The sequence below is a fragment of the Callithrix jacchus genome, chromosome 21 (genome assembly GCF_049354715.1).
Source record: "Callithrix jacchus isolate 240 chromosome 21, calJac240_pri, whole genome shotgun sequence".
NCBI classification, from domain to species: Eukaryota; Metazoa; Chordata; class Mammalia; order Primates; family Cebidae; genus Callithrix; species Callithrix jacchus.
The window spans coordinates 12,800,111-13,376,826 of NC_133522.1; the positions used below are offsets into that span (position 1 = coordinate 12,800,111).

General features: G+C 36.6%; 3 protein-coding genes, 1 long non-coding RNA gene and 2 pseudogenes across 5 annotated transcripts; 3 read left to right on the forward strand and 3 right to left on the reverse strand.

Moving 5' to 3' along the window:
• Nucleotides 1–311: 311 nt before the first annotated feature.
• Nucleotides 312–31,786, forward strand: LOC118149909 (uncharacterized). Its single transcript, XR_004737660.3, has 3 exons — nt 312–520; nt 26,141–26,200; nt 30,835–31,786. It is a non-coding gene; the product is annotated as an uncharacterized LOC118149909 (long non-coding RNA).
• Nucleotides 31,787–69,151: 37,365 nt separating this feature from the next.
• LOC118149892 (uncharacterized) lies at nt 69,152–110,786 on the reverse strand. The gene is made up of 2 exons (XM_078358579.1): nt 105,314–110,786; nt 69,152–69,284 (listed from the first exon to the last, which is right to left on the reverse strand). The coding sequence occupies exon 1, from the start codon at nt 106,323–106,325 to the stop codon at nt 105,396–105,398; it is 930 nt and encodes a 309-aa protein (XP_078214705.1). The 5' UTR covers nt 106,326–110,786; the 3' UTR covers nt 69,152–69,284; nt 105,314–105,395.
• Nucleotides 110,787–124,672: 13,886 nt separating this feature from the next.
• GBE1 (1,4-alpha-glucan branching enzyme 1) lies at nt 124,673–403,762 on the forward strand. Of its 2 annotated transcripts, XM_017967116.4 has the most exons (16): nt 124,673–124,919; nt 176,359–176,528; nt 212,411–212,526; nt 234,554–234,679; nt 235,509–235,644; nt 238,317–238,407; nt 241,813–242,022; nt 298,833–298,948; nt 302,407–302,534; nt 306,956–307,054; nt 312,060–312,170; nt 315,172–315,343; nt 362,308–362,492; nt 364,072–364,202; nt 394,383–394,500; nt 402,994–403,762. In XM_017967116.4, exons 1-16 carry the CDS (start codon nt 124,795–124,797, stop codon nt 403,048–403,050), a joined length of 2,091 nt encoding a protein of 696 aa, XP_017822605.1. In that variant the 5' UTR covers nt 124,673–124,794; the 3' UTR covers nt 403,051–403,762. The 2 variants fall into 2 exon arrangements, 1 of the variants encoding a protein (XP_017822605.1); XR_013530578.1 differs by lacking the exon at nt 394,383–394,500 and having other exon boundaries at nt 364,072–365,639.
• On the reverse strand, nt 248,408–256,354 carry LOC100387089 (spermatogenesis-associated protein 31D3-like). The gene is given in 5 exon segments (XM_035282961.3): nt 248,408–252,379; nt 252,381–254,412; nt 254,677–254,737; nt 255,340–255,385; nt 256,135–256,354. Coding segments are annotated over 5 exon segments (4,179 nt in total). The 5' UTR covers nt 256,324–256,354; the 3' UTR covers nt 248,408–250,528.
• LOC118150029 (U2 spliceosomal RNA) lies at nt 384,511–384,600 on the reverse strand (annotated as a pseudogene).
• Nucleotides 403,763–479,139: 75,377 nt separating the features above from the next.
• Nucleotides 479,140–481,001, forward strand: LOC100387451 (importin subunit alpha-1 pseudogene; annotated as a pseudogene).
• Nucleotides 481,002–576,716: the final 95,715 nt, after the last annotated feature.

Below are 576,716 nucleotides of genomic sequence, written 5' to 3' on the forward strand. Positions count from 1 at the left end.
AACCTTACTGTTAATGAATATATAATCTCCTTAGAAAAAAGGACTAATTTATTTCTAATTGCTCTGCCCCCAATTTTTCAGTATGTCTGGATGCCTTGTTCTGTTCTTAAGATTACTACTTATTCTATGTATCATTTTTGCCAATAAAATTATCGATTTTTTAATAATTTTTAGTCAGTGAAAGTAATCTAGGTCAGGTTTGCACGAGGCATAACATATAATTGCTGTGTTCTCACAGCTTTAAAATTCAGCTGCTGATCATGAATCTTTAGAAAAAAGACACTCCTTTAAGAATAGAATGCTTAAAATTTTAACCCCAGTAGTGAAAAGAAAAGCTCACAGCTCAGTATTTTCTCTAGCAAATGAGAGAAAATAATTATTTCATTCCTATTTCATTAGCCATTTGTGATTTTAATTCAACAGCACTTTGGAAAAAATAGTCTTCTGAAGGCTGGTCCTGGATACACTTTGAGGTTTAACACTGAAAGAAGTCTTGGTGATGGCAGATACAGATTCAGAGGTATAGATATCTTGTCACCTTTTTGTTCTGCCTCCCCTCCCACTGTAAATTTTTTCCTCCACATTTTAGTGGAAGTGTGTTTGTGGGTGTGTGAGTGTGTGTATGGGTGTGTGTGGGGGTGTGTGTGTAGTATAATTAAAATTCTATAAAATATGCATTATATAAAGTATGTGGTTTTGTCTTTATAGTACGTACTATTTTAATGCCTTTTGTTCTTGAACTGAATCTTTTTTATAACATTTTTTATTTTGGCATATTTTTTAACTATGTGATCATTATTTTCTATTTGTTTTCTCTTTAATTTAATGTTTACATATAATTGGCAACATAGAACAATCATAATGATTAAGAATTTATGACTTTTGAGATAAATGCTACCTAATGATTTATTTTAAAAAACACACATATTTCAAGTACAAGAATTTACATGTAATAAGACGAATGCATTCCAGTTTTCATAACTTTTGACACCTTACTCATACTTAAATTTTATACTTTCTGGAAGTAAGATGTTTCCATTTTGAATATTTATTTTTTGTGGTCTTTTATACATAGCTCTGAAATTGTCATTTGGGTCTATTGGAACCAGCTGTAGTAAACAGAAACTATACAATAACATTAAATGAAGACGCTCAAATGTTACAAAATGAGTGAATGATAATGATGAAACAGCGAACGTGATTAACTTAATACAGAAACCAAAATACCAAGAATAATGGTGTAATTCTTCTGTGTCACTTGAAACTGCAAAATGTATTGACTTAGATCATTCCATTATTAGCCATATAAGCATTACAGTATATTTCCAACAGAATACACAGTGTGATGCAATCATCTCTTATATTCTCGGAAACAATAGCCATAGAGTCCCCATACTGTGTTTTATGTTGGCAAAAATCTATTCTTGTTTGTATATTGAAAGTTAAAATGGTTTTTTTTCCCCCTCAGATGTTTTTAACTGCAAAAAATTTTTTAAAAATGAAGAATGCAATGGCATATACAAAAATAATTTACTTTTAGCACTAAATATTGACCAAGAGATTTAAGTTTAAGTCATTTAAGTTTAATGATTACATTTCTGATGTTACAATAAAATTAGCCACTTGGAAACACTATTAATATCTCAACAACAAAATAATTATTTAATAGTTTTGCCAGTAATATTGAGGTGTTTCATTTATTTTTTATTTAGAAAAGTTAAAAAAAAACTAAAATTGAAGGTTACTTTTTTGAATTGATACTACTATACTTATGAGAATCATAACTACAAGCACTCTATTTTAAATTATTTACTTTTTTTTACCAAAAACGTGGAGCTTTTTAAGAAAAAGTCTGAAGAAATATTTCTGAAGCCCACCAAAAAGTAATGTGTGACTTCCCCCTGCTGGCTTAGTGGAATAACAAAAATAAGAAAGCCCCTTGTGATAATTTTTTATATTCTAAAACAGTGGCATCTTATTAATTTAGATAAGTAGGACATATACCTTTTGGAAGTTGTAAAGCATCTACCAGTAGCTGCAATATCCATTTATGTACTAAATGTACAGACCTATCAACATGCATGTTTATTCCCACCTGTCCATATTCACACCCCATTAGAGCCAAAAATACATTAACCTTTTAACCTAAAACCATATTCAATAAGGAAACACACACACACACAAAGACACACACAAGCACAAATGTTTAAAAATCCCTCTCTTGCCTAGTGCTAGCTCGAGTTTATTTGCTATCCTCTCCCTGGAACTCTGCAAACTTCTCTAGTCCTCACCAATGTTGGCCGGTTTCCAGGTCTCATTCTCTGTCTACTGCCTGTTAGAACCTGTAACCGATCATGTACCTGGAACTTCATGTGCAACCTGACAATCATCGCTCTGCAAAACTAGTTCAGTATTAAATTATATATTTTAAGTCACTTAATTATTGTTGCATCTTATTAAAATTAAAAATAACTCAATCTGATGAACCAAAAATAATAGATGCATATTTTGTATTACTTTGAATAAAATTTGCATGCTAATCAACTAGTTTCTAAATGCCAAGAAATAACTTTTCTGTTGCCTCCTCTCCCCCTGCTTTGCAGTGGGTGCCAAATAAAGATGACCTAAATTAAAAATGTAAGACTTTGAGTTACACATAAGAATTAACAACCCTGAATACAACACAGTTCCTTGGGCCTAGTTCTTTCTGAAATTGCTACAAATAAACTTATTCTTTTTAGAACTGCTGCAGTTGTATACATATAGCAAGCTAGTTCATGCATTTGTTGACTAAATCACAGAGTCTACTATCAGTAAATAGAATTCTCTAAGGAGTTATCAGGCCTGGATGTCAAGACAATTGAAATAATCAGACCAAGTACATTTCATTCTGTGAATGTCATCCTGTTAAGTAAAATGAGTAAGCAATGAACTAGTTAGCAACTGAGTGACTAACCTGCCCCTGATTGAAGTTGTGTATCAATCCAGTCCTAAAGGCAAAATGCACTCGGTGGTTACTGTTGCAAGCTGCATTTTGTCCCCTAAAAGGTATCCTAAACTCTGATACCTGTAAATGTGATCTTAGCTGGAAATAGGGTCTCTGGAGACACAGTTAAGATAAGGTCATAGGGTGGACCTCATCCAATATAATTGCTGTCCTTATGAGAAGAAAAGAGACAAACAAAAACACAGGAGAGAATGTTATGTGAAGACAGAGTCAGAGATTGATTAGTGATGTGGGGAGTGCAAACCAAGGGATACCAAGGATTGCCAGAAACTGCAAGGATACTAGGAGGAAAGCATGGAACAGATTCTCCCCGAGAGCCTCTAGCAGGAACCAACTCTAACACCTTGTTTTCAGACACTTCGCCTCCAGAACTGGAGAAAATAGATTTCTGTGTTTTAAGCTTTCCAGTTCATGGTATTTTGTTATGGCAGCCATAGGAAACTAATAGAGCTACTTGGCATAACATTTATTGGAAACCTACTATGAATGAAGGCACTAAATAGGTCTTCAAGCCAACAGCACCAAGGCCAAGTCATAATAGCTTGGCCTTTTCCTTCAGGACATCTGAGCAAGTGAATGACAGACAAGTGAACCAACCATTACGATTAGGCATGAAACTATCTTCAAGAGATATTATACGAGCATGTACAAAAGTCTTAACATAACAATATTCCCAGAGAATATGATATCTCAGATAAGATGTAAAGAACAAATAAAAGCAAACCAAGAAATATTAGGGGCATGATAGGGATGGAGGTGTGTGTGCAGAAATGATGAAATCATTCCAAATAGAGGCAACAGCATGTAGAAAGTCTCAACAGCAAGAAAATGAGCCATATGAGGAGTGTGTTACATTTCCAGAACCTCAATTCCACTCATTCCTTGCAAAAACTCATGTATACATTATTTGTAGCAGAACTTATTAGGAAGTAAAGAAGATTTGTGTTTTCTTACATGATCTGAGTTAATAAGATAGTCTCCCAATAACAAGATGTAATCTCCCTATAGCAGAATTTTTCAGAATAACATATGCATCAAAAGATCCTTTTGACTTCAAGGCATTTCTGAAAATTGAAACCCTAAGTCCACAGTGACTTAAATATTCCACCACCACCTCTTTGCTATTCCCAAAGTCTTTTGAAAGTGCTTTTAAATTATTTCCGCTTTTAAAATTTCCCAAACATCCAAGGCACTTGGACTATATTATAAACAAATTGTCCAAAAATACTCAGGCTTGCATAATCAGTAAAGAAAACATTTTCCTTTATAGTACAAAGTGCAATAGAGCATCTGAAATCAGTGTAGCTGATAGAAGAGTTCAGATTAAAACTATTCTGAATCTCAGAGGTTACATAAGCAGAGTATTAAAGACATACTAGTTACTATGGTAACCTCATTTTTTATGGATTAGTAAATAGTCTTACAAATCTTCAATAATCTGTTGACAAGTTAAGGTTAACCAGAGTAAAATTAACCTATAAAGCTTTCTTTTTACAAATATAAAACAGAAAATTAGTGACCAGTATTTTTTAGAAGAAAGACATAAGTACTTACACAAAGATTTAATTGCCTCATTTAGAGTACTGATCTAGAATTCATGGTATTATAAATTTTGCAGTAATGTATTACTGAAAATTGCTTAAATGCATAAACTGAGATTCTCTCCCTTTTTGATTATCCAAATGCATACCTGCTTATGTTATTTTTTTCATTTCAATAAAGGAAAATTTAATGAAATCAATGCCAGAACCCCAATTCAAAATTTGCTACACTATACTATAGCTTTTGATTCACTGATTGTTTTTTTCACATAAATGACACGACCGTATTCTAAACTCCAATAATAAAAAATATACATCCTGATAGAATGACTGTTAAAGTCATATTTAAACATAAACCATTAGGAAGGTCAATTATTTTTATCCTAAATCCATGAGAAATATTAAACCAAAAACTGAACTTTTAGTTCAATGGGAAAATTATTCTTAGCATTTTCTCTCCAATACAGTGACATGTTTTTGAGAACTCTCTTCATGTGCATGTGCTAGATTATTATGCAATATCCCCTGCACTCACATTTTTCAGTTAATATTCTCAAATCAGTACTTCCATCTTGCCCAATAATTTATCTTTCTACATACATATCTCCAAGTTTAAATTCTCATTGTTTTTAAAAACTTTTCAAGCACCTGCAGGATTTTATTTAATCTACATGAAGCCGCTTCTGAAGCAAAGAATTCAAGCCTTAGTTTAACTCTCTTGTATAATACCTCGCATTCCTCAAATTTATGACAATTTTGGTGGTAACAGTAAATCCAATTGCAAACACCCTAAAAGACTGTGAAATCGTGTACTAATATTATTATTTTACAATTTTTACATACACACACCCAGATAGATTGACAGACAAGCAGACAACAGACAGACAGATGATAGATAGATAGATAGATAGATAGATAGATAGATAGATAGATAGATAGATATAGATAGATAGATCTAAGTGATTTGAAACAGATAATAATCTTTAGTAACCTTGTAAGGATATCTTAATGATGAACACATGCTCACACATACATACACATACAAAAAGTCCTTTGTCACTAAACCACAAAAGAAAAATTCCAGAATAAATAGGTGAATCTGATTTAAAATCTCAGGAATCTTTTCATTCTCTCAACACATGCCTTCCTCCTGTTGGCCACATACAAATGCTTTTAAACTCTGGATCTCTAAGGAAGAAGAGGAGGGAGTGAGACTTGGCTCACAAACGAAGTTTACGTAAGCCCAAAGTTCAAATCTCACCCATTTGCCATCAGCACTTTGCATGACCAAATCTATTATCTAAACATTCATGAAGTATTTAAACAGATGAAGCTAAAACCAAGTCAGCAATATCTTTATCTAACGAAATGAAAAAGTAGGAAATGTTAGTATAACTATCAGTTACATAATTATTATATGTCCAACAATATGCATGAGTTAGTTCCAATTCTGTTGAGAAATCAACTCTTTTCGTTTTCCAGAGGCTGGACATTTTTGCCTATTTTTCAGTATTAGCTGTTGAGTGTCTTCTAAAGCATAATATACTCTTGCAATTATCAGATTACCTACTTTCTATTTCCCATAACTATCTTTCCCAGATTTTTTAAAATAGGCTTCTTTATAGGCTCAGTTTGTGACCCATTACGCTTTCCAAAATGCCCCTTAATATTAGTTACTATTTGTTGAACAATTGATACGGGCAAAGTGATTTACATTAAGTATCTCATTATTTTTCAGAGCAGTAAATAACATTATCTTTGTCCACATCTGGGTAAATTGAGGCTTAGAGGCATTGATTTAGTATGCATGGCTATCAAGTGTTGAAAGTCCACTTAAGACCTAGCTCTTTCTCAGCCCAAAGCCAAGGCCCTTGATCTCTATGTTTATGGTTCTCAAACATTGCTGTGCATTAGATGGCTTGCTAAAATGCAGACTGTTGGACCCTAAGCCTGGAGTCTCTAATTCAGGGTTTTGGCATTTCTAACAAGTTCTCAAAGATTGATGCTGTTGACCTTGGACCTATGAAAGGGAAATCAATCTTGGGACCCCAAAATTACTAAGCCAAAAGGAAGAATCAAGCTGGGGACTACTTAGGGCAAACCTGACTCCCATGTTATTCTTTAAAAAGATAGCAGCAGGGCACAGTGGCTCATGTCTGTAATCCCAGCCTTTGTGAGGCAAAGGTGGGTAGATCACGTGGTCAGGAGTTCAAGACCAGCCTGTCCAACACAGTGAAACCTTGTCTCTACTAAAAATCAAAAAAATTAGCCAGGTATGGTGACAGGAGCCTAAAATTCCAGCTAACTGGGAGGCTGAGGCCGGGAGGCAGAGGTAGCAATGAGTCGAGGTTGCGCCATTGCCCTCCAGCCTGGGTGAAAAAAGTGAAACTCTGTCTCAAAATATAAAAGAAAACAAAACAAAGAAGACAGCTGCTAGATAACACAGCTACACACCTCCCTCCCAAGGAACTGCCTTGTGGACAAAGGACAGACAAAATTCAGAGTCATCCCTCTGCTTACTGAGATAAGTGCATATCTGATTGCTTCCTTTGGAAAGGCTAATCAGAAACTGGAAAGTATATAACCATTTGTCTCTTACCCACCTATGACCTGGAAACCCCCTGGATGTAACCAATGTACATCTTCCATGTATTGATTGCTGTCTTATGTCTCCCTAAAATGTTTAAAACCAAGCTGTGCCCCAACTACCTTGGGCACATGTCATCAGGACCTCCTGAGGCTGTGTCACAGGTGCTCATACTTAACTTTGGCAAAATAAACTTCCTAAATTGACTGAGACCGGTCTTAGGTATTTGAGGTTCACAGATCACATTTTTAAAACATTACAGTATGATATACTTCAACCCCGCCCCCAACTTCAACATGATATAACAGTGGTTCTCAATCCCAACTATACCTTTGAAACACCTAGAGAAGATTATCAAAATAAGAAAAATATCCATGCCTGGACCCCACACCAGACAAATTACAGGAGGGGGTCTGAGAGTGATGCCTTAATATTAGTTGTTTTTAAAGTTTTCCAGGAGATTGTAATGGACAGTCAGCTTTGAAAACCACCTGGAAAAGGTGAAAGGAGCATGAACTTTGTAACTGAATGCTCAGGCTTCCAACTTTAGTCCAAATGAGAGATTACATTGGCTTCAACAATAGCAATAATGGTGAAAACAGTGGTCAATTTCTGAATATATATTGAAGGGGAGACAGTAGGATTGTTCTAGTAAATTCAGTACTTGGGGTAGCAGAAAAAGGAGTGAAGAACACTCCAAATTTGGGGCCTGAGTCCCGGGAAGAGTGGAGTTGCCATTTATAAAGAAGGAAAAACTTAATGAGAAACCAGCTTGAGGGAGAGAAATCAGGTTTCGACGTTGTCCAGGTACAGTTGAGATGTCGGTTATGTAACCAAATGAAAGCTACTGGCAAGATGATACTGCTCTTCAAGGGGGAGCTCTTGGGCTTTCCATGTAAATGTGGATGCGACACTGAAAGAGAGGAAAGATCATCTAGAGAATGTTGATGGAGAACGGATTCTAGACCTGAGCCGTGAGGCACTCCAGTGGTTGAGGACGGGAGAAAAACAAAAACGTATGTTTTCTCAGAAGAAGAGCAAAGCTAATCATGCCAAATGCCGATGATAGGTACAGTATCGGCTGACGATAGGTACAATATCAGCCGCTGAAGACCATGGAAGTCACTAGCAAACAAATAATTTTATCCTAGGGAAAGGGACAAAAACCCAAGTTGGAGCGAGTTGATACATTTTAAGTAAGGTTGATAAAGCATTCTCAATTTTGTTTTCAATTCAGCATTGTCTAAGTAGGTCAGAAATGGTTGGGCACTGATACTACAAAGATAAACAAGATCTGGCTGGGTGCAGTGGGTCATGCCTGTAATCCCAGCACTTTGGAAGGCTGAGAAGAGCTGATCACCGCTGAGCCCAGGAGTTCGAGACCAGCATGGCCAATATAGCAAAATCCCTTCTCTACTAAATGTACAAAAAATTAGCTCAGCATGGTAGCACATGCCTGTAATCCCAGCTACTCCGTGGCTGAGGCACAAGAAGTGCTTGAACCCATGAGGCGGAGGTTGCAGTGAGATAGCGCCACTGCACTCCAGCCTGGGTGACAGAATGAGACTCAAAAAAATACAAGATCCCTCAAGGAGTTCATAATTTAAAAGAAAACATTCATAAGTAAACAGTGTTAAAACTATTCACTAAATATGAAAATGAAGGGACAGATTAGTGTTATGGTAGCAATGAAAAGATAACACCCTCATTTTGGTTTCTATTTTCAATTTTCATGTAAGGATTTTCTTAAAATATGCTGCTTCTGTAAGTCACATAAGGAGAGCCGAACCTACCAAGGAGAAGCTGTCGGTATGGCACATAGCGTCTGAACTCCAGTAAGGCCTTTGATTCTAACACACACATTCTATCCTCTTCTTATCAGCAAATTAAGATTACACAGCTTAGACAGTGTTTGTATATTGCATCTCACCTGTACTGAGCTCATAATAACACAATTTTCTTGGTTATATCCATTGCCAAACCCAAACCTACTGACAGAAAACAGACCAGACTCTGGGCAGACTCCTTAGCCAACCCTCTCCGTGTTTTGATTGTTTGTTTTTCTCTCAGCAAACAAAGCTTTCCCTTTCAGCCCTTAAGAGGTTCTAAACTTAAGTGGAATCAGTGGCTGGGATTTTCTTTCAAGTGAGTATTGCCTTCAGCAAGGGCGTCCCACAAAATGGATCAGATCCTCCCACTGTAGGAATTCCTCACTCTTCAACTCTCTTGCTGTCTTTCCTCATAGGGGGCCAGTGGAAGGTTAATTGGTAATTTTTCTTTGAATATGAAGCCTATTTAGCTAATTACTTGGGTTTTTGATGTTATTTTTAGAAGACTGTTTTAGAGATTTTTTTCCTTCCCTTCACATTCATATGTATTTTTAAACTTAAAGGCAAATAAAATAAGTCTAATTTGACTCCAAATAATTTAATTAAGTGGATGAGCCCATTGTAAGTCTGTAGAAATTAGATCCTCACTTTGTAGAGGGAGATGAAATAACTCCCTTTATAAATGTTATGTGACGTTTGAGGTTGAAAAACAGGAAACTAGCTGTAAAATATCAGATGTGCAAATTCAAACTTTCTATCCAACAGAAGTTGAAGTGAACTCAACTAAATGTCACTTTCTCAGTAACCTTCCCCGATCACACTTTCTACATTATGTCACCTCCTGTTATTCTGTAGCAAATACCCTGTCTCTTTTCCACAGAACTCTTACTATAGTAAGAAGTTATTTTTGGCTTACTAAATAGTTGATTATTTATCTCCTCCATTAGAATGTAGACATCAAGAAATCAGGAACTGCTTTTCTTGTTTAATTTGTAATGCAAACACTCTCGCCAGTACTTGAAAAACATTTAATAAATATTTCTTGAACAAATGAAAGAATAAGTGAATTAACCAAACAAGTACATATACTCAGGTTGAAATCATCCAACTACCTAAAATAATGGCTATCAATTTTTTTGGACCATAATACTCAGTAAGATATATCTTTTTTACTGGCATAATTTATTACTTTGCTCAATCATTTGTATAAGCTGTCTTTAACTGGAATTTCTGTTTTTGTTTTTATTCAGCCTATTGTCCGTTTTCCTTTCCGTAGAAGTGAGAGAAGGAAAACAGCTCAGTGTTCTGAGCTATGTGAGATACATGAATGTTTCAGGTTCAGAGAGACAGAGTATGGACCTCAGCGGCATCCCCCATGGTCAGGGGTCATTGTTTAATGTAATTTTGTTCCTGAGCAGCTGCCATGCCCATTATCTTCATGTTCCCGAAATTTGTGAAACAAAGAACAATGTAGAGACAATAATCGCTTATGTTACTTTAATATATATTTTTGGTAAACCACTTAGGAACCGCCTTCTCTTTGCCTTTAAAAACCTACTTATAGCTGTGGTTAATCAGAGAGTATATTAAGGGCAAATTGAAATGATGTTCACAGACTGCAAACTTCAAACTTGGCCCAAATAAACTCTCTACTTATATTAATTTTGCCTCAGTTCTTTTCTTTAGGTGGACAGAAGAATTGCCTTAAACATTTTTTATAATGATTTAAACAATTTATTTTACTTTTCATTCCTATTTTATGTTTATCAATTATCATACATTGTTACCTTTTTTTCTTACTGCAGTTGGTTTAATCGAGCTGCTCTGCATTCTTCTTTTTCCTCTCAGAACTGTGGACATTCTGGAATTTTTTTTCTTCCTTTAATAGCTACCTATATTCTCCACAAATATTTGAAACGGTACAACTTCTTTTCATACCAAGATGCACTGTTCTCTCTACCAAGACACCCTATTTCCACAGTACTCTCATAGAGACTTTCAGAATATCATACCTCTCCCATCTTCTCCTTAACTCCCATAGGAGGCACGTGAAATAATCCCCCACACTTCCACTACCTTACTCACAACTCTTAGCTTTTGTTCACATATTCTAGAACTAAATGCACCAAGCTACTGCCATTTCCCTTCATTCTATGCTTCTTCTGTGTTAATTATGCTTAGTTGGAAGTTCATTATACACACTCTGAGTCTAGGTTCATCCATTTAAGTTCTGTGAAGCAGGGGTTACCCCACAGCATTTTCTACCAGTTCTATTCAGTTTCATTTATTTTTAAATACTGGTCACAAAATTCTAAACTGAATGTGTTACTCACAAAAAGATGTGGCCTTTGCTTCAGTACCAGCCACTGCAGAATCCTGCGTCATTCTGGAGAAAAGCAGGTCCTCTGGTTGTACACATCTACTCACATCAAAAAATCTAATAAAAACACTCAGATCAGCATCACACCTCAGTTCTTGTTGGATTGTCGAGAACACCTATCAAGGTATCTCTTCACCTGAGCCTCATCACTGCAATGACAGATTTATTTCAGAAGATAAATCTTTATACTGTCATTTTCTGCACAGAATGAGAGGGAAACTGGCTCACATCCTCTAACTTGGCACAGTGCCCGACGTGGACCTTAGAATCAGTACCTTGCACCAGCTTTCCCATTTGGCCTTCCCCATGCTCTAGCCATCGCACTGCAGAGCACAGCTTTCAGCCCGCACTTTGATATGTAGGCTGCTCTGGACTCTGTGATCCGCCACTGACTCTCCTCAGGTAAAGGGTTCATCAAGTAAAGCATAGAGAAAACAGTGCATTTTGGTATAAGAAGAGGTTTTACTGTTTTAAATATTATTGGGAAACAAGGTAGCAATTAAAGGAAGAAAAAAAATTCCAGAATGTCCACATTGCTAAGAGGAAAAAGAATAATACATAGCAGCTTGATTAAACCAACCACAGTAAGAAAATAGGCAACAACGTACGATAAATGATAAACAGAGAATAAGATTAAAAAATAAAATAAATTGTTTAAATTATAAAAAATGTTTAAACAAAAACCATTTAAATCATTTTTAAGAAATCTTAGAAAAACAAAAACTTCTACCCTGATAAATGGAGCCATCTAGTTTGAACAAAATTAGAAAAGTTAGTAAATGTAGAGACCAGAATGAATCTCTAAATTCTGCCTGTTTTTAGTAGTTAAGAGGATATTACAATGTCCAATCGATTTTAAGAATCATTCAGTAAGATAACAGTTATCTTTAGTATTTGAAAATAACCCAGCAGTCTTCTTATTTTAAACAAAACAGCGTCATATTAATGTGCCGCATATTTATGACTAGATTTTTTTCAGCCATTTCTGCCCCTTTAAAAAGAAGATCTTAAAGAAAAACAGATTGTTGGGATCTTAGACAATAGTTTTCAACTTTAGCTGCATGGTAAAATCATTCCAGACTAACTAAATAATAGTCTCTGGGGGTGTAACTGCACGTGAGTGGTTTTGAAAGCTCTCCAGATGATGTGCAGCCCAGTTTGAGAACGACTACTATACGCCATGAAATTAAAGAGACTAAAAATAAATAAGTAAGTGAAGTCTGCCCCAGCCTTAAGGAGGAAGGAAGAAGGGTAGTTGGAAAACAAAACAAAATACAAATCACCTTGAGGTAGAAAGCAATTGATCATTCAGAGCCTCCTTGTGTAACCTCTAGGAAATCTTATTAAAATTCATGGGCAAAAAACAACAACAACAAAACCTATATGAAGAACACTTTGGTGGTCCTTGCCTGATACCACTTATCAGTTATGCTGAAGGGGTGAAAGACTGATCCTTCAAAGAGTCTTCTCATGCTTTTTAAAACATTGTGTAGGATGCTTTGGTAGCCTCAGTGAAGAGAAACGAGAAAAAAAGGAGCTTAAGAGATTTTCCTCATAGCCGGGATCAGATACACCTTGCACCAGCCCATGTGTCTGCTAGGAATTGCTGGGCTTTGTAAAGTTCCACACAAGGAGGAAAAGTCCAGTTGTAATCCTGAAGCACTTGTATGTAGCCATTTTCAATAAATAGCCTAAAAAGATCTGAGAAGAAAGGGACATGATTTATTTTAATTTGTTCCGTCATTCTACATAAAATTCCACTTTCATACCTACTTTTGTATTTGTAATTTTGCATGCTTTTCTTCAAAGAGTGCCCCCCATATTGATTAAGCTTCAGGCTCCACAAAACCTGGATTCAGCCTTGCCCACCTGCTAAAAACAAAAATTATACAAGACAGCACAAATCTTAATTCGGGTTGCTTTCTTCTTTACATATGCTTTATAAAAAGAAAACGAGAACATGTAAAATAGGCCAATGAACAAATCAACAACATTGAAAGTTTCTTATAGAAATCCAGAAGAAGAAGGACAGTTTATTTTATTTTGTAGTCAACTCTTATATTTGGGGAAATGAAAAGGAAATAGTTGATGTTTATTAAAACTGAGTCATGCAAACTGCACCTAGGATTTCGTAAGTGTTTTTTACCATAAATGTTTCTGTTTCAGAGAAACTATTAGACATCTTGGAATATGTATTAGGAGTTCCAAATTTTGCAGTACTTGTTTTCAAATACCCCCTAATATCTAAGTAATGTGTTCCAACTTAGAAGCCACCATCACACATCATCTGATGTAGGAGCCTATAAGGCAAGCATCTCAAGCATTTTTTTTCAGACTCTGCATTCACCTACAGGTTGACGAAGAAAGTGAACCTCAAAAGAGATTAAAGGAATCATCCACAGTTGCTCAGAATGATGCAGAATGAATTTAAAGCTGAGAACTCTGACTTTAATTCTAGTGTTTCTCCCACAGAATCATACATTTTCTCATTCTCTTCCATTTTCCTGTAATCCTCCTCTGCCTTCTTCACATCTACCTGGATGTACCTTACACCTGTAACAACTACTCACAAAGGACACACTGAATAACCTCCATATATGGAAAGTTTTGATTCATGAAGGTGCTAGCCAAAAAGCAAACAACCAAAAACGAGCTGAGGCAAGCCCATGAACATAAAATGGAAAACCTCATAGGTTCTAGGAATATTTTTCTATTAATATTTACTCTGCTTAACACTCTACTAAAGAACACTGAATTCTTTACTTCTTAATGAGAAGCCAAACTATGTGTGTTACATGCTTACATAATTATTCTAGAAACCATGGCTGTTCATGTAATCAGAATGAATTTTTTCATGAACTTGGGAAACTTGGCCCTTTTCATCCTTAATCCATAAGGCTTGTTGCCCAAAAAGCCTTTCACTCTCTCTGACTTGTTTTTACTTTATAACATAACTCTCATTTTGTCCCACTGAAGATTGCTGCTTGCCCAGCAATGGTAAGCAAAAGGTTCGAAAATGAAAGAGCTGGTTCTAATACTTAATCGCCCATTGCATACTGGAATATAACAACATTTTTTAATGTAAAAAGAAGAGAAAATAAAGACGGGAAAAAAGTTAACATATAACAAACTCTGTAGAATTATAACAATACACCAGAAAAGCAATATAATTTGGTGTTTTCCCTTTTTCTTTTTAATTTTCAAAACATGTTATCCTTAACTATTTCATTTTTAACAGTAATTGTATAGAATAAAATTGACTTTTTAAAAGTTTATATTCATTTTACCATTATGAAAAGCCTCTTGAACTTTAAAGATGACCTCAGATTTCTGTAATACATGCTTGGTTTCCAATGTAAAAGTGCAATTAAAATTTTGCATTTAATAACAAATATTATATAAGGCAGGTTGTGTTGTATTTTTTTAGCTTAAAAATATAAAATGTACTCACCTAGAAAGAAATGCTATGAAATGTGATTGGACTGAAACAGAAAGCCTTTAATTATTACAAGAGTATTAAATGTTTTAAAAAATCACCTATCTGGTAAAGACTTGCTCAGTAATAAAATACAGAGAATTTTCTCCAGGTTTACTAGTTTTTAATGAAAATAATTATTAACATTATCTTGAGGAAATGTCCCATTTGAGAAAGGTAAAGAGAATACAAAAAATATTTAAAAATAGGAACATAGTGAGTATTGTACTTGTAAATTATAGATGACAAAATAGTTTACCTATCACCATCTGCAGGAAAGGACAACAATTAGAAAAGTTAAAACTTACTCTTTTATATGTGCTTTTATTCTGAAAGTGAATTGCTTATTATGAGGTTATACCTTGATTACTGGCCATTACCATGAGCACTAAATGAAACTATTCCTAGGTTTCTGAATATATTAGCATATCATGTCTCACAGTATATGGGAGGAGCCAAAAATCAACCATCACTTTAATACCCTAGCATCATGATTAAAGCAGAAAATATTGCTTAAACAAAATTAGACTGTGGAAGTCAATTATAAACAAAAAGATGAGTCATTCGTTTAGTAATTGGTCCTCCCTATTTCTGGCATAGAACACTGTCCTGTAGGCATAGTTTATACCTTTATCAAGCAAGATCAGAATTATCACAATTAGAACTTAGAGTGATTGACTAGGCCCAGCCCTAAGCTAGCTTATATGATGAAACTAAAAACAGGATTCACAAATGAGGTTTAAATATTTGAACACAGAAAAATAAAAACCAAAATCCATACAATCACATGTCTATAACAAACACAATAGCATCGACATGGAGTAAAGCACACGGGACAAAGTGTTAGCATAATTGGTCATGAGGCCAAACACTTTAAAGTCTTTCGTGTGAGGCAAAGAAGTCAATGTTGGAAGTAAATTGACCAAAAAATCATGACCTCAGAGTAACTGTGAAATTTTACGTGAATTATACTTTTCAAAATAATGCCATAAACTTTAAAAAATGCCTAACAACTGTTGTAACTTTATGACAAAGAAGGAATGATAATGATTCCTATTCACTTTATGATTCATTATGGCTGGAGTTAGAGAAACATTCATATACGGCAGAGATCACACATTTAAATATATGCTAATTATTTTCACCCATTAAATACAAACAAAAACAACTATAACCCGTTTCCAGTAATTATGACCAAGACTTATCTTTTTGTGAATGACCAATCACACCGCCAGGATCATCGAACAACACAGTAATTAAAGGTGCCGTCTATGAAGCCACATTGGCTAGTGTGGAGTGCCTGTTCCGACGCTTCCTGGCTGTGTGACCTTGATCACGGTCAGAGACTCTTCTGTGCCGCAGATTCCTGATCAGTAAAATAGGAATAATAATAGCAAGTACTTCATAGGGCTATAGTTGGCAGGATTCATAGAACTATTTTTGACATGGAAATTCAAAATAAATATGACCTATGGTATTACCACCACTACTATTACCACTGTCACTATCACTATTACTTATTCTGCAACCAAGAGAAGTATATTAAACTGAGCATATCCTTGAAAGTGGACCGGTGACATCTTTCTATATAGGCCACTAATGGAAACGTTTCTTTATAAAACAAATATCAATAATTCCTTTTCTTTCAGACCATTTCTAAGTAAGAAATCCAATCAACAATTTGCAATCTATTCTCTTTTTAAAAGATTGCCAATTCAGAGAGTTAAAAACTAATGGGCAAAGCAACTGTCATAGCAGTGGATATTACCATTCATGAAAGTGTGATTTGGAATTATGTTGTTTTTTTTTCTACAACTTGAGATTTTAAACGTCTAGGTAAAGAAACCTATCCGATATTGTAAGTGTTCAATTAAAGGGGCAGCTCTTACCTTGGAGTCAATAATAATCTATCAGACTCCTGAGGTCAGTGAATTGGGGAAGGGAAAAAATGACTGGATGTTGCCCTCACACCCACTCCCTCCAGTCAGTTCCTGCCTTTTCTTGTAGGGTAACAGGTCTATGGAAACATTTCATCTGGTTCAAATGCACACTTCGTTATCTAAAATAACATTCAAATTCTTATCTTGGCAATTCAAGCGACAACCTGCCTTTTCAGCTTCATTTCCAGTTACATTATTTTCCAGTTTTTGCTGTTCATTTCCAAAACAGCTTTGGTGCTGCTCCACTTTCTTATTTCCATGTTTTTCCTCCATATTTTTCTCTCTACTGTAGATAACATCATTTCCCCCATCTCTTACTACAGAAGAGTCAACTACTGTTTAAGGCCCCACTCAAATCCACATGCTCCCTAATGTCTGCCCTGACCTACTCTTCCTCTTGCCATCATAATGTGAAGCTTTTCTTCCACCACTGAGGTCTCATCCTCTAAATTTTCAATGTGTTTATTTCCTGCTCTCTGGCATGCATGTCACTCACTGTATTAGTCCATTCTCATGCTGCTATAAGGACATACCCAAGACTGGGTAATTTATAAAGGAAATAGGCTTAATTGACTCATAGTTCAGCATGGCTGGGGAAGCCTCAAGAAACTTATAATAATGGCAGAAGGAGAAGAAAATATGTCCTTTTTACAGGGTTACAGAAAAAAGAAGAATGAGAACATAGCAAAGGGGGAAGCCCCTTTTAAAACCATCAGATCGCATGAGAACTTACGCCCATCACAAGAATAGCATGGGGGAAACCACCCCCATAATTCAGTTACCTCCCACCTGGTCCCTGGCAGGACATATGGGGATTATGGGAACTACAATTGAAGATGAGATTTGGGTGGGGACACAGACAAACTATTATCAGTCACCATGTGCATGGGTTATTTACTAGGCCCTGCTCGGCAAATTCAATATGTACAATACTGTAAGTGTAGCAGATCAGTATGAAGTTCTAAGAAATGGCAGACTAAGCAAAATCCCTGGAGATTAGTTTATGACAGAAAACCTGACAAGTTAGAAATTAGAAAGGGTAGGTGCTATGTATAATCTAAATGTGTGTTCCCAAATTCTTACGTTGAAATCCTAGCTCCCAAGGTGATGATGTTAGGAGGTGGGACCTTTTGGAAGGTGATCAGGTCATGAAGACAGGGCCCTTGTAATGAGATTAGTGTCCTTATAAAAGAGGTCCGCGATAGGCATTGTGGCACACTCCTATAGTCTCAGCTACTTGGGAGACTGAGGTGGGAGGATCATAAATTTAAGCCCACCAGAGCAAAGTAGTGAGACCCCTATCTCCAAAAAAAGGGGCATCTAAGGGAACTTTTCCTCCTTTTCCACCGTATGACACTGTAGCAAAAAGATGTCATCTATGCAACAGGAAACAAGCCCTCACCAAATTTTGAACATGCTAGTGTCTTGATCTTGGACTTCCCAGCATGCAGAACTGTAAGAAGTAACTTTCTGTTGTTTATAGGCTACCCACTTTATTTGTTATAGCAGCCCAAATGGACTAAAACAGTAGGAGTACTGCTAACTCTGCCAAGTGAATTCAAAACAATTTTGGTAGTCTTTAAGAACAGAAAATAAAGCATTCACTAAATCAGTAGTTGCATACCAGTTACCAGATGCTACATTGATTTGTTCCAGTAAAGAGAAGAGATCCAGAATAGTAAAAGAAATTAGAATTGCTAGTGGTTATGTTTATGATAACCCATTGTCATTCTCCAAAATTCATTTAACTTCTCTGCCAAATGGGCAAGTTAACAGGAATGTATCTTACAAGTCTTTGATGGAGGCATAAAAGAATGCGATCTTACTTAGAATCTATTTTGGTAGGAAGAGGAAGTTCTAGGTTCAAGTGGCTTATTTTTTTCTTTTTTAGCACTTACCCTACCATTATAGCCCTTTTGTCATTTTTCAAAATAGTTATTTTGCCAGCATACGGCAACCGATTACGGTTTAATGTTGGGTGTTGACTTTCGGCACAGCCAGGACACAGAAGCAATACCTGGTCTGGAGTTTTTTATTTACCATTGTGTGTCTCACCCTAAGATGTACTCTGGGGTTAATTTTTTAGACTATCCCTCATCTCTTTTTCCATATAACTTTCAAAATCTATCTCTTAAACACATCACAAACTATTATTTGTCTCTTAATTAGATGTAGAGTTGTATGAATCTATCAGCCCTCATTCATCTGTGCTTATATTTTTTGGTTTGGTTTAATTTGGTTGGGTTTTACTTTTCCCAAAACATAGCATAGCAACCTGGCACATATAATAATGCTGATAATAAAGTAACATTTTTTTGCTGGTTACTATAAAACAAGCATTCTGTTAAACACCTCATGTACAACGCATTATTATATTACGTATTCTTGGATATGGTACTGCTACTACTAATAGCTAACACTCATATAGTGTTTCCATGTGCCAGACACTATTATGTATATTTACTATTTAATTCTAACAATAAATCTTCGAAGTACGTATACACGATTATCACTAATGTATAAATGAAGAAGCAACACATAATAAATATCTGTTAGCAAGTTTAAGTAACTTACCCAAAATCACTCAGCAACTGATTGGCTAAGTTGGAATTTAAACTGATGTACTCTCGATAGAGAAACGATATAAAAACTCATACATTATGCTGCCTCTGAATCTTACATCTAGCTTTTAAAAATGTATTCCTGTTCAATTTATATACCCCTTAATTTGTTTGCCATGAATTTTCCTGTACAGTAGCTGTGCTGAAGATGCCCTGTATTCTGTTAATAGGCTGAGAACACGGCATGCAATGTTTAAATTCTTGCCATTAATACAATGCCACTGCCATATTTAAGGTGCTCAATAATTATAGTTATTACATTGATTAGCCAATTGTGGTCATCGTAGAAAATGCTGCAGAGCAGCAGCTGCTGTTGGAATGGATGTTCTCGAAAGAAAGGATCATATTAAAGGGAGCAACCACCTCTGAAAGTTAACGGCTGTTGTTAAAGATCGAGCAGCAGGTCCCAACTTACCAACTGCAGACTCCCAAAGAGCTTTACAGACTAATAAGTCAGACAGTGTAACAGCGATAGTACACGGAAAACAACAGTTTTCTTATTGTTGCCACTATACCCATATGGACTTTTTGGGAATACAATGATTTGATTATTGTATAATAATTTCTGAAAAGGAGAATCATCTTAAAACTGCTAAAACCAAAGTGCCTGTATAATAAAGAAGCAAGAGTTGAATAAATTTAGATGAGATCGAGGCTTTGAGTGAAAGACTCAAAGAGTGAGATTTAAAATGTATGAAATATGTATATTTTATACTATGTTTAACCCCAAACTTTCAAGTATGTAAACTTTTCTCCACCATTTTAGTTATAATTGTCATTTCTAATCTGATTCATTATTTAACCTTATTACACACATTTATTTCCAGAAATATTACCTATAAATGCTTGATCATAATCATCACTTATTCCGAAGAACTGAATTAAAGAATGGCTGCTGTATGCCAAACATCTTTTATAAATACGATCTCCCAAAACTGATGTAAGGATGAAAAATATAAGCACTTAAACACTAACATTTGCATTATCCAATTGAGATCCTATGTAATAATTCTTAACTTATAAACGTTCCTGCTTTTAAAAGTTCAAACTAAATAACATATTCTTAGCATTGACATTAGCAATTTATAAGAGATCCAGAGGAACTAGACAGCTTTCTATTTTAAGACAGATTTAAAAGTATGTTAGAAGTGTGTGCTGAATGAACCTCCTACATGCAGAATCTTTTTTTTTAATACCATCTCAAAACAGAAATAATGCTTTCTATCCTTTGAAGCACAGAAATTTAACTCACAGCTTCTCTAGACGTTAATAGGTTGCCATACCCAATATGATCTTTTGATCAAAATGAAAGAAGGGCTGTATTTTGGGCTCAGCCACTGGCTGCAGAATGAATTAGATAAAATCCTGAAGGGGTAAGAGCTTTATTTTCTCTGACTGTAGATACAATTAGCAAGACATGCTGAGAAGCTTGGGTGAAAGGAACAAATAGGTGTTATTATTCTTATTTCCTGTGTTAGTGCATTTACTAGTGTAGTAAAATGGAAGGGCATTGATCTGGGAAACAGTAAACCAATGCCCTAGTTCTGGCTTTCCACCCAAACTTGCCTTAATAACAAACTCTCTAAACTTCACTTTCTTAATAGATGAAAATAAATTTATTAGTCTTTGATCTGACTATCTTGCTTATTACTATTATCATTTTTTTAAAAAATTAGTAATTTAGATAAAATATTGCTTAATTATGCAATTTCTTCCTTGTATTAAAATAGTAATGGTAAATATATATGTGTGTATATATATATACGCATTCACACATATACGTATACTTAGATATATGTGTGTATGTACATACATATTCTTATGCACTTATTAAATATATGTCATGTATTTTGTAAAAGGATTTATAAACTATGAACTGTCAAATGCTGCATATTTATTTCATTTACTTTACTAAGTAGGTAGTGGATGCCTTATATAAGCCTGATTTTGTGTTAGGATTTAGCTAAAAAGAGAATAAAGACACTGGCTTTAGGAAGTGCAAGTCTAGATAAGTTAGAACATATAAAGAAATAAATAATGAAGACTAAAATGTTTAACATCTATGACAGAATTATATACAGGCTAAAGAAAAGCACACAAAAAAAGAGCTAAATTCATCATTTGAGAGGTCAGTGTTGGACACCTTCCAAGAACTTGGTAAACTATAGTTATGAAAAGAACCCTGTAATAAGACTATCTTATCTCTACAGCAAACACAGAACAGATTTCAGAAAACAGGTTCCAGTTTACTAGAACTCATATATAATGAATTGTCCACTCATCCTTGTTATGTCTTCACTGAACCTGAAAACTAATTTCATCTTAATTACCTGTAGTGTATATTTGTTCACATCCATGTTTTCATCAATTTGTCAGTAAGTTCCTAGAGTATAGGAACTGTCTTCTTTATCCTCAGTACCTAGCAGAATATATAAATGAATAAATAATATTTATGACTGTAGAAATCCAAAGATGCAGCAAAAAAGTAGGATTTTTAATCATGTAATTTTTAACATAGTATTGATCAACTGAGAGAAATCTCTGGTGCCAAAATTGTTCCCTGAACCTGGAAGAAAATTAAACCTGTGTGTGTGAGTGCACACACATACATATACATGTATGCATAAGTAGCCAGGTTAACTTTAATACAGTGAAGTGGAAAGAATGCATGTTTGGAAGTGAAGCACACTAGAACTGGCATCCAAATGATACAAAATCTTGGGGTAGAGCATTCGGAACTTTAATTTCCCTTTGGAATTTAGTAAAACCAAAACTGCAAATCAGAGGCCTTTGTTCTTATCTCACTTACAAGGCTTAGCCATGACAGTGAAGACTTGAAATATTGTACATTATCGTGGAGATAATTTATTTTCATTAATTTTTATAAATAGTGGCCTTTAACACTATTTATTTTTCTTCAATTTCTGGCCTTTCAACTTCTTTACTTGCCAAAGCAAAAGCAGCAGTAAATTTGTTACGGTACTTTCATGATTCTAATTTGAGATTTTTGTAAATATGAAACTCCATTCTAAAATGTGCATGATTTCTTATTAAGTAGTACGGTTTTGCAGCAGAAAAAGGAAGAGGAGTTTCGTTCTCAAAGTAATATTAGTGATACACTCACATACATGTGAGCCTGTGCCTGCAAAGCCTTTTCTTACAGGAGCAAACAACGAGCTCAAACTGAGTCTTTACCTGATGTACAAGGATCATCTTTTCGTAGGACATCTTTCCAAAAAACTCTACTGAGTCTATATACTAAAATTATAGAAAGTATCAGTTAATATTACCCAGCTACCTTAAAATGTCCCCACTAACACTAAGTAGTCACCTGTTTTTCTGAATTCCTCCAATTTTGTATATATACACACATATACATACATACACACATATGCATGCATATATATATATATATTTATATCTCACACTCGCATAATTCTTTCGTAAATATCACTTATTTAGATCTTTTGTAAATGAGCCTTGGGTACGTGGTCTGTCTCTGTAAAAGAACTGTAAATTCTTTGAGGGCAAGTGTCACAAAACATATGCCATTACCTAGGAAACTGTTTTCACCCAAATATTTGTTGATAATGGTTTTGTCACTTTGAAAAAATATCTAATAAATTTTCCCCTCAAAATTAGTTTCCTCTCAACTAAATTTGCCATAGTATCCTCAAGGTACTGTGCTATATGTTCAGAAGACAAAGAAATAGAATACATATTTCCTTCTCTAAAAAGAACCATCATTTAGCTAGGAAGACAGAAAACTTCATCAAAAAGTATACTCAAAGTGACACATAATTATCAAATGAGGGCTTAGAAAGAAAATTAAACCTAGAAAGAAAAACCTATATTAAAAATATGCATGTAGAATTTAAGAACGTGAGATTTTCCTTATCATAACTTAGACATTTGTGCACAAGATATTCTAGTTTTACTGAATCCATGGCTGAGAAAAGTACTCTGCTATAAAAATGGATGGGAAATTTTACACATTCAGCTTAGAACAGAATTTTCAAGGATAAATTATCTTAGAGACAGTAATTCATCAATTCTCTGGTCTAATGAATTACTCTACCTGCAGATATAGTAATTAATCTTATTTCTATAAATCTCATAGGTGTAGCATTCTTTATATTTTTATTAAAAATACATAAGGTAATCAAATCCAATATTAATAACTGATTTGATTGTGACTTTCTGCCCCTCTAAAAGTTCACATCAGTAAAAAATGTACATGACTATGACATTTAAATTATAGCGCTATAATCTCCTGAGTTACTAACAAGTTCAGTGGCTTAACTAACACAGATCCATACTTTAAATTCTATTGTTTTATCAAAGTAATAAACTGAAAGACTGTCAAGAATGTAAAAATGCCTGGTAAAGATAGCCCAGAGAATATATGAGAGGATTCGTGGATCCAAACCAGCCTTAGGTAAACTGTGGAGTCCAAAAGCCTGTTGCTCTCTGGCTTTTCACATCTCTACATGTTCTTCCCTCCTAAGAAATTCTCCCTTCCTGCGTGATTTGTATTCTTTCCCAGTCAGAGGCAGATATAATTGAAGAAAGAGCAAAACATGAGTTAGACTAGTACTATGGATATCAAATTGAGTAGTTTGGATTGATCTTGTAGTGCAGTGGTTTTTAACTATAGTATCTTCATACACAATTATGTCAATAATTTGTTAATAATAGAAGTCAGTTAAAATTTGATTCCAGTTTCTAATAAACAAGTTCTAGTCTTACATCCCTTTCAGTTTTTTTGCATTTCAATGTGCTTTTTTGAGTAAATAGGAAGAAAAAAGCCGAGTAAATAGCTAATGACACTAAAGCTATATACGTCCATGCTGTCTGTTCTTTGTATGAATACCAGCTATCTCGCATGGCAGAAAAAAATTGCAGAGAAGCACGCCTTTAGGAAATGGGAGTCTAACAATTTATTTTAAGCAACAACAACAAAAAATGTTAACAGATTTGCATTTAAAAATAATCTGTCAGTATAACGAAGGATTTATTAGATGAGAGCAACATTGAAGTAAGGGGAGTTAGGAAAAAGAAGGTATTGTCAAAACCCAGTTGAAAGACGAAGGTTTGATCTAGACAGTGTGAATAGAAACTGAGAGATTCAAAACCGATTCATCTGTCAGTCATTTCTCTAAGCGTTGGATCAATCCTGCAAATAGCTTCAAAAAAAAAGAAAATAATACAAGTTTCACAAATAGCTATTTGCACAGATTTTATTTACTAACTGAAGGTTGCTCAGAACCAGTCTTTAGGAACTGTTCTTTGTAGCGCCAACCTTATCTGTCTCTTTACTACCAATACAGAATGCCCTCTTCTGTCCAAGTCTTTGCTTTCTAAAATGGAGGACAGAAACTCAGTTTTCTAATGGGCCAAGGCAGCTAATTAGTGGACTTGAAGTACTACTGCCCAAATTGATTTCAGAAAACAAAATCCACTCAAGTCATAAAGAAAAAAAATCTATTTTTGACAAATCATGGCAACGAGATTTTACCTAACTGGAATTCACAACCCAAATAGTATGGCTAAACTAATAAATATTTACATTTCCATGAGTAGATACCTCCTTCTTATTCATGTCTGCATTGAAGACTCAGACAAGTAAATAGAAACAGTGAGAGCCTTTATTTTTGGAGACAGAGTCTTGCTCTGTAGCCCAGGCTGGAGTATAGTGGCACAATTCTGGCTCACTGCAACCTCTGCTTTTCGGGTTCAAGGAATTCTGCCTCTGCCTCCTGAATAGCTGGCACTACAGGTGGGTGCCACCACGCCTGGCTAATTTTTGTATTTTTAGTAGAGACCGAGTTTCACCATATTGTCCAGGCTGGTCATGAACTACTGACCTTGTAATCCACCCACCCAGCCTCCCAAAGTGCTGGGATTACAGGCATGAGCCACCATGCCTGGACTGAGAACCTTTCTTTGAGTGACCCATCTAATCAACCTTTCAAATAAGGATTGTACATCTTCTTGAACCATTAGAATATACCTGCCAAGTTTCCATTTCTGATGAAAAACAACTTTTGTCTGTCTAGCATAAATTGCGTAAGTCACCGTTAATATTTATCCATGCTTTAATTTATTTTTAAATTATTGGTATGGGGCTGGGCACGTTGGCTCATGCCTGTAATCCCAGCACTTTGGGAGGCTGAGGTGGGTGGATCACCTGAGATCAGGAGTTTGAGATCACCCTGACCAACACAGAAACCCCTGTCTCTAATAAAAATACAGAATTAGCCGGGCATGGTCTCACATCCCAGCTACTCAGGAGGCTGAGGCAAGAGAATCGCTTGAACCCAGGAGGCAGAGGTTGCGATGAGCCAAGATCATGCCATTGCACTCCAGCCTGGAAAATAAGAGTGAAATTCCATCTCAAAAAAAGTGACATTAAATAATCGTTTGACCTTATAGTAACAATTTTAAATAGACTTATTCTTGCTTTAATATCTTTGAAGATATGGCTGAAAGACGGGGAATTTTTTGTTCAACTATAATCCCCTTGAGTTTGAAATCTGTATTTTAACTTAATAATGTTTGTGTTAAGTGGTGATTGCTTTATCTAGCAAAATGGTAGGTATGTCCCATTTTAACCAGCTGCTTCTTAGCTGCAGTTTTTTTTTTTTTTTTGAAAAAACAATTGATTTTAGGCTTTTTACTGCTCTTTAATAAAGAGGGTAAACTGAAGACAAAACTCTATTTTTTTTTGACCCACTTTGCCTTATTGTTTCTATTGCAGGTAGTTCTCCGATGCTGTATGAAACATCTGACGGTTTCATGATCCTTTTGTTGGTTTAAGGTAATTGAACTTTCTTATTCAGTTCATGTCACAAGTACAGTCTTGTTTCAGATATTACACTGTTCAATCCTCCGTCATCAAAAATACAACCTTGAACTTTCCCCATTTTCATTCAGAGCCTGACTGTAGACTAGCAATTGCAGGGGTAGAGGTTGGAGGGAATAGGTCATTCTGTCTAACTCGTCTCCTCCTCTACTCATCTGTTCATGCAAATTAAAAGGAGTGGAGGCCAAAGGCAGACAGGGAGTTTTTACTTGGATAGGTGTTATCACTAGGTGGTCGTATATGAACTTGGCCTGGCAGATGTTCAAAGCTTTTGCAGACCTTGGAAACTAACCTTCCCTGGCTACAACATCTGTGACTGCTTGTTCAGTCCCTTTCCTTGAGATGTCTACTTCTTCCTTAGTTCTAACTCCTCTGGTGTCCTCTTAAACACAGACTCTAGCAGTTAGCACTATAGCCTATGCTGGAAGTCCCACCAAGCATGATTGCCAATGGCTCTAGAATGCACTCCCACCCTTGTCATCTACATCTGGTATACAGGAAATGCAAATGAGTTTTTGTTCTGTTACTACTGGGAATGCAGTTATTATACACACAAACAATTCTTCTTTTGAACATGCCACCCTGAAGACTGTCGGGACATTTGTCAGCTAGTAGTAGGCCAGAGTACCCTAAATTACAGAGCCACTTCTCAAGGTTTCCAAATACTCCCAATGAAGCTTTCTAAGTTTCAGGTAGAGGAGGATGGACTCCCACTCCTCACCCTTGGGAGGGGTAGTGAGATTTAGAGCCCTGTACCAGCTCCCTTCAAGGAAATTTCTCACAAATATATTCTTCTTACTTTACTTTCTTTCTCAGTCCTTTCATTATGGAAATTAGAGACTTCTAGCCAATTATTTTTCTCAGAGGATTTGTTTTTTGGCCTGGCATCTCCCTTCTGGACTTTATATCTGTGGAAATATGCCTCAGTCTACACTTCCAATTTGTACATGCTGTTACAATAATGTTGATCATTTTAATAATAAAGCATGCCAGCTAAATTTCTAAGTAACGAATGAAGGTAAAGATCCTCTCACTACGCACACAAAAACTGTTTGCCTCCAAATTCTACACGCATTATAAGTCCTTTTGCAGAGAAATAAGGGCACAATTTGCAAGCATGCCTGCCGCAGTTTTACTCTGACTTGAGAAAGATGTGTCTTTTACTCTCTGCCTCCTGTTCTTTCAAACCAACTAGGAATCAATATGCAGATGCTAGATTTACAGACTCTCTTAGGATGACAGATCAATAAAGAGCCCCACTGAAAAATGCTAGCCTGGAGGAGGAGAATATAAACTTTTTCCTTAATCTCGGTAAGGCTTTGCTCCCAGGACCAGGGACTTCTTGTTCAGTGTTAATAATACTGAGTTTTCTTACTGCTTTTTCATGTGAAAGGCACTGTTCAAATATGTACTTAATTAAGCCTCTCTTTTAACAGAGGTGGCCCGGTTCTCATCCCCCAGCCTCTCTTTCCTGTCTCCTGTGTGGAGGGTTCTCTTTGAAGTCATGCAGGAGAGATGTGCAGGCACGAAGGAGATGAGAACAGAGCCAAGGGCGCTTGTAACGAACTTTTGATGGAAAAGAAGTTTAGATTAATTCAGCTATTCTAGCTACCCTCTATTTAGAATTCTCATAAGAGGAAATACTAAACTACAGAAAGATAATGAGTCAGATTTTATGTTAGCTCTGAAAGTCCTGCCCTCCAAATGCATTTGCGAACATCCTGGGGATTCTTAAAGATTTAGAACCCTGCAAATTTCTAGGTTTATAGGACTTATTTATTTTGTATTATGCCTGGACTCTTTATGTTTATCTCTTATGATTGCCTTGAAGTTCACAGCTGGAACTTGACTTATTAAAAGGCACCTATTTGTCTGAATTCCTCTCCTTGAATTGATTCTTGGAAGGAAGTCCACGATCATTTGTAACTATGCATATTATCCACAACTACAATTTTGGAAATAGATGTTGATCATTTCAGAACGTGTTTTCTAACTGCTCACAATACAGAGGCAATTTCAATAGTAAAATTGAATCTGATGTTACTTTACAGTGGCTGCCAAATAATTCATTTTAATTTCTTATCTTTGGTTATTCAGTCATTTCCCAGAAAATTATTTTCTTAGATTGCTTATTTAAAGGTTTACAAAAAAGATGCAGCAAATGTATACAACGTAAGTAACTTAATGGTCATAAGTTTCATAATTATAGTAACTTTTTCTTCGTTGTAGTCTTGTTCAGACACGCTGAATCTTTGGGACATTAAATTTCATAGATTGGCCACGTTGTGTTATTGCGAATATCATTTTGATATTTTCATGCACTGCAGACAGGATATAGAGGTAAAGTAAGTGCCATATTGCATACTTGATTTCCAATTTATCGGAACTTATTAAAAGAACTGTTGAGAGTCATTTTTGTAATCCTTATATTGTTTTCCAGGTCACAGATACTCTACTCAGCAGTGAAATTGTCCTTACTAGTTTCTACAAGATACTGATTCCATTTCTTGTGATATTTTAATAAGTTTATCCTCAGAAGAGCTAAAGTTCAGGTGTTTGGAAATTTTTACAGAGAAACAGTTTGTGTGTTTCCAGTATTTTTTCAGTGATTTTCTTCAGTGACTTCCGATTTTCCCCCTTTTGTTAAGTAGCTGTCTATATTATTTAATTCTATTTATGTCTGTTCGATTGCACATCAAAACATCAGACCTCTTCAACTTTTTATTATTTAATTATTCCAGCGATTTTTACCTCGATTAGAAGTAAAGTCACAACAATTCATGAGATTTGACTAGCCAAAGCCAATTACTTCCTAATGATACCTGCCAAACACAACATTATACTTAATGGGACCTACATTTTCCCACTAAAAATAATATAAGTCATATAAAGTATTATAGTAAACAAGACCCCTTGTTGGAATCCATTTTAGATGATAACCCTTCTCCAGAAGTTAGGGCAATTGCATACCTGATTCACAAAGCCAAGCGAAGATAGAGGTCTGAATATTTCAGTTTGTGTTCTCTACAGAAATATCAATTCCCTTGATTCTTATTTTATATCATTAGCATGTCATTTATTATTAAATGTTCATTAGGTAAATAGCATATATGTGGCATCCAAAAATGAATGTAAAGATTTCTATGGACTTGACCACGTTGCCAGAGGGGTCTGCCTAAAACACTCTTCACTCAGCTTTCCAATGTCTGCCGTTTCTCTGTTACTCAGGACGTGGCTGCATATGACTTTCTCAGGAGAGAATTTGGGGGCACCCTTTCTAAGATTGTTTCTCTCCATTGAGTCACTCTCTAATTTATCATCCTGCTTTTATTTTTTTTATATTATTTATCAGTAACTAAGTATTCCTTATTTATTGACTTGTTTGTTTACTTGTACATGTTTTTCTCTATGCCAACTGAAATACAAGTTCTACCAAGGAAGAAACCTTGTCTCTTTGATTCATTGCTGAAGCTCTAGCTAAAAGAGTAATTCCTAAGTCATGATGAACTCAGTCAGTAAATATCTGTTCATGCATTCCTGTATCACACAGCTGTTAAATGAATGCATACACTATTAGCTGAACTTTGTACCTGTCTCCTTAAAGTCAGGCAGATGATAACTCATATAACTACCTAAAGCAAAACAGAATTGATAGATAATGTCGAGATTGAGAAGATCATCAATCATCTGGAGCTTCTAGGACAAATGAAGTAAAGGCCATGAAAAGTACCAAGTCTTTTTTTGGTTTTCACTCTCACTGTCGGAGAACAATACTCAGTTGGAGAGCAGCGCTGGGTAATGTTGGAACTCTCAATATCTTACAAGATGGAACCTGTTTATACACAGGACCTGATCATTGTTAAATAACCTAACTACTTTCACTTCAGCATAGGCTGAAATTCTATTCAATAGTCACTACAAACTAAATATTATTTAGGTGGCCACTGCTTAAATGAACATTATACCTTTACTGTGATGCACTCATTAATAGATAAAAGTAAATCTATTGATTTTTATTTTGGAAAGAAAAGTGCCTGTATCTAAAATAATGAGTTTGATTTCATTCTGGACTACAGTGAGTTTAAACTTTTGCTGGGTCCAACTGATTAGTTAGGATGAAGACTGAGCTGCTATAATAAAACCATCCAAAGTATAGAGGTTAAACAAATATGGCTCAAATTCTAGCTTGTCTTACAGGTGTAAGTAGCAGTCCAGGTAAGCAGACAGCTCTGTCGCATGAAGTCATTCAGAGATTCATGTTCCTTATATTGTGATTCTGCCATCAACAAGGCTGTTGTTCTCATCTGTATGGCCATAGCTAAATCCCAGAAATGGCCATGCAGTTCACAGGAAAGGGAAAGTATAAAAAAACTTGCTTACCTAATATTTTTAAGACCTATAGCTGGAAGTGTCATTTTCAGCTCTAGTCACATTTCATTAGTGAAAATGTAGCCAGAGGACCACATCTAGCTGGAAGAGAGTCTGAGAAATGTTGTCTCGAGCTGGGCAGCTACATGTCCAACAACAAATTTACTATGAAAAAGTAGGATAAGTTATTTTGTTGGGCATCTTTCTGTTTCTACCCTCAGGCAAGAAGAACATGAAGATGTTGGTTGCAATGAACTGAATGTTTGTATACCCCCAGAATTCACCCTAATCCCAGGTGATGGTATCTGGAGGTGAAGCCTTGGGGAGGGAATTAAGTCGTGAAGATGGAGTCCTCATAAACGAGATTAGTTCCCTTACGAAACAGAACCTAGGGAGCTCTCTTCACTCTTTCCACCATGTGAGAACACAACGAGAAGTCATCAGTCTGAGGTCGAGAAGAGAGCACTCACCAGAACCTGACCATGCTGGACCATGATACTGAACTTTCACCTCCAGAACTGTGAGAAGTAAATTTCTGCTGTTTGTAAACCACTCAGTCTATAATACTTTACTATAGCAGCCTGAACTCAAGACAGTCATCCGTAAAAATAGTATTAAGTGAGTGCTAGGGGTATGGTCAAAGTATAAAACAAAATCAAGAATAAGATTTTAGAAACAATACACTGTGGATATCAATTTTATGTTTAGTCTTTATTAATATTGAAATAGTAACTTATGCAGTAGAAAAACTTTGTTATAAATAGATCAGAGGACTGAATTGAGAATCCCTGCCACAATGTCATGTACAAAAGCACTTTTGTTTGTTCTATATAAAAGAAGTGTAAGGCAAGCCATACTAGAGCAAAAAGTCAACTCCCATATGTGAAGTGTGATCCTTAATAAATATCATGTCATGAACTGTCATATTTTAAGTCTACTTCTAAATATAACTTCCTGTTACTCTCTGAGTTCAGTGACTCTTGATCTTGTCAAAAATGGAGCTGCCTAACATTTTCTGATTTTTTGTGACCCTTTCTCTCTCTTTTCATCTATATCGAAAATTTTATGTATATTTCACTCTATTTCATCTATATTTGAGTGGACTATACATAAAATTTTAGCAAAATAAAATTTTTGGTGAGTTTAATTTCTAGTTGGCATGTATTTTTAATTTGATCCCATTATTTGAAACAATTAGAAAGTAGTACATTGTGATTCATATATTTCTTCTACAAATATTTGCTAGCTTACCATTTGTAAGCCCGGAGATGGGTACAGAGACTTAAAAAATAAATGACGGAAACCCTGCTTTTAGGAAAATCAAAATCATGGTCTTTTAAAATGGGGAAAAGTTTAGTGAGGTCAAAAAGATGGTCTTTTTTAATTGGGAAAGAAATGTTTACATGTCCTTATATGCCAACTGAAGGAAAGATAAATTTACTAAAAAATTTTCAGCTAACTTTATTTTTTAAATTAAGTAGATAATCTCTAGCTAGTAATCCCAAATGTATCTTAAAGATTCTAAAATTAGATTTTTTGTCGTTGATCATTTTTATTTTTTATTAAATAAGAATATATTTTAAAACATATTTATTGTTTCAGTTTCTATGTTATCAGAAATAAGTTTAAAACTGTAGCTGGTAATCATAGAAGCTATTATCAGTGCACCAACTAGATGCTCCTATATGGCAGATGGATGAGGCATAAAGCAGAGAGTAAAAGTACACTAAAAGTTTACGATTTCATTGTGAAAATTTACAATTCTCCATACTGGAAAATATAGTCAGTCACAGCAGGGAAGTTTGTTTTGAAGTTTAAAAAGTCAATCCTCTTATCTTCTTAACTTCAAAATAATTATAGCAGCAATTTAAACTCTCAACAAAACTAAAAAATAAAAAAGAATCAATTTTGAAGAGTACCATAAACACCATCATCTCTAACCTCTGAACTTTAGATAGTTCATTTTAAACATTTATAGCATATTTTGGTGACCACTGTATTTTTAAATATCTGGAGAGATATTCCTAGAGACCTTCATTTAAGAGTTTTCTGGCTTAAAGTCCTTATTTCTATGGACATATTTGTATCTATCTTCCCACTCAGTGTCTTAATTCTAGACACTCCTTATAGGACAGTTTTAGATTAAGTCCCAAAACACCAGACACAAATGAACTATGACATCATATGTTAATTCAGGAACACATAACTAATATTCTTACCCGTGTCAAAATTATCTTTAAAGAAGGATAACAGCAAGAGCTTGCACCATTTTCTTCCAAAATATTTGTTGAGAGTAAAAATAATATTTAGCCATATATTGCTGGAATTGCAGAAGAACCTGGAGTGAACTGGAGAATAAAGATTATTTCTTGGCTCTCCAGGAGCTCTGTACTTAACTCCAAATACATAGGGTTTCCCAACCAGATTGAGCACTTAGCTTCCCCTGAATGCCTACTTCATCTCTTTCGGATCGTCAACATAGCAACATATTAAAGATGCCATAGTTAAAGGAATCAGTTTGGGTATCCTGCATAAATTTTGGAAAAAGAGCCTAATGAGATTTTTGTTATTAACAGAGTGGGGATGAAGATTTCAAGATTCCACTTGAGCTTCTTCTGTGAGAAGTGACTACCTCAATACAAAACCACTTGTAAGAAGGTACTTATATTAAGGGGAAAATATTCCAGCCAACTCAGCCATATAAATATGTAGGAATCCTCCTTGCCCCTAGACTATCTGTGTAAACAACTGGTAGTTTATAGACTACGCAATCTATTTCCACTTGGGAAAAAATCCCCTGGCTATATTTAGATGCTATCTTACATAAGGTACTAAAATGTACCCTATTAAATAAGTTAACACACCTACCAAAATGCTTTTTTATTTCCGTAGAGGAAATTAAATCTCTTGCAGTTTGTGACTAAGAGTCTCATGCTTCATAAAGTATCATTATCTTTTCCTACTTCTAAGTATTTTTGTCTTATCCCCACTCCTTCCCCTCCCCCATGAGTTAAGACTAGAAACTTAAAACACTTTTTATTCTGCCCTTCATCTTAGAAGACAGTTTCTTTGCACTAAGCTGATACTTAAAAGTTTTCAAATATTTTCTGGTTGGCGTGCTGGGTGATTAGTCCATTGAAATGTGTTTCCACAGCCCTCGTTTGTAGTTCTCTATTGCTACGCATCTTTTTTAATGTTTGTCTGAATTGAACTATATTTGCCATCTGCTGTTTCAGGCTCTCAAATGATCTGAAACCTTTGAATTTTGTTAAGTCATTCCTCATTATTGCTTTTTTAGTAGTATCTATAAAGTCTATCTGTTCCCCTCCTCACCATTTCCTTATGTCTATCATTTACATACTCCAGAGTCACTGAGGTACTAAGACACCAAACAACCAGTTTCAAATGTAAAATCCTCAGCTAGAGTATAGCTGATCTTCTATTTTGAAGTAAACTTTTTTTTATCACTTTCCTTCTATTCCATACTTTTCAAAAAGTTTATTCACTTAGCACTGACATGAAAACCATCGATGACATTTTGGTAGTTTTAATGTATTGGATTCTTTGAATTGGTTTTAGCTATTTATTGTCTCAGAAGTTATTTTCTCCCCCACAGTATAAAAGTTGTACTTTCCATGTCTTTCCTTTTAAGGGTTTAGGTTTCCCTACCTTATTTTTTTTTTTTCAATTACTTCAATAATTTTTAGAAATGAGGGCTTCAAAAAAAATAATAACAATGGGCATGATACTATTCTGAAAAGAATTAAACAAAAGAAAAGCAAATCATCTGGATCTAAACCTTTGGGGGCACACCAGCAACACTCTTTTTTTTCTCTCTTACTTTTCTCTTGACACATGCAAAGGTGAAGAACTTTTCCAAAGCACCTTGGTGTCCACAGGCAATTTCAGGTGTAAAGCTTCACAAGAGGTACTAGCTGGGAAGGAAAAGTAACACATCCAGTAATAAGATCTGCCCCCAGTTATAGAGACATTTGTTCTAATTATTTTACTCTTTCATTCATTTATTTGCAAGTCTTCCAATTATCAATTTCCTTATAAAACACTATCCCCAGATTAGTGGCTGATATACTTTGGCTCTGTGTTCCCACTCAAATCTCATCTCCAATTGTAATCCCCACGTGTCAAGGGAGAGACTTGGTGGGGAGTGAGTGGATCATGGGTGCAGTTCCCCCCATGCTAGTCTCATGACAGTGAGTTTTCACAAGAGCTGATAGTTTTAAAGTATGGTGCTTCCTCCCTCATTCTCACTCTCAGTCTCTCCTGCAATCTTGTGAAGAATGTGCTTGCTACTCCTTTGCCTTCTGCCATAATTCTAAGCTTCCTGAGGCCTCTCCAGCCATGGAGACCTGTGAGTCAATTAAATCTGTTTTCTTTATAAATTACCCAGTCTCATAGTTCTTTACTGCAGTGTAAAAATGGATTAATACAGGAAATTGATACTGAGAGAAGTCAGGCATTTTTATAAAGATATCTAAAAATGTGGACACAACTTTGAAACTGGGTAATAGGCAGAGGTTGGAACAGTTTGGAAGGCTCAGAAGACAGGAAGATATGGAAAAATTTGGAACTTCCTAGAGACCTGTTGAATGGTTTAGACCAAAATACTTATAGTGATATGGACAATGAAGTCCAGGCTAAGGTGGTCTCAGATGGAGATGAGGAACTTATTGGAAACTGGAGCAAAGGTCATTCTTGCTGTGCTTTGGCAAAGAGATTGGTGGAATTTTGCCCTTGCCCTAGAGATCTGTGGAACTCTGAATTTGAGAGAGATGATTTAGGGTATCTGGCAGAAGAAATTTCTAAGCAGCAAAGCATTCAAGATGTGACCTGGCTTTTTCTGGAAGGATACAGTCATATGCATTCATAAGGAGATGGTATGAAATTGAAATTTTTGTTTAAAAAGAGAAGCAGAGTAAAAGTTTGGAAAATTTGCAGCCTGACCATATGATAAAATAGAAAAAACCATTTTCTGGAAAGAAATTAAAACCAATACTGCTGAAATTTGCATAAGCAACTAGGAGCCTAATGTTAATAGCCAAGATAATGAGGAAAACATCTCCAGGGCATGTTAGAGATCTTCTTGGCAGCCTTTTTCTTCACAGGCCTGGAGGCCTCAGAGGAATAAATGGTTTCATAGGCCGGATCAAAGCCCCAGCTGCTGCTCTGTGCAGTTCTGGGACTTGGCACCCTGTTTCCTAGCTGCTCCAGCTTCAGCTCTGGCTAAAAGGGGCCAAGGTACAGCTTGGGCCTGTTGCTTCAGAGGGTGCAAGTCCCAAGCCTTAGTGGCTTCCATGTGGTGTTAGGCCTGTGGGTGCACAGAGGTCAGAAGTTGAGGCTTGGTAGCCTCTGCTTATATTCCAGAGGATATAAGGAAAGGCCTGGATGTCCAGACAGAAGTCTGTGGCAGGGGCAAACCCCTCATGGAGAATCTCTGCTAGGGCAGTGCAGAGGGAAAATGTGGGGTTGGAGCCCCCACACAAAGTCCTCACTGGGGCACTGCCTAGTAGAGTTGTGAGAAGAGGGCCACCATCTTCCAACACCAGAATGATAGATCCACCAAGAGCTTGCACTGTGCACCTGGAAAAGCTGTAGGAACTCACTGCCAGCCCATGAAAGCAGCCACAGGGGTTATACCCTGCAGAGCCACAGGGAAGAGCTGCCCATGGCCTTGGAAGCCCACCTCTTGCATCAGCATGCCCTGGATGTGAGACATGGAGTCAAAGGAGATTATTTTGGAGCCATAAGGTTTAATTGCTGCCCTGTTGAGTTCTAGACTTGCATGGGGCCTGTAGCCCTTTTATTTTGGTCAATTTCTCCCATTTGGAATGGAAGCATTTACCCAATGCCTGTACCCCCATTGTATCTTGGAAGCAACTAACTTTATTTTGATTCTACAGGCTTGTAGGCAGAAGGGACTTGCCTTGTCTCAGGTGACACTTTGGGTTTTGGGTTAAGATTGGAATGAGTTAAGTCTTTGGGGGACTCTGGGAAGGCATAATTGTGTTTTGAAATGTGAGAACATGAGATTTGGGAGGGGCCAGAAGTAAAATGGGATGGTTTGGCTCTGTGTCCCCACTCAAATCTCTTCTCAAATTGTAATCCCCATATGAAAAGGGAGAGAGGAGGTGGGATGTGATTAAATCATGGGGGCAGGTTCCTCCATACTGTTCTCATGATGGTTTTGCCAAGGCCCCGGCAAAACCGCTGCACCGGCCACAAGAGTCACACTGGCAACCCGTGGGTCTCCTCTACTAGAAATCTGCTGGTCCGTGAGTGATGAAAATTCGTCTGAAAGTGTGGTGTCCTGTCGTTCTCTGAGCTTTCACTGGGAGCTACAATCCTGAGCTGTTAGTGATCAGCCATCTTGGATCTCTCTCCGAGCTGATGGTTTTAAAGTGTAGTACTTCCCCCCTCACTCTCACTCTCTCTCTTATGCTGCCTGTGAAGGTGTTTGCTTCTTTTTGGCCTGCTGCCATAATTTTAAATTTTCTGAGGCCTCTCCACCCATGTAAAACTCTGAGTCAATTAAATCTCTTTTCTTTATAAATTACCCAGTCTCAGGTAATTGTTTATATCAGTGTGAAAATGGACTAATACAGTGGCTTAAAACAGTAGCAATTTATTATTTCTTATCATTCTGTGAGTTGGCTGGGGTCAACTGGGCTGTTTTTCTGCTCCAGATAGCATGGGCTGGGGTCACTTATGAAGCTGCTTTCCACCAGGGGCTTTGCAGGAACTGGAATCCCCAAGATTTCTGTGGCACAAGCCCACTAAGGGGCAAAATGGAAGCGTTTAACTGATATGTGACCTCCCTGTAGGAACACTGGACTGGTAAGGGGAAAACACCTCAAGTGAGCACATGCACGACTTCAATAAACACACTGTGTGGCCCCTCCTAAGCACTCCTAGGCCACTGCACATGGAGACAGCCCACCCCAAAAAAAAGAATCAAGGGAGAAGTAACACAGACCCCAGTAAAACCCTAATTCAAAGGCCAAACACTCACTTGATCACTTAGTCACTCAACCCTCTTCCAAAAGTGTGATTGACTTTCCTTTTGTTCCTGCTCTAAAGCTTTTTAATAAACTTTCCCTCCTGTTCTAAAACTTGCGTCAGTCTCTCACTATGCTTTATGTCCCTCAGTCTAATTCTTTCTGCTGAAGATGCAAGAAATAAAGTTGCTTCAAACCCATATGGATTCACTGCTATTTACAAGTGCCCCAAGAAAGCAAAAATGAAAGCTTTTAGGCTTACTAAGAACTAGGTCCAAAAGTGGCACTGCACCATTTCTTCTGCATTCTATTGATTTACAAAGGTCATAAAGCCAGCCTAGGTTCAAAAAGAGGGACACAGACTTTACGTCTTCATGAGAGAAGTGGCATGCATACCTGGGCTTAGGAGAAATTGTTTCCTGGCCAAAATTCACATTCCTCCCATATGCACAATGTATTAATCTCCACGTAAGATCACCAAAGTCTTATCTAATAACATTATCATTTGACTCTGGCTCAAAATGCAAGAACTTACGATTTAAGCTAAGCACAGATATGGATGAGGCTCATCGGATGGAAATCCTTTTAGTCTAAAGAACTTTGTACTTAAAAATATAAGTTATCTGATCTTTAAATAAACAACGTCTATTTAAAGGTCAGATAACTTATATTTTTATCAGTTATAGCAAAACTGTAAGGTAACAACTGCAAGAGACACTTCTGTGCAAAGAAAAGGGGAAATGGGAATCACAGTCGTGAGTTCATAGCAATTCCAAAATTGCAGGTAGGCAAACTAAAGGAGGAAGGAAAAAGAAAAGAGAAAAGGACAAAGGAAATAAACCAAAATACAGCTGGGAACATGTTTTGGGGCTCCCAACTTCATCAGAAACAAAGACTGTTTCTTGATTCGACACTAATTCTGCTCTATGGGAGTAATTCCTTAATCCATTGTTCTCAGCTCTGGAGTCTTAGCACTTTCCTCTGAGATATCTGTCCTTTTCCCTAAAAAAGTGACCTATCTTTTCATCTGAGCAACTGTCTCAGCCTGCTTCCTGCTTATGTGAAATTGGGGCTCAAAACCTTCTTTTTAATTTGAACAGCCTCTGTCCTATTGGGTTCAACTACATGGTATGTTTTGTAGTAAAGTTCCCTTTAAAACTTTTGAATTTTCTATAAAAATTATTGATGCTCACTCCTTAATCCAAAGCCTCATGGTTTAGTTTCTGTTATGATAGCACCCAGTTTCAGGTACTAATTTCTTATTACTCAGTATTCAATAAGGGAAGCGGAACCATTATAGAGATGGGATAAGGGAGTTATCATGGGAATTAGACTTCACACAATTGTGAGAAAAACTCAGGTAGTGGAGATCCAAAAGAGAAAGCTGGATAATCAGAAAAATTGTAACCACCCAAGGGGTTCATCTTGCCTGCTGCCTAGACTGAGCTGATTCATCAGGACAGGGGAATTGCAATAGAGAAAGAGTAATTCATGCAGAGCAGGCTGTGCAGGAGACTAGAGTTTTATTATTACTTATCTTGGACAGGAATCAGAACCGGCAGTGGCATGCTAATACAGAGATACTAACCTCAGACATATGATGACATTGACCCTGGCCCCAAAATGACATTCATCATCATCCTTACTAACAACAGGAAATAAGATTTCAAGTGTTTTTTAATGTGCAACTGACCATTTAAAAGCAAAGAGAGACTTATGATATAGTGAAATGCATGTCTAGCCAAGAACAAAATCCACTGTGCTGAGAACACTATTATTCTGTGAAACATCTGCCCAGGTGTTTGATTATTAGAGGCTTTAAACAGCAACCTGCTGACACTGTTAAAAGCATAGTCAGAACAGATTGAAGGCTCTTCTATTTGAAATGAGAGGCAGTGCTTCTAAGACTGTTCAACATTAAGAAAGATGAAGGATTAAAATATTTTGACTGCTTTGAGAGGTATCTCTACCTTTTGCTCACACTTGTTTGTAATGTGTTGAGAAGTAGTGTTATTCAAATACAAGGGAGTTTTTGCTATGAACCTCATAGGAATATCCTGAGAAAATCTCAGGCAGAATACATATTTAAGCAATTTTTAAAACTAGTATGTTTACATTTTAGAAATGACTCATCATATTCTATTGTGTAAATACATATTTAGACTAGTAAAACTCTTTGTAAAGCTATGAATTAAAGCCAAATGTAAGTATTGGAGTTAATCTTATCTGCCTGCTTTAAGCGCCATTTTGAATGAGTGGGGTGAAATTGGACATTGTGTGTGTATAATGATGAAAAATGGTGGACTACAATGAGGAATAATTCTTTTGATTTCCAAAGCATAATGGCCTATGAATTATGTTTAAAATTAATGAAAGAGAAGATAGAGAATAATTTGAATCTCATCAGTAGCTATTTTTCTCTCTTTCTGAGACAGCAATGAGCCATTTTCTAAGGGATTTGAACTTTTGTGAGCAAGTTTCTCTAAGCTTCTAAAAGGTCTTAATTTGAAGCTGAACCTTTTTAATGATGATTTGTTTCACTTGAAAGAACAAACAAATAAGCAGTTGTACTTCCTGAGAGGTTTTCCCTGTATGAAGACAATTTCTTTGCAAGTCAAAATAAGTTGTTAACATTTGGGAGGACGTGTACATTCCATCATATCTTCTTGCCATGAATGATTCTTTTTCCTTCAACTTTACAAACAGCCATGAAAGTAGAGGTTATTTCCCCATGGAAACCAAATTACATTTAAAATTTTTAAAAGGCAGATTTGAAAAATTTTCTTTATTTCTAATTGCATTCTTTGACATTGCATAAAGAAAGCCAATTTCTTCCAATGCAATTAAATTAAATTTTGAACTATTGCTTTACACTATAGATTGACTAGGCTTCTATTGGAACAGCTTTTATTTTTTGTTCATCAAAAGATGCTTTTCAAGAAGACAAATCTCCCAGTGGTGGTGGGAAATTATTATTAGTTTGCATCTCATACAACTATATGAGATGCAAAATTTTTATAACATGCTTGAAAGGAAAATCTCCATCTCTCAGAGGTTCTGATACAAATGTCCAAACTCCATGCCTCAGCATCAGGAAGTCCACAATTCTTGTTTCTCCCCCATCCTTGATCCTAAAGTTCACTTCAAGAGCAAGCCAGCTAACAAACAATTTAGTTTTTTTTCCCTAAAACTCAACTCCACTAAGTATTCACTATAAATCAAGAGTGGCTTCTCCTAGTCTTGAATTTCCCAAAGTATAGTGCATGAATCCCTGATTGTACAGAAGTCAATTGTCAGTGACACACAAAATTCTCTATTTTGTTATTAGTAATTTTCTATTTATTTTATAGTTATCTTTCATTTATCATTTTTATTCCTTTCTTTTTCTTTTTTTTTTGGGGGGGGATGGAGTCTCACTCTGTGGCACAGGATGGAGGGCAGTGGGTAGATCTCGGCTCAGTGCAAACTCTATCTCCCTGGTTAAGCAATCCTCCTGCCTCAGCCTCCTAAGTAGCTGGGATTACAGGTGTGTGCCACCACACCTGGCTATTTTTTTTAAAATATATTTTTAGTAGAGACAGGGTTTTGCCATGTTGGCCAGGCTGATCTCAAACTCCTGACCTCAGGCGATCCACTCATCTCAACCTCCCAAAGTGTTGGGATTACAAGCATGAGCCACTGCACCTAGCCAATTTTTATATTTATAATAGTAATACATAGGTTAAGTGAATCCAAAGAGTCAAAATATTAATTAAAATATGGCAATATTTATGAAGAAATATATAGAGAATACTGCTCAAATGAAACATATGCTATTTGGCTTCTCATTCTTGACATTGTAATGTGTCTTTTTAATTTTTTTTTTTAACCTTCTTCCTAAGATTCTGATCATTGTACTTTATGTTTTCTCTATTCTTATTCTTTCTCTATTCTATTTTTATTAGTTTGTATGTTTATGTTTTATAGCTTTAGCTACTATCTTTATGTAGATTGCAAATTTGAATTACTGTCAACTTCCACTGGCACTTCTAAAAACTGCTATATGACTTGGTCTGACTATTACATTGTAATTACTCTGAAATCTGGCCTTCAGCCCACAATATTGCCAGTGTTATCTTGTAAAACAATTTTTTGGATTACTCAATTGCTAAAAACAAAATAAAGAAGCAAACAAAAAACTTGAGGGGCTCCTCCTGCTTACAAAGTATGTTGCCTATTCCTTTACAGCATTTATGATATCTTTGTGGCCTCATCTCTCAACACTCAATACCTTTTGCCCTGTCTTCGTCATTTCATTTCTGCCAAAGATATCATGTCCCTATCTTTCTGTAGTATATATTACTATGAGCTGCTTTGTATATTGTACAATCTCTTCTGTGGATATTGTTTTATTATAATTATTCCTGATTGTATTCATTAAATATGATAGCACTTTAAAGAATATATTTTGATGTTTCTTATTCTGCTACAAAAGGACTAGGTGTCCATATTTGCATCGGATTTAGGGTTTTCTTTTTTCCCTGAAAATATGAAAGATTATTTTTAAAATATGAAGGTGGAAAATGAAACTAATTTTAATAATGGTTTACTTAGCTAAATTTTAAAAATTGGTTGAAAATAGGCTTATTACAGAACCCACTCTCAGATATTAATGTGTATATTGCCTAATTATTAAATAACATTTAATAATGTTAGTGAATCACCAGAGAATGTAAACAAATTTTAGAATTAACTAAAACATAGTTAGAAGCTAAGCCTGTGATAAAATAACAGAATCAAAACAAATTCCCTGCCATTCTTAACACGCTTCTGAAGACTTCTGCTCATTTATCCATGTTGTTTTGAAAACAAGACACCAAGACTGAGAACAATATTTGACATTTGTTCTGATTATTGAAACACATAGTGGAAACATTATTTTCTGTGACCTGGACACAGTTGTTATAATAATAATAAATTGTAATAATCACTTATATTTCCATAACATTATGTTTTCATGGTACTTTTTAATGCATGTCATTAGAGTCCGTCAAAAATCTTGATGGTAGGTGTAGAAATCTATATTTTTAGTCTTTTATGTATGTATAACACTTAAATGCTATTTAAAAACAATAACAGTTTCCTTAGATCTTGTAAAAAATAATAATGTCCTAATCATCAGTAGGAATTCTTCTACTAGGTGTTGAGAATTTTTTCTTGGGTTCTAGGTACTAAGAGGCACTGACAGACATCTGGAGGAGGGTATATTGGAGAGTGGAGCTTCTCATAAAATCACAGAGAAATGAATTTTGAGAGACTATTGGGTAATAAAAGAAACTGCATAAGATTTTTAGGCTATTTATATGATATTGGAAAGTAGTGTGCTGAGAAATGTTCAACAATTCGCTCTTAAAAAAAGAAAAAGTACTAATTTTTAGCATTTATTAATTTCCGTGGTATAAATTCTCCAACCATAGCCAATTTCCAACCATTAGGATGACATCACTGACTGCAGGGTTGGAAAGAGATAATCACTACTATAGTGTCTTAGTCCTTCCATGCTGCTATAACATAACAAAGTTATGAGAGAGATCCAAGATGGCTGATCGCTAACAGCTCGGGATTGTAGCTCCCAGTGAAAGTGCAGAGAACAAGAGAACGCCAAACTTTCAGACAAATTTTTGTTGCTCACAGACCAGAAGATTCCCAGTGGAGGAGCCCCATGGGTCGCCAGCGCAACTCTTGTGGCTGGTGCAGAGGTTTTGCTGGCGCATCAACAGGGCGGCACTTCCTGCAGGGTAAATAGGACTGGTTCCCCTTCTGACCGACGTTTGGAGCTCTGGGAAGGCAGAGTCACCTATTACAGACTCAAGAAGGAAGCCAGACTGGAGATTCCCAGGCAGAAGAGCACCAACAGTCTTAACGCCGCTGTTTTGGCCGGCGCAGTGGGTTGCTCAGATTCCGGCACTAGGAATCAATAAATTGGATGTCCACTCAGAAACATAATTAGAAAGGTGGTAATTGTAAAGATGACAGATGGATAAATTTATAACGAAGGGAAGAAACCAGCCTAAAAAGGCTGAGAATACCCAAAATCAGAATGCCTCTCCTGCTACAGGGGATTACAGTTCCTCATCAGCAACAGAACAAGCCCTGATGGAGAAGGACTGTGTGCCATTAACAGAAGTAGGCTTCAGAAGGTGGATGATAAGAAACTTCTGGGAGTTAAAAGAACTTGTTCTAACCCAATGTAAAGAAACTAAGTACTTTGAAAAAAGGCTTGATGAAATGCTAACAAGAATAGACAATATAGAGAGGAATATAAATGAATTAATGGAGTTGAAAAATACAACACGAGAACTTAGTGAAATAGGCACAAGTTTAATAGCTGAATTGATCAAGCAGAAGAAAGGATATCAGAGCTTGAAGACCAGCTTAGTGAAATAAAACAAGAAGACAAGAATAGAGAAAAAAGGATAAAAAGGAATGAGCAAAGTCTCCAAGAAATACAGGACTATGTGAAAAGACCTAATTTATGTTTGATAGGTGTACCTGAATAGGATGAAGAGAAGGAATCCAAACTGGAAAATACTCTTCAGGAAAACTTTCCCAACCTAGCAAAGCAGGGCAGTATTCAACTCCAGGTAATACAGAGAACACCACAAAAATATTCCTCAAGAAGAGCAACCCCAAGGCACATAATCATTAGATTCACCAGGGTTGAAATGAAGGAGAAAATACTAAGGGCATCCAGAGAGAAAGGTTGGGTTACCCACAAAGGGAAGCCTATCAGACTTACGGCAGATTTCTCAGCAGAAACCCTACGAGCCAGAAGAGAGTGGGGGCCTATATTCAACATCCTTAAAGAAAAAAATTTTCAGCCCAGAATTTTATATCCAGCCAAACTAAACTTCACAACTGAAGGAAAAATAAAATATTTTATTAACAAGCAAGTACTCAGAGATTTTATTACCACCAGGCCTGCTTTACAAAAGCTTCTGAAAGAAGCATTATACATAGAAAGGAACAACCAGTATTAGCCTTTCTAAAAATATACCAAAAAGTAAAGAGCATCAACATAATGAAGAATTTACATCAATGAATGGACAAAACAGCCAGTTAACATCAAATGGCAGTAATCCTAAATTTAAATCGACTAAATCCCCAATCAAATGATACAGCCAAAACCCAACAGTATGCTACATCCAGACCCATTTCACATGCAAGGATACACAAAGACTCAAAGCAAAGGGATGGAGAAAGATTAACTAACCAAATGGAGAGCAAAAATAAATGAATAAAAAGCAGGAGTTGCAATTCTCTCCTCTGATAAAATAGATTTTAAAGCAACAAAGATATAGTGGTAAAAGGATCAATGCAACAACAAGAGCTAATGATCCTAACACCCAGATACATAAGACCTATAAAGAGACTTAGACTCCCTAGACTCCCACACAATAATAGTGGGAGACTTCAACATCAGTATTAGATAGATCAACGAGACAGAAAATTAGTAAGGATATCCAGGACTTGAACTCAGATCCGGAAAAGTAAACTTAATAAACATTTATAGAGCTCTCCACTTTAAATACACAAAATATACATTCTTGTCAGTACCACATCACACCTACTCATAGGTTTAGATGAAATATTGATCAGCCATTATTAAGCACGATTATTGGCATAAAAGAGGTTTTCAATACCCATTTTTAGAATAAAGCAACATTCCCATTCTCTCTCCCTATTTTTCCTTCTCTTTCTTCCTCTCTTTCATTCCTTTTTTTTTCTTTCCTTCTAAAAAAATATATGTATATAACAAAGTACCATTCACTCGGTGGCTTATAAAGAAAAGATATTTATTTTTCAGGCCCAGCACTCTGGGAGACCTAGGTGTGTGGATCCAGTGAGCCAAGATTGTCCCACTGCACTCTAGCCTGGGTGACAGAGCAAGACTCTACCTCAAGCAAGCAAGAGACAGAGACAGAGACAGAGAGATAGATAGAGAGAGAGAGAGAGAGAAAGGGAGAAGGAAGGAAGGAAGAAAGGAAGGAAGGAAGGAAGGAAGGAAGGAAGGAAGGGAGGGAGGGAGGGAGGGAGGGAGGGAGGGAGGGAGGGAGGGAGGGAGGGAAAGGAAGGGAGAGGAAGAAGAAAGGGAAAAAAAGAAAGAGAGAAAGAAAGATGAAAGAGAAAGAAAAAGAAAAGAAAGAGAAAGAGAGGGAGGGAGGAAGGAAGAGAGAGAAAGGAAGGAAGGAAGGAAGGAGGGAAGAAAGCAAGGAAGGAAGGAAGGAACAAAGAAAGGAAGGAAAAGTAAGAGAAAGGAAGCCCAAGATCGCACTGGCAGCTACGGTGTCTGGTGAGAGCCAACTTTCAGGTTCATTGACAGCCATCTTCTTCTTGTTTCCTCACATGGTAAAGGGGCAAATGAACTATCTGGGGTCTATTATTTTACTTTATTTTATTTTTTTGAGACAGAGTTTTACACTGTTGTCCAAGCTGGAGTGCAGTGGCACAATCTTGGCTGACTACATCCTCCACCTCCCAGTTTAAGTGATTCTTCAGCCACAGCTTCCCAAGTAGCTGGAACTACAGACATGCACCACCACGTCTAATTTTTATATTTTCAGTAGAGATGGGGTTTTACCATATTGGCCAGGCTTGTCTTGAACTCCTGACCTCCGATGATCCGCTTGCCTCAGCCTCCCAAAATGCTGGGATTACAGACATGAGCCACTGCGCCTAGCCTGGGGTCTTACTCATAAGGGCACCAACTCCATTCATGTGGGCCCTTCCCTCAAGGCCTAATCACCTTTCAAAGGCCCCACCTCCTGCTGTCATCACAGTAGAGATTAGATTTTAAATGTATATATTTGGGAAGGACATAAATATTCACTCTATAGCATGTAGTAGTCAATATATAATGTTTCTATGAATACCATGCAGTTATAGTTATAAATCACCTTAGTTATAGACAGTAGTAAAATAGTTAGCTGTATAATTAGCTGTATTCATTATCTCTGTTTTTCTTTGTTTGTGTGTGTGTGTGTTTTGAGATGGAGTCTTGCTCTGTTGCCCAGGCTAGAGTACGGTGGTTGGTTCTCCACAACTTCTACCTCCTGGGTTCAAGAGATTCTCCTGCCTCAGCCTCCCAAGTAGCTAGGACTACAGGTGCCCACCACCATGGCTGGCTACTGTTTTTCTTTTTTTGTACTTTTAGTAGAGATGATTTCACTTTGTTGGCCAGACTGGTCTCGAACTCCTGACCTCGTGATTTGCCCACCTCAGCCTCCCAAAGTGCTGGGATTACAGGTGTGAGCCACTGTGCCTGGTCAATCTTTGTTTTTAATGTAATTTATTTAACAGGAAATTTATGTAATTTATTTTTTAATAATGACTAGTTTAAAAACCAGCTTGCAAATTTCTGAAAAATTTAAAAATTTGCCCTGGTAACTTGGTATAAGCAGCTCCAACAAATGCTAGATTAATGGAAGATATGATTCCTTCAAATATTTAAAGATACATCATGGGGAAGCATAAGGCTATAGTATTTTATTCCACAGGGCATCACCAGGACCAGTAGATACAAATATTTGATGGTAAATTTAGGATCAATTATAAGCCCAGATTTTTAACAGGGAAATTACCTAATGTGGCAGCTATTTTGGGCAATGAATTTTCACTGAAAGTATCCAAACACATAATTTTTCCATGAATATGTTCATGTTCCAGAAGAGGCGGAATGATCTTAGATACGGGTTTTGTAAAAGGAATTCAGAACCACTGAGAAAAGTTGACCTGTACATCTTGTTTTGACTCTAAGGTTTGAATTATTATTTTGTTTATCTGATAGTCACTTTTACAGTATTTTAAAAATTTTTTCTCAGATCTTGAGCAAGTACTTACAGATTTTTGATTCATGATTTAAAGTCAAGTATTACAAAATTCATACTTGAAGTTGTTTTTATTGAACTCATGCTTGCAGGGCTGCTTAAATACAAACTAGGTAGAACAGTCAACATCTCTGTACTTTCATTTACTGTCAAAAGCTTAGAAGTATCAAAACTGTAATAGATTCATCTGTCCCCCACAGGAATAAAAGGAAAACCAGAAGGTAAATAAACATTTATTTCTCAGTGGTCTTCTAAAGAAAGGAGAAAGAAGAAACAGGAGAAGAGAGAAAAATAATGTGCCTGCTCTCCCCTCAGGTCTAGTGCTGGCCTTGGCTCTGGGTTTAAATGTTAGATACTCTCTGTGGGAAAAGGTGTGAGGTTAAGAAGGTGACGCCATATTGATAGATTTCTCTATTTGCAGAGATCTCTAAAATAAATGTCAGAAATGGAAAAGGATCACCTGAATTCATACCTTTGTCTTTCTATGTTCAGATAGAAAATTGAGAGGCATCCATAAACGAAAATTTGCTAAAAATAAAGCAGTCATTTGAGTAATTGTAACATGCATGCACTTTATCTCCAATTTCTCTCTGAGTTTGGGAGTATTTTAGTAACATGTAGAGATTCAGTTTTCACAGTCTTGACATGATAACTTGGAGGCTCACACATGAAAAAAGAATGATTGGTTACAATCAGTGTGGAGAAGAAAAACTGCAGATGCTAGACTGGTGACTTACTACAGGTAAGTCATCTAATAAAGGTGGTAAGGACAATTTTGCATGCTTGATGTACTTTGGCAATTAACTTTCAAGCAGATGTTAGTATTTAATCTATCAAAACAAATATCCAATAAATAGATAGTAATGAGGCTGGTTTATGGCTCAATTTTATCAAATATCTAAAAGATCAACTTTTAATAGGCTAGTCTCAAAGCAATTTCTTTTATTGAATAGCTAGATAAATTAACCACTAGCATTAAAAACTCTTGTTACTCAAATTGTGATAATAATCTGCGTAATGAAGCCAGCATTTTACATCATGCATTTTCACCTACAGATCAGCTCTGTGACCATCTCCAACAAAGTGTAGCAGAAGAGAGGTCATAAATGCCCCTGGGGCATCATTAGAGGAAATTCATCCAAATTAGTCCAAAATCATTTTGAAATTTAATAATTAATTTTTTTAATTAATGCAAAAATTTGTGGGTTTACTCTACAATGCAACCATATGTTATAATAGAAGGAAAATTAAATACAACTTAATTTTCTGTCATTATTTTACGATTAGCAACACGGTAGGAAGATGCACCATATGTATTCTAAAACTTTGTTCCCTGGCATAACATTCTGTACCTCTGAGGTTATGCATGTCCTGGTGTGAAAAGCACAGAGATTTCCAGGATCAACAAACCATCTCCTCACCTGGTTTCCATATTTTATTTCCAATTCCACATTGCAAGTAAAGTTTCATGTGTGTTTTGTCATTTTCACACACACTTCACTTAGTAGGGATGACTAGGCTTAGCTGCCCACAGGTCACAAGGTTGGATGGAAGCTTGGTAGTGTACTCTGCCTTGTCACTGACCTTCAGGGACAACCACATTTAAATTACAACAGACATATCAGAACAAAAATGACACCATAGTCTCTGCAGAAGAGGAATTCCATGAACTATTTTGGAAATTCACCCCAGTCTAATACCATGAAGTTCTGTTTTCAACATAGGCAATATGCATTTTAGCTAAATATCCTGTAAGAAATAAATTCAGATAATGAAAAAACAGCTACTTGTACTAAATGAGTTATATCCGTTGTATCCAACATCATGGCAGCAATCCTATGAGAATATCTATAACATGCATGGTATTATTAACGGTGAAATTAAAACATTAATTTAATTTTCTGTTGTATTTGAAGTTTGGTATTTCACCTTACATATTGTTTTTGTAATGGTTGCAAAGTTAAAGCAAACATTTTCACTGTACAAGTAGTAAGCAATTTTTAAACATAAACTAAACATATGCTATGCTAATAAGTTCAATTAACAGAAAGGTAAAGACAGATTCACTCTTCTTGTGGAAGAATAAAGAAAACCTGTTCTTTATTTGTACAATGGAATATAGTTCTGCTGCTGGCAAGACCGTGTCTATATTTTTGCATAATCTAATATCTAGGAGAGACTGAGCAAGTATTTGATGAATGAAGGAATGAATGAACAATGCATATTCATCTATGAAGAGGAATTTCTTCGGTTGAGGGATTAAATCAACCAAAAGGTAAGAAATAAAAATCTTTTGTGGCTATAGTCAAATATGCTTTAAGGAGAGGAAAAAGCAAGTTTCTGTTGTAACACTGTATGGATTTTAAAGAAAATAAAGGACGATATACTAGAAAGGAAATCACCTTGAGGTTTTCCAGTTCAAGATGGATGGCTAGCACAAGACTTTACCTCTCCCTCCTCCCATAAAAATTCCCACTGGAAAGAAATAACAAGCAATTGGAAAATTAGAAAAAGTTTACAGCAGCACCAACCAGAAAGTAAAGGAACAAAGAGTTCGAAACCAATGGGAAAATTTAACAGATCTAAGTAACCATTAGTGCCAAATAGGAAAAAGAGAGATTTGCTACCAAGTGAGTGTTGCCATCAGAACTCCAGGATATCTAGAGGCAGAAAAATGAGAGAAATAGGTGGTTTATTATTATTATTATAGTGAGGGAGTCTCACTCTTGCAACCTGTCTTCCAGGTTCAAGCAATTCTCCTGGCTCCGCCTCCAGAGTAGCTGGGATTACAGGCGTGAGCCACCGTGCCCGGCCAATAGGTGGTTTGAATTAGTTAAAGGACAAGAGAGCCACCATACCAACAACCATTTACTCTCAAATCTGCCAGACATTACTGCTGGAGAAACCAGCGATGGTGTTGTCATAATCCAGCTGACCTCCACTTATTAATAAACAAACACTTGAGCTCAACCTCCCTCACATCTTAAAACACAGCAGTTGGCTATAAATCTCCCCCAGAATTCAGTGCTTGCCCATATAATCTGAACCAATGCTCACAATAGTTTTCATATGTGCCAGTGATCACTGTACTGATGAAGCAGACACTGAAATTGAAAGAAAGTTCCAATTCAAAAAGAGAAAATAATTTTTAAATGAGAATAATTAATATAGTCATTATTATTCCTGAGACTATTGGAAACATAAATTTAAAAGATAGACTAGAATTTAATACAAATACTTAGGAATACATTTAACCAAAAAGTGAAAGATCTCTACAATGACAGCTATAAAACACTGATGAAAGAAATGAAAGAGGAACTCACAAAATGGAAAGAGCTCCCATGCTCATGGATTGGAAGAAACAATTTTGCTAAAATGTTCATACTACCATAAGTGATCTTTAAATTCAGTACAATACCACTCAAAATGCCAATGACATTCTTCACAGAAATAGAAAAAAAAATCCTAAAAGTTATGTGTAACCACAAAATACTCCAAATAGCTAAAGCAATCCTGAGCAAAAAGAACAAAGGTGGAAGCATCACAGTACCTAAACTTCAAATTATGCAGCAAAGCTAGAACCTCCAAACCAATATGATACTGGCCTGAAAACACACACATAAACCAATGGGACAGAATAGAGTACCCAGAAATAAATCTATGCACTTACATCCAACTGACTCTTAACCAAAAGGCTGAGAACATACATTGGGGAAAGAACAGTCTCTTTAATAAATAAATGGTGCTGGAGAAAACATATTTCTATATGCAAAAAAAAATGAAACTAGAGCCCTGTCTGGTTCCATATACAGAAGTCACCTCAAGGTAGATTAAAAACCTAAATGTAAGACCTAAAACTGTGAAACTACTAAAAGAAAACACTGGGAAGATGCTACAAGACATTGTTTTGAGCAAAGATCTTTTGAGTAAGACCTTGAAATCATAGACCTCAAAATCATAGACCACGAAACCATAGACCTCGAAATCATAGACCTCAAAACCATAGACCTCAAAACCATAGACATCAAAATCATAGACCTCGAAAGGAAAAACAGACAAATGAAATTGCATCAAGCTAAAAATCTTCTGCAGGGGAAAAGAAGCAATCAACGGAGTAAAGAGACAACTACAAGATAAAAGAAAATATTTGCAAACTATCCATCCAACAAGAGATTAATAACCATAATACGAAAGGAGCTCAAACAACTCCATAACAAAAAATAATAATTTTTTAAAACTGGAAGCATTCCCTTTGAAAACTGGCACAAGACAAGGATGCCCTCTCTCACCACTCCTATTCAACATAGTATTGGAATTTCTGGCTAGGGCCAACAGGCTAGAGAAATAAATAAAACATATTTGAATGGGAAGAGAGGACATCAAATTGTTCCTGTTTGCAGATGACATGATTGTATGTTTAGAAAACCCATTGTCTCCACCCAAAATCACTCTAAGCTGATAAGCAACTTCAGCAAAGTCTCAAGATACAAAATCAATATGCAAAAATTGCAAGCATTCCTATATACCAATAATAGACAGAGAGCCAAATCATGAGTGAACTCCCGTTCACAGCTGCTACAAAGAGAATAAAACATGTAGAAATACAACTTCCAAGGGAAGTAAAGGACCTCTTCAAGGAGAACTACAAACCATTGCTGAAGGAAATAAGAGAGGATGCGGACGGTAAAACATTCCATGCTCATGATTAGGAAGAATCAATATTATGAAAATGGCCATACTGCCCAAACTAATTTATAGATTCAATGCTATCCCCATCAAGCTAATGACTTTCTTCACAGAATTGAAAAGAAAACACCTTAAACTTCATTTGGAACAACAACAAAAAAAGCCTGCATAGCCAAGACAACTCTAAGCAAAAAAAAAAAAAAAAACCTACCTGGAGGCATCATGCTACCTGATTTCAAACTATATTACCAAGTTACTGTAATCAAAACAGCATGATACTGGTACCGAAACAGAAACATAGACCAATGGAACAGAACAGAGGTCTCAGAAAGAACACCATACAACTACAGCTATCAGATCTTCTACAGACCTGACAAGAACAAGCAATGGGGAAAGGATTCCCTATTTAATAAATGGTGTTGGGAAAACTGGCTAGCATATGCAGAAAAAACAAAACATAAAAATTAAATGGCCAAGAGGTATATGAAAGTAATGTTCATTTTCACTAATCATCAGAGAAGTGAAAATTGAAACCACAATGAAGTATAACTTCACCTCTGTTGAAATGGCAATAATCGACAAGACAAAAATAATTGATGCCAACAGAGATGCAGAGAAAGGGGATGCTGCTTGTACACTGTTGGTGGGGATGTAAATGGGCACAGCCGCTACGGAAACACAAAAACTAAAAATATAACTATCATGTTGTATTAGTCCTTTTTCACACTGCTATAAAAATACTAGCTGAGACTGGGTAATTTATAAACAGAAAAGGTTTAATTGACTTTTGTTAATTTGTAAACTAAAAGAGGTCTGCATGGCTGTGGAGGCCTTAGGAAACTTAAAATCATGGCGGAAGGCAAAGGAGAAGCAAGCACCTTCTTCACAATGTGGCAGGAGAGAGTGAGAAAATGCCACACGTTAAACCATCAGCTCTCATGAGGACTCATACACTATCATGAGAACAGCGTGGGAGAAACGACCTCATGATCCAGTCACCTCCCACCAGGTCCCTCCCTCAACACATGGGAATTACAACTCCAGATGAGGCTTGAGGGGGGACACAGAGCACAACCATATCACATGAGATCCAGCAATCCCACTGCTGAGTATGCACTCAAAATAAAGGAAATCAGTATATCAAAAAAATCCTGCACTCCAATTTTTATTGCAGCACTGTTCACAATAGCCAAGATATGAATTCAGCCATCGGTGTGTGAATAGATAAAGCAAATGCAGTGTATGTACATGATGGAATTTTATTCGGCAATGAAAAAGGATAAGATCCTGTCATTTAGAGCAACGTGGTTGGAACTGGAGATCATTAGGTTAAGCAAGACAGAGAAAGACAATTTTCACATATTCTTACTCACGTCTAGAAGTTTAAAAGTGCATTTCATGGAGGTAGAGAGTAGAATTATAATTACTAGAGGCTGGGGAGGGTAGGGAGGAAATGGGGGAAAAAAAGTTGTTAAGTGGGTACAAAATTCCAGTTAAAAAGAAGAAATAAGTTATAGTATTCAATAGGGCAAGAGAGGCCAGGCATGGTGGCTCATGCCTGTAATCCCTGCACTTTGGGAGGGTGAGGTGGGCAGATCATGAGGTCAAGAGATCCAGACCATCCCGGCCAACATGGTGAAACCCCCTCTCCAATAAACTATAAAAAATTAGCCAGGCGTGAAGGAATGGGCCTGTGGTCCCACCTACTCGGAGGCTGAGGCAGGGGAATCGCTTGAATCTGAGAGGCAGAGGTTGCAGTGAGCTGAGATCGCGCCATTGCACTCCAGTCTGGTGACAGAGGAAGACTCTGTCTCAAAAATAATAATAATAATAACAATAGGGCAGTAGAGAGATTGGAGTTGATAGTAATTTACTGTGTGTTTTAAAATAACTAGAAGAGAAGAATTGGAATGTTTCTAACACAAAGAAAAGGTAAATATTTGAGACAATTAATATTCCAATTACCCTGATTAGATTATTATACATTTTACATGTATATATGTAAAATATCATATGTATCCTCAATATACATACAACTATTATATATCAATTTTTTAAAAACTAAGGTAGTTTAGGATTTTTAAAGGAGGGGTACCAAATTCAAATCCCATTATGTGAGCTAAGTAGCAATGAACACATAAAAGGACACAGAAAAGAAATATGAAAGATTAAAAGAAAGATTTCCATAGACACAGATATGCAGCATAAATGAGCTATTTTGTATTATTCTTTGAAATATAAATGGAAATTCACTGCATTATAGTTTAGAGTTGCCTTCATAAAAATGTATCTGTTTCTAATTTTTAAAAACTGGGCATTGTTATCATTTTCTAACTCAGGAATGTATGTATGTTCTCAGCAATGCACATCCTCAGCATTTTTTTCCTAATTCAGGAAATGACCACAAGTCACTTTTATTTTAGTAGGCACATAGATTACTTTCTATTCTATTATCCTTCAAGAGTCACAAATGCATGTCAGTAAGTGTCACCTAATAATTTCCCTACTTGCACTTGACAACTATTCTAGAAGGTAGATATCACTGTACCCATTTTATATAAGAGAAAACTGAGACTAAGTAAATTGTAGCAATCATAGAGCAAGAAAGTGACCTTTTGAATTTGAATCCAATATTTTTATCAAGTACTTGAGCTGTTTTTCAAATATTCTATGTTTTGAATGCAATACCAAGAGGAATTCAAAATAGCACTAACATTTGCAGTTTCAGCTTACATTATGATAAAATTCTAGAGTAGCAATTCCATGAAGGCAAGAAAATATCTCGTTATGTTTTAAATGCAAAGGTCAGAAGTACAGCTAGTGTTTTCTGAACTGTAGACACAAACGCCTTTTGTTTTGCTTTCCTTTTTGTTTGTTTATTTTTAGGCATCTGACGTACTACATACCATAACTGCTAACAAATATATTTTAAAATATTATATATAATGGGTTTATGTAATAATCAGGTAGAAAAAAATTTTTAACTCTGGTTTCACAGATATGGACAAGAAACAAAGTTTCATAGTTAGAAAAAAAGAAAAAGGATGCTAAACTTACCCATGGTAGCTTAAGAAAAAAAAAGAAGGAAGCATTTCTAAAAAATTAAGATATTTCAGAGCACAAATAAGTAAAATATAGGCTCGAGGTGTGTACTGTTAACATCTAAATTTTTAACAGCTTACATTTCAACAGCACTTTCGAGATTAGATAGCATTTCTCAAAGTATGTTCCACAGAATATCTCTCCAACAGGAGTGCTGGCTGGCAGCCAATATGTTTAGGAAACATGTCGCCTATGTCTTCTTTAAAGGTCACAAACCATATGAGCATTTTAAAGACTGAGAAGTCTTTCACTGAAGAAACTTAATTCCTGGCTTAACTTAGTGTTTCTCAAATGGTTATGTCCTGGGAAACTTTTTTTTTTTCTGGTAACATCTATTAACATTCATCAGCAATAATGTTGGAAAATATTAGTCCATTTAGTTCATGAAGCCTATGAAAAGGATAACCTAATCCCTAGTTTTTGACGACCTACCAAGGTCACAGGGTAATGAGTTGTCTAGCGAAGATTTGCACTCAGGTCTTCAGACAGTCCAGAGGCCTTTCCTCTTTCTGGTTGGCTACAGTTCCTTTTTTTACCTACCTGCACAGTCATGCTCTGTTTATTTTTAACCCATGTGTCCCATGCTGGAGGAAATTGCTTGTGCTGCCACTTCATGCAGCACTTCAGGATTTTGTTCCAATTTTGAGAGAGAATTCTTGATAACAGAATTGCTGTGTTAAGTATTTGTTTAAAGCTAAAGCTGAAAATCACTCATGAGTAACACAGGCAGTTAAATGGCACCATCTGGAGCAAGAGGCATCTCTAAGTATCCTTATTTAAGAACCAGTTTACAAATAATAACAGACCCCTGGAATTAAGCAGTCAGCCCCTTTGTCATGGATAACAGCATTCAAGGGAAATAGCTCGCTTCATTGATTTTGAATCATCACAAACAGAAATACCAGGATATTTTGGCTGTTTCATTAGAAATACCAAGATGAGGATCTTTCAAATCAATAATATTGAGAGTAAGAGATAATCCAGTTGATGTACTCTAGTTTACAGACGCAAACAAAGAACAGCATTTCATATTTAGAAGAGGAGCAAGGAAATTAAACTGACCTAAAGAAAGAATGGATGCAGTTTTGGAAATAGCAAAAGACTTATTTCATTACATATAGAAATATCGTATAAATTAGACAAAGTTTCTAGTCCTCGCTTGCCACACACCATGTTTTTACTTTATGCTTTGCTTGTCTGCACATTATTCATCAAAATCATTTTTTGCTTATTTGTACTGTCCATGGCATATTGTATAGGCTCAAGAAATATTTGTGGAATGGCTATACATCAAAATAGAGACAAAGGTATATACAACAGAGTATAATCAAAGGCTATCACCACAAAATAAAGAAATACGGCCGGGCGCGGTGGCTCGAGCCTGTAATCCCAGCACTTAGGGAGACCGAGACGGGTGGATCACAAGGTCAAGAGATCGAGACCATCCTGGTCAACATGGTGAAACCCCATCTCTACTAAAAATACAAGAAAATTAGCGAGGCATGGTGGCGCGTGCCTGTAATCCCAGCTACTCGGGAGGCTGAGGCAGGAGAATTGCCTGAACCCAGGAGGCGGAGGTTGCGGTGAGCCGAGATCACGCCATTGCACTCCAGCCTGGGTAACAAGAGCGAAACTCCGTCTCGAAAAAAAAAAAAAGAAAAAGAAATAACAAAGGAACTCTGGAGCTTAGAAACTCAGGGTTTCCTTAGGGCAATGTTTTCCTATCTTAAAATGGTAATATTTGTACTACACTCTGAGATAAACAGACCAACACTGCCCAACACCGAAGAAGACCAGCCAGGGCCTTTGGCCCCTCAAGGGCTTACAAGGTCATAGTCAGGCCTGTGGGGATCAATGTTTGCACAAGAGACTAAAACACTCTTTCTCTTTCATTTGTGCTCCACCACATACATAGACCTCATTGAAAGCAGATTTTTTTGGTGTGAACTCCCCAGCCGTGCTTTGGGAGGTTGAGCCAGGAGGATGACTTGAGCCCAAGAGTTTGAGACAAACCTGGGCAACATAGTGAGACCCCCATCTCTACAAATAAATAAATAAAAATTAAAATCTGAATTTGGTGGCATGCACCTGTGGTCCAGGCTATTTGGCAGGCTAAGGTGGGAGGATCCCTTAACCCAGAAGGTCGAGGCTGCAGTGACCCGTGATAACACTAATGCCCTAGGCTGAGCAATAGAATGAGACGCTGCCTCAAAAACAAACAAACAAACAAACAAACAAACAAACTGGACCTCATCAGTGTCTCAAGAGATAAAGAAGATAAAGTATGTGAGTTAAAACTGCTGAGAAAGCCGGGCGTGGTGGATCACGTCTGTAATCCAGCACTTTGGGAGACCGAGGCAGGTGGATCACGAGATCAAGTGATCGAGACCATTCCTGGCCAACATGCTGAAACCCCGTCTCTACTAAAAATACAAAAATTAGCCAGGCATTTGGAACGCGCCTGTAGTCCCAGCTACTTGGGAGGCTGAGGCAGAAGAAACGCCTGAACCCAGGAGGCGGAGGTTGCAGTGAGCAGAGACTGCGCCACCGTGCTGGCAACGGAGCAAGACTCCATCTCAAAAAAAAAAAAAAAAAAAAAAAAAAAAAAAAAAAAAAAAAAACTGCTGAGAGAATTCAAAGAGAATTTGTAAATCACCCAGGAGGAAAAGCTTTATTTATATATTCTTACACATTGGAGAAACAATATTGAGTATTAAATTGTTCGTTTTCTTTTTTCTCTTACTAGTTAATTTACAACACTTACACATACAAATATTAGTATAAGTAGTTATTTAGGTAAATATGCAGTTTCATTTTAATAGTAGCTGTCTGCTAACACTTAAGTATGTTTCCATAAGTAGTTTCTGTGTGTGTGTGTGTGTGTGTGTGTGTGTATGGATGTGTGTGACAGGATGTTTAACCCACAAACACACCTTTAGTTGGACAACGCTTTAGAATAGATAAGTCATCCAAGTTCATTTTCTTCTTAAACTCCTAGGGGAAAGAGTATCCCTTCTTCTCCTTTCTGTTTGCTTCTCCCCTTGGAAAACTGCATTCTCTATTCACAAATAATATAAAACCCTTTTCAAGCCCTTCTTTCTCTTTTTAACTCACTGTTTACTAGAGACAGTGCTTAAGACTAGATAAAGAGATGAAGAAACATCTTAGCTATTTAAATGCCATGTCTTCTCAGGTTCTGCTCCCTCCCTGGGATTGTGTGCTGTCCCCGAGAAAATACAATCTATAGACTGAGGAGAACGCAAGAGGAAGAGTTAACACTCGATGTCAGTTGCTGTTCAAAATACAGTGGCAAAACGGTCTGGAATTTCTAAGCAACTGCAGCTTTGCCCCATTTCCTCTGCTCTGTTTATGATGATAGGTTCCATCACAAAAAGATGAAACTGAAGTGCCAACAGTTTCTTTTGGAGCAAGAAAAGGGTAGGATTGGGAAAAATTTCCCAAAGCCTCGTTTTATGAAACTATACTTTATGTCGGCTTATGTTCAGTAGTTCTGCTTCAGTGATTAGGTGTCCCTAGGTGACGTTTCCATGATATTTATATAGTGTGCCTTTAACTTTTTCAGAGGGCTTTTGCTTCTTTTTTTCCATAGTTCCACATATCTGTGGGCACCTGGAGTGCCTACACTGTATATTGTATAGCTCACACAAAAATTTTCTATTTCGGTAATATTTAAGATGTCCTTTGTGTGTTGTGGAAACATTTTGGCAATTTGGGCAAATAAAAAGAAACCATTCACTAATATAATGTATTTGCAAATAGGAACAATGCGCTAGCTGCATAATGCCACTAAGAATCGAAGGTTTAATTTACAGAATGAATGACTAAATAATGCAGTCTTTACATAGGGAGGAAGAAAACCTCTAAAACTGAAAAGCAACTTGAGTATCTTTTTTTTTCTTTTTTGCATAAATTCCTTTGGAGCTTTCATAAACTCATCTTTGTCTTTAAGGTTACGTGTTTAAAAGAAACCTGTAAAAGACAAAGGAATTGATCTGTATACATTTAAAAGGAAGCAACTTAAACCTGGTCACCACGGTGGGGGAAACTGTAAATGCATGAATATGATTGAGGCGTGTATTATAATTGCAAGAATGATGTTAATGGAGAGACTTCCGGATATTCATGAGATTTACTTTTGTAAAACAATATATAAATTAAATTATTCAGTGGTCCCCTTCAAGCGAGCATCTCTTGAAAGATGGAAATGATTTAAAAAATAAAGAGAAAGACAAAAAGCAAAAAAAAAAAAAAAAATTATTCAGTGGGTGATTGTAGGGGTTGGTTTGTCAATTTTAGCTCACTAACTCACTCAGATTTTAGTATTAAATTTTAGCTATCACTGACTCAAATTTTAGTATTAAATTGTAAGATAGACTTCAAAAATTTTATGAAAATAAACTTTTTCAGTATGAAAATAATGTAATAATCAGTGTCTGATTCCTACTGAAACCATATTATTTCCACAGGAACTGATAGGGTTTGGATGTTTTGTCCCCTTGAAATGTAACCTCCAAAGTTGGAGATGGGTCTCCTGGGAGGTGTCTGGGTCATGGGGATAGATCCTTTAAAATGGTTTGATGCTGTCCTCATGGTAATGAGTAAGTTCTTGCTCTATGAGTTAACATGAGTTCGGCTCATTTAAAAGAGCCAGATATGTCCTCCCTCTCTCTGTTGCTTCATCTCTTGCCTCCTGATAGACCAGCGCCCCCTCACCTTCACCTTCGACCATGACTGTAAGCTCCCAGAGGTCTTTACCAGAAGCAGATCTCAGCACCATGTTTCTTGTATAGCCTGAAGAACCACGAGCCTAAATAAGTATCTCTTCTTCATAAATAACCCAGTATTAGGGATTCCTTTATAGTAACACAAAATGGACTAACATAGAAAATTGGTACTGGGAAGTGAGGCACTGCTATAAAGATACTTGAAGATGTGGAAGTGCTTTGGAACTGGGTATCAGGGAAAGGCTGGAAGAGTTTGGAGAGCTCAAAAGATGACAGGAAGATGAGGGAAAGTTTGGAACTTCTTAGGGACTGGTTAAATTGTTAAAACCAAAATGCTAACAGAAATCTGGACAGTAAAGGCCAAGCTGAAAAAGTCTCACATTGAAATGACGAACTTATTGAGAACCAAAGCAAAAGTTATCCTTGTCACTCTGCACCAAAGAACTTGGGTGCATTGTGTCCTTGCCCGAGGTATCTGCGGAAGTTTGAATTTAAGGATGATGACTTAGGATACCTGGCAGAAGAAATCTCTAAGGAGCAAAGTGTGAAAGATATGGCCTGGCTGCTTCTAACAGCCAATGATAAGATATGGGAGTGAAGATATAACTTAAAATTGGAGCTTATGGTTAAAAAGGAAGCAGAACATAAAAGTTATCTTGCAGTAATGACTAAGTTCTCTATGAGTTCACGAGATTTGGTTGTTTAAAAGAGCCTAGTACCTCCTCCTTCTCTCTCTCTTGATTCCCCTGTTGCCATGTAATATATTCTATCAGCTTCCCTCCTCCCTTATGCCATGGTTTTAAGCTCCCTGAGCCCTCCCCAGAAGCAGATGCCAACACATGCTTCCTGAATGCCCTGCCAAACCATAAGACAATATAAACCTCTTTTCTTCATAAATTACCCAGTTTCAGGTATTCTTTATAGCAATGCAAACAGGCTAACACAGGAGCCATAGCATGTGAAAATGTACACATACTTGCAGGCACCCCATTTCACTGGCATATACATACTATACACATATACACATAAACTTACTTTAGAAATCATTATCTAATTGTGTGAGTGGGAAAGAATTTATAGGAGAACATCAATTTCTAAATTATGTCTGGTTTAAGCTAAAACTACAATTTATATGAAGAGGCTGAATTTCTTTAGTTTATAGGAAGAAGACACATTTTTCTAACTTATATCAAGAAGATACATTTACAATAATTAATAACAGTCACTTATGTAAAACTTATTATGTGCCACCCTCTATACAAAGCATTTTAGATATATTTGGATGCATACACTCAATTATTTCAAGAACTGGTGAGAGATGTTCTTCTATCATCTTCATTTAATAGATAAGGAAATTAAAGCACAGAGTTTAAAGAATTCAAGCTGCGTCAAGCTGACAGGGCAATCCCCAATCTCAACTTCAGCCTCTTTCTATCCCATGAGTTTTAATTTCTATAACACTTACACTTTAAAATTTTGTTTATGTATTTATCTGCATGTGTATAGCCTGTATTCTCATATAAAATGTAATCCAAACATGTTTAAGGAGTTAATGAATTTAATAAGAATCAATCATTTACCTAACACTACATTAAGCGCTGAAATAACATGTTGAATAAGGTAGATTTGTCTTCCAGGAAATCATATGATAATAGAGGGAAAAGATGAGTAAAGAAGTAATAAAATCACAATATAATAAATACTCTGAAAAAGTTCTACTGTAGAGGATGGAAAATGGGTATCATTGAAGAGAAGAACATATGGATCAGGAAAGCATCTGAGAAGAGGATACAGCGTTCGCAAAGCTTCCGGAGCAATAACCAGTAAGAACAGTCAGAAATTGTATCCTTTGAAACATGGAACAAATCTGGAGGGAATTTTCAAGAATTGAGACTGGAGAGAGAGGCTGGGAAAAGGTCTCAAAGGAGTTTATGTACCAGGCTAACAACATGATAATTCTGGCTAGACCGTAAAGGACTAGTTAGTGAACAGTAGGCTTGGGAGGAGAAACATCAATGACTAGGATACCTTAACTAGGATAATGTTGAATTCTGTACAGATAACCCCACAACTCATTGCTTCATGACAACAGAATTTCCTTTTTCTCTCACAGAAAGTCCAAAATAGCTGTTTCTTATTGATGGGTGAATCTGTATAATAATTCGGGGATTCAGGTCTAGGCTACATTTCCCAGTCTCTCTTGTTTGTGCTCTGTTTTGCCTTATTTGTTGTTCTTTTACTGAAATTTGGTCATCTTTTATTTCATTTTGAATAAGGATCCTTTTGTAGACTATTAAGTTCCATAGAGCAGCAGAATACAGTACTGTGTCTTAATCAACACTTATTTTTAATTTCTAGCATGCAGAAACTAGAAGCATAAAAAAAAAAAAAAGCACTTCCCAGATTCCCTTACAGCTAAGGTTCAAGACATGATTTAGGTTTCACATACTGGCATAAGTATCTAACTTAGAACTTGGTCACGTGAAAAGGCAGGAGATATAAAATCTGTCTTACTGATATGCCATGTTACTGATGTAGTTACTGGTAGAAGTGCCTATTCTAGAGCACCTAGTTATAAGAGCAGCTCCCTGGTTCAGCAAATTCCTGATCACAGCAGAAGCAACAGCTCCATGGTTACTTCATTTCTGTGAAATGGTTTGGAGAGTCGTTTCAGCATTCAGCTCCAAACTTACTTTCTGCTCTCTCAGTGATTTATGAGCTACCATTATCTTTTAATAAATCACTTTCTGCTTTCCTTAACTAGAGTGGATTCTGTTGTCTGTAACAAAAAACTTGCATCATTTTGAGTTGCACCAGTTATATCAGCCATAATAATACCCAAGGCAGTTTCAAGTGAGCTAGCTGTGTGTGTGTGTGTGTGTGTGTGTGTGTGTGTGCAGGTGGTGAGCTAGCTCCACACAAGCTAGCTCACCTTATATATAAAAGGCTATAAGGCAACAGCTACATCTTTGAAGAGTAGTGCCTACAGAAACTCTCAACCCCTTCACTCTCCTCTGTTGTGCTTTTTGGATTTCTTTTCTAATTTTCTTTCCTTTTCCACTCAACTAATATTTCCTGTGACTATCTCTTATCCCCAACTTTCTCTTAAGTTTACCCAATAATAGCTGAGTAAACAGCATCAAGAAGACTCTGGAACCTCTATTTTCATTCCACATGGCCCAGTTCCCTAGTTCTAGTGCATGGTTCTTATCAGGGGAGGGGTGACATTCCAAACTCAGACACTTGTTCTACCTCCCATTCTTATTTTTTCACAAATAAGACCTTTGACTCTGATGTAATCAAATTCCAGATAATTCTCAGTCAAGTTTCATTATAAAATATAAATTCATCTAACTTCAGTACTCGAAAGCCATCATTAGCATTTATGTATGTGTTCATAGGTAGATCTAAAGAAAAAATAATAGATCTAAAATTTAGGTGTCCATGGTTCTTGGAGAGAAGGGTGAGTAGGAAGTATAAATAACATAGCAGGACCATTTTTACTCAGCTTCCACATCCCACTTGTACTTATTAGCCATTAAAGGCCCTGGAAAAAAAATCTCAAAAGTCCCATGTGCTTGTGTAATCCACATGATATCAGATCTGTGTGAAAGAGTTAAACAGCAATGACTGTTTAACGTGCCAAAAAGAAAGGTCATGGCTTCCTTGTTTCTGCCCAGTGGAATAGCTGTTTTTAGTTTGGGTTTTTTTCCACCAAAGAGACCTTAAAACACTTCTCCCGTAGCCACAACATGCATAAAGAACACAAAGATTTCCGGGATAGAATGACAGAGAATTGTAGCGCCACACAGCTCCAGCCAGCATTTGGCAGAGCATAATGGAGAAGAATAAAACTTCCCCTAGAATTCAATTAATAAAGACTCAGTGCTTAAAGACTGCTTTGAGGCTGTGTATAATAAAATACCAGTGTAACAGGGTGCCTGGAATGCCTGGTGAGGCAGGGCTTTAATTTATTTTACTGAGCAGAGTGCCAGCTGCTTCTCTGTTTAGGCAGAGGTTAAAAAAAAAAAAAAAAAAGGAAGAAAGAAAGCTGTCATGGAGCCGATCTTCTCTACCCTGTGCACAGTTACACAGTTATGCAAATATAGGCATAAAGTCACTAGGTGAACAAACCTTCTGCTAGATTTAGCAGGCTTCACCTAACTCTTGGTAATCAGAGCCCCCAAAATGGGTGCACCAGTTTGCATAAAAAACTCTTGGCAAATAAAGAAAGCAAAATTTAAACCACTTTCCTGAGACAGGAAATTAGAAAAAACCATTTAAATTAGGAAAAACCCAGGGGAAAGACAGCCCTAACTAAATTCTGCTGACGCATAAGATCCCTAAGGAGAACTTGCTGTCCGGGAAGAGAGAGAGTATATATGGTTGACTTGGGCTCAATGGAATTTCCTAAGGAGAGAAATTCCTTATTGTTCTAATTATAACTGCAGAAACAGTGACTGTAAGCTATGATTTGGGGCTCAACCATAAAGTACCAGCATAGTTTGCACAAGGGTCTGAACCACTTAATGTATCATCACTAGAGAACCAATAATGTTCAATAGTAATCCTATGGTAGCAAAGATACAATAAACTGCTTACACCTTTCTGGCATAGTTCTTCCACTCGGCATTCAGGAGCAGTGCTGACATGTACAAGGCCCAGTCCAAGCCTTGCAGATCCAGTGTCTTCTTGGCCTTGTTTGTACTTGTGTACAAACTTCTTAGTATTACATTGTTGAAAGTGATGGCACAAGATAATGAAAACAACAAAGTAAAAATTGTAATCCAGAACCTGGATCCAGGAGAAATGCTAAAGGCGATTTTTGCAGTCATATCAGGTAATTATTTCAGAGATGTAGAGTGTGGTTGGGGGTTAATAAACTTGGTGTGATGAAAGGAACTTAAGGAGACCTCCAATGATTTGCATCTCCTAGTGTCTCTTTGTGTCCATGCCTTTATGTAACCTCCCCATCTTGAGTGTATGTGGGACCTATGACCTGCTTCTGATCAGTAGGATAAGGGAAAGGTGATATGATGCTATTTTCATGATTATGTTATGTTACATAAGACAGAGTGATAGCAGGCTAGAGAGATTCTCCTTGCTGACTTCATAAGTAAGCAGCCATGGGTGAAGAAGCCTACATGGCAGGAAACTGGGGGTGACTTGGAGAAACAGCAAGTGTCCTCTAGAACCTAAGTGTGGTCTCCAGATGACACCCAGCAAAATCTTCATAGTCATACAGCTTCAAGATTAATTCTTCCAACAAGCTGAAAGAGCTTCCAAACAGATTTTTCCTCAGTCAAGCCTTCAAATGGGAACACAACCTTTGAACAACTTGATTGCAATCTTATCAAACTCTGAGCGGAGGACCCAGTTAAACCATGGTCAGACTCTTGATGCACAGATGTGCGACAAGAAATATGTGTTGTTTTAAGTCATTAATTTGAAGTAATTTATTACATAGCAATAGAAAACTTTCACAATGTTACTTTTGATGAACCCCCATCCCCCCATTAAGAATGGCCCTAACCTGGCAGGCTACACCTAGGACAGGCAGAGGACTCTTGCTGGGATCCAGATATGTTTCCTGTGAAGAAACTAGAATCCTGGAGAAGGAACTCCTGTCAGCATAATATTTTCTCAGATGTTTTGCTGGGAAAGTATTTTTGAGCTTACTGCATGAAATGTAATTCTCTAAGACATAATGTGTCTGAGTGCTCTTTTTCATCAGCCCTCAAATCTCCAAGGAGCTCATTCCTGTCCCTTCCTTTAGAGGCAAGGGACACATAGCTTCTGCAGTTACAGAGGATAGAAATGAAGGTTTAAGTAAAAGAAAAGATGTTGAAATAGCAAAGGAGGAACCATTCACCTAATCATCATTCCTACTTCTTATAGTTACTTTCAGTTAAAAAATCTCTAGCAATCCTCCAAAGAGTTGCATGCATAAGCAGCCCCCATAATACTGGGTTGTGTGTGAAGGAGACTTTAAGTAAGATGTGCTAGAAATCATCCTCATATCTACAAGGGCTCAGGAATTCACTGGAAATTTCAGAGAAGTTTTCAGGGACAAACTGGACATATATCCTTTACATATAATTTATATTTGGGTAACTATGCATAGTTTCATCATCATTTTAATAACTTTTATTATCTGTCATAAGAATTCATTTTGTTCTCCTGATATCCCAATGTTACTTCATCAAAGATCTTTTCACATCTCAAGGGCTCTGAGTGGGAAAAGGCCTCAGATCTCTGTCATTCAACAAAAGGTAGCCCATATCCTCATTGACTCCCTAAGCTTCTGAGAAAACTCCAGAAAAGCCTTTTTTCTCCCCAGTTTGTCTACCTTCGGTAAGTTTAGGCTTTAAAGACAAAACAAACCAACAAAGAGTACACACAGTTTTCTTTTGGGACTCTGACCAGTTTATTTGTTCCTGCTGCAAAAAGGGGTCAAGACCTTCACAAGGAAAGGAGTTCAGAACTCAGAGCACAAACCCCGACAAACTTCTGGAGTTTTTGGGGAGGAGTGATGAGCGAGACTTCTCACATCTTCCAGGTTCATGTGATGAGAACATAGGACAAACTAATATCAGCAAAATATCTTGCCACTTCATACCAGGTTAAATATCCTTTACACACACACGGATAACTTTAGTGGTGGCTGATACCTCACCATCAGCATAAAGGATCCAGTATCTAGACTGAGCAAACCAGGTAAACAGTGACACCAGAATAATACTGTCAGTTCTGCCTAAAAGTGTCACAGGTTAGGAATGCTTCAGGGAAAAGAGAGGAAGACAATTGTTTTATTAGAAACCAACAGAAACAGACAGGTAAACTCTTGGCACTGAGGAGTAATGGGGAAAGAAAGCATTTAGCACCCACCTCCCCACCCGTTCACCAAGCTTCTGCCATTCTCCTGTGTTACTGTCTAGCCTTTGACCTTCCATGCTGACTTCCAAGAAACAGGTACAACCATTGCCTTTGGGACTTGGGTTAATAACTGTACCTACTGCCCAATCCTTGAGGGGTGAGAAGTTGGGAAGTCCTTGATTTTATTGTTATTAGCATGATGATTTTCTGTTTTTCAAAGCTGGATCTTTGAATTTTTTCTCAATTCATTTTTGTCCCAAAGGAAACATTGTTTTTCAAGGTGATTCAATTCTACTACACTGTACATATTTTATGGTATTATTGGATTAAATAGGCCTTACAGGCTTACCTTGGGAACCCAAACACCATTTATAGCCTTTCTGTGGGGAAAATTAATTTCAAGTTCTAAACTACCAGCTCCACAAAAAGCTCATGAGTAAACCAGTTATACCCTTTTTAATTTTTAATTTTTTTGTTTTGGCCTCGCATTTGCCCCTGAGAGAAGCAGCCACACTGGAGCAAACTGCATTCTTTTAAGTAACTTCTTTTGTCAGTTAGAATGCTTTTGTCTGTAAGTAACAGAAGACCCTGCTAAATGTGGCTTAAACAATAAGGATATTTATTATGACATTCAGCCAGAAGTCCAGAGAGAAGTAGATCTAAGAATTGGCTCAGCAGTCTAACAAATGCCTTAACGTACCTAAGCTCTTTCTAACCTCCCTGCTTTCCCATGCTCTGCATGTCATCAATCTTCCTCATCCCCGACCCCTAGGCAGTAGAAACTCTATGCATCACATCCTTATAACGGCATCCAAAGCAGGAAATGAAAGGGATGGAGGTGTTTTCTCCGCATGCATATTTCTTTTATTAGGAAGAAACCTTTCCCAGGAGTCCTGCAACAGATTTTCTCCCAGCTTCTATTGGCCAGACCTCAGTCAAAGCAAACGCCAAATGAATCCCTAATGAAAGCAGAATATACATCATCCTTAATGAAAGCATCAGGGATGATATCTATTGTGACACATATCCTTCATATTTCATATCCTGTGCTGGGAGTAGGGCACATCCTTGCTGAGCACATTTCCCCAAACTTGAACAAAATTAGGGTTCAATTAGGAAAGAAGAGGGGACTGGTTGATGGTAGGTAACAAATAGCATATGTCATAGTGTAATTTTACTCCTTTTTCTTTCCTTTCTTAAGAGGTTTCCTCTAGACTGGTAACTTATGGCACTGGGCTGCAAAGATGAGGCTTTAATGGGATACAGAGCACATTAAGAAAATGCTGAATTACGGTGCTATGGTCGTGCTGCAAATGCGATGTTGTGAAATCATCATCCTGGTTAGACATATAAACTGGGCAATGCTATCTGGAAGTCAGAGCAATTCACTGAGCTTAAACACATAAAGCACAGACAGCTCCCTAGTGCTTGCAATGCTCACTTTTCGTTGACCTGTGTCCAATGAGCCAAAAGATAACCCATGTGAAATTCTCATATAAACTAAAATGTTAGTTAATATGCCACTTACTATACATTGAAATCATGGCAGTTTTCAATGATTAGTGACACAGAAAATATTTGCCCAGAGACTGTTAGCAGTAATTTTTTCCAAAGCAATATCCCCTGAATGAAAGCCAAGTACAACCAACAACACAATCACCAAGGAGCCTCTTCTCCAGTAATAAGCCCAGAGGTTCTTTTCACTAAAAATTATTACTGTTTTTGTAAAAAATTCTACTCCTTATCACAAGGTTGTGTAAAAATAATTCATGGCTTAGAAAACAGAGCTGAAGTTAATTCCTTTGTCTCAACAAGATTTTGCAACTGCTTCCATAGACCCTATAGAAGAGAGCTGTGTTCCATACCAACCCAATTCCAGTGAAATAGGCAGAGGCAATGTTACAGCCAAACCCAATCATATATGTCTGCAACAAAGCTGCAACATTTCGATACATAGAACGTCAAAGTCAAAGGTCTACTAAAACTTTTTCTTGAATACAATGGTCCATGGAAGAGAGGGTGGCCCTTCTAAAACCATACTGCTATTCAGAACTTTATGACATAATGTGGATCTGAGAGAGGTCATGTCCTCTCTCCTCTGGGCTCCAAAGGTGAGACTTAACGGATACAAAACACCGTAACAAAATGCATGCTAAATTTTCTCTCTCCTCTAACTTTGAAATGTCATGGAGTAATGCTAACCGCATGTCATTTGACTTACCACTCTTCCTAGTTGGAGTCGAGAGGAATGAAGGCTAGAATCCTCAGAACTCTGTATTGAATTTCAATGGTGTCTTTCTTCCTAAACTTTAGTTGGAGAGTGAGGATCAAGGATTGTCCAAAAAGGCAGAGTCTTCTCACTACACAGGGTTTAAACGTGTGTCTGAAAGTGAGGAAAGCAATGATTAAAGAGCTTATTATGTTGTTTTTTACTTTTTGCACAAAACCAAAGGAAAAGAAGAGAATAAAGAGAAGTACTAAGAACACAGATAAACAGAAAAGAAATATTTTTAATTGCATTGAAAACTGTCCTATAAAATTATCTTACAATAGCAAGTAAAGCAACCTTAAAATTAGAAATCAATAAACAATGTCATACATGGATATATGGATATATCATGTCAATTTGAGCCCCTAATGGCTGTATGGTTTGCAACAAACATTCTAATATTGCACTGTCCTAGCAAACTTGAATTATGATCTTAATTAATCAATATTTATTTATTGAATGATCAGCACTAGCCTTGGTTCTGTGTTAAGCATTAAAGAAACTATAAAATGCAAAGAGTCACACTATTGTTGAAAACATGACTATTATACTTAAAACAGTAAGGCACAATGCAGGTACCATATAAATTAAATGCCCAAGTTGCATGCAATCTGAAATATACACACATTTATATACTGGTAGTATTTTATTTTTCATCTACCTTCCTCTTTTGACTCTCTGTACATGCAAGTCCTTCCCAGGACCTTAACAATTGATGTTTTTAATGTGAGTAAATTGCCAAACCTAATGTGCTGCAGATTTTGTCTAAAGTTGGTGTTTGTGGCATTCTCTGACTGCCTTCACAAAGCCCAAAATAAAACTAAGCTAAAGTACTCCCAAACTTTTTATACTGTGAATACTTTCTGTTTGCTTTAGAATTGTTTGGAATTACTCCTGAGGAAAAAAACCAGACGTTAGTAAAGCTGAAGAACTAACTGGGCTTTCTGCAGTTCTGTCAATCCATGGGAAAGCTTCCGTCTACCCAGATCCTGCCAGAAGGTAACAAAAGGTTTTCACTGACGTGCAAAGCAAGAGTTCATTTAATTTTTCAGAATTCTGTTTTTCAACTCTGTGTTCATTAGTTGACTTTGTCCTCTTTGTCCTTAATTATGTTGTCTTACGTGCTGCAAGCTTTATATTTAAAAACATATATAATTAATTACAAAATTAAATAGATATTTGTGCTTCATTGAGGATGGAGAGAAGTAGCTTATTACAATACTGCAAAAAGAAAAGCCAAAGTAACTATGATGTTCAAATATCCAACAAAACACACATTGAAAAAGCAAAGTATCTAGCTATAATTCTTTTCTTTTCCATCCAAGAATTAACCAGCTAACTAAACATAGCCTTTATTAAATCAAGTCTACATCATACATAAACTTTAATGTGAGAATCTTACCGAACAAAAATCTTCCACTGAGAGCCTATTCAAACTAGTTTCAAAAGATTTTCTTTCTGAAACTGAGAAATTTGCATTAAAGATGCTATGCAGCAATGAAACATTAACTTGATGAGTCTATTACACCATCAATAGAAAAATATGTCGAAAATGTTTTTAATCTCATAGGGAAATGGTCTTAGTATCCCTTATTTCTTCCCATCTTATTGTGAAATAATATTTTATGAAGCTAATTGTTCAACAATTGCTATCTTATCTATGAAAGGAAATTGCTTTTTTAAAAAAAACTAGGCCAAATAAAATAGGCCAACTTGTTTATGAAGCAAAGTATTTTAATCCACTTACTTATAGTTCTTGGCTTTTGACAAGAAGTCTGACATCTGAAATGGAAATATTCACTGTATAATTACACAACTTTTAACATGTATATATATATATTTATATTCATGCTAAAAAATGTCAGATTAGCTTATTTGAATAGTGTAGGCCATCCATTAAAATTGAGAAACTTATTCAATTGGATTTGTTACTCCTAAACATATCCTCATATGACATTGTAACTTTTTCCTGCCAAGCATTGGTATATAGTTTTAAAATTACAAAATTTTTGTATATAGTTATGACTTCTGGCCACTGGTTCTAAGCCAGTCTCCAGTAGAACAAAGGTAACTTATACTCTGTTTCCTGTTTACTAAAAACTGAATTATAAGGAGATTACAGTGTACTGCTGATAAATGATATAATTAGATAAGCAATTTTTAACACTATGCTTTAAGATAACAAAAGGAAATTTATAAGATGTTAGTTGGATGAGTGGAAATTTTCAAATGAGTTGAAGTTTTTCTATATGAAAACTATGTAGCCCAGTCTTTTCATTTTGAACTCTTTTGTAGGCCTCAAAAGAGTAAATATGGTTTCCCAAGAGGACTATATTTTCAGTCATCAAAATCTTATCATCATTACTGAGACATAGTTCTATTGGGACATGTAGTTAACATTTAATGTATTATAATAAATACCATAGTCTTCATGCTTTATTCATTTATCTCTTACCTGTATTGGGGTAACTATTTATAGCTATCAAAATATTATAAAATAATATATGTAATAATCAATTCTAGCTATAATTAGGATGAATAAAAAGCAACCTCTAACACATCAATGGCTTACAAAAACAAACATTATTGTTTTTCACTCATCAAAGGTAGGGTGGCTACAGATCCTCTAATTTCAGCTGCGGTTACGAGGCAGGACTCGGCTAGGCTTGATTAAACTCCAGGCCTGGGAATGAGTTCAGATCTATTCCACCTGTCTTTATCACTCTGGGACTAGAGGCTACTCAAGCATATTTTTCTCATGGAGCAGAAACACAAGGACTCAAGCCTAGCCACACTGGCACATGGAAGCCCATGCTCATTCTTCGGCTGTTCACGTTGGCTACAACAGGTCACATGGCCAAGCCCAACATCAGTGAAGTGGGGAAATATATTTCATCTACCCTCGTAACAAGGAGATAATACAAAATCACTTTGCAAAGCGCTTCAGTGTGCAATTCTATAATAAGAAAAGAATGAAGAATTGGGGACAATAATGTTCTATATTTCTGCAATGCATCACAGTAGACATTTATTACTTTTAATTTCATAAACATATTGGCACACTTTGAGGAATAAGCTCATGATAATTAAGGTAAAATAATCTACTTGTAGTAATAATTTAAAGTTGAAAACTTAGCCAGAATTTATGCCAGTCCATATTAAGAGTTTAGGTTAAACATACATTTAACAATTAATTGGATTTTTAACATATGAGTGCATTTAAATTATATCTCCCAGAACAAACCAAATGAATATGATAACATCATTTGAAAAATTATTTAATGATGACACTGTTTGAAGAATGTACCTTATCTTCTTGATGACTGGAAATAACATTTTTCCTAGCATAACTTTAGGGCAAGGAGCACTTTTAGAAATCTAACAGTTTTCTTACATGTTAACAAAATAAATATTTTAATATAATTTATATGATGTTCTACCATAAAATTGTGTTACACAGTAGATCTAATGTCAATAAAAACTGAACTATGCTGGATTGCAGAGTCTCTAACTGTCTGGCACCATCACCAAGTGCAGCTACTTCTCTGAGCACCCACCTCCAGGCTGAGAACTATAAATAATCCATTCGATTCTTGACATTACTGCCCAGAGCGGTGGGAAACGTAAAGGCTGATACATGTTTTCTTGTTCTGATTTTGTCTTTGTTTTTGGTGGCTGTTTTTAGTGCATGAATTTTCAAAGGTTGAAATGTGTTATTTAAGAATCACCCTAAGTCATATTAAAGTATAATAGCTCAAAGAAAAACCAAAGATATATTGTAGTACTTCTCTACCTAAAATTCTTCAATGACTCCCTAGTTACGCACACAAAGTACTTTGTAGCCATTTAGCTAACTTTATCAAGCCTGTTTGCCTATCCTCCAGCCAAATTAGGCCATTCCCTGTTTCCAAAACTTGCCCAAGCCTACCCACCTTTTTATTTATTTATTTATTTCTGACTCTTCCCTCTACAAGAAACTTCCTCCCCTCTTATCTATAGGCCTGCTGACCTCCCAACATTTGCTCCTATCAAGAACTCAGATACAACTTTCCTCAAACTTTTCCTGATAATGCCAAGAGTTGGAGTTCCCATTGCTTCCCCCCATCCCTACTTCTGGTGGTACTTAAAATAGTCTACCTTTTGTGTAATTTGTCAGTAGTCATTGAGTACCTGCCATGTGTCAGGAGCTTGCTCCTCCTCTTCATAAGCTCAGTCTGGTTTGCATGTTTGCTGTATTGTAGCAAAGCATAAGCTCCCTGAGATCAAAGACTGTCTTATTCATTTTTCTCTTCTCTGTGACGGGCTAGCATATTCACTTACACACAGTAGGAGCTCAATAAATATCTACATGAAGAAATAGTAATGTGGGGAAAATCTCAGTAATTTTTATTCATTTGGTCGATGACTTCTCACAAAATGATATAAAATATGACTTCAGACTTCAGCAAAAGTACCTGGATCATAGACACTCAATAAACTGCAGCAGGGTAATTAGACGTAATTTGATCTATTTGAGCCAGAAAAAGACTGTGCTGTTTGCCTTGAGGCATTTAAAATTAAAGCTAGAACCTTATTAGTATGAAATAGTTCGAGTGTGGATCTGCATAACAGTTGCAACCTCTCAAGACTGTTAAAGTTCTATAGTAAGACTTTTCATTATTCAAACAGTAAACAATAAATTGACAAAAATCGAGGATATAGCTACTCTAATCTATAAAACTTTATTTATATAATTAGACATCTCCAATAAATTAACCAATTTTACTTACATAAAATAATAAAGCTGCTAAAATTTTATATTTTTAATGTTTTTATCATCTTTGATCTTTTTCCTAACTTCCTTAAGTACAATTTTTATATGCCACTAATTGCTCAAAAACATAAAGTAGCCCATTATTTCTTTATAGGCATGGGAGTTTAAAGCTAGAATAGACTAGAAATCATTGAGCTTTATCTGTTAATTTTACTCGGTATCAACTGAGGCCCATAAAATTCATTACTGTGACTGGAACCCACGTCTCCCGACATAATGTTCTTTCTACTTCACCATCCTATACATTTTTAAACTCCTTTGTTTTTCAAGAGCTCTACAAGGAAACTTCATTCTTAAAAGTACTTAAACTTGGCCAGGCGCGGTGGCTCAAGCCTGTAATCCCAGCACTTTGTGAGGCCGAGGCGGGTGGATCACGAGGTCAACAGATCGAGACCATCCTGGTCAACATGGTAAAACCCCGTCTCTACTAAAAATACAAAAAATTAGCTGGGCATGGTGGCGCGTGCCTGTAATCCCAGCTACTCAGGAGGCTGAGGCAGGAGAATTGCCTGAACCCAGGAGGCGGAGGTTGCGGTGAGCCAAGATTGCACCATTGCACTCCAGCCTGGGTAACAAGAGGGAAACTCCGTCTCAAAAAAAAAAAAAAAATTACTTAAACTTATTTCCTAATTCTCCTCCCAAAACAAATCTTCACTCAGGATGACTACCTTCTATCATACCTACTTTTGTCATGAAAAATCTTTCCTTAAATTCCCTTCTGCTCAAAGACTGTCCTCGTTTTTGAAATAGACTCTGCTTTGCCAACTCACAATGATATTTCCAGTTTTCTAAAGAAGTCTATATTACATGTACAAAACTCTGTTAGCTAAGGTGCTAGATGTAAAGACTGCTCTCAAGAAGTTTAAAATACAGTTGGAGAGATTAAACATGTTCACATAAATTAGGCAAAAGATTGTAAGTGTTATAAGATGGACACAACGAGCAGTAAAATAAAAAAGAAGAGAAAAATCATTTTTAGTTAAGGATATCAAATAAGGCTTAATACATAGGTGGTATCTTTTCTGTGTTTTTCTGTCTATTTTTAACTAAAGAAATCAAACAAAAAATAAGTTAATATGCTGAAGAATAGAAAGATAGATCAAAGTAACACATTTGCAAAAGTCCACAAAACAGACGAGTCTTGGACTGTATTCTACTTATAAGGGACATTACTAGGACAACTGACAAAATTGGAATATGCACTGTAGATTGGATAAAAGTATTGTGTGTGTGTGTGCGTGTGTGTGTGTGTGTGTGTGGTATTCAAAGATGGTAAAAATTTTGGAAAGAAGGATAGACAATCGAAGATAAAAACACTACACAAAGACAAGAGTGGGAAAGTGCAGACAGAAAGCAGCAAATATCAAAATTGGCTGCACATTAGGGTTTGCTCAGTGGTGTAGTGGAACTGGTCATAAAAAAGTATTAATTTCCAATAAAAGATACTTGGGCTTTATTTTCTAAGAAATGTGAACTTACTGAGTTCACATTTGGCTTTGAGCAACGCAATTTCCTGATCAGAGCTCTGCTTTGGAAGAATAAGCCAGATAGAGTCTATAGAATGGATGAAGGGGGACAAAGCTTATGCCAAATAGACTCATTGGGAAAAGAATCCTATGGTGGAAGGAAGAGTGAATGAGTACCTGGACTAGAGTTGGAAGTGGAAAAGAAATTATGAGGTCAAATGTACACCAACACTAGAATAGTGTCAGTAGGAATTTACACCTGATTGGATACGGGGGACAGAGAGTGGAGATACAGTTAAGAGGGCGGCTATAAACAGAGAAAGAAAAAACACAAGGACAAGGAAGTATTTAAGAGAAAATTCTTGCAATCTTTTTGAAACATACTGAGTTCTAAATTAAATTCACATGTGTACCGTAATATATACCATAAATCAATATGCATATTTATTTATTTATTTTTGAGATAAGGTCTTACTCCGTCACCCAGGCTGGAGTCCAGTGGCATGATCAGTGCACTACAGCCTCCACGTCCCAGGCTCAAGTGATCCTCCAGCCTCAGTCTCCTGAGTAGCTTGACCATGCCACCATGCCTGGCTATTTTTTAATTAATTTATTAATGAATTTATTTTGAGATAGAGTCTCCCTCTCTTACTCAGCCTGAAGTACAGTGGTGAGATCTCAGCTTACTGCACCCTCCGCCTCCCAGGTTCAAGCAATTCTCATGCCTCAGCCTCCCGAGTATTGGGATTACAGGCATATGCCACCACGTCTGGCTAATTTTTGTATTTTTAGAAGAGACAAGGTTTCTTCATGTTGATCAGGCTGGTGTTGACTTCTGAGCTTAAGTGATTCACTGCCTCATCTTCCTAAAGTAGTAAGAGTACAGGCATGAGCAACTGCACTCAGCCACTTTTAATTTTTTGTAGAGGTGGGGTCTTGCTGGTCTCTAACTCCTGGCCTCAAGCAATTACCTTTCCTTAGCCTCCCAAAGTGCTGTAATCACAGGCATGAGCCACTGAGCCTGGCACCAACATGTATATTTAGATATGGTAGCAATTTAATGCATTAATAATTCAACTATTTCCATCTTGTCTCTTAATCAGTGCACTACAGCCTCCACTTCCCAGGCTCAAGTGATCCTCAAGTATCAATGATACCAGATACTTCTTGAGGGAGGGGAAAAAAAGGAGTAGAAGAATGAATTGGCATGTAAAAAACTCTTACTACATTCCACATTCAGTCAAAGTACAATTGCTACTATTTCCATTTTACAGATAGAGAAGCTAAAACTTGAAAGTATCAGGTAGCTTATCTACATTGTTGGAGATAGTAACAGCATGTCTATAGTCTTACTGACTTCTGAATAGAAGAATTTTTTTTTAACCTTCTATCAATGGGTAGAGGCTCAGAGAAGCAGATTTTAGCTAAATATAAGAAAAAAAACTTTTAACAATTTCAGCTGTGAAATTCAGGAAGAGAACCGAGACTTACAGGGAAGTTTTAATGTGCTTAAGAAGGTAGCTAATCTGTACAGAAAAAAAATCATAGAAGTTTTTGTCCTGAATTATCTCACGATAACAACTGATATGTGAGTAGGATATGGAGAAGCAAATATAAATATTATAGCTTTTCCTTCTTCCTTGTGCTACTGTATAGTTTTAAAATAGCTATTTTTGCTTGTTTTCAGACTCAACTAAATTTTTTGCCACAATTTTGTTTTAATTTTATGTATATATGTAGGAGCATCTGTTGTAGTAAAACTATATGTTTTTCTTAGATGTAAAGGCAATTATCAATTCAAGAATTACTCTAATGAAGATTTCGGAAAATTTTTTTTCAAAATATGCATCTTAATATCACAGATTATTAGTGTAATGAATAAATGAAAATTTGTTCTATCACGAAACAAGAATGAAAAGTGAAAGTTTCTCGACATTAGGAAATCAAACTCCATTGCATTTCCATGCACCAATTCTTTCTGAGCTAGTTGCAAAATATAACATAAACTAATATTTCAACTTTAAAGCCAAACTATGAATTCAGGATTCATCTTTTTGTATAACTACATTCCACTTGTGAAGAATACTCTCTCACAAATAGACCAACATAAATACAAACCATTCAATGATCCTGGTAAAATCTGCACAAAACAGAAATGGGAACACAACAAAATTCCAAAAGGAAATTCTACTATTGCCTTCTCATTAAAGTTGTTTGCTTGATTTCCCGTTCATAGGCTAAAGGGTGGGGTTTTGTAAAATAATTAATGTTCATTTAACGTTATTATTATGTGTGGAAAAATATGGGAACTGGGTCTGATTTCCACGTGATGCTCATTTACTGTACATAGATCAGGTCTGAATTCTGATAGCTTGAGATAGATAAACAACTAGTCCAGGATATGAAGGGTATCCAGTGCAAAATGAAGAAAAGTATTTTGCTCAATAACCAAGTGCATTTCAGTAGCTAATGCCCTTCCAGAAACCCGCAACAAAGTGAAAAGAGGCAGCAAGATTTGAAGAATTAAGAAATACATTAAAGGGCCCGGTGCAGTGGCTCAGCCTCTAAATCCAGCACTTTGGGAGGCTGAGGTGGGTGGATCATTTGAGATCAGAAGTTCAAGACCAGCCTGGCCAACATGGTAAAACTCTGTCTCTACTAAAAACATGAAAAAAATTAGGCAGGTGTGGTGGCGGGTGCCTGTAGTCCCAGCTACTCTGGAGGCTGAGGTATGAGAGTTACTTGAACCTGGGAGGCAGAAGTTGCAGTGAGCTGAGATTGTGCCACTGTACTTCAGCCTGGGCAAGAGTGAGACTCAGTCTAAAAAAAAAAAAGAGAGATTCATGAAGAAACAGGTAGCAATCTTTGGCCAACATTTAGTCCAAGAGTAGATCTTAAACACCCTAAGAGTTCACCAGATTGTTTTCTGAGGAAACCTATGTCTAAAGTAAGACTTATTCACCTGGTTCCTAAGCTGTTCACAACAGCTTAGGCTGGGCAGATTGGGGGTTGAGAATTCTGGATCTCATATCTTCATAGATCTTTCTTATCTTGCACCAGAGTTCATAACACACGGGATCCAGGCCAAAGACCTTGAAGGACTGGATCTAATGTTACTAGCGTGCTCTGGGAGGACTTACAGAGGGCAGGACAGAAACTGACCATTTTCAGTAAGTTTCACGGTCTGCATCAGAAAACACGGATATGTCTACATGTGAGATAAGTGCTGTCCAGCAGAATGTCCCTGGTTTTCAATGGAGCAACGGAAGCTGACAGAGTCTAAGAAATCCTCCTAACGCTATGTAGGCCAGCATTCGCAGTCACACTCTGATGTTCGTAATCCTCTCACTGTACCAAAACGTTGTAATATTCCCCAGGCAGGTCAAAGTTTTTATAAAAAATGTTTTCATACTAGGATTCATGTTTAAATTTCTAATTTGGTTTACTATTTCGGTGACTATATACATCACAAAATTAGCCTCCGATTTTCTGCTATCACTTAAACTTAAGTTTCATTTTAGCTCATTTTGATATCTCTGCCTAAAAGTAGACAAAATAGTTTTAATACCAAACTTTTCTCTGATTGATTCTTTCTCATACAATTTCAGCAATCATTGAATTTTTGTAAATTCTAATTCTCCTTGATCAAGTCTTCCGAAGAAAAAAAATCAATTTAGCAAACTATTTACATTTTGAAATGACAATAAAAAAACACAAAACCAGACACACACAAAGATAAATATGGAAGAGCCCTCAAATATTAGACAAGATAACTATAAAATAGATTTAAATAATAAGCACATATTAAAAATATTTTCAAAAGACCATGATACTAGGTTAAATATTGCTACACAAATGAAAGACAGGTCTAAGGAAACATTTTTAACTTAGACGGCTTTCTTCTGACCATTTCTAAATACACATACCAAAATTAGGAAGGGTCCATTTGACATGAAACAATCTGATCAATTGTGATTAGAGCATACTATTTAGAAAAATGTCCTGCTTTACCTTTAAATTATTAACATAAACACACATACACACACAGAGAAATACATATACAAATGTCGAATATGAATTACCTTTTAAATATGAAAACAACACTTAAAACCTTCTGTGCATGTGATTCTCTAGGTTTGTGTAACTTAGGAAATGCGGTACTAGGTATCCGAAGCCTTCAATTCAAAGCGCAAATTTAATACATATTAACAGGATGACTGGAGAAGTTCATGATACTCCTGTGCCTCAGTTTTCTTATCTATAAAATAAAGGAGTTGGCCTGGATGGCTTCTGCAGTCATTTCCAGTTATATAATTACATTTGATTCTCCAATAGCTGGAATAAGAAAATCTACATGGCTGTATTAAATTGCCTTTGTCCCTCCTTGGTCCTGAACAGCTGAGGACTTCGGGACTGATTCATTATGGCCGGGAAGAAATACTTCCGTTTCAATTTCTAAGATAATAATGGCCAAGGTTAACCCTTTCAGATTAAATGTTAATTTCCTTATTTTTCTTAGGCCTCTATATTTGTTAGCCCAGGACTTTCCTGTAATTAGATGTCATTCTTTTGATTAATTCTGTATTTGCTTGAGCAAAGTACCTATTCTTAGCCCCTAGATTATTTCTAACATGTGAACTTCTTGCCCTCTCTACGCTTTTTTTTGTTTTAATGTCCTTTCCTTCTACCTAAGTAGTACTTTACTTTAGCTGATAATTTCCTCTAATTTTCTTTGTCTAAGCTTGCTCTTCGAAATTCACCAATTATCTCCCAATAATATACATAATGATGCACTTGTAGCTCTATTTCTAATTCAAGCTAGAAACATTTTGTGTCAAATATAGCAAATCCTCTTGTTATTACATATTCTTGTTTCCAAACATCTATAATTTTCCCTAAAATAATGTGAATTTGGATTTCCATCATAAAATAAGTTTCAAAGTTTTAATTATGAAGATGAACAAGAATAGAGACACTACTTATATAACTTAAAGTTTATGTCATCTGCCATAACTCAAAATTAGAAAAGCATAGTCAGATAACTGCTGCACATGTACAGGTTCTTTAGGTAAAATGTAAATTCAGTTATAGGGTGACTAAATTCAAAGGTTCAAATGGCTGACCCAGGTGGTAATTAATTGTTTTTAGCATTTAAGAAAACCATATTGGTATGTTAAATATTTTAATCAGTAAAAGGAATATGTAAATGAGAAAATATACTTTATATCTATTTTCCTTTTTTTGGTATATCATCTAGAGGTTTTCTCCAGCCCTGAAAGAAGATGGGTCCCTGGAAGAGTAAATCCTTTAAGTATAAAAGTTTTAAATAGGAACTAATTATCATAACTAAAAGTCTCTGATTTTTCCACTCATTCATTCTTAATAACTTTACATTTAATTTATTTTATAATATCTAAAATAGAGTTCCAAGCTGATGACACCAAACAAGGACCCAGGAAGAGAATAGAGGATAAGAAACTGGCTCTTCAGGGAATGCTTAAATGAACAAAACTGTACAATGAGCACCAGAAGCACAACTATTGCCACAGTGTGGTTGTGCCATTACATTTCTACTCTCCACACACACTTCAGAAGTAGTTTGAGTTCTTTTCTAACTTATTTTACAGGGCTTTTCTTCGGGAGTCTAGAGGTACAAAGTAAAAGAACATTAACATCACCTCAAGGAAGATTTCTCCAGAGTCTCCCAAAGGAATATGTAATGAAGGCTTAAATACATCAACAGTTAAGTCTACAGAACTTGTCCCAAAGTTTAGAGCTTTTGTAGAATCTAGGGGATATCTAAATATTTCTACTTGCTATATGAGAGAGTGAAGGCGGGAAAACTTCCTTGGACAGCTTTTAAAAGTGATATAAGCAACCAAAATCATTATTCCCCACCAGTCATCTTTAAAAAACAATATTGGTTGTGTAATTTACATTTCCATTGTATAATTTATGGTTATTTTGACTAGCTAATAGTTTGCAATATATTAAATTAATAATGTGTGGAGTTGTAATTCTTTACTATGTATATGTAGCATATTGATCTTTTCTTAATAATTACTGTGGTTATTAAGTATATCTATACCCATATCATACCCTTCAGAGCAAAATTGCAATATCATACATTTTTCCAGAGCTTCATGGCTGTTAGATGTGAATTTTTTATTCACTAAAAAGTATTTATTCAGAGTCTGGTATATGCTGGTGCCAGTGATAATGTGATAAAATGAATAAATCCCGGTTTTAATACTTGTTACTGAGAAAGAATATCCATCTCATTGGAAATGGCTATTTTTTTTCTTTAATATGGTATGAAAAAATGTTCTGCAATGAGACACAATGACTTTTTGTAGTTTAATTATGGTAAGGCAATTTTAAAAATAGATAATCCATTACTAATGCTAAACATTCTCATGACCAATTACCTTCATATCATCTTGTCAGTTAGTTGCATTAAAAACCCAGTTTCCTCATTACTAATAATGCTTTAATATTATTGCTCTAATTTTATGCATGATGACAATGGGAAATTCTATACAAATTGTTAAACTCGCAGTTCCACAAGATGGTACATCTTTATACTCTACTGCTGCTGGATAACATCCTTTCTGTACTTGATGTGTTTGTTCTCTGAACTCATCTCTTTCTACTACATTCTCTCCTCTCGCTTACATTTGCTAATACTCTTCTCCACCATCTGCCCCATAACAAACTTTCCTGGCAAATCTGATTCTAGAGTCCCTTCGTGCCATCCTGAGGGGAAAAAAAAAACATTTGGTGACATATGCTTTAATAGCATGCCTTGCTGCTTATATAAAGACACACTGTACATAGAATAGTGCTGCATTTTTCTGTGATATATTGTCATATTGTAACATCATTGATAAGGGTCTGTACTTTGTTATAGTGCTTAATCTTTTTTATATAAAGGATCTAAATTTCTTTATGAGAACATCAACTAGAAAAACGTTCATTATTATGAACGGGGGATGCTTATATGATTAAGCACTGAGACTTCTACGATCAACTACTTTTTTCTTGACAGGCAAGAAGCCAATCTTATTTTAACAGAAGGTCAAGTCTTTACAGTTTGGGGAGCTATGTTTAAGAAATTATGAATACAAAATTAGGTACCAGGCTGTACAAGAGCCTCGCCAAAGTTCAGGACTTTGAAGCACAAGCTTTTTTAGCTACATGGTACAAACACTTCTGCTTGGAACTAAGTTTTATGCCTCTATTTCCTCTGTCATCACTTCTCAATGCACTGGTTACCCTCTTGTTCTTACACAACTGGGATCTTATTGGTTGGTCAATTTTAATTTCTGAAAAACATGAAAATTATAAAATATTATATACACACAAACAAGAATATTCCTTAAACTTAAAACATAAATATACATTTATTTGTCTGTCTTTGGTTGATTTTCAAGCCTTTTTCCTTCAGATAGGAAATTAATTGGAAGTTATTTCATAGATATTTTTCTGCTTAATTTCTCCACCTTTACAATTTGATTTTTCTTTCTTAATTTTGGACTGATGGTCTTGCATTCCCTCCCTATGCTTTTATTATAAGCCACCTCAAAATTATTTAAAATATATGGGTTAATGAACACCTTATGACTATTTATACATAGACTATCTATTTCAAAGATTACTAAGGGTAATGTTGGAATGCACGGCTGATTATCTTGGACCTTTCTGAATTGCTTCATTTTGTCACATGCTACACAAATAAAATTTAACTTCATTCTACTTAAAACATATGACAAGGTTTTCATTTTAAATAATTTTGGACTGTCTACATTGCTTCAACCCTCTAAAATCCTAAATAGATGATAACAGAATACATATAAGGTTTCATTTCTTATACACATGAATTATCTTAGTACACCAAAAAAAAAAAAAATAACGGTGGATAGATATGTGGATTTTTTAAATAATCAGGTAAAAGCAGAAATTAATCAATATTTCAACATAACATTTGTGTTGTCATTAGCATATGCTTTAAAATTTGCATAAGACAAACTGTAGAAATATTAATAGCAACTGCCAATCTGTTTTTCACACAACAATGAACAGAATATAGAAATTAGTACTTTCATATGACCTGTGGTATGGAAGTTTAAGAACTAACATCAGTGCACAGATGTGTAGTATCCTTTGAAAAGTGTATCTGATCTTCTAGGCTCAGTTTTAACATCAAGTGCTATCATTTAAAACAAAAAATAGTTGTTACTTTTGACTGTGCAGCATAACAGAAGAATTTTAATCAAAGTAAGACACATATTCTGAAGAAAATCACTGTTTATTCTTCCATGAAAAAACTAAATTTTGGTACCTTACTTCAAATTTCAGTTGTTAAAGAAATTAATTTCACACAACTTATGTTGAGTTATACAAGATGAAGTCACTTTTTCCCTCCCTCCTTCCTTCCTTCCTTCCTTCCTTCCTTCCTTCCTTCCTTCCTTCCTTCCTTCCTTCCCTCCCTCCCTCTCTCCCTCCCTCCTTCCTCTCTCTCTCTCTCTTTTTCTCTTTCTTTGATGGAGTCTCAGTGATATGATCTGGGCTCACTGCAACCTCTACCTCCCAGGTTCCAGGGATTCTCCTGCCTCCGTCTCCCCAGTACTTGGATTATGGGCGCACACTGCCATGGCTGGCTAATTTTCTTGTATTTTTTGGTAGAGACATTTGAAGTCCTGAGTTCAAGCAATCTGACCATATTGGCCTCCCAAAGTACTGGAAATACAGGCATGTGAGACCACGCCTGACCAATTTCTTAACAACCAAAAGACTGCTTCATAGTGTGTATTTTGCTCTGGGTTATAGTAATTTGCAAGATTCATTAACACATTTTATGTTATGCCATTTTGCAGACAAAAGTATTATGTATTCATGTATTGCATGGAAGAGAGAGAAAAGTTAAACATTTTAAAGATATTGGTAGATTGCAAAAATTTTTTCCCATTCTATTGGTTGCCAGATTACTCTAATGATTGTTTCTTTTGCTGTACAGAAGCTCTGGAGTTTAATTAGATCCCATTTGTCTTTTGTTGCCAATGCTTTTGGTGTTTTAGTCATGAAGTCCTTGCCTATGCCTACATCCTGAATGGTTTTGCTTAGCTTTTCTTCTAGGGTTTTAATGATGTTAGATCTTATGTTTAAGTCTTTCCATCTGGAGTTGATTTTAGCATAAGGTGCCAGGAAGGGGTCCAGTTTCTGTTTTCTGCACATGTTATCACAACATCATTTACAAAACAGGGAATCCTTCCCCCATTGCTTGTTTTTGTGAGGTTTGTCAAAGATCAGATGGTTGTAGATGTGTGGTGTTGCCTCTGAGGCCTCTGTTCTGTTCCATTGGTCTATATCTCTGTTTTGGTACCAGTACCATGCTGTTTTGATTACTGTAGCCTTGTAGTATAGTTTGAAGTCAGGTAGTGTGATGCCTCCAGCCTTGTTCTGTTTGCTTAAGATTGTCTTGGCTACGTGGGCTCTCTTTTGGTTACATATGGAGTTTAAGGTGATTTTTTCCAGTTCTGTGAAGAGAATCATAGGTAGCTTGATGGAGTTAGCTTTGAATCTATAAATTACTTTGGGAAGTATGGCCATTTTCACAATGTTGATTCTTCCTAACCCTGAGCATGGAACGTTTCTCCACCTCTTATTTCCTTGAGCTGTGGTTTGTAGTGCTCCTTGAAGAGGTCCTCTACATCCTTTGTTCGTTGTATTCCTAGGTATTTTTTTCTCTTTGTAGCAATTGTGAATGGGAGTTCACTCTTGATTTGGCTCTTTTAGTCTGTTATTGGTGTATAGGAAGGCTTGTGATTTCTGCACATTGATTTTGCATCCTGAGACTTTGCTGAAGTTGCTTATCAGTTTCAGGAGATTTTGGGCTGAGATGATGGGGTCTTCTAAATATACAATCATGTCATCTGCAAATAAAGACAATTTGACTTCCTCCTTTCCTAATTGAATACACTTTATTTCTTTTTCTTGCCTGATTTCTCTGGCTAGAACTTCCAATACTATATTGAATAGGAGTGGTGAGAGAGGGCACCCTTGTCTAGTTTCAGATTTCAAAGGGAATGCTTCCAGTTTTTGCCCATTCAGTATGACAAAGGGATAATATCCAGAATCTACAAAGAACTAAAACAGATATACAAGAAAAAAACAAACCCATTCAAAAGCGGGCAAAGGACATGAACAGATACTTTTCAAAAGAAGACATATATGAGGCCAACAAACATATGAAAAAATGCTCATCATCACTGGTCATTAGAGAAATGCAAATCAAAACCACATTGAGATACTATCTCATTCCAGTTAAAATGGTGATTATCAAAAAATCTGGAGACAACAGATGCTGGATAGGATGTAGAGAAATGGGAGTGTAAATTAGTTCAACCATTGTGGAAGACAGTGTGGTGAGTCCTCAAGGACCTAGAAATAGAAATTCCATTTGACCCAGCAATCTCATTACTGGATATATATCCAAAGGATTATAAAACATTCTATTACAAACACACATGCACAATATGTTCACTGTGGCCTGTTTACAACAGCAAAGACCTGGAACCAACCCAAATGCCTATCGATGACAGACTGGACAAGGAAAATGTGGCACATATATACCATGGAATACTATGCAGCCATAAAAAAACAATGTGTTCATGTCCCTTGTAGGGACATGGGTGAATCTGGAAACCATCATTCTCCGCAAACTGACACAAGAACAGAAAATCAAACACCACATGTTCTCGCTCATTGGTGAGGGCTGAACAATGAGAACACATGGACACAGGGAGGGGAGCATCACACACTGGGGTCTGTTGTGGCCTTCTCAGCCTCCAGAACTATGAGAAATCAATGTTTTCTGTTCGAGCCACCGAATTACTTTTATTAGTCATAGCAGCTCAAACTGACTATGACATCACAATTTAGTTGTTGTGAATGTTTGTGCCCTTAGGTGTGGAAAGTAGAAAATAAATGGGAAGTAGTTTGACATACATTAAAATATGGCAAGTATTAATAGGCTCATCTGGGTCTTCTCCATTCGTTGTAGAATTAGATGACAATTAGAAAATAATATTAAGAAACATTTTTAAGTACTGCTTTTCATAGTAAAATTTGAAACATAGGTAACTCATCATCCTTAGGAGGTACCACATAGTGAAAGTACAAAACAATTCATGCAATATTTAGATATGGGAAGGATGATCGTATGCAATTGGATTATTGCAAAAAATGAGGAGGTTTTCAGGAAGTACCCTTCTGATCACAGCAAGGAGAGCAACCATAACTTGGTGCCCCTGTCAGAGACAGAACTTTGCACAGATGAAGAATGATTTTTTTCTATTGTTTCTTTTTAAAATTATGACAATATAATAGTTCTTACAAGATGAAAATGAATAATCTAAAGAAATACTATTTTCAGTGCTCATAAGTTATAACTGATTTACAAAACAATTTCCTCTAGTTCTTCACTCTCAGAAGCTTCGTTAAAAATCATATGTATATTTAAAACAAAGTTAAACATCTTTTTAAAAATTAACATTTAAGATATTACATTCATTGTGACCGCTTGCTTCATAGTGATGACTCAAGTATTGACTTCATAAATCATGGATCCAGTTTTAGAATCTAAATTTCTATGAAACAAATTGATAGCCAATTGTCAGCAAAAGCAGGTGTGCCATTTAAGACTGTAAAAGTATTTTTTAAGTGGTAGCTTACATTTTCCAGTTTATTTTTTTGAATTGTCACAAATTTTTCATTTGTAATTCTTTTTTTATGCATCATCCAGGATAGGGTGGGTTATGCTGTGGTAACAAACAACCCGGAAAGTCTCAGCAGTTAGCACAAACGTGTATTGTTTTGTTCACTCTATATTTCCAGTGCAGATCACTTGAAGGCCTTGCTGTTCAGTGTTTTTCAGAAACCAGGCTAATGGATAGTATATCCACAATCTACAATACTGTCAATCACTGTGGATACCGGAAAGATAGTTCATGTGGGATCTTATTCTAACAATTAAATGCTCTGGCCCAGGAGTGACCCATTTTACTTTTGTTCGTGATTCCACGGGTTGGAACTAGTCATATGGACTCCCCTAGGTAAACCAAACAACAACAAAAAAGGAAACCCTGAAAGAAAATTCTAGTAGGTAGCCAGAGACCAAAAATATTTGCTGCACAGCACGAAGGGTTTCTACACTGTACCATAGCACCAACCTTACTATTTTAAAGACAACTAGTGTTGATTGAATAATTCACTTACTGTTGACCTCTTTGAAATACCACCATCACTAAAAAGGAATATTAACAGGTCACTTAGCAGAGTAAAAAAACCACCTTCTGCTGGAATGTCTTGCTAACATTTCGGTGCACTTCAAAAGCCTTCTACTAATTGTAAACTTGGATTAAAAGCAGTGTTTTAAGGCTGCGCGCGGTGGCTCACGCCTATAATCCCAGCACTTTGGGAGGCCAAGGCGGGTGGACCACGAGGTTAAGAGATCGAGACCATCCTGGTCAACATGGTGAAACTCCACCTCTACTAAAAATACAAAAATTAGCTGGGCATGATGGCGTGTGCCTGTAGTCCCAGCTACTCGGGAGGCTGAGGCAGGAGAATTGCTTGAACCCAGGAGGCGGAGGTTGCAGTGAGCCGAGATCGTGCCACTGCACTCCAGCCTGGGTAACAAGAGCGAAACTCCGTCTCAAAAAAAAAAAAAAAAAGTGGTATTTTAAGTAGATGAGTGATGCCAGTTACAAAAACACTTCAGCAGGAGTGGTCAGCTATTGGCATGCGATCTGCTCCACTGGGAAACATAAGTCTGGAGAAGGGAATAGCAAGCATTATATACAGCTACCATTATTTTAAACTGAGAATGATCTCAGCCTTAAAAGATGTTTTATCGAGGCCCTGTTGAAAACTTAGCTGTTTTAATTGTCAGCTATTCTGCTAGAATGCCTTTTTGTCTGGCTGTTGCTAGATCATGCATAACTAACAAATAAACAGCCTGAAGTCTCAAATATTGAAACAACTTACCCTTCAAGGTTATGAAAGAAAAGGATGTTAGGGATAGTTTTAAAAATACAGTATTGTGTTAACTTCAAGAATATGATATGCATGGAAGAAACCAGCAACAGAGTTTCACAGATACCTTAAGTTAACTTCCCCTTTTCTTTAGAATGAGAATAAATTTTGAAAATGAAATAGTGTTTTGAGAATCAAATCGCATTTAGTGGATGTTGCTTTTGATATGTACTTTTTTATGATATATTGATTTTATACAACAGGCCATAGATCCCAGAAATATTAATAAATAATATTTTGCAGAAGTATTTCAAACTTTGCTACTTGAAACTAGTAAATACTACTACTTTAAAGTAGTATTTGGAAGTTAGAATGACATAAAATATTTTTATAATGATTTTTTTAGTGCTTTCTAATCATAGAATAAGAATGTAAAGAAAAGATCACTATCTTTTTAAATGCAACAACTTAATAATTACTTTTATCATTAAACAAAAATACTGATAGCTACTGTTCCTTGGATGTTTACCACGTGCCAGACACTAGCATTATAAAAACTTTAAGTGTATTCCAGAAATATATTTTCACAACAATCTATTGGTGTAGGTGTTATTGTTATCAGCATTTCACAAATGAAGACATTGAGACACAATCTGATTCCAAAATGTTTGTACTGACATTCTTTTGAGGATATGGGCTTTGGAGACAAATAAACATCTGAAAATCTTGCTCTGCCATTTAGTAAAAGTGTCAATCACTTTCAACAAGTTACTGAACCTCTGTTAGCATCAATTTCTTTATTTGCAAAACTCACAAGATTTTGGTGAGAGAAAGCATAACTAGTAATGGAAATTACTTTACATATTGCTTTCTCCAGTGTCCAAAACATATCAGTAAATATTATTATTCTTAGAAGTTTATACAAAGAAAAACATCTAACACAATTTCAGGAATATAGTAGATGTTTAATAAATATTAGTTTTTAAAAATATATATTCAAAAGTCATAAGAGTCTGAACAGATGAAAGATAACTCCATACGTGTAGTGAAATCTGACTATGATAGAATTCCACAGGACTCTGTGAATGTGTCCGTGAGTGACCTTGAAATGAAAACCATGGCACCATTTTAAATCCCGTTTCTAAATTTAACTATGTCTCAGTTCTCATATTAGTCTTTTTATTGCCAGGGAGTTTGGTGTTCATTTAACACACACTGGGAACATTTCTCAGTGCATCAGCTTTCAAATCCTGGCGGTGAAACAGTTTCAATGACTATTCATATTTCCTACGTAGTAGAATTTAATAACAGATCTGTGGATTGGAGAAGGGAAGTGGGTAGGGTATTAGGGTATGAAAGATTTCTGACAGCTCTGGAAATTCCTTTCCTCCTTCCAAAAGCAAAAATCGCAAAGCCCTTTTAAATTACTGAGAACATTACAACTGAATGTTCGCACTCCTTAAATCCAGGCATCATCAATGACTATTAAAATGAATGCAGTGCTAAAGTATATTTGAGATTCAGTGCTCTAAGAAAAAATTCATTGGGAACCAAAGGTTGCTCTTGTACTGTCTGATAAAGGATATCTGTATGAAAAACTAAATGATGCATCAACTCTGCGAGCTCAAATCAATTTAATTGATTTGTGTGTATTATTATCCTATTTGTTATGTTTATATTTTCAATTGTCAAAAACAGGATTTGCCAACTAAGGGCTGTGTTACATATATGGTAGTTAGAGGATGCTGAGTCCAGTAATTAATCTATATCATATGGTGTTAGCCAAGAACATTACTCTTCAGATATGGAAAAGTAACAGTTTACAGAATAGGTCTGCTGAGACGTTAGCTCAGCAAATCCTGGAGGTTAATATAGAGGTGATGTTACACTCAAAGGGCTAGACTGGTTTCCAGAGTTTTCAAGTAAAATTCCAAAAGTTGACTGAAGATAAGCTGGGCCCTATTATGTCAGCCGAGCCAGTTGAAAAGTGAGGTCACAACAATCCTATCTGATTAAGATTTTGAGCTAATTACCATTAAAATTAATTTTTCTAAAAAGGTACATGTGATCTTTCTTATTTCTAATAAAAAGTAGACACACAAATTGTTTTTTTCTTTAACATTTGTGTTAAGTTTCTTGTTGAAATAAAAAAATCAAATTAACATTAATGATATTTATTTCTTTATTGATGCTATCAGATTTGAAATTTAAAATTTCCATCTGTATAGGAGATTTTAAAACTTTTTTTGGTGTTAATAAAGATGGATTTATCAGGATAGCAGGATTCCACTTTTGTACATACTTGTAATTCTTATTTTTCTCACTGGAAGAATAGGCGTCTCCTCACATATTTATCTCTCAGAATGTTTTAGGTGGGAAATGAAGGACCAGGTGTGGTGCCTCATACCCATAATCCCAGGAATTTGAGAGGCCGAGGTAGGAGGATTGCTTGAGTCCAGGAGTTCAAGAACAGCCTGGGAAACATGGTGAAACCCTGTCTCTATAAAACATACAAAAAATTCGATAAAGATGATATTTGATAAAGATGATAAAAAGAGAACATATATATGAAGCTATTATGGACAATAAGCATTTTGATTTAAAAAAACCAACAAAGTAACAACCTTGCATTGGTTGACAAAGGCTGATTTCAAAGAATCTTTTTTTGAATATTCCTAAACTTTGTTTCACTGGGCAAGATAATTCAATTGAAGCAACAAATAAAATTAAGAGCTTTGCTTCTAATAAATGCTATTATAATACTTAATATATTTACGTGAGTATACTTAGTACTTATATGATACTTAGTAGTGAACCAGTCAATGAGAAGTAATCCTCCCATCTTCCCTAGACTGGAGTGTAGTGACACAATTACGGCTCACTGTAGACTTGACCTCCCAAGTTCAGGTGATCCTCTCAACTCAGCTTCCAGAGTAGGTGGGACTACAGGCATGTGTCATCCCACTGGCTAATTTTTTGTATATTTTATAGAGACAGGGTTTCACCATGTTTCCCAGGCTGGTCTTGAACTCCTGGACTCAAGCAATCCTCCTACCTCGGTCTCTCAAATTCCTGGGATTATGGGTATGAGGCACCACACCTGGCCCTTCATTTCCCACCTAAAACATTCTGAGAGATGAATATGTGAGAAGAAGCCTATTCTTCCAGTGAGAAAAATAAGAATTACAAGTATGTACAAAAATGGAATCCTGCTATCCTGGTTAGGAAGTGATATCCATGCAGGGTCATCTTGCCATTTTGAAAAATAGAAGAAAGTAAATGAACTACAAGCAAGCAGCTGATCCATGGCCCAACAGGAGTTCTGGCCAGCAGAGCAATCACCAGCCACATCCAGAGTGAGGCAGAGACCATACCTTATGCATTGGAGTAAGGCTTATAATCAGTGTTAATCTAATCTGATTGGAAAAAAATAAGTTATTTTCCCCTGGACTCGATTCCTCTGCTTTAATTAATCTGGACATTTCTGCAATATGTGAAATAAATATTTTAAGAATTTGCCATTTTTTTAAAAAAAATGTACAAATAAACAATAATCAAATACTATGTCAGCTATAATATAACTTACTGAAAGTGATTTTTGATTAATAGTAACTTGTAAAGTAATGTTACTGCATTTTAAAGAACGTTTGTGGTAAGGAAACATAGAGGGATTTTTTGTGAATAGTTCTTGTTTTGTGTTTACCGAAAATTAGTTTTTTTCGAAACTTATTTTTTTTAACATAAAGCTCTTCTTCCTTCCTCTGAAATTCTTAAGCACCACTGGACATATTTTGATTATTTTTGGTGCTATCAGTTTGATAGCTTTTTCTGAAGGCACAATTCACTGACATACACTGTGTGAGAAGAAAAAAGAGTCTGCAAGAACTTCGCAAGACATTCATATATAGCATGTCTTAGGATTTTCATTTTCATTTGGCATTTTCCCACTCAACTAATTATATTATCACTCAATGTAAACTTTAAAAAAGAAAGTCTTCAGTTAAGAAAAAAATCTTGAATTTCTTCTGCCTAACGACAGAGATATTCCTATCAACTTTAAATAAAAGTATGTTTGTGCTTTTATGTATCTGCAAATCATGTGGTTTCTTTTTTCTTTCCTCTTTGCTCTGTCTTTCTCCTTCTCTCTCTGTCTCTCCCCTCCCACCTCTCTTCCTTCCTCCCCAATCCCACATCTAACCTCCATCTGTCTGTCTCTGTCTCTTCAATGACTTGTTTCCCTAGCGTACTGGAACTTTACTAACCTATGCAATGATAATTGATGCTGCAGAGTTTATTATCCTCTTCTAGGATGTTGCTATCCATGGAGGTGTTGGCATGTTACAATTCTCCACCAAACATACCTATTATATAAGTTTCTCATCTTTTTCTCAGGCTATGATTTATGCAGAAACTCTGCCAAATACAAAAAAAAAGTGGCCAATTGTAGCATGAATTGAAAATGTGGAAATAAGCACATGCTATCAGTATATATTTATAAGCAAATACTGTATTTCATCAATCTAAGATGCATTGATTAAAAGGCACACCATCATATGTACTACTAAGAAAAAAAAACATGTTTCTAATTAAATTGGACAAAACATGAATTCTAACATGCATTCCAATTTCACAGATGAAAAATGTGGAGAAGGGGAGCACCACAGAACTGATGAAATGTGGTTTGGCTTATATACATGTGCCTATTCCTATTGTATTACGTTTAATGTAACTACCAAGAACATTATATTTACTTTATTGCCTTTTTTCCTCTTTACTTTTTTCCAAATAAAATTTAGGTGCAAGTAATTCTGCTAATTTTGCCTTGATTTTGGGATGTAGCTTAAGGCTTGTATTTGGGTTCCCTCCAATCTATGTCATAGAACTTGGCACCATTTACTCCTGTGGAGTTCATCTCATTCATTCTACATTTACTTGGCCAGTGACACAGAATAACATATATCAGCAGAGCTAGCACATGGGTTCAATATCTTGGCACCAGTCTGTTTTTCCAGGTTAAAAGGATTATCTAAAAAATACTTATCAATTCTAAAGGCATTTGGACTACTTCTACAAAATTGTAAAGGAGGAAAAGTCTTCAGTATCATCTCTCTTTCTGATGAAAATTTTTCTTCATATCCCGAAGTACTAAAGATTAGAGGGTGCCCTATTATTCTAGGTGAAGATCGCAGCCCCTACTAATAGCTGTGTGTTTTTTCTCTCATCTTCTCATGGATAGTAGTTCAGCAATTAGCAAATCTGATAATACAATCCTTCCAACTGGCCAAAGGAAGGGAAGTAGGACTCTGCTCCCGGGGTGGGGGGAAAATGCACTTAACACTGAAAGTGAATTAATATTTTATTATTTAATTAGGGAACCCAGTCGAGTGTGAGTAGAGGCAGGGCAGTTTTAGAACAAATAGCAAGAGAAAGAAGTTATGACAAGAGAATCCCTTTAACCCAGGAGGAGGAGGTTGTGTTAAACCAAGATCGCACCATTGCACTCCAGCCTGGGTAACAGAGTGAGACTCCCTCTTCAAAAAAAAAAAAAAAAGAAGGAAAAGAACATGAGTTCTGAAATCAGATTGCCCAGGTTTGAATACTGATTTAATCTTTCAAAACTCTGGCAACTGTGGACAATTTTTTAAATCTTTCTGTTCTAATCAAATGGGGTTGGTATAATAACACATCATAAGTTCTTGTAAAGACAAAGTAAAAGCTTATCACATTGTAAGGGTTCAATAAATATTAGCTATTACTAAAATCCATACATCTGCTTGAGATATTTGGCACTGAAAGGCAGGAGAAAAATAGATATATTTCTCCTTTTTCTGGGTCACACAGTTATGGAGAAATTTAAGGACGTATGTTGTTATAGTAACGGATATCACATCCTAATTAGAATTTTTAAAAATTGAGATTATTACTTCACCAGGTTCCTTCCTTTCTGTTACTTGTTCTCTTCATTCCTTTAAATGCATATTTTAGTTGGTGTTATTTTTTATGCACCTGATAGATTTCTTTGAAAATTTCTGGTAGTGTAGGTCTCCTCAAAATACATTTTTAGGTTGTTATATGTCTGAATTATCTTTATTTTACATTCAGTTTTGAACAATATATTCACTGAGCATTAGACTCTATATTGTCAATCTTTTTTTGACAACCTAAAACATGTTGGTCTGCCATCTTCTTGCTTAAGTTTTATTGATGAGAAATCTGTTGTCTTTCCAATCATTGTCTCTTCATAATACATCTGTTTTTCCCTTGGCTGCTTCTACAATTTTCATGTTTTAATGGGTTTTGAGGAATTTGATGATAAAGTGCCTTGGTGTAGTTTACATCATGATGTTTGTGTTTAGGTTTATTTAGCTTCTTTGAATCTGTGTGTTCAATTTCCATAAAATATAGAAAATTTTGTTCATTATACCTTCAATTATTTTTTGGGTGCTCTCTCTTTTCCATCCTTAAGAGATCCAATTATGGGTGTGTGTGTGTGTGTGTGTACATATATATATATATCTGTATATATAAAGGCTTCTATACATATGCTGTTTATATATACATATATATACACACACATATATATGCCTGCTTTATTGCATGTCTGCATATATATATGCTTATATATACAGAAATATCTATAAATATCTATACAGAAATATTCTAGAAATAATTTAGAAATAAATTCTAGATTGAATGCTTCAATATCTGAAAGGAAAATTCAGGATAGTGAATAGCAGTAAAAGTTATACAAAATTTAAAACATAAAAATAATACTATAAAAAAATGCAATGAACCTGAAAGAGTGTGGAACAACTTTAAGCAACCATCTATATATATCACCTTATATACATGAGTGAAAGTGTTTTTACACTCACTCACATTATTTGTGTTCACTTGTATTATTATTTTTAGTGTTTTAAATTTTGGATAATTTCTAATGTTATTTCCTCACTACCCTGAATTTTTATTTCAGATATTATAACATTCATCTCTAAAAGTGTGACTTTTTTTCTATCTGCAATATTTCTACTTAACTTTCTAAACATAAGAAAACCAGGCATAAAATGAAGGAGGTAGAGACACAAAAATATCCTTCAAAAAAAACAATAAATCCAGGAGCTGGGTTTTTTAAAAGATCAACAAAATAGACCACTAGCCAGACAAATAAAAAAGATAAGAGAGAAGATTCAAACTGATGCAATAAAAAATGATAGAGGGGATGTCACCACCGATCACATAGAAGTACAAACTACCATCAGAGATTACTACAAACACCTCTGTGCAAATAAATCAGTAAGTCCAGAAGAAATGGATAAATTCCTGGACACTTACACCTTCTGAAGTCTAAACCAGGAAGAAGTTGAAACCCTGAATAGACCAATAACAAGGTCTGAAGTTGAGGCACCAATTAATAGCCTATCAACCAAAAAAGGTCCAGGACCAGATGGGATCATAGCTGAATTCTTTCAGAGACACAAGAGGAGCTGGTACCATTCCTTCTGAGACTATTCCAAACAATACAAAGAGAGGGAATCCTCCCTAACTCATTTGATGAGACCAACACCATCCTTATACCAAAACCTGGCAGACAGGCAACTAAAAAAGAAAATTTCAGGCCAATATTTATGATGAATATTGATACATAAATCTTCAACAAAATACTGGCTAACCAAATCCAACAGCACATCAAAAAGATTACCTACCACGATCAAGCAGGCTTCATCCCAGGGATGCAAGGCTGGTTCAACATTCACAAATCTATAAATGTAATCCATCACATAAACAGAACTAAAGACAAAACCACATGATTATCTCAAAAGATGCAAAGAAGGCCTCTGACAAAATTCAACAGCTCCTTTATGCTAAAAACTCAATAAATTAGTCATCAATGGATCATACCTCAAAATAAAAAGAGCTATTTTTGAAAAACCCACAGCCAATTTTATACTGCATGGGCAAAAACTGGAAGCATTCCCTTTGAAAACTGACACAAGACAAGGATGTTCTCGCTCACCACTCATATTCAACATAGTATAGGAAGTTCTGGCTAGGGCCATCAGGAAAAGAAAGAAATAAAGGGTATTTGAATAGGAAGAGAGAATGTCAAATTGTTCCTGTTTGCAATTATATATGCAAATATACATAATTGTATATTTAGAAAACCCCATTGTCTCAGCCCAAAATCTGCTTAAGCTGATAAGCAACTCTAGCAAAGTTTCAGGATACAATATCATGTGCAAAAATTGCAAGCATTCCTATATACCAATAATAGACAAACAAAGAGCCAAATCATGAGTGAACTCCCATTCACAACTGCTGCAAAGAGAATAAAATACCTAGGAATACACCTAACAAGAGACGTGAAAGACCTCTTTAAGGAGAACTAGAAACCACTGCTGAAGGAAATAAGAGAGGACACAAACAGATGGAAAAACATTCCATACTCATGGATAAGAAGAATCAATATTATGAAACTGGCCATACTGCCCAAAGTAATTTACAGATTCAATGCTATCCCCATCAAGCTACCAGTGACTTTATTCACAGAATTGAAAAAAAACACCTTAAACTTCATATGGAACCAAAAAAGAGCCCACATAGCCAGGACAAAACTAAGCTAAAAGAAAAAAGCTGGAGGCACCATGCTACCTGACTTCAAACTATACTACAAGGCTACAGTAATCAAATCAACATGGTACTGGTACCAAAACAGAGATATAGACCAATGGAACAGAAAAGAGGCCTCAGAAAGAATGCCACACAACTACAGCCATCTGATCTTTGACAAACCTGACAAAAACAAGCAATGGGAAAAGGGTTTCTATTTAATAAATGGTGTTGGGAAAACTGGCTAGCCACATGCAGAAAGCTGAAACTGGATCCCTTCCTTATGCTTTATACAAAAATTAATTCTAGATGGAAAGATTTAAGCATGAGGCCTAACACCATAAAAACTCTAGAAGAAAACCTAGGCAATACCATACAGGACATAGGCATGGGCAAGGACTTCATGAAAACACCAAAAGCATTGGCAACAAAAGCCAAAATAGACAAATGAGATCTAATTAAACTTAAGAGCTTCTGCACAGCTAAGGAAACTATCAACAGAGTGAACCGGCAATCAACAGAATGGGAAAAAAAATTTTGCAATCTACAGAGAATTTAAACAAATTTACAAGAAAAAACAAACAACCCCATCAAAAATTGGGCAAAGGAGATGAACAGACACTTTTCTAAAAAAGACATTTATGCAGCCAACAAACATATGAAAAAAAGCTCATCATCACTGGTCATTAGAGAAATGCAAATCAAAACCACAATGAGGTATCACCTCATACCAGTTAGAATGGCGATCATTAAAAAAGCAGGAGACAACAGATACTGAAGAGGATGTAGAGAAATAGGAACACTCTTACACTGTTGGTGGGAGTGTAAATTAGTGCAACCATTGAGGAAGACAGTGTGGCAATTCCTCAAGGATCTAGAAATAGAAATATCATTTGACCCAGAAATCCCAATACTGGGTATATACCCAAAAGATTATAAATCATTCTATTATAAAGACACATGCACATGTATATTTATTGTGGCACTGTTCACAATAGCAAAGACTTGGAACCAACCCAAATGCCTGTCAATGATAGAGTGGATCAAGAAAATGTGGCACATATACACTAGAATACTACTCAGCCACAAAAAAGGATGAGTTCATGTCCTTTGCAGGGACATGGATGAAATTGGAAACCATCATTCTCAGCAAACTGACACAAGGGGAAACCAGACACTGTATGTTCTCACTCATAAGTGGGTGCTGAACAGTGAGAACGCATGGTCACAGGGAGGGGAACATCACACATCAGGGCCTGTGGGGGCCTAGCAGAGGAAAAGCAGGGGCTGGGGGAATTGGGGAGGGATATCATTAGGAGAAATAGCTAACGTAGATTACAGGGTAGTGGATGCAGCAAACCACCACCATGGCACATGTATACCTATGTAACAAACCTGCATGATCTGCACATGTACCCCAGAACTTAAAAGTATAATAAAAAATATATATATATATGCAATCTAAAAAAATTATATATTTGGGTCTGCTAATTCTTATACTTCTGCCATTTTTTAATTGATTCTCCTCAGTATGAGTTATATCTTCCTGTTTTATGGTAGGTCTGTAAATCTTTGATTGAATGCCATGCCTTGTGGATTTTATTTGTTTAGTAGGTATTTCATATTTCTATAAATATTCTTAAACTTTGCAACTTACATGCAGTTAAGTTACATGGAAGCAGATCCTTTAGGGACTTCCTTTAAGATTTATTTGGTGAGTTCAGAATATTACCCAGTCTGGAGCAAATTACTCCCAACTACTGAGACAAGACGTTTTTGAGTATTCTAACCAATCCTCCAGTCTGGCTGCAGGGACCCAATACTTTTTCTGGCCTTGTGTGGATGTTAAGCACTGTTCTTTTTAATTCTTTTGGATGGTTCTTTCACAGCTTCTGACAGTTACCTCAAATGCATACAGTGATCAGTACTATGTGGAATACTCAGTGGGTACCTTTGGCATGACTCTAAGGTTATTTCTCTGTTAAGTTTTCTCCTTTCTGATAGTCTGTCCTATGAACTCTAGTCAGCTTGTTCTCTCTGAACTCTTAGCTTCCATCTCCTCAGGCCAGGTTCTGCCTATGTTCCTCTTCCCTGAACCGTAGCTTGAAATTCTCTCACTGTAGTAAGCTAAGACATTTACACGACTCACCTCAGTTGTCTTCAATCCTCAGAAACCACAGTCTTTGGTTGTCTGATGCCCAGTATCTTGATTTTATATTTTTGTTATTTTTTTTTAATGCAGAAGGATAAATTCTATCCTTTTACTCCATCTTGGCTGAAAGCTGAAGTCCAAGCTGATCTTAATAATGGAAATGAGCTATAATAGGCAGATCTAGACACTCTACATATAGTTCTTCTGTAGAAAATCCAGCTTATGGGAAAATACTGAGTCAGTTTCTTCTACATACATGTGCATGTATATATATATATATATATATATATATATATATATATATACATCTTTTTTTAATTTAAACTATAATCCCATATTCTGGTGAAGTATCAGTTTTAATGAGCAAGAAATTTAATTCTAACCGTTCACTAAAGAAAGAAAGAACAAACAAACAGATACATAAGAGTATCTGTCATTTAATAAGTAGTGAGAACTTCACAGAAATGTGTACCTCAAATCCAGCCTCTGTGATCCTTTTATATGAGAGCTATTCTTAGATCTTACAGAATTTTCTGACTTCATTCTACTGAAGAAAAGTTTCAAACTTTCTCTGTCAAACATTTTTTTTCCTCTCAAAAGTACAGTGTAACTAAGAGAATATTGAGTGAGGTGAAATGATAAACCCTCTCCTGAAATATCTTACCAAAGAGAGTTAATTTGGTAGGTGTTTTTAAATGTGGGGTATGCAGGAGTATCTGCCAAATTAGCTATCTCTGAAAACGTTCTTGGAGGAAGTTTTGATATAGGTGAGTTTATACCTAGATTGTTAGTTTTAGGTAAGAACAGAATCACTGCAAAATTGAAAAAAAAAACCTTTAATATTCAATATCAAGTCCAATATCCTAGCTTTCACTGCATTCTCCTTGAGCACAATGAACATTTTCAAGTTTAAAAGGCATTATTCTAATTGCTAATAATAAAATAAAAAATAAAAATCTTAAGAAATGGGAAATATTTCTAGTAGAGCTGAAAACATTTTGATGAAAACAGGTGGAAGCAAACTGTGGAAGAATTAATTCAGACTAGAAAGTAATGTCAAATTGTTCAATGACTTAAGTGATTCAATGTTTTGAAAATTGTGTATCAACTACTAACATGAAATAACTGTTTAAAAAGATAGGTAGAATGAGTTCTTATTCAAAGTGTCTTAAGAAACAAATAGCCAGGAATACAATTTCAAAATGTGAAAAATAAATTCTTAAAATGTAGGTCATTTACGTGTGACTTGTTATATTTCTTGCAGCTTAGTGCCTTAAACATTTCGGTATATCACCTAGAGGCAGTCACTTTCTTTGACTGAAGATCAAGTTATCAGCAAAGTACAAAATGGTAATTAAAAATTTCTAGTTCAGTGCCAGGCACACATTGTTCTTTTAATGAATCAGATTATCTCAACTTTGTAAGGATTAATTAGGTACTTGTAGCAGCTTCTTTAAATTCCTCAGAATACTATGCCACCAGATAACTATGTGGCAGCCTTGTAAACCCAAAGAGTTAATAGAAACACAGAAAATCCATTACACATAATTCCACTAGAAGGGAGAAATTTTGATTATGACATTATTAAAGTATTATTATATATTTTTCATTTAAATATTAACTAAGGTTTATGTAAGGACAAACTACCATTGGAAATGGGGGGAAATGAATACTGTAATATCTTTAAGAAAAAATTATGGAAAAAGACATGAAATCATATTTCTTGAAACCTGCATGTATTTTCTCCAAGATCAATAAATAGTAAGATTTTATCATAGTTAACATTATAGGTTAAAAATATATTTTGGAATAATTTTATATTTACAGAAAATTGGCAAGATAGCACAGAGTTCCCATATGCCTTTCACCTAACATTTCTTTTATGCTAGCATCTTAAACATTTGTCAAAATGAAATTAACATTGGTACAATACTATCAAATGAGCTACGGACTTTATTCATATTTCACCACTAACATTCTTCTCTTCCAGGATCCATTTCAGGACAGTGCTTCACATTTACTCATCACGTAGCCTTAGTCTCCTTCAATCAGTGACATTTTCTGTCTTTTGTGTTTTTCATACATGAAACTTGATTGTTTTTAAGAGTACTAGTTATGTGTTTTGCATAATCTCCCTCAATTTGATATTGTCTAATATTTTCTTATGGTTAAGAAGTATCAGTAAACATTGAGGGAGAATATCTCAGAGGTGAAGTGTGTTTCTCATCACATCAAAAGGTGATATCATGTGTTATCACTGGTGCTATTAACATTGACATTTGGTTAAGGTGAGTCTCACAGGTTTCTCTCCTATAAATTTATTGTCTTCCCCTTTCCATATTCTATTATTTGGAATCATATAACTAAGTCCAGCCCACAGTGAAGTGGAGGAGAATTAAACTGCATCTCCTGACTGGGGAGGCTCTATGTAAGTTTGGAATTTTTCTGTAAGATCTTTTTCTTACTTCCCCATTTAGTCATGTGTTTAGTATTTATATTAGGGTATACTCATAGTTATTTACCTTACACTTTGGGCTATAATCTAATACTACTGTTATTTATTTTGATGCTCAAATGATTTCTGCTTAGATCACGGGGACTCTTTTGGGTTGATTCCTGTGTTCATGCCCCCATGTGTGCAAGGGGAATATATACATAAATATACATAAGTGCCTTTTACTTTTACTTTCTGTCACTATAAAATCCAAACTCATCTCTCATTTTCCTTACTTAGCCCTAGAATTAGCCATGTCCTTTAATGGAGTATGGTATAAAGATCTGGACTGGGTATGCTTGTTTTCACTGTGGTGTCACTGCTTCTATACTGTCTCAGTAGACAGAGCTAAGAAATATACATATCACACAAACGTGTGTACATACAGCCGCACCTACCACCCATTCACCTACATGCACACACATTATTGTATTTACCTATTTGTGCATCTGTGAGTCAATAAAGCTATCTGATTCTAATTTAGCACCACGAGGTTTATTCTATTTTTCTCCCATTGCTTATTTGTAATGTCTATCTTACTTGTTCAACTGCAGTATACTTGAAAAGTAGCTGTTGAATTACTAGCCCATACTCATGTGAAAACTAAATTTGCCAATTAGAATACAGTATTTATGTACATTTCTTCTTGCTTTTATCCTTCCAGTATCCAGTCAAAACACTGTTTTCCTAAGTTTACTTAGGTCAGTTTTTTTTTTTCTCCACTCCACTGATAATATAGTTTCACAGAGAATTCTTTTAAGCAAAACACAACTGTAAGCTACACGGAATTTAGAAATGTAATGTTCAAAGGTTGATTCTGAAGATGATTATAATTCCTATTTCACAGAAGCAGTATTCTAACACATTTTAATCCATCATAATTATAACTCATCTCAATATTATCAGAGCAGTTTGTTCTTTTAGCAGGCCAATTAGAGCACTACATCAAATCCTCCTATTGGGGTGAAGCGAGTCGAGGTAGATTACTTGATGTGACTTTTATTAGATATATTAATAGCTATAGTAGGGCAATTCTGCTTTCCCCTTCTAAGTTCACTGAGTTGCCTTGAGCTGGTACACTTCGAGTGATTGTCTCACAATCACTGAGAACTCATTTTAAAAAGAAAAAACACACGTGTTATGTTTGCTGAGGCTGCCAAATAAACAACAGAAACATATTCTTTCACACTTCTGGAGGCCAAAAGCCAGAGATCGAAGTGTTATTAGTGCCACACTTCCTCTGGGAACTCCAGCGGAGAATCTGTTCTTTGGTTCTCCCTCCTTCAGGTGCCTGTTGGCATTTCTTGACTTGTGTCTGCATACCTCTAATCTTTGTCTCAAAGTCTTCTCTGTATCTGTCTCCTCTGTGAGCCTCTTCCGTTGTCATTGGATTTAGACCCACCCAGATAATCCAAAATGATCTTCTCATCTCCAGATCTTTACTTAATTACATCTTTATACCAAATAAGGTAAGGATTTGATTCCATGGAAGCCTAAACAAACACGTAAGGTAACAGTCACGGGTTCAAGAAATTAGAAGTTGGATATATCTTTTTTGGGGACTATCATTCCAGCTACTACAATAAGTGACAGTAGTTGGAAGTGTCTTCTGATTAGTACATTGATGGAGACTTAATCCACGGGCCTCGTTATTTAAGTTATATTTGATAATCCCCCTGAACACAGCACCACCACATTTTCCTGGATTGGTTGAGTTTGTCAGGGACCTGGGTTTCACTAGCGTAAAGTTAATAGATTCACAGTCTTTTAAAATTTGCTTGTCTGACTTTTGTCTTAAATTCATAGCAAAAATGCCATTATCTTTCATATTCATCTTTCTGAGACGCAGTATAAAACAGTTCTTAAGAGCATGCACTTTGCAAAAGATCTACCTGGGTTCAAATTCTGACTCCTGCTAGGTGCATCAACTTATGTAATTTTCTTGGACTCTATGTACCTTTCTCACAGGATTTTACACAGACATACACACATGCACACACGCATACCCTTTATGTTAAAATATACACACAAATTAAACTTTATGTTAATACACACAAACACATATATAACTTTATATTAAAATACACAAACACACAGAGTTGAACAGTGCCCAGACTGTAGAAGACACTGTGTATTATTATTAGCTACTATCCTGAAGACACCCTAGTCTTCTTTGAAAATAACTTCAACTTGATAAGCTCGGTTATCAAATCCACTCTTACACAATTTTATGCCTAAAACGCTTGCAAATATTTCAAATAAGAAACAATCAAGGAGTAGTAAAAATTTCAGACATAAAATAATCATTAGAGATAACATAGAGGCATAAAGGAAGCCTGCAACTTTGAGTGAAATAAAAATTGCCAGTTCTTTCAGGTAGGTTTCGGATTCAGGGAAATTGTTTCTGTTCTAATGGAGAGGTCCAGATGCTCAAAGAATTTGGCACAACAGTTATAGCCTTTCACCCTGAGGTTACTGGTTCTCATTCAACGTATGACAAAGGTAACTGAAAATCTTTATCATTTAAAAACTATTCAGTACTGTCTCAGGAAAAGGCTGTTTGCTTTATTCTGGTTTTCAGGTGGCAAAAATCCCGATCATCCTGAACACTCAACCCCTGTCCATCTAAGTAGAGATGTTAGAGGGTGAATAGGTCTCAAAATAGAACGACAGTCGCTTTCCCCGGAGTTCTCTTGAGAGGCTGGGTCAGTGCTAGAGGGCAAGGCTGGAGGGGAAGTTTAGGTGGTCACTACCTCTGCTGAATTAAGAAATGAGGCGTTAGCTTGAAGGTGGGGAAACAACACTAGGCATTAAAACCACTTTCCAACGGAGAGTCTGAGATACAGTTTTATGGATAAATTTTTTTAAATAGCTTTATGAGGTATAATTTACATACCATAAAATTCACCTGTTTTACATGACTAATTTTATGATTTCTGGTAAATTTGTAGAATTATGTAACAATTGCCTCATCCAGTTTTAGACTTTTTTGTGGAGAAATGTAAAGGAATAAATACTCAAATTATTTAATTTCAAATAAGTTAATACATTTGGGAAAGAAAGAAGCCAGAGCAAAAGAGCAAGAGAGAGATAATAGGATTAAAAATATGATTAAAATTTAAAATACAATTTTAATACAACTATATAGTATTTGGGGCTGCCATTGTTTACATTTTTATTTACAAAGTGTCTATATTGTGAATATCTTAGTGGATGATATCACAGGTCTTTATATTATAATGTTTTAACATTTTGCCATATATATGGTAGAGACTTAAATATTTCATTTAGTATTTAATATTAAATACGACTTAATATTAAATAAAGTTATCCATCCTCATAATTCCTCCATGTTTAAGTATTTCATACCTAGAATCACTGAAAAAGTTTAAATAATATTATAGAGAAATTTGAGTGTCTGTTATACATGCAGTGCTGAAAAAGCCATGTTTCCTTTTAAAGTGGTTTCATGGTCTATTAATAATAATAAAGCTGACACTTATATAGTATCTACGATATGCTAGGCACTATTTTAAGAACTTATTAAATTATTAAATATTCTTATGTAATCCTTACCACATGTGGTGGTTAAGAAAGTGGAACTGGGGGGGGGATCCAAGATGGCCCAGTAGGAGCAGCTCTGGATTGCAGCTCCCAGCTAGAGTGTGACTGGACTGCCTGGGAGACAGGGTGGCCTGCAACTGAAAAAAAGGTGACTGAAACAGGGAGCGAGGCCAGGAGATTCCTGGGTGGAAAAGCGCGACGAGTCCCCAGCACGCTGGCGCAGCCGCACAAAGTGGCACACAAATCCAGGCGCCTTTTCAACTGGCGACTGGAACACCTGGGAGAGAGTCGCCCATTCAACTGAAGAAAAAAAAAAGGGGTCTGAGGCAGGGAGCCAGGTGCTCAGGCACGGCCAGTCCCACCCCCACAAAGACCAGCGATCTGAAACACTCTGGATTGAGAGTTTCACGGCAAGCACAGCTGAACCCGCCACAGTCCAGCTCTGTGGGGGAGGGGCGTCAGCCATGGCCGAGGCAGCCCGCCGCTGAGGAGGAGGTCCGCCATCGCCAGGCAGCCCGCCGCCGAGGAGGAGGTCCGCCATCGCCCAGGCAGCCCGCCGCCGAGGAGGAGGTCCGCCATCGCCCAGGCAGCCCGCCGAGGAGGAGGTCCGCCATCGCCAGGCAGCCCGCCGAGGAGGTGGTACGCCATCGCCGGGCAGCCCGCCGCCGAGGAGGAGGTCCGCCATCGCCAGGCAGCCCGCCGAGGAGGTGGTACGCCATCGCCCAGGCAGCCCGCCGAGGAGGTGGTACGCCATCGCCCAGGCAGCCCGCCGAGGAGGTGGTACGCCATCGCCCAGGCAGCCCGCCGAGGAGGTGGTACGCCATCTCCAGGCAGCCCGCCGCCGAGGAGGAGGTCCGCCATCGCCAGGCAGCCCGTCGCCGAGGAGGTGGTCCGCCATAGGTGGTCCGCCATCGCCCAGGCAGCCCGCCGCCGAGGAGGAGGTCCGCCATCTCCAGGCAGCCCGCCGCCGAGGAGGAGGTCCGCCATCGCCAGGCAGCCCGCCGCCGAGGAGGAGGTCCGCCATCGCCAGGCAGCCCGTCGCCGAGGAGGAGGTCCGCCATCGCCAGGCAGCCCGCCATTCCAGTAGCCGGCCTCCACTGCTGAGGCAGCTCTAACTATGCCCCTATAAACAGGACTGCAGGTGATGTACTGGAGCGAGCACGGACGTCAACACCAAGACAAAAGTATGCCGAGTTGCAGGGTCTTTATTCCGGCGGCCACAGAGGACTCACGTCTCTGCAACCCGCGGCCCCGGGGGAAGCAGGGTCTTTAAACTGAAAAACCACATCCTAGTTTTAGGACAAGAGGGTGAGGGGATGCGGGGCAAGCCGCTTTACAGCAAGCCCGCTGTTTCTATTTACAGAAGCCAAGGTCAGCAGCTCTTGCAAGGAAAACGGGCAGCAAGCAGTTACCACAAAGGAAACGGGGCGGCAGTTACAACTTATTTTTGGAAAAACCAGTTTTCTTGGTGCTTGCAGGGCACAGGGTTTAAGATGGCGTTGCTTAGGTTCTAACTCTGGGTTAGCTATGGCACATTCCCCCGTTTTTATGTACATTGAATCAAATCGTCGATTCTTGTATTTGGGGGGACTGCTTAGTTTGGTCCATGGGCTCATAGTGGGATCTGATTCTTGACTGGATTATGTTGAGTAGTTGTTGAGGAGGCAAGGTCCAAACATGATTCCCACTATAGGTAGAATGAGAGGTTCCGCTATTGCAGTAAGCAGGGAAGTGAGCCATGGGGACCAGGAGAACAATTTTTGATACCAGTTTTCTGAGGCTTTCCAGAGCCATTTTCTGGTTTCTAAATTTTGTCTGACTAAGGAGAGGCTGTCCCGGGTAAGGCCTGTCTTACTGGCATAAAAACAGCATTGTTCACTGAGGGCAGTGTAGAGCCCTCCCTGTTTTAGGAAACATTTGTCCCATTGTAACTTAGGGGAAGAGTCTTATTACAGAAGTGTTTGTAAGGGGAATTGGGGAGGGCGTAAACAGGGGAGTGGAAACATTTACCCTTTCTTTCGAGATCTCCCAGAGTTAAATGGAGTATTTTTCGAGAGCACGGAGTGTTAGACAGGGTTAAAGCAAATTGTGCCACTAGGCCCGTGTAAAATGGAGGTTGAGGATTTAAACATACCCAGCAGTCTATAGCCAAACCCAGGTTGGTTAGGTTGAGCAGGTGGTGAGAAGAAGACAGTAAACCTAGGAGGTTACGGCTTTCCACAGTTGAAGTTAGGGTCCTTGGGGGCTGAGTGGAGGGAGTAATAGTGGAGACAAGGGGGGCTTCCTCAGTTAAGGGGGTGATGGCAGCAAGGGATGGAGATAGCAGAGGCGGTACAATTCCCAAGTCTTAGCTTTAGTGAATAGGTAGGACTGGTCTATGCTCCGTTGTCCTTCTGGTGGGGCAGTCTTGACGCTGGTGTGGTGAATCCGGTCTGTTAGTCTGTCCACCTTGAGTCCAGTGGGGTTGGTCAGGATTACTGTGTAGGGTCTCTTCCAACAGGGGGTGAGGCCAGAGGTGTGGTGAATCTTTTAACAAGGACCGAGTCTCTGGGCTGGAAGGGGTGCGTCAGTTGGACAGTGAGGTCCACCGGGGTGGGATGGCGGGTGTTCTTAATGAGCCGGTTTACCTGGGACTGAACAGACTGGAGTGCCTGTAAGGACTTAAGGAGTGCATGGTTATGGACTTCAGCATGTATGGTATCCGCAGGTCTGGGAGTAACGGAGGGGGCCTCTCAAACATAATTTCAAAGGGAGAGAAGCCTTTTTGGTAGGGGGTGCATCGGACGCTGGGGAGGACAAAAGGGAGCAGGCTGACCCAGTTTTCGACGGTCTCTACGATGAACTTTGTTAGGGTTTCTTTTATGGTCTGGTTCATTCTTTTAACCTGTCCTGAACTCTGGGGGCGACAGGCACAGTGTAGTTTCCAGGATACATCTAGGGCCTTGGCCAGGCCCTGAGAAACTTGTGCTGTGAAAGAGAGGTCATTATGTGATCCCAGAGTCAGGGGCAGGCCGAACCGAGGAACCAGGTCCCCTAACAACTTTTTTGCTACTTCCAGTGCGGTTTCAGACCTCGTAGGGAATGCCTTGACCCATCCAGAGAAGGTGTCTGCAAACACAAGGAGGTATCTATAGCCGCATGCTGGGGGGCTTTATTTCAGTAAGGTCTACCTCTCAGTGTTCTCCTGGGCTAGTACCCCTGAGTCTTATCCCTGCCTGACTAGACCTATTGCCTCCTGGGTTTACCCTGGCACATACAGCACATCGAGCTGTAGTTTCCCTGACAAATTCATGTAGATGTGGAATGTGGTATCTGGCCCTCAGCAGCTCAGTTAGTTTTGTCTGTCCTAAGTGTGTGGCCTGGTGTGTGTGTGGCCTTAACTAGAGCCCATCCTAGAGCATAGGGGATCACAATCCTTGTGTCTGGCAGAATCCACCATCCTGGGGGGATAGAATTGGGGTTGGCAGAGTTACAAGTGAGGGGGCCACCCTATTATGTCACCCAGGCAGGGAGGTGGGCTATGCACAGTAGGGGGCTGGAGATTTTAAAGGATTCCTAATAGAAGGATATTGTAAGCTTAATGTAATGGGAGCTGACAGACTTGTGCTTTTTTCTTAAGATATTTATGGGAGGATTCTTTGAGCTAGCACAGAAGTGAGAAAAGACTAACAGGCCCCTGTCACTGGTCACACACCAGAGGGGTTCTTCTCCCTCGGTTACTTCCAAGATCTCAGGCCTGAGGCCTACTTCCCACAGGAACTGGATGCAAGGTACTATACCTCCTCCATCAGGAGGAGAGGCACTTGCTTCAGGCCTGCCCAACAGTGTATGCCCTTTCAGGCAGGGATGCCACCGCCTGGATCTTTGGTTCTAGTCATGGTCTGGCTGTTTTCTATGTACTGCTTCTGCTCTGTGACTGCTATAGGCATTCTTCCTACTATAAGCTACTATATAGTTATATAGTAGGATTTTATAAATCAGCACTAAATGTATCAGTATAGCTCCGATCACATGCAGGGTCATATAAAGGAAACAGCTGAGTATTATCACTATAAACTAAGATATTCTTCAGGCACTGGTTGTGTCTGGGGTCTGGACAGTTCTTCCTCGGTGCCCATGGGGGGTGTACTCACATATCAGGATGGGCCTGGGTGTGGGCCTCCTAGCCGCCCCCTTAACCCCTGCTGAAAGATACCGGTGAAAAGTGTTCAGAGCCTGGTGACCCTTGAGATGTTGGGGTCCCACTGGGGTCAGGTAGAGGGAAAAATGTCTTTAATCCGGTCCCGCTTCTCCTCTATTGTACCTCCTACCGGACCTATAATGGCGTTAGGCGCCTCCTGTTTAATTCTGCTTTTCTCTTCGGTGGTAGACAGAATGAGAAGTAACTGCTGACAGTCATCCCAAGCGGGGCAGTGAGTCTGCAGAATGGACTCCAGGAGTCCTGTGAGTGCCTGAGGCTTTTCAGAGAAGGCGGGTGCTGAGCCTTCCAGTTGTATAAATCACTAGAAGAGAAGGGGATGTGGACAAAGAATGGGTGACCCTGGCTACTGCCTTCCACCGGCGGTGCCTCTCGGAGGGAAGAACCCTGGGTGGGTGTGGGGCCCCACTGCGGGTATGCAGTGGGGACAAGGATTGGCTACCAGTGCTGTCTGGAATGGGGTGCTGGGACCCCTGTCCAGAGAGTCTAAAGTAAGGCGGAGGTAACTCTAGATTCTCTGCTGGGGTGGGGACAACGGCTGGTGCTGTAGGGGCCTTCTTTGGGCCGGCTAACATGACCTGAAGTCCAGCCTGTTTTATGCAGCATTTCGGCCACGGAGGGGGTTGTTGGACTAAATCCAGCCATTGGTCAATGTATGGAAACTAGTCCGGGTGTCCAGGAGTTCCTGCGACCACTTTCCGTACAGCCTGGGCAATTTTTGGGTTGTAGGTCCCAGCGTCAGGCTACCTCATTCCAAACGACGGGCACTCTAGTTCACACAATGTGCGAAGTTTTCCCGGTGTTAATTTTTCCCCATATTGTCCTGAAAACCCCGCTTTGAAAGTGGCCATCATGCATTGGAGGGTGGTGCAGGGCTGGGAGCTAGAGGACCCTGAGCTAGAGGACCCCATTTGGTTTTTCTCGGGGGCTTGGAACCGGTTTAAACTATGTTTTTTGTTTGTTTTTAAGCCAATTCAGATGGAAAAGTTCTGCTATAGAGAAAGCCAATTCTAAGCAAGATCAATTATACTAAACATAAAGTCATATAGCCTTCAGCTTCAATATTTTCCTAAGAGGTTCCTTTTTTTCCTAACTTAAGACTAGCTCACACAGAGGATTTGAACCAGCAACCTTGAAGCTGCAGGTTGACTACACCTTAAATACTATGCTAACAGGCCACTTGCAGTAGGGGCCCGGCAGAAAGCTTTCTTAAGTCGTATTTTGGATGCAAATACTGCACCCTGAGGTGGTGTGGCCTGCCTGAAAGCTGGGCGGGGCTGGTGGCCAGCAGAGAAAGAAAAAAAAAAAAACAAACGCTTTTCCTGTCAGTTTAAAACTGAGCTCCCAGCCACTGGGCTGGCTGCGAGTTCCCCGCCCCTGCGGCTTTTGGTCGCCTTGACACAGGGATCCTGAAAACCATTAAATTCTTCTCTGCCTCCTCTCTTTCTGTCTCTCTCTCTTCTGTCTCCTCTCTTTTCCCTCTTCTCGGTCTACTTTCTCTCTCTCTCTCTCTCTTCTGTCTCCTTTCTCCTCTACTTTCTCTCTCTCTCTTCTCTGTCTCCTCTCTTCTCTACTTTCTCTCTTTCTTCTGTCTCCTTTCTCTACTCTCTCCTCTGTCTACTTTCTCTTCCTCACTTTTCTGTCTCCTTTCTCTCCTCTCTGCTGCTCTTTCCTCTCTCCTCTGTCTACTCTCTCTCTCTCCTGTGTCTCCTCCCTCTTCTCTGTCCTCTTTCTCCTTTCTTCTCTCTCTCCTCTGTCTCCTTTCTCCTCTGTCTACTCTCTCTCTCTCTCCCTCCTGTGTCTCCTCCCTCTTCTCTGTCCTCTTTCTCTTTTCTTCTCTCTCTTCTCTGTCTCCTCTCTCCTCTGTCTACTCTCTCTCTCTCTCCTGTGTCTCCTCCCTCTTCTCTGTCCTCTTTCTCCTTTCTTCTCTCTCTTCTCTGTCTCCTTTCTCCTCTGTCTACTCTCTCTCTCTCTCCCTCCTGTGTCTCCTCCCTCTTCTCTGTCCTCTTTCTCCTTTCTTCTCTCTCTTCTCTGTCTCCTTTCTCCTCTGTCTACTCTCTCTCTCTCCTGTGTCTCCTCCCTCTTCTCTGTCCTCTTTCTCCTTTCTTCTCTCTCTTCTCTGTCTCCTCTCTCCTCTGTCTACTCTCTCTCTCCCTCCTGTGTCTCCTCCCTCTTCTCTGTCCTCTTTCTCCTTTCTTCTCTGTCTCCTTTCTCCTCTGTCTACTCTCTCTCTCTCTCCCTCCTGTGTCTCCTCCCTCTTCTCTGTCCTCTTTCTCTTTTCTTCTCTCTCTTCTCTGTCTCCTCTCTCCTCTGTCTACTCTCTCTCTCCCTCCTGTGTCTCCTCCCTCTTCTCTGTCCTCTTTCTCCTTTCTTCTCTCTCTTCTCTGTCTCCTTTCTCCTCTGTCTACTCTCTCTCTCTCTCTCTCCTGTGTCTCCTCCCTCTTCTCTGTCCTCTTTCTCCTTTCTTCTCTCTCTTCTCTGTCTCCTTTCTCCTCTGTCTACTCTCTCTCTCTCTCCCTCCTGTGTCTCCTCCCTCTTCTCTGTCCTCTTTCTCTTTTCTTCTCTCTCTTCTCTGTCTCCTCTCTCCTCTGTCTACTCTCTCTCTCCCTCCTGTGTCTCCTCCCTCTTCTCTGTCCTCTTTCTCTTTTCTTCTCTCTCTTCTCTGTCTCCTCTCTCCTCTGTCTACTCTCTCTCTCTCTCCTGTGTCTCCTCCCTCTTCTCTGTCCTCTTTCTCCTTTCTTCTCTCTCTTCTCTGTCTCCTTTCTCCTCTGTCTACTCTCTCTCTCTCTCCCTCCAGTGTCTCCTCCCTCTTCTCTGTCCTCTTTCTCCTTTCTTCTCTCTCTTCTCTGTCTCCTCTCTCCTCTGTCTACTCTCTCTCTCTCTCCTGTGTCTCCTCCCTCTTCTCTGTCCTCTTTCTCCTTTCTTCTCTCTCTTCTCTGTCTCCTCTCTCCTCTGTCTACTCTCTCTCTCTCTCCCTCCTGTGTCTCCTCCCTCTTCTCTGTCCTCTTTCTCCTTTCTTCTCTCTCTTCTCTGTCTCCTCTCTCCTCTGTCTACTCTCTCTCTCTCTCCTGTGTCTCCTCCCTCTTCTCTGTCCTCTTTCTCCTTTCTTCTCTCTCTTCTCTGTCTCCTTTCTCCTCTGTCTACTGTCTCTCTCTCTCCCTCCTGTGTCTCCTCCCTCTTCTCTGTCCTCTTTCTCCTTTCTTCTCTCTCTCCTCTGTCTCCTCTCTCATCTGTCTACTCTCTCTCTCTCTCCTGTGTCTCCTCCCTCTTCTCTGTCCTCTTTCTCCTTTCTTCTCTCTCTTCTCTGTCTCCTCTCTCCTCTGTCTACTCTCTCTCTCTCTCCCTCCTGTGTCTCCTCCCTCTTCTCTGTCCTCTTTCTCCTTTCTTCTCTCTCTTCTCTGTCTCCTTTCTCCTCTGTCTACTCTCTCTCTCTCTCCTGTGTCTCCTCCCTCTTCTCTGTCCTCTTTCTCCTTTCTTCTCTCTCTTCTCTGTCTCCTTTCTCCTCTGTCTACTCTCTCTCTCCCTCCTGTGTCTCCTCCCTCTTCTCTGTCCTCTTTCTCCTTTCTTCTCTCTCTTCTCTGTCTCCTTTCTCCTCTGTCTACTCTCTCTCTCTCTCCTGTGTCTCCTCCCTCTTCTCTGTCCTCTTTCTCCTTTCTTCTCTCTCTTCTCTGTCTCCTTTCTCCTCTGTCTACTCTCTCTCTCTCTCCCTCCTGTGTCTCCTCCCTCTTCTCTTTCCTCTTTCTCCTTTCTTCTCTCTCTTCTCTGTCTCCTCTCTCCTCTGTCTACTCTCTCTCTCTCTCCCTCCTGTGTCTCCTCCCTCTTCTCTGTCCTCTTTCTCTTTTCTTCTCTCTCTTCTCTGTCTCCTCTCTCCTCTGTCTACTCTCTCTCTCTCTCCTGTGTCTCCTCCCTCTTCTCTGTCCTCTTTCTCCTTTCTTCTCTCTCTTCTCTGTCTCCTTTCTCCTCTGTCTACTCTCTCTCTCCCTCCTGTGTCTCCTCCCTCTTCTCTGTCCTCTTTCTCCTTTCTTCTCTCTCTTCTGTCTCCTCTCTCCTCTGTCTACTCTCTCTCTCTCTCCCTCCTGTGTCTCCTCCCTCTTCTCTGTCCTCTTTCTCTTTTCTTCTCTCTCTTCTCTGTCTCCTCTCTCCTCTGTCTACTCTCTCTCTCCCTCCTGTGTCTCCTCCCTCTTCTCTGTCCTCTTTCTCTTTTCTTCTCTCTCTTCTCTGTCTCCTCTCTCCTCTGTCTACTCTCTCTCTCTCTCCTGTGTCTCCTCCCTCTTCTCTGTCCTCTTTCTCCTTTCTTCTCTCTCTTCTCTGTCTCCTTTCTCCTCTGTCTACTCTCTCTCTCTCTCTCTCCCTCCTGTGTCTCCTCCCTCTTCTCTGTCCTCTTTCTCCTTTCTTCTTTCTCTTCGCTGTCTACTTTCTCTCCTTGCTCCTGTCCTCCCTTCTCTGTCTCCTCTCTCCTCCCTGTCGCCTCTTTCCTCTCTTCTCTCTGTCTACTTTTTCCCAATAGTTACTCAGGTCTTGTGGCTTTTGTGGTATTTCCAATTTTGGCAGGCATTATACTCATGTTCTGCTTTCCTCAGCACTGGCTTTAAGAGTGCCTCTGTAACTAGATCTTGTAGGGAAAGTATAATCAAATTAATGAGTCTGTCTCTGGTACAGGCCAGGGAACAAGTGGAAGGGGCCAGCGGTAAGGACAGGATTCTCCTAAGAAGCCCCATAGGGGCCGGTAGTAAGTCTTGTAAAGGTTTTGCCAATCAATCTTTAATAAACTGTGGCAGCTGACTTCCCAATGGTCGGGATGGTGCCAATATGCTGACCTGTGGTGAGTGTTTGGGCAACACCCATAACAACACCGAATTTTTTCTTGAAAGAAGAGACAATAACTCCCCTTTCACCCTAAACGTGTGAAGAGGGCTGGTAGTTTCTTATTTAAGGTTTAATTCCCTAAGACAGAAAAAAACTACACCCAAGTCGTTGGGGGCAGAATTTTCTCTTGGACATGAAAAAGAGAAATAATGAGGCCTCAAAGATAGAATAAGAACAAGAAAAGGAAGGAGAACAAATTACAATCTGGGATTACTACAAACAACTCTGCACCTGGAAGAAATGGTGAAATTCCTGGACACTTGCACCCTCCCAAGCCTAAACCAGGAAGAAATTAAACTCTGAATAGACCAATAACAAGGTCTAAAGTTGAGGCAGCAATTAATAGCCTACCCACCAAAAAAAGCCCAGGTTCAGATCAGTTCACAGCCGGATTCTACCAGACATACAAAGAGGAACTGGTACCACTCCTTCTGAAATTATTCCAAACCATCCAAAAAGAGGGAATCCTTCCCAAATCATTTTATGAGACCAACATCATTCTGATAGTAAAACCCGGCAGAGACTCAACAAGAAAAGAAAACTTCAGGCCAATATCCATGATGAACATAGATGCAAAAATCTTCAATAAAATACTGGCAAACCGATTGCAACAGCACATCAAAAAGCTTATCCATCAAGATCAAGCAGGATTCATCCTGGGGATGCAAGGCTGGTTCAACATACACAAGTCTATAAACATAATTCACCACATGAACAGAAACAAAAACAAAAACCACATGATTATCTCAATAGACGCAGAGAAGGCATTTGACAAAATTCAACAGGCCTTTATGCTAAACACTCTCAGTAAACTAGGTATTGACAGAACGTATCTGAAAATAATAAAAGCTATATATGACAAACCCACAGCCAATATCATACTGAACAGGCAAAAACAGGAAACATTCCCTTTGAAATCTGGCACTAGACAAGGATGCCCTCTCTCACCACTCCTATTCAATATAGTATGGGAAATTCTAGCCAGAACAATCAGGCAAGAAAAAGAAATAAAGGATATTCAATTAGAAAAGGAAGAAGTCAAATTGTCTCTATTTGCGAAACATATGATTTTTATATTTAGAAGACACAATTGTCTCAGCCCAAAATATCCTGAAACTGATAAGCAACTTCAGAAAAACCTCAGGATGCAAAATCAATGTGCAAAAATCACAAGCATTCCTCTACACCAATAACAGACTTAAAGAGAGCCAAATCAAGAACAAATTGCCATTCACAATTGCTTCAAAGAGAATAAAATACCTAGGAATACAACTAATAAGGAATGTAAAGGATCTCCTCAAGGAGAACTACAAACCACTGCTCAAGGAAATAAGAGAGGGTACAAACAGATGAAGAAACATTCCATGCTCATGGTTAGGAAGAATCAATATCATGAAAATGGCCATACTGCCCAAAGTAATTTATATATTCAACGCTATCCCCATCAAGCTACCAATGACCTTCTTCACAGAACTGGAAAAAACCACCTTAACCTTCAAATGGAACCAAAAGAGAGCCCACATAGCCAAGTCAATTCTAAGCAAAAAGAACAAAGCTGGAGGCATCACACTACCTGACTTCAAACTATACTACAAGGCTACAGTAATCAAAACAGCATGGTATTGGTACCAAAACAGAGATATAGACTAATGGAACAGAACAGAGGCCTTGTAGGCAACACAACACATCTACAACCATCTGATCTTTGACAAACCTCACAAAAACAAGCAGTGGGGAAAGGATTTCCTGTTTAATAAATGGTGTTGGAAAAACCGGCTAGCCATGCGCAGAAAGCAGAAACTGGACCCCTTCCTGACACCTTACACTAAAATTAACTCCAGATGGATTAAAGACTTAAACATAAGACCTAACATCATAAAAATCCTAGAAGAAAACCTAGGTAAAACCATTCAGGACATAGGCATAGGCAAGGACTGCATGACTAAAAACCAAAAGCAATGGTAACAAAAGCCAAAATAGATAAATGGGATCTTATTAAACTCCAGAGCTTATGCACAGCAAAAGAAACAATCATTAGAGTGAATTGGCAACCAACAGAATGGGAAAAATTGTTTGCAATTTACCCATCTGACAAAGGGCTAATATCCAGAATCTACAAAGAATTAAAACAGATTTACAAGAAAAAAATAAGCAAGCCCATTCAAAAGAGGGCAAAGGATATGAACAGACAGTTTACAAAAGAAGACATATATGAGGCCAACAAACATGATAAAATGCTCATTATCACTGCTCATTAGAGAAATGTAAATCAAAACTACATTGATATGCCATCTCATGTCAGTTAGAATGGCAATCATTAAAAAATCTGGAGACAACAGATGCTGGAGAGGATGTGGAGAAATAGGAACACTTTTACACTGTTGGGAGTATAAATTAGTTCAACCATTGTGGAAAACAGTGTGGCGATTCCTCAAGGATCTAGAAATAGAAATTCCATTTGACACAGCAATCCCATTACTGGGTATATATCCAAAGGACTATAAATCATTCTACTAGGACACATGCACATGAATGTTCACTGCAGCACTGTTTACAATAGCAAAGACTTGGAACCAACCCAATGCCCATTGATGATAGACTGGACAGGGAAAATGCAGCACATATACACCGTGGAATACTATGGAGCCATAAAAAACTATGAGTTCATGTCCTTTGTAGGGACATTGATGAATCTGGAAACCATCATTCTCAGCAAACTGACACAGAACAGAAAATCAAACACTGCAGGTTCTCACTCATAGGCGGGTGCTGTACAATGAGAACACATGGACACAGGGAGGGTAGCATCACACACTGGGGTCTGTAGGGGGGGAACTAAGGGAGGGACAGTGTGGGGTGGGGAGTTGGGGAGAGATAACACGGGGAGAAATGCCAGATATAGGTGATGGGAATGAAGGCAGCATACCACATTGCCATGTATGTATGTACCTATGCAACGATCTTGCATGTTCTTCACGTGTACCCCCACACCTAAAAGGCAATAAAATATATATTTTTTTAAAAAAAGAAAGTGAAGCCATGGGTAAGTAAAATGAGAAGGTTACAAATGATGAGGCGCCAATTAGAATTTAGGCAGTCTGGATACAGCATCTTTATTAACATCTAAGAACAATTTTCATTTTGCCAAGTTTTCTCCTCCTTGCTAAATCAAGGTCCAGAGCTAACAAAGATCTTCCCTAATTCCTTTACTGTTTTAAGCATCCTTACTAGCTGAATTCCATGGCTAAGCATTTGTATGGCATGTGCACTAGTGCCAGAGGTTTCTCAGCCCTACTGACCTTTTGTTATACTCATCCTGTGCAATTTGTTTTTTTTTATCAAATGGAGTCTCATGCTTGTTGCCCAGGATGAAGTGCAGTGGTACAATCTTGGCTTACAGCATCTTCCACCTCCTGGGTTCAGGCAATTCTCCTTCCTCAGCCTCCTGAGTAGCCAGGATTACATGCATGTGCCACCATACCGAGCTAAGTTTTTTGCATTTTAAGTAGAGACGGGATTTCTCCAGGTTGATCAGACTAGTCTCGAACTGCCGACCTCAGGTGATCTGCCCATCTTGCCTCCCAGATTGTTGGGATTACAGGTGTGAGCCACCGTGCCTGGCCCATCCTGTGCATTTCTAACCCTAGCTTCATTAAAATATTTATATTTTGAGCCTACACACTCACGTCTGTTAAGCAATGCTGAACAAAACGTCATGATTCAGTCACACAGCACTATTTGAGTTGTTTGATGTCTAGTCTCAGCTGGGATCTCCCCATTGTTGGGGAATCTTCTTCTTTTTTTTTTTTTAAATACAGTGGCCATGCATAGCCATAGCCCAGACAGCCCCCAGTGCAATGAACAGTGAATATGATAATATCTCAAATACCCGGCAATAAGAAAGAGTGTTATCATTAAGGGGCAAAGGGGCATGGGGCAAGACAGGAGAGGACAAGAAGAGAGAGATGGGGAGGAAGGGAGGGAGAGAGGGAGAGAGAGAAAGGAAGAGGGCAGGGCTACTATCACCTATACTGTGCCACTGTGTGGATTAGAAAAAGGTGCCTTCTCTTGGTTAGCACACATTTTAAAAATTTCATTTCATTTCATTTTTGAGACAGAGTCTCACTGTCATCCAGGCTGGAGTGCAGTGGTGCGATCTCACCTCCCAGGTTCAAGTGATTCTCCTTCCTCAGCCTCCAGAGTAGCTGGGACTACAGGCACATGCCACCACGCCTCGCTAATTTTTTTGTATTTTTTTTTTTTTTTAGTAGAAAGGGAGTTTCGCCATGTTGGCTAGGATGTCTTGATTTCCTGACCTTGTGATCTGCCCGTCTTGGCCTCCCAAAGTGCTGGGATTACAGGTGTGAACCACTTCCCCTTGAGCAGCAGGATGCGCTTTTGTGGGGAAACAACAGCCACAATAAAAACAAACTCCTCTTCCTCAGAGTAGAGCGAATGCTTTCAATAGCTGGGTATACCTCACGTAATATATGGCCTGTAAAACTGTAGTGGCCTTATGTGAGGAGAGGATAGGAGAAATTTTACTGAAATCAGTCCTACAATTACAGTGTGTGTCTGTGTTTCTGTGTGTGTATGTGTGACATTCATAGCAGTCTGGATGCAGGAATGGAGAAGGCAAATTGGTTGATCTCAGTCTGGGGTTTTGTCATATGAGTACGGCAAAATCACCAGGGGACAAGTTAGTTAATAGCACTGGTATTTCATGGGTAGTGGAATCTATGAGGAATAGCAAAGAAAAACATGGCACACATGTTGATTAGCCATCCTTTTTCTTCCATGGAAAAAGAACCACCATTTTTTTTCACATGTTGGACAGTAATGGAAGGTGGTCTCAAGCAGTGAATCACAATTAATTTAAGCCACTCATAGAAGTTGTATTACTCTATGCCACTGGTTTCAGGCTAGGCATGTGACCTAGTTCTGGCAAAAGAGATACAAGAAAGTTTGATAGGGACATCTGGGAAAAGTTTTCCTCTTGGCAAAGACACAGGAGAAATGCATTTTTCCTTACCTTTTATGTGGCCTTATGAGCTAGTGATGCATAGAGATGTGGCAGCCATTTTATGACCATAAGAGACAAACGAGGTCAAAAGCATATACGATGAGGAAATGAGCCATAGTACCTGGGTCCTCCATCACATTTTAAAAGATAGTAGGGTTATTACTGATCACTCTGTATTTTTCTGAAAGTTCTCCTTTTTCTTGTCAGAAACCACATTCTCCTTTATCACCACTCTTTTTTCTTAAAAGTTACTTCTTTCTTTTTCCAGCTCTCTGATTTTCTTTTTTATCGCTAATGATTTTCAACCAGGGGGAGATGTAATTATTTTATTATTTTTGAGACAGAGTCTCCCTCTATCACCAGGCTGGAGTGCAGTGGCGTGATCCCAGCTCACTGCAACTTCCGTTTTCTGGTTTCAAGAGATTCCCCTGCCTCAGCCTCCCTAGTAGCTGGGACTACTGGCACACACCACCATGCCTAGCTAATTTTTTTGTATTTTTACTAGAGATGGGGTTTCACCATGTTGGCCAGGATAGTCTCATTATCTTGATCTCGTGATTCACCCACCTTGGCCTCCCAAAGTGCTAGGATTACAGGTGTGACCCACTGTGCCCGGCCAGAAATATGTAATTTTTTTTTTTTTTTTTGTTTGTTTGAGACGGAGTCTTACTCTGTCGCCAGGCTGGAGTGCAGTGGCGCAATCTCGGCTCACTGCAACCTCCTCCTGGGTTCAAGCGATTCTTCTGCCTCAGCCTCCGGAGTAGCTGGGACCACAGGCGAGTGCCACCACACCCGGCTAATTTTTGTATTTTTAGTAGAGACGGGGTTTTACCATGGCCAGCATGGTCTTGATCTCTTGACCTCGTGATCCGCCCGCCTCGGCCTCCCAAAGTGCTGGGATTACAGGCATGAGCTACCGCGCCCGGCCCAGGAGTATGTAATTTTATGTATATACTCTGGTTTCTCCAGTTGGTATAAATCTTTTGCCTTTTAAAAAGCATATATAGTATTATTTTATCCATAAGAATCTTTTTAAAAATAGCTTTGAGACGTAATTCACATACCATACAATTCATCCCTTTAAAGTGTACAATTAAATTGTTTTTAGTACATCCACAGAGCTGTGAAACCATAAGCACAATCAATTTTAGAAAATATGTATTATCTCAAGAAGAAATCCCATATCCACTTGCATTCATTCTTCATTTTCCCTGCCCTCCAGCCCCAGGAAACTAAAAATCTACTTCCTTTCTCTGTAGATTTACATATTCTGAACATTACATATACAAGGAATCATATAATATGTGGTCTTTTGTGAGTGGCTTCTTTCACTTGGCATATTTTCAAGGTTCATCTGTGTTATAGCACATTATCAATAACTCTTTGGATTTATAATGCAAACTACTGAATAGCAACATGTGACATGAGACTCAAATATCAAGGTTTTAAAACATTTATTGAGCATTTGCCACTGTTAGCTAGTAACTGCACATGGCTCATTCTCTAATTGCTATCTTCATTCCTAAATGATCTATGAGGCACCAGAATTACATTTCCAGCTGCCATATCGACTTGGGTATCCAGGAGCTGACACCTTGAACTCAATTCTTCCTCTTCCAAGGACTTATTTTTGCTAGACAGAATTCCCCCAGGCTCACAAGCTCAATCTTTAATTCACTTTTCACTTTCCTATCCAATCAGTCACCAAATCTTATAAATTCTATTTCTCAAATATTTCTTCTGTTTTGGTGTTAAAACTGTTATGGGTTGAATTATATTTCTCCACAAAAAGATGCATTGAAGTCCAAACCTAACAGTACCTCAGAATATGATTTTATTTGGCAATGTAATAATTGCAGACATAATTAGTTAAGATAAGGTCATACTGAAATATGGTGTGTCCCTCATTCAATAAGGCTGGTGATCTTATAAAAAGAACACTATGTAAAGAGGCAGAGACACAGGGAAAATGCCATGTGACGATGGAGGCAGAGATTGGAGTGATGCATCTATAAGCCAAGAAATGCCAAAGATTGCTGGCCATCACCAGAAGCTAGGAGAAAGGCATGGAACAATTCACCTTGAGAGCCCCCAGAAATAACCAAACCTGTGGACACCTTGATTTTTAGCCCCTAGAACTAGGGTAAAGTGACACATTTCTGTTGCTTAAAGTACCTAGTGTGTGGCACTTAATTGCTACAGCCCTAGGTAACTAAGACAAACACGAAATGACTGCATAGTAGTTTAGACATTCATTATATTACGCATCCCAAATCTTTACTTCATCATTTTCTCTACTAGTCCACACTAAGCCATCAGCATTTGTTACCGAGCCCACACCCCTACTGCCATTTTTGTTTCCTTATAATTCATTTCCCACAGAAAGAATATTTTAATAACTAAATCATAGCATATTAGCGTTCTGTTGAAAAGTCTCCAAAAGCATCACTTAAGGGACATTAAAGGGCCCATATAACCAAACAGCTTCCTAGCTCTGGCACAATTCCTGCTACTCGTCATTACACACCAGGTACACTTTTTTTTTTTAAAAGACCAACTCACTTCTTCATTGCACAAACTGCCTGGAATGCTCTTCCTCTCATGGCTCATTTCTTCTTGTCATCACACTTCAGCTTAAATGTCACTTCTGAATGGCCTTTCTTGACTACCAGAACTAACACAGACTTATTTGCTCAGTTTTAATTATCAACAATGCACTTACCACTATCCGGCATTGTTTTGTATTATTTTATGTGTTTCACTGGCAATTGTGTCTCCCTTCCCTCTTACCCCCAACAGAATGTGAGCTGTATGACAACTGGGACTTGTCTCGTTTATCATTTATCCGAAGTACATAGGAAAATGGCTGGCACATGGGACTTCAATAAATATGCGCTCAATGATGAACCAGCTAGGTAGGCACATACGTAGACCAGGATTCTGCTCTGGGGGAGCTTAGGTTCTAAAAGAAAAGGTCAATAAGTAAGAGTAAAACGAACACAGAAATTTTGTTAACTGTTGCATAGAAGAGATTGAAGTTATATTGAGGAATCTATAACCAGCTTGGAACCTCCTGGCTTGGTGGATCCATCTCTCTTAGTGTCCAATTCTGTATTTTTAAAAAGCAATTATTGAAACAGAAGCCAGTCAGTCACCGAGGAATCTATAATCAGAATTTTCTCAGATATGAGCTGACATTTATGCTGAGGCTGGAACGAAAGCTGAGAAAAAAATTATGCGAGTAGAGTTCAGTTCCCTGAGAATTTCCGACACAGAGAACAGCAAGCAAATAATCTTAGAGGCTAATATACAAAGAATTCACTGAGTTCCAGAAAAGTCAGTGTGACTACACTATAGTAAAACTGGAAAATGATGAGTAAAGTGGCTGGAAAGGCAGTCAGGGTCCAGAGTATACAAGCCTTGTTAGAGAATGGTAAGCTGCTTCTATTTTACCGTAAGTGAAATGGTATGCCATTTAAGTTGCTAAATGATATCATTTGATTTACTCAGTGTAGAGTCTAACTATTCAAACAGTGCCCCCGACCACCAGCATGAGAATCACTTCTGAGCTTGTTAAAAATGCAATCTGAAGCACCACTCCAGAACTGAATTAAAATTTCCAGATGATTTATATGCACATTAAAGTGTGAGAAACACTGGTACACAGAATGGAGTAGAGGCAAGAAAGAGTAGAAGAGGGAAGTCGATGAGAGAGCTACATTATGGGCCAAGTGAAGGAAGACAGTGGCCTGCATGAGTGACGGCAGGATGGATGAGAAGACTGATTTTAGGTAATGTTTTGCAGACAGTTGGTTTAGGTATCTCAGCTAGCAAAATGGAGATCTCAGTAGTCAGGCAGTGATATAAGCCTGGGTTTCTGAAAAAAGTTTAGGCTTAGAGATATAAATCTGTGGGTCTACTATTTATTATTAAATATATGCATCCTTTATTTTTATATATATTATCATTATATATAAATATTTTATATATTATTAAAATATATGTGTCCTTTATTTTTCTTTTTTAGTGCTTTATATTTTACAAAGGTCTCCATCTTCTTTGTGATCCTTATGGAAAAGAAGGCATGCCTTAAGATCACTCACGTCCTCTACTTTTTCACATTGATGTTTGTCTACATATCCACCTATCTTTCAAGTGTATTAAACCTCTTATAAAACTTTCCTTTGAAATATTTTAAAATGCAAGGCCCAAAGCTGATTAATACTGTTTCTCCTGCATATCCCCTAGGATCGTCTACTAGTAGGTTTTAAAGAGAAAAATATCCTCGATCCTCTCCAGTTTCTAAGTGTAAAGCAGCTTGGAACCTCCTGAGTTGGTGGGTCTAACTCTCTTGGTGTCCAATTCTATATGTTTGAAGAGCAATTATTGAAAAAGAAGGCAGTCAGTTAATGGCAATAGAAGAGGAGAATTCCAAGTGGGAACTTCCCAAGCCAAGAGGAAGAGAGGTTTTTTGCCTTGTCACTGTTAGTAAGTGGCAGAGGGGAATTCCAATTCAATGATATCATTTGTGTAATCAGATAGTTCCATCGTTGAAAAGCTTGTAACAATTTTAAACCGCAGGCAAATGTCTTTTCCTTCATGACCTTACGGAGAATGAGAAAAGCTCTTGCCATGGTTATATTTCTTAGCTGTGGGTAATGTAGAGAGTACCAGAACAGCAGAATTCCAACAGTATTTCAGGATTCTGTGTCTTGGTTCATTTTAAATTCATGTGACCTGGCAAACCTTGGAGAGCCCTAGTTATAAGTGATACTAGCATTTTCAGCAGTTGTACTCGAGCTGCGTTTGACTGCTCCCCTCTCTGTGAATTTACGTTATCTGTTTGAAATACTGCCCCTCAAAAGTCTCAGAACTTTGAGAAATAAGGTCCCTTCCTAAAAAACCCCATGTATCCAATATGAAGGGGACGCTGTCAGTGGGTATTTAAGTGGGTGCTTAAAGAAAGAAAAGCCGAATCCATTCCGGAGCCAAGAATAGGTCAGGGTGAGGAAGGCCAAGGCTGAGCGAGGTCAGCTTGGGACCCACCTCCTAGAATGACCTCGGCCGGCAGGGGAAAACCCGTTAACGGGAGGAACGGCAGATCCCTGCGGCCTCCAGGTGCCAGCCGCGTGAGTGGGCGGAGAGGCCTCGGTGCCTCCTACCGGCTCGGGACGTGCGTCCGGGCATCACCCCAGGTCCCGCTCCTCCCCGCTGGCGGGGGGAGAAAGGGCAGGAGGCCTTCCTCCCGGGCTATAAAGGGCCCCGGACTGCCGCGGCCCGCCTCGACACGCCTAGGCGCCCTCCAGCTCCGCCCTCGCAGCCTCGACCCCGCTCGAGCTCCGCTCAGTGCCCGCTCAGGCTCTACTCGACTCTCTCGGGCCTCGGCTATTCGTACTGCGGCGGAAGATGGCGGCTCCGGCTGAGGGCTCCGAGGCGGCGCTGAAGGCCGCCCTAGCAGACGTGCCCGAACTAGCCAGACTCCTGGAGATCGACCCGTACCTGAAGCCCTACGCCGTGGACTTCCAGCGCAGGTACCGCCCGACTCCCACCATCCCCGCCTAGGTAGGCAGCCCGCCTCCCAGGAGCCGACTCGGGACAGTGGCCGCCCCTCGGCCCTCGCGTGCCAACTCCGCCCCCGACGGGGAGGAACTTGGGTGGGCGGGACTCGGGGCGACTCGGGGCGACTCGGAGGACCGTGTTCTATGGCTTTCAAAGCTGCAGGTTGGCAGTTCCGGTCCGCGGAGCTGGCGCTGAAGAGACTTCCTTCCTCATCCCCTTTCCCCTCTGTTCTAATCGGCGGTCTTGCGCCATAGGGTACGTGCTTTGGCCCCAGCACTGTTCCCAGCAGGGCTGCTGGGAAGTTACTCAACGCCACTGCAGGCTTTCTGACTTTGGCGAGCAGCAGCGTGAGCCCGGGGATGAGCGTGGGCATAACTCCTGGCAAGCGTTAATTAGGCGTTTAAAACTTTCTAGTTTACTTCGTAGCAAGGATTGTGATTTGATATCTAAGAGGATTCCTTCAGGCGGACACTGTATCCTAACTTTTGTTGTTTCCTTGCTAATATTCCTCTTTTAGGGGACGATTACACACATTGATAAAGTTTTTTTTCTTTCCTTGGACCAACATTGTTGAGTTAGATGCACATCAACATTGATGAGTTAGATGCACACCAACATTGATGAGTTAGATGCACACCAACATTGATGAGTTAGATGCACACCTACATTGATGAGTTAGATGCACATCAACATTGATGAGTTAGATGCACACCAACATTGATGAGTTAGATGCACACCAACATTGATGAGTTAGATGTACACCTACATTGATGAGTTAGATGCACACCAACATTGATGAGTTAGATGCACACCGACATTGATGAGTTAGATGCACACCGACATTGATGAGTTAGATGCACACCGACATTGATGAGTTAGATGCACACCGACATTGATGAGTTAGATGCACACCGACATTGATGAGTTAGATGCACATCGACATTGATGAGTTAGATGCACACCGACATTGATGAGTTAGATGCACACCGACATTGATGAGTTAGATGCACACCGACATTGATGAGTTAGATGCACACCGACATTGATGAGTTAGATGCACACCGACATTGATGAGTTAGATGCACATCAACATTTGTCCGTGTTTGACTTTGCCGTCTTGAAGAGGGAGAAAGACCAGGAAAGCAAAACTTCTACAGGCCAATGTCGTTTAAGCTTGTCTTCTATCATTGTGTCCCGTACCAGTTTAGTTACCGTCTAGGCTAATGATTTTACTAATAGGTTCCACTAAAAAGTCACAGTTCTTTTTTTTCCCCCTAACTAAAAGAGCTGTTATACTAGATATAATAGTTGTACTCGTGAGGTTACCTCATTGTGATTTAATAGTTTCTCCCCTTTTAGGACACTGCAGATTGAAAATGTCCTAAACAGAATATACATGGCCTGCATGTATGGCCTGCAACAGAATATACATGGCCACTTTTTCGAGCCATGGAAAACATCCAGCTAGTTAACTGGCATGAAGCAACGTTGAGAGGAATGAAAATGGGTTGATCTGGAGTTTGAAAAAAGCCCAGCAATTTGTTTGTGTCCTAGCATTTTCAGGTATTAAATGTATTCAAATCATCAAGTGTTTATTGAGGAACTCCTATAAATAAAACGCTGCTCTAGCTATTGTAAGGGATACGAAGTTGCATTCTTGAGCTTGTATATAGGAATGAGTGAGCCCTCTGTAAAATAATCACCCTGCACTGTCCCTCACGTAATCAGATGTTTATGCTTTTATATAAACCATTTGGCGAGCAGCCTTGCAAAATTGTTTTCAGAATTTACAGTATATGCTTTCAAAGAAACTTAGTACACAGTCGTCATAGGTTTAAGGTTGGATTTGATTTTGAAATAGTCAAAAAAATTAGAGCAAAAGATAGTCATTAAAGATGGTGGTCAGATTTTTTTTTTTTTTATGTTTGTAACCATGACATTAATTTACTTTTGTGTTTTGTAAAATGACACTTAAGGTGTTTATTAAAGAAGAGTTGTGGAAATGTTTTATCTACACCCCTTTCCTTCTTTTTAAAATGATAGAAACAGACAGACATTTTTTATTAAGTGTTTTTTTCGTGTACTTTATTTCCAACTCCATTGGGATTGAAGCATTTATAATCTTCTTTCATGGTTTGCCAAAACTAATGGGGACAAAGGCCAAGGTAAAGAAGGAAAGAGAATCCACTGTGCTTGGTGAAAAGTTTCATCCAATAGGCCCTCATGCCTCACTCTGACCTGCATTCTACTTTTGTCCTTGGTTCTGAGTAATGGCCATTTGTTAGCAGACATCTTCCATTTAGGAATATCAAATAGTAATTTGGCATTTGTTAGTGGTAACTTTTATTGTTAACACTTGAAGAATAAAACGTTTTTCCTTCATACAATCTGGTCTTGATTCCTTGCCCAATTTTTTATTTATTTCTAATAACCCCTTTGGACTTTGTGTCTTTGGCCTAGCACAAATACAGAACCAGTCAAATAGTTAGATGCAAAGTATGCCTACTAAGGAGTGAAGAAAATTCGAGGTACAAACAACAATATATAATTAAGGTGATGAAGAAGGAAATTTCTCTTTGATGGACTGTTTTATCCTTCCCCAACACATGTCTTCTCATTTGAAATAGCTTGGGGTGTTCCCTTAGGATGTTTTAGATATTTCTTCTCTTTACTTTGGCCTTTTCCCCTTCTATATTAGTCTGTTTGCATGCTGCTGGTAAAGACATACCTGAGACTGGGCAATTCACAAAAGAAAGAGGTTTATTGGACTTAGAGTTCCAAGTGGTAGGGCATGCCTCACAATCATGGCAAAAGGTGAAAGTCACATCTCACATGGTGGCAGACAAGAGGAGAGCTTGTGCAGGGAAACTCCACTTTTTAAAACCATCAGACCTTCACTATCATGAGAACAGCATGGAAAATACCTGCCCCTACGATTCAGTTACCTCCCATCAGGTCCCTCCCACTATACGTGGGAATTCAAGATGAGATTTGAGTGGGAATGCAGCCAAACTGTATCACCTTCATTAGTTGTTCTTTTCACCTTCTGTACCTGTGAGAATATTGAATCAAGTATAAAGGATTACTGAGTAACTGTGCTATGAAATAAAAATTAGTGCGTTATTAGCGTGACTAACCACCTTCATGTTGTCTCATTGATTAAATCCCAAAATAGCATTTTCCACTTGATTTTTCTGCCCTTTATTTATTTACTTTTTTACTTGTTACACTGCAATTACTTGTCATTACACTGCAATTACTTGTCATAATTCCAAAATGTCAGTGCTTTAAAACAACATTTAATTGTCTCCATATTACGTGTCAGGATGAGTCAGCTAGAGCGGGCACTCCTCATGGCAATTGCTCAAAAATCTAGACTTAATGAAGGATTTGTTTTGAAATATGCTTCTGTAGAAGTAGTGGCAGGGCATAGAGAAGTGTGTTGAACTATGCAGATTCTTAACAGCTTTTGTGTAGCAGTGAGTCCATTCTGCTGATGTTACATTGGCCAGTGCACATCAGCTTACCATATGGGTGAAACAGAGAATTGGCAGTGAACACTGCCAGAACAACACAATTTTAATAATAGAACTTTTACCCTCTGTTTAACATTAAACATCACTTTCAGATATGATGTTTAATACAATCCTCATAACAAACCCATGAGGTAGACAGGATGAAGAAACTAAGTGACTGGCTTGAGCAAACATGGCTTAAGTAAGTGTTGCAACTGTGAGTAAACTTTGTTTATTAAAACTGTTCTCAACAAGTTCACAAACAACTTCCTGATAGTTTAGTGATACCTCTTCTTTATCTCTAGCATTAAACATGTTGGACTATTTCTTGGCTCTTTGAAGCCATGATCTTGCTTTTCTTCCATTTTCTTAGCCTCTTTTTGACCACTTAATGTAAGAGACTTTCAGGGCTGTTTCCTGGGATCCTTTATGTATTTGTACTGTATATTTTCTCCCTAGGCATTCTCATCCATCCCATGGATTCCATCTATCTACTGAGGCTGCCTACATCTGTTTCTACTCTAGATCTTTCTCCTTATCTTGGATGTATTTATAGCTTCATTTTGATGTTTTATAAATACAAATCTCAACATGTATAAAACTGAACTTACAGATTTTCTTTCAAACATATTTGTCCATTTCTACTTAGTTGCAGTGTCTGGAATCTTCCTCTACCAGCCGCCTCAAACCTAGAACTTAACGAGTTATTTCTAATTACTCCCCTCTCCGTCTTTCCTTATACCTCTGAGTCTAGTCAATTGTAGTCCCTAACTCTTAAATATGTACCATGCTGCCTTCCTACTGCTGCCATCCTAGTTCAGGATGCTAGCATCTCTAGTATGGATTACAGAAACAGCCTTATAGCTGTTGTTCTTTTTTCAAATCTTCACCCCACTCTAATTTCTCCACTCCTCTCCATTCAAAAACAGAGTGGAATGAGTAGAATGGAGATGGTTAGAAAATAATTTTCACATTGGTATCCAATTTGAATTAGAAAGTAGTTTGGATTTTGTGTGTTAGCAACCACCTAAAGAAATTTAACAAACAATTGTATTGAGGTAAAATAAACATATGTGTAATTCACCATCCTTATTATTTTTAACCACACAGTTCAGCAGCAATAAATACATTTATATGTATTTTCCTCTTTCATCTCCCTTTCCCACTCTCCTCGGCCTCTGGTAACCTTCAATCTACTTCCTGTCTTCCTGAGAAACACCTTTTTAGCTTCTGCATATGAGCGAGAACATGTGATATTTGCCTTTCTGTACTTGGCTTATCTCACTTACCGTAATGGTCTCCAGTTCCAACCATGTTGCTACAATGAAACAATTTCATTATTTTTTATGGTTGAATAATATTTTGTTGTGTATATATACTGTATTTTCTTTATCCATTCATCTTTTGATAAGCACTTAGCTTAATTCTGTATTTTGGCTACTGTGAATAGGGCTGCCATAAACATAGGAGTGCAGATATCGTTTCAACATACTGATTTTATTTCTTTGGGATATATACCCAGTAGTGGCATTGGTGGATCATATCATAGTTCTATATTTTGTTATTTGAGGAGCCTCTATACTGTTTTTTTTTTTTTTCCTATAGTGGTTGTGGTAATTTACACTCCCACTAATAGTGTATGAGCATTCCTCTTTCTGCACATCCTAACCAGCATCTGTTTCTGCCTATCTTTTTGATACAAGCCATTTCAACTGTGGTAAGATTATATTGCATTGTGGTATTTGATTTGGATTTCTGTGATGATTAGTGATATTGAGCATTTTTTCTTATACCTGTTGATGATTTATATGTTTTCTTTTGAGAAATGTCTGTTCAGATCTTTTGCCCATTTTAAAATCAGATTATTTGTGTTTTCTGCTATCGGGTTGTTTGAGTTCTTCATACATTCTGGTTATTAATCTCTTATCCGATAGTTTGCAGATATTTTCTCCTATTCTGTGGGTTGTTTATTCACTTTGCTGATTGTTTCCTTTGTACAGAAGCTTTTTAGCTTGATTTGTACTCTCATGTCTATAAGGTCTTACACAAGAGATATTTGTGTAAGAGACCAATGCCCTGGAGCATTTCCTCAGTGTTTTCTGCTACTATTTTTATAGTTTCAGGTCTTAGATTAAAGTCGTCATTTAATCCATTTGGACTTCACTTTTGTGTATGATGAAATATTAGGGGTCTAGTTTCATTCTTCTTCATATAGTTATCCAGTTTTCCCAGCACCATTTATTTTCCCAACACCATTTAGACTGTCCTTTGCTCATTTTTAGTTTTTGGCACCTTTGTTGACAATGAGTTGTTTGCAAATGTGTGTATTGAGACTTGGGTTCTCTATTCGGTTCCATTAGTCTATATGTCTGTTTTTATGCCAGTACCATGCTGTTTCAGTTACTATAGCTTTGTAATACATTTTAAAGCCAGGTAGTATGATGCTCCCAGCTTTGTTTTTTTTTTTTTTTTTTTTTTTTTTGCTAAGATTTCTTGGCTATTTGGGGTCTTTTGTTGTTTCATTTAAATTTTAGGATTTATTTTTCTGTTTCTGTGAAGAATATCATTGGCATTTTGGTAGGGATTGCATTGAATCTGTAAATTGCTAGACTGATATTGTCATTTTAACAATATTAATTCTTCCAGTCCATAAGCATGGAACATCTTCCTATTTTTTGATGTCCTCTTCTATTTCTTTCATCAGAGTTTTATAGTTTTCATTGTATAGATCTTTCACTTCTTCGTTTATATTGATTCCTATATATTTTATGTTCATTGTAGGTATTATAAATGGGATATTGCTTTCTGGATTTCTTTTTCACATTGTTCACTGTTGGCATATATAAATCCTACTGATTTCTATATTTTGATTTTGTATTCTGCAGCTTCACTGAATTTTTTTACCACTTCTAACAGTTTTTGGGTAGAGTCTTTAGGATTTTCTGGGTGTATAATCATGTTGTCACCAAACAAGGCTAATTTGGCTTCTTCCTTTACAGTTTTGATATCGTTTAGTTCTATCCGTTGCCTAATTGCTCTGGCCAACCACACCAAAAATTGATTCTTACAGTGCAGAAGTTTTATATCATAGCCAAGTGGTGTACTCTTTTTCTTAGTACTTGACCAGGTTGTGGTCTCTGAAGGAAGTCAGATGTCAGTGACTGTATAAGGCAGTGAAGAATCTGAAGATTATAAGATGTACATGACCTGCTCTTCTGCACTAGTAGGTTCATTTGCTCTTTGCAGCTGAAATCTGTACTAACTTCAGTCATTCTGGAATTCTCTGTAGTGATGGTCAACAGGCTCTGACCTCTTCTCATTTTCAAAGTGCCTTCAAATGACTTCATGGAGCATTTTGGTTTAGTTTAGGCTCCAGCACCTGCTGCACCACCTCCTGAGAAATGACTGTGTGTGTGTTGTGACTTAGAGGATTCCTTTCAGCTCTCGCCAGACTGGGTCTTGGTCAGTTAGTGAGATGATAATATTGTCTCTGTGAAATGTGCTATACTTTTAGACTGATAAGTGTATCATGCTGCTATTTGAAAGCACATATTAAATTTTGATTATACATTTATAGGTATTAAAGGAAAATATGAAAGTGTATTCTTCAGAGAATAGCTACTACCAGGTACCTTTCATTCTAAAGCGAGCTTATTTTTTACAGAAGAGTAGATTTTCTTCTTATGGTGAAATTGGCTCATCAGTTATGTACACCACTGTTTCGAATCCAGGGTTCTTTTGTGTTTAATATCCAGAGAAGCCCCATTGTGTTTTGTGTTTAGGGCAACAGGAATCCAGTACCTTGACAAAAGTAAGACTCTACTTTAAACACATAATTATGTAGACTTTTAAAAGACATATATCTTACATTCATTGATTTCTTATACAAATCCATTGTAACTTATTTGACATTATTTAAATTATGGTAACTAACTTGTAAAACTTGATGTGTAATTATGAGAGTAATTCAAACTCTAAATTCAGTTTCTTCTTATGTAGAAATATCTGTGTGTGTGTGTATACAAAATTTTGCTAAATGACCATGTTCTAAAGTAAAAGCAAAATGAGGCTTAAGTTTTAACTCTCATAAGTATTAAATAGCTTTGAGTCCCAGGGAAAATTAATTAACCTCTGTGAACTTGTTTCTTTCTCTGTAGAAGATGGATAGAATCCACGTTGTAGGGTGTCTTGAGGACTAGGAATATATGTAAAGATGCTCAGTAAATAAATAATAGTTTGATGATAATATTAGCAAACTAATGTGTCAAGTAAAATATATACTGGAATACTATTTTCAGAAGGTTTTGTTGTTTACTTCTTTAATACTGTATTCTGAAATCAACTCACAGGTAATACTATGAGCAGAAATTCCCCACAACTCTTTGTTTTGCTAGTTACCTGTGCCTTACTTTAGGGGGTTCCTTCTTTTTTTCTTAGTAGGAGTAATTGTGTGACTGAGGTGAGGCAGGTGATAATTTTAATCATAATCTAATAGAGAAGGAAAGGAATATGTTTAAACTTTGATCCTTAATTTAGAGAGGAAATGATAAAGCAATTGCCAGTTTACTAGAAGCTGAAGGCAAGATGAGTCCTGGGATATAATGAGCACAAAGCGCCTTTTATTGAGAGAGGTAAATGCTAGCCTGCAGAAATTCAAAATCACACTTCTCTTGATCTTTCTTTTCTGTCTTTTTCTCTTCTTTCATCTGACTGCTAAGTGTTCATATTCTTGGGCATCAAACAGCTGCAGGGATTTTCTTTTTCCTGAACTTGGATAGTTAGAGGAATGGTCATACCGAGTTTACTAATAGCAGGAGTAACGTTGAAAATCAGACTAATGTAGGAGAAAAATATATATCATAGCAGCATAAAAGTTTGAAAATGAAAGAATTATTCTAGTGGACTCTTAACATATGATATGTGCATATTAATTAGAAAAAAATTTTAAATCCAATGTCTTGCCTTCTCTTGTTTTTTCTCCCTTGCTTTTTGATATGTGATGACTGCAATTATTTTCAATAGGTTTGATTTTGCTGTAAGAGGCATAAAACAAAGGAATGGAATATTCATATGTATTTTAGTAGATCCATTGAATGATTAATTTTAATGAGACACAATTTCGGGGTTTATAAAGTAGTTCTACAGTCCAAAATATGATAATCAGAAATGAAATATACAAATTTACTTCTTGTATAGGTAAAGTTGAAGTTTTCCAAATAGCCACCAAAAAGAATTAACTGTTTGTTTTACCAGTGTTATGATACGTTATTCAATGTCATCAATCTAATTTGTTTTCATTTTCATAAATAACACCTAGCCACAGATTATATATAGTTATAAATAAGTACACAATACAAATATACACATTATTACAGAAACATGATAAAATTGGTTATACATTTAGGTTCACGTGATAGAAAATCTAACACACTTGCAATTAACAGAATATCCCATACATAGTGAATTATAGAAATAGAGGCTTGAGAAGAAAAGTCAGAGTCAGTGGTTTGGGCTTTAGCATGGATACATCCTTCTTTATCTTTCTGCTGTATTATCCTTATGCTTAGAAGATGGTTGGGCACATCTTGGCACCACATCCATGTTTCTAGCTGGAACATGTGCCTGCTTACTATGTCTGTTTTAGTGAAGCATGTTAGCTTTCTTGTAAACTTCAATTAGTTTTTCCCATTTATAGGTTATTGATCAGAATCGTCCCATGGTCATCCTTAGCTGAAAGTGAGCCTGGATCATCAAGACTTTCAGTTGCACGCATATGTTTCTGAAGTGTATCCTTTTGTCTCATCCATCACAGCTTCCCAAGGCTCTTTTCTTTTCTCAAGAGGAAACTACATCTGGCAGGACATGAAAAGCCCCAGTGAGATCATGTTGTAGTCTCTGAAATCACATCTATGCACAAATCATTCGGTGCAGGGTCCAAGCATTCCTACTCTTCCTGCGAGGAGTCTATAGTAATGCCTCTCAGTTTTACCAATCTTGGATATCGGATTTTACTTTGCTAGGCCTGATCTCTGTTTTTCTGGATTTTTTTTTTTTTTTTTTTTTATTATACAGAGACTTTTGACTTCTCTGTCTTAAAATAAGCTGATTCAGACCCTTCAGCTACTTTGCCCTAGCTCCACTATCTTTTTTTTTTTTAAATTTCATGAATAGTTTATTCTTTAAAAATATAAGAATGTTTTGAAATGAAATTGGTTTGCTAATTACTAATGATTTTTTCATGTTATCTTGGGGTCAGGAAAAAATGATCAGTTTTAAGTTATTTGGAGAATAGAAAATTTGTATGAGTAAAAAGAAAAGGAGAACAAAATTAAAAATGTCCATTAACTTATGCTGTCTTTAAAGCATGATTTTTTTTTAACCTAACTACACACAAATGTATACCTTTCTGTGCTTTTCTTTTTAAAGCTTAAGATGTTTAACTATCAGGTTTCTTGAATGTCATTTCTGTGCTTTTTATTAGTTTGGCTAAGCTTTTCTCTTTCTGCATTAAAATACTCTGAAACTTTTGTTTGCTCGTTTGTTTTCTGCATATATCTTGGAGTCTTCCATCCTCTTGACCATTTTGATTGGCAGTGCTATTTTTGTGGTTTAAGTTGTGCTTACTAGTGATGAGAGTGTAGTGAAACTAACAGGTCTCTTTATTTCTCCAAAGTGCCCCTAATTAAAAACTATATGGTACCCATGCAGTATTAGGCAAACTTCTACTCGCAAGTACAATACATAAGCAAGAAGTACATAGAAATAAGTGTAGTATTAAAACTAAGGGTTGGTTTCAGCAGGTTCCAAGTACCTTTAAAATCAGAGGACATTTGAAAATATAGTGAAGAATGTTTAGACAATTGTAAATCATGTCTGAAATAATTACATTCTGAAATAATTACAGACTCACAGAAAGTTGCAAAATGAGTTTAGAGAAGGCTCTGTACCTTTCACCAAGTTTGCCCCAGTGGTAATATCTTATATAACTGCAGTGATTGTGTCAAAACCAGGAAATTGATATTGATACAAACTACAGGTCTTATTTACATTTCTCCAGTTTTTACATGGGCTTATTTGTGTGTGTCAATACTTCTATACAATTTTATCACATGTATATGTTAGTGTAACTGATACTACAATGAAGATATAGAACTGTTCCATCAGAATGCTCTCCTTCTATTCCTTTATACTTACGTTACCCCTCCCTGACCCATCCCTAACTTTTGGCAACCAGTGAGTGATATGGTTTGCGTGTCTGTAATTTTTTTTCATTTGGGGAGTGTTCTGTGAATGAAATCATATGTAAGTTTTTGACAGTGGCTCTTCTTTTTCACTCAGTATAACACCCTTGAGATCTCTCCATGTTTCATACATCAATAGTTTGTTCCTTTTTGTCCCTGAGTGGTATTCCATTGTATGGATGTACCATCCATTCAGTTTGTTTATTTATTAAACTGTTGAAGGACATTTGGATTGTTTCCAGTTTTTGGCTATTACAAATAAAGCTAAGAGATGAATATTTATGTATAGGTTGTATTTCTCTGAGATAAATGCATAGGAATGTTGTGATAGCTGGGTCATATGGCAAGCATTTGTTTAGTTTTATAAGGAATTTACAGATATATTCTACAGTGTCTGTACAAGTTTGCATTCCACTGGCATTATATAAAGGATGTAGTTGATTTGCATCCTTGCCAGCATTTGGTATTGTCACTATTTTTTATGTTAGCTGCTCTAATAGGTATGTAGTGCTGTATCAATTGTGGTTTTAATTTGTGGTTTTAATACCTAATTATGTTTAAAAATCTTTTAAAGTATTATTTTCTATTTGTACCTTCTCTTTGGTGAAATTTTTATGCATGTCTTTTGCTTATTTTCTAACTGGATTGATTTTTCTTTTTTAACTTTCATGTGTTTAATTTTTGAGATGGAGTCTTGCCTTGTTGCCCAGGCTGGAGTACAGTGGCATGATCTTGGCTTACTGCAACCTCCACCTCCCTGTTTCAAGTGATTATCCTGCTCCAGTCTCTCTACTAGCTGGGATTATAGGTTTGTGTCACCACGCCTAGCTAATTTTTCTATTTTTAGTAGAGACAGGGTTTCACCATGTTGGCCAGGCTGGTCTCTACAACTCCTGACCTCAAGTGACTAGCCTGCCTTGGACTCCCAAAGTGCTGGGATTACAGGCGTGAACCACAGTGCCTGGCTTATTTTTGTGTTTTGAGAGTTCATTATATGTTCTACACATAAATTCTTTGTTAGATTTGTGATTTACAAATATTTTCTTTCAGTCTGTGGCTTGGCTTTCTATCTTCTAAATAGAGTCTTTCACAGAGCAAAATTTTTAAATTTTAGTGAAGTTCAGAAGTTCAGTTTTTTTTAATGAATCATGCATTTGTTGTCATATCTAAAAGCTCTGCCTAATTCTAGGGCCTGAAAATTTTCTAAAGCTTTTATTATTTTACATATTACATTTCAGTCTATGATCCATTGTTTATTAATGTTTTGTGTAATAATTTTAGGTTTAAGTCTAGGTTTATTATATTGCTTATGTATGTTAGCTTCCTTTAAATGATCATAAACTGACAAACTTGTATTGAGAAGCAACCTGACCAAAACTACACTCATCTTTAATCAGGTGTCACTGAAATACATAAGCAATGATACTTTTATTATAGGTTATTGAAAGCATGGAAACAAAATAACCCATCAGTTTTCTTATTTATGAGATCTAATTTTAAGCTTTGACAAACCCAAAACTTTAGGAATCCAGGCAAAAATTTGTGATATATGTAATAATTTATTCTCAAGTAGGTGTCTTATGTTAAGGGTTTTTCTTTTCAGTTTTTAATTTTTATATTTTTTCTATCATGTCACAACATTGCTTTATTGATTTATATTCCAAACCTTTCTTCATATGAGTCTGTTTAGACTTGAACTTATAATTTTAATTTTACTGTATATATTTAAAAATTTCATTTTTTGGCCAAGTTTATTAGCTCATGTCTGTAATCCCAGTACTTTGGAAGGCTGAGGTGGTTGGACTGCATGAGCCCAGGAGTGTGCGACCAGCCTGGGCAATATAGTGAGATCCTATCTCTACAAAAACTAAACAAAAATTAGCCAGGTGTGGTGTTGAGCACATGCAGTCCAGCTAGTTGGGAGGCTGAGGTGAGAGGATTGCTTGAGCCTGGGATGTCGAGGCTGGAGTGAGCTAAGATCATGCCACTGCACTGCCCCCCCGGGTGACAGAACAAGACCCTCTCTCAAGAAAAAAAAAAAAAAACTTTAAAAAATTTTATATTTTATTCTTAGAACCCTTTTATTTTACATTATTTCTTAATGTATCAGTCTTCACTTCTGCATTATGAAAACAGTTGCCTTTATTTATGTCCATTGAAGTGCAGAGGAAAACCAAAAATCCTATTGTTTTTAAAAATAAGTTTCATTCATTTTGTCTGTTTACTTGACTTAAATGACTAGTAAATCTAATATTTTATGTAATAATTTTACTTGTAAGAATGAATTGGTTAAATCTTGAGTAATGTCAGTATTTTCCAAAGTTAGTTTCTTTTATTTAAATGAAATTAGCCTTTACTTTATTCCAATATCAATATTTTCTTTGATGTTTATCAGGGTTTATTATGCTATAAATATATTAGAAATCAGAGCATGCCACTTTCCAAATAGAAATTGAGTAGTTGTTGAGACACAGAAATTGTTTGTACATTTATTTGGCAAAATGTAGAAAATTTATGAATACTGTAACTAAAAATTTACCCACCTTTAAACAGAAAGGTAAGTGGCGCTTTTGAGGAAATATTTATTCTACGGTTGTAACTCATTGTAATGAATTTGAGGCACTAAACATCCAAAAGTGACTTTCACCAACTGTACTGATAATAAATATCACCATCACCATTATTACAATAATTATTGTTACAATTTGTGTATACATCATTTTATGTGCATTGGGCTTAGAGTCTGCCTTTTTTTTTGAGACGGAGTTTTGCTCTTGTTACCCAGGCTGGAGTGCAATGGCGCGATCTCGGCTCACTGCAACCTCCGCCTCCTGTGTTCAGGCAATTCTCCTGCCTCAGCCTCCTGAGTAGCTGGCATTACAGGCACGTGTCACCGTGCCCAGCTAATTTTTTGTAATTTTTAGTAGAGACGTGGTTTCACCATGTTGACCAGGATGGTCTCGATCTGTTGACCTCGTGATCCACCCGCCTTGGCCTCCCAAAGTGCTGGGATTACAGGCTTGAGCCACCGCGCCCGGCCTAGAGTCTGCCTTTCTAAGAAGCTCCCAGGTGATGCTGCTGCTCCTTCGTAGAGGGCACTTTGAGTAGCAGGTGATCCCATACCTCTCTTCAAAATGTGGAGTTAGCAAAGGGCTAAATTTTATTCTGTCAATACTTAAGCTGTAAGTATGTATTTCAAATTTTAGAAAGTAAGTAATACAGGCTGGGCACCGTGGCTCACGCCTGGAATCCCAGCACTTTGGGAGGCCAAGATGGCAAGATCACTAGATCAGGAGATTGAGACCATCTTGGCCAACATAGTGAAACCCCGTCTCTACTAAAATACAAAAAATTCGCCAGGTGTAGCTGGCATGAGCCTATAGTCCCAGCTACTCAGGAGGCTGAAGCAGGGGAATTGCTTGAACACCGGCGGAGATTGCAGTGAGCAGACATCGTTCCACTGCACTCCAGCCTGGTGACAGAGTGTTGTTCTGTCTCAGAACAAAACAAACAAACAAACAAAAAACCATATAGATACTGATGAGGTTAACCAAATTACTTAGTTTTTTCATGGTCACAATGAGTTTTCTAACTCGAATTATAGGTAAAAAGGGTTTTATTGCTAGTGTTACCAAAGTCGCTTTTCCTTACATCTGTACTATGCGTTTTACTGTTGCAGATTCATAAGAAATTGATTCCTAAAACTCCCTTTGGCACAGCTGCTTTTCTGTATGATACCAGAGCAAATATGAGTAAGATAGGAGCTCAGTGAGACAGATAAACACAACTAGAGTAGATACTTGGCCACAAAATTCAGTGTAATACAGATGAAAGTATAACTCGTTCTATTAAGGAAGGGAAGAGTATATATATGATAAAGAAGTTCTTTCGAATTGCTTCAGGTTCTCAAAATTATTTCTCTATTAAAATTAGAATGAGTCTTTAAGAATGTGGAAGTCTGAGTTTTGTGGAAATAAATAATGTAATAGCTAAGACATTAATCTTCATTAAAACATTTATGAAGGTATCATTTGAACTTTTATACAGCTTTGGTTACTTAAAGTGAAAGTTTACTTGCAAAAATGATTCCGTTGCAAAATGGGATTGTGTAAGAATTACCACATTGTGTGAGAACTGGAGCCTCTAATGTAGACTCTAAAATCATATTTGAAAACACAACAGCATGTTTCTTTATAACAGATAAGCCCATTTTGGAAAGGTTAGTGGACAATTTTTAATGGGATTGAGGCAATTCCTGGGTAACCTACGTGGTTCCATTTCTGAATGAGTCAGGGGGACATTATGAGTGTTATCTGGGTAGGTTTCCAGAAAAGCAAATGAGTACTGAATGCCTCCTCCTGATCCCATGTTAAGTGTCCTGCCTAGATCAATGTTATCCAATAGAAATAATATAAATCACACATGTAATTTAAACTTTTCTAGTAGCCACATTAAAAAAGATAGAAAACTAATTTTTACACTATACTATTCAACTTAATGTATTCAAAATATCATTTCAGCATGTAACTTAAAAGATTACTGATGAGATATTTTATCTCTTGTTTGTTCTAAGTCTGAAATCTGATGTGTATTTTACAACTTGTGGCACATCTTAATTGGGACTAGCCATATTTCAAGTGTGTAATAACAATGTATGGCTGGTGGCTACCATATTAGACAGTGCAGGTGGGTATCTGCAATAAAAGCTTTTGCAAAGGGTTGGTATCACTCCACAAAGAGATTCAAGGGGAAGATGAAGGAGGGAGAATGGTCCAGTCAGCTCTGTGTTCATAACAGGGGTAATTAGACCCATTGAGATTCTGACTTTGCAAGATAGGGACTCCGCAGTTATTGACCAGTGACTTTTTTATATTTGAAGATAAATAAATATGTCAAATGTAAACATGGAGATATACCATGTACTTAACTGTAGCTAAGTAGGCAGTCATGTTTGCCTCAAATTATTTGGCATGGCTAGCCCACATTGACCTTTTCATTGAGGAATTTTTATTTATGTCATTTTTTTTTTTTTTTTTTTGAGACGGAGTTTCGCTTCTTACCCAGGCTGGAGTGCAGTAGCGCGATCTCGGCTCACTGCAACCTCCGCCTCCTGGGTTCAGGCAATTCTCCTGCCTCAGCTTCCCGAGTAGCTGGGATTACAGGCACATGCCACCACGCCCAGCTATTTTTTTGTATTTTTAGTAGAGATGGGGTTTCACCTTGTTGACCAGGATGGTCTCGATCTTTTGACCTCGTGATCCAAATGGATCATGCCAATCCTATATAGCAAAAAACACAAACTACACAAAACAAAAACATGGGCCAGACAAAATAAATCTCGTCTTTTTTGATAAAGTGATTAATATCAGGTGACTGCTGTCTGCTTTAGTAGCCCGAGACCTGTATGTTCCTAAAGTTCTGGATGTTTTAACTTCTCTTGGATTCAGCCCAAATTAACAGCTGCTCCTAACTTGGTTGTCCCAAGAATCTTGCTAAGTGAAGTGACTCATTATGACTTGCATTATTTTTGACTTGGCCTTTGCCTGTAAGAGAGGGGGGCTGGAAAGATTGCTTCTCTGCTAAACTTAAAACTAGTGATACTATTGTGGGTGGGGTGTGTGTGTGTGTTCATCATGATGTGTGTGCCTTATGTCTTTTTATGTTCTTTTCTTCATGACTCGCTTATTTTCTTTAGATGGTAGTTTCTTCAGTGTTTATACTTTTAATTTATATTTGCGTATCTCACTTTAAATACTTAATAGTTAACCTCGCACTCGTGTAAAAGCATTGCTATTTATTAAAGTATTTGCCTTCACGAGCAAGCAGTCACATTTTTCCAATGGAATGTTGTTTTCCTGCTCTCATCCATGTTGTCTTTTCCACACTATGCTGTTTAGTACGTGCTGACTCATTGAGCAACTCTGGATGCTGGCTGTGTGTTTTGAATTTAAGAAGAGAAGAATGTAGTTAGGGAAGACATTATTGTCTTTTGGTATTTTCTATAGAATTTAGAATAGAGGTTTTGTACTCAGGGGTGTTTTGCAAATATGTATTGACTAGGGGTCTGGTTTTGCTTGTTCTCTTATATTAGAAATCTAGAAATATTTATTACTGTAGTTGTTGGAGGGTCCCTAGAAATGGTTGGGAGTCATTCTTTTATCATGTAGTGGCCTGTGGTGGGTGAAACCTCTCTCACATACAGCTTAACCTTTCTCGTTTCTAATACTACTCGTGAAGAAGATTGTAATTTGTGCATTGTGCTTTTATCAGGTTGCTGTTCCCAATGCAGTTAGTGTAATTTTTCATTTCCTAACGTCCTCGGGCAATTCTGTTTAACATGCTTTCTATTTCAGAACATTCTCCTATTTAAGAAACTTCTTTCGCCTCAGGTTCAACATGCTTTTCCAGCCAGGCCAGTAGTAATTTCTGTCCTTGCTGGCTCCATTCACCTTCACTGTTAAAATTTGATGTGGATTTCCTAAGATTTTCTTTTTGTGTTTATAGCATAGCAAATGATGAGGTGCCTATGACTTCTTTGGTATTATTTCGTTTGCAAAAATATTATTTCATTATTATTACTAATGGGAAGGCATGCCCAATTTTCATACTTATTTCAAATCTGTTTCAGTTTGTTATGTCATAAACCATCCTTTTTTAATGAATAGTATTTTAATTGTCCACCTGAATATTTAAAGTTGTTTATAGACTTTTCCTGAACAATAGTCTTTACACTAGAATAGAGACTGATTTGCTGATTTTTTTTAAACGTTCAAGTTCATTTAATAGGTAGCAAATTCTCTTTTTAAAGTAGTATTTTAAAAGTGAATGAAACAGGTTACCTACCCTTTCATCCCAAATGGTTATAAGTTAGGTATGATTTTTGACTTGAGAGGAGACAGCATTCTAAGTTGAGGCTCTTGAAGCTACTCTTTGGGTCTGAAGTTGGTTATAATGACATTCTCTAGAAGAATTTAGGTGTTTAATGGAGGAAAGTCTGGCAAGCGAATACATGCAAGAGAAAGCTTTTGCTGTCTTGTTTTAAGGCACTACTGGTTTACAGTGAGGTTAAGTTTTGAAATATCTTTTTATAATATCAAGATTTTCAATAGGTAGATGGAGGGCTAAACTAAACTAAAATTAGAACTCTGGTTATAATATAAATATGTATTATACATTTTTTTTTTTGAGACAGAGTTTCCCTCTTGTAGCCCAGGTTGGAGTGCAATGGCATGCTCTTAGCTCACTGCAACTTCTGACTCCCAGGTTCAAGCGATTCTCCTGCCTCAGCCTCCTGAGTAACTGGGATTGCAGGTGCCCATCACCATGCCCAGCTAATACTTTTTGTAATTTTAGTAGAGACAGGGTTTCACCATGTTGGCTAGGCTGGTCTTGAACTCCTGACCTCAGGTGATCCACCTGCCTCAGCCTCCCAAAGTGCTGCGATTACAGGTGTGAGCCACTGTGCCCGGCCCTGTAGTATACATTTTTATATGTCATACATGTTGTATGTGTGTTTATTTGTGTTGCATACATACCACATATACATATAACTTGTATGATGTATACATGGCTTTATATTCTGCCTTGTATTAGTTGGAATGTTTTCCCATTAATTGTACTGATTTCTGTACAAACATGGGAGAAAATGGGCTTTTCTTCTCTTTGGGGATACTCATAATGTTAGGAAGAAAGAAAGAGCACTTCTTTTTTATGGTATAGTTTGCATTTTAAATTTCATTGCTGTTCCTCTCAACTTCCATCTGTGTTGACATTTGGGAATTTTGTGGTTGCTCTTTCTCAAGTGGAGTGGAAATGCTTAAAACAGAATTTACACTTTTAAATACAACTGAGGTTGTATCACATTGTGATTCACCCCAGGTCTGAATACTTTTTCTTTGGCTTAAAAAAAAACCAAACAGTTTGTTGAACTAAATATTTCTCAAGATTAAAACCTTACTGATTATTATACATTATCAACATCCATTTTTGCATTAGTGGACAGATCTGGCTAAAAATACAATGATAAATATTAAAGTTTTAGATAATATTTTATGGCATCAAAGATATTTTTATACAGATGTTATTGTTATTCTTATTTGTGAATGACATTGTGGTTTTATTTTATTTTAATTTTTAGTTTTAGGTTTAATTGTAACCCAGGAAATACTACAAATTTGAATAAGCCACAAATAGCCAGATTTGGTGCTGTATGACTTATGTTGGTTCTATGCTCTATTTTTTTCTTAGCCTTTTAAATCCCTGTCTGTTGGCATTTTCTGTATGTGTGTGTGTGAGAGAGAGATTTTAAGACTGAATAATTAGTGGTTTGGACCTCAGTTCAGTTACTGAGAGAGTGAATTCCCTAAGACTGCTTTTAGCTCTTAATGTCTGTGATGGATTCTTTTAGACAAAATTTGATTTTAAATAAATTGTGTGTGCATGCATGTGTGTGTGTGTGTGTGTGTGTGTGTGTGAGCTCACGTGTGAGCTTTCCGACACTCTTAGGCAATGCAGTAGGAGCTTGTTGTAATTTCCAGAGACAGGTAATCGAGATGCACTATTCTTAGCTGTCTGTATAGTTGATGAAAGATAGCAAAACCTCATAATGGCTTTAACTATCTCATACTCCTCATTTTTGATTCTGGGCCTTATGGAGCAGCCTTTGATGGTTACTGTAGCCGTTTATCTCACGTTTAGTTCTCTTCTCCCTAGTATGTTGATGAGAAAAATAGTAATTAGAAGTTAAGTGGTCTCAACCTGTGACCATGTAGTTCATCATTATTTGTTTTTTGTTTTATTTTGGCTTTTCTTACAGGCCAGCTTTACATATGGGTAGACACCAGTTTCAAATGAAAAAAAAAGAAATTCTCTATGTAAAGCTGAAACTCTTACTTTTTTGGAGCTAAGACAAAATTCAGCTGTGGGATAGACAAAAGTTGAAAGAATAGATTAAATAACAAATAACCAATATACTGTAATACGTATTGGTTAATTAGTATCATTATTTTTTGAGAAAGGGTCTCATCTGTTGCCCAGGCTGGAGTGCAGTAGCAAGATCACAGCTCATTGCAGCCTTGAACTCCTAGGCTCAAGCAATCCTCCTGCCCCAGCCTCCTGAGTAGCTGAGACTACAGGCGTATGCCACTGTTCCTGGATTATTTATAAATTGTTTGTGGAAATGGGGTCTTGCTATGCTGCTCAGGCTGGTCTTGAACTCCTGGGCTCAAGGGATCCTCCCACCTCGACTTTCCAAAGTGCTGGGATTACAGGTGTGATCATCACACCCTGCCCAATTTTATTTTTTTATTGTTTATTATGGGCTTTGGAAAGGAACTGAAGAAACTTAATCAAAAGCCATGTGTGATTTATATAATGTTTGGATATGTGTTTATAGTTAAAAATAAATGTAAGAAAATCAGCAGAAATACTTTCTAGAGTAGAATGTATGTCAGTTTTCAGAGAATGATAAGCCAAGGTAAAATTGGCTTAACCAGTTTTGGAAGCCTCATGGAAAAACTCAAGTCAGTAATGAAACCTCTCAGTAAAAAAAGGCAACTAGAGAATCTGTGACCACATTCTTGTGTTACCTAAGCTGATGGACAGGGTAAGCTATTTTATTTTTCTATTAAGGAGGGATAAATTCTTAGGTCTGAATGCTCTTGAGACAGACATTAACTCACTCAGTATTTGCCAGGCAGTATGTTATGGTTTAGAAAGTGCACCCCTGTCTTTTGTTTTTGAGTAATTTACTGGCTAGTTGGAGGTATTAGGAATAATCTAGTGATAAATGGTGGAATATAAAACTTACCTGAAAACAAAGATGTCATACACCCAAAATAAATTTCTGGGTCTGGATATCGCACACTTAGAAGTTTTGATGAGTTTCACATGAAATATTTTTCTTTAAATATATAAAATCACTGATGGGTAGGTTGGCAGTGGGTCAGTTTGCCTGAGTTCAAATCTCAGCTCCCTATTAGCTATGTGCTATGGTCTGAATGGTTGTATTACTCCTGCCCAAATTTGTATATTGAAATCTTAACCCCCAAGATGATGATATTAAGAGACAGGGCCTTGGGTGCTGTTTAGGTCCTGAGGGTTCTATCCTCATAAATGTGATTAATACCTTATAAGAGAGGCATGAAGAAGCTCATTTGCCCTTTCCACCATGGGAAGAAGCACCAACAAGGCACCAACTATGAAACTATGAGAGATCCCTTGCCAGGCATGGAACCTGCTGGCACCTTGATCTTGGACTAACCAGCTTCTAGTACTGGGAGCAATAAATTTCTGTTGTTTATAAACTACCCAGTCTAAGGTATTTTGTTATAGCAGCCTGAATGGACTGACACTATGGGTAATTTAACCTTCCTAACCCTTAATTTTATAATCTATAAAAAGGGGGTAATAATACCAGCTTTATCAAGATTTCATGAGGTTTAAATGGGATAATCCATGTAAAGACTGGCTGGCAAGAAGTATGTGCTCTGTAAATATTATTAATGGTGATAAGGAGATATGGACAATAAAATGACCCAAGGAATTACATTCTAGTGTATGCAATTTTTATGATGCTTTAAGCAGATGACAGACAAAACAAGTAATCATACCCAATACCTAAAAAATTAGCATTTTTCTTTAGATTTTTCTCTGCAAGTAATTACATTCATTATAATAGCTTTAAGTCAGTGCCTTCCAACCTGTGGTGAAGTCTTTTTTTTTTTTTTTTTTTTTAACAAAAAGCATTTTGTATTCTACAAGAGACTGATACTTATATAAAATTCAATATAATGAGTTGCTAGAAAATTAAAAAAGAAGACATATAAAAGTACCATTTTTTAAATTAGATTCAACAGATATGAAAATTGTCTGTGAAACTTCTGTAAAGTTTCTAAATGCTTACTCTCAGTTTCAGTACTGTCTTCAGTACTCTCAGCTTCAGTCACAACCAGTGACAAACCGTTGGCGACTCAGCAGTGGTCTGTGGCACACATTTGAGTAGTATTGCTTTAAATATCAATATGAAATCATATATATATGTATACACATATACACACACACATAAAACATCTATATATATATACATATATATTTTGTATTGATATTTAAAGCAATACTACTTGCTTTATATATATTAATATATAAATATAAAATATATTAATATTTATATATCAAATAATATATATTGATATTTAATATATATAAATATTAATATTTTATCTATCTGTATATATATATATATATTCATTTACTTCAAAATTTATGTCTATACCCCAAATACCCTAGACAACTTCTCTGACCTTTTGATTTACACATGGAGATGACCATCTCTCTCTTAGCTAATGGCACTATTTCTGTTCAGTAGAAATCTGTCATTATTATCTCTTTCTTCTCCATCATTTATGTTCTATTGAATTTTTCCATTCTGTACATCTTCACTGCTAGCTTCTTAGTCCAAAGCCACCATCCTGTGATACAACTTCATCCCAGCCTTCCTGCTTCTGCTACCCCATCTTTCATCCATTTAGCCTAGAGTTACAAGAATGAGTTTTCTAAAAATGTAAATCTGTTGATAAGCTTTTATTGGCTTCCTGTTTTAATTATACTTTCCTTGGCTGAATGGTATATAACAATTACATTTCCAAGTTATTACGAGGCAGTACTCCAGATGGGCGGTTATAATAGCTTAGTTGGGGTGGCGGTTATGTAAATGTTAAACATTCTGATTTGAGAGATTGCCAGACATTAAGATTAAGAAGGAATACATCAGAGGCTGGAGATTATTTAGGAAACTCTCTAGCCAAAGGGATACTATCCTCTTCATGCTATTTACTAACTGTATGCTTACCTCTCAGTTCCTTCCAGTTTAATACTGAGCCAGATCCCACTCTTTCACAGGACGATTGGCATATCAGGTAACAGACTAATTTGTATTAACAGCAATCTGGAAGTTTTGTGTAGGGTTGAACTCTAAGGAGACTAAGGAGAATTCAACATACAAATATGTGTACATTTAATTTAGATGGAGCCAAATTTATGTATAGGAGTGTTCTTAACAGGAGTCTGGATCGAGTGTGTTAACTTCAGCATCTGGAAATGGCTCCAGCAATTTGCCTGGTTATTTGACTCAAACTTGGGTTCAGCAATGGCCAGCATTTCAGTGGGGATGAGATCCCTTAACGTCTCTAGCTGTGCAGGTAGGAGGAAGGCACAGGAAAGTGAGGTGGCAGAATACATTTATTGTGTGCAGTCCTTTCGTGGACCTCCTCACTACAACCCTTGTGAGATTCCAGAGGACATACCCCTAATTAAGAATTGAGAAATATGTTGGTGAGGAGAGCAGACCTGTATGGTAGCTCTCAGCTGGGAAATCTCATTGGGATATGCTGCCATTGAGCTAGACACGTTGATTTCAGTGGGGATCGTGGGGTTCAGGGGTGGCAAAGGGCTTTTTTTGGCAGTGCTTTCGCTTCATGGATAAAGTAGCTATCATTTTCATAATAGGCTAAGATGTGGAGTGGCAGTCAGTGTTTTGAAATGCAGGCTTTAGTGGTCATGGCTAATTGGTTATAATATCCTTAAGCATACAATAAAATGGCCATTTACTAAATTTTTACTTGATCTCTATAACTGGGGAAATGCCAAGCAGAAACTGGACATTTGTTTCTGATATAGGAGCCCTTTGGAGACCCTTGATTTAAGGGGAGGCTGATTTCCCTTGAGAAAGGTCATGGAATACTACCACAAATACATACTTGAAATCTTCAAGGCTTTCCTAAAGGGACTTGGGTTTAACTGGGAAAAAGCCCAGATTTTTGACAATTAATGAAAGTGGGTGCTGGATTAATCCTTGGGATGACTACAGTGACATTGTGGCCTATCAGTTAGTTCAAGACTCATGGAAATCACCTGGTAAACTGACTTTCAGCTGTATCTGCATCACTGTGGGTTCAGTGTTTGGCTGACTAATCCTGTGATTTTCCCACTTCCTGAATGCGTGATTGCATCAAGCCTGGAAATTGGCAGAATTTTCACACTGATCCCTTGTGGAGTGAGGATTATTTAGGAAGACTAAGTAGAAGCCCCTGAAACTGCCCTCCACTAACAAAAGACAAAACCACAAGCAGTAACACATCCATGCAAACATTGCAGAGAGTCTTCGAAGACTTCAGTCTCAGTGGAGAGTATTAAAACATCCCTTTTGGATTTGCTGATTGGATGAATAGATCTCGGAGACCAACTGTGGAGTAACATAATCCTCATCAGTGAACCACTCTAGTTGCTTTGCTTTCCAAAATGTAATTATCAGTATACATTCGTCACCCTATATCCACGGGCGGTATGTTCCAAGGCTCCCAAGTGGATCCCTGTAACTGCAGATAGTATTGAACTATCTGAATCATATATATACTGAATAGTATACTGAATAGTATATATACTATTTATTTGGTCCAAGTACCGAGATAACTACTAAATAACTAGGTGGCAGATAGAATAGACAGTGTAGATACATCAGATAAAGGGATAATTCAGGTCCCAGGTGAGAGTCCGCTTTCATCACACTATTCTCAATGGCATAGAATTTAAAGCTTTTACTTCGGGAATTTTCCCGTGAATATTTTTGTACCGCAGTTGATTTCAGGTAACTGAAACTCCAGAGTGGGTGACTACTGTAGTCCTTTGAACCTGGTATGCTGCAGCTGATAGGACATCTTTTTTTTCTTGCTATGCCAATTTGATGAGAGGCCGACTGTAGTGAGGAGAGCTGAACACCTTCATTGTTTTAGGGCAGGGTGATAACAGTGTTCTAGATGTCTGTCATAATATGGCTCATGGAGACCTTGACCATCTAGGTATGCAGAAAACATCATCTCAAACCAGTACCCTAAAGCAAAAATGCTTTTGAATCTGATCGTCAGGAATTAGCAAGTAGCCTAGGTGGTTTAGCAGGACTCGCACGTGCCAAATGCTGAGTGATAAACTCTGCGCTTCAAAGTTGGTAATCTTGCAAAACTTAATTTAATTCCGTGGTCAAATATTGGATCAACACTATTGAGTCTATAGGTTCTTCCCCCAAATGACTGGTATTTAATTAAATAAAGAGAATCAAAACACTTGATAGCAATTTGAAAAGGGGGTACTTGCTTCAAACAACTTACACAGTCTAAAACCTCTAAAATACGAATTTCTCTATGGCTTTTTGACTTGAGCTTTATCTTCGAATGGTGTTTATTTTTTATTGAAGTTTTTCAACTGGAACATGCATTTAGGAAATTTAGTGTTTTTATTTTACACACATATGTCCATATCTAAAAGTTAACATGACATTTAAAAATACAACTCTGTAGTTTAATGCAGACTAAGAATAATATAAGAGTATATAACAGTAAGAATAAAAGTTATTTTTGAAAACTTTAGAAATAAACCAGAGTTTCTGCCTTCAAGTTGTTTATAACTGATTATGCCTAATACTCTTAATCAAGTAAAATCTTGTTTATATTTAGCGAAATAACAAATGGCTACAGAAAATAAGTTCTTACATAGACAGGAGGGGCAAACTTGTACCATGCTCACCTCTTGTTCAAGTGAAGAAACAGAATTCATGCCAGCAATTTATTGAGTATTTACTCTGTGCCGGGTACTCTTAGAGACACTTGGAATATAAGTGTGAATGAGGAGACCATACAGCTCATCCATTTGAGGAGCTTACTTTCCAGCAAAGAGAGATGGGTGATTCACAATAAACATCACAAATATTGGATGATAAATGTACAGCAAAAAGAAAACGTAGAAGAGTATAATAAAAATGGTAATTGAGAGTGGAGGGGCAGTTTAAAATGGGGATATTTCAGGTTGGGAACTATTGAGAAGCTCACATTTGTGGAACGACCTGAAGGGGAATTAGTCATGCACTATCTGGTGGAGCGGTGTACTAGACCTAAGAAATGGTCAGTGCAAAAGCCTCTACAAAGGAATTTGCCAAGAGCAGGGTTCCCCAATCAATTTGGCACTAGGAACTGGTTTTGTGGAAAACAATTTTTCCATGAATAGGGGCAGTAGGATTGTTTCAGGATGATTCAAGTGCATTACATTTTTTTGTGTACTTTATTTCTATTTTATTACATTGTAATATCTAATGAAATAATTATACAACTCACCATAATGTAGAATCAGTGGGAGCCTTGAGCTTGTTTTCCTGCAACTAGATGATTCTGTCTGGGGGTAATGGGAGACAGTGACAGATCATCAGGAATTATATTCTCATAGGAGCATGTAAACTAGATCCCTTGCATGTGCAATTCACAATAGGGTTCCTATTGATCCTCCTAGATTATCCTATGAGAATCTAATGCCACCCCTGATCTGACAGGAGGTGGAGCTCAGGCAGTAATGCGAGTAATGAGGAGTGGCTATAAATACAGATGAAACTTCTTTGTATTTATTCTTGCTACTCACCTCCTGCTGTGTGGCACAGTTCCACACAGGCCATGGACTGGACCTGGCCAAGAGTATTCAGGAAAGAGTAAATAGGAGAGTTTGTATGGGACAGAATGAACCAGGGACAGACCAGTAAGAAAGGACATTAAGAAAGCTAGGGGAGGAAGGATCAGATGATACAAGTACTTGTAGATTGCTGTAAAGACTTCGGTTAGCTTTTACTGTGAGTGGCACAAGGAGCCACTGAAGAATTTTGAGAAGACAAATGACATGATCTTCTCACTTTAAATGATGACTCTGGGTGAGTGTATTGAAATAGATTGTAGGAGGCAAGGATGTAAACAGGGTGACTAGTTATGGCTATTATGTGATCCAGATGAGAGATGATGGTGACTTGGATCAGTATCTTAGCAGTGATAGTAAGAAATTATAACACTGAATGCATTCTGTATCTGTTATGAAAGCTGAGTCAAAAGGACTTCCTGATGGATTGAATGTGAGAGAAAGAGAAGAATCAAGGATGACTTCCAAGTTTTTGGAATGAACAATAGGAAAAAATTTAAGTGACCTGGGCTTTGGTTATCATTAGTTAGTTATAGGAACAGTGCTATAACTTGGATTTCAATATTTATAGCTTGCAGATTTAAATTCGTAAATCTCATAGATTATAGGAACGAAGACCACACTTATTTGGCGTTTTTTATTTTTGAGACAGAGTCTTGCCCTGTCCCCCAGGCTGGAGTGCAGTGGCACAATCTCGGCTCATTGCAACCTCCTTCTCCTGGGTTCAATCGATTCTCCTGCCTCAGACTTCTGAGTAGCCGGATTACAGGTGCCTGCCACCATGTGCGGCTAATTTTTTGTATATTTAGTAGAGATGAGGTTTTACCATGTTGGCCAGGCTGGTCTCGAACTCCTGACCTTGTGATCCACCCACCTTGGCCTCCCAAAGTGCTGGGATTTCAGACGTGAGCCACTGCACCTGGCCCTGGAATATTTTTAATATATTTAAATCTGGAATTTTAGTAGGAAGTGGACTTGCTGAATGTGTTTGCCTAATATAAAATATGTTGTATTATAGTCTACTGTGTCATATTTTTGAGGGACAGTCATCTTGATTAATAGCTTTCTATTTCATTTTATATTTTGACCTGGCTTAGTGTAATTCTCATAGTGTTATGTATATTCATTGATTTAACAACTGTATTTTAATGCTTAGTATATGTCAGGCATTGTGTTGGGTGCTGGGCTATAGGAACACAGCAGACAATTGTCTTCATGGTGCTGTAATCACTGTCTGAAGATTTTGTTTGTTATTGTTTTGTTTTTATCTTTCCCATTACTATAGCTTTTGTATAATTAGAAACAAAAATTAGTGTTTTTGGGGGGATTAAGAAGATATTTTAGACTTACATATTTAGGGCTTTGTATTAGTGTGTTCTCACACTGCTATAAAGAAATACCTGAAACTGAGTAATTTATAAATAAAAGAGGTTTAGTTGGCTCGTGGTTCTGCAGGCTGTACAGGAAGCATTGCTAGGGAGGCCTCAGGAAGGTTACAATCATGGCGGAAGGTGAAGAGGAGGGAGGCACACCTTCCTGGCTGGAGCAGGAGGAAGAGAGTGAAAGGGGAAGTACGACACACTTTTAACATAACCACATCTCATGAGAAGTCACTATCACGAGACCAGGAAGGGGGAAATCTGCCTCCATTATCCAGTCACCTCCCACCAGGCCCCTCCTCCAACATTAGGTATTACAATTTGACATGAGATTGGGGTGGGTACACAAATCCCAAGCACATCAGGCTTCATCAGGAGACAAATGACAATCAAAATAATATAGTCTAAGGAGTATTAATTTATAAAGTGAGTATTTGTAAAGATGTAATAGGGAAACCATAGTGGATAATGCCAGTGGCTTAGCTTTTGAGTTGCTAATACCTGTAGGCCTGAAGGAATAAAGGAAGTAGCCATTCATCTAATCTGAAACAAGAAAATCATGTACAGTCATCCATTTTGAGAGTAGCAATGATCTTAGTTCAGGGGACATAGTCAACTCAATCGCAGGGAGGGACCTGGAGACTAAGTATCCTGATCTATTCCACTTCTCCATGATTTCTTCCTGGACTTTTCAAATGGCCAAACCATGCTCAGGATGGAGGTCTGTTGATATGGTCCATACAGGTTATGTTCCTAGGGCAGAAAATGGTATGGGATGATGAAAAATGGGCCTGAAGGTGTAAACTAAAGATGTCTGATAGTCTTTCTCTTTTGCCTGTCAGCCTCTATTACCCTTTGTCAGGGTTCAAAGTTTAGGATCCTGACTCGGGTGATACACAGAGTCCCATCAGCTACCCTAACTGGGTATACTGGTGTTACGTTTCAAGTAAGGTGTTACATATCAAGTAAGATTATGTAAAACTGGTTACACCTTACTTGAAACATAACACATTGGCTTCCACTAGTACTCTTCATATAAGGTAGCACAGTGAAAAAGTACTCGTCATATAAGGTACCACTATTACTCTCCATATAAGGTAGTACTCAGGTACCAGCCCAAAAGAGAAAATAACTGACTGAAGTAATATAAAACATATTTGCTACAGACTCCATGTCTGTAGATGGTCACAAGGCTCAGTTTGTAATCACAGCTACCTCCATATTGGCTGCACTGGATTCTTTATGAAGTTAACCTTTATGAGGTTCATTTTTACAGGATCTCAGTCTTCAGCTGTGTTTTTATTAAGTTGCTGCAGTTTTCCTTTACTGAAACTAAAGGCTTCCTGATATACTTTCTGATTCTAAGCAGTCCTCCTGGCTTCTATTGTGAAACTGCCACCCAAATTGCTTTTTCTCTTTCTGTGCTTCAGTGACATGAAGAGTACAAAATGGCCACTGAGTGGTGTTAGCTTTCAATTAATTGAAAATAGAAAATAGACCATGTTCCTTGGTGGAAGAATTCCCCCTTGAATGTGAAGACTTCCAGATACACCAACCCTAAAACTGGGGAGTGAAGCAAAATTCTTCCAGTAGCTTATCAGGTATAACAGTGAAAACGGCCAGTTCCACCTCTTCTGTTTCATTCTTGGACCCATATTCTGCCTATGGGGAGATAACACTGTATGTTTGTTGCTTGTTTGAAGCATATACTATATCTTTGTAGTCAGAACCTCAGGCTATTTCCTACCCAATATCATTATAATTGATACTTCAGCAGACTATTCTACCATTTTATAAAGTCAGCTGTTTCTGGGTGATGGAGCATGTAGAAATGCCAGTGAACTACTTGAGTGTAAGCACATCATCTATATAGTATGCTCTTTGGTTACAGGCACTGTTGTGTCATTTAACACAGCAATTGACAAAGTAATAAGCTAAATCTGTTGATGATGTTGGAAACACTGTAGGCAACAAAGACAAAGCTACATCCAGAATAAGCGTTTATTCTTGTGAGGACTCGTATCAAGCCCTTCCCTTGATGTGGGGGATCCAGTAGTTTCAGCTTGCTTCCAGGTAGTTGGTTGATCAGTCCATAGAATGGTAACATTCTGAGGGTTTATGGGGGTATCCTGTTGTTTGCTGGCTGCATACCTAGCATATACGGTAGCCAGATGTGATGAGGGGAAAACCATGGTGAGGGGAAGATGGTGAACCTATGTATAGTTTCCATTCCTGCCACCGTAACCATTTTGTACATGAGCAAAGCCTGTATTGGCTGGGGAAACTGGCTGCCTGACATCCACTGAATTGATCATCAGAGGTCACCTATGTCTAAGAGCCCAATCCTGCCTGTGTGTTCTGTGATGGGTATTTATATGGGCATGACTAGCATCCTACTCTGTGCTTCTTTCTAGATGTCAATATCTGTCACTGATTTTTAAATTAATTTCTTTCCAAGATTATGCCCTGTTTGCCAGAACTTGCCTTTACTAGCTCATAAGTCAATGTAGAACCGTATTTCTAGTTACAAGTGGAAAACCACACATACATCCTAGTTTGGCTCATTGGAAAGGCTGCCAATGAGTGGGCTTACAATTTACTTCTAGCTTATGCAGGCGTACTGTGCAGATGGAGCTGTTCTACAGACTCATGCATTTTCCTTCTTAGCTTCCTGGCCATTGGGGCCTGTCCGTGACACTAAACTTGTGCGTTAAGGGAGAGGTGGAAACATAGTAGTAGCAAGTGACTTTGGAGTCCAAGTCACTTGTTTGGTTATTTAGTTTGCTTGTACCTTCTAAACATGCTTTGGTCTGGTCTCGTATATACTGTTTCTATTTTATAATGGAATTTAATTTTGCAAGTTCATTTTGAGGGTTTGTTTGACAGAATAGATAATACTTAGTTCCAAAAAGCCATTTTTAAGTAGTCATTCAATGATTAATGGGCAGGTTGTTAATTTCTACTAGCACCTAGTAAGCTAAAAGCTGCTTTTCAGAGAGAGTAGCTGTCTACCGAGAAAAGCATGGGTACCCTGATGCGGTCCCCACATACCAGCTACTTTAATCAGAGAGCGGTGTGCAAAAGGTTGGGGGGTGAACTTAGACGGGCGAATGGAAGACACTGATAGACTTTGAACACCGAAGAAATTTAATGAGAAACATAGTTAGCTTTCTTGTTATTATACATTTTTTTGTATAAGAAGTCAGCAGTAATGATTTGATTTGGGATTAGAATTTGAATTAATTTCATAATATTGGTCTTTCACTAAAAATTGTACTTTTTTTTGTCAGGGCTATTTCTTTTTCCTTTCCTTGTCTTTTTGTCACTCTTCTGCCCTCTCTCCTCCTCTTCTCTCTTTCCAGTAGTAATTAGAATACAGATTTTTATTGTATAATCCATTGCAGTATATGGCTGCACTAAAGGTCTCAGCTCTAAACTAGATGCTTATCCGCTGCAAGCCGCATGTGCTGTGCCCAGTTTCTTTTCTGTTATTCTCAGCTCTAAGAGGAAAATTGGATGATGTCATTTTGCATTATTTTTGTTATCTGTCTCTGTTAGGATGTATCTGTGGTCAGGGTAATTAGAAAGTATATGACTATTGAATATATCATTTTTTACATTATTATAGTTCCTCCTCATGCCCTCCGATAGGATTTCTACTTCAGAAATTACTAAGTTTTTGTATTTCCTTTTATAGAGTTTAAATTACTTTCAATACATTTACTTATCTTTACGATGACAGACTTTTTGATTCTATGATATGTATATGAGGCAGATTCTTGCTCAAGGAGACATTTTAAATTCAGGAAGTTTGACATCGTTCTTATTTCCCCTTAGTATTATTATATCTTTTGGTTCATTTGTAATGTTTTATAATGTTGATGATTTAACAGCTAATCTGTATACAAATAAAACAGGTACTGCCAGGAAACCAATTTTTATTGCTGACTCTTTGGTAATTGAGAGGTTAATTGATAATTCCATATAATTATATAATATGATTCTAAATAATATTATAGGAGCAGCTTTAAAAATAATCTTTTGCCTTGACAATTCTGGCTAGGTGTCAGTTTTACAGAAAGAAGGCTACATTTAAGAATCTGTTACTTTGGAGGCCATCAGGACAGGCTGGAATTATGAGAAACCAAATGTCACTTCAATTTATTCAGCATGAATTTATTTTCCAAAAGAAGCTTAAAAATACACTGCCTACTTTTTTTTCCTATTATTTTTTTTTTGGAGTCTCATTTTATATTGACATTCATATTCTCCTGTGTACTTTAGCTTGAAATTTGTTAAAGTTTCTCATAATTTGAAGAATTGCACTGGAGACATTTGGCTTTAAATTATGCAATGAATGCTAATTGACAGCTAATTCAGAATTACTTATCTGTAAACACTTAAATACAGAAATTTGGTCAGTGCACTAAAAGCCCAGACTTTACCACTGTGCAATGTATGCATGTAAGACTCTGCACCTGTGCCTCCAAAATCTATAAAAATTAAAATTAAAAAAAGTATAGAAATATAACAAGTCTGGATTGACAATCCTTCTAAAAAGTAGTTGTTCTAGGAATGCCTTGGTCAAATTCCTATCTGTTGGATTAAAGATCCTCTGACGCCCTGAGATTAATGATTTTTCCCCCATTTCTCATGGTAGATTAGTAATTTGTGACTCTTTGGTATGTTCTTCAATAGTGATAGATATGTGGATCTGTTTTAGGAAGATTTACAAATATTGCACCAAGGGAAGAAAATGTGTAACATGTGCACGATTAAAGGCATTGTGAAGAGAATTTTGCCCAGGAATTAAGCATGTTTGCATTTTTATATTTTCATGAAGGAATATCAAGTATCCTGGATATTGAACTGTCTCAGTTTGGAAATTAGGTTGACTGGATGTTACTGTGGCCATCATTTCTGCCTTAGGGAAGAGAACAAAAGGAAATAGGACCCCATGCCTCCACTCTTCACTATTAACTTTGAATAAGCCATCATGACATAGACACATAGTCAAAATATCAGCTCCACCCTATATCAGAAACTAACACATATCCTTGGCATTAAATGAAAGTAATTTTTAAAAAGAAGTTTACAAATATCATCCTGGTGAGGTGGCTCACGCCTGTAATCCTAGCACTTTGGGAGGCCATGGTGGGTGAATCATGAGGTAGGAGTTTGAGATCATTCTGGCCAGCATAGTGAAACCCCATGTCTACTAAAAGTGCAGAATGTAGCCGGGCATGATGATGCACACCTGTGGTCTCAGCTACTTTGGAGGCTGAGGCAGGAGAATCTCTTGAACCTGGGAGGTGCGGGTTGCAGTGAGCCGAGATTGTGACACTGCACTCCTGCACTCCAGCCTGAGCGACAGAGCCAGACTCCATCTCAAAAAAAAAAAAAAAAAAAAAAAAGAAGTCTGCAATATCAAAGATGCCATACTTAAATAAAAACTACCACAGAAAGGACAGTAAGATAAGCCATTTAATTTTTTCATCTTAGATTGTTTTCTTAAAAGAAGAACAGTGAAATAAATCTTAAATTACTTCACTGCCTGTTGCACAAAGAGTCCCAGTGATAGATCTATTTTATTATTGTTTGCTTCAATAACTATTTGCCATCTTCCTTCTTACTTCTAGCAACATTCTCAAAACCACACTCACAAACGATAAATACTAAAAGCAGTGGCACTGAAGCATGACATTCTCATTTTCATTCTCTTCTAAGACTGGTTACCACCAAAGCACAACGGTCCAGCTCTGCACCCTCAACAGGAACGTCCTGAAGGGGGATATACTGGTAAAGATTATAATCCTGAAAGGATGAATGTGATCTTATGAAAAAATAAATATATTTGAATTTTATCAAACTTGGAACACCAGGTAAAACTGAGTTATTAAAGTGGTTCATATTCCTATAAAAAGCTAAAAATAAAACAAAGAAAACCGAAAAACCTATTGATTATCAGTTCAAGTTATCTTTATTAAGAAGCAATATATTGAGCATTTTTGGCAATCACTTTGTTGGATGCCCAAAGCCAAGTGAGTATCATCAACTCTAGGGAATGACTGCTTGGAACATTTGGAAGAATCCCTCTGTTGGTACAAGCTTGAAACACAGCTCATATCATGCCCTGGTGTTGCTTAGCATCTTCTATTTTCAGTTATGCACCAGTTCAATTTTTTTAGTCAATGATGGACCACATCTTCAGTGGTGGTTTCATAAGATTATAATGGAGCTGAAAAATATTTATCACATAGTGACATCACCATCATAGTGTCATAGTGCGATGCACTACCTGTGTGTTTGTGGAGATGCTGATGCAAACAAACCTACCGTGCTTCCAGTTGTGTACAAGTAGGGCATATATGCTGCTTAAAAGTGATAAATAATTCACCAGTTATGTATTTATTATACTATAAACTGTTATTTTAGAGTGTACTTCTATGTATGTTAAAAAAATTAGTTAACTATAGAGCAGCCTCAGGCAGGCTCTTCAGGAGGGATTCCAGAAGGCATTGTTATAATAGGAGATGGCAGCTCCATTTGTGTTATTGCTCCTGAAGACCTTCCAGAGGGACAAGATGTGGAGGTGGAAGACAGTGATATTGATAATCCTGACCTGGGAAGACAAAAAGATACAAAGAAAGAAAATAAAGATATAAAGAAAGAAAATATATTTGTACAGCTTTACAATACTTGTGTTGTAAACTACATGTCATTATAAAAGAGTCCAAAAGTTAAGAAAAAATTAGAAAGTTTATAAAATAGAAAACTTACTATAAGCTAAGATTAATTTATTATTGAAGAAAAAAACTTTAAATATAAATTTAGTATAGCCTAAGTGACAGTATTTATAAAGTCTATAGTAGGGTACAGAAGCAACATGTCTACCAGCAGACATTTAAAAGAGTTTAGTGTACATACTAATGATATGAAAAGGTTTTTGTTTATATGCCTATTTTTAGACCTTATGTCCAGAAATGGAGTCCAGTAACAGGCATTTTGGCAAGCATCTCAGAAATCTTGATTTTGATAAATACCTCAGTTGAGTCAGATGCAGATGGACCACATAGAAACACATATTTTGAGAGTGCTTGTAAGTTTAAATGCAGTGGTTGGCTTTACATACTTTATGTGATTGGTATTGTATTTGACTGTTTAAATATGAAGTCATTTTTTACTTTTTTTAAATTTTGGATTTGCATTATTTTATTTTTAGAAAAACTAATTTTTGCTTTTAATGAATGAAATTTTTTTTCTTTCAGTGAAAGACATAACATTTTTGTGCATAAGGATGAAATAATTAAATCATTGTTTGCTAATCTAAGATTATGCGTAATAAAGGTGTTTGGAATGGTGCAAAGGAGTTGTGGAAACAGGAAATAGAAATTTTGGAATACTTTCTCTGTAGTTGGTTAGAGCTTTTATCTATTAATTTTTCTGCAGAAAAGAATATTTTCCTTCCTGAAAAATCTGTGATTCTTTTTATTGACTAGAAAGATCTTGAAACAGGGGTGAATTTGGTTAGAGATAATCATTTTAATACACATGTTGGTACTGTAGAAATGTAGGAAATAATCAGTGAACCGTATCGTAATGCACTTATCATATTGGGAAGCATTTCCATCTTTTAAATTTAGAATGTTAATAAGAAAATGCTTATAAATATGATCTTTAATGTGAATTTGGAGACAAATCTAGTTCCACTTAAAGTGAGTTATATAAAATATTTTAAAGATATATGTATATATTTCCTGTTGAATGAATCTTTTGTTGCATTTAGGCTTTTCTCAATTATAGCCATGTTCACTGAAGCAGTACAGGAACTGAGAATGGAGTCTTGTGGAGAAAAATGTCAAATATACTTTTCTCAGCAGTTGTTGAGCTGCCCAGTTCTTGATGGGGTACAATTATTGTTTAGGTGTTGAGTCTAGTAGCAAGTTAAAGGGAGGAAATTTGACACCTTGTGTTTTCCAAGGATTAGAAATAAAAACAAAGAAAGCAAAACAAGCAAACACACAATCAAAGCTCAAGCTTTGATTTTGAAGTTGATTTTTGAGGCCACATGACGAATGCTTTTGGTAGTACTGCATACTGGCTGCAAGCAGGAAGCAAAGCAGATAGAGTGGCTGCAGATACATAATTACATGGCTGACTCTGTCTTCCCTGGGAGTGTTTAAATAGAAATAATGTTGCTCTTGAAGGTGCAGGACTGGACTTTTGTGCTTTGGTGGTAACCAGTCTTAGCAGAGAATGAGTATGTCATGCTTCAGTGCCACTGCTTTTAGTATTTATCGTTTGTGAGCATGGTTTTGAGAATGTTTCTGGAAGTAAGAAGAAAGAAGGAAAATAGATATTGAAGCAAACAATAATAAAATAGATCTATCACTGGGACTCTGTGCAGTACGCAGTGAAGTAATTTAAGACATATTCCACTTGTTTTAAGAAAAAAATCTAAGGTGAAAAAATTAAGTGGTTTATCTTATTGTCCTTTCTGTGGTAGTTTTTATTTAAATATAGTATCTTTGATATTGCAGACTTCTTTTTAAAAGTTACTTTTATTTAATTCCAAGGATATACGTCAGTTTCTGGTATAGGGTGAGGCTGACATTTTGAAAATGAATAAGGAAGTATCAGAAAGCTTTAGTTAAGTTATATCCTTGCAGATAAGATGCTATAAGCAAATAACACAAGAGAAGCCTTCTCAACCTGTAATTTCTTGAAGACAGGTAACACATTTTATTCATTTTTATTTTGTTCCAGTGATATTTTATTCAGGAGTGCCTACTGTTGTCAGATATCTGATTAGGTATTGAAGATTTGAATAGATTATATGTATGCAAGTATGTGTATATATGCATATATATATATGTATGCAAGTATATATATGTGTATATATGTATAGATATATATTTACTTGTACATAGGTACATGCACGCACATGCGCGCGTGCACACACACACGTATCTGCTCATAAACATACCTTAGAGCCTAAACATTTTTGAAATGAATTAATAAGTGGGTTAAAGGGGTGGGAAAACTGAATATAGACAGAGTCATTGAAGCCTTAGAGGGTCTCATACATTGCATTTCAGCAGAATGGTCACATTTAGCTGGCCATATTGTGGATTAGGACAGTTACGACTACTATTATAGTGATGTGAACAGTAGACTTGCTAATGAGATAAAAGTATTAATTCTTTGGCTGTCTTCATCCCTTCCTCATCTACTTTTCAATAAACTTTCAAACTTTTTTTTAAAGTAGGCAATTTGATTAAACATGTTCTACCTTAAAACTTTGAAATTATTTTTAAATAATAAAATTTAAAATAATGTTATAGATCCTTTCATAATTTATTTAATGTTTTGTCTTTGCATGTTTATAGTAGGAGAAAATAGAAAAATAGAGATAAAAGTAAAGAAAAATTATTCTTATCCCCATTATCAAGAGACGATGGTTACATTCTGATGTGCAGAGTATCAGATAATTTTTCTGTATGTTAGTAGACATCCACAATTAAATGGGCCACGTAAAACCTTTTAAACTTGATTATCTTTTCACCTAATATATTATGAACATCTTTTTATGTCACTAAATACAGATCCAACACTTCAACAAACAGTAAAATTCTATGTGTGATATGAATGGACAGTGCTTAATAATTTGAAGATATTATAAATGAGTATTAATTCTAACAGCTAAGTTTCCCATAAGAATTTTGAGATTTCCTAAAAGGGGTTTGAAACTGTGTTGAATTAGCCACTGTTGCAAGTTATGATGATGATGACTATTTTTAAGGTAATTTAAGATAAAGGGATCTTTTAAAATTCTGGTTCTGCTGATAACTTGCCGAGTGCCCTTAGTAAAGTAGCTTAACTTTTCTGATTCCTGGGTTCCTCATTTGTGCAATGAGTATAGAATTTTTAACACACAGAATAGAAAGAGTTAGATATTGTTTGGAGGACATTTAGCACAATTTTAGGTCCATAGTAAATAGAATAATAGGTATCAGTTAGTGGAATCACCCCAGATTGTTAAGCAATTTTCTACTCTTAATAAGCATCTCATGGTGAAACATGCTGAGAGAAACAGTTCAATCTCAGTTTCTTAATAATTGCTGTACTTGATGCTGATGACATAAAATTAAAACATGATCCTTGCCTTTATGGCACCTATAATCTGGTAGAAAAAATATGTCAACAGAGAAATTTATAATACTGCATAATTATACCATTTGGGCAGTTTGGCCAAAGCTCTCTGTGAACTCAGTCTTGGGAAAGGTTGACCCATAAGTAATGAGGTGCCTATGTGAGTTCACCATTTCACTTGTTTTAATTATGAATAGGCCAAAGCACTAATTATCTGTATCAGTATGTGATATGGTCAGAGCACTATGGGATCATAGAATTGAAAAACTGTTGCCCATAAGCAATAGAAGGCTTAGGTGAATTTAAAGTTTCCATTTTACTGATGTCAATACGCTAGGAAATTAAGTATCAGGATAAGATTTTTAGCACACAGAATCAGTTGTACTTACAAGAAATTTAACTTTGGGTTTTTTTAAACCCGCTTGAGCATTATGCTCTAGGTTATAGTAGTTTCACTTGGTGAGGGACTTGATAACGTGGTAACTAAAATATATAAATGTTATTTTACATTCATATATCACATCATTACAAAACCTACAGAGTAGAGTTGTTCAGTAACATTGAAATACCTTATCTCAATTTCAAGTTGGGTAAATAGTTAAAACAACAAAATATGTAATGGGGGAGATGTAATAAATTGAGACATGCACACAACGCACAGGACCACTGTACTTTTGCCAAGCTGTGCCTGCGCTTTCAGACCTGTTCTGTTTCGTTGGTGTTAGGTTATTAGCTGTAAAAAGAAATCTGTGGGTTCCCGTATACAAGATTTATATATATATATATATATAGTGTGTGTGTGTGTGTGTGTGTCTATGCATATGCTATAAAATGTGATATATTTAGATAGATAGATATAAATATAAGGCTTGAATTTTTATAAATTAAAAGAGATCTTGCCAATATGTAGGCAGTCACTGTGAAAGCTCTTATGATCTTTGTAATTTTGTGGCTGGCAGAATTTTAAAACCTTTGTCTTTCTCAGTAAAGGCAAAGAACTCTCAGAGTATTTTATAGATCTTTGATATTTCACTGCTATTTAGTCCAAAAGGTATGGATTTTTTTTGTTGGAAATATATATATCTCCTGAGATTCTTTGATATATGTTACTATAGTGTGTCCTATGCCATTGTTGAAGTGATAACTGATTCATTTATCCTGTTTCTAATATAAAAACATTCACAAGGCTAAAACTCATGGCTGTCGGCCATATTTAATAAATTCGTAAGTGTGATTGGGTTTGTTGATTTCCAAAGTTTCAATTTATGTAAGTTTTCTGATTTTTGATTATTGTTTTAGGTAAAAAAAATAGTGTTTGTTAGTTTTTACTTTACAATTGATGGCCTAGTCATCTTGTTTGAAACTATATATCATAAAGGTATAAATTCTTTTATCTCTGATACATGATTTCAAACTGCCTATCAAAATAATACTTCAAACTATATTTTAAACTGTATATTTAAAATAGTATTTGTTTTCAGATCTTGCTTCAGCTCAGTTAATTCAAGTTTATTGTGATAGGAACACTCCCCAAATAAAACTTCTCTGGGCAATTAAAAATGTATGTGTCTCTTTCTCTTTGTTGACTTTAAAAAAAATAAAATAAGCCTGGGCACAGTGGCTCATGCCTCTAATCCCACCGCTTTGGGAGGCCAAGGCAGGTGGATCACTTGAGGTCAGGAGTTTGTGACCAGCCTAGCCAACATGCGAAACCCTTCTCTACTGAAAATACAAAATTAGCTGGGTGTGGTGGCACGTGCCTGTAATCCCAGCTACTCAAGAGGCTAAAGTGGGAGGATTACTTGAGCCAGGGAGGTGGAGGTTGCAGTGAGCCAGGATCACACCACTGTACTCCAGTCTGTGAGACAGAGTGAAACCCTGTCTCAAAAAAAGAAAAACCTGAAAAATAAAATAGAAAAAGTTAAAATACTTTGTGAATTTGTTCACTTTCTGTAAATGATATGTTTTAATGTTTTTCAAGTGAGTTTCCTACCAGTTTTATTTTTGATCATTTATATGACTCTTACCTATAGCAGAATTTTTTCTTCAATGGTTCAGCTTTTAAGACATGCTAAGTAACAAGTAATTTAAATTTAGTATAGAAGCTCAAGTCAGCTGGAAAACTGTAAACTGCAAAGCTTTTTGGGGTGATAATTAGAATGGTCAAGGACCAATGCTTTGGAGGTAAAAACTTGGATTTATATTTTAGCTTCACACACATACTGTGTGACCTTGAGCAAAATTGCTTAACGTCTTCAGTTTTCTCATCTGCAATAGGAATAATTCTACTTCTACTACTGTAGGGTTATTGTGAGAGCTTAAATAAGCTTTCATTTGTAAGTTAGATCAATACCTGGAACATAGTAAGTACTCCGTAAGGTACTGGTCATTATAATTTATAATTTGTAATATTTATAAATTATTATTATTTTTTCTGTCCAGATTATTTCTCTTTTTAAAATTTCCTGTGTTGGCCAGATGTAATGGCTCATGCCTGTAATTCTAGAACTTTTGGAAGCCAAGGCAGACAGATCACCTGAGGTCAGGAGTTCAAGACCAGCCTGGCCAACATGGTGAAACTCCGCCTCTACTAAACAATACACAATTAGCCAGGTGTGTTGGCGCATGCCTTAGTTACAGCTACTCAGGAAGCTGAGCCAGGAGAGTTGCTTGAACCCAGGAGGCAGAGGTTGCAGTGAACTGAAATCGCGCCACTGTACTCTAACTTGGGTTAGAGTGAGACTCTTTTTTTTTTTAAATAAAATTTCCTGTGACTATTATATTTCATAAGTGGTTTATACCCTGCATTTTAAGAAAAAATATAAATGTAACACTATGTTTCTCGTATGTGGTAAAGTATATACTTTTAGGTTTATGTGGGAAATGTGCAAAATAACTTTTGTGTTGGGTGCATGTTTTTTCTTTCTGGGTTGGGAAAATTTAGTGCACAACTAAGAATCCAAGATATTTAGAGTATGGATTATGGGATGGAACCTTTCAATTCAGTGTCTTCATTTTATAGAAGAGGAACCTAATACTTCGGTTGTTTATCTTTCCAAAGGTCACATTGCTAGTACCTTAGAGTTGGGTCTAGAATGTGTATCTTTCAAATCTTTAACCTCCCTGTTTTGTTTTTCCCATGGTGAGTATAGAATTTTTGACAGTGTTTGAGTAACTGTAACATTCATATTGAAAGACAGAAAAGACGTAAGCATTGTCACTTTAAAACTATTCATTGATACAATGAAAGTCGCATTAAGAATTATATTCTAATGAGGACTTAAAAGGTGGGAATTGCTTCTCAGCAAGTTAGTTGACTGTACATTCTCAGGAGCATACTTCTGTGCAGACTGTGGTCCATTTCACAGAGGACCTAAAGCTTCTATCTGGCCCATACCTCTGGTCTTTGCCATGTAATTTTTTCGAAAAAGAGAAACCTGAATACAGAAGAGCAGAGTGTTATTTGAGCCAAGAGCTGTTGAAACATTAAGTCAGAATTCTTCCTAGAAATCAGTAGACTAAGACTGTGTTAGCTCATGTTTCATATTACACAGGAGAAAATAAACTGAAAGGTCAGTTGAACAGTTACAGCATTGCCCTTTTCCAAGGTAATCAGCAGAGCATGTAGCAAAGACCTGAACAGGAGCGTGACTGGAAAGAGAGTGGCTGATAAAGAGGATGGCGGCTTAAAATGCTTGGGACAATACCTGACACTTCCAGGCCTGACCAGATGGGCCATCTCACAGGGCTTACCTTCAGTAATTCTGATTTATTGCATTCAGATGTGTGTGTGAGTGTGTGTTTGTTAGGCAGTCTGGTTTTCACTTTGCCAAGACTCTAGAAATTTTAATATTGACCATTAATCATACCTCAGTAAACTGTAAGGGCAATATATTATTAATTTGCTTGCAACCAAGAGACAAGGCACAGTGATTAAAATTAATTTCTAGCTACATTTTTGTTAATTTATTCTAATTAATCTGTTAAGAAGTCAAAATATGTTTACATTAATGGCTATATAGTAGGTTCTTTAAGGTGTGTCATTAAACGTGATAGTATTTCTATTATTCTGAATGTAGAATAATGTAGTATAAATAAATACTTTATTATTAAAAGAAATGGTGAGTTTTAGGGATTTCTAAATGGTTTTACTTAGTGGACTATATTCAATTTTTTGTTAATTGAATGAGAACATTTCTTTTTCTACTTTGGATTTTTTAGGATTTAGACCTAGAAAGATCTTAGCAATAATCTCTCTTGACCCCCTCACATCTATTGCCCAGTGCTAGAAATGAAGAAAGAATATTTAACAAATAATAGCCACTATTTACTTTTGGGACACTTTTTAAAAGTAGCAACTTTTAAAAGATAATTGTTTTGAATTTACCTTATTCTTCCTTCTCCCCAATATACTTAATGATATCTTTATAACCGTGACTTCTATATATATTTTATCGAGACTGAACCTAGCCAATTTTCATGGCACTTAAGTAAGAACAAAACTGTGACGTAGCTTTTATTCCTTAACATTAAAAAAATAAGAGACTAACATTTTTTTCTTAAACGTGGACTGAGGATGTGTTTATTACGTTATAATGCATTTGATTTTGTTTTAGAGATGGTACAATATGAAAAAGATTTAAAAAGACTAAAATTAATAACACAATGTATGCTCGTAATGGGATTAGTGTTTAAATTTTATTTTTATATTAACATTAATATAACAGAACAATTCCAACTTTTTTCAAGGTTTTCAGTTTTGTTTTTCCACTTAGAAATTGAAGACTAATGGTTTGCTGAAAGTGGTTAGTAATTTACAACTAATTAAGATCTTCATTTCTTAGTGATATGTCATAAAATAATTTATTTTTTGTGGGCTAGTTATGTAAAAGCACAGCCACCTTGGCATCAGTGATATTGTCATTCTATTTTATAAATGAAGCAGGAATTCTGAGATTATTAAGTGAAAATTGAAGGTCAGTTACTAGCAATATAAGTCAGTCTTTTATTTCTAAATCTGTTCTTTCTTGTGTAGTACCATGCCTGGCACATAGTAGGTGGTATATGCCAGTTAGTCTTAGACAAATTCCATATATGAAACAACTCATTTAATTAACAGCTAGTTTCAAATCTCATGAACCGAGGCATTGATAAAGATTATAATAGTGAGAAAAGCTGTTGAGTGAAAAACCAGAGACCTGCAGTTTGAGCAGAAGTGAAATGGTGGGAATTAACTGTCTGCAACTCACTTTTAATCAGTGAGGAGTAGTTTGCAGTCATCTTGAACAGTGAGAGGTTTGTGTTTTTGCTTCTGGAAGCAGGTGATGTCCATTGGGTCATCACATCCCCAGTTAATGTTTCACCAGTGCAGGTCTATATACATTTGATCTTGATATACACCCAAGCTGACAAATGGAGTTCTCAAGTGAGAGACTAGATAGCCGATCATTTGGTCACACAGGACCTTGAGGAAGAAGAGTGAGGAATTTATCTAAGTACTTCTTCCTATTTTGTCTCTTATTGGTCCCAGTTTGTCCTTTGGAGCCTTTAGTTTTCTACACATTCATGTTATTGTGCTATGAACTGAATGTTTATATCCATGCAAACCTTTATGTTGAAACTGATCCATACTGTGATGACATTTGGAGATGGTGCCCTTGGGAGATGATTAATTAGATCACAGGAGTGGCCCTCTCAGGATGGGATTAGTGGCTTTACAAGAGACTGGGGAGTGTTTAGCTTGTTTCCTTCCTTTCGTCTGTACCATGTAAGGACACAATGAGAATGTGGCCATTGGAAAACAAGGAAGAGTGCCCTCACCAAACAGTGGATCTCCTGGTTCTCAGTTGTGGACTTCACAGCCTCTAGGACTGTAAGAAATAAATGCTTGTTGTTTAAACTACCCGGTATATGGTAATTTGTTTTAACAGTTCAGACTGGTCAAGATGTGCAGTATCTGGCGTCTTCAGATAGCTGCTTGCAAGCTACAACTTCTATAGGGCCAGTGAAGCAAGTGTACAAAGAGCCAGTGGGACTGAGTAAATCAGGAAGCCACTTATACTATGTCTAATATAGTTACAGGAATTATATCTTTTTATATTCTAATAGTGTATTGACTTTTCTGTTTATCTCAATTCCATCAATCTTATTGAATCCATTAATTGTGTTTTTTATTCATTATTTCACATGAATGATATTGTGGTAAAAATTTTAGGTACATTATTTCATTTTATTTTCAAAGCAGTCTTATAAGACAAGTTCCATTATTCTTATTTCAGAGTAGAAAATTTAGTTACAGTTAGCAGTAGGATTAGGATTCAGATTCAAACATAATAATCCTAACTCTAACTGTTTTAATATCATTGCCTAGAAAATGTCTGACAGATAATAGGTGCTCACTAAACATTTGTTCATTGAATACTTAACAATGTGCTGGTATTTTATGTGCTTAGGTGACATAAGGGTTCAAAACAGAAAATTTTCTCAGTCTTTATGGAATTTCAAAGCAAATGATTTCAGTTTGTTTAATTCAAAGCAAAGAATTACACTGAGAATTGCATTCTGTTTTCTTATCATCTTTATCAATGACTTGTGTAATGTTTTCCTATTCCTTGCTTTCTTTTCTACTGTCTCCCATACATAACAGAATATCTTCATTTGTGGACTTGTAATATCTTTTATCTCCTTATTCTCAGTGACTAGCATAGTACTGGATATACAGTATACTCTCAGTAATGCTTGCATAATAAATAAATGGATTCCACTATTCATTGATAGTCATCTTTGTTCATTTCTACTGTTTTCTGATAGATCAAGTACAGAGTATATGCTGAGTTGAATACAGATTGGCAATGCTACTGAAAATTTAAGTAGGATTTTGAAAATATTTGCACTTGGTGATTTGATGACATTTACAACATTTCTGGGTGCGGTGGCTCACTTCCTGTGGTCCCAGCACCTTGGGAGGCCAAGGTGGGTGGATGAGGAGGTCAAGAGATCAAGACCTTTCTGGCCAATGTGGTAAAACCCTGTCTCTACTAAAACCACAAAATATTACCTGGGTGTGGTGATGGGTGCCTATAGACCCAGCTACTTGGAAGGCTGAAGCAGGAGGATTGCTTGAACCCTGGAGGCAGAGGTTGCAGTGAGTCAAGATCATGCCACTGCAGTCCAGCTTGGCGACAGAGTGAGACTCAGTCTCAAAAAAAAAAAAAGTTTTCAAAAATAGGAAACCTTGTGTACCATGATGTCATTTAAAATATTATTTTCACTGCTCACTCTTGTATAACAGGAAGATCTGCCAATATCTGTGCTTAATAGTCGACTTAATGAAGACTTCATTAATTTATGGACTTTGACTAACAAAATGTATCCTTCACACTGATCCCTTTAAAACTGTATCAGATCATATCAGTAATCTCCTTTGTAAAGTTTTTAAGGATTTTATTATCTGATTGAAAACTATCTTTTTGGCCACTGGAATACTCTACTGTCTCCTGCTCTGACTACACACAGCTAGTCGTCATGTAGTCAAGAATCATCTAAGTTTTGCACTTGTAATGCACTTCTCTCTCTTTTCTTCACCTGTCAAAATGTACCACTCATCCTTTGAGATACAGCGCAAATGCCAGCTACCCCCTAAAGCCTTCTCTTAATCTCTTCTAGCAGTCAAAATCCTAGTTCCTTCCTGGTCTGGCTCATTCTTCTGTGAACACTTGCTTATCTCAGGCCTCTCCTGCCATGAGTTGGACAGTGTTTCCCATTGCAAGGATGAACATCTAACAAGAAGGATTTTGTTTTATGTAACTGAATTATTAGCACACAATAAATATGTTTATCCTGTAATAAGTATGTTGGGTTTTTTGTTGAATGCTTGGCCTCATTAAGGAACATAAAGTACTTACTTTAAAGCCTCAAATGCTTAACTTGCATTTGACAGCTTTAATATAGGAATAATTTTGTATATTTTGTCTGTTTTTCACTTAAGAAAGGAAGTTTCTGTGAGACACCTGCAGTCTTTTTAAAGACTGATTTGAAGAGCATTTTTTTCCCTTTCCAAAATTCTCAACTCCCCCCTCCTTTAACCCTCCTTTCCCCCTTTAGAGCTCTTAAAAATTCCTCTTGAATTTTACTTCTGTGCTTTTTCTTGCCTCCAATCCAAGTCTCCCATAGGAAGCAAATGACAAAATAAAATCTTAAAAATAAGCTAGCAAGAAAGGAATTTTTCTCATGGGGTTCTTGGGTTTCAGGCCCACTCAGAAGCACTTGAGAATAGATTCTATATTCAATGAATTTCCAGGTAAGGTATGATCCATCTCCCCTTACGTATCTCCTGTGTTCACAACCCTGTCTGAAATTAGAGCTTCAGTACTGATCTAGGATGAACCAACTGCCTTCCAGGAGAGCAAAGATTTTAGCTCGTTTCATTTTTTTTTTCCATACCTATCTCCTATACCCCACCCCCTGCCCCTCCACCCCAACCAGTGCTGTCCAGTCAACTTTGATTTCTTTCAAACTTTCTATAACTCATATATTCAAATCAGTTTGGAGTATGTGATATGTGTTATGTGTTAGTATATTTATATTTGTAGTTTACTATAGCAGGACAAAAATGGAAAGCATTCTTAAACACTTTTGGAACTCGAGAGGAAAAATCATAACATTGCTAATAGCTAATGTGTGTTTTAAAATCTTAGCAAGTGTAATAAATAAAAGAAAATTAGGAAAGTAAAAAGTACACTAAAGTGTTGCCACTTCGAGGTGGAGGAAAGTTCCAACCATCATTTATTGAACACTGTGGGGAAAGCTTCTACTGTGTTTCATTGATTCATTTCAACCTGTGAGGCTCCCCCGAACCCCCAGTTAACAGCATAAGATAATCAGGAAAAAGGAGATTTTCTTTTCAGGGTCACATATGGTGTGCAACAGAGTCAGGAATTGAATGTAGACTATTTCTAGAAATTAAGCTAATATCACCTAACCCCGATTCTCTTAATTAACCCTGATTCTCTTAATAAGATTAATTAAGAGTAAAACCTAAGTAACTTTCTTTAAAAGTGAATATGACTTTTAATTTGAGATTTAATTTGAAATCTACCTTTTGTGATTAATGATGTGTGGTCCCTATTGCTTATTACCTTCTTGACTTTGGACAATTTATGTATTTATGTTTGCCCCCATCTCCTCCTATGTAACTGAGGATTTAAAACAATGATGTGGAGGGCACATCTGATAGTATTTATAACAGTTGTATCTATGCAAAATGCTAGTTCCTGTGCTAATTTCATTTTATGTTCTTGGTTACCAAAACTTTGACCTAGTTTTTAAATATGCTATAAATTCATAGCAAAATATAAGAGAAATGACTATAGTAGGAGAGGAAACAGGCATGATGAGCTTGCTGTATCCTCAGGCATTTTCCTTTTTGAGCCACAATGATTTCAAAGTGGAATGTGTATTTCTGTATCAGAAGCTGCAGGGCTGACCTTGAGGGAAGTCAAGATACTTAGTTAAAGTAATATAATGCTATAATCCTGTTTCCATTGAAATTTTACTAAATGGGGCATTTGAAAATATTTTAAGAAACTTTCTAAAATGATTAATTTTTAAACTTCAACTTTACATAAATCTCAAATTCATTGTAAGGCATTATTCCAACATTGAAAGTAAAATTATTACTACATTTATTTACTCTCCCAACTTTATACCTTTTTGGAAAATCAATAGTTTCCCTTTTATTATGAGGGTATATGTGTATGTTTATTTTTTACCCAAGGTCCCATTTTTGTTTTGTGGATTGTTCCCACTGTTTGATCATCTTATTGCCTGTTAATATGTATGTAATTCAATATGGATTAGAGTTTCCATATTCCAAGAAGTTTAGCTAACCGATATATGGAAGAGGTTACACACACACAGACACACACACGGGGTGGGGGGGGAGATTTTGTCATATGATTTAAAGAGATTGCATATGGTGTCTCATCAGGCCTGCATATCTAGTTTGTTTGTCTAGGTAAGTATTTTAAGTATTTTGAAAAGGTTCCTACTGTTTACATTAGGAAGAGTTCATAGAAAAATCTGTAATTTTTTATTTTTATGTTCTTGAGTAATTACATGATTGAACAAAATATGCTATGTTACAATGAGCTGTAACTATTAAATAGAGGCTATGCTTTTAGGTGAAGCTTATACTTTCCATCTCAACAGAGTTTCTTTCTGCATTGCTTTCTTAAATTATTTTATCATCAGCTTTGCAATTTTGTGTTTCTTTTGTTGGGTCAATTCTTCATATTTGTGACGCCTGCCTGGCTCCTGTGGGTGGTTCAGTTTGTATCCCCTTGAATAAAAACTATCTGTGAGACTGGGATTATTTCAGGCAGTGTTCCATATCAGCACATTTTGCCCTACCTCATTTTTTTTCAGTGGTTGTCATATAATTTATGTTTGGATACTCCACAGTTCATTCACCTAGCTTCCCATTGTTGCAAAAGTGGTTATTTTCTATGGTTTTGTATTGCAAATAATGCCATAAAGAATAAATACTAGAATAAATACTGTCGTACCCATAGATGTATATGCATCTTTGTGTGATGTTTATCCAAAGGACAAATTTCTAGAAATAGAGTTACTTATTTGAAGAGTGTTATTTTGAAATTTTATAGCTGTTGCCAAATTGTTTTCTAATTTATATTTTAACTAAGAGCATTAGAAAATGTCTTTTCTCCTGAACTGTATCCCAGCCATATAGACTATCATATGTTTCTGGGTCTTTTAGGTGGAAAACTGAATTTTGAAGTTTAGGTTTGCACTTAAGTTGTATATGAGTTTGATCATCGTTTCTAATGTTTACTGGCCACTTGAGTTTCATTTTCTATGAACTCTTGGACTTACTTACTTTTAAAATATTAAAGTGTGTAAGTTTGATCTCTTTGGAAGTTATTTTGGTTTTAGAGGTCTACTTTTTGATGACAAACTTACAGATTTCAATATTTTATTGAATAAGCCATCCTTGCTGTTTTGAAATGCCCTTTTATCACATATTGAATTTTTACTTCTGCTTGATACTATTTCAGAAACTCAGTTTTGCTCTGTAGATCTACTTTAAATGATTTCAGTTCCCTAAATTTTATAAAACCAGTTTTACAAACCCAGGAAAATTCCTATGAATATAATATAATATAATTTTTCTGTTTTAATAATGTGAAAAATTATAGTTTTAGGAAAAGTACTTTGTTTTTCTTAAAATGGTAGTTATTTGTTATACATGATTAGAACAATGCAAAGAAACCTTACCAAAATAATCTTCACTGATATTAAGAGTATATCATTGTTGATATTTTTATATACTTATCTTTACATAAAAGGTTAGAAAAAAGGTTTAATAGAAATACTATAATGAAACATGAGAAAATAAATGTCTGTTAACTTTAAAGAAAGAAACTAAAGTGAAATGGAAGGAAGAAATTATTGGAATTCATATACAACTTTCTTTACCTTAAATGAAGTGTTATGTCTTAAATGCTCATCTAAGATTAATAAATTAAAAAGCATAGTGATGACAGCCTTAAATGTTACTCAGCGTTGAGCTATTCTCTGCTATAAAATTTCATCCCCCTTTCACTCATCCTTTTTTTTTAAATATAATATTTTTACTTTGTCAGTTGAGATCTTTTTTTATGATCACACTCACACAGTTTCGCAATTGTCTAGCCAAGGTTCTGTATTTAAGGAGTCTGTTCTTAGCCACACTCCTACAATAACTGTTCATTCTTGTATGTGTTTGTTTTTAATCTTTTGTCATTTAGAAAAATGGAAAGTAGCTTATTTTTCTTCAAGAATGGTTCATTAGTGTCATTGACTAAAATTCAATTTTAATTTGACAATATTTAAAAAAATCCCTTAGATATGAATAGAAACTTGTCTCCTAGGATATTCTTAGATTACTACTTATCCTTCTTAGAACTGTGTGGAGTTGGCTTTGTCTTTTGGTTTTTAATTAATGTTGCCTTTTTTCGCCTGGTTGTCTATAGACTCATTCTTTTTTTTTTTTACCTTTTGAATTTCAGTTGCTTAAATTGGGATGTATTTTGTGTGTTTGTTTCCCAAACTTTACTTAAAACAGTATGCTCTTTTAAGTATGTGGATTTAGTTCTTTAGGAAAATTTTTCAGTTTTATATCTTCGACATTCATTTTATTTAGTTTTATTTTTCAGTCACCAGCTATCCATATTTGGATTATTTTTTTGTGTGTGTCTATTTTGGGTATGTCTTAGGTTCTCTTTAATATATTCAAATTTGTTTTTCTTTAATTATTTCAGTTCTCAATTGTTCATTTAAGTAATTGCTTTTTTTGCTAAAGTATGTACTTTTCTTTCTGACTCTAACTTGTTTTTCATTATCTACTGATATAATTTATTCCTCTATTTATTTCCTTAAGTCTACAATCTCCTTTTGCTTTTCATTCTGTTGTTTTGTCATATAATCTTTCAGCTCTTGTTTTGGGTTTATTTTTAATTAAGTTGTTGTGTAATGTGAATTATTTGTAAAATGGTTTATTTTCTATATAGCTAAGTTGAGATGTTGTTCATTACTCTGCACATCAAATTTTTTATATTCCTTGAATATTCTTTACCTAGATTCCTGCCATCTTTCTGGGAAAGACTGCTTACCCCTCAGGTTATGGGGAGGTGTAGAGAAGCTTAGTGGCATTGCCTAGTTCATTGTATAGTTCTGGAACCTTCACTTCTGACATAGAGCAACTGCCACATGGTTTACTTCTCCAGTTTTACCCAGTTTGTTTCTTACTGGATATAGGGGATACTATGAAAATAGGGTAATACTTTTTGGTGTACCAGTACCTACTCCAGGGGAACTGGGAGAGGGTCAGGAGCAGGCATGTGCTGTTCTTGGTCATGAAATCTTTGATTTCTTCTTGTGGCCACTGGCTTTTGTACTTTGATATGATGTATGTTCTTGCCATGCTTAGTTGCTTTAAGGAAGGAAAAGGCTGTAGGCCAAATCTGGCCCACCACCTGTTATTGTAAATAAAGTGTTATTGGAAGACAGCCCCACCCACTCATTAACTTACTGTCCATGGCCCTTTCGTACTTCAGAGACACCCTTGAGTAGCTGTGACAGCGACCATATGGCTGACAAAGCCTAAAATATTTGCTGTCTGCCCCTTCACAGGGAAAGTTTGCCAAACCCTGCAGTAGGCTAATTTTATTTTTCTTGCTGAATTTTGACTGTGTTACTTTCATTTTTTTAGGAACTAGAGCAGGGGGATGTGGAGATTCTGTTTCATTACACTCTCTTGACATGGAAGTTGCTGTAATGCTAGTTTTTTAAAAATAATACATGGAATAGTATAACCATCATATTTCCTCTCTCATACCAGGGCTTGAAGTTACAAAAAATGCCAGTTAGATTAGCTCAGTGTATTTTAAATAAGAATGATTCCATTCTACCTAGTAGCCTCTACTAATAATGAATTATTCATATTATTTCTCTTTAATAATGTATTTTTTCCCCTGAATAAGACTAAAGAAGTTACTTAAGTCCAGTAGCTTTCTAGAAGATCATTTAATTTTCTAACTTATCTTCCTTCATACTTCTTCAAAGGTATAAGCAGTTTAGCCAAATTTTGAACAGCATTGGAGAAAATGAAGGCGGTATTGATAAGTTTTCCAGAGGCTATGAGTCATTTGGCGTCCACAGATGTGCTGATGGTGGTTTATACTGCAAAGAATGGGCCCCAGGAGCAGAAGGAGTTTTTCTTACTGGAGACTTTAGTAAGTACTTGAAAGCATTGAACTTAATAGTAATACTTAATTAACTATTTAATAGATATATTTCTTATATTTTATATATTTAACTATATGATCATTAATGGTTATGAATAAATATCAGACTTTTCAGATAGAGCATTAGAATTTTATTAAGCTCTTTGTGTGGTACAGCTGTTTCTGTTATAATGTGATACCTGTATTCTTGGAAAACTTTATGTTCTGTAAAATCATATACTAGAAATAACAAGGTTTATGAGAAAATGCTATTAGAAAGAGGACTCCAAATTTACTCAACTTTGTTAGCGAGCTCTGACAAAACCAACAGCAATCCAGGTAAAAATACTGGCATAGTTAAAGCTCCACGAGCATTCACCCCTGGCTGGCTGGATTCATAGTTCTTGGATCCTCTGTCTATCGTTATACTCTTTTTGGAGTCTTCAATAAAAGTAGATATTTAATCTGGAGGATAACCTCCATCACTCATTTCTCTTTTTTTCTTTACTTTGTTTTAGAACACAATGGGAAATATGTTCTCAGCATTGTCATTTGCACTGTTAACTGTACTAGACAGAGTTAATGCTATGGAAAGCAAAGTCAGGTTTCTAGCTGAGGGTCTGGGAGGAGGAAGGACTGTAATGTAAATAACTATAATACAATTGACTAAGTCTTCTTGAAGGGTAAATACATTACTAGAATGATGACAAGGAAGAAAGTTCACTTTTGAAAGTGGAATAATGGGAAAAAAATAGGCCTTGATAAAGGTTCTTGATACAAGGAAAAGAAATATAAAAATGATCATAATCCTTTAATACCATAGAATGATATAATATTTAAAATTTGATTTCACTGGGCTCAAAAGTCTGCATGCTGTATTATTCAATTTTTATGACATTTTAGAAACAGCAAAACTGTAGGGACAAAACAGATGATTGTTGTCAGGGGTTGAGGTGGTGGGTTATGGTTGATTACAAAGGGCCATGAGGGAACTCTTGGGGGTGGTGTGAATGTTTTACATCCTGATTATGGTGCTGGTTACCTGACCGTATGAATTTATCGAAACGTGTAGAACTGTACATGTAAAGGATGAATTTTAATGCAATGTAAATTATTCTTCAAGGAACCTGCCTTAACAGAACTTTTGGTTTTATATTAATATCATTGTCTAAGACAGTACTGTCCAACAGAAGTAAAATGCAAGCCACATATGTAATTCAGAAATTTTAGTAACAATGTTAAAAAAGTGAAAGGAGAACAGTAGAATAAAATTTAGCAATAATAAAGTGTACTGACCTCATATATAAAAATATGATTTTAACATTTAATCAATGTAAATTGTATTGAGATTTTCATTCTTTTATTGTATCACATCTTTGAAATATGGGTACAGCAAGTCTTAATTCAGACGGCAAGTTTTCATTGCAAATACAGTTATCCTTCTGTATCAATGAGGGACTTGTTTTACAACTTCTTGTGGATACCAAAATCCAAGTATGCTTAAGTCTCTTGTATAAAATGATGTAGTATTTGCGTATAACCTAGGCATATCTTCCCTTACACTGCAAATCATGTATAGATTATTAACATTACCTAATAAAACGTAAATGCCGTGTAAATATTTGTTAGACTGTATTGTTTAGGGAATAATGATAAGAAGAAAATGACTGCTTAAGTGTTTAGTACAGATGCAACCATCCATTTTTCTTTTCCAAATACTTTCCATTTAAGATTTGTTGATTCAGTAGATGCGAAACCTGAGGGCAGACTATACTTAATTTAAATTTAAATTTCAGTGTAAATGTATGTTGATATATCCAGTATTTTTCAAACAAAATTGAGTTTTCCAGTAACTGACTTGAATAACACTTTTACAATTTAAATTTAATAATTAAGATGAAATAAAATATAAGATTCAGTTTCTAAGTTGCACTAGCCTCATTTCAAGTGCTGTATTGCCTCTTGTAGCTACTAGCTTCTTTATTGGAAAGTACAGGTCTAAGGACTGAAAATAATTCATGGTGTAGCCCCAGAAATGTTTCCAGAGAGTTGGTGGAAAATTCCATGGACAGTTCTGTAAAAGATCATGAGATCTGATGATTCAGATTAGCTTGGCATTCTATTTTACTAGTTTTCTTTTTTAAAATTCCATGTAGAGGTTGAGGATATTGAGAATGTTTAGGTTAAATTTCTATATAAAGATACCCAACTACTATAAGAACCACCATTAATACCTGATAGCTATTTTTGGTCCCCCCACTCCCATATTTATGATGAAACCCACTTAATAGTTTTCATAAATACAAAAATATAGGAAAGGGACCAGGTACAGTGGCTCATGCCTGTAATCCCAGCACTTTGGGAGGCCGAGGTAGGCAGATCACCTGAAGTCTGGAGTTCAGGACCAGCCAGACCAACATGGAGAAATTCGATCTCTACTAAAAATTAGCCAGGCTTAGTGGTACATGCCTGTAATCCCAGCTACTTGTGAGGCTGAGGCAGGAGAATCGCTTGAACCCAGGAGGTAGAGGTTGCCTTGAGCTGAGATCATGCCATTGTACTCCAGCCTGGGCAACAAGAGCAAAACTCCCCCACGCCGTCTCTCCCTCCCCCATATATATATACATATATATATATATATATATATATACATATACATATATATATATATATATATGAAGGGAACTATATGAAAACTAGATTTGTGAACTATCATAATGACTATTGCTCATTTATTAAAGTTGTGCTCTGTGTGTTTCTAGAATTGCATTTAAAATTTTTATGTTCTTGGACTTAATGCTTAAATATTAAAAGTACAGCAATTGAAAAAATATTTTATAAAGAGAAAACTAAAATTACTGGGTCCATATTTTGTTGTAAAAATGTCCTCTGCTAAGTTTTTTTTTTCCAGTATGCATTGATTTTTAAAATTCCACTCTTTATAAAGGTATATTGCATAATTTTAAATTTCTCCATATCCTTGTGATAACATTCAGTTAATGATTCTCAATCAACAAACATTTATTTAGTGACGAAGGGCACGAAAAGCAGCAGATTTAATCGGTGGGCCTTTATTTTTTTGAAGATATAAGAAAAGACTACAATAAATGAAATTGTGACAGAAAATAGTTAAGGACAGGCAGTACATTGGGAAAACTTAAATGTCTAATTTATTTTATTTTTTAGATGAAAGGATGTCTTTTTTTATGCCCAAAGTTATAGGATCTCAAAGTCTATTTGTGAATAGGATCTCAACTTTTTCTTACTAATGGGCTTTGACTTTAAAAAACAAACAAACAAAAATTTGAAAATTGAGTGTGTAGCCTGCATTTTGAGCCAATGATATATCTAGAAGGTTTCTTTAGAAAAAAGATATACACATGGGTCAGTATGGCTTTAGTGAACTCACAATTTTTATTGTGATGACAACCTGGGTGAAAATATACTCTTAGATAACGTAACTAACCGTGCCTTAAAACACACACAAACAAACACACTCACATGCACACATGCACCACACTTCAGGGTCTCTGTATTTCATCTTCCCCTTATTTATATAAAATCCATTTTTTCCCTAATAGTAGTTGAGCAAAAAAGACTTCTTCTCTTTTCTTTCTTTCTTTCTTTCTTTTTTTTTTTTTTTGTGCCTACTGACCTGAGACTTTTTTAGGTACACGTCCTTAGAATAATCAAATACAAATATTGCTTAAGAAAGAAACTGCCAGCTAGTTGCAGTGGCTCAGACCTGTAATTTGTAATCCTAACCCTTTGGGATGCTGAGGTGGGTGGATCAGTCAGGTGTTTGAGACCATCTTGGGCAACAGAGCTAGACCCTATCTTTACCAGAAAATAAATGAATAAATACAAAGAAAAAATAGAGGCTGGATGCAGTGGCTCACACCTGCAATCCCAGGTCTCTGGAAGCCGAGGAGGGTGAATCACAAGGTAAGGAGTTCAAGACCAGCCTGGCCAACATGGTCAAGCCCTGTCTCTCTCAACTAAAAATACAGAAATTAGCTGGGTGTGGTGGTGGTCACCTGTAGTCCCAACTACTGAGGAGGCTGAAGCAGGAGAATTGCTTCAACTCCTTACCTTGTGATTCACCCTCCTCGGCTTACAAAGTGCTGGGATTGCAGGTGTGAGCCACTGCATCCAGCCTCTATTTTTTTCTTTGTATTTATTTATTTATTTTCTGGTAAAGATAGGGTCTAGCTCTGTTGCCCAAGATGGTCTCAACCTCAAGGTGGAGGTTGTAGTGAGCCAAGATTGCACCACTGCATTCCAGCCTGGGCGACAGATCGAGTCTCTACTAAGAAAGAAATAAAGAATGTGTATGTGTGTGTGAGAGAGAGAGAGAGAGAGAAAGACAGAGAGAGAGACAGAGAGAAAGGTTGAGAGAGGGCACCATGACTTGGTGTGTAAAATAAAAAAGGATGGCATTTAGAGTTTGAAAACACAGCTGAGCTCCCTAAACAATTGTTGTTCTTCTCTGGCTCATTGGGGATAAATGTGATGATATTTGTTTTAGCTGCCTGAGTTAATCTGGGTACTAACTAGATTGTGAGTTTAAGAAACTTTATACCTTAATCAGTGCTACAGAAATGTTAATTGGCAAGATTTAAAAAATCCTCTCTTATTCAAGGTTTTTTTTTTTTTTTAATTTCAGAAAATTACTATTAATTTCAAAAGGCACTTGAGCCTTGCATAAGTAAAACAGTCACTGTTTTGCCAAAACTATGACAGCTCTGGCTTTTGCCATCCACATTTTTAAAACTTCTTGGAAAACAGCTTCACTTTAAATATAGTACATATATTTTTCTTTATTTGAGTGAAAATAAAACAATCATTTCTTTTTCTTCTAGTCATTTTTAAACAGCTATTTTTTTTTTTAGCTAACAGCTGCTGCAGCAACCTACAAGGATGGTGTATATATAATGGCATTCATCAGGCTTGGAATCTTTCCACTGAAAAAGTATTTCTGGGCAAACCAGAAACTACTCTAAAGGGTTGAGATGAATTTCTAAAATTTTGAATCATCTGCAATACAGCAAAGATTCATTCTTTAGAAAATTAGATGGGATTTAAAATATGCTTAGAGTTTTGGTTCTAAATTATGTTTATTGCAGGTTGCTAAATAATTGAAAATAACTAGCTGCTTTCCAGTATCTAGATGATAATAAGAGAGAAAGGCAGTAAACTACATATGTCAATATAAAATAATTGGGTTCCTATTTGCTATAATGGAAAGCATTTCATCTAAAATTACTAAGTCTGGGAGCTAGGCACCTTTCAAATAACCTAAATGTCTGTCACTGATAGACTGAAAGAAAGGAAAAAAGAACAAACCTTGATTTTTATGCCTATGGAAAAAGGAACCACTGATATTTTTGCAGAGTGGGAAAGATAGTAAGAAGAATTTTTACGTGTTTTTGGGGGGCCAAATTTGTCTATAATTTGTTCTCAGTTATATTAGTTTTCAGTGTCATAAAAACCTTCATATTTATTAATCCCACATGCTCTGGAACTGTGCTACTCTACGTGTGCTCTGTGGACCAGTGGGTTCTGTGAACTGTAATCTGTTTGCAGTGATACTATCAGAAATTGGGAGGAAGCATTTAGGAATGTTGATAGCAATTTGGCAGGATCATTTTATTTCTGTGGAATCCAGTAGTTATAATACAAAAATGTGGGCTTGAATTTTGAGTCTTTTTTCTTTCAGTTTTTGAATAATTTTATTTACATAGTTGTTGGTTTTAGTAAAATACACTTTTTAAGGAAAGGCAATTGGTATATAATCATAGTCTGAGAAACACTCATATGAAAATTAGTGATCATTATTTATAGATTTGAAGCCCTTTCTGGTTCAGGGGTGTTGGTTCTGATACCAACTTCTTTTGAATTTTCTTTCTTCAGCTAATGTACTATGGCTCTATTAGTCAGCTTTCACTGTGGTGTGGCATTTTACACGCAACTCCAACATTCTGATGGCTTACAACAACAAAACCCTCTTTTTTGTTCATGTTGGCTGTAGTTGTCAGCTGAGGCTCTCCCCCAACTGTCAAATTCACTCCAGAATACAAGTTAATGGGGTAACCCCAATATGGGACACACTGATCCCATGAGAGAGAGAAAGAGCAATGAAGAAACTCTGTGATGGCTCTAAAAACTTCAGCTTAGAAGTAACATATGTGATCTGTATTTACATCTCATTAGCCAAGTAACATGGCCAAGCCTTGTGTCAGTGAGGCATGGAAGCCAAATCTTTTATGGAGGACTGTGATCCTTACTGAGTGTCAACTCAATTGGATTGAGGGATACAAAGTATGAATCCTGGGTGTGTCTGTATGGGTGTTGCCAAAAGAGATTAACATTTGAGTCATTGGACTAGGGAGGGCAGATCCACCCTTAATCTGGTGGGCACAATCTAATCAGCTTCCGGTGAATATAAAGCAGGAAGAAAAATGTTAAAAAGAGACGGGCTTAGCCTCTTAGCCCACATCTGTCTCCCATGCTGGGTGTTTCTAGCCCTTGAATATTAGACTCCAAGTTCTTCAGTTTTGGGACTTGGACTGGCTCTCCTTTCTCCTCAGCTTGCAGACAGCCTATTGTGGGACCTTGTCATTGTACAGGTTGATACTTAATACACTCCCCTTTATATATCTATCCTATTAGTTCTGTCCTGCCAAGAGACATGTACATGTCTCATGAAAAATTTGGAACAGTAATGTATGACCCATCTTTATAATATTTTTTTTGTTTGCCTACTGAGCTGAGACTATTTTAGGTACAGGTCCTTAGAATAATCAAATATAAATGCTATTTAAAAAAGAAATTGCCTGCTGCACACAGTGGCTCACACCTGTAATCTGTAATCTTAGCACTTTGGGATGTTGCGATAGGAGGATCAGTCAGGTGTTTGAGACCCTCTTGGGCAACAGAGCTGGACCCTATCTTTACTAGAAAATAAATAAATAAACAAAAATAAAAAATAGACAAATCACCATTAATTGGTGTGTAAATAAAAAAGGATGGGATTAAGAGTTTGAAAACACAGCTGAGTGCTCTAAACAGTGGTTCTTCTTCTGGCTCATTGGGGATAAATGTGTAAACTGTATTGAGGATATATGGTGTAAACTTTCCAGATTTTTTGATATTCTAGATATCTTACAGTCTTTGTGGGAAGAGAGTTGTTTTCACAGGGTAGTGATCCAGACAGATTGTTGAGAAGATTTCTTGAGGTCTGAATTCAGATGGACTTCCAAGGAGTCTTTTGTTAGATAGATGTTTTCAACTTTCTGTGGGTCCTCTGTTAATGCATTTTTGTTATGCGGCTTCCTTCAGTTAGGATTATTGGAAATTGTTCCTAGAAAGCAAGTTTTTAGAGGTGGTCTGGGGATTCTAGATATTGTTTATTTTGGCAAAGTGGTAGCAAACTACAGGGCACGAATAGACAGCTTTAGGTTTGTTGACCAAACCAGTACCTACGCTGAGAAGTGACCTCTTGGATGTATGTGAACCTAAAGTAGGTATTCAGCAAATAGTGTTTTGTAGAAAATTTTGTAGTACTTTATTTGGCTTTCCAATCTGATATTGTCGCTCTCATCACTTTAATCTATTTTACCTAATGGGTTGTCCACTTTCGATGGAGTATACATACCCTGGAGGTTTCCTTAACCAATCTCTGTTTAGTAGACATAGTGAACTTACTTCTGCTTAACAGATTTCATTGTAAAAGCTGCTAATTCCCACAGAATACTGCGCATAGGTAGTGTATAGTAGACTTTATTCTGGGCCACAGGTATACAGTTCTGCTTCTACCAGTTAAGACTGTGTGTTAGGTTTTCCCCCTTAATCCTAGCAATGCTATTTTTTGCGTTATAATTTTATAACATAATTTAATATAAAGTGATGATCTATGAATGTGACAGGAAGGAAAGTTACTGAATTTTGGGAAAATCTCAGTAAGGGTAAGTTGTAAAAAGTATTTTGACTTAAGTATGTTTAAGTGAACTTAAAAAAAAGATAGAAACCTAACTGAATTTTGCATATAGATTATTTTACATGAACCTTTAGCTATCATTAATTTTTGTCAAAAGGGAGTTGGGAATTATAAATGTTGCATTGAAGATGTATGTTTATATACGAAAGATCTTACGAAATCCTTATCAGAGGACCCAAACTTTAGTTTTATGTCAGAAGATGGATGAATGTATATTTATATTTGGGTTTTAAGTTAAAATAACAAGTTTACTGATGTGTTTGTGTGTATGTGTATTTTATTATTCCCTCTTTTAACTAGTATTTTCAATGTATATGCCAACTTCTAGCCCTTGTTGTGCTGGATCATGGAGCTTTGTTACAAGGCCTAATGTTATTATTTTTACTGAAAAGCGTCTTTACCTTCTGGGATTTTAGGAGATTGCTGTTAGAGACCTTATGGTTTTGTAAGATATATATAAAACTAGTATATTTTATATATATAAAAATATATATATAGCTATATATATGTTTAAATATATAAAATATATGTAATTATATATATTTAAAGTATATAATACCTAATATAAAATATACCTAATATAATATATAATGCCTTCAATATAATATATTTTATATATATTATATATCATAGATTTTTGTTTATGGTTTCTGGGTCATAACTCCTATTTTCCTTGTTAAAGTCTTTTGTTAAAATGTTGTGTGTGGACTGGGCACGGTGGCTCACACCTGTAATCCCAGCACTTTGGGAGGCCGAGGCGGGTGGATCACGAGGTCAAGAGATGGAGACCATCCTGGTCAACATGGTGAAACCCCATCTCTACTAAAAATACAAAAAATTAGCTGGACATGGTGGTGCCCGCCTGTAGTCCCAGCTACTCGGGAGGCTGAAGCAGCAGAATTGCTTGAACCCAGTAGGCGGAGGTTGCGATGAGCCGAGATCGTGCCACGACACTCCAGCCTGGGCAACAAGAGCGAAACTCCGTCTCAAAAAAAAAAAAAAAAAAAAAATGTTGTGTATGTTAGCCTTCAAGGGTAGGCCTGGATAACAGAATCTTTCTTCTGCTTTCCTTCCACCTGCTCTAAGGCAGGATTCTAATCTTTCCCCACCTTTCTGATTGTGGTTGTTAAGACTCCACCCTGAGAGGGTCCTACCTCATACTCTGGGGGAGGTTACCTTGTGCATGTCTTCGTCTGTATCCTTTGCAGTATAATTTATAATAAACTGGTAAACATAAGCAAGTGCTTTTCTGAATTCTGTGAGCCCTTCTAGCAAACTAATTGAATCCAAACTTGAAGTTGAGACCATGGGAACCCCAACTTGAAGTTCCAGAGGCCCAGACTTGCGACTGGTATTTATTAGTGTGGGTGGCAGTCTTGGGGACTGAGCCCCCAACATGTGGGATCTGACAGTATCTCCTGAAAGATTGTTTCAGGATTGAATTGGAGGGTACCGAGCTGATGTTTGCTGCTTGATGGTGGGGAGAAATTCCCATAACGTTAGCCACAGAAGTTTCCTTCTGTGTTGATGATTGTTGTGGTGTCAGAGTATAGGAAAAACATGGTTTGAGAGAGTTTTTCCTGATACGGACCTTAAGGCTAAAAGGTAGATTTTGAACTATGTAACACAAATGTAAATTTTTAGCCTCATATTTCTTTTTAAAAATATTCTGTTAAAATGTATGCTCTGTAGATAATACAGTTTTGGTATTTCACTTGTAGTTAATGTATAATACAATTTCGGCATTTCACTTATAGTTAATGTCTGTAAAATTATCTTGTTTATGGTTGTTCTTTAGCAGTTGTCTTTTGAAATTTTGATAATTTTATCTATTAAATTGGCTTTGTTAAGCTCACCATTTACTTACACAAAAAAGGGCATTATTCATATTCTCATATCAAGTTAGATGTTTTTTTAGAGAAGTGATGTTCTGTTTTATAACAGTCACATCTAGCCCCAAGTGTGACTGATTACAACATATGTCAACATTTTTTGTATCTTGATCACAACAAAACTATTCATTTTAAGTTCAAATTGCATTATTCTAAGAAGCTGTCACTTATGATAGACATTTAAGGCAACTCAATTCAGTTTGTTAGTATTTTCTTTCTTATGCCACAGATAGCTTATCTGAGTACCCCTTTGCATTGTGGAGAGGTTTACAGAAATGTGGTCAGTCTGTCAAAGCTGTACAGCATTGTTTGCTTTGCTCATCCAGGCAGTTGTTTCATGTAGGTGAATTGGAATTCACTGATTAGGCTTGATGCTTTTTCTGGTTTATTGTCAAACTTTGAATCTGTAGCTCTCTCTTCTTTTCAAATTCTTTTCCTCATTTCCCTATTACTGTCTTGTATTCTTTATATTTTCAATCCCTGTTGAACTATTTTATTTTAAGAAAAAAATTAGAGGTTCTTTTAAGCTTGAATAGATCTAGGGAAGAAAAAAGGGAAAGTTTTTCTTCTTTGTATTGTAGCTTGCCACTTCATCCTATGAAACTATGAAAGTATTCATTTTAATTATGACTGCTAGAGACCCCCCTCTCATTACAGATTCCTGAAAAAATGACTTAGCCATCTTACTCGACTGTAAATCAGTGGCAGAATTGCTTCAGATGTGTTATTTAGAGATTTGGAAGCTGAAAATACCACATTTTTTTTTTCAGCTAGAATGAATGACATTCAGTATTGATGCCATTGTCTTTTAACAACCATGGACACATAAGTGAGTTTTAACCCAAATCTGGAAGGCCTGTTAATACTCTTACTTGTTGTATTTATTTTCTTTCTTTTTCGTTTTAATATCTTAAAAGTTGAGGGATATTCATATAACATAACATTGGCTCCTTTGAAGTCCATAGTTCAGTGGTTTTTTTCTTTACTTACTATATTGTGCAATGATTATTACTGTCTAGTTTCAGAACACTTCCATCACCACAAAAAGAAACCTCATGCCTGTTAGTGGTTAGTTCCAGTTCCCCTCTCCTTCCAACCAACCCGTCAATCATTAATCTAGTTTGTGATTTTAATTAGTTATGATATGATTATAATCATAATCTAGTTTATGATTTTAATCTGGTTAATCTCTATGGCTTTGCCTATTCTGGATATATCATATAAATGGAATCATACATGTGGCCTTTTGCGTCTGGCTTCTTTCACTTAGCATTCTATCTTTAAAGTTCATCCACTTTGTAGCATGGAACAGTACTTTTTATGGCCAAATAAAATTACACTGTATAGGTAGTCCACATTTTGTTTATTCATTCCTCAGTAGATGGTAATTTGGGTTGTTCCTACTATTTGTTGTGAATTATACTGTTAGGAAAATGTGTGTACCTATTTTTGTTTGAATATATGGTTACTGACAAGGCCAGTGCCCCGACCCGCAATGGGGTCTTTGCATGTTTGGTGCTGCCAAGCAAATATGCAAACTTAAAGTGAGTGTCAAGTAGTACAGGCTTTATTCAGTGGCCGTGGAATTGAGAAGAGGGAGCTTGGCTCACAAATCAACTTTTTGACTAGTGAAGGATGAGGAAACTAAAATGTAGGGTTGCTCTAATGAAGTTGAACATTAAAAATCAAAAAGAACATTCACAATTTTTCTGGACATGAGTGGTGAACATTTTAGAACTGGAGGTCAGCCTTTTTTTGTCCTTTATAGCCTCTTCCAGTCATTGTCATGGTGATTATGAACTGTCATGGCACTGGTGGGAGTGTCATTTAGCATAGAAATGAGATTATAATGAAGCCTGAGGTCTTTTTGAAGTACTTCAGTCTGCTCTCTAGGTAATAACCAGTCTCAGCTAGTATTGCTACAAAGGAAACTGTGTCACAGGCATCCTGTTTCTTAAGGATAAGCGATTTTAGGGCAGAGTAGAAATTCAGCTATGTCACATAGGCATTACACCAGGTAACAATAGTTTTGATCCTCTTGGTTTGTCTTGGTTGTTGATGCTCTTACCACATTAATATATTCGCTGTGTCAGTCATTTCCTTATTTGCCCTATGATCCTTTCACTCATCCTTCTCTGCTGTACTCCCAATTACATTTCCAAGCCAAGTTCCCTTGGACTCTGCTTCTGTTGAGTTGGTTTAGTGGGCAGCATTGGTAGAAGACTGGAGGGTAGAAGGAGTGGGGGTTGCTGGAGAATTCTCCCCTATTCCTTTGCCCACTCCTGCTGTCTAGAGAGCCTCTTGAAGTAGCTGTGTCAAAAGAACTTAAGTCACCAGAGTCATTTCTGATTTTATTTGCTTCTAGATGACCCCTGCTTTCTTTAAATAGCTACATTTGTATATACTATTATGTATCTTCTGTTCAAAGAGGAAGAAAACATTTTTGGTTCATTTGTTGCTCTCTCCCACCTTTTCTTCTTTCTCTTTCCCTCCCTCCCCCTCCTTCTCTTCCTCTTTCTTTCTTTCTTTCTTCTTCTTCTTCCTCCTCTACCTCCCACTCCTTTTCTCCCCCATTTCCCTCATTTCCTTCCATCATTCCTTTTTCTTAGATATTGCTTTGATTGTCTTAATCCTCAGCCAGCCTAGTAACTAGTGTTAAAAAGAGAAAGTTTCAGACTTACAAAAAGGCTCTGGGTTCTTAGGGAAAAGAAGATGGTATTTTATTTCTTAATTCACATAAAACAAGCAGTTAACTTTGTAGCAATTATCACAGACTTCTAAAATATCATAAAACAATTTATACATGATTACCAATACGTCTAAACTCTAGATAAGTACTGACAAAGTTTTATCTTGTTCTGTTTTCTTTAGTTACAGAATATAATCTTAATAAGGTGTTTACTCTGTAATCCTCTAAATAGTTTTGTTATTCACATCAAATTCATGATATATATAGTTTGTATATATGATATACATTGATGGTTGTAAGTGTGTATGCATGTTTCAAAAATCCGTTAGGGTTCTTGATATTAGAAGACCATGTAAAAGATCCAGAATGTAAATTCAATATCTTCTTTCTTATTTACCGTGCTTTTTTCCCCTCAGGTAACAGTATTTATCGAGTCTCTTCTGTGTGCCAAATACTGTGCTAAATAATTCTTGGAATTTCAGCGATGCACAAGAGGAACAGTAATCTTCTCATCTAGCAGAGGAAATGGATGGTCTCTTCCTAACCAGCAGTCATTGCCTGAGCTCATATATTAATAACATTAAATTGAAATTTTGGTATTATTATAAGTAGTTGTGGCCATTATTATATGATTTTTTTGGTATAAAAATAGATACAATTTTATAAAGATATTTTAAGAAATAATTTTATATAGATACTTTTCTAGGTACTTTCTAAAGTCATATAATAACTCTTGGAATATAATTTAATAATAATTATAAACAATACTGTTTTTTAGGATACAGTTTGTTGAAGATTGTTTTTGATTGTGTATTTTTTGGGTAATATTTTATGTATTTATTTTTAAACCAAAACTGTTGAACTGGAAGTTTGAGGTATATTTCCAGAGAATCTGTAATTGATTTAAATGATACATGAGACGTTTTTTGTCAGGCTGATCTGAGCTAGAAAAAAATCTCTTAGAATAGCTGCATTTAGATTTTAATGAAACTAGGCAGAAAGGAGACTAAAGTGAATTTCCTTTTTAGTCTTTTAAATGAAAAAGTGCATCATTTGTCCTATATATCTTATTCATCATCAGTCATAGCAAAGCATTCATTCCCATGAGAGAGATAATGGAGTCAGAGCCGAGAGGAATGGAAGATTGTCATTCAATGCAGATGAGTTTTAGTAATATTCTTATCATGAAAACTTGGGTTGCAAAACCTTAAGATTTAGAATTAAGTTGCCATAGATATATTTAATTAAAAGTAGATTGCTTTAACCTTTCTTTAAGTTAGAAATAGGTTTAAAATCTTAAATTAAATTTATAGTTAGTTTGTATTTAACTTGTATTCAGCACTTGCCTTTAATAGGAATTCTTTATAAAGTTTAGCCCCAAAAAGGTACTTTTTAATTGAATTATTATAATGAACATATAAAGAAAGTTTCTGAAAGCATTTCATAACAGTATATTGGATCAATATATGGTTCACGTTTTTTCTTGATGGAGAACATTACCAAACTTATCAAGCCAAACTGAAAACTGAGAGCAAAAGGGGGCTCTGCCTTCTCAACTCCTAACACCTTGTTCGCACACCTAGCTATATTTTCTGGTATTTAAATGTTTGAATCTGATAGGTTGGGTTCTTATTCGTGACACTACCCAATAGACATTGTTCTTCTGAAGTTAAAGCATATGAAGCATGAACTTATTGAGGTAGAAAAGCAAACATAAATGACACTGTATATTGTGCACATTAGTTGGCTAAATTTCAAACTTCCCCTTTACAGACTCATTTTAGGTTAATTAAAGGGAATTAGAGTACTCCAGACTTATTCTGTGATTCCGTCTAATTGAGCACTCTTAATCCAAGGCATTAAAAATAAAAGTATGATGAATACAGAAGGATGTGTGGCCAGCTACCCGTCTTCACTGTACTTGCCCCCAGCCCTGGCTCTGCATCACCTGGTTTCAGGACGTGGATCTCCCTTGTTGTGAGAAGAGGCTGAAGCGTGGGCTGTGTGGGTCTTGGCAGTTTTCCCGCCTGAGAAAAGCCAGAGGAGTAGAGATGGGTAATAAGGTTCAGAACAATTGCTGCAGTCCTAATCTATGATCATGCCCTTGGCTCCTGTCAGTCAGCTTGTTACAGATCCCTTCTTCTAAGGGTTACTAAGTCAGAAGTGGGCTTTCTCTTTTACTGGCTTACTTTTTCCTAAAAATCTTCCCAGATGAATAATATCACCTTAGATGCTTGATTAAATTGTATTATTTTATTTAAAAAATTAATTGTTTAATTTTGAGACAGGGTCTTGCTCTATCACCTAGAAACGTGTACATGATCTCAGTTTAATGTGGCCTCCACCTCCTGTGCTCCAGTGATTCTTCAGCCTCCGCCTCTGGAGTAGCTGAGACTATTGGTGTGTGCTTTCATACCCAGCTAATTTTTATTCGTTTTCATAGAGAGGGGTGTCTTGGTATGTTACCCAGGCTGGTCTTGAACTCCTGAGCTCAAGTGATGGTCCCTTCGTGGCTTCCTCCTGCCTTGGCCTTCTTGGGTTACAGGTGTGAGCCACTGCATCCAACCAACTTTAGAAATCAAACTGTATTATTTTTTTGTGATTAGATCATGCTGACTAGCACAGAGTATCTCAGAGTAATTGTACATATTAAACCAAAATAAACTGTCAGAAGCTAAGTCTATTTACTATAATTTTTATTTCATTTTTAAAGGAAAAGCTTTTTTATAAAGTAGTTCCTATTTGTTCTCCCTTTCCTTCCTCTTCACAGGGTGAGGAATCACAAACTGAAATCTCCTGTAAATATATTATCATTGACTGGAAGGAAATTGCAATATTATACAGTTGTTAATCTTTTTTTCATTTAAGATCAAGATTCATTCACTTTCAGACGCTGAATAAAAAGGCATGGTCATGTTAGGCATACAGAAAATTGGAATCCATTCTTGCAAGCAGATGGATTATCCTCATCTGGACTTTATTTTGTTTTACACCTTCTTCATCAGCCATATAGGAAGAGCTTTCTGTGTACAGTACTCCATAGCAAGTAAGATGAAAGGAAATTCTGTGTGCTAGAGCTGTTAGCATAGTTCCTAAAATCTAGTAGGTTCACAGGAAATAATTTCTTCACTAATTCATTTTGCTTAGTGTTAGTAGGACTCAATCATGCTTACAGACAATTGTAATGTCTAGCCTAGGACAATAATACAGCAAGACAATAAAGAGAACCCTAAATAAACAATGAGGAAAGTACCAAGATGATAAAGACGATAAAAAGTAGAATAAAAGAGAAACATCATAAAGACAGAAACAACAACAACAACAAAAAAGAGGATTTCCATCATTGAAAGTTGTGTTTTATGGTGAGGATGCTATTATGGAAGGGTTTGGGGATGTTCATTCTGTTAGGGTGAGTGCTAATTATATCCCGATTAATTGATACATAGATGTTTCATAAATATATTGGAAAAAATTACTATTGTAGTTTTAAACATGTAACTATAAAATGGTAGTTTTGGTAACTGTTTATTTAATGCACATTTATTGTTTGCTGTGTGCCTGATCCAGTTCTGGAGCTGGAGCAGTATCTGTCTTACTACTATTTGGTTGCTATTTTTGTATCTAGCTCTTACTGTCTTATTCGATTGACAACTGAGATATAGTTCATTCATTTCTTTGGGAAGCTTGATAAGAGAAATTTAGAGATGAAGTATGAACACAGAGAGTGTGCCCTGAGCGGATGTACATATGACTTGGGTCAGTGTTGAGTGGTGTCAGAGAACTTAAGTCCACATTATTTCTGGAGGACAGTTTCCGATAGGACTTCATAGTCATGAAGATCTTATTGTGCTCATTAGAAACTAGGGGCAGGTAGGGGCGGCACATAGTTCTCTGTCTCTAGAGCACTAGATTTATAAAGTTTGCGTAGTGGACCTGTTGTTGCAAGACTTTTCTTTAGTTCAGCTAAAGATGGGGTGTTTATCACATAGTCACAAAAGATTAGGCTTGCAGACAATTTGAAGGGTGAATAAGGCACAGTTTTATTGGGTGAAAAGGGAAAAAATGGGAAACAGGGACCCTCCACAAAGCTGGAATCCCTGATGGTATCCTTCTTGCCTGGGAGACTGAATCCCTGTTCCACCCAGGAAGAGGAGGGGTCAGGCTCCTCCCCACTGCAAACAGCACTAACTTCACAGCAGGAACATACCCAGGGTTCACTCCTCCCAGGGCGCAAGCTGGTTGGAGTTTCTCTGGGAACTCCTTCCTTCCTGGCTGCCTCAATATGGCCAGTGGTCAAGAGGGGCTGGAAGAAGCTTAGTTCAAAAACTGGTAGAGTGGACTTGCCTGTCAGTGATGGGAGCTGTGTGTGAGATGATAAGTTAGGGCCTTGCAGGCTACTTTAGGAAGTAGTTAAAAGTGACAAAAACATTTTAATGATCTTGTTTGAAATTTAAGAGTTTATAAAATCTAATCAGTAGAGTAGTTAAGAAAAACATGACTGTTCACTTTGACCTTAAACAAATGGCTATTACATTAAAGACAGAAAACATGGCAATTGTGGGTGGATTAAATGTTCTTTATTTTAATGGAATTGCTGCAATGTCAGTCAGATTTATTCTTGAACATGTTAAGCCTCCATAAAACTTGCCGGTATTTTCCTAAAATTGGGTCCCTGATTTCTGAAATCGGAGTGAGGAAAGATGTGAAAATTGATGGCCTCAAGCTTTTTAAAATCCAAATTGAAACTTGTACTACAAAGAGAGAAGTTTAACCGGAGAGTTTATGCCTGTATCAGCATGACATAGAGTAGCAATTGAAGTTTTTCTTACACCCTACAGATCTAATAAACACATTGATTCATTTAAAAGTGATTTAATTTTCTTGGATTTTAGATTTCAGAAAAAAAAAAGGAACATAGTCTAATAAATTATATGTCTTATAAATGTAGCAATCACATATAGAGGTTTTAGATGCTGCTAGTGTTTGGGTATAGATAATTTGGCAATTTGTGAATGTTTAGATTAATAGTCTATTGAACATTTTAGAAGATTTTTTTAAATGATACTTGATATGTTGAATGAGTATTGTTTATATAATAGTAATTGCATGTGTAATTTTTATGTAGAATGATTTATATACAATAATTTTGACATTTAGGACATAAGAGAAAATTAAGATCTGTTTTACAATACAAGTAAATACAATTCATGCCATTCAAGTTTTTAAAAATTACTGTAATTTTGCTTTTAAATCTATGTCTACATAATTTGGTTAGTGAGCCATACTAATTGAAAAGATTAACAAAAGGAACCACCCAGATCTTTTGTGCATTTTAATCATGTATATTATTTGCTAAACACAGATATAATTCTTATTAACATAATCTTAGTTTATAATGAAGTCTTATTGAAAGAATACTATTTACATTCATTTGCAAAACTAAAAAGATATGTTTTTGGGGAGGTTAATTTTATTGTTTATTAAATTTTCACTTGCCAAGTTAGCTTAATATGATCTTCATTAGGCATAAAAAGGTGAAAATTTATTCTTTTAGTAAATACTTGTTGAGTACTTATTATGTGGGTGATTCTGTACCAGGCTTTGGGGTACAAAGAAGAATGAAACTTGATTCCTACCTTCAGAAAGCTGACAGTCAAAGAAGGGAAACACAAATCAATATAGACAAATGTAGTAAGTGCTACTTATAAGCAAATGTAATAAGTGTAGTTAGTAATGCTACAATAGGTATAGATTTAGGCTACTTGTGGGTATTCATAGGGAGTTATCCCTCTAAATTGATGCACAAGCCAGCTATTTCCACAATAATGCTGAGTAGCACACTATTTCCCCACTTTGTGTAACAATAGTAAGCCTTATTTTCCTCTCATGCATCTGTGGATCTGCTAGAATGGCTCTGCTTTTTTAGAGGTTTTGATATGCTTAGGAAATGTGATGGGGTAGTAAGCAAGATTTTTTGGTGTGGAATGAAACTGCTGGTGAGTGATGAGAACTGTTGGAAAGCATTATCAACTTTATTGTGCAAAAGGTATAAAGATTGCTGTCGCAGAATTTTTCTGTTTTAAATTTCATGATGCTAAACACTCCAGACTGAATAGGGTGTCTCGATCTACAATGTTTTGTGGCTGGACTACTCTTCTTTGATGCTACTCCAGAATCCTTGATCTCTTTTTGAACATTTCATCTCTTTTGAACCTTGAGCTTCCACTGTGCACACCTTGTAAATCTGTAATGTCTAATCTCTCTGCTTTTGCATAGTTTCTGGGAACACTGAGGAAAAATTACACTGAGATGTACTGCTACTTCTACAGAATGATGGCCGTCAGCATTCCACAGGAACCATTTGCACACCCCCGAGCCTGCTCTTTCTTATATTCTCCATGGGTGCTATTTCAGTTTCACTGCTCTCTTCAGAATCCCTTATTTTACCACCTTCTTATTTTCCGTTCACATAATAAATAGTTGTCTTGACTTTTCAAAGAAAAGAGAAGCCAGCAGAAAGGAAAATTTTTGACTTCCCAATCATTTTCTTAAGAAGATTTCTATATCTCTATTTGTCTTTCCCATGTGCTTTCAAAAGTTGATAGAAGAAATTGCTGCCACAGATCCATAGTTTGAATCCCACTCTTTTGTGTCTTTAATATTGTAAATCTGTTTACCTCTTCTTTTTCCCTCAGTCTCTCCATCTGCTGCTTTCTTTCTCTCTGCATATAAACTTACTCATCATTCTTCTTCCTGAATTATATTAGAAAGACAGTCCCTCTTTCATTTCTCCATCAGATTTCTAGAATGACACCAAAGACTATTGGTTACAAAATCTGTGTGTGCATAGCAAACATTTAGGGAACTTATAAAAGTAAAGATCCACTCCTGGATCTGATTCAACAATCTGTAATAGCGTCTTTATGGTTTTGAACTTTTAAAGATAACCAGCTTGGGGAACTACTGTAAGAAACGAATGTGTACTGACATGGGTGAAGCTGAGCAGGTAGTAGGTGATAAACGGATACAGACTTATGTTAGAGAAGTGTGTGTGTATACTTTCATATACAATTTATGCTAAACACACACATGCCTGTGCATACAAATACCTATGTAGTAAAAAATAAGATTTTACACCAAGGCATTTGTAATGTAGAGGTGGATGTGGTTTGAATATGTTTTAGTACCTTTAAAATTTATATATATTTTTTCTATGCAGAATATATCCTTTTTTTGTAATAAGAAACAAACATAATGATTGAAGTTGGTACATCATGTACTTGCACTCCCTATTTTACCTTCCTTTCCTCCCTGCCTCATGTAGGTATCTTTTCCTACTTGGTCTTCCTGCATTAGTAGATGCTGCAGTAGATGCTGTTGACTACTTCTACTTTCTTAAAATTCCCTTCTCTCTTACTTTCATATTCACTGTCCTATTTAAAGAACCACCGGAGTGAAATATTATTTTTCTCTGCCACACCTAATAGCCAAACCGTCTTCTTATCAAGTTTAACTCTGAAGTAGCTTTCAGATGCTCTCCTTCATTTTCATTCCCATCTTCGTTGTTGTGTTTGAGAGAACCAGCTCAGGTGGGTATCACTGAAGCCCAAGGAGGAGGAACCAGGGTTTCAAATGCCACTGAAAAGGCGTGTTACTTGAAGTCTGGAGAGAACTGTTGCGACTGGAAATCGACAAGTCTGTGGCGACCTTTGCCAGAGTATTTCAGACACAGTTTAGCAGCTGAAGAGTTATGAGGAAGTGGAGGTGGCAGTCAGGAAATTGGTCTATCAGTGGTTGGATAACCAGAGAATGCCTTGGATCAAAAAGAGAGGTTTTCTTCATTGTCGTTAATGTTATTTCAGCCAGTGCATCAATTCATCATATTTCAGTGCTGAGAATAAAGAGCTTGAGAACAATGTTTAAAAACATCAGAACATTAAAAAAAATTGTACAAAATATAATGGAATCAAGGAATTAGCCTTGAATAAGAGAGAAAAAAACCCAAAACATGTCTTTCCCACAGACTGAAAGAAAGGAGGTAAAGGTGGCTGCACTTACCAGTTGGTAGGTTTGAGAGTGGAAAGCTGAGAGCATTCTTGTCTGCTGGCTCCAGTTTTCTCTGTGAAGTACAAAGCCTTCTGCTGCAAGGAAGTGGAGTAAAGACGTTTACCTCTCTGTAGAGATCCTTGAAGCCACTTGATAATATGAATTCTTTTTATTATTTTCTTACTCTCTCTGTTGCTCTGTCACTCTCTTTTATTATACTTTTGTTGTTATCCTACACAAGTCTCTGACATCAAGGTTCATGCTAGGCATGTTGTAAGCATTAACAAAACACTTTGTTGTTATTTAAGGTTGAATATACAGAGAGTAGCCCGGATCATGCTCTATCACTTACTTGCCTGGGAATGGTGACTTATCCCGGCAGTGTAGTCGAGGGGAGACTGTGTTTTGACAGACTGATACAGCTTTTTATCTGGTGTAGCTGCTATATAGACCTGCCTAATGTTTTCAGGCTTGCAAAAATGTACTAGTGCACTTTTTTATGAAAAGAAAATCCATAGAAAAATAAAATTTTGATTGCTAAAGCATAGGATTCCAGGATGGCTTTAATTGAGAAGGCAGACATGAAATTTAGTTAAATTTCTGCTGTGGACTGACTGTCTCCTCAGAATTCATATGTTGAAGCCCTAATCCCCTTTCTGATGGTACTTGCAGGTGGGGCCTTTGGGAGGGAATTAGATCTTGAAGGGAGAGCCCTCATGAATGGGATTAGTTCTCTTATAAGAGACTCCAGAGAGATGCTTCCTGTCTCCACCATGTGAGACAACATGGAGACAGTGCTCTGCAAGTTGGGAAGAGAGCTATCCAAGAATTGGACTGGGCTGCCACCCTCATCTTAGACTTCCAGCCTTCAGAACTGTAAAAAAGAAATGATCAAGTGACCTGGTCTATGGTATTTGTTATAGCAGTAAGTTGTGTAAGACAGGTATTATCTGCATTTCTACCCAGTAGATAGATGCTGGGCTGGATCTAGATTGTTTCATACCTCTCATGGAGGGTAAGAGCGCATACAGACCAGAAGCAGGAGTCAGACTAACATGATTCAAATACTGGCCTCGTCATGTAGTAGCTCTGTGATTTGGTCTTTGTTACTCTTCCTCTTGGAGCATATTTTCTCATCCATCAAGTGAAAATTGTAATAGTTTATAGGACCTTTGAGATAATTGAACTAGATATGGAATATCAGGCACTAAGGACAATCCATAACTGCTGTTACTGGAATCAGTGTCACCAAGTCTTCCTATTTTTTGTTGTAATGATTTTGTTAATTCTTCTGTCACAATAAGACTCTTCATTTCGATATCATTAGTTTTGAGATGGCCTTTACTCAAATTATTTTTTAAAGGGTGTATATCATTTGATATAAAGTTGTTCACAGCTCTCCTTCCTCAAATATATATGACATGTATATGGAAAATGAAACAAAATCCCTCCCTCAATGCATTGTTAGATCTCTTAAATAATAACACAGGCCCTTGAGTACCAAACCTGTGTCTGCATAGCAATAAATGTGGGAGCTATTTAAAGTTTTAGATCTGTGTTGTCTATAGGTCTTGATCAGAGTAAAAGATAAGTTCTTACGTCATCATCATTCGCTTAGTATGTTTCAGTTGGTAATCACCTCTAATGCCACCGCTAACTAATCTGGGTTTGAGAAACGAGTACCTATTTTCCCTTTTACTCAAAAAGTCTGTTGTTGTTTGTAGCTTCGAATGTGGTTAAGTTTTTCTACCTTGGCAAAGCCTTGAAACTTTTAATCATTTTTTTTTCACAGAGTCTTCAGCTATCCATTCTGAGTCTTTATTCTACTTACTGACCAAACTTACTATTTAGCATTAAATTTTTATATGTGTCACTATGTGGTCTTTTCCTGTACAATGTCTCCAACAGAACCTGATTTTATTCTAGGGCAAAAGCTCAGTAGAAGTGAATGAATAAAGGCTGCCTCACTTTTAAAAAAGTTTTATTTTTTAATAGCCTTGTTGAGATATAATTTACATAGCATACAGCTCACCATTGTAAAGTGTACAATTTAACAGTTTTCAGTATAATAAGAGTTGTGTAACCATTATTCCAGTTCATTTTAGAATTTTTTTAACGCATCAAAATAAAAAGCCATACCCTTTAGCTATCATCTTACCATTTCCCCAGCACTAGGCAACCAGCACTGATCTACTTTCTGTGTCTGTAAATCTGCTGGTGTTCAATATTTCTTATATATGGAATTATACAATGTGTTTTTTTAGATTTGATTCTTTTACTTAGCAAGTGGACAAGGTTCCATGTTGTTGATTTGTATATGTATATTAGTACTTAATTTCTATTAATGACCAAATAATATTTCATTGTATGAATATACAACATTTCATTTATTCATTTATTGAAGATCATTTGGATTGCTTTCACCTTTTGACTATGATAAGTAATTCTATGAACATTTATGTTCAATTTGTTGTGTTGACGTATGTTTTCATTTCAATTGGATATCTAGGTTGTAGTGGAATTGCTGGGTCTAATGGTAACTCTGTCTTTAGCTTTTGATGAACTCTGGACTTTTCAAAGGGGCTGTTCTGTATTATCTTCCCATCGGTAGTATATGAGGTTTGAAGTTTTTCCATACCTTTGCTAACCCTTATTATCCATTAGCCATCGTAGTGTGCATGAATTGGTATCTCATTGTAGTTTTGATTTGTATATGTATATTTGTATTTTCCTAATGACTAGTAGTATGAATATCCCTTTGTTATTACTGAGAAAGGGTCTCACTTTACCACCCAGGCTGGAGTGCAGTGGTGTGATCATGGCTCGCTGCAGCCTTGACCTTCTGTGCCCGACCAGTCCGCCTGCCACAGGCTCCTGAGTAGGTAGGACTGTAGGCGGGTGTCACTATGCCCAGCTAATTTGTTATTTTTCTAGAGATGGGATCTTGCTGTGCTGCCCAGGGTGGTCTTGAATTCCTGGCCTTAAGCAATCCTCCTGCCTCAGCCTCCCAAAGTGTTGGGATTATAGGTGTGAGCCACCACACCCAGCCCTTGAATATCCTTTTGTATGCTTATTGTCCATTTGTACATCTTGTTGGTTGAAAAGTCTATTCAGATCCTTCTCTCATTTAAAAAATTGGTTTGTCTTTTAATTAAATTGTTAAATATTCTTTATGTATTCTAGATTCAATACTCCCAAGAAATATATGATTTGAAAATATTTTCTCCTGGATGGGCGCAGTGGCTCACGTTTATAATCCCAGCACTTTGGGAGGCTGAGGCAGGTGGATCACGAGGTCAGGAGAGAGAGACCATCCTGGATAACACAGTGAAACTTTGTTCCTACTAAAAATAAAAAAGTTAGCTGGGCATGGTGGCACACATCTGTGTTCCCAGCTACTGAGGAAACTGAGGCAGGAGAATTGCTTGAACCCAGGAGGTAGAGGTTGCAGGCAGTGAGCCAAGATTGCGCCAGTGCACTCCAGCCTGCCTGGGTTACAGAGCGAGACTTTTTCTCAAAAAATATGTATACATATATTTTCTCCCATTCTGTGGACTGTCTTTTCACTTTCTTCATAGTGTCCTTTGACATTACAAAAATTTTAATTTTGAAGATGTCCAATTTATCATTTTTTTTTCATTTGTTACTTGTACTTTTGATGTGATATTAAAGAACAGAGATTACAAAGATTGCTCTGTGTTTTCTAGTTTTAGTTCTGACATGAATCATTTTGAGTTAGTTTTTTGTATGCTTTGAGGCAGGAATACACATTTATTCTTTTTTTTATGTGGGATCCAGTTGTCCCTGAACTATTGGTTGAAAAGACTATTCTTTCCCTCATTCAATCGTCTTAGTTATCGTTGTTGAAAACCTCTTGGCTATAGACACATGAGTTCCTTTAATATAGGTGCTAATCCCATTCATGAGGGCTCTCCCTCATGATTTAATTTCCTCTCAAAGTCCCCATTTCCACATATTACCACATTGGGGGTTAGAATTTTAACATAAATTTTTCAGGGGCTACACAGTCCATAATACTAAGTAAAAAGGCTCAATAATTCAAGTCACAGCAAAGATAAATGTCATTATCCTTAGGTCCCAAATAACATTTATTTTTGGTCAAATATAGATGGCATGAATTGTGTGAAACTTTATAAATTTTGAAACCCACTTGTCATGGTAGGATATTTAATGTACTCTTAGCTTGCAGTGGGTCAAATAGAATGAAAATAAATGGAGAATTTGAATAAAATGAAATTACATATTTTCAAGGATCTGTGGAACATCTACAAAGATAAATTATACACTGGACCACTTTTTAGAACTGAGTTCCATGTGGTGGGCTCTAAGAGGGAGGGCAAGAGATGAGGAGGAAGCACTGCCGGATAGACACATTTCAAGCAGATCAGCTCTGCTTTTACATGCTTTGCATGGTTTTAATGTTGGAGTTCTCCATAAGATCTATTTTGCGATAATTGAATGGTTTCTACTTCTACAAGTAAATAGGTTGGTAAATAACCAAATAGTTTGATTGTCCCTGTACTGAGCTACAAAGTAAGCCTCCTGATCTACTTCATTTCAATAAAACTAGAAATTAATGGAAAAATCTTAAGGAAAATATGCCCACCATATAGTTTTCAATATTACAATCGTATTGGAGAGAATAATCAGAGTTACAATGATAGTCTGTTTTGAAAAGAAATGAAAACTGTATTGAAAGCTATTGCTTACAACTAGAACAATAATGAAAGGTTCTGCATGTGATCCACAGAACATGGAAAATTATTTGAGTGCCTATTTTCCAAATTCCCCCAAGGACTATACATAACTAATATGATTCTAGGTGCACTGAAGGAAAGTTAATTTATAGCATGCAATGGATTCTTAAAACATTAGGGCTTAATTCCCTTAGTGAACCCTGAGTGAGCAAGGCAGGTATGCCCTGTTATTAAGATGATGATTCCCAGTGTTGATGAGGTCATGAGTAGTTGAACATCCTCATAGCCTGCTGATTGGAGTATGAATTGAAACTGCCTATCCAGAAAGCAGATTGTTAATCTGTATTCAGAACCATAAGTATATTAAACCTTATGCCTTGTGCTTTATAATATCACTTTTTATAATTGATAGCAAGAAAAGAGATTTGGACACATATTTGTGCACAGAGACCTCATAACATTCATTTTTAAGTTTTTATTACAGAAATATTTGACTCTGTTGAATATTCTTTTCACCCAGCGTTGACACTTATCAATATTTTGCTAGTGTTGTTTCATCTGTTCCCTTGGCCAATGTATGTTAATGTTTTATTTTTCATAATTTAAACTGAATTTCAGGCAATGTGCAATTTCCTCATTAATACTTTTGTATGCAATTCCTACTATCAGATGTTTTGGGTAACGTAACTAATATTATCATATGTAATAAGATTATGAATACTTTCTCTATATTCAGTTTAGAGCCAGGTTTGCTTGATATGCTACTATTGATAAGCAGTTAGGTAAATTTATTTCAGTTTATTTGTACTTTATGGGCTTTTCTTATTTTTTCTTCTTTTTAACATTAAATTTTCCAATTTTATGAATTATTTCCATGGCTTTATAGTCAAAATAAATTCTAGAAGGCTACTAATTCTAGCAGTACAATTCTAGAAGGCTACTAATCTGTGCTTTTCTTTCTCATATTCAGAATAATTTCTATTCATTTGTTATATTTTATGCTTCTGAAAAAAATAAACAAGAATATTTATCACTCCCTTTCTAAGAATCACAGTATAAATGCTATTTCTTGATGAAACAGTTAATTTTATTTAAAATTACAAGCAACAAGGTATATCCATTTATCATCCCCTTTGTTATATAGAAAGTATCATAATGTGAATACTGCTTTAGAAATAAATATATTTTTATTTTATTTTATTATTTTTGTTTTGAGACGGAGTCTTGCTCTGTCACCAGGCTGGAGTGCAGTGGCGCAATCTCGGCTCACTGCAACCTCCGCCTCCTGGGTTCAAGCGATTCTTCCTCCTCCGCCTCCCAAGTAGGTGGGACCACAGGCACTTGCCACCATTGCTGGCTACTTTTTTTGTATTTTTAGTAGAGACGGGGTTTCACCGTGTTGGCCAGGATGGCCTCGATCTCTTGACCTCGTGATCTGCCCTCCTTGGCCTCCTAAATTGCTGGGATTACAGGTGTGAGCCACTGCACCCGGCCGATATTTTTATTTAAAACCATACCTTTTTTGGTAATAAAACTCTTTTCTTCCATAAATACCTTAAATGACAATTTAATAAGTGAAGCTCTAGATCTTAGTCGTATGCTACGTGACGTTTTGGTCAATGAGGGACTGCATATGCAAAGGTGATCCCATAGGATTATAATACTGTGTTTTGACTGCACCTTTTAAATGTTTAAATACTCAGATATTTACCATTGTAATACAGTTGCTTACAGTATTCATTACAATGACATGTCTTACAGGTTTGTAGTCTAGGAGCAATAAGCTCTACCATATAACCTAGGTGTATAGTAGGCTATGCCAGCTAGGGTGGCATAAGTATATTCTATAATGTTTACATCATAGTGAAATTACCTAAAGACACATTCCTCAGAATCTATCCCTATTGTTAAGTAATGAACACATGACTGAATTTGATTCACTTTCTAATTTCCAGAAAGCTAGATATCACATGACTGAGTACTATGGTTCTTTAAAATAATGAGTTACTAGTATCCCATTGGTTCTGAATTTAGTGGCACTCTGATATACTTTGGAGATTATTCCTGAAAACTACACCTAAGCTAAACTAACATGTGTTCATAGTAGTTTTTCCAAGGTAATAGTGATAGGGAAGGGAAGTGTCCTTATTAAGGTCCTTCCAGGGTACTAGCAGAAGTTGAAGAAGGATCACACCTTTGTACCCACCTGAGAGGAGGCAACATTACCTGGAGGGGAAGAGGGAAGATCAAACAGCACAGGGCTGTATGTCAGAAAGGACTCCTGTCCGTTACTCCCTGACACTGTGTGGTTCTCTCATATCCTGGGTAAGAACTATTCCATAGGAAATCTCAGCTCTGTGCTTTATGACAAGATTCTTCCTTGATACAAGCAAAGTCCCCAAACTTTCATCTTTATAAGCATTATAATTTCTTATAAATTCTGCATGATACAAAGTAATTAAATGACATCATATAGTGAAGAAGGATTTTTTTTTTGCTCCAGAGTGGTGATATTCCAAATATTTAACAACTGTTTTGACCTCAGGATATCTTTTCAGATGGGATGGAACTGATATCTGCCATGTGGGCTAGTCCTGGCTTTATATTTGCCTTTTGATGTTAGCCTTACCTGTTGAATTTGCCCAGCATCTTACCTCGCTGCTTGCCTGGGTGTGGCAGGGCCCAAGTGTAAACCAAGCTCTTTAGCACATTGGAATATTCCTGAAAAATGGAAGGCCCTGCATACTAAATTGGAACCATTTCGGCCATGTATAAGGAAAATTTGTATTAAACTCAAAAATGCTACAGAAATGAAGTGAATAAGTGCTGATGAAGAGTAGTAGTACTCCACTCTGAATCAAAGAGTTTGGGAATATTTGAAGGAGGCTGACATTTGAGAATTTTATGTGGGGATTAGTACATTAGAAAAGGAAAGGTTGTTGCGTGTGAGATAAACATAGCGTCTGTGTGCCTGATGCAGTGACCTTAGTTAATGTTTGATCACCTTTGCCGAATGTGTGTTTGCAGTTCATATTAAACTGTGCATCACACTTTGTTTCTTTTCCATATCTCGATTTAAATTCTGTCTGCTTGTTTTGAGTCTGTGGACAAATAGAATCATTTGCATTATCAGATATGATGAATTTAAGCCTGTTAATAATAAAATACTATTAAAATGTTTGCATTGGAAATATGTCAGGTTTTCCTTCATGTCGCATGTATACCTATGTAAGAAACCTGCTGATTCTGCATATATATCCCAGAAGTTAAGTATAATAGAAAGAAAGAAAAAATACAGAAGGCCAAAAAATTTTAATTATTGTAAATTACTCTATAAGGCCTTCTTTAGTAAGAGATGTTTAAATACTATATTTATATACATATTTTTATTTTAAAAGAGTAATTATTACATATTAATTGCCAAGTGATTCCTAAAAATATTTTACTTTATGATTGAAATCTACCTTTATTCCAGACTTAAGACTGCAAATTAAAATATGCTTGACTCCAGTAATGCCACTTTGTGACAGTCTAAACAAGAACATTAATATGCTACTCCAAAAGTTTCTATCAAGAGAAACTAGACAAGCCTAAGAGTATCAGAATCCTTTTTCCATTCTTGGAGGTCCCTAAATGTTGCTCCAAGACTGTATAAGTGATGGCGGACACTCGGGGGGCTGGGTGTGCCTACTCCCCACATACTAAAAAATCTGAGTTTAAATTTTGACTCCCCAAAAACTTAACTACTAATAGCCTGCTGTTGACGAGAAGCCTTTCCAATAACATACAGTTGATTAGCATGTATTATGTATGTTATATGTATTATATACTTTGCTCTTTCAACTAAATAAGCTAGAGAAAAGAAAATGTTATTAAGAAAATCATAAGAAGCAGAAAATGTATTTACTATTCATTAAGTGAAAGTGGATCATCATAAAGGTCTTTATATTTATTTATATTTCTCTCAATTGTAAATAGTGCCTGTATGGTCTTTATTTGTGTAAATTTTTAATAAATTTTAACATTTTATTATTAAAAAATAAACATAGCAGGTTTTCTTTTCTTGATAAACATCAAATTTATAGCAAATGTTGTAATAAAATAATTTTTGCAAGTAGTAAACATGTTCTTAAAATGTTGCCAAAACTGAAATAATATGCACACCTTGTTCATGGGATACCTAACCTTGAACATAGCAATATCTAGGTTATGGTAGATAATGAAGAGTAGACAGGAATATGAGTTAATATTGCTAACATTTAAAAGGTTTAATATCACTTTTCTATGGGAAAAATAAACCTTTACATTTTTCTTCATTTTGTTTCTGTTGCTTATACTTTTTAACCAAGCAATGTTTTTGTGTGAATATTATAGAAAATATTCTCTAATAATGGTGTATTCAGTAATGGTTTTAGTTTATATTGTCTTTTCTTGTTCTGATTGTCCTTTCTGTTCCCTCAAAATAATCCATTTTTCCTTGATCTCCAAGATCGTGCGTTTAATTTGATTCTCACTGGTTATACTTCCTGGACTCTACAACCCTAGTCAGTCCTAAATTTTAAATCCTGTATTTCATGTAAGTAATACTTGCCCCAAAGGATTATTTATGGCATTTTCGATTTCAGAATTCCCTTGCCCTGTTGATTTATTATTTGATAGCCTTTTAGTTTAACTTCATCTAGAAAATTACTCACAAAATGGTAAGTAGAGAACACGCAAACACACCAATTTAACCAGGGCAGTTGTAGTCCCTAGGCCATTGGCATCTACATCACTTATAACCTTTTAAGAAATGCAAATTATTAGGCCTCACCAGAGATCTGAATTAAAAACTCTAGGAGTGGGGCCTAGCAATCTGTATTTTAACAAATTCATGCGATTCTCACATGAGCTATAGTTTGAGAACCACTGACCTAGAGACCTTTCTAGTTCCATGTGAAGTTCTATGCTTGGTAGAGAAGCAAATGATTGTCACACATGATGAAGAGTCATGTTTGTTTCCATCCTCAGGTCTGCATAGCAATGCAAGTTCTTTGCATTACATAATTAGATTAATTCTATCTTGTGTACTCAGCATAAGATGTATGGAATTAAGTGAAAAAAAGTTCAAGTAACCTAATTTTTTATAAATATGTTCTATAGATAGTCTCTGATATGGCAAGGTACTATTTATTATTATTATTAATATTATTACTTTAATTTCAATTATATTCTGTAGTAAAGTCACATGACATGCATTTCTGAAAAATGTTTCTATCAATTTATATTATTTTGCCCTCTGTGCTTTTCTAAATCAAATTTTACTGAAAATCAATTTTCAGTATTTTTATACCAATAATTTGATATTTAATTTTATGTATTTGTTTTTAATGGTGTGCTTCCATGATTGGTTCCTGCAATCGTACCTGGATACACCTTAATGATTATTCCTTCTTTCTTAGCTAAGTGTTTAATGTTAAGTTTATAAGCACAGTTCCAAATCCAATGACTTTTCTGATTATTCTGTTTCTGGACATTGTGATATGTGTATTCTGTGGAGTAAAGCTGTTTTTATTATACATTTTGAGAAACTCATATTAGAGATAAACTAGTTTTATTGGAAATATTTCCTTGTATGATATGGTATGGTAGAAATGGGTATTTTGGTTGGTGCCCATGTTTTAAATGGAACAAAAAAACACTAATAAAGGAATGAGAGGGAGAATTTGGGCTTAGCAATGATTGGAGAAAGAGTCAAAGGAGATGGAAAAACTGATAGTGTGGTAGCTGAAAAGGGATTTTTTTAGAGAGAAAAATGACTAATGGTTAGGTTTTAAGTAGTTTCATACATATATGCTTGCAAACCTTTTTCTTTCTCTCTCAGACAAAATCTTTTGTCTGCTCTACTTAGCTTATGATGGCCAATGTACTGGATGTTTTTGGATGGGGGGACATATGTGAAGATTTTCTAAGTCAGTCTTTAAAGATTTGTGTTTGGCAAGAAAAGCGTACCTACAGTGAAAGCCAGCACCTGAGTTTGTATGAATAGTAGGGATAACTAAAATGAAACTCTGGAAGATGCAGAGAAAAAAAAAATCACAATGTATACTTACAAATAATCAGCATGTGCTTTGGAGTTTTATGTCCTTGTTAATTTTCTGTCTTGTTGCTCTAACCTTGACAGTGGGGTGTTAAAGTCTCCCACTATTATGGTGTGGGAATCTAAGTCTCTTTGTAGTTTTCTAAGAACTTGCTTTATGAATCTGGGTGCTCCTGTTTTAGGTTCATATATATTTAGGATAGTTAGCTCTTCTTACTGCATTGATCCCTTTACCATTATGTAATGCTTTCCTTTGTATGTTTTGATTTTTGTTGGTTTTTGATTTTAAGTCTGTTTTATCAGAGTAGAATTGCAACTGCTGCTGTTTTTGCTTTCCATTTGCTTGGTAAATATTCCTCCATCCCTTCATTTTGAGCATGTGTGTGTGTGTCTTTGCATGTGAGATGGGTCTCCTGAATACAGCAGACCCATGAGTCTTGACTCATTGTCCAGTTTTCTAGTCTGTGTCTTTTAAATGGGGGCATTTAGCTTATTTAAGGTTAATATTATTGTGTATGAAACTGATCCTGTCATTATGAATCTGGCTGGTTATTTTTCCCGTTAGTTGATGCGGTTTCTTCATAGTGTCGAAGGTCTTCACAATTTGGTACGTTTTCACAGTGGCTAGTCCTGATTTTTCCTTTCCATATTTAGTGCTTCCTTTGTGAGCTCTCGTAAGACAGGCCTGGTTGTGACAAAACCTCTCAGCATTTGCTTGTCTGTAAAAGGTTTTACACTTATGAAGTTTCTTTCACTTATGAAGTTTGGTTTGGCTGCATATGAAATTCTTTTCTTTAAGAATGTTGAATATTGGCCTCACTCTCTTCTGGCTCATAGGGTTTCTACAGAGAGATCTGCTGTGAGTTTGATGGGCTTTCCTTTGTGGTTAACCTGACCTTTCTCTCTCACTGCCCTTAGTATTTTTTCCTTCATTTCAACCTTGATGAATCTAATGATTTTGTGTCTTGGTGTTGCTCTTCTTGAGGAGTATCTTTGTGACGTTCTCTGTATTTACTGAATCTGAATGTTGGCCTCTCTTGCTAGGTTGGGGAAATCCTCCTGGATAATATACTGAAGAGTGTTTTCCATCTTGGTTCCATTCTCCCTGTCACTTTCAGGTACACCAGTCAAACACAGGTTTGGTCTTTTTACATAGTCCCATATTTCTTGGAAGCTTTGTTCATTCCTTTTCATGTTTTTTTCTTTGATCTTTAATTCACACTTTATTTCATTAAATTGATCTTCAGTCTCTGATATCCTTTGGTCCTCTTGATTGATTTGACTATTTATATTTGTGTATGCTTCACAAAGTTCTCATGCTATGTTTTTTAGCTCCATCAGGTCCTTTATGTTCTTCTCTAAACTGCTTATTCTAGTTAGCAATTTGTCTAACCTTTTCCCAAGGTTCTTAGCTTCCTTGCATTGGGTTAGACATGCTCCTTTAGCTTGGAGGAGTTTGTTATTACCCACCTTCTGAAGCCTACTTCTGTCAGTTTGTCAAACTCATTATCTGTCCAGTTTTGTTCCCTTGCTGTCAAGGAGTTGTGATCCTTTGGAGAAGAGGTGTTCTGGTTTTTGGAATTTTCACCCTTTTTGGGCTGATTTTTCCTCATCTTCGTGGATTTATCTACCTTTGGTCTTTGTTGTGGTGACCTTTGAATGGGGTTTTGGTGTGGATGTCCTTTTTGTTGATGTTGATGCTATTCCTTTCTGTTTGTTATTTTTCCTTCTAATGGTCAGGCCTCTCTGCTGCAGGTCTGCTAGAGTTTGCTGGAGGTCCAATCCCGACCCTATTTGCCTGGTATCACCAGCAGAGGCTAAAGAACAGAAGAGTTGACTACCTGTTATTTCCTCTGAAAGCTTTGTCACAGCGGGGCACCCACCAGATGCCAGCCAGAACTTTCCTCTATGAGGTGTCTGTTGACCCCTGTTAGGAGGTGTCTCTCCGTCAGGAGACATGGGGGTCAGGGACCCACTTGAGGAGGCATTCTGTCCCTTAGCAGAGCTCGTGCTCTGTGCTGGGAGATCCACTGCTCTTTTCAGAGCCTGTAGGCAGGGAAGTTTAAGTCTGCTGAAGCTGTATGCACAGCTGTCCCAGGGAGATGGGTGTTTCATCTATAAGTCCCTGGCTCGGGCTGCTGCCTTTCTTTCAGAGATACCCTGCCCAGAGAATAGGAATCTGGAGAGGTAGTCTGGCTACAGTGGCTGTGCAGAACTGCAGTGGGCTCCATCCAGTTCCAACTTCCTAGGGACTTTGTTTATGCTGTGAGGGGAAAACCACCTACTCAAGCTTCAGTAATGGCAGATGCCTCTCCCCTACCAAGCTTGAGTGTCCCAGGTCAACTTCAGACTGCTTTGGTGGCAGCAAGAATTTCAAGCCAGTGGATCTTAGCTTGCTGGGCTCTGTGGGGGTGAGATCTGCTGAACTAGACCACTTGGCTCCCTGGTTTCAGCCCCCTTTCCAGGGAAGTGAACAGTTCTGTCTCACGGGTGTTCAGGTACCACTGAAATATGAAAAGAAACTCCTGTAGGAAGCTCAGTCAAACGGCCTCCCAGGTTTGTAGTTGAAACCCAGGACCCTGGTGGCATAGGCACCCAAGGGAATCTCCTGGTCTGTGGGTTGCAAACACCATGGAAACACCAGTATCTGGATCAGAGTGCACCATTCTTCATGGCACAGCCCCTCACGGCTTCCCTTGGCTGGTAGGGGGAGTTCCTTGACCCCTTGCGCTTCCTGGGTGAGGTGACGCCCCACCCTGCTTCCACTCACCCTCTGTGGGCTGCACTGTGGAATCAGTCCCAATGAGATGAGTACCTCAGTTTGAAATGCAGAAATCACCTGCCTTCTTCATTGATCTCACTGGGAGCTACAGATGGGAGCTTTTCCTATTTGGCCATCTTTACAGCCACTTAAGATTAACTTTTGTGTTTCAGATATTTACATATGTTGAGGCTCTAATCCATTCATTTTATACCACTGTATGGCATCCAGTTGTTTAATTACACTGCAAAGTTTTACCCATATTGTGGCTGATTTAAATTTTGATAGCCTCCAGTTTTTTGGCTATTGCAAATGGTTCTTTAGCATATAATTTTGAATGCCTTCTTGTGTATGTATGTTTATGAGAATTTCTCTAAGCTATTTCCTAGGAATAGAATTGTTGGGCTGTGGGATTAAGGTATCTTCACCTTTGCATCATATATGATGCCAGGTTGTTTTTACTAGTGATACCCTCATTAGCAATGTTTCATATGTTTGCTGACTAGATATTTTCAAACTTCTAATCTTTGCCCATGCCCTGAATGTGAAATGGTATCTTATTGTTGTTTTAATTTGTGATTGTCTGATTAACCAGCGAGCTTAAGTATCATTACATATGTTTATTGGCCATTCCAATAAACATTACAGTGTCCTCTCCTGAATATATTTTTTCACAATTTTTCTCTTGTTTTGTTTTCTTTTTCTCATTGACTTATAATGTTCTTCATGTATTTTTGATGCTCTGTCTATTTTGGCATATTCATTACAAATGTATTCTTCCAATTTATAGCTTGTCTTGTCATTCTGTCTACTGATTCATCTATTTATGATGATAAGTTTATAGTTTTAATGGTCAGAATTATCAGTTTTAAAGTTTTTAAAAATATTTTATTTGAAAAACTTTTTATACTTCAATATTGTAAATATAGTTCTCTGTATTTTCTTCTAAGCATTTTATAGTTCTGCCTATCATGTATAAATACTAATCCATGTTCAAATGATTTGGGGACATATTATTAGGTGGAGATCTATTTGATTTTATTTTCATAAAGGTAACCAATTGTCCCAGCACCACTTATTAAACAGTGTGTCCTTTACTCACTGGATTTTAATGCCTCCTCTATGCTAGGTTAAGTTCTGTGTGTGTGAGTCTGCTCTTGTTTGTTTGACTTTCTTCCAGGTTCTGCATTCCACCTTTTCTGTATCTCCTATACTTTATATAACTCTCTACCTTTCTTGCTTAAGGCATTTATTTAGATATTATGTCAGTTCTGTCACACTCTTATCAAGTTTGGTAAATATTATATGATTTTAATGGTTTTTCATTATTTTCCTGCCATGGCATGTACATTTCTGTTTGTTCATAATATCTTTCTTTATTGATGGTGTTCTCTAGAAAAAGATCCATCATTTTCTTTTCATTCTGTTTATTGACAGAAGTATTAGAGTTGAAACCACAGTTGAAAGTGTTATAATCTTAATTTAATTTTAAAATGTGAAAGCACACTTTAAAATGCATTTTTATAAATAAATTAAGAATATCCTGCCTTTCCTAAACTACTGGTGTTTTGATTAACACTTTAGAAAAAAAATTTTTAGACAAGCTGATTTTTCTTGCAAGTGAAGCAATATATTATGTTTTCTTTGAAATTCATTAACTATTAGTCCTACCATGCTATTGTTAAATGATGTTCTTTATTTTTTCAGATGCATGGAATCCATTTTCATACCCATATAAAAAACTGGATTATGGAAAATGGGAGTTGTATATCCCACCAAAGAAGAATAAATCTGTACTCGTGCCTCATGGATCCAAATTAAAGGTACTTAGCTCCTTCCTATTTTTCCTTGAACTTACATTCTTTTTATCCTGTTTGCAAAGTTTGATTTAAACCATTAGAATGTGCAATGGATGCATGATAATTGTGGGAGAAACAGTCTAAATGTATAAATAGAGGGAAATTTAGGAGACGGTCTTAGGTTGAAATGGGTTAGATTAGAATTGTTTACTGGTAAGGTATCAAACTTAGATGTATTATCATCACAAGTTTAGAAACTTTATGTAAGAAATGACATATTAAAGGTGACTTTGAGTAATTATAAAACTTTAGATTGAAAAACAGAAAGTTTAATGGAAAAATGAAACCTGTCTTCAAATCAGCCAATGTAGAGAGGAGTTTTATCTATAAAAAGGTCAGATGAAGTTGCTGTGGGAGTGGATGCTGTGTCGGATGCTCGGGCATTTTGGGGACTGCTTCTTCTGGTCCTTTCTCTTTCTGGCCTCTGACATGGTGGTGGTGCAGTCTTGTTTATCGTATTCTTCTGTGATAAAGCCACCTGAATTAGCCCATGGCACTCCCTCTCGGAGGCAGGCTGAGTGTCCTCTACTCTCCCTCTGCTTTGTGGTGCTGCATTCAGGGTCTGCAGAGCAGTTAGAGTCAGCTGCTCTTGTCTCATCAAGGGATGTCTGAGGGACGGGCTTCTAAGTCTGGATTACAGATTTAAGGCATTTGATTATAAGAGAAGCTATCTAAATCTTTTCACATTTACTTGATTTTATTCCATGGTCATATAATTATATAATATTTCCATGTCCCTTGTGTCTTCCTTCCTAAAACATTTACCATGATAAATCCTATGATTGAGTTGTTATTTCTATTGGCATTTGTTATTTAACAGTATTAACTCAAAGTTACTCAAATATATTAGATCAAAATGCACAGTATGTTTATTTTGTAGGTTAAAATATTTTACAAATAATGAAATTATAAGCATATATAAAATATAATAAGATACTGCCACACATAATGATAGTAAGCAGAAAAGAACATGGTTTGGAGTGAGGAGACATTCAACAAGAGATGGCAGTCAAGGTTCTTTTTAATCTATAGGAAAAGAGAGAAAAATACTGATAGTATACAGTAAGAGGGATTAAAATTTAATGTAAATAATCCCTTTTCCATGTCAGTATAAGTTCTATGAGAGCATGGCCTTTGCTGTTTTTTCTATTTTTTTATTTTTTTTTCCTAGTTCTGTACACTGTCAGTTCTTTGAACAGTACCTGGCAGAGTGGAGATGCAGAAAATGTTTATTGAGTATTAAAGACATTTTGAGACCCAGTCTTTGAAGGAGTAAATCAAACAGTTTGATTCTTCGATGGTTTTTAAGGGCTAATTTTATAGAAACTGCAGCAAGACAACTATTACTGTTTTTATTGCTGTGTTAGGTCTTAATGGCTGTTTTTTTTCCCCTTAAACCTTTATGTTAAGTTTATTTATTTATTTATTTTAAGAATTAAACTTACTAATTTTTAAAAAGTGTTAGAGAACTTTTTTCTGCCTTTTCCTGTTTTTTTTTTTTTTGATATAATTGGCATGTTAACTTTACTGAGTTTTTACTTATTACAATCAATTAATAAGATAACCAATCTAAATAGCAAACATCTCCTTGGCACCAACTGCAGCTGTGAAGTCCCTGAACTCCTTGATTCTGTGATCCCCAAATGTTCTAGGTGAAGCTTCGGAAAGTTCTCAGTCATGGAGGAGGTTTGGTTGCAGGGTTACCCTGGAGGACATCACATCATAAGGTTGATTTTTAGCTGCTGAGTGCCATTTATTCATATTTTCACTAATTCAGCAAATGTGTATTGAGTATCTTCTGTGTATCTGGTATGGTAATATGCATAGAGAATCAGAATTTTAAAAGTCACTGCCTTTAAGGAAATATTAATCTAATACATTAGTTTTTAAAACTTTTATCTGCTCCAATAAGCCTAAGGGCTAGGACACAGATCAACTCAATAGAAGTGGTTTCCTCTGGAAGTAACTGTCAAGCTCAGGAGCCAGGTGTGTGGAAGAGACAGGATGGGCTGCTTCCATTTTGAAATTTGAAAAACAGATTTTCCTTCTTTTGGTGGAGAATCACTATAATAAACATGAATAAATAGACATAAATCTCCTTACCCTCGCAAAGAGGCTTCTGCATGTTTATGTTATTAAACACTCATTCCTCATGACTAGACTCAGCATCATCTGTTAAAAGATAAGACTAAACAGCTCACCAATTTTTTTACTTTGTTAGCCAAAGTAGGAGGCATGAAAAATACCAACGTAAGCAGCTACCACTTACCGAATGTTTCCCATTGACAGATAATTAATTTAGATATATTTTGTCATTGACTTATTACAAAAATTCGATACAGTAAGTATTATTACTACTGGGTCATCCTACATTCTGCTCTACCTGAACAGTACCAGTGTATACTTGTTATCTTAATTATTATTATTATCATTATTATTATTACTTTAAAGACTGAGTTTCACTCTGTTGTCAGGCTGGAGTGCAGTCTCGTGATCTTGGCTCACTGACATCTCTGCCTCCCGGGTTCAAGTGATTCTCCTGCCTCAGCCACCTGAGTAGCTGGGATTATCCATGCATGCCACCACACCCAGCTAATTTTTGTATTTTCAGTATTTTAGTAGAGATGGAGTTTCCCCATGTTGACCAGGATGGTCTAGATCTCCTGACGTTGTGATCCACCTGCCTTGGCCTCCCAAAGTGCTGGGATTACAGGAGTGAGCTACCATGCCTAGCCAATTATTATTTTTTTGATTAATATGGCTTTATTTTTACTTTCAGTTCTGGGATACATGTGCAGAACATGCAGGTTTGTTACATAGGTATATTTGTGTCATGGTGGTTTGCTGCGTCTATTGACCCATTCTCTAATTTCCCACCCCTCACCCCCACCCCACGACAGGCCCTGGTGTGTGATGTTCTCCCCGTGTCCGCCTGTTCTCATCGCTCAACTTCCACTTATGAGTGAGAACATGTGGTATTTGGTTTTCTGTTCTGTTTTAGTTTGCTGAGGATGATGGCTTCCAGCTTCATCTATGTCCCTGCAAAGGATGTGATCTCGTTTCTTTTTATGGCTGCGTAGTATTCCATGTTGTATATAGACCACATTTTCTTTGTCCAGTCTATCATTGATGGGCATTTGGATTTGGTTCCATGTCTTTGCTGTTGTAAATAGCACTTCAATAAACATGTGTGCATGTGTCTTTATAGTAGACTGATTTTTCTGATAATTGATACGAAAGTCCTCAATAAAATACTGGCAATCCAAATCCAGCAGCACTTCAAAAAAGCTTATCCAGCTGGGCATAGTAGCTCATGCCTGTAATACCAGCACTTTGAGAGGCTGGGACAGTCGGATCATGAGGTCAGGAGTTCGAGACAAGCCTGGCCAATATAGTGAAACCCCATCTCTACTAAGAACACAAAAACTACTTGGGAGACTGAGGCAAGAGAATCCCTTGAACCCGGGAGGTGGAGGTTGCAGTGAGCCAAGATCACACCATTGCACTCCAGCCTGGGTAACAATGTGAGATTCCATCTCAACAACAACAACAAACAACAACAACAACTTATCCATCATGATCAAGCTGGCTTCATACCTGGGATGCAAGGCTGGTTCAACATATGCAAATCACTAAATGTAATCCGTCGCGTAAATAAAAACAAAGACAAAAAACACATGGTTATCTCAGTATATGCAGAAGAGACCTTTGATAAAATTCAACATCCCTTCTTGTTAAAAACTCTCAATAAAATAGACATTGATGAAACATACCTCGAAGTAGTAAGAGTGATTTATGACAAACTCACAGCTAATATCATATTGAATGGGCAAAAGCTGTAAGGATTCCCTTTGAAAATCGGCACAAGAGAAAGATGCCATCTCTCACCACTCCTATTCAACATAGTGTTGGAAGTTCTAGCCAGGGCAGTCAGGCAAGAGAAAGAAATAAAGGGTATTCAAATAGGAAGAAAGGCAATCAAATTGTCTCTGTTTGCAGATGACATGTTTCTATATTTACAAAATCTCATCATCTCAGCCTGAAAACTCCTTTAGCTGATAAGCAACTTCAGCAAAGTCTCAGGATATAAAATCAATGTGTGAAAATCACAAGCATTCCTTTACACCAACAATAGACAAGCAGAGAGCCAAATCATGAATGAACTCCCATTCACAATTGTTACAAAGGGAATAAAATACCTAGAAGAACAGCTAACAAGGGATATGAAGGACCTCTTCAAGGACAGCAGCAAACCACTGCTCAAGGAAATACAAGAAAATTAATTATTGTAAGAAATGGGTAGCATTCTGTCTCTAGTTCAGCATAATACTACATCTTAATTTTCAAATAATAATCAGAACAAATTTTAGGAAATGACATCTGTCATATCTAAATCTATTTTTCAAAATCTAAATACTGTAAGTCTTTTGTCACATTTTCTACAATTGAGCTCTCCGTAAAGGAGTTGAAACAGCTTCCATTTTATTATTGTAGATGGTATTTTTCATAGATCTAACTGTGCTTTTTAGGCAATTAAAATCATACGGCTAAAATAAACACATAATTTAGAGTTTTTCCTTAAAATTATTTTCTTGATAACTTTTGTATTTGAATAGATCATTATGTATCAAATTGATATGTTTGTGGCAGTGGAGTTATATCTCCCTCTTTTGGAAAGTAGAGGCATGGCATTTTGATTGAGTTTAAATTGTTCTTTTCAAATTTTCAGTTTACATAATTTCTTGAGCTTACAGATTTAAAAACAATATTTTTCTCTGGTATAGTTTTTCCTTGGAAATTTTTGACATTAATAAAAAGTTAAGCTTTCTTATATATGTATGTGCATGTATATTTCTTTAGACAAACCACTGCTCAAGGAAATAAAGGACATTTGACATGTGTTTCAACACAGGAAAACTTTTTATCTTGATATTCAAAGTGCCTTTATTTTTACTTGAAGAGAGCCAGTTTACTTTTTCTGTAGTCATGCAGTGTGATGCATAGTACCTATTTAAAAAATAGAACTTAATTTAAAAATATAGAAAGAAAAGTAGCCCTTATAATCATTAATGGCCTGGCCCTCCAGGCTACCATCCACTCTTGATAGATTTTATGGGTATTCTTCCTAATCTGGTTTTAGGCATTTATAAACTGTCCTTGCCCTTGTCGTCTGCCTCTCTATATTTATATGCTTTTTATTATCGTAAAAATATGATTATATTATGCCTATTCATCTTCAGTTTGATGCACCCCTCCCAAAATATCATGCAAATCTTAAAAGGTACATCATTATTTAGTTACTTGATTCAAGACCATACCCATTATTAATAGAGTGATGATTACAAGGCATAAACTAACATTTATTCTGGCTAAGCATTCTTCTTTGATGCGAATTACTATTATAAAAAGAAATAAAATGTATTACTGTTCTTCTTTTTTTTTTTTTTTTTTTTTTAGACGGAGTTTCACTCTTGTTACCCAGGCTGGAGTGCAGTGGCGCGATCTCGGCTCACGGCAACCTCCGCCTCCTGGGTTCAAGCCATTCTCCTGTCTCAGCCTCCCTAGTAGTTGGGACTACAGGCGTGTGCCACCATGCCCAGCTAATTTTTTGTATTTTTAGTGGAGACTGGGTTTTACCATGTTGACCAGGATGGTCTCCATCTCTTGTTGACCTGCTGATTCACCCACCTCGGCCTCCCCAAGTGCTGGGATTATAGGCACGAGCCACTGTGCCCAGCCTCAAGTCTCTTTCTTATAATAGCTAACATAATTTTAGAACAACTGTATGCTTTATTGAGGCATTAAAATTAGGGCTCCACCTTCATTACCACTGTTTTGAAGAACAAAATGTTCATTTCTACCCTCCCTGCTGCCTGCGTTTGGGCCTGAATTTACACTGTAAATTGTTCAAGTGTTGAATATTTTGCTGGCTATGGTTTTTGTTTTTATTGTATACTCCTTTGAAGCTTTGTCTACAGATTATAAAGGAGAAGTGCTTCAGATTTAAAATTAAAAATTAACCATTAACATATCCCAAGAAGTCGACTTACATATAATGAAAGAAAATGTTTACAAGAGTCAACAGTAGATTATTTTACGTTAACAAGTCTCATGTCTAACATCAATCTGGTAATTTTCATAAATTACCTAAAGAACTTATTTAATCAGCATTTATAAGAGGTTAAAAACACTATTTCAGCCTACAGAAATTAAATGGATATAGTATAATAATATCTGTGAACATATATGGGTGTATATATAAATATGTATTACTATTTTGAAACACTGTTGCAAACTACCTTTGAATTAAAAACTTCAGAATAGGCTTTATTTTATATACAAATTAGAATGTAATTCTAAATTACAATTTATAATTTTATATTTATATGTAAAATATAAAATGAAGAATATACAGGTGATGGCTTTTATTTGTTGCCTTTCTAAATAACAATGCCATTGACATTTGCATATTTATATTAAACAGGGTTTACTCTATCATTATGCTAAATATGGTTAGTTTGTGATTGCCAATTAATTCTGTGTCATTGATTTAAGAAGTCATATTTATAGTCATGTTGAGAGAAGTGATAATAATAATGAAATAATCTGTAACATTTTGCACTGGTAATTACGGTGGGTGATTTTTGCAAGTTTCTGTTCAGGTGACTAGAACTATAAGCTATCTGATGAACATACTGTTCTCAGCTGAGTAGCAGCTTTTTCCATTTGATCCTGAGACATGAATTCATTTTAAAATTAATAATGAGTTATTATATTACATAAAAATAATTTTAATATCTGAAGGAATTTTGTTGGTTTTCTTTTTCTCTTCAAAATATTGGTGCATTTTAGGCCCAGCTGCTGTCAGGTTTGGATGTACCTATACTACCTGTCTTTGTAGTGCTGGCTTTCTTTTGTGTGTGTGTGACACATTCATGCTTTCTATTTTTGCCACTTAATTTTTCAGGCTCCGCCCTTTCCTTAACATTCTTTAGGCCTCCAATTCAGGTTCTGCTTCCACCTTTTTCTCATATGAACCTTATTCCTCTCTCAGACTTACTTTAATTCTAAAGTATGTTTGAATCTTCTTCTCTCAAACTGACTTTGATTCCAGACTTTCTGATATTCCAAATGTGTTGTGTTCTTCTGAAATGATGACCTAGGTTAAATCAAATTATGTTCTTCTTATTTTTCATAAAAAGAATACTGCTTCTCGTCTTGGTTCAAAAACCCTCCTCTTCATCCTGTCTGCCCCAAGCATTCCTAGGTATTCCCAACTTCTGTTTCTTTTTGTATGATAAATTGTATAAACTCTGCTTATAAAAAATAAATTTTAAAATTTGAATTTTGAAACCAAATATGGGGAGAAAATCTTTTTTCCCTACACAGCCCTTTTTTATGATTATTTCTCATGAAAAAGCAGATTCCGAATGTGCACATAATTATATATAGGAAGGTACAAATAGAAATTATTAGTGTCATGAAATAATTAATGATGGCATTGAGACGAGAAAGGTTTCCTTGTTCCCCTTACAGGGTGTGTGATGGGAGTGTGGTTCACTTTTTCAGTGCCCAGCTGCTCAGACCTCTAGGGGAGCATACAGATGGGCAGTCTGTGGGGCTCCAACCCCACAGCAATGTCTAGTGTGGATGTTTACAGTTCATGAAGTCCCAATGGGCATGTGCTAGCCTGTGCTCTTTTAGTTTGCAGTCTATAGGTGACTTGTGTTAACCAGCTCAATTAGACCCTCTACCTTGTCACGAGGACAGAGGGTTTTCCGTATCCTGGGTTCTTGCCTTGGTATACTGGAAGAATTGGATCACATGTGGACTTGGAGAATGAGTGCAAAGTTTTATTGAGTGGAAGTAACTCTGCTGATGTGGAAGCAAGAAGGGAGAGGGTTTTCCCTTGGAGTTGGGCCCCTCGGTGGCCCTGGCTCTCCTCAGATTGCCCTGGCCGAACGCTGCCTTTTTCTGCCAGTAGATGGCCTGCTACCCTGCAGGTGTCTGTCGTGCTCTGCCTGTGTGCTCCCTCCATGTCCTCTTGCCTTCCAGCTGCTGTGTCTTCTTCCACTGATGTACTTCTCTCAACTCTGGCCAGTATCTGCCCGCTATGTTGGGTTTTTGTAGGCCCATGATGGGGGTGTGGAGGACCAGGGTGGTCTTGGAAAATGCAACATTTAGGCTGGCTGGCAGAAATGCTTGTCCTCCCCTTGGTCCACAGGGTTGGAGCTCTAGATAGGGAACCACTTTTCTCTACCCAACACTTCTCTTTCCGTCTTCCATGTTATTTAAAGGGACCATACTTTCCCTACCTAGCACTCCCATATCAGCGTGATAGTTATCTTTGAGTTTTCCACTCTTTGTGACTGTATAGATAAAGGCATTTTATTAGATTACGCTTCACTCTGGGTTCTCAGGCAGAAACGATTGATCCGTGTATGATCTACCTCACATACTTGCTTCTTCCTTCCAGTTCTTTTATGAATTGATTAACCATGTAGAGATCTACCTTTCCATGTTCTCTAATACAAAGAAAGAATGCAGAAAGGCAGTTTGACTGACTAAAGAGCCCAATATCTGCTACAATTTTAAAATAAAAATTATGTATTTAGAAGAAAAGGAATGGCAAGTTTTAGTAATGGCATTTAAAGTAACATTGATAACTCTTTCTTTAAACGCACAGCAAAATGAAGAAAATATATTCATATGTATGACAATGGCCACAAAAAAGGTAGCATTTTTCATATATACAGAGCACTTTCAAATCAAGGAAAAGAAAACAAAAAAAAATTTACACAGAGAGGAACTTTTCAAATGAAGAAATGCAAATGACCAATACAACACGAAAGTATCACATCACTAATTTAATGAAAGTATAAATTTAAACATAAGTGTCATATTTCTCACCAGTTTTATAGAATCAGAAAGCACATGGGAAGATGGATCTATGATAACTTTTTTTTATAAACAAAACTGTTAATGTTTTGCAAATGATTGATGTGATACATAGTGTGGAAATTGTGAAATTAAAAAAAAATTGATGGGTTAGAACAACAGGATAAGATCAGAATCTTGAGTAAATTTACCATACTCTTTTAATGACAGCATTCCCAAGTATAGCGGAAACTTTTTTTATAAGTAAATGATGTGAGTTTAAGGACCATGATAGGTATGCTGAGGACCACAAATGCATAAATTTCTGAGCTAGTATGGATGCCTTCAATTATTTAAGTGAGATCGACTTAAGTTTGTAAAGAGTTTTAAATTTTATTATTTTAGAATAATAAATTAGTAGGAAGATTAGGCTATGAAGGATTAAATTTAATTGTAAATTTTTGTTAAAATATAAGAAATACATTTAAAATGCAAAGTAGAGATTGAGACAAACTTTATTGCAAAATACTTTTGGTGCTTTGTAAAAGTATTAGTACCGGGTTTTAGGAAATGTATTTCCTGTAGCCTGATGATTTCTTTTCTCCATGATAATGTATTATTATTTTTTTTAAATAAAGATGTATCATTTTATTGCCGGAATGCTGATCCTTGTAGCTACTGTGTCTTTTACCTTCTCAGGTCCAGCTTTTATCTCCTAAAGCACTAAACTGCAGCTCACAGAATCTGAGTCAAGAACACTAGGGAGGATGGTGGCACTAGTTAGAAATGGGGCTCAGGCATCTCTAAGTTTTTTTTTTGTTTTGAGACGGAGTTTCGCTCTGTTACCCAGGCTGGAGTGCAATGGCGTGATTTTGGCTCACCGCAACCTCCGCCTCCTGGGTTCAGGCAATTCTGCCTCAGCCTCCTGAGTAGCTGGGATTACAGGCACACGCCACAGTGCCCAGCTAATTTTTTGTATTTTTAGTAGAGACGGGGTTTCACCATGTTGACCAGGATGATCTCGATCTCTTAATCTCGTGATCCACCCGCCTCGGCCTCCCAAAGTGCTGGGATTACAGGCTTGAGCCACCGCGCCCGGCCTTCCTCAGGTAGTTCTTATTGTTTATATAGGGTTGAAAACTGCTGTCAAAGATAGGTTTAAAAGCCCAACGTTTTCTTACTGAATTAAGGGGAAAAATACAGCAGAGTATAAAAATCAATCTCAGCAAGTGTTTAAGGCCACAGGGGAATGTGGGATATATTTTAGAAAAATAATCATAAAAAAGCATTCTTTTCCACTTATTTATTTAATGCTTGTATAAGTGAATCATCATTATCTAAAAAATTGTACTGTTCATAAAGTTCTATTTCCTGTTTGCCCTTAATGTAAACATTGATTCCATAGACGCTTTAAATGTATTAGCAAACTTATTTTTCATATTATCTATGTACTCTGAAATATGTTGTATTTTATCATCTTTTTTTTCTTCAGTGTGGGCATAGTATATTTTAAATATGATCATAAAGTCTGGAAAATTGAACACTCACATTTTTCTTTAGCAATACTTTTTTTTTTTAAAAAGTGAAAGTGTTTCATGCTTTTTTCTTCTAAATTAGGTAGGCATCCAATTTATTTTCAAGAGAGCTTTTGATCTTTCATTGCTGTGCCGGAAAAATGAAGAAAATTACAGTTTATGACTGTTTAGGTGGACATTATTTTTGGTTATGTTTAATAAAAGTATTTGCACTTTGGCCAAGTATGCCTTCAAATAATAATGAATAAAGGTATGCCTACAGGAAATAACCTTTTTTTCCTGATAAAGTACATAGCATACAATCTCATTCATGATTTAAACATTTACATTTAAGCTGGGTTCTTTTATTGAATACCACAGTTAAGTGTATGTTAAATGTCAAAATTAATGTTTAACTTTCTTCAATTTAAAGTGTGTTTTTTTTTACACTTATATTCATCTTTATTCCTCCTAATATGTCAGTAGCATTACATTTCCCCACATGACTAGTGCTCAAATGGAAAATTATACGTTCTCATGAAAATACAATTTTTTTTTTTAACAATCAGCCATAGGTCACTGTATCTCATATTATGAATATTCCCCATGTCTCACTCATTGGTCAGGTGAGTAATTCCCAGACCTAGGCTTTATTGCCTGAATTATGTTCACTAATTCATCCTGTAGTTTTCTCTACTTTTCCAGAGGAGTTGTCACACTTAGAGATCAAGTTCAAGTTTGCTGCCTTGTGCCTTTGTTTTATCTTCATAAGATGGGGACATTTATGTTTAAAGATTTAGATATACCTGAACAAGGAAGGATGAAAGTAAAAAGCCTATTGTGTGGAATCCTACTATTTACCACTATTTCTTCCCATCATCACTGTTTCCACCCCCAGTGCCTAAGTCCATTATCCAAAGGTTGCTCCAATTCTTGACCATCTTTTATAATCTACTGGAATGCTGATAAAAAAATCGATTGACAAGAAATTATCCAAATGCATATCTAATGCTACTTCTCACAGGTAGTCATTATCTCTTTCCCATTATACAAACTATTTCATCCCTTTCTTATTTTTTGATGGTTGTATTTACTTTAATCATTGTTCATACATATCTATTTCCATTTCTTTTCCCCTAATAACCACCTATACCTGTCAAAATACAGGTTTGTTTTAGAAGAAAGGAGGGAAAAGAATGATAGTGTTCCAACCTGTGAGACTTTAATTTGTAAAGAATATATAAGGATTCAAGAGAAATTCATTTTATCGTTAACTGTTTATTTAATAGTCATTAACTGTATTGTTGGATGTAATATTCTTAATGTTTATTAAATACATAATTGTATGTTATCTTAAAAGATCTTACAATTTTTAGAATTATGTATTCTATATGTAGTCTTTGGAATTTCTCTACATTCCTTTTAGTGGTTGAGTTATTTCCTTTTATTCCTTCATGCTTTATATTTTATGTCATTGCAATGACACTTAGAATGATTGCTTAGAGAATGGGTGCAGTGGCTCAGGCTTGTATGTAGTCCCAGCATTTTGGAAGACTGAGGTAGGTGGATCATGAGGTCAGGAGTAGGAGACCAGCCTGGCCAATATGGTAAAACCCCATCCCTTCTTTTTTAAAAAAAAAAAAAGCCCAGTGTGGTGGCACACACATATAGTCCAGCTGCTTGGCTGAGGCAGAAGAATCACTTGAATCCGGGAGGTAGAGGTTGCAGTGAGCCGAGATCATGCCACTGCACTCCTGCCTGGGCGGCAGTGTGAGCCTCAGTCTCCAAAATAAATAAATAAATAAATAAATAAAAACTGAAAAGGAAAGAATGATTGCTTAGGAATCATATTCTTTTCTTCAAATGGTTGAATGTATCACCAGGTAGACTTTTGTAATTATACTTAATAAAGTATTTTTAAAAGATCTTCAACTCATCCTATGATAGTGCTTCCTCTATCCTATCACTTCTGAAAATACTTCTTAGATTTTTTTTTTATTGGCTTCATACCAGATAATAACTCTGTTTACTTAATGGAATTCTAGCCTTCACTGCACATGGATGAGACTCTTTGAAGCACACTTTTTTAGTAATGAAAACTCAGTGTTTTTTTCCCCTTTTCATAGCTTTTTCTTTTTATTACTATATTGATCTTTCAATATCTTGGATGTTTAAATCCCATATTTTGGTATCATGTGTAATTCATTTGTTTTCTAGTCTAAGACACCTAATCAATCTCTACATGATTATAACATCTCAGCATTGTTCCTTTTCTTTTTACCTACGAGTAGTTATTCTCACTTATTCGGGGATATCGTTTTCAATTCCTGTTTCCTAAATCTCAAATAATCCCTTTGGATTTGTCTTTTTGTAGCGACCTCACTTTATACGTTTTTTTGTTCAGGTAATGTACTTGAAATGAAGCAAACACTTTATCAGTCCTACTTAGTTGTTTCTTTATTTCTTTAAAGATTTGCCTTAGTAGAAAAGTAGAGAAAGAAAAACATATTACAATTGTAATACTTCTTAACTAGGCTAGAAGAGAGGGGAACTAGGCTATAAATCTTGGGGGATAATACTGTTTTTTATACAGGTTCAGAAGCTTCTGTCTCTCTAAATCATTCTAAGTTAGGACCTGCTTTTAGAAGTGACTACTGATCTTTATTTATTTACTTTTGCCAATATTCTGCAGTTTCTTTTCTCCCACGTGTAAGTATTACAGAAATGAGTTTGCCATGTATGTATAATCGTCTAATTGGTATTGTGAGGGGCAAAGCAGCTATGCATGTTATACCTAAAAAATAGTCATTTTTGTTCTATACCTCAGTGTCTGTTATGCCAAAGTTTGGTATAAATCAATCTGACACTCATTTGTTTCACATTACAGATTTATTTTTCATAGCCAGTATGCTCAGTCTTTTCAGTTAATGAAGTTTTAAAATTATGATTAATAAGTATTTTCATTAGAGAAACCCTTTATCCTGTTCAAGCTGTTGTTATGAATTCAACCTTGGAAAGGTTTATTGTTTTTTATTAAAAAATACATGGTGATGGCATGTTTTAAAATAAAAAATCTAAAATAATGGGAGCTGATGGAAAGGAGATCTTCTTTACCCCTGTATAGTGCCCAGTGTTGCATAACATAAGAGTTCAGGGGCTTCAGCTAATCATTTCATCTCTCTGTCCACCTCTCTCAGTTCCTGAACATTGTAGATGTAAAAGGTCTCAGAAGGATGATTTTTTAATGAATATGTTTGTATAAGTTCATTTGATTACTTGAAAATTATGAACTAAATTATGAGGCAAAGAAGGAGATTTCTAAAATATATTAACTTTGGTATCCAGATAAAATTAACAGAAAATTAAAATAATTTCAAGAAACAGTTATTTTTTTTGGTACCCATAGCAGGCTTAATTAAATAATATATAATGTCATTTATAGCCTAAATATTTCCTAATGTATATAATTTTATCAATTAACTATGTACAGTTTTATAAAAATTTATCCAGGATGTAGTCATTTATATATCAAGGTCTATTATTATTAGAAAACTACCGTGATAATTTTAGTGGTCTCTTTGTTTTAATTCGCCATTAATAGAAATATAAACTCAAGTTCACAATGAACTAGCAATTACTATGAAGAATGTTTCTGATTTTCATCTTCTTAATTAGGAAATTCAGAATGCAATTCTTTCAGTAAGTATGTTTTTTTTGTTCACTGATTATCTGTTTACTTAACTAGATTAATCTCTATTTAATAAAGCAAATACATGAGATACTGGGTAGAAAAAAAATATTCCCTTCACTTTTCCATATGGTAAATTTAGAGTCTTCATTTACATCACATATGCAGCGATTGTTTTGTTTAATCTTTGAAAATACTTATGTGGAAAAAATGCTAGGTATAAAAACTCTGTATTACAAATTTCATTTTTTTTTTTTTTTTTTTGAGAATGAGTCTCACTCTGTCACCCAAGCTGGAGTTCAGTGACATGATCTCGGCTCATTGTGACCTCTGCTTTCCTAGTTTAAGCAATTCTCCTCTTTCAACCTTCCCTGTAGCTGGAATTACAGGTGCCTACTACCACGCCTGGTTAAGTTTTGTCTTTTTAGTACAGACAGAGTTTCATCATATGGATCAGGTTGGTCTGGAACTCCTGACCTCAGGTGATCCGCCCACCTCAGCCTCCCAAAGTGCTGTGATTACAGGCCTACGCCATGTCCCCGACCACAAATTCACATTGTTTAAGGCTCTTCTATCAATTATGGAAATCTGCAATGTTTATTGTGACGGGGTTTACTTTACCTGGGAATCGTCAAGGAGACTTAGCTTGCATAGTTGGGGACACTGTAATGTATTGGTACATATTTGTCTACTTTTTGGAGTAGGAAATGAACACAAAACAAATGTATTATTTAGACTACTCGTGAAGATAACGTCTATCTTTTAAATCTTTCAACTAAAGTATATTTCCATTTTATTATACAAAAAATATTGTTTCCAATTTTTCCCTTATTGACTGTGTTACTTTTCTAAGGCTGCGGCATAAATATGTTTGATTTAAATAATGTGAATGAAACTCTCATAGCTTTGAAGTCTAGAAGTTAAAAATCAGTGTCACTGTGCTGAAATCAAATGTTGACAGGGCCACAGTCCCTCTGGAGGTTCTAGGGGAGAATGTATTCCATGACATTTTCAGCTTCTGGTAGTGGCTGGCATTCCTTTGCTAGTATCCATGTCATTCCACTCTCTTCCTCCTTAATCTCCCTCTGTGATTGTTCTCCTGCAGAATCTGGAAATGGAGGAAGAATAGCTTCACTTCCAGATTTCTACTTTAATCACATCTGCAAAGATCTTTTTGTCACAGAAGGTGACAAAATTCACAGAATTCACAGATTCTTGGGGTAGGATGTGGACATCTTTTGGGAGGCCATTTTCAGCCTCACATAATGGCAAAGAGATTCTTTCTCACATAATCTTAATGAAGGTTAAATTGGCCCAGCAGAAATAACAAGCAGCACTGTGAGTAGAATTTATACAGATAGGTCCTGTTTTAAACAAAACAAAAACAAGGATGAGTAGTAAAAGATTAATTCAATTCAATTAAATTTATTAGCTTTATTTTAAATTGTATTAAGCTATTTTAAAGTTTTAGTGATTATAAATTATACGTATTGAAAAATAATGTTTACACTATATATTTGTGACTATTAAAAACACACATTTGGCTGGGCACGGTGGCTCACACCTGTAATCTCAGCATTTTGAGAGGCCAACGCAGGTGGAGCAACTGAGGTCAGACGTTTGAGACCAGCAGCCTGGTCAACATTGTGAAACCCTGTCTCTAAAAAAAAATACAAAAATTAGCTGGGCGTGGTGGTGGGTGCCTTAATCTCAGCTACCTGGGAGTCTGAGGCAGAAGAATCCCTTTAACCCAGGAGGTGGAGGTTACAGTGAGCCAAGATGGTGCCATTGCACTCCAGCCTGGGTGACAAGTGTGAAACTCCATCTCAAAAAAATAAAATAAATAAAATAAAAAATAAACACACACACATTTATTTATTCGGGATTCAGGTCATTGGTAGAGTTGTTAAGATTTTCCTCTGGAATATTACTTATTTTTCTAGTTAATTACAAATTTTTGATTACCTTTTTTCTTTTTTATGTTCCTTCTACCCTCTTCTACAAATTACTTAAGAGTTAATTATAGGCCAGCTGCGGTGGCTCATGCCTGTAATCCCAGTGCTTTTGGAGGCCAAGGTGGGCAGATCACCTGAGGTCAGTTGTTCAAGATGAGGCTGGCCAATATGGAGAAACTCTGTCTCTACTAAAAATAAAAATTAGCCAGACATGGTGGCATGTGACTATAATCCCAGCTACAGCAAGATAATAATTTGAACCTGGGAGGTGGAGGTTGCCTTGAACTGAGATTACGCCACTGCAGACTCCATCCCCCGCCCCAAAAAAAGAATTAATTGTAATATGTATGTATGTGTGTATATTTCTGTTTCTGTCTGTCTCTCTCTCTATGTGTCTGTTTCCGTCACATTATAAACTCACACGCATATATATATATATATATATATATATGCATATAGAATATTGATATCAGCATTGTACAATGATATGGCTATACTTATTATTAAAATATTTTTCTTTTTGAGGCGAAGTCTCTCTCTTTTCCCCCAGGTTGGAGTACAACGGTGCTGTCTTGGCTCACTGCAACCTCTGGCTCCCGGGTTCAAGCAATTCTCCTGCCTCAGCCTCCTGAGTAGCTAGGATTATAGGTGCCTGCCACCATGCCTGGCTAATTTTTGTATTTTTAGTAAAGACGGAGTTTCACCATGTTGGCCAGGCTGGTCTCGAACTCCTGACCTCAAGTGATCCATCTACCTTGGCCTCCCAAATTGTTGAGATTATAGGTGTGAGCCACTGTACCTGGCCAAGTAAAAAATATTTTTATACTTGATAAAGAGCCACTGCTAGGGACTTTGTTAGTACCACTCCCCCACCCTCGTGTTACTTCCAGAACTCAGGACAATTCAACTACTGAAGCATTAACAGCTGGCAAGTTAGGGGGCCTGTACTCTGTGGCCATCATCTCTTCTGACTGGTGGAAATATATAATATACATGTTGTTAAAATATGTTGTGTTTATGTGTACATATATCAAAATGTTATGTTTTATACCTTGAATATATTCAATTTTTGTCAATTATACATCAAGCTGAAATTTTAAAAGTCAAATAAAAAAAGAAGTGGTGGTAGTATTGCTCTATAAATTGGAAATCATTTGTTTCATAATTCACTTTGACCTGTACCCTATCAAATAGTTATCTTGATCAATATCTTTTTTTTTCACTCTGCTTTAAGCAAAAAAAAATAAAGAAAAGCTCCTCACAACATTGGGAGATGTCTGTAGTATAATTGGGGCAATTTGAATTATGTGATTTAAAAACTGTGCCTTTTCTGTTAGTTGGCTACACTTTCACTCATGGAACCTAGAGCTACATTTATTTCCATATTTCAGAGTATGCTCGCATTTACTTCTAACCAGCTGAACACATCTGATATTTTGATGTAAAATTGTTGGCCACCTATGGAACTTATTATGTCAGTAATTTTCCAGTATATGGACAATTTGTTTTTTGCAAGAAGCATTTTAAAATACATTCCAAGCATGAATGAACACACATACACCCACACGCAGACACACACACACACTCTTTTTTGTCTTTACCATTTACTGTTTTTTATATTGTGTATTTGAGTTCTAAATAAAATTTGACTTTAAACCATTCACTAAGTTAATTTGACTTTTTTGCAGTTAGGGATTTCTTTTATTAAATTATGTAATCCAATAATATCTGTTGATGATAACCTCATATAAATCAAAGACATAATTTGGCTCATTCAAAAGGATTATTATCATTTTATTTGGTATGATTATGGTATTATTTTCATTATATTTCTTTCAAGTAATTTGATGTATTTTTTAAGTTGTATTTTTTAAACAATGTGTTAATATACTTAAGGTACACAGGTTGTACCTTAACTAGCATACTCTACAGATGTATGTGTGATTACATGATTCATATATTTTCAATCCTCACGAAACTACTTATGTTTTTGAAATCTGGACGCTATACAAGTAAATGAAGTGATAATATCAAAATATATAGCTAGAAAATAAAAACTACTAACAATCCCCTTACCCACAGTTAACCATCTTAATATTTTTATATCTTTTAAAATACTTAGGCTATGAGTTTTTGTGCATTTACATTAGAAAGATACAGTATATTCCTTCCCATAACTTAGAGGAATTTTTCTGCAACCTTTAATATGATTCGATAGTATAATTTTTTAACAACTATACATTATTCAGTCACTCTGTCTTTGCTAATAGAAGTAGCACTAAGACTAATAGACAAAGATATAGTGTTTTGGGCACATCTCTGATTGTTTCCATGGGGGCAGTTTGATAATTAGAACGGCTGACTCATTGAAGTTACTTTTTTCTTTTAATAGGGTCTTATTCTGTTATCCAGGGTGGAGTGCAGTACCATGATCATATCTCACTGTACCCTTGAACTCTTTGGCTCAAGTGATCATCTTGCCTCACCCTCCTAATTAATGAGGACTATATGCATGCATCATCATGCCAGTTTAATTTAATTTTTCATTAATATTTTGTAGAGACCAGATCTCTCTACATTGCCCAGGGTGGCCTCAAATTCCTGGCCTCAAGTGTTCCTCCCCTTTTAGCCTCCCAAAGTGCTGGGATTATAGGTGTGAGCCACCGTGCCTGACATGGAATTAATTTTTCTGAATTTTTGATGCAGATTGTCACATTTCTGTTTAGAAATTTTATACTGATTTATACTCACACTAGCAGTGTATCAGACCTATTTGACAATATCAAGTGAACTCTTTTAAACATTAGTCACCAGACTTACTGTTGAACGATCAGTCAAGCCAGCTCTTTCAGTTTGCTCCATAGCATGCTGACATTTTGAGGTTGTGAGTTAAATGACATAAAGTTTTCTCTAAAAATTTTTTCAGCTGAAATTTAAACTCATTGGAGCATAACACAAATGTAGGATGTACCATTCCCTCACCAAAAGAGTTTTGCAAGCAAAGTTTAGCTCATAAGGGCTATATATAGTCTTTACTTTCTGTGATGTCTCTCAAATTAAATCTATTTAGATGTATTATGATAGTCTCATTTGGTTATGAAGATTACAACAATTTAGGAAGAGAAAGTGAAAAGCAAGGTGAGGTGGCTACTATAGACCAGTGTATGTGGAAGGAAAACCTAAAATAATTCTGTAACTAAAATACTTGCAGAATTCAGGGGCCTGAAGAGTAGAGACGTTTATTATGTAACAATAGCAGGTCAGTGTTCTGGATTTGGTAAAAAGCTTTGCTCTACTTAACATTTGGTTGCAATTCTGTTACTAAGAGAGAAGGAGGAAATGAGCAAACTAAAATGCTCCACTCCAACACCCAACCCTAGCAGAAATGACTGTTAGAGTAGGAAAATACAGCACTTTTGGAAACAAAATATTGAAGTCATTCAGTGAATGAGCAAATACTCCTTTGTCAGATCTGTGATTTGATTTACCCCTACCTGCAAACTTAGAAGTTAACCTGTTATCATAACATCAATTCTGGCACAGGATAATAAATTATTAAATAAAATAATAAATTATTTTATTACTTATGGCACAGTAGCTATCATGTTTGCATTGGATCCCCTTGTCCTCCTAGCCCCATAGGGGTAACACTATATGATCCAGATGGCTGCTGCTTATACAGTGGGTTCACATCATAGTTGGATAGTATTGAGCCTGGAGAATCCCTTCTTTTGTAGCAACTCTGTGTCTTCAAGGGCATCATTATGTCATCCTTCAAGGTTACTCCCTACAAGCACAGCCCTAAGATATGGCTCCCATTAACAATGGTCAGGGCCTCACTTTCTTGGCATACCCAGCAAAAGATGTAGGAGCATCAGAGACCCATGGAGGGACTGTTCCTTTTAACACCCATCACTCAGTAGCCTCTGGAGACATTACTGTGTACAGCAAGGTGAATGAATTAGTGTTCCAAAGCATGTGGGGGTTAAATTCAGCGTGAAGTAGATTCTTCATGTCTTCAGATGTCAGATATTTTCTCTGCCAACAGACACCTTCAGAAATGATGATTAGTTTATGATATGCCTTTGGAGTTATTATGGAGCCATTTACAAAACAGAGAAAGCATAGGTGGATAGATTAGCCGAAGTGGTAGTCACTGAAAACTGATTTATAGTATTTTGTTTCCTCATACCTTATTCTGGGTTGGTGAGTGAGCAAGAGGCCCATTCTCAAACATATTACTATAGCATATTATGCTAGAAATTCATGTAGTTTAAGAAACTTTTTTTTAAGATAAAATAATCTTGAAGTAGGTTGTTCTTATTGATTCATGCTTTCTGGTAATCGCTTGAATAATAGCAACAGCTGGCCATGATAAGCTGTAATAGCTGGGAGGCATAATGAAGGAGACAGAGTTGTATTCATGTAAGTTACACAATCCTTTCATCACCTACTTGGCCTCTCCTTCATAAACTATGATGGGGTATTTTTTGGCACATGAAGAAAGTGCTGTGGAATCCTGTTCGGAGCAAAGAATTGAGTATTAGAAGCTCTGTGTTCAACTTTTGGCTCTGCCACTTGGCTATTTTGGGACTTTTGGCAACTTACATAATCTCACTTAAAATATTTGGGTCATAAAGATTTTCTAGAATCAAGTAAGATAAGAATGTAAAAGTCCTTTAGAAACTATAAAGCATTATACAAATATTTAATTACCAAGAATTGTGAGTACTTAAGCTTTTCTCTATTAGAGGAGACTGAAGAATGACTCAAAAAAAAAATTGAGACTTTCTCAATGATGAGAGCATAATATAGCTCTTAATCTGGACATTTTTTTTCATCATATTCTACCATTATTTTTTAGAAAGTTCAGTAAAAAAGACAATTTTGTGTAAAAGGCCACAATTTCAGCCTTATGCAGTGGCTCATGCCTGTGATCTCAGCACTTTGGGAGGCTGAGACAGAAGTATAACTTGAGTCCAGGAGCTCAAGATCAGCCTGGGCAACATTTCTACAAAACCCCTCCACCAACCGAAATTAGCTGAGCATGGTGGCACATACCTGTAATCCCAGCTCCTCTATAGGCTAAAGTGGGAGGATCACCTAAGCCTGGGAGGTTGAGGCTGCAGTAAGCTGTGATTGCACCTCTGCCCTCCACCCTGGGTGATAGAATGACACCCTATCAATAAATAAATAAACAGCTACAATTTCAATCATTTGAAAATTCCATTTATGTGGCTGGATAGATTCAAAATCATTTATTCAGTTCAAGTCTCAATGGTAGATTCAGTATAAAAATAAAAATTTTTATTGTTATTTTTTATTATCAAAAACAGTAGTGGTACTGTTGGCAAACATGAACAGATGATTAAAGGAGGTAATGTTTGGTTTTATATGGTAAAGAATACGACAGATAGGAGGTAAAAGAAGTTGAGGAGGTGTGGAAAATGTTTGTGTCTGTGCGCACACATTGTTAATCAAACCCGTTTTTCTCCTTTTGCTTCCTGAACATGTTATCATTAGTTGCTATAAAAAGCAAACAAAAGAGATGGTTATATAACTCACTAATTCCTTTTTTTAAATGAAGTAGAATGATTTCCTTTCATTGATTGATTTATTGATTTATGGACAGCAGCTTCCAAATAATATGCTTGTCTTTTTAGTATCTACTCTGTTTAATTATGCATTCTCATGGCTGGTTTGCAGTGGTGGTAATTGCCAGAAAATTATTAAATGTTCAAACTAGGAAGTTACTTTAAGGATGATACAGTAATAGCAGATGAGAAAACCAACATCCATAGGATTTCAATATGTTCCTGAAGGTCACAGATCTGTATGTTGGTCCAGATTCTTAAGATCATTCCTCCTTTCCTGCTTGTAGCAATACTCCTAAACCATTATGTATTATCAGAGTTTTGAAAGTATTTTAAAGCAATAACATCTCATTCTTTTTTCAGGTAGTTATTAAGAGTAAAAGTGGAGAGATCTTGTATCGTATTTCACCGTGGGCAAAGTATGTGGTTCGTGAAGCTGATAATGTGAATTATGATTGGATACACTGGGATCCAGAGCACTTATATAAAGTGAGAACAACAAATCTTTAAATAAATCCTTGTTCCAATATCTCTAGGAAAATTAATTTTTACTTTTATACTTTTATAGTAATGTTCAATACTTCTCTTCACTGACAGTTGAGTATTTTACATCATAGTATTTCTCTTATACTGTTCCTGTATCAGAGTCTGTCTTCTGTAGCCAATAAAATATAGAAGTGAGTTTTGTGTTTGTATATGTTTCTGAGGTTAAGGAAAACAGAATACTAAATTGCAACATACTGATCAGTAAAGGATACTGGTTTTTTTTTTTTCTTAAAACTACAATTTCTGATTTATCAAATACTCTTTAATACAACATGTCTCAGTGTCATGGGTTTGAATTAGGATCAATGTCCTTAGAAACACAGAATAGGAAAGACCATCTCATGAATGTATTAATTAGAGTAATTTTTACTGCCGTATATTTGACAAGTGTTCTGTGTATGTTTGAACTCACTTTCTGTCCTTTACATCATTGGAGTTTGTTGACATATGCTTTGCATTTGATAATTATGTATGTATTTCATGGCTCTTACATTCTCTATAAGGCCTAAGCTCAAAAAAAAAAAATCTTTACTCAATGATAAGGCATAAGCCATTAGGTGATTTCTCTTTTAAAATAGGTCCACTATCTGGACCATAAGAAGGACTTTTTTCCCCAAAAGGAAATTTAGTGAGTGTATCCAGGGCCTTTTATTTGTGAGAATAGCTCCAAGTGTTTGAGTTTCTTCACCATTTAAAAAATATATATACTTGATCAGTTAGGGTCACACCTGAATTCCTGGTTTAATTTTATATGTAATTTTATATTCTTTAGTTTAAGCATTCCAGACCAAAGAAGCCACGAAGTCTAAGAATTTATGAATCTCATGTGGGGATTTCTTCCCATGAAGGAAAAGTAGCTTCTTATAAACATTTCACATGCAATGTACTACCAAGAATCAAAGACCTTGGTAAGTAATAACTGTGATTTTTTATTCAGATAAAATTTTAATGAGTCTGTTATCTTATTAGAAAAGCTAATTACAAGTGTCTCTTTTTTGTGTTAGGAGATAAAATATGTAATAGAAATGCATTTTATTTTAGGCTTCTCAAATTGCCCTGTAATAGTGATAGCATAGAAAAGAGAAATGGAATAAGATAGAGCATAAGAATTAAAGATACTATTCCAATTTCAATTTTAAGTAATGTGAACTGATGACTTCCAAAATTATAGATAAATATGTAAGCATAATTACTTTTCTACTGGAGGAAACCTTTATCAATTTAAGTGATCATTGATTATAGCCTGTTCATTTTAGTCTGTTAGGGAAAAAAACCTTATATTTGTAATGTGCCTGGAACTCATTTTTTATGAGTTATTGCATATAGCCCTTGCCTGGATGACTTATTTAACAAACATTTATAGAATATCTATGTGAGACACATTGTGCTAGATGTTCATATATTGAACTGTAATGGCACACATCCTGTCTTCATAGTGAACCAGAGAGCGAATACTATATTGCTGTATTATTGATTCAGTGTGCTTTAAATTTGTTGTTTTTATAGGTAATGCTGTTTAAAATAATATAACAGTATATTTAACACCTGCTTCAATGGCTAGGCAGGAAGATACAGCACATTTAATTACACTGCTTCTGCTAGGGAGTCCAAATTTTGGCTAGAACAAAGGTTTGTAAGTCATGGTTAAGGTTTTCAGTTATGTATGGATTATCTGTGATGGTGAAGTCAGGTTCCAGAAACCAAAATTAATTGAACGTATTGATAATTTAGTATTAATTATAACTAATAGATATGCTAAATTATTATATTTGATATATTCTTTCATATTATAGTGAAATAAATTGCTTATGACCCAGTTCTTGCAGAACATACAGCAGCACAAGGATTCTCTTATTCATCTTTGTGTCTGAATTGCCTTGCCTAGCACCTGGAATCTAAGTGAATCCAGGAATGATTAATGTCGTAAAAATTAAGACTAAAACTATAAATTTGTGCTTGATTATAAGAATGATATTTATTGCACAGTAGACAAATAACCATAAACTCTATATTTTGTTATAGGATTTAATAATTCGCATATTTACTTGAGAAGTTCATATTTATATTTATCAGGCCTGGTAGAGTTAATTAGACTTTTTACAATAGAAAAGCCAATAGTAATAACTTTTCAGTAGATTATTAAGTCATGGACAAGTTAATGCTCTTCTTTAAATGTATAAATCCTGAATTCTGCATGTGAATTTGTAATTGTTCCAGTATTAACAATGTACTGAAAAATGTACTTGTAAAAATGAAAATCTACAAGATGTCAACTGAGAAGAATGAAACTAATCTAATACCTTTGTTTGTTTAGAAGTATATTTACAAGTTTAGTTGTATATTTAAATGAACTTGCATTAAAAATGAACTTATATAAACCTTAAGAAAATCATAAAACTTATGTTAATTGGACTTTGAGAGCTGAATAATAATATTTTCTATGTATGTTACAGAAATGTAACTTCCAAAGTAATGAAATAACATTTGAAAATTTTACCAAATTATACTTCAAGAAGATAAGCCTGTTTTTCTTAGCTTTTTTTAAAGACCAACACTTTTTTCTCTTATTATTTGCTTATATTAAAAATATGTTAAAATTTTTTTAATGCCGTGGATTTTTAAAACACAGTATCTGCTTTTTTGAATCACTTTATTTATTGTTAGAGCAAAACATATTCCGATGGAGAAAGGAAGGTGATATATGTTTCTATGTGCACATGCATGCATATGTGCAACTTTGAAATAATTTTATAGGTGCAAATTGTATAGTGGAAAGTAGAAGCATTAATGGTGACTGTATAAAAGCTACCTTGTGGGCTGGGCATGGTGGCTCACGCCTATAACCCCAGCACTTTGAAAGGCTGAGGCAGGTGGATCCCCTGAGGTCAGGAGTTCAAGATCACCCTGGTCAGTATGGTAAAACCCCATCTCTAATAAAAATACAAAATTAGCTGGGCATCTTGGCAGGTACTTGTGGTCCTAGCTACTCGGGAGGCTGAGCCAGAATTGCTTGAACCCAGCAGGCAGGGGTTGCGGTGACCCGAGATCATGCCACTGCACTTCAGCCTGGGTGACAGAGAGAGACTGCTTCTCAAAAAAAAAAAATCTCCTTTGTGGAAAATATGGAATTATGATACTTCTTATGCTATATGATAAAATGGACTGAAATATATAGAAAGAGCCAAAATAAAAAGTATATGTCATGCAATTGATTATTTTTATTTAGCTTTCATAGTCTTCAATATGAATATTACAAATGTAACTGATGTTTAGCATATGGAGATTGTCATCTTTAATATGCTAAAACCAAATTAAGTAAATTTGCATATTATTTATTGCTTGTTAAAATGAAGATATATCAAATAGCTAGTCAGAATAAAGCTCTAAGAGACTATCCAATGTTGTGTTAGAAGGTCAAACAAAAAATGTTGATGTAGTAGAACTTTTCAAGATGATCAGAGCTTCCAGATTGCTTGTCAATTTTAATGTATTTGGACTAAGGATGCTTTTTTCCCCATTACTTTTTGTAAAAATTTGTGGCTTTTTATTTTTATTTATATTTGACCATTGCCTTATATAGGATACAACTGCATTCAGTTGATGGCAATCATGGAGCATGCTTACTATGCCAGCTTTGGTTACCAAATCACAAGCTTCTTTGCAGCTTCAAGGTAACATCAAAGACTCATTATATTCATTTTTATTTTTAGTAAAATGTTTAAATAAATAAAATGAAATTTTACATTTTATATGACATTGTGTAACATTTGAGAGTTAACAGAGTTAATAGAAGCTGAACATTTTCTTTTACTAAGGTCATAGACCTTCTTCCCTTCCAGCCTTAAAAAATTGTCCTTGAATTTATGTTGCTCGTCATGGGATGATATGTGATATAGAATGTCATTACCTGCTGTAATTGTCACATATTTGGAGGTCCAAGTTTTAGTCAGAAAACCTTGTCTTATGGAAGCCTTTATTGTGAGAGAGCACATCATTTTCTGGAAAGAGACTGACTCATTTAGGAAGGTCACTGAAGAGGCCCTTGGTAGGACAGTTACTACTCACAGAAGGACTGCCCTTCCCTCCAGGCTGAAGTGGATGGAATGTTGCTCTCTGGACAGAAAGACACCAAGGGGTTCTATGCAGTTAAAGTGGTACTGATCTAAATGACCGCAGACTGAAGAAGTCCAGCGCTCTCAGTGTTGTGGAGTTTATGATATATGGCATATAGGCATTGTTCCAACCATCATACACATATATTATTATTTTTAACTGTAATAAAAGCTAAAGTGAAAATGACAGGGAGCTATAATCAGAGGTCTGATCAGTTTAGATCAGGACTAATATTGCAAGTGAGGTCTAAAATATGACTAAGAGTTAACTGGGGAAAGGTGTGAAGTAGGCATAAATAGGTAACATTCCAGACATAGAAAAAAGATACTGGCCCATTTAGCTGTTTCTGTTAGTTCTCCCTGAATAAGTTATTTATAGCACTGCCTCCAAATCCTCCACTCTGGTTCTTTCTTGAGCCCATTCCAAGTAGGCTGCCTGCCTCTTGACTGAAGTTGCTTTTGTCAAGGGTGTCAGTAACCTTCACACTGTTGAGGACAGGAGGCAATTCTTAGCTCACTTCAGCCGTCAGCACCACTTGGCACAGCTGGTCACTCTCACCTTCTTGGAACCTTTTTCTTTCCCTGGATCCCAGAATATTTTGACTTCCTGTTGTTGCTTTTCCCACCTCACTTGTTGCTTCCTGTTAATTTCCTTTGCTCTTTCCTCTTGATCTTTATGACCACTAAATATTGGACATCCCAGTGCTCAGTACTTAGTTCCCTTCTCTTCTTTATGTATATTAAATACCTGGGAGGATCTCATCAAGTCTCATCCATTTTTGTAGCTTAAATATATGCTAAACATTAACTCCCAAACTTAGGTCTCTCTGACCTATCTTATGAACTTCAGAAAGTATGTACTTGATGTTGGGGTATCTAATACATATCTCAAACTTCATGTGTCCAAAATTAAGTTTCGGATCATAACTTCTAACTTCCTCCCCCTACTGTCTTCCCTAATTCAGTAAATGACATTTTCGTCTTCTAGTTGTTCAAGCCAAAAATCTTGGCATTATACTTGGCTTGTCCCTTTCTGTTCCTCCCTACATGCTCACTATTATAAAATCTGGCCATCTGTAACTTCAAAATATATCCCAAATCTGGCTGCTTCAACAGCCCCTACTGCCACCACCCGTGTCCAAGTTGTAATTATCTTTTACCTGGATTGTTTCAACAGCTCTAACTGGTCACTCTGTTTTCTCATGTTTTCTTTCCCCTTCTCTTACCTTTGTTCTACCAGTTATTATGGTTAATTTTTTCTGCACAGTGGCTGGAGTAATCATTTAAAAATGAGAGTCAGATTCATGTCACTGTCTGGTTCAGAACCCCTAATGGCTCCCTTATCTCATTCAGAATAAAAGCCAAAGGCCTTACGTTGGTCCCCAAGAACTCATTCAATGTGCTTCTTGGCTGACTCTCAGAGCTCATGTCTTTCTTTCTTGACCATTCCAGTTACACCAGCCTGTTTGCTTTTCTTCAAATGCTCTTAGCTCATCCCTGCCCCAGTGCCCTGTACCTGCTATTCCTTTCTGTCCAAATGCTCTTACCCTTATGTAGTCTTATGCCTTGATTCTTACTTTTTTCTTCCTTAAATATTACCTTTTCTATGAAACTTTCACTGATGACCCTATTTAAAATAGCAAACCTTCCCTTCTCACCGGTGGCTTTTCTTTGTTTTCTTTAGAACCCTTATTATTATCTGACATTCTGCATATTTTGCCTGCTTGTTGTTTCCCAGTGAGAATGTAAATTTCATATGGTCAGTGGTGTTTATTTTTTTCACTGGTGTATCTCCAGAACATAGAAAATGTCATGGCACGTGGTAGATGACTTTACTAAGTATTTGGCAAACAAATAATGGAATGAATGAAGGAATGAGTGAATGGCTGAATAAAAAAACTTTAATGCTGTTTGTTATTGAGCATGTTGTCAATGAGAATAGAAATGAATAGGTGGCTGGCATTAGAAGAGGGGGCGGGAGAGTGTCCTAAGCTAATTAACATTGTTGGACGAAGCCAGTTGATGCGGCAGTAGGCCCTGATAAGGACAATGGTCTTCACCCTGGGAACAATGGCAGCACAAGTATGATTTTAAGTAGGTGATATGATCCTATTTGCAGTTTTAAAAGATAGCTCTTGCTGCTCAGTGGAGTTGGCTGTCAGGAGACTCATTGTACTTAGCACTGTATCTTATCACGAGGAGCCAGATGGTCACAGCCACTGCCCTCAAGGAGCATATAGTCTAGTGAGGAAGACAAACAGTAAACAATTGAAGGCAAGGGTGACTCTTTAAAGGGCAAAGTTGATGCTATGGATGACCATAATGTTAAAATGTTACACAGGTTTAGAAAGGCCTTCCTCTGTGAATAATGTTTGTTATCTATTTCATTCAGACTAGGAGGCCACCTTTAACACACAAACACCTGCTTGTGAATTATCCATCTGTATTACTTGGGTGGTACAAGTAATACACCCGTGGCACATTTTCTCAGCCCACTGGTAACTGAGGGCATTCTATTTTTGGATAAGTGCAGGAGGGATGACCTCAATCAAGGCATCATGGGTATTCAAAGAAATTCTTGAAGAGCCCTGAATCCCCGATGTACACACTGAAAGGAATGGGCATACATGAAAGCAGGAATGGCCATGGCTAGATAGACATGAGATGGAAATCAGAAGCTGAAAATAGAGAAGCAGAGTTATATTATTTACATCCTCAAAATGTGAATTCTGGTTGGGGCATAAATCTACATTTAATAAACTGATTTAAATTATTTTCTAATTTAATGGTTTTAAATTTGCTTAATATCAAATATTAAGCAAATTTGAGTTGTATTCAATTATATGACATGGTGTTTGCATGTTTAAAGTATTTAGTACTGTGATGGTCAAACAATTGATGCACAATTAGCTATTTCCTCTAAATCTGATATAATCTTGTTTGTGCCATGTTGTTTATTGGTAGCCGTTATGGAACACCTGAAGAGCTGAAAGAACTGGTTGACACAGCTCATTCCATGGATATCATAGTCCTCTTAGATGTGGTACACAGCCATGCTTCAAAAAATTCAGCAGATGGATTGAATATGTTTGATGGGACAGATTCCTGTTATTTTCATTCTGGACCTAGAGGGACTCATGATCTTTGGGATAGCAGATTGTTTGCCTACTCCAGGTAGGTACATACAATATAGAAATGTTTTCTATCGTTGCTGCTTAATATGAATTTTAAAGAATTTTACTAAATTTATTATGTGTGTACTCTCTCACTGATACTCAGTGTTCTTAATTGGATTTATTTTTATTGTACAGTGGATTTTACCTTGTTTTTTGTATAGCACAAGTATCTTATGCCATGTAAAACATATTGGTTATATGGTCATTTAAAAATTTTACTTTGAAACTTTTTTTAAATATCTAAAAGGCCACTTTATCAAGTTGACTTTAACCATAGCAGGCCTCCTTTTAATAGAGAAATATGCTGTCTTAAATAGGCCATTTAAAAAAATCATACTTCATTGCTTTATATCTTAAAATTATGTGGTTCTGATTATAGTTATAACTATCAAACAACAGGTACTAGTATATGTTTCATGTTTGATGCCAAGTGTTTCAGATATATTAGCCACCTATTTATCTTATTAATCTGTGTTGCAACTCTGCTTACATGCAGTAGGTACTATTGTTATGGTCAACTTTCAGATAAATAAACTCAAGCTTAGTGTTTGAAACCATTTGTTAAGATCAAACAGATCTCTGACCTCTTCTACCATCTAAGTAGAAGGATGTTTTAGGTGATTAAATAGCATATGGCAAAAATTAAAAAGAAAAATTAAAAAAACATGAACTTGTATTTGTTGTTTATCATATGTGAAGAAATGAAAATGTCGGGCATATTAAAAGTAGCAAAGTATCAAGTAATGTATAATGCATATTTTTATAATACTTATACTTATTTAAAATATGTATATGTATTATATATGTACTATATATATACAAATATGTATTTTTTAAAAAAATTAGTGAATTTTCTTTCTAGTGTTGCACATACATAAACATACATATACCTGGAAAATAGGCACTATAGAAAAATGTCTCAGCAAATAGTTTTATAAAATGAAGAAGAGTCTCATTTTTCTTTCTTTTTATTTTTTTTAAGACAGAGTCTCACTCTGTTTCCTAGGCTGGAGTGCAGTGATGCTATCTTGGCTCACTGCAACCTCTGCTTCCAAAGATTCATGCAATTCTCCTGTCTCAGCCTCCCAAGTAGCTTGGACTATAGGTACACACCACCTCGCCTGGCTAATTTTTTGTGTTTTTAGTAGAGACATGGTTTCACCTTGTTAGTTAGGATGGTATTGATGTCCTTGTGATCTGCCCGACTTGGCCTCCTAAAGTGCTAGGATTATAGGCGTGAGCTATCCTGCTTGCTAGAAGTCTCATTTTTCAACATAAATTAGGTTATTTATATATGAAGGAAATGTGTACAGTATTTCTGAATATCATACATTATTTCATATTTCAGAGCCATTCAGGAATCACTCTTGCCAGATGAGACAGTGTAATAGGTGAGAAAAGAAACAAGATGGTAGCATGATTCCTGGCTAGGCTTGCTCCGGTACAAACTGATTAATCATTCTTATTCCCAGTCTTTTTATTATAGAAGTAGGCAGAGTTTGGGGGCTAAAATAATTTTGTTCATGAAGGTATTTTGTATTTATGTGAACTTTTGAACATGTATTTTTATGCCACATATTGATAGCAGATTAGAAAGACTAAATCTGCATTAATTCTGTGATATATTAGGTTGGTGCAAAAGTAATTGTGGTTTTTGCCCTTTTATTGGCAAAACACTGCAGTTACAAAACTCTGCTAATTAAATAATTGAGTAAATCTTATAGAAGTAGAATATTCACAAGAAATTCAATTAATTGAGCACCCGGTTCATATATGGATGAATGAGGATTCATTCTATAGAACTGTGCCTTACGAAAGAAATGTATTTGTTAAATGGCTAGTTTTTTATGTTTTAAAACGTTTTATGTAGAACTTACCTTAAAAAGAAATACATTAGGTGGATGAATTTTTATGTTGTAAAACATTTTTATTTTATTAACATGTTTATCCTAGTGTGATTTGCTGTACCATGAACTCTCAAAGTGCATTTAAACTTAGCCAATTTTCTAAACAAAAGGGATTATACTTGTTTTCAAAAACATTTCTAATACAGAAATTGCGACAAACTTAACATTATTTCATACTTGGTTTCTTACTGAATTAACTATTAATCTTTCTTATGGGCACACTTTTGGTAAATGAAGCATCGTATGGTTTTAGCTTAATTTTTTTAATTGTGACCATTTTATTTTATTTTATTTTTGCTGTCATATAGGCTTAGTCCTCTGTAAATATAGTTTTATTAAATTGCATTTGCATTATTCTGTGTCATTTTATCTGACCAATATCTAGATTTGCCAATTTTATAGAATTAGTATTAACTATATAGGTTTATACTATTAGTGTGTTAGTCAGGGTTCTCTAGAGAGACAGAACTAATAGGATAGATATTTATATGAAGGGGATTATTATAGAACTGAGTCATATGATCACAAGGTCAGTTCCTGCAACAGGCCATTTGTAAGCTGAAGAGCCAGGAAACCAGTCCAAGTCCCAAAACCTCAAAAGTAGGGAAGACCATAGTGCAGCCTTCAGTGTGTGGTGAAAAGCCCAAGTCCAAAAGCTGAAGAACGTGGCATTTATGTTCAAGGACAGGAAGCACCCAGCACGAGAGAAAGACAGAGGCTGGAAGACTATGCCAATCTAGTTTTTCCAGGTTCCCCTGCCTGCTTTTTTTCTGGCTGTGCTGGCAGCTGATTAGAGATTGTGCTCACCCAGATCAAGGGGGGTCTGCTTTTCCCAGCCCACTGACTTAAATGTTTTTCTGCTTTGGCAGCACCCTCACAGACACACCCAGGAACAATACTTTGCATCCTTCAATCAAGTTGACAGTCAATATTGTGACATTATTAAACAGTCAATTAGTTATGACATTATTAAACAATATAGATAAAATCCTCCAAAGCCAGTGTATAAATACATTTAAACAAACACTTGTTAGCATTCATGATCAAAGTCCTACTTGGCTCTTTTGGTTATTTATTTCTGCTTAATAAACAAGCCAAAAATTTAGTGACTTAACAGCAATATTTATTTTGTTCCTAAACTCACAATTTGGGTATACATCAGTGTGGACCGCTCTTCTTTATCTATCTCGTGTCAGCTGAGGTGGCTTATACAGGGGACAGAGCATCTGCTTTCAGGATGGTTGACTCACATGGCCTGCAGTTGGTACAGGCTGTCAGCTAGGAGCTCAGCCTTGGTTGTGAGTTTGAGGACTTCAGCAAGCCCTCCTCATACCCCACTCCACAGACGGCGTGGGCTTTCTCACAAGAGTGATAGTCCCAAAAGACAGGATATGCAGGCTGCCATTTTATGTGGTCTGGGTTTAGAACATGGCAGAGTGCCATTTCTGTAGAAAACTACTAGTCAATCACAGTTTCAAAGAAACATGACAACTTGTTAGTTTAATAAAACTTGTTAGATAGGATAATTTTTGCACATAGCCTTAAAATTCCGTAAGACCCCTCACTTTGAAGGGGCATTAAAGAATTTTAACCACATACAACATATCCTACTTTACAATTTCAAAAGAGATGTATTGAAATACCTGTCCATGTGGAAATATTATTTACTCAGTCGTATTTCTGTTATGAGAAATATCAGAGAGTTATATCTGAAATAGGTAATTAAAAAAATACTCCTTTCAAATAATGCTATTGTAAATAATTAGAAAATATAAAAAGGTACACAAAGTCCAAAATAAAAAAATGTATTTAAAAAATGTGAGCAGCATAGTTGTATTTAGCTATATGTGAAAGCATTTAATGAATATTCCTTACATGCATATAAATATATAACCCAATCCTTTACTTTCACCCTCTTCATGTAATAGCTACTCTGCCTGTAATTTTGAGTTTGTTCCTCATCCAGATGAAATCAGAAACTCCAATTTATGTTTCATATTTTAAATATTAATTTTTCCACCTCTTGCCTTTATTAGGCTGATTAATTTTATAACCCATTGACAAATAGATATAAATATGGCACATGGCTTGCTTAAGGCCTAGGCCTCTTCTTTGAAAACTTTTGTCATAATTTTTGAAATTATTGTATTTACTATGTGAAAAAACTGTTATAGAATTGCTTCTGTACAGCCATGTTGCTGATGCTCATTTTATCTTATCTATATGTCACAACCTGTCAACATTTATAATCTCTGATTCAAGTGCCATCATCAAAATTATCAGAATTAAATCTCTCACTCTGAGTAATGCCAGAGATCCTGACTGTGCTGTTTCATTACCTGCTATGAATAAATTTTCAATCAGGAGCTGCCCATGTTTTAATTTTCTGTCTACTTGGCTGAACTGCCTTCTAGCTTTGCTAAATTACTAATGACAGTTCATAACGGAGATTAGGTTGTCCTTTATTTGGTAAAGAGAACTTTCTGACAGTCTGTCACCCATAAGCTTTAGGAGTTTCTAGAATTGGTAATAATGGATATAATTTGGTGGTCCCAATTTTAAATTCTGTTTGAATATTCCTGGCACTACATAAACGCACTTGATAAAACAATAAGACAAGTGAAAACTTGTTGAGTTTAAATAACTATCATGCCTTAACCATTACTAAATCTTCAAACAAATATCTTTGGTTTGTTAAATATTTCTTTCAAAAATAAAATACTGACTTCTAAAGCAGATAGCAAAGTGGGTCTAATCCTCATTTTTGTTCTCTCCTTAAACTTATTTTTGGTCACATAATTACTATAGTTACATTTCATCTGCTTGAGTTCATAATATGGTAACCATTAGGCTAAAAGATACTCTCTTTTCTTGAGCTACCAGAGTTGGTTTCAGAACCAAAAGTGAGTCCAGTTTATCTTTTTAGGGTCATAACTATGTGGAATAAAGTACTCCTTAGTATAGATACTATAATATTGGGGGCTTCTTCACCGTGCTGGGCATTTCCTACAAGTTACTATTTGGAAGGAAATTCACAGGGTTCTCTCTGCTCAGAGTGGATTTTTGTATCTGAGATACGAAAATCGATGCTATCTTACCATATGTCTTACATTAATTGATTTTGAATGGCAAGCCAGTCTTGCATTCCTGAGGTAAGCCCTCATGAACATAGATGCAAGTATTCTAAACAAAATTTTAGCATATTTATATATGATGTTATATCATGACCAAATCAGTTCTCAATGATAAATCTTAATTTGAGGATTATTATGCATCAGTATATTAGCTAACAAGCATACGACACCATCATGATTAGCAAGATTATTTAAAAACTGAGCAACCATGACATGAATGAAAACCTCTAAAATTATTTTTAAGAGGATTTTTAAGCCATATACTACTTTTTTATTTTGTCATTGAAATACAAAAACAACCATTCACCCAATGACAAAAACAAAAACAACAAAACAAACAATAACATACAAAGAATAAACATGTACAACCCCTTTTGAAAACAATTTGGTATTATTTAGTAAAGTTAAAGATACACATATACTAGGAAGCATTATTCAATATATATGCTTGGTGCATATCTTTATCAGAAATTTTGGGAACAGACTTAAAAAAAATCACTCCTTTCAGAGTACAGTGGATTCCCCGATTTATATATGGTTTTGCTTTCTATTGTTTCAGGTATTCATAGTCAACTTTAGCCTGAAATTATCAAATGGAAAATTCCAGAAACAAGCAATTCATAAGTTTTCAATAGTAGCCTAATGATAGGTCACAATGAGGTCACTCACCTCACTTCATTTCATCATGTAGACATTTTATCATGTCATAGCATCACAAGAGGAAGGGTAAGTGCAGTATAATATTTTGAGAGAAATATATTCCTTTCATATAAATTTTATTATAGTATATTGTTATATTGTTCTATTTTATTGGTTATTGTTAATCTCTTACTGTGCCTGATTTATAAATAAAACTTTATCATAGGTATATATGTATAGAGAAAGACACAGTATGGGTAGGGTTTGGTACTATCCGTGGTTTCAGGCATCCACTAGCAGTCTTGGACTGTATATCCTGAAAATAATGAAGAGCTAATGTATTTGCTTTTTAATTTCATTGGGTAGATTTCAAAGCATTGATTTTTTTTTATAATTGAAGTAATAGAGCATCATTTTAGACATAAACACCTGCCTTTTATGCTTTATAAAAACAAATGATGACCAGCCACAGTGGCTCACACTCGTAATCCCAGCACTTTGGTAGGCTGAGGTGGGTGGATCACCTGAGGATGGGAGTTCGAGACCAGTCTGGTCAACATGGTGAAAACCTGTCTTTACTAAATATACAAAAATTAGCCAGATGTGCTGGTGGGCACCTGTAATCTCAGCTACTTGGGAGATTGAGTCAGGAAAATTGCTTGAACCCAGAAGGCTGGGTTTGTTAGCTGAGATTGTGCTATTGCACTCCAGTGTATGCAATAAGAGTAAAACTTCGTCTCAAGAAAAAAAAAAAAAAAAGAAAGAAACTCACCTCATTTGTTAGTTCCAGTCTATGTAAGTGGAGTTGCCTTCTCTTCAGACCCCTAATATTTTAAGGGTGGGTATGTGCGCACTCTTGGCCATAAGGAGCATTTTGTAATGCTCCATAGTGAGCCCCCAAATATCTGTAATGCTCACGCATAGTCCAGGACTCACCTCTGGATCATGAGCTGTGGGTGTTCTAGACAATATCAATTATATTCCACTAAGTCCATGAAAATTATAGGCGACACCTCCATCCTGATAAGTGCACCGTATACACTAAGGGAAGATCTTGTATGTTGCCATCAACATGGCTGGAGAGAAGGCATAAAGATCATCTTCTCTAAAGAGATGGAGGTCATGCTTGGAAACAGTCCTGCATATACTATTACAGTCATTGAAAAATAGAACCATGTACACTGCTGGCAAAACGGCATCTCTAATCTCTGCAGTGCCCTGGTAAACCTCAAGGGGGTGGTGCCTAGATCCAGATTGAGAAAGGGTCATGATATGGACATGATGGGGCACAAACCTTTTTCCACCAGCAGGGTCATCCTTTCCTATCTTCATTTTTTTCTTACTTTCTCATTCATTCTAAGGTACTTTTTTCTTTATTCTCAGCTTAATTTTACCCTATGAGATAGGTGGTTGCCTGGTCAACATTGCTGCCACAGACAGATAAAGGATCGTTTTGCTCTGTAAAAATGTCATCAATCAGCCGGGCACAGTGGCTCACAACTGTAATCCCAGCACTTTTGGAGGCCGAGGCAAGAGTATCATTTGAGATCAGCGGTTGAAGAGCAGCCTGGGCAACATGGTGAAACTCTGACTCTACTAAATATACAAAAATTAGCCAGGCGTGGAATTATAGGGGCGTACCTGTTATTCCAGCTACTCAGGAGGCTGAGGCAGGAGAATCACTTGATCCTGGAAGGTGGAGATTGCAGTGAGCTGAGATCACACCACTGCACTACAGTTTGGGCGACAGAATGAGGCTCTGCCTCAAAAAAAAAAAGTCATCAATGCAGGCAGCATGGAGAAATACCCAAGGAGGGAACTACTTCCCCAAAGTGACTTTTTGGTAGAAAAGCCTCAACACTGAGGTCAAAAGATGCTTCCCTAAAGTATAAGCATGCTCTGTTTCTCGGATTCTTAAGCAGTACCCATGGTGTTCCTGACACCCTACCCCAACCAGCAATACCCTCAACACTCCACCAACTTACATGATCCTCTGGTCACTGAAAACTTTTTTTAAATAGTGACTAAACAATTATTTCTGAAAAATATACCTGTCCTTAACCCTCTCTTCACATACGGAAGGCCTGTCTTCCTCACTGCTCTAAAGGTGCAGGCTGCCATACCATATCAGTAAGTCTCAAGCAAAGAGGCAGAAAAACGCCCATCTCCTCAGACTTCATCAGGGAGAGAAGGGGCTTTTGGAGACACATGATACTCATTCCTCCGCAAGAGCTCCAGGGGATTGGTCACCTTTTAGAAGTTAAAGGAAGCAGTCAGTAAGAGCTGAACTAACTCCTACCTTTCACTAAACACAAGCTTGGGTTATCCAAAATCTATACCCCGCAACACAACACACAGAAAAGACATCATTCTTATTAGAACATTTATTGGGGAGAACCAGTATTCTCCACAGGGAGTGAATTATTTTATTGGGGGGGGAATTTTCCTCCCTGGAAATGCTTCAGAAGAATTGCTGTGTAATTAATAATGACAAATCACTGAACATAGTGGTTTTAGCACTGGTTGGGATGGCTGGAGGCACTGGGTCAAGCTGACACTGGCAAGTGGGGTTTGGCTGGGGAACAGGCTTCCTGTGGGGCATGGATTAGGAATGCCTTTGACACAATATCAGTGCTCTTAAATGCCTCAACTTTCTGGGGCTGTCTGTTCTTGTCTGTGATCTGTCTAATCCTTGTCGGATAATTCTGGCCAACTAGGATAGCTGGTTGGCTGCAAGCTTTGCTATGTGTCACTTTGCAGGAGGGAGCCGTGTAGTTGCAGGGATAGCCCTGCAATACTGGCTTGTGCTGAGCTTTTGTAAGCTTCACCGGGAGGAAAGGGGCTCTTGGGGACAGGTGATATCTATCCCATGCCTATGCCCTAGCTTCTCCTTTAGGAAATTTACAATGTCAGTGTTAAATTTCTCAGCTTCAGGAGTCCCCGTAAAGGCAGCTCTATTCTTAATCTGACCTCTGTTCTGCACAGATGATGACAGGGAGCTACGCTTTTCCTGGGAACTTTCTCGTTCCTCACATGTTGTGCTTAGTTTCTTAAACCTCTGAGAAAAAGTCTCCATCCATTTTCTGAAAAGGTTTTCAGGAGGAGGCTGTGTTATCAAGGGTGGGGAAGATTTTCTCCCAAGCACCTCCCCTGATGTCTTCTTCTGAACAGGATGGCTCTTTCTCCTGGGTTGGGATGTCCCCAACCCTGCATTCCCTCCACCAAGCTCTCCTCCTTTGACTCTGGGGGTGCTCACTCTCTTTGTAGCTGGTGGGAAATTCTTAACTTGGCAATTCTGTAAGATATGCTTAGGGACCGAGGGCTCCTGCTGTTGTTTCACACGGATCCCTCTGTCCTCCACGTGGACATTCAGCACCTGGGAAGTTGCTGTGTTCCCACTGGAGATGCTCTGGGCATGAGTCAGTAAGCCCTTGGAACTCAAGTTATCTAAGACAAGGGACATGGCAGTGAAATGGGTTTCAGCTTGGCTATGCTCCCCCTGGGCCAGCTTTAACTCACTCAGCACCTGATGTTTAAGCTTCTCTTCCTTGAACATCTTCCTAGATCCACTGGTGACAGGACAGGTCTTTCTACTGCCCTGAACCCTTTCCATGTTATTACTGAATCTCGCTTTTTTATTCATTGACTCATTGCCAACCCCAGGTTGCATTATGGGCTGCTCCGGGTTGCTTCTACCAGCCAATACAGTCTGTTTCTGACTGACTTCGTCTATGATGCTGTGTGTGTGGGGCAGAAAACTCTGTCTGCCATCATCAGTTGTCTGGATACTTTCTTTAAGCTCATGATCAGGATCAGAGAATTCTCTTCTCCGGGCCCCATGCTTTTCTTTGTCAACAGGTGAGGTGATGAGGTGTGGATGATTCAGGATGGAAAATAAGCTTGTTGTTCCTATTTTTTCTCCTTGAAAATCTGTAGTGTTTCTTCCAAGGAGCTTGGAGGCCCCATCATTGGAATCCATCTCTGTAAGGTCATGGTCAGTATAAGAAAACTGTCTTCTCAGGGTCCCCTGTCTTTCTTTGCCTACAGGTGAGGTGACAGGGTCAGGACAATCCAGGACAAGTACTGAGCGTGTTTCCAACTTTTCTCCTTGAAAAGTACTGAATCTAAGAGACTTGCAGACCTCATCTTTGGAATCTCTCTGAGAAATGAATGTGGCTGAGGAGAGTAGGTCAAGTTGGGAAAAGGAGCTGGAAAGGTCCTCTTTCGATTCACAGATTTCTATGGATTCAAGGACCTTGCTGGGAAGGCCCCACAGCATCCTTGTATGGAAAGACTGAATATGGGCTTCCAACCTCTTTTGCTTGTTGGAACCAAGGAAGGACATCTCCTGGGAAGTATCAACGCATTGGTCCTTACCCACCGATGCTGACAAATTTTGATGTTTTATTTGGCTATGGGATTTCTCAGGAAGAGACATTGTCTGCTTGATTGAATGCCCTGAGCTATGCACACTCATAGGCACTCGACCCTTATTGATTTCCTCAAATTTCTTGCTCAAATGTATTGACAGGGCATTCGCAAGTTGTTTCTGACCTAGGTTCACCCCTGAATCATTCCCTGGCAGATGCATCATAGGACCTTCTAGGTCGCTCTCGGAATTAGCACGCAGATCCTCTTCTGAAGATGTCTCTGGTTCATGCAACAGATGATCTTTTTGGGCCATTCTCCTGGCTGTATTCCTGAAACTTCCTCACATTCTCCAGGGAAAGCATATTTGAGCTTCTCTTGTGGAAGCTTCTAGGTTTCCTTGATTTAAAATTCTTGAGATCATTGTGGCTCTGACCCTCAACCAACGAGCTATGTAAGGGTCCCTCACTGTTTTCTGACTCAGATATCTCTAAAGTTGGGCTCTGAGGATGTAGCAGTGACAGAGACTCATGGACTCGGCGGGGCAGACCCCATCTGTGCTGGATGAGCCTCTTTCGAAGGTGGTGCTCTAGTTTCTTCCTAAGCTCAGCACTGAATGGAAAATCTCCAGGAATGATGGAGATGGGGCAACAAGCCTTAAAGGACTTGACCAATGAAGGACTGGGAGCTGGAGAACAAATGTCTTCCTGGGATTTTTGAACCACAGAGGGTAAACCCCACACACTTTCCTGATTTTTCTGCAACACGTTCCACTCCAGATGGTTAATTTCAGATGGCGTAAGAGACGGTGCCTCATTCTGAGATTTATGAAAACACACTCCACAGTTCCCAATCTGGAATAGAGGACTAGGTAGTTGGGCTGTGAGTAGAGATGGATGTTGAGCCGGGGACTGACCTTGGGGCAGGGTTTGAGGCAAGGGGAGAGGCTGGGTAATAGGCAAGGACGGAGGTTCGGGATGGGGAAGTACTGGGGATTCCTGGAATGTAGACATACTCGCAGTTTCATTGAAGAATGCAAACGTGGAGGAACGGCCACGTTGGGGAACAGTAGGATTCTGAGACTCGCTATGCAGAGATGGGAGACCCTGGAAGAGCTGAAGATGTTTTTGCTCTAAATGGTCCTCAAAGCACGTAGAATTTGGGGGCTGCTGATGGATGTGCAGCCGCTCTACTTTCCTGTTACTGGCCCCAAAAGGAAGGGAGGTTGCCAAGCCATGCTTATCAGCAATTGAAGCTAACATTTTCCCTGAAGAATTTAGTTGGTAGTTTGGCCTAAGATGTTTTGGGAAAGTTCCTGGTTTCTTTCCATTTTCTTTATGCAGCAGAAAATCAATCCTTTTTTTGACTTGTCTCTCCAGCTGTGCCACAATGTCATGGCTGAGAAAAGAGAGCTTAACAGGCATTATGAGGTCAGCCACAGAGTACCCCCCTAAAGAGGCCTCAGAAGAATGAAGGCTAAGGAGCTCTTGCAGGAAATCAGATGGTACAGAATTGGAAGAAAAGGCATCCTTGGGATGAGGCTGCCACCAGGAGAATTCTGCAGATGCAGGGCATGAATGGTCAATGTCTCCGATTGTAGGGGCAGAGGTGGTTGACCTACCAGAGCCACCTATAGATAACATCTCTTTTTCCAGAGGCTTCAGTATGGTGAGATTTGCTTCATACTCAGTCACAGTGCAATCTTGCATTCGTAAAGCAGAAGAGTTTGGTGGTTTGTAATGAAAAGTACATGAATCACAGGGATTCATGGCCTGGGAAATATTTGGCAAAGAGTTCGTATCTTGGGATAGAGTAGAGTCAAATGAAAAGATGGTGTTCAGAGACAAACTGGCCTCAGGATGGAGATTGGGCTCTGCTCTCTGAATGTGATGTGGTGGGAGAAGGGGAAAGGGAAGCTGCTGGTGTGTGGAATGGTCTATAGGGAACTTGGAATCCAGGGGAGAAACAGGCTTTGGTGGCAGAGGGTCCCTCAGTGGTGAGGGTGAAAATAAGTCAGCTAAAGGGGTGATCAGGTCAGGTGAGAGAATTAAGGGGGGTGATGGAGAAGGGTCAGGGCAAGGGGACACTATTAAGTCTTCTGGAGGGGTGGCTGAGGAGGCAGAAGCCAGAGTTAATGATGACTCAGTCTCAGAAGCTGCAGAAGCCGAAGGGGACACAGAGGGAGCAGCATCTTTCAGGGACTCCCAATACATCCGTCGCTCGGCCTCAGCAGCTATTCTGTTACACACCACACAGAGGGGGTCTGGGCATAACAGTCGACGAATGCCGGTGGTTTCATGATGCTGGCCCAGGGGACTGCAGAAAGCAGAAGGCCCAAAGCTGCAGCCAGGACCAGAACAAGGAAAGGAGGGTCTCTTAGCCTGGCAGGGGTGGGAACCCTGGTGCCTGCTCACCTGCTTCACATTGCCTCCCGCCTATGACCTCACCATGCACTCTAGGGCCTCAACGCATTCATTCACATACACGTTCCTATGGCCACCCACTCCCACAACTACCGCAGACTACAAGAAATATCTGAGGTGAATAGAACTTGCTAAAAAAAGGAGTGGGGTGGGAACAGGACAGAAGGGAACAATTAATCACCTTTTCAGAATAGAAACCAGCTTCCTTTCCTCTTCTGCTTCTTTCTGGAAGGTTGTCCAGTCTGGGAAACCATAACAGTATGTTATATGTAATGAAAGTAGAGGCACAGGGATCATACAGAAGTCGCTCTCGGGAAGATCTTTAGGATATTCAACTCTGATAGCCCCAAGTATCAGTAGAAAAGGGCGAATAGTCATTGATACTATTAACAAGTTCACATGTGTATGTGGCATCATTTATAAAATTCCTTCACATACATTACCGCATGTGATGCTCAAAACCACCACCAGAAACACAGATGTCAGTGGTTACCTCCAAGAGGAATCTGAGCATCAAGGAAGTCAAAGTACTAATGCAAAGTTGTGAGACAGAAGCTCTGATTCCAAGCCAGCCAGTAATCATTCCTCGATATCTAACTTGCCAACGAATTAGGCAACACCCAGTGCCCAGGTCTATCACTCTGTCATGCCTGTGGATGGGCAGAGCAGGGCCTATGAGCAGTGTCTCAGGTCTGATCGCTTTTCTGTAAGCCTCTCTGGTGAGTGCTCTGTTTTCTGAGACTGTATCTAGTAACTGAAATTCTAAGAAATCATGGGCCTGAGTCCTCCTGACGGAAACAGGAAGGGTCACCCTTGAAGCTCAGATAGAGCAGGTTGACCTTACCTTTAAATGTCCCGCCTTTCTTTCTCCTCCTGGCTCTGCCCTGATGCTGAGAACAAAAGAAAGACAATGAGAGGCTGGGACTCATTTATGTCACTCTCTATGAAGCACATTAATTCATTCATTTACTCATTACCCAAGCATAGTATGACTCCTTAATTAATGCTAATATGTTCCTGTTATCAATTATTAAAGGTGATCAAATATTTCTAATTTTTTCTTCTCTGAAAAACTCAAAGAGGATTTTGCCTGTGAGAGTCACACTTGATGTGCCCAGTTAGCAGTCCTCAAGGAGGGCACAGACTCAGAGGGCAACAGTCACATCTGTGCTCCCTCATAGGAAAAGTGTCCCAAACAGAGCTCTGCCTCCAGCCCCTGCTCAGAGACTCTCAGCATTGCTACCCTGGCCAACCCAATATGAAGGAAGGCTTGGTTGAATGAAGGTGACGGGAATGTGACTCATGATCAAATTTCAGCAGAAATTGTTCTTCTTCAGAGAGACCACACTCTCTATGCAGTCCAATCAGGGACCACAGAATTACTGTGTTTGGAATTTTATCTGGAACGCTCCACCACAGCCAGATAGGTAGTCTATGAGCTTCAGATGGAAATGTTAGTCCTCCTGAAGCCCTAAGTCTATCCAGCCTCTTCCAAAGAAGAGTGAAATTCTATCCTCTCTTCAGACTTCCCATCTAAGACCATCTCTCTGTACCAACCAAATTTACTTAGAAATGTGGGAATAGGATTGGGCAACAACAATAGGGAATCTCCCTTGGGTGTTCACCCACTGTTCCTTACCATTGGGATGTCATTGTTTTTCCCAGCGCATGACAAATAGAGAGTCCATAGCAGGTAGAACAAGGACAGCATAAACAACCCCAACCCACTCAAGCAGAGGAAGGTGGGGTCAATATCCAAGCAATGTGCCAAGCCAGGGCCGAGCCCTGACTCAGTGTAACTGTTCAGAAAACAGAGGATATTCTCCATGATCTGAATAGCATGGCTGCCTGAAGCAACTGAGCCCTCAGTTTGCCCAGGCTTAACTGTAAGCCCAGGCCTGCATCATAGAACATGGAAGTCACAAAGGGTTTCTAAGGGTGGAGGGAGCAACAAGAGGAGGGTGTGTCCACAGCCTTGACCTCACCAGCCTAGCTGACCCCACCCGTCCTGTGACCACCAGGTCCCTCTGCCCTACCCTCCCACTCCATTTCCCAACTCTATCCTTTCTTCATGTCATATATTTATTTTAGTGGAATTTTATGTTTGCTCCAACAGTAAACCAGGTATTACCCAAGTCCTGCCTTACTGTTTGGAGCCCTTAACTTCAACCCCACCAACACCACTGCCTTGAAAGCCTGAAATACTGCCTGTACCCAGACATTGGCACTCTCAGGATCACCAACGTCCTCCAATCCCTCTTATCTACAGGATGTTTTTGCCTTACATTAGCCCAGATATGAAACTTAACGTGCCTTTATACTTACTTTGTTCTGTGAATGTCAACAGTAATTTTTTTACTTTAAAGTCAGCCTTTACTATTTCCAATCAGAGGGACTGACTCAAACAATTAAAACAAATATTGTCAAAGAAAAGGAGCTCACTGTCCAATTTGGGTTTTTGAGAAAAGCAGGTTTTTATGGTAAATTAACCACGAGACAGGAGTCCAGCTCACATCTGTCCCGTGCGCTGGCTTTCATGCAGTCATTTTGTTAGAAAAGGTTTAGGGAGTAGTCTCTGGGCTTAATAGGTGATCAGTGGAAGAAGAGAGGTCTGTAAAGTCCTCGGGCATGCACAGTTGTTCTTAATGCTACCTCATGGATCGCACGTGCACATTTGTGGGGCGTTAGTTGAAAACGTGGCAGAAATTTGGGCTGTGATGTCAGCCAGCTTATTCTGTGCAAACTTCAGTTGGCAATATCAACTTTAATCCATTTTAGCCAGTTTTTTCATCTCACAAGCAGGGAGAGTTTTGGCATTTGAGCAAGTTGTTGTTGTTGCTGTTGTTGTTTAATCTGCTATCCGGTAAACGGATGATCTGTGTTGGTCATTGGTTTCTTTAACTCTGGGGCATGGTTTCACTAATAATTCATTTTTAACATCTACAAAGTGAAAGTAAGTGTACAGTAAATGTATGTAACTAAACTTCAGGGGATCTTGGGGTACATTATAGCACTTATTTTACTGAAGTTAGTGAAGTTTAAACTTTTCAAGCACTTTTGGAACATACTCTATACACAAGCACACATATACATCGACCTAAAAGGAAGAAGTTGAGGCAAAATTATCATAAATAGAGAGTTCATCTGGGTCAAGCTTGAGGACTGCAACCTGGGAACACAGATGCAAGTCACCCTAAATATACACTCGAATTAGTAGCAGTAACTAGCAGGTTTTTAAAGTCAAAACATGGGACTAGAAGTGGGCTGATACAAAGTTATCAGGAATTCTCATTGGTTTACGAAGTGCTATTGATTAGTGTTTGGCTATACATTGTTAAGTTATAGGGTGTGGGTTATAGTGTCAGGTGTGGGGTTATTGGGTAAATGTATAGCTACATGTGGCAATAGCAAGCAGTTTCAAGAGATGAATACACAGCTCAAGGAGAAAGTAGGGCCGTGATTGCTGTCTCACTTTAATGTCTGTCTAGGCCTGATAACTTAAAAGGACTTGCATTCCTCAGATAAAAGTTCTTTTCTTTAAAAACATTCCTACACACCCATCCTGTGACACATCAAGCAGTATTTTCAAATCCAGAATCGAATATTTCCTTCTTTTATGTCAATCTCATGTTTGTCATTTTGACCCATTTTCTAACTCTACCTCAAATACAGAGCCCAGCCCTCTACATCAATTTCATAACAAGTAAGCAACTCCCTTAAACCAGGAATAGATTACAGTGCATTAAGCTATTGTGTTCTAAGAGACCAAAATCGATGCCCCTTTATCAACTAAGATAGACCTTAGGGTTAAGGAAACAATGTTCCCTATAGGTCAAGGGTTCAGAGCCTGGATGGCATGGCAAATTTCCAACTTTCTATAACTAAAATCCCTTTAACCATACCAGCTCTCAGCTCTGATTGGGCAGAGGACCAGCCCTACAAATATTCTTTTCTGATAAGCTATTAAAATTACAGATTGCCAATTTCTGCCAGCTTCTAAGAGGCTTCACACAAACCACCTTTGTATCCCATAGTTCACCCTTTGTTGTAAAAAGCCAAATTCTACCTCATTTTAGTGCTAAAACCCCATTCCAAAGTGAACATGGGATATATGTTACATATGTTTACTCATTATGGTGCGCTCGGCTCCCATATAAATATGTATACCTTTTCCCCCAAACTTGTTGAATATGTATGAATATGATTATAAATTGCAACCTGTCCTTTCCCTATTCCAACAGAGAGCAGTACCTTCATTCCACACTGGATCCTTTCCCTTCCTGGGTTGCAAACTAAGAAAAGCAATGAGGCTCTCCTTCCTACTATTAAGCCTTCCTGGTCTTTTGCATGATACTCCTGATCTCAGCAGTCTTTGCTAGCAAAGGAGGACCCAGGCATATCGAAGCCTTAGGGCAGAAAGTAGTCTTAAGCAACCTCACCTGATTACACCGTGGACCATGTAAATGTAATCTTTTCCTGAGTGCCTTGGCATCAAAAAAAAAAAAAAACCTTGAGGACATCTGCTCTATATTTTATATAATCATCCCTACAAATGTCCAAATACCCACTACCTGTCATACTTTATTTGGGCTCCTCTTGTCAGGCTTAAATAATCCCAATATCCCCCACCCCTGACCCGTCTTCCTACACGTCCCTTTCTAAACTCTTTATCATGACAGCTGTCCTCTGAACTGTCTCTTAATTTCTCATGTCTTTCTTAAACTATTGTTAGAGCAAAATAAATATGGCCTGAGAAGGAGTGTTTACTTCGAAATGACCCACAGTATCTATTCCAGAGATCGCTTGGCAATTGTAAATGTGGGGGGACAGGGGAACCTCTGTTCTGTGTGTGTGTAGCTCTTGAGCTGTGTAGAACTAATTGCTCCAACCACACCATGAGGTCAAGGGCAGAGCCCATTCCTTATAGATGATTCTGCCTCCGAGTTTGCAGCAGTAAATATTTATTAGATGAAAACTTGGCTGAGGCTCCATATTAAAGAGATGAGAAAGTGGCATGTCTTGGCAGATTTTATCCTCAAGGAAGGTTACCTGCTCCTGCATAATGGAAAGGAGACCTGGCCTGGCTTGAAGGCTGTCTTACCCTTTCAAAGAGATCAAGTAACAGTGATGGCGCATGGGTGTCAAATAAAGAGCTTTATAGTATTAAAAGGAACTTCAGCCAAATTACATTTAAAAGTGTTTAACTGAGCAATGAACGATTAACGACTTGGGCAGCCCCAGAATCACAGCAGATTCGCAGACACTATAGGGGTGCCTCATGTTTAGAACAAATTTATAGACAAAAAGGGTAAAGTGACGTATAGGAATTGGAAGTGAGATACAGAAAGAGTGAGATTGGTTACAACTCAGCCTTTGCCTTATTTGAATGCAGTTTGAACATTCAGCAGTCTATGAGTTGTTGAAGTATGGCTGCTGGAATTGGCCAAAACTCAGGTATTGTTGCAGGTGCATACTTTTGAGTGTTCAAGTTGTCTGGCTATTAAGCTCCAAAATGAGCCTTAGGTTGTGAATCAGATTCTACCAACCTACCAAATAAATTAAGCAATAAGACAACTATACCTTCATAGCTTAAATACAGTATTATTACTCAATTTCTTTTGCATCAGCAATGATAATTTGATAAACCTCAACTATTAGTACCACCTAGCAGAATTCTGTAATGTCTCCTTTATTTTAAGTATTAGATGAATAAACACAATAAATGTCTTTCAACATCAGGCTCAATAAAGCAGAATACAAATTTGTTAAAGAAATCTACATAGTTAAAATTTGGTAACCTTTGTTTCTTTTAATGCTTTGCATCTATGTTGCAAGTAATTTGTTTTTTAAAATATAAATATAGATACTGACCTTGCAGATAGTATAGAGAATGGTTATAGGCCTGAGCTCAAATACTGGCTCACCACTTACTAGCATGTAACCATAGCCAGATTAATCTTTCTAAGCTTAAGTTTAATTATGCCCCCATAAAACATTAATAAGACTATAGTTTATATACCTCCTATAATTGTGAAGATTCTATTACACGCTGCTCCTAGTGTCTCACTTATAGTTGTGATAATTGTTATTGTCATCATCATCACAATGTCATTGTCGTGATTATCTATGGTTGAGAATAGCCAGCTTCATTCTCTGAAACATAGCTACAACCATGAAACCAAGTAATGATATTTTTCTCATGAGCCAAAACATGTACCATAATGGCTATGGATCTTTGTTCATTGTTGTATCACACTATTTTTAAAAGGAAGTCAAGGTGTTTTTGGTAGAAGGACAAAATTAGGAACAGTGGTGGAACTGACCAATTGTGATCAATGTGTAACAGTATTGAGAAGTCACAGCTAAAAGCAATGGTAGAAAGAGAAAATGCATCATGGTCAGAAACCAGAACTGAATGCACAGCATTGTAAGGCCACTTAGGAACAGTAGCAAACAGCTCTGTACGGTATAATTGTCCCTCTGGGCATCATTAGACTGCAGCGTAGTATAATAATTGATCATAATGAGCCTGAGTCATTAAAAAAAACAAACTTCTAGTCATAATCAAAAATTTTTTTTAAGATGCCATGAAAAAGCAAAATACATAATCCTTTGGGTATATCCCTAGTAATTGGATTGCTGGGTCAAATGGTATTTCTAGTTCTAGATCCTTGAGGAGTCACCACACTGTCTTTCACAGTGGTTGAACTAATTTACATTCCCACCAACAGTGTAAAAGCATTTCTATTCCTTCACATCCTCTCCAACACCTGTTATTTCCTGACTTTTTAATGATCACCATTGTAACTGGTGTGAGATGGTATCTCATTTTGGTTTTGATTTGCGTTTTCCTAATAACCAGTGATGATGAGCTTTTTTTTGTATGTTTGTTGGCCACATAAATGTCTTCTTTTGAAAAGTATCTGTTCACATCCTTTGCCCACATTTTGATGGGGTTGATTGTTTTCTTCTTGTAAATTTGTTTAAGATCCTTGTAGATTCTGAATATTAGCCCTTTGTCAGATGGATAGATCATTCCACTATAAAAACACATGTAAATGTATGTTTATTGTAGCACTATTCACAATAGCAAAGACTTGAAACCAACCCAAATACCCATCAATGTTAAACTGGATAAAGAAAATGTGGCACATAGACACCATGGAATACTACGCAGCCATAAAAAAGAGTGAGTTCATGTCCTTTCTAGGGACATTAAATGAAGCCGGAAACCATCATTCTCAGAAAACTAACACAGGAACAGAAAACCAAACACTGCATATTCACACTCAGAAGTGGAAGTTGAACAATGAGAACATATGAGCACAGGGAGGGGAACATCACACACCAGGGCCTGTTGGAGGTTGTGGGGCAAGGGGAGGGATAGCATTAGGAGAAATACCTAATGTAGCTGACAGGTTGATGGGTACAGCAGATCACCATGGCACATGTATACCTTTGTAAAAAACCTGCATGTTCTAGACATGTATCCCAGAACTTTAATTTAAAAAGTAAAATATAATTTCAAAGTATTTCCATTTAAAAATGTTAAATATTTAAATGTCGTTTTAGGGATTAAGTTAAAATTACCTGTCAACTGTGTTTTAATGCAGGATCACTGTGTAGATTTTATGTGGACTACTTTGTTTCCCTCCATTGCAAAATAAATTAAGCATTCCTCCACTTACGTTTTAAATGTTCAGGTGATAAAGGCATATTATTAATCAGTTGTTGAATTGACTTCCTTGCTTATTTTGCATTTTATATCAGGGAACATCTTTTTTTTTTTTTTTTTTTTTTTAAAGACAGAGTCTCTCTCTGTTGCTCAGGCTGGAGTGCAGTGACACAGTCATGGCTCATGACAGACTTGAACCTCCCATACCTAAGCAACCCTCCCACCTGAGCCTTCTGAGTAGCTAGGACCAAAGGCACATACCACCATGCCTCCTGGCTAATTATTTTTAGTTTTTGTAGAGATGGGGTCCTTCTGTGTTGTCCAGGTTGGTCTCCAACTCTAGAGCTCAAATGATCCTCCTACTTTTACCTCCAAAGGTGCTGGGATTATAGGCAAGAGCCACCATGCCCAGCCCAGGAAACATCTTACGGATTTCTTAGGATCCTGTTTTCTGATGCTCTTTTCTGAGAAGAAAACAGGATTTTATTCTCAGAATATTTATTCTAAACCAATTTTTTTTTTTTTTTTGCCTTTTTCAATAATGGAGTTAGGTGACAAATTTTTTTGGGTAATGCCTAAGCTATTTTCTATAATATTGTCTAGTTTAACTCTGTTGATTACATGTATAAAGTATTATTTTAACACATAATCAATAGAAAACCAATGTTAAAATCAGTTGGAAAACAAGGTATTTTACATATTGTAGAGGTACTAAGTTTTTGAATTTGGTTTATATTTTGCACTTAGAGCACATCTCAATTGAATGCTAATTTTTCTTCAGAAATACTTAATATGTATTTAAAATTCATAATTTTACAGTGAAAAGAGGATTCACCATACTTACTTCAGTTGTTTCAGACATACTTAAGTTTTGCAGTAATGGAACTGTCAGTTTTCAAATCTGCATCAATACAAAACACAATTAAACATCCAGTTTTGCACTCTCCCCAGCCTGGTTTCCCAGAGCTCAGTAGCCCTGTGTAGATGGCATGGATGACACAGGTGTAACAAGTAGTCTGAATGCTCTTGCTGTTACGATTGTATAATCATTACATTGGGTAAATCTACACCCATTTATTGAGTTAGGTGGTTATAATAACATTTTATTTTTCAATAAACTTTGTTAGCAGCAGCAATAAACAAAAAAAGTGTATGTTTTATGAAAAGAATTAAAAGTCAGTTTCTCAAGAAATTAAACGTGTAACTTAAACAAAATAGTCACTAACATGTATTAATCAGTCTCCAAGAACTATTTCATATAACTACCAGTAGAATCACCAATTTGTCAGTCAGTAAACACATGTAAATAATTATTTTGTCTTGTTTTCCCTCTCACAAATGACTTAGACCTAAGTGAATTAGAATGAATGATTTAGTTATTCTGGGATTAGGATGAAATAAATAATTTAGTAATACACTCGGTTGTAAAATATCTATATCCATATATATATGTATATGTAATAGTTCTTTCTCCTTTATGTTTTAAATGGTAGGCTATTCGCTTAAATGATGGGTAGAATATATAAATATATGTGAAGTAGACTGTTCAATTAAATTTCATCATGAATTTTCAAAGAAGTTTCATTAATTAAATTTTACAAATATGACATAATCATTTGCATACAGAAAGCAATGTTAGCAGTAATTAAGATACTCACACTGGCTCTTTGGCATTTTGCCTTTGATCAGAATTTTTGTTTTCTATCATTTGCCATTCTTCCATAGTGATCACAGGAGTAAATCAGTTTTCAGATTTCCTAGAGCTCTTGCCCTCAGTGTTACAGTCCACAAGATTCCATCTAGGGTCTTCTTCATGTTCTTATTTGTATGCTTTTCTTGAGTTATCTCTCTCATGGCTATGATAGTCCTTCTTTTATCAAATTCAGTACCTTTTTTGTTGTAGAGGTTATGCTAGACCTGGTCACCTTAAAGAAGAGAAGACATGATACCTATATCTGGAAGTTAAAAGTCTAAAGACGATACACAATATGCACACTAATATAGCCCATGTTGACATATTGATAGTTGAAGACACATATAAGAGGTCCACCTGAGTCTGAAAGGGGAGTGGAATTGCCATGAAAGCCCCTGGAACAAATGGCCCCTCCCAGTCTCTAATTTGGAGTGAGCAAGTAACGTAAACTCTCTGTGTCTCAGATTCTTCTTTAAAATACGAATTTAAAGTGTGCTTGCCTCCTGGAGCTGTTATAAGATTTAAAATATTAAAAATATGTGGCCAAATCATGTGGCTCACTCCTGTAATCCTAGCCTGTAGTCCCAGTGCTTTGGAGGCATAGGTGGGAAGATTGCTTGAGGCCAAGAGTTTGGAGTTACAGTGAGCTATAATTACACCACTGCCCACTTCACTCCAGTCTGGATGAAAAAGTGGAAATAACAACAACAGCAACAACAAAATACACACACACACACACACACACACACACACACACACACACAGGCATTTTGCCTTTGACCAGAATTTTTGTTTTTTGTCATTTTCCATTCTTCTTTAGTAATCACATGAATAAATCAGTTTTCAGATTTCCTAGACCTCTTGCCTTCTATATATATGTATATTCTATCTACGTATATTCTATACACACACACATATGTAATTTTTTTTTCTTATAACATTTCTTGGTATATAGTAAGAATTAGTATTGTTTCTTATAACTGCCATGGTTTATTCTAAAATTAGACTTGTCAGTGGAGCTCAAATTGATGTATCATATAAACACACATTCATTTAACTGTTACAGTTCTTCCCCTCTTTATTTTACTTCCACGTGATTTTTCAAATCCAGATTCTCTTTATTACTCCCTAGCCCGTGTTAACAGTGCTGTTATTATTCACCTCGACTCTTTGTTCTCTTGCATGTGAGAACGTGTTTTATTATACCAGTTATTGCATTGCATTATTATCATATTTAGTTTGGTTTTCTCCTTCGTATGGATCAACAATATAAGTTTCAGCAGGGCAAAGACCATGTTTATCTTGTTTCCCACTTTATTTCTCAGGACTGCAATGGTGCTTGACTCATTTAAACACATATTTGTTGAATGATTAAATAAATGAATACATTTTTGCTTATTCTCCCAAATTAGAATATAGGCCTTATAACCCTCTTCTTTAAGCAAATACCTCAGAACTCGCTAGAGAGTAGATAGATTGTCAAAGTTTGTCCAGATGAGTAGAAATGAAGCCCATTATTTATATGAAGTAATACTTTTTGAATAGTTTAGGTCCTTGTATACCCAGATATAGAAAATGGTGTTTCAGTTCATTCATGAGATAACGATGGCATCCAGATTTGTTACACCTCTTTTCTCCATATAACTACTTTGGGAAACTGGGAAATAATCCACCAAGGAGGAAAGTTCAGCAGGTTATCAAGAAGTGCAGCACATGAAACGTGTTCAGAGCTCCTTCACTTGGAAAACCCCAAATTAAATAAAATTCAACAATTGAAAATTCTTGGAATCTAATTAGCTAATGTGCATTTTGAATCTCCCAGTAAATGCTATACAATAATACTTCATTTTTCAAATTTATTTGACCTTGAAGCACTTCAAATGCACATAGATTTTTTTTTTTAAATGGGTCTGAACATGGCTTATGGGATTTTGAAGGATCTGGCTCGTCTCATTTTGACATCCTTTTTCTCTTGCTTACGAAGCTCTAGCCCCTCCAGTGCTTTTCTTGCACTGAGGCTGTTGCGCATGCTTTTTTCTTCGCTTGGAGTATTCTCCTGGTATCCATCTCCTGTTGATTTTCTGGTCCTCAGTGTAAAAGCCCCTTCTCCTTATCTTCACCAGTCTAAAATCAGTTCATTGGGAATGCTTGCTCAAAGCTTCCTCTTTTTATCCTTTACTTATTTATAATCTGTAGTTAAAAGTTGTGATTGTGTTTGCGTTTTATGTTTCGAAATACTTACAACTTACCTATTTTTCTTCTGATTTAACCTTGAAGAGTTATTCCATTGCATAAGTATACATATGTAAATTCTATACTACAAACATTGTTAAGGTTATTTTACAGCTTTTTTTTTTTTTAAATAAAGAATATCCTGTTTGAATCTTACGTCCTTGAAAGAAAATAAAAATTTTTACTACTACCTTAGCTGATACAGATACAGTGATAACAGCATGAGCTAGTGAGGGGATACAATTAGAATAGATGTGCTTCGGCATTCAGCCTCTACTGTTTCTGAGCTATGAGCTGCTCCTTACTGAGCAGTGCCTATCATTGTTTTGTTGTTTACCTTATTGAAATCTTACCACCCCTAAACTAGCATCAACATGTAGTACTGTTTATTTACAAAGTACAAGTTAGGGAAATGAAGTCTCTTTATGGTTATTTCCTCTAGCAGAAGATAATAGTACAACCTGCTTCAGTATTTACACTTTTTGAAATAAAACACTATTTCAGTCTTTCCTCATCAGCCCATCAGAAGTTTCTCTGGCTGCCTTTCTTCCTCTCCTTCTCTTTCTTTCTCATTCCTTTTCCCTTTCTCTCTGTACTCCAGTAGATATCAGCTGTATATTTGATGATTAAGCCTTGTGATATTTGAAAGAAGATAGCCAAAAGCCAGAAATAAATATCAAGGGCCAGGCATGGTGACTGTGCTGTAATCTCAGCACTTTGGGAGACTGAGGTGGAAGACTTGAACACTGGAGTTCAAGACCAGCCTAGGTAACATAGCAAAACCCCGTCTTTACAAGAAAATTAAAATTAAATTGCCTGGGCATAGTGGTGCATGCCTGTAGCCTTTGATACTTGGGAGGCTAAGGTGTGAGTGTTGCTTGAGCCCCAGAGTGCCAAGGCTGCAATGAACTCTGATCATGCCACTGAACTCCAGCCTGGGCAACAGAGTGAGACACAGTATTAAAAAAAAATAAAGTCCATTATTTTATGTTTTATTGGTAGTTCTTTCTGAAAGTCTTAATATACAGACTCTAGGTGCCTCAAGTGATTAAAGTGTAAAATATTAAAAGATCATAGCCAATGCAAAAATAGGAATGTCAGAATCAAATATCCTGAGAAGAAGCTATCATTTGTATCTAGCATCTTAGGTAGGATTCTCTTAATTGATAAAGACCTGAAAATATCTCCTATCAAGGCGGAGTGAAGCATTCTGTCCTTTGTTTATTTTTCTTCCCTCCCTCCCTCCCTCCCCCCCACTCTTAATATCATAAGGGCAGGCAGGATTCTGAGGCAGGGAGGATTTGAGTCTATGTCAGGAAAAGCATAGCTGTGGTTTTGTTGTAGGGCCCTCCTCTTTGTCTTTCCTGTGGTTGGCTCTTTTCCCTGCTATGCTGATAATTTTAGCATGTAGAAAAAGTGGCTGCTGCTAGAAAGTTGCCTTAAGAAATGTGAATTTTTGAGGCTATTTGAGCATAAACATAGCTAATTCAGACACACTGGGAACAAACCAGAGGGAAACTTGGTCCTTTTCCATTCTTTCTGCAGGATGCATTAAGATCTCATGGGAAGTGGAGATCTGTTTCTCGTATTGTGTGTGTTTTAAGTTGTTACCTCATAGATGTCAACTAGTTCATATAAATATCCAGTAAGTTATTTTCTTAACATTTATTTAGATGTTTATGCCTGTGTGTATATGTACGTGTGTGTATCACATCTAAAGTCCAAAAGTTTATACCTGTTAATCATATATTATTTAATATTTTGGTTTCCTGCTGATAACTATAATTCATAATCTCAACACACCTAAAATTTATAGGCAATAAGGCAAGAATATACGTTTCTAGACTGTGCAAGTGGGAGGTTTATTTTAAATTAGGTATGAAATACTGTTTCTGTATTAAATATATGAATATTACATGCTAGGAGCAAGAGGCGTTATGAACAAATGTTAATGCTTAAGTAACATGCTTCTGAGAATCCTGGTATGGTTAGGCTTTGTGTCCTCACCCAAATCTCATCTTAATTGTAATCTCCATAATCTCCACTTGTCAAAGGAGAGACCAGGTAGAGGAAATTGAATCATGGCGACAGTTTTCCCCATGTTGTTCTTACAATAGTGAGTTCTCATGAAGTCTGATGGTTTGATAAGGGGCTTGCCTCCTTTTGCTCGGTGTTTCTCCTTCACGCTCCCTTGTGAAGAAGGTGCCTTGCTTCCTCTTCACCTTTTGCCATGATTGTAAGTTTCCTGAGGCTTCCCCAGCCATGTTGAACTGTGAGTGATTTAAACCTATTCTTCTGTAAATTACCAAGCCTCAGGCAGTTCTTTAGAGCAGTATGAAAATGAACTAATACAAATTGTGTATTAAAAATAAGCCTTTACGTGTACAGTGACTGAGGCTTGTAATTCTAGCACTTTGGGTGGTCAAGACAGGAAGATTACTTGAGGCCAGAAGTTTAAGAGCAGCCTGGGAAACATAAGGATACCCCATCTTTATTTTAAAAAATAAAAATAAAAATTGCCAGGCAAGGTGGCTCACACTCGAAGGCTCAGCTACTCAGGAGACTGAGGCAGGAAGATTGCCTGAGCCCAGGCAATCTGGAGGCTGCAGTGAGGCCAGTGAGCCAGGTTGCAATGAGCCATGGTATTGCCACGGTGCTTGGTGACAGTGTGAAACCCTCTCTCCAATAGTAATAATAATAATGTCTGGCACATAACAGATGCCAAATTAACTATTTTAACAAAAGTTTGAGTACCTACTGGATACCCAACCTTCCTGAACTTTGGAAATGAAGCAGTGAAAAAAACAGTTAAGACACCAACCCTCAGAGTCCTTCCTGGTGAGGAAGACCAACAATGCAAAGTAAATTTTCACGTGGCAAAAAGTACCATGAAGAAAAAGGCAATCAGCTGGAAATATTCAGTGTTGTGTTGTAAAGTGGCTGTCTGTCAGTGAGTGATCAAGATAAGGATTGTGAAAAGGTGGTATTTAAGCAGAGACCTGAATGTAGTGACATGCAATATCATATTCTGGGAATAAGCAAACAGTGAGGAGAAAAGCAATTGTGAAGTCCCTGTAGGGGGAATGGGATTGGTGTGTTCAAAGGAAGGCCAGGGAGATGTAGAATGGCAAGTGAGGGAGAACTTACGGGACTGCAGAGAGTTTGGCAGTTGGCAGATCACGTAAAACTTTCTAGGCCCTTGTAAGGGGATTCGATTTTCTTCTTTTTTTAATTCAGTGTTTGATGGGAAACTGTTTTAACAGCTTTAAATACTTGGATCAGGGGACTGGTATGACATTACTGAAAGGATCATTTTTTCTGTTCTAGAAGGAAGAGAGATGTTGGGCAAACGTAGAATTGGTAGGCAGATTTAAGATATTTATTTGCAATAATCCAGTGAGAAGCTGTCTTAGATCAATGTAGTAGCATCAGGGGCTTTAATAATTAATTAAATTAAATATGGTGTGCATGTTGAAGGTATAACTGATCAAAACAAAACAAAATAAAACTTGCTGAGGAATTGGTTGAATATGAAGAGAAAGAAGAAATTAACTCTTAAGTTTTTGACCCAGAGGTAATAGGCATCTGAAAATGCCCTGTCTGGCATAAGATACACTGTAGCCATTCACAGATCCATGGAGAACTGGGAGAAGGATTTGGGGGAAAATCAAGAGGTTAGTTTTGGATATACAAGTGTGAAGATGTGTGTTTGCCATAAAAGTGGAGCTATTGAGTAGACACTTAAATATATAAGCCTGGAATGTAGTGGAGGTGTTAGGACTGGCAATTTGAGTCAGAAATCATCTTTTTATAAAAGGCATTCAAAACTATGAGCTTATTTCAGATATTCTAAAGGATAAGTGTGAAGAAAGACATGGTTGAGCTTCTGAGCTCCAACTTACTGTAACATAAACAGGTCAGGAAGAAAAATAAGAAGATGAGAGCTAAGAAGATAAAGAAGGATCTGCAGGTGAAATAGGAGGACCTATTGAAATAAGCATGTTTTAAGAAGGAAGTAGTATTCAGAATGTCAGCTGCATTTGCAGAGTTTAAATTAGATGAGGATTGAAAATCGGCCATTGATTTAGCATGAAGGTCATTTATTTGGACTAAAAGGGGTTTTGGTGGAATGGTTGGGCTGAAATTCTGATTCAGGTGGGTTCAGAAGAAAATGGAAAGTGAGAAAGTGAAGGTAGCAAGCGTAGATAAGTTTTATATATAGAGAGAGGATGTTCGTTAAAAAGGAGCAGAAAAGTGAGTTTGGTAGCTGGAATGGGGGTTAAAAGTCAAAAAGTTTCTTTTAAGTTTGTTGATATTTCAGCTGATGGGATTCAGCTGATAGAGAGTGTTCTTGGGAAAATGCAGGGACAATTTTTCTGACACAAGAAAAAAGGAGGTGAAGTATATTGGTTTTATGCAGGGAGAGAGGTAGATTTGATTATGTCTTTTAATTGCTTCTATTTTCTCATTTAAGTAAAAGCCAAGGTCATCCAGTGAAAGTAAATGAGGGAGAGGTATTGAAAATTCCAGGTGAGAGGAAGTGTGGTATTGTCCACTGCAAGAGTGGGAGAGTAGTTGACTTAAGAAAATGTGATAGGATTCCTTAGTGATCGAATTTAACTAAGGGTGGAGTTTTGCTATGATTAGGAGAGTGTTGTAAGACAGTGATTATGGTAATGGACCATGAAAATTCTCAGTTGGATAAGCATGCACAGGAAGCGGAAGAAGGATAGTAGATGCAAAAGATGGGGTTAAGAGTAATTTCCTGTTGTGTGTGAATTGTTGGATGAGGGCACTGAATGTTTTGGTTTATGGAGCAAGCAGCCTTATAATGTGATCGAAACATGCTGTGCCTTTCCTAAGTCACATCCAGGGCTCTTTGAACGCCAGGAGGCGGGCAGTCTCATAGGAGGCTCTCAAAAATGAATGACAGTTGTGTTTCGCCATTTCCCTTAACATTTTCATATACTTAACTTTTCCAAAATGGTAACAACAACAATAAAAAGATTCAGTTTTCTAGGTCAAATCTATTAAATTATAGTGTTAAATAATAAACCACAGCAGGAGGTATAATTATAAGGTAACCTTGAGATACAGTTGATTCGAATACACTCAATCCATCACCAAATATACTCTGTTACCAGAGTAAGCTTTCTAAAATGCAGATTTGATATGTAACTCACAAATGTAAAACATTCAGTGATATCTTTTCTGTTGCTTATAACAGAATAACTGAAACTGGGTAACTTATAAGGAAAAGGAATTTATTTATTACAGTGATAAGAACTCCAAGGTCAGGGGCCCACCTCCGTGAGGTCCTTCTTGCTAAAGGGATCTCTGTAGAGATCCTAGGTTTTGCTGTCCTCTCATATCCTGAGTCTCTGTGACTTTACACACGACATTTCCTTTCATTTGGAATGCATCCCCTCCTCTACTTTGCTTTATGAACTCTCTTATATTTTAAGACCTAATATCTTTCTTCTCTTATAAGAAACTTTCAAAGAAGATCTCCCGTCCTCATCCTTACTCCTGCCCGCTTGACATTTATCCCCACCACCTCACTGCAACTCAACCAGGATTGCCCCTTCTTACTTAAACACTGTGTATAGGTCTAATATTGTATATATTATAGTTAGAAAAAAAACCTCTCCCCATTTTAATCTTTTTACTGGCCCACATGCCACTTCAGTGACCGGCCTTTTGACTTTATTTCCACAGCATACGCTTGCTTTCAAAAAAATGCTTAAGTATTAGAATTCTTTCTAAAATAAAAGTATATATACTGAGTAAGTACTCTTAAAATTTTATATATTAAAGCAAAATGCTCTGCCATTTATTTTGGCTTTTGTTATTAAAAATTATTTCCATGTCAAAGATAATTTGATCTTCCCATGCTGTCATATATGACAGCCTTTTAAATAGCTCTGTTTTATATTGTAGATTTAATTTTGTTTCCTGAGAAATTTATGAAAGCAATCATTTTAAATAAAAATTAAGATTTGTTTTAAAAATATTAATTTGTAAAGCATAGTTTTTTTAAGTATAAAGATATTTTAGCATATAAATTTATATATTCCTCAATGGTGATGACATTTTAATACTATGCTTTTTAACTTACTGTGAAAAGATTTTAAAGAAAAGTAAAAATAAAAACTTCATTTCAAATATAAAATGGTGTTTTGTTTCCTCACATTAGAATGCATTTTAAAATGTCAAAATAAATATGAAAAGCCAAAATTAAATCTCTTGGTCATATTTTTGAAAAGTGATAATTCTTTCTGTTTTAATTAAGTCCCTAAAGAATTTTTAAATGTGTTTCCCACCTAGAGGATAATTTTAAAACAATTATATATATAATTATTTGGTTCATAATTTTCTTCCATCCCACATAGAGTAATAATTTTGAGCCTTTATTTTAATGACCCCCCCCATGAAATGGTGTGTTAAATGTTAAATAATTTCCAACCTCCCATCTCATTTTCTGTTGATTAATAGACTCAACTGCCATTATTATTTTGATTTATAAATAATTTGTATTAAAATGCAAATGACATATGTACTCAAATGAAGAAATAAATAATTATCATTTTTAAAAAGTTAGCATGATAATCTATAGTTGTACCCTTAATATATGTTAAATATGTTTCTTTTTACTCCAATTTCAACATGGGCAGATATAGCAGAAGACCATAAAACCATTTTGTTCCATTTAAGTGGGAAAATTGTAGATTCTCTTAACATGTGTGTGTGTGTGTGTGTGTGTGTGTGTGTATAGATATATTTGCAGATAAATTTGTATCAAGTTCATATAGACTTGAATAATGTGAAGGAAATAAAAATATATATATGAATTGGAGTCTCATCTGTAGCCAGGCTGGAGTGCAGTGGTGCAATCTTGGCTCACTGCAACCTCCACCTCCTGGGTTCAAGTGATTCTCCTGCCTCAGCCTCCAGAGTAGCTGGGACTATAGGCACGAGCCACTGCACCCAGCTAATTTTTGTATTTTTAGTACAGACTGGGTTTCACCATGTTGGCCAGGATGATCTCCATCTCTTGACCTCCTGATCCATCCACCTCGGCCTCCCAAAGTGCTAGGATTACAGGCGTGAGCCACCACTATATATATATATATATATATATATATATATATATATATACACACAAATATATATATATTTATAGAATGAATACTACATGTGTAGTTTAGCCATGGTACTGAAGGTCTGCAAAATATTATTGTTAATCTTTTTATAGGGCAGAGACATGTTAAATATATCAGTATTATAAGTAATTCTCCTTTTTCAAGGACTTACTCCACATGTGAAAAATGAAGGTTGGCCTAAATTCATTTCTAGCTTCTTTATACAAAGGGAGATTCAGGATAGGATATACATCCTCAATGAAATTTCTCAACTATGAGAGAAAAGTGCCAAGGTGACTTGGAATGTGAGAAAACAGGTCCTGATTTAGAATGTCGAAGGTAAAAGAAACTCCTCACTGCTATTCAAAGTTCATTCCCCTTATTGCCTAAAAATTAACATGATAAATGATCCTTCTCAAAGGGATCTTGTAGAATCATGGAGTGTGGAGTGAGTTTTCTGAGGTCAACTAGGGATCACTTCTTTACACAGTTTTTTTTATGATGTCTAATTTTTACAAGCCTTTTGGAAAACAATTTGACAGTACTTAGGTTAAAAAGTACTAGAGCATGATCATTGAATTATTAAATATAAGGTAATTTATTCTAAGGCTGTAGGCCTACTATAAGTTATGAATATTTTGTACATTAAGATATTCCTTTCAAGTTTATTAATTAGAAAACAGTGAAGATAATCTTCTAGAATATTGATAATTAAGACATTCTCAGATGAAAGAAAACTAAGAAAATTTGTTGCTAGCAGACTTATTCTAGAATGGCTAATGGAAGGTCCATGAAATAGAAAAAAAAAATAGAAAGAGGTAAATAGAATAAAGTTTCCTTCTCTTTAATTTTTAACTTATGTCACTGTGCAGATGTAACCGGGTCACGGGACAGGATGGGGCTCAGCTCCCCAACACCATTTGACGTGCCCAAAATTCTTGGCCTCTCTTTGCCCCAAGAATGGGGAAGGCGCCCTGGAGGCGCAGTGAGGTTACAGTTCAAGTAAATAGCAGACCCAAAAATTTTAGCAGAAAGCGATTGATTAGGCTGTTAGAGAGACAAAGAGAGAAAGCTCCCATGCTGCTGTGGGAGGGGAATCCGAAGGGGATATCCGCACAGGTACAGAGGGAAAAACAGCTCCCACATTGTTGTGGGAGGGGATCCCAGAGAGGGACATCAGCGCAGGTAAGGTGCAGTGGAGTTTTAACTTTTAGTTATTCGCGCCCTGTTCATGTTATTGTCCAATGGGAGGAGGAGTTCTTTTAAACTTTCTCTGGAGTGATTGATCTTCGACTCTGCTGTTGGATAGGCTGTCCAGCTCAGAACAGAGGCCCTTCCTCCCGGAGCTTTTCACGAGCTTTTTTTTTATTTTTTATTTTTGTTTATTTATTTATTATTTTTCAATGAGACGGAGTTTCGCTCTTGTTACCCGGGCTGGAGTGCAATGGTGCGATCTTGGCTCACCTCAACCTCCGCCTCCTGGGTTCAGGCAATTCTCCTGCCTCAGCCTCCTGAGTAGCTGGGACTACAGGCATGTGCCACCATGCCCAGCTAATTTTTGTATTTTTAGTAGAGACGGGGTTTCACCATATTGACCAGGATGGTCTCGATCTCTTGACCTCATGATCCACCCGCCTCAGCCTCCCAAAGTGCTGGGATTATAGGCGTGAGCCACCGCACCCGGCCGTCACGAGCTTTTTTTTTAATAATAAAGAGCACACCTGAAATTTTACCTAGCCCGTGAGGTGGGAAAGTTAGATAAAGAACTCTAGGTTCCCAGATGGGGAGGTGGACGGAGGCATGACACTAGGAAGTTCTTGCCTTTGAAAGGACGTCTATGGACCCAGGAAGGGTGGTTAACATAGTCCCTCACAGACATCAAAATAATAGTAAAAGAATACTAGGGGGCCGGGCGTGGTGGCTCACGCCTGTAATCCCAGCACTTTGGGAGGCCGAGGCGGGTGGATCACGAGGTCAAGAGATCGAGACCATCCTCGTCAACATGGTGAAACCCTGTCTCTACTAAAAATACAAAAAATTAGCTGGGCACGGTGGTGCACGCCTGTAATCCCAGCTACTCAGGAGGCTGAGGCAGGAGAATTGCCTGAACCCAGGAGGCGGAGGTTGCGGTGAGCCGAGATCGCGCCATTGCACTCCAGCCTGGGTAACAAGAGGGAAACTCTGTCTAAAAAAAAAAAAAAAAAAAAAAAAAAATACTAGGAATAATTTTATATACATACATTTGGTAACTTAGATGAAACGGATCTATTTCAAAAAAAAAAAAAACACTACCACAACTCACCGAATAACCTATAACTGTTAATGAAATTTAAGTTGTAATTTAAAAGCAAGCAACATAGGAAAATCTACATGTACAAGTGTTTTAAATAAGTAATTTTCTAAAATATTTAAAGAAAAATTCACATTAATTTAATATAGTTTATTCCAGAAAAGAGAAAAAGAAGGAACACTCATTCATTTTATGACGCCAGTGTTGCCCTGATATTAGAACCAGATGAAGATAATAATAGGAAAATAACCACAGGTCAATGTTCCTCCTGAATGCAGATGCAAAATGCTTAACAAGATATTAGCAAGTATAATTCAGCAATATATAAAAAGAATTATACACCATAACCAAGTAGGGTTTATTCTAGAGATGTTCAGCTTGCTTTGTATTTAAAATCCTAACATAGTAACAGACTAAAGAAGAAAACAATTATATTAGTTGATTAAGAAAATGGATTTTGTCAAATTAAACACCCCTTTGAAATAAAATGGCTCAGAGTAATAGGAATAGAGGGAAACTACCAAAACTTAATAAAAAAGATCTATTAAAAACTGAACTGTAACGATATGCTTAGTGGCTAAAGTCTAAATTCCTTCTTTCTAACTTTGGGAACAAGGCAAACATGTTGATTATTGCCATTCTTATAAAGCCAAGGAGAAAAAAAAAAGGAAATAAGACATAGAGATCAGAATGGAGAATGGATAAATCAAACTTTCTTCCTTGTGGTTGACATGATAGTATGTATATATATATATAATAGAAAAAATACTAAGGAATTTAAACAAAACCCCTCCAGAATTTTATAAATGAGATGAGCAAGGTTGCAGAACACAAGAAAGATATTAAAACAGCAATCGTATTCCTATATACTAGTAATGAACATGTGGTTATTAAAATTAAAAATATGCATATTTATAAACACTTGTTCTCTCTCTCATTCTCTTTTGTTCCCTCCATCCCTCTCTCCAAGTTGTTTTCTTTCCTATAAGAAATAATAAGGTAAATCGAATAAAATATGTACAGAAATGTATCATGAAAACTATAAAACACTGATGAAAGAAGAAAATTTTAATAAATAGAGGTCTATACTGTATTCATAGATTGGACAACACAGAATAGGAAAGATGTCATTTCTCGCTAAATAAAAAGCTGTTTAAGACAATTCTTATCAAAATCTTGGAAGATATTTTTATAGATGTAGACATAGAGATTACTTCAAAATTATATGATAAGACAATTAGAACACCTAAAACAATCTTGTAAAATTGGACACTGAAAACAATCTTGTAAAAGTGGAATAAAGTGGGAGGAATCAGTTTCCCCAATTTTAAGACTTATATAGTTAACAGTAATCAAGACTATAGGGTATCAGTGGAGAGATAGGCACACAAATTGATGGAACAGAATAGACACCCCAGAAATAGACCTACACAAATATACACGGCTGATTTTGACAAAAGTATGAAAGCCTTTCAGTGGAGGAATGGTAGACTTTTCAACAAATGATGCCCGAGCTGTTGGACATCCATAGAAATAAACGCCAACCTAAATTTTCTACCGTATGCAAAAGTTAGCTAAAAATAGATCATGGATTAACATGTAAATTGTAAAACTGGAATAATTTTAATCTTCAGCTGTAAGGGTAGTCAAAGAGTTCTTAGAGTTGACACAGAATACAGTCCGTACAAGGAAAAATCGACAAATGGGACTACATCGCTAACAAGTTCTTGTTAAGATGATGAAATGACAAGCTATGAACTCAGAAAATATTTGCAAAGCACGTATCCAAAGAGGTCTCAAATCCAGAATATATAAATTTATCAAAATGCCACAGTTAAAAGAATTATAAAATGGTGAGATGACAGAATATATAGATGCTCAATAAGCTGATGAAGTTATATTCAACATCATTAGGGAAATGCAAACTACAACTACAGTGAGGTACCACTACATCTCTATCAGACTGCTAAAATAAAGAGTGACTACACCAAATGCTGGTGTGGATTCAAGACTGGCTCATTCCTGGTGTGCATGTAAAATGCTATAATCACCCTGCAAGACAGCATAGTAGTTTCTTGTAAAACTAAATTATGCAACTCTCCTACATGCCAGCAAGCAATTGCACTCCTGAGTATGTATTCCAAATAAATTAAAATTTTTCACATGAAAACGTATACTTAAATGTTAATTAGCAACTTTATTCATCGTAGCCAGTACCTGAATACAACCCACTTTTCCTTCAGTATATTAAGCAGGGTGTAGCACATCCAGACCATGAAGTGCTACTCATCAATAAAAATGAGTAGTCTACTAATACACACAGTAACTTGAATGAATCTCCAGATGACTGTGTGGAGTAGCAAAAACTCATCCTAAAAGGGACATACTCTGTTTTGTTTAATTCCATTTATATATCGTTCTGGTAGAGATGAAGAAATGGAGAAGAAATTAGTGTTTTCCAGGGCTAAAGATAGTGGTGAGAAAGCAGGAGTGCTGTGGATGTGACTATGAACGCATAAGAGGATTCCTTCTAGTGATACAGTTGTTCTGTATCTTGACTGTATCGATTCCAATATCCTGGATGTAATATTGTACCACAGTTTTACAGATGCTACTTGGGGAAAGTGGGGAAGGTGAACACTGTACCTCTCTATATCATTTCTCATAACTGCATGTAAATCTACAGCCCTCTCAAGATAAAATGTTTAATTATTTTTTTTTTGCATAGGAATTGTAAGATAGCTGGAAGAAAATATACCCAAGATTAATAATTATTTAAGTATTCCCTCTTGATGGCATTTGGCATTAGTCTTCATTTTCAAAAACCTATTGACATAGCTAATTAGTTTTCAAATAGATTATTATTAAAATAAAACAAAATTTTTTTTTTTTTTAGAAAAAAATCTCATTCTGTAACATAGGCTGGAGTACAGTGGTGTGATCACAGCTCACTGTAGCCTTGAGCTCCTAGGCCCTGGGTTCAAATGATTCTCCCTCCTCAGCCTCCCAAATAGGAGGAACCACAGGCGCATACCATTAGACGTAGCTAATTTTTCTTTTATTTTCATAGAAAAGAAATCTCAAATTCCTGGGCTCAAGCAGTAATCCCTGCCTCTGCCTCTGCCTTCCACAGTGTTGGAATTGTAGGCATGAGCCACTGAGTCTGACCTCAAATAGATTCTTAAAGAGCAACTTGGATTTCAATCTAGGGAAATCAGGGACATCTGCTGCTTATGTAGTCACTTAGAACGTCAATGCCAATTAAGAACATTTTAATTCAGAACCAATCTTCAATTTCAGAGTTGAGAAATTATGGTAGGGTTTTACCCCTTATATTGACATAGGGGACACACACTAAATTTAAGAGAAAGATATTTTTAAAAATTTTAATCTAATATTAGATGAGATATATGCTTTAAAAGTAATTGTGAGCCAGGAGTGGTGGTGCGCATCTGTGGTCCCAACTACTTGGGAGGCTGAGGCAGGGGATCACTTAAGCCCAGGAGTTCCAGACTACAGTGAGCCATGATCACACCACTTACTCCAGCCTGGACAACAGAACCAGACCCCGACTTTAAAAAAACAAAGAAGGAACTCAGATTTTTGTGTTCACTGAGCAAGTTACATTTGTTTGTTCCAGAGTTAGTGAATACATTAAGTAGTTTTAAGTGTTTTTTTTTTTTTTTGTGTGTGTGTGTGTGTGTGTGTATACACATTTAGTTTTATTGTAACACAGCAACTTCTACACTTTCAGTGTTAAAACTGAACATCATCTTTCATTTCCAGTGAAACAAAAAGAAAATTTAAAAATAAACAGGAACAAAATTACAATAGTGAATGTCAATAGCAAATAAGATCCTACACAGTCTGCTGATTTCCCCATTGAGTGGCAGGGCACAAGTCATATTAGGAGAGGATTTATTTTAAAAGTGTCATCTTAAACTGCAAGGATATCTGTCAAATGTCACAATTAAACATGCCAAAGGAGAAACCATATTGTCAAAATGCCAACTTAACCCACCTAGACATCTCAAATCCACCCTTTGCTGACCTATAACTCCATTTTTTAAAGTTTTTTTTTCTTTTTTATTAAACAAGAGAAAGTAGACAGATAACATGTTGGTATATGCTAACTGTCCATATTCACATAGAGACCCAGTGTGCTCTCTGAGCCCAATATACAGAGAGAGAGGGAAAAACCTAGAATTCTGTGTACTTCTACACAGGGGCCTTGTACCCTTCCAGCAGAGCAAAGGGAGCAGCTTTTTATTTTTTCCCACAAAGCTCAGTGGTGTTGATTCCATGCAGTTTTTGTTCAGACGCTAAGGGATAAAAATGAATTTCGAACAGAAAGGAATAGAGACTCATTTCCAGTTGTATTCTCCTCAAGGTATTTCCCTCAAATAAGTTGAGAACCATGGTCTAGAGAAAAGAGACCTCAAAAACAGGGCAACTGAGCACAAGAGGAGAAAGAAGACTGCAATGTGCTCCCAGGGACTGGAGAAAATTTTTACAAAGGAAGGTTGGAATCCATCAGTGTTCTATTAGTCATCTTCTCCTTCATTCTCCTCTTCTTCCTCTCCTTCATCATCATCTTCATCTTCATCCACCTCTTCATCTGTATCTTCTAATTCTTCCTCCTTGTCATTGTCATCATCTTCTTCTCCTTCTCCTTCTTCATCATCCATATCGGAACCAGGTAGTGCTGTAATGGGTTTGGCCACATATCATCTTTGGTGACCTCTCCTAACCCATCAACACCTCCATCAGAATGATTAGTAAACCAGGTAAAGAAGCTCTCTGGACCATCTTCTGCTCTGGGACAGGAGGACATTGGCCTCTGCAGACTTGCTGAAGAAGGGAGAAAAAGAATAGCAAGAAGCAATTGAACACATTGATGTAGTACAAAATGAAACAGACAGACTTAATGAACAGGCCAGTGAGGAGATTTTGAAAGTAGAACAGAAATATACCAAAATCTGATAACCACTTTTACAAAGAGGTCAGAATTTATTGACCAAATCCCAGATTTTTGGGTAACAACATTTGACAACCATCTACAAGTGTCTGCACTGCTTGGGGAGGAGATGAAGAGGCACTGCATTATTAGACCAGAGTTGAAGTGACAGAATTTGAAGATATTAAATCAGATTACAGAATAGGTTTTTATTTTGATGAAAATCCGTACTTTGAAAATAAAGTTCTCGCCAAAGAATTGCATCTGAATGAGAGTGGTGATCCATCTTCCAAGTCCACCGAAATCAAATGGACATCTGTAAAGAATTTGACAAAACGTTCAAGTCAAACACAGAATAAAGCCAGCAGGAAAAGGCAAACAAACAAACAAACAAACAACAACAACAACAACAAAAAAAAACCAAAAAGCAACATGAGGAACCAGAGAGCTTCTTTAAGGACTTTTTTTTTAAATGAACATCGATTTAACACCATCAGAGTGGTGTGATCTCAGTAGATACGTAATCCTGGTAAAGTAAATGTCTTATGAACCATTCCTGCCTAAAAAGTCTTGTTCCTATAATTTGAAAGTTTGCATTCTTAAACTAGTGTTTGTTTCTTCCCACCACTGCTGAATTAGTACTGACTAATGCATATTAGTTAGACTAGTCATGGTATTTGCTTTCATAAGCATGTCAGAAATACTTTTTTTCCTAATATGATTTGTCTTGAGGTTTTTCTCATGTTTCTTCAGTACATCCTGGTTTTCACAATTCGAAAACTTGCCATGTTGCTTGTGTTTGGATATTCCCTGACTTCATCCAAAAAGCATTTGTAAACTATGTTTTAGTTACATTTATTTCTTCTACTAACTAATGCTATTCATTACATGCTAGTATTTTACTTTGTATTTTAAAGATGCTCTCTTTATCAATTTGAGAGCTGTTTCATTATAGACAATTCTCATTCTCAGAAAAACTTAGACTCAAGACTTTGAAAGGGCCTCAGTATTAGAGTTTAATCTTCAGGCTTTAGCATCCCTAATTCACCTTTTCCTTGAATATCTTCAGAAGATGAAACTGATACTATAGGATAGATGATTCTGTATTTGGATGGGTCTCTTCATTAGAAATTTTTTATATTGAGTTTAAAACCTGTCTACCAATTTGTAACCCATGGAAGCTTACAAAGCAGATCCAATCACTTCTCTGCATAGTGTGCCTTTGAAAATTATACCATGGGGCTTTTCTATTTTCAGAGCCTGTATTTCCATTTTTCCCCAATTGTTTTTCCTATTGCATTACTTGGTTTTGAATTCTTATTTATTAACAAACCTGAATTTGTCTATATCCCTCTTAAATGTGGCATACTGAACTGAATGTACTATACCAGATGAGTTCTGACTTTTCATATTATATTTTAGTCAGAAATTTCTTAGCCATTGCCCAGTACAGGAGCGCATCCACCACATTCTTGTTTGCTATTTTATACTTGAAAGGCGCAATTGTGTCAAAATGCTTTCAGTGTCTTAAGATTTGGTGCTGTTCTGTCTTCTAGACTCTTAAAAATAATTTCTATACAAGGTAGCAGGGGGAAAAAATCACTCTTCAGTGACAATGTGTGTGTGTTTTTTTTTTCTAACCTGATTTAATCTCCATTGAGAGTACTATGAAGATTACTTTTTTTTTTTTAAGCCTCAGTATATGTCTGGCAAAATCTCAAAATCAATCATTTAATTTAAATTGGATTTCAAAAGAAGGTCACTAGATTAAATCTCCTGCTGTAGTTAGTGAATGAAGGTTTATGTTAAAGGAGAGAATGCAGACCACTTTCATGTTTTTAAGGGGCTAAATTGGGAACTCAGTGTTCACAATCCAGTTCTTCAAAATTATAAAACTAAACTTGAAAGCACCCTGGTCACCTCTGACCCACTGTGGAACACAGTGCCTGCCATTGAAGAGGAAAGTGGTGCAGCTCTTTTCAGGTAGAGCCACCTGCAGTCACAGGTGTTATCGCAAGCCTTGGAGCTTCAGAGAGCTGTCGCATCTTTGTTTCTGCCAGCCGTTGTGATGACAGTGCCTCTGAAGTTCCTGGGCCATGTTCAAACCTTGTCTCTCAGAAGCCACATTAGAAATATGTATGCCACCCCCAATTTCTCAAAAATTATGTTCTCTTTCCTGTTTTAATAATATAATCAACCTTCAAAGAGGTCTTTTCTTATAAAGTGTTTATGGATTATGAGAAACAAATGTAGGACTTTTTTGTCTATGAACATGGACAAAATTTTATTCATGAGAATATATTTGTCTTCAACTACTTAGTCCTGTTTCAACTTTAAAAGAGATGCTTTACAGTTTATTGTAAAAGTGCAAGTGTCTGTGAAACAAAGTGTTCTTAAAATAATTCATTGATGAACGTGCTATGTATCCTTGGATGATGATAAGGAGAGTTGCTGACTTAGTACTGCTATTGCTCTAGGGAAGAAGTTAAAATTTGAACCAATGGGCCAGACTATGGCATCATAATAGTTGGAAAAGTAAGATAATTTTGAGAAGACTTTATACTTTAGAGCAATACTAATTTTTGTGCAATCCATTATTTTCTTGACACTTTCACATGATTCTGTGCCTATTGCATTATTTGCTAACATTTATATCTTGATTGATTTTTAATGCCCTTTTAATCTTTTTCCCTTATTTATCCCTCATGTAACTGGTTGTGAATAAATTTGAATCACATTTTTATGTTAGTAACAAGTCTGAGTGCCAAATTTGAGCTCTATTGTGAGCAATTTATATGTTTACGATCTCTAACATCTGCACTAAAATGATCTAATACTGCAGTTCTTTCCAAAGTAGGTTTGACCATTCAAAACAAACAATAACAACAATGAAACGCTTTGTAAAAGTAACTGATAAATCAAAGGAGAGCATCTGTGAATAAGTGGGCTCCAGAAAACAAAGGTTAGGAGGATTGCCATGAAGTCCCTGAGCTGCTCATGGCAACATCCAAAGCTTTAACTTCACTAATATATAAATAACAAGCAAAATAACAAAAGAAAGCAAGAAAGCAAAAACAAAACAAAAATCCTAGGAAGAAAACATTAGAAAATAAGATGTTAGAAGTATAGGAACGTATTTATCTCTAATCATTGGTATATTTTCTGTGTCTGAGAGTAAAATCTGACTTCAAAAGCTTTTTTTTTTTTTGTCTTTGAGCAGTGTTTTTGAAAGTAGACAGACAGATGTAGACCGGTATTCCAGTCCTTCACTTGTTAGCCCAAATGATTTTGGAAAATTACTTAACATCTGTTTAAGTTTCCTCATCAGTAATTAGAGGATAATAACCCCTTAAAGGGGCTCAGCATACGTCACCCCAAAATTGGCCATGTTGGCATATTACTGGTTTTGAGATTTCCGTTAAAGGCACTTGAAAAACAGGTGCAAGGACACTTTCATTCTCCCTCTTTCTTCCTGAAAGCGGATGTAACTCCTATGTAAGAGCTGCCTTCCCCATGCCAGGAGGAAAGAAATGTTCTCATCACCAGAGATAGGACTAGAGGATTCTGCACAAACAGACGTTAAAAACAACTCTACTTGTTTTGTTACTTTTCTGTATTTGTGCTTCTTCCTTCCATCCAGCATGTAAACATTCAGGTTTTGCTACTTCTTGAGTTGACATTTCCTTATGAAGGCTCTTATTTTACATAAATTTGTGTGGTTTTCTCCTATTAATTTGTCTTACTTCAATCTAATTATTAGACTCAGCTGGAGACCCTAAGCAGTTAAAGGTAAAGGTTTTGCCTCACCTCCACCCTACCAAAAGTGTAATGAGAAAATTAAATATGATTATATAGATAAAACACCAGACACATTTTGGATTTCCAATAAAAGATAGTTTTCTCTTCTTTATCTCAGCATGCAGACTCCCAGCAGCCAAAATGGAGAGGAAATCATCTTAAGAAGTTAACAGATATATCATAACTGACAGTTATTATCGCATGTAATGCATTGTTTGGGGGTCATTGAATAATGTTGTGGGAAGTGTTCACAATGACAGTTCTACATGTCAGTGAAATAGCAAATATCGCAAATGTATTCTGTGACCTTTAGTGAAGGTTGAAAGAGGTTTTGAAAATGTAGTTTAGGAGGGCTTTTCTGAAAAGGAGAAAGATAGTGTTGCACAAATAAGCGGCTTTCCTAAATGCCTGATTTAATCAAATAATAACATTCAGAATTTATATTTCTTAAATAAAATACTTCTCAAGAACGGTTTTCAATGGAAGAAGCACAGTGGATTTAACTAGATGGTACTTCCCCTTTCTTTCTTTGTGCAAAGGTACTGACATATGGCATAGTTCATAAGCAGAGATTACAGAGGAGGAGTTGGTAGGGTTGAGGTTACATATTCCGTCTTTTTGGAAATCAGTGGTTTGGCATCAGAAAGTTGAACACTGACTCAGAAAACCCTTGTTGGTTATATGAATAGTGACATGCTGACATTCTGAAAGAGAACATCAGATTCAGTGAGTATCCAATGTAGTGACTTTAAACAGCATGAATTTTGGTAAAAGTAGATTTAGTTCTAAGGGACTAGTGGGACTAATACGTAATTAATCATAGATGAACAGGAACTTAACATTTCTTATGTAAAGTTGGCTCTTCTTATCTGTGATCTTCATTTATCTATACCTTTTATGTCCTACAATAAAATTTAGAAATTAATAACAAATACAAAAAATTAATAAATGATAAAAATTCTAACACAAATGTTGAATTAAAATAAAGCTTAAGTTTTGGGAAATTCAATTAGAAAAGATTTAAGAAAAAAGAATTAAATAGTTATCAGTTGCAAATGGATGACATTTTAGACTTGACTAAGGTCAAATAAAATGGTTTTTAAACTGGGAAAACATTTTGGCAAAATTGCATAAACAGGGCAACAGTATGCAGAAGAAATTAAAATAATACATTTTAGGTTAAAATAATAATTAGCAGAATTAATTGCCATACTTATTTTGTTTTTGTTGTGGTGGTTTCTGAGATGGAGTCTAGTTCTGTTGCCAGGCTGTAGTGTAGTGGCACAATCTTGGCTCACTGCAACCTCTGATTCCTGGGTTCGAGTGATTCTCCTGTCTCAGCCTCCCAAGTAGCTAGAATTACAGGTGCACACCACCATGCCCAACTAATTTTTGTATTTTTAGTAGAGACGGGGTTTCACTATGTAGCCATGATGGTCCTGATCTCCTGGCCTTGTGATCCACCTGCCTCAGCCTCCCAAAGTGCTGGGATTACAGGTGTGAGCCATTGTGCCTGGCCTTGCTATATTTACTTTTTAGGTAAACTTTACGCAGAGCTTAAACAATAGTTTCCTCCCCACTTCGGTCTCATTTTTAGACAGCCAACAACTGTGAGTTATAAAAAGAAAACTAATGTTTCTACTTTGTTAACTAAACTAACACGACACTGTGAATTTTAAATGAATTCCGTGAGGCCTAAGCAAATTTTTCTTCTTTTCTGTGCATGATTCACCAAAATAAAGTGAATAAAACTATAAATGGCAATACGGTATAGCCTGTAGAACATAATATGTCTCATTCATTTCCCAAATATTTGCTGTGGAGTTTCTGAGCACCAGACAAGCTGCTTGGCTTTGGGAATACATCAGCAACTAAATAAACATGACATCTGTACTTCTACAGCATAGAATTATTATATTGAGGAAGATTGATAATGAATTTTTAAAATGCTATATAATAGCACATAACAAGTTAATAATAATAAACCAATAAAAGATCATAGTATTACATAAATGCTAAGCAAAACATAACTTGGAGTGATATGGTTGGCAGAGTAACTGGGTGTCCAGAGAAGTCCTCTAAAAGAGCATATTTGTGTGAAATCTGATTGACGTTTGGGCAGGGGTCTGACTCAAGGGTAGGGAATTCTAGGCAGAGAGAATAGCTGGTAAGATGTACCTATGGCTAAAATGAGCTTGTCTGTGCTTGAAGAACAGAAAACAAGGACACTATAGCTGTTGTGTAGTGGGAATAGTTAAAATATTAGACTACGTCAGATTATACTGGACTTGTAACCAGGACTGTGAACTGGATTTTATTCCAAGTGAGGTGAGACTTTGTTAAATACTGCAGGATTTTGGCCTGAGCATAAATCATTATTCTCAGTCTGGGCCTACACCGTACATTTGCAATGGGCATGGACACTGATGACAATGTATAGCACCTGGCTCATGGTTTTGGCAGGTCATCCTGTGTCATTATATACGAAGAAGAACCCTAAAACATTCCATGGGGCTTTGTAAGGTATGTAACTTTTTAAAGAAAGCTCATTTTTAAAGCATAGACCAAATTCTCTAAATTTTATCAGATATCCTGATATTCTGGGAGAATAGACTTTTATTTCCTAGAGTCTGCATCACTAGCATTGCAAATGCAAAGGTTGTGGTAATATTTTGTTTTGTCTTTTATAAATATATCAGTTTGCCTTTAACTCTAGAATATATTTGTCTTTATTTTCCCATAGAATAGCTCTTAAAATTGCTGTCAAGCAGCAGATATATGTATTAGTTAGCAGCTTTGATTCTGCTATAAGAGACCTGAGTTCTTTGGCCAGCTGTGTGACCATACGAATATTACATACTAGCAGTGGTAAAATGAGAATTTTAATTGCAGGGTGCTGCAGCAGTATTGCTTGTGGGCCAAATGTGACTGCTGCCTGTTTTTGTAAATAATGTTTTATTGAAATAAAGCCATGCCAATTCTTTTACATATTGCCTGTATCCTCTTTCTCCCTACAACTGAGTTGAGTCATGCAATATTGAGTGAGACCTTACGTGGCCACGAAGTCTAAAATATTTTTTCTAGCTCTGTACAAAAAAGTGTGCCAACCTCTATTATAATGTGCACCTTTGAGGGTTGTTGTGGGAATTCCATGAAATTATTCATGCAAAGCCCGCAGTACAAGGTCTGCCATTTATTTAGTAAGCATTCAATATATTATTTGCAAGTATTAGAATTTTTACACATTCATTTCTTACTGTCAAATAATCAGGTCAAATTGGCTGTCATAAATATGTACCATTTTGTGTATTTCCTTATATCTTTAGGGGTAAAGCACACAAGCTTGAGAAGTATGTTTTTAAGTAGTCATATTTTGGTGACATTTGCCCATTTCTGCATTAATAACATATCTGGATGATGGAAGTCCTATTTTGCCCACTAATTTATCTGTGATACAGATCTTATAAATTATATATATGTAAAAGTTTTTGGTTATATTACAGCAATATGGGTAGATTGTTAAATTAATCATTGCAGGACCCTTTGAAAATCTAGGCAGCAATGTGCAAATGCAAAATTTATAACTGGAGCAAACAAAAAGAAGCTGATGATTCCTCGAGGATACTGATGTTTTTGTGGTTTCTTCCTTTTGTTGTCGTCACCAGAGATTTCTATTACATTTGGGGAAATTTTCAATATTTAATCATAAGCATTTTTATTCCAATGTAGGCCATACATTCAGGCCAATATGAAATGAACTTACTCTCACTAGAGGCTGGCCATATTTCTTTTCAGATTAAAAAAAAATTGAGGTATATGTTTGCATGAATGCCCATGTGTGTAAAAACTTCTAATAAACAATGAGGAAAGATGATAGGTGAAGAGTTGAATGATTTTACTTCTTATAGTGTTAAACACATTGTAAAATGTCTCTAAAGGGAACTAGTAAACTGTGGGGGGGGGGAAGAAAATAAGATAAAAATCTTTTATTTGAACATTTCAATTAAATAACTTCTTATTTAGTTTTCTCATGAAAATACCACTATTGTAGGTTTCCAAAAAGTATCATAATCATTGCTTATGTGCCATTATTTTAGTGAAGAGTTTTGTTGTTCTTGTCAGTTCCATTTCCAATAACTATGAAAGCAATATTTAACTTTATATATTACTTTTCAATTTGTTTATTTTTACTGCTTCAGAGTTAATGTTGGATTTAAAAGATAAGTTAATCCCAGCAATTTGGGAGGCCAAGGTGGGCAGATTGCTTGAGCCCAGGTGTTGAAGACTAGGCTAAGCATCATGACAAAACCCTGTGTTTACAAAAATACAAAAATTAACCTGGCATGGTGGTGCACCCCTGTCATCCCAGCTATTCGGCGTCTGAGGTGGGAGGGTAACTTGATCCCAGTAGGTCCAGGCTGCAGTGAGTTGAGATGGTGGCGCTGCACATCAGCCTGGGAAGAAAGTGAGACTCTTTCTCCAAAAAAAAAAAAAAAAAGGTTAATATTTTATTACGTGGCTGTCTTAGCTTGCTTTGTATGTATGTTATTAATTTAGTTCAGGTCAGTTTTTTAAAGCTAATATAAAGGAAAGGTGTAAGATCTGGTACTTAACATTTAGACAATAATTTATGATTAAACTGGGAAAACAGGACTTAACTTGCATGAACCAGTTTGTCTCTGTTGTCTCTCACATGGCATTAATGTAAGAAACAAGAAGATCTTGTGAACCTTGTGCTGGGCTTTCTGTTGGGATTGTGGAATGTGGTGCTGGTTGGTTTTGGTTTTATAATGTTTTTGAGTCTGGATGTCATTTTTTTCAGGCTATTAGTCTATTGTTGTCTAAGGTGCATTTAATGTCATAAACCTTTGTATCTGTAATCTAGTAGAATATAGTGAAATCAATCAAATTATTTAGTCTGTAGGCTAAAACTCAGAAATGTTCATCTTGAATTAATCTTTAAATTTAAATTTATAGGTCGGGCACAGTGGTTCATGCCTGTAATCCCAACACTTTGGGAGACCGAGGCGGGTATTGAAGTCAGGAATTCAATACCAGCCTGGCCAATATGGTAAAACCCTATCTCTACTAAAAATACAAAAAAATAGCTGGGCATGGTGGGGAGCACCTGTAATTCCAGGTACTCAAAAGGCTAAGGCAAGAGAATCTCTTGAACCCGGGAGGTGAAGGTTGCAGTAAGCCAAGATCACTCCACTGCACTCCAGCCTTGGCAACAGAGAGAAACTCTGTCATAAAATAAAATAAAATAAAAAATATGTAAGATGGAGAGCAAATAATCTAGTACCCTCTTTTAAAAAATTATCACGCTGATGTTCAAAGAGATTATGAGTTAATATACTGATTTTTGCAAAATTGGCTTGAACATAATTTTCTTGACTCCCAATTCAGTGTTATTTTATTGTATATTATAAATGCTTAATTTTCATTAAGTGAAGTATGACATAATTTTCTCACAAAATTCATCACATCAGAGTACCTGATATCTTTATTTTTGCAAAATTGTATATGAATGTGTATATTTAATGAATTACAAGCAATTGCTACTATAGTTGGACAGGCTTTTACTTTTGCTTCTGCAATCAAAACTAACAAGGAACCGCGGCTAAGAAAGAGGAAAGGGAGAGAGGAGAAGAGGTTAGAAGAGGAAGAAGGAAGGAATAAGAAATAGAGGCCATATGAAGAGCTAGTTTAGAAATTGAGGAGCCACAGGGAGTAAGGAGGAAAAGGTCACATTCTCAAAGCAGAGAGCGAGCAGAGTATGAGTTGAAGAGGACAAGAATTGGGGCATGAGTCAGCCAAGAAAAGTTGAGACTTGGTACAGAAGGAGTATCAAGTGGGAAGTTCTAGATATGCATGCTTCTGGAAAGACTGTCTCAAAGGTATTCTTTAAGTAGAAAAATTCTGGAGAAATTTAGAAAGAAAGAATAGTCAAGTGCTATGTGGGGTGGCAGTCACATAAAATTAACAAATACAGAAAAATGTTATTTTATTATTTCTTCTTCCTCTCTTCCTTTTGTTTCTGAATGTTTCTATTCCTCTGAAATTTGTATGTTGGAATTCTAATCTCGAAGGCGATGCTAATAGGAGGTGGGGTCTTTGGGAGGGCTTCACACTCTGAATGGATTAGTGCCCTTAGAAAAGAGACCCCAGAGAGCTTCCTCACTCTCTTTCTACCATGTGCAGATACAGTGACAAGTGGGCACCAGAGTCTAATCATGCTGGCACCCTGATTTTGGACTTCCATCCTCCAGAACTATGAGGAATAAGTATCTGTTGTCTATAATCTACCCTGTCTATGACAATTTGATATAGGAGTTTGAACTAAGATGATTAATTTAATAGATGCCTTTCTATAAAATCGAATTTTGTTGAGCATGTTGAGTCTGTCTTTAAAGGAAGTCCTATGTTAAAGACAACACTAGTGAACTGACAGGATGTCATAAAAATATATTCCCGCTGTGCCTGTCAAAAGTGGATTGGGGGCTTTTCTGAGCTAATGGAAGGTTATTTCCAATAACTTTGAATGTGTGTTATATATGGGTTTCAAGTTTTCAGTATCACTTTCTGAGAAGCTTACTTCACTTCCTCAGAATAGATTGACTGTTTTCTCTCTCAATACAGTCCCATACCACCATATTTATTCTTTGTGTTATTAATTACTATTGTAACTAAATGTGTTTGTGTTAGTAGTTGTAAAATGTCTGTTTCTCCTGTTAAACTCTAAACTCCACACAAATTGATGTTTTGTATTTGCTATTCATGGCTGTGTACCCAGCACCTGGCATTGCACCTGGTACAAAGCAGTAATTAAGAAAGGCATTTTCAATGTACAAATAGGTAAATAAAATACAACTCTAGGAAAAATAAATGCTGAATTTTAAAAAGGATTATTTAGCTTTGATATTAGCTAAAACATGCTTATCTTTATGATTTATTTCAGTGTAAGAAAATCACAACTAATAGAAGAACACATTGATATATTATAGCCATAAATGCAATTTATATGTAATATTTAAACAAATATTCAAAATGTATTTATTATTTAATAGGAACTCTCATGGATTGGCACTCTATCAAATACTGCCATGACGTTATATCCATTTCATTTCATCTCCATTCAGGAGGGTGCAGAAATGTCTTCCATTTTACATTATGGAAAACCAAGGCTTAGAGAAGATTAACTGATATAACTAGTATGACCACATATTGAAATTATGGATATGTGGGAATTACAAGGTTTAAAAAATGTTGTACCAGGGAAATTGCCAAAAACAAGAAATAATTTTTAATGTAGTCATGCTAAATATAGAATATAAAATTGTAGTTAAGAGGTGTGCTTTCAGAGTCAGAAGGTTGAGTTGCACCTGCTCCTATTACTCGTATGACCTGTACACTATTTTTTAACTTTTCTAAACCTCAGTTTCCCAAACCACAGAATACCATATCACAGCCTTATTAAAGGAGGCTGTATCATATGGGGAGTCTGAAAGCTAGTAGACACTTTGGTGACTTTCAATTCCTTTTTCTTTTCTGTATAATATCACATTTTTCCTTTCTATTTTGGTCCCCTCCAGTCAGCCCAATGAAAACTCGCTCCTTTTGCTTTTTGCTTGTGAGAATGTATCCAAATATAATTACAAACATATTATTCAGCAAAGCGAGTGCAAATTTGAATACAATTGACAAGTGATATTTGAAATTTAAATATAATCACAGACCCTGTATATGTTCCTTGATTTTTCACTCCTAAAACACACACACACATGAACGCATGCATACACACACACTATTCATTTTTTGAAGAGCTAGGCGCCTCTGTGTTTTCAGCTTGCCCTCCCTCAATCGCTGTACAGCTAGCTTTTTCCAGTTCATCACCTGTCTAAAATTCTTATCCATTTTCGGTCTCAAAGTACATTGTTGCATCTTCAAAATAACTACCGTAAAATTATCTTAAATATCTACATCTATATACATTGTAATATGGTTTTCCTTGAATATTGTCCTAACATATCATTCTGAGATGATAGTGAAGGAAAGTCCTATTATAGTGTATGTAAAGTCAGTAGTCTGTAAAATAATTATTTCAGTCTGGAACAAAAACCAGCTCCCAGATACTTTATGTTTGTGTAAGATCTTTATTCTAATTTATTTTTGATACTCATTAGAGCCAGACACCATGGCTCAGGCCTAACTGGCTAAAAATAGGTAAATAAATCTATACACATAATTACAAATTTAAGTGAGATAATGGAAAATTATCAAGTTGAGGAATGTATTTTTTCAATTATAAAATTATCATAGTAGCTTATTTAAATATCCTGGTTAATTTATTAGAAATAATCCAGAAGGGAAAAAATAAAAATAAGAGTATATTTCTCATTAACTTTTTCAAACTTTTACCTTTAAAATAATCTCTTTATAAGCTGATTGCCAATTATGGTATTAATATTTTTGTCGTGATGTATATTACATATGTTCAAGTCACTGTCACTTATTGTGATTTGAACTAGTCATTAGCTTTATTTTGTAGATAAGGTAAGATTTTTAAACTTGTTTGAAAAACGTGGGTATGTGTATGTATATACCTGTGTCTATATGTATGTAGACACAGGTATATACATATACAGATATATACATACAATGTCATGTACCATATAACATTTTAAAAAGCAACCACATTAAAGATGGTGATCTCATAAGATTACAATGCTGTGTTTTACTGTACCTTTTCTGTTTAGATACACAAATACTTACCATTGCATTTCATTTGCCTCCAATATTCAATACCGTAGCATGCTATATAGGTTTGTAGCCTAGGAGCAATAGACTATAAAGCATATATAGCCTAGGTATGTAGTAGTAGGCTACCCCGTCTAGGTTTGTGTAGCTGTGCTCTATTAGAGGGGGTGTTTGTTCTTTTACATTTGTCTTTTTCCATCCTGTCAGACCATTAGCGTTCATTTCTGTTCTCACTGCTGTCGACTGTCAGTTCCTACAAATAAACACTCTCTCTCTCTCACTCTCACTCTTTATGTGCATACACTCATAGTCACAGACACTTCAGGTTTGCCTTTTCCTCATCTTACTTCATAGATAACCAATCTTAATAATACAAGTAAAATTAGAGAAGAATAAAACTCGAAAATTTCTCAACTATTTTATTTTATCGTAAAAAGCTAATTGGAATCATTTAGCCTATGAAAGCACGATATCATCCTTTTCTACTTACTTCCTGGAGAATACCTGATTGGAATGATATGTAATACAAATAGAGTTAATTTTAATGAAGTATTTAATTTTAATATGCTAAGTACAATTTAGGCCTTATGGGAAAGAAAACACTTACTTTGTTAATGGATATATGTAACTGGGGCTCAGTGGATATAATCTGATTAAACAACATATTAATTTATATAAAATAAAGTTGCATGGAATAAAATCCAGAAAATTATGTGATATTGAAAACTTCAAAACCATAATTACATTCTGAAGTTTCTGTTACTACAGATTTTTAGTAGTTGAATAACCAATTTGTTCACTAGAGTTTTGGGCTACTCGTTAATGAATAGTATTTGGAATTAATATGTACAGTAGCCTCTATATAATTCTCAGTGTCTAAAATCCAGATATATTTTATTATTGATGAAACTGTTATCTAGTATTAGAGTACTTTTTGATCATTTCAAGTTTTCTCTTAATTCCAATTGGCTGAGTTTGTAATATAATTTATATAAATTATAAGCAAAACAATTTTATTTTTAATTGTCGGTTAATTTAATTAAAATTAAGTTGATTGATGGATTATTTTATTTTTTTAAAGTCAACCAGGTAGTTAGATGTTACCTGTTATTAAACAGTGGCATTTTACCAACCCAAATGTCCACTGATGATAGACTGGATAGGGAAAATGTTGCACATATACGCCATGGGATACTATTCAGCCATAAAAAACGATGAGTTCATGTCCATTGTAGGGACATTGATGAACCTGGAAGCCATCACTCTTAGCAAACTGACACAAGAGCAGAAAATCAAACACCGCATGTTCTCACTCATAGGCCGGTGTTGAACAATCAGAACATATGGACACAGAGAGGGGAGCATCACCCACTGAGGTCTGTGATGAGGGGGATTAGATGAGGGACAGTGTGGGGTAGGGAGTTGGGGAGGGATACCATAGGGAGAAATGCCAGATATAGGTGATGGGGATGGAGGCAGCAAACCACATTGCCATGTGTGTACCTATACAACAATCCTGCATGTTCTTCACATGTACTCCAGAACCTAAAATGCAATTAAAAAAAAAAAAAAAATATATATATATATATATATATATATAAAGTGACATTTTAGAATATCTTCCTAAAAATATGTCATTTTTATTTTCATTTAAGGCTTTATTTTTATTTATTTTTATTTTTTGGCATTCCATACCTTTCTCATTTTTTTTCACAATCTACTAATTCAATTGAAATACATAGATTCAAACATGAGGTTTTTGATTTGTTGTTTTATGTTGTACTGTTTAATATTCATCAGTCTAAAAGCCTATGGAATATCTAAGAGGAACATGATTTTTTCCTTTTTATTTTTAATTTTTTTATATTTAGCCACTGCTTAGTAATGTCTCTTATTTATCAATATACAATATTAATAGGTTTAGTACCATCCAGTGAACTAAGTTGCAAATTTAAAAAGTCTCAGAGGTTTTTCTGGACCACAAATAAATAGAACATTAGCAAATAAGCTTGGATTACAAAATGTAACTTCATTAAATAAATGTCATTATATTTGATTGTAGTTTCTCACTGAGAAAATTTGTCTATATTTTATTTCATTATAAAGATTATTGGCAGAATGTGAGACAATCAACAGTTTTTGATTTTAAGGATATTTCCTAAAAACCTTAATATTGGAATTATCTGTGTGTGACAAAATTTCTTTAATAAATCCTCGTTACTTGATTACAGGTTGAATATTTCAGACATCTAAGCCAATTAGAATCATGATTAGTTTGATTGCCAGAACCTTTAAATGTATGTATCATCCATCGATGTATTCAGTTTCTATTTTAGGAATCTTTGATTTAAACATTTTTTAGTGGTTTATGATTCATAGGAAAGTCAATTGCATTTCATTATTTTTTGCTGTATTCTAGAGATTTTGCTTTTGCTTCAAAAAATAAATTGGGAGTGCGTTAATCAATTGACTATGTGCAATGTGAATGACACAGTGCTTTTTTCTAATATATGTGTTAATTAGTTTAAGATATAGAGCTAAGAACTAAAATGGGTTACTTCTTAAACACATTCATTGTGACCTGTGAGGTATACACATTTTTGGCATCACCTTCTAGAAGTTAGCATCTAGCTCCTCCAATTGTTCAGAAATTAGGCTGCTAGTAAGTAGTTTGTAAGGACAGACTTTAAAAGCTGTATGCCACTGGAGTAATCTAAGTTGGAACGCACCAAAGTAAAACCGTGTCTCAAATTCTGCTGTATATTTTTATGAGATTCTAATAAATTGGATATATCAACTGTGTTATGGGCTGTTTGATGACATTTTGAGGTAGAAAAAGTAAATTGCCTTTTTTATTGTGCTTTTTGCCAGACATTTTCATACTCTTACTCAAGGCAAACCTTTCAGTTCAGGTGATTCGGTTCATATATTACTAGAGAGCACATTGAGGAGTATTTCTAATTCAGTCTTAGTCTGGAATACTTCATAACTCCTCTTTCTCTCAACACCCCAAAAAAGGAAAAATTGAATTTATGAGTTTTGAATTTGGAAATTATGAGAGGAGAGATAATACTGAACATCTTGCAGAAATCAGTATTTTCACTGGTGATGTATTCCTTTAGGCTGTTCTGTTTCAAAGACAAATCTTAGATTCAGTGAACTAGTTCCTTCCTGTATGAGATTATCCTTTCCATGGTCCGTGTGACTCCTGGAAGTTAGGGTATACAACAGGGTGTGTCTCTGGGATGTCCTTACATACTTGGATTTTGAATGTATATTTAAGAATCTTCCACTTACTTTTGAGATCCGGGTACCTCTGAGAAAAAATGATTTGGGAAGAATTTTTTCTTTCCAGTAATGTATGCTAAGTATTTTATAATTATATATGAAAAGGTTGTGCTTTTGTGCAGAACATTTAATATAGCATGACTAAGATTACTATTCTTAGAAACTGGCAGTACATTTTTTCTTGCACAAAAAAAGATAGTTATTTATAAAATGCTACCCTTATAGGACTAGTTATTTTTGCATAACTGATACTAATAATCTAGTTTTGGAAAATCTACTTAGCCAGAGAATTAATACTTTTAACTTTGGCTTTCCACTTGCAGCTACTAACTTTAAAATTTTATATTTGGCTTTTCTTTCTAAATCCATTTCCTGATATTTGGTTAAAAAATAAAACTTTTCTAGAGTTTAGTTCTTCACGATTTTGCTCTAGATAGTTTATTCTCATCAAATTTTGTTTTTTATTTCATTAATGATTCATAAAATATAAAATAAATTTAAAAGCACTAGAAATTTGATCTATCATTTTAAACTTGTAGTAGTTTTTAACAGACTGTTTTTTTTAGACAGTGTGTAAAAATATTTCAGAGATCTGAGAATACAATGCATTTTTTAACCCATGAGAACTTTTGAATTATATGCTCCATTGTTACTATTGTTCCTTTTCTATCACAGGAATTTTTGTTGTTGTTCATACATGCCAAGAATCTGTCTACTAACATAGTTATTCCCAAACGTGTCCTTTTCTTTTAATATTTTAAACACAGTTTATTTCCTCGTTTGGTCAAGAATAGAATAGATTAAATATTGTGGTAAAAGAAATGAATAGGACTTTTACTACCTTGACTTTTAATAACATCTGTCACACTAGGCAATTTTTCTTTTCAGTGATCAAGTTACATGATTTCCCTCTTCTGTTTTTCACTGAATTGCAATATAATTCATTTATTTTTTCCTTTTCTTATAAGAATATATTATTTTCAAATGATTATTTGTATGCAGTTTTATTCAAGTCTTTCTGAAATTCTCATACACCAAACTTGTTACAAAATACAGATATACATTTGGAGACAGGAAACTCTGTACCTTCCTTTCAATTTTGTTGTGAATCCAAAACTCTAAAAAATAAAATTTATTAATTATGAGAAAACTATACACAATATAGTAATTGAAATTCCTATGCAAAATCGGTGATTTTGATCTTACACAGTTCAAGAATATGTCTTTGTTTCTATTCATGTCTTCTTGTTAAACAGGATTTCTCCCCTTAAACTATATGAATGTACATTAACAGAAACATAAGCAAATATTACCTTCAACATTGCTTAACCTTAAAATCTTAACCTCCTGACTCCATTTTATAGCTACTAGATGGCTTGCATTTCTTTTCTTTACTTTTTTTTTTTTTAATTTAGTAAGTTTTCGAAAGTCAAAGTAACTTATTTAAAACAGTTAATCACTAACAACACTCACCTTTCCCCAAAGTTTGGATTTGCAATCCTGAAGTTAACTTTGATGACTTAATCTTCATTTATGTCGGGTCGCTCTTTAATATATGGAAGGTTTTAAAAATACCTAAATTTCAACTGGGCTAAAGATTTGTGTGCACTGTTACGGAGCTTTGCCATTAAACTAAATGAGGTATTAAAGTCTTAAAACCACAGTTATAATAAGAGAGAGAACTCAACCATAACTATATGACTAAAGAAAATACAAATTGATGATGCTTTATTTTCAGTTGTCCAAAGCAGACTTGTTTTGTGTGGTGTTTTTAATTGAGTTATACGGTTTCTTTGTTTTCCTTCTGTTTTTATGGATGTGGGACTCCTTAACTGGTAAAACTTTGTACTTTATTCATATGTGGTTTTTGGTAATTAGGTTTTCTTTTTTTACCTCCACAAAACAACAGTTTAGTCGATGTAATATTTCTTACCATGTGGTTGATTTTCTTTTTAATTCTGAATCATATCTGTTTGAAATTGTAACATGAGGATATATTTTAAGCAAAAAGTCATTGGAATTACATTTTTCTCCCAATAATGAAAATGCATTTTCTGAAAGGAGAAAAATCACATAGCTATGGATATATTACATGAAAAGGCTTTGTAAAAATTCAGGGATGGATAATAGAGTTTATTCTTTTGCTTTTTTTGAGCACTACTATGCAATCATCACTTCTTTGGTTGCGGGGAACACCGCATTAAATAAGACAGGCTTCCCGATTTCGGAGTTCATGTTAAACAATTTTTTCTCTAAATTTGCTTAGATAGTAAGTGACTTTTTTGAATTAAAATTAATAATTTTTCCTTTTAGAGTAAGTTTCATCAAACATATCAGGTAGATACTTGTTAGTAATTTTCTGGTTTTTACATATGTTCTATTTCTTGAACATCATGATTCTTGAGATAGAGCCTTATAATTTTAGTAAATAGCAAACATTTATAACAATGAAGCAAAACACTCTTTACATTTGCTTAAACACATATTTCCTTTCTCTCTTAGCTGGGAAGTTTTAAGGTTTCTTCTGTCAAACATAAGATGGTGGTTGGAAGAATATCGCTTTGATGGATTTCGTTTTGATGGTGTTACATCCATGCTTTACCATCACCATGGAATAGGTAGGTGACCTGATACATTACAGATGTAATTAATGATTTGATTTCATTTTTTTTTTTACCAGACTATCATAATCAGGCTTGGAATTAATTGCAGAAGCTTCAATGACCATTGCTGCTTTCTTGATTTTTATTAGTTCTATTATGTATGCCTTCTCTGCAGTAATTTATTATCCAATTTTGACAGGTGATACAGTAATATGTTTTGACAGGTGGTACAGTATTATGTACATTTTATAAGTAAGCAAAAGACAGTAATTTCCTTTGAAAGATATCTACTTAAGGCCGAGTGCAGTGGCTCTCGCCTATATTCCCAGCACTTTGAGAGGCCAAGACGGGTAGATCACCTGAGGTCAGGAGTTGGAGACCAGCCTGACCAACAAGGAGAAACCCCATCTCTACTAAAAATACAAAAAATTAGCTAGGCGTGATGGTGCATGCCTGTAATTCCACCTACTCTGGAGTCTGAGACAGGAGAATTGCTTGAACCCAGGAAGCGGAGGTTGGGGTGAGCTGAGATTGCACCATTGCACTCCAGCCTGGGCAACAAGAGCAAAACTCTTTAAAAAAAAGAATTTATATATATATATGCTTAATATGCTGTTATTAGTATGTAGCTTATACATTTCTTTGAGGAACAGCCATTTATCCCTCAGGATGTGAACCCTACAGCACTTCTAATGAAAATTAAAAATAATAAAAGAGAACAGTTGTGAATGCGTAGGTTTTTACATATTACACATTAAACAAAATATATATTTTAATTATAGATTCACCTGGTTAAAATTAAATTATACAAATATTCATCAGACTCTCAGTTTGAAAGTTGTACAAAGTGGAATCACAGAATACTAATCCCTCAATAGATGACATGGGAACAATTATTATTATTTTTTTTTTAAGACAGAGTCTCATTTTGTCACCAGGGCTGGAGTGCAGTGGCACGATCTCTGCTCACTGCAAGCTCCGTCTCTCTGGTTCAAGCCATTTTCCTGCCTTAGCCTCTGGAATAGTTAGGATTACAGATGCCCGCCATCATGCCTGGGTAATATATTTTTTTTTTTTTTTGGGAGAGACGAGGTTTCACCACTTTGGCCAGGTTGGTCTCTAACTTCTGACCTCAGGTGATCCTCCCGCCTTGGCCTTCCAAAGTGCTGGGATTACAGGTGTGAGCCGCTGCACCTGGGCACTTATTATTATTTTTTCATAGCCAAGTATTCACCAGCAATAAACAGTCAACAAAAAAAGGGGGTGAAAAACTTGAATGTAAATCTTGAAAAGTGACTGCCAAGAACAGAAGCTAAACGTTCAACGTGTGCTACTGCTTGATCTTACTCATGACGCTGCCTGCTTGAAATGTTCCTAGGAAAGAAGTCAAATCTATAAAACACGACAGATTTCATTGATATATATCTTCCCGTTTCGGGGAAGCTGACTTATGGTATACAAAGGCAAGGATGGCAAAAGTTAAGAAAAATCCTTTCCTAAACACCTAAGTGCCCCTGAAGAAACTCCCTCATGAGAGAGGGGTATATTCCAGGGATTTGTGGTATTAGAGAACTGAACCAAAGTTTATAGATATGGGATGTGCTTTTTATGAATAGAGAATCCAAGAAATGGTGAAAAAAAATATTCTGAGTTACTTAACATGTTTGTCTCCCTTAGAATGAGGGAACGCAATGTACAAAACCCCTGAAACTGCACAGCAAAAGATCAAATATAATACCAGAAAAGTGGAGATAAACCAATTAATGTCAAGACACAGTATTTAATTTATAAACTCAGTAATAAAGAGAAACTCCTCAGATTCATCAGGAGGTGAAGAATTTACCCAAAGTTTACCTGCATGCATGAAAAAAAAAAAGTGATTGGATTCATAGTATTGTATTGCCAGGAGCAATGTCTGCAAAAGTCTTACAAAGTGTGACTCAAAAATTTGCTGGTTGAATGATGGTTGCCAGGGGCTGGGGAGTGGAAGAAACAGAGAGGTGTTGGTCAAAGGGCACAGACTTTTGTTTTAAGGCGCATAAGCTATGTGGAATCTAATGTAACTATAGTTAATAATATTACTTGGGGCCGGGCGCGGTGGCTCACGCCTGTAATCCCAGCACTTTGGGAGGCCGAGGCGGGTGGATCACGAGGTCAAGAGATCGAGACCATTCCGGTCAACATGGTGAAACCCCGACTCTACTAAAAATACAAAAAATTAGCTGGGAACGGTGGCGCGTGCCTGTAATCCCAGCTACTCAGGAGGCTGAGGCAGGAGAATTGCCTGAACCCAGGAGGCGGAGGTTGCGGTGAGCCGAGATCGTGCCATTGCACTCCAGCCTGGGTAACAAGAGCGAAACTCCGTCTCAAAAAAAAATAAAATAAAAAAAAATAATAATAATATTACTTGGTATTTGATGAGAGCAGAGTTTAGATATCCTTATCATACACACACACACACACACACACACACACACACAGACACACACAAATGGTAACTATGGGTGGTGATGAATATGTTAATTTGAGTGTAGTAATCAGTATACAGTGTATACCTATATCAAATCAGTACCTTGGAAACCTTGAATACATAGTTTTTGTCAATTAAATATTTTTAAATTAAAGAATGACAGTATCAAACAAAAATGAGAAACTTGGCAGTTGTATTGCTGCTGAATATAAACATGAAAGAACTCGAAGATAAGACTTCCATAATTACAATTGAAAATATCCCTCAGAGATAGAATCCAGAAAACTGAAAAAAAAAATCAATAGAACTTAGATATAGAGAAACAGGAAAAAAGGCTGATGTTGAGCACAAATTTGATTTTATTATAACAATGAGTAAAGTACTGAAATAATGGAAAGTAAATGGTATAAACCCCGTAAGTGAAACATTCTGTAACTAACTAAAATTAGGAGGTGGCAGAAGAGGAAGTAGGAGAAAGTTTGAGAGTATGTAATCTCTTTATCATAGGAAACTCCATATTGCATAAATTCCAGTACATGTTTGAAATAATGTAAATATTATGTCTCAATTTTATTGGGGTTTTTCTGTTTTCTTTTCCTTATCTTGAGGTATCTATTACAAGCTAACATTAACATCTTAATGTGACAGAAAATGTATTGAAAATTTGATATTCAGAATTCTCTTTAGTATTGGTTTCACTTTTTTGCATCATAATTTGTTTAAATTAAATCTTTAAAGTGCTTTGTTTTACTTGTCTGTGTGCATCTGTCAGACAGAATTGATTTGCAAGATTGAATGTTGACGTGTAGTACTTTTCTAAGTCAGTATATTTGCTGATGGATATGTTTTCATTAAACTAGTCAGTATAGTTACTCATGGTTACGTTATCATTAAACTTTGCTACAATAACAAAATTCATATAAACAAACTAATTGGTGGATGTATTTGTGCAGAGTTAAGACTTGCTTATTAATATAATTCGTATTGATTTTCTTTTTCTAAGGTCAAGGTTTTTCAGGTGATTACAGTGAATATTTCGGACTACAAGTAGATGAAGATGCCTTGACTTACCTCATGTTGGCAAATCATTTGGCTCACACGTTGTATCCAGATTCTATAACAGTTGCTGAGGTAAAGCTGTGTTGAAGTCTTACCTTCTGACCCCCTTTAATAGAGAGCATTTTGTCAGCATACATATCTGATTAATCAATCTCATGTTGTCAATAAGCGTGTAAATGAAATTCTACCCTGAGTATACTGCAGCTATCTTGTAAGGGTGACACATTATTTAAAATTCACTGTTTCCCTATTAAAAGGTAATGTATACTAATTACTTGTCACCATTCTATTGTTAAAAAGAAAATGCCAGTGGTTAGAAAGTTAAATGTCCTAATCAGTGGACAGGCCCTTCTACCGTGAGACCTTCAGCAGAGAAAAGAATTGAATATTAATGTGTTTCTGTCCATTTGTTATTATTTTTTTCTTTTGTGGCTCAGTCATTAGAGATGGGATGGATCACTGCCTGCAAGCTTCTCTGAAGCCTTTCTTTTTCTGATGTGATTACCTTTCTTGTTTATGTTATTGCTCTCAGATTGCCAAGTGTTCACTAGTTATTCATGATTCTTGAAGGTTCATGATTAACTGTCCCAAAGCTGCACTGTAATGATATAATTCCATATATGCATAATTGACAATTCCCCTCTTGGTGATAAATGTGATAAATTAAGAAGTTTGTTAAATGCTTATGCTAATTTAGATTTAGTGCTAAAATCCCTCTGGTTTTCTAAGTTCTCTAACTACGAATTATTATTAAAATTGAATTTAGCATGTGAAAACTTTTCTATGTAAAGTACAGTGGATGGCATATAAAAATAGTAAGACTTGTTATAAAGAGTCAGAATTAAGGTGTATTTTAACATTGTTGGTATTTAGTTTATTGGCATGAAATGCAATAGTCAGTTTCTTTCCTGTAGTATTTGTTTTTTTGTATAGACTGTTTTTATATCCATCCTTTCTCAAAATCAGAAATCTACAATTTTATAAATGTTACAATTTCATTGCTTGGATAGAGAATAGTTTTATTCCATTTAGGCATTTTACTCTCTAAGTATTTTCTGGAAATACAGCAGTAGCCCTAAATTCCTGAAATTTGTTCTTATGTACAATTAAAAAACAAACAACATCCTATCATACAATTTAGAAACCCAGTAATATTTCATAGTCACTTCCTACCTACATTTGATCGGAGCACATCTTGCTAATACTTGTAATAATGTTTTTTGTGCTGAATATCTCTAACATCAGAGTTTATTTTAAACTTTTGTCTTCTGTATATTTGAATTTTATTTGTCAAACATCAAAAATTAATTATTTTGTCAATGATATTTATGGCATTCTGAAGCAGAGATATTACAAATGACAAATTACTGCAAACAATTGATGACAACACAAGTCAAAAATGGGTACTGAAGAAAAAGGAGCAATGATTTAATATATGAAACTTAAAATTGTTACATTGATCTTTCCATTCATTTCAAGTAAAGTAGTTTCATCATCTAGGGAGCTTTGGTCTGATTATCAGTGTTTCTACCAATGAAACATTGAGACTTTAGCCTACTTTATATTACTTGGTTTTAGATTTTATAAAAAACAAGATGTGCCTTCAATTTGTTCTACTTAAATTGAAAACTACTTCAATTTCAGTACTTCACTTTTCTGTCCAATGGGAGTCTCTTAAAAATGTAGAATTAATCCCCATGACCTTTTTCTTTAAGAAAAGGAATGTATTTGAATGAATAAGCAATGTAATTTTATATAAATTTCTTTAGTAGAAATATGAATTTATTTATAATGACAGTTATAAAAATTGAAACCTTATTTTGCTCAAATAAATCTACCATTTTACATTATTATTATATTTTCTATATTAAAACATTTTTGACTGAGGCATTTTTTTCCCTCTGGAATGGTTATAAGTGCTCTTTAGATAGTAAAAAATTAGAACTATTTTAATTTCATCCCAAACACAGAATCATTTTCATATGCCATATGATTAGGCAACAACTGTTTTATATTTAGAATATGTTTATTTTGATGACCTTTATAATTTACCTTTTTTTTCCTTAGAAATTCTAAAAGAATTGTCACTAACTTCTACTTTCAAAAGAGGGCTGCAAATAACTCATATGCATCAAAGAGGCGGGCAGCTTTCTAGGAAGCAGATTTAAGAGTCAGGACCATATGATTGTTACTAAACATCAGGGCTTCATCTAGGTCCTGCTGCTTGCTGCACAGAAAGCCAATCACTGAACAATGATTATTGCTGAAGAAGAAGGCTTTGCTCAGTCTCAAACCCATCTCTCTGATCAACTAAAATTAGGCATTCATATCGTAGGAAGTAAATGTAACAATGTATAAGAAAACAGAACTAGAGAAAGGTAAGGAAGCAATCATGAGTGACTGGTATGGCGTCTCATTGCCATGATTTGGTGAGTTTCAGTTCTTTGCTACTTTTCGAGAAGCCTGAGGGATAAATACAGGTTTCAAGCTTTTCAAAAGGGTTGATTTCTATGTTTATCCAGAAAAATCTGTCTATGGGATGATTGGGTTTCATAATGACCGTATGTTTTTCTTAGCAGATTCTATTTCTTAACACAACACTGAGACTGGGTGTAGAGCATGCCTTAATATTGCCTTGAGAAAATTTATCTTGATCTTTAATACAAGCCCATCACCAGTCATTCTTAACAGTTTGGTCTTTTGAAACTTTTTTACAAGGCATTGTGTCTATAATTCTAGTTCCTAACATGGTGCCTGATATTTAATACATATTCATCCAATCCTGTCTGTGAAAATGCGACTTAGATTTTGATAAACAGAACTGTTGAATGGCTTCTTTTCTACTGATCATCTTTTTTCTACTTTATAAACCATAAATATGTTTATGTGTATTTAGGTCCTAGTTTATGAATCTAAGAAAGTCAGATATTACGTCTTATTTTTTAATCCCTCAGAGCACCTCACTCATTCACTCGATGAATGTTTACTGAACAACCTCCTTGTGCCAAGTATTATTTAACTATTCTAGATTCTTGGGGTATATCAGTGGCCAACTACTATAAACTTGTGCCTTCATGGTTCCTAAATAATAACAGGGAGTAGGGAAGCAGCTAATTGGATAGCAAATCTTATAGGAAATGCTTAATATGTAATTGTTGAATTGAATCCTAAACTAAGGAATTTGAATTTTCTGTTATTGGCTATTGAAATCTATTGAAGGGCAGTAATAGGAACAGAGTCTCTCATAAGACCTGAATTGGGCAGCAGTTAGTATAAAGAGAACGTGGAAATGGGGACTGTCATTTGGATATGGTCTAGGCCAGAAGTAATGAAGGTTAAATAAGATTGTGGCTGTGGTAATAGAGCAACGGAAAGTGACTTACTTGAAAGATATTGTGGAATTAGAACTGATAGCACTTAGCTCATTCTCCTATCATTGTCTTAATAATATATTTTGTTATATTAATTTTATTTATTTGACTAATTATTGGATTACTAATTGTCTAGTGGTGGCATAAAAGAGTAGAAAGGACATACTGTCAAAAAGCTTGATATCTGAATTCTAGCTCTATCATTAATAATCCTCTATCTTGGCCAGGTGCGGTAGATCACGCCTGTAATCTCAGGGCTTTGGGAGGTTGAGACAGGTGGATCATTGAGATCAGGAGTTTGAGACCAGCCTGGCCAACATGGTGAAACCCCATCTCTACTAAAAATACAAAAAATATAGCCGGGAGTGGTGGTGGGCGCCTGTAATCCCAGCTACTTGGGAAGCTGAGGCAGGAGAATTGCTTGAACCTGGGATGTAGAGGTTGCATTAAGCCAGGATCACGCCACTACACTCCAACCTGGACAACAAGAGCAAAACTCTGTCTCAAAAAAAAAAAAATTCTCTATCTTGAGAGATCCTTCACCTTAATAAGCCTCTGTTTCTGTGTTTGCTAAATGGCGATAATCCCTACCTAATCTCAAAGACCCCTCTAAGTGTAAGCTTCTATAGTAAAAGCAACTGTACTGTTTCACTTTTAATGTACTAACTCTACATTTTATTTTATCAAAAGCTAGTGCTCACAAAAATACACTCCCTATCAGAGCTGTATACAGAAAGAACAAATATAGCAGATTTCTGCCACATGCATTTTTGTGCTTGATGAAAGCAACAAAACTAATAAAAAATGTTTTACAGTAGTTTCAAAATAAGGAACTATGTTTTAACAATAATAGTTTTACTATTTTGTGTTCTCTAGGTGATACTGAAGAAAAGAAAAGAATAGCTTAATGAGATTAAAGTTTGCCTGGAGTGAAAACAGCAGGAAAATGTTTTGTTAGGAAATGAAATGCGCTATCACAATTTTACGTACTTTTACAATCATGTTACCAAAGCAGCCCCAAAGTATATGCCCCGGTTATTGTTTTCACTTATTGGCCTGGGCTTTACTGTCAGAATATTCACTAAAAGTTTGATCATTAAGACGTGATGTTTTCTGTCTTAGGATGTATCAGGAATGCCAGCTCTGTGCTCTCCAATTTCCCAGGGAGGGGGTGGTTTCGACTATCGACTAGCCATGGCAATTCCGGATAAGTGGATTCAGGTAAGAGTCCATGTAAATACTTTTTGTTTCTGTGCATACTATGTTGCTTAATTTATCTTTAATTTATTTCTTAGTTATGATCGTTAGTTACAGATATTATAATTGAAGTATTAAATTCTTTTTTTAGTCTGTCAATTCTTATGCTTTTTAATAAGATGCTTCCGAAAATGTTAAAAGTTCTAATTTAAAGTATTCATACTTATGTTATTCAGGCAAGTGGAAAATATGATTAATATAATATTAGCTGTATAAATGGAATTTTGCATTAACAATGCAATTATATGAAACTTCAGTGCTCTATATTTAATACACATTAGACTTCATTAAAGCATTCATTTATGCCTATAAATCATGCATTAATGTAGAAGTTATTCCTTAATTCCCAGTAACTGCTTAACTGTATGATTTTTCCTCAATAAACTTGGATTCATCCATTCTTTTATTCAGCATTTAAAAGTCCTTACCATGTGCCAGACACTGGGAATGAATAACTATACATAGTACTTTGCACATCATTTATCGATAAAATTTTATTAAATTTAATGATAGTTCAAGTAGTTTGGATTTTTTTCGGTTAATGTTTGCCTAAACGACTAAAGTCAAGACTTAGGTTTGATATAGAACATACGGTAGCAGCCATGTTGACAGTCATGGGCTGAATATGTATAAGGGGTCAGATATGTATTCAAAAAAATCATAGCTTTCCGATGAGCCTTTATTACGGATATGAACTGGTCCCATGAGACCACAGTTGAAGAAGGGCTTAATTTTGTGCAGAACAACCATAGAGCCTGCTCTTAAGGAAGTGGTTACTGACTATAGTCATTTCTTAGCTGTCTTTACTGTCCCCCTGGGGATTTGTGCAATGCGTAGCTGTGACATTAAACTTCAGCCAACATAACTTCTGCTCCTACATTTACAATAATTCCTTAAACATTATCAGGTCCCAAAACAAGTATTTCATAAAGATTATCACTTAAAAATATACAAACAAACAAAGGTGTATTCTCCTTTAATACATGGGAAGGTAGCCTTATATTTGTTGCTTTTAAAAAAATGCTGTGGTCTTCAAGTTACTCATTTTGGTATAAGGTTCTATATCAGCCCATCTCTTACTATTTCTAATTTTTTCATGTAGACTTTTTTTCCTCACAAGTGACAAATCTTACTTTTTAACATCCTGCTAAAAGCCTTGCTCATTCTTTGTTCACATTCAATAATCTTTTAAGGTGTACATCAACCTAGAATTATTTTTCAGTCAGTAATAGCATATAGTAAGATATTTCCTCTCTGAGTATTTATGGTAGCTTAAAAAATACTGAAATTTAACCTAATAAACATTTAAGGGCCTTGTATGCTGAAGGTAATATATTAGGCAGTGTATCATACTTAGTCAACATACATGACAACTATAATAATTATAGTTATCAAATAGAAAAAATGGTTTATCCTAAACATATGCTATGACCATCCTATTTTAGATTATAAATTCTCTGAAAGTAGTTATCATTTTCTATTTTATGTAATTATTTAAAATTCTTATTGTATCACCAAATTGGGTCCACCCTTAGTTAATAAAACTGAATTAAAATAATATCACAACAAAACCCTTTGACACAGTGATTTTCCTCTACTTCTGTAAGTTATACATTTAAAAAAAATTCAACAAATGTCTCCCATTCTTCTTACATGTCAACAAAACACAAGAGCTATTAAATCAGATAACTGTACACAGATTGTCTATGGCCTGTGCTGTTATCTATGCATACAGTATGAGTCAGATTAGAATGCTAGAAGGCTAGATTTCATTCATGTTTTTGTTGTTCAAAAGCAGATTATTTATTATTTCTTGTTGTGTTATTTCAAAATCATTGGTTTGGAATACCATTCTTAGATTAAGCATTTAATGAACAAATTTTTGACTATCTAAAGTATGCCAAATTTTCTGTATCTCCTTTCTTTTTAAAAATTAGATCATCTTTGAAGTATTTTTGTTAAGGTGATGTTTGTGTCTAATGAACTCATTGATCTGTTAATTCAACCAAATATTTACTGGGCACCTACTATTTTTTAATAAATATGGTTTTTTAATTAAACTTTCTGAGATATTTGGATAATTGTGGATTCACATGCGGTTGGAAGATAATACAGTGAGATCTGGTATACTCAATCAGTTTTTTAGTGGTAACTTCTTGCAAAGCTATAGGATAGTATTTTAACCAGGATACTGACACTGATTTTCTCAAGGTGCAAAATACTTCCATTGCCAGAAGATTCCCTCCTGTTGCCTTTAGAGTAACACCTTCTTATTTGCCTGCCTCTAATCACTCCTTAACCCCTGGTAACCACTACTATGATCTCCATTTCTATAATTTCATCATTTCAAAAATATTATGTAAATGGAATCATACTGTTTGTGAACTTCCTGTATTGGCATTTTCAGTTAGCAAAATTTTCTTGAGATTTATTCAAGAAAACATCCAATGTTGTTACACTCAACATTTTTGTTGCATGTATCAACAGCACATTCAATACGATTCCAAGGCAGAGGTATACCACAGTTTAACCCTTCACCCATTGAAAAACATCTAGGTTGTTTCCGGGTTATGGCTATGATGAATAAAGTTACTGTGTATATGTGTGTACTTGTTTTTTATCAACAAAAGTTTCATAATTATGAAATAAGAGCTCAAACACTGCATTTACTGAACCACATAGTAATTCCCTGTTTATTTTTTTAAGAAATTGCTAAACTGTTTTCCAAAGTAGCTGTCACATTTTACGTTCCTACTGGTGATGTTTGAAAGACTTGCTCCTATACATCCTCCCAGCATCTGGTGTTGTCACTACTTTTTTATTTTAGCTGTTATAATCAGCATGTAGTTATATCTCATTGTGGTTTTAATTTATATTATTTTTCAAATGGTTTATAATGCTGGCTGGATACCAAGCGTGTGCCTATTTGCCTCCTTCATGTCCTCTTTGGTGAGGGATCTGTTCATGTCTTTTAACCATTCCCTGATTATGTTGTTTATTTTCTGTGGAGTTTTGAGATTCTCTATATATTTTAGATTCAACCCTTTGCCAGATATATCATAATCAGATATTTTCTCCTAGTCTGAAGCTTGTTCTTTCATCTTCTTCACATTGGCTTTCACAGAGCAATATTTTTTTAAATTTTGATGAAGGCCAATTTAACATTTTTACCTTGTTTTCATTTTTTATATTTTAAGTCCATGACCCATTTTGAGTTAATTTTTGTGCAATATATTAGCTCAAGGTTCTTTATCTTTCTCTTTTTTCCTATGGATATTCAATTCTTTCAGCTCCATCATTTGTTGAAACATGTGCCCTCCTTCCACTGAATTGCTTTGGCCCTTTTGTCAAAAGTCTGGCACATTTCTGGTAGGTCTATATATTAGTTTCCTGTTGTTCCTATGCCTATTTACCACAAACTTAGTGGCGTAAACAGCACAAATTCACAACGGTTCTGTATGTTACAAAAAATGAAATGGGTTTTACTGGCTAAAATCAAGGTATTGACAGGGCTGCATTTCTTCTGGGGACTCTAAGGGAGAAGCCATTTCCTTGCCTTTTCTCACTTCTAAAAGCTGCCTATTTCCTTGGCTCATGTCTCCCTCTTCTGTCTTCAAAGCAGCAGTATTACATCTTCAAATCTCTCTCTTATTTCAACACTCATGTTTGCTTTTTAGAAGGATAATCGTGGATTAGGCTGTGCCCATCTATGGATGGTTGCTCTTCTGCCTGATGATTCGTACTGCAATTATGAGAACTGTTTATGTTCTCAGTTATGTTATGTATGAGTGTGTGTGAATTAAAGAGGGAGACTAAATTGAGGACATAATCCTGAGGAACATCAGCCTTTATAGGACGAACAGAGGAAGATAATTCAGAGTATGTCAGGAGTGACGGGAAAAATCAAAACAATATAAACAAGAGTTTCAGTCATAGACTAATAAAGGAAGAAGTTCATGGGGAGGAGAAAGGATCAGCAATGTCAATATGTATAGCAAGTATTTACTTAAGAAAGAGCAATTACTAACTTAAGCTGGGACTACAAGCTTAACTTCGGCAAGTTCAATTGCATGAAAGTATAGTGTTAGAGGGACAGAGCCAGACTGAAGACTGAATGGAAATTGACATGCAGACACAAAATGTGTGGTCTGTTAAGAGGGTAATTATTTGCTGTTAATTAGCTTTAAAATTTGAAATAATTGTTATTTTATCATTTTTTAAAAAATGAAACAAAACACTTTTTACAAATTTCTCTACATGTAAACAAAAAATATGTAACAAGTATACCTGTACCATGTGCAAGTTATAGAAAGACATACTGACACAAGGACAGAAAATCAAACACCGCATGTTCTCACTCATAGGTGGGTGATGAACAATGAGAACACATGGATACAGAGAGGGGAACACTACACACTGGGGTCTGTTGGGGGGAAATAGGGGAGGAACAGTGGGGGGTGGGGAGTTGGGGAGAGATAGCATGGGGAGAAATGCCAGATATAGGTGAAGGGGAGGAAGGCAGCAAATCACACTGCCATGTGTGTACCTATGCAACAATCTTGCATGTTCTTCACATGTACCCCAAAACCTAAAATGCAATTTAAAACAAAGACATACTGTGCAATAACCCATTACTGTGGTCAGCTATCAAGAGGTAGCAGTTATTACAGAAAAAAAGCTGCAAAGATCCTAAAATGTAATGATTAAACTGCACAAAAGCAAATACATACTACACACACACACACACACACACACACACACACACACTCTACACCACTGTCACTTGGACATTCTGTATAAAAGCTGTGATTGCAGTAAAAGTTTAAACAGTGATAACTTTGCTATATGGGTGGGTTAATATCTGAGTACCAGCTAGTTTGCACTGAAATAATGCATACCTTCAGATTGGGATTTAAAATTTAAAAAGTAATAGTTTACTCAGAAGCTAATTTTTCTGTCTTGTGTCTAGCTGCTTAAAGAGTTTAAAGATGAAGACTGGAATATGGGCAATATAGTATACACTCTCACAAACAGGCGCTACCTTGAAAAGTGCATTGCTTACGCAGAGAGCCATGATCAGGTAAATGAATATGTGTATAAATTCATTTCCCTCTCTCTCTCTTTTTCACTTTCCTTAATAACATATTTAAATATAAGCATATCAAAGTATAAACTTCTATACTTAGTATAGTGTGTGTGTGTGTGTGTGTGTGTAAATATATATCTTTACAGGAAAACTACTGATATTAGAAAAAATGTTAAATTTATAGATGTAGAAACTCCAGTTTCAAAATGCAGTAGTATGTTTGTCCTGCCAAACTGTAATAGATTATGCATTGCAGTTGCAAGTATTACGTTTTCTTTCCCTTGTCATAATGAAGAACATTGGTACTGATCCAGGGTTATTTTTGTTTCCATCTTAGGTTTCGTTCTAGGGGTATTCTTTTATGCTTTGACAAGCATTCTTCATTTTTCCCCTCAATCACTGAAACCTCCTGCTAATCGATCACCCTGACCCCTGTATCTTCCAGCCTTTGCCTTCTTGAATACACACTGAGATATTTTCCAAAGAGGAAAGCTCATCTTGTCAACCGAGATCAATTGGTCGAAGCCTGTAATTCAAAGTCACTCATAATTTGGCCCAAGCCAAAGTTTTCAGCTTCATTCTCTGCCCAACTCTCCAAGCCTCCTGTGCTTCAATACTTTCAAATCCCCACCCATTCCAAATAGGTCAGCTTTTTCCAATCTTGTACTTTTCTGCATGCATCTGTATCTGGGAAGTTCCTACTCAGACCTAATTGCCTGGATCTGACATCACATTCTATATGAAGCCTTCCTCGTTTCATATAGTGAGAAAATAGTTGTCCCTCCTCCATTATGTTTTAGGGATAGAATTTTTTTTTCATTGTCTTTCTATTTCCAGCCTTTAGCACTGTGACTGGTCCTAATAATCACTTAATAAATATTGTTAAAATAGAGAAAAAAGGCCACTTATTTAAAGTGATACTAATCCTTTTTCACATCAACATAAAATTTACTTTCTGTAGATTAAAATGGAGACAATTAAATTTTCTAAATTAAAGTATTTTTATTAAAAATTGAAACTAAATGTTTCTCTATCATTTTTGCAGACATTGGCCATTTAATGTAAACATGATTTTTTCAGGTGTCTCCTCGCATTGTTAAGAAAGTGTAAGTAGAGCAGGGGTTGGTTAACCAAGGCCGAGGCCCAAATCCTATCTGCTTCCTGTTTTGGTAAATATAGTTACTTGAAACACAGCCATGCTCATTCATTTATGTATTCTACTTTGTGCCAAAATGAAGCATTTGAGTAGTTGAGACAGAGAAAGTGGCCCACACGTAGAGAAACTTGGTGACCTCCGAAGTAAACGTATGTTAATTTTTGTGTCTTCCAAATTGGGGCTGTGCTTTCTTAACTTAAATTTATATTATCCTTGTCCGTAGAGCAGATAAGATAAATATCTATCAAAAAAAGTAGAACCCAGTCTAGAAAAGAATAGTATTAGTTTAATCGGTGAGTGGTTGGAGTGTTGAAGGGGTAAACTTTCACCAAATGCATAACCATTTGAAAATTAAAATATATGCATAAATTATAGCTTTCTATTGCAAAGTCATTGAAGTTGCAGCGCATAGTGAATGCTCAGCATGTGTTTATTTTGTGTGAATGAAAGAGTAAACGAATGAGTGGCATGAAAAAATTGAAGACGAAACAGATTTCTTTTACCTCATCTGTAAAAAAACAGATTTACCAAGAATTACTTCATACTTTAAGAATTCAAGTAGTTCTGCTCATATTTTCAAGAACTGTCAGGATAGCAGAAAGAATGCAGGTTGACTAGTTCTTTCTGAAAGCAAATGTACTTTGATTCTTAAGCCTGATAAAAAATATAAATTTATATAAATACATGTAAAATGAATAAATAAAAATATATACTTTATAGTGAAATGTTTATGGATGTTATTTTAAACTTTTGAGACAAATTCTTAACAGTTACATTTGTAAAATTAACTTAGTTTTACCAGTATCTCAACAGGATTTTTAGGAGGGCAACTTGATATGAGAATAAGCTTTATCTGTGAACCTCATAAAAAGATATTAAAATAATTTTATAATGGAATCAGACATAGAAATAAATAATTATAGCTAAAAATATAATTAAAGAATTAAAAACAAGCAGAGAAGGTGAATTGTTTAAGAAGTAGTCATATAAATCTTATAACAATTTTTAAAGAAAAGTCATTTTAATTAAAGTGGGTTAAATTTTAAGCAAAAGTTTTTCTAGGAAATGAAAATAATTATAATAGGGTACTGAGATTATGGGTTAATTTCTATTATACATTACACTCTATGTTACTGTTTTGTCCATGATGAATACTTCATTAGTTAGATGGTTTTAACTGTAAATAATTCAGATTTTTAGGAGGTCTCTCTTCTGTTATTCAGGGCATTTCTGAGTTACCTGCCCCAGGTATTAATTATTATATTTTCAGGTAAAATAAACTAGATTAAATGGAAAATACAGAGAAAGCAAATTTACACTTAAATAAAAGTTCTCAACTATTTTCTCTGCTGAGGGCAGGAAGGTACTATTGTAATATATTTATACACATATATTACTTATATATATATGTTTTATATTATTTATATATATAACTATAAATGATTTTTCAGAAACTTTTTTCAAAGCAAATGAAATCATTATATACAACTATATAAAATTCTAATGTAATATTCTCCACATTTTCTGAAATAATAAATGTTTCAGAAAATGTCAAGTGTCAGCTCAGATGTAACAAATCTGCAGGTACCTTATCATGAATTTTTTACTTTTAAAAATAAAAATTAGTCCTGAAAACAAATGTGTTGATTTCTAACATATTTTACCAGCTTACTTTCAGCTTAGAAAATCACCAGTGGAAAATACCTGAAATTAATGCTGATCTACACACCTCTTCTACAGTGTTTACTGTCATGTGCAAGCATGTGTTATTCTATTGTAAATCACGACTACATAGCACTTTTTCTTCTTGATTTATCTCCATTACTTTCATTTCTATAGGCATTGGTTGGGGATAAGACTCTGGCATTTTGGTTGATGGATGCAGAAATGTACACAAACATGAGTGTCCTGACTCCTTTCACTCCAGTTATCGATCGTGGAATACAGCTTCATAAAATGATTCGACTTATTACTCATGGGCTTGGTGGAGAAGGCTATCTCAATTTCATGGGTAAGTGTGAGTTAAACTCGTATCCAATTTGTGTTTAATGTTAACTTATAATGACATAAATCGTGTAGAATATTTTGATTTGGCTTTTCAGATTTAGAATATAAAAATTATAATTGTTTAATATAATGTCATGCTTAAATTGTAAAAATAAAATTAAATTACTCGAAGATTATTGTTATATTAACATGTGATAAAAAGTACAGTCTAAAAGCTGATATTTAGTTTAATATTGCTGTCAAGTGGGATTACCTGTTTTTGACAGCCAGAATTATTATTCTGAATTTAATTATTCTGAGCTTATTTTATTATTATTGTATTTGTACATTAAATCTAAGAAAGATATAATTATCATATTATAACATAGTAAGCTAGCATTATTGGTCTTCTTTGAGACAATTTTATACCAGTATACTTGTGTTATAAATGTGTAAACTTTTGTTCAGAGAAATTGTGATGGATGAAATAGTTATTTTTTTGAAATAGAAAAATGTGAATATCGAAAGGTCATTTTTGTCTGAAAGGAATGACAAAATATAAAAATTGTCTGTTCTGTTTGATGAACAACAGACACTGAAAAATTTGAGTTTTAGGAAGTTTTAACAGCTTTTATGCTAGAGAAAGTCACAAAGACTGGGGAATACATACAAAAGGCTGATTTATTTTACTATAATAAAAGACTCAGGCCAGGTGGTGCCTCACACCTGTAATTCCAGTGCTTTGCAAGGCTGAGGTGGGAGCCAGCCTGAACAACATAGAAAGAGTTAGAGGCCAGCCTGGACAACATGGAAAGATTCCATCTCTACCAAAAAAGAAAAAAAAAAATGAGCTGGGTGCGGTAGTACCTGCCTGTAGTCCTAGCTAATCACGAGGCTGAGGCAGAAGGATTGTTTAAGCCCAGGAGTTTGAGGTTATAGTAAACTATGATCATGCCACTACATTCCAGCTAGAGTGACAAAGCAAGACCCTATCTCTAATTTTTAAAAAAGCCCTAGATCTTTGAGTTAATTCATTTATACTTGGAAATTTTTGTAAGACATCTCAGATGGAACTTTTAAAAGGCTTTATTGTTTACTAACTGGAGGTAAGGAAGCCAATCCCAAGAAAGCATATACAGATTTCACCTGCACTACCTGTACCTTTGGGTATATCTTCTATTTCACAGAAATTTGTTAACGTCCCTAGCCTGGCAGGAAATGAACTGCCTGACTTGTGAGACTGCACCATGTCAGCCAGCTATCAGGTCAGTTTTCCTGGGTGGACTTTGCAATGATCAATTCCATAAGTAAAGTCAGCCTTAGTTCCTTAAAAACAGTGGTTCTATCTGACTCAATATGCGTCATTCTCCAGTATGGCCACCTCAGTAAGGCCTTGGTTATACAACCAGTTTGTTTAACTATATCATGATGAGTAAGTAGAATCTATGAACCTATGCAAATAACCATGTCACTATGTGAAGTAATTAATCTGAGGGCCTCCTGAGATATTTTAAATGCTGTATTTAATTTACAAAAGTAAAAATTACTATAATCGATAGAAGGAATTCCTTATATAGCTGAAAACTAAAACCATTTTTCAAAGAACCAAAATAAAATGGACATCTAATTCATGCATACACTCTTATGTCATTAATCCTCATAGCCCACTGCCTACGAAAATATAGAAATCCTGACTCAAGTCTATCGCTCTAGTCTGGAAGTTGTATCAGTGACATCAACTCAGATGCCTCTGCTACAACCTAGAGTTCATCAGGAAATGCCTAGTAGATTCCTTTTTCCTGCTGCTGTCCTTTGTTGAAGATATCAAATCTGGCCTGTGGTGCACAGCAGAGCCTCCAGGCAAGCCTCAGAGTAAAACCCAGTTATCTGACAGAGACTTAATGGTCAAGGCTAATGTAAAATTGATACTTTTCGATGAAGAAAGGCTTAATGATATTTTATAATGTGACCTATTGATTTTTGGGTAGTGTCTTACCTAGGGTAAAGCATGTTCTGAAGTAGAACATTGATGAATCTCCAGAAACTTCACAAACTTTCAGAAATATTTATATTAATATCACTTTAACAGTGTCTATTCAAACAAAGGTAGGCTGAGCATCTATTCCGTTTTAGACACGCTTCTTAGGGAACTTTCAATAGTAATAAAATAAACAAATATAGTTATTTCTACCATCTATCTTTCTATGTCTGTAAATTGACCTTATTTTTTACATCAAGTATGATTTTGAGATTATACTTTGGTATAAGACAGAAATTTTTTAGTTTTAATTTTTTATCCTTGAAACAAATGCCTTCTAATATTTAAAGTCCAATATAGCAACTTCAATTTTTTTCTTAGTATCTTACCTAAATACAGTGTTTCTCTACCAGCATTGAAATCAATAATCTTCTAATGGATCTATAATTTCTGATTACTGGTGTTATTTTGTGAAATTTGATATTTCCTCATGAGCTGTCATGATTTTAAATATTGTTTTTCCATTATTGACCACTTTTTTTTAAGCAGGTCATGGTCCTGCTTAAAAAACCTTCAATGACCCTTAAGCTCTCCAGCTGACCTGTGAGCCTCACAAATCTCTCTCATGGCTCTCCCCCTTGATGGCACTGCTGCACCTAAGCAAGCCGTCTTTCGATTCACTGAATGCACTAACTTTCTTCTGTTCTGCACTCCTTACCTTTTGCTGATCCCCTGCCTGGAATCATCCCACGCAAACACTCCCTCCCATACCTGACCAAATCCTTTATTTTCAAGTGTCATTTCCTGAAGGAAATCTTACCTAAAGCCTCAAACCAGGTTAATTTGCCCTACAATACATGTTTATGCAGTATCTACTTACCTTTCATGGTAGTTAACAAAATTATACTTGAAAAACTATTAAATACACAACTTTCTTAATAAATTTAGTATCCAGTGGAAACAGTGGTTATTTGTGTTTTATCTGGGAATTAGCAAACTATCTAGCACATCACAAGGCTCTTACAGTTTTCTTAAAAGGATACACACACACATACACACACACACACACACACTTAATATATGTGATCCACTGTTGACTGAAACATTATCCTCCATCACATGACTCTGCATGTGCATGCATTTGTATGTGTATATATGTATACATATATAAAGTGTGTGTGTGTGTGTGAGTATTGCCTTGTAATACTGTTTTAACACTAGTTCATTAGCTGTAATCACCAGCTTTAGTTATAAGCAAGGTATTTTTTTCAAATGGCATATAAGAAATTAATATTTAAAAAGAGCAATTTAAGAATTTTTTTCAAAACTAAGAAGCAACTTGATTGTTTACTCATGTTTAGGCAATTCTAAACTTGTTAACTTCCTGGAATTTTATATTTTATTTCTCTCCAGGACAGAAACAGTGATTTAAAAGAACTAAAACAACTATCCATTTGCATAACACATATTTTTATAAAAACACATTTATGTAAATTTATTTTTCAGGCATTCAGATATATGTTCTGTTTATTAAAAATCATTAAGATTAATGTGTTTTTTTTTTCATAATACCAGTTTGGCTGATTTGTTTTCTTTTGTTTTTGTACTATATATTCTAATTTTGAATTAAAACAAATTCTTTGACTCTGGTTATAGCTGTGAAATATTTACTATGCATTTCTGATTTGCTAGGTTATTTTGATTGGTTTTATGAATAAATATATTTGCATTTCTGGTTCTTATATCATATACTCGTGAAATAATTGAATATAGAAGAGAGATCAGCAATGGCTAAATTGTTTTTGTATTTTTATATCACTAATCATAGGAAGATAATAGCTAATAAAAGTAATTAACATGGACATAGCACTTTATACTTTGTAAAACACTTCATATCTATTATCTAACTGAACATTCTATTTCTTTTTCATTTTTTATACTAGATATTAGTTCAAAAGAAACTGGAGCCAAAAGTTGAAGGAGTAGAAAGGTGTGCTAGGCAGTAGACGTTCCAAGTCCGTTTTGCTAAAACTTCAACTTGGAGACATATAGATACGTGCCTCAGTTTGCACAACCAGAAAATGTTGGCAGCTGGTCAGTTGCCTTTCTTCTTCTAATTTCCAATTTGAGAAAATTAGAATGAGAATTATTCTTAGATCAGTATCTAGATTCATTAGATACAAATATATGGTTTATGAAAATTTTAGAGAAAAGGTAGAGTATAGTAGTTAAGAATACTCTACTGGGTTCGAATCTATGATTTTCCCTTTTTAGCTGTGTGACCTGGGTAAGATGCATCATCTGTGCCTTCATTGGCTCAATGATAAAGTGGGCGCCTACTACATAAGATTGTTTTGAGGGCACAATGACTTAATTCTTTTATATTTAAACACTTAAACTTATACTTTTATACTTAAACACAGAATTGGCAGGCATATAGCTTCTAGTTAACTATTTAAATTTACTATTACTATTTTTTAATATTATCAGTTTTTCCATTAACTATATACCTGAATGCTGATGTTCTAATACTATATAAGAGTGTTTTTTATAATGTTGTCTGGTAGTACGTTGTTTAAAATAAAAGATCCTTTATTTTATTTCTATGTTAAAAAATCAGTAAATGTAATGACTTATTAAAAATAATGTTCTTTTACTAATTTATATTATGTAATAAATTAAGCCATTTTTTCGGAAAGTCTCACCAATTTACCTTCTTAGTGTTTTAGTCATAATGATGTCTACTGAATATTGCTGCTATAACAACCTTAGCTTTCATGTGTGAGGAAGTCTGAGAGTTGCCTCAATTTATTTTTATCTTTGAGATAAGCCAGTATCATATTGATCAGTTAGCATTTATTACAAATGACTCTATTTCCATTGTGGGTGTAGGTATGCATCAGATAGAGCCTCCAGTGAAATTTACTGTTTTTGTGATACCTGTGCATAGAATTTCTACACACACACACATACACACACACACACAGAGAGAGAGAGAGAGAGAGAGAGAGGGAGAGAGAGAGACAGACAGACAGACAGAGACAGAGACAGAGAAGGCAAATTGACTTAAGGCAGACTGAAAAGTTAGTGAATTTGAGGTATATATTAATTTAAACTATAAATTTAATATATTCCTAACACACTCTAAAATGTGTTTTAACACAGTTCGTAAAATTTCTTCAAGCTTAAGACATTTATATGTATCTACTATATACCAGGTGTTACTAAGTGGTATATAATCAGAGCTGAAGAATAATTCTTGCCCTCAAGGCCTCAAAACCCAAAATATAGGCAAGTAATAGACAAATAGCTTTATACTAATGCATGCGCTAGGTTCAGTGATAGAGGTGAGCAGAGAATGTTGTGTAAGTATGTAGGAAACTTGTTTTGGAGATTGTTGGTAGAATATATGAGATGCTTTAGCCAGACCAACTTGGAATAAGAAGTCACAAGAAAATTATGTATGAGATCAGTAAAAGTGTAAGTAAGAGTAGGCTTGAAGCAATTGTGTGATAATTTGAGATTATAGCCAGTTAAGATGATTATACTTTGAATAAATAGTAATAATTATACTTTGAATAAATAATAATAACTGGGGTCTAAAGAAAACAATTTACATGCAATTCTGATTGGCAAGTTTAATAAAAAGATGATTTTCAGTCACTTTAAAATATTGTGAACTTTTCAATTAGAAAGAACTAGTATCAAGGATCAACGATCATGTTATGGTTTATTTTTTCTCTATTTATAATATAACTAAAAGACTAGTTTAAAAAATAAAATGGGATTATTGAGAACCTATATGAATATATCTTTGCTACTTTTTAATAATCATTGACTATGTTTCATGTTTAAAAATAAAGAATCAACTTGATGTGTAGGATGACCTCAGTGAATGTATTTTGCCCAGCTTTCTGGTGCTTATCTGGTTATCATGGAATGCTATCGTTTTCTAATTCAGTCAGCTGAGACAGAGGGATTAGTCATATGGCCTTATTATGTGACCTCGGGAATGTTGCTATGAATATGCTTTGGTGGGGAGGAAAATTGCCTACTATGTCCCGTGATCACACTAGGGAAGAAAACACCAGCCCTGATACTGCAATATTAATTCCATATAATACAAAAATAATGGCATTAAAGGATTTTCTTATGAAATGCTACATAGAATTATAAAAAAAAAAAAGAGAATGAACCAAATATTTAATTCATTTTAAATCTATAAACATGAATGGACATTTTAAAAATATCAAGTAAAGCATAAATTAAAATATAAGCATTAAGAACATATCTTGCTGATTTAAAATATTTGCAGGCAAGGTAGGATACAATCTGCTAATTAAACAAAATTTAAAAATTAATTATAAATTTGAAAATGAAATAATGCCTAATTGCTTTTTAAATGTGAATTTAAAAAATAATTTGCATAAAAATGTTGTCGTTGAGTCACAAGCGGCATTTTGTGAAACATTTTCTGACTTCTCAGAAAGATCTTTATAACTATATGACATTGGGCAACAATAAGGAGAAAGTTATACTGGACGGCTAGATCCACTTATTTTCTTTATTCTTATATTATCCAATTTTATACTGCTATAAAGAACTGCCTGACACTGGGTAATTTATAAAGAAAAGAGGTTGAATAGCTGAGGAGCCCTCAGGAAACTTAAAATCAAGGCAGACGATGAAGGGGAAGCAAGGTACCTTTACAGGCAGCAGGAAAGAGACTTGCCGAGTGAAGGGGAAAGAACCGCTTATAAAACCATGAGATCTTGTGAGAACTCACTATCCCAAGAACAGCATGGGGGAAACTGCCCCCATGATTCTGTTACCTCCCCCCGGTTTCTCCCTTAACATGTGGGGATTACAGGAATTACAGTTCAAGATGAGATTTGGGTGGAGACACAAAGCCTAAACATGTCAGTTCTCAAGTAATCAAGTCTTTAATCTGATAACTTTACGAAACTTTTAAAAAATAATTTTTATGTTTCCTTATGGGTACTGCAGTCTTTGTTATTGGTAGCTTACTGTCAGTATTGTTTTTAAAAAGAGTTTTTTTTTTTCCATCCTGGTTTGACCTCTTCTTTAGTTTCCTAATGTATAGGTAAAGATTCAAATGTAGAGTGACCCGAATCACTTTCAGTACTATCATGTTAACATTCGACTTGTTCAGAATACCTTTGAACTAAAGCAAGAATTATTCTTGGAACAGAAGCTTTACTTTCTCAGTTGTCATTTTCTTCTTCCTCATGGGGATTGTAGTGTTATAGAAGAGCACTTTTTAAATGAGTACAACTTCACTCGGTTTGAAATTTTAATGCATTTTGTATAACTCCCCAGGCATACTTCAAAACATAAATGATTCACATTTCTCATTTAAAAAAATACTGAACCAGCAGAGTTAAATCAACAAAACCAGCAACATTTCACTACTGTAATACAGCTCAGTGCTCCAGATGACTGAAAACCCTTGTTGTCATCATAAAGCATATTCCCCATGACATCAGATGTTAACACAGAAGTTGAAATGTCAGAAGAAATCTGGAATCAACTGAACACATTGCTTTTTTTGTTTGCTTATTCATTAATTTATTCAAATCAAACTCATTATTTTTATGTCTATTCTTTTCTCTCGTCAATGGAGAAAAGTAATAAAAGGAAGAAATAAGTAAAAAGGTATATGAGGAGCTGTGTGTTCAGATAACACTATAGGAAATGATATAGGAAGTCAGACTCCTAGTATTCTGTCTCTTTTCACATCCTTCTACCTTTAAGTTACCTCCTTTTTTCCTCCATTTTTTGTTTGTTTCAGAGTAATGTGTTGCTTTTCCTGTTAAAGAAGACTTTAGATCTGAGTGTATACTGTCTTGACTTTAAATGCCTAATTCCTACCATTAAAAGCAATCATCTTATCTTTATCTTTTATAAAGGGCCCTTGGTAAAATAAAAATGGAGTTACTTTCTATTTTCCAGTAAATATAGACACGTTTACAAATATAATTTTCTTTATGTTTCTTTTTTTAGGCTCTTTAGAAACCCATAACTTCTTTTATTCTAACTGAATTAAGAGAATTAAGAACTAGTGGTATTCCAATTCTCACTTCAGACTTTTAAAGGCATACTAAGTCGACATGATCAATGACCTTATAATGCAATACCCACCCTTTATAAAGGCATATAATATCCTTTACGATCCAACTCTTACCTACCTGTCCAACCCGATATCTCTGCCTCCTGGTTCTTGAGTACTAAGTTACAGTTATACCAATCTCCTTTTCATTTCCTGATACATAGAAAGTAAAAAGTAGGCAGGAGTTAAATCATAAAGGTCATATACTTTTTGAAAACACATGTGGTAACTTTATGCAACTTTACTTTTGTATGAAATCCATCAGCCTTCATTTTTTGCCTGTTAAGCTTTGGGAATATCTTTCGTGCTTGGAGATTCATAGTATCTCACTCATACTTATGGAAAGAGCATCTGTAATTTTAGTACAACAGTCATATCCTGGGATCCATTATATCCATTACGAGTTCTGAATCTGTCTTGGCAATCAGCAAACTTTGAACAAATGGTACAAATTATTAATTGCATACATTTCTGTAAAATATGTCAATTGCATTTTTTAAGAATTTTTTTCTAATTTAACATTCTGTTTCTTAGGTTAATTAGAAGTTATCAATGTAAAAGAAACACTGAGTGACTCAGTATATTTTAGTCTGAAAATTAATATTGTCCTTGGCTTTATAAAAATAAGTAAGCAGGCTGGGCATGGTGTCTCACATCTGTAATCCCAGCACTTTGGGAGGCCGAGGTGGTTGAATTACCTGAGGTCAGGAGTTCAAGACCAGCCTAGCAAGTTAAATCCTGTCTCTATTTAAAAATACAAAAAATTAGCTGGGTGTGGTGGCAGGCACCTATAATTCCAGCTACTGGGGTGGCTGAGGCAGGAGAATCGCTTGAACCTAGGACGTGGAAGTTGCAGTGAGCCGAGCTCACACTGTTACACTCCAGCCTGGGCAACAAGAGTGAAACTCCATCTTGAAATTAAAAAAAATTAATATAATAAAATAAGTAAGCAAAGGAAAGTGGCAATTATTTTCTTTATTAGAATTGCATGTTGGAAACAGTTTTTCAGTTAAATGTTTACTAATGTGGTTTGTGTGATAGATACTCCAACCTGCTCTCTTATAGCTGTGGTCATGACTACTACTTTTCTTCATTAACACTTTTCCTTCAAATTTTAACTGGGCACATGGATAACCAAAATAACAAGCACATTCTCCATGTTCTCTTGAAGCCTGATGAGGTCATGAGGACAGCAGGATGTTAGTGGTAGTGCTGTGTGTGCGACTCTTAAATGGCAATGGCATGAACATCTCTGTGCCTTTGCCACTTTTCCTCCTACTCACTGGTGGACTACCATGTCATGCAAATGGCAGAACAACAAGGTAAAAAAAAATAGTTGGCCTTTACATTTGCTATGTATTACTGCTATTAGGGAAATATTTTTAAATGGCATTATTTCACAGTTTACATGTCCTATAACATTTTTTATCTTATTGATAAAACCAAAGTAAAATTGAATTCCTAATGTCCTACATTTAAATTAGTTTTTTTTTAAGTCCCTATTGTTTATTCTTTTTAGTACTGATGTCAGTAATAACTATACTCAAAACATTAAAAAATTTGTTTTCAAATGTAATTTGGACATTTGGGAAAAATTAAATTTTTCTCATATAATTATAAATGTTTCATAAAATGGTTATGCCACTAGTGAATTGAGGTAACATGTTAAGTGTAGCTCCTTTCTAATATTGGTCACATGCAATTACTTCAGTATTTTTTAAATATCTTTAAAACGTGAGTACATATATGGGGCGGGCGGTAGCTGGAATGTTTATGGCATTTTTCATAGTAAATAGTTCCACCTAGACAGCTCACAATCTGTGTAGAAATATTATCTCTTCATTTATGTATGTATATATACACAATCATACATACTTGCATGCACCTGTAGTCCCAGCTACTCAGGAGGTTGAGGCAGGAGAATCCCTTGAACCTGGGAGGTGGAGGTTGCCATGATCTGAGATCATGCCACTGCGTTTTTTTGAAATGGAGCAAGACTCCAGCTGTGGAGAATGGAGATTAAAAAAAGAGAATACAAAGATGGTTGTAAGCTAGATCTTTAAATATTTGAAACATATTTTGTAAAGAGCACAGAAAAACTCTTTCCTAAGGAGAGGTTACAGAATGTTCAAAGACCCAGAGGTGGGAAAGAGCTCGGGGAATTCAAGGAAATGAAAGGAGACTAGTGTCACTGTAACTTAGTGCTCAAGAAATAGGAAAGGCAGGCAGGAGTTAGATCATAAAGGTCATTATAGGCCTTGGTAAAGAGGTGGACTTTGCATTACAAATTCAGATGCATTTTAAAGGGAGTCATATGCGGGTGCAACCTGTTTATCAGATATAACCTTTGTTGCTTTTCAAGGATTGAGTGGGGCAGGAATTAAAGCAGGGATGCCACTCAGGAGGTTGTCTAAGCAGTCAAAAGAATGACAATGATAGTGGTGGAGACAGAGGCAAAAAGAGTCAAGACAGAATTCTGGAGGTAGACTTATTCAACAAGTCTTAGCAATAGTCTTTGGCCGTAAGACATAGAGAGGAATCAAAGAATGGCTTCAGGTTTTTGGCTTGAGCTGCTATTACATGTTAGTACTACTTTGTATGAGACAAATAAGGTAGAGCCAGGTTAGAAGTGAAATTGAGGAGTTTAGTTTTAGGCATATTATCTTAATATTTCTTTGAAATACTCAATTGAAGTGGCAGACAGTTTGAACTCAGAAGATATCAAAGCTGGATAAATAAAATTGGTACTTCTCAAGATGTGAATTTTGCTAGAGCCATGATACTAATGAGGTCAGCTCCTGGAAATGAGAACCAGGAACCAGGAAGAAAAGAAAGTCCAGGGTAGATCCCAGAGCAATGCCGATATCTCAGCAAAGTGAAGGCATAAAAGGAGACTGAGACGGAATGATAAGGAAAAGAGAAGAGATATCCTGAGGGTTTAGCATCATGAAAACCAAAACACAGTATTTGAAAAAGAAGGAGATGGCCATCCATGTTGAATGATGCTAAGCAGTTGAATGAAATGAGGACAGATAAGTTGCCAGTGGTGAACTAGACAAGAATGATTTGAGAGGATGATGAGCATGACAGCCAGAATGGAGTGGGTTTAAAAGTAGAAGTCAAGTAATGCTTTTGCAAACGGCTCTTTTGAGGTGTTTATCTAATAAAGGCAGCAGATAAATAAGATAGCAGTTGGAGTGATAGGGGATCAAGAGAGGTTTGTTTTCTTATGAAATATAAGGACATGTTTGTGTTCAGAAAAGGCCTATTCAAAGGGGATGATTCCATGGTGAGAACAAGATCAATGGAGAAGGGAAAGGGGCTGCCTGAGGGAGAACTGCAGTTCCAAAGCACAAGTGGAAAGATAAATGTTTATACAGAGGCCCTCCTTCTCCCCAGAAAAAAAGACAAAAATGAATACAAGTGCAGGTTGGTTGTAAGTGGGGTTTTGTGAAGATGACAAAGTTCATGTTTGATAACTTTTATATTCTCAGTGAGGTTATCATTTGAGAGCAAAAGTAGGAAGGTGTAAGAGATGTTTGAAAAAAGAATAGATAGTATGAAATAGACATCTTTAGGAGTGGAAATAATAGAGAACGATAGGGGGATGATCAGGTAGTATTGTGTGCTCAGTTGATATTTGTAATCAGGAATACAAATTGAACCAGCCTCTTGGGTTGTGTGTCTTTTTTCCTAGTTTTGATCAAGGATTGGAGTTTTGTCAGGCATCTGTCAAAAAGAAGGAAGGATTTTGAAAGTACTAGCAAATAATGAATATATTAAAGAACCAATAGACAATTGGTTCTCAAAATTGTTGTACAATGGTATCACCTGGGGAGTTTCAAAACCCACTGATGTCTATGACAGATCTCTAGAAATTGTGATTTAATTGGTCTTGTCTATGGCCCGGGCACTGAAAAGGAAGAATTTTAAAATGATTCCCAGGTGATTCTTAAGGCTAGGAAGTGAAGAGAGAATTTTATAAGGTTTTAAAAGATACCAGAAAGTTCTCTTGTTTTGGAACAGAAATTTAAGTGAGCATAGCAAGAGGATTTTGGAGGCAGAGAAGAAAAGTTCAGATTGTGGTATGTGGTGAGTTTATCATCGGTGAACGGCCAGGAGGCTGAACTTGGATTTCCTACAACAAAGCAAGCAAACCCGAATGGGGCTGCTGCTGGGTGTTAATGAGAAGCTATCTAAAATACATTTTCTTCAGTAAATAAAGTTTAAATCAGCAGCCTTTCTACCTTTTTTACATTGTTTGTATATAAATAGATTTGTATACAAATATATGTAAAATGTATGAAAATAGATTTATATACAAACAAAAATCATAGCAATGGAGAACAAACTATTTCTTGTTTATAATGTAGGTCATCTGATACGTGTACATGTGTTTTCCCGGCTTTCTTGTTTAGGACTCTCATTATCATGATGTTATTCTAGTTTCCGTAATGAGTGATACCTGTGGAGAAAGAGGCATAATTACCAACTGGCAATTTTCTCTCTCAGCAGTATTATGAAATTTCCATTACTAAACTTAAAGGATTTTCTCAATATAATTATATTGTATTTTGACATTTGAAAATTCTGTGGGATAGTCTTTAATGAATATGTTACATTCTCCCCAAAGCCACAGGGGAAGTTGGATGGATTTTGTCCTAAGTGTCAGTCTGCATTTATTGATAGCTACATTAGACTTCAGTATAAAATGTGTAATCTTACTTCAAATCTTCCATCTGTGGTTGTTTAGTGTCAAACTTGTAAATTCTTCTTTTTTTTCCTGATAGATAGAAGTACAATAAAGATTTAAATGTCTTCCTGCTAAGTGCTGGAATTGAGGCAGTTATAGAAGACAAAATACACTCTCCTGAACAGTGGGAGTGCTAATTTTTGGCATTTTCTTTTAGCTTGTTGAGGCAAGTCTACTGAATGTAACATGACTCATAGAAGCCTGTAAAACCGATCTGTGAAAAACTGCAAAATTCTCAATATGAGCAGTTGCAAATGGCTTGAAGCTCTGTCAAAATGCTCAGAGACACAAACAGCATATATTCCAAATGGCACAGACTTAAAAGTAATGGCCCTGATTTGATTCACAGCACACTGATAACCAAGTTTAGCTAGCATTTAATGAGAACCTACCATGAGCATGACATTGGGCTAGCAGTTAAGGAAGTGCTCCTACAATTACCTAGGGAGATTTAACATATTGAAGCTCAAGAGCCTGAAACCAACCATTTGAGACAGATCGCTGAGTATGAGGCTCTGGCAGTAGTTGTTTTGAAAAATTACATCAAAGGATTTTAACTTGTGGAGATACAACATAGAGATCCACTGAAGAAGAACATGTGAAAGTTAAGGTAGACAGATTGACCCGGGCTGTGCTGGGGTCACCGGAAGCCAGCTGAGAAAATGTCTTTTGTCCTCTTCACCGGGTGATTTAAATGCCCACTACTGGAAAAACTGCCAGCTTAGCTTTCACATTAACAATTTCATCTCAGATCCTTCTTGATGATCATAACCTTTGAGAAGAGTCACTTTAGGGGACATTCCTTATGTAACTTCCCACATTTGTTTCTAACCATCCACATTTACCAAACCAAATATGGAAAATCCTTTACAAATGTGAAAAGATCATATTATTATCTTTTCCATAATATTCTGGAAAGGAAAATAATCATAATATTCTGGAAAGGAAAAAAGAAGCAACTGAACCTAACCATCTCTAATTCTTTTAGCCTTGGTCTCAGGATAGGATACTCTGGAAATGCTGCTACATTTCTTCCTTTGAGATATTTGTGATTGTCAGCGGCTGTGGTGTTGACTCCTTTTGAATTTTTCTTCAATTAGGCTGTATCCAGCTGAGGCCCTAAAGATGGAGTGGGAGCAATAGGAATATACCCACTCTGTTTTTTTTCTCTGTTTTTCACCCATCTAAGCAAGGTCTACCTCTGTTCTCATGCCTCTGAGCCTTCTACCTCAGAAACGATAACTTATATTTCTTTGATTTATTTCTAGAAAACAGATATACTTTGGCTGTGTGTCCCCACCCAAATCTCATGCTGAATTGTAATTTCCAGTGTTGAAGGAGGGGCCTGGTGGGAGGTGATTGAATCATGGGGGTGTATTTCTCCCTTGCTGTTCTCATAAGATCTCGTTGTTTGAAATTATGCTGCGCTTTCCCCTGCTGTCTCTTGCTGTCTGTCCTGCACTAACATAAAAACCTGCTTGCTTGCTTTCCTCCATGAAGTTTCCTGAGGCCATGTTGGCTGTGCAGACTGGAACTGTGAGCCAGTGAAACTTCTTATAAATTACCCAGTCTCAGGTAGTTCTTTGTTGCAGTGTGAGAATGGACTAATATAAAACCTAGTCAGAAGACTAGAAATATTATTAATATTGGTTCACTAGTTAATTTTAAACAAAGATAGTAGTTAAGAAAATATTTTATGCTGTATATGTTAATCAGTACAGTATTATTCCTCACATATTATGGATTTTAAACCAAAACCTGCTACATGGACCATTTATCTCTCTCCTACAGAAAATATACTATCTTATGGTAATTTAAAAGGAAAATTCCCATACACAGGAAAATCCTATACTTCTCTCCTGTGCTTCTCTCCTCAAGTTGAGATCATCACAAATAACAATTTCAAATTGGAGGTTGCATATCAGATTTCCTGATGTAACAAAAGAATAAAATAGTCCTGTGTCTTAGAATAAGTCCCAGTGGAAAAAGCACAACTGCTCCTAATGTGAATGTCTGTATTGTTTTCTCTGAGATGTATGTGTGTATGTGTGCACACACATTTATATGTATACACATACATATGTCTCACATGCATACAAAATGTGTAATATTGTGTTAGTCCATTTGTGCTGCCATAAGAAAATACCACAGACTGGTAATTTATAAATAATAGACATTTATTTCTCATAGTTTTGAAGCCTGGGAAGTCAAAGATCATGGTGCCAGCAGGATTAGTGTCTGGTGACAGACAGCTGCTTTCTGCTTCATGGTGCCTTGTTTCTGCATTCTTCGGAGAGGATGGACATTGTGTCCTCACATGGAGAAATGGACAGAGAGGCAAGAAAGTGTTCCTTTAAATGTTGAACCCTTTTATAAAGGTGTTAGTTCCATTTGTTATGTAAGAGCTCTTAGGATTTTAATCACCTCCCAAAGGCCACATCTCTTAATGCTGTTGCATTGGTGGTTAAGTTTCAATGGGAATTTTAGAGGGATATCATCATTTAAACCACAGCAATTATATCTGTCCGTTCTTCCCTCCCTCCCTCCTCACCTTCCCTCTTTCACTCCCTGAATATATTCACTATCCATACAACTCTGGCTTAGAAAGATACCTATAGTATCTAAACCTCTCCAGCTCCATAGTTAAGCTATGGACAAATGAGTTTGCAGAATGGAGGTACTGTGTACTTTAACATTATATAGAAATATATACATATGTTTATCAAGCCTTATTTATTTCTTATTACCTAGCATTTTATAAGCATCTCAAAGCTTCATTTTCTAACCATCAGCCCCGGTGACTCACAAAAGATTCCTTTAAATACAGGGAACTGGGCAGGTCACCTTTAAGGCCTAGTACAGGGGAATAGATTGCTACCCTAGGAAGAAAGATAAATTAATATGTAATGGGCATTAACCCTAGCCTTGAGTCTGTAATTCGGTGTTACATCTTCAATTAAGCTTTCCCTCGATTTGATCCCAAAGACCCACCTGAGTGAGAGCCTCATTTTATTGTTGGACATGCAAAGAAGTGAATAGCTCTCCCCTTTCCCCCACATCACTCTGCAGAGTGCCATGGTATGGGTTTTCTTCACAATATTTCTGCTGTGTTGTTAAATCGTCTCTCACCTTCACTAATTCTCGCCCCCCTAATTTTGCTGTATTAGTAGCACTTGTTATTTGGCTCACAGCCACTTAGCACACTTTCTTTAGGTTTTTAGAGGTTACCAGAAAACCTACAGATCTTCTTTCCAAAAAGAATTGATCAGAGGCTTTGTTTTAGCTCAAAAACGGAACACCTGACTCTGCCAGTGTTATGCAGGGTGGAAGGATCCATAGGCTGCAAAATGTGATTGATATATTGTGAAACTGGTGAGCCGTATGGCTGCCATCTCATAGAACATAGTGACGAGTGCTTGAAACACAGATATTTTGCTCTGGCAACCTTTCTCCTGAACAACTTGACAATAGGAGACTAGGAATTTAGAAGATGAATTTCTCTGTCTCTAAAACTTTAGATTATTACCTGAGTACTTCTCTATCCCAACACGCCCCCATTTAAAAAACAAAGATGAAAGTGACATATACATACTATCTCAAAATAGTAAAGAGATAATCTCTCAGTTACTTGGAAAATACAGTAAGTTTTAATTTTTCCTTCTCACTAAGAGAGACATAGGTTTCTCTTTGGCATTATATTTTCTTTAAGAGTTTGAGGGGATGCAGATTGTTTAGATGACTTTTCTCAACTTGACAGTCTTTTAGAATCATACTACTCTAAAAGTAGCTATAATTTCTTGAAAATTTCCACAGAGCAAGGCAGTACACTGAGCGCTTTACATATAATATCTCATTTAAAACTTTGTCATACCCGTGAGAGGTATATATGATTCCCTTCTCTTCACACCTAGGAAAATGTAAGGTTAAGTGGCTTTCAGATTTATAAAGGAGCCAGAATTTGAACCCAGCTGGTCTGTCTCCAAAATGTAGGCTCTGCGTCACTACCCTATATAAGACAATATTATTATTTTGCCTGAAATGAATGCTAATGTTAGCAGTGGTGTTGGTGCTCTAAGTATAGAGGAAATCCAGAGGAAATGCAACAGAGAGGAAAACAACAGATTAAATTTTATATTGTGTAGAGGTCTATCAAACAAATGGACGTTTGTTTCCAAACAAAGTAATTTGTTTCCGTATTATGAACCAATGTTACAAATTACTTAATCGTCCCCTTTGTTTTCTGTGATAGTTATTTCTTCATTCTACACGAATTTGGTACCTAATGCTGAGCCAAGCCCTATCCTAGGAACTGGGTAACAAAAGAGAACCTTAGTCCTTAGCTGAAGGAGCTCACTCTCTAGAGAGGAAACAAAGGAAGACAGATGCAAATGTATTAAGACAGTAACTTTCACCTTCAGCATCTGCATAAAGCACTGTGAGAACTTCAAGACACAGCATGAAACCAATACTTAGGCAAGGAAATGATGGGCCATGAAGAAAGGCCTGCTTTGGAAGAAGAGGTTAATTTTAAAGTATCCCTTTCCCCTCGATCCTAATCCTCTGTGTGGTCCCATCATTGGAATGGTGGCTACACAAAGCTAAGAAGGTAGAACAGAATGAGGGCCGTACGAATTTAGATCCTGAATGATGAGAGAGAAGGCTGAACATAGAAGCAGAGGCCAGGTTGTAGAGGGCTTTTGAAGGGTTTTGCAGGAGATTGGCATGGTCAGATCCACAGTTTAGATATGTTACTTGATTGAAAGTGTGAAAGATGGATTTAAAGGGGCTGTCGCCTCAAACTATATATAGCAACGAAAGATCTTTTGCTGCCAGAATTCTTTCATATTGGTTTAAAGTTGTAGGTCTAATACCTTTCCACACTTGTCACATCAGTCAGGATATTTTATATATCACTACTCTAGATGAGTTTAAAATCATCCACTTCATTTTTTTAAATAAGTGTTCACTAAAAATTATAAGGGAAATAAAGTTACTATTTTCCAGGGCCCCACTTATACTAGGATCCCTCTGTTGACACAAATAAAAGAGGTATTTGTTAACTAAGTGATGGTGTACAAAAGAAAATACCATTACATTCTTTCAGGGAAATTATTTTTACTGCATATTTGTATTCTGGATAATCAAATACTAGAAAATTGCTTTAGTCTATGAGACAAGAGTTGTGTTTCTTTGACTGTACAATCTACTTCTTCATTATGTGGGTCACTCAAAACTGACCCAGCTACTTGATTTAAGCAGTTTCAAAAACATAAGGTAGTATATAGGTGTAACATGTTATACAGTTATCATCTGTAAAAATTTAATTTGGTTTCTGTAAACTGAGTAATTATAGGTACAATTGAAAAATTTGTTTAGTTTTCAAGAATTCTGTCATGTAGCAAAAATTACCACCTGATTTATATTTTGTAAAAAGCATTTTATATGTTTCTTAAAGTCAGTTGTACCCATAGAAGTATAAGCTACAAATAAGAAAAAATAAATTTTAAAAGCATAAGCAGTTCTGTAGAAATGCCTATAATACTTGTCTTTCCTCTAAAAATACACTTAGGAATCTATCTGTAATTAACAAAAAACATTGTACTATTAAGCTTAAAAATATAAGCCTAATTTCAGTTTTTACAAAGGAATTTTATAGCATAAGAAACAGCTTTTTAACTTTGTTTGCACACAGTCGTCTAATGGACTCTTCTGAGTTAAATTTAATAAAGACATGTGCGATAGGTACTTGAACTTCACCAGCACACACAAAAGCATCATTTGGAAGTACCATTTTGAAATATGCAGAGATGACCATGTTGGGATGAAAAGATGAGATGACAAAGAAAACCTAGGTGATTCATACCTTTTCAATACTTTAATCTTTTATACATTTTGTTTTCATTTTATATGGGTCATAGATAAAAGTTTCATTGTATATTTGATGAGAAATTGATAAAGCTAGCAGGTAAATTTATTATGAAATTGCTACACTGAATTATTTTTATAGTCTTTGCTTCCCAGCACTGTAGTCAGCTGTATTATCACCTTTCTATAAATAAGAAGACAATCAGATATCTTAGATTATCCTAATATGTTTTTTATAGTTTAGTAAGAAATGTTATTTGATCTATGTGGTTAAAAAGATTATTTTAAAGTACTACAATTTTCTCCACATTTCAAATTTTCTTTACCTTTTAGTTATAATGTAGAAATGCTGTGCACTTAATATTTTTTTTAACATCAGCTTATTTTATTCCTACCTATAGACTATAAAATTATGGTATGATGAGAAATTAATTATTACATGTTGGACAAATAAACATTCATAAGCCTAGTGTATTCTGAGAAATCCATTTATTGACTTTTTAGAAGGCATTTTATTTATTAAAGCAAGAGTCTCATGAAAGCTATGTAAACAGATAAGGATTTCTCTCTTTTCTCTTTCTTTAGTTCTTTTAATTAAGATGTTTTAAAATCCTTTGTGTATGGACTCTACTATAAATAAGGCCAAAGAGATACTAGTAGAATAAATGAAAATAATTGAACATGTTATTTTGTTAGCAGCATTGAAAGCTAGCTACTATTTTGTTAATCATCAGGCATTCCAAATATTTTTGGACTAGAATTTTCTGATAGCTCCTAGAGTTTGATGGTATACTCCTTCTGTATTCTCTTTGAAGAGGTATAATCAAGTACTTGATTACCTGATGCAAGCAGAGCACCTCCTCTGCTCATAAAGCAGAGTGTATAAACCCAGTTCCAGCAACATGGCTGTCTTCGTGGTTTCTCAAGTGTATATCATCTGTGCATTCTCAGCTGGGTCATATCAACTCCAATAGGGGCAAAAAGTTGATTTTTTTCTGGTAGAACAAATAAAACCTTCAATATTATAGTAGTGTGTGGCTCCTCAGAGTACCACAGCAGATAAACTGATATTCAGTATTATTCACAGCATCAAAACTTCATGGGGTGGGTACCGTTTGGAAAATGATGCCTAAAGAGGCTTCTGCAGGATATGTGAGGGAGTAGGTTAGGAGGGTACGTAATGAAACAAGGATTGAGAAACACTGCATTATTCATATTGGCATTTCTGGGCCTTCTACTGAAGGATTGCCCACTGGATTCTGATTACTGCAAAATAGTACCTTAATTATAATTGTTACAGTTTTCTAGTTTGATGTGTAAATTCTGATTTTAGGACAGATGGCAAAATTTTAGTCCCAGCCTAGCCATTCGCATTTTACTAAATGTTCTACTTTGTAAAATAAAATGAAGACTTTGTCGTCATATTCTTCCTTACATTGGTACTGAGAATCCTTCTTCTCTTAAAAATACTTCTCAAATAGCTAAAAGTTAAGCTATAAGTTTAACTATTTTCAAAATGAAAAGAAAGTCTTCAATGACTGCCATCCTACTTGCAACTTAATTCCTTAATTCTTCCTTGCTTTTTCTCCTTCTCTTGCCAATATATGCTGTCCCCGACTAAATGAGGGCAAGAGTTGCCTGAGCAAATATACCATCAAAGGCCAGACAGCTTAAGATAAAGACCTGATTCTTTTAAATTCTAATTTTCCTTCCTACAGGCACCCATCATTTTTTGAGTAAAAGACAAGGACATCTGTTCATTTTTAATCAGTTGACTTCAAGGTCACATGTTTAAATATAAAAAGGTCTAATATTACTATATCGATATAATGAAAATTATTTTTTAGTGAGGAAAATAATCATTATACACATTAACATTTAACATGTTGAAATCCATATGTTTAAGCATGTTTTTTTTTCCCTAAAGTCAGTACCTTGGATATACACAAGACTTGTTTCCGCATTAATCACAAATATTTTCAAAACTGCTATCTTATTTTGTCTTGGAAAGATCAATTGTAAGACGCTGATATAATTATGACTTACAGTTAGAAAAGTGAATTTTTGAATTTTGCTAATTAGCAGACATTTTTCTATTTTCTGACCCTTAGCAAAAAATATTTTATAACAACCATAATTTCCTATGCAACTTGATGATATGTATGTGATGCCTAAGTTGTTTTTATTTTGAAATTGTAATTAAAACAGTAAATATCTTCTTTTTTAGGGTGAATAAAATATGCAGTATTAGCAGTAAGCAATGGACTGAAGATGGTTCTTTTTAACCATGATTTTAATACTAATTTGTTTTCATTGTTTTGGTCATTATAATGAAAAACTAGGAAATGAATCACGGAAACTATAAAAATACACACACACATTGACTTAAAATACACACTTTACAAATCGAGAAATAGGTTACAACCTATAAGCTCATTACTGTTGTATCACTTTTTCTCTTATTTGCCAGACTTCATTGTGTGTTTACGTGTGTGCTGACCCTGCTTTCTCATGCTCTGCCCACCCCTCAAACCCTTGCGCCCTTCCTGATGCCATCTCACAATTCAGAAACTGGTTTCAAGATAACCATGGACTTGCAGATCTCTGTACCCAGGACCTGAGCTCCCTTGACCTCTTGGTTCAATTTGACTCCTCAGTTCTTCTTCTCTTTTTGATTTGTTCTGTTTTGATTCTCTTCTCTCCTTCACAGAGTCCTCCTCAGTTTCTTCTATAATGTGTTAATACATCTTTCTCGGGTGTTCTCCTGGTTCTCTTTTATTACTTCCCTACCCTTCTCAGAAAGCTCATCTATGTTTATGCTTTGACCATTTCTTTAATAGTATAAATAACTCCTATATCATTATCTCCAGATCCAACATTTGGTTCTGAATCACAGACATACATTTCAAAGCTGCCTGAGATCTCTGCCTGGTTATCTTGTTGGCTTTGGCTCTTTTAAATCACTGAATCCAAAACTGAAATAATGTTCCCTTTAAATATTGATACCCTTTCGTCTTCTTTCTTTTCATTCTTCTCCCTTCTTTCTTCTTTTTTTCCTTCCTTCTTCCCTCTTTCTCTTTCTTCCTCCTTCCTCCTCTTTCATCTTTATCCTCAGTATTCCGATAATTCACCATTGAAATCTGGGAGTCATTTTCGTTGTTCCTTTTGTTTGTTTATTTTTAACAACCAGCCAGTAGCTAAGTCACAGTATCCTTATTCTTCATGACCTTTTCCCCATATACACTTCCACATAATTTTGTATGTTTGTCGCATATGTTTTTATATGTCTTTTGCAGTTTATGAAGCATTTTACCATGTATAATGTCACTTTTTACAGACAACCTGCAAGGTCAGTATTATTTTTATAATTTTTATTTTGAGAGAGGTTAAATTAATAGTTAAAAGTTCGGTTTGGAGCCAGTCTACCTCTGTTCTGATCCTGGCTGCTTAACTTCCTAACTGTATCATTTTTGACTTGTTAGTTAATTTTTTTGTGTCTCAACTTTGTTCTTTAAGAAAGGGGATTATAGTGGTACCCATTTTACCAGGCACTTGTGAGAATTAAAATATTTTTAATGATGAGTTTATGTTGATGCTTTTTGTTTAACAAATGTTTGATAGAAGAAAAGTTACACGGCTGGAGGTTACACATTGTAAGTGACATATTGCAAATTGTAAGTCCTAAAATGTATGTCTTTTGTATGCATATTCCATGCTTCACCCACTGTATGGCACATCATTTTGCCTTTTTAAAAAATCTATAGGAGAAATTCTTCATTTAACTGGAGACTGGACTAATTTATATTCAGAAAGTTATTTGAAAACATAAAACTGCCATAGAATTTCTAGTTAATTCAGTCATTTAAAAGGGTTTACCTTCTTGATGTTTATACCCTGTGCGCCCACCATTCCTGTAAAGTATTTTTTAATGAGACTCAGGAATAACATTAAAGCCAGTATGTATATATTCCTGGATAGCAGTCTGGAATGTCTCCTGAGTTATGAATATTTAGATATTCATGAGTCTTGACATCTGTCACTTGGAGTGTTAAAAGTTTCTCGTTACCCCCAAATACCTGACACATTTAATGATTCTTTGTAAAGTTTCAAGAAGTTTAAGGAAAACTTTGTTAAAGTTTCCTTGTTGTACATTCACGTACTAGTTTATGAGGGACACCACCAACTGTTGTGCTATAATTCTGGATTCTTACTTTAATCCTTTCTAGGGTAATTAAAGTCTCTTGGATATATTTTTGCCCTCCAGGGTAGCAATTGCATTTATCTATGATTACCTTGGTTTATATTGTCTAAAACTTCATATATTATGTTTATTTGACATCAAGTAAACACTATATGCGTAAGATACTTGTTCTGTGGTAATAGCATATTTCATTTACCTTTTGCATTGTCCAGGTTTCTTACTGGAAGATTGGAAATTTACTTAGATTCTGGTACAAGTCTTGGTACAATTAAATACACTTTACTGTTTATCTACCTGTACAAATCAGCTCACTGTACAAAATGAGGCACAAAACTGAAATGTTGTCCTTCCTATGTGGTTCAGATCACAGTTCTAAACCACCAGAAAGAAGAGGAGCAAAAAGAGACTCTATCATTGGATTTAGCTCCCTTTGAAATAATTTTCACATAACAACCCTGTTTGCATGTCATTGAAGAATATAAGGAGCCATAAAGGGAAGTTAGGAAATGTCTGTTCTCTAGAAAGCAGTTTATCTGGCTAAAAATGTAAGTCTGTCTTACTGAAGGAAAGATATGTGTCAGTCAGAGAGGGGATTGTAACTTGGTTAGTAAAGAATATACAGAATTTCTGGAGGCAAAACCAGGCATTGCAATCAAAGAACTAACTGGAGAGAAGGCATAGAAGCAGGAAGCTTGGGTCCTGATCAGATTATTATGCGTCATCTGGCTCTTTGTAGCAGGATCTGCATATTGAGAGATAAAGTACAAAAGATAGCAAAGAAACTACTCAGCCAGGTATGAATAGTAGAGAATAGCATCTCCCAGTGGCATAATTTAAGTAATGAAACTGTTAGATATGATAAAAGTTAAATGCAACACCCATTAAATTACTGTTGTGCTTCACGTCTGTGTTCTTTCCTTTGCTATCCTATTTCTCTCATTGAGAACTTTGTCTCCTGTAGATGTACACAGAATGATTTAGCTTTGTGGAAGAGTTTACTGTTTACGTATATGGAGGGTGGTAGTTTGTATGTTGTGACAAAAGATTTGTGTCTAAGTGCCATCATCTTAGACATTAAGATTGTTTGTTTATGTGTGTTCAACCTGCATATGTTTGAATTCTCCCTTTTATTGCCTTCAAAGTTAGTTGATAGCCCAATTCATAACTTTATAGTCACACTTTTCAAAAATCAAAATCAGTATTACCCAGAGCAAAGGGAGAGGGCTGAAGCAAGCAAGTACAAACACTGAGAACCTTTCTTCTTATTGTGGGAAGAAGTTCACAGTGTTTCCCACCAGCTCTCATGCTGCTATGGAACTTTTTTCTCATTTCTTTGGCACCAGTGGCCTGCGAGGAAGCAAGAGCTGATAGCAGGGAAGCAGACAAGGCTAACTAGCTGTTGGCAGGAACCTGGAGCAATAGAAGCATCATCCAAAGGCAAACCAATACAGGCTCTTTGATTAAGTTATAAGCAGGTAGTTAAGTCTCTGTACTTGGGGAGTTAGAGCTCTGACTACAGAAGAAAGGCTGTGGGAGATGGAAACCTAGAAAAGCACAGCCGCTGTGCCTTGAACAAGCCTTGGATTCTTACAAAAACACCCTACTAGCCTGGAATGATACCAGTATTCAATTCAACTGATGTCAGTTATCGAACTCTGAGTATTTAAGGAAACATTTTCTTACTAATCTTTCTGCCTCCTCCGTTGCTATGTGCTTCCCTTTTAAATGTCTATGTTTAGCTCTTAAAGAGTAATTGACTAGGGAAGCTTATTAACCTCTGTCACTAAGTATGTTTGCTGTGACCACAGGAACTCTGACTTAGTGGTAGCAAATCTTAATCATAGGCAAACAAAAGAGCACAATCTGTCTTCACTACTAAACTTTTGAGTCTAAACCTAAAGTTACAATAGCCACAAGCCACATGTGTAAAATCAATTTCATACTCGGCTAATTTATTCCTTACTTTCATATTCTGTTTTACTGCTTTTTTCTACTCCCTAAAATGGTGTGGAATCTTTCAGTTGGTGCTCTATTCACATGCAAAACATTTATACATTTTTACAAGGTTCTCTATTAGCAAATTATTTTCTGAGTCATTTTTAACTTACTTGCAAAAAATCTGAACTCAGTTTGAATTTTGTAGAATAATATCTTTCCCCAATCATTTCTTTTGTGTGGCTAATTTTCCCCTAAAAAAGTATTTTCAGTCTTCTGTTTCATGCAGCATCAAAATGGCTTCAGAATGAATGGTGCAAGTCCATTACTGTTGCTATGAAAATTTGTATTAAGAAAATAATATCTAATTCTTACAACAATGTTTGCATAAGTATATACTCATTCTCAATTTTGCATCTGTAAAGAAAGATTTGTTAGATACTTTTTTTTATCTGCCTCTGTACCTCAGACTGGGTATTCCAAAAAAAAAAAAGAAGATAGACATTTTTCCATGAGGAATATATAGTCTACTAATGAAAGCAGGTATCATTTACTTTATTTTTTTCCTTTCAACATTTATTTAATAAATCTTTGAGTGTGTACTGAATGCTTGATAGAGTAGAAATAATAGATGAAAATATAAGATACCTATCCCCAGTCTAATAGAAGGATAGGCAAAACAATACGAACACACACATACAAAACACAGCATAATGCTGTGTTTTAAATAATTTATTGGTAAAGAAAAAAAATATATATCCAAGTGCAAGTGGAAACAAAGAGAGCACTAAAGCCTTTTTGCAGGAGTTTAAAAAAAATACTCTCAGAGACTAAACAGCTACAACATGGAATCATAACAGTAGCAGAACACGCAAGGAGCAAAGAAAGCAGAGGTCAGTAATAAATACACTTCCTTTGTACACTTGATAGTGGGCTTGGAAATACACTCTTACACATCTTTTTATAGCTCTTTCATTATCTTCTCTAATGCCAGGACATTCATAATAGATTTCTAGCTATTGTTGTTCAAATCATGTACTTAGTGCCAGATAAAATGAAAAGGACACAGATCTAAGTTTGAATATTAGTCTTGATACTTTATAGCTGTATGACCTTAAAAAGTCACATTACTTTCCTGATGTATTATCTGAAAACAGAAATAATGTTCCCTCCTGTAACTGGGGGTTGTACCCAGCTCCCGGAGCTCCTAGGTTCTTGGCCTTTCTAACCCCAAAGAATGGGGAAATGGGTCTCAGAGGCCCGGTGAGTTTCCTGTTGGAATAAAATCCTGGACCCAAAGAGTTTCGCAGAACAGTGAATTATGAGAGAGAGAGAGAGAGAGAGAGAGAGAGAGAGAGAGAGAGAGAGAGAGAGAGGAAAAAAAAAGAAAGAGAGAAAGAGAGACAGCGAGAGCGAGACAGTTCCCACACTTGCCAATATTTTATTGAAGATTTTTGCATCTATGTTCATCATGGATATTGGCCTGAAGTTTTCTTTTCTTGTTGAGTCTCTGCCGGGTTTTGGTATCAGGATGATGTTGGTCTCATAAAATGATTTGGGAAGGATTCCCTCTTTTTGGATTGTTTGAAATAGTTTTAGAAGGAATGGTACCAGCTCCTCTTTGTGTGTCTGGTAGAATTCGGCGGTGAACCCGTCTGGACCTGGGCTTTTTTTGTGTGGTAGGTTCTTAATTGCTACCTCGACTTCTGCCCTTGTTATTGGTCTATTCATAGTTTCAGCTTCCTCCTGGTTTAGGCTTGGGAGGACACAGGAGTCCAGGAATTTATCTATTTCTTCCAGGTTTACTAGTTTATGTGCATAGAGTTGTTTGTAATATTCTCTGATGATGGTTTGAATTTCTGTGGAATCTGTGGTGATTTCCCCTTTATCATTTTTTATTGTATCTATTTGGTTGTTCTCTTTTCTTTTTAATCAATCTGGCTAGTGGTCTGTCTATTTTGTTGATCTTTTCAAAAAACCAGCTCTTGGATTTATTGATTTTAAAGGGTTTTTTTGTATCTCAATCTCCTTCAGTTCAGCTCTGATCTTAGTTATTTCTTGTCTTCTGCTGGGTTTTGAGTTTTTTTGATCTTGCTCCTCTAGCTCTTTCAATTTTGACGATAGGGTTTCAATTTTGGATCTCTCCATTCTCCTCATATGGGCACTTATTGCTATATACTTTCCTCTAGAGACTGCTTTAAATGTGTCCCAGAGGTTCTGGCATGTTGTGTCTTCGTTCTCATTGGTTTCGAAGAACTTCTTTATTTCTGCCTTCATTTCATTGTTTACCCAGTCAACATTCAAGAGCCAGTTGTTCAGTTTCCATGAAGCTGTGCGGTTCTGGGTTGGTTTCTGTATTCTGAGTTCTAACTTGATTGCACTGTGGTCTGAGAGGCTGTTTGTTATGATTTCAGTTGTTTTGCATTTGTTGAGCAGTGCTTTACTTCCAATTATGTGGTCAATTTTTGAGTAGGTGTGATGTGGTGCTGAGAAGAATGTGTATTCTGTGGATTTGGGGTGGAGAGTTCTGTAAATGTCTATCAGGTTTGCTTGCTCCAGGTCTGAGTTCAAGCCCTGGATATCCTTGTTGATTTTCTGTCTGGTTGATCTGTCTAATATTGACAGTGGAGTGTTAGTCTCCCACTATTATTGTGTGGGAGTCTAAGTCTCTTTGTAAGTCATTAAGAACTTGCCTTATGTATCTGGGTGCTCCTGCATTGGGTCCATATATGTTTAGGATCGTTAGCTCTTCTTGTTTTATCGATCCTTTTACCATTATGTAATGGCCTTCTTTGTCTCTTTTGATCTTTGTTGCTTTAACGTCTATTTTATCAGAGATGAGAATTGCAACTCCTGCTTGTTTTTGCTCTCCATTTGCTTGGTAAATCTTCCTCCATCCCTTTATTTTGAGCCTTTGTGTATCCTTGCATGTGAGATAGGTTTCCTGGATACAGCACACTGATGGGTTTTGGATTTTTATCCAATTTGCCAGTCTGTGTCTTTTGATTGGTGCATTTATTCATTTACATTTAGGGTTAATATTGTTATGTGTGAATTTGATACTGCCATTTTGATGCTAGCTGGCTGTTTTGCCTGTTAGTTGTTGTAGAATCTTCACTATGTTGATACTCTTTAACTTTTAGTGTGATTTGGAATGGCTGGTACTGGTTGTTCCTTTCTATGTGTAGTGCCTCTTTTAGGAGCTCTTGTAAAGCTGGCCTGGTGATGACAAAATCTCTGAGTACTTGCTTGTTCGCAAAGGATTTTATTTTTCCTTCACTTCTTAAGCTCAGTTTGGCTGGATATGAAATTCTGGGTTGAAGGTTCTTTTCTTTAAGAATGTTGAATATTGACCCCCACTCTCTTCTGGCTTGTAGTGTTTCTGCCGAGAGATCTGCTGTGAGTCTGATGGGCTTCCCTTTGTGGGTAACTCGACCTTTCTCTCTGGCTGCCCTTAGTATTTTCTTTTTTATTTCAACCTTGTTGAATCTGACGATTATGTGCCTTGGGGTTGCTCTTCTTGCGGAATATCTTTGTGGTGTTCTCTGTATTTCCTGCATTTGAGTGTTGGCTTGTCTTGCTAGGTGGGGGAAGTTTTCCTGGTTGATGTCCTGAAGAGTATTTTCCAGCTTGGTTTCATTCTCTTCGTCCCCTTCTGGTACACCTATCAAACGTAGATTAGGTCTTTTCACATAGTCCCACATTTCTTGGAGACTTTGTTCATTCCTTTTTGCGCTTTTTTCTCTAATCTTGGTTTTTCGTTTTATTTCATTGAGTTGGTCTTCGACTTCAGATATTCTTTCTTCTGCTTGGTCAATTCGGCTATTGAAACTTGTGCATGCTTTGCAAAGTTTTCGTATTGTGTTTTTCAGCTCCTTTAATTCATTCATATTCCTCTCTAAGTTATCCATTCTTGTTATCATTTCCTCTTATCTTTTTTTAAGTTCCTTAGTTTCTTTGCATTGATTTAATACATGTTCTTTTAGCTCACAAAAGTTTCCCAGTATCCACTTTCTGAAGTCTAATTCCGTCATTTCGTCACAGTCATTCTCCGTCCAGCTTTGCTCCCTTGCTGGTGAGGAATTTTGGTCCTTTCTAGGAGGCGAGGTGTTCTGGTTTCGGGTGTTTTCCTCCTTTTTTTGCTGGTTTCTTCCCATCTTTGTGGGTTTATCCACTTGTCGTCTGCCTAGTTGCTGACTTTTCGATTGGGTCTCTGAGTGGACACCCAGATTGTTGATGATGAAGTATTTCTGTTACTTGGTTTTCCTTCTACCAGCCTAGCCCCTTCGCTGTACGACTGCTGAGGTCCACTCCAGGCCCTGCTTGTCTGGGGTGCACCTCTAGCAGCTGTGGCACAGTGAGGGATGCTACCCGTTTCTTTTTCTGCTATCTTTGTCCCAGGATGATGCCTGCCAAATGTCAGTCTTTTGGATATAGAGGGGTCAGGGAGCTGCTTGAGGAGACAGTCTGTACTTTTTTGGAGCTCAATTGCTGAGCTGTGAGCTCTGTTGTTCATTCAGGGCTGTTAGGCTGCTATGTTTGATTCTGCTGCAACAGAGCTCATTAAAAAAAAAACCCTTTTTTTCTCAAATGCTCTGTGTTGGGGGGTTCAGGCTTTATTTTTGGATGTCCGATGAGGTGTCCTGCCCAGCTAGAAGGCAGACTAGCCACTGTTTGGCTGCCGAGGCTCCGCCCTGCTGTTGTGTGATTCGCCCTGTTCCTGCAGGCTCTGCTGTGGTCTCCGCCACGCCCTGCGGCGGAGTCTCTTCGTTGTAGCGTGTTGCCTCGGCAATGGCAGGCTGCGTCAGCAGTGGTCGTGTATCTCAGTAGGGACGGTTTGCCTCGGCAATGGAAGGCTGCGTCAGCAGTGGGCGTGTATCTCAGTTGGGTCGGGTTGCCTCAGTAGTGGTGGACGCCCCTCCCACACAGAGCGTCTCGGACCGTCTGCTTGGGATAGTTTGAAATCGCGGTTTTGTTCGTCCCACTGGGTGTCCCAAACGATCTGTCCCTGCAATCCCCTGGGCTGGCCTACTGTCCAAGTCTCATTCAGTCTCAAGTCCAGCCCTCTCAAGTCTCAGGTTGCCGGTTCAACAGGGCACCCGGACAAGCGCACCCTGTGGGGATTGCTGGGTAAGGCTGGCTGCCGCCACCCCGGCTGCCGGCTTCGCCAGGCAGACCTACTGCCTGGCGTCCCGTGTCTTTTTTATACTTGGGAGTTTCCCCGTTCTGTGGGCAACAAAGATCAGTCTGGAAATTCAGCTCTGACTCACTGTTTGCGGATTCAACGAGAGCTCCAATCCTGGGTTGTTCTCACAGCGCCATCTTGAGTCCTCCTCCTATTGTGATTATTTTACATTTTATTTATTTAAAATCATCTTCCATTTTCTTAATTTAAATAAAAGTATTAAGAGATGTGTAATTACCCTTCAATATAATAATGCTAATAAGCATTTAGCATTTCAAATAAAACTGATTTATAAGTGTGTTTATATTCATTCTACCACATATATGTAGAATATAGAAATCTGATTTTGCACTTACGGACATAGGTGATAAAGATTATTTTTTGTTTATTTTGACAAACTTCTTAACATTGTACCCAAGCATTTACTTCACCCACTCTTCTCACTTTGCCTTTTTGAGGAGAACCTAACCATCCAAAGCAATTGTAATCCTGTAGAGAAAGAAGTAATAGATGGGTTTGGCCAGAACAACCAAAGTTCAAGTTGAAAACTGTTTTCCAAGTGCCCATAGCTTATTCCACTATTGCCTCAAGCTGGTGTGCCTAATTCATCAGGAGGAGGACTGGGAGAGCAGGGGTAGAATGAGAGTGTGGACCCATCCTGCTTCCCTAGTTCTGACATTCAGGACCACATGCCTGACCCCTTTCAGCTCTTCTAGAATTAAGGGTATGGCTATTTGTCACTATGGCATGATTAGATGGAACAAGAGCATTTGTCTCATGTCACTGTGAACCTAGAATATCTGAGACAGGTCTCAGTTAATTTAGAAAGTTTATTTTGCCAAGGTTGAAGATGTGTGCCCGTGACACAGCCTCAGAAGGTCCTGATGACATGTGCCCAAGGTGATCAGAGCACAGTTTGATTTTATACATTTTAGGGAGACATGAGATATCAATCAACATATATACGATGAACATTGGTTCAGTCCAAAATGACAGGACAACTTTAAACAAAGGTGGGACAACTGAAAGTGGGGAGGGGTCTTCCAGGTCATAGGTAGATGAGAAAAAATTGGTTACATTGAGTTTCTGATTAGCCTTTCCGAACAAGGCAATCAGATATGCATTTATCTCAGTGAGCAGAGGGGTGACTTTGAATAGAAGGGGAGGCAGGTTTGCCCTAAGCAGTTCCTGGTTTGTCTTTTCCCTTTAGCTTAGTGATTTGGGGGCCCCAGTGTTTCTTTTCCTTTTGTTCTCTCCTACTACTTTCTTTGTTTTAACTTTTAGAGCTCCTTTAAGCCTTCTTTTGATCCCTCTCCTCCGCCACCCCCCAATATATTAAGGAAATGGGTATTTTTATGGTTGTGTAAAATCTCTCCTATTAAATTGTAAGCTATATGAGAACAGGGATCATGCTTATGTATATTAAGCAATTAAGCATGTTATCTGATACACAGATACACTTAATTAGTTCTAAAATTGTATTCTTGTGTTATAGTTAAACATATGACCAATTTAACAAACATGGGGCTTAGAATATGTTCTTTGGTTTGTATCTTTTAAAAGAGGAGCGTGTGTGAGAAAGACATGAGAGAATATGGAGACCAAAGTATTTTGTTTTAAAACAGTGAATATGTTACCAGAAAAGCGTCCCTATCCAGACCCGAAGAGAGGGTTCTTGGATCTAGGCAAGAAAGAATTCAGGGAGAGTCCATAGAGTAAAGTGAAAGCAAGTTTATTAATAAATTAGAGAAATAGAAGAACATCTGAGCAGCCCCAAGGACTGCTCTTTGCCCATGTTTATGGTATTTCTTGATTATATGCTAAACAGGAGTGGATTATTCATGCCTCCTCTTTTTAGACCATACACGGTAACTTCTTGATATTGCCATAGCATTTGTATACTGTCATGATGCTGGTAAGAGTGGAGCAGTGAGGATTGCCAAGTCACTCACATTGCCATGTTGGTTTTGGTGGGTTTTAAAACGCTGGCTTCCTTACTGCATCCTGTTTTATCACCAAGGTATGTATGACCTGTCTCTTGTGCTAACCTCTATCTCATTCTGTGACTTAGAATGCCTAACCATCTGGGAATGCAGCCAGTAGGTCTCACCCTTATTTTACCTATTCCCTATTCAAGATGGAGTTGCTCTGGTTCAAACACCTCTGGCATATATTCTCCCTCCCTTTGATAAAAGAACTCTTAATCATAAGGGTTGTAGAGAGATAAAGATCCATCTTCAGTAACTTCTTCAGACTGAATAGGGGCCTGAATATCATTATATTCCTGCCTAACTGTTAGGTCTCTTGCTTTCAGGGTAGAGAGGATGTCAGTCAGAAAGTACTGGTATGGTGACAGCCATTTATAACCTTGAGTTCTGAAAAAAAAAAAAAAAAAAAAAAGGTGACATCTGGAACATTAAAAAGTGTTCAGTTTAAGAGAACATTGACTCAAGTTATTCTGCATTCCTATATATGGAGTAAAACAGCAATACATTTCATAAGAGAAAAGTGAAATAAGTAAAATTATCCCAAGTAAACTGAATTTGAAGGCTTTCTATGAACTGGGAAGTTGTTGGAACCAAGCTGTTATGGGGTTACTAGTCAGTTCCAATGTGCTCAGATTTAGAATATTGACTCCAGATTTTTACATCACCCATCATTCTTATTTCTTTTGAGCAGCAGCCAGAGATCCCTGGTTGGTTTATAGGGTTAAACCGGGTCAGCCTAAATTGTATGGAAAAAAAAAATCAAAAACAACTGATGAGATTAGAATCGATTAATAACAAGTGTACTATAGTTCTTGAAACTTATTTTCTCTCTCCAATTTTCCAGTTTTACTACAGACAAATTATGGTAAGACTGATTTGCTTTATTATGCTTGGCCTATTTATTTGTATAAAGTATGGCAAGGATAATTATTTTTCATATAGACTTTTTAATTGGCTTTGATGGAACTCTGTTCCATAAGGAATCACAGAGAAGACTTTTTTCAAAAAAATAGTTGAGCCCAGCCATAGGTTTGTCTCCTCAAATGTCTATGAGTTGGATAATTTCCTCTACTTTTGAATTCACAAGATAGCTTGGGGCTCCTGGACCTGTCAGAAAGTAACATTCTTTGCCAATCACTGGTCAAGAACCCTGTACAGAGACTGCATAGACAAGATATGAGGCCAGTTTTTCCAAGAGGCTTTTATTGACTTTAAAGTCAAGTTTGATCCTTAAAAGAAGCATCCCATTCCAGTCAATGCCTTGGTAAAATAACCAGTTTCTCCAATTATGTCTTGTTACAAAAGAAAACAGATTCTTATTTCACTTACGCAAATAACTATGTCACTGTAAATTAAGAATACTCAGCCAGAATGGTGGCTCACACCTGTAATGCTAGCACTTTGGGAGGCCTAAGAGGGTTAATCACAAGGTCAGGAGTTTAAGACCAGCCTGGCCAAGATGGTGAAACCCCATCTCTACTAAAATGACAAAAATTAGCCAGGTGTAGTGGTAGACACCTGTAATCTCAGCTACTTGAGAGACTGAGAGAGGAGAATCACTTGAACCCAGGAGGCGGATGTTGCAGTGAGCCAAGATTGCACTACGGTACTCTAGCCTAGGTGACAGAGCAAGATGCCGTCTCAAAAAGAAAAAAAAAAAAAAATAGATAAAATAATAGTTGCAAATAGTTTCCAAATTCTGGAGAAATTTGGTAGAAAGAAGTAAATATGCTCCAAATTTTGTTCACAGGATTGTACTTTGCTTGTTAAAAGCTGCAAATAGCTTAAAAGAAGTTTCCTTGACTCTGAAAAAGAAAGCAAAGGATCAGAGATATTTTAAGGAAAATATCAAAAAAGGTTTCTTTAATCTTATATTAGTTTAGTCCAGGCAGTTTACTCCTGTTCTGATAGTCATAAATGTTTCAGCTCTCCATGGGAGCTTTTAAAGTTTTTCCTCTCTTCTAAAATTATTGAAATTTATCAGAAAACTACATTTAAGAGCATTTATGAAAGTCGTATAGCTGATTATGAGACCATCTTTTGAAGAGATGCAACTTCAACTGTGTTGAAAAAGCACAACAGTTTTCTGTGAATGACAAAATGTTTTAGGGCAGCCACAGCTAAATATATGATTGACAAAGAAATTTGGTTACCTTTGTGGCATATGATGATTTTATGCAACAATTACTAACAACAAATACTAAGTCCTATTAGAATTAGTGGAATTTTATTTATTTTGGAACACATATCAATAACGTATTTACACAACATAGCCTAAAGAAAGCCAAACACTATTTCACATTTGACAATGCTTCCTGTATGATTTTTATAGCACATAAGCCAAATTTAATTTTTACATTAGTATACTGTTTATGTTAAAACCAATTCTTAATAAAACTCAGACATATCTACCCAATTTTAATGTTTGACCATATGGTAAGATTCTTATAAACCTATTATAACCCTTACAATTTTTATAGCCCTTACAATTTTTTGTTAAAGGACCAATTTGTGCTCTAAGAAAAACCTGTCATGAGCCAAATATTGGTTGTAAGGCAGATTACTCCAAAGATGGTTTCTAGAGAGAAGAGAATTAAAAAATGGCAAAGGTCACTTCGATATCAAACCAGAAAGGACTTATTTTCCAAGCTGGGAATTGAACCTTCAACCTAGGCAGCCATTGTGATGGCAGAGACCAAGAAAAAGTAATGTCATGTGGTTAAAAGGTCAAGCTCCCAAGGATGTAGAACAAGAGGAGAGGAGAACTTCATCCAGTTTTGTTTCAGGGATCTGTAGCAAAGTTGGTAACTAACCAGTTTTCTGAGCCATCTTGAGCAGCAGGCTTATGGGGTCCTAGGCCAGCATTCTATCCTAAGTTAACCCTCTTTATGACAGAACAATACAGAAAGACACAAAGCATACCAGTTTCACTACAGGTTAAGATTAGCCTCACAGATCCTTTTCTCCCATTAATCAAAACTTTGCAGAGAAGATAAACAGTGGTTTTTACAGTTAATTCAACCAGTTTGCACAGAGAGAGAAGCTAGAAGTATGAATAGTAAGAAGTTCTTATCTTTTTGCTGGCATGCCAGGCTTCTGGGTTCCCTGTCCCTGAGTGGCCCCAGTGACCCAGCTGGCCACTCTGCAGCCCTGATGGCCAAACTGCAACAGAGGAAAAGTGTCAAGTTTCCCCTTTTGGGGAAGAAAAAGCTCTTCATGTCCCATGGTCCTGCACATGAATAATTCTGTCACCCACAACTGTCGACAAAGACTGCAAGGAAGATTACTCCAAAGAGAATAGCAGTTAACATCCCATAGTGTCAACCCCATTCTTAGCCTAAGAGGGGCTTTGCTAAGAGGGTCCTCTAACCTCCTAAATCTTAGGAAGGACTCTAATCTTCCTGTCAGGGCCCTCAAACCCAAGTTCAGTCAAGTGTCCTTGCATTTTATTGAGAGAAGCCTTTAAACCTGTCTTAGGAGAGATCCTGATTCCCTTAAGTTGGGCCTCTATCCCAATCCCATTCTTTACTCAGGTATATGCACCCCACTTACCCAAAGTTGGCCAATGCACACAGGTTATTTTCCTTTGAGTTGGGGGTCTCCTTAGTTTCATCTCTTCCATGGTCTGCCAGAAAGAAGTTGCGGGACTCCACCACTTAACCAAAGTTACCTTTGGGTCAAAAGTTTCCTTAATACTGTTTCTTCCATGGTCGCCAGAAAGATGTTACCACACCCCATCACTTACTAAAAGCCTTTGTTTTGAGGGTTTCCTTAGCATTGTTCCTTCCATGGTTGCCAGAAAGATGTTACTGGAAAGCGGTCCTGATCCAGACCCCAAGAGAGGGTGTTTTTATCTCAGGCAAGAAAGAATTCAAGGCGGGTTCGTAGAGTAAAGTGAAAGCAAGTTTATTCAGAAAGTAGAGGAATAAGAGAATGGCTACTCCATAGGCAGAGCAGCCCCAAGGGCTGCTGGTCATTCATTTTTATGGTTATTTATTGGTTATATGCTAAACAAGAGGTGGACTATTCATGCCTCCCGCATTTAGGCCACAGAGGGTAACTTCCTGATGTTGCCATGGCATTTATGAACTGTCACTGCACTGGTGGGAGTGTAGCAGTGAGGAAGACCAGAGGTCACTCTTGTTACCATGTTGGTTTTGTTGGGTTTTAGCTAGCTTCTTTTTTTTTTTTTTTTTTTTTGAGACGGAGTTTCGCTCTTGGTACCCAGGCTGGAGTGCAATGGCGTGATCTCAGCTCACTGCAACCTCCGCCTCCTGAGTTCAGGCAATTCTCCTGCCTCAGCCTCCCGAGTAGCTGGGATTACAGGCATGTGCCACCATGCCCAGCTAATTTTTTGTATTTTTAGTAGAGACGGGGTTTCACCATGTTGACCAGGATGGTCTCGATCTCTTGACCTCGTGATCCACCCGCCTCGGCCTCCCAAAGTGCTGGGATTACAGGCTGAGCCACCGCACCCAGCCCTTAGCTTGCTTCTTTACTGCAACCTGTTTTATCAGCAAGGTCTTTATGATCTGTATCTTGTGCCAACCTCCTATTTCATTCTGTGATTTAGAATGCCTAACCATTGGGAATGCCGCCCAGTAGGTCTCAGCCTTATTTTACCCCGCCCTGTTGAAGATGGAGTTGCTCTGGTTCAGACACCTTTGACAAATCTGGTACAGTTAACAGGAATGGGAGTTAGGTGTTTGTTTTTTGTTTTTAGTATTCTCATCAGGACTGTCACATACACTTTAAGTGTGTACGGGTCTGTGTATTTAAAGTGAGTGTGTGTGTGTGTGAGTGTGTGTGAGTGTGTGTGTGAGTGTGTGTGTGTTACACAGTGGTCTCTCCTTTTCCACTGGAGTATGTTTTTCAGTGGATGTGTGAAAACTCAGATTGTACTGAACCCTGTATACACTTTTTTTTTTCCTTTACATACATACCTATAATAAAGATTAATTTATGAATTAGGCAGAGTAAGAGATTAACAACGATAATTAATAATAACATACAACAATTATAACAATATGCCAGTATTACTTGTGCTTTGGGCCATTCCAAATAACATAAAGGTGACTTAAACACAAGCACAGCAATATCATGGCAGTCTATTTGATAACTGAGATGGCTACCAGGTGACTAATGAGCAAGTAGTGGATAGTCCAGATATGCCGGGCAAGGGGGTGATTCACCTCTGGAGTGTGACGCAGGAAGTTATCACAAGATTTCATCATGCTACACAGAAGGGCATGCATTCGAATTTACGAATTATTTCTGGAGTTTTCCATTTAATATTTTCAGGCCACAGTTGACCATGGGCAACTGAACTCATGGAAAGTGAAACCGTAGATAAGAGTGGACTGGTGATGTACAACTGGCATGCACACACACATGACACGCACACACATACACGCTTGATATCAACAAAGAATTACATACCATTCACAGTCTAGAGGCAGCAGGGAGGTTGTGATAGACTATAATAAGTCCTGTTCTCTTGAGCACTGAGTTCTGTTTTGCTGGCCTCATCTAGCATGTCATCCTTTCCCTCATCTTCTGGATCTGATCACTATATTTTATTTCTGTGCCTTCAGAGAAACTATATTGGATATTAAACAGTTGTAGAGGAAAACATCCTATCTTAACAAATATTTCAGGAGGCTCTGTTGCAGGTACAGCACCCTGGAACTTTCTGTGGAGAATGAAAGAGAAACATTAGATGTGGCCCCCTCCCATAACCGTACTGATCAGTATCAAAGGGAGAAAGGGTGGTAATTGCAAGTTTATTTTAAAGAAAGAAAAATCACAGGTCCTGATTTTAAAAATTGCTTTGTGCTATGCCCCACACTTTGGGGCATATTAAAATAGATACTTTCTTTTAAAGGTTAGTCTTTAGTATGGTAAAGAGGAGTAGTAGCTAAGGTTTTTATATTCTCATTAGGACTATACATTATTTTTATATACCATGTTAACTTGGGAACAATAACAAATTACGTAACATCCACAGCATGGAGGCTTTGACAGACTTTAATTCCTGAGTAAAATTAGTATGCATTACACTTTAGAAAAACAAAATACACAAACCTGCTAATCAAAACGTTCAGGTAACAGAGTTGGGGCTTTTTTATTAGTTATATTGCCTTGAATTTCATCACTGTATCTGGCTGGCTTCTTGTCAATTTATAGTTTGGACCTTTACATCAAACAGCAAAAAAATTAATTACGGGAAAAGGAGTCTCAATAGGAATTTTGTACTTAGAGGTTTTTCACAATTAACCAAACATGAATGAAGCTGTGTAAACAGGAAATGGAATTAGAGAGAAGAAACTTGGTAGACTTTTCTAGAATCACTATCTATAGCAATATTAGTCACCTGATTTTAAGGTTTAGCCAAAGTTTTCAGCCTTATGATTTCTAGAAGCACCCAGTTCTGTTACTATATTGAATGCAATGAATCATGACATGAGCTGTAAATTCTCTTAGAAAGGATCCCAAGTGATGGCTCAAAAAATTATCCTCCCTTCATTTTGAATTGAGGAACTTTCTATGTATTACACTACTGATCATAATCATGATTTAATGAGCAGAACGATCATGCTTTGATGGTTAGTGCCAGATTTCTTGTAATGCATATTTTAGACTCAGAAGTATTGTTCTCAAGTGTCACAGTCGTTGCCTCTTTGCGCCACAGTTAGTTTAAATGTGACTTTTCTAAGTCTCTTATCTGTTGAATAAACCAGCCAACAGTTTTAAAAATGCTTCCTTTAATTTAGGTTTCTACTTTTCTTTTTTATTTTGCTTAAAAGCCCTTACTTGTGACCCATTCTTCTAGTTGCGGACATTTTAATATAGTCAATGGTTTTTTCACAAATACATTTAATCCTTGGATGCCTGGAGAATCCAAAGATCACATTTCTCTATTCCAAAAAATGCATGTGAACATGCATACAATATTTTGCATAAAATATTAGAAAATCAGTAGAAATGCATGAACCTCAAATTGTGAACACCTGTTGCCTTCATTGAGGAACATATATTATGTACACCTCTCATATTCTTATATACTTTAGGAATATATACATATTGCTTAAATTCAAATACTTACTCAGATCACATTGTTTTCATTCTGTGAAATTCATCTATACTAAAATAAGTTACATTCTTTTCCATCACCTGAATAAATTTATATTTCTGATCCATTTTTATACACAGCAGCCCTTACTTATAGGCTCATTTGTGTCACCATATTTCACTGAACTGTCTCACGTACTGCCATATATCCTAAGTAATTTGTAGACCATAGCTGAGAACAACATTCTTAACTTGTTTTAATGGTAGTATTTTTCTTCATTAGGTTTGTGAGCTGTGAGCTAGTGTAAGATACTAACAGACATTTTCCAGTTTTCTCTCTTCAGCCTTAAGAATGGTTCACTGTTGTCCCAAGGTCACTTTGAAAGTGTTTCTGTGATTTGCTTCCATTTATTTTATGCTTGTGTTTATGGTTTTGAACCAAATATGAAATTTAATGTTGCATTTGTCTACATTAAACTTAATTTGCCCCTTGTCAGCTCATTTCCAACAGAGAAAACATTCAGAACCACCCTGTAGAATGTTTTGTCTGCAATCACTGATAGAGTTTTTCTGTCTCTCTTTGTTATATGCAACTCTATATTTTTCATTTTAAAAAGAGGCGTCTCTGAAGGAACATTTTCAGAAAATCTAAATGTCTAATAGAGATTAATAAGTGATTTTCTAATAAAATAGAATCATTACCCTATTTGAATTTTTTTTTAATTAAAGCTCTTATTTTCTAACTTAGAAATTTAATTTCATATTACATATTATATGAATATGCTTCTTGGGATGCTCTTTGAAGTAGTGAATTTATACTTGAAAAAGATAAATGAAGTAAAAGTTAAAAGAGAAACAAAACCTTAAATTGAGTTATGCTAACAAATATTTTGTGTGCTTATTTTCTTTTTTCAGATTTTTCCAAGTAATTAACCTCATATAATTAAATCTCCATTTAAAAAGTAATTACTTTTAAAAAATAATTTCAACTTATATTTTAGATTCAGAGGTAAATGCGCCGGTGTGTTATGTGAATATATTGTATGACACTCAGGTTTGGGGTATGAATGTTGTCACCCAGGTAGTGAACATAGTACCCCAACAGGTAGTTTTCCAGCCCTCCCTGCTGTCTCTCTCCCACCACTAGTAGTCCCCAGATGAATTTTCTTACTAATGCTTACTAAGTTTTTAATAAATGAATATTTTAAATTAATATATCTTAGAGGGCAATAAAATGAAACATTAAATTTTAATGAATAAAAATACTTTTAAAGTAAAATCCTAAACATTTACATTAAGAAATATAATTTGTGTGTTGAAAATTATTTTCAGGAGCAATCTACTAACTTGTGCCTGTATTTCTGAATCATCAGTAGTGTTCAAAACTTGGGAAATATTTTATCCTAGAATATCTGCTGCTTACTTTTGAGCAGATATTATAGTTATTCAGTTTATGTTTGGGGAAATATCAGATAGGTGTACAAAGATACATTTAAAAGACTGATGATTTTTATAACATGGAAATATTAGAAAAAGTCAAAATTACTAACTTAAGGTGACTGATCAAATAAAATTTCATTATGTGGTCCACAATGGATGGAATAACACCATAGAGATGCACATTTATTGATATACAAAATGTTCATTTTAAATTTAAAAATAGTTTATAATATGAGTCTATTTTTTTTCAAAAACAAGTTGTAGGTAGATGGTACGCAGAGAGTCAGGAATGAATGTATGTATGTATAGGCATCAATATAGATATAGATATAAATATCCACCTGTGGATATAGACAAAAATAAATACAAAGTTTATCAAAAGAAAAACAGGGATTGTTTTGTGACATTGTGTATGTGTTGAATTGTGATTTTAAAAAATATTTCTATGAGTGCATTTCTTAATAAATTAATAAATAAAAGAAAAAACATTATAAGTCAATATTTTTGAGCACATACTATGTATTTTATATGCTTCTAAATTACATGCCTTACCTATTTAATCATAATTATGCTACTCTTCAGTCCTTATTGTCTTAGTTTGTGCTGCTATAACAAACCACCATAAACTGGCTGGCTTAAACAACAAAAACTATTTCTCTTAGTCTGGAGGCTGGGAAGTCCTAGTCGAGGCACTGGCAGATTTGCTATCTGGGGATGCTCTACTTCCTGGTTTACTGGTGGCTGTCTTCTCACTGTATCTATCCTCCATAGCAGAGTAAACAAGGGAGCTCTCTGGGGTCTCTTCTATAACAACATTAATCCTGTGCATGAGGGCTCAACCCTCCTGACCTAATCACTTCCCAAAGCACCAACACCTAAATTTGGGTAGAGTGAGGAACCACTTGCAGTCCATCACCGTTATTTATGCTGTAAATAAGAAGCATGTGAATTTTCACACTAGAATGTTAGAAATAAATGGTAATAATGTAATTTCTCACACCTTTGTATGAACTCTCCGAGGCTGTATCGTGTGTGTGTGTTTTCCTGGGGAGCAGTTACTTAGCTTTTAATCCTACTGTGTGATGAGTTAACACCACCCTCTGATAGTTTTGGTTAAACTAACCATTCATTTCTATACTATTGAAAACTGTACTACCAAGGCAAGATATTAGGAGCAAGCTAAACTATACAGTGAAAATGAATTTGTTGTTTTCACCTTGTTAATCTATCCAAGCAGTTGGAAAAGATAGCAAGCAACAACAGCATGACATTAGGTCACATTTTCAAGCAGGCAAGGAAGAAATAGGAGCTGGAGAGGTCATCAAGTCCCAGGAGTGTTCTAGCCAGGGCAGAACTCTGCTTTTAGATGGTGCCTAAAGTGTTAATTTTAAGTGGCATATAATCAACTGTCAGTAAAACTACAGATACTCTTTGAGAGTATGTTCAGAGGCTTTGCAAGGTTAACGTGTAAAATAATGACGATTCCATGAGGGTGGATATAGGATTCCTACCATAGAAACCTGATTTACCCTATCGATTTGTGTGTCTTGTAACAAAATTATTTTTATTTTCAATTCTGTCTTTTAAGATCTAAAACAGTAGATGACTCAAAGCACATTAATACTTGGCTTTAGGATATACGTTTGTATTATTAAAATATGAATAAATGCATCTTTGCAGAACTTCAACACTAAAGAAAGGAATAAGGCCATCCCATGAAAACCTGTGTGAACAAGAGCCAAACAGCTAGCTACTCTCTGGATTCGTCCTCGTTATCTGTATGGGCAGCCCGTTCTCTCCTCAATGTATGATTTTACAGATGAGGAAACCACGAGATTAAATTGCCTAAATTCACATCACTCCTAAGTGGCATAATTGTGATTTAAACCCAAGTCTTGCTGACTTGGAAATCTGCATTCATGTGCATCATGTTGTATAACTGACTATTTTCAGAATATTACAGAGAAGTTGATAAAATGTAGATTCTAGCCTGGTACTTCCTCCAGAAGTAATGTATCCATGTCACTGGCGGAAGGGGTGAATATTTTTAACAGCCTTCCTTGGTGAGTCTAGAGTGTAATATAAATTGAAAAGCATAGCATTACACCATCTTATTTCTGTATCAGAGGGGAGATTGCATAGCAAGTTCTTATTTTTGATTTTATTTTTTGGTAGCATTTTTTTTTCTTTGAGTCATTGAACTGTTCCTTTTTAATGGTACTTTAGGTTTTTGGGGTACATGTGCAGATCATGCAGGATTGTTGTATGGGTACATACATGGCAATGTGGTTTGCTGCTTCCATCCGTCCGTCACCTATATCTGGCATTTCTCCCCATGTTATCCCTCCCCAACATCCCCGGCCACTGCTGTCCCTCCCCTATTCCCCCCAAACAGACCCCACTGTGTGATGCTCCCCTCTCTGTGTCCATGTGTTCTCATTGTTCAGCACCCGCCTACGAGTGAGAACATGCGGTGTTTGATTTTCTATTCTTGTGTCAGTTTGCTGAGAACGATGATTTCCAGATTCATCCATGTCCCTACAAAGGACATGTTTTTTATGGAAGCATAGTATTCCATGGTGTATATGTGCCACAGTTTCCTTGTCCAGTCTATCATCGATGGGCATTTGAGTTGGTTCCAGGTCTTTGCTATTGTAAACAGTGCTGCAGTGAACATACGTTTGTATGTGTCTTTATAATAGAATGATTTATAATCCTTTGGATATATATCCAGTAATGAGATTTCTGGGTCAAATGGAATTTCTATTTCTAAGTCCTTAAGGAATTGCCACTGTGTCTTCCATAATGGTTGAACTAATTTACACTCCCACCAAGAGTATAAAATTCTTATTTCTCCACATCCTCTCCAGCATCTGTTGTCTCCAGATATTTTAATGATCACCATTCTAACTGGCATTAGTTTGGTATCTCAATGTGGTTTTGATTTGCATTTCTCTAATGACCAGTGATGATGATCATTTTTTCATATGTTTGTTGGCCTCATACATGTCTTCTTTTGAAAAGTGTCTGTTCACGTCCTTCACCATTTGATAGGTGTACCTGAATGTGATGGAGAGAATGAATCCAAGCTGGAAAACACTCTTGAGGATCTTCTGGTAGTATTTAACGCTACTGACCATGCTTCTTGGGGCTCTTCTTAGCCGTCTCTGTTTTCTTGTAATGGCCCTTCACTACTGCTCTCAGTCTACTCTATGAAGGCTTCTTTCTGCCTTCAGTTTCTTGGTGTGCTGGCCATGGCCCTTTTTCTCTGATGACTCTCATTATCTTTACTTATTATAGCTTTACAAATTACTCTTTCTCCCCACATTCAGTTCTCTCTTGTGTTTCAGTACCTTGTTTTTATCATTCTTCTAAATCCACGGATGCCAGAGTATTCTTCAGGTGTTAAATTTAGCGGGCCTAAAATTGAAGTCATTATCTTCTCACCCCAAACTTTCTGTCATCATTTCCCCTAGTGTAGTTAACGCTGTCACTACTCAGTCTCCTGAACCCAAAACTTCAAAATTGCCTTCCGACATTCCTTTTCCTCACTGTCTCCATTCAGTCAGTCATCAAATATTATTATTTCCATCTCAGAAATGCCATTTGAATCCATCATTCTTTTCCCTATTTGCACAGCATCTCATCATCTCTTACATGTTGGATTCCATACCGGTTTTCCTGCCATTCAGCTTTCCCTGATATCCAGTCTTCTTACCACGGTGTACCAGATATATTTTAATAATAAAGACAATTTGAAATTCTCATTTCCCTACTTTAAAATAGCCTTTGAGTCCATAATGCCTGCAATATAAGGTACAAAATGTATAAAGTTCATCCTAATAGCCCTGCCTTATCTACTCACCACAAGTCCTATTTTGTGACAAAACTGAACTTTCACTACATCTTACCTTCTCATTCTGATACATTTGTGCATGTCATTCCACGAGCATGGAATCTCGGTCCAGGTATGAGAGATTGGTCATTCTTGGCCCTGTATTTCCATGGAATTTACTTCTGTTTAACATGCTGTAGTAGAAATTCAGAGTCAGGGGGCTAAAACCAAACTGTCTGGGTTCACAGGCCCAACTCCTTAATTACTGTGTAACATTTTGTGCCTCAGTTTCCTTATCTGTGAAATTGAAATAATAATATTACCTACGTTAGATAATTGTTGAAAACAGAGTTAATTCATGTGCACTGCTTGTAATGGTGCCTGGAACATAATAAACAGAAATTAAGCATGTGCTGCTGCTTCATTAATCATGATGACAATGATGTAACAGTCTCCATGGAAGAGGGCTAAAGGAATTGCTTATTAATACTGGCATCGACCCAGAGATCCATAGCTGTGCCAAAAGAAAAGTATTTTGCCTATAGAAGCCTGGATCCAGTTTGTAGGCTAGTATGCTATAGCTACCTCATGGCATTTCTAGACTCTCGTAAATCACCCACTAGTTAAAATCCCACTAGACCTTGGATTGGTATGTGGACCTATACTTGTTCCCAGACTGGAAGTCTTGTATTATTAGTAAGGATTGTTCCAAATACAATTCTGGAGGTACATTATTTTGCTAGTTTTCTAGTTGAAGGAGTAAGCTCTGCCATGGGTGTACCTTGTGCTGTTATATTTTAGACCTAGGCAGGACTTTTAAATGTAGCAGAGGGAAGTTCCTTGTGTCAATTTCAAGCATCCTAAAGTAATTATAGCCTTATCAAGTCAGTTCTCTGCTATGATACACTGTGGACAACATAATAAGAAATACTATAATTTAAACTAAAATTTGAATGAACAGAATGTTTGTAGGCACTTTAATTTTTTTTTTTTTTTTGAGACGGAGTTTCGCTCTTGTTACCCAGGCTGGAGTGCAATGGCACGATCTCCGCTCACCGCAACCTCCACCTGCTGGGTTCAGGCAATTCTCCTGCCTCAGCCTCCTGAGTAGCTGGGATTACAGGCACGCGCCACCATGCCCAGCTAATTTTTTGTATCTTTAGTAGAGACGGGGTTTCACCATGTTGACCAGGATGGTCTCGATCTCTTGACCTCGTGATTCACCCATCTCGGCCTCCCAAAGTGCTGGGATTACAGGCCTGAGCCACCGCGCTCGGCCAGGCACTTTAATTTTTAAGAAACTGCTATAGCCCTGTTTATTTGGATGATATTTTTATTTGGATGAATGTGGTCCTGAAAAGTTCAATGTAAATTACAGAATTTCTTTACAAAGTTTACTATTTAAAGCACCTCGGCCATAAGTCGTTTTTGAATTACATCCTTGCTTATTAGTTTTTATTTATTATAATATGAATATGCAGTTTATTTGAAGTAGGACACATTTGTATTGGTTATGATACTTCCTAACTCATTGGAGAAATTTATAGCATTAATTAGAAATTTCCAGCATTAATTAGAAATTGTAGCACTAATTAGAAAAATCACAGCATTAATTAATTGTAGCACATGAAAGAAAATTTTGGAAAGTAGTATTTAATTTTTAGGGAAAGAAAAGAAGGCTTAAAATAGAAATTAAACTTGAGAGCAACAATAAGAAACAATTGCTTAGGTGAATAACATCTAAAATCGATTCTCAAAAGGGAAACTATGTGTTTGCTACTGTTTTATTTTATTTTTTAAGTTTATTGGGTTTCTGGTTCTCATCATTATAGTGAGAAATAATGTTATATAGATCCCCACCCAGGCGTCTCAGCTATACACGCAAAAGAATCAGCATAAGCATTCAGGCACACTTGAAATGAAAGGTATACATCTAATAGTAACAAATGGATCTGAAAAAGAAATATGGAAAATTAATAATAAAATTAATGACCTGAGTTTCCTTTGCACCTGAGATTTACAAGTTATTTTCCTAATGTGATGTGGTAGGAAAAGCTGGATTTTAATCAGTGGAACTAAATTTTAATGGTTGTTTGCCCACTATGCGAAGTTGGACAAATCCCTTAACTGCCGAGAGCTTTGGATTTCTCGTATGTGAAATGAATATAATACAGAGTTCCTTTGAGGATCAAAAAATAACTTACTTATAAAGCCTTTGGAAATTGTCAAGTATTGCACAGATTTCAGAGATTATAGAAAAAGAGATTTCAGAAATTACCCTGAGATCTCAGAGATTATTTTAGAAATGAAATAAGTATGACATCGATAATTGTCTTCAGTTTGTGCTTGAGGACACCAAGATGTGCAACAAGTAATGAGTAGCCAAACTGAAGCCGCACCCTGGGCTCCTGAGTCCAACTGTCATATTTTCCATGCTGGACTCCGCTGTTTCTAGGCTGGACCTGCACGTCATCCACAGGACACAGGCCTAGTAAATAATAGCCTAAACTGAATTTTGAAAACTTTAAAAAACACATAATTATTGATGTATTACTAGTAAGAACTTCTAATATAATAGGATGATATTTACATTTCATTTTTAATGCAGGTAATGAATTTGGGCATCCTGAATGGTTAGACTTCCCAAGAAAAGGAAATAATGAGAGTTACCATTATGCCAGAAGGCAGTTTCATTTAACTGATGATGACCTTCTTCGCTACAAGTTCCTAAATAATTTTGACAGGGATATGAATAGATTGGAAGAAAGATTTGGTTGGCTTTCAGCCCCACAGGTAAGCTCTTTACTCTGAATGCTACGTTTTAGTCCCCAGTGATGAACATGCTTCGAACGGCAACCAGCGGAAATCTATATGCAGATCTTTTAAACAGCACATTATTATTCAGTGTGTAGTGTCCTGTAACGTACCTGAGGTTGTCAAAACATGTCACTGAAGTCTCTCCAGTTGATAATGAAAATCTTAAACATAATGCCCTGCTTACTTTTCTGGGTTTTTTTTTCTTTTTTTGTTATTGTTTAAATTTTGTAATTTGTATTTTTATAGGTTAAAATAAATGATAAAAGTTCTGCAGGGAACCCACTTTAAAAATTGCTGTGGAAACATCTTAATAGTTTTGACCACTTTTTTTGTAAATAATTATGCTGTCATAAAGCTGCTTTGACAACATGTAGATTTCTTTATTCTTTTTTTTTTTTCCTCTTCTTTACTGGTCTCTAACTTGTCATTTCAATAGATGCCATTTTACCTGCATGCTGTTTTGTATTTTTCATGAGCCTGTCTGTCCTCTGGAATTAATGTCTCAGTTTTCACCAAGTTTTAGAAAACATAATTAACAGGTGAAAATTTTATACAGCCTTCTTTTTTCCTTGCAAAAATTATCATATAATATGTGTTCATTATAATCCATTTACTTTATGCTGGGGCTGTTGGAAATTACCGTTGATGGGTTTTTACTTTGGTGTCTATGATTTTTTTTAATGGCTGAACAAAGGTATTTATATTTCCAGTAAGATTTGCTCCATGACACAAATGCCCTAATAACGTTTATTAGTAATGCTGTTTCCAGAAGAGAGAGCAAAATGATGCTCCTTTTCAGTAAGAACAATGTTGAGTACTAAAAGGTGCACTGCTTACTCTGGGGCTTTAGTTTGCATTTCTAAATTACCAAGAGTGGTGCTGCTGATATGCATGGCAGTAAGTCCTCTCAAGGCTGGGGGCTGAGGGAGGGTGGTGGCAAAAAAGCAAAGGCTCTTCACAGCCAACTGTAAATACATGATGATGAATAAAAGAAGAGGTTTTACAGATGTAATTTCTTTTCAGACCTTATCGTTTTATTAAGAAAAAAGTATTGTAATTGACTTTAGGTTGCCATTGAATCTGACAAAGTTGGATCAAAGTGTAAAATGTTTAAGAGAACTGTAATTTCAGAAACTACATTAAAATAACAATGTTACATTAAATTTTGAAAAGTGGTTTGATGTACCTAACCACATTAAGCTGGAGATTAATATAAAAGTTCACTTATAAGTAGATCTACTATATATAACCAAACACTTGGTAGTATGTACACACACCACGGTTTTACCTGAAACCTGAGCCACAACACTATTTCTCTGTTTGTGCAATGAAGTTGTCAAGCAGCTGGTGAACTTTGCATACTCCACTAAGCAATTTTAGAGATTGTTTTTGGCTCAGAGTTGATAGCAAAATTGTAACATGTTCAGAAAAATATAGTGTTCTGAAATACGTTTTTTTGGTTTAATAAACTGACTATTGGCAAAGATGAAAAATAATGTACTTGTAGCAGCATCTACCTATTATTTAAATGTAACATGTGTGTTAATTCCTGCAGGCCTATGTGAGTGAAAAACATGAAGGTAATAAGATTATTGCCTTTGAAAGAGCAGGCCTTCTTTTCATTTTCAACTTCCATCCAAGCAAGAGCTACACTGACTACCGAGTTGGAACGGCATTGCCAGGGAAATATCCTTTTTGTTACCAGTGAATATGATGGTCCACATTCACTTCTTTATTACATCGTAGGATAAAAAAACACAAACGTTGATCTTGATGACAGAAGCTTTCATTTTCTTCATCTGAAAAACGAAGAACTTGAAATAGTTGATGGATAAGTCTTTGCTCAGCTAAGTTCCACTGAATTATTTCTAAGCTTGACTTTGGCTTTAAAAGGTGTAACTGAACATTTCTTAAATAATATTTTAATCCAGTAAGCGATATAGGAGACAACTGTAGTTTTACTTTATGAAAATATTTTGTAAGTTACCCCTGAAACCAGTTAGCTTTTCTCTTCCCCACTCAGTGGGAGAGAGCAAACAGTAGTTGTAATGATAGCTTCCTTCCTTTTTCTGTTTCTTCTCCTAAAACTCAAGACACAGCATGTTTTTCTAATCCTGAATTGGTAAGAAGGCAAGGCAGGGGAGGTGTGAGCAATAGAAATAACCAGAGAGAATGTTTTTGATGCTCTCTATGTCTTTGTTTACTCCTTCTTTCATGCATTTTACAGATATTAACTGAATACCTATTTACCGAACACCTCTGTGCCAGCTCTGAGCTGATTTCTGTAAATACACGAATTTTTCTAGCAAATTCAGTCACTGCCCTAAGAGCTTTTAAACTGATAAAGAAGATAAATATTAGTCATCATAAGTTGGATAATTATTACAAAGGAGTTGTACAGTCTATTTTAAAGATATGTTACTAGATCCATGAAAAAAATGACAGAATCAGGACCTAGCAACAAATCAGCACAATTTTCAAGCAGGCAGTAGAAATAATGTGCTTGTCCCCTGAAGCCCTAACAATGATTAGCATCTGCCACCTGAGCAAGATGCCTGATGCCAACATGAAGTCCTGTGTGTCAGGGTGTTTCCAGCTACAATGAAGAACCATTTCCCACAAATAATAAGGAAATGTATAATATATTTGTCACATAATAAAAATCCTGGCTCAAATAATAAGGAAAATGTATTTGTCACATAATAAAAATCCTAAAGTCTAGTTTTCCCAGCACTGTGGTGGTATCAAGTTTCCCAGTTCATTGTTTTTGCCTTTCAATTGTCAGGGTGCCAGCAATGTCCAAACGGTGGCATCTGTTAATAATCATTAGTTAAGAGCCATGACTCCAAGTGTCACCCACTTTCAGACACAACAAAATGCAGACAATTTTTGTGTATCTCTTCTAGAATTAAGTTACTTCTCTAGCAAAATTTCCTTCCTATTTTATTGACCAGAATTGGGTCTCACATCTCTCAGAAAAATTTTCTAGGAAGAAGAATGATATTACCATGAGTGGCTTAATCAGGAATTACCCCTGAGTCTCAGGAAGGCAGTCCTTGATGAAGTGGACACCCAAACGGACTCTTACTCTGACAGCAAGAAGAGAAGAGCCCGTGCTTTTTAGTAAGTACCCTGCAGCATCTGTCACCACCTGGTGCTGCTCAGTGACATTGAGGGAGAGAGAGATAGTTCCCTTTCTTCTCACCCAGCCAATTCCCGTTCCACATAACATCAGAGCCTCTAGGAGAGGAGGCTGTAATTGTGACTGATAGTACAAATATGCCCCAGTTAACCCACAGAATGCTCTATGTTTTCCGTCTCTCTATGCCTACAAATAAATCAATGTGATGGGTTATCTACACCAAAGAAGTTCAGTACTATTCTGGGAAACAAATGTCGTCTTCATTTCCATGAAAAAAAAAATCCAAATACTAAAGGTGTAGGCATTTGTACATTATCCTTCCCAGCTCGAGGGCTAAAGTAATGCTCCTATACTAAACACTTCTATAATTGATAATGTAGTATAATCAAACCAAAATACCTTTACAGAATACATGGTATCTATGGCAGTCTTTGTTGTATCTTTGCCAGCACTGTCCTTGACCCTTAAATGAAGGCAAAGAGATGTATAAAACCCAAACTGTGATGTAAGTCTTAATGCAGTAAATGGAAAGGGAACAAGGAGCAAGAATAGTCCATGGGAGAACGAAGGACAAGGAAAAGGACAAAATAAATGACAGGGGAGCAGGGGAGAGATACTGAAATTAAGACAAAGACTTTTAAGCCTAGTCTTGGGAAATGGACAAGATTATAGCAGGAAAAAAAATGGAGAAAGCCATTTCAGCTGTTGAAAATCCTAGACTCTTCTTAGATAATGGATAGTACAATGGATTAATTGGAGAATCATGACCGTAGAAAGAATTATTAAGAGATAAAGCTGAAAACATAGATGGAGATCACATAATAGAAGATTTTAATGCTGTATTAATTAGTCTTTTTTCTATGATTTTATAGTGAGTTGCTGCAGGTTTTTGACTACAGAGCTACTTGATAAGATTGTAGGCTTTAGTAAAAGTTCTCATGTACCAGTGTGTAAGGGAGCTTTCATGAGGAAAGCGATCGGAAGTATAGATATTAATTATGAGAAATTGCAGTACCCCTAAAAGATAATTAGGGCATGAACTAAAGTAATGGCAATAGAATAGAAAAAAGTACCTGAAGCCCTTTCTTGTTGTGAAGGATCTCAGAATCTGTTTGGACACGGAGTATAGAAGGGAAAAATGTAAGGTTTCACTTTGAACAATAGCAGGAATGCTGGTGGTAGTATTCCTGAGGAGAGCAAAGCCAGAAGAAGTAACCAGTCAGGGGAGTAGAAAATATAAATTTGAGCAAGATGGTTGAATAGGAGTCTCCAGCAGTTGTCCTCCTTATAGGAACACCAAATTGAACTATCCATACTAGAAAGTACCTTCATAAGAACCAAAAATCAGGTCAGCAATCACAGTACCTCATGGTACCATTATTACAGGCAAAGAGGCGCAGAAGAGAGTAGGAAAGGCAGTCTTCAATTTCCTGTAGCAATCCCCCAGCACTCCTTGGCAGTACCACGTGGAACATGGAAAAACAGAATCCGTGTTTGGCAGGGAGGGAAAACACAGTGCTTGTGGGACTTTGCAATGGGACTCATTGCTGCCCTGTCACAGCAGAAGGCAACATGCGCAGAATTCAGCCAGCACCTACAAAGAGAGCATTTAGACCAGCCCTAGCCAGAGGGGTATTGTCTGTCCCACCATTTGGAACCTGAGTTTCAGCTGGACCCACTGCTGTAGGCTAAAGTACCCTGGGGTTCCAGATAAATTTGAAAAGCAGTCTAGGCCACAGAACTGCAATCCCTGAGCAAATCCTGATATTGTACTGGGCTTAGAGCTAGTGGACGTGGGGTACACAAGAAAGGATATGGAAGAGTAAAGATGATTTTTTCTTATAATTTGGATACCAGCTCAGCCACAGTAAAATAAAACACCAAGCAGAGACCTGAATCCCCTATTTCAGGCTGCAGCCCTCATAAGACATCTCTAGACCCACCCTAGGCCTTAAGATAACATGATTCCCTGAAGAGAAGGACTCAGTCCTGGCGGAATTCTTTACCTAATGACTGAGGAACCCTTGGACCTTGAGTAAACATCAACAGTAGCCAAGTAGCATTTGCCATAGGCCTTTGGGGAGACCCAGTACCATGTCAGCTTCAGCTGTAACTCAGCATGTTCCCAGACATGGTGGCCATGAGAAGAGACTCCTTCTGCCTGAGGAAAAGAGAGGGAAGAATAAAAATGACTTTATCTTGCAACTTGGGGAACAGCTCAGCCTCAGTGAAATAAAGCATGAAGCAGACACCTAAAGCCTCCAGTTTTGGGCCTTAGCTCCTAGATGGCATTTCTCAACCTTCCCTGAGCCAGAAGGGAACCCACTGCCCTGAAAGGAGAGACCTAGGTCTGGCACAATTCACCGACTACTGACTAATGCGCCCTTGGGCCTTGAATAAACATGAGCAGTAGCCAGGCAGTGGTCACCATGGCCTTGGGGTGGTGGTGGCTGTGGAGAGAGGCTCCTTCTGCCTCAGGAAAGGAAAGAGAAAACTGAGAAGGGCATTGCCTGCAATGCGAATGCCACCTCAGCCGCTGGGAAGGCTGCGATAAGTGATTATGCAATGACCAGACACTGGCAAGTATCCACAAACATCAAGACCATCAAGGCAATTGTGACCTCCAAAACAAACTAAATAAATCACCAGTAACCAGTCCTGAAGTGACAGAGATATGTGACCTTTCAGACAAAAAAAAAAAATTAAAAGCTGTTTTGAGGAAGCTCGAGGAAATGCAGTTTAACAGAGAAGGAATTCAGAATGCTATCAGATAAATTTGACAAAGAAATTAAAATACTTTTGAAAAATCAAGCAGAAATTCTGGGACTGAAAAATTCAGTTGACAAATTGAAGAATGCATCAGATTCTGTCAACAGCAGAATTGATCAAGCAGAAGAATTAGTGAGCTTGAAGACAAGGTATTTGAAAATGCATAGAAAAGACAAAAAACAAAAACAAAACAATGAAACATGCCTACAGGATCTAGAAAATAGCCTCAAAAAAGCAAATCTGAAAGTTATTGGCCTTAAAGAGTATGCAGAAAGACAGGGATTGATTCAGGCAGAAATTTTATTCAAACAGATAGTACTGAAGATATCTCTTTCCATGCCCAGAGAAATATATCAATGCTCAAGGACAAGAAGGTTATAGAACACAGTGCAGATTTTACCCAAATAATACTTGCTCAAGACATTTAAAAATCAATTTCCCAAAGGTCAAGGATAAAGATAGGACCCTAAAAGCACCAAAAGAAAATAAACAAATAACATATAGGAGTTCCAGTACATCTAGCAACATACTTACCAGTGGAAACCTTGCAGGCCAGGAGAGAGTTACATGGCATACTTCAAGTGCTGAAGTAGAAATACTTTTATCCTAGAATATTATACCCAGCAAAAATAACCTTCAAATATGAAGGAGAAATTAAGACTTTCTCAGACAAACAAAAGCTGAGGGATTTTGTTAACACTAAACCTGACCCACAAGAAATGCTAAACTTCAGTCTTAAAGAAAATGATGTTAATGAGCAATAAAAAAAAATCACCTTAAGGCACAAAACTCACTGGTAACAAGTGCACAGACAAATATGGACTAGATAAGACTTTAATTGTGGTGTATGAACTACAACTTTTTAAGACATAGACATTATAATAATAGAGACCAAAACAGCATGGCAGTGGCATAAAAGCACACACACAGCAGTAGAACAGAATATAAAACCCAGAAATAAATCTACATATCTCTAGTGAACTCATTTTCAACAAAGGCACCAAGAACATACAATAGGGAAAGGACAGTTTCTTCTTTAGATGGTGCTGGGATAACTGGAGATCCATATGCAGAAGAATGAAACTAGACCCCTGTCTCCCATCAAATACAAAAACCAAATCAAAATTGATTAAAGACTGAAATCGTAGGCATAATTTATGCCTAAACTAAGCATAGGCAATCAAAGCAAAAATCTACAAATGAGATCAGAGCAAGTTAAAAAGCTTCTGCACAGCAAAGGAAACACCAAAGTAAAGAGCAGTTTACATTATGGGAAAAAATATTTGCAGACTATCCATCCGACAAAGGATTAATAACCAGAATACATAAGGGGCTCAAACAATAGGGAAAAAATCTAATATTATTTAAAAAAATGTACAAAAGATTTGAGTGTACATCTCCCAAAAGAAGACATACAAATGGCAAAGAGGTATATGAAAAGGTGCTCAGCATCACTGGTCATGAAAGAAATGCAAATCAAACCTACAATGAGAAATCTTCTCACTCTGTTAAAATAGCTTTTTTTTTTCCAAAAAGACAGGCAATATCAATCCTGGTGAGGATGTGGAGAAAGTGGAACCCTCATACACTGTCAGTGGGGTTGTCCATCAGTATAGCCACTATGGAGAACAGTATGGAGGTTACTCAAAAAAACTAAAAATAGAATTACCATGTGATCCAGCAATTCCACTGCTAGGTATATACCCAAAAGTAAAGAAATCAGTATATGGAGCAGATATTTGCACTCCTCTGTTTATTGCAATACTGTTCACTATAGCCAAGGAATGGAATCAGCCTAAGTATCCATCAATACACAAAAATGAATAAAGAAAATATGGTACTTATACACAATGGAGTACTATTCAGCTATAAAAGGAATGAGATTCCTTTATTTGCAGTAACTTGGTTGGAACTGGAGGTCATTGTGTTCAGTGAAATAAGCCAGGCATAGAAAGACTAACTTTGCCTGTTTTCACTCATTTGTGAGAGATAAAAATGAAAACAGTTAATCTCATGGAGATACGGAGTAGAAGGATGGTTGCAAGAGTTGAGAAGGGTAGTGGAGAAGTGAGAGGGAAATGGGAAGTAGGAATGTTTAATGGCTACAAAAGCATAGTTTGAAAGAAGAATAAAATATAGTATTAGATAGCACAACAGGGGGACTACAGTCAACAGTAATTTATCCTACATTTAAAATAACTAGAAGTGTAATAGGCATGTTCGTAATGCAAAAAAGGATAAATGCTTGAGATGATGGATATTTCATTTACCCTGATGTGATTGCTACATATCGTATGCCTGTATCAAAATATCTCATTTACCCCATAAACATATACACCTACTATATACCCATGAAAAATTAAAATTAAAATTATTTTATCACTGTCAACAAATGGAAATGTATAGAATTTTCAGTGATGATATTTAGGAGAAAAATCTTGGGTCAAGCTATAAAGATCTATCTAAAATAATATATTAACTTTAACAAATATTACTGAATGAAAACACATAATAATATAAGTATTATATATATTTTATAGAGTATAGTGTATACCATGACCCCCTTAAGTCAGTAAGACCCCTCCCCCAAGTATTAGTTTATATATACTGACAGAATTATAGGGTATATGAAAGCCTGGTTCAGTTCTGAAAATCTTGACACAAATTGGGTCTTTTGAAATTTAGTTATCTGCTTAAATGTCTATAGGTACTTGCTTGTTACACAAAAATTTTTATTTTAATAAATAAATACTGAATGTATTTTCATTAGTCACCTCTTTTGGAAGTTATGCTACTTATAAGTTTTAATGATACAGATATTGGAAAACTGAGCCAGCTCTTTCTAGAAATTACAGTTGAATCCTCAGTCATCCATTTGGCCTCCAAGAGAACCATGAACAAACATTGTTGCCTCATTTCCTACATTTGCCTCCTACAGATTTGTAGACTTGGACCTTATTTAGTCTGATCACCCATCTCTTCTATGTCTTTCTGTTAACAAATAGTAAAGTCACATATGTTATTGCTTTTCCTGAGGACATTTGCATTTTAATATGTCTCTTTAAATACTCAAAAAGTACTGAAGATGTAATGGTCTAAATAGGTAATGGGAGAATTTTATCATGTTTTTAACTTTATATATTTTAATATTTTTTTTGGATAGGAAGGGAGCAGGAGATCATTTTCAATGTAATTTACAACACATCTTCCAATTAAGTGTATTTTAATAACACCAGTGATAACTCTGAGATTGAAATCACAACATGTTCCTTTTATGAGGTACTCTTCTCTACCCTCCCAGTTTAGTGCAGAAGTCCCATCTAGAAAGTTTTTTCACAAATAATCACCTGTTATTCGAAGACTTTGCAGTGCTAGGAATATCACTATTTCACAAGATAAACATTATTGTTTTTTAATAATTAAAAATGTTATCACTGGGCATGGTGTCTCGTGCCTGTAATCCCTACACTTTGGGAAGCTGAGGCAGGTGGATCATCTGACGTCAGGAGTTCAAGACCAGCCTGGCCAACATGATGAAACCCCATCTCTACTAAAAATACCAAAAATTATCTGGGCATTATGGTGGGCACCTGTAATCCCAACTACTCAGGAGGCTAAGACAGGAGAATCACTTGAGCCAGGGAGGCAGTGGTTATAGTGAGCTGAGATCATGCCATTGCACTCCAGCCTCGGCAACAAGAGAGAAACTCCATCCACCCCCCAAAAAGTGTTATCTTAAAATTAGTGCATTAGTTCTCTACTTTGGGGCTAACACCTGTTGTATGCCAGCTATTCAAATCAAAAAGGCATTTAGCATGCTTCTTAGTTTACCACCTCTCCCTGGCTTTTCCTTTTCCAGACCAGATACCACTAGTTTTTAAATAGATTTCTCATGATACTTTCCGGACCTCTTACCATTGCATCTCCCTTATTTAAATGCACCCAGCATTGTTCACATTCCTCCTACACTAACAGCAGAATGTTCCAGATATGGTCTGGCAAGTATGACGTACAGAGCCCTGTTACCTTCCTTTATCTTGATGCTGCTCTCTTATTCATATAGTTAAAGTTACATTAGCTTTCCTGGCAGCCATCACATTTTCTTTTCACATTGTATTTGCATTCAAATACAAATCTTGAGTTTTTCTTTATGCATCCTAGCATTATGTCATAACTTCCTTATTCTTTATTTGTTCAGTTTATAATTTCAATGTAAAGTCCCAAATTTAACATTAAACATGAAAAAGTACAATATTAGCTTGACCCTCTAACCTATTAGAAAAGATAAAAGAATATTACAGGACAATTCTCTGTTATTAATCTGTTAGGATTGTAGCATCTCCCATAACCAGCAAATGGATCTCTTATTTTAACTTCATGTTGTTCCAAACTTAGCTTTGAGTCCTTTTTCTTCTCTCTTGTATTTTTCATCCCATTTCTTTTTGGCCTTTTATCTTATTCTGACTTTATTCATTTACTTTTAACCTACAATATAGCTCAATATTATAGAATGAATTCAGATATATAAAATATTAAAAATTAGGATTTCAATGGTATAGTGTCTGTTTTTAGCAGAGTATTGTATGTCTTTTGTTTGTTTGTATGTTTTGAGATGGAGTTTTGCTCCTGTTGCCCAGGCTGGAGTGCAATGGCACAATCTGGGCTCACCGCAAGGTTCACCTCCTAGGTTCAAGCAGTTCTCCTGCCTCAGCCTTCTGAGTAGCTGGGATTACAGGCATGTGCCACACCCAGCTAATTTTGTATTTTTAGTAGAGACAAAGTTTCTCCATCTTGGTCAGGCTGGTCTTTAACTCCTAATCTCAGGTGACTGCGCTCCTTGGCCTCCAGAAGTGCTGGGATTACAGGTGTGAGCCATCGCGTTCAGCCAATGCCATTGGCATTTCTAATTACTGAGCAAGTGAATCGAATACATATTTTTACTGTATTCAGTAAAATGAAGAGTCTATAGTGACAAGATTGCAAGTGTTAATCAAGTAACAAAATTCATCAAATTTTTAATTCCCTTGGAAGCAGGATTTGGTGCCAGAACAAATTTAACTTTTCTAAAGAAGCCACTTGAACTTCCTCTTTCACTGTGAAATATAAACTTGCTATCGGTAACATGTCTGAATTCTTGAGCAGTTTCATTTCTTTGAATCTATAGATTCTGTATATCAAATAGCAAGACGTCAACTTTCAGTCAAATTTGTGGAGAATCGGTGGTGATTGCCTTCTCAACAACTGTTGGAAGGGAGCTATTTTGGAGGTAATACCAGGCAAGGCAAAAGACACTTTAAGGATGTTTTCAACTATCTCTTCAAACTAAGAGTATACATTTGGAAAACAGAGGCAAGTCTGATTTGTATCAGTAAGGCTTTGAATATGGTTATCATGGTCACTGCCAAAGGACATTTTATTGTTTCTACAAGAGAATCTGCAGCTATATTCTAGGAAAAAATCAAAAAAAGAACAGCAAAAACCTTTTGCCTATATACTATCTCACATTTGTCTTTTTAGCTGCTAACCTTTACTGTAATAATCACCAACGTTCTTTAATATAATAGATAGAATTGTGGGTAATGCTAAGCTGAGACCCAAATGTACCTCATAAATAGGCAGGTTTCATATTTCATACTTAGAAACATAAAATAAATTTTCCCGATGTGTTACATTCACTTAGGTTTTCACATTGTTTAGCTGTAAAGAAAGAAACATAATGCCATTTATGTCATCAGAATCATTATTGTATTTCTTTAGTGGCGTTTCGTCACCTAGAATGTTATCAAGTTGGCATTAAATCAGAAAGAAAACTATGTTCCTAAGGACAGAGTGCTCTTCCTAATCCATTTCAATTATACAAATGATTATACTGCATTTTAAGTGATACGGGAAAAATGGGAGTATTAGGGCCCCTCTTTTGCAGGCCTTCTATTTGTTAATCATTTTTAGAAAGTATTCAGTTTAATACAGGATACTAATAATGAAAAAGTTTGAAACATTGCAGTAATTACCAAAATGCGATGCAGAGACATGCAGTGAGCATATGCTGTTGGAAAAATGGCACCAACGGAGTTGCTCAACACAGGGTTTCCACAAACTTTCAACTCTAAAAACACAATTTCTGCAAAGCACAATGAGGTGAAGTGCATAGAACAACTTATACCTGTATTTCAGGCCACACTATAAGGCAGGTTGTAGAAACTAAAACCTTTAAGTAACCGAGGCCTTCTCTGGAGCCCATGGCAGGGAAAGGTTAAGCACTATATTCCACAGCTCATATTTTTTCTGTTACACCCTGGTGCCTTTTCGTTCCTGGGGTATGTACATGTGATTGGGGGTGATAGCAATGGTGGTATTATTGATGATTTATTTCTGTAATGTTCAAATGATTTTGAAAATGCTTCTGGGAAAATACATAGGATGAGAAAATTACATACAAACTCATGGCCCAAGCAGGTTTCTTTCTAATCAACTCACTTTTCCCACTTCCCTGCCATAACCCTGACAAATTCTTCCCCAGAAAATCTTTTTGGTGATCTTTTTTACCATCTTCCACAAGAAGAAAAATAATTTTAAAGCAAAACATACATATGAAAGTCAATTATTGTGACTTTTTTCTGTATTCTAGAGTAGAATATAAATGTGTCATGGTTCTATTTTCAGACAAGTGATGTGTTACATCTGTTTAAGTAATACATGATATACAATATAAATTTTAAAATCTCCCAGATAACTTATTAGATATGTGTATTGGTTTATACAGATAAATATCATTCTGAGACAATAAATGAGAATCAAATGTTTAAATTATATATCAGCATACTATTGAGGTGGGAGTGGAAATGACCGTGTAGTAACAGCCCCCTTTCCAAATGGTATTTCAAACTGTTACAATGTTGAGATGTTAAAAGGAGAGGTCACGAAGTATGGCTTGTGAAGAATGTGTGAATCTAGGACAAAAATCTTTCAACCCAAGAGAGCAGAGGTATAAATAGTTGAATTTGACCTTAGATTGTTGAAATATTTTCATAAAACCACTGCAAGATGCACTTTTTAAAATGTAAATTGATACTCTGACATTTGCAACCTGTACACAGAGTTTCTAATAAGCAAATAAGGTCACTTGGATGATTTACTGGAGTGGGATTGCTGAAGGCAGAGATGTTGCTATGAGTCGCTTGGTGTACAGAAGTCTTTGAAGTGTGGTTATGTAACACTGTGTTTATGCCTTATGCTTATACAACAAATAAAAACAAAGGGCTTAATTTAGGATTAGCTGACTGCCGCATTCTATCCAAATTCTATATGTAAAGGTTAATTTCTGGTCTAACTAAGTAGAACACTGCAACTCTAGTTTTCCAGGTTATAAATACTTTGGTAAAAAAGCAAGTTCAAAGTCTTCACCAGAAGTTCTACATGGTGACTTTGAACAGATACGAGCCTGTTTCTTTTTCCTTTACGTTATGCTACACTGTATGATGAGCTTTATGAGAGCTGAGACCGACGATCATACTAACAATTTTATATTTAATGTAAGTCCTCCTTTTTGAAAATAGCTTCATAATGGATGGATGTATGCTCATGGATTAGGTTCACTTTCTTTAGTTTTGAAATGACTAATACTTTTAAACATAGAGGTCTTTTGATCATTTTTTCATTGCTAGACACTAGCAATCCCTATGATTTAATGATAATGACAGACCAGTACCCTCCCCTCCCTTGGTCATACAAAGCCTGTGATTTAGCTTCATTTGTCTACCCAGGAATTAGAGATGAATCACCAAGTACGAAAAATATTTTGCATGATTAAAATATTGCAACTGTTCTAACACTTGTAGATTACCTTAATATATATTCATAAGATTATAGACAGTGATGAATAATGAGTAAGCCCTTACTGCGCACAAATGTATTTGGTTTTGGTTTTCTTTTTCTTGAAGGGAGAGCTGGGTCCTGTTGTTTTGTATAGCCGTCATAGTGCTGTCAAGTGTTTAGCAGCATTTCTGTTTTTTTGTTTCATAGTTTAGTTACGCAGTGTTGGTCTCTTCACTTCAGAAAGTCATCTAACAATAGCTCGGCCAAAATTTCTGTCTTCTGTTTTTTGCCCTTCTGGAGGAAAAATAAATCAGAAATATCATTATAACCTTTAAAGATAGAATACAATCACCTAGTAATAGTATGCTTCATTGGGATTGGGAGCAACGTTTGTGCCCAGGCTGATCATTTTCACCGATTTGTAAAAAGGAGATACTATTATGTGTTAATAGACCTCAAGACACAATATCACTCATATGTCAACAATGATATGTTTACTTAGACTGCATTTGGTACCTGTAAACTGACAGCTAAATCTTTGATAGGAGGATGGATAGAGCGCTGATGAACTGAGAGACTGATAGATGGAAGGATGGATGGATAAATGGAGTATGCAGCTACCTAGTGGTGATATAACTCCTGAAGGGTTTAAAATTATGTAATTATAAAACACAAATAGTACTAAAATGAGTTGCTTCTCCCTTAAAGCGGTAATTTAGTTAAATGGTATGAACAAATTGATAAGATATTCTCCAAAAAATACACCATAATTTTATAGAATTCACAATTAATATATGAATATCCTATGATGTGCTTTCTGAACAGATGTTCATAATAAGATCTACCACCTATGATAAAGGTAACATGTTATCCGCTCTGAAAGCGCTTTACACTCATTACCACATTAGCCAACCATTTATTTTCCTAGACTGCGAATATGGAAGAAGGCGCTCTACAGGCAAACCTTGTATATGGTACAGGTTTGGTTCCATACCACAGCAGTAAAGCAAATATTGCAATAAAGCAAGTCACACCAGTGTTTTGGTTCATACATATAAAAGTTATGTTTATAATATACTGTAGTGTAATAAGTGTGCAACAGCATTATGTCTAGAAACAATGTACATACCATCATTTAAAAATACTGTATTGCTTAAAGATGCTAATAGCCAGCTGAGCCTTCTGCGAGTCATAATCTTTTACTAGTGGAGGCTCTTGCCTTGATGTTAATGGCTCCTGACTGATCAGGGTGAGGTTTCTAAAGGTTGTGGTGGCTAAGACAATAGTGACGTTTGTCACGTGGATTGACTCTACATTTTATGAAAGGTTTCTCTGTAACATGATGCTGTTTGGTAACATTTTACTCACAGTCGATCTCTTTCAAAATTAGAGTGAATCCTCCCTAACCCTACCACTTAGTTGATAAAGATTACCTAGGTTTATATTATATTCTAAATCATTTGTTGCCATCTCTAGCAGCTTCACCAGTAGTAGATTCCATCTCAAGAAACCATGTTATTTGCTTATCTGTAAGAAACAACTCCTCATCCATTAAGGTTTTATCATGAGACTGCATCAATTCAATCACATCTTTAGGTTTCATTTTTAATTCTAGTTCTCTTGCAATTTCTACTGCATCTGCAGTTAGTTCCTCCACCGAAGTCTTGAATTCCTCAAAGTCATCTATGAGAGTTGCAGTCGATTTCTTCCAAACTTGCATTGTGTTGATATTTTATCCTCCTCCTATGAATCACAGATGTAAGAACATGGCAACTAGAATGGTGAATCCTTTCCAGAAGATTTCAGTTTGCTTTTCCCCTATCCAATAGAGGAATCACTACTTATGACAGCAATAGCCTCACAAAATATATTTCTTAAATATTAAGAGTTGAAGGTTGAAACTGCTTCTTGATCCATGGAGTGCAGAGTGAATGTTGTATTAAGTGGCTTGAAAACAATGTTAATTTCCTTGTTCATCTCAGTCAGAGCTCTAGGGTGGCCAGATGCTCTCATCAGTGAGGTAATATTTGATAGGAATCTTTTTTTTTCTGAGGAATATGTCTCAAGCTCGGGCTTATAGGCTTTGTGGTTCATTTGCTGTCATCAAGGCTTTGTGGTTCCATTTATAAAGCACAAGCAGAGTAGATTTTAGCATAATTCATAAGGGCCTAGGTTTTTGGAAATGGTAAATGAACATTGGCTTCCACTCAAAGGCACCAGCTCATAAAGAGAGAGTCATCCTTATGTTTGGAGCTTTGAAACCAGGCACTGTCTTCCCAATAGTTATGAAAGTCCCAGATGGCATCTTCCAATGGAAACGTGTTTCATCTAAGTTGAAAATCTACCACCAAAAACATCATATAAGCAGTAGGGATGATGTTTACTTTCTTATCACTCATGTGTTCACTAGAGTAGCAGTTCTTATTTCTTTGAGGAACTTTTCCTTTGCGTTCACAGCTTGACTAGCTCTTTGGCATAAGGGACCTAGCCTTCATCCTGTCTCAACTTTGAACATGCCTTCCTCATTAAGCTTAGTAATTTCTAGTTTTTGATTTGAAGTGAGAGACATGCCACTCCTCTTTTCACTTGAACTCCTAGAGGCTATTGTACGGTTATTAATTGGACTAAATTCAATATGGTCTTAGATAATAGGGAGACCCAAGAAAAGGGGAAGAGACAGGGGAACAGCCAGCAGGTGGAACAGTCAACATACACATTTATTAATTCTGCGGTTTTATATGTGCATGATTTGTGGTCCCCTGAAACAATTAGAGTAGTAACCACAAAGATCACTGGTCACAAATCATCATAATAGACATAGTGATAATGTAAAAATAATATTATTTTGTGACACATACCAAAATGTGTCACAGAGACACAAAGCAAACACATGCTGTTGGAAAATGGTGTGAATACACGTGTTGGGTGCAGGTTGCCACAGATCTTCAATTTGTAAAAATGTATATTTGTGAAGTGCAATAAAGTGGAATAAAATGAGCTATGTTGGTGCAGTAGTGTCATTGGCCTGAAGGATTTCACACTGAGCCTTTCCTTTTAAAGTCAGGCTCTACTTAATTTATCAAAAATGTATGGTTTCTTCTATTTAAAAAACAAATTATATTAGTCATCTTTATATATGATACTACTGTTTTTTAAATAGACCATTCTATATCTAAACTAAATTTCTAACATGGATGTTCAATCACTTTTCCTTCTAGTCAGAAGAAATTACCTTTTTCAATGAATGTCTCCTGCCTGCCTATGTGAGATATTATTTGTGTTTCTTAAGTTTTCTATTAAGCTCTTCTTAATCAGAATCTCACAGGATCAAACTGAGTGGTTTGTGTTGTCTCTATATAAAAGTATTACCTGAATACCCCAGACACTTTCTTAAAATTAAGATGTGATATAATGACTGGTTCACTAAAATTATTGAAGGGCTCCTAAGCATTTACGAAAGCTACAACCAAAAGAAATTTCTGTTTCTCAGAGAAAACTGGAAATGTTAGAGCCATAAACTATGTTCTTGGAAGCAGTGGATTCAGTTGTAATCATGTGTAAGAACCATCTCTAATTCTATTAATGTAGTTTCTCTTGGCACAATAATGGGAAAATGCCTAATTCTTAAATGAGAATTCATTTTCAAAATTAAGGTTATTTTTTGTAGTTATGTGGTATCTATCAGCTGTTGAATAAGGAAAGTGTTTAGACAATATCAAATAAAATTATTTAATTAATATATAACTTAATGAAATGATTACAGTATTAATACCTTTTATCGGCATGCAATGATCATTTTGTTTCAAAAACATTAATTAAAATGAAAAATTATGTTTGTAAAATTATAAACATTATTTTTTTCTCATATATTCTTTATTATTTAGGGAAAGAGCCAATTTTCATTTTGCAGGATTCCCTACCAACAGCTGTACTTCTTCTAGCTAAAGAAAACAAAGGAAAAATAATTTTTTCTGGTGGTAGCATTATTTTCTAATTTTAAAACATTATTTTCTTCAGTTTGTTCTCTTATTTAAACATTTTCATTTCCCAGTGGCTCATGTAACAAAGGTCTTCAGAAGTAATAAGTATTTCTTGTTCTTATATTTGTAAACATAAATAAATTTGCTCTCATTGCAAGGATAGTGGTTGGGAGCTTGAGCTCTAGAATATGACTATCTGAGGTTCCATCTCTACCACTTTGTTTTGTTTTGAAAATAACCCTTGGTTACTTGGATATTTGTCTCTAGAATATCTGCTCATAGAACTCTTGTCAGAATTACATTAGTTAAGACACATGCAGGCTTAGCAACAGTGTTGCCCACGTTTGAGCATAGCGAGTGTTAAGGGTAATGGTCATCCTTACTGTCATCATCTTCTAAAAATACATTAGAAATTTTATAATAAAAGGAAAGAAACAAAAAGATGAGTAGGTACTAATCCTGGCTGTTGTCTTCATTCTCTTGTCCTACTTTTTGTTTTGTTTTTTGTTTTTGTTAGTGTTTTGCATGTCCTGGTTCCCGTTTCACCACCACACGTTGATAGCTTTCAGTCCTTTCACAGTACTGGAATTAAGTCTTCTGCTCCCTATTAAAATTCCTTCTTCACTCTTGTGATATTTACCCACTTTTCTTTCTTATTTCCCTTTCTCTGTATCCTGGAGCACTGTCTTGATTTCTTTTTCTTTCCACCCATTCTTCGTTTATTCTTTTGTTTTTATATCTAAATCCATTTTTTCATTTTCCTTGGACTTATCCCTGAAAAATTCACCCACCCTTCAGCTCTCAGCTCTATGAGGATGTTCCCTAATGATTCTCCCCTGTTCACCAAGCAGTGGACAATTGTGTGATGTTTAATAATTGTTAGGCAATACTGGGTAGCATGGACTGATAAATTTTTAAAACTGAAAAGCTCTAGTATAACCTAGCTTAGCCCATTCAGATTAAATAAGATTACTTGGAGTAGGATATCTATAAGCTTCTTTTAGGAGATGGTTCCAAAATTAACACCAAAAATTAAATTTGAATAGCAATTTACAATATGTGAATATTTTTATTTATGTTAACCCATCTTATCCTCATGTTTTCTCCAGTGATGCTGGTTAGGCAAGCATTTTTTTGTCCTCAATCTACATGTGAAGATCAGAAAGATTTATAGTTTTCATAAGATTATATTTCTAGTAAATGAATAAATGCGACTTAAATCTAGTGTCTCTAAATTCAGTACACTTTTACATTTGGTCACCAGATAATTCATCCTTTTGTTGCCCTCTAGCAATGCCACTAAAGTACATGAAGTATGTCTCACTGACGTTAGTTTTTTTCTCTATTTATATTTGTAGAGGTTAATGATGACCTTGACTAAATGTTTTTCTGCAGTGTAATACCATCCTGTTTTCTGATACTCACAAGCACAGATCAATGTAAGTGGAAAAAGTATTCCCAACTATATAGACGTATTTTTTAATTTCTCTTTTCTTTAGATTTATAGCATACATGTGCAGGTTTGTTACATGAGTTTTTTGATGTGGTGTGAAGTTTTGGGTCGTGAATGATCCTGACAGCCAGGCAGTGAGCATAGTGCCTATGACATAGTTTTTCAGACCCTGCCTCCTTCCCACTCTTCCTTCGCTATTAATGCCCAGTATTTATTGTTCCCGTGTTTATGTCCATGTGTACCCAGTGTTTAGCTCCCACTTGTAAGTGAGAACATGCAGTACTTGGTTTTCTGTTCCTGTATTAATTCACTTAGGATAATGGCCTCTAGCTACATCCATATTGCTGCAAAGCATATGATTTCATCTTTGTAATGTCTGTTTAAAATTCCGTGGATGTATATATACCACATTTTCTTTATCCAGTGCACCATTCATGGGCACCTAGATTGATTCCCTGCCTTTCCTGTTGTGGATAGTACTACAATAAACATACAAGTGTATATGTCTTTTTTTTTTTTTTTTGCTAGGACAATTTATTTTCCTTTGGGTATATAGCTGGTAGTGGGATTGCCGGGTTGAATGGTAGTTCTGTTCTTTGAGACATTTCTAAATTGCTTTACATAGGGGCTGAACTAATTTACTTCCCACCAACAGTGTAGAAGCATTCCCTTTTCTCTGAAGCCTTGCCAGCATCTGTTGTTTTTTTTGACTTTTTAATAATAGCCATTGTGTCTGGTGTAAAACAATATCTCATTGTGGTTTTGATTTGTGTTTATTTTGTTTTTTATGTATTTGGTGAATGCATGTGTTCTAGTGAGAAGTGTCTGGTCATGTCTTTTGCCCATTTTTTAATGGGGTTATTTGGTTTTTGCTTGTTGAGTGTAAGTTCCTTATAGATTCCATAAGACTCTGGATATTAAACATTTGTCAGAATCACACTTTGGAAATATTTTCTCCCATTCTGTAGGTTGTCTGTTTACTCTGTTGACAGTTTCTCTTGATGTGTAGAAACTGTTTAGTCTAAGTCCCACTTGTCAATTTTTGTTTTTGTTGCAATTGCTTTTGATTAGTTAGCCATAAATTATTTGCAAAGACCGATGTCAAGAAGCGTACTTCCTAGGTTTTATTCTAGAGTTTTATAGTTTGAGCTCATGCATTTTAATCCATTTTGAGTTAATTTTTGTATATGGTAAAAGGTGGAAGTCTACTATCAATCTTCTGCATGTGATGGGTCAGTTACCCCAGCACTATTTATTAAATAGGAAGTCCTTTCCACATTGTTTATTTTTGTTATTAAAGGATAACTGATAAATAAAAATTGTATATATTTAAAGTACAGTATGATGTTTTAATATACATATGCATTGTGAGACAGTTACTACAATTAAGCTAATTGACATATTCTTCACCTCGTATAGTGACCATATTCTTGTGTGTGTGTGTGTGTGTGTGTGTGTGTGAATGCTTACTGTCAACCCTCAGCAGATTTCAAGTATATAACACATTATTATTAACTATAGTCATTGTATTGTACATTATAGCTTCGGAACTTATACATCTTATAATAGAAAGTTTGTACCTTTGACTAAAATCCTCCCATACATATGAGTTTAAAATTCCCTTTGCTTATTTTTTATTTTTTAATTATTTTTTATTTCAATAGGTTTTTGGGAAAAAGGTGGGGTTTGGTTACATGAATAAGTTCTTTAGCGATGATTGAAATTTCAGTGTACCCATCACCCAAGCAGTATGAACTGCACCCAATTTTTTAAATGCATATGGGGAAATGTTTACTTTGAACCTTTCTCCTCACAATAATTAATAGGATGGAGTTATGGGCTATGTGCCCAGAAGTGCTCAGGAAAGACTGAGGTGATGATGCAGATATGCACACCTGCGAGCTATGCTTTACAATTTTTCATGGAACACTAGTTCAGCCCATGTTCTTTCAGCTTTCTAAAGCACTGGGTGAGACTTGTACTATGATTTTTCTATTCAGTGTTAAAAGAGAAAGAGGACTATACATTAACTATATGTTATGCCAAATAAGTTAAGACTTGACATAAAGAAAAATGATGTTTCTACTATCACAGCTAAAATAATCAGATTTCCAAATTTTAAATATATTAATGTTTACGCACATTGCAGTCTTTATCTGGAAGATGGGGGTAGAGTGGTAGAAATTGTTATACATAAGAGCATATTCTGGCCCTGCCAAAATATTAGATATATACTTTGACAAGCCCCTTTGATGTTCTGTGTTAAAGTTCAGTCATTTTTATAGAGAAAGTTAACCAGTAATATTGATATGGAAAGTCTTTGAGTTTGTGCTGACTTGAATAAACCTGGAATCCTGTATCCATGTCAACTAAGAATTATATAATATGTTTATCTTCAAGGCTCATACCAGTCAGAGGAGTTAATTAGAGAATTAATTGCTTCAAACTAACATGCATTTGTTTATTCTAAATTATCCAAAATGAAAGATAATTTTTCTATTATAAATATTCTGTTATAAATTTACAAGTAATATGAAATCTTTTAAATTATCTGAGTTAAACTTTATAGATAATGAAATGGAATTGTGATAGAAGTTATATTTATACAGATCTTACATGTTAACTCTATGAAACAAAGGGAAAAAAATCAAGTTTGGTCTTTGATGGCCAAAGTAGTATGAAATTGTTGCTTAAAGTTTAGCAAAAACATGCATAGATTTAAAACTAAAACCCAAGGAGGAGACTGCAATAGGAAAATAATGAAAAGATGCACTCACCAAATGCCAAGTACCAATCTAGGTCCTATGTGATGAGAAACAGGATTTACATTTCTTGTAGGGCTTGTAATTTAATAATCAGAGAGAGAAATTAAACAGGTAAGAACAAATACTATACTTGATCTTAGCCAAAAGACTGAGAAGTGAAATATAATAATTAAATTTATAATATGGTAAAAGCTGATAATACTATGGTGAAAAATCAGGGCGGGTACAGGAGAGTGTGTGGAGGTGTTTAATTTTCAGGTAGGATTGTCAAGGTAGGCCTCACCAAAAACTCTCTCAGTATTTTTCATAAACGTGAGAAGTACTTTCTTAAAGAAAGAAAGAAACCCTAAAATTTAAAAGAAGACTCTAGTCCTCAAAGAGTTCTATGCACTGTATGATTAAACTTTAATGCAAAAATTTTAAAATAGCAAATTCTAGTGAGAACAAAGACACAGGGAAAGAGGAATAGAAATAAAGATCATAAAGGAAGAAGAGGCCAAGTCAAGTATAAAAAGTAAAATAAAGAATTAATAGACCCACTTTTAGAGTTTTCATCTCCTGAGACAGCCGTTTAAGTGAACCAGGGTCTATAGTAACAATAGCCCAGGAGCTCAAAATTTGAGCACTTTCCCAGTGCTAGATATGGTGTTAAGCAGTCAATAATAGATTGCTTCAGTTAATCTCTACACCCACCCTCTGATGTGTTACCTCCATTTACAAATGAGAGACTGAGCCTCCAGAAAGTAAGTAACTGGCTTAGAGACACACAGTTAGCAGTTGGGTGCACTGGAATGAGAATGCAGTTGTTAGACCCTAAAGCTCATGAACGTACCCACCACATTTTAGTGTTTTAGGATGCTATCTTCTCTCCCTGTCTGTCTGCCTGAAATGGCTCAGATAATGCTTTCTTATTGCTTGTGATTTTCTTTGTATTTTGGAGACTTCCTAGTTTCCAATTATCTTTTTATTTAGATATATTGCGCTTGACTCCATTGAAGGCTGTTCCTAGGGTAAGTTTGTTTGGGGGAAGGTGTTTGTTTATAGCATGAATCAAAATTATTTTGAGTTTAAAAGCACAATGTTTTTTTAAAAAAGTATTGAGTTTGCAGCTATAAACTCATTTTCATAATAAAAGATGTGGTTACAACGTGAACAAAAATCTGTTATTTTTTGTTTTTCTTTTTCAGTTCTAAATGACTGCCACCACTTCATCAGATAATTGAATTTACAAGTTCTTTGGATAATCCTAATGGCATAGACAGAGAGCAACAGTTTTAGGGAGAGGTTAGTCAGAAGTATGAGCACATTTTTCTCTTTTTCTTCCTTCTCAAGTTATTGAGAAACAGTGACATTTTTTAGTTTAAGTTATATAATCTTCTAGGATACAGAAAAGTTTCTAAGTAGGTTAGTCAGAAGTATTCTGTAAAGTATTTAGAATAATTGTCCTATTTGCATAGAGAAATATGTAGTACTCAATATTTTGTATTACCATTTGATTTGCTATTTACTGATGTGTGTCATTAAGCATGCCTAAAAATAAACTAATAATTTGCATGAAAATACATTTCAAAAACCATAGTAATCCATTAATTAACCTGGTAGATAATGACATTTCAACTCCTCATCCTTTGAGCTTGTTTTATTGCTATTTTGCATTGTACAGTTTCTAAAAATGTGTGGCCGAAGAAGCATACTTGCAGGGATTGGAGTTTATTTTCTAGTCTAAAATCAGATACCATTTGCTGATGAAATGAGCACATCCTAGACTATAACAGAAGTATGCTTCTGTTTTGCTTAAAATGTGTGCTTATCATTTAATCTTTTAATGAAGACAGTGTTCACAAATTTGAATGCATATTTAGCTTATGTATGAAGATCGTGCTTTTTTCAAGGTCACTAAAATTTTAAGATAAACTAATAAGAAAATATATACACACACACACACACATCTATATATATATAGAGAGAAGTTACATTTGGCATTTATTATATTTTAAAATTTGCTTAATTCCACATTACTTTCTTTAAATTTTATTTTAGAAGTATTATGTTGGGGCATTCTTTAAAACTAAAGTCAGGGAGATAAAAAAAACTAACTGGATATTTTCCATTGAAAGTAATATAATCATAAATGTCACATGGCCATAAAAGTTTTGAAAAATTAAAATATCAGGACTCTTTTGTTTTTGACTTCTGTCTTAAGTTCAGGGGTATAAGTGCAGGTCTGTTATATAGGTAAACTTGTGACATGGAGGTTTATTGTACAGATTTTCTCTCTATTTTATCACCAACATATTAAGCCTAGTACCTGTTAGTTATGTTTCTTGATCCTCTCCCTCTTCCCACCCTGCACCTTCTGGAAGGTCCCAGTCTGTGTTATTCCTCTTCATGTGTCCATGTCTTCTCATCATTTAGCTCTACTTATATGAGAACATGCAGTATTTGGTGTTCTGTTTCTGTGTTAGTTTGCTGAGGATAATGGCCTCTAAATCCATTGATGCCCCTGCAAAGGACATGATCTCATTCTTTTTAATGGTTGCATAGTATTCCATGGTATATGTATACCACATTTTCTTTATCTAGTCTGTCATTGGTGGAAACTTAGATTTATTATCTGCTTTTTCTATTGTGAATAGTGCTGCAGTGAACATGCACATTCATGTGTCTTTATAACAGAATGGTTTATTTTCCTTTGGGTATGTATCCAGTAATGTGATTGCTAGGTCAAATTGTATTTCTGTCTTTAGGTCTTTGAGGAATCACTGCAGTGTCTTCCACAATGGCCAAACTAATTTACACCCCCAGCAATGGTGTATAAGCATTCCTTCTTCTCCACAGTCTTGCCAGCATCTGTTATGTTTTTGACTTTTTAGTAATAGCCCTTCTACACGATGTGAGAGGATACCTCTTTGTGGCTTTGATTCACACTTCTCTAGTGATCAGTGATGTTGAGCTTTATTTCATATGATTGTTGGCTGCATGTATATCTTCTTTTGAAAAGTGTCTGTTCATGTCCTTTGCCTATTTTTTTATGGGTGTGTTTGTTTTTTTTCTTGGTAAATTTGTTTAAGTTCCTTATAGCTGAATATTAGGACTTTGTCAGATGTATAGTTTGCAAAAAATTTTCCCATTCTGTAGGTAGTCGTTTATTCTGTTGATAGTTTATTTTTCTATGCAGAAGCTCCCTAATTTAAGTAGATGTCATTTGTTACTTTTTGCTTTTGATGTTTTCTTCATGTAATCTTTGCCCTTGCCTATGTCCTGAATTGTATTGCCTAGGTTGTCTTACAGGGTTTCTATAGTTTTGGCTTTACATTTAAGTCTTTAATCTATTTTGAGTTAATTTTTGTATACAATGTAAGGGAGGGGTCCAATTTCAATCTTCTAGAAATGGCTAGCTAGCAGAACTGTTAGTTCTAATGATGACTGTTTAAGTTTAATATGTATTCTAGATCACAGAAGTAAAGACAGAATTGCCTAAATCAGATACACATATACATGCATACATACACACACACACTCCTACGACACCCCTCCACCACACACTAACAGACCTGCACATTCATTAAATGTATAGCAATATGTCATCAGTCTTTGCTACTCTTGCATTTGGAAAGAGATCAGAGAGAGCAGCTGAAAGTTGTAGTTTATGGCCTTTTCTGTGATTCAGGACAATAAAGTGGCATCATTTAGCTATGTTTATAAAATAAAGGGACAGATCTATTTGAAATGCTATATAGCTATAACCCTAGGTTTTGTGGATTATAACTGGCAATAAATAAAATTCAATCCATGTAACATAAAAGGGAAGGATAATGTTAGAACATTGTGGCAAGCCCTGTGCTGTATAGATTTCTTCAGACTGCTAAAATCATAAAACTCTCCTTGCTTTTCAGCTGCTGTTCTTACTCTACTAGATGTTTGTTCACATTTACATTAATTAAAATATTCCTTATAATTTTGTACCTAATATTTTCTGCCTTCAGTATAAATTCTCTTTCCTGGGGTAACTTAGCTCCAGGGAGTTATTTTAATCATGGTAATATGAATGGATTGATTAAATAATTAGATATAAAATAACATACTAAATTCATATACCAAAAATGTTCATTTTTTCACATGTTGGTCTATCTTCACTTGGAATATATCTTACAATATTGATGTAGTAGTGATTTTTTTCTCTTTATTAGAAATATATAAAATAATTCATCTTGAAATGGGCGATGTCTTAGATTTGAAGATATATGGTAACTTACCTGCTCTGCCATCGTTATAGTCATCTAGTCACTGGAGAACCCTTCTTTTTGTCATTCAATGTGAAACCTCAAGGGTTGTACCTTACAATAAATTTCCTTAGCTTCATCAGTGGGAGTGAAGTGAGTTTAGTGCAGAATGATATAAATGATAGTACTTCTTACATCAAAATCCTTATACTTTGAACAGACACTTTATCAAGTGGCTGAGCAAACACAGCGGCTTTTGAAGTATTTGAAGAGCCATTGAATTTAAGAGTCTTCATGCCTTCACTGTTCTTTACTCTTATTAGTACAGGCCTCCTTCAGAACATTGGCTCTTCCTTGGTTCAAATTTAAGGATGTAGATTATAAAATAATGCTGAAAACTTCTTATCTACTTAAACCTGTTGATAGATATATCAAATACTTAGGAAGCTCTTGAATTTAAAATAAGAAATCATAATATTTTAAAATGCCATCCAAATTGATAGGGACCTATTTGATCTCCCTTAAAAAAACTATAAAAAAAATTGTCATTCTCTCCCTACTATTTTTTGCCAATTGAACAAGGTAAATTTTATGGTCCAATATTTTGTATTTGCTAATAAAATGATCAGATGGATCAACTGAATAAGAAATGGACTAGAACAAGTATAGCAAATCTCATATATTTAGACATCAACATGACTGTTAAGAATGGCAAACTCATAAATCTAATTGTGTCAGTAATTTAGATGGATATCATTGTATCTGATTTTCCTATTTTCATTATTCTATTGTCATATTCATTCTGGCCTCTTTATTATTGGAATGTGATATGTTTTGGATATTTGTACCCTCGAGATCTCATGTTGAAATGTGATTCCAGTGTTGGAGGTGGGTCCTGGTGGAGGTGTTTGGGACTTAAAAGAAGATTCTTTATTAATGACTGATGCCTTCCCCATGGTAATAAGTGAGTTCTCACACTAGAGCTGGTTGTTAAAAGGCGCTTCATACCTCCTCCTTGCTCTCTCTTGCTCCCTTTCTTCAATGTTACATTCCTGGACCCCCTCTCCTTCAGCCATGATTGTAAGCTTCCTAGGGCCCTCACCAAAAGCAGATCCCAGCATCATGCTTCCTGTGTGTATGGCTTGCAGAACCATGAGCCAAAATAAACCTCTTTCCTTTGTGAACTACAAAGTCTCAAGCATAACAATATAAAGAATTTCGCCCTGAGAAATAAACAAGAAACTGTATAACACTGCCTTATTCTGGGCATAAAATTGGTGTTACCTGTAGAGAGTAGGGTCACCAGATCTACATTTGATTTGTGCGTACCTCCCAGCTCTGCCACTTAACCTTTGGGCACAACTGTTCTCCCCTTCCACTTCTGTTTCCCTAACTTTGCCTCAGTTTCCTTACTTTTGAGTACTGTCACTTGTACTTCTAATCTCAGTCTATTCATCTCCTTTCCCACTGTCAGCGATTAGCCATAGTTAATTATCCCTGGACTGTTTTTAGGCTCCTGACTGGTGTTCCTTACTTGGTCTTTCCACTGTCTGCTTTATACTACCTGCAACCTCCGGGTTAATTATCTTGATTGTCGTACCCATTCTCAAGAATTTTAAACACTGTCACACTTCACTAACAAAGTAAGTTTTGAGACCCCAGCCCAGCCTTCGAAAGTCTTTATATATGGCTTGTCAGTTATATTTTTCCTCCTTGACACTCCCTCTCTTTGCATATTGCTTTTTACTCTGCTTAAGCATGTTCATATGCATGCCTAATCTCCCTTTACAGGCTGTAAGTCACATGTAAAAGAAGACCGTATCTTAGTTATTTTTGTTTCTTGCACAATATCTTGTACATTATATGTACATAATGAATGAATGGGGGAGTAAAGATAATTTATTGTATGTCAATTATAAAAAAAAATAATTTGGCTTTTCTTGGTAAGTCAGTGTTGTCATTCTGAATATCGGTTTCAAAGCTTTATTGGGAACCAATTATGAGAAGGTCGTCTGCTATGTGTAGGGAGGTAACTATGGATAACATTACCTTTTAAGGTGTCCTGCTAAATTTATTCTATGTGCTATGTATTGGAAACTGTATAACAAAGGTAGTTTAAAACAAGTATAAAGTGGCTTTGAGTCACATTTTCAGAGATAATTTTCATATCTCTGAATTCCAAAAAGGATGATGGAATTGTGGTGCTGTGTAGGTCCCGTATCATGTAAGTGTGTGTATGTCTCTGTGTATGAGCATGCACGTGAGAGAGAGTGAGGCAGTACTCGAGTGAGAGAACACGCAAAACAAATCAGTTGCTCAAATAACCTCTTTAAAAAGGTTTGTTCTAATTGTAAGCAGTATTCACAAAACATGGAGTTTCCTGATACTTGAGTGATATATGATAGCAATTCACAATTACAAAGCTTTTTCACACTCATTACCTTTTACCTAGTGTTTACATATCTTGAAATTTCTGTATTTTAAAAGCCACATTTTCTAAAGGAAGCTATTGTGTTCCCTAAGTAATGTAGACACAGAACTGGGTGATTTGCACAATTGGATATAGAAAAATTTTTTGATTAAATTATGTCAGAGAAGCATGTCTAAACTAATGTTTGGCAACTTTCTCTATGGCTTTTATAAGCTTTTTCTTTATGGTCACCAACTATATAAAGTAAGTAGATTCTAACATTTTCAGTATGATGATCTCTTTCAGTGTCAAAGAGAAATGAATTCTTATATAATATTTTTTTTTTACTTTCCTTTGAAAAAGTATAGGCAAAAACTTTTGTGACTTTAAAATTGCATTTTTTGGTGTGTGAAGCTTAGTCTGTACTTTATTACAGGAAAAGCATGTAAAATGATGGATACACAATTTTTATTTTACTATAACATTGAAAATAATGGTTAAATATTATTTCATTCTGTATCAGAAAAACAATTTTGTCGAGAACATTTTCCTTTACTAAGAAAAATTTTAAAAAGCATGCCAGGCATGGTAGCTCATGCCTATAATTTTAGCACTTTAAGAGGCCAAGGTGGGCAGATTGCCTGGGCCCAAAAGTTTGATTGAGACCAGCCTGGGCAACATGATAAAACCCATCTCTACAAAAGAATACAAAAATCAGTGTGGTGGCATGTGCCTGTGGCCTCAACTACTTGGGAGGCTGAGGTGGGATGAATTGCTTGAGCCTTGGCTCACTGGTGAGGTTTCAGCAAGCCAAGATCTTGCCTCTGCACTGCAGCCTGGATGACAGCCAGCCTCTGCCTCAAAAAGAAAAAAAAAATGCGCCAAGTAGATGAGGAAATTCTTATTTTTAGTTTTGGAACCTTAAATAATTTTCCTATGACATTTCAAAAATTATAGTTCAGGTGACTAAAATGAAAGTGTTCAGAGGAGGAAGTAGTCATCTCTAGCATTATTGAAAAGTTGAATTGGGTTAAGGGGTTCAGAACATGCTACCCCAAAATATGCCACTTTGGCTTATTGATTATTTTGAGTTGAAGCTGTTTGAGAAACAACAGATGCAGATAGGGCTCTTTGATCTCCTACTTTCCACCTAAAAGCAAATTATAAAATTGCCCATGAGAAAGGTGCCTTTCCTGTGCCAATAATAGGAGGACATTCTTATCACCAGAGGTTGGGAAGCCACACTGAAATAGACCTGTACAAACAGACCTGTTAAATAACCCCTGTCTTCCATGAGTCTCCCCCGTATATTTCCTAATTGTTTTCCCACAATTTACTGCCCCCAGCACAAGCTCTCCTGTCTTATCACGTTCCCATAACTGATCATTATTGTGTAAAAGGTATATTAAGTGTTTGGCCCTAATGGTTTCTTTTCTTCTTTTATTTTAACTTTTAGGTTCGGGGGTAAATGGGCAGGTTTGTTACTGAGTAAATTAGCTGTTTTGGGGGTTTGGTGCACAGATTATTTTGTCACCCAGGTAATAAGCATAGTACCTTGATGGGTAGTTTTTCCATCCTCACCCTCCTCCCACCTTCTGCCCTCAAGTAGGCCCTGATGTCTGTTGAATCAATGCAGGAATGGAAAATCTAATGCCTCATGTTCTCAATTATAAGTGTGCACTAAGCATTGACACAAAGAAGGGAACAATATAATCTTCATTTTAATCATAAAAAACATGTACATTCTTTGAAATACAGTGTCAAATGTGTATAACATAATTTAGTCTTTAGGCAATGCCTAATGCATGTGTAGATTCCCAGCCCCTTATAATACACTCACTCAGTGAGAACTTAAAATATAACGTAACTACCAGTCAGTGATTCTTAATGCCTACGTTGGGAACCATTGTTTTTGATGATAGGCTTATCTCATTTAGCCACTGCTATCAAAAGTCTATGTTGTGAACCAGTAATTCATTAATTGATATTTTAATTCAGTTGTTTTTTGAAGCACTCTAAAACATTATTCTCTAAACGCTACTGTTTTAGTTTTTGGAAGATTTTTTTCCAAGTATTTAGTGAACTGGAATGAAGAACAAAAGCTAAACTTGTGTTTGGATAGTTTTTTTATTCAACAGTTTCATTATTTGACATGTCTTTGATAATCTATTTTCATTATCCGTATTTCAGCACTAAATACATTGGTAGGCTTAAGTCATCTTCCGCTATGCTGAGTGACCTTAGATGTCCCTGTGCCTGGTAGTCATCATTTGGATCTCAGTCTTTCTCTCTTTCTCAGCACGGTAATATTCTCATTATCAGTCAATTTGAATCACAAAAGGCTGACCTGGATGGACTAAAGTGGAGGCAGCCCTGCTGGCAAAATGTCCTGTAGCATGTTCATCTTCATCTCTGACTTAGACAAAGATTTTCAAGAGTTGAAAATGATGGCTCATTGTTCATTGCTCACAGGTTCTATTAATGTGATAATTTTTGCAGTAATGAAAATATACTAACATTTATGAGACTAATGATTTAGTTACCAGAAAATCAAAACAGAAAACACTTAAACTATCTGTGTTTCTACTTAGGCTAGAAGAAACTTGAGATTTCTCAGATACCAATGCATATTTAATTGTGGATTTTTGTATCAGGTACCATTTCTAGACATTTTGAGCCTAATAAATTTGAACATAATGATAGCTTTTATTAATTTTGCTGTAAATATGGTAATATTATATAACAACTTGTGGAAAATCAGATATTCAATTCAGATGCAACGCTCCATTTTCTTTTTTGAGTTTTTTTATCTGAAGTTGGTTGAACTCACAGATGCAAAAACCACAGATATGGAAAGCTGACTGTATGTATTTAATAATATATCTAGCAGACACATGGAGATAGCATAACTATTAGTAAATATTTAAAAGTTGACCACATGTTTGAACTTATTCTTTATGACTTGTCTAGGTAGAAATAATATAATCCCAAGGAGCAAAATTTCTATTCAATATGGGGAAGAATTTATAACAAGATTAGGTATGTTTGGTCCCAGGCTGGGTGGTCCCTTGCTGAGTCGTGATGGAAGTATAACAGGGATCTCATGGGTGTGTGCAGTAGATAGCCTATGAAACCCCTTTCAAACATGAGAATTTCTGAACAAAGAATTTCTGAAAGAAGAACTGAGTTCTCAGCAGAAATTATGATTTAACACTGCTCAAATACTCACTGTTAAATTTCTCTCTCAGCAAATATTGTACAATGTCTCATTCAACTCCTCCACTGTTGTTAATTCCTTAAGAGCTATACATTCAAAATTGTGCTAGATTCAGATGCAGCAGAATATGGAGGGCATCAGAGACTGGACCACAGCACTGACTTTTTTTCTGAGGCTTTTGAACATAATGGGCGTCCCTGTTCTCTTTTGGTAAGTAAGTTTCTTAACGTATTTCCTGCCATTTTAATTTAATCTTTTATTCCTTTACTAATGTTCTTGTTCAAATAAACAACTCTTCACATAAGCAACATGGAATAAAAGCGTGAAGGAAAGGAGTTAGCGAGAGGGGACTACACTTGACCAGATGTAATATGTGGTACTGGACTAAATTGGGTTTTTGAAAAACTAATAGGAAAGGATATTTAGGGGACAATTGGCAGAAATTAAATATTAATAGGATTCAAAACTATTTCTCAAGAAATGAGCAGAAGGCAGTTTTTTATTTTTCTTTCAATTATGAACATTTCTATTCTTTATGCAACAATTTTCACTTTCCTTCTGTTCTTGTTTTCTCCCTAACATTTTATATTAAGCAGATTTCTACATTATTGCCTAGCAAATGAAGTTCAATTTAAAACACCTTAAAGGAGTCAATGAAAAATGTATCTTTCTTTTCTTTCATGTAGTAAATTGAAGACTGAATTCATTCTAGTTATAAAATTCTCTAGATTTTTTATAGTACCAAAGGAAGCATTATATGATTAGTAATTTTTACATTGTGATGTTGACACAAATAGAATGATAGAATGTTACTTTACTAGATTAAAATTCTTTTAAATATGTAGAATTTAGTAAGTCTCTAGATTCAGGGGAATTCATTATTTAATTTATGGCCATCTAGTAGGCTCAAAACCACATCTACCATTCCTAATTCCAGGAGGTATCTAACAAATATATGACTTTACCATAGCTGTTGAAGTTCTTATTTCATTAAATTCTCTCACTTTTCAAAAGTTTAGGTATAAAGTCAGGCATGAGAATGGCACCCCTAGGTCTTCCATATTTCTGCTGTTTTCTCACCTCTTAGAGTGATGCCAGCAATGAGCTTTGTAAGCTGCCATATTATATACAAAGTTGGTAGGCCAAGGGCCACAGCATAAAATAACTGAAAAGAGCAGGGATTACAAAGATTGAGTTGCTGGATTGTGGGCTGTGAGGAAAGTGCAATGAAAAGTCCTATGAGAATTAGGTGTTGCCCTAAATGTATGTGTGTGCACATGGGTGTGTGTTGATGACATTGATACAGCTTTAGATATGTCTGGAGAATGATACATATATTTTAAGAGAGAAGGCTCAAGGGTACTATCACATTCTTCAAGGAATTATTACTGTACTCTGTGAGAACATTCAATTTTGACTTGTAAAATAAGATTGATAAAAATAGTTTTGGAAGTGAGTAAGAAAATTACCATCAAGTTCTGAAATAATCAAAAGAGTTAGAGGCCCTTAGGGGTTAGGAAAGATGATGCAGCTCGCGAAGGGGAGTCCTGGGGAAGGAGCGACTGACTGCAGTAAAACTGAACTTTCACCAGTTTAACTAGACTGAAAAGAGTTGGAAAAACTCAGACAGCAAAATTCTTACCCAGCCAGCTTTTCTAGATGTCCACGTATCCCAACAGGCTTCTGTTAAGGAGAGCCTGATGGTATTGTGAAAAGATCACAAAACAGCATGGCAGAGAACCTGGCATCCTGCCCCAGTCAGCCATTTACTCACTGAGAAATTGAGTAATTTAACTTTTTTGCACTGCAGTTTCCCCACCTGTAAAATGAGGATTATTCATATTATCTTACTTACAGCAAGAGATTCTTTAGAAGCATAAACTCATAAACAAGGCCAAGCTTTATAGAAACTGTAAAATGCTATTTCACGTGTATTTTAAAGTTGTTATTGTCATGGCTAGGCAATTATTAGTTAGTAGTTTCAACATGTGAAAATGCTAAGTGTTTTAAGAACACACAGTTAAGAATATCTTCTCCCACCTTTAGGGAAATTATAATCTTAGGCGACAACTCAGACTCTTGGGAGGTGGGCAGAAAATACCTTGGCATCCTTTCAGTTTTGAGAGTAGAGATATGCTGGCATCATTGAGACGAGCCAAGTAACCAGTTTCGGCAACGTTGGGAGATTACTTTTCAAGTACTAATTGCATTGATCTCACCAATGTGAAAAATGCACGTTTAAATTATCAAGTAGAATAAAGAATATCTCATAAGTCTCAATAATAAATACATAGAGGAGGACAGCACTAGAAGAACATGAGAAACAGAAAAGAGCTTAACCACTGCTGCAGTAGAATTCTATTTTTTTTCCCCAAATTTAGCTGAGAGTGGTTCTACCTGAGTCATGTGCAGTTGGCTTAAATGTAAATTTCCAGATCTTTCTCTTGAGCTCCACATGTATATCTCCATCTGCCTATTAATCTTTAGGCTGGAGAAGATGTGATCACTGGTTTTAATGTCAGATTAAGGGATCCCACCCAGATCATTAAAATACAGAAAATCTAGGAAAACATGTTTCCTTCTTACCGGAGTTATTCAGCAAAGGGACGGGGGGCGAGGGGGGGGAATCACATTAACAAATGTACCTATTCTAACAATGCTTCATTATAAGGGAACTCCTCATTAAACTGACTCATAAGTACTGGGATCCAGTGGAGTTCCTTAATCATGACCGTAAGTCCTGTAGGTCTTTTTGTTTTGTTTATTTTGTTTTGAGACAGAGTCTCGCTCTGTTGCCCAGGCTGGAGTGCAGTGGTGATATCTTGGCTCACTGGAACCTCCACCTCCCAGGTTCAGGCAATTCTTTGCCTCAACCTCCCATATGAATCAAAACTATTTGCCCTGTAAATCAAAACTATTTTCTGAATAGCCTCCCAAGTAGCTGGGATTACAGGCACCAGCCAGCACGCCCAGATAATTTTTGTGTTTTTAGTAGAGACAGGGTTTCACCATATTGGTCAGGCTCTTCTCAAATTTCTGGCCTCAGGTGATCTGCCTACCTCAGCCTCCCAAAGTGCTGGGATTATAGGCATGAGCCACCATTCCCAGCCTAGTCCTGTGGGTCTTACACCACTTCTAGTGAGATCACTCACGCTTCCCATACTCACAGACTAAAAGGAAGAACAAGATATAACTTTTTCTTCTTCCTTAATATTTTTTCCTATCATAACTAGTACACAGCATTTGCTAAAGCTTAATTTGCAAGCTTAATAATCCAAAGGATGTGCTGAGTAAGTGTCAAATCTGTTTTCAAAGATAGCAACAAACAGCTCGAAGGAATCTTAAAATAGCCGTGCATGCTGCAGCATTAGCAGGTACTGCCCTAGCTCCCTCAGTTGTCTCTGTGTGCTCCCTCAGTTGAAACTGTGAAGCCAGGGGATAACTGCATATGTGCCACCATTGAAACCTATTTGCTAAGGTCAGAGTATGTCACAGATGTCGAAAAGCAATAGGGCAGAGCTCCACCCGTCTGTTTTACTGGCAGGTATTGAAAACTCCATTTTAGCATAATCATTTCTCTATATTTTGATTCCTGATACAGGAACTTAGTATGTTAACCTGTATGTTAATCAGTGTGCTGGAGGCAAGGGACTTCCTTTCTCTTTTCTGATTCATAAAATCAAATTCCATGGCACAAATGGGAGAAAAGAGATTACTGAGTCTTAAATGAAGTAGATTTCTTTATAGTAACTGAATGATGATGATGAAAATGAGAATAAAGCAACAGATTTAGCTCTAATTATTTGGCAAGTAGGCTTCTTATCAATAAGAAGTAATCTGTTTACTCTCATTCTAAATTTGGAAGTTCAAAAGTAGACTTGATTTAAATATAGGATTTGGTATAGATGTATCATTTTTATTGTCCCTCAGTTGTGAGTTGTAATACAACTTAACAGTTGGAAAATATCTTTTGCTCTATTAAAAATTCTGAAAATACTCTTTTTTAGAAGAAAGAAAATCTAAATTTTAGTTCACCTTTTTTAATGTTTATACATTAGATGAGCTCATATGCATTCCTGTACAGGAATACTAGCATCACTTTTCTCCTAACCCCAATGCAAAATAATGAGAATTGGAATAAAAGAATAAAATGCATTTTTTCTTAGAAAATTATTTTATGAACTAAAGCATATATGTGAAAACTAAAATTATTTTATATCACCTTTTATTTTTCAAAAAGACTGTAATTTTATTATGAAAACAATATGTGTATGTAGACTGTGAAAGAATCTGAAGACTTTTTCATTGAATTATGTTTTGTTTGTTTTTTGTGAGACAGAGCCCAGGCTGGAGTGCAGTGGCAAAATCTTTCCAAGCAATTCTCCTGCCTCAGCCTCCTGAATAGCTGGGATTACAGCCACATACCACCATGCCCAACTAATTTTTGTATTTTTAGTAGAGACGAGGTTTCATCATGTTGGCCAGGCTGGTCTGGAACTTGTAACCTCAGGTGATCTACCTGCCTTGGCCTCCTAAAGTGCTGGGATTACAGGCATGAGGCACCATGCCCAGCCCACTGCATGATGTTTTCATTGTACCAGAATTATATGTGTATGTGCTATTTCTAAACTTAACAACTTCTAAGATAATTTTTAAATAGTCTTTAAAGTATTAAATATTTTTTTTATTTTAAAATTTTCTTTTTTTAAAATGTTTGACACCCTGTTTTCAAAAATTGTGTAATTAAATTTTGCAACTCAATTATTAGTCCTAGAGGAAAATGACATTTTGCCTGAATTACATAAAATAGACCATTGTGTGAACAGTTATTTTTTTAGTCACACTCATGGTTAGTGTAATAATTAACTCATTAAAGTCATCAAAATAACTGAGTAGATCAGCATGCATTTGACTCTCTTAATAAATGAATTGGATTGTACTGTGCTATTTTGATTCTTTGTGAATAGCTGACTATTAATATAGCTAGGAAAAAATGAAACTCATGGCTGTATACTACATTGTTTCATGTTCTTTTTCTTTTTTTTTTTTTTTTTTTCTTTTGAGACAGAGTCTCACTCAGTTGCCCAGACTTGAGTGCAGTGATGCAATCTCAGCTCACTGCAACCTCTGCTTCCCAGGCCCAAGCCATTCTCCTGCTTCAACCTCCCAAATAGCTGGGATTACAGGCGCCTGCCATCATGCCTGGCTAATTTTTGTATTTTCAGTAGAGACAAAGTTTCACCATGTTGGCCAGACTGGTCTTGAACTCCTGACCTCAGGTGATCTGTCCTCCTTGGCTTCCCTAAGTGCTGAGATTAGAGGCTCAGTGTCTCATGTTCTTAATGTGATTCTAGGTATAAAATGTTTAGGGCTTATAGGCTAATAAATGGGTATAGAGATATGTTTATCAGCATGCATATTATCTGTAATGTGCATAAGTGGCTTCTATATATAGCTACATCAATATGCTTTTTATATTTAAATATACTCAAATAATTGTGTTTAAATGTACTTAAATATGTTCATGTTTCTTTTCTCTTGCCATATGAATCAAAACTATTTTCTGAATTAAAATGATAAAATGAGAATTACAGAGCCAACACTTAGACTAAATTTTAGGAACCCCAAATTGTTCATGTCTGTAATTGTCTCGTCATGTGGGTTAGCTCTGATTATCTTAAGTCCTTTCGTATAATTAGTAGTAATTTCCTAACCAGTAAGAAAATTGATTTGCATACTCAGAAGAAAACTCAAAATTCCATAAGTAGCCATAGTTAAGAAAAATCACTTGCTCAGGGAAATTCTTACATGTTGCCTATACCACAAGGGCTCTGGAGCAAAATAAACACATTCTGGTAATTAACACTGCAGTGAAATATATGTATATAATTATAAAATATTCCTGTTAATGATATTATACAATGTGAACCACAGGTTTTTTTTTTAAGCATATTGCATTAAGAGGTCTCTAAGTAAATGACCAAAATGCCATTATAAATCTCTTTACATAAAAAGACCAGCACCAGTTAGTGAGTATTCTTGAAGCATTTTTAACCATTAAATACCAAAATGGAAATATATTGCACTGCATATATTACAAACCCGGAACTTTGTTTATTGTGTCATAAAAAAGTTATTAAATTTAGGGAAGCTCAAGTGCCACAACATCAAAGAGTAAGACTCTTTCTAAATTATCATTATGTAATTATTATATTTCTTTAATGAAATAATGAAGTTATGAATGAAAGCATAGGATCCAAATCTGAGCTATATCACTATCACACGCTTACAGGGACCTGTCACTATTTATCCTAGGCCTGCCTAATGTGTTTTACTGCAACCTTCTCAGGAGCCTTGGACTTGTTAGAGTCTTTTTACCTGCATTGTAGGACAGCACTCTCTAAGATAAACGTTTTGAATGTAGAGGGAACTGAAATTCTTTTGTCCAGTTTCTGGTTCTACTGAAATATTTAGATTGGTTTTCAGTTTTAGGTTACTCGTGGCAGAACAATTCAGAACCACTCAAATTGTAACCTTCTGTCCCACTGATTAAATTCAGTTACTGTGATCTCCAAAATGAAATATGGAGACTAGACCCCCTGGTAAGTACATGGGAAACTCCTTTAGAAGAGTAGGTCACTATCTCAATTTGTACCTGTTTTGATAGGATGTAGGGAGGTAACGGGTTGAGTCAGACTGTTGGTTTCTTTTATTTCTCTTTCTTTGCTTTGGTTTGTGTTCATTTTGTCTGTAGTCTGATTATGGAAATGTTCCCTCCTTTGGACTGGATCAGTCTGGATCTTTGGTAATAGTCCTGCTTTATTAGTGGATAACTCCAGCTTCCTTTTATTGAATCAGTCTCATAACTTCTTATGTATCTCAAAGAGAAAACATTGCATAGAAAGGATTGTATTAGCAGTGAAATTCTGATGTGGTTTGATAGTTATAAGATATAAATACAATGTGTGAACTATAGGGAAATAGTTTGTAGCACTGAAATACATGGTTTTCTCACACTTAGTGACTACATGGAGGTAATTTTTTTTTTTTTAATATTGGGTTTGAGCTACACAGTGACTGTTAGCATTTGTTAGTCTTTTTCAGATGATATTCATTCCCTAAATCACTATTACTTTTAATTGAAGATTAGAAAAACTGTTCTCTAGCCATTAAATCCAGAATATAAATTTCTTTAAATGTCACCATTTTAAAACTGCTTTAACTTTTTTGATGTTCAAAACTAACCAACTGTATTGATATGTCTGATTTTTTTTAAAGAGTGTTATCAGTTCTTTATTGTGAAAGCTTAAGAGAAAACATTGTGTTCCTTTGCAGAGTTGACATCCACTGGACATACAAGTCTCATTCTGTGAAAATCAACCATTTTATTTCTTTTATTTTAACTTTTTTCCTAAAGTCATGTTTGCTTTGCACTTTCACTGTGGTTCTAACTTCTGCAAGCCTTTTCATTTAGAGATAAAGTAACTGAAAATAGTAAAATGTCAGCAAAGTCAGAAATGAAGAGAGATTGTCACAATGACAACCATCAATAATATTATTTTTACTGTTTGCTTTATTAATACTTAATATTGTTTGAACTAGCATATAAGTAAGCATTAAGTAGTTCAAATCACTTCTCAATTTTATAAAAGATTTTTCAGGTATATTAGAAAATACCTTGTTAAATATGCACCTGTTGATCCATTAATATTTCTTTGTTCATTGTTGATTTTTAAAATTCAGTCATCATGAACATCTGCCTCATCTAATAGCACCAACCAAGAGTTAGAAATAAAATGTATAACTTCTGCTTTTGGAAAGCTCATAGTCTAATGAGGGAAGTAGATGGTAAACTTGAAAAATCACTCACCAATCGTGTTAAGTGTTCAGAAAGAAAGAAACAAACAAGCCGCCATAATTGGAAATGGAGAACCTACCATGTCTACTGTTGTCAAGGAAAGCCTCTCCATATAACTGGGATTTCTCCAAGACATAAGGAACCAGAAAGGCAAAGAGTGTTTACAGTAGAAGATCCAACAAAAGGGGGAGTGTTTGATGTGTCCAGGAAACGGAAAGACTCCTGAGGCTGGAGTATAGTGGGTGAAGATGCAAGCAAGGAACTGAGCTGGGATACCAGATGTAGGCAGGGAGGAGCAGGTCAGGGCCGTGCGGGCCATGGAGAGAATCTGAATCTAGCTTGAGTGCAATGGCAAGCTTACTCATTGGTTTAAATTGGAAAGTGGCCTAAAAGAGAGTCAGGATTCCTTATGTTTCAGTTTTTCTTCTTGAGAGGAAAAGACAAGATTACAAATAAAAGTGTCTTGATGCAAAACCAGTGCTTTGTGTATTGCTTGTCTTCATCTAAGTGAGGTAGTAACATTGCAAACTGCAGGGCAGCCTTCCTTCGCCGCCTGATAGAGCCTCAGCATGGTAAAAACAGGGCCATTGATACCATGCTTGTGTGAGGAGCATTGATTTTCATTAAGTCGTATGGAGCCCTCTAGTGGTGGTTGCTTTATGGTAGTCTTGTAGCTGCAGAACTGTTGGAACTGGGAAATTGAGCCTTCTAAGAGCTGGGAAAATTGTAAAGCTAACTGTAACTTTAGGCAAATGTGAGATTACATCATGCCTATGTTTCTTTGACATAATGACAGCCTGTTTGGTACTTTCTTCAGCTGCACTGACATAATTGTTTTGACATAGGTGTACATTCCAAGCAGAGTGGCCCTCATCCTTCAGAATGTGGATCCGCCGAATTGAAGAGGCCCGATTTCAGCTCCACCGGATGCAGATTTGTGTTTTGTTTTCTTGCTATCACTGTCACACAGCTTATAACATGTATACTCTTCAGAATACAGTTGTCTAGCCAAACCGTCAGCTGTCTAAAAATCAATATTGGTATATGCAAATACAGCAAACTTTTAAGAAGTAGATAGCAGAATATGCTGAAAATATTAGGAATCATAGACCGTATTTTCAAGTCATCATAGAAGCTGGGATTCAAAAATGGAAGAGTTATATATAATATGTTAAAAAAAATGTGCTTTCCTGGCTATTTGATTCTTTTAAATTCAAATTTGAATCATTTGTCATGTATGATTATTTCTGTTAAATGTACACAATATTTAAGATGGATATTTGGTGGCTGTATTTGTTCTGATATCTTTTGGTCTAAATTATGAGGTACCAAGATTGTTGCTTTTTTTTTTTTTTTCAAATTGTGTCTAGAAATACTGTAATTAATGTACAGTAGTGACAGGAAATAAAGAATTATATCAAAGATAATTTAAAAGCCATTACCTACTCACTCATTCTTGTCTCATTTTGTATATGTTTTATTTTGTGATCTCTTGTCCACTTAGTATCTAGTCAAATCCCAATACCTCAGTCTTTCTGAAACCCCAAAATGGTAATTGTAGCATTTCAGAAAATGTCTTTCATTTCAGTCAATAAAAAGCATTTGTAAAATTGCCTTTGCTAGTATTTATTTTGCTATATTATCATAGAGCTTGATTTTAAGTGAACATTACTATGCCTTACCTCAATTCTGATACCTTTACCACATACATTCACATGTACATGATGGACTGGGAAGCATGGAGATTCTTTTTTCTTTAGGTACAGTTTTATAGCTTGAAATGACACTAACGAATTTTGATATCTAGGCTACTCCTTAGCTGTAAAACTGAACACTTTTAGAAGCTAAATTAAGCATCTCAACTCAGTAGAATACTTCTTCATGAATGTGCCCCTCGGTCAATTAAATACCAGGACATAGGTCCAAGATCACTGATTCATAACTGAGAGACTATAATGCACTTATGGGACATAAAGTATCTGCTACTTTTTTTTAGGATCTAATTTTCCCTAATATTTATACTGACTGCTTGGGGTTTTTTTGTTTATTTTTAGCCTGGTTATTTGTGATTAATTAGAAATGCTTTAAGTTATTTCATTAAAAACTCAGTAGGAGAGAGAAGCAACAGAAACATTTTTATAGCCAAACCTATACTGTATATTAACCATCATCTTTAAAGTGTTTTTAAATAAAGCCTTGAGCATCTACGTGTTAAAAGTGTTACTTACTTTAACTTCTAAACAGAACAGTATTCTGATTTCTTGGCAGAATCAGCAGTGCCAACGGATAATGATAAATGCTGGGGAACATTGAAAGTCATCTGTCATGGTTTTCCCATTGCATGGACATTATTAATATCTTAGCACTGCCTTGTTCTGTGTCCTGTGACTGTTACTGATGAAAACACAACATAGAACCATGAAGCATGACATTTCATGTTCTAGTTTATAGTTCCTTAATTTTGCATTTGTTATGTATGAAGAGATATACTGTTTTTCTATTCAGAATAGTTTTGAAATTACAATAAATTATTGAACACCTAGAATCCATTTACTTTTCATTTTGACCTCTATGGCAAAGTGAGGAAGACCAGACTAATTATATGCCATATTTTCATTATATTGATTGATTTTGCTAATAGGTTCTTTAGATTTCAGTCTAAAGTTAGAATTTAACAATGTAATGTAAGTTAACTGCCCCTCTCGAGTGCCCTTCTCCCCCACCTGGAAGAGCAGTAAGTGCATGTTGCCAGGTAGAATTTACAAAAACCAGGCAAACAAATATTAAGAGTGCAAAGTGGAAAGCAGCTGGGTTCGACTACAGCACAGATGACCTTCATAAGACATTCTGGTAGTTGGAATTTTTTCCTGTAGGACTTTTCATTTATGTATCAGTAACATTCTCATTGTTGTATCATCTTGGAGAAAGTTTTTTATTGCCTAAATGTTTTCAGTCATCAAAACAGAGTTGCAAAATTTTACTCTTTGTATCTTAGTGTCTTTTCTCTGACATGCTTATTAACAACATCAGAAATGATCGTGACCTGTCCTTGTTGACTTTTTAAAAATATTTTTGCTGTTTTTTTTTATGTTCTAGAAAACGTGAGTAAAGATTTCTTGCTATCATTTTCTAAGTAGTTGCCCTATTATCCATAATAGGATTTACACATAATGCTAGAGATGCATACAGTTTTAGTTTAATAAATAGCCTACTCAGAAAATGGCCAAAAATTGAATTGTAAACATTTCTTTTAGAATGTATGTCACTTTTAACACTGGAACTCTTGAGAATGAACTTTTCTCATATTCTCTTTTCTATAAATTTAATGTTTCTCACTTTGCCCTGTTCTTAACCGACGTGTTGATCTCTAACCTAAAATGAGGGGGTTAGCTGCCATGTTCCTCAAGATCAAAAAGTAACAGCTGTAAAAAAATGCAAGTATTGTTTTCTCTGACTGAAGCACTCCTCTTAGCAATATCCATTCCACATTTGTCACCCGTCAGGGTTATAGCCATTGCTATGGGAATCATACAGAAAGTTACCTGAATAAGAAACCTGTTCTTCAAATCATACGAAAGAGAGTTCAGACAGATCGGGGGAAGCAGTAAAGGGTAATGTGTTTTCCTCTTGCACTCACTTTCAGCTTCAGGAAAAATACCTTTTCACTGTCTCTGGTCCTGAAGCTATTGAATCTGCTGAAGAAACCAATGTAAAATAGCTTCCCTATTGCTCCTCCTATTTAGAATGAGCTGGAACAGACAGACCTGATAGAGACCAAAACTGAATCAGCTTGCTGACTGCCCTTGTGCCTCTCAGACTATTTCTTTTTGCTATTTTGAGACATGCCCTAAACTTGAGGTCTTCAGAGTAGTGAGTTTCATTCTCTCTCTATTCCTTATAAGGGGACAAGCACTGAGCTATGAACTTTGCGAGGTAGGATATTCTGATAAAAGAAAATAGCATAGCAATGTCACGTCCTTTATGCAGTAGAGTTCATTTATCATTCACAATGTGTTCGAACAGAAATGTAGATAAATTTTCTCACTAAAGCCAGCCTTTAGGGGGGGAAAATAAAATGAACTCCCTGCTAATTTTTCTGCTCTGTTATCTTATTAATGGTGATTTGTAGAGAATTTCAGAGAAACATTCATACTTTAGGGCAGAATTTCTTAATTAGTAGTGTGAGGAATTATAATAGAGCAGCTGTAAGTGTTTTTGGCTCCATAAAGTGTTAATCTGGATTTTAACCCTTGGCAAAAACCGTGCAGGGGAAGCAGTGTTTATGAACATGAAAAAAATGTATTTTGTGCTAGATATGCTTAGGTTAATGACATGTCTTTCAGCAGCTAACTTATGACTTAGTTTTTCTTGTCATTTCGGCTGGACCAGAGAGAGGTGTTTAGGCTTCTTATATGCTGTGTAGACGGTTTTATCTGGAAGCCTGAGCTGTGTTTTAAAAGAATAGTGTGGTTAGGAGAGGTGGGCTCGAGTCACAGCTCTTCACTCTCAGTGCCTCATTGCTTATGTTTCCTTTTGGGACGTGTGGATGTCCCAGTGAACTCCTTTTCCCTGCAGTTAGTTTAATGCCCTCTTAGTGTTTCAGCTACTCTCAGGCTTTGCACTAATAGAACCCAGCCTTGGGAATGACATTTAACAGTCTCTTTATGGTGACCACTAGGGAAATGTAAACTAAATGCAAAATAAAAAATCTCAGATCCCAGCATAGCAGCCAGGTGTCAAGGTTCTCTATTTCTTTCCCTCTTCCCCTCCTACTCACAACCTAGGTAGACTACAGGCAGAAGGAGTAAGTGACAGAGGAAGCAAGAATGGCAAAAGAGAGCTCATGGGTAGAAACAGTTTGGTTCATCTTTTTTTGGAATGAAAGTCTGTACTCTCAAGAACACACAATGTTATTAAATAAATGTCTATACCCTAGATGTTTATTTCTTGAAGATGGGGGAGAGATATCAACCACTGACCTGAAATTTCAACATCTGTCTGGTAGTAACACTAAGGCAATACAAGGCAGAAAACAGAAAAGCTATTGTGCCAAATTACTTTGCACACAAGAATATGAATTAAATGAAGTAAGTGCTCAAATTGTTTATGCATACTTGTCTAAGGTAATGCAGGAAATAGCTGTAAATGTGTGAATCAACTCATCCAACATATACATATTTATAACACATATGAATGTGTGAATAAACAGACATATATAATTTGTAAGTCAACTGAGAACACGAAAAGTTCACTAATTCTAATATTTGACTTGAGCCAGTGAATCACTTGATCTCTGTGTGTGATACTTGTACTCAATTTTAGGTATTTATCTGGTTACACACAAGCATTAAACCCAAACAAATGATTTTATTTGGATTTAAAGAAGGTTCGAGATCTGTGCAAAGAAATGCAATAGATATGTTTCAAGTCTTTGGAAATTTTTCACCTCAAACTAATGGTGAGTCTTTTATATTTCCTTTAGAAAGGAAAAGGAGGAGATGAAACAACTTTATTACTTCTTTATTTATGTCCAGTAAGGATTCTTTTTTAATTGTTTGTAGTGTCACTTTTTATTGACTCCCATAATATAAATGAAAAATACTGTGTGTAAATTGCACACATGCCCCAAGCCGTGCTGTCAGTTATTGATGAAAGCTGATCAAGTGATGCAGCATGCATACACACACAGTCAGTCTCTATTCCCGCTATTGCCTTTCTTATGGTAAGTGGGCATCACTCACTGGGACTTTTCTATGTAGAGAAATCAGCAGAATAGCTACTTCTTTACTGAAACATCTGTTTTTTAGAGGACATACTGTTTTGGCTACTATGTATTGAGTCCTCTCTTTTTACTGTGTTCCTGTGCTGGACACATTTTTGTTCTTAAACTGCAAAATTATTATGATTGCACCACCTTTGTCTAGGCTGTGCTGATCTCACTGTTCGCAGCTGTCTTGTGTGCTGTTTACACAAAGGATCACCGGAAATCTCTAAATCAGGGATCAAAAGCCCGCTCTCTCTTTTGTATTAGTTTGCTTGTTTTCCTTTAATTGAATCTGAATGTCTTTGTTGGAGGAGAGGGTGTCACTTGAAGCCACATGGGAGGGTGGGATGCCCCACTTTGCTGTGAGGTTGTGAGGCATGAGTTTGGAGGACTGCCCCAAAGGCTGAGAGCTTGTCCCAGCGTCTTCCTCTATCTGCATTTGTTCACCATTTTCATCTCCTGCTGTCACACTCTCCTTCATTTCCTTGTTGGACGTTTTGCCTCATGATACCTATTCTGTTGTATGACTCCTTAGCACGTCATTGTTTTCTTTATTGTCTCTGCCATAAGGAGACCTAGGAATTATTGTTTGTATTTCTCCTTTATCCCCATCATAGGAATTATTGTTTGTATTTCTCCTTTATCCCCATCATTTCTAAAATTTGAGCATGATTTGAGCATGATATCTTGTCTTTATTTCTTAAATCTCCCATTCCACTCATTTATAAAGAAAAAAGTTCTAAGTCAGACACCAAAAGACAAATAGTACCGCATGTTCTGACTTATATGCGGGATCTGTAAAGGATGAAATCCTAGAAGCAGAATAACATGGTAGTTTCTGGGGACTGGGGCAATGGTTGCAGGGTGGGGAGAAGTTGGTCAAAGGGCGCAAAGTTTCAGTTAGAAGGAGTACGTTTTGGAGATCTATTGTACAGCGCAGTAACTATAGTTATACCAAGTTTTTATATACTTAAAATTACTAAGAGAGTAGATCTGAAATATCCTCACCACAAGAAAATTGTAAGTTTATGATATGAGAGATATATGTCAATTTGCTTGATTTAATTATTTCACAATTTATAAATATATCAAAACATCACATTGCACGTCATAAATATATATAACATTTTCCATAAAGCTGATGAGTTGATTGGATGAGGCCCCAACCACACTATTGAGGGTGATATCTTTTACTTCATGCCAATTCATCCTTGATGTCAGCCTTCACAACACCTGGGTTGTGGTTAAATAACTGGGCGTGGTTATTTACTACCCTTACTCAAGACACATGAGAGTAACTATCACAGGCCTATTCTGCGGAATACCTTACCAGGCAAGGAAATGCCAGACAAGGAAGTCTGAGAGACTGTCCTAGACAGTCCGGGGGGGGCTAAGGAGGCACGATAGTGAAATGTAATGTGGTATCCTAGATGTGATTCTGAAACGAAAAAGGAACATTATGGAAAAACTAGTGAAATCCAAGCAAGAGGTAGGGTTTAATAGAGTGTGTGTTTGCATGTGTTTGTGAAAAAGAAAAACAGATACCTGATGCCTGATATCTTCTTTACTGGAGAAACAGTGTTACAACAAATTACATCCTATGTCCCAGGGAGACAAAGCAGGGCTGAAAGATACTGGGCTCAGGAGCCTGAAAGCAGTTTTGTGAAGTGTCTGGAAAAATGACAGCAAGTTGTTTTTTCAGTCTTCTTCCCGGACCAACAGATAAAGGTCTAAAACCATGATTGCATGAAAGTAAAAGCCTAAAATGTAGATCTCCTGTTGATCTGTGTTGGATTACGTCCTTTAAGATGTTGTGTTTGTTATGTGGGCATTGGTGCACAGGTGAATAAATAAAAACATTCTGAAACAAAACTCAGGATATCTGGTAAAATTTCTTTCTCATTTAAGTTACTCTTAATGCTATAGACAAAATAATTCATTTAGCTTCTAGAGAGCATACTCTTCAGCCATATATCTTGGAGCAACATTTCATGTTAAGAAACAAGTTGTTTGTAGATGTTCAAATATTAGGAGCTGTGACTGCAATTCTCAGCTAGGAGAAACTAGGACAAAATAACAAGTAAACTCTAAAATCTTAATGAATGGACAAAACAAAAGTTTATTTTTTATTTATATCACATCTCATTACAGAATAGGAAGGGACTCTCATTCGTCCTGTAGCTATGCTGTCTGGAATCTGTGGCCTCCAAAGCCATAATGGAAAACGAGAAAACTGAAGAACTGCAAGGAAATGCCCACACATGGAAGTGGTTGATCCTCTTCCCTCTGTCCCTTCTGTCCCATCCTGTTAGTCAAAATTCATTCATATTGCCCTCACCTAACTGCAGAGTGGGCTGGGTCTTCCGGTGTCCAGGAAGGGAGTGCAGTGCAATGAAAACAGCCATCTCCCGTAATTGCCAACGAAATTCGGGAAATGTTACATACTTTATTCCCCCTTACAGAATGATGATGCAAATTAAATATTAAAGGCCCTGAAAATTCCTGTAATAAGGAAATTGGTCTAGCATTATTTAACTCTGTATTTCCCAAACTCACTTAACACTGTTCAACTCAGTCCTCATTCACAGGGAACATAAATACTGGGGGCGGGCGGGGGGGGAAGCTATATTTGCCTAAACACAGTATACAGTAACACAAAGATAAATGTATCACTCTTTTTTAATGTGTCTAAACAATAACTCTCTCCTTCAAACTCCTTTTTGTGTGCATGTCGCGCATTTATTTGCAGTCCATTTTCCTTCATGGTCACCTGATCTAGGAGTTAACATTTTTATTAAAATGATGATCTCATGATTTAACTGTTAATGGATGACCTTATTTCTTTAGGTTCAGAATTCTCCTGATACGGTTTTTTTTTTAAGTGATAAATAATATTTGTACATATTATGGAATATGTGTGATTTTTGTTCCATGCACAGACTGTCATGACCAAGTCAGGGACTTTATGATATCCATCGCCTTGAACATTTACCATGTCTGTATGTTGGGAATATTTCAAGTCCTCTTTTCTGGCTATTTTGAAATACACGATGCACTGTTGTTACCTAGAGTCACCCTAATCTGCTATAGAGCATTAGAATTTATTCCTTCTGTCTAACTGTATGTATGTACCCATTAGCCAGTCTCTCTGCTCCTAACCCCAGACATTCTTCCCAGCCTCCGGTACCTGTCATTCTACTCTCTATCTCCACGGGATTCTGAGGGGTGTTTAATTGGATCCCCAAGTACTGACTTCAACTTCTCTTTAATGAATGTTCCTGAGTTATGAGAAATCTGAAAACCAGATTAACAACCAACTTCTAGAAAGAGAGTAGGATATTAGGGTAAGCATTTCATTTAATTGTTTAATTGCTGTTTTTTTTTCTTTGCCTAATGTTTTCTTGCTCATTACTGTTGCCTATATTTTAAAATTCATTTATATATTACTTATTGTAGTATACCTATATTTGTTAATCGTTTGCATTATTTTTGGAGCAAGACAGTAAATAGATGATGCATAGACAGATCATAGATAGGTAGATATGTAGATAGATATATGAATAGGTGTTTTAAATATGGTTTCTGTTGTGGTGATGTATAGCCCATCTGTTTCAGTATTGTGTGACTGGTTGCTGAGAAACCACTTAAAGCTAATGAGAAGCGCAGGAGCTTCCCTTGATATTTTATTAGTATAAAACCTGGATTTTCTAGATTCATGGAGATTTCTGCTTAATGTTGTAAAAGCAGGATGTTAAATTTCATTTAATGTGTAAAATGTTTGAAAGTATATACAAAAATAATAAATGATCTGGGTGTGGCAGAATAAATGTTTATATGTGCTTAATCAAACTTCCATTCCTTTATATATCTAAATCACTAAGAATGCACTATGTATCATTTACATAGATATATATGAAAAGTTAAGAGAAACTTAATATGGAACCAATAAAAAATGATAATATTGGATACATGAATATGTATTATACCCTGTCTTTATTGACAGGAAGTCATAAAAATAAGTGAATCATGTTCAGCTTTACTTGTGTTCTTTTGAAGGATCGTTCTCAAATATAAACTATTTTTGTCTCTCCTGGTCAGTTATTCCTAAGACTTCTCCTAGTACTAGTACTACAGAAAGTGGGTGTACTCTTGGCATTCTGACTGGCTAGCCAAATGTCAGTTCAAAATAGATAATGTTGTTATTGATTCATTATTATTCATTGATATCTTGAGATACTGTGCCAGGTTCTAGGAAGGTAAAGATGAATAAGAGAGAGAATTTCAGTTTGGTAAATTGACTGTAGTCGCAAAGGAACAAATAGATCCGTTATGGTGTCGGAGTCTACAGTTACTCATCTAACGTTCATTCTTCTGCCTTCCACAATAATAAAACCATTCTTCAGGTACCAAACGGCAAGTTTTCACCCACGTGTCTAAGTTCTAGGCAAAGTAGGACGTTCGGTGAAACTTCTGGGATTACTGCTTAAAAAGAAAAACAGGCGGGGCGCGGTGGCTCACGCCTGTAATCCCAGCACTTTGGGAGGCCGAGGCGGGCAGATCACGAGATCAAGAGATCCAGACCATCCTGGCCAACATGGTGAAACCCGATTTCTACTAAAAATACAAAAATTAGCTGGGTGTGATGGTGCACCTGCAGTCCTAGCTACTAGGAAGGCAGAGGCAGGAGAATCACCTGAATCCAGAAGGCGAACGTTGCAGTGAGCAGAGACTGCGCCACTGCACTTAGGCGACAGAGTGAGACTCCATCACAAAACAAAAACAAACAAACCAACAAAAAAGGAACAACAGAAAACTGGAACATTTACTGTTAAGAAGCCTCCCCGTCAACTGCTTGGAATGTGGATAAAATGGCTGGAGATCTGCATCTATCTTAGCGATGATACAACTTTAAGTGCCTGATGGCAGATGGGAAAGATAGAAGGATGCAAGATTTCTGATGATTTTAGACCAATGATACAATTACGAGATACCTTTACTCATTTTCCTTATGTAAAAAACAGACAAGCCTAAATGATTCACTTATCAATGAAACTAAATGATCTCAATTGATAAATCATTCAAGAACTTGCCCTTGGATACATACGAGTCAAGTAGGTAGGTGAGTGAGGCTGTGGACATACAGAAAGAAAGCATATGAATTAGTATATCAGAACTAGGGAATTACATTGAATGCTCTCTTGACATACACCAATTCCCTCAGCATGAACTTATAGGTCGTATCGGTGGAAGCACAATGTCTGTGGAGAAAACGATTTGAAAATAAAGGTGCAGTAAGTTAGGACCAGCTTACAAATAGTCTTCAGTGTGTAAGCTAAGAAGACTAAATTTAATTTCTTATGGATTAGACTCATTAAAGACTGTTTACAAAGTGAGAGAAAAATAATAATACTTAGAGCTGAATAAAACTTAAAATCCTCTAATGTAGTGATTTTCAAAATATGCAAACCTCTGCGTTTAACTCCTTGTGCTTGAAACTCTCAGAACAGTTTCTCTTTTTCTAGTTGCATCCTGAGCTATTCATGGTCAATGCCCTGCCTTTTACTGAAGAGAACTGTTGAGGTAGTGCATATCACTTGCATGGTAATTTTGCAGGCTGCAGCCTGAAAGTTTGGGTCTGATGTTTTAATACGTCGGTCCTGAGGCTACGGAAGATAAAAGATTATTCCAGTGCAGGTATAGGCATTCTAGTGTTCGGATCGTGCCTGGAGCTGAGAATGTAAAATCCTGAGCATTTTCCTTCTTTAATCTCCACGTGGACATTTTCGCCCACAGTCCTTGTGCTCATCGCTTCCTTGTCATTCTTTTCCAGGTCACTTGGACTCTCCAGCTTCACTTTCACTAAGCTCTGCATTCCAAGTAACTACAAGTGACAATTTAAGTAACTGTTTTGTCTCTGCTTTTATGGACTTCCATCTCATTTTCTACCAATGTTAAAGTCATTACTGCCTTCAAATCTCACTAAATGAAATAACCAATAACAAATACTATCTCCAGGTAATTCTTTACCTAGGAAGTGCTTCTGGTGACAAATGATTTATCAGTCAGGCGCAGACAAGAAAACAGACATCACTAGAGGTATTACAAACACAACATGATTTATTGTAGGAGCACAGAGACAAATGTTGGAAGTGCTGGTAAAGCAAATATCAGGAAGTTATTTCTGGCTTTCAGAAATGACAGAACTGCAGAAAAGCCATTGCTAATAAATGTAGCTCTCTGAAACACTAAGGACAGTGTGATTCTCAGGAGGATGACCAGACGTTGCTAGAAGCTTCTGTTGATTATCAGAGCTACCTATAGCACTGAAGTGGTGAACTCTCAGGAGGATGGCTGAAAGCCACCGGCGAAACTTCCCTTCTGCCATCTGCAGATGCCCTTACTCTAAAAAGCGTAATGAAGTTGCTGAGGAAGAACGCCCCATGCACAGTGCAGTACACGTGCAAAGACTTGAAACTGAATTAATAGTGTAACCAGCCTTCTTGCTTTGCAGAGGAATGGGGAATTATAAAAATGAAAGTAAAAGGTAAAATCATGCAAAATGATCTTAATCAAAAAGAAAAAAAATGGTTTCACGACCTTTAAAAAAATTTTTCAAACTATTAAAGAGTGTGTTATTGTCAGGTAAAATCACATAGGAAAATGAAAAAATAACAAAACTACATATATCAAGTACGTGGTGGTTTAAAACATCAGAAACACTGACAATTAGCCTATTTTCTTTCTTTGTGTAAAATGTGGCAAGAAGAGATCCTGAGGAAAATCAAAATGAAGAGTAACTGTCAAATGTAAAAGTGAAGAACAGTGATGGCGATGATTGATCTAGAAACAAGCAGTGCAAATGTTGAGGAGCAACGAGGAGTCCGCTCTTGAATTTCTTAAATTTTAGGCACATGAGGTTAATCCATGTGGGAACACCAAGCATGCTGCTAAAATTTCAGTCTCCATCTCAGGAGATTCAGGAGCTACAAATGTAAATGCCATCTACAAAGAAGTGGGAAGTGAAGTTAGGAAGTAACATGGCTGAACTCAGAACCTTCCAATAGATCCCAGGTACACGGCATGAGGCAGATAAGCCCAGAGAAGGGTAGATGGGAGCATGAGGAGAGACATAAGGAATGGAGGAAATACACAGTCATGTAACAGGGCAGTGAGTTTTAGAACAAAAGTAACAGCAACAGTAACAAAGGCAGGCAATGGTAAGAAATGTTGCTGAGGTGTACCGTAAGTCCTAGGCAAAAACCCATTAAATCCACGATTTAGAATGTTAATGGAGATTCTTTGTAGAAAACTGGCAATAAAGTGCTTGGAAATAAAAGAAGGAGGCTGGAAAGATCTGAGAAGTGAGTGAGCAGGTGATGACTAGCAATTGTGAGATATATTTTTAGTTTTTTGGGTTTTTTTAGCAAAAAATAGGATAGCTTTATAATATACCTTGAGAAAATCTAATATACCTTAAGCTAGGAGAGAGACAACAATTGAGGATGATAGCTCAGCAGAGGTTAAGAGGGTTGGAATTTCCTTTTTTTTTTTTTCCTTTCTTTTTCTTTTGTAGAGATGAAGGCCTGGCTCTGCTGCTTAGGCTGGAGTGCAGTGATGCAGTCATAGCTCACTGCAGTCTGGAACTCCTGGGCTCAAGTGATGCTGCCTCAGCCTCCTGAGTAGCTGGGATTGCTGGTGTGGTGTACTGAGCCCAGCGAGAGGGTTGGGATGGAGAGAACAGACACGGCGGGGGCGAGGGGGGGGCTGTGACTTGGACATGAGGAGGGCAGTTCTTTCTGAGAGGGAAGAAAAAGGAGGAGGTATCAACTCAGATTATTAGGCAACGATACCTCCTTCAGTGACTGGCATGTCACTTCATCTTGAAGTTGAACGGAGAGGTTCATTGCAGTAAGAGGAAGAGCGAGCGAGGTTCATTGCAGTAAGAGGAAGAGCGAGTGCCAAGCTGAGAACTCATGAAGAGCTGAGAGTGGTTTGCAATATTCACTACAGGAATTGATAAAGCATACCTAAAAAGCTCAACTGGCAGGTTAGATCATGTGGATTTGACCCATGGATAAGCCGGATTTTTGTGAAATGTTTTTTTCTATTTTAGTTCTTAGCTAAGAAAATTTCTGAGAGGTGGAATGAAGGAAAGGAATGTTTTAGTGTTAGAAACAGAATTGTTAAAAAGGGTGTCTGAATGAGAAGAGTAAAAGCCGTTGAAAATAATTGAGTATATATAGTGTCTGCAGTACAGGCTGATGGCTAATATCAAGTTTATTACGGAGTGGCAAGCAATTCTTTGTTTCAAAAAAGTCTTTGTCTTTACAAGTGTTCTGTGGATATTTACCAGTGTCAACTACTTTATCTTCAAATTCAAATACGTAATTAGATTCATACTCCAGCATGCTTCTTCAGCCCTACATGTACTTCTCTTTTTTCAGAGAATTTTGTCAGACTATTGGATCTTCCGCTTTTTTTTTTTTTCTTGGGAAGTTTTTTTCCTGTGGGCTCATTTCTGACATTATTCAGTATATAATTTCCTTTCTATCAGATCAGTTTTTCCAGAGCAGAGAAAAAAATCCCAACTTATTATTCTAAGGAAAGAAAGAGTTTTCCTCATTTTTTAAAAGAAATAAAACCTAATAGCTTGGTGCCTTTCGGTGAGTGAGCTGGAAAAAGTTACAAGTATCTATCTTTCTACATAATTATTTCCATTTGGGCATATGGTTCTAAATAAACAACGAACTGGCTCTGAGTCTTATCTGTTCACTGTGTGAGTTTGGTGTGGATGCACATACGTCAATTCTATTAACTAACGTGCAATTCTTGCTTTGAAATTGCCTAGAAAAAAGAAAATACTTGATCAAAAGAAGAAACTTTACTTGAATTAAGCTCTGAGCCAAGGAATATAAAGAAAAAATAATTCTTTTAAAACACCACAGTCCTAAACTGGAGATTGACAGAAAAAAGTATTTACAATCAGAATTAAGTATTAAAGGTTAAGAACTGGAACCTTAATATAGCCAAGAAGTGTGAATAAAGTCATGGTCAACCTAAGGACCTCATATAATTGCTGAAGCTGATACACCAGTGACTTTCATATTTAACTACTCTGTTCCCACAATGTATATTGCTTGTGGGTAGAGAAATCCTTTTCCTGGCATAATGAGATGACAATGACAGTGGAGAGGAGAAGATGGCCATGCTAAGGCCATGGATGAGGAGACTTGGTGTCAGAAAGAGATGGCTTAAGTGAAGGGCAAGAAATACAATGATATATGAATGTGCACATTCAGTAAATCTATTTAGGTGCAACCCTCAACCCCTCCCATGTTCACCACTGGGTTACACAACAATTCACAAGTAGTCAAAACGTAGGAGAGAAGCTGTCTTGGATGTGTCAGTTCATAGTTCTGTGTTGAATAAAGCTACAAGGAAAGGACACTCACTCTATGCTGCTTTTGAAACCCAGGAAGATATCTTTAAACAGCAAAGTTGATGAGCTGGTTAAGGGGCCTGAGGAGGACAATAATTTAGCTTCACTGAAGGAATTGGCAGTTTTTGCTTTCACCCGCTGATTAATTTCCATACTCCCCTGATTTCCAAACTTTTTTTTTCTGCCTAGCCTATTTATGCTTCTGTTCTCCCTCTTGCAGACATCAGATTTTGATTCCTCTTTTGTGCTAAAAGTCTTCATGCTCAAAGCCCACTTTAAATTTCCTCAAAAAAGATAAGCTATGCATCAAGCACATAGGCAAACATTGTGTTTCAACACAATAGCTGAAATGAATTTTATCTTTTGACCCACAGATTTCCTGTACTCATGAACTCATAGCATGCTACATTTCCCAGTGACTTATCTTTATGGAAAGTTGTTTCACGGTTATGATCATTTCATGTTTGTGTCTTGTGTCCTTAGGGCTCAAGTCCTTATATTTTATGGCTTGCTTTCATTTTCTCAAACCACAAAGCAGTGTATCTGTATTAGTCCATTTTCACACTGCTATAAAGAAATACCTGAGACTGGGTAATTTATAAAGAAAAGAGATTTAATTGACTCACAGTTCCACATGGCTAGGAAGGCCTCCGGAAACTTACAATCATAGTGGAAGGTGAAGAGGAAGGAAGGACCTTCTTCGAGTGGCTGCAGGAGAGAAAAGCACAAGCAGGAAAAATGCCAGATGCTTATAAAACCATCAGACCTCATGAGAACTCACTCACTATCATGAGAACAGCATGCGGAGACCACCCCCATGATCCAGTCACCTCCCTCTCTCAACACATGGGGATTACAATTTGAGATGAGGTTTGGGTGGGGACACAGAGCCAAGCATATCAGTGTCATATGGTTGTATGGAGAATATGCTCAATTAATTTTTGGTGTGACAAATAACTTTCCCCATAGAAGAATTTGTACCCAAACATATCATTTACCCCTTGATATTTTACTTGCTGATTTAACAAAAGATTCATGCAATGCAGTTCACTAACTCCAACATACTGAAATGATAATCGAATTTTTGTAATGTAGTGGCTCATTGTAGAAGGGCTGATCAGACTTAACTATTTTGTTTTGCAGGTGAGGACTCACGAATGCTTAAAGATGACTTCAACATATGGAAGGCAATGGAGAAAAGCAATGGCAAGAGCCAGAGCGAACCCCACACCAAACTTGGGCAGGTTTGCCTTCTGCCTTACAACGTGTGGCCTGACTTCCCTTCCCCTGACTGTAGAAATTTAGTTTGTCTGAATTTTCTACAATATAAGTTTGCAGCATAGGAATAATTTCATTACTTTTGAACCTAAGTCACTTTCACACTTAATTTTTCATAAAAATGTTTTCCAGGGTTTAAAGAGAATTAGAATTTCTCATGTTTGGACTGTCTTATAGTAAAGAAGTGGAAAATAGAATTAACTGCAACGAAATGCTATGCTATGCATCACTTTAAATTATTCATTTTTTATTTCCTTTATTGAGCTGGAGTTTTTGCTCATGATTGACCTTCAGATGATTCTGAATATTACTTTCTGCCGAAGAACTGAGTAGCCTAGTGCCTGGCTTCTTAGGTTATGGAACTACAAATTGAATTGACTTTCCCGAAGCTTGAGGCTGAGGTCACTGAAGTGTGTTTTAATGGAGACTCACAAACTGAATAGTGAAACTTGCTATGTGAATGTTAACATCCGCCTGTAATCAAAGTCCATTTATGCTTCGGCTCTGTTCATTTTAGTGATGGCTTTATTATAAGCTTGTTTTAGCAGGTGACTAATTCAGAAGGGGCGGTAGTTTTTGGCAAATTCTGATATGTAAAACAGTCAAGCAACCTAAAAATGTCATACTAAGTTGATGGTTGATAAACCTCTTTGAAGAATGTCAAGGCAATCAGGCAATAAACATGTTCTGTTTTGAATGACGTACTGGGAACACAATGATGGTTATGTACGATTGCCTATATATCATCAATACTGTGTTCCTGAACACAATGGCAGTACACAAAGTTGTGCCATTCCAGATGGCACATTCCCTCACGTAGCATAAAACCTATCCTAAGAGACAAAACAAGGAAATAGTTAAGTGCATAAAAATGGGAGGAGGCCATGATAGGTGGGAATATTTCAAATGATTTTTTTTTAGACAGGCCGATAATTTGGCCACAAAGCAGGGCAATATTTGAATTCCTTGAGAGGAAAAGCAAGGTCAATTGAAGGAGATGAAATAGAATCAGGAAGGGCACAAACGGAAGTGTAAACATGGTATGCCGCAAGACAGACAGGGCAACAGCCAGAGTGGAGTAGACCGTGCTTGGTGGGGTGTGGTGGGGAAGAAGGCTGAACACACAGATTGATGAAGGACTTAATAGAACTGAATATTATACCCGGTAAAGAATCAATACTGTGTGTGTTCTTGAGCAATAAAATTAGATAATGACATCATTCTTCCGCAAAGATTAATCATACTGATGCACGAAAATGATTGAAGGAGTAGGAGAAAATAGTTTCAGATTTCCAACTGAACTACTCCTGAGAAAAAGAATGGAGAGGAATGTATAAATGTAAGAGACATTTTGAAGGAAGTCACAATTGAGCATTATGACTTAGCTGAAGAAAATGGAAGTGAAAACGCAGCTATATGCCAACCTTACAAATGACCAAATATCTCTAATGAGTAATAAAATGCTCAGTGTGTTTATATAGCTTTGCCACCTTGACTGTTCAGTGAATGTATTCATTAAAAGATGATGTATCAATGTCAAGCCCATATGTAGGAGGCTAGCAAATAACAGGAGAGTGCCCTCACCTGACACTACTCTCAGACAGCGAAATGCATGCCCATGGTGTTGTACAGAATGCCCTTCATAACTGCAAAACAGAGATTAAATCATTTTCATTATGATAGAAAGCACTGCAGTCTCCCAACGTTGATTCTTTTTCCCTTTTGCAAAGCCCCTTACTTCTTTGAGTTTCATACTATATTTCACCCCCATCATCGCTGTCATTTTCTGATCTTCTATTCCTCTCAAAAACGTGTTGAAGCGTAGATACCATAGTCATTGCTTTCTCTGTATACTGAGCTCTGACGGGAGGAACAGCTGCCACCCCTCAGACATCTTGAAATTCCATATACCCCTGTATAATCACAGTCTCTCATTCTTTCAGCCTCTCTCACACCTGTATTCCTCCTGATGCTAAACATTTCTCAGTGACTACCAGATGCTTTTGCCTTTACCAAAACACATATAAACTACTTATATATTCAACTTCCTCACAAACCTCCCCTGATACCAAAAAAACAAAACTTTCATCCTGAATGAATGCCATAATCTGCCATTCCTCCTTACCTATTTGAGACACAGTATGAGAATAGCCATGATTGTCAGCCACAGTGGGTTCCTTAAATTCAAGAACAGGTCTAGAGTTAAAAAGTAAAGACAAATGTCTTTCACTTTTGTTATCTCTAGCCTCTGGTGGCGGGGGACAGCAAACTGCCAGTTGACTAAGGTTTCTATAAATACAGCGATATCTGCGTGTGCATGTTCATGTGTATAAGTGTGTGTGTGTGTGTGTGTGTGTGTTCCAAAGGAAGAATAGGGATTAAATGGTAGAGATATCAAATTGCTTATTTTACTGTAAAGTAACAGTCAACATTCTGCCCTTTTCCAGTTTCCCCTAAATCCTTTCACTCCTCAAGTTTCTTGAGTACAGCTCTAGCCTTATATAATATCTGATCCTTTTTCTCCCAGAATAAAATTGTCTAGAGGCTTTCCAGATTAAGTGTCATGGTGCAATAATTACAAAGAGATTAAAGATTTCAGAACTTCACTCCTTGTTCAGAAAAATCAGCTAAATGAAAAAATTAACGCTAAATTTAAAGATGTATGTGAGTATATATTTGTGGATTATAGATATTTATTCCGCCCCCAAATATAAACGTAAGAAAGGAACTTTAAATTGTATGTAGCATTATATTTACACACATCTCTACCATTCTGAACATTACAATATTCTTTTACCTAAAAAAGCAAAAGTCGCAACATGGTTCCTTGATTCTCTCATCAGAAGGGATTAGCATCAAGTTTTCCTGACCTGAAAAGTAACCTTTCGCTGACGAATGCATGTTAAGGAAATGAAAAACAGCAGTGTTTCTACTCTTACCCATTTCTTCTAGTCTCTTCTGATGTAAAAATGTTTCACCTTTCAAAAAACTATTGTTTTATATCTGCATATGTTAAGAAAAGCTTTAAATAATTCAGGTGCTTTTCTGAAGTTAGCATACATATAAATTTAAAATTTAAGGCTAAGCAATAAAGTATTCTCTTTGAATTAAACTGAACTTGCTGAAATGATTCATTAAACCCTTAAAAATAATTCAAACTACAAGAATATATACTAATGAATATTTCCTATATAGCTTGCAAATTAAGTTGAAAAAATCTACAAAGACATAGCTACCAATATAGGAATTCTGATAAATTATATAGATTCATGATTTTGCTATAAAAGTTAATTAACACATGACATTTATATGGTTGTATACATTTTTAGTACATAATTGGCAACCTCACAAAGCCAATGATTTCACATAGGTAGATTTTCCATTATTCTAAGTATACCCTTAAATCTCCAAAGATATAAATTTATCACAGCAAAGCAAAGAGAATATAAAGACTACCTGAAAGTTGCTGGTGCCAAAATGGAGTCACTTATTTCAATTCTAACAAAATGGAGTTGAGAGACCATGGCAGGGAGTCTTCATGTATTTATGCCTTTATCGGGACTTTTCACAAGGCATGTCTGCACGTGGACCGGTAGCAGCACTTACGCAAGAACTTCGTGAAGGTTGCAATATTCCAGATAAGCCACCTACGCAAGGACACTTAACTAACAATGGCTGGGTGCATCTTTGACCAAATGCCAACACTTGCAATGATTCTGTGACCTATGAACATTTGTTTTAAAGCAACTTCAGTGGATTTTTTCTTTTTGGCTTTACGAATCTTCCTTTTGCCTCTGTCCCCATGATCTCCCCCTGAATATTTCTATGATTTCTATGATTGGTTACAGCATAAAATCCTAGTGCAACGCTCTGCTATTCCCAAATAAACCAGTTTGTTCCAGAGAGCCTATCTCTGAGGTTTTTTCCTGGATGACAATTGGGAATGGCTTTCTTGGAAATACCAAAGCCCAAATCACCCTGTACTTGGCTTAATGACACTTACCAAAGGAAGTCTAACTCGGGGGTGGTCAGAGTAATGGAATCATGCTAAGAAGTACTATTATTCTCTGAATGTGAATTTTAAAGATAAGAGCTTCTTCTTTTGCATTGATACAAATTGTTTACTTTTTTTTTTGAGACAGTCTTATTCTGTCACTTCGGCTAAGGTGCAGTGGTATGGTCATGTTACCAGGGGAGGGAGTCCTCAGCTCACATGGTAGGTTCTTGGCCTCTCTATCCCTGAAGAATGGGGAAAGAGGTTCCTGCGGCACGGTGAATTTACTGTTTGAATAAATATCGTGGACCCAAAGGGTTTTGCAGAAGAGCAATTTATTAGACAGAGAGAAAGAAGACAGCTCCCATGCTGTTGTGAGAGGAGATCCAGAGAAGGAATCCATTCAGGTAGGAGCAGCTGAAGTTTCAACCGTTGAGTTATTCCCTCCTCATTCATGTTCTCATCCAATGAGAGGAGTTCTTTCAAACTTCCTCTGGAGTGACTGATCTTTGACTCTGATTCTGGATTGGTTTCTTGTTCTGCAACCCTGAGTTACAGAGTCCTCTTCTTCTAGAGCTTTCAGCAGGAATTTGGGACAAAACAGCCCCACCTGACTTTCCTGCGCGCAGGAAGATCAAACAAAGAATTTTACCTGGCCCACGTGGAGGAGATGCCTAAAGAGCCCCAGCCCTGGAGGCAGGGAGGTGGGAAATTCCTGCATTTGAAACCCCTCCCCTAGTGGACCCGAGAAGAGAAGTTTCTTTAACACAGGTAGCTGGGACTATAGGTGCCCACCGTCATGCCCATTGAATTTTAAATTTTTTGTGTGGAGATGAAGTCTCACTACATCCCCCAGGTTGGTCTCAAACCTGGTTTCAAGGGATCATCCCACCCTGGTCTCCCAAAGTGCTGGAATGATAGGTGTGGGATTACAGGAGCCTGGACAAATTATTCACTTTTAATTTAAGATACAACAGCATTAAAAAAATCTTGAGATACTAAACATTATAAAAAGTAGGTTTACAAAGATTTTTAAATCTCTCAGGTAAAAATTAAGATGATGTACAGAAAAGTGGGTAATATGAACTCCCTAGATAAAAAAGTCTGTGGCTAAATTAGAAATAAAACAGATCTTTACCTTCCAGGAGAAAAAGGAGGAGGTATTAATTAAATGCTGGGTTTTTAACTGGATGCTGGCTAGGCATCGATATGTCCATTTTTGTAATAGAATTGATTGAAGCTCAAGTAACTGTCCAAAAATTACTTGGTTAGCAAGCAGGAGGACAAGATTTTTGGGTTCAGGCTTGCCTGACCCCAAAGGGTATGTATCTTCTGCTACAGTTGATTTCCTTCACAATTTCTACTTTTCTGTAATATATGCATTTTAAAAGTATCCAGTATATAATCTCTTAAATAATAAGCCCATGCTGATTTATCAAATATGTCAATAATAGTGTAAATTAGTTCAATATTTTGGAAAAGAAAATTAGTAATATGTAGCCAATATCTGTAGAAGTAACAAAGGCAAAAGATTCTTCTAGAAACTGCCTACCCAAATAAACTGGAAGGCTAAGAACGCTGCTGGAACAACTAGAATCAGGTGCTGTGATATCTCCTGGTTTCTTTTGTTCCAGCTCTTTCTGCTGCCAGTCTTTGAGTTCTGGCTTTATTCTTTGAGACCTGCTTTCTCCACGAGGCTGGAGCAATAACCACTAGCAGCTCTGGGCATGCACAGCTTTTCAAGATAAAACAAAATGGGCTTTCAATCACCCTCTCTCAAGTTTCACAATTCCCTCTTATAAAACTCTTCGGAAGACAGTCAGAACTGGCTAAAAACAGTCCATTCCCCCAGTAACAGTCTGGGACAAAGGAAACTGTGATTGGCTGAGCTTGAATCAGCTGTTCATCCTCTAAGCAATTCATGTTACCAGAAAACTGTAAGTGCAGTCAAAAAGAAGTAAGGCTGCTCCCATTAAACATACTTTCCCCAGAAAAAGGGAAAGTATACTGTGTTGGAAAACAGGACAATGTATCTTAATTATACTCCAATGTTTCTTCATTTGCTTAAACAGTGTAAATGGATTCCAGGCATTGTGAGCCAAGAAGTTCCCATTATTAGATGAAAAACATCTTTTCTTTTTGGTGTGGTATGTACGGCAAACCATACCGAAGAAAACATGGAAAGGATAGGGAAATTCTATACACACAATGTATGTTTTATTGCCGCCATCAATGATTGTTTCTACCTAGAATTCCCCTCAAACTCATAAAAACCCAATTTTTATACAGATGTTGACTCCTACAGGATCACCTCTCCTACCAGAGCCTCAAAGGTGGGATTGAACGTCTCAGGCAAATCTCACGACACTTAGCATGGTGAGTACATCAGTGATCCAGACCTAAGCCAAAAAGTCAGTGACATTCTGCTGGCCACAGGCCTCAGGTACATGGATTAATGTAATTCATGAGAGTAAAATCAGAGGGAGTCTTTTTGAGGATAACAGAGGCTCTATGAGAGAGAATTGAGAAAAAACATGTTCTCTGCTCTGCCACGCATCTCGATTTGTGGACATGTGAAGCTGGGACTGCTAAAAGCACTTCGTAACCATGAAGGGAGCCAGTCCTGGGATTAGACCAATGCCCCTGAACTGGCACAGCTGAGGAATTACAGAGAAACAAAGCCAGCACCACTGTGTTAAGAGAATGCAAGCTTGTCCTTCCTTTGGACAGCTACCTAAACAAATACATGTCCTTCTGATTTATCTCTGGCCTTTTCCTCTGTATGTATTTTATGAAGTATCCTGAGATACATAGTTTCAATTAGGACATAGTTGGAAACAACACAAGTGATCCGCCAAAGAGGACTGAAAAATAAATATTCAGATACCGAAAGAAATATTTTGAAAATATAAAATCTTATAATTATGAAGATTCTGTAGCAGCACTTCACTTTTTAATCTACGAATAAATCATCTGTTTTTCCTTTCATTTCCTGAGCTACCAGTCAGCATCTGAACATAATATTAAGCATCTCATATTCTCCGGTAAACATAGTTGGTTTTTAGTGGTCTAACATCATTGAAAATGAGATATTCCACAAAATAAACCACTTGAATTACTGATGTTTAAAAAAAATAAGCTAGGTATTTTGATAAGAATATTGTTTTCTGACGTGTTCAATACATCCTGCCTTATTGGAACAGGGTGCATAATTTAATGCTTTTCTGACAACTCAGGGTCGTCGTTTTGCATATCAATTGTACAGTGTTTAGTAAAGTAGTTATCCCAGGTGACATTTGTCTCAAAGGCTATGCTTTTTAAATTCTTGGGTCAGTTTGTTGCCCTTACTTTTAAAATGATTTTGTGTGAATTATGGTTCCTCTGACATGCCCCTTTCTGCCAGGCTGTCAGCTGTCATTTCTTGCTGCTCTTTGATGGTCTGCCAATATGGTCATGCCCCTCCTAATTTTCTGCTTCTAAATTATTCTAGATTAGAAAGTCAAATAAGCATGCTTTTTAGAATTGTATCTAAAAAAAGTTTTTAGTAAGGATATTTGGCTAATATACTAGGTTCTGAAACAGGAATTTTGAGTTATTTTAGTGGGCTGCCCAAATACTTTAGGACAGATAGAGTCTTACCACTTGTAAATTTTAAAAGAGGTCACTTGTAAAAGGAATCTTAAACCTGATTAATCTCTCAAAATAAAGGATTATTTTGATCAGTATTTACATTGTGTTCGTTTAGATTTTGCCCTGAATTAGGCTTGTTGTCAAGTGACTTGGAAATATTAGACCTATGATGAGTCTTAAAGCTAGGAAGCACGTGAAGTAGATCTCATGTGATCTTTCAGTGTACCAAAGGCATGCAATTGGTTTCAATGGTGTTCCCCAGTTGACCCAGTGAAGGGCAAACCTGGTCTGCTTTCAATAGAATGCTTTCCATAGTACCCAGTTCTCCCATATAAAAATAGCTAAGTAAGCCAGCTCCTTTTTTTCATTAAAATTACACATTTGTCTGCTACATGGATGTTTTCAAAGAAAAGTGACTGTGAATGTGCAGTACCTTGCTTGACATTTTTCCATTGAGATTAGTTTAAATCTTAAAGGACGGTACTTAACAGAACATCAACTTGAAGATCCTAGATCATATGGAAATAATGGCTAAAATGTATACAAGATGCTTTAAACACAATTATTCTTATCATTATTTTTCATGTATCTATTTTATTTAATAGCATCTTTTAGTCATTGTTCTTTGCCAGTAAGGCATATAATGTGCTGTCTCATGTCATAAACTGTCATTAGAAACAGAATTTTGTCACTTTGCTAACTGCAATTTGACAATTTCAATCTGAAATGCAGATTTGCAAATTAGATTATAGGGGAAAGCTATCACTTGAAGAAATTTTATAGGTCACTTAAAAACTATATCCTCTTCCTTTTTCAAGAAGGGTGGAACTTTAATTGTTTTTGAGAAGTCCTATGGAGTTTGAGCCTTTAAACAAATGGAAAAAAAAGGGAGTGGGAGAGTTCTTGAACTCTCTGGTTTATAAGGAAGGTATTCGCTTCATGGGAAACTTCCCTCAGACTCAGTCCATATGGATTATCCTTTAAAATGTTTTCATCTGTTTTGTCTGGCTGCCTTCAGTTGAAATGAGCCTACCCCCTGAATGTTGCTGAATTTATAGCTCTAGTAAAACAAACTCTTCTGGCGTTTCCTACACACAATTGGGTTTCTTAGCTGCTCGAAAGATTTGAGCTACAGTAGTTTGCTTCATTATTAAAGACATATGATGCCTGTTGTACAGATTTCCCCTTGGGCAACAGAACTGATAAAAGAATAAAGAATTTCAAGAATCTGTATCTCGAAAATAAGTCCCAAGGTATGTTTCTTTCATGTTTTTGTAAGTTGGAGGAAAGCTTGAAAATAATTACCATTTTTATTTAGCTTTGTACTTATTGTCAAGCTGTGGGAGAACACAGCATTTACCAGATGAAATTATGTGCCATGTGAAATAAACATGTCTTATTTTAACTTTGGGCCCACATTTGGTGGTGTTAATGAAACCTTCCTAAAAATGGGAATCTGAAGGCACTCCTCCTCAGAAAGTGTCATATAATTCTAAAGGCAGCAAATGTGGCTTGCTCCTGAGTGCTTACGGCTGTTCACTTGAATACTTTTCTTATCCCAGGTAAGTTTGTGTGTGTGTGTGTGTTCAATTGTGAAGCATTTGAATTGGTAACATTTTACATCCATCGAATGCTTTAATGTCAGTTCTGTGGTTCTATGACCCAAAGTCATTGCATTAAGCCTATCAAACTGCCTGGCCCTTCACAAGCAACTCTGAAGCAGAGCAAGCAAGCTGCAAGGAGGTACCACATGTGTGCATCTCAGTAGGAAAGGCAGTACTAATCTAGATGTGCTTCCATCTACTGGGCTACCTGGCTTTCCACAGGTACATTACATAGCTGAGAGACTCCTTTTGTTAGCGGAGAGGACAGCAGCTGAAGAAAAGAGGAGGCATTCACAAAGATAGGACATCTATTAGAAACCAGCCCAGAAGCAGGAGTTGGCAGTGTTCCCGAAGTGGTTTTTCAACTGCCACAGAGTCTGCCATTGACAGATGGACTTGGCTCCAAATGTTACCAGGGAGAAAAACATATTCACGAATAGCATTCAGTTACTTTAGCAGTCTAAGCTGAAGGTGCTAGGGCTATACAAAGAAGGCGCCAAAGCTCTGCGGTTAAGGTGCTGTGCTGCGGCTATAGCGTTACAGAGAAATTGTTAGTGAACACAGAAGCTTACTTTGATCTTACTAGAGATATGGTCCCCCAAATTTGCAAACATTCCTTTGTGTCCCAGTTCTGAGTCTAGTTTTTTACTATATTATCGTGTTCATAGTAAATGTTCAGTAAATACTTGTTAAATGTAACAACTCCAAACTATTGTTTAATCTGTTCTATTGCATGTACATGGCCATGAAAACAAATGCATTTCTTTAACTTAGTCTTTGTCTCCAAATTTTCCTTTAGGTTAGTTCAGTTTTACAAAACGTCTCTAACTGGAAATCTGTTAAAGTAATACAATCATGGAGTTTAACGCTGAAGTAAACCTTAGAGAGTAAGCGTCTATTAGCCCTTTAATTTTACAGATGAAGAAACTGTGACCCATAGAAGTGGGATATTTTGGTAAGAGTTGCAAATTTAGCTTATTGCAGAAGGCAGGACTGAAAATCAGTTCTTCTAAATCCCAATACTGTGCTTTCCACTTTTTATATAATTGGAATGTGTCCCTATTTCCTTTTTTTTTTTTTTTTTTTTGAGACGGAGTTTCGCTCTTGTTACCCAGGCTGGAGTGCAATGGCGCCATCTCAGCTCACCGCAACCTCTGCCTCCTGGGTTCAGGCAATTCTCCCGCCTCAGCCTCCTGAATAGCTGGGATTACAGGCACGCACCACCATGCCCAGCTAATTTTTTGTATCTTTAGTAGAGACGGGGTTTCACCATGTTAACCAGGATGGTCTCAATCTCCTGACCTCATGATCCACCTGCCTTGGCCTCCCAAAGTGCTGGGATTACAGGCGTTAGCCACCGTGCCTGGCTGTGTCCCTATTTCTTAACATGTTATAGGATGAGAGAATAGCTTTGCCTAATTATTCCGAAAATAATAAGCAATATTTTTGAGCATTTGTTTGATAGACAATATTGTTATATCAATTATTTCAATAAATCTTCACAATACTATGAAGTAACTTATCCCAATTTTATACAATTTTTATTATATATATATAGGAACTATATATGCTTATTAGTACATCTAAATATTTATATCTATCTACTCACCTATCTCTACCTACCTACCTATCATCCATCTAACTATTTTTTTGACCACAGAATTTTAAGCTGATACAGAACTGGTTAAACATAACTACCATTTAGACTACATAAGAAGACTCACTCTATTTCACTCAATAAACCAACAAAAATATACAGAAGTTAAGCTGAAGCAAAAAAAAAAAATCAAAATCCCAAAACTACAGCATCCTCAGAATATACAAAACCAGAATTTTAAACACAAACAGGCAAATATACAATACAAATAAACACAAGTAAGTTAATACATACTTAGGTATTTTTAACAAATTATTAAGAGTCTTTATTGTGCTAAAAACATAGTTGCTGATTTCTCATTTGAATCTGGAAAAGTCAAGGCAAGATATAACTAAAGGGCAAAGGTTTACCACATTAAGAATGTAATCTTCTACTATAAGGACACATGCACACGAATGTTCATTGCAGCACTGTCTACAATAGCAAAGACCTGGAACCAACCCAAATGCCCATTGATGATAGACTGGATTGGGAAAATGTGGCACATATACACCATGGAATATTATGCAGCAATCAGAAAGGATGAGTTCGTGTCATTTGTAGGGACATGGATGAATCTGGAGAACATCATCCTCAGCAAACTGACACAAGAACAGAAAATGAAACACCGCATATTCTCACTCATAGGTGGGTGATGAAAAATGAGAACACATGTACACAAGGAGGGGAGTACTAAACACTGGGATCTATTAGGGGGAAAAGGGGAGGGGCAGTGGGGGGGGAGATGGGGAGGGATAGCCTGGGGAGAAATGCCAAATATGGGTGAAGGGGAGAAAGGAAGCAAAACACACTGCCATGTGTGTACCTATGCAACTGTCTTGCATGTTCTGCACATGTACCCCAAAACCTAAAATGCAATAAAAAATTTAAAAAAAAAGAATGTAATCATGTTAGTCTCTGCAGATTCACACAAGAACAGTATTTACGGAGGCACAATGGTGTAAACGACCGTTATGTTGAATCAGATGCTGTGGTTACCTCCATCTGGTGACTGGGCGTGAAACATGGGTCCTTGTAACAGAAGAAATAAAGGCTTATTCTTTGGTCATCAGAACAGGCATGTGGCAGAGACTGTCAGTAGATTGTTCAATAGTTTGAACTGGATGGGTAAAAACGAGGGGGAGGGGAGAGAATTTGTTCTCCAATCACTGGGTTTAAACCTGCTTGGTCAAATCTCCTTCCCCTAACCCTTTCCAGTTACTTTCATTTAGGAGAAAAAGTTAACTGTGTCTATCTTTAGGTATTATGTCCAGACTATGCCAATTTAAACCTGAATCATCTCGAATTCCCAGTTTGTCTCCTGAACAAGTTCAGGCTGTCGGCTGTCGCAGGCTGGTGGGCTCAGAGACTTCTAATAGAGTCTGTCCCTTCCCTTTGCCTTCAACTCTCCTACCACCCCCTACTTCTTGGGTCCTGTAAAGGGCTGAGACGTTTAGGAAATATGAATCAAAAGTCTTATACGATTGGTGCTTTTGTAATCCAGCCACTAGTGTCTTCTGTGTGGCAGGTATTCACAGGGTGACTCTTGGGGATCACTTTAAAGGCTTTTCTGAAGGGCCTGTAGTAATCTGCAACCTGCACAGTTGCTTGAAATGACAAACGTTCTTTCTGATGTCATCTCATGACCCAACCCTTTAACCCCCACCCCGCAGCACATACTTGTTTTGTTTTGGAGAAGCCTCTCCCACTACCCTCCATCCTGCTCGGTTCAGACTGGATGCCTTCTGCTCCTGCTGTGCGCAGTGGCTATACTGAGACTTTCCTCGTGTTCTTTCCTTGATCCTGGGTGGGGTCAGGTAGGATGCTGTGTGTTCCTGTTTGCTTGAAGCACATCCTCAAAGAGCCTCCTAAGAAGGGGCTCTTCAGGGTTAAATTTTCATTTCTTCCATGTCAGAAAATGTTTCTATTTCAGTCATATGGTTTATTAATCATTGTGCTGAATATAGATTTTAGGTTGAAAGTCTTTTTATTTCAGAAATTTAAATGTGGTATTTCACCAACTGCTCTATTAGGAATTTTACAGAAGAGTAAGAAGAGAGATCTAAGCTCTGCTTTCCTTGGTTTTAACCTTATATCCTTCTTTCTCCTGGAACTAGCCATATTATTCACAAAAAATTCAGCTTTTCCAATCTTGTAAACTGAGGATTATTTAATTTTCAGGCATCATAGGTTACTGACCACAAACAGCCACCTATGGCCTTAAGATCTTTTGTTTGCTTGTTGTTCCCTACACTTAGAAAAAAATATTAATGGTCAGGTGCAGTGGCTCACACTTGTAATCCCAGCGCTTTGGCTGAAGTGGGAAGATTGTTTGAGCCCGGAAATTCAAGGTTATAGTGAGCTATGATTGTGCCACGTCACTTTAACCAGGACAACAGAGTAAGATAACCTCAGAAAAGAAAGAAAGAAAAGAAAGAAGGAAGGAAGGGAAGGAGGAAGGGAAGGGAAGGGAAAGGAGAAGGAAGGAAGGAAGGAAGGAAGGAAGGAAGGAAGGAAGGAAGGAAGGAAGGAAGGATTGAATTGTTAAACATAACTTTCATTTTTTACTGAAAAACTAGGTATAAGGAAATTTAAAACTCTTAGGTATATAATTCAGTAAGTTTTGAAAATATATATATTCATATATTGAACACCCTAGTCAAAGTCTAGTATAACTCCCAGAAAGATACCTTGGACCCTTCTCAAGTTAGTTCTTACTAACATAGGCAACCACTCTTCTAGTTTTATCACCATAGGTCGGTAGTTCATTGTTTTCTCTCCTGCCAACTTACCTAGGTCAGAAATAGTAAAGGTGTAAGGATTTACTGATGTCCAGCCCCCCCAAAACATGTCTACTTACCATTGCTGCCCATCTTATAAACTCCGTCCTATAGGGTATACAAACCAATGCTTTCTGTTTCCTTTTCTCCTTCCCTCTAGGGAAAGCGGGTGGAATTGATGCAGGAGGGAGATTAATTTGAGTAAGCAGAAGAACGTGCCTGAATGCACTGCACTTGAAATTGAAGTAACATTCTTAGGATTAGGGTCAAGGTTAAGCTAAGTGCTATGAGGTACACGATTCATAGAAACAAACCTTTCCTGCACTTCAGATAAATGGGAACACACGGTAGGTGGACTTTTGTATCTGGGTTGTAGTATTTGTCTGTTTAACAAAATATATTTGATAGAAATTTACTGCCTTTACATACATCAGTAATTCTAGTGATATTATCATTATTATTGCTGAAAAGTATTCTAGTGTAATGACTACTCTACACATTATTTTTCCATATATCTACTGAGGTGCATTTAGGCTGTTTCCTGTTTGAAGCTACCTTTGAATAAAGTTAGTCTAAAATTTTATGTGTTATATTTTGTTTAAAAAAATATATTTTTCTTTTTATTTGGTAAAATTATTCTTATAATTTATTATTTTTGAGACAGAGTCGCACTCTGTCACCCAGGCTGCAGTGCAGTGGCAGGATCTCGGCTCACTACAACCCCCACTTCATGGATTCAATCGAATCTCCTCCCTCAGTATCCTGAGTAGCTGGGATTACAGGCAGTCACCACCATGCCTCGCTAATTTTTGCATTTTCAGTAGAGACGAGGTTTTGCCATGTTGACCAGGCTGGTCTTGAACGCCTGTGATCTGCCCACCTCGGCCTGAAGTTTTTATTAATTTAGATGAAATATAATGCATTATTTCTTTATCTTTTGTGGTTAATGCTGTCTTTTTCTCTTTTTGATCTTTTTTCAGAAATTCTTGCCTACCTCAAATTTACAGAAATATTTGTCTGTGTTGTTTTCTAGAAATGTTGTAAGTTTAATGTTTAGGTCTACAGTTGTCTTAAATTACATTTTTACTATTGGGAGATAGTGGTTGAAATTACTATTTTTTTTTTTTCATATGTTTATCCCAGTTTTCCAGACTGTTAGTTGAAAGACTTACCATCACCACTGAATGGCCTGGGTGTGACTTTGAGGGAAAGCCAAATCTATTTCTTCATTTTCTCTCTCCTTCCATTAACCTATTAGTCTATTATCCTACCAATTTATTCTTGGCTTGATAATTGTAGCTTCATAGCAACAAACAAACAAGAAATGACTAAATAAAAAAAATTTAAAATAATAGTATCTTTTCCCTCATTTCTACTTTCAGTTGTGTCCGATTTGGAGACACACCCTTGGTCCTCTTTCAGGATGTGGAGTTAAAGATGTAGCTAGCTGTCTTACTAACATTCTTATACCTACTGACCTAAAATGAGGTTAGTAGCTACAGTGAGTATGTCACCAGAGTCCCAAAATGTAACAAAGCACATCTTAGCCCACTACATTACTGTTGCATTATAGGTAATGTCCATGATCTCCCTGGTATAGACAAATTGCTTTCTCATATTCCACTTTGACTCAGTCATTTCAAAATTGTATAATTTATCCCACCTTAAAGTATCAATTTCTGTAAACATAAATCTTTAAATTTTAAGTGACATATTTCCCAGTGTAATTGTGATTACAACAAAAATAATAAATACACACACAGGGTTATTATTTGTTCATACAACAGAAAAATCCAGGAGTAAGAGAGAGCTTCAGGAGGAGCTTTATCTAAAGAATGTCATCAGTGCTTCATCAGCCTTCCCTCATCTCCACTACCCCCTCCCTTTATCCATCTCTTAGCTCTTTTACTCTGTGTTGCCTCCATTCTCAGGTGGGCTTTCACTATACAGAGACCCTTGGCAGGTCTTGGCTCAGCAATTTCACTTATCTTTCCAATGATATCTGAAAGAGTCTTGGGCTTAGCTGAATGCAGTGGTGTGTGACTACAGTTTACAGCTGATTGGGAGGCTGAGACTTGAGGAATCCTTCAGCCTAGAAGTTTATGAACAGCCTGGCTGCAATATGGTGAAATATTCATCCTTAAAAATTAAAAATAAAAAAATTAAAAGATGTTTGGGATTAACACCCTCCTTCAGGTAGAGTCACATGCCTGTCCCTGAACTTTTCATTATAAATCTGTTTGGATATAGACTACTTTCCATCCCTCAGAGCAAGATGGTTTGGAGCCAGATTTATCAAAATTGTTTTGTAAAGAAAAATAGAACTGTAATGTCATAAAAAGGAAAAATGCATGCTGAACAGATAAAATGTTAAATTAGCTAATCATACGAACTAGTTATTTTTAAAAGAAGTTTTATGCCAAATAATTTTTCCTCTATTCTTTGCCTTCTACCACAGAACAAGGAAACAACAGGTTTCCTTTTGCAACATAGTTCAGTGGGCCTCTGATATAAAATGAATTCTTAGATTTTTTGGAAAACACTGAAGTCATATCACCTGTGTCTTCTCAAAACTTCCAACACGCGGTAGAATATGAAACAGTGTGTATATTTTGATTGTTCAGTAATGATTTCTGGGCATTGATGAGAGATCCATGAATGCAATAGCATGATTCCTATAATCAGTACTAGTCTGGGTTTTGATAGTTTATAATGTAATTTATCTGAAGGAAATTTTAGATCAAATAATTGGCATTCTGATCACTGCAAGATGCTTCATTTTTATAGTGATTAAAAAAGTCAATTTAGCTGATTTGTAAGCCTTATAAGAACTTGCTGTTAGAAACTCATCAAAGTTCTTAGGAGAAGGGTCGTTTTATATGTGTACAGATTATAGGGAGTTTAAATCTTTTTGAGGTTATATTTTAGTTTATGATGCAAATCACCTATCGTCCACATGCAAATTAACTCCAACACTACCTCAAGTTTAAGCAAGCTTGATTTAACATCACCTCTCAATCTCTGGACAAAATGGTTTTATATTTCAGTGGACCAGTGTGACTACAACAATACATCACTGCCCAAATAATATCTCACCACCCTCATGATAGTCTACGGATTATCTTCTAACACCATTGCTTTGTAAAAGCATCCTGGAAAATAAAGCATTATGTACTTCAATAACCAACTTTACTTAGTTTTAAGAAATTACCATCTAACTTCATAGTGAAGGCCTGAGAGTCACAAAAAAAATTTGAAAGTCCTTCCAGATGTTGCATTAAAAATCCACTCTACTTGGCCAGCATTTAGCTCAGACACTAGCAAACTCAACTACTGTCTTATTACTGGTCGGATTATTTCACCTTAGCCTTTTCCAGCTTTACAACACAAAGGGGCACACGTGCAGGCTTTTTACATAGGTAATTTGTGTGTCATGGGGGTTTGGCATATAGGTGATTTTGTCACCCAAGTAGTAGTCCTAATACATGATAGGTGTTTTTCTTATCTTCACCCTCTTTTCACTCGCCACCCTCAAATAGGCCGCAGTGTCCCCTTCTTTATGTCCATGTGTACTCAGTGTTTAGCTCCCACTTACAAGTGAAACATGCAGTGTGTGGTTTTCTGTTCTCGTGTTAATTTGCCTAGGATAATGGCCTCAAGCTTCATTTTAGCAATTTTGATTCTTTCTATCCCTGAGCATGGAATGTTTTTTCATTTGTTTGTGTCGACTGTTTTTTCTTAGGGGAGTGTTTTGTGATTCTCATTGTAGAGGTCTTTCACTTCCCTGGTTAGCTGTATACCCAGGTATTTTATTCATTTTGTGGCTGTTGTGAATGGGATTACATTCTTGATTTGGCCCTCAGCTTGGACGTTATTACTGTATAGAAATATGACTGACTTTTTAACACTGACTTTGTATCCCAAAACTTCGCTGAAGTTGTTTCTCAGCTCTAGGAGCCTTTGGTCAGAGTCTATGGGTTTTTCAAGGTATAGTCTTACATTATCTATGAAAAGAAATAGTGTGACTTCCTCGCTTTCTATTTAGATGCCTTTTATTTCTTTTTCTTGCCCGATTGCTCTGGCTAGGACTTTCAGTACTGTGTTGAATAGGAGTGGTGAAAGTAGGCATCCTTGCCTTGCTCTGATTCTCAAGGGGAATCCTTCTGGTCTTTGCCCATTCAGTATGATTTTTGGCTGTGGGATTGTCGGAGATTGCTCATTATTTTGAGGTATGTCGTTTCAGTGTCTCATTTGTTGAAGCTCTACTTTATTTTTAATGCCTAGATATTAAAAATAACTGGAAGATATCTTTTTCAATGAAATGTTCTCAAGGTGAATAGTTAACTTTATGTAAGTTGTTCCTCTCTCTCTTTCTCCCAATCACCTCTTTACTATCCTTCACAGATTATGATACTTATATGCAAGGAGTGAAGAGCATTCTACATTGCCTGGTAGCAAACTATGGCTATTCCTCTTATTTGCTTCTGACTGGTCAACAGAGTTTACCATATATGACCCAGACACTCCCAATGTGATGGGCTCCTTCAAGCGGAATATCTCCTTTTAAGCGAAGGGCAGAGCAAGCAGAGTTTCTCAGCTGCCTCTTTAGACCCACAAGAACTGTAACTCTCCTACTTTCAATGCCATGATCCCTGTCTAGTGGTTGCTTTGGGGTTCTCCCAAAAACACAAATGTTCCAAAGATATGTCTTTGGTATTGTTTCTTGTTTGATGTCCTGAATTTCCCAAGCCCTGCCACTGATAAGGTTCTCTCTCCTCTTTCTTTTTCTATCCAGTATTGCTTTCTTTGTGCCTATACCTCTTAGTCAACACATTAGATTGGTTGTCAAATATCCGACAGAAACTATATTTGCTCATAATACTATATTTTTTACTGTTATTTGCATTTCCATTTCCACTACCTTACTAGCGAAGTTGATTGTTTCTGTGTTACGTTTCATTATCCGTATAAGAAGCAGTACAGAGTAGAGACTTAAGACCATAACCTTAGTGGCAAACTGACTAAAACCAAGTTGTAGCTTCAACCATTATCGACTGTGTGACCTCAGATAAACTACTGAACATCTCTGTGCTTCAATATCCCAACCAAAAAATAAACATAATTTATATTGCCAAATCAAAAAATGTGGAAAAGACTCAGGTTCTACAACCCTTGTCTAAACCCTCTGAGACCAGATGTACCCTAGAATAAGAAATTTTTATTTTTAAGGAAAGATTATGTGGAGTATATATTATGTATTAAACAATACCCCATAATGGAGTTTGGAAAACATCTCATAGTCAAACACATCAAGAATTCTACACGCAAATATAGAAATATTTCCACTAAGTTGAATAAATAAACACTAAAAATAGCTGCACAGCAGTTCTGGTCAAGTTTTGGCATCACACAAATTCAGGGTGAGTCAGGTTTTGTTGCCCAATGAGTTATGGAAAAAAAATAAGTTTCAGAGCTGGAACCATATTAGCATAGTGTTTAGCTAAGTGTCTGACACATACAAGTTCCCACCAAAATGTTGTCTGTGATTATTATTATCAGTGAAAACACTTCTTGAGTGCCTATCACATGTTATTTATTTTGACATATATTATTGTTTCATGGAACTTCTTAGCTAAGGTCCAGGACTCTCGTTTCTTCTCATCAATCTCTGATTGATAATGTTTTCTCTTTTTAAGGGTGTGAGTGAAATATTCACAACTTCAGGAGACAGGATGTCAGAAGAGTTTTCTAACAAAATCCCTTTATTTTATCCACTAAATTGGTTTAACATTCAGATATGGCCCATGCCAATTTCTAATCTCATGGTGGGAAAGGCTTCAAGCAGAATGGGAAATAGCTGCCAATCTCATCCTAGATGCTCGCCCCTCCCCACCCCTCCTCAATAAAGAATGGTTCATAGCCTCTCAAGTCCCTTCACCATATCTGGTTTCTGAACCTGAGGTGGTCCACCTGCCTCTGTTGTCCTTGAGATGATGGACAGTGTAGACATCCAATTACTGCCTTTTCCTTACAGTTCGACCCACTGAGATATGGATATCCCATATCTTCTACTGCATATTACATAGTAACAAGTTTTCAGAAAATGTCATCTCAAGTTACAAGACACACAAGCTATAGAACAGTCCTTGTTCTTGTTTTCTTTCCTCCTTAAATAAATTTTCTCCCGGGGCTCAGGCAGGTGAAGACAAGATCCGTCCTTGGCTAATGACAGCTTACTGAATCTCTATGTTCACAGATGAACCTTATTCTAAGCCAACTGGCCCAGGCCTTGATCTTCAAAGCACACCTCATATATTTTAAACCCAAACTTACTCAAAATCCTGTCTAAATGATAGTAGAAGTTACCATAATTTTCTGCTGGAAAATTTCTGTAAGTACCCTGAGCCCCCCTTTTCTTTCTTTTCTTTAGGGGTCGGGTGGGATGGAGTCTTGCTTTATAGCCCAGGCTGGGGTGCAGTGGCATGATCTTGGCTCCCTGCGACCTCTGCCTCCCGGGTCACAGTTCAAGCAATTTTCCTGCCTCAGCCTCCTGAGTAGCTGGGATTACAGGCACGCGTCAACATGCCCAGCTAATTTTTTTTTTTTTTAATTTTTAGTAAAGACAGGGTTTCACCATATTGGCCAGGCTGGTCTTGAATTCCTAACCTTGTGATCCACCTGCCTCAGCCTGCCAAAGTGCTGGGATTATAGGCATGAGCCACAGCACCCGACCCCTGAGCCCTAGTTTTCATTTTTACCATTTGATTATTACAGACCTAATAAAAGTAATATTGTATAGTTTTTTGTATATGTAGTCTGGTCCCTGTTTTCAAATTTTTTATTGTTAAATTATCACAAATTAAATATAAGAAATTATGTATATATACACACATAAGGTATATGTACAAATATGATTAGATAGAAATAGATACAGATATTTCCATAAAAAGCCTGTCTAGAATTTATACTCCACCAAATCTCTTTTTGAGGCACATCTCATTTATACAGTCATTGAAATGTGAAATTCCCTAAGGAGGCCACCTGATTTCTAGCCCCAAATCCCTCCTGTTCTGAACATTTGAGAGGGTGGTGCGCTTTAGGGTCACTGCCAACTGAACCTAAACTCCGTGGCCGTTACTACCCAACCATCTCAGGCTATGAAACAAGCTACATTATGGTGCTTTAAAGGGAATACAATCCTTAATGAAAAAACGAGTCTCCTGAAGCTCCTGGCTCCAAGGTCAGCTCTGCATACTTGCTTTCTTGGTTGGCAGAGAATCTGTTAAGGGACATTTCTGGGAGCCCATTCCGTAAAAGCCCCAGGATGAAATAGGTTGGCAGGTGATTCTCTGGAGCTTCACTTGGGCAACTTTATAATTCTCTGACAGATTTCTTCTAAAGCTATTCCCACACAGCAATACCCTAGTACCTCAGCTTCTCCCCTGTTTCCTACCAACCACAGAAGGAGGAACTAGGTTGCTAAGGAACCTGTTGTAATAACACCTGACGGAACTAACACTTGTCAGCTAATAACAGTTTAGTGTGAATAAACTTATCAGAATCTTCCCAAGTGAATTAATATTTGTCAGCTTCTGAAGGGCTTGGGCCCTATTTTTATTTATCTTTATTTCTATTCACATCTAGCACCGTGCTAAATAAATGTTTGCGGAGTGTCAGCTGAGGTCAGCCTACTCCACCATGTTGCTCTCAGCTGGCTCTTCCAAATTGGGAATGTGGAGGAGGAAGAGGATCTTTTTCTAGTTGCTGGGACTTGTTGCTTGAGACAAAGCTGCAAGCAGTACAAAGATGTGTTAGCTTTTAGAGGAGAGATGGAGGGGGACAGAACTTACCTGTTATTATTAGTGAGAAGGGGGAAAGTAGTGTTTCAGATTCAGAATCATTCACCAAATGCTAAGATGGGTATTGTGAGTATTGCTGCCTAAGGAAGCATAATGGAGTAACTCTAAAAATGACTGCCCATAAGACTTTTGGAGCCTCTGTAGGTGGTCTCCATTAGTCGGTGGTGTCATTTAGGTGTGGCTGCTGCACCTGTAGAAGAGTGGTTAAATGGAACTTTGATAATAGCATCTAGAAATCACGATTGGCATCATTTCATTCATTCCTGCTGCCTGTGCATCCACATTTAAGGCTTCTCGGTAAGCTACAATGAACATTTCAACATTATGAGAAATGGAGATGGCATAATTAAATTTAATTTATGGAATGCAGAATAATAACACCCTGTATAGTAGGACAAGGAAGAGGAAGGGAAAATCGAATCTGGTTTGCCAAGCCTCTTTTTACGCTTCCTCTTTAGCATTAACCAAGACTCTCCGTAACACGGATCATAAGGAGGTAATTCACTGGTGTGGTTCTTTGTTATTTTACTTTCACCAGAAATGTAATTAAGAAGAAAATCATATTACCTTGATGACAGAGACAAAGTATGTCAGAAATAGCATTACTGCTGCTAAATTACAGAAAACAGACTTCATTCCCACTTCTGATTTATCACAATAGTGATCGAAGGTCTAACTGCTCCTACACAGCACATTTGAAGGAGACTTATCGGTATTTTGTCACTGATGAGCGGAGCTAATTTTTTTTCACCATTATAGAATTAATTATAGAATTTATGATGTACCTTCACTGCTCCTTATGAGGGTAATGTATATAACAATAACAGTTCATGTGTTCTTTTTGTAAGAACTTTTTTTCTCAACTTCTTATTGGCCTATGAGTTCACAGGACAAACTTAATGTCATGAAGGTGATAAGTAGCTTTTTGATTTAAGAAAATGAGACAGAGCTCAAAGATATATGAACTTCAAGCAGGTCAGATTTATGTGCCATTTCCCAGGAGGGAAAAAAGTCACCACCCACTTAATTTCACATGCCTCCTCACCCTGAGCCTGTGGGACATGAGGAAATCATGAGTGTATACTTTTACTTTCTCACTCTGATGAGATCTGCTCTAACATGTAACCTTTATGTTCTTGTTCAGGCCAGCCCCAGTGGCCAAGATCTGTCTGGAAGACCGAACAGACACTTACCACCTTGTATGCTACCTTCTCCTCTTCTAGCCCATCCAGAGGATGCCCTTCACATGCTCAGAGCTTTGGAAGCAAACCAGAGCATCCAGCTATGACCTTCCAATCCCCTGAGGGGACTTTAGGATCTGATTTAAGGTGTCTTGTGAGCCATTCTCAGTTCAAATGTTGTCCCAGGTGATTTCGCTCCTCGTTAAAGACTTTTCCATGTGATTCTTCCTCCCCAGCCCTTGCCCTAGGATGTCAATACAGTGACATGGTTCTTCCAGGATCTTTTTTTTTAGGATAAGAGCAAGAAAAAGGGCCCAGAGCTGAGAGTGATATCAAGACTGACAATGTTGAATTTCACCCTAACTCCGTAGTCCTGGAAACAGTGAACATTAAAGAAATCCCCCCATCCTTTGTGTTCTAGGAAATAGTGTACTGCAAAGAACCACCCTCCCCCATTTGTCTTAGAAACAACTCACAGATGCCCCCTGTATACCTATAACTAGGCCAGACACTCATAAATGATTAGCTGAACTGCATGTTCCAACTGGTTAATCAGAACAAAATGCTCCCTACTCAAATGTGTAACATATCTCTCCTTCCGTCTTCCTTGAACCTTGTTTGAACCACCTTCCACCTGAGCCAGCATACAACTACTCATTTAGGACCCACCCCTGCCAAGAATAGGTTGACCTCTCTGGTCTACTGTCTCACCAGATCCCCATTATCTCATTTTTCCAAACCTGGTTGTTTCTAGCCTTATTATTCCTGTCTAGCAAAGAAAAATCCTTTTCTGCCTATTGTTATAGATACTTGCAGATCTCATGATCAGAACATTATTCCTATTGCAATGGTTCCCTTCCCCAAATCGTGCCACTTATTGGTATCTTAGGCCAAGGTAATGCCTAGACATTGCTTTCCTAAGAAGCCAGTATCTCTCATCTTCTCTCGTCTCTCCCTCTCACTCTCTCTCTCACTCTCTCTCTCTCTCTCTGTCTCTTCCAGAAAAACTACAATATTGCAATTTATGTTTCTCTGATTAAAAAAAGAAACCAGATGTGGTGATTTATGAGCTTCTTAAAAACACATTTTTCTTTCTATTTGAATTTCTATCTCTCTGTGATCTTCCCTCATTGCTTGGCAATCCCGAACTCCTAATTGAGATTTCTGTTTGACATAGATGTGTCTTTCAAAACCCATTGGTACAGCCAGGAAGTTTAACTCGGAGGAAAAGCAAGCTTAGAAAATGTAAGCAATCCTTGATTTAATTGTTTTTTCTCCCTCTCAGTAAATGGAGTATGCATTTGCTAAAAAATGTAAAACTGTCATATTTGACTGAATAAACTGTGAGGGTTTAGAGTGAATAAATAATGTTCATTCTAAACTGGTCTTGTTACGGTATTTTCTTTTCTTATGATTCAGTCATGTGTTTTAAGTTAAAAACAGTGTTTATTTTTCATAGCATTCATTACTAGCCAGGGCCTGTGTCAACTTTCAAGGTTTAAGTCTTTTCGAATGAAATTTAAAGAACCACTATTCTTTCCTATCAGAGTAAAACACATTCTAAATCCTAATAAATCTATTTCTTTAATATGCCACTTGAAGTACAATAGTGCAAACAAAAACACATAACGGGTTCCTCTTGAGAGAAAGGAAAACGTATCCACTTTTGATGAAAGATCTTTTGATAATTCACTCTTGGCTTCGCCGCTTGATTTATATCGTCTTCCCACATTAATTTGTTTTTAATTTTTTTCCTGCCTTCTAAGGTTTTTCTCATTTCAGTGACATATACGTGACAGATGAGGTTGATGAACTAGAGAAATACAAATTCTAACTCAGATAAAAAGCTTAAATTATTCTGCAGTCCCATAGAATTCACGCAGGAAACTGAGAAGTCTGAATTTCCCAGGGCTTGGTGTTACATTTTCTAAAGAAGTGATGAAATCAACAATAGTAGAAGAAACATTACAATACAGTATATTTCTTTAGCCAATACTGAATGACCCCTAAAGCGCACTTCTTCCCCTGTCTTCAGGCAATTTAATTGTATACACTAGAAGTGATGGTGAAACTACAGGAGCCCAGTAAAATTCATTCTTTATTATAGATCTTAATTTAAAAAACTGTGTTCATTTTTAAAAATTTATTTTAATTTAGGATAAAGTAAATCACTTATTTGACCATCTTTAGTTAAGGAAGGAAGCAGAGTAGGTGGAACTCATTGTTTTTAGAAGTAATACCTAATACCATTACAAGTGCAGCCCATGCACATTTATATAGAAGTTCAATTATTTCAATCCTGTTCTGTTTTCCACCAATCAAGTTAGAAGCTACTTATTGGATCATTTTTCTTTACTCTGTCTCAGTAACATGAAATATGTTTTAGTAATATTCTTTTCTTCGTGATTAGATTATATTAATGTGTTTTATGTATCTTCTCAATTGTCCTTTAATTTCAACCTGCACCCATTGCAAAGAGGATTGATTTGAGGATATGGCCCTGTCTGGAATTCTGGCATCCCACCTCTGCCTTCTGAAGTAAGACTCACTGTGTATCAGCTTCATTCCCTTTAAAATGGAATTACGATGGATATGAAATAGAATCGTTTATATAAAGCATCTAACTAATACTTGGGAAACCATTAATTAATTAATTCATTCATGCATTTATTCTTCCACATTTAGTACTTAGTTGAGGATGATATGTTCTATTTATTCAAAATTTTAAATTTCTTTCCCAAAGTGAGTACTGGAAAAGTACTTGTCTTGTTTTTCGAATAACTTCAACTCATGAATTAGGAACCCAGGGTAATTCATTTGTTTTTTTCTTAAAAATGCATTTTTTTTCTTATGCCTTCCTTTGCATATACATCAAAATAACTTTATTCTATTCCAGTACTGAGGGTAGGGGGTGGGGAGGGAAGTAAATTCCTCAGGAATGGGTAGGAAAAGGAATACAATCCTCAGGAACAAACCAGTTTAGTTAACTTATTACATAACTTTCCTGGCATAATCCTTGTGTTCAGAGCTCTGAACTAGAAGCTTTTGGCCAATATGCTTAAATTAAAGGAATTTTAAACTGCATCTACAGCAAGATACGCAAAGACTGTTCTATTAATAACATCCTCTCAGCTTTATCATGGGTATCTCTATCATGCAAGTCACCTGGTTATTACAGCTTACCAGTAGGAGATTCTCAACAGTCTGTGACATTATGTAATATCTTCAAAATGTATACTTGCGGCTGGATTTGACCACTCAGTTCTTAAAATGTAATTTCTACATGGACTCATGTTTCAAGTGCTTTAAACTACAGCATTCCCTAGCAACCCGCCTACACAACTGACTTATTTAGATGTGTTCGATGAAATTGTATGGGAGGAGATTTCTTGAGAAGCCTTTTTCTTTCTATTTTGTTTTTAGTCACAGAGAACTGATATTTTTTTCCCACTGATAAATGGCCTAATAATTAATGCTTATCAGTGTGAATTTTGGAAGAAGATATTTACAAATACTCTTTAAGTTTTATGCATCCATGCTTAAATACACTATTTTAATAAGGGACACCCCATGTTTTACTAAGAAGTATGTTTTTTGAAAATCTGGTTCTAATATTCTTATAACTTATTGCTTAATCATTTATATGTTTAAATTAAGAATGCCTTTATGCGGCCTGATTATCAGGATTCTTTTTCGAAGAATAATGTGATAATATATTGACCAAATTGGAATTCTATAGTTGTCATGTTTATATTAGGTACTATTCATATAAACATAATAGTCATTAATCCCCATGAAAACCTTGCAAATGTGTCTATTTTATGAAACAAAAAATGTGAGTCCAAGAGTAGAACTGGCTCAACTCACACTACTAATCACAAGCAATATTGGAATTTGAACTCAGTAATCCTAATATGAAAGACCAGTCTTGAACTTTCTCTTGTATCCTGATGCTGTGTATATGTTGTCTATACACAGTTTCTGGCACAGTCTCAAAAATTATTTATTGAAAGATTAATAAAGAGTAAGTATTTGATAAATCAATATCTTTTAAATTATGTTATTGTATGTTTTATTTTTATATTTTCATAAAAGCAAAGGCAAATGGCTAGACCTCATCTATGTTAGTCTTATTGGGGGAAGAATTCTTCAGAGAACATTCACAAAGCAACAGAAGTAGCTAATGTGGGGTTTGCTGTTGTCCATTGTACTTTGGCTAGGACAAATATCTGACTTGGGAGAGAAATCTCAGCTCTTAATGCCGTATGAGTTTTAAGATGCATGATTATGAAGCCCTGATTCTTTCTCTGTCATGTTCAGGAGTGTGACCCTCAGGGTTGCAGCTATTTGGTGTACTCACCATGGCATGACCTGCCACATCTGCGGCCTTAGTTTAGCGAGCACCAGCTCCTCTCCTAACTTAATCATGGACTAGAGTCCCTCTGCAGTGCTACCCCTAACGGGATCCCATAGATAGGTGATCTACCTTGATGTGGCAGATAGGTGATCTATTCACCACTTCAGCATTCTACGAAGATTATTTGCCTTAAGCACTTGTATATTGCAACTTTTATTAAAACTTGCAGAAAATATTTGAATAAGTGTATGTACATTATTGTTTTTGTAATTATTTTATTTTACATGCATTCATAAAAGTTGCTATTGGTAACATATCTCCTTGATACAATGTTTCATGCCTGTTTGATTTCATTTTACTTTATTTTCTGCTCTTTTGGGGAAAGTATGTGATTTCAAAGAAAAAATATAATTCATGAAGGAGAATAGCAATGATAAAGATTATGATGATAAGACTGAATAAGTATTGGAATTATCTTTGCTTAATGATTCTTTTGCCGAGCAAGGCCTGATTTGCTAAGGAGAATAGATAGAATAGTCGCCTACCTGGTATGATGTAAGAGAATCAAGGAAGCTTCTTTGTTCCTCAAGTGCTCCCTTTTCTATTGACTACGTTTTGCAAAATCCTAAAGTAAAAGATTGCTCTGTTTAATTAAAGGCTTAAAATGACAGTTCTCCTGGGAGAGCTTACAGTGAGCAACTGTCAATCCCTTTTGTGTGAAAGAATTTCTGAAAAGTTAATAAGAAAAGGAATTTAGAGGGGGCCACAGGCAAGGAGAGCCTCTATTAAGTTACTGCATATTAGAATAAGATGGTGAGGGCAGCCATTTGATGGAAAAATGTCGTTGATGTCATCAAGGACATTTTACCTCTTCAAAGATTTTTCTATTCTGAATGCTGCCCTAACTTATGATTTATCGAGTGGCAGTTGCTTATTCTATTTTTAAAGTTTACATATGTTCAACATCTGGATAATTATAGAAAAATCCAATCTGACTCCCAACATATTTGGGCATTTGGAAAGAAATGGCTACCAACTACTGTTTTTTTTTTTAACCCTTTTTATAGACTGGAAAAAGTCATAATGTCAAATGATATTCCAAGATCACCCTGAGCATTTTAAATTAATCCATTTCAGAAAAGAATAAACATCGAGACGATAAAATGAATAACTTTTTCTCTCAACTGAGTACCATGGATGAAACTATGGAGCCGTCTCATTCAGCTGAATTACATATGACTTTAGTACCACTTCATACCCCACGGGAGTATGAAGGCAGCATATGAATTGATTTATATTCTATTGTTTTCTTCAATGGAGTCAAGAAGTAAATAAGCATTGTGATAAATATATATATATATATATGTTGTGCTACACAATATTTTACCTTTTTGGACTTGGTCTTAAGCTGCCTTCTGTCTTGATTTTATTTTTTCCAGTGCAAGTGTGTTCATCATCTGTTTGGATGTAACAAAACCCATTCCTAATTATCTAGTCAGTACCTGGAGCAATCTTGGTGTATCCCATAAAATATAACAACAAGAAATTCAGCCAGGCCCTGTAAGGGATTGAAATTAAGAGCACCCGAACAAAGCAATCAAGGTAACTCAGAAACCAACACGATGAAATTATCCCCATCTCCCTCTGCCTCTCTTGGATCCACCTGATTCTTCATCCTACCTTCCTTAGCACTTGCCTCTTCTGGAGTTGGGCTTCACTGCTTGCCTAATAACAAAGTTGGTAGGAAAGCGTGGTTGACCCATTCCTAATTTTACAAGTTCTGCGGAGTCCAGCACTTGGAATCTGTTGGAATTTAAAATTCTTGAGAGAGTGAACCTGATTGGCCTAATCTGGGTCAGGGTTTCATGCATTTGTAATTTCATCTCATCAACATCATGAGCCGGTTTTTGAATTATCAAGGGATTTTCCAAGTTACCTCATCTTCAGACCCGTCCAAATATTTGAAGTACAAAAATATTTGAATTGGTATGTGATTCACTGTGGCTCTTTTCTTCCAAGCCAACAGTAGCCATCCTGATAACATTGGGGTCATTGGTATCCGTGCACATTTAGAGGTATATATTGCAATTTCCTCAAATAAGCAACCACTTCATTGCTTTTAAAAGTTTTGTTTCAATGACTTGTTTTACTACTCAGCATATGAAATCATGAGGTAAAACCTCAAAATTAAATCTCAAACATTTTTTGTGGCATCTATTTGTTTCATTCTAATATTTCTACCAGATTCAGTCAGGCCTCTTCATGTAAGAAAGAAATGTTTAAAAAACACACAAAATTCCGATTTTTAATTTAAGATTTAGCCCAGTTATTACTGTGAAGCACATTCAATGTGCACTGATTACCAAGTGCTCAGAGTCTGCTGAGACAGAACAGTCACATACAAGTTACATGAAGTGGCTTTGTTACTTACAGATAGGCCACAACGATGACACACACCTAAGATTCCGAAGCCATTATCCCAAGGTTCAAGAAAGCTGTCTAGGACAGATGGAGTCTCATCTGCATGTGTCCCACTTGCACTGCAGCTGAGGGACCCAGGAAAGCAGCCCACCCTGGGTTTTATGTCCTAGGCCACAGAATTCACTAAGCTAAAGCTTAAAGGACATCCTGTTTCTAGATGGGGAGACTGGAATGGAACCAGGGCTTTCCAGTCCCTGGCTGTCTCATGACATTACATTTGAAGGACAGTCTACAGATATTCTTGAGAACTATAGGTGAGAAAGGAGGGAGAACTCGGTCATTCCAAGGCCACCTGGGGAACTTTCTTTTATCCGTCACAGTTTTCCCTATGCAGCCCCCTCGCACAACTTAAAAGACCCACCCTGCTGCTCCTATAACATAGATAATATGCCACAGCTGGCATTATTGTTTGTAAATGTTTAATTTCCTATTATGAATTAGGCAACCAGCTTTGATAGGGCAGAAACATGTCCGGTTAACTCTGCATTCTCAGAGACTGCTTAGCTCAGTGATGAGTATATGGTAGGCATACAGTAAAAGTCAACAATCTCTTAAAAATAACTCAGCATAGCATGACAATTATAGTATTATGGCATTACGATGCTCTGTGGCCAAAGGAAGGTTATCCTCTTCTTAGTTACAGATTTATCTAGAAATGACTATTTATCTCAGACTTAGTCTTTGCTATACATGTTTCTTTTCACATATTTTGGAGGACTCCAAGAAAAGAGTAGTATTTATATAAAACAGTACAGAAAACCCTCGTTTTATAAGTGAGAACTGTGTCTGGGGGTGGTAGTTCATGTCTGTCTTCCCTGCATTTTGTCAGGCTCAGGCGGGTGGATGGCTTGAGCTAGAGTTCAAGACCAGCATAGGCAACGTGGTGAGAACTCGTTACTGCTAAAAAATAATAATAAAAATAAAGGCCAGGCATAGTGGTGCATGTCTATGATTCAAGCTACCTGGGAGGCTGAGATAGGAGGATCACAGGAGGACAGGAGGGCAGAGGTTGCAGTGAGCCAAGATTGTGCCCCTGCACTCCAGCCTGGCAGACAAAGCCAGACCCTGTCTCAAATAAATAAATAACTGTGTGAAAAATTATGCAACAACTACAATATCGACACATGGCATATAGAGTAAGGGGAAGAGTTAACTACCTGGTTTTAAATATATTAGCACAAAAATCACATTATTTTTGACCCAAGCTTCTTATGAAAACCCAGGTTATATTTTTAGAAATCACCTTATACATTTATTACATTATAAGGATAGGTCACAATATTTTAATGGAGAGGGAGTATCTAAAGAAAAGTGAAGTATAACAGAGTCACATTTTAAGTCACAAACTTGGCAATCAAATATATTGCAGTCTGTTTTAGCTTAACAACAAAGTCTTTCTGCCTTTCTCAATATCTTTGTGCTACGTACCGGGACTTGAGACTTTGTCTCTGTGTTTGTTAGTGTGTATAGCTATACCTGACACTGACTAATTTATAAAGAAAAGAGATTTATTTGGCTTATGGTTCTGCAGGCTGTACAGGAAGCATGGTGCCAGCATCTGCTTCTGGTGAGGCCTCAGGATGCTTACCATCATGGTGCAAGGTGAAGGCGAGCCAGCCAGTCACACGACAAGACAGAGCAAGAGAGAAAGGGAGGAGGTGCCAAGTTTGTTTGTTTTTTCTTTTTTTGAGACAGAGTCTCACTCTCACCAGGCTGAAGTACAGTGGTGTGATCTCACCTCACTGTAACCTCTGCCTTCAGGTTCCAGCGATGCTCCTGCCTCAGCCTCCCGAGTAGCTGGAACTATAGTCATGTGCCACCATGCCCAGTTAATTTTTGTAGTTTTAGTAGAGACAGGGTTTCACCCTGTTGGCCAAGGTGGTCTTGATCTTTTGACCTTTTGATCCGCCTATCTCAGTCTCTCAAAGTGCCGGGATTAAAGGCGCGAGCCACGGGGCCAACTGCCAAGCTCTTTTAAACAACCAGCTCTCCTGGGGTCTAATACAGCAAGAACTCACTCATCACCAGTGGATGGTGCCAAGACACTCATGAGGGATTCACCCTCAATATCCAACACCTCCCACTAGGCCCCACCTGCAACATTTGGGAATCACATTTCAACACGAATCTGGGAGGGAACAAATATCCAAATCACATCTGTTTCCATCCTCTTCTACTTCTGTCTCTGGGTGATGTTTGGGCACCATGGGCACATACATAATGTTATGTTGTCCTTATCTACTGGCTTCTGGGTACCTCCAGCTGAGATGTCAACGATCTTGCCTTGGCCTCTGTCCTTGTTACATCTTCTGTGTATAAATGTCCTTTGTGCAAGAAAATGTCCTTTTGTTACCAGGACACACACTTCGGTTATTGCCAGGATTCACGACACTGGGATATGAAAGCGTCTGACTTTGAGCTATCTACTAAACAACCGCTAAGTGTCATGTAAACACTTTTCAACTTCTTTTCTGCTTTTCCCTGGCTGTGGAGCGTGAGAGGTCACCATGTCAGGATCCGTGCTCTGCCCGATCGCATAATGTCATCATTAACACTTTGTGGCAGCTACCTTATGTTGTCAAGCTGCTTCTCCAAGGGGTTTTGAAATTTTATAAACTATTACATGAACATAAGGAAGAAACTCTTCTCCATGTATAAAGGTATCTCTAACAACCTCTCCTCGAATTTTGATTCTGAGATTGAAACACTACTTGCGACCTTTCACTTCTGCTTTCCCCAGGTCCTTTCTAACTCCAGGACTGGAAGGCCCTTTCTATTTGGAGGTATGCTCCTTTCCATGATGGCATGGACTGTTGTCTTCCCCTAAAAGTCATATGTTGAAGACTTAACCTCCAATTTAATAGTATTTGGAAATAGGGCTTTGAAGAGATGAATAAGTTTAGTTGCAGTCACAAAAGTGGGGAGCTCATGATGAACTTAGCACCCTTATAAGTACAGACACCAGGAAGTTTTCTGTCTCTCTCTTCGCCATGCAAGGACACTGAGAAGGAGGCCATCTGCCAGTGAGGATGAGGGCTCTCACAAGAACTGGACCATGCTGGCACACTGATCTCAGAGTCCAGACAGCAGAACTGATAAAAAAAAATTACCTGTTGTTCAAACCACCCCCTTTATGGTATTTTGTTATGGCAGTCTCAGCTGAGTAAGAAACATTATATTCTATTTTCCTGCTATATGGCTTAATCTTAATTGACCCATGCAATTTACCAAGAAGGCAAAATATGCTGGTGCTATTTAAAAAGCATCACTGGGGCCAGGTGCAGTGGCTCATGCCTGTAATCCCAGCACTTTGGGAGGCCGAGGTGGGTGGATCTCGAGATCAGGAATTAGAGACCAGCCTGGCCAACATGGTGAAACTCCATCTCTACTAAAAATACAAAAATTAGCCAGATATGGTGGCATGCTCCCGTAGTCCCAGCCACTTAGGAGGCTGAGGCAGGAGAATCACTTGAACCCGGGAGGCGAAGCTTTCAGGGAGGGGAAGGTTTCAGTGAGCCGAGACCATGCCATTGTACTCCAACATGGGTTACAGAGTGATACTCTGTCTCAAAAACCAAAGCAAACACCAAAAAACCATCGTTGATGTTATAAACAAAAAAACACAAAGAAGATCTCAAATTCAGAGGTGAAATAATGAGAAATCAAACACATTATTTTTTCAAACTATTGTTTACAGTCCACTATTGAACTGAGAAAACAGTGAAACAGATCACAGCCAGTCCTTTTCTCAATGTTTTAGAATATAATAAAATAGAGTGGAAAATATTAGAATTTGCTTGTGACGTTTTTTATTATTTAGCTATGGATGAGAATGTTTGCTTCATATGTGTATACAGTTAATAATATGAAATACTTTTCCTCCTGAGACATGAACTATTCGTGTTACAATTGGCATATTCAAAGAGATGAAGATATATGTAAATTCCCTCATTTCAAGTCTCCGTTGCCCTCAATAAAGAAACACTGGCAACAGTGCCTTCTGAAAGAGACAGTGACCTTGGAAATCAGTGTGGGATTCTGTGCTCCCAGTTCTTCTGCCTTTCCATTGTATTTGTATTGGGTTTCAAAATTAATGGTAACACCTCTGTAAGCACCATTTTTTTTTTTTAGTTCTTTGATATTTTATAGATTTCCTTCAACTTTACCCATACTTGTCTTGATCTTGTTCTGACTCCCTTACTGTCCACCAAACAAGTCCATGTAGCTTCTCTGAGAAAACATTTTCTTTATTTGGAAAATACGGGAGCTGGTCTTTCTTTCATTTAAAGGCCATTCCATCCCCCAAATGCTGTAATTCTTTGGCTTTGCTTTTATATTAAAGGATTGTATCTATGACAGTATTTGTCAACTGGGGATTTTATGACCAGTCTCTCAGGATCTGATTTATTATCAAGGAAAATAAAACTTCAAATTTCTTTTCCATAAACTTGTTTGTTTTCTTAGCCTGGGTAACCCAGGCACATTTTTCTGGGTGAGTGGCTTATGCAAAGGCGTGGGAACTTCCAGTTGTTTAGCATAGTGGGAGCACATTGTATTGTATGAGGGAATATAAGATGAAATAAGAGAGAGAAGGAGTGGATCATGAAGAGGATTGTAATCTAAATCGAGATTATTCTTTCTTTTTTTTTTTTTTTGAGACAGAATTTCGCTCTTATTGCCCAGGCTGGAGTGCAGTGGCATGGTCTTGACTCACTGCAACCTCTGCCTTCTGGGTTCAAGCAATTCTCCTGTCTCAGCCTCCCAAGTAGCTGGGATTACAGGCAACCTCCACCACACCAGGCTAATTATGTATTTTTAATAGAGATGGGGTTTACTATATTTTTCAGGCTGATCTGGAACTCCTGACCTCAATTGATCCACCTGCCTTGGCCTCCAAAAGTGCTGGAATTACAGGCGTGAGCCACCATGCCCAGCCGTAAGTTGAGAATTTTGAACTTTATCCAGAGATCAATTTGTGGGGGTGGGTCATAGGCACATTTGTAGTAAAAGAGGATAAGAGGAATGCATTAAAAGGGAGAAACAAAATAAGATTTTTGTTTTAGAGCCATTGCCAAGGCATAGAACAGATTGTTGGTAACAAAAACTTGGGTCTAGTCAGGAAGACTAATGTTTCCTAAGTGAGAAATGATATTTGTCTGCACTAGGGTGTAAATGGACAGTTAGAAGAGATGTAGAAAAATTGGAGAGAGATTTTCTAGGTAGAATCAACAGGAATTGATATTGGGTTAGGTTTGGAGAATAAGAGAAAGGAAGAGGTGGGTGATGACTGGCATCTGGTTTGTGTGACTAGGTATCTAGAGATGAACTGGCCATCTTCTGACAGTATGTCAATAAACGGTGGGATAGAAAGTAGTAAGAAAATAGAAAAGATATTAGTCTGGAGAGCAGGAGAGAAATCTACCTGGACAGGCACTCAGGTATCACCCATGTGGGAGCTCATTTTGATATGTTATGAATTTGTACACATTTCTGTAGCAGCATTACACAGCCAGTAGAAACTGAGAAGTTTATTAGCCTAGCATTGGGGAGAATGCAAAATATGGACACAAGTTCTGGCGGCTTTTTACAAGTGCTGATCAGTCATTAAAATCTTAGATGTTTTAAGCAGATTAATTTGGGTCTCGTTGCACCCACAAGATCAAACCTATAAGGGGGAGAATGGAAATAGGATGGGACAGAAAGAATTGTTGAAATGCTGAACAATGATAACAAATGACTCAGCCAGTTTCAGTGGGAGATCTGGAGCTGAGATAGTTCTTTAGCTTTACCTCTTTGAGGCAAGGAGGCCTGGCTTATATACCCACAGTGGACTTGGCCTGGATCAGCATGGGCAATGTCACCTTCAGTGAGCAGCTCTCTTCAGCTTAAGATCCTGGTTCCCAAAGTGTGCTTCCCAGAACATCGGGAATTACCCTAGGTGCTTGCTAGAAAGGCAGAATGGTGGACTCCACCCTAGATTTACTAAATCAGAAATCTGAGGGAACAGCCATCCGAGCTTTAAGCTCACCCAATCCACACTGAAATTTCAGAGCCCCTGGCTTCAAGAAATTTTGAGGCATACTCCATTGAAAGTTGCCAGCAGTAACTCAGCAACTGGGAAATGAGTTTCTCATTCCTGCAGGAGGAAAATGAGGGTCACACCACGGCCTTCATCAATTGGTAAAGTCAGAAAGTCTAGGCAAGAGGCAGTAGCTCCTATTTCGAGTTAGAAATATTGAGAGCAGTTTTAATTGGAAGGACATAGAGGAAAAACTAAAGTATTTGAATATTAATTTTGAAAATATACCATGGAGCATTCTTTTTTATTTACTGCCTTTTTCTTTATATCAGCTATTCACCTTATATATAAAATTAAGTATTTTTATATCAACAACTCCTCTGAAGTCAACTATGATTACAACAAATACTAACAGTTAAGGAGTTTTATGTTGTGATTAAACAGTACAATATTTTACTAGTTCAAATAGTTAACTGTAACTTTCAATATGTTTTTCCCCTTTATTATGTGCAAGCTGGCAATAATTTAAAAAGAAGCCCTTGAAAGTAAGTTAAGTTCTATTAAATAGAAATATTAGTCTGAAACAAATATATCTTTCCTTTGCTATTTAGCATAGAAGTTAAATTTTTGTTAGAATAAACTACCTAATAATTCATTAAAGCACTTATAAGATTGTATAAAACCTTATTTTAAACCTACATTCAATCAATTCCTTTCCAAGGTCATTGGTTATATATACATTTTACTGCTGAACTTCTGTGTCTTAAATCCTTATAACACCAACCTTGACTAGAGAAATATTCATTGCCAATGCACAATTTATTAAATGCACAGAACCATTTGATGGTTCAGTTCATCAAAATCTAGATGCTATGAGGTGGACATCTTGAAATTTTCTCACTGCTCAAGGCTGGTAGAAAATTGCAATTCATTTTGAAACGGGATAAAATATTTACGTCTGCAAAAGCCAGTAAGATTTCTATGCCATCTGAAATAGAATAAATGCTTCCTGGAAAATATAAACAAAAATATAAGATTTAAAGATCCCTGAAAAAGGAGATTCAGATATTTGGTTTAGTTACTACCAAAGGATAATTAGCAGCCCTTTAGAAAGAAAGTAAGATGTAAATCTCTCGATAGAGCCAATATAGAACAGGTTGAAAATGAGGAAAACGCTAAACAGGCAGAGAACATTACAATGCAGAAATATATGTTTCAATTTCCGTGTGTTATTTGCTTTCTAGTTTCTGAATGACCCAATCTCATAACTGGGTTGCAAACTCAGCACCCTGGAGCTGGTTGAGCCATTTGTCCCTTGTTGGGAATGTGTTCATGTTCTTCCTGGCTCCTTATTACTCATCATAGTACCGTTATGGAGCAGGGCAATGACAAGAGACAGTAAGCAAACTGGACAGTGTATTTGTGAGTTTGTGGCTTCCTAGAAAGAGAAGCTGTACCCAGCAGCCTTAATTGCTTTTGATTAGCCGTGGTACTTTGGGAATACCTTAAGGACAAAAGGCAGTGGTTACGGCATTCTGTTGTGGGGGAAGGCATATAGTAACAATTTCAATGTAGTTAATGCTTTTAAACTAGATCAATGAGATGTTTTTTATTGAAAACTCTACTGAAATCATATTTTCGGTGTGTGTATCCTATTCATAGTACCTAAATATATTACTGTGAATAGGAATTTTAAGAGCTTTCATTAACAAATAAAAATTGTATCCTAAACCTGAAAAAAATAGAAATAAAAAATTGTATATATTTATTGTGTACAACATGATGTCTTGAAATATGTATACATTGTTGAATGGCTCAATCAAGTAATCAATGTATGCATTATATCACAAAAGTTTTTTTTATCATGAGAACACAAAAATCTGATTTTTGAAATGCAATATGTTGTTATTAACTGTAGTCACTATGTTTTACAGTGGATCGCTTGAACTTTTTCTTCCTATCTAACCAAAACTGTCCTTAGATCAAAATCTTCCAAGCCCCTACCCCTCCACACCAGTCCCTAACGACCATTATTCTGTGAGTTTAATTTTTAAAATTTCACATATAAGTGAGGAAACTCAGTATTTGTCTTTCTGTGCCTGGTTTATTTCACTTAATCTCCAGGATCATCCATGTTGTCAAAACTGACAAGATTTCTGTTTTTTTAAGACTGAAAAGCATTTCATCATGTTTATACATCACGTCGTCTCTATTCATCCATCCGCTGATGGACACTTAGATTTCTTATCTTGACTATTGCGAATAATGTTGCAATGAGCATGGAAGTGCAAGTATCTCGTCAACATGCTCATTTCATTTCTTTTGGATATATACCCAGGAGTGGATTTGCTGGATTATATTATAGCTCTACTTTTAATTTCTTGAGTGACCTATTTACTGTTTTCCATAATGACTGTACAAATTTACATTCCTACCAACAGTGCACAGGGGCCCCTTTTCTCCAATCCTCAACAGCACTTGTTATCTTTAATCTTTTTTTACAACAGCCATTCAAACAGGTGTGAAGCGATATCTCTTGGTGGTTTTAATTTGCATTTCTCTGATGATAAGTAATGTCAAGAACTTTTAAATATATTTCCTGCCCATTATATTTCTTCTCTTGAGAAATATATATCTTGGTCCTTTGCCCATTTTTAAATCAGTTTATTTATTTTCATTCTACTGAGCTTGAGTTTCTTATATATTTTGGGCATTAATGCCTTATCAGATGTATGCTTTGCAAATATTTTCTCCCATTCCATAAGTTTTCTTCTGACTCTGCTGACTGTTTCCTTTACTGTGTAGAAACTATTTATTTTTCATAATCCCATTTATCTATTTTTGGTTTTGTTGCCTGTGCTTTTGGAGTCATGTCAAAAATTAATAATAATAATTGCCCAGACCAATGGAGCTTTCCTCTGTGTTTTCTTCTAGCAGTTAACAGTTTCAGGTCTTGTGCTTAAGTCTTTAATCAACTTTCCATTAAGTTTTTGTATGTGGTGTGAGATAAGGGTCTGGTTTCGTTCTTCTCCAAGTGGATATCCAGTTTTCCCAACACCATTTATTGAAGAGACTGTCCATTTTTTATTTTGTTTTCTTGGCACTTTTGTTGAAAATCAACTAGCCACAAATACATGGATTTATTTCTGGGAAGAAATAATTTTGAATGCATGTATTTGATATTAAAACCAGAATGTAAGGTCATTCCTTTGACCTCTAAATGTATTCCCTTTCTCTTAGTACACTGATTTTAATGAACATTTCCTTCCTCCTCCCATAACAACCATGTGCTACAGGAAACTGAACATGATTGCTAGACGCAGTCACGGCACATGGGCTTCCTGGCCATACTTGTTCCCAGATGGGCCTGTTGTTTAGCTGCTTGGATCAGAGTGAATCTCAAAGCATGTAATTGGGATTGTGGTAGAGATGTTTTTCTTTGCTTCATAGGAATGCAGAAGTATGATTTCTGGTGAGCCAAGGCCATCCACCTTGAATCAAGAGAGAGAAACCTACAAGGAATGAAGCAAACACTCATGTTGAGAAATGCAAAAAGAATAAAGACAAGTCTTAGGATTTCTTTTGAGCTGTGATTAAAGCACTACCTGCAATTCTTTCCAATCACAAAAGCAATAAATTATATGTATTAATTAAGTTTCTTTGAATTGTTTCTACTACTTGTAAGTAAAAGCTTTCTTTTTTTTTTTTTTTTTAATTTTTTATTGGATTATAGGTTTTGGGGTACATGAGCAGAGCATGCAAGACAGTTGCGTAGGTACACAAATGGCAGTGTGCTTTGCTTTTCTTCTCCCCTTCACCCACATTTGGCATTTCTCCCCAGGATATCCCTCCCCACCTCCCCCTCCCACTGGCCCTCCCCTTTTCCCCCCAATAGACCCCAGTGTTTAGTACTCCCCTTTCTGTGTCCATGTGTTCTCATTTTTCATCACCCACCTATGAGTGAGAATATGCGGTGTTTCATTTTCTGTTCTTGTGTCAGTTTTCTGAGGATGATGTTCTCCAGATTAATCCATGTCCCTACAAACGACACAAACTCATCATTTCTGATTGCTGCATAATATTCCATGGTGTATATGTGCCACATTTTTCCAATCCAGTCTATTATCAATGGGCATTTGGGTTGATTCCAGGTCTTTGCTATTGTAAACAGTGCTGCAATGAACATTCGTGTACATGTGTCCTTACAGTAGAACGATTTATAGTCTTTTGGATATATACCCAGTAATGGGATTGCTGGGTCAAATGGAATTTCTATTTCTAAGGCCTTGAGGAATCGCCACACTGTCTTCCACAATGGTTGAACTAATTTACACTCCCACCAACAGTGTAGAAGTGTTCCTTTTTCTCCACATCCTCTCCAGCATCTGTTGTCTCCAGATTTTTTAATGATCGCCATTCTAACTGGCGTGAGATGGTATCTCAATGTGGTTTTGATTTGCATCTCTCTGATGACCAGTGACGATGAGCATTTTTTCATATGACTGTTGGCCTCATATATGTCTTCTTTCATAAAGTATCTGTTCATATCCTTTGCCCACTTTTGAATGGGCTTGTTTGTTTTTTTCCTGTAAATCTGTTTGAGTTCTTTGTAAATTCTGGATATCAGCCCTTTGTCAGATGGGTAGACTGCGAAAATTTTTTCCCATTCTGTTGGTTGCCGATCCACTCTAGTGACTGTTTCTTTTGCCGTGCAGAAGCTGTGCAGTTTCATTAGGTCCCATTTGTCTATTTTGGCTTTTGTTGCCAATGCTTTTGGTGTTTTGGTCATGAAGTCCTTGCCTACTCCTATGTCCTGGATAGTTTTGCCTAGATTTCCTTCTAGGGTTTTTATGGTGCCAGGTCTTATGTTTAAGTCTTTAATCCATCTAGAGTTAATTTTAGTGTAAGGTGTCAGGAAGGGGTCCAGTTTCTGCTTTCTGCACATGGCTAGCCAGTTTTCCCAACACCATTTGTTAAACATGGAATCCTTGCCCCATTGCTTGTTTTTGTCAGGTTTATCAAAGATTGTATAGTTGTATGTATGTTGTGTTGCCTCCGGTGCCTCTGTTTTGTTCCATTGGTCTATATCTCTGTTTTGGTACCAGTACCATGCTGTTTTGATTACTGTAGCCTTGTAGTATAGTTTGAAATCCGGTAGTGTGATGCCCCCCGCTGTGTTCTTTTTGCTTAGAATTGACTTGGCTATGTGGGCTCTCTTTTGGTTCCATATGAAGTTCATGGTGGTTTTTTCCAGTTCTGTGAAGAAAGTCAATGGTAGCTTGATGGGGATAGCGTTGATTCTGTAAATTACTTTGGGCAGTATAGCCATTTTCACGATATTAATTCTTCCTAACCATGAACATGGAATGTTTCTCCATCTGTTTGTGTCCTCTCTGATTTCGTTGAGCAGTGGTTTGTAGTTCTCCTTGAAGAGGTCCCTTACGTTCCTTGTGAGTTGTATTCCAAGGTATTTTATTCTTTTTGTAGCAATTGCAAATGGCAGTTCGCTCTTGATTTGGCTTTCTTTAAGTCTGTTATTGGTGTAGACGAATGCTTGTGATTTTTGCACATTGATTTTATATCCTGAGACTTTGCTGAAGTTGTTTATCAGTTTCAGGAGTTTTTGGGCTGAGGCGATGGGGTCTTCTAGGTATACTATCATGTCGTCTGCAAATAGAGACAATTTGGCTTCCACCTTTCCTATTTGAATACCCTTTATTTCTTTTTCTTGCCTGATTGCTCTGGCTAGAACTTCCAGTACTATATTGAATAGGAGTGGTGAGAGAGGGCATCCTTGTCTAGTGCCAGATTTCAACGGGAATGCTTCCAGTTTTTGCCCATTCAGTATGATATTGGCTGTTGGTTTGTCATAAATAGCTTTTATTACTTTGAGATACGTTCCATCGATACCGAGTTTATTGAGGGTTTTTAGCATAAAGGGCTGTTGAATTTTGTCAAATGCCTTCTCTGTGTCAATTGAGATAATCATGTGGTTTTTGTTTTTGGTTCTGTTTATGTGGTGAATTACGTTGATAGACTTGCGTATGTTGAACCAGCCTTGCATCCCCGGGATGAATCCTACTTGATCATGATGAATAAGTTTTTTGATTTGCTGTTGCAATCGGCTTGCCAATATTTTATTGAAGATTTTTGCATCTATGTTCATCATGGATATTGGCCTGAAGTTTTCTTTTCTCGTTGGGTCTCTGCCGGGTTTTGGTATCAGGATGATGTTGGTCTCATAAAATGATTTGGGAAGGATTCCCTCTTTTTGGATTGTTTGAAATAGTTTTAGAAGGAATGGTACCAGCTCCTCCTTGTGTGTCTGGTAGAATTCGGCTGTGAACCCGTCTGGACCTGGGCTTTTTTTGTGTGGTAGGCTCTTAATTGCTGCCTCAACTTCAGACCTTGTTATTGGTCTATTCATAGTTTCAGCTTCCTCCTGGTTTAGGCTTGGGAGGACACAGGAGTCCAGGAATTTATCCATTTCTTCCAGGTTTACTAGTTTATGCGCATAGAGTTGTTTGTAATATTCTCTGATGATGGTTTGAATTTCTGTGGAATCTGTGGTGATTTCCCCTTTATCATTTTTTATTGCATCTATTTGGTTGTTCTCTCTTTTATTTTTAATCAATCTGGCTAGTGGTCTGTCTATTTTGTTGATCTTTTCAAAAAACCAGCTCTTGGATTTATTGATTTTTTGAAGGGTTTTTCGTGTCTCAATCTCCTTCAGCTCAGCTCTGATCTTAGTAATTTCTTGTCTTCTGCTGGGTTTTGAGTTTTTTTGATCTTGCTCCTCTAGCTCTTTCAATTTTGATAATAGGGTGTCAATTTTGGATCTCTCCATTCTCCTCATATGGGCACTTATTGCTATATACTTTCCTCTAGAGACTGCTTTAAATGTGTCCCAGAGGTTCTGGCACGTTGTGTCTTCGTTCTCATTGGTTTTGAAGAACTTCTTTATTTCTGCTTTCATTTCGTTGTTTACCCAGTCAACATTCAAGAGCCTGTTGTTCAGTTTCCATGAAGCTGTGTGTTTCTGGGTCGGTTTCTGAATTCTGAGTTCTAACTTGATTGCACTATGGTCTGAGAGGCTGTTTGTTATGATTTCTGTTGTTTTGCATTTGTTGAGCAGTGCTTTACTTCCAATTATGTGATCAATTTTCGAGTAGGTGTGATGTGGTGCTGAGAAGAATGTGTATTCTGTGGATTTGGGGTGGAGAGTTCTGTAAATGTCCACCAGGTTTGCTTGCTCCAGGTCTGAGTTCAAGCCCTGGGTATCCTTGTTGATTTTCTGTCTGGTTGATCTGTCTAGTATTGACAGTGGAGTGTTAAAGTCTCCCACTATTATTGTGTGGGAGTCTAAGTCCTTTTGTAGGTCATTAAGAACTTGCCTTATGTATCTGGGTGCTCCTGTGTTGGGTCCATATATGTTTAGGATCCTTAGCTCTTCTTGTTGTATCGATCCTTTTACCATTATGTAATGGCCTTCTTTGTCTCTTTTGATCTTTGTTACTTTAAAGTCTATTTTATCAGAGATGAGAATTGCAACTCCTGCTTTTTTTTTGCTTTCCATTAGCTTGGTAAATCTTCCTCCATCCCTTTATTTTGAGCCTTTGTGTATCCTTGCATGTGAGATGGGTTTCCTGTGTACAGCACACTGATGGGTTTTGGATTTTTATCCAATTTGCCAGTCTGTGTCTTTTGATTGGTGCATTTAGTCCATTTACATTTAGGGTTAATATTGTTATGTGTGAATTTGATACTGCCATTTTGATGCTAAGTGGCTGTTTTGCCTGTTAGTTGTTGTAGATTCTTCATTATGTTGAAGCTCTTTAGCATTCAGTGTGATTTTGGAATGGCTGGTACTGGTTGATCCTTTCTATGTGTAGTGCCTCCTTTAGGAGCTCTTGTAAAGCAGGCCTGGTGGTGACAAAATCTCTGAGTACTTGCTTGTTCGCAAAGGATTTTATTTTTCCTTCACTTCTGAAGCTCAGTTTGGCTGGATATGAAATTCTGGGTTGAAAGTTCTTTTCTTTAAGAATGTTGAATATTGGCCCCCACTCTCTTCTGGCTTGTAGTGTTTCTGCCGAGAGATCTGCTGTGAGTCTGATGGGCTTCCCTTTGTGGGTGACCCGACCTTTCTCTCTGGCTGCCCTTAGTATTCTCTCCTTTATTTCAACCCTGTTGAATCTGACGATTATGTGCCTTGGGGTTGCTCTTCTTGCGGAAAATCTTTGTGGTGTTCTCTGTATTTCCTGCAATTGAGTGTTGGCTTGTCTTGCTAGGTGGGGGAAATTTTCCTGGATGATGTCCTGAAGAGTATTTTCCAGCTTGGATTCATTCTCTTCTTCCCCTTCTGGTACACCTATCAAACGTAGGTTAGGTCTTTTCACATAGTCCCACATTTCTTGGAGACTTTGTTCATTCCTTTTTGCGCTTTTTTCTCTGATCTTGGTTTCTCGTTTTATTTCATTGAGTTGGTCTTCGACTTCAGATATTCTTTCTTCTGCTTGGTCAATTCGGCTATTGAAACTTGCGTTTGCTTCGCGAAGTTCTCGTATTGTGTTTTTCAGCTCCTTTAATTCATTCATATTCCTCTCTAAGGTATCCATTCTTGTTATCATTTCCTCGAATCTTTTTTCAAATCTTTTTTCAAGGTTCTTAGTTTCTTTGCATTGATTTAATACATGATCTTTTAGCTCACAAAAGTTTCTCATTATCCATCTTCTGAAGTCTAATTCCGTCATTTCGTCACAGTCATTCTCCGTCCAGCTTTGCTCCCTTTCTGGTGAGGAGTTTTGGTCCTTTCTAGGAGGCGAGGTGTTCTGGTTTCGGGTGTTTTCCTCCTTTTTGCGCTGGTTTCTTCCCATCTTTGTGGATTTGTCCGCTGGTCGTCTGCGTAGTTGCTGACTTTTCGTTTGGGTCTCTGAGTGGACACCCAGAATGTTGATGATGAAGTATTTCTGTTGCTTTGTTTTCCTTCTACAAGTCTAGCCCCTTCGCTGTATGACTGCTGAGGTCCGCTTCAGACCCTGCTTGTCTGGGGTGCACCTCTAGTAGCTGTGGCACAGTGAGGGATGCTACCAGTTTCTTTTTCTGCTCTCTTTGTCCCAGGATGATGCCTGCCTAATGTCAGTCTTTTGGACATAGAGGGGTCAGGGAGCTGCTTGAGGAGACAGTTTGTACTTTATAGGGGTTTAATTGCTGAGCTGTGCACTCTGTTGTTCATTCAGGGCTGTTAGGCTGCTATGTTTGATTCTGCTGCAACTGAGCTCATTAAAAAACCCCCTTTTTTTTTTTTTCTCAAATGCTCTGTGTTGAGGGGTTTGGGCTTTATTTTTGGATGTCCGATCAGGTGTCCTGCCCAGCTAGAAGGCAGACTAGCCACTGTTTGGCTGCTGAGGCTCCGCCCTGCTGTTGTGTGATTTGTGCTGTTCCTGCCGGCTCTGCTGTGGTCTCCGCCATGCCCTGTGGCGGAGTCTCTTTGTTGTAGCGTGTTGCCTCAGCAACGGCAGGCTGCGTCAGCAGTGGGCGTGTATCTCAGTAGGGACGGGTTGCCTAGGCAACGGCTGGCTGCGTCAGCAGTGGGCGTGTATCTCAGTTGGGGCGGGTTGCCTCGGTAGTGGTGGATGCCCCTCCCCCACAGAGCGTCTCGGACCGTCTACTCGGGATAGTTTGAAATCGCGGTTTCGTTCGTCCCACTGGGTATCCCAATTCCTGCAATCCCCTGGGCTGGGCTACTGTCCAAGTCTCATTCAGTCTCAAGTCCAGCCCTCTCAAGTCTCAGGTTGCCAGTTCAACAGGGCACCCGGGCAAGCGTGCCCTGTGGGGATTGCTGGGTAGGGCCGGCCGCCGCCGCCCTGGCTGCCAGCTTCGCCAGGCAGACCTACTGCCTGGCGTCCCGAGTCTTTTTTATACTTGGGAGTTTCCCCATTCTGTGGGCAACAAAGATCAGTCTGGAAATGCAGCACTGACTCACCGTTTGCAGATTCAAGGAGAAGAGCTCCAATCCTGGGTTGTTCTCACAGCGCCATCTTGAGTCCCACCGCCCAGTAAAAGCTTTCTGTTACAAATAGTAATCTTCCATCTTGTAATCCCTAACTCAGATGTAAAACACAACAAAAAACAAACAAAACCAAAGTAGCAATATTTCTCCAGAGGCATTAACATTTTCTGACTTTCTGCCTAACTCGTATATCATGGGTGCATGCAATACCTAATTTTATTGCTTATGTTGCCTTAACATAGTTAAATTATTTCCCTTAATTTGTTGCCAAAAAATAGGAATAATGTAATCAGTGTATTATATCGGTGTCAGAAGTGTTTCTCAACTTTAACAGAAGACAGTCATCTATAAACAAAAATTCTATTTCACTCAAATACGTTGTTATGATAATAAAGACCACACACACACACACACACACAAAATGAGAAATCAGAGAACAAACAAATTCTTTCTTTTTCTGTTTTGAAGATTAAAGGGGGTGATCTGTTGCCCTTTATCATACAATTAGAAAGATGTACTAATTGAAGTTAAAATTTCATGTGTATTAAAGGCATGTTTTCATGGATATGCTGGTCTAAATAACTTTGACAAAATATGTACTTTTATTGCAGGTCAAAATTCACTAGTGGAGTATCATTAAATAACCAAATGTCTGTTTTCTTTTCTTTTTTTTTTTTCCACTTGACAACATATGTATGTTTATATAGTAGTTGTTGACAGCACATTCTAGTGTTCTTGTTTTTAAGTTTTAAGGGACTACAATAAGGAGCCCACTGGGAATGTTACAATAACGGAAATAATTGGCTCTCTTGGAGCTAAATAATAAAATTAACATTAGATTATAGATCAGTAGACTTAGGATGGACCAAATGGCTTCCGGCTAAAGTATTAACATATTTAAAGATAAAGGGTGCCACACAGAGGGGACATCAGTCAACTGTGGAAATATGGTAAAAGCGGCCATGTATTTGAGAAAATGGTAATGATCATGAAACGGAGAGGATGCCCTTGTCATTGGACGTTAAGTTATTTACATCCCAGTGGCAAGGCTAGATCTTGGATATGGAGCCAGGAAGTCTAAAGTTTTCTAATCGGAATGAAAAGACAAACTCTACTGTGAGATGAAAACATCAGCTACCCTTGCCTGTTACCATTAAACATTTAATTTATCTACCTATCGTTATTTTTATTTCATGCTGATCAAGAAATCAGATTCCCATGTCTGCCTCCCTTCTGTTTGTGGTTCTCGTCACTGTCATATTTCGCAGTAAATTAATGAAACAGGCTTTTATTATAATCATTGCATGACCACATAATTTGGCCACCGAGAGCCAGTGTACCAACCTTTTTCACTAAAATATTTGTGGTTTCTGTGAAAGTGATATTTTCCCAGTTCATACAAGTAAATCAACCCTTTGGTATATATCTCACGTGTTACTGATTATTGAATGTGAACCAGTCATTCAGGGCTTGATGTCGCTCAGAGACATCAAAAAGAAAGAGTTTTTGGGGAAATAAAAATGAAGACATATTAAAGAAGGCTTTCCTCTGTATAGTACCACTTGCCTTCTTATTTAAGTAGCCATCAATAAATTGTTCATACTTTTTATGCAAGATTTTGTAACTTTCTTAAAGTCTTTCATAGTCTCCCCTTGCCTTTAGGATACATTTTGGGCTGTTTAGGGTGACATACACAACCCTTTATGGTATGACTTTCATATCTTCCTCTCTTGACATCTTCCTGCATCTAATAAATGCTTCAGGCACATTTGCTCTTCTCAGTCTCTAATCTAAACCACCTACACTTCAGGGAATCGTCCCAAACCTTTCACTTTTCTTCAGCTTAAATACAACCCTTTCTGGAACTCTGCTCTTTGCTCTCATAACACTATTTGCAATACCATGGTGTGTTGTAATTGTGAACTTGTTTGCCTTACCCATAAGATTGCAAGCATTTTTGAAGGAGCAAGCCTGAATTTTACCTTGGTTTGCCCTAGAAGTAAGGACACTGCTTACACATAAAACTGGAGGGAGTTTGCTGAAAAAAAGGAATCAATAGAGTAGAATAAAATTTAGCTCTCAACCCAATTCACTTTCCTTGTAACTAATTAAGCTCGATTGAAATAATGACCTGATTCCTTAGTTCTCCCCGCACCCATACTCATTGCCACATATCTTTGATAGAGCCCTTCAACTCTGACTCTTCGCCTCTGCCATGTACCTTGCATTGGGCCAATGAAATGTTGGCAAACAAGATTCAAACAAAGAATGGTGGTGAGGCATATGGAGCAGAACTGCTCTGCAGAAAATCAGTGAGCTCAGTCAAAGCCAGCCAAGCCTAGTATAGAGCAGCCACATCCCACTGGTGCATGATAAATAAATGCTCATTTTCTTTTCTTTTTCCTATTGACCCATCCTTTAACTTCCCTTCCCCATCCCCATCCCCTAACAGGGCCCAGTGTATGATGTTCCCCTCTCTGGGTCCATGTGTTCTATATGTTCAACTTCCACTTATGAATGAGAACATTCGGTGTTTGGCTTTCTGTTCCTGTGTTAGTTTGCTGAGGATGATGGCTACCAGCTTCATCCATATTCCTGAAAAGAACATGATCTCATTCCTTTTTATGGCTGCATAGTATTCCATGGTGTATATGTTCAACATTTTCTTTATCCAGTCTATCATTGATGGGCTTTTGGGTTAGTTCCATGGCTTTGTTATTGTAAACAGTGCTGCAGGCCGGGCGCAGTGGTTCAAGCCTGTAATCCCAGCACTTTGGGAAGCCAAGGCTGGCGGATGATGTGGTCAGGAGATTGAGAACATTCTGGCCAACATGGTGAAACCACGTCTCTACTAAAAATATAAAAATTCGCTGGGCAAGGTGATGCCTGCCTGTAGTCCCAGCTACTCAGGAGGCTGCGGCAGGAGAATTGCTTGAATCCAGGGGCAGACATTGCAGTGAGCCAAGATTCCATCACTGCACTGCAGCCTGGTGACAGAGAGACGCTGTCTGAAAATAAATAAATAGTGCTGCAATAAACGTATGTGTGCCTGTGTCTTTATAGTAGAATGATTTCTATTCCTTGGGTATATGCCCAGTAATGGGATTGCTGGGTCAGATGATATTTCTGGTTCCAGATCTTCCAGGAATCACCACACTGTCTCCCACAATGGTTTAACTAATTTACATTCCCACCAACAGTGTAAAGTGTTCCTATTTCTCCATAGCCTCGCCAGCATCTACTGTTTCCTGACATTTTAGTAATGGTCATTCTGATTGCGGTGAGATGGTATCTCATTCTGGTTTTGATTTGTAGTTCTCTGATAATAAGTATTGAGCATAAATGCTAATTTTTAGATGCCAGTGAAGTTTTGGGTGGTCTATTAAGCAGCATTATTGCCACAATATAGCTGGTAACATCCCTGGTCACTGGTAAACATTATCCAGCAATACCCCTGTTAAGAGCAAACCAGCTACACTGCTTTGCTATGTTGACCATAGGCAGTAGGAAATACTGGTTCACGTGGCATGCTCCAAAGCTAGACTGCTTGGCTTTTAACCCTGTCTTTTCCATTTTCTAGCAGTTTGATCTTGATCAACACACTTGTAATGTCAACATTAGTGACAATATGTCTCAGTTTTCTTACCTATAAAATGTGGAATATCATAGCCCATACCCCATAAGTTTTGTTATGTTTATTCATTGTGTGAATACATGTAGAATACTTAGAACTGTGCCTGGCATGGAACACATGCTTAAGAATTTTTACTTATGGTTTTTACATGTGAATAGGATCTCATTTAATAAATTTCCTCATTATTCTTTCCCTTGGTGAATGTTATGCTATGTTCATCTATACAATAATGTATGGTTCTATATATCTATGAAGGATTGTTAAAATATTGATATTTTATCATTTTTGTTCAATAATATGGTTCTTTTAAACTCAGAACTAGGCAGAATCCTAAATCGTAAAGCAGATTTAGATAACTATAAAAGTAACGATGACAGAAATTTTCAGAGATAGACACACATGATATCCTCTACTAAAATATGAAAACTTAGAAGCTGATAAGGTGAATGCTACAAATGACGAAGCAAATGTCCTCACTCCAAAATCTTCTTGCCCAGGTTCACTTCCTCTCAAAGCTGTCCAGAGAGCAACTCCCTATCAGTAGATCAGTCCTGACAGACCCTCAAGAGTTAAGGAACCTTAGACTAACCTTAAAGCCCACTGCATGTTTGTAATTTCTAGCTTTTACCTATGTTCACTTACATCTTTTGGGCTGCCATTAATTGGTACTGTGGAATCTCTTATAAATCAAGTTATAGAAAGAGCAAGTCTTCTACCCCCTTACCATGACGGCCTTTGGAGAAAGAAATTTTTGTGCTAATAATTTATTAATCTCCTTAAACTCTCTACCATTACGCACCAGGCTCTCTATTATACAGAGAACCCAAGAAGTTGCAAAGGATAATATTAAACTTTGACAAAATTTGACAAAGCAGGCAAAAAAAAAATGGTAATAATAAAACCCTTGGACTTTACCACATCCTTGCCAAGCATTCCTAAATAAAAAAATAACTTCATAGACATCTGCAGGAATTATTCCCATAAAGCACTGGCAATGTGCCTCAGGATGTATGGAGACCATCTTCCCATCTGTAAAGAGTCACAATGCTGACTGCAGCGATTGTCGGGACTTCTCGTCTCTCTCCGGCACTGGCACAATTCCTGAATGAGCTGCTTTCAGCCAGTAACTGAGCACTGCTAAATGACTGTTGCAGTCATTTGTTGTCTTTGCCTGCTGTAAAAACACTGTCCTCTTGATATAAGAGAAATGCAAGGAATAATATGAATAGTCTGTATAGATCGCTCAGAACTTTGCATTGACATATTTCTGATTATTAGCAAGCCAGAGATGTGGAGCTTCTGAATAGTTATGGATGTGAATATAATTAATTATGAGTCAAAGCTAGTACACGAGGACGTGGCCTTGCAGATGACAAGTGAGGAGTTATGTTAGAGCCATTCTTCTTTACTATTGGTGTAGAAGTATGCTTAACTTGTAGATTCGGCTTCACAGATATCTTTTTTCTGAAAGCCTGTTTAGGGAGATGAAGCATAAGGATTATGTTATTAGATTATAAATTTAGCCACTGGGGAAAGACCTTTCAGCTAAAAACAAAAAATATGGGTATCTTTAACGCTCTCTGGAACCACTTTTGCATACATGATAACTCACTGGGAGTATGGAGCCAGCCATACACACCAGACACGTATATATAGGAGAGTGTCTTCACGTGGAAGAAGACTGAAATAACAGCACCACCTTACACCATCGTGGCCAGTCACAAAACTAAACATAATATTTTGAGATGCAGAAATGAAACCTGTCTGTACGTGGGACATTCTGCTGCCTTGTAAGCTTTCCGACAAATGATTATTGATGGCAATAGGTGAGAAGAGGCCCTGCCTGTGCTTGTAGGTACAAAAGTAGCTTGGAAATCCATGGGGGTTATGAAGCATTATTCCCTTTTCCAGGATGCCCTTCAATGTGGTGAAAAATGAGTCCATTGAACAGGTCATGGATGCTGGCTTTTCACTCTGGGTACACTTGGGGAAGAATTCCTGGGTGGGACTAGTTCATTAATCTCCTTTAAGCCTTCCACCATTACTCACAAGGCTCCATTTTTCCCCCCAGAAACTTCAGAGCTCTATCTACATCAGAAGGGACATCAAGTACCACAATGCTCACTAAAAATGAAATCCTACAGCTCAGCCTGTCAACTTGCATGGAGAACGTGGAGCTGTAAGTGAGCTTCACGAGGCAAGTCACGGACAAGGGAGGGAAGACAGCAAGATGCCGAAATAGCTCATAGATAGTATGGGGGGGGGGGCAGACTGGGAACGGCTGGCAACAAAACCTAAAAAGACACAAAAGAAAAATATTTGGCTTAGCTTTCTAGAAGCAGACAGACAGAAAGAGAATAACAGAGAGGCTATGATTAGTATGCAAAGGGCAGGGCCAGACCCAGAGATAAGACCTGCCCAGGAAGCCCGCAGCAGTGAACCCAGGGTTATAGCCATCTGAAGCCGGGGTTTAGAAGGACCCTGGGTTACGTATCAAACATGACAGCTGTATTTGATATTCTCACTGTCATCTGTGTGTTGTTGAATATAAAGGGCACGAAACTAAAGAGTTGCAGAGGCATCTTAAATATTAAGGTTGTACAAATGACATTCTCAGCATGAGATCGCAACCATAAACATTTCAAAAAAGGTTGTTTAAATGCTCTATGTATCTGTTATTTTCATATACACTAATACCTCCATGTAGGTCATGAATAAAATGAGAAAATATCTTTAAGCCGAAGTCAGCATCTTCTAGTTCCGTGTCTGTGTTAGACTGTTGGCCTCTGTTTTCATATATCTAAGAGACTGAACACATAGAAACAATGCATATATGAAAAGTATGATGGCATGATTATAAGCTGCACATACATGTACCCTTATTTTCTAAAATATGACCCCATCCACACCTTCAAGAAAATCTTGATTCTTAAAAGATCAAGCATTCTTTATCTCTATTCATGCGAAGCAAGAAATGACATCCTTCTCATTTTATTCAGAAGCCATCTTTAATGGCAAAGATGAATCTGGATATGAAAAAAATTGACATTTACTTAGAATTATTATTCAGTCAAAGTTCTATTTTCTTCTTATGATGATTTCATTTTTCAGAGCAGTTTTAATGCAAAGCTTGTGATCAGGATTTTTTTCTTAAACAATTGGTGCTACCATCTGTGTCACCTGAGGCATCTTTTAGTGGATTATTATGCATTGTAGCCTCATGTTACATGACACAACGAAATTGTAAATAATTCCAGTCTTGTTTAGTTGGGAGAGAACTCTCCAGACAGTTATGTGGTGCCAGAGCACTGATTCCAAAGTGGGCAGGGCAAGTAATAATCTTCCCACAAAAAACCTGCCACGTTTTTTTCATCCTTTCTTTAAAATTCTTTGTTTAATTTGATTAGAAAGCCCCATAGAGGCATTTTCTAGGGCATGGGACCTGTGTGTTTGGGAACTTCCCACTGTGCCGATGAAGCACCATTCACCTCGGCTGAGCCGTTGGAGTTCAGAACAACCCTCGGGCATTTTTGTTTTGTTTTATATCTCGTTTGTTCTTTTTCTTTGTTCTCTTCCATTCAGAGGAAGGTGTGTGCTAATGCCCATTTGTTAGAAGCACACCCAGCAGGTGAAGGATGTGAGCTGTTTGGGTTCTTTAAAATAGTTCTGGCTTATTTGCCCAGGCTTTAAATAACAATTAGAAGGTAGACTTTCCATAGACACCAGGAGCTCACTCCCCAAGTAGTTTAGGTTAGAAATTGTGTGGCTGAGTAAAATATATATACACTTTGATGGTTTAACCCAAACTCATAATTAGCTCTTAGCTTCCTTCCCCCATGGCCACTAGAAATACTTGGCTATTATTTCTGTAGCAAAGCTGTCCTCAAGAAAACCAGACACATTGGAGAATGACTCTGAAATGTCATGTTTGGAGATGGCTGGATTCCATCATGAGAATATTGTCTGCTCTCTTATGTTAGCAAGAACTCTATGGATTGTGCCTCTTGAAATATCCTGGAAACAAAAGGGAGTGCTGTCCTGTTAATATTTAAGTATTATTTTTAAACTCAGTTTTTAGAATACATTTTCAGTAGGGGAGTGATAATAAATTAACATTCTTGTAAAAAAATTCTAAGGGCTAGGGTTTTGGATCAAAACTCATATTTAGCTTACTGACCAATACAATTTCTAGATTAGCTGCTTTTGATTAATTTTGTTTTGCTCTCTTACTGGAGCACAAAGACAGTCTTCTGAGACAGAAAATGTTTAGTAGTGATAGGAAGTGGACCCCTCTCATGCCCTCTTATACCAGAAAAATCACCCTGAGTTGTTCATTCTCCTCCTTCAAACATTTTCTCTTTTATATCCATAAAAGAGCCAGACCAGATTTTAAGTAGCAGAGCTTAAGACAAGCACAAATGGACACCAGAGATGTTGATTTTCTACATACTTATTACTCAGAAAGGTTGATTAACTACGTGTTACTCAATTAACCACAGATGTGCCCTTGTGCACCAGTAGTTTGTAATTACCCTAATTGATTCCGAGGAGTGATCTTTGCTCAGAGTCAAGCCAGATACAGGCTTTGTTAGTGATTTTGATAGAATGACCCCAAAAAGCTCCATTTTTAGAGCTTTGATATGGAAAAGTCCAAGAAACTCGCCCAGGCCTCTCTGCTTACTTAATTATATTTTTGATAATTTATTTTACCAATTGACTTCTAACCAGGCCAGGTTATGTTTGATCTTGATGAGGTTGTACAGACTTGCAGAAGAGGAGAAAATGTCCCAGCTCATTATCTTCTATTCTTGCTTTATCAATCCTGTTTTCTGGAAACTATATGCAAATTATGGTTCTCAGACATTCTCTTTGAAAACCGTTTCTTCCTTTCTCTCCTCTTCTCTGAATCCTTCCATTAGCATAGGGCGAATTTTCTGTGTTCTGTCTTCTAATCACTGGTGCTGGAGCTTTCACACATCACTCATCCTCATGAGCACTGTCCTTCCAAGTCTATCAAAACTCCCCTCTTATTTTGGTAAAGTGAGGCCTTAAATAGAAAGTTAGATTAAGATAAAGCTTCGGTTAGATGTAGCAATAAGATTAATTGAGAATTCTCAATTAGCACTTTACTAATCAAATAGCATAGTAGAAAACATGTTGATACAGTTTTTATTCCTGGAAATATATATATATATATATATAATATATTTTTTGAAATGGAGGTTTTTTATATATATATGAAATCCATATGGATTAGAAATATATATATATGTATATTGAGATGGAGGTTTGCTCTTGTTGCCCAGGCTGGAGTGCAGTGGCACAACCTTGGGTCACTGCAACCTCCACCTCCAGGGTTCAAGTGATTCTCCTGCCTCAGCCTCTCGAGTAGCTGGGATTAGAGGCACCTACCACTACACCCAGCTTTTTGCTATGTTGGCCAGGCTGATCTCGAACTCTTGACCTCTAGTGATCCACCCACCTTGGCCTTCCCAAGTGCTGGGATTATAGGTGTGAGCCACCATGCCCTGCCTCTTGGATGTATTTTTGAAATTACTTTCGGCAGCTACACCCGCTTCTCCCCCGCTCCTGGAAGACAACAGTACAAAGCAGAGAATAAGCAAAAATATAGTCAGTTTTTTGTCATGGGGCAGAATGCAGAATGAAGGTAGAAATTAAATTAAGGGATGAAAAAAGAAAGTTCTTTCTTTCTTGATTTTATACCTGATTTGGTTGGTGTTCTGTGAGACTCAGATCTACTACAGTAGTTTGTACTATATTGTGTTATAATTATCTTTATAAATTTTGTTATAGGAGTGTATCTCCTATAACAAAAAAGCTTACATACGCATCTATTCTTAGAATGTAGATAACTCTGGGAATTAGAAAATAAAAATCCTTCCCCACTCCAGTGCTTTCCAGATGCAGATCTTGCAGAGAAAATAATGTTGGAATGCAACAAGTATTCATGATATGTGCTGAAGCTCCTGATGGGCAAAGATAAATATTCTGTATCTCTTTTTTTGGAGGGGAGGATGTAAATTCAGAGTGATAGGCGATGAATATGGTTCTGAAGCCAAATTTTATCTATTCAATAATTTTACCTAGCGTTCCAGATGTTTTAGAGTTTTCTTCGGTTTAGCAGGCAATTCGTAGTTCATGGACAGGTCAGTAAATACTTCATGCCAACTTTTTAATATTTACTTTAAAATTTTTTCCATCTCAACCTTCGCTATCGTGGATTTTGTGAATGTTGTCATTAGAGTAAAATGTCTAAGTGCACAGACATGTAGAGGTTGAAAAAATATGGTAGCGGCACTTTGTAAACTGAGCATGTTCTTGACTGTTCTTCGAGCTACTAGGCAGGCTGAGGAGGACGGATCACTGAGGCCAGTTGCTCAAGGCCACAGTGTGTGGTCATCACACTTGTGAATAACCATTGCACTCCTGCCTGGGCAACATTGTGAGATCCAATGTCTAAATAAAACAAAAATGGGAGTGGAGCAGTCTTGCCCTATACTCTCCTCACTTGAGTTATTAGGAGGCTTTTGGTTACAAGTTAAAGACAATTAAACTCAAACGGTCTTAAACACTAACTGGGAATATAAAAGTTACCTTCGTCAGGTTTAACATTAGGTTTAGTTTAGTGACTCAACCTGATCACCAAGGACCCTGTTGTGTTTATTTCTTTACTCGGTTTCTAAGATATTAGCCCTTACTCTGCCATTGTTTCCCCGTCACGTGAAAGCTGCCGGCAGACCTCAAGTCCAAATGCTTACAACAAGAGAAAAAGAATCTTTGTCCCAGAATTCCCAGCAAAGGTCCTGATGGCCCCTTTACCTGGTCCAGAGCAACTTTATGATTTTTCCATTAGCTGGCCTAGTTTGGGTTTTGTGTCTGTCTCTTTAGCAATTTCTATGAGAAGGAAATTCAGTACGTGAATGGGCTTAATAGATGTCATGTTCTCTACCCCTGAACAATTCCAGCCCAGGATTCACCTTAACTTGCGAAATGTGGCCAAAAAATAGGGTTGGATGATCCCCTCAAATTCTAATTGTTTGCTCTTGCCTCAAGAAGGGGAATTAGTTGCTGGAAAACAAAATCAACAATCAATCAATCATCAGTTTTACCATTCAAGAAACACTGATTTAGAAACTACATATTAGACAGAAAAATAAATTTAGAGTAAATTAAAATGTATATAAGTAATATGTATGTATGCGAATATATCTATAATGTATGCCGTGTTTATATATTAAAATAAAGGTGATATAGAACTTGAAAAGGTGGATTTTTGTCTAAAGAAAAATATAAAATAGAGCTGTAGAAATATTACTGTAAATTGGAAGGAGTTCAGCCTTTGGAACAGTATCATGGAGACTTAGTGCCATACAATCTTAGAATAGACTACTAAAAAACTAGAAAACTCCAGTTTTTAAATCTTCCTTTCTCACACACAGGTGAAATCCTTTCCTTCAAATTTCACCAAACCGTTTTCCCTGGTGCTGCCATTTGAAACTACTAATAATAAGAAATCCTTTTTTTAACTGTGAAAGTCCCACCAGCATTTGGAGTTAGCTGTAGATAATAATTACAGTAACACTGTCTTATATCTGGGTAGCATTTAAAAAATGCTTGTTACATTCGTATTTTATTTGAATGAATAAAGTGATGAAAAAAGAACTTCCTTTTTCTATCACTTAATTTAATTTCTACCTTCATTCTGCATTCTGCCCCATGACAAAAAACTGACTGTAGTTTTGCTTATTCTCTGCTTTGTACTGTTGTCTTCCAGGAGCGGGGGAGAAGCGGGTGTAGCTGCTGAAACTAATTTCAAAAATATATCCAAGAGGCAGGGCATGGTGGCTCACACCCATAATCCTAGCACTTGGGGAGGCCAAGGTGGGTGGATCACTAGAGGTCAAGAGTTCGAGATCAGCCTGGCCAACCAAATAAAATACATAGTCTTGTTACATTTGTATTTTATTTCCAAAAAAAAAGTTACATGAAATTAGAGAAGCTAAACGGATTAGGAATTTTCTTGGCAGAAAGTGACAGAAAACAATTTCTAAGATGAAGGGAAGAAAGAGTACTGCCTGGTGATTCAAAGGAAAGGTTGGAAACCAAGCAACAGGTATTGCAGAGGAGCTCACAATGACTTGGATATCAGAACATGACTCACCATTTCTTAACTATATCTATCAACATCTTTCTTATTGCAGGTTTTCTTCCTTTGGCAGTAACGATCATCAATAGAAGCTTCTCAGCTGTCATCTTCTAGCTTTGATTATTGATGATAATTTGCCTTCTCTGGTTCAGGCGTCTCAGAGAAGGGCCTGGTGGATGAATCAGGAGCATGCTTCGTCACTCACAACAACCAGGTGTGGCTGGAGTGTTGCAGATCTTATCTTATATGGTCAGTGGATAGTTTCTAGGAAAGGCTGCTGGGGAGACAGCACACAACTATCTATTATATCAATTAAATCTCAGGGATGAGGAAGCTGAGACTTAGAGATATGAGGCAATGTATCCAAGACAGTATCTCTTGCAATTGATAGGTCATGATGTTTGGTTCAGGTCTCCGGCCCATGTCTCTTTTTGTCTTTTCCAAGAGGTATATCTTTTTCTAGTTGGTTTTTAACTAAGTTGGCTTAATGTAGTCTTCTGATTATACTTTATTGCAAATACTAAATTTATGAATATTTTGGTACCTAGAGTTTGGCACATTATAGAGCAAGGGAAAATAGTCAAAATAGTGTCCTTAATGTCATTAATGTATACTTCAGTTAATTCACATTAATTATTCTGAACACCTCTGCTGGAACCTAAAACTCCTCTTTATTTTTCACTTAAAGATCTGTTAGGTGAGACTCTAATCTTATGTTGCAAAAAAAAAATTGCTTTGCTATTTCATGTTTTAAGTTTTAATCTACTTTTTCTTTAAGGTTCTTAAGATTTCTGAAATCTTTACTGCGTCACTGTATGCCAATCACATTTTGAACATAAATATCTCTATATGTGATCTGTGGAAATGTGTGCTGCTTCTGTATATGTGATTCCATTCAGATATCAATATATTAAGGTTTCTTCTACACATCTAGTGATATGGTTTGGCTCTGTCTCCACTTAAATCTCATCTTGCATTGTAGTTCCCATAATCTTCAGGTGTTGAGGGAGGGACCAGGTGGAGATAATAGAATCACGCTGGTGGTCAACGCCGTGCCCCGTGTTCTCGTGATAGGGAGTGAGTTCTCACGAGATCTGATTGTGTTATAAGGGGCTTTCCCCGCTTTTGCTTGGCATTTCTCCTTCCTGCCATCAAGTGAAGAGGGATATATTTTCTTCCCCTTCTGCCGTGATTGTAAGTTTTTCTGAGGCCTCCCCAGCCATGCAAAACTGTGAGTAAGTTAAAGCTCTCTCTCTCCTTTATAAATTTCCCAGTCTCAGGCGGTTCTTTATAGCAGCCTGAGAATGGACTAATATATCCATAATAATTGATAAAATACAATTAGTTTTTTTCTTCTATTTGTGATTCTGCTCTTCGTAACCATGAAAAATTACATTTCATTGAAAATCATGAGTCGGGCAGTAGAGTTTGACTCTGTATTTGTAAGGCTTGCTTGGTCCCTAATAAAATCACATACAAGCTAGTTTGGGGAAAATGGGAAATTGTTAGCTCACATTAACGTAAAGACAAAAGGCAGGACTGACTTCAGGCCTGAGTGGATCCGTGTGCTCAAGTGATATCCTTGTGACACTGCTCCTCTCTCTTCACCTTTTTCACATCTTGTGAGTTGACTTTGTTCTCAGGCAGCTGTTCTCCATGTTACAGGGCTTTAGAAACTGCTAGGCAAAACCACCTCCATTTTTTGTCCTCCAAAATTAAGAGAAATTTTGTGAGCATCTAAGAAGCATATGCAAAGCAATCTTTAAGGTTTTTGTTTAAAAAGAGGAAGTAAGTCTAATGTCTGAAAAGAATGTGACTCTGAGTTATAATGAGTTTTGAATGAGAATCCAGATTATGAATTGGAGAGCTGAACTCAGGACAGAGTTTCCCTTTTATATCTCATTGTAGTTTAACCTGCACTATTTGATTAATGTTTGTGTATTTCTTGGATGAAAAAAATGCACATGTCTTCCAAAATAATGGATTTATATTTATAATTGTAAATAAGAGAATCTTCTCATCTCTTTATTTGGGTTCTCTTTACATTTCTATGGCACAAAGTTGTTGTTTTTGCATTGAAGTCTCCTAAGTTCAATGTACTATTATATTTATACTATTTATAAATATAGTACTTGGAGTTTATAAGAAGGCATATATTATATATATGTTTTATATATATATATAACATTTTATAAATATAATATATTAAACATTTTATAAATATATAATATACATATTAAACATTTTACAAATATATAAACATATTTTATAAATATATAATATATATTTAACATATTTTATAAATATATAATATATATTTAACATATTTTATAAATATATAATATATATTTAACATATTTTATAAATATATAATATATTTAACATATTTTATAAATATATAATATATATTTAACATATTTTATAAATATATAATATATATTTAACATATTTTATAAATATATATAAGAAGGCATATAAATATAATAGTGCTTGGAGTTTATAAGAAGGCATATATCTTGCATCTGTAATATTTTAAAAGATGTGTTCACTCTCAGTATTTGCATAACGAAGAATTAGAAACCTAGCAACTTAATTTAGCTCTAAAATGATTTTCCTTCAAAACAACTACAAAAGAACAAAGAGCATTAGTTAAGATTCTACTGGTTTCATGTGTTCAAAATAGAACTTGTCCAAGCTGAAGTAAATTGGTAATTTCATGAGTGGCTTCCAGGCTCTCTCACAGTTGGAAAGATGAGCGGGCTCAGCCTCAGAAATGACTGAAATCAGGAAACAAATTCCCAAGGAACTCCATTCACCTGCTTTAATATTTCTTTCTCTGTCTTTCATTCAGTTTCCTCAACTTCTCCAACCCACACGGTGGAAAACATGATTGCCACTAACTCATAAAATGTATATATGTTACAGCTTCAGTCACTGGAGAGGGGCCTCAGCCACTGGAGAGATACTTGGTCTCCTTTTTCACAGTTTTATGAGTCTTTAGAAATGACTCTTATTGGTCCCATCTTGGGTCAGGGACCCATCCTAGTGACAAAAGTTGGAATTTGAAAATAACTTTGTCACACGGTCTTTGAGCTGAAGCCGAGGTGGTCGTTTTTAGCTCAGCCTCCCCATAGCCGCGGATCCCTGCCTAAGCCTCCTGTGGAAGCCCGGGCCCGCTTCATAGCTTTCTCCCTTTGTCTCATAACCATGTCCACCAACGAGAATGCACATACGCCTGCTGCCCGTCTTAACAGATTCAAGAACAAGGGAAAAGACAGTACAGAAATGAGGCGTTGCAGAATAGAAGTCAATGTGGAGCTGAGGAAAGCTAAGAAGGATGATCAGATGCTGAAGAGGAGAAATGTAAGCTCTTTTCCTGATGATGCTACTTCTCTGCTGCAGGAAAACCGCAACAACCAGGGCACTGTAAATTGGTCTGTTGATGACATTGTCAAAGGCATAAATAGCAACAATGTGGAAAATCAGTTCCAAGCTACTCAAGCTGCCAGGAAACTACTTTCTAGAGAAAAACAGCCCCATAGACAACATAATCCCAGCTGGTTTGATTCCAAAATTTGTGTCCTTCTTGGGCAGACTGATTGTAGTCCCATTCAGTTTGAATGTGCTTGGGCCCTCACTAATACTGCCTCTGGGACACCAGAACAAACCAAGGCTGTGGTAGATGGAGGTGCCATCCCAGCATTCACTTCTCTGTTGGCATCTCCCCATGCTCACATCAGTGAACAAGCTGTATGGGCTCTAGGAAACATTGCAGGTGATGGCTCAGTGTTCCGAGACTTGGTTATTAAGTACGGTGCAGTTGACCCACTCTTGGCTCTTCTTGCAGTTCCTGATATGTCATCTTTGGCTTGTGGTTACTTACGTAATCTTACCTGGACGCTTTCAAATCTTTGCCGCAACAAGAATCCTGCACCCCCGTTAGATGCTGTTGAGCAGATTCTTCCTACCTTAGTTTGGCTCCTGCATCATGATGATCCAGAAGTATTAGCAGATACCTGCTGGGCTATTTCCTACCTTACTGATGGTCCAAATGAACGAATTGACATGGTCGTGAAAACAGGAGTTGTGCCCCAACTTGTAAAGCTTCTAGGAGCTTCTGAATTGCCAATTGTGACTCCTGCACTACGAACCATAGGGAATATTGTGACTGGTACAGATGAACAGACTCAGGTTGTGATCGATGCAGGAGCGCTTGCCATCCTTCCCAGCCTGCTCACCAACATCAAAACTAACATTCAGAAGGAAGCTACATGGACAATGTCACACATCACGGCTGGCCGTCAGGACCTATACAGCAAGTTGTGAATCACGGATTAGTCCCATTCCTTGTCAGTGTTCTTTCTAAGGCAAATTTTAAGACACAAAAGGAAGCTGTATGGGCTGTGACCAACTATACCAGTGGTGGAACATTTGAACAGATTGTGTACCTTGTTCATTGTGGCGTAATAGAACCGTTGATGAACCTCTTAACTGCAAAAGATACCAAGATTATTCTGGTTATCCTGGTTGCCATTTCAAATATCTTTCAGGCTGCTGAGAAACTAGGTGAAACTGAGAATCTTAGTATAATGATAGAAGGATGTGGAGGCTTAGACAAAATTGAAGCTCTACAAAACCATGAAAATGAGTCTGTGTATAAGGCTTCATTAAACTTAATTGAGAAGTATTTCTCTGTAGAGGAAGAGGAAGATCAACATGTTGTGCCAGAAACTGCCTCTGAAGGCTAGACCTTCCAAGTTCAGGATGGGACTCCTGGGACCTTTAACTTTTAGATCATGTAGCTGAGGTATAAATTTGTTGTGTACTATGTTTGGTATTTTGTCTTCCTGTTTCTCTACGAAGAACTCTTTCTAAATGTGGTTTATTATTGTAGCACTTTTTACACTGAAACTATACTTGAACAATTCCAACTGTACATACTGTATGAAGCTTGTCCTCTGGCTACATTTCTTATTTCTATGTGGAATTTCATATCTCGCAGCCTCCTGTAAATAAACATTAAAACCCACCCTTTACTTCACCATGCCTATGTATTGCTTTGTAATTTGGGGCCTTTAATGTTGCAAGTGAAGGATAACCTATCCAAACCGATGCAACTAACCAGAGGCAGTCCTGGTTGCAGCTTTTTAGAAGTATGAATAAAATTTTTCAGAAACCCTCAAAAAAAAAAAAGAAAATAACTTTGTCCCAGCTTTTGTCAAATGCTTATGCTAATTAGGTGAGATACCCAATTGTGGTCAGTAGCCAGTATTACACCATAATAAAATGATGTCCCTATAGTTATCATATATATGTGGGAGGAACCATCTTTCAGAATAGAGGATTCTGCGATATTCAGTATGCTAAGAATTTCTCACAGCATGTCAATTCTAGGTGATTGTTCAAGTCCTCATTACAACTTTAATATATGTACCCAACTATAACTGGATTTTATTCAACATTATAGCTAAGAATGTTATACATAAAGGGAACTTATTCATTTTGATGCCACTTTTACTTAATTACCAACTCCTAATTTTATTTCGGTTCATCCATAACTCTTCCATGTAGTTAGCATTGAAAATAAATATTTCTAAACTTCATTAAAGGAATAACTGTTTATAGAATTAAACAGATATGTGTGATATATTATAAAAACATGTATTCTTTGGGATTGGCTGTGTAAGATATTTATTTTGTAAAGGATGTGTGTGAGGTGGAGAAGATTCTAATAACAGACTCATGTTGTATCTTTATATTTTGCAAAGGACTTTTACTATTATCCTTTGAGATCTGTAAAATTCCTATAACAAATGCTGTAACTAATCTTTATCATTATAAAGGAATAGTTCATTTTAGAAGCCTGTTGAAATCACTAATTAGGTAAAACTTTTCCAGAACATCCAGCACACCAAAGAGACACTGCTAGAAGTCACTGGGACACCATCTTTTTACAATTAGGTAATCACAAAGAAAAAGATTAAATTTTAGAAAAAAAATATAATTCACTTTTTAATGCTTTGTTCCTAAAAAGCACATATATATCTGAGTAGCTTATTAAACTGAAAATCCTTTCAATAGGTGGATTACACAGAAATGGTTAGAAACTCTTCAGGCCAGTCATAAAAACTTACTAAAGCTTGCCATCTAGAGGTCTATAGGGGTATACGTTGGAAAATACTTTTAGAAATATTTTCTGTAAACTAATGTCCTGATATGTATATGTTTAATGTGTTAATATAAAAAGAGAACATTTTATTTATGACTGAATCTACGAGATTAAACGTTGGACATTTACTCTTGAAAGAATGAGGGGCTGCTTCTATATTTGTCTTACACAATCATTTTGGTAGCTATGTTATAAGAAATCTTTTAGGCAATCAAGTTTACATTTTTTTACTCACTATTTGAGAAAAACAAAAAACAATATATTAGAAGTTGATAATATGGTGCATATGATGATCAACATTTTCTTAGCTATCAGGACTGATTGTTTTAGAGTTCTTTTCATTCTTGGTGAGCTGCTATTTGATGGATGGAAAAATGAAGTTATTCATATTATAACAGTATGGAAGGAAAAATTATCTGGCAATAAAAGTGAAGGGCATCAATCTAAAACAGATTTAAGGCCTAGTATTACATCCTTCGATATAGATGTACTTTTTTTTTTTTTTTTTTGAGACGGAGTTTCGCTCTTGTTACCCAGGTTGGAGTGTAATGGTGCGATCTCGGCTCACCGCAACCTCCGCCTCCTGGGTTCAGGCAATTCTCCTGCCTCAGCCTCCTAAGTAGCTGGGATTACAGGCTTGTGCCACCATGCCCAGCTAATTTTTTGTATTTTTAGTAGAGACGGTGTTTTACCATGTTGACCAAGATGGTCTCGATCTCTTGACCTCGCGATCCACCCGCCTCGGCCTCCCAAAGTGCTGGGATTACAGGCTTGAGCCACCGCGCCCGGCCCATAGATGTAATCTATATGCATGTGTATGTTTATGTAAGCAATATGATTTTGTGATGTTCTTGTTTTTTAAAGAAGTGGTTGTAGTGCAGAGAGATCACTGCTACAATAGATTACACAGTGGAAGCATTTATCAAGACTGCAATTGTGTTATCGCAAATGTTTTCGAGTTGTCAGCTCATCAAGGCTAAAACGGCCTTGTTTAATGTGCTTTAAAATGTAGGTTATGGGGCCACAATAGAATTTACTTCTAATGAAATCTTTTCAATCAACTGAGCTGAAGGTTTTGAACTTTTAATTCTCACTACCTCACAGGGTGGTGGTTTTGGCAGCAAGACAGACAAGATGTGTGGTTGCTACCATTACTCATGCTTTGTCAAGATGGGGTGGCAAGCATTCCATGTGATTGGGGAAACATGTTCTATTTTAACAGGAGTGGAAAACACTGAAAAAGCTTTTTTTCATTTTTAAACACTATGTCTATGCCACACCAGTTTTAGATTATTTCACTTCTTCCATTTTAGGAGACCCTCTTTTTTGAGATGTAGCTTTGAGTTAAAATCAACATTTGGGGGAGAGTATCACCTGATTAAATGTACACATTTACATGTGATTTCAGGATGTTAAGATGTATCCTGGTGTCAGAATCTCTAAATGGGGGGAAAAAGTGTTTCTTAGCAATGAGAAATTCTATAATAATTATCTTGTAGTGATACCTGTACCTTTGTTATTAAGTATCTTATATAATGGTGTAATTACTTGATATCCTTACACTGACATACAGGAAAGAATGTCTAAATATTACAATGTAATTTTAGCTTTTGCTTTTTAAAATAGCATAGTTCCTGTGAAATGCAGTTCATTGTGTTGATAAAACATCCAAGGCAATTTATTGACAAACGTTATGCCAGTGGCAGTGAGTTTCCTCCTCTTCATTCCAGGGACTTCTCATATCTTGAAATCGACTTAAAAACAGTAATAAGGTTGAGAAGATAGCTCAATCTCTGCTCATCAGTGTTTGCGGACTATGTGAACCGTGGCTACCCAAGACTGTGTGCTCATTATGCACCATTCACAGCCACTAATGATAGCAACCATTTTATGTTAACAGTACCAAGATCTTATGATGAGGAAAGCTGGTTGTGAGCATTGCCTCAAGAAAAGACACTTCTTGAACTTAAAGCAACTCCTCTACGGTCAAAACATGCAGTTTTTCATAGGAAGAGTTTATCTCCTGTTAAGTGTTGGTAAGCATCATAACGCAGTGTGGGATTTTTCTGATTACAGAAGCACATCTTACTGCGATTGTTAATATCTGTGCATGCTTTTCTGTTCATATGTATGTGCATATGTGTGTTTGCTGGGTGGGATGCTCTGCCGCCCTGTCTTTAGAGGTAGCATTTTATATATTTCAATAGTCTTATATGTTCAAATTGTTGCCTCTGCAAGCGAAGGAACTCGTATTTTGAAAGGGGAATCTACAAACTTAGTATGTTTAGCTGCTCGTAAGTCTCATACATTTAGGCGCTTAAAAAATGTCCTCCGCCTAGCATAGTGATTAATCACATGGCTTTGCAGTTGGATCATTTAGGTTCACATTCCAGCTCCCCCATCCACCTACCTCTATAACTTTGAGCAAGTTACTTTAAACCTTCCTGTGATGCAATGATTTATGATCAAAAAGGGATAATAATGTACATACCCTTCAGGAATATTGTGAGGAAAGAATGACAGAAACCTTACAAGAGGCCTAGTTAATGTTCACTATTAGAATGATATTTATTCACCAGTCAATAGCTTTGAAACCTACCATTGTAGTTTATTTTCTCATGTCAACAAAAATCTCTATTACTCTCTGACAAGAGACTCTTAAGTAAAAATCAACCCCTGCATTTTACAAGATTTTGAGGGCTTTAAGAGGCAAGCTGAGTTTCAACATGGCAATATTCTACAGTAATTTTTGAAATGTATTATTTTCTCAGGTTCTAAATATACACTCTTGTGTAAGAAGGATAATATTGAAAAATAATAAAAGCAAGGTGGTGGTAGAATAACCTTTGTTAGCATCGTACCAGAATTAGGATTACAGGTCCATTTCTTGGTCTTTCAGTTTTATTCCTCATTTATAACTTAGGATAATATTATTGTCTTAATTAGGGTTGCTGTGAGGGTTGACTGGATGAATAATTAAATCATGTGAAAGCCAAAAGTAATGTTTCTGTGTTTGTTTTAATAATAAGAGGCAGCAGGATGGCTGCATGTGGGAATATGCGTCCTATACTCCCTTAACAATCCAATTTGGGTTTTCTCCCTCTGTCTCTACAAACTTTTTCCTTTTGCTCTTTTACCTTTCTTTCTCACTAAGTTCTTCTTGTGCTCTATGTATATGTTTCATCTTCCCTTTCCCATTTCTTCTGTTACATTTCACTAAATCTGAAATATTAATGGGTTTTAATGAAAAAATAGATATTTTTGGGACAGAGTCTTGCTCTATGGCCCAGGCTAAAGTGCAATGGCACAATCTTGGCTCATTGCAAGTGAGCCTGCCCCCCGGGCTCAAGGGATTCTCATGCCTCAGCCTCCCATGTAGCTGGGATTACAGGTGCCCACCACCATGGCCAGTTAATTTTTGTATTTTTACTAGACACAAGGTATCATCATTTTGGCCAGGCTGGTCTCAAACTCCTGACCTTAAGTACTCTGCCCACCTCAGCCTTCCAAAGTGCTCAGATTACAGGTGTGAGCCACTGAGCCCAGGCTGAAAACAATTTTTCTAAGTTTGCTAAAAAGAGATTCATGGTTATAGTAGTAGAATGTAACTTGGCTAGTATACATTGTACTAAATAAGGAAGAAAAAAGGTATCTCTCTTTCTGTGTGTTTGTGTGTGTGTGTATATAATGCAGTTGATGGTACCTGATTTATATATATATATATATTTATATATATATAAATAAATTTGAATTTTAAATACTTTTTACACATCACAAAGTATTATTCTTTTGATTTTTTTTCAGCCCATAAAGACATAAAAACAAGTGATAGACCAGATTTCGTTCACAAGCCATTGTTTCCTGATTCCTGCTTTAAGCTATATGATTTATGCTGATCTTAAGGAATTATATATTCAAATCCCCATCTACTTAAAAGCAGATTAGAAGAGGCTATGCTATAAGATTGAGGGGAAACACATTAAGGAAGACTTGGAATAAGAAGAGGTATTTCGATAAATGATGTTATCACTAGATTGCTTTATTTATTCTTAAGCAGGAGAATTAAGAAAACAATGTATGAGGAAGATTCATCCGAAAGTGCTGTGGTACATTGTGGATGTCAAAAGCAAACCAAAATTGAAGTGAATACTTGACATACTTTTGTCCTCATCCAGGTGTCAGACAAGGAGGGCCTTGACTTGGGTGGTAGCTTCGAGAATTGTGAAGGAGATGAGGAAAGAACAAGTCAGTTAAACTTGACAAACAATTGTATTTAAGCTGAAGTGGAGGAAGTAGCTAAATAAGATGGCTGTCTTATTAAGCCCACTATGGGGATAAAACAGAAGAGAGAAGTCATGGTTTGAATTGTGTGTCTTTTATGCCGAATAACTGAGTATATCAAGTCTTTCAAATTCTGCACAGTGATTTGTAAGAGAAAACCTTCCAAAAAATTCGCTTCATTTGTTTTTGATAAATTGTTATTTTAAATTTTATGTTGTAATCAAGTCAGAAAATCTGCTAATGATTGGGAACTAAACGGGATGATTAAGTGGCCGCGTGTAAGTGAGTAACACATGCAAAGGTTCTCGTATATCGGTAGTTTAGTAAAGCAGAGTGTACAAACACATTTGTTTTCCTTTGTTTTGTTAGTATATAATGGTAGAAAAATGGCTTTGTTCAGAACACATTTTCCAGGCATTTTTACAATGTAATATTCAAGGATGTACATTCCAAGTAAGAACACTTACCAGTACCCTGAATCACTGAGAATTAAATAACTCAACATTTTCAACAGGAAACTCAATTTTCAAACTTTCATATCTCATTCTTTTCCAGGGACGTGCTACTGGGGAAAAGTATTGTGCTTAAGAAGCAAGCAAAGAACAGGGCCTTAGGGCTATGAAGTTTCAAGCTTTTATTTTTATCCGATGAAACCTGTACTTTTAAGTGAAATATTCACCTAAGCACAGACTCAGTTTAAATAATACATTTGGTAATCTCCAAGAGGTTGGGTGGTATTATGTGGCACATCAGATACATTAGTTTCCATAGAATAATTGACATATATGCATGTGTGAGGTAGGTTTAGTTCTTGTGGATTGTCTTTTTTGTAAATTAATTTTAAACTGAGATGCAAAAGCATCCTTTTCTGTTCCAAAGTAGCAGAGTGATATCCATCTATGTAAGCAGTGGGTATGCAACATCCTTATGCTTTCTCCATGCATCTTTGGGGTTGTGCTGGTGACTGGCAGAGCAAAACGCCTTCTATCTAATGCAAGTTAGATGGCTAGTAGGTTGATTAATAGAAAAAACTTGGGCGGGGCATGGTGGCTCATGCCTGTTAATCCCAGCACTTTGGGAGGCTGAGGCAGGTGTATCACCTGAGGTCAGGTGTTCAAGACCAGCCTGTCTAACATGGTGAAACACTGTCTCTACCAAAACAATACAAAAAATATAGCCAGGCATGGTGATGGGCACCTGTAATCCCAGTTACTCTGGAGGCGGAGGCAGGAGAATCCCTTGAACCCAGGAGGTGGAGGTTTCAGTGAGCTGCGATCATACCACCACACTCCGTCCTGGGTGACAGAGTGAGACACCATCTCAAAAAGTTGGTTATAGTAAGAACTCATGTAATAATTTGGTATATGCATTCTTTAGAAATTTTTTATTAACCTAAAACCAATAACATGTTAATTACCCTCCCCTCTTTGTTTGGATGTAAGTATAGAAGTATTGGACAGCAGGTATGATATATGGACATCAGATATGAACAGTACTGGAGAGTGAATAGGTAACAGGCTGAGGAGAACTTTAAGGGGTATTAAATGGCGTATCTATTGGATTTTTGAAGTCACTCTGAGCTTTCTTTGATTTTTGAAAGATACGGAATTTTCTAGGTTTTCAGTTCTTTAGAGCAAAGGACAAGTCTTATTTATGATTGTGTGATCAGTGTCTACCACAGTGCCTGACATAATAAGCATTCAATTGTTTTTTAAATGGATGAATTAGTGGATGGTTGGATGCGTATGAATACCCCAAAAGGGAAAAGGATAATATACTGACTTCTACATGGAGTCACAGAATAGATAACTAAGTTAATTCCATCATCAAAATGTATTTACTTCCATGTTACTATGGGAAATGTTTTCTTTTCTCATTATATAATAATACAGAGGGAAATTTCATCCAAACTTTGGATTTATTATCTTTTTAAGACTAGCTCAACTAACCAAATTTCATTATTTGTAATTACATACTTTCTGCAAACTGAATCAGGCAGTTTCTCTGGGAAGCTGGTCATCTATATTCATTTCTTCATGTTTTACCTTTTCCCTCCAAACCTATACATAATTTCCAAAATTCAAAGCATCTGTACTACCTGCAGGCTAAATTATCTTTGGGTAGTGTGATTCTCCTTCTACTGTATTTTATCATACATCTACTTTTCTTCACAAAAATAGTAACCACTGATTGTAAAATAGTATATGGGCTTCTTATTCCTGCATCAAGAATGCCTTCCTGCTGTAGTTTGTGATAGTTGGTATAAATTTCCTAACTCTTAGAAAAATTAATAATGATAGGCTTTGAATAATTCATATTATAAAGTCATAAATGAGAGCAAAATCATTTAATGTACTATTTAAATGAGGTCACTATATGGAAATCACAGTAATACATTGAAATAAGCACTTATTTTCTTCCTTTATAAAGCCATTGAGAAATTGTACTACTTTGTACGAACTCTGGTCAGTGATATGATATTCATAGGCGTAAGTGTACACAACAGGAGAAAAACGTTCTTCGGATAAACTGACTTTCATTCAGGCCCCAAATAATTTTTGATGGTATGTAGTGATCCCTTAAGTCACAAATCCGACAGCTCTTACTCTGTTTTCCTCGATCTCTTCTTTCCTTTCATTTTGTCCCTGGAATCCTGTGACAATAAGCTCTCCTAGTTCTCTAATTTTTCTCAATTTTCTGTCCCAACCTTTTTTCTTTCCCAGATAGAGTTATTGCTTGGGTTTATTTTTTTTCTTAATTATAACACTCCTCATCTTTTTCACACACAGTTATGACACTCATATTTCTTTCTGATCTCATGACCTCTTTTAAAATTCTAGTCCTGTATGTGAAAGCATTGGTCAGAATTCAAATGTTGGGTTGTCATCAAAACAAGAATCACCAATGAGTGTCCTTCTTCCTAAACAACCTAAACTACCCCTTTTTTCTGGGACTCCACATGTCTGTACTGTTTCTATACATAATCTTAAATTCTAGCAACAAGCTTGAATTCTCATTTTTCGTCACTTCCTGTATTTTAGAATGAACACTTTTTATTGAATTCTAATATGTGAAGGGAGGAACGATGTCAGGTCCTAGGGAAGAAAGCCTTGTCAAGTCATTGTTTCTGATTTAGATAAACAATTAACTTACTAAGGCAAAAACAGATATTATGGGAAGATAAAAACTAAGGGTAAGGGGAAAAATTAGAAGTCAGTTTACAATTTGTATTAGACCTTAAAGAGTAGGATTTTGACAGATAAAGAGGAAAATGATAAACAAGACTTCATGTTTCTATACTCTGGATATTTGTTCATGTGACTTTTAATAATTCCCTTCTTTGTCAAAATCTCACTGGATTCTGTAGCTCATAATCTTGTTCAGTATTTGTTTTTCGGTCAATTACAAGTGTGTATGTGATAATTTATGTGTCAATTGTAAACCCTATCTTGTTTTATTAACTTTATCGTCACTCCTGCTAGCACTGGCACTGTGTTTGGCACATAGCAGGTGTTCAAAATACATTTGCTAAAGCACTGACTATTGAAGAAAGTGAGCTATTTGGGACATCAATTAATCAAGCTTTTTCTGCTACATTCCCGTGTTAGCCAGGAGCTGATGTTGGGACTCTAATTATAAAGTACAGTATAAACACGTGGTGCCTTGAAACCATAAATAACCAGTCTTTACATGTGGTGACATGCACAACAAATATTGACTTATTATCCTGCTATGTTGTCAATTATTAAGAATTTGAAGTTTAATCACAAATGGAAATTCAACCACAGTGAGTAACAATATATAGATCTTCAGTTTCTTCCAATCTCCTCTCCTGTGTTTTTCAAAATGTGGCTAACACTTCCTTCATAGTCAAAATTTAGGAACAGCTGATTTTTACTGATTTATTCACTAAAATATTTCATGCCTGTAGAAATAAAAATATAGTGACACTTAGTATTTATTGAGGACTTGCAATGCACTAGCCACTTTACATGTTACTTTACCTAATCTTTAGAGCCATGCTATGAATTATTTAACCCATTTTATGATGGAAAATAAGGGGCAGAGTGAGGAAGCAATTGCCTGAATTTATAGTCCTGGGAGCTAGGGGCAATGTTTTAGGGAACTAGGCCTAACATCAAACCCAGATCTTATCACTACACATGATAACACGTTCTCTTGAACACTTAAATGAACTGGACATGGACATATGGAGGTTATGAACATATGGAGGTTATGATTGGGTTACTGTGTGCATGTGTAAGAATATACACAATCATTGAGAAGAGTTTATCTTATGCATTATATATTATGGGCAAACATTTATTTTTAAAATTATATTTAGATATTGTGCCATTCTCTCAACTCTAGATTGAGATAGTTAGATATTGTGGCACAATGTTATTTAAATATTAGTTCAAATTCTTCCAAACAGCAGAACTTTACGAGATGAATTTTATAGGTTCTTCAATCTCTAAACACTCTAAATTGTCATGGTCACTAGTTGAAACAAATATTTCTTTTAGAAGTCAAGATCCATACAAGTTTGGACATTATTAAGGAAAAAATATTTTCCTTTGCACACAATATTCTATCAGTTATATCTTAGATTAGCATGACACTAACAAAACAACCAGGTGAAAACTTGAGAATAAAAAATGTCAGCTAGTGGCTTGGGCTGAATTTTGGAAATAACTAAGTTAGAATTATTTTTGTTCCTCTTCTCACTGAATTAATTTGTGGTTTTTATTTTACATAAACACATTCACTGAAGAGCCCAGAACTACTCAAACTTGGCAGTCATTTCTCCTACATTCCCTAGCACAGTGGCTTGAAAAGTACTTTTTTTAAAAGAAAACTTCCTTTTTCTTCTTTCTTTTGTCTTCTTGGAGTGTTATATGTCTAAGTGACAGGAGTCTTACACATATTTAGGAAGATAAACTCCCTGCCTCTGTTAGGCACAACAGAAGGATTCATCCATCATTTACGCAACCCCCTTTTCACCCATCTGGCTCAGCGAGGACAATAACCCTGGACAAACTTGAGTGCACTATGGCAGATTGCTGTCTAGGACGTCATTACTGGGATCTTGTCTTTGGTTCATGGATGTGGATCCCAAAGCACCATTTCTGCGGAGAAGCTGGGACTCATTAGATGTTATTATTCCACTGGCAAAACGACAAGTACTTTGTTAAGATTCAGTATCTTTTGAAAATAATTTTCAAAGAAATATACGTTTAATCATTTTGTGCATGATTTTCACTTTTAAAAATTAGATAATCATCATTTTACAAATAATTCTTGGTATTTTAAACATTTTTAATGACTGAGTCTCAAAATCCTAATGAACTCTTCTTTAAACATAAAATACAAGTCTGGAAACCTGTCAATAACACTCCTAATTGAAATGTGAAACGTCCAGGAGACGAATTGCTCCTGTTTTTGAGTGAAACCAAATTGGCTATTTTATTTTTCTTTCTCATTGAATTGATCAAATTGGGACTAAATTACTTGCTTGATCATTATATGTTCGTAATTAACATTACCCAGGGAGTACCGCTTATAGCTGATTTTTCAGGAAATTAAATGGACTTGTGTTTTGTGGGCCTGCTGAAAATTCTGCAGCATGGCTCACATTTAGTTTGACAGTAGGTTTCCTTTTTTTTTTTTTTTTTTTTTGAGACAGAGTTTCGCTCTTGTTCCCCAGGCTGGAGTGCAATGGCGCGATCTCGGCTCACCGCAACCTCCGCCTCCTGGGTTCAGGCAATTCTCCTGCCTCAGCCTCCCGAGTAGCTGCGATTACAGGTATGTGCCACCATGCCCAGCTACTTTTTTGTATTTTTAGTAGAGACGGGGTTTCACCATGTTGACCAGGATGGTCTCGTTCTCTTGACCTTGTGATCCACCCGCCTCGGCCTCCCAAAGTGCTGGGATTACAGGCTTGAGCCACCGCGCCCGTCTGGTTTCCATTTTCAAAATCATCCATCTGAATGCCATTAGGTATGGAGTTGGAGAAGGACTATGGGAAAATCTTTGCTTATAGTCAGGGGCCAACTCACAGGGGACTGAGTACTAGCTTCATCCACAATATATAAATTTCTTTCTCTCAAACCTCTAACCTTGACCTCCAACCATTATGATTTTTACTTAGGGAGAAATAGCGTATATCAATATCATTGGCTTCAAAGAGTAGCCATGGCAGAGGGGCCTTCTTCTGCCTATACATTTTTTATTTTAGAGATGGGGGTATGTTTTCTGAGCCTATTTTATCCCAAAGAGATAATCTCTGTGATTCAGAGATTATTTTACACTTATTCTTAACGCTCACTAGTGCATCTGATTACCAGTCACCTTTCTGTTACAGCTTTTCGTCCTCAAATGCATTCTATATTAAAACCCCACTTTCCACACCTGTGCATGGCTTTGCATATAAAATACCAAAATATCATCAGTTTTAATGAAATAACCTAGTGCTTGAAGAACTTATATTTGTGGCCCACAGACTAGCAACCATCCAACATAAGTTAGGTTATGCATTTCTAGTAACTTCAAATTAATCCTTTTCATTACAGGAGTAGGTGCCCATGAAAATGAATAGAAATTGCTGATCTCATTAAATGCTGAATTGAAATCAATTCTTATGGTGGCAGTAGCTACAACATGTGATAATTTTCTAGCTGCTATATGAGTTAAGTCCTATAATTACTTTTAAAAAATTCTAAATAGTATAATTTTAGGTTGTATTGTATTTTTTTATGTGTATATTTGCATTCTCTGTGTTGGAGGAATTAGTATAGAGATATATTTTTAAAAGCTTGAATTTTAATTAGGTTGGCTTGGTTTTTACATTCATAGGGCTTTATATATGTCTTTCTACAGACACAACTTTTTCCTCTAATTCTTTTGAATCTCATTCTCATTTTGAGACACTGATCCTCAGATTATGACTCTTGTTATAAATGCATACTATGCTAGAGGGCTATTTTTATGCTCACAGGCTCAAATCATTCCGAGATTTAATTTCGCTTCTATAGTGTGAAACAAATTTTTAAATTTAAAAAGATGAAAACATTTGTCCTTGCCCTAGGGTCCTGATATAAAGTAAAGACAGAGGGTTAAATGCCAAAACTTTAATATGAATCAAGTGCATGCATTTCTAAGTAAAGGTCTGGCGCCATCTGCTCAGGACATTGATTCCTCTAGCTGGAGGGCTGGAGAGTCTGTTTACAAAAGAATATACAATTTAGACAGAACAAGTGCCCTTCTATCAAATAGAAGAGAAGAGTCATGTTCATTTGTCATTACAAGCACACCATTTCCTTTTTGGTAAGTTAATGCCCTTCCTTAAGAGGAGATTAGGCCTGAAAAGTAAAGAAATTGAAACTGGCAGGCAGCATCCAGGAATAGATAACAGATTCGAAATTCTTTAAAAGCCTGTGAGTTCAGACCCTTTTTGGAATCTCTCAGAACATCGCCAGAGATTACTAGTGTACACACATTCGCCTACCGGGATTATTTCAGAATCCTCGACCACATAACTTTACAGTAAGAATCTACATGCAAATAGATACCAGTTCTCAGTCAACACTGTGAAACTTTTTGGTTAATGTTGCAAGAAAGCAAACAAAGTGATGGCCACAGGGTGCTGATAAAGGTATTAATCTTAAAGTATGAGAGGATGGGCTACAACGTGATTTTTACTAATGTCTGTCTTCTATGAGCTGCCCCAGTTTCTTTCATAACATACCCTTAAAATTAGATGAAATGGGTAATTATTCTTGTAGAGAATTTAAATTCAGGCCTTGATTTCTTTCATAGATGAATCTCATACTATGAATACAAGGGTAATAATAGGCCAAGGAGCATTAAATGTTTATGCATATTCTACTTTGATTTACGTTTAGAAACTTTTTAACCCTGGTAGATGGACCGTTTCTCTTCTCATGATCTATTAGTTTCTAGGACTTTAAAAGCGAGTATGCTAGTATAGAAAAGCAGCAAAGGAACCAAGTGACCCTGTAGCTTTGAACAACGACAATTCTATTAAACTTTCCTTTACAAATCATGATCAGGGAATTGGTGGAGAGTAACAATTAGTATCATAAATAAATTGATAATTGTTCCAGGTATTATCACACAACAAAATATACATAATGCTGATACTATATTCAAGACATCTTAATATTTTCTTAATGGTTTCAAAGTCAATTCAAAAATCTTAGTTTAGTTTGTTCATTAATGTAATCTTGGGGAAAAATAAGGATTTATGTTTTCTGACTATTTTCATTTGGGATAAGCTTTAATTGTTACATCAATTTTTTTTCTATCAATCAAGGTTTTAGATTTCCATTAGTTTGTTCATTAATGTAATCTTGGGGAAAAATAAGGATTTATGTTTTCTGACTATTTTCATTTGGGATAAGCTTTAATTGTTACATCAATTTTTTTTCTATCAATCAAGGTTTTAGATTTCCATTTAGTGAGTTAGTCTGGGGTATGTTAACAGTGATACTGCTGACCTTGTTTTTAAAACAGTTTTGACAAAAAGGAGTATAAAGTTTAGGGAGCTATATCCTTATAGATGGAAAAGCAATGGAAGAAAGCAAATCAGTCTGAAAGGGGGTAGTGCAATCAGAAATTTAAACAAGATAAGAAAGCCCTCTGTTAGACCTAGTAGGCCTAGCTCACACCTGGCCTTAGACTAGCTGAGTGATTTGAAGCACATAATTCTGAAAGTCAAAGTTTCTTTATTCATAAAATATAAAACACAATGCATATTGCATTTGATTGTTGCAGGGGCTAAAGCAGATGGTATATGTGAAGAGTATGGACTATTGTCTCTTTCTTTTTTATTTTTATTTTTTTGAATCGGAGTCTTGCTCTGTGCCCAGGCTGGAGTGCAGTGGCGTGATCTTGGCTCACTGCAACCTCTGCCTCCGGGGTTCAAACAATTCTCTTGTCTCAGCTTCCTAAATAGCTGGGATTACAGGTGCCCACAACCATACCCAGCTAATTTTTGTATTTTTAGTAAAGACGAGGTTTCACCATGTTGGCCAGGCTGGTCCTGAACCCCTGACCTCATGATCTGCCCACCTCAGCCTCCCAAAGTACTGGAATTATAGGCGTGAGCCACTGTGCCAGCTGACTATTGTCTCTTTCTTTTCTCACTACCACTTTAGGCGATAGAGAAGTCAAGATGCACCAATTCCTCTCATCCTAGGCTACATTAAAAGGCCTGAGAAGAGAGAAATCTCTTATTTCTTGGGTGTTCCTTCCAAGCAGAGATGCCAACCAGTAGGCCAGGAAAAAGTTCATGGGTATACAACCTCATGACTTATTTTGAGTACTGATACGACCAGAGTCAGTGGGCAAAGAATATAGTGTGCAGAGCCTTGGAGCCAGTTGAACTGACAGATGGACCTTGGCCTTCCCATACCTAACTCAAATGCTTTTCATAATGAACTTTTATTTTTGTCTGAAACACAAATCCCTACTAAACTCATTTCAAAACCTAACCCGCAGAGGTGGATCTGAACGGACCCCACGTGATTCAGTCTGTACTATGCACTGAATTTGCAGCCATGTAATAAAGCATGACCACACAGATGGATATCATTGTCACGGTAAAGGGGAGTGGGTCTGCTTTGGGAAACCTTTACGGAAGTATTACATACATGTTTCATTTTCTACACCCCTTATGGTTCTCTTCATTTTTAATTGTATGGATGTAAAAAACTTCATGCAGTGTCTTATTGATTCTCTCTTGGATTTGTATTGTTTTCACAAGTTTTGTATTGTTGCTGACTTGTATAGTTTCTCATTTACATATTTAAATTTGTAATATCTTTTCTAACCACTTTTGATTCTTTTTTCGCTATTTCTCCAACACTATAGATTTCTGCTATGAATCTTCTCCACTAATCCCTGCTACCCAACCCGTATGCATAATAGGTATTCAGTATACTAGCATTAGAAGGTAGTTGTATGCATAATATAATCATGGTTCAAATAAGCAGACTTTACCCCTGTCATAACAAATAAAAACAAAGACTGGCCACTAAAAGGAAATGTCAAAATAAATTAATTTGGGGTATACATGCAAGGGAAATGAATTCGTGGAGAAGTCTGCACTCTCATATTTATGCAGCATTATCCATAATGGTAAAGATATGGGAACAAAACTAAATGTCTGACAACAGTTGACTGCATAAAGAAATCATGGCTACATAGACATCTAAGTATATAGATATACAACTGAATACTCAGCTTACTAAAAGGGATCTTGCCATTGTGACAACATGGATAAACCTGAGGGACATTTTGCTAAGTGAAATAAACCACACAGAAAGAAAATACTATATAATCTGTATTATATGTGGAATCTTTCAAAAAAGTCGAATAAAAAAGTTATTCGACATAGAAACATAACAAAATGGTTATTATCGGAGATGAGGTGAGGAGTTGAGAAAAAGGGATGACAATTGGAAGATATAGGTGAAAGAGTAAAAATGTGCAGTTATGTAGGGTGAATAAATCTAGAGATCTAAAGTACAGCAAGAGGACTAAATGTATTATATACTGGAAATTTTTTAAAAGTATATTTTAGTTCTTGACACAAAGGATGGCTACATGTATATATGTACATGTACATATATACATACACATACATATACTATATATGCCTACATATATGTGTGCATATATATGTATATGTATACATGTATGTGTATATATCAAATATGTTGTACATCCTGAATTTATACAATAAAAGACGTAAAAATAAAGGCTTATATATTAATAAAAAACGAGAGATAGGGAGACAGGGAGAGAGGGAAATAGAGAAAAAAAGTTAGTAATTATATATCTCAAAACTCCATGAATAAAACATAAGGTCCATTGTCATACTTCCTCTCCTACCTGCCTCTGGTAAGCCCAGTACCAAACCTCAACATCCAGATTTCCTGAAAAATGTCTTTCCTAACATCGTACCTTCTAGTGCAATTTTTTTCTCTTACCTTCCATAATTATGTATCACAGTACTGCAAAGATCTGCTTGGACTTGGAATAATTCTTATTGTTTGAGAAAAAGGAACGAGCTTAGCAGGCAGAGCCGGAAACATCTTTTGTGTAAGGAGGATAGGAAAAAACTGAAATTATTGTTGTTTTTGTTTTAAAATTCACAAACTTTAGGCACTGATATGGGTGAACAGAGTTGAAGGTCGTGAGAGGTATGCAAGCTGATGGGTGTCAGCAATGAAATGCAGGATGGGAGAGAATAAATTATGTCCATTTTATTAACATTTGGAGACTTAAACTCAAAGCAATTTTTAAGAATGTTAAAAAAAAGACTTGAATCTGAATTTGTATTCTGGTTAAGTGGAGTTCACTTTCTTTATTAGGGGACACCGGATAACTGCTCTTTGGAGACATTATTTCCCTTTTCAACGGTGAATCAAGATCAATGAAAAATGATAAATATAAGTTTTTATTGCTCACTGCTTAAGTAAAGAATAACTTATCTAACGTAATTTGTAAAATTGAGATTGAGTAGCTTTTCTTGAAACATGTAACTCCTGCACTGGTTTGGGGTCAAGGCGAACGTTCTGTGTAGTCCACTGTGAGGCCGACATTCATCAGGCTCTGCAGAGCGCTAGATCTTGGTAGGCAGAGAGGCTGACTGGGTAGCTTAATGCTAAGATTCTGTGATCCAAATATAGTAGTGAATGAATTTAAAATTCAGGTTTCAAAAGATCACAATCCCAGCCTAAACCAAATATGCAATAAGTTCCTTTCGTTATTTTTGTTGGGTTCCCAGCTTTTTTGAGGTTTCTATCTAAATTAGGGTCTTAATGCTTATTTTCTCCTTGAATTTTAACATCTTTATTTTGTATATGCTAAGATTTCTTCCTATACTCACCACAAACACGTTTCTTCCAGTGAACACTTCTATTTCCCCTTCCCTGCCCCATCCCACTTCTTCAGATCCTCCACCAAAAGGTAACGATCTCTGAATTTATAGCTCAAAAGGTAAAACAGCCAAACAAGGAAAATATGTTGCTGGATTAATTTTAATCATTTCAAAGGAGGTCAAGATAAACGAGATGGAGTCCACAAATAAGAAATATTAACAGATCAAGAAGTCATGACTGAAACACGAGAATGAATATGCTAATCTGATAAAATGGTTTAATCATTTTAGGTACAATTTTTAGACACAACTATGACACAATTACAATTTCATTTTATGACCTTTACAATCTCACTAATATAGCTTTTCTTTTTTTTCCCCTTCACTTCCATGTTGAAGTGATTCTCCTGCCTCCGCCTCCTCAGTAGCTGGGATACAGGTGTGCACCACCACACCCAGCTAACTTTTGTATTTTTAATAGAGACCGGGCTTCACTATGTTAGTCAGGCTGGTCTTAAACACCTGACCTCAGGTGATCCACCTGCCTTGACCTCTCAAAGTGCGAAGGCATGAGCCATTGTGCCTGGCTAACACAGCTCTTTAAAACTTTTATTTCTACTGATTTGTGTGTTATAATAGCAGTGATATAATGTGCACTCACTCTATGCTGAGGTTTGTATCAGTGTTAAAAATGTCATTTCAATCTTTACATTAACCCTATCTAACGGGTGTTATTAATCTCATTTTACCAATTACAGATGAGTTTTATAGAGGTTAAATAACTTGCCCAATTCTACATAACTAATAAACATCAGGGCTGGAATTCATAGCTAAGTCCACAGAATTCCAGAGTCCATGACTATTGCCTTTATACAGATATGATCTGATAACTTCACCTTCAAATATCAAATGGAAAATACAGTGAAAAATATCATTTATTTTCCTGAAAACTTTTTAGCCCATCTCATAAGACAGATCTACTGAGAGTTTCTTTGGGATCATGGAATCTCAGAGGTTCCTTTGTCTGACATTTTGTCTGAGTCAGGAATGTTCACTACCATATTGGTGATAGATAAATGTGTTGCTTCTTCTAAACATTTCCAATAGCGAAGAACACCTGCTCTTATAAGACGTGTATATACATCAGTCAAGGACCACTATAAATTTTTTAGTTTTTGATCCTGTCTTCCTATTGAGCAGATATTTGCCTTCTTGAACATCCATTGCTTCTAATTCTGTAATAACCAGACTGAGTCACGAAAGTTAAAAGCATTTTAATATAACATGTTAGACTGAAAAGGGAGTAGACAAAACTATGCCTAGATGTATAGGTATTCTAAACACAACAATAAATTTATGAGCATCTTCTATTCCAGAGTAGTTGAGAAAATGATTTTATTTTCTTGCCTTAAAGGATTTATAATTTGGAATCCTATCTGGGGTGCATTATTATTTTAATACAATAGCATTGTAGCAACAGAACCATGTAATACTATGCTGATCCTATAGAAAATGTAAAGAATTGAACTGTGTCAGATGTAGCCACGGTTATCCTGTGAGGAAATAATTTTAAATTGGATGGAGGGGTACTGAACTGAAAAAATTAATATTTTCAAAATGTTCAATGACATTGGAGAATATAAAACAATAACTATTTTTGGCATAAATAGTGTTTGATAGGAGTGGAAAGGGTGTGATAGCTTTCTTTACCCATCATAAGGGTCATGGTTGATACTCCTATAACAAAAAACAGTAACAAGAGAATAGCATAACAGCTTGATTTAATCGAAGTTTTATGTGACACAGAAGCCAAATGAAGATCAAAAGGTACAGGAAAAACTATCCATTTTTATGCTTAGATTGAATAAAGAATAGACCATGTAGAAATGTGATTGGACAAAGGGTATAATTCAATACTAATAGACTGAATAAACCCAGCAAAGCCTGTCTGTTCAGATTCTTTCTGGCCTCTCTGTTGTAACATTCCTTCTTCCTATATATTAGACCAGAATACCTCTAAAATGAGGCTCTTATGATCTACTTTAAACAAGGGTGGGTCAGATAATTTTGTTTTCTAACCAGCTCCTAAACACAAAAGTGGGAAACAGTTAAAGCTTATAACATTTACGGTTGTCTTTGGGAAAGAGGTGGTCTTGTTTCTATGACCCACTTTGGGAAAGGGGAACTCTGGTTTCTCTGATTTGCTTCAGGGAAATTCATTCTTCTCCCTCCTAAGTGCTTGTTTTCCTACATTCATTTGTACTTTGTCATAACCAAAGTCATTCCTACCAAAACCATCAGTACTCTTAGAAAGCTAGTGATGGAGTTTATGAATTGGGTACAGTGTATACTGCTTAGGTAATGGGTGTGCCAAAATCTTACAAATGACCACTAAAGAACTTATGTACCCTAAGGACACCTGTTCCTCAATGTTGTGGAAATAAAGCCAGTGACAGGGTTTAAGTGAAAGTACTTTGCATGTCAGAATGTCAGAATCAAAGGGTGTCATTGCCGTTGCCCCCACTACGTTGAGTACATGATCTTGGGAAAGTAGCATACATATTTGCGTTTCTGTTTACTCACTCACTGAATAATATTGATCCTTACTATCTTGCAAGTTTGTTGGTTGATGATGATCAAATAATATATGTGAAATGTGCTTTGTATCACACACACACACATATATAAAGCATACATGTGCATATATATACATGTGAAATGTGCTTTGCACTGGATGCGTGTGTGTATATATACACACATACACATATATAAAGCATACATACATGTGCATATATGTAAATGTAAAATGCTTTGCACTGGATATGTGTGTGTGTATATACACACACATATATAAAGCATACATATATGCATATATATACATGTGAAATGTGCTTTGCACTGGATGCGTGTGTGTGTATATATATACACATACACATATATAAAGCATACATACGTGTGCATATATATACACGTGAAATGTGCTTTGCACTGGATGCGTGTGTGTGTATATATATACACACACATATACACATATATAAAGCATACATACATGTGCATACATATACATGTGAAATGTGCTTTGCACTGGATACGTGTATGTGTATATATATACACACATATATAAAGCATACATGTGCATATATATATACATGTGAAATGTGCTCTGCACTGGATGCGTGTGTATATATACACACATATATAAAGCATACATACATGTGCATATATATACATGTGAAATGTGCTTTGCATTGGATAGGTGTGTATATATATACACACATATATAAAGCATTCGTACATGTGCATATATATACATGTGAAATGGGCTTTGCACTGGATGCATGTGTGTATATATATACACATATATAAAGCATACATACATGTGCATATATATACATATATGCAAACACAGAAATATTTAGCAATACCTTTTTTTGCAAAGATAACAATTGCTGATGCTTGTTGAGTTATGTACTATTCTAAGTATTTGTATGCATCAGCTTATTTGATCATTCCACTATTATCCCTACTTTACAGATTAAATGAGAAACTTTACCAAGGTTACATAGCTGATAATTGTAGGAATTAGAAATTACTCCCAGGTGATCTAACTCCAGAGTCCAGCAATCTTAACCCTTGTGCTAATCCTGCCTGTATGCTTTAACTTTGGATCTTCAAACTATTCAGCTTTATGCTTAGGATTAATACAGTTTTCTATGTCCAAATCTAGATTTCAGGAACTTGTATAATTTCAATAGCAAAATTTCAAGCTTTGTAAGAATAGTCAAAAGAACGGTTAATACTTCATCTATTTTGTTTTGTTAGTGTCTTGCTTGCAGTGAGTGAATTTAAATTTTACTTTTGTTTCATTTTGCTTTTTATTTAACAGTTAGAGCCGTTCTTGGACCTTTATGATGCCCCCAGAATTTTTACCCCTACTAAAGACCATATGAAGTAGATAATAGACAATATTAGAAGACTGTAACTCATGTTGAAATCCCTTTGTCACATGTGATGTAATGAATTAGGTAGTGTTGGGACTCCCATTCAAGCATAATATTTCATCATTTACAGTCATTCTTAAAAGATTTGAACTACAACTTTCTCTATCTCATTAGATTTATCCATATTATGATGTTAAATTTAACTGTGGTATAATATGGGAGACATATCGTAGCTATAAGATTAATGATAGCCTGTAGGCCCACTAATATCTCTCTCAGGGCCTACACTATGTGTCACTTAGCAATACGATGTAACCTGGCCTGGAGATTTCCAACCCTGGCCCAAGGATTATGGGCTTTCTATCACAGTGTGACCTGGTTGTATTATAGACAAGGTCACCTGAGCACAAATGCAACTTTCATGAAGCTTAAAGTTCACACTTACTAGAATAGCTTAAACTCCTTTTGTGAAAGAAACACCTAATAACTGACCTAGGCTGAATACAGGTATCGGAAAGGGAAAGAAATCCCCCAAATTTGATAATGGTTTCCCGACAAAGACTCTCTGACTGGTGGTGATCTGGCCCCTGACTGCCTCCAGCCCAGTCCCCTGGTCTGCTCCCACTATCTGTCTTAAAAAGGTGCTGCTACCATAATCAGCCTGAACACCAGACTGTGTCTAAGATTCAACTTGGAAAGTGAATCAGATGGAAGGGAAAAGTCACCCTTGGGGGTGCTGGTTAACTAAGACCACCCTGGACCCCTTTAGATGACACTAAGCACGACTCTGATTAATCTTATTCCATTTGGTTTCTTCAATGATTTTTTCAATTTCTGAATAGCATATTTCAAGAGAATTATTCAGAAAGACTTTCTAACTTTCCAGAGAGGTGGCATGTAGCTGTTACATAATACTCATGGAAGACACTGCTGGTGGATCTTCAGCATAGCCTTCTTTTTTAAAAAAAAAGTCATTTATTTTTATGGTGGGTGGTGCCAGTTCTCTCAGGAAAAATGTGAGTGAAATGCTTATATGCTGTTCAAACAGGTTGCTGAAAATAACCCTGACAGTCTCAGGATTTTCTAGAAGAAATTCCCTTCCCCATCCTATTTTTTTTTTCTGCTTTTGTTTTTTAGTGTTTCTTTCAGCCATGTGGTATAAACCTGTTGGGAACTTATTTGTGATTGTGAGTGGGTTAGACAATGCAATGCTATCCAGGCTTTTGAAGGGATAGTCACAAATCTAAAACAAACACATTACCCAGTACTTATTGTGGTCTCACTTAGCACGCTTTTGTGAGTGTGAAGCTGTTTTCATTTCCCCAATTGAGTCCCCAGACCTATTATTAGCATATTATGATTTACAAGAGAGTGGTTTTTTTTTAATAACACTGAGAAAGCAAAACCCATTTGTTTATCCCAAGAGGTCTGAGAGAACATTATAAGCACACAGTGGTCAGAATAAAAACTGATACAAGTGCACAGTCCATGATTGTTTCTAATTGGAGAAAATATCCAATTACAGCCAAAAGGCTGAGAAACAAATTGTTTACTACAGTAAATCATTCTCATAAATATAATTATTTCAAACATTTGAACTCTATTTAAGGGTATAAGCAGTGATATGCGCTTCACCAGGAACCATAGACAGCTGGCTGGCTTTAAATGTTAGTGGCAGACACACTGGAGGCTGCCAGGGGCTTCTACTGTTCCATTTTAGCTAATGGCAGGATTACTGAAGCTGCATTATATCCTCCATCTCATTTTCAGCTCTATTGCACCAATTATGCTGCATTGAGGCTTATAAGGGCTTACATTGAGTTTCAGATAGATGGAAGAAGCCAGTCTATATTCTTTGTGATAAAAATAGTCATTAATTACTGAGACTTATAAACCGCTTAGCATCCTTCTTAATGTGGCCCGTCAGATGCTTCTCCTCATTCTATACCTAATCAGCAAAGGGGGAGAAAAATCCTCAGGAAGTGGATGATCTTTTTTGGCTCAAACATAAAGCCAAGGTTAAAAATAGATCTAACATACAATGAATACCTAAGCCAATATGCCCTCACTGGTAAAATACTGTCTTGTTTCCTTTGCAATCAAAGTGGACTAAAGAGAAATTTCTTATAGCATTATCTGAAGGGGAAATTAATTATCAGTATAGTATTTAAACGTGTCTGATACAGGACAGTGTGTTTGGACGCCTGTTAAAACAATACAATTCATTCTGAGGAGCTGGATGCATGAAAACACGTTTACAAATAGCTCAAATGGAGTCAGATAATTATCTAATTAAAGAAATGCGAAATGTCGCAGCAATCACGGTAATTTAGTAGAAAGGGAACCCAACTAGTTAAGGGGCTGCTGAAGGCGACAGCAGATAGTTTCTTCTTTGAATGGACAGTGTCTATTTTTTGGTGAGATTTCAGGTTAGGCTGTTTGGGAACTGACTGCGGTATCCAGTATCTGGATGTAGCAGCAGCCTTATGTTTAGTCAGCGAAAATGCCCCTGGTGCTCCTTCATTAAGGCAATCGGAATCATGGGGCAGTAATATGAGAAACTGGGTAGAGGAATGAATGGCATTTGTTTGTAAAATCATCCCACAGGTAGGAAAAGATAGAAAGCATGCCTGTGTGCAGTGTAAACACGTATTGAGGGCTTTTTTCTTTAACATACGTATTTAATGAGTAAAAACCATGCTTTCAGGAATGCCATACAAACACATTTCATGCATTTTGATATGACAAATATTGGTGAATGGGGTACAGTTTTTCAAAGGAATGGGCAAAGGAATTGGAGTGATGGTATACTGGCTAAGCTGATTTTTATAAAAGCCTTGTAGAGAGCTTTAAAAATGAACATTGTGTGCAGATGGAAAAAAATATGAAAGAAATTACAAGTGGGTTTCACTACATTACAAGCTTGAGATTGCTTATTAAATACATAACTTGTTTTCCTGCTATACCAGTCATTTTACACAAGTGTGTGATTTGGCTTCCATTTATAATGTGTAACTGCAGCATGCTTCAACGATGCCACAGGGAATACTTGTTATGGTTTGAATATTTGGTTAAAATCATTGGAAAAATTCCAAAGGCATTTGCATACTCATGGTAGCTTTGGGTAAGCACATTCTTTCATTTCACTTCTCTTCTTGGCAAGTGGGGAAAAAATAATTGCCCTCTGGACACAGGGCAGAGAATATATTCCCATTTCCTTTCTTCATATTTCAGGTTTTTAGGAATCAGTAGTACCTGTATTTGAAAGTAATTTAAATTTTACTGCTTCTTGGGAAGAAACATCCTTAGAATCTTTCTGTAAAATGTTGATTTTGTAAAATGTATTAATGTACATTATATGTATAATTATTTTAATAATTATTATAGTTAGAATCAGCAATAAAATATTGACGATTTAGTATAGCTTCTAAGTAAAATTCCATTGCATAGCAATCTGAAGGGCAGGGAGGGGTTGAGAGGAAGTAATATACAAGCAGATAAATGAGAAGAAATGTGCCCAAAACACAGAGAAGTAGGTCCTTCATAGGCTAGAGAAAGTATAGATTCCAGCACAAATTTTATCATGGACACCTGGAGAATGTAAAAACCAAAAACTGCAACAGGTACTTTTCTTTCCACTTTAAGGGTTTACTAAAAAGAATGACATACATAGCCTTTACATGTAGTACCTAATTTATTACAAACAGGCAGAGTCACCCCAAAGGGATTCAGATATGGGATTCAAGACTGAAAGATGGAAAAGAAACATTTAAACATGTTCCAGGACCATTTGTTTTCTAACTGCTCTGGTATTTTTGGTACAATTTGAAAGGCTTTGCAAGAACAATTTGTCAGCAAAGGGAAAACAATTTTATTCTTCACAACAAAAGGCTGCAGGTGGAGACAGGTAGCTGATATAAAACACTCTTTCCTTTTCACATTGTCACCGTTTTCGGGGTGCCTAGATAAGATGGGCACTTTGAAGCCATCTCCTCCTCTGATATTTTATTTTTTTCTACCTCTCCCTGCCCCCGATTCCCTGGTTTCTTCTACATCTTGCCGAGTGGTTTGTTTTCATTGGAATCATAGCGTCTTAACTTCATCATGTCTGGAAGCTTTAATGTCAAGGCCATGAAGAAAATCCTGGATAGATTCGGGCATAACCTGAGAACAGACAGCAGCAATTCCTGGTGCCTGTGGTTAGGAGTAGGCCTACATCTTTCAGAATAAACTGCAGGATCAAAGGACCTCCTTACCATCGAGTTTGGAAGTAAAGGAAGAGGGGCATAAGATTCCTTTCTGTTACACTTTCCCTCTGGTGGCCTTCTTTGCATTCTTGGAAGAGCTAGCACTATTTAGCTTTCCTCAGTGAGTGGATTTGTGTCTTTTTTAAAAAATGTATTAAGAAAAAGAGGTTTAATGGACTCAGAGTCCATTAAGTAGACAGGGTCTCGCTTTATTGCCTAGGCTTGTCTTGAACAATTGGATTGAAGTGATCTGCCTGCCTCAGTCTCCCAAAGTGCTGGGATTACAGGTATGAGCCACTGTGCTTGGCAGAGGGTTTGTGTCTTTGGAGTTGAGGGTAAGATAGGTATAAAAACTATAAACTCGGCAGCAGTTAGCCAAATGGGAAATGTCTCCCTTGGGCATTTATGGCTGATTGTAAGTCTGTTATGCATAGAACTAAAAACCAATTGATATGGTTTGGCTGTGTCTTCATCCAAGTCTCATCTTGAATTACGGCTCCCATAATTCCCACCTGTTGTGGTAGGAACCGGGTGGAAGATTATTGAATCATGGGGGCAGTTTCCCCCATACTGTTCTCACGGTAGTAAGTCTCACAAGAACTGATGCTTTATGAGGGGTTTCCCTTTTTGCTTGGCTCTCATTTTTCTCTCTTGCCTGCTGCCATGTAAGATGTGCCTTTCACCTTCTGCCATGATTTTGAGGCCTCCCAAGCCATGTGGAACTACGAGTCCATTAAACCTTTTTTTCTTTATAAATTACCCAGTCTAGAGTATGTATTTATCAGCAGTGCAAAAATGAACTAATACACAAATTAAAGCTTTGGTAAGTAAAAAAGGAACATTATTGAATAGATCTGGGAACAGTTTTGTCTGGGGTTGAAACTTTAATAAGGATCTAAATGTTCTCTATATTTTTTGACTTTCATATGTTTGTTTTGGCTCCCTTCCAGTACAAATGTCACAATATGGCTGTCAATGCAAAAACCATTGCCTTATAAAATACTCTAGTCTCTGGGGTAAATATCTTGTGCCTTAAGAAAAATAAAATGCACATCTACTAAGAGAAAACTACTGCTTCTTTCTTGCTACTTTCAATTGTGAATCTTCCTTCTGAACATTTTATTCATCTACTTTCCTTATCTAAGGTAGTAAGGATCCGAAATATAGGGCTGTGAAATTGTAGATTTTGTGATTTACAGGACAAAAAAGTCCTAGACTGCCAGACATCCCACTTCCATAGGGGAGAAGGCCCTCTATTTGTGGGAGATGGCTGGAACCCCATTTCCACATTTCTTATCAGCACCTGTTGAGACCTATGCCACAGAGTATCTAAGGTGCTGTTGCTTAATCTTGAATAACAATGAATTATAAAATTAGTTAATTTGAAAGCATTTTATGAGTCTTTCTCCCTGGGTCCAGTTTAGTACTATTAAGGGAGTAGGGAAGAATGTCATTTTCAATTCATCCTTGAACGATACTGCTATAGTTTAAATGTGTCCCCAAAAAGCATATGTTGGGAACTTAATCCCAATGCAACAGTGTTGGAAGCTGGGGCCTAATGAAAGGTGCTTAGTTCATGAGGGATGCACCCTCATGGCTAGATTAGGGCTAACTACAAAAGGGGTATAAGCTGTGAGTTCCCCCCTCCCCACCCCGGTTACCCTTCCACATTCCACCATGGGAAAACACAGCAAGAATGCCCTCACCAGATATGGCCTCCTTGATCTTGGACATGTAGCTTCCAGAACTGTTAAAAGTAAACCTCAGTTCTTCAAAAATTCCTCAGTCTCAGGTATTCTAGTTACAGCAACACAAAACAAAGGCAGATACCATTTTACACATACTTTTTGCTGATAAAAGCAAAGCTAAAACTCAATTTACAAACAGGTTATCTGCCTAATTGCCATGTGGATATTAACCAGTAAAGTTCCCAGATTTCTTATAGAAAAGCACAGCCTAATATTCCAACGTTCATTTCCTGAATGCCTACTGGATGTCTCTGAGAATGTGCCCATCATCTGGAGGTCTGACTCCTTCTGACCCAAAGTAGCTCCTGGAAGATACTCTCTGATACAGATTGGGAGATAAGCATAAGCTGTGATAAATCAGCTATAATGACTACTGAACCCCAAAATGTGTTTAGCTCTTTACAGTCGGTTGTTCCTAGCATATTTTATTATCTAATGGTTGTAGGGGATAAAAATCAGCATTCTATTTCCTCCAAGTGTTGGAAAGTAATTAGTTCTGTAGAGCAGGTTTGAATGGACAATGAATGGGAGTCACGATGTAGTTCACAGATTCTGTATTAATCTCACAAATATGCAATAAGGGCCTACTATGTAACAAACATACACAATCCAAACATATTCCCTAGCTTTAAGCATCCTATGAATATTTTAAGGTCCTTTGGTTTATGTAAGTGTTTTTGGTTTTGAATGTTTCTGAAATTCAGTGAGGACGAATGCTATCAGAGAAAGAGATTTTCCCGTCTTTGGATAAAGCCACTACTAGTTACAAAGAAAAGTGACTATCTTCAGACAGGAACAATTGCTGACACTCATTAGCATCAGAGGACGAGGGGAAATCTTGGAAAATGAGAGCAGATCAAGTGAGGCTTGTCAAACACAGGGCCTTTGGGAGGTTTGTGGATGTAGGTGCTGAGATGTTAGTCTCAATCTATACTTCTGGATTGCCACCAGAAAATCAAAGACACATGTCTGAGAGTTAATTGGGACAGTATTGTTATGTAACTTCAGAGCTTCCCTAAATGTCTTAAGAATTTATTTAAAAACATTTAAAATAAAGCAGTCTGCCAGAGGAAATGATAACCATTTTGCGAAAGTTGATAATTTCGATTTTTTTTTTTTTTTGACACAGAGTCTCTTTCTGTCACCCAGGCTGGAGTGCAGTGGCATGATCTCAGCTCGCTGCGGCCTCTGCCTCCTGGGTTCAAGTGATTCTCTTGTCTCTGTCTCCTGAGTAGTTCAGACTACAGGCACATACCACCAAAATGTTCCCTGTTGAATGAAAAATAGTATCATGGACTGTTTATAAAAGATTGTTGACTTCCATGCCTGGCTTGTTAAGCATGATTAAGTAATAAGATGGTAATCATAAATTTGTCTTTTAAAATTATAGAAAGAATGTGTCCAAAGTGTACACAAGACTGTAAGTAATAGAGAAAATGTATGGAACCTTTGTCAGTCGTCAGGGTGAAACATTCCTTACCAAATCCAAGTAGAAGATATATTAACCACTATGTTTTTGAGTACCTGTGTTAGACATTTTATTTCCTGTTCTCAAGGAATTCATATTTTCCCATGAATGATCTTCTTCTCTCATCACCAAGTACCAAATTCCTGTGTTGGACACTAAACTGAGTTCTTTTGGGGCTTAGTGAGTCCCAAAAGCTACAAAGTCAGCAGCACAGCAGGATTCTCGGAAGAGCAACAATCTACCTGGGTTATGGCTGGGTGGGTGTGATGAAAAGGATCGATTTTGTCCCTACCCTTACATAGCTTGTACCCTATTGTTGGGAAGTGAAAAGGAGTGATATTTAATAAAATAATCCTACAGTACAAATACAACTGGAATAACTGGTGTCAAGAAATTCTTATTCTAAAGAGAGCATACAAGAGGGGTTTTAACTAGTTAATAAGAGTGGGAAGTGATTTCTGGGGACGTGATATTTAGCTGATATCTGAAGGATGCTTAAGATTTAATTAGAAAAGAAGTACAGAGGAGACAACGAAGCAAATTGTGTAGAAGCTGGTAAAGAGGCCCTGTGAAGAAGGAATCAAAGCTTCTTCCTGGAGGTGAAAGACAGTGTGGGTGGACTACAGGTGTTGTGTGAAGTAAGGAGCTGAGTGAGGGATGTCAATCTGCTTGGCTTAGAGAGCACCTAATGGTTTTGGACACTGCCTTAGGACCTCTGGAAGCTACTAAAGTGTTAAAAACAAGGTGTGGGATATTTATTATTTCATTAAGATTGTTCTGGTGACCATATGTGAGGAATAGAATGGAAAGGGACATACATAATTATGAGCAGAACTATCAGGCAGCTCTTGCTTGCAGTTGCTCAGGTAAGAAACGACCATCATCCAGAGCAATGGTGGTGCAGGTAGAGTGCTACATGTAGATCCGAGAGAGATTTAGGAGTTATAATCGCTAAGACTTAGTGAGGTATTGGATAAAGGCAGTGGAGTAGAGGAAGATCTTAGGATAATTCCTAGGTATTTGGTATTTATCACTGAGCTTTTTGATCAATTTCACCAAGAAAGGAAGCAAAATGATTAAGTTTTGCTACCATAATGATATGCACATGTTGCCAAAGACATTAAAGGAAATGGTCAAAAGGTAACACAGGTGTTGGAGAGCTCACATTGAGGCTGCGCATGCACACACACACACACACACACACACACACACACACACACACACACACAAATATGTTTTTGGAGAACCATGATGAAATCATCAGTATCCGGGCCAGTCACTTACAATCTTCTGTATCAGTTTTGAGATCTTTGATTGTAAATAACAGAAATCAACTCTGGGTGAATTGCATAAAAGGGAATTTATAGGGAAAATAACGGAGGATTACAGAATTCATGGAATGCTGGGCATGAGCATAGGGCTTAGAAACAAGCAGGGGCCAGGCATGACAGCTCATGCCTGTAATCCCAGCACTTTGGAAAGCTGAGGCAGGCGGATCCTATGAGGCCACAACAACATGGTGGAACCCCACCTCTGCTAAAAATGCAAAAATTGCAATGTATAGTGATGCACATCTGTCATCTCAGCTTTTGGGGAGGCTGAGGATGAGAATTGCTTAAACCTGGGGGGTGGAGGTTGCAGTAAGCTGAGATCATGCCACCGTACTCTAACCTGGGCGACAGAGTGAGACTCTGCCTCAAAAACAAAACAGAAAAGAAAAAAACAAAAAAGCAAGCAGGTCAGGTAGTCCCAAAAGCTAGAAAGCAAAAAGCACAAGAGTCTTGGAAGAGTAGAAATTGGAGTGGGTTATGGCTGCTAGAATGAAATTCCAGTCATTTCTGTTTTCTTTATCTTTCTGCTCAAGAGGAAGCATCTGACTGGCTTAACCCAGGTCATGTGTCAACTTCCCTTGAATATGGCAGCAGCAAACCTTATTGTTTTGAGGAATTACCTCTTTCAGTATTAGGATCCTATCAGAAAGGGAAAATTAAATTTTGAAAAGCCGGAAACAAATCTCTGTTACATCTCAGAGGCACTTACCTTACTCTTTCAAGTCTTCACTGAAGCGATGCAGAAATGCAGCAACGCTTTCAAACATTTGTTTGCTTGCAAATGTGAAAAAGAATGCGTCTTCTCTGAGTTGGCAGTAACTATGACAGTGAATAAGTAATTGAGTTTGCCCCTTTCTGCATTATCCTTTCCCTCTTGACTGCACACATTCTAGGGCTGACCAAGTGGCCAGATCTATTTATCTTGGTTACTGCAAATACAAAATATATTGCATTACAGGGGAATGCTAAGTTAGTGGGTGAAAATGAGGGAGAACCTTCCTTTATTACACAAATACAAGCTTGTTAAAAATTCAAATAAATGATGATAAAAATATTTTTACAAAGATTAGTCATAAGTCAAATTCTAAAAGGACTTCATTATGATTTAGAAAGTAAAAAAATACTTTTTGTATGCTGCAGTTCTTCCTTCACAAAATAAGTATTTTCTTACAATTCAGTATGTATCTTTTCAATAGTTACATATTTTAAACCGAAAATGTTCATATCACCGTTGATTTACATGTTTCACAATACTTCCCCACCCCCTACAAAGACAATTCAAAGATGCTCACCAGAACGTTTACAGTTGCATATGGAATCATGTTTGTTAAGAGTTTTGCTTGGGCTCATCACTTTCCTGTCAGTACAATTCTCCTCACTCCTCTGAGGAAAACACGTCTCTCTTTCTGAACACAATTTTGGTTCCCAACAGTGTTAAGTAATTTATCTCCAGTTGTTGTCCCAAATCCTGCATCAAATTACCTAAGTTGTCAGTCAGGTTTCCACATATTGATTCAGCAATCTCAGCCTCGTGTCCTGACCAGCTCCAGCACAGAGTTGATTGCTTTACTCCAAAATCCTTTGAAAAGTTAAATTGTTAACAATACAAATTCACTGGAAATTGGGATAACTCTTTGCCTTAGCTTCAACCTCTTCACCTTGAGTCGTGGGCAGTTAGAACTCATCTCTAGGCAGCAGGGTGGGGAATTGGAAAGGTGAGTGATAATGCAGTTATTGCCAGGAGCCAAAGGAATAGTTAGATGTGTACTTAACTCTGGCAGCAGATACTCAGGCATCCTCCTGCTTCCCAAAGCAAACAAGTACTGATAAAGGTGGTCAGTTAAATATAATCTGCATTCCAGGGTCCCTGCATATTCCTGGCCAAATAACCAGAGAGAGAGACAAAAATAAATGGACTGAAAGGGCAAAAGATCTACTACTATAACCTAAACTTTTGCTTAGATTCCGCTCTCAACTAAAGAAAAAAATATATTTCTTCTTCTTCTTTTTTTTTTTTTCTTAATGCAGAATTTTGCTCTGGTGCCCAGGCTGGAATGTAGTGGTATGATCACAGCTCACTAGAGTCTCCACCTCCTGGGGTCCAGTGATCCTCCTGCCTCAGCCTCCCTGAGTAGCTGAGGCCACAGGTGTGTACCACCATGCTCAACTAACTTTTGTAATTTTGTGAAGAGACTGGGGTCTCACTATGTTGCTCAGGCTGGTCTTGAACTCCTGCCCTCAAGCAATCCTCCCATCTCTACCTCCCAAAGTGCTCAGATTACAGAGACATATTTTCCTATAATACCAATTAGAAACATTGTTCTTTGGTTTATTTTCATAATAGCTAATGAAACCATACCTGATTGCAAATAACTTACCTTTATAAGAAGGCACTAAAGCCTTAAATAGCCTTGAGTGCTTTCTACTTAATGTTCAATTTGTAGCTAATATACTTTAGGAGTTAAGTGCTAGTGTTTAACCTGTTAAGAGAGTGTTAAGTTAACTTGGGTGTTTAACAATGAGCTGTTTGGAAGACTATTGCAAGTGAGCAGGTGTTTAAAAGAGCAGATCATAATTGAAAGTACTTGACTGAAAAATAGGAACCTTTAAAAATTACATTTAAATATTAAAGATTTCGGTAAAATTCCTTTATGAAAAAAAAATTGACCCAGCAAGGCAGAATAGTGCGTTTGCCTTCCTGTGCTTCATATGATTAGATTGCTGAATCTTGAAGCTGCATGGGAACTTATTTATTGCATCTTTACATTCAACTTTTATAAAAAAATATTTTTCCTCATTTTATGCTTAGCAAACTTTCCCATTTCTCTGTCCTCTTCTAACAAAAATCCAAAAAAAAGTTTATAGATGCATTAATTTATCTCCCCTTATCTGCTCTAATCAATATGTTAATTCCACTATACCATAAAAACACTCTGTGAAAGCCACCAATGACCTAAATATTGCAAAATCCAATTACCTGTTGTAATTTTCATCTTAGTTTACATGTCATGGGATTTTACATGATTGACCAGTCCTTCCTTTGTGAGGGTTTTGTTCACTTGGCTTATGGTATGCTTTCTCTATTGGTTCACCCTTTCTTCTTTGGCTATTCTCACTTTCTCTTTATTTCCTTGATGTTTTAATGCTGAAAGACCATAGATTTTTGTTTTTCATTCTATGCTCACCCCTTTGCAATATTGTCTAATTTTATGGCTTCATTTATTGAACCTCAATACGATATTTAGAGATAATTGTAATAACTAATAGGATGATTTAGTAAGCACATACTGTATCAAGTTGACTCTTCTCGTTATCTACTTTCTGAACTTCATCACACTCAGCTTAGATACAATAGAAAATCAATATAATCTGCTGAATTTTCAGGCTAGGAATGAGCAGTATATTAAACCTGAACTAAAGACATAGAAATACACCAAAGGACAATTGAAATGGAAGATTAAAAGGCAATACTTTATTTTAGCACTTTAAGGAATTGGATAGTTTTAGTAAATGCCAAAATTTCTGTTTCTTAGATGTGCAAGAAATCATCTCAAATACTTCTTTATCAAATATTTCATTAACTTTAATCTATAGGCAACAAAACAAATACTTTCTAATTGCATTTTAATCCCTGCTCTATAGTTTTCTTCGTGAGCTGTTTGAGTTATAACTTGGCATCATTAGAAAGAGATAGTGGAGTTTGGGATTCACTACGCGTACTGAACGTTGTCTGAGAGAGGAGACTGGTTTGGGCATAGCAAACAGTGCAACAGACTTGACAAAGCTTCCGGCAATTCAGCAGATAGCTCTGGAGCAAATTTGTTAGAGTGTTTTACATCGGGCTGAACTGTTAAAACTTTATTCCCCCTCCTCCCTCAGTTAACTGTATGTGGGCTGCCCTGGGAAGGGTGTGATCTCAGACTAGGCTCTTCTCAGTTCAGACAGACTTTGGAGGGAATGGCAGTTGGACAATGTGCTGAGCACACTCTTCACAGAAGGTTTTTCACTTAAAAATGGCCTGAGTGGCACATCTACTATAGCATATCAGCTGACCCACTGGGTTCTGTCTCATCCCTCTTTGGATAGCTGCACCATTTCACATGTCAGAATCCTAGGATCTCCTACCTGGAGCTCTGATGTGGCGAAACTGACTTGCCTTGGTTGGCTCAACCTTGCTTGCTGTTGGGCATTTAACTACTTGACCTATTAGGTCCTGTACCTGGTTTTGGCTTTTTCTTTCCTGCCACTGCAGGTAATTAGAGCTTCTTTGTAGACAACCAAACCTCTGGCTTTTGTACCTGGCTTTTGGTGATTTGTTACTTTAACTGCATGTTTTTTTCTTAATAGACCATCAATGGTGTTTAGCCACAGCCATCCTATCCTGTTATCTTGATACCTTCTAGAGTCTTCCTAAATTGCAATGGCTGATCTTGCGTGTGTTAATTTATTCCCCATGTTCCTAGTATATCGTCTCAAGTTACCACTGGTAGAGTGTTAACTACCACCTTAGGAGTGAATGTTCTTGACCTAACACCAGAGATAATGTTCTCATTGCCTGCTGGATGTCTGTAATCCAGTTTGAAAACCCCATTGTGTGGCCTACTTTCTTGCATCCCATTGCTGTTTTTGCAGGTGCGGAAATGGAGCTTGGGGCTCAAGATGTTGATTAAGGCTCAGTTTTTGTGGAAAGAAGGGGAAGAGGCAAAATTTGGCCATGGAAGTAAACTGTAATATAGGACCCAGAAAGCCCCAGCCAATGTGGCAGAGAGATCTGGAGTGAGTAATGGCCATCAGACTGTGTCATATCAGGACAAAATTCCTGGGACTTTATATCCCTACCCTTCTTAGTCATTATGTGTAAGTGTGACTTCTGAAACTAAGGCAGACCCCGAAAAAGCTGAGAGCCTGAAGACCATCTGCTAAATGTGCAGGAACAGAGCAGCAAGTTCATTCTTGGAGGGAGGCTTCCGGGCAGCACTGATCTGTGTTTCATATGGGTACATGTGAGTATTTGTTACACGCATAGAATGTGTAAAGATGAGGTCTGAGTACTTCAGGGTGTCTATTCCCTTGAGTATTTATAATGTCTAAATGTTGGTAATATTTGCATCCTTTCCTCTAGCCACTGTGGAATGTACAATATGTTGTTGTTAAGTAGAGTCACCCTACTCTGGTCAAATACTGGAACTTAATTTTTTCTATCTAACTGTGTATTTGTACTCACTCACCAGCCTCTCTTCATTTCCCCTCCCACCCACACCCTACCTATCCTCTAGTATCCATCATTCTATTCTCTATATCCATGTGATTAAGTTTTTGAACTCTCACATATGGGTGAAAATATGGTGGTATCTGTCTTTCTGTGCCTAACTTATTTCACTTAACATAGTGACTTCCAGTTTCACCCATGTTGCTGAAAATGACATGATTTCATTTTTATTAATGGCTTAATAGTATTCCATTATGTCTATATACCATATTTTCTTTATCCATTTGTCCATTGATGGACATTTATGTTGATTGCATGTTTTTGCTATTGTGAATAGTGCCGTGATGAATACATAGTTATCTCTTTGATATACAGATTTCTTTTACTTTGGACAAATATTCAACAGTGGGATTGCTAGATCATATGGTAGCTCTGCTTTAAGATTTTAAGAAATCTTCATACCAGTTTTCATACTGGTTGTACTAATTCACATACCTACTAAAAGTGCACTAATTCCCTTTTCTACATTTCTCACCAACTTTTTTTTTTGTCTTTTTAAAATAGTCATTATAACTGAAAGATCATATTGTTTTGTGGTTTTTATTTGCATTTCCCAAATGATTAGTAATGTTGAGCATTTTTCATATACCTCTTAGCAATTTGTACATTTTCTTTCGAGAAAAGTCTTCTGAGAACTGTCCTTTGGCCATTTTTTCTAAGAGACAATGTCTCACTCTGTCATCTAGGCTAGAGTGCCATGGTGGTGGAATAACAGCTCACGGAAGCCGCAAACTCCCGAGATCAAGTGATCTCCCATTCTTGGTCTTCTGAGTAGCTAGAGGTACAGCAGGTATGTGCTACTATGCCTGGCTCAATATTTAACTTTTGGTAGAGATGGGGGGTCTTGTTATGTTACCCAGGCTGGTCTTAAACTCCTGGCCTCAAGCAGTCTTCCTGCTTCAGTCCACATGCACTGAGATAACAGGCATGAGCTGCTGTGCCTTGCCCTTTTACTCGCTTTTTAATGGATTTAATTGTTTTCCGCTGTAGAGTTGTTTGAATTACTTGCATATCCTGGATATTATTCCCTTGTCAGATGAATAGTTTCCAAATATTTTCTCCCATTGAACAGATTGTCTCTTCATTCTGGTGATTGTTTCCTTTGACGTGTGGAAGCTTTTCAAGTTAATATAGTCCCGTTTGTCTATTTATGTTATCGTTGTCTGTGCTCTCAAAGTCCCAGTCATAAACTCTTTGCCTCGATTGATGTATTTTAATGTTTTTCTTTTTTTTCTAGTAGTTTTAGAGTTTCAACTTTTACATTTAAATATTTAATTTATCTTGATTTCATTTATGTATATGGAAAGAGTTAGAAGTCGAGTTTCATTCTTCTGTATGTAGTAACCTAACCTGGGTTAGCCTAACTGATGCCATCTTAGCTGCAAACCTGACAAGCTCTCTCCAGCCCCTCAGGTGCATTACTGGGTCCCACTGCACTTAAAGCTTTGAACGTTAAGAGTGGTTCACACTGAGCCGGGCACAGTGGCTCAGGCCTGTAATCCCAGCATTTTGGGAGGCTGAGGCGGGTGGATCACAAGGTCAAGAGATAGAGATCATCCTGGTCAACATGGTGAAACCCCATCTCTAATAAAAATACAAAAAATTAGCTGGGCATGGTGGTGCATGCCTGTAATCCCAGCCACTCAGGAGGCAGAGGCAGGAGAATTGCTTGAATCCAGGAGGCAGAGGTTGCAGTGAGCAGAGATCGCGCCATTGCACTCCAGCCTGGGCAACAAGAGCGAAAGTCCGTCTCAAACAAGAAAAGAGTGATTCACACGGTTCACAGCACCTGTAACCATTGTAACCACCTCCTGCTTGGCAAGTCTACCTGCTATTGTGAATACCCTCGGTGATTGTATGGAAAGTTCCCCCTGCTACCCAGCTTAGTGACTGTATGGAAATACCCTTAGCAACCAATAGTCCTGGGAACCTCCTGCCTCTTGCTAACTTGCTTGTTCTGCTTCTGTAAAATTCTGCTTCAGCTAGGCTGCCCTCTCCCCTCCCTAAATCAAGGTATAAAGAAAATCAAGCCCTTTCTTCGGGGCCAGGAGATTTTGAGTGTGAGCTGACTCTCAGTCGCTGGCGAAATAAAGAACTCATAATTTGAACTCAGAGTGGTGTTTCCTTTTTAACTCACTCAGTTATTACATGTATCTGGTTGTTGGTTGCCCAGTTTTCCCAGAATAATTTATTGAAGGGACTGGCCTATCACCAGTGTGTGTTCTTGGCACCTTTATTGAAAATCAGTTGGCTGTCAATATGTGGACTTATTTCTGAACACTTTCATTCCAATGGTCTATATGCCTGTTTTTATACCAATACCATACTATGTTGATTACCATAACCTTGTAATATAGTTTGAAGTCAGGTAGGGTGACCCTCTATTTTGTTCTCTTTGGCTATTCAGACTTATTTTTGTTTCAAACAAAATTTAGAATTTTTTTTTCTATTTCTGTGAAAGATGTTGTTGATATTTTGATAAGAATTGCAGTGAATTTGTAGATTGATTTGGGTAAGATGGTCATTTTAATAATAATATGATCCATATGACTAGTGTGTGATTGGTGTCTATAAATCCTACTAATTTTTGTATGCTGATTTTGTATTCTACCTCGTTACTAAATTTATCAATGCCAGGATTTTTTGGTGGAATCTTTAGATTTTTCTAGATATAAGATCTTACAGTCAGCAAAGAGGGATAATTTGAGTTCCTCTTTTCCAATTTGTGTGCCTTTTATTTCTCTTGCCTCATTGCTTTGGCTAGGACTCCCAGTACTATGTTGAATAGAAGACTTAAAAGCAGGCATCATTGTCTTTTTCCAGATCTTAGATAAAAGTTTTTAGTTTTTCTCCATTCAATTTGATGTTAGCTGTGGGCTTGTCATATATGGCCTTTATTATTTTTAGGTATGTTTCCTCATTATTGAGTTAAGAATTTTTATCATAAAGTGATGTTGAATTTTATCAAGTGCTTTTTCTGTATCTATTGAGATGATCATATGGTTTTGTCTTTCATTCTGTTGATCAAGATATTTATTCAGTTGTGTATATTTGTGATTTATTTGTATATATATTTGATATATGTATACTGAACAATCTTTGCATTTCTGGTGTAATGTTTTTGATGTGCAATTGGATTTGGTTTGCTAGTATTTTGTTGAGGTTTTTGCATGTATATTCATGAAAAATACTGGCCCATAGTTCTCTTGTTTAAAATGTTGTCCTTGCCAGGTTTCAGTCTCAGGGTAATGCTTGCCTCACAGATTAAATTATGGTGGGTTCCCTCCCATTTAATGTTTTGAAATAATTTCAGGAGGTTTGAAATTGGTTTTTCTTTGTAAGTTTGGTAGAATTAAGCTGTGAATCCATAGTCTTGGGGTTTTCTTCATTGGATTTTCATTTCTCATTCAATCTTGCTGTTTGTTATTGATCTGTTCAAGTTTTTATTTCTTCCTGATTCAATCTATGTAGATTGTATGTTTCCAGAAATTTAACAGTTTCCTCTAAGTGTTCCTATTTGTTAATATATAATTATTTGTAATGGTCTCTGATGATCTTTAGTATTTCTGTGATATCTATTGTAATGCCTTATTTCTAATTTTGTTTAAGTCTTCTCTTTTCTTTACTAGCCTAGTTATTGATTTGTCAACTTTGTTTATAGTTTTAAAGAAACATCTTTTCATTTCACTGATTCTTTGAATTGTTTCTTTAGCCTTCATTTTGTTTATTTCTGCTCCGATTTTTATTATTCCTTTTGTCTTCTGTTACTATTGGGTTTGTTTTGTCCTTGCTTTCCAAGTTCTTTGAGGTTTACCATGAGATAGTTTATTTGAAATCATTCTACCTGTTTGATGTAGGCATTTATTTTGATATACTTCCCTCTTAGCACTGTTTTTCTGTGTTCCGCAGATATTGGTGTGTGTGTTGTCACTGTCATTTGTTTTAAGAAATTTTTATTTCCATCTTAATTTTTTAATTTACCCCATGGTCATTCAAGAGCATGTTGTTTAATTTCCAGGAATTTGTATATTTTCAAATTTCTGCTTTGTATTGATTCTAGTTTTGTTTTATTGTCATCTGAGAAGATACTTGATATGATTTTGATTTTTGAAAATTTGCTGAGACTTGTTTTGTGGCCCAAAACATAATCTATCCTGGAGAATGTTCCACATGCTGATGAGAAAAACGTGTATTTTTCAGCCTTGTATAAAATAATCTGTAAATATTTATGAGGTCAATTTAGTCTAAAGTTCAGTTTTAAACCAGTGTTTGTTTATTGATTTTTTTGACTAGATGATCTGTCTAAGGTTTAGTGGTGGGCGTTGAAGTTCTCTGCTATTATTGATTTATTGGATTCTCTCTTTAGATATAGTAATATTTGCTTTATAAATCTGAGTGCTCCAGGGTTGGGTACATATATATTTAGAATTGATATATCCTCTTGCTGAATTTATCACTTTATCATTATATAATGATCTTATTTGTCTTTTATAAACTGTTTTTGACACAAAGTCTGTTTTATCTGATTTAAATATAGCTACTCCTGCTTGCTTTTGGTTTCCATTTGCATGGATTATTTTTCTACCCCTTTACTTGATCTCTATGTGTCTTCATAGTAAAGTGCATTTCTTGTATGCAGCATATAGTCAGATCATGTTTTTTTTTAAAATCTACTCAGCCAGTCTATATATTTTGAGTAAATAATTCATTTTTATTAAAAGTTATTATTGGTATGTGAGGTATGTTCCTGTCATATTTCTAATGGTTTTCTTCTTGTTTTATATATTCTTTGTACTTTTTTCTAATTTTTATTATTTGTTATTGTAGTTTGATGGTTTTACATAGTGTTACCACTAGAATTCTTTCTCTTTCTCATTTGTGTGTTTGATTTACCAGTGAGTTTTATAGCTTTTTGTGTTTTCATGACAGTCATGTCATACTTTAGCTTCCTGGCTTAGGACTTCTTTGAACAGTTCTTGTAGGGCTAGTCTAGAGATAAATCTTCTCAGTGTTTGCTTGTCTGGCAAGGATGAAATTTCCTACTCATTTATGAAGGATAATTTTGCTGGATGTAGTATCCTTGTGTGGTAATTCTTTTCCTTTTATCACTTTCAATATACCATCCCTTTATATCCTGTAAGGCCTGTAAGGTTTCCGTTGGGCAACCCACTGTTGTTCCAATGGCAGTTCCTTTGTAGATGACTAGATACTTCTCTGTTTCCATTTTTAGAATCTTATCTTTGTCTTAGACTTTACGTAATTTGACTATAATGTACTATGGAGAAGACCTTTTTGCATTGTATCTACATAGGGGTCTCCAAGCCTCCTGTATCTGAATGCCAAATTAGTTTGCTAAACTTAAAAAGTTTTCATCGATTATTTCACTAAATAGCTTTTGTAATCCTTTCATTCTCTCTTTGACTTCAAGGACATGAATACTTTGAATATTTTGTCACTTTATGTTGTCCCAAATGTCACTAAGGCTTTGCTCATTCTATTTATATTTCTTTATTTTTAATCTGAATATATTTTTTTAAATGGCCTGTTTCCAAATTCTGAGGTTCTTTCTTCTGCTTGATACACTCTATTGTTAAGTGATTTAAATAAATTTTTCATTTCATTCAATGAATTCTTCAGTTCCGGAATTACTGTGGGTTTTTTTTTTTTTAATTTTTCTCTTTGATAAAATCTCATTCATACCTTAGATTGTTTTTCTGATTTTTAAAATTATGTTTCAGAATTATTTTGTATCTTGCAGTGCTTTTTAAAAATGAGTGTTTTGAATTCTTTACCTGGGATTTTGCTAATTTTTTTATTGAGATGTGTTGCTGAAGGATTATTGTTCCTTTAGTGATGTCATATTTACTTGCATTTTCATGTTTTCTGTGTCCTTATATTTATTTCTGAACATCTGATATAACAATCACTTCTCCCAATTTTCAAAATGTTCTCTATAGGGAAGGACTTTTTCTTGAAGATGTATCTAGGATGTTGATTGGGTAGCACACTTTGGGTTTAATTTTGGCTGTATACAGTGGTGTAGTCTCTTTTCAATTTGTAAACAGCATCAGTGGTATCTGCTATTTCTTTGGTAGCTTAGGGTACAGTTATTAGTGGAGGCTGAGAGGAAGTTTTTCTGGGAGCTGGAATTCTAGATGGGCTAGTCTTTGGGCCCCGGTGGTGACAGTAGTGGCCTCATCATGCCTGTCTTTCAGCCTCAAGCATGAAGGACAGGATCCTTTAATGTCCAGTGTTAGCATGTCCAGGTAGACCAATTCTTGTGCCTCCAGATGGCTTGCTTAGATGCCAGTAGTGGCAGCAGTAGGCTGGGCATGTGGGTGGGTGGAGTCTTGGGCTCCTGGGCAATATGCATAATATGGGTGATGGCAGTAGCTGTGCTGGGGCAACCCACTGGAACCTACACTGGCCAACCTTGTATTGGCAGTGACTGTATCAGGTTGGGGGACCAGTCCTGTGGCCTGCTGGTGGCACATCTAAGTGGGTGACAGCTTTGGTGGTATCTACAAGTTGTGTTGGCCCAACCTTATAATCTGGGAAAGTTGTTCAAGTGCCAATGGTTGTGGGCTAGTCTGGGCAATTTCCAGGTCCCGTGCTCATGTACTGGGGAGCTGGGACCAGGTCAATGGACTTGTCTTCAGGCCTCTTGGTAGTTTATTCAGGTGCTGATGTTAATAGGCAGGGGCGGGTTGGTCCCTCGGCTGTTGGTTGAGTGCTTAGGTGGGGAGAGTGGCAGCTGCACTGAAGGTTTGCCATTAGTAAGGACAGGGTTGTTTTCAGTGCAGCAACACACACCCACCCATGACTCACTGGCACAGTAGCCCATAGCACCAGTTGGGCTATTTGTCCTCAGGGTACATGAGCAAGCTCAGCCTCCCTTCTCCATCCTCTCCCAGTGTAGGCAGCAGTGATATTAGCCTTAGGGGCAGGACATCATACATTTTGGGGCTGGGATCTTGGTAGGCAGCTGTACTATACATGTTTTATGTTTTGTTGATCAATACATGTATTTCTAAAGCTATAAATAGACCGTTGATTTTGAGTATTTGTCTTTTCCATGTTTGGACATTCTGCTCATCTTTACTATTTTAATTAAATGCTCAGGTTTTTCTGAACCTTCAGTCTCCTAAGTTAATCTTATATCTTATTTATGTTTTCACAGCATTAACATTATCTTCTTATGCCATGCTTGTAATTATATCATGAGTCTAATAGGGAAAATTCTCATGATAAATTTCTGTAAATGTTTTGTTTACCAGAAAGAAGTGTTTCCTCTCCTTGAAACCTGTCCATAATTAGAGCTAAAGTATGTGGCTTTAAACTCCCTGGAAGAAACGTAATAATAACAGAGTATCTGCTAACAGAAAATATAATGAGAAAACTCTTTTTTTTGTCTAGAGAAGGAGGGGAATTACAGAATACATGAGAGAGAAAGGTAGGAGAGTGGTTTATTGAAGAAAAGCAAAAAAAAAAAAGGGGGGGGGAAGAAATGCTTTTGTTCTACTTTCTATTTGGAACTCTAAAAATTCAACATAATGTGGATATATCTGGGTAGAAATAGACGTGTTCTACTTAAAGCAAGGAGAGTGAAAGAGATAAAGTGAGTAAGAGAGACAGACAGAAACTAAGAGAAAAAAGTGCTAGAGCTAGTAGTGGTTTTGGTGCATGTGGAAAGGATAGACAGGTCTATTTCATGTTTTGGCAGGATGCAGGTGCCTGATACTGCTGACTTATAAGCTTGCTATGGAGGGAAATGAAAGGGGAGGTTTGATCTGTTGGGGCAAAGTACATACATGGTCAACGGCGTGAGAACACAAAGAAAACCCAAATGGCCGCAAGAATCAAAGCAGTGATGAGATAGCAAGGAAGAAATCAGTTTGCTGAACCCTCAGCAAACGGAGCCAGAATCCACTGGACAGAATGTAGTTCAGAGAGTGTCCACTACTGGAATCCTTTAGACTCCAGTAACAGAGCCCATGTCTCTAAATAGGCATTGTTTTCTTGTGAGGGTGGGGACAGGGAAAGGTGGAACCAGGAAAAACAGTAGTGATGGGCGTTACACTTTGAATTAATGGAATAATGAATAAATTAGAATGCCCATGTCAAATAAACCTGGAGAGCCAGTCTTATCACTGCCATGTACCAAGAAGAAAATACAAGGCAGGATTAGATCAAATGTGAAAATAAATGTCTTCTATTTTCTTGGCGTACATGAAAAGAAGACTATAAATTGCAGTTATTTATTCACACATCCTCAGAAGATTTGGGGCTCATCTGGGTTATAGCCTCTCCTCATCTTTTTACTTCCTAGGCCTGGCATTTATAGGTCCTTAATTTTTGTGCCTTTACAGAGGGGAATCTGTGTTTCTTACAAAACTGAGTTTTGCAAACAGAGGTCATTTAGAATGTTTTTTACATTTAATTATGTAATTTCATAGTCATCTATAATTTCCTCTTCTATGTGCATATGGAACTGCCATTTATTGAAAAATTGTACTCAAAGCATTTTGAGTACTATTGAAATTAAATTTATCTGTCCTCTCTCATTTCCATGTAGTCTATTTGTGTTGCTACTTTCCATTTCACCTAGGTTTTAATTATCACTAGGGTTTAATTTTAATAGTGAACTTTGTGATGTTAACTGATTTTTCCTTGCTTATATACTTAAAAACATGTCTCTAAAACTGAGAAAGAAAATAGGCCTAATAAAAAGTATTTATTGCTAATTCACTTTATATTTAATATTTCTTTACCAGATTTTTAAATATGAATGACACCATTTACTGGAACAGAAAATTTCACAGGTTTTTACATTAATTCTTCCTCTAATTCTTGCCAATTTGCTGCAACAATGTAATTGCATTGCCTACATTATGGTTAACAGGAAAGATTAGGTATGTAGCATTTTATTGTCTTTGACAGCTTGATGAATTGTGACTTGAAGTGAGCAAGTGCCTTTGTTCTAATTGTCTCTTTTTCATTAAAGCTGAGAAGTATACCTCAGCATTGGGAGACTACTCTTCCTCACTGCTTTTAAGTTAGAGCTGTTCACGCTGATGAATGTTCTCTACCTAAATTGTGGAGGCAGCTCTTTGTTTATGTTTCACCCTTTTTATCATTTCAAGGCTAAAATTGATGACGATCAATCAGAACTAGAGACTGAAAAAGATTCTGAAGTAAAGTAATTTCAGGAAACAGAATGCCTTCTCCTACTTTCCAGAGAAGTTGATGAATAAGATAAAAGAATCCTCGTGCTACTTTTGCCATGTAGACTGTATAGCGTTTTTGTGTATCTGGTAGGGTGAATCTGTGGTTGATTAATTCAGGGGTCTAGCCCAGTTAATTTAGGGTAACAACACAATTTTCATCTCTTCCAGTGCATATTTTTACATTTCTCTTTTCAGAGCTATAAGTTAGTTCCAAGGGGTCATTTCATAGTTATTTATCCACTCACTTATTTATAATTAATTTAAGTCATGTGGTCCATTTTCACTGAGAATCAACTTTGAACCAGGCTCTATTTATAGGCAGTGCAGACAATAGACATGAATGCACCAAACCCATTTCCTACAGGGTTACATTCTGCTCACTGGGTGACCAGATGACAGACTCTGACCACAACTCTGAAAACTATTTTTTTTTTTTTTGACTTCCAATAACAATATAGTAACAGTTTGTCAGTGGGAGGGCAGCTTCATTTGGAAATGGTTGGAAGAAATTTGTTGGACATGTTCACGGTACAGCACAATTCTAGTGAGATTGCCTTTCATATGTCCACAAGTACATGAAGCCCCTCCATTGTGGAATTAGGAAGAAATATGTTTGAGGTTTTAAAAATCTTTTTTTCTGTGTTAAGGGGTTTGGTGTTGACTTTATTCTGAAATTGAGAAAAGTCAACTTTTACAGAAATGAATGATGGGATTATTTCTGAGGTTTAAAAAGTGAAATGGCAGCGTTGAGAGTTATTTGAGGGGAAAGAAAAGTTATTCAATGTTCCATTTTAGATAAGATAAAACTAAATATTTTAATACATTTATGGTTTAAAAAAAGTCTACGTTGTCAACTGTTTTAATGGGTAATGGTGAGTGCCATAAAGAAGAGGGTGGCAGTAGGCATCTCTTATACCCTTTCTGCTGGACTTCATGTGCCCATCTGCTAATTTTGTTTTCCCAGTAATTCTGGCTACTCCATCCAAATGCCCCACTGACTTACGCTTGACTCCTGGCTGGCCTTAGAGGAAAGCATCAGTTTCTATTACTTGGTAGCTCTGTAGAAAATGTGTGAGACTCGGTAACTTGAGGACTTTTTCAGGGTGAATCAGATGAATCAGTTCCAGTGTGTTTCAAAGAGGTTTTCGGGTCAAGAACATTCAAGTCAAAGGAAACGCAGCTGTCGGGTGGTGAATCATCACATCCCTGGGAAGAGAAACTACTTTGATGCCAGAGTCTTTAAAGACACCTGCCACTGATGAGGCATCCAATGGCTGGCAGAAGAATGTAGTGGCCTGAATCAGAAAGAGGTCATGTTGATATTTGGGTCCCTTGCTTGACTCACATCCCATTTTCTGTCCAAAGGAAGTAATTTTTAGACTCCCACTCCTTAGTTTATCTTTTCTTTACTCATTTTATTTCCTTGGCTTAGTGTCACTGGCTCCATCTATAGTATCTGTCTGAATAATGGATGTTTACACGAATGGTTTAGAGATGGAGCTAGTCTCCATTCATAGCCCCCAAGTTGGTGATTGTTAGGTCCGGGAAGGATACCTGGTGCCCAAGAAGTCCTTAACATTTCCCTCAGCTTAATTTTAGACAGGCGTCCACTTAACTCTAGGCCACCACCTCCCTTCTCTTAGAGCATTTACTTCAGAAATTTGTAATTGTAATTTTTTTTCTGCTCCTTTCAGATTTAAATCTTTTTAAAGCTTCTTGCCATTTTTACAACCCAGGAATATCTTTCTCAATGACCTGGGAGCCACCCCTTTGAAGTGTGATCATCAAAAAAGAAAATAGAAATGCTTCTATTTTCCACTCTCTCTGAGAAAGATGAATTCTAACTTAAGCAGAAGATCTCTTTCTCCAAGTTTTAAAACTAGCATCTGTTATGAAGATACATGAAAGTTTACTTTTTCTTTAATTGGGTAAAGCCAATTAAACACAAATGGCCTGCAAGTCTCCCACCTCCTCTCTCTCCCCCTGGTTTCAAGTTTCCCCCAGAAAACTTTTATCTTACATCTGCAGTGGTGGGTCGATGACTCTTTTGCAAAATAACAGACACCCATGAAGGAACATGCAACACTCTATTTGGGGCTTTATGTTTTTGGAAATGGCAGAATTCAGCTACATTCCTTCTCTGGGGAAGAAAAGTGAAAGGGTTGATGACCGAATATCCTGTAGACTCAGACTGGATGAGTTAACCATAATATGTTCCAAGTATGAAAGGCAATAGGTTCTTTGTAGTGTCTGTTCAGCTCTATGCTGTGGTTGAAATCCACGATCTCAACTCTCAAAGCGAGGTTTCCTGGGAAAGATATAAAACATAATGATATTGCTGTAGGTAATCAGTAGGAAGAAGACGGTGTTCAGGAGCCTTGAGTTGGTGGACAAGGGTGGTAGGCTGGGAGTGGGAAGAATCCCATTCATTGTAAATGGGTTAAAGGCAGATGACTGATACAATTATGGAGAGGAGCTGCACTGAGGGCAGTGACTAAGGATGAAGGAAACTTAAGGATTTTAAAATGTTACAAAAACTAGCAACACTTTGTTGGAGGGAAGCTCAAGACTTTTTGTTGAGAATGAAAATACTGCCTATAAGCCAAGAACATAATATACTCAGAAATGCATCCAGATTGATTGATATGAAGGCCTGGAAGGTATTTGGCTGCCTCTTCAGTGAAAAATGCAGACAACTCAATGCACGGATGTAAAAACCCAAACTATTTGATTTAAGGAAATTTTGACAAATAACATTTCAATTGGCTACCGATCATTTCATTGGAGGAGGATCCTGGAAAGGAAAGGGGCTCTAGACTGCTTATTTTTCTCTGTTATCCTGCTTTTTGATTAATATGAATGTTCTGAAAGGGTACGTGGATCTGCTGATCAGATGAATTCATTGCGACTCTTGTTGGTGGCTTCTTTAGTAGCTGAATGCGTGGCTCAGAACTGTTTGATAGCTTAAAGCTTGTCAATGGTTGTAATACTGAAACAGTGTCACCTCTTACGAGAAGTAAAAATAAATAAATAAATGGTACTCTCCTCCTCCAAGCATCATTGGAGGCAGGGGTGCTATAAAAACAACTTCCTATTCTGGCTAGTGAAAGTCATTAAAAGACACTGGCACTTGCAGATTCACTGTGGACTATTGAGGCTTACAAGCAAGAAACTGTTGCTCTTGTAATGCAGCATCTCATTATAATGACTGAGCAGATAGCTGTCACCAATGATATTTTAGGTGTAACCTTGGATATTGCTAACGTTCCCCTTTCCACACTCCTTTAATAAAAACCCCACATTGGTTTCTCTACTTGACAAGCAATAATGTGTTTTATACCTGTCCAAGCATCCCTGGTAAGTGGAACCGGACAAATCTGAGTACATTGTGGACTAATAGATGAGGTCTAAACATTCCCGGACCTGTATATTATTTTTATAGTTGTCTCCAATGAAAAAAAGAGAAACCGCTTCTCATTACATTACACAGCATCTAATCCTAGGTGACTAAATATGAATAGGACCTTAAAAGTAGATAGACTCTAAGACTGGCACAAGATGAGCCTTGGGAGCTGACTAGACTTCAATCCTTAGAGACAATTCAGTCTACTAAGTTAAATTTGATGGCCTTTCTGTCTCCTCCTAGAAAGGAGGAGGCCCATCTATTATTTGACCTCTTTGGATATTGGAGAAAATGAATTCTATACTTGTGCATATTACTACAATCTCTATCCCAAGGCAATAGATTCCTGTCAGGTCACAATCTTTAAAAGCCTCCTAAATCAGTAAGACAAACCCTATTCTTGGGCTATCAATTACTTCGGGCCCCAAATTCCTTATTCCTAAGACCCACCTTACAGTTTTTTAGAGCCTTACCAAAAACAAACAAGAAACATAAACCAATAAAAATCCCTGCCAGTGTTCAGTGGCTTCTGGGTTTTTGAATTTGGGCCCTAGTGATGGCAAATCATTTACTCTAAAGGAAGATTGGTGATTTTTTTCTGCAAAGCATTCTTACCAAACCAAAAATTACATAAGAACAGGTAAGCCCAAAAACAATCTTTTGAAAAATGGACATGATACAATCAATCAACAGCGAGGCTTGGTTTCCAAGTCTTAATCATCTTTATGAACAGACAATCCCCTACTCGTTTCTCATAAATTGGCCCACCTACACCTTTATCCATATTTAAAACATTGTTCATGGAAACCCTTAGCACAGTAGGACTTTTGCCAAAAACATTTTCCACCTTAGTGAAAAGCATGAGTCATGATTTAAAAAAAAACCTTTTCTCCAAGGTGGATAAATCCTATGCAATGCCAGAACCATCTGCCAAATATAGTAACGGTAAATTATTGATAACTCACAGCATTGGTGGTTCTAGACAATAAATTAGACTTTTTTCATCTTGATCCTGGAGCGCCCATCTGAAATTGAAAGAAAAATCTATATAGATGCATGTTACATTATTATAGACTAAATATATGGTGTGGATTTGAGTCACTCATGACTACACGATTAAAGGCAAGAAAGGGCTGTCTTTAGTAGCTACCTCTCATTGAAACAGAACAACTCAATCATGAATCAATCTTAATGTTACATGTGTACATGTCCATGTGAAGTGACCACATTTAAAAGAAATAATTTGGGCCCAGGGCAGTGGCTGACAACTGTAATCCCAGCACTTTGGGAGGCTGAGGTGGGGTATATCATGAGATCAGGTGTTCAAGACCAGCCTGGTCAAGGTAGTGAAACTCAGTCTCTACTAAAAACATAGCTGGGCGTAGTGGTAGGTGCCTACAATCCTAGCTACTTGAGACGCTGAAGCATAGAATAGCAATGTGTGTGAAAAATCCAAACAGATATATGTGGCCATCATTTCTGCCCCTGCTTGTTGTACCCAGGTTGGTACTCATAGTAGTAATAGAGCCACCATATTTGATGAGGATGACCAATGGAAAAAATTTTGACATTAGTAGAATCCTATATTTGTCACCCATTCTAGCCTCTCCATTAATATCATCTAAAAGATGGGCTGAACTGTCTGCCTCCTGCTGTGTGAAAGTTGCATACTGCTCTATCTCCTTTATCTTAGCTGAGCAAAAATATACCTAGGAATCATAGGGTAACAAGCCAGGAGAATTTGAGCAGAAACAGTTTGGCCATCTTCAATATTTTTAAAACTTATGTTTGCTTTTACAATAATACATGGATGTTAGGTTTATGACACTGGAGGGTGCATGGGTAGTGTGTGACCTTGGTGGGTGGCTGGGTGGTGGTTTATGACCCTTGCTAGGTGGATGGGTGATGTATGGTGTTGGTGGGTGGATGGGCAGTATATAACCTTAGTGGGTGGTGGGCCTTGGTGGATGAATTGGTGGTGTATGACCTTGGGTGGATGAGTGGTTTATAACCTTGGTGAGTGGATGGGTACTGTATGTTGCTCCGTCTGGGGAAGCCTGAAGAGACATGAATCTAGATAGCGACATTGCCTCTTATGGTTGTACAACTACATTTTTTTTTTTTTTTTTGAGACGGAGTTTCACTCCTGTTACCCAGGCTGGAGTGCAATGGCGCGATCTCGGCTCACCACAACCTCCGCCTCCTGGGTTCAGGCAATTCTCCTGCCTCAGCCTCCTGAGTAGCTGGGATTACAGGCACGCACCACCATGCCCAGCTAATTTTTTTTGTATTTTTAGTAGAGATGGGGTTTCACCATGTTGACCAGGATGGTCTCGATCTCTTGACCTCATGATCCACCCGCCTCGGCCTCCCAAAGTGCTGGGATTACAGGCTTGAGCCACCGCGCCCGGCCACAACTACATTTTTTTTTTACCCCCAACCCCCAGAAGTTGTTTTTAATAAGAATGATTCCTGTGTCCCTGCAGGACGTCTTGTTTGTCTGCTTCCTGGAAAGTAGATATAAAGCCTGGCTTATAATCAAAAAGGGATGACGGACCTCAGGCATGAATATCTCTGACCCCAGAACATGTGCGGTGGGTGTAAATTTCCCATTTCACAAACAGATAAAAAAGCCAAAGTTGTTTTAAGCAGTGGATTGCTATCCAGGCAGCAAAAGAGCTCCCAGACAGTTATGCAAGAATCGCTCTGACTCAGGATCCATTAGAGCTAGTAAGAAGGCTCACACCTAATGAACCACCAAGGGCCACAGGATAGACTGAGGAGCAAAAACTTTGGATGGCTTTGGGGCTCATCTTCCTCCCAAATCCCCCTCACAAACACCTACGCATGTTTGGTGGTTTAGCAAGTGGCTGGCACAGCACTTTTGGATTCGTAAAATGGCCTGATACCAGAAGCTAAGCTCAGAGGCTCTCCAGCTGAGCTCTGCCCAGGCATGCCTCTCTACTTGCCGTCAAGAGAATGGAAGTGTCATGCACTCTGCGGCATCTTTGCTTGTGCGTTTCCCCAATAAATCCTATTTTATTTTACACTTACACTTAGAGTGGTGTGGTATATGTGTGTCCATGCATGACAAAGGCAGAAGGAACATAAAGGTAGACATTATTTCTAGCTATGGACCTTTGTTTAAATCCCAATGGTGGGGAGGAGGAAGATCTATTAAGAACTCAAAAGGCACCATAAGATTTGTCTACATTATTTCAAGTAGATGCAGATAATTTAAAACCTATGAATATGTAATGCATAAGTTAAGAGGTTTCAAATGTAAGATGTAAATACATTGTAATAGGCCTATGCCTCAGAAGACAGGAAAATATTACAAGGGCTTTAGTGCATGTTGATAACTCTGCTTCTATTACCATTAGATTATAACTGTAAAAATCTGTATATGAAGTACAATAAATCACTGCATAGTGTTTTAGCTCAGTGAACAATATTTCAAATAAAAGGATCTTACCTAATGGAAAAAAATACACATGAGGTTTCTTTCCAGTGGGATTTCAATAAATATGACATACTACAGACCATCCATGGTCACAGTTACAACTACAAATCTCATTTTGTATGGTTATTGTGAGACCAGCGATGAAACTGATGTCTCTGTACGGTATTTAAAGGAACACTTATGACTTCAATGCAGTTCTTAGAAAAGATTGATTTTTGGTTTGAGTGATCAGGAATCACAGTAAATAAAGAAGTAGTTATGTTGGTTCTAAACTTTTGCATATCCTGTAAGTTTGGAAGGGGGCAATTGCAGAGGAATTCTGCATCAGTAGTGAAAGTTTTGCTGCAGAGAACAGACAGGAAAAGTTACTGGAATTTAAAGATGGAATATAGAACAATTTCCTGGCAAAAGGGAGTATCTTGGAAGTTGCAGGTAGCCGAACCTCTAATCAGGTACAGAAATCAAAGTCCTAGGGACAGTGATGACAGGCACGGCGACTATTCACTTAGACACTTTGAAAGGATGGAAATTGTAATACTCCTCACTACTGGACTTATTAAAAATACATTGGAAGAAAAATGATTACTCCTAATTTGGAAAATCAGAAATAGTTACAATTAATGTGGCTCATGAATCTTTAGGAAGAAACAGAATAAAGCAGATAGCTGGAGTTTTATCATTGTGCAAAAAAAAAAAAAAACTTCTTCAATCTTATGGAAATTATTAAAAATTTTAGTAGCATAACTTCGAAAATGATTAATGGCAAGGGTCAGAGGACCAGTGGTCATTTTCCCTTAACAGAAACACAATTGACCCTGAGGCAGAGTGGAGGTATAAATATGATAGGCTTGCCATGTTGATTGTCAGAGATTAAGCCAACCCATTCCATTAGAAAACCATGAAGTTCCTCTGGCTTGATGAGTTACTTAATAATATTCCTGTTCAATGTTTATGATAGCTGTGTGGTTTGTGCATTTTCTATAAATTATAGTTATAACCGGGGAAGATGGCCACGGTTCCCCAAAATGAAACATATCATTTGGAGAGATTTTCATATTATAAGAAAATGGTCCCAGTAAAATAAAAATCATATCACACAAGGAAGGAAGCCTCTCTGGAAATTATTGAAGTATCTAGGAATTTGACTATTCTAGATAGTTCATATAAGTGGAATCATACAATAATTGTCCTTTTGTATATGGCCTATTTCACGTAGCATAATGTTTTCAATGTTTATGTTGTAGTGTGTATCAAAACTTCATTTTTATGGCCGAGTAATACTTCATTGTATGTTATTGATCACATTGTTTATCCATTCATCTAATGAGATACACTATGATGCTTTCAACCTTTGGGCTATTATGAATACCTTTTCTAGGAGTCAGCAAACTGTTTTCCACAGTGGCTGTACCATATTACACTTAAAAAAAAAATTGTGATAAGTACAGATTTAACATAAGATTTAACCTCTTAACAAATTTTTTAATGTACTAACAGTGTACAAAGGTCCAATTTCTCTACATTTTTACTAATGCTTTGTTTTTAATTCTAGCTATTCTAAGAGTCAAATGGTATCTCATTATGGTTTTGATTTGCATTTCACTAGTGACTAATGATGTTGAGCATGTTTCATGTGCTGATTGGCCATTTGTATAATTTCTTTGGAGAAATGTTTCTTCAAGCTCTTTGACCATATTTTGATGGATTGTGTGTTTTTCTTGTTTTGTAGGAGTTCCTTACCTCATGTGCATATGAAACTCTTATCAGATATGTAATTCGCATTTTTTCTTTCATTCTTTGGGTAGTATTTTTACCTTCTTAATCTTTATGCAAAACACTTTTAATATTGATGAAGTCTATTTGCAATATTTTTGCTTGTGCTTTCGGTGCCATAATTAAGAATTCATGGTCCAAACCTAGGTCATGAGGATTTACTCTTATGTTTTAAGTTTTATAGTTTTGGTTTTTACACTTACATTAGTAATAAAAATTTTAGTTAATTTTTATATATACCATGAGGAAAGAATCCACATTCATTCTTTTACATGTGGAAATCCAGTTGCTCCAGTATCATCAACTGAAGTCACTGTTCTTGCCTCATTAAATAAACTTTGAAAATTTGTTAAAAATAAGCACAATAGAGAAGATAAAATTAGCAATAACTTACTGCGTATTTTAAAATAGATGAGAGAACTGTAATGTTCCCAACACAAAGAAAAATGTTTTCAGTGACAGATATCGCAATTACCCATTTGATCATTGCACATAGTATATATGTATGAAAATATATGTACTTTCAAAAGATGTACAGCTATGATATGTCAAAAATACAATACAATTCCTCATTCTCTAATATAATTAAAAATAAAAATCTGATTAGGAGAAAGAGGCATGGCAGGATAGAGAGGAAGGAATCTCATCAATAAGGCTCTCTCTCCTGTGTCTCTTCGCCAGCAGACCTAAACTACTGGTGGAAATAAATGGAGTATAGAGGAGATTCTAACACAGAAGAGTGGACATGAACAAACTTTTACAAGCTTTAAGCAGATATCCCATCTACCTAACCCATCTTGAGAAACCAATGTACCTGAAATGTGGATGCATCTTTTGTCTCAACAGTGTCAATTCAATGCAGAAAGAGCCTTATAGAAAAAGGTTTATTTTGCATAGTGGTTTCTCAGAAAAAATGACATTAGGTCCAACTGCAGCTACGAAAGCTGATTCCCAGTATCAAGGAAATAGAGCCCCAGCGGAAAGCTTTTCTACAGTTAATCCCTAGGATGCAGACGTTCCAAGTGGATGTGACCTTGAATGTTGACATGGCCAATAACTTATTATTTCTAATGACGTGTGGAGCATCCAATGTAAGCATATCAAACAGAATCAGCAAGAGCTTAATGAGAGATTGGACTCACAGTTTGTGTCTGGTGACCATGACTGGGAGGTGGGTGTGGGAACAGGCAAAGAATGGGACCTGGGAGCTTGCAAAAAAATATTTCGATCAACAAGGAAAGATCACACTCCTGAGTGTGGATTCTGGACTGAGAGACAAAAAAAATGAAAATACAACTACCCAAACTTATGGGAGGTGGTAAAGAGAACACTAAGCAACAGATTACCTACACGTGGCTAGACAGGACTGTTTATCCCCATAGATAATTTTTTTTTAAAATTTTGAGCCAATTGTACATTGACATGATTGTGTAAGAAATAATAGATCCCATATACCATTTCCTCAGTTTTTTCCCATAGAAACATCTAGCATAACTACAGTACATCATCACAATTAGGAAACTGATACAATCTAACTATCTTCTTCAGATTCCACCTGCTTTACGTGCACTAATTTTTGTGTCTGTACGCATTTCTCTATGCAGTCTTTTCGCATGTGCAGATTTGTATGACTATAACACTCAAGACATAGAGAAATTCCATCACAAGGATCTGTAATCTACCCACTTAATAATCATAGCCACCTTTTGCCAGTCCTAGTGTCCCCTGCTTTCTAAACTCTATCAACCACTAATCTATTCTCAATTTCTATAATTTGTCATTGAAGAAATGTTACGTAAGTGGAACCATACAGTTAGTGACAATTTGAGATCGGCTTTTTCACTCAGCATAATTCCCTTGAGATCCATCCAGCTTGTTGCATTTGTTACTACCTCTTTCCTTTTTTATTGCTGAGTGGCATTCTTAAGGTGATGTACCACCCTTTTTATTTTGAAGGATATTTGGGGGCTAATTTGGGGCCATTGTGAATAAAGCTACTATAAATATTCCTCTACAAGTTTCTATGTGAACATATGTTTTCATTTCTATAGGATAATTACTTGAGTGAAATGTTGAGTTTGTGGGAAGCAAGTATTTAATTTTATGGGAAACTGCTGTACTGCTTTCCAGTGTTTGTACTCTTCTGCATTTCTACCAGCAATATATGAGTGATACATTTCCCTTAAAGTTTTAGGTATCTGTGCTACTGTAACAGATCAACTGGGCTGAACTCAAAGCAGGTTCAGGGAAGAAACAAATAAAAGAAAAAACAACCCACCAGCTTTCCTGTCAATTCTGTAACTGAAGAACTTTCCTTTCCAATTCCCTTTGCCTTAAAAATACGATTTCTTTAAGAGAATTTGCTACCCGTGCTCTCTATGCAGTTCTTGGTCTCAGCTTGATTTCAGATCAAATGTCAGAGATAAAGGAGGGAAGAAACCCTGCTAACTTACTGTCACACTGGACCTTATTCAGTTTTTGACTTTCCTTCCCAATCTGTCTGTGATGGTCTATTTTTTAAAGGCTTTGCATTGTTTCTCATTGTATTCTGTCCAGAGTCTTAGTTTTTATGGTAAGCTGTAGGCTACAGTAAACTTACTTCATCTTGGACACTACTGGAATCATTTCACACAAATTTCCGAATTATCAAACTGTTGGTATAATTTCAAATACATTGCTACTCCAGCAGTTTTTTTTTTTTTTTTCCCAAATCTCTTAGTTCTCTTTCTTTATGGCCAGCTAGGAAAGATATTTGTAAGTGTTCTAAAGGGAGCATTGGTGAAGGATGATTGACTTCTGAGCAATAAATATCATCCAGCTTATGATCTAACAGAAGAGAGAATACAACTTCTGACAGTGAAGAGCATGAATGATGTGAAATATGTGATGTGCCTTGAAACAAGGGCTTATTTATAAATCTTTGAACATGACTCCCATTGCAATACTTCAAGAGCTTTACGTTTGTCAATGGGAGATGATTAAGTCAAAAGCTTGCAGAGTCATTCTTTTTATTTTTTAAAAAATTGGTAAATCCAATTTCTATTTTGGTTTCCTCTGGTGTTCTCTCAGCTTATCTTAGGGTAGCGAAAATCACTGCAATTTTAGAAGGCATGAACTTAATCCATGATATATTAGGTTTTCCAAATTCCTTCTGGGATTCTAGTATTTCCCCAGGAGAGATAATTAACCTTTGAAAGTAGTCATTTGTATAGTTTCACCTGTGGTTTGAGAATTGATTTACCTCATTCACCTTTCCCTGCAATCTCTTTACACTGCAGCTCTGATTAGTGAGGATGTAGAAAAAGGTGGCTTCTCCAAGGACATTTCAGCAGTGGGAACCCCTAAGTATGACATTTTAGTGTTTAATATTTAACTCTATTTCAGAAATCTTCTCAGTTGTCTCTTTGCATCAATGTGTTTTCAAAACTAGTCTAAGATAGTTTTCTTTCACTGGTATACTGAAAAATGCGTAGAACTTCAACTGTAAAGGATTAACTTTGCATCCAGGTCCAACATTTACTAATTACATTACTTTAGATAATTTATTATTACTGAGACTTGGATTCCTCATCTAGAGATGGGATTAATAATGTCAGTCACAAAGAATTTTGTTCTGAGTCCTAAATTTTGCATTTATACAGTTTTATCCTCTATATCCATGGGTTCCATATCTGTAAAATATGATCAAAAACATTCAAAAAAATACAAAATAATGCAACAATAAAAATAATACAAATAAAAACAATACAGTATTAACTATCTAGATAGCATTTACATTGTATTAGGTATTTTAGGTAAGCTAGATATGAGTTGACGTGTGTAGGTTATATGCAAGTACTGCATACATCATTTTATGTAAAGGACATGAGCATCTACAGTTTTTTGTATCTGTGAGGGTCCTGAAAGCGTTTTCTTGTGGATACAGAGAAACGTGTCTGTGTATGTGTGTGTGTAGTGTATTTTATACAGAACACGTAATACAGAAATATAATTTTATATACATAATTTATGCCTGAAGTGCAATGATTGCTTTCTGAGAGGCAAAAGGCAGCTTAGAAATACAAGTGAATATACAGGAGTAGTTTTTTGAATATTTACAATATTCTATACTAAATTCCTACTGAGTACTATTTCTAGATGGATTGCAGAAGCTGAGGATACCCTCTATTTCAGTTTATAATTATATTTTGCAGGCTCCCTTTGAGGTTCTGGGTCTTTGTACTCCCATTTTGGAATCTACATATAAATTGCAGTGTACTGTCAATTTTAGTATAGTCAAATACATTTCAAAGCCAAACATGATGTTTAAAAAGGGACAGAGAACAATTATATTTGACAAACAATTTTTACATGACCTGAAAATGTCTTGGGATTAAAAACGATCCTTTCATATTCTGATTTACTTGGAAATGTTTAGTTGAAACTAGTGAAATCATTTCACTTTATTTTACAGGCTGATTGAAAAAGTTGGAAAAGTCTCAACACAGGTTTTGCATGTTGCCTGTTTCTGACCAGGATGAGAGATTGCAGAGGAGGAGGGATCACCAAGTTTATATTTAACATATTGGGAGTTCTTACAATGAATACTTTAACCATTTATGCAACTTTACAGTAGTACTTTTCAGTTTGGGAAGGAATACAATTCATTGAGAAAACCCTTGACATAACTATAAGGGACCATGTGGTGTTCAAATGGAAAATACGTAGTTACCTTTTTGTTGCATTTAGCATAAAACAGAAGCATTTATGTTTTTCTCAATTTCAAAGTAGGCATGTGGAAACTTATGTCATTCAAAGGAAAAATAAATAATTCACTCTGAAAAGTAACTACCCTAGAGCTTGGAAATTTTATTTAAATATTAGTTTAAACTGATTGTCCTTTTAAAAAATCTTATTTCAATTCTTTGGTGATGTTCATTTTTAAATGAAAATTTGTAAACAGATAGAGGTTAAAGGACCAAATTTTAAAAGGTCAGTGAAGTTTTAATTGTATGGTATTTCTCATTTGTCTCCCTGATTGTCCTATTTGAAAGTTTCCTTGGTAGCACATTGAACTGTCACCTCATTCTCTTTTCTTATTCAAAAAGAATATTTTAGAATTTAATTCTTTAAAGTTTTTAAGAATGATTCAGAAGATTAAAGTAATTTTGGCAGATTGATTCTCAAAATAAAACACAAAATAAGCACTTTTTCTGAAAGGAATTGGAGCAGTTTTGATGTTCTCTTCCTGAGAATAAATAACTTGTGAAGACAGGGCAGTACCTTCAAAGCCTCTGTTTCTTTAACAGAGGTCCCGTAACTTAACAACCTTGGTTCTTTCAAGTGAAAGGTTTTACCAGGTTGAATTAATTCACAAGCGCTCTTGGAGATTAGTAAAAAAGGCCACCTCTCACCCCTGTAAGGGAAAGAGAAAAAACATTTTATTTCCAAGCTTAGAAAAGATGAAATATAGGCTCTTAAATCCCTAAGTAGAGTTCAATGTTTGATTTTTATAAACCCAGTAGATAAGGGTCAGGTTATTGTAATACCACACACACACACACACACACACACACACGCAGAAATATTTTTAAACCTTCTTTTCTATGAAAAGTCATCAAACAGGAGATGTCGTTGAATAGTATTTTTTATTTACTTACTGGTTAAAAACAATGGATACAAGTTAGAAAAAATAGTGGTAATATAGAGTGATAGTTAAGAGTGTAGGCATGTGGCCAGGCATGGTGGCTCATGCCTGTAATCCCAGCACTTTGGGAGGCTGAGGAAGGTGGATCACCTGAGGTCAGGAATTCGAGACCAGCCTGGCCAACATGGTAAAAACCCCTTCTCTGCTAAAAATACAAATATTAGCTGGGTATGGTGGCGGGAGCTTGTATCCTAGCTACTTGGGAGGCGAGGCATGAGAATTGCTTAAACCCGAGAGGTGGAGGTTGCAGTGAGTAGAGATCGTGCAACTGATCCAGCCTGGGTGACAGAGTGAGGCTTTGTCTTAAAAAAAAAAAAGACTATAGGGATGTAAAGTCATTCTTCTGTACTGTAAGATCCTTAGTTCAGATCCTGGTTGTAAAACTAAGTGTTTATGTGACTTTAAATATCTTTCTTAACCTTTTTGTGGCTTGAGTTTTCCTTTTTATACAAAAAAGTCATAATAATTATGTAATAACTTTTAAGGTTTATAGGAGAAATAAATGAACTAATGTAAAATACTGGCACAGTTGCCCCTCAGTATCCTGGGAGATTGATTGTAGAACTCTCTCAGATACCAAAACCTGTGGATGCTCCTCTCAAAAACATGGTGTAGCATTTGCATGTAAACCCTGTATATCTCCCTGTATGCCTTATTTTTATAAATATTTAATTTAAAAAAATTTTAGAGATAGGTTCTCTGTCACCCATGCTAGAACACAGTGGCATGATCATTAGTCACTGATGCCTCAGTCTCCTGGGTTCCAGCAATATTCCTACTTTAGCCTCCCAGGTAGCTATGACTACACGTATGTGCCACCACACCTGGGTAATTTTTTAAATTTTGATTTTTTTTCTAAAGGCTCGTCTCGAATTCCTGGCCTCAAGTAATTTTCTCGCATTGGCTTCCCAAAATGCTGGAATTATAGGAATAAGTTGGGGATCTTGGCTACTCCTGTATATTTTAAGTCATCTCTAGATTACTTATAACACTTAATACAATGTATATGCCATGTGATATGGTTTGGCTCTGTGTCCCCACTCAAATCTCATGTCTAATTGTAATCTTCACTGTTGAAGGAGGAGCCTGTTGGGAGGTGATTGAAATATGGGAGTGGAATTACCCCTTATGTTTCTCATGATAAAGTTCTCATGAGATCTGGTTGTTTCAAAGCATGGGGAACCTTCCATTCTTCTTTTCCTTCTGGGGGGTATGCAAGACTTGTCTGCTTCCCCTTCAACTTCTACAATGATTGTAAGTTTCCTGAGGCCTCCCCTGCCATGCTTCCTGTGCAGTCTGTGGAACTGTGAGTCAATTAAAACTTATTTTCCTTAATAAACACCTAGTTACAGGTATTTATATCAGCGTAAGAATGAACTAATACATCATGTAAATAATTGTTGGACTGTACTGTTAAGGGAATAATGGCAAGAAACAAGTCCATACATGTTCAGTACAGATGCAATTTTCTTCAGCTTTTTTTTTTTTTTTTTTTGAGACGGAGTTACGATCTTGTTACTTAGGCTGGAGTGCAATGGCGCAATCTTGGCTCACCACAACCTCTGCCTCCTGGGTTCAGGCAATTCTCCTGCCTCAGCCTCCTGAGTAGCTGGGATTACAGGCACACGCCACCATGCCCAGCTAATTTTTTTGTGTTTTTAGTAGAGACGGGGCTTCACCATGATGACCAGGGTGGTCTTGATGACCTTGTGATCCACCCACCTCAGCCTCCCAAAGTGCTGGGATTACAGGCTTGAGCCACCGTGCCCAGCCCCTTATTAATAGTTTTACTGAGGCCTTCAAGGGATGGTGACGGGGATGCCTACTCATATTGGAGAGGATCATCTGCTTTCCCCGTTTCACCAGGTCAAAAGCTGATCTTTTCCAAAAATATTCTCACAGACACACCAGAAATAATGTTTGACCTATTTTCTTGGCATCCCTTAGCCAAGTCAGGATTAGCAAATCACAGAAAGAGATGGACAAAACAACTTAAAAATAAGCAAAAATTATGAACAACCAAGTCACAAAAGAGGTATCAAATAGCCACTAGTGTGGTGGCTCACGCCTGTAGTCCTAGCCTTTGGGAGGCTAAGTGGGTGGACTACTTGAGGCCAGGAGTTTAAGACCAGCCTGGCAAACACAGTGAAACCCCATCTCAACTAAAACTATAAAATAAATTAGCTCAGCAGGGTGGCACATGCCTGTAATCCCAGCTACTCTGGAGGCTGAGGTATTAGAATCGCTTAAACCCGGTGGTTGTAGTGAGCTGAGATTGCGCCACTGCAGTCCAGCCTGGGTGACAGAGCGAGTCTCTGTCTCAAAAAATCCAATAAGCATGGGAAGATAGTCATTATCACTAATGGAAATTCAAATAATAAACACAAAGTTATACCACTTAAAACCATAAGAATCGTTAAAAAATTGGAAAGAAATATCAATGCCAGAAGGAATGTGGATATTTGGAACACTGATACTTTGCTGGTGGAAGTAGAGATTAAAGCAGCCCCTTTGGCAACCTGTTTGTCTGTATCTATAAATCTAAGCTTCATGCCCTTTGTCCTGCCAAGCTCACCCCTGATTATACCATACAAAATGAGTCTTATGTATATTAATAGGCATTTATGAAAATATTTATTGTAGCAGTATTCATATTAGCTCCCAAAGAGAAACCATTTCTTTTTAATTAAAATGGTTAAAATATGACATATCCTCACAATGTAACACACATTGCAATAAAAATAATAAACTTCTGGTACATTCAGCCACATGGATAATTTTAAATATGTAATCCTGGGTTATAAAAAAGCCAGACCCAAATAATACATACAATTGTATGCTTCTAGTTACAAATAGTTAAAAAGTAGACAAAACTTATGTATGGTGATAGAGCTCAGAATAATCATTACATTTGGAGAAATCTGGGAGTCTGGATGTTGAAAATGATCTCTGTGTGTATGTGTGTGTGTGTGTGTGTGTGTAAAACCTCAATTGTTGAGCTGTGTGCTCAAAATTGGTACACTTAGTATACTTTACTGTATGTAGTTCATTCTTCATTAGGAAAGAGAGGAAGGGGAAAGAGAAAAAGAATAAATCCATGCCTCTTTTTTAGTATAACTAAATTTCTGTTTGCTGTTTCTATATCTTATTTCAACCTGTCTCCTGGTTTCCTAGGTCATGAACGTTTCTTCAATTTTACCTTCGTGAGCCTGAGACTGATTAATCTTGGTATATCCTAAATTCTTTTGAAAAAAGGAGTGAAATCTGATTTGCATTTTCATTCTTTGCCAAAGATAAAACTGTAAATATATATTATTTACCTTACGTAGGGTGAAATCTGGCAGAAACAAAACCATGTCACATTGTAACACATCATTCTTGGCATTCACTGTATATCCTACCTTCTTAGAATGTCATTTTAAGCTAACAGATTTATTTTCAGGTAAATACACTTTCTGGATATGACTGATGTTTCATTACCTGGCATAAATACAGATGCTGAGACTCTAATTCGTAACCATCCCTACCTAGTAATATTAAACTATGCTGAAGCCATCTTACTTGTCCTTATATTTCTTTTATGAGAGTGGAATTCATATTTTTCATATCGTAATTTTATCAGTTGCCAAATTGCTTTTTAGCTGTAGCTTTAAAAAAAAAACTGTTTTGCTGCATCGTGAATATTCTCTGGCTTGGCAGTTTGTCCTCTACTCTTTCACTTTCATTGTTTACACCTTTGTTAGAAGATGAATATGATTGAGATCAGGCTGCATAGAATCAAAGAGAAATATTCTGAACAAAAATTGGAAAACATGTCTAAATATTTGGGTTCAGCCTGGAGTCTCAAAGATGTAAGGAGAGAAGGTTAAGAAAAAGAGGCTCAAGAGGCCCCTGGGAAACCCCTCCGCCTTTATAGCCTCCAATTATTATACTTAAATAGGACTTGATGTAATATCTGAGTTTTGTGATTCACTCTGTTTCTGCAGAACATGGCTGTTTATTTTGTAAGAAAGGGATCTTGAATTAGAGAGTGCCATAGTTCTGCTGAATCCATCTCCGATAATCACTATTTTACCCCTTGCCTGATCTTTTGATAAGTTATTTGATTCCAAATCTTTTTCAGAAGAGTTCTGGCAATCGTCTGAAATAAAGACACCAAGAAAGACAGAAGGATTATTTTATTTTGCTAAGTAGCACACACTGTTGTTCTGCTCAATTGCCCTTAGCCAATTACTGAACTTACGAGATTACGCCAACCTAGCTCATGATTAATATGCCAGAGTGTGGTGGCAGGCTGACGATATCCTTCTGGGTATTGTCTACAACTGTACCATTTGTTAGTTTCTTCTCTGTCACATATTTCTTCTATTTTCATCATACCTACATCTCCATTCGCAGTAATATTCTGGAAATATTTTTTACTACCTCACTAGCAAAAGAATCCTCTTCTTAGAATCTGCTTCTGGAGAACCTGGTCTAAGACAAACTATGAGCCAAATTGGAACGGCTTCTGGTTCATATCCAGAATGAATTTCTAGAGAATTTAGTTCTCTTTAGTAAAATTCTTTAACATTTATAAGACTGTATAAATGTTTGCAGTACTGATGTTATTTTAGGTTGTTATCTTCCTAAAACCATAACTGATATTTTACATACTGAGAATAATGTTACTTTCTTTTGACTATAGTAAACGAACTTACATTCTCCTGAAAAAAAAAAAAAAAAAAATCAGACGGGATGTAGCTCTCCTAATTTGGTTACTATTTGATAGAGCAGTTATACTGCCCACTTTGAAGTTTATTTTTGAAACTTTAGAAAAAATTAGCTGGGTGTTGTGGCCATTCGCCTCTAATCCCAACTACTTGGGAGGCAGAGGCAGGAGAATTGCTTGAACCCAAGAGGCGGAGGTTGCGGTGAGCAGAGATCACACCACTACACCCCAGCCTGGGCGACAGAGCGAGACTCCATCTCAGAAAAAAAGAAAAAAGCATATACGATTGTTAATTTTTGTGTATTTTTTGATTTAATAGTTGACTGCTAGTCAACCAGGATCGAAACAACATGATAACACTTATTGCTTATTATGTAACTTAGTTAATATAAACACTAAATGCTGGAGTCCATTCACAGAAAGCAGCCAGCTGGGAGCAGAGGGACTGGCTGCAGAGTCAGCAGACTGAGCTGACCCATAGGAACAGGTCCGCCACTGGGCATTCATTCATTCAGAGGTGTATCCCACCTCTGTGGTCTAGAAACTAGCTGGAAAGTGACTGCCCTTGGGTTAGTTACCCAACTACTGAGAGCTGCGCCAAGAAACTTTTTTTGGCGGGGGGTGGGGGCGGTGTCCCTCTCTGTCACCAAGGCTAGACTGCAGTGGTAGCATCTTGGCTTACTGTAACCTCCACCTCCCAGGTTCATGCAATTCTGCTTCAGCCTCCTGAATAGCTGGGATTACAGGTGTGTACCACCACACCCAGCAACTTTTTATATTTTTAGTAGAGACAGTGTTTCACCATGTTGGCCAGGCTGGTCTCATACTCTTGACCTCAGATGATCAGCCCTCTTCAGTCTCCCAAAGTGCTGGGATTACAGGCCTGAGACATTGCACCTGGCCAGATGAAACTTCTGAACCAGGAAGAGAAGCTCCTTACTCTATTTTGAGCTTTCAACATCCCTCCAGCACCCTCTATTGACAAAGCCTAATATTGTGTCAGCTGCCCTGAGGAAATGTCAGAATACAGCTTCAACATCACAAAGTAAGAGTCAAGACATGCAAATTTGGAGCTGAGAGGAAATAAATTGATGATACATACAAAATTTATGTTTGCCTTACATTTAAAATATAGTATCTATTAAACTAATGTGTTCTTATTAACCCTACTTTAGAAAGCAAAAAGTAACTGTATTAGTCAATGTTCTCTAGAGAGAGAACTAATAGGAAATATATATGTGTGTGTATATATAATATATATAAAACAAATATACATGTATGTATACATATATATCCTATATAATACTCCCAACCATGTGTACATATTGATCCATATATACACATATATGATCCTATATATATATATGTATATACACACACATATATATACACACACATATATACACACACATATATACACACACATATATATACACACACACATATATATACACACACATATATACACACACATATATACACACACATATATACACACATATATACACACACATATATATACACACACACATATATACACACACACATATATACACACATATACACACACACATATATACACACACATACACACACATATATATACACATATATATACACACACATATATATACACATATACACACACACATATATACACACACATATACACACACATATATACACACACATATATACACACACACATATATACACACACACACATATACACATACACACACATATATATACACATATATACACACATATATATACACACACATATATATACACATATATATACACACATATATACACACACATATATACACACACATATATATACACACATATATACACACACACATATATACACACACATATATACACACATATACACACACATATATACACACACACATATATACACACACACATATACACACACATATATATACACATATATATACACACATATATACACACACGTATATACACACACATATATACACACATATACACACACATATATATACACATATACACACACACATATATACACACACATATATACACACACATATATATACACACACACATATATACACACACACATATACACACACATATATACACACACACATATATACACATATACACACACATATATACACACACATATATATACACACACACATATATACACACACACACACATATATACACACACACACACACACACACACATATATGGATGAGAGTTTATTAAGTATTAACTTACATATGACAAGCTCCCATGATAGGATGTCTGCAAGCTTAGGAGCAAGGAGAGCCAGTCCAAGTCTCAAAACTGAAGAACTCAAAGTCTGATGTTCCAGAGCAAGAAGTACCCAGCAGGGGAGAAGGATGTAGACTGGGAGACTAGGCAAGTCTCTACTTTTGACATTTTTCTGCCTGCTTTATATTTGCTAGCAGCTGATTAGATGGTGCCCACCTAACTAAGGGTGGGTCTGCCTGTCCCAGCCCACTGAGTCAAATGTACAAAGAAGAGGGTGTTTCTTTGGCAACACCCTCACAGACACACCCAAGATGAATACTTTGCATTCTTCAAGCTGATGCTCAGTATGAACCATCGCAGTAACTGACTGGATTTTTTAATACGAAGGCAAAGTTATTAAATCTATATTATACAGAAACAGAATCCAGTGATTTTTTTAAATTGGGTTAGAAATGGGACTCAATACTTGATAATTCAACACTCCTTTTTTCTATTGTTTACTGTTTATATTTGTTACTGTATGACATCTTCAGTTTCTTCTGCTGTGGTGGTATATAAGTGAGAAAAACAAGTGGAAAACGTATGTGTTCAGCTCAGAGGTTAATTTCATTTTAAAAGTCACTAAAATTCACTCATTCAGTTAAATAAGAAGTCATCTTTGGTGCACCTAACAGTGATACTCCATTTTGAAGTAAAATTATATTTTAAAATGCTTTTCTCTTTTTATTCTTAGAGTCATGGAGCTAAATGTGGTGTTGTATATCACATGGTGCATCTCCATTTTATATATTTATGTTTTTTATATATAAATATATATGATTTATGTATGTTTTTATATATAAATATGTTATATATGTTTATATATACAAATAATATATATGTTTTGTATATATAAATATATATGATTTATATATGTTTTTATATATAAACATATATATATATATGTTTTTATATATAAATATATGTTATATATATATATATTTTCCAGACTGATCTTAAAGTTTTGGCCTCAAATATTTATCCTATTTTGGCCTTCCAAATCACTGAGGTTTTGATATGAGCCATTGCACCCAGCAAACACCTTTTTATTTTACAGATGAACAGTTTAAGAGCTAAATTAACAAAGGTTGCCAACTTGCTTGTGAAAAATTCCATGCATGCAAGGATCCAGGGATGCAAACTCTTTCTGTGAAGTAATGTGGTAGTGACGCAAATATTGTATTATTTAGCTATTGCTGTGCAATATCACCTTAATATTTCGTAAATTACAGCAATAAGAATTTAGCTGGCTCATAATTCTGCACTTTGATAATTTAGATGAAACTTAGCTTGGCAGTTCTTCTGGTCATGACTGGGCTCCATCATTCATCTGTGTCCTTCTTTGGTTGGGCAGGCAGCTTTACTGATCTCAGCTGGGTGCCTTCCTCGGTGGGCCTCAGCTATGACTTTTAGGTTGGCTAAAAACTATTATTCTATCTACTAGAGATAAAGTCTAGTTTCTCCTGTAAATATTAGCATTCTCCCTCTTTACCATCCCTTCTACCCAGGACATATGGCTTGTCTTTGCTAGTTTCATGGGGGAAAAGTGTCAAAAGATGGGAATGATGTAGAGGAAGGAACGTACTAAAGTTGACAGGGTAATAAATGCTGTTGGCACACCCCACATCTCCTTGGCCTGCTGCAGATGTTATAGGCAGGAAGAACAGAGGAGAACCAAAGTTCAGTTTGCAAGTGAGGGTGGCCTCAAATGGAAGAGTTTAGTGTGTTTTTTTTTTTCCCAAAGAATGTCTATGGAAAAAGACTGGGTCCAATGGAAAGGATTTATGCCAGTGCTCACAAAGATGATACAAGCAAATACAGGAGGTGGAGGCCAAAAAAGTCTTAATAAGGAAGTGTGTGTGTGTGTGTGTGTGTGCGCGCGTGCACACACACGCATGCGTGCGCACAGGGAAGAGAACATGATCAGGGAAGAGAGAACATGATAAGGCAAGAAGAGGCTGTTAGCTCATAGGAGTGATGGAGAAGATGCTCAAGAATGACAGTCTGAGTTTGCAGGCGTGGAAAGAAGTATAATCCAAGTTAAAAAAAAAGGATCTAGAATTTAGGTATAATTAATGGAAGAGAAATTTAACCATCATAACCTTCATTCATATAAATAGGTAAATACCGATTGGTTCCCTAACTCATCAACTATAATGTTTTAGTTTGTTTTCCTCTGAGCCCTTTAATGCTTAGTTGTAGTTCGGTTGGAAATGTATACTTTTCTTCACACAATCTTGCGGGCATAGATTTTATTTCACCCTCACCTGGCTTAAGCATCCCTTTCAGTGACATTCAAGAGGGTGACCATTTCTTCCTGCCAATTTGTGAACTAGAATGAACGGTTTGTAAGAAACATATAAAAGCTTTTTTTTTTTTTTTCCAAAAAGCACATGAATAACTGTATTTTACCTTCTGTATATTTTCTTCTGGGATACCATTTAATTTTTTTTCATACCACTTTAGGAGAAGAACATAATTGTAAAATGAAAACCAAGCTTATTTGATAGTTTTGTTGGAGAGCAAATAAAACCTAAGTATTGAGAAATGAAAAACTTGGAATTTGATTAAGAAGTGCAGAGCTTTAAGTGACACTCCAGTGCCTTGGGCTGGAGTTTCAAAAAGTTGGCAAGGGAATTGAATCCCCAGTACTCAGGCTTATGACGGCAAGAATAAAGCTATTTTTATTCTCTAGGCAACAGCTTTCCTCTGCCAAATTTCCCAAGACTCATACAATAAGAGCATCCATCCCAAAACGATTAATGCAAATTTAGTAATTGTGCTCATGGATCATTTATCTGTCACCCATTTAATCCATAAAACGTGGCTTTCTCTCCGTGCACACATTGCTCATGTTTTGTGCCATTCACCTGTTGCTGGGGGCATGAAACAAATTACCTCTTTGTGTGAGGCTGTGGGAAGAAGAAATTATCACATTTGTGGCTGGCACCCCCTACTAAACCAAGCATGTAATTATTTGAATCAGAATTATTGTACGCACAAAGTCAGATTTATCTTGGCTATCAGAAGAAGAGCATATGAGGTCTGATCCACAGCTGGACAGTTTCCCAAAGGGAGGATGGGTGGGAGGAAATAGGCTTCTGTTAAAGAAGATACATTTTTGGCAGAAAAGACAAATTTCAGTAGAAGCCAATGAGACCTCAGGGCTTCTGGCTTTTGTAAAATTTTAAGTGAAGTGAGTGCAAGTGCAAGGTTTTGAGTTGAGAGCCTTGGGGAAGTTAATCACAAAAAGAAGTATTGTGTTGCCAGCCTCACAGTGCAGACTCCCCCAAAGCACTTCGCACAAGAACCTCAGACTTAATCAACTAAGAAGGCTCAGCGGAGTAAGCTAGAAGGCCCCTCAGGCTTGTGATATCCCTTTCAAGTTTCCAGGAAACATTGAAGCCTGCTTAATAGGGCCTTTCTGTAAACGAGTAGCTGTTTTTCAGAGGGTACCAATCACCCCTAAGTTGTGTTGGGTCAGAGCTTTAAATTGATGATGTAATATAGAGTAGCCACAGTAAGGTATGGGCACCACCATAGAAGCCATTAGCTGGTTAAATATCCTACTGCTTTCTAGCACTCGCATTTACTGAAAGGCTATATGCTCATTCAGTTCCTCATCCGAAAGGCTATATGCATACTCTACACTCTACTGGTAGAGCAAAGTGTCTATGGAATTTTGCTTCTGCACCATAGACTGTCAAGCAGATTTCCTGAAACAAACATGCTCTTTTAAGCACCAGTTAATGATATTGGATCAAAAACAAATGTATTTTTTTCATATGCTGAATACAAACCAACCTATACATAGAGCACATGGCTGCTTATATGTGTCATCTAAAGATATTAGGCACAGCGTCAGGTGTCCTGATGTGTTCCCTTCTCAAATGCTTTGCTTCTGAGCTTTTTGAAAATCAGTTGTATGGACATGAGGAAGCTTAAATCTGTCTCTTCTTATGTTAGGATATACTGGGAAAAGAATAGCAAGGACAGCAGTAGCACACAACATACAAATATAGAAGGTTCCAGTTCACAGCATTGTAGGGAAAATTCGTGAAGGGCATAGAAATGGACAAAACTCCAATAGTATTGAGTGTCTAATGTAACACACCTTTCCTGGTGATCTGGTTCTATTTGACCTCATACCTTTCATCTTCTTTGAGATATTTAATAACACAAATAATTCTTGTCTATACAAATTATTAAATTTTGTCCAGTAGAATGCAACTGACTATTGCCATTGGATATTCATCAGATTTACATTTGTTTGCAAATTTATTTCAGTTTTCTTGATAGTCTGCGTACGTGTAAACAGTTCGAATTCTGTGAACCAATTGTAACGTTTTACTGGTGCTCTCACTAATGAATTAAATACAGTATTTGCCACATTAATTTTATATTTTTATGCAAATTATACCAACTTTTAAAAAATATCTTTTATTAGCATCAATTCAGAAGTATTTTTGGTTGTGTTTTGTAGGCCAGAATAATATCTGTGCTGAATCTCTTCCAACCTCATTTTCCGTTGAGGGCATGACTTTTGAAATTATAATTAAAACCGTTGATTATCAAAGATAAAGGATTAGATTGTTTTTCCCTTTAGTCTTTCACAATATAAGGAGTAGCTCAAGCAGAAAACTTCATGATCGCTTCTAAACAAGTCTTCTTTGTATCCTCTGATACAATGTCACTGTAATGAATGTTATCACAGTTACAACAAAAAAATATAAATTTTGGAGATGATTGAATTAGCTCTTTAAAATCCATCTGCTTCAGTATAGCTTACATATTCTCCAACAGCTATTTTTGACTAAGAGTAAAGGAAAGATCTGAGTTCAGCTAATTCATCATAGAGCATATTTTGGAAGTTAATATCATACCAAACTATTCATTTGAGTGAGATTTATGCTAAGGGCTTCAATTTATAAATCATGAGTGTTTAGAAATCTGGCTTCCCCCAAAGTCTTTCCTCCTTCCTTAGTGGTTCCTCCCTCCATCAATCAAATATAGTGCTTCTTAATAAACTGGAATAAATCCTCCCAGGACAAGATTATAAGCCTTTTATTTTTTCAAATTTAATATTAATAAGTTATTTTTCGCAATAAGGAAGAGGAATTGGGGTCAATGTTTCTCTGGTATGAAAACGTAATGATGACTTGAGTTTACATTTAACACCTAATAGGAAACTATTCAAAACCTCATTTTCTGAGATGTTTGGTAAAACTTAGGTTTGAGTAATACTTTTTTACAACTCATTGGCTATATAGGGAAATGTAGCAGAATATAGCAGACTATTTGTCATCGGTTGTTTCTTCAGGCTTTGTGTTGGTGATGGGAAAGTAAGAACAAAAGAAAGATCACTAGTTAGAATCGTGTCTTCACAAAAAAACTGCAACTAGAACTAGCATATTTATCTACATTATGGTCTCATTTTCAGTAATAACCTTTTCTTGCCTAAAGATTAGGAGATATTTCTGGGACTATTTACAAATTGAACGATAGACATCCTATGTTATGAACTAAAGTTAATTTACACCTTCTCTCTCTTGAAACTTTTAGACACACTATACTTCAATGAAACTAGACTTTCTGTTCCTACAACTTGTGCAATGCTTTGCTTTACAAAAACCTTGGAATGCCCCCCATGTTTATGTAGACATGTTATTTTTAAATTATTACTATTTATTATTTTGAGATGGAGTTTCTCTCTTGTTCCCAGACAGGAGTGCAATGGCATGATCTCGGCTCATTGCAACCCGGGCATCCCAGGTTCAAGGGATTCTCCTGCCTCAGCCTCCTGAGTAGCTTGAAATACAGGCATGTGCCACCAAGCCCAACTAATTCTGTACTTTTAGTAGAGACGGGGTTTCTCCATGTTGGTCAGGCTGGTCTTGAACTCCTGACCTCAGGTGATCTGCCAGCCTCAGCCTCCCAAAGGGCTGGGATTACAGGCGTGAGCCACTGTGCCAGGCTAGACATGTTACTTGTTCTCTAACACAGTGCTTCTAAAAGGCTTTCTGTGGTAGAAGACTGTGTTTTTGAAAGTTTCTATTTAGCTCTAATCCAACACTGCAAAACATACAAAAACCCAACAGCAACAACATCACAAATATAAACTTACACAAGCCCCAGTTTGTTATTGTTTTGAAAACACATTTTTAAATTGTATAAATGTTTCTAAACACTTTGAATCTCTATATTTAGGTCTTCACAAGCCGGAGAGAAGTTTTTCAGCTGACTTAAGGCAGTGGGCTTATACTGGATAAGGAGCAGAGCAAAATTTTCCTCATAAATGTTGTTTCTTCCAATTATTTTTCTTCGATATATCTCTAAATAAAAATGTTGTAACCTTGTTTGAAAGCAGTAGTTTCATGTTGTTACTTTTCTTACAATAATTGACTTAACCCCTAATGTCTTAGAATTCTTGAATAATTATAATTTCCCCTTAAGAGAAACTCCAGCTCAAATCTAGGACTAAATCATCAAGTAATTTTTTGCTGAATAAAAATTACTTAAATCTTTTGTTTTTTTGAACTAGATTTTAAAAATTGATGCTGAATACCTATCTCCGCCTCCACCTCCTGGGTTCAAGTGATTCTCTACCTCAGCCTCCCAAGTAGCTGGGATTACAGGCATGAACTTCCATGCCTGGCTAATTTTGTGTTTTTAGTAGAGATGGGGTAAATAAACACATTTTAATGTAGGGTTAGTCAAAGCATAGGGGAGAAATTTCTCGTCCATTGTCACGTTCCTGGCAGAGGCCTCTACAACAAAATACAGACTAACAAAAAAATTTTAAAAAAGGCATACACAGCATACACATTTATTTAATCATAAGTTTTATGTGACATGAGAGCCTTCCAAAATAAAGACTCAAGGAAACAGAAAAATAATTGTGTATTTATGCTTAGCTTTGATGAAGATTAGGAGGTCATGAAGAAATATGATTTCACAAAAGGAAGTGTGATCTAATGGCAATAAACTGGGGTAACTCAGGCCTTTTTATTTAGAGTCGTCTTGCCATCTTTGTGTATTTTCATTTGGATATAGGCATGTTATTTCTGGAATGAATATTTTCTTCAAACAATAGAGAATTCCATATGACATTCTGCACGGCAGCAGTGTGGGAGAAAATGAGAGTGAGTTCCTCGCTTCTGCTGTTTCCTCAAATGCCAAGGTGCCACAGTTTGAGGTAGCACGTCCTTAACCCTGTTGTTAGCAATGGTGTATCTGGTTATAGATTACTGAGTTTTAGAAACAGTCAATTGTCTGTTTTTAAATGCTAATGTCACTATACAGAATAAGTTTTGAAATAAAAAGTATTTTCTCTTTCAGGAGAATTAGATGGAAATAAATCATATCACACATATCATTTTGATAGTGACACTATGAGTCCTTGTGCAGTGCCCAATGGTAAAAGTGATCGATAAACCATTCATGTTTCCTGCAAATTAAAAATTTTATAGATTTCCAGACTATAATTATTAGAAATCTTTTTTGAATTATAAATGCCAATTTTTGAATACAGCTTGTTTTGTTTGCAATATGCTTGGTGAGAGTTGTTAGAGTATTTTGGGGAAGGTGCTAAAGGTTACTGTACTGACAGCTATCAGTTAGCCTCAGGATGACATTTTTCTTTCAAGAATAAAGTCAACCTAATCAGATACCAAAGTCCATTATCTGATGAGAAGTAAGCAAGTATCAGTATCATAGCTGTCAAGATGAAATATAGTCCTGCGAGAGGGTTGTCTAGGAAGATGAAGAAAAGTGAATATAAAAAAAAAAAATCTCTGAAACAAGATGAAAAGAACTAGCTTTTCCTTTGGACAATGGGTCATTTTTTTTTTTTTTTTACACTAGTATGTTAGGAAATATTTGGGATTTATAGATTAAATGTTAGAAATATCAGCTGGTAAATTACTATATCTTTCTAAAATGGAAGTTATATATGCCATTAAAATGTCAGCAGTGATTGAATAAGTAATGGGATTTATACATTGATTATCTTACTTTAAAATATACTTGTTTTCTTGATACTGAATTTTAAAAATAGAAATTATATTTAAAATAGAATATATCCTGTCAATGGTTGTAGGCCAAGCTGCCATAAAAAGGTCTCAAAATGCAAGAGTTAACATGAAACATGTATTTCTCTTTCAGGTAACAATTTTAAGGTTAGAAGGAGATTAAAAATAGATAGCTCAGGCCAGGCACAGTGGCTCATGCCTGTAATCCCAGCTACTGAGGAGGCCGAGGCAGGAGAATCGCTTTAATCTGGGAGGTGGAGGTGGCAGTGAGGCGAGATGGCACCACTGCTGTCCAGCCTGGGCAACAGAGCCAGACGCAGTATGAAAAAAAAAAAATAGCTCAGCTCTAGAATGCACTGTCACCTAGGTGCTGTTCTCATTTATGTGGCCAAAGCTGGCTAACGTCCATCCTAGAGTCTGTTGAAAGCAAAAATAAAGATGAGATACAAGGCAAGCAATTTTATTATAAGAAAATGCCCAGGAAATTGCATACTTTGCTGTTGGCTTACTTTGCATTGTAAGAATCTAGTTTCATAGTCCTACGAGAGGCTGAGAAATGTAGTCTATATCCGGTCTGCTATGAGCCTTGTTAGAACTTGTATATTTTTCATGAGTATAAAAATAACTGAAATCACACAAAAACTAACAGGTGGACTAAAATGGAAAAGAGAAGATGGAATTATTTCTTTCCTTTTAAACTCTTCTATTTTTATTTTAATCTAACATATACATGAAGCTGATCATTATCTCCCAGTACCTACTTCCCCTTTTTTTCTGCCTATTTGCCCAGTTCTAATAAGGCTCATTCAAATGTTTTTATTTCAGTAATTACAGCATATGATCTTATGGAGAGTTAATAAATTATTGTTTTAACAGAATAATAAACATATTCATTATTTCTACTTGTCATTTTTTCCCCCTTCCAATGTAAGTCTTGACAATTTTGAAGAGACTGAGGATGTCTTCAGATAATAGCAGTCTTCATGTTGACTCTAAGGAAAATGCCAACTTTGTTCTGGGTCTCTCCATCTAGCTCAACAGTACATGTTCTATTTCTATCATGCAAAAAACTGTGCAATTAGATGGATTATTTCTAGAGATAGGAAATTGAGTATTTTTTATCTTCACTAAAACTTCTGGATGACACACCTTTTGGATATAACTTTTGTTGCTGATCTGTAGGTGGACAAATCAGGCTGACAAACATAATTGTTAGCTTAATGGTTTTGAGATTCATTCATGTTGTATGTGTTATTAGATCCTTTAATACTGCTGAGTAGCCTTTCATTGTCTGGATATACCAAAATTTTGTCTACATAATAAATAATAAAGAAGAAACAAAACTTTACCTAAAATCCTTTTATCAAGGAATAATGATGACTACCATTTTGAAGTATATCCCCTGAGATAATTTTCTACATCTACATATCGACTTATGAATATTTATTACCCTCCCTCCAAACACAATTATATATCATACATGGAGTTTATAATCTACTTTTTAACAAAATATATTGAAATCTTTTCCATTTTAATGAGTGTAGACCTTTCTCATATTTTAAATATTTAACAAATGCTTAATAATTATTATCAATTCATTACTATTATAAAAATCTTATAAAAATCCTGGTAATATTGCAAGGTCTCAATATTATTGTCTTACTGTTAATTTTTGATTTATACTTATAGTATATGTTAGGCTTTATTAAATACAAAAAAATAGAGTAAGTCTTAATGCTGGCCAACTGGGGAATCCCAGTGTAATGAAAATATTGAAGTGCCTATCTCTCTTATGTCTATTTTTACCAGGACAGCTTAAAGAAAAAAACAACAGGTTCTAACCCATGTGTGCATGTGTATGAGCCCATACACATATTCACTCACCTGAAAAACCTCTATGAATAATTGAAAATTCAATTCCTTTACTTTTTCAATTTTTAGAAAAAAAAACATTGTAGGCTATTTAAATCTACTCCTAGTTAACCATAGCTAATGGAACATGACATGAGTGAAGCCTGCAACATGTCCCTTGGGCAAGTAACTACACATATATGGAACATGAAGAAACTAAGTCACTTCTCAGTCAGGGACAATTACAGTAACAGCTAGGAAATATGGCATTAGAGTTCCTTGACAGCTGGAATCGAGTAAAGAATCATCAAAAATGCTGTACACTAGGTTCATGCCTAAGGCAGGTGACCTGGTTGACAAGCTTGCCCAAGCTAACTATATCAATGCTTCAGATCAGTGTAAGTGCAACTAGCAGCAGTCATGTTAAAACTGCTGACAGATTTGATGCCTGCTTTTCAGCTGCATCATCAGTGGGATAAAGACAGAAGTTCTTATCAATTGATTAGAATATGGGCATCTTCCTTCTTTTGGAATTGTAAGGATATGTGAGCTTTTTTTTCTTTTTTAAATTTGCTGGTTTTCCAGTAAGTAAAACTTACCAACAAGAGCTCATCTTTTTTATTTAAAAAGAAAAATAAAGCTGCATGATGTATCTGTCGGTTTTGAGGATTGTGCTATGTGAGTTGTAAGCTACATATCTAGGTCACATACTTCTGTTAGGAAAACACAAGTTTCAGTCAAAATTTGGAGAGTCAAGTACTATTAAAATTTCTTTAAAAATATAAAGCCTTAACCAACAGTTAGGCCTTGAGGTTTAAAATTGTGACTCTCAATTAAGTTTATGTTTGACATTGATTAGGTAGCTTCTCATCTCTTGCAGAAAAGTATTTCAATCATTTTTGTTCCTGAGAGTAATTGGATTTTTGAATAATCTATAAATTGCCTTACAAGCTAGTTTTCAAAACCCTTAAAACACATGTCTGGTCATGATTTTGCTGTATTAGGATTTGGCTTTACTTCCTCATTTCTGAGAGAAATAATAAATCTTTACCTGTTGAAAGTGAAAATGATAGTCTCATCAGTTATATCAACTCATATACAGAAAGAAATTTTAAGTAGCTTGGATGATATGTTCTAGTAGCATCTATACCATATTTCTCTTTGGACAGGACTTGGATTGGCTTTTATAAAAACAAACAAACCAACCTGCTTACATCTCATCACTTCATTCTCACCTTCCCTCTCACTTCTGGAGATAACTTTGTTTAAATTATGACCCTCTTCTCCTGAGAACCAGAAGTCACTACATCTATTATCCAATTGCTGCTACAATTTTTTCTAGTCAGGTACTGTAAACTCAAATATTTTAAGATCTGATTGCCGCCCCCAAATATTTAGGGTGTACTCTTGCTATTTTCTTTTTATCCACTAGGTGACATAATAGATGCAGCTTTTCAATATCTGTTAAGGTGTAGGTGTCTGTTTAACATATTTCATAAAGTGCGATACTGAGTTATGTTTGCTAATGAAACCTCAAGTGCAAATATGCTAATGAAGCAATGGCTCATGGGATTTATTCCTAACTACCCCCTTCAGTGTTCACGCTTTGCATCTTGAAACTTGTATAGACATTTGACCAAGTAAATATCAGTTTTCAGTTAGCTGTACAATTTGACAGTGATTCAAATGAGAAAAAAATACAAGAAAAATACAATGCATATTGACTGGAAAAATGTGTTTTTGCACGTGACTCATCTGCTTTGCCAAATTTGATTGACAAGTAAGTGCAAAAATGTAAAAAGGCCAGTTAATGTCACCATAGATTTTTATCAGGGTTTCCTTGGGGATGGGACTTAAAGGGCTCTTAGTGTCTCACTATTCATAAAGCTCATTCTTTAAAATCAGTGTAATGTGATTGCAGAAACACTTGTTACTCTTTACTATCTCCTCCTGGTTTTAATTATAGCTCTATAAGGTTAGGACTCAAAGCAATATAAATTTGAGGAGAAGTATGGCAGGTATAAGGGGGGGTTCCTTGGCTTACCTCTGGTAGTCAAAAGTGGAAGGGGGCTCCTCTTAGTTTTATTGCTAGGGCTATTATTATTATAGATGAAAGTTGGTTAATCAAGGGAGTAATTGTTCATTGTCCAGAGAGCAGGTTGTTAGAAAGAATAGCTATTATAAGAATTATGGATGCGGTTGCTTGTGTTAGGAAGTATTTGGTGGCTGCTTGTGTGGAGCGGAGTCTTATGTTTTTGATTAGGATTGGTACGATGGCTAATATATATATTTCTAAACCTGCTCAGATGAGGAATTAGTGTGAGACTAATATTGTAATGAATGTTCCTGTAAAGATAGTAAGGGAGATGTGAGTTGGGCTAGTGGATTAATTAGTATGGGAAGGATTAAACCAACACTGTTGGTGTATGGGCCGGATAGCTAGTTTAGCTGACCTTACTTTAGGGCATGGTGTAATAGCATGGAGAGTTTTGAATTCTGAGGTATGAGTTCAATTCCTGTAGCTCTAGAAGAAATTGAATTTTGAATTGCATTGTGAAATAACTGCAAAATGCTCATGTGTCTTATTGTTGTTAATTACACAGAAGAGTTTCTTGAGTGACAGAGTCACAGAGCAGAATCCCAACAGATTTTCTATACTTTCTGCCAGTATTTACTTTCACTTTTCTTTCAGAATATGTCAATGTTTAATATTTTATGACTTTTACATGCTAACCAAGTTGTTTTTGAGTTTGACTCTGAATTATCCCAATATAAATCTATTTGTGGGGGACAATCTGATGGCACATTTACTTATTATCAGAAAGAGGTGCTCTGTGGCGAAATCTCCACAAATCCACTGTCTGTTTAGCATTTCACCCTCCTGCTATCTTGGGAATACCACCTTTTATTTCCACCTGTATTGTGAACCTTGCATGTAATCTGTAACATATAACTTCAGTTACAAGGGTAGTAATATATTTTGGTCAGCCTTGACACTATGGTTTCTGGTCATTACTAACTCTAGTTATGAATAAAAAGTAATTGCACATAAAGCAGAATTCTGAAACAGTAACAGCTAACATATATTAAAAACTTAATTCTGTTAGGTCCATTGTCAATGTCTGAGAATATTCTCATTAGAAAATTCCTGAGGCATAATTCTATGTGACTATCATACTTTTCTCATCAATTCTTATACTTTTAATTGTTTCCAAATATAAATCTCCACCTTGGAGCTTTCCCCTGAGCTCCAGATTTCTATGTTTATCTTCATACCTTGATAGCCTAGTTGCCTAATAGGCATCTTAAAACGTATGTGTCCATAGAAGTCTTGATCTGTCCTCCAAAAGTCGTTCCTTCCCTGACTCTCCATCTCGGTAACAACTTCATTATTTCCCTGGCTCAGGTCAAAAATCTTGTTTCTTCTCTTTCTCTCACACACGAACTCTAATCACCAATAAACTCTATAGAGTGTATCTTCAAAATTCAATTATTCTTCATCACTTTCTCTGCTATAACAATACCGCCCATGCTCCTCTCTCCTCCAGCTTCTTGCCATGCGATGCTAATTGATCTTCTTGTCCTCTTCTCTGTTAATACATCGGGTCACGTGAAATCTCCTCAAAATGCTAAGGTATTAGTCTGTTTTCACATTGCTATGAAAGTACTACCTGAGATGGGTAATTTATAAACAAGAAGTTTAATTGACTCACAGTTCTGGATGCCTGGGGAGGCCTCAGGAAACTTACAGTCATGGTGGAAGGGGGAAGAGGAGAAAGCACCTTCTTTCATGGTGTCAGAGAGAGAGAGGGTGTGTGCAAGGAAACTGCCACTTTTAAGCCATCAGATCTCGAGAGAATTCACTCATTATCACAAGAACAATGTGGGGAAAATCACCCCCCTGATCCAATTACCTGCCATCAGGTCCCTCCCTGGACATGTGGGAATTACAATTTGAGATGAGATTTGGGTGGGGATGCAGAACCGAATCATATCAGCTCAAATACTTCCCACTTCACCAAGAATAAAATTTGTAGTCCTTAGAATAGTCTACAGGGTTTTATAAGATACTGGAAGATTTTGTAAGGCCTATAAAGTACTCCACCATTAGTTTACTCCCTCCAACACAGGTCTTTATCTGTCTCTTCTCTTGCTATGATTCTTCCTGGGTACTAATTCTAGGCATGCTTGCTTTCATACTGTTTTTGGAACAAGGTATCAATAACGTTTTGCTCCATGGTGATTCTCAGCCCTGGCTATCTCATCTAATTCAGTACTTTGCTCACCTGATTCAGAGAGAGTAATTTCTTGACTATCTGAATTTAAATGAAAACCTGACACGCCCATCTCCATTGTTCTGGCATTCCATATGCACTCTCCTTGGTTATTTTCTCACTACGGTACTTACTGGCATCTAACATCCTTCGTGTTTTGCCTTCTTATTTAGTTTATTGTCTCTCCTCTGCCATTAGAATGCAAGGGCATGAGGACTGAGGTCTTTCTGTTTATTCACAAGGACTGGAGCAGTGCCCAGTGCTTTACAGACCTTTAGTAAATATTTGATGACTGGGATAATGTAGAAACTTTACACTGAGTAATCCAGACTAGGGAGGCTAAAATTACCTTGTTTATTATAATTTTTTTCCTTCCATCCCACAATATTATTGCTGAATACAAGCAGGGATCTTCTTTTATGTTCTTTGCTGCATATCCAGGAAGCTGTATGGCAGCTGCATGAATAACATATTCCACTTTTAGTTATGAGACTCAAAGACCACGGTCATTTTCATATTTTTGAATAATTGTTATTAACTAACGCCAATTTTAAAAGAACACATTTAATTGCCTGCGATTCTCTTAGAGGTTGGAGTATGTTAAACAGGAGTTTACATCTCCTGCCCTGTTGCTAACCAGTAAGATTGAGAACCAAAAAGACTTGAGGCTTTCTAAATCTTGCCTGCCTTTTATTCTATGGAGAAGAGATGCATGCTGACCAGACCATTATCAGTATCCAAGAACTGTTCTTTTATGGAAAATACTTTTTCTTTACACTGAATACCATGGGCGGTAATGAGAAATTTATGCATGTGTGTGGTGGCAGATACGAGGGCGGTCAAGTGGATGGGGAAGAAAGAAACGCGGGCTACTTAAAAATATGAACTTCGTCACTGGGAGACAGATTCAGGTTATCTGATTCACTTTTACACTCTTGTTGGTAGTGCCATAAAATGAACTGGATTTTCTTTCTTATTGTCGGTAAGGTGTTTACCTAGAGGTCATTAATGTCATTTGGTAGTGTGTGTATATTTGCACATTGTATTGTACAAGTCTCTTATTGATGTTTTATATTTTTTAGTTTTAATTCATTATAATTCAGTTCTCTCATTCATTTCTTATATTCATTTGAAATATATTTATTTGATGATAACACATATCTAAATGATAAAGAACAAAACCAGGTATAAATTTCATTTTTACATAAAATTGATGTAGGTCCAAAGTTAAAAATGAAGAAATAAAGCTTTAATCTTTAGGGGAATTGAAGGTGGTCAAATATTTTAATATATTTAATACTATAAACAATGACTTACAACTAAAAACCATTGATTTGGAATTGTGCCTTAACACGGGATGTTTCTTGAAACTTTTCAACCTATTTTGCTTTCAGTTAAATAGATGAATTTGTTGTATTAAAACCGCTCTAGCATTCTCACATTAGAACATTAATCAGAAAAAAATTGGTTTCTTAAAACAATGACGAGGAAATAGAAACATATGAATAGAAGGAATTACGTCTCATTTTTTCACATCTAAAAGACTCTACCAAACATTGCCTAAGATGGATTTGTAAGGAAAGAAGCATCTGTATTGTGATTATTACTACTATACATAATTTATGTAATAATTCATTTAAGATAAATTTAAGATAAAATTCTCATATAAGAATTACTACACATAATTTATATAAGAATCTTTATGTGTATATACCTACACACGTGTAAATCTGTCTGTCTATATTTTGTGGACTAATATATTTACACCTTTAAGGATCCAGTAACACTTTTCTCGGAAGGAAATAGATAAAAAAATAATTGAGAGTCAATTTTGAAATCTTCTAAGTTCATATAAAACTCAAATGAGCCGAGAAAGAAGTGAATGCAGATTTGATAAATAAATATTTTTTAAAATAATAGAAGACCCAAAACTCCAACTACCTAAATTTAAGTGAATTGTTGAAATAAAGTGTACCAGGACATTTAAGGCGTATCTCATTCTTTGTGGGAAAGCATAATTAAATTTGGAAAAATAAAATTTTAAAAATTCAAGTAAAAAATTGATATGTGGAAATAACATTTTTTATGACCTAAGCTTTGAGGAAAGTGGTCATATTTTTAATGCTTCATATTGCAATTATTTCCAATGTTTTTTGATTACACTTTGCTGGTTGCCTTCAGTAGTTACAGGTTAGCCATTGCACTTCAAGTAAAATGTAATTTTTTATCAGTGCAATAAAGCATTTTTAAGGCAATTAATTTGCATTAATACATTTGTATTTTTGATGCTGCTAGTGAAATCTTATTTGGCAGAATGTCGGCTAATTCATTCCAATATTCATAATTTTCTTGGGACTTGAGTTATAGATATGAATTTACCTAAAATGAATGTATGGTGTCTTGTGATAGCTGGGTAGTATCTCCACTGAAAGCCATGTTTACTAAGTAAGCTGTTATTTGAAATAACATTTCCTCGTTATCTCAGGATAACACTGTAAATTATATGTATTATTCAGAATACTAAACAAATATTTTCAGGAGCTCATCAAGCACCTGACTTACAGCTCTGAAATTGTCACAGTGTTACTCTGAGAACAAATCTTGTTTGTGTATATATTATGAAATTAGACTACACCAAGCCCACAAGCAGATACAATCATTCTTTCAACTGTACAATAAATCCTGCTGCTCTGAAAAGGTTGAAAGCCTATTTGCATTTGTCGGAGGTAATGAAATGCATCTTAATAGACTCAAATATGCATCTTTAATAAGTATCAGCCAAATATAACCATTTTCTGGGTGTGATCAGGTAGGCTCCTAACATTAAGCTTTGTTTCTCTAGTTGGCTTTTGTTCAGTTTTCCTGTTTGCACAGCAGCAAATATGAAGCATTAGACTTGTAGATGGATTGAGCTTCAAAATTATTATCATGTAGAAATAAACAGAAATTGTTTGTTTAGTCTGCAGTAAATGCTTAAGGAAAAAGCATATATGATGCTAAGGTTTTTGGGTCTTAGCCTGATAAGTAAAGATGCCCCTTTTGGCCAAGTCTTTGTCCGAAGAACATCAACAAAAAGATAAATTAAATATGTGTTCCAAGAAGGTTTGCACAATTACCTATAATTACAAAAAGTTTTTTTTTTTTTTGAGACGGAGTTTCGCTCTTGTTACCTGGGCTGGAGTGCAATGGCACCATCTCGGCTCACCACAACCTCCGCCTCCTGGGTTCAAGCAATTCTGCTGCCTCAGCCTCCCGAGTAGCTGGGACTACAGGCACGCGCCATCATGCCCAGCTAATTTTTGTATTTTTAGTAGAGACAGAGTTTCACCTTGTTGACCAGGATGGTCTCGATCACTTGACCTCGTGATCCCCCCACCTCGGACTCCCAAAGTGCTGGGACTATAGGCGTGAGCCACTGCGCCCGGCCAATTATGCAAAGTTCTTGATGTAACAACTCTATGGACAGAAATCTGGCTTGGAAAGTGTTTCTTTAACAGAAGTTGACATTGGGAAATTTGTATTTTCTCTTTCTGAGATTCTCTAAAGAGTTTTAAAATTTCAGATAGATCTACAATATAGAAAACGCTTTTTTATACCACAGTAGACTAAGGGCAGTTTAAGAATGAGTATCCTAGCATCACTCATACTATAACAATTGGAAATCTATATCCAAAAGAGAAGAGAGCCCACATTCACTCCAAAAAGGCAACTAGCATAAGGTTTGAACTTGGAAGCTTTGCATACCTATTTGCTTTAAACAGTGCTTGAGCAGCCTAAACACAATGGCATAAATAAAAATAACCGTCCTTCAGAATAACAAGAACATCATGTTCATCACACCTGGATTCATCCTCATCACAGCTGATGATTAGAAATCATATAGGTACTGATGAGGACTAAGAGGAAGTTATTTAAAATTCAACTGCACCTTGTGCTCAAAATATCTCCATCAGCTTGTAGTCACTCTTATAAACGATTTAGGAAACTGTGTTTTTAATACTGAAAAAGCTTAATTTTATGAATATTTTAGATACATTTATCAAAATTGAAATTTTTGAAAATGTAAGCATAACATTTTCTTCTCCATTTCCTAACAGGTGTAACTAGAAAGAAAACACACAAAAAAGCTAACACGTGTTACTTCGAAAGTATAGATTTTCTCTGTGAAGATAACTCTCATGTAGGCTCATAGTTGTTTTAGAACATTGTACTAAAAATTAGGACAGGAATCTGTTTTTTAATAATATAACTTGATTATATTTGCCATATTCAAAACCTATAAAACCAAAAATCAGCAAAAAGAAAGCAGCTTGCAAATACCTTGCAACCCATCTTTTATTGACGATGGATCAACATCATGTGTTTGATGGTCCAGTGTGAAACCCAAATACCCAGGTAAAGGCTGGTTATCTGGTAAGCTGTCATCTCTTAGACACAAAGTTAGTTTATGTTTAGGCACCAAAATCATAACATTGACTTTACCCATGTTCAAACATGTCCATTTAAACAGCATTCTAAATGAGAATTACATCAGAATTTTATATATTGTTGGTCAATAAATAATAATGAAGGAGAATGAGCTACGAGTTAATTAGCTAAACAATACAGATTTGCAAATAGTTTACATATACACATAATACTGATTTGACTCCTATTTAATCACCAGTTTTTTCATGGTTACTAGATAGATTTACTGTTTGATATACAAGTCCTTAAAAAGAAACTTTTTTTTTCTATTTTTATTCCAAGTACCTTTTAATATTCTTATGGCTGGCTATCTTCTGCTGGTAGAAATGTGTCTGATGGTTGTTGTGTGTGCTGTAAAATCTTTTTCAGTGGACTTTTGGCTTCTATCAGTCTTTTCTTGTCTATTTCTTTTCGTCACAAAAGGCCTAAGGGTGGTGATGTTGCTATTACATTGCTCTATTTACCATCCTACTTCTGACTTTTCCATTAGCACAGACACACCTTCTGAAACATTGCTGAGTAATAGTATGCTCCAGTGTCTCACCCTGAATACTGCCATTTGTCTTTTTGTCTGTTGACCTTTGTATTTTGAACACTGGAGCAGTATCTCCTGACTTTGGTTTCTCTGATATACGCTGACCTCTAAGCTGCTCTGTGACCTGTGTTTCCATCTGCCTAGCACAGTTTTCATGTGTCTCCTCTTGAGTTGTATGGTTACTGGGTCAATCGTTCATTATTTTTCTAGTCTTGAAGGCCACTTTATGGGATCATTTAATAGGTGCACTGATCAGTGTGATTGAAGAGAGAAAAAAAGCATCATGTTGTCCACAGGCTTTCTCGTCTCTCCTTTAAGCATTTTGAAATAAATTAACTTGGGATTCCTCAAATTGTGTTCCAAAGATAACTCATATAAAGTCATCATAACCCTATAATAATATAGATCATATTAGTAGATATTATTGGGTACATTTTTCTGTGTAAACAATTTTGTAAAAGGTTACATTAAACAAAATTAGGTCTTTTAAATGTATCATTTTGCATTGTCTTCAAAATTCACTAAGTTTTTTGTGATTATATATGAACTTTTCCGAAGAGTGCAATGTGTTTTGTGGAACAGACTTTGAGAAGTGCTTGGGTAGCTTTTTACTCCCTGCTTCCACTCTCAGGATTAGTACAGAGTAAACTTAAATACAGTTTGTTTTCCCCAGCTTCTCTATCCAATGATGAAAGAGGACACTCTAGCAATGAGACAAGATGAAAGAGCAGTTTAATTACATATAAACATTACATTCTATTTGAGTTTTAGATCTCAAAAACAAGTGAGAACATGCAATGCTTGTCTTTCTGTCCCTGGCTTATTTCACTTAACATGATGATTTTCCAGTTCTATCCATGTGGTTTGTTGCAAATGACAGGAATGCCTTTATTTCTTTCTGTTTTTTTTCTCCTCTTTTTTTTTTTTTTGAGATCGAGTTTCGAACTTGTTGCCCAGGCTGCAGTGTAGTGGAGCAATCTCAGCTCAGTGCAACTTCCACCTCCTGGGTTCAAGCGATTCTCTTGCGTGAGCCTCCCGAGTAGCTGGGATTATATAGCAAAAGTGATTTTTTTATGACCTCTCATTTTGAGGTTTCTAATAATGCTGAAGTGTTTTTATTTTTATTTATTTATTTTTTTAAGGCTAGTCAAGTGAAGCATTGGGAGTGGAAGGAACAAGGAAATCTGTAACTGGTTGTGATCAATTAGTTGTTTTATTTTTACCTTTCTAGGAGAAACTATGTTGTAATTTGTTGATTTTTTTGAAATTATGTGGTTTGCAGTAACGTGGATGGAACTGGAAGCCATTATCCTAAGTGAAGTAACTCGGAAAGTAAATACTGCATGCTCTCATTGATAAGGAGGAGCAAAATAATGTGTACACATGAACATAAAGAGTAGAATAATAAACATTGGAGACTCAGAAGGGTGGAAGGTTGGGAAGGATGTGAGTGAGGAACGAAGAATTCCTTAATGGGTACAATGTGCCTTATCGGGGTGATTGTTTAAGCTAAATGCCTGGACTTCACCACTACACAATATATCATTGTAACAAAACTGGACTCTGCCTCCTAAATCTATAACAATAGTGGTGAATCTTGCAGGTAGTCTCATTGCTTATACGGCCTTTAACCATAATACCTAAGTCTTTGTTTTTGCCCAGGGAAGATATGGAACTCTAATTTCAGGTGAAGGGATTTCAGCTGGTTAGTAAGGCAGTTACTCACTCAGAAGATAGAACATCCTCTCTTAGCCCTTATGACAAACGAAATGAGGTGACTCTGTATAAGGGATATATTTGACTTGGCTTCTCCTAAAAGGAGATGTTGACATTATTATTATTTTTATTTTATTTTTTTATTTTTTGAGATGGAGTTTCGCTCTTGTTACCGAGGCTGGAGTGCAATGAGCGATCTCGGCTCACCGCAACCTCCGCCTCCTGAGGTCAAGCAATTCTCCTGCCTCAGCCTCCTGAGTGGCTGGGATTACAGGCACGCACCACCGTGCCCAGCTAATTTTTTGTAGTTTTAGTAGAGACGGGGTTTCACCATGTTGACCAGGATGGTCTTGATCTCTTGACCTTGTGATCCACCCACCTCGGCCTCCCAAAGTGCTGGGATTACAGGCTTGAGCCACCGCGCCCAGCCCAATGTTGACATTATTTGCAAGTGATTGTGTTCTTTTGCTTTTAAGCCTCATTTGCTATTTTTTTCTTAGTTCTTTCTTCCTTGTCATGAGGCCTGATTCCTGAATCACATTCCCCATATTCACTGCTTAGCATAAACAAAAGATCTCATCAGGATTGTATTTCAACAGGTAGGTGTTGTTTTCTCTCATAAGGCAAATTGAAAGAAATAGTTTCTTACTGTTAAAAATGCAACATTTTGGCAAATGCAAGTGGTTTCTAGTTACCTTAGTGTGTCTATACAATTAAGTAACAATTCTAATACCTCTGTGTTTGTGTGCACCTGTGTGGGCATACACATATGTATATCATCATGTTTTATTTCTAGAAAGTGTTATGTTAATAAATTAATTTAGCATCACCAGTCTGGTTCATTTTACCTATGAATAAGCAGGTCAGTTTATGGCACACTGGAGCATAGATCTGTGTCTGTTCTCCTAGCCCTACATGTCTTCCGTCACACTATGTTGTCTCTGATAGATGTATCCTTTGCAATAAGACCCAGCTTTCATTTATGTGATATCCTGGCAGTTTCTCTGCAATGGGCAGCCTGGTGTCTGTTCCCTGACGATATGTTGAGTGATATTTACCAGAAAGAAGCTTTATCAAAAACAGAAAAGAAAGGGTTGTGCTAATTCACCAGTTACCATAATCCATAGTCCCATAACGTACCTCAAGGACATTGCCCCATATTTTTATCTAGAAACCTTTGGCATATGTGTCAACTCTGGGTTAATGTGCTCCACTGACATCCCTGCATCACCTTGGATTGCACAAAGGTACAATCAGCCTACAGGCTGCATGTGTTCTAATTCTGAATTATGAATCTCGAGTGGAACTTATTTTGCCACATTTACTCTGCTCAGATTCTGGCTTGACAGTTTCTAGTAACCTTTATTGTTGCCCTTACTGTGATTGAAGATTATATGAGATTTAAGGAATTTCTGTATATGATCCAGACAAAATTGAGATTTTAGACCTCCATATGGGTGAGCCTTTTGGTGAGTCGGGTTTTACTGAAGCAAGGGAATCGTCTATTCAAACCTTCACATTTAGGATTTAGGGTTATAACTTGTAATGCTTGTCACTGAACCAAAGACATTGTCTCTGATTCATGGTCACCAGTGTAAAATCCCAGTTGAGGTTTTCTTTCAAGCTGTCTGAATTGAGGTTGATGACACTTTGCATATTTAGGTGTTGATGGATCTTTAGAGTCACTTTCCAGTATACTCCCATTAAGTACTGGTAGCATTTTGAAAACTTATTCAGTATTACTAAGGATAAAAACTTCGAGGGTCCACCTTACTTGACCACAGTTGAAAGAATGACTTTCTTGAGGTCTGGTGCTGTTCTTTAATAATGTGGGTTATATTTGTATTAACCATTAACATTCATTAATCTTCTGAGGTTTTCTGGAACATGAACTATTTTATAAATTAAATACTTGATTCCAAGATTAATTTGATCAATATGTATATTTTCTTCTACGTAAACAAACTTTTCTTTCCTCCTTTCTTCCTCCTTCCCTCCCTCTCTCCTCTCTTTCCTTCCTCCTTCCTTCCCTCCCTCCTGTCTTCCTTTTAAGGGGCTTTGCCATCAGTTTGGATTTCTTTCAAAGGATTAGCTATGGTATCTGCACATAATTCTGCAAGAGACTGAGCCAACCTTGGGTTTTCAAAAGTGAACATGTTTTGTTGTTATAAATCGAATAATGGTAAACCTTTGTCTTATTGAGTGCAATTTATGTCATCTGTTTTAATAGGGGACAGGTATTATATGGTCAAATGCACTCTTTCTGATCCTTAACCCTTAGTTTAGCCTGTTTTATAACTAGAGATTTAAGATACTACATCTTAAGCAGTGAAATTATTTCTTCACTATAATCCTATTGAACTTACAAAATGAAACAAAACTTGAGTTTAAAATGAATAAATAGCTCCAACTATGTATGCTGGGACTGGAAATAGGCAAGGAATGAGGTTGTGCTAGGGTGTTTATGTGGTAAGAAGATCATGCATATTTTTAAATTTTGAAAGTGTAGGTTTGAATTTCAATCAGGATAATCTTTGAGAGTTAGGAAACCTTTCAGAGCTTTAAATTCCTCCTCAGAAAAATGGATTTGACAATCTCTATATATTAGAATTATTTTAAAGATTTACTAATGTATGTTGTGTAGTGCCTTTAGAAGATAAATAATGAATACGAGCTTCTCTTTCCTTTTTCTCAAAACTTCTTCCTTTATGTAATACATACATTTACGCACAGTACTGAAACATGAATCCGTGAGATATTACTGCCTAGGCAAGGCAGGTTTTGTAGATTGATTTAGACCTATATCAGAACTAAAGAGACATTTGGAAAGCAAATTTTTTTTAATTTTCTGGGAATAAATGTTTTATTACCAATTGCAGCAGGATTGCTCCAGCCAGCAGGCCGTCTCTGAGTTCCTATGCATACTTCAGGGTGGACACAAGGGATTAAATCCACATTGCACACTTTCTAGCATGTGATTTTAAGAAATAATTTATCCTTTCTTTGTCCTAATTTTCTTACCGTATAATATCAGATAATGACCTTACCTATCTCAATAGAATTATTGTGAGGATAAAATGTGCCTAGCTCTTTGAAAGTGATAAAGAGGTTATTTGTTATATTTTGCATTATGGTAATATCCACTTGGCCAATGTCTGTTTTCCCAGCAGATGCGGATGCACGTCTTCTTGTTTTGGCCACGTCTGCATCATCGGCCTTGCTGAATATATGATGAAGTGAGTGGCAGAGAGATGTTTAGGCCAGTGCCTGGTCCCTCCCTTGAGATTTCCTACTTCAGGAAACGAGCAACAATATAAGAAGGGGGCTACTGATGTATTAGATGTGTGGTTTTTTTTTTTTTTTTGAGAATCAATGATAAATAAACAAGAAGGTATCTCATTCATGATATCCACATTCCCTCTTTCTACAGTTTCCATCTTTTGTTAGCTTGCTTTAGGTAATCTACTGACAGAAGCAGTGGCTAACATGACTTATGTTAGCATAAGTTGCAGGGTCAGAGAAGTGAGGCAATCTGCACATTCCCCACATATTATTTAAAAAGTAACCATGCAAGAATGGACGATTGCAACTTGCCCAATGATTATGTTCAGTCCCCAGTGACCTTTCTATACTAATCATTATGATAACAGAAAATGTGACTAGTAGAATATCAATATACAATTAAAGTTTTTGTGCTATTTCTAGTATAAATAAGCAGTGTAATGTTTACAATGGTGAGGAAAGAGGACGGTTATCTTTCATCAGCAGCCAGGGATTGAGAAGGGTGCTGTGTGAAAGTTAAAATGAGTAAAAAGTAAATTCTCATTTATTAATAACTTAAGCATATATGTAAAGAGAAGATACCTATGTGAAAATATAAGTACATGGACATATATAGAAACACACATGTATCTGAATAAGTTTTTAACTGATAACGGTGTGTTTTGGCAGACAGTACTTCAGATGTTACTAACTAGAAGTAATGAGGCCAAAACTAGTAAAAATTTAAATGACTCCTAAAGTTTATGTAACCTGTTTGTGGCAGACCAGGTTTTAAAAATCACTCCTTGATTCCATTAAGCCCTAAAGCTTAGTCCATTAATCCAGGCTACCTCCATTTAAAGCCTATTACCAGATCTTTTACACGCTTAGAATTCAGTGTTTGAAGTAACAACTGAAGTTGTGTTGTATTTGGATAGATGCCCATATATTTGCATATAGATCTCTACTCTTTTATCTTGTCATAAGTTTTAAGCTTATAAATTAATAATAGTCCTATATAGCTAAGGATTTCTTTTTATGTGGTTAAATGCTTTCTTCTATGATTATTTCCAGAGTGACTGATGTTAATTTTGCAGCCTGTGTAGGCTGAACTGATACCTCTTAAATCACAGAGCTTGATAAAGGGAGGAGGTTAATAAGGCATGGGCCATTACAATTGTAGACCCATCCTAATTTATACTAATGACTAACGGGACTCATAGCAAGTAAGAGTCTGTGAATTGGAAATTGAAATGGCTCGATTAAAAACAATAAATTTTATGTGTTTTGGAACCACACAAAGAGAATGATAATTTTGATGTCATCTATCCCTGATAGAGAAACCATCAATACAGAAAACAGAGGATTGCTTATGAATAGCTTTTGTGAATACAGGTATTCACAGACTTATAATAAATCAGGTCCTATGCTCTTTATCCTACAGTTTTGATGAGATATTTTCTGAAATAAAGGATAATCAGCTGGGGTATTTCTGTTATCTAGAAATTGTTAGTTTTTGTCATAATAGGACTAGACCTATAGATGAAGCACAGTTTAGTTGCTTTTTTGTGAATCAGCACATACGTATTCTTATTAGGGTTTCTTTTTTGGTAAGAAATATTGGGAATAGCAGAAGCCATGTAATTAAAGGGAGCCTGAGGTTTCAAAGTACCTCTTGAGAATTATCCTTCTTCCACAAGCCCTCAGGAAAATTAGAACTGTTGTCTCTCAGAACCATTTAGAAAGAGGTTCGGGAAAATTCATGCTTCTGTAACTCCAAAACAAGTGGATTTACTCTGTTGACTATTCCTGACTCCAGGAGCTTTTGATATTATCTACTAATGCTAGCTTGTAACATTGTGTGTGTGTGTGTGTGTGTGTGTGTGTGTACATGTACATGAATATGTGTTTGTGTATTGGGGGTTGGATACACACAAGGCAAATCTTGAGAAATTAATTTTGTGCTCTTCACTAAAATAAGCCTATCTTATGGCCACATAACATACAACACACTTAAAAAGATGCTTTAGTTCTAACTTCAGCAATGCTAAATAAGTGAAAAAAGAATGGAGAGAAAACACACTTTTTATGTGTGGAGTGATAACCGTTTCTCAGTATCCTCAGAGTGTTAAATTGATATTTATGAGGCTGTGCTGAGAAGAAGCTCTTACAGTCTCTAATTACAGAATTTAGTATCAGTCTTGGCTCAGCACAAAGGTACCAAAATTATGTTGTTTTGGTGTTGATACCAGGTCTGTGATACCATCTCTGGAGAGTTTGTATAGACTATTTAGGAGGGAAGAAGGACTGGGGTCCAGAATGGGTGGCGTGGCCAGCTGTGAATTGTTTAACCCTAAAACCATCCCTTCTGTCACAGATGGATGGAAAAATTCATCATGGGAAACTTCAGAACTATAAGCCACAGTGTTGAGAAGTGAGTCCTTTAAAAGATGTTGACCGAATGAAGCCTTTTCTAAAGAATAAGCCATCTGTTCTTGGGAGGGCAAAACAATCATTAATTAATGAAGAGCTGAGTGTGTGTATACCTGCAGGTGTAGATGTAGGTGCACATACAGAGAGGGACAGAGAGGGGGGAAAGTGAGCACAGGATCCTGCTGTGTGTGCTGTGTCAGTTAGTGCTGCCAGTTGTTTTGAGGTGACGCAGGATAATTCAGGAATAACTATGGATAAGCTGGTATGTAGTTCTTAGGGTATCCAAATAGAGAGTTCCTCTGGCCCACATTGTAGAAGATATTTAGACAAAAAGTAACATTCAATTGAAAATATTTCCTACACAGGGTGCATATCTGAAGATGATTTACAACAAAACACAAGTCCTCGATAGAATCACATGGCTTGACTTGGAACTAGATGTTCAAATCTTAGCAGTATTTGGGTAGGGATGAACCTCTGAAAATGTCACACCTGGGTAGTTACTGGTTGTGAAAATCTCTCAGTACATGATTTGATTTGAAAAGTAGAATTATTCTCCTTCCCTTCCCCTCCCCTCCCCTCTTCTCTCTTCTCCTCCTCCTCCTCCTCCTCCTCCTTCTCTTTTCTTTTCTTTTTTTTTTTTTTTTTTCAGGGCAGTTGAGGCATGATTCTCCTCTTTAAATAGGTTGTTTTGTTTAGATTCACTTTAATCAAAATATAAATATTGAGAATTGATTACTTGTTAATTATATCAATTGATAAAGACAAAAACATCTGGTACAATTCCCCTTTGTCGTCCAGAGAAATCCTACCTAGAAACCTTTAACTTACTGGTTATTTCTTAATTCAAAATAATTAACTACATAAGGTAAAATCGCAAGAAGCACATTATAAAAGAAAGTATCTTTCCTACACCATCTAGTGATTTCTTTCTTTACAGAAATCTATTTTATCGCCATTTTCTCATAAGCATGTATACATATTTGTCTTTTTAAAATTTTACTTTTCTCACTAGCAATATGTTAAAGAATGTAACATTTGAACACTTAAAAGAAATATAATCATTATAAAAGATAAAGAGATACCCTCAATGTTACTTCAACCTCCATTGCCCCTACTTGCTCCGGGAACCCTGTGGGTGGTTATTTTATATATCTCTAGGTTTTTAGAGTGGATCTCTATACCTTACAATTAACACATTAGTAGTACTAGTAATTTATTGTCAACTTCAAGAATGTTCTCTTTATCTTTCTCCTGTCACTGGTTATATTACCTTTTGTATGTTCTCTTTGTTTTTAGCATATGTATTCTTTCTCCGTTACCATAATTGTTTAGCCTTAGTTCTATATTTTAAATATTTTTAAGGCTCACCATCACATTCTTATTACTTTTAAGTAGTTTTACATTTTTTTAACTTTTATTTTAATTTCAAAAGGTACAAGTCCAGGTTTGTTAGCGATAACCAGTTCTGAAATTGAGGCAGTAATAAATAGCCTACCAAGCAAAAATAGCCCAAGGCCAGATGAATTCACAGCTAAATCTATCAGCTTTAAAAAGAAGTGCTGGTACAACTCCGTACTGAAATCATTCCAAAAAAATGAGGAGGAGAAACTTTCCTACTAATTCTATGAGGCAAGAATCATCCTGATATCAAAACCTGGAAAAGATTTAACAACAAAAGCAAACTTCAGGCCAATATCCTTGATGAACATCGATGAAAAAATCCTCAACAAAATACTGGCAAACAGAATCCAGCAGCACATCAAAAAGCTTATCCACCATGATCAAGTTGGTTTCATACCCCGGATGCAAGTTTGGTTCAACATACCCAATCAAATGTGATTCATCACATAAACAGAACTAAGATAAAAACCACATGATTATCTCAATAGAGCTAGGAGAGACTTTCAATAAAATTCAACATCAATTCACATAAAAAAAAAACTCATTAAAATAGGTATTGAAGGAACATACCTCAAACTAAATAAGAGCCATATATGACAGACCCACAGCCAACATCATGCTGAGTGGGCCATAGCTGGAAGCATTCCCCTTTAAAACTGGCAGAAGACAAAATTGTCCTCTATAACCACTCCTAGTCAGCATAGTATTAGAAGTTCTGGCTAGGGTAGTCAGGCAAGAGAAAGAAAGAAAAGTTATCCAAATAAGAAGAGAGGAAGTCAAACTATCACTCTTTGCAGGTGATATGATTCTATATCTCAAAAACCCCACAGTCTCACACCCAAAGCTTCTTAAGTTGATAAACAACTTCGGCAAAGTCACAGTGCAAAATCAATGGGCAGAAGTCACTAGCATTCCTACACACCAACAACAATCAAGCCGAGAGGCAAATCAGGAACAAACTCCCATTCAGAATTGCCACAAAAAAGAATGAAGTATTCAGGAATACAGCTAACTAGGGAGGTGAAAGATCTCTACAAGGAAAACCAGATTTTTAAATGGTGTTTCTATTCATGATTTGGTTGGCCAAGTTTCATCTTCAACTTGTTTTTTGTCAGGAAGGGTTTGTAGATTATAGGCCCTGAATTCTTGGATACTTGAAAATATCTGTCTATTGTTCTCATGGTTGAATAACTTGACTATTGTATCATATTTTAAAAGTTGATTTTATTTTTAATATTTGATAAATGCAGAATATATATGTAATAAATATATAAGTTACAGAACATGATAATCAAATACCAGTGACCACACCAACCAAGTTCATGCTCTAAGCATGACCAGCACATTCAATCAACCCTGACCCCCGATTGCTTGACTCCTCTAAGAGGCGTGACTTTCCTGCAGAGGCCACTAGCAAGCCACTACTTTTAATAACTTCAAGATGGCCAAGGTGATGCCCTCATGTGTCTAATTTCAAACTGGAGTGATGGAACAGTCGTATACCCAACTCCTTCTCTGCCAAATGAGAGACGAAGAGGAAAAGCTGCAGTCGTTTTTGATGCTTCAAAGCATTTGGCTAAAATGACATTCATTATTGTGGCAGTAATCCCAGGCTTACACCCTATTCTGTCCCTGCTGCTAACCTGCCTAGGCCTGATATACACCTACCTAAAATAGAGTAAGGGAGCCTTTGTCGATTAATGTATTATATCTTTTAAATCCGTTTCTGAGGTAGCTATGCTACCTTTTGGCTCATTTTGGGTTTGTAATCAAGCTTCCTATCCTTCCCTGCACTGCCCCTCAAAACGCACTCTATCTGCTGT

Excerpts from the sequence above, each read along its gene's own strand:
- GBE1 (XM_017967116.4), top strand. The coding sequence starts at position 124,795 with ATGGCGGCTCCGGCTGAGGGCTCCGAGGCGGCGCTGAAGGCCGCCCTA. Across the intron at positions 242,023-298,832 it reads AGATTGTTTGCCTACTCCAG|CTGGGAAGTTTTAAGGTTTC; the intron begins GTAGGTACATAC and ends TTTCTCTCTTAG. Across the intron at positions 312,171-315,171 it reads ACGCAGAGAGCCATGATCAG|GCATTGGTTGGGGATAAGAC; the intron begins GTAAATGAATAT and ends TCATTTCTATAG.
- LOC118149892 (XM_078358579.1), bottom strand. The coding sequence starts at position 106,325 with ATGGCGGACCTCCTCCTCGGCGGCGGGCTGCCTGGCGATGGCGGACCT.